We start from the raw sequence: 494,636 nt of genomic DNA, 5'->3' as shown, positions 1-494,636 counted from the left end.
CAGAAAGGGTTGATCACAATTAACTTCAGGGTACAAGAGTTTACTTTTTGCGTGAACAAACCAACCACCCTAGCACAGCGTTGGCGCCTGAAGAGAACATGCCCTGTTTGGCTCAGTCTTCAGGCTTCTTCCTGCCAAGCCTTCACCCACAGGGTGTTCCAGCTACAGCTGCTGAAGTCAGTCAGGGGGGCACAATTTCAGAGTACCTAGAACTGGAAGCTTTCCACAAAGAAGTGTATCTTCTGTCAGTTCATTAGACTAAAATCATGATTACAATCTTTTGAGAAAGCAATAATTATTGTTTATATTTCCATCCACCTTCATTTCCTCTTGCTTCCTGCCAAGAATGTTTCTTAGGAAGTTGAGAATGTCAGTAAGTCAGTGGCTGGAGTGCATTTCAGGTACAGAACAACCTGCACTACAGCACTACCCATGGTTTGGGTATTCTGCTCCAGGCTGTCAAAACCCACACGATGTGTCTGTCGAAACAGGAATGCCCAGGAAGCCTATTTAGCTACTCTCATTTCCTCCCCTATTAAAGAACAGCTACGTAAGACCACCACCTTTCTCTCATTAACAAGGCTCTTAATTCCCTTTATTTTAAAATTTTATGTACATATGAATGATCTGTATAATGTACACTCAATATAGAAAGTTTTTATATACTGGATAATGTATAGAACATTTCACAATTACACTAATTTCTTACATAACATGTCAACTTTAAGGTTTTTTTGCTGAAGCTTTGTCAATTTGGTCAAGCCAGTTGTACATACGAATGTCTAATGCTGTCTGATCTCAGGAAGAAGATAATGTTAATGATTAAGGACATCAGTGAACTGGTGCAGGGACAAACCCCTTGCGAGTAACGTTCAATGTGGGTGATCACAGACTGGGAAAAGAAGGGGTGCCCTTTTAGTGGGGGTTGGTGAGGTCAAAGTGATTTTAGCCCAGTTCCTCTAGACTGTAGCTCAACTCCAGTCATGCTAAGTCATAAAATATAAAAACTAGGAAAGTTTGATTCACAGTCTTGTAAACAAATATAAAGGAACAAAATGTGCTTACGTACAACAAGAAAAAATTCTTGTGTACCCATTTCAGCTGATCCACAGAGTGCTTTCTTGTGTTACAGTGTGATAGTTAGAATCACTGACTTTTCCTAAAAAAACAAACCAACAGTTATAGAAAAAGGAATAACACTGTCATTAAACACTTGGAAAGGCAGTAAGTTCACTTCAATGTGTTGGAGGAAAGTGCCGTTCCTCATCACTGGCCAGTCTGCCCTTGTCTCTTTCACAAGGATTTCCAGTCCTTAGCTGCCGTCTCCCACTTCATTGTCTACCGGGGGTGGTACGTTGGGCATTACAGATGATGTCGTCCCTGCAGTAAGGTAACCAGCAACTCCAGGGCCTTTTGGGAGGAAAACAGAATACTGCTGATTAGTTTTGATTCTGAGGAGCAACTTTATTCCCTCTGGTAACACTCAAGTAATACATCAAAGTCAAACAGACACCTTAAACAATAGTATCTAAGAGCTTTCACTTAGATTCTTTAGAATCTAGGAACATAGGAATTAAGGCATCTTAGTCCACTAAGTGGAGTGGCTTGTGGAGGCCATTCTCAGACTTGCTCAGCATTTTTTATTCTGACATGCCAAATAAGTTACAGAAGGGCCCCAAGCACCAGCATTATCCATCTCACCTTCTGCTGCAGAAGTGGCAGCAAGGAGGGGGTGGCCTTCCTTTGCTAAGGGAAGGACCTGCTGCAGGAGCAAAGCACGCTCAGTTCAGGCACACGTTCCCCACTACTGGGCTCCACACTGACGCTTTCAGTGCTGCAAAGGTTTTCCCAGCTGAATATTTAAAGGAAGTTCAGTGGGCTGCCCCATGAACAAACAGAGCTGCCTAGTGCTTGTCAAGGCAGCTCCGCCTTCAGCTGGAGAAAGCAGCAGCATTTTTGGGATACACCAGCTCTGTACTGGAGATATAGAATCCTTACCATTAATAAATCTCTAGGCCGATTACTATAAGGGCAGTGAGTTTTGCACTGCAGACCAAGCCCCTCTCCCTCAGCTTGGAGTTTAAAACTGAGTCGTACAGAAACTTTCAACGAATGCAATAAAAACTCATGTTGCAGCACGAGGCATTTCAACAGCGACTCTTATGAGATCAGTGACTGTAGGAAACTCCCAACCCACAACATGTTCCTGCATCGATACAGTGACCAACCTGGTGTTGGACCTGCAGCCTATACAGCTCATCTTCAGCATGGTAAGTTCTGCTGGGTCCTCTACTCTCTCTCTAAGTCACCCTCACTGAGTTCTCCCACATTTACTATCCCTTCATGTCCCACCCTCCCTTCTCACACCACAGCCTGGAGCTGGACCATCAGAGCATGATTTGTCTCCTTGCAAACAGTCCCACCATACTACTGCAAGCAAGAGAGCAAAGCAAGCAGTGCCTGTGGTCAAAAAAAAAAAAAAAAGAGAAAGTTTTCTGGCTTCAGCAGGGGACTTCCTTGCCAGCCCAGAGGCACCTGCCAAGGCCAGACCCACTTCTATACATCCTAGTGCAAAAATGCCATTAGTTCTCCTGTCCCTCAGACCTTTCCATTAGGGAGGACTCCTAACCTCCTTCAGCAGTTTAATTCATCTGTAGTACCAGCAAGTACCAGCCACTGCAGTTATTAATTTTCTGCTCCTGTGTGCTTGAAGAAGGGGACTTTATCAGTGTTTTGCAGTTTGGGACCACACATTTGTTACAGTTCTAGACATGCATCTATTACTTGGAGTGCAGCAAGTGCAGCGTGCATTTTGCAAGATGGTATCTACCTGCTTTAGAGAGCTACACAGAAGTTAGCAAGCTGCCTGGCAGAGCAGATCTAAAGCCCACTTCTCAGGTGAAGGGGACTGCTGCCAGTTAGAAGGGAAGGAGAAGAGACACCTGAGGGAAGAGAAATAAGCAAGGGAAGTTTCAAGGGAAGTGCAAATAGCAAAGCAATCTGAAGCAAGACATAAGGCAGAATACAAGATAAGGCAGGTTAAAAAGAAAGCTTGTTGTTTGGTTTCCCTCTATACTTTGCATTGGTACAGCATCTTCATTCTACATTTGCAAGCACTTAAACATTAGGCAATTTAAAATGCAGCACAGGCCTTCAGGCAATTGGATAGCTACACTGCCCCCAGCCACAAGCCTGACAACGCCTGGCACGGTTTCAGTTCTTAGCCAGTAATCAGCCAGCGTTTACTTCGTATTTATAATTTATAGTATTTATGAGATACCAAGGAAATTCAGTACCAACTAAGTGTTTTGTCAAAGTGCCATTAGATGGTGCAGTAAACAGAACACTCCTGTTCAGCGCTAAAGCACAGAGCCCTGTGGGGAAAACAGCATCAACTGTTGCAATACACCTGCTCTCAAAATATGAAGCATCTGCTTCTAGAATGTTTAAGTCCCGGCACAAAAGGTTCTTGCTTCATTTTCTCAAAATACATGCTAGCATCTTGCAAGAAAAACTTCCCTGTCTGTACAGCCACCTGATTTATCCCTCACTAGTTCAGTTACACTGAAAAGCTTTTCCAAGTTTCCTATACTGGGTTAGATAGGGAAGTTCTGGGCAGCACATGGGAGCGTTCATACTGACATCACAAAGGACTTTGAAACCTTGCCTGGGAGGCTAAACTTTTAAGACCAAATGATTGTTCAGCTGATGGCTATTGAGGAGTCGGTTGCATCATGTGTTGCTTTAAAGTTCGCTACAGTATCATTACATAAAGTATTTTCAGATCTAGCACGGGATCTGTACTAGCAAAGTTTTGGGCAGTGGTACAACAGAATGTAAGTCATTAAGATGTGTCTGAAGTGCTGCATGCAGGTGAGGGAAGAACCAGAATTTGATTTGCTGTGACATAACTGTTCTAAGATCACATCCATGCCGTGCCATCACCAGCACCAGTTGCTATCCCTCACGTGGGCACAGCACGCACAGCTAGAGGCTCCTCTGTGCTGCTAGTGGGACTGAGGTGGTTCCCCACGGTGCCATTTCAGTCTTGGTGGCACCAGTGGGGGACTCACCCAGGGTCACCACAGCTGTGTTCAAGTGCATGCCACAAGCTCCATGCAGAGGCACGAGGCTGTTCCCACCAGAGACAGGCCCTGCCAAACCTGACCGGAACATGGCCTCGCACTCTGAGCTACTCACATTCCAGCTGCTCCAATACTACAACTGCATGCCTGGCACTAAAGCAGCATGATTCACATGGCACAATCCATAAAGACAGTCCAAGTGGGTTTGGAAGAAGTTTGCTCCTCTCCCCAACCTTGGAAAACAACTTGTTCTATAACTACTAATCCTGAGAAAGCATGAAAAGTTACTGTGATCCATTGACTCTGATTACATCTCTGCTTCATCACTACAGAGCACTTGCAAGTCTTGCCAGCATCCAGATTCCGTTGCTCTGATTATTTCAGAAGTATGGACACCAAGGCCTATCCAGAGAAATGCATTCTCAGCTACGAAAAAGTTTGGGTTTTGGTAAGTGTTTTAAAAACTTAACTAGTTTTAGAGCACTGAATGTTTAGGCCACATGATGGCACTAGATCCTGAGTATAAACAGTATCTCCAGAGACAAGTCTGACAATTAACAGTCCAGTATGATTCAGAACACAAACAGGAAAGGGTTGCTAACCTGTGAGGTATCCTGCTGTTTGTGTCTCAGAAATGAACAAGTCATGTTTCTGATCCTTGAAGGCACTCCACACAGAAGAACGAGACAGAATTTCATTTACCTACGGTATTTGAAGAGATTAACACAGTGAACAAGTGACACTCATTACATTCTAGGGGAACAAACTCATTTTCTAGAACCAAACCATTCTGAAGGGATTACCAAATAGCATGGCAATAGTTTGGGTCACAATACAGAATCACACATTTCCAAAGAGACTGTAGAAATTTGCTTTTCCATTTGAATTGTGCAGCTGAACACAGTTCAGAAGGCTCATAAAATCATTTAGTAGCTTGACTTGCTTCCTCTTTCCCCAGTTAGATGACTGGGAAAAGCAACCCTGCATGCAGCCACTTGCCAAGCATCTAGAGCTTAGGCAGAACAGGGCCTCCCCTATACTACAGAAAATAGGGCCAACTTGGAGGAAAGACCCATCCCCAGTTTCCCTCCCTCTGAGAAAGCTTTCAACACAAGGATAAGAGAAAGGCACCGAGAACTAGCACAGTTACTGAGACAAATTTTACCAACTTGAATATAAATCCATAACACAGCTGCAGTTGTTTACAATAGTATTTATCCAGGAAACAAAAAAGCAATCTACAGTTCTAACACAAGTTCTGAAGAGTTTTCAGTAGAAGCCTACTAGCTTATAGAACGTTTCTGCACTTAGGATTAGTGCTCTTTGCAGGCATCAAACCGATGACCTCACCACAAGAAAGATGGAGATGTTCCAAGCCATGATGATTTTGTAGTTACCTGACGTTAACATTTCAGGTGGAATGATGCACATGATAGTAATAAAATTAAACAGGGGATGTTCAGAGTTTGATATTCCAAGTGTACAAAGCCCAGTTAGGGGCTTGTCAGTACCTACCTGTTCTCCATACTGCAGGCTGCGAGACATGGATTTCAGAGTTTTAACAATCTGAGCTTTTGTTGCAGATGGGCTTTCCAGGTTCTCAAGACCAATACCTTCAAGCAGCTTTAGAAGGTAAGGGACCAAATCTGCTCTCAAAGCCTGCAAACATACCCAAATGAGTTGTCCTGACAGAGACTAGGAAGCTTCACACTCCATAATGTTTTGCATTACTAGCATCAGTGTGGATCAAAAGTGCCAACAGCTGCTATTAAATATGTTCAGGTTAGTCCATTTTTCTTAAGTCATATAAATACATACAAAAGAAAGAAAAGATACTGTCCACCAGTTCTGCTCTGTTTAGGTGTAAATTAGCTGGCATTCCTACATTATCCGTCCTCTACAGACACAAGCCAACGCTATCCTACACATTAAACTTGAATGCTCAGGTAACATCTTTGAACAGGTCTGCGTTTTGGATAAGGGACTGAATTCTGACTTCTCCAACAGGAAAAACAGATTGGTGAGATGGCTTCTAGGAAGGCTCCTGGACACAAGTAGAACAGTACCTCCATTCTTATGAATGGTTTAGATACCCAAATATAAAATACCACATTTTCACAGTCTGAGAATGTACTACTTACTTGGGCTACTAAGTCATTTTGTTCCTTCTGAAACATTCGATTAAGTGCTTCACAGGCTACACCAACTATATCTGATCTCTTTTTCATTCCATTCATGAGAGGGCTAATGGTCTCTAGTGATGCCATTGCTCGAACACAAAGCTGTAGAGACAAAAATAATCCCAAGTACTTTATGCTAAGCTTGATGGTTAAGGTAGATATGGTCAGCAAAGACCACAAATTTCTCAGCATCTTTAATCTATCAATTCCCCATTAATTAGCTTTAAGTCCCTGCTCCTCTAGTACACAGTATCTGTAGTTAACATAATGCCTTCTAGGAACACTAAACACCACATTTAACTCGTTATGCTTTTTTCTCCCCTTGAGCACTTAATGATTCAGTACCTCATTGTCAGACAGTATGTGCATGACTCGAATGGCACTTTTAGGAATGGCATTGTTCTTGTGATTCATAGCTTGGATTATCTTGTGAAGATGACCAAGAGGAGGAACTTGATCAGCCAGCTGAGGCTGGGCACTGAACAGGCACACAGTTGCTGTTGTAATGGTTTCTAAAGTTTCCCCCTGCAGAAAACCAAAAAGTAAAAGGAAGCACAATTCAGTGAAGACTTATGCATCACCATAATAGCAACATTTCTCACTCGCTCCGCATTACAGGTCTTTTCCCTAATGCTCTGATGGTATCACTTCGCTTTGCAATTGTTAAGACAAGAGCATGACCTAAACAAAGAACATGATCAGCTCCAGTAGTGGCAGACATTCACCAGTTTCATGAACACAGATCACAAAAATTTCTATTCCAGTATCTAGAGAAGCCGGTGTGCAGCTGCAGCCTCCACAGGGACAGCAGTACATGTGCTAGCTTGCTCAGTGGGAGCACGATAGCACAGATGTTTAGGCTGACCACCTGAATCCTTAAAGGGTTCTGCAGTCTGGGCAGCAGCACTCTCCACACTTGCTGTATTCTGCATGCCTACACAAACTGCTATCACATCTTTGTAATAAAGATGCCATTTATGCAATGGGCAAAACAGTTCCCTCCCTGCAAGTCTAACCCAGAGCCTGTCCAAACACTGTTTAAAATTCAGTTTTTAGTAACATCACTAAGTTACTGACTTGAACATTGTTCTCATTCAAACTGTAACACATCAGCTCTGCATTACACTAATTGTTAGATGCCAGTCCCGTATAGATCACAATTTACCACCAGAGTGGGAAGTTTGCGTTGCAGAAGTGTCAAGAGCTGAAAATATTTAGGCAGTGTAGAAAAAGTGTCATTTTCTTAGGTTGGTCAGTCATGGAATAAAGACACTTCATTTGTTAAGTCTCATCTCTACCACAAAATAAGCCTCTAAGACTTACTGAAGCTAGTTCTGTGGCTTCAGGGACTTTAAAAGCACTGACTCATGTTCAGAAGCTGCCTAAACATATCTACATGCTTTTACAGAGAGTCAGAAAGCAGACAAAAATAAATCATCCACATTGGAAAGGAGGTGTGAGAATTCAAGTTAATCAGATACTAAAAGACAAGTAGCTTAAGACTGCTAAACAAATTCAAAGAGTAGAATCAGAAAAATCATCTTACATGGGGGTTATTTTTCTCCAGCAGTTCAGTAAACTTTTCCAATAGTGCAATGAGAAATTCTCTTGGTTTCCGTAAAACCCAGGCCGGCTGGGCAATAAAAATCCTTAGGAAGACTCCCCCTACTGAAAGTTCACCTTCTGCCTCACCATACACCACAGCAAAGTCTTCAGGCAGCTGTTGAATTGTAAAGTAGGAGGAGTTATTGGCAAGGGTATTTGTGAGAGCTGCAATTGTTTCTCTAACCTCATGACTCTTAAGTGGTAAGGGTCACCAAACAAACTGTATTCTCCAAAACTAAGCTGTGCAAGACCAACAAACACTTCATCTTGAAGAAACATGAGGTAAGAAGTCAGAGTAGGAAGAACAGTGCAGGTAGTACCACTGTGGTGAAATTTCTTTCGAACAACACAAGTAACTGAGTCTACAACTACACTAGTGGTTTACCACTAGTTCAAGACAACTACCAGCAACAAGGCTGATAAAACAGCCCTTTCCTTTCTTCTCTGCACACTTCAGGGGAAGGTTTCTCACCACCAACCTAGGGAAGTTTCCACCTGAATCAAACAGCCATCCTGCATGTGTTTAGAAGTTGTTTCAGTGTTGAATTAGAGCACTGTCGGGAGGAAGTCATGCCTGGCCTTTCACAGATTGGGGAATACTGCAGACTGAAACATCTCATGGACTGACCTCATGTGATGGAATGGCTCAGGACAATAATTTTTGAGACTCAGTGACTTACTAACATTCCTGAACATTTACCAAGAGCAACTTCACTACAGCTATGTAGTAACTGACAAAACTTTCCAGCAAACTGGTATTCTCCTTTGCTGCTGACTTTTCGTAAGTTTTAGAAAAACCTGAACTACCAGGAAATTGAGTATTATGGGCCAAAGCACTGCCAATAAAGTGTCTAATTTCAAGGTACAAGTAGTAACGAAAGCATCAATTCAACATTAAAGCAGTTATGTTAGCACAGCACAGAGTTCTGCTGGTACTTGAAGAGGAAATCCTGTCAGAGTTACATACACACATATATTATCAGCTGGCTATAGTCTCCCTGAGCACACTCAAAGCAGAAACAGTATACTTTTACCTTCCAGTTAGTGTCAGGGTTGTCCCTCTGAAGTTTAAAGTGCCTTTAAAAAGAAAGTAAGTTTTAATGAGCAGTAAAAGCAGCAGTAGTCTTCCCTGCTTGACAACCCAGTCCCCCTCCGCCATTGTGAAATATTTTGGGTTTCTAAACCCCATTTTCTCTGCATTATAACCCCCTCCCAAATCTTACAGCAGTGAGCAAACACCTGGATTGTGCACAAACCACGCCTGTGTCACTGAGTTACAGGTACAACATACAAACACTGAATAAGTTTCTTTTTACTGGTCTGGTTTGCAAGGATTCTACTTTTTACATATAGAGTTCTCTCTGACAGTTCTTCTATAGCACCTCCAATTTACTGCCACTAAAAGAGTGTCTCAGTTAAGGAAATACTTAGTCAGTAGGTCTCCACATACTCAAGCATCATTTCTCGAACTGTTGTTGATACTTTCTCCCTGGAGTTGTCATTCCAAATTAACTCAGGATTTTCATGAGTTCCCTCAAAGATATGAACAGCAGCTTCAGGGTTGTCTCTCATGGCATCCATGAAGACTCCGGGTAAAAATTTCATTAGTGTAATTCTAACCTAGAAAGGGTGAACAAAATTGACATTTGGTATACCATAAGACAAACTGACAGGAAAATGGAGAACTCTAAGAACTCCAATTATTTGTAGGGCAACAAAGCCAACTTCTAGAACACAAAACCAGAAAATAAAATAGTGCTCTGTTTTAAATAGCGATAGCCAATGACAGGTCTGAAATCCAGGTGTCTAAGTCATTATAATAAATAGTATGGTTTCCATTTGTAGTTACAATAAATAAAACTGCTTCTAAAAGTCTGCTCACAGATTAAGAGTTAACTATTTTGAAAACGCCAGATTCCTATTCACGTGAATGTTTCAGTCACAGAAGAGGGGGTTTTTTGTTCCATCTTTAGAGGGGCAGGTAACAAGATAAGAGTTCCAACAAGAGCTGTTAAGATTCTTACCTTTGGACCCACCAGCTTATCTGCAGTCATTTTGGCAAAGAGCTCTGCTGTTTGGGCTCGGACCTGTGGATGAGTTGAGTTGCAAAACATATCTAGTAAGTAGATTAATGCACCTGTACAAAGAGATAGGAAAACATTCAAATTTTTTTTCTCACCATAAGTAGTATAGATTCACCAATTCCATGTTGATTGTTCTAAAGGGAAGAGTAAGATTTCTCCACTGTATTTACTTTAAGTACTGTGTTGCAGAAACATTTGCTTTCAATGTAGTACTATACCTTTTGCCATGGCTTCTTTAATTATTTTTGTGCTAGATGTCAGAGCATACAAAGTTTCCAGGACAAGCTGCCGACCTGTCAAAATAAAAAGTTTTAAGAACTTTGTGCCACATACACTATTAACTAATCAAAGACGAACTAAACTGATCTTAACAGAAAGCTGTATCAAAACTGCAGTAAAGCTTGTGACAATTGCAAGCTTAGGGATTTCTGGCTAAATTCAGTTAGTTAAGAAATGTCAGATCAATCATACGTTCTAGTATGGCATAGCTTCTTAATTAGATATTTACTACCTCAATTCCCTAAAAGAATTAGTCAATGAAATACTACACAATTCAAACAATTTGAATACCTGCAATTCATATGTTTCAGCTCATACATTTAAGGCAACAAAGAGGTTACACAGAACTTTTTTTAACCATCCCCACCAAAATGCTCTTTTAACTTAAAACTCAGTAGTAAGATCAGCCAGCTGCATTCTAATTAATTTCTGAGTTGGAAATCCTTTGCCTCGCAAGACTATGAATTCTATGGTAGTACGTACTTGAAGGTAAGGAATGCAGGAGTGCCAGTAAGTTAGCAAGAACCATTGCCTCAGCAATGTTGTTAACACATTCTTGGTTACTTGTTACTATGTTCACTACCTGTAAAAGATCAGAAACAACACTTGATTATATTCCAGCTGTGAAGACATTGTCCAGAAAATGCAATGTATGATGGAAGTCAAGTCACCTCCCTGGCCAATATAGCTAATATTTACAATATTTATTCCTGCCACCAAATTGTCTTGTCACCTCAGGAAAGAAGGGAGCAAAGACACAGGCAAGAAGCTATCACTTGTTCCTCTAAGGAGGAACTGACACCTTACAACCCCAATCTTGATATTTTTTAGGGGCTATTCTAACAGTTACACAATCAAGTTTGTTTATGCTCGTTACATAGAGCATCCAGATGGGGGGAGGGGGGATAGGGTTTTTTTTTGTTTGGATTTTTACCTCCAGAGCCAACTGCTGCACCTGGCCAGCTCCATGAACACGCAGAAGGGAGAATATCAACTTAAAGTGACCTATGCATTCACACTCAGAACCTGTGAGAGACCAGATAAGTTATCTTCTTGCTAGCTAAAACATACACTGAAGGCCATCCCAAGCTCACATTTCACTGTACAGTGGGATGTTAAATACTACACGTCTGTACATAGCCTGCCACAGTAGTTCTAACAGCTCCTACAGAATTAGAAAATTATCAAGTCCTGTCTATTAATCCAGTTTCCACAAAGTCTCAGGTCAACAATATTTCAAAAGCAGAGGATACTTCCTTGCGTAAGGCAAGTAACCGAGCTAGTTCTTGAACTACCTAGTTATCTGCACCCTTACAAGACAAATAAGCAAGTTCAGTTATTTTGTAATTTATCATCAGTACTTCTTGTCTTCAAACACATTTCCTCCTGATTCTCCCAGCTCAGAGTAGGCTTGCTATCTGTAGCAGTAACAGCTGCCTTCAGTGTTATAATTGCTAAATACAGAGAGAATGCAGGCTGAGAACAACCTAACCAGCTATTATTAGAAGCCATGATAGTAACGTAAGTTGCTTTTAGAACTAAAGTACAATACAGTAGGAAAACATCCTAATCATGTGTCAGGCTTTTCCAGTCTGTACATTGATACCTGGTCATAGATCTCTGTTGGTATTAGCTGCCCACTCTCAAAAGCATCTTCTCCTCCTGCTTTAATAAGGACCTGACATGTTTTTAGGTGTTTACTAGTAGGCAGTATTCAGCCCAAGGTGGTTCTTTTTGATGTGAGGAAGTTTAAAAATCAGCTAAAGATTATTTGAAGGATTACAGAAAGTTTCATTTAAGAGGTTTGTCCTCCTGGCAACAGCAGGCTAGAATTAGAGTTAAAATCCAATGTTTCAGAGAAAAAAAATAGATAAGGCTTGGATTTCACATAGAACTTTACTACATCTACTGATACTGTTCTCCAGGAAAAAGCAAGTTTGGCTCAACAGTGCTAAAGTCTGTTAGCCAGTAAAACAAGTTTCCTTCTTGCTGGTAAAGACTACAGAGGTCTGCAATTTTAAGGCTTTCTTATGGACAATCTTATCACAGAAGTTCAGTTTTAAGCCTACCTGAGTTGTGCTTTATCACGTTTCTCAGAGCCTCCAGGGCCATTTCAACTCTCCGTAACCGATCTCCGTGTTGATTGGACTCTACTTTCCCAGTCTGTGTTATTGCCATTAGCGTATGAAGGTACTGTGCTTGTGAGCCTATGTAATCCAAGAGGCTTGCAGCAAATGCTTTAGGAAGCTTTAAATTAGAGATGAGAGCATTTTTAGCTGTGTGATGTGACAGTATTTACACTAGAAGAAAGTGTATCCAAAGGCAACACTTTCCTACTACGATCGCTGTAACATCTGGAGCACATTAACTATTTATATCTAAACATACCCTTTTACAAAGCTGCAACTACTTCAACAGTACTCTTAAGGTGTCTGTTTTTCCATGTATATAGATGGACAGCAGTGCCACTAGGCAGAATTACTACCTCCCAGAACCAACCTGAGTGTCTGCAGTGCAATCTTGTAGAGAAAAGGCATTGAGACATACAAAGCAGCATGACCTATGACACTCACTGCTCTTTTTAATTCATTCTGCTCTAACAGAGAGATATCCCATAACATGCTGATCATGTTGAAGAAAATTTCCTTTAGATTTTGTATTTTCTCTGTTCTGTTTGCACTGAGACACAGAAAGGAAGAAGTAACATTCCAAAAACTAGTTTTAACAGGAAGGTTTTAGCTACATCTCACCTCTAGTTGGAAGGTAGGGACCTCATTATAGACTCTAACAAAAATCTCTCCCACAATAAGTTCCTTTGCATGATCACTGAAGACAAAGTCAGATCCATAGCTCTTGTCACAATCACCCTTTAAGCAGAGATAAGCAGCACAAGTTCAGACAGAAAATAATCTTGTAGAAAGTGTAAAGCTATAACCCAATAATGAAATAGTACGTGAACAGAAAACAAAGCTTTGCTAAAGTCAAAAGCTCAAAACAAATTGAAACATTACAAGAAATAAATAAGCAAACTTATTTGTTTTGTTTTTAATACAACTGAATGAATAAACTGACTTAGGAGTAGACACAGCAATGGATATTAACTATATCATTGCATTACAAGTGGATGTGTCAAAACAGTTTAGAAGAAATAGCAGTGAGATTTAAAGTAAAGAGTATCTTACTCTCTTAATCATGCTTTCTTGCTGAGATTCCAAAAACTCAAGTAATTCAGCTCTTGTCCCATTGTTCCAGATCAAGTACGGGTTCTCTGTGTTACTGTTAAGCATCTTCAGAGTCTAAGAAATAAGGAATTCACATGATATAGCATGTTTACAACAGTTTTGGATCATTACACACCCTAACCAGCATGTTACATGATATTAGTTAATCCAATCTCGGTAACAACTAGACCAATTTTGTAAGTTTAAAGTGTCAAGTTTCCCCCCATACTGGAAAAACAGTACGTGTAAGTTATTTGGTACAGTACAACCTATAATTTTTCTTTATTCTGCTTTGAGCCACACTTCAGACTATTTTTGACAGTGAGCAGCAACTATTTGCAGTATCTCTGCAGACAGCTTCCTTGGCACCACTTTTAAAGAGAGTCTAGCCTTTGCTCTCCATCATCATTATATCCTTAAACCTTCAACAGTTAACTTCTTTGCTTCCATATTTGCTTCACAAATATTATTCTATAGGATACTGTTCCTATCCATAGTGTTTGAGGCTAAAACAGTTTTTCTTTCAGTTACTCCAACTGCAAAGAGAAATCACTGCTGTTCTCTGTATCAGGTTGGTCCAAGAGAATTCACTGCTTTAGAAATGACTAGGTACTCCCCTCCATAAATCATTAGAGAAAGTTTTGGTCAACAGATACTTACCTCAGTGGGACCGACCACAGCGAGTTTCCTTGCAATATAGGGTGTCAGCATTCCAGCCAAGCTTTTCCTGATCGTTGGGTTTTCAGGTGTAGCTTGTTCTTCAGAGAGATACCCTCCAAGGCGACTCAAGGCCAAGAGACTGAGCTTAGCAAGGCTATTTGCTACTTCCTGAAAAATAGTTATAAAAAACTTAGAGTTTACTGGAAAAATATCAGAATAACCAGAAAGAGTTGTTCAACACTTCTGCACCAGAACACAATTGGCATTCTCTACTTATGTGCATCACTAATTATGCACTGATGTGTAATAAAACACTAGGTGCTGCAGAACAGCACAATATGATCACTGTGTCATGGGCTTAATGTTGTGGGTAGTTAGACATGAGCCCTGGTAAGTAGAAAAAACTGGGTCACTAAGATGATCTGAAAGCTACGGAAGCTATTTAGTGTAATAGCTTCTGACCAGACAACGGTTCCTGCTAGTACAGTCAAATATCAGCATAACTAGCTTTTTATGACAGTGATACAAGAGTTAATAACTACAATAGACTCTTCAAAGCTCATCTCATCCAGCAGCTGAGGAAGAAATGCCATACTTAAAGGGTGACCATTTAAGGAAATTGAGGTCTGAAGCCACTTATAACTGTGAGGCAAAGGGACAATACAGTACTAAAGCAGACATTTCAGATAAGTTCATGGTATCACTAGACCACCCCTTTAGCTGAACCTCAAGAGGAAAAAAACCCAAACTTATTATTGAACAAATTTACTGTTTTACTGTTCACTGTGATAGAAGTCTCTTGCATTAAGTCTATTAGAAACTACAGGTTTTGGCAGCTTTGACATCTGAACTCAAAACATGAGCTACTCTTTAAAAAACAAAAAACCCGAACAACACTATTTACACTACTACACAAAAATGCCCTTCCAAAGCTGCTGTTAACATTATTGTTCATGTAATTCACTGATTCTAATAAGTATTTGAATACACTTATTTTGTTAATAAGAGATGGCAAGCAACAACCATCACTGTCTGAAAGTATGCACCATGTTAACATTACCTGGTGATTCGAATCTTCACTTTTCTGAATACCACTCTCTTCTAGTGTATAGTCATAGTTGAAGAGGTAACCCAGTAAGTACCAGAGAACTCCAGCTTGGAACAAGTGGGTTTGTAGCCAGTAATCTAAAGCAAAGGAACTAACACACTCTACTCCCAAAGCAGCTACTCGTGGTATGTTCTGAGGGAGGAAAAAAGTTTGCCTTAGTACTTGCGACCAAAGAAAGCCAACTGGCTTCCTTACCAAACAGAGACTTGAAGCCAAAACATGTTGATTCTAGTACTATCTAAGCAGCACAGAGATGAAAACTGAAGGAGGCAGAACATCTGCTGTTGAAGTTAATGGCTGGTAGCCAAAAAACATGGCTAATTAGTCAGTATCCTTTGAAGTAAAAGTACTTGAATACTTGTTTCATGACTAAAAAGGACCATTGGTGAACTGGTGGAAAAACAATTCAAGAAGGTGGCAGAGATTCCCAGGTGAGCTTTTTATGGCAATACATGTGTTCTGCAGGGACTAAACACAAATGCATTTGCAGTCAATTACTATAGTCTAGTTTTACAGTCTTCTGTTTTGTTTTCACATACCCTGTATGAAGAGTTCAAGACAAGCTTTCCTTTCTTAATTCAGACAAAATTCAGCATTTCTATAGCATAAAGTTCTAAAGAGTTAAATGGCAACAAAACTTCTTGAATACTGTTCTCAGAGTTTATGCTGATCTAGGAGTCTATCTGCTTAAATACGACCTAGCTCTAGCACTTTTATCTGATGATTTAGTGCAGTAAACCAATCAGCTAGACATGTCAGCTAAAGCCAAAAGCAGCTGTATCTTTATAGTGGTTACATTTTAAGTCCACTGAATGGTTTCAGATACAAGTGTTCAGAAGAAGGCAGTAGAGTTCTGATTCCAATAATGATGAGCTGAGATCTTACAGAAAAGTTTGATCAGTCTCTACGATTGTCCTATCTCCCTTAAAAGCACAACATTCCCCTAAATATTTAACAGTTAAATACCCATTTGGGCAAAGGAAAGGAGCTCTTACCTTGCCATAATACAGTAGCCTACAGAGGTCCTTAATGATGTTGGGCATTTCTGTAATCTTCTCTCTGCACTCCTCAAACTGAGCTGCTACACTGTAACACTTACTAATATATCCACATACCTACAAAAAGCAATATTTTATTGGTTCCAAGTGGAGGGGAAATGCATGTTTACCATCTTATTTTTTAATACATATAATACTATATCAATTTTTATATGGCATATACACACATTCATATTTATTATCGTATCATACATACACTGTAACATATATTGTCTTCTGAGAAGCTGATACAATCAAAGTTGCTGCAACTTACCTGCACAGACATATCATCTGGTTTACTAGAATAAGTCAAGACTGCTACACAACGATTAAATGCTTCTTGCAATACCTGTGAGGATTGAATGATGCACGATTTCAGTCACAACAAAAACTGATAAAGGCTGGCAGAAATACAACATTAGCTGGTAAACCAAATTTTAATGGATGGAAGGAAACATTTAACAAAATCTGCTGTTTGCTCAAACGGTTTGTAGGAGCAAAATTCCTTGCAAGTGTTGGAACTGGCCTTTAGTGATTTGGAGGTGACAGAATTCTCACGTGAGTTAATACCTCAGTCGGTTTGCAGATGACACCAACTCAGGCAGGAGTGTTGATCTGCTTGAGGGTAAGGAGGCTCTACAGAGAGATCTGAGAGGCTGGAGCGATAGGACAAGGCCAACTGTACGAGTTTCAAGGCAGCCAAATGCTGAATCTTTCACTTGGGTCACAACCCCATGCAATGCTACAGGCTTGGGTCAGAGTGGCTGGAAAGCTGCCAGTCAGATAGGGGACCTGGGGGTGTTGATTGACAGCCAGCTGAACAGGAGCCAGCAGTGTGCCCAGGTGGCCAAGAGGCCAGTGGTATCCTGGCTTGTGTCAGCAATAGCGTGGCCAGTAAGACTAGGGAAGTGACTGTCCCCCCGCGCTCATCACTGGTGAGACCACACCTTGAATACCGTGTTCAGTTTTGGGCCCCCCACTACAAGAAAGACATTGAAGTGCTGGAACATATTCAAAGAAGAGCAACAAAGCTGGTGAAGGGTCTAAGAGCATAAGTCCTATGAGGAGCAGCTGAGGGAATGGGGGTTGTTTAGCCTGGAGAAAAAGGAGGCTGAAGGGAGACCTTATGGTTCTCCACAACTACCTGAAAGGAGGTTGTAGTGAGGAGGGTGTTGGTCTCTTCTACTGGGTAACAAGCAACAAGACAAGAGGAAATGACCTCAAGTTGTCCCAGGGGAGGTTTAGACTGGACCTTAGGAAAAGTTTCTTCACCAAAAGGTTTGTCAAGCACTGGAACAGGCTGTCCAGAGAAGTGGTTGAGTCACTATCCCTGGAGGTGTTTAAAAGACGTGTAGATGTGGTGCTTAGGGATGTGGTTTAGTGGAACTTTATGTAGTGTTAGAGACTAAATGGTTGGGCTCAATCTTAAAGGTCTTTTCCAACCTAAATGAGTCTATGATTCCAATATGTGCAATTAAAAGCCCTTGTGCACAACTGACTTGTTCACAATTATCCTTTCACATACAGAATGCAGCTCTCAGTTTTGTAAAGAAAACCATCATGTATCGTTTGCTTATTCACAGTTCAACAGACAAGCCTAGGTCCAGAAAGGGGTATACTCTGCAAGAGGCTTCTCCTACTGCATCCAGAAAAAAAGACAGTAAAAATGGACAAGTGTCTTAAGACCAGAAGTGATTCTCAATTACATCTGATGGCCTACGCATTGAGGATCTAGAATTTTTAGCTGTGGAAAAGAGTTAGATTAAAAAAATGTATTTCAATGTTTCTTTCTATTTACCTCAATTCCACTTTCTCTTCTCAGTTCTTCTGCATTTAATGCTGAACAATTGACAGTATGGAAAGCAAGTTCTGTAGCAGCAGGCAACAGAGGAGATTCTTTGGAAAACAAAAGGTCATCTGATGTTTCAATAGTAATAGTCTTTATCAGCATAGGATAGCCTGCATACTTGTAAGGTTTCAACTCTGAAAGAGAAGTTAAAAGTTTACATACATGCAGTCTAAGCAATTTAAAGCACCGCATAGTTATCAGTGGAAGATATATCAGATATATAAGGAATGGAAGTCAAAGAAAGCCAACACCTGAGAAAACTGAAGCAAGACTGAGCAGTCCACACAATCTGACTTCTTGTCACATAAGAATGTTCACGCCAGAAGCTGACAGCTTCATGGAAAGAGACTCATTTAAGATTAGTAAGACTTCTCTCCAGGTCAGCAAGTCCCCAAGTTCAGAGCCTTCCAAATGATGCTTGTCTGTCTCCAGAGAAATGTGAGTATAGTTTTGTCTGTCTTAGGCCAGGATTGTCTAACAATAAGCCTACAATGACCTCTTCCAGTTGGCTATCATATGTTTTAAATAATTATGTTTTTCATATCTTTAGGGTTCAGCAATGATAAAGAACAATTTCATCTTGCAGTATGGAGCCAACTGTGAGCCAATCTATGTCAGTCCATGCTAATATTGCCATTGTCTCCACACAACTGACAGAGCTATGATGGCATATGAGCTTCTTAGTTTACCATTATAATGTAATACTTATGTAGCAAAACACTTGGCTCTGCAAGACTTGGACATGCCAGCAGCTGCCAGCTCAGGACTGTAGGTAGAACCAAGGGTTAAGGTACACCTATCTCCTTCCCAGTTGTGAAAGTGGTAGTGTTGAAACACACTCAGAGGATTCTTAACACTGGTCAGAATTTCTGCAAGGTTACACTCATGTGGATATTAAAAATGAGACAATCTCATTTATACCCAGAATCTGCCATCTGGGTGACTTGAGTACTAGTGAGAACTTTTCTGTATAGACAGAATTGTAAGTGTAAACTACATACAGAGGAAGATTCAAACTATTTAGTATTGGAGCAGAGAACTTCATTTAAAACAGCATTAACAGCTTTTTGAAGTTTTATTGCAGATTAGCATATTTCATAGAAGAAAAGGTCCTATTCTGAAGCCCTTTACCATAGCTGCAGCAAGCCAGAAACCCAATCAACAGAACACAGACTCAAAACCAGAGGAGATTAAAACTGACTGCAATGGCCACTAAAAAAATGAAGATAAAACATTATTCTGAGACACCATGTTTACCTTCCTTATGCCTGTTGAAGAGGATGCTTTGAGTTTTCAAGATCAAAATTATGTTTTCTGGATCTGGACCATCTATAACCTTGGCAGACTTTGTGCACAGAAACTCATATGCTTTATTAACTTTTTCAAACATATCCTGCAAATAAAAGAGGAACACTCTTAAAAGCTGCTATAGAACCCCCTAATTACTACAAGTCTGCAGCATCAGTTTAGATGTAGGTAAAATAATGCATTCCAGGTTGTTAGCCACAATGCTAGCTTTATTGTCTTATTCAGAAAATACTGAGTAATACTGGTTCACAGATGGATTTTCTTTTGTCTCCTAAACTCTGTCATGGGCAAGAGACTAAAACTAAGTCAGTTCCACTATGACAAAAGTAGTAAGTACAGTATAATTGATTGTAAGAATGGACAGAGGATGCAGTCTGTCTTTGAAAGGAAGCAATCAGATTATTTAGGTCATGTGTAACTCTTTAAACCAGATGCTTTGAAATGTGGGTCTGATCCAGACTGTATCAGTTTACTGTAGAAATAATGTAGAATCCTAACATTCCTTAATTGACATTACTTATCACTGTAGTATTAATCTGTACTCTAGCATTCATCTAGAGCATAGCTTTTAAAAGGGAGAAAGAAAACTAAAGTGGGCATTTCAGAATTCTTAATACATATAGCAGCTGCATTTGTCCCCACTTTAACACCATAACTTTGTGTTGTACATACCCTGCCTTCTGGATTCTTGTCTGGGTGATATTTTTGTGCCAGCCTGAAATAAGCTTTCCTGATCTTGCTTTCATCATGCCTATGAGAAAACAAGTCCCATTACACTGAGTAACAACAAAAAAACCCAGAAAAACAAGCCTGAATTCTGACAACAGTACTAATAGTAACTGCAATTAAGTGAAAATTACAAAGCTCTCATTTCAATTTGAAAACTCTGCTTCATCAGCTGACACTGAATGCAGGTAATCATGTGGCCACAGAATAGAAATTTTAGAAATATCTCTCTCTGTATAGAATATACCAGCCACAAAGGTACTCAAGAGTCCCTGAATCTTCTAAATGAAGATTCTAAATGAGGTATAAGCAGTTAGTAGTTCGTGATTTGTAATAAGTGCACTGTTCTTAAAAGATAAATACAAAGTCAGTTCTCTCTAGTCAGGTCTCTTCTAGAGGCCTGAAGTCAAAGACCAGTGGCAAGATAGGAGATAAATTCTAAGGATATTATCACCAAGAAAAAGGAAAATATTTGTCAGTGGGAAGAAGGATGATTAGACAAACTAAGTTCCATTTTGAACATATTCAAGTTCTGCCATATTCTTTGCTCGCTATGGCTGAGTCTAATGCTTGTCCTGTAAAACAGCCTAGTGAACACTTTGAAGGGTAGCTCAAAGCATTTTTTCCCCAGTTTCAGTTTATCTGAACACTTCACAATTATTATCTCAATGCTGGAGTCGGATTTCCAAGCTTTGTGTCTTTTTAGATAAAGCAGTCTTCCACTGTGAAGGGCAGACATAAGTGAACCGGTGTCACTAACTGGCTAGAAGTACCAAGATAAACTTCAGTTTTTTCAGTATACAGAGTTTATATAAATGTAGTTATACAACTTTTAATACTGAAAACAACTTACTGGCCTTGTCCTTTGGGAAGGTTAAGGACTTCATAAGCATCATCTATTGACATGGTAGGTGGCTTCTTTTCTACCTCCTTCTTCCAAGCTTCTAGTGTATCTTTCAACAATTTAACCTAAATAATTATAATTCATTAGTGTTTCATTTATACCAACACCAGTACATGTCATTTTTTAATAAAATGCTGCTTTATTAAGGAACTCTTATCACCTATCACCCTAAGTTCAAAGACCTAACACTTTTGCCATGAATACCTATTGTTCCCCCTCCAGTCAGGAAACAATTAACACTTTGCTTCACTGCAGTACTGCATTTTATTCAAGATAAGAGCACCTTAAATTTAAGAAGTCTATGCAAGAGTCACATTAGAAGAGGGAGAATCACTTAAATGATATGCAGTTCACATTTCAATGCTACAAAAAACCCACAAAGCTGCATGAATAAGTAGAGCTGCTTAGACAGATCTAGACTATAGATTTGGACCAAAAAGATCTCAGCAATTCAGTTAATGTACTGATACCAAGTTAGCTCAGTTTCTTGTCCAATGTTCAAGTAAGAACCCGAAAGTGAGGATTTTTTCTCCAATCACTTGAGGTTCATTGAAACACTCTGAAGTTTCTTGGATGCTTTATCTTACTTTTTTAACTGTCACCACAAGGAGGATATGCTGAACTTACGATTGCTATAAGGCATGAAGACTACTCTGCTTCAAGATAAAGTGTTTAACATATTTGCTTACGAACTGAAAGTCAGGATCAGTTACTTAAAAGAAGCCTAGCATTTTATTTCCTTATTTTTTGGTTACAAATCCCATTTTTAGGACGCTGAAAGATCAAGAACTAAATGAATTCTAAAATACTTTGTACTTACTGGATCTTTAATTGGCCAGTCTGGAAATCTGAGTGTATCACAAAGATGCTTGAGGTAATAAATATTACAGAACAGCTCATTTTCCAGTTGTGGATAATTGATAACTGGGATAGGACAGTATTGGTAGAGTGCTCTTGTATTGCTTTGAAGACGAGGGGTGAAATCAGCAAGATGAGCAGCAATCTTCTCTATCATAAGACGCCTAAAAGTTACAAAGTTTGGTTTAACACTTGCCAAGCAGTCCCTCAATCCTCAGTGACTGTACAAGTGTACTCAACGATTTCTTCTGAAAAGATTTACTTTTTTAGTTTCCCATGTTTCAGAACGGATTCAGAATAGGATTCAGTCCTATTCTGTTATAAAGCTCTTTCAATGTCATGAATATTAATTTATTAAAAACAATGTGAACTGACATTTTGCCCTCCCTCAATTTTTTGGGAGCCCCTAAAAATGTATTGTAAAATTAGAGGTATATTTTCTAGATAGGTGCTGGTAACGAGTACAGTAAGTATAAAGCAGTCCACATCAATAGCAAAGTCTCCACTCATGTAGAGAACTTGAATATGATAGAGGCAGATGTAAAGCATATTGTCAGGGAAATATTCCCCTTCCTGCCGCCAGTTCTGCTCCCCCCCCTTGTTATTTTTGATAGAAGCAGAGGGCAATGCAGGACATTGCCCTTGCAGAAGGCAAACAGAAGGAAGTAATGAAACCATGGAATCCAGGTATTTTCAGCTTTCTCTAGAAATGTCAAAGACAAGACCTCTTCAGCATGAGATGTTGTTTGGATTTATTTGTCCCCCAGACAGAAAACAGTTACCTCATTTCATTGCTCCAAATTGCTTCTGGAGTGTCAAATTCTCCAAGAAATATCTCAGAAAATTTTTCTGGTTCATAGTTTTCTAAATAACACACCATTGCTTCAGGAAGAATATGTCCAAGTATACTTCTTTGAACTATATCTTGACCTTTTGTCTACAGAAGAGATCACATTGTCATCTCAAAGGTAATCTAAATTCAGTCTTGTTAACCAACCTGAGATTTAAAACACCCTCCCCCTTTTACCTTACAGTTCTTAAATCCTAACTCTTGAGAACTCAGAAAAGAACAAGCATCTAATATTGTTAAAACAACTGCAAGTGGTCTGTAAAACTATTTGGAAACAGAGGTAGCTACTTTCACAATCTACTTACTTCTTCAGACTTGAAAGCTTGTTTTGTATGTGTATATTTCAAAAACCTAGAAGAGAAACAGCAGTTATTTTCTGTTTAATTGATACCTAAGGCACCCTTGAAAGATAAACAGACCAACATAGTCCAGCTGGCAAGTCTCTTTTTTATCTCAAAGTAAATGTAACAATTAAATGAATCTCTGTACAAAGTCCATCAAATCCTTGGGAACACCACCAAGTTACAAACTCCTGTGTCATAATGTTGCCTTATGTTCATTTCAGTCTGAAAGTCTTGTTCCTGAAAGCTTGTTTTCTCCACACAAAATAAAAATGAAGCTGACAGACACAGAGCTCTTCCCTACAAACCTCTCCCTGCACCATTAGATCACTGCAGGGATGAAACGAGATCTTAACCCTAAGTGCTGACAGTCCTGTTACACTAGAGTCGTGTAAGCATGCAATCATTTCCCAGTCCATTCTGCTATAGAAGAGACTTAACTGGAGTTTTACAGTAGCTTTCTATCAACTATTGAATTTAGAGGAAGAGTATTAGAATGAACTGCAGTAGCCACCTGCATCTGCAGTGCATCTGTATCAGTACAGACTGATTTAACTGCTCTAGATTTCAATACTAAAACAGGCTATTATATTTTTTCACCACCTTTGATAGCTCCTTACTATCAAAAAATACATTAGCATATCAATAGCCTATATTATTAGTCTTTAGTGTCTGTAATGATTTGTTCTTCTAAAATAAGCCATGCCTAGTTGTACTGTTAGAACTGTATGATCAGGCCTTCTCTCATTCCCTCCCTGGCAAGGTCATAAGCAATTCACTTTTTTTAGTGACTGACTATGCCATGTGGAGCCAAATCTTCCACAGGGTACTTGCTTGCAATCTGATGTTGGTTCTAGCAAGCCACACTCCCTGGAGCATTTAGAGCAGCAGTCCTGAGCATGACTGGTCAAGAGGTATTTTTAGCTGGTCTTTCCTCACCTTGCAATAGGAAGTACATTGGAACCCGTGTACATCATGATAAAGAAGAATACTCCACTCAGATAAAAACGAGGTAACTGAGGGTTATCTTGCATGACATGAAACAGCAATATAGCAACTTTTTCCACAAGGATAGGATCAAAAGTCAGTAATAGCTGAAATCAAACACAAGCATTTACATTAGCTGCTTGAGTAGTGCAAGTCACATAGCCAAAACTGGTTAACTAATTCAGTATTGACACGTCAGTAAACTTAAAAGAATTTCAATTAAAGAATACTCCAGCCCCAAAATAACAAGTTTGAATCACAGAATGTTTGAAGTTGGAAAGGACCTCTGGAGGTCACCTTGTTAAAGACCCTGCTCAAAAGCAGAGTCACCTAGAGCTGGTTGCCAAGGACCATGTCCAGGTGGCTTTTCAGTATCTCCAAGGATGGAAATATTTATTAATGATATATTGGCTGAAACATGAAATTTGCAACACCACCCAGTAAAATAAACAACTGCTTGTTCAGAGATCTGCAGGATGCTACAGATGCCATTTGATGTGTTAGGCCCACAAAGTATTCACACAAGGAATATGGTAGAGCAAGTCAGACTTTTACTCATTTAGATACATTTTTGAGGAGTTGCTTACTTGAGTAATATGAGGAAGGCAAGTACTGTCTGACAACAGCCTTTTCACTCTAGGCAGAGGTCTTATAATAGCATTGTCTTGATCCCTAAAAAAAAAAGTGGCACAGCAGTAATCACACATGTGCCTTTTCTCTTTCAAGAATGAACAACTTTAAGCCGCAATTATCAGGCATGGTTTATGTCATGCATTAAAGCAGCTTTGTTTTTAAGTTAAACAAGAGTCTGCCTGCAAGAGTAAGGCTTTGCTGCTGTACATTATGAATGCACGTAGCTTGTGCATTCATTCTTGCAGTCCCTTTCACAATATTAGTATTGTTGCATTTACAAACTCTCCATTTGCCTGCAGAATTAATTAGTACTATGTAAAAGGCTCTTTAATACAGTTCATTAATGTACTACTTGGTTTCTAAGAGCAGCTTTAAGACAGAATTTATGAATCCGCCAGAGGAAGTCAACCACTTCTGCTGAAAATTAGTGTTTACCTGCTGGGAAAATATCCACACATTGTGATGAGCATGTTGAGTACAAGTGTGGCAAGGTCAGTCTCATTTAACACAGGCTGGCCGCTGGCAAGCAAGCACCACTTCAGCTGAGGGATGACCTGTAACGGTCGCCAGCCATCCATACCTTGAGCCCAGCAACGTGTTTTTGAAGTCAGCTTTCCACCGTTCCATAGTTCCTGCATCTATTGCAACATTAGATTAATTTAATTGATTCTACATTCAGAGCTACATTTGCTCCTAACCATTCACACTCAAGATAAGTATGGCAGACTACTATTCTAATTGTCAGGAAACATGAAGTTGACAGATTAATGGAGGGATAGGCAGCCTTACCAAAAAGGCTGGGGTTCCTGACACAACATCAATTCTCTTCTCAAGCTTTAATCCTTAAACAGTTACTTTGAGAACATAGTTTACAGTTTTTTACAGTTTTCCTCTCCCACTGTTTGAAACACACCCAGCCACCAGGAGGGAAATAATTTGTCAAGTTTGAGAGTTTGAAGCTGACTGGTACCTCCTGAAAGCTGTAAGGACCACTCCTTTCTTTGTCAGCATTGCCAAAGTACCATTCTTTCTCGCTCTCCCTCTTCATATCAGGTGCCGCCTCAATCACATTGCTCTAGAAGTTGATGTTTATAAGAATAGCTTTAGCTTCAATGCAAGTATCACATTTCTACAGGAAATGGGGAAAATACATTGCTTTTTTTTTTTTTTAAATTGCAACACACGAGTAGTAAGAAACAAAGGCTACATACCTGCAGAGGGACTGTAGCTCTGCTTGTGTGAAGATGTGCCAGCGTAAGCAGATCTACAAGAATTCTAATGCCATTTGAATCCATAAGGTCCTTCACATTTTTCTGTTAAAGGATGAACTGAGTTAACATAAGAATTTTCTAGATAAGAGTTGTTACAAATACTGAACTGTTTTATTCAAGAAGTGACCATGAGAAAAGTCAAATCGTTCTCTGAATAGAATGGTACAATCACCACAACATCTACATGTTTCTTTCAGCTTTCTCACCAGTAACTACTATATCACAGAATACTGTATCATTGTTTTAAGACTTCAAGACTTGAATTTTTTCTCAAGTTAATCCTGAAAGACTAGTTCAGACCATTTTATAAAGGTGAAAGACCAGTAAACTACTGTTAAGTGTACATGTCCACCTTACCTTATTAAGGATCAGTTTGTTGAGAAACAGTATCAATCTGTCCCGCTCAAGCCTGTCAGTGCACTGTTGCAGCAGAAGAGAACAAATCAGTATTTGATAGCACATATTAAAAGTTACCTTCAAAAGTCAATACACCTGCAAACATTCATTTGGTTTTGTCATGCCCAGGACAAAACTGCAGAATAAGTGTCCTGTTTCATTCACACCTAATAAAAGTAGCTTTCTGCCACTGAGGAGGAAAGGCCTTGTTGACCTCCATCCCCTCCATTGCTCTGGGTCTGATACCCAAACCCACTTTTCTGCTAAGTCTATTGTTCTAAAGGGACATCGTTTGGATTTCCCAATGAGCCAGTTAACACAAATACAAGGGAAAAAAGAGCAAGCTTTCAGCCAGGAGAGAGAATGGGTCTTTGATGTTACACCTCTGATGAGATCATGAAGACTCGAGGCAAAACAAGAACAGACTGCACTGGTTCAGTTTCACTTACAACAACCATATCTAAGGCCTATACTGATGTTAGCAAAAAACCCTGTCTTCAGACTGCACGAAAATGTATTTTTGCAAGCTGTATCAGCTGGCAGACATAAGTTAACAGACATTTAATAGGCAAAGCAGTTACCACTAAAAATCTAATCCATCACATGTGCCCATCTAAGGCTGCCATGTCATTAGGTCTGGGACTCTTTCTGCTACTCTTGAAATCAGTGTTTCGAAACAGTGTGACAAGAAAGAAGGTTCTCCTCTTAAAAAGCTTTATGCTGCATTTTTCAAAAGCAAACACAAGATTAGTGTCACACAAAGTTCCTTTCCACTATTTCTATACAGCCTGAAAACCTGTTAAGGCCAACAAAATGCCTATATACAGAGACTAGTTTGAAATACTTTTATGATGAGCAATTTTTTTAGTGAAACTTCAGCTGAATCGAGGGGAGATATTAGGAACACTTGGTGACAGCATGGAAAAGAGTATTCATGCTGCAGCTTCACATTCTGTAAAACCAAAACTCAGGTTTCACAGCAACTTGAAGGATCCAAACATATGTTGACTAGCTGTATGTTAACTACTATATCAAATAATTTGAAGTAATTCTTACCCTTTCTAACATCCCAACAATGTACTTAGTATCAGAAAATGGTCCTATTTCTTCATGACATCTTCCATAAACAATGGCCAATGCTTGCAGACATAAGCATTTCATATTCACTTTTGGAGTAAGCAAGAAGCGATGGTAGAGTTCATTGAAGAATTCATACCTAAAAGAGAGATGAAATTTTAGCAAAGAAAACAGAGACCCTAGGAATGAGATAGGATTTCAATAATGTCTCACGATTTTTTGATTGCTCCACTTGCTTCAGTTTCATCTTCTTCCAGTAGCAATCTTAGATAATAATCCCCTATTTTTATTTCCTCAGAAAGGCACTCATATTTTACCTGCAACACAGAACAAGTTACTTAAAAGTAAACATTGTTTCTCCTTCATTAAGGTTTTGCTTGCACAACAATACTGTACTTGCTTGTATCCATAAACTAAACAAGGTTAGCAACCCCTCTTACAGTCTGAGAAAGACTGAAATCTGCAAGTTTGCTGTTAAAGAAACACACATCTATAAAAAAATATACCATAACCTATTGTTGCTCCACAGAACAAATGAGTTTCTCATCTTAAAGCCTAGAAGCTGGGATTTCAGTAAGTAACTTGTTTCTAATATCAGCTGGTTTTATTAACTAAACTTAGACAATACATGATGTATTCAGTGACTCAAACTTTAGTAAGTAGTTATTCCATTGCAAGGCATTTCACTCAATGTTACTGCAAGTACAAGACACAGACATGACTTAATTACTAGTTGTACTTGCTATTATGCTGGGTAATAAAAGGCTAGAGGCATTAGTATACACACAAGGCGGCTGAAGTGAAATTTCACAATGAGAGCCATAATCAACTTCAGAGCAACTACCTTAAATTTAGGCATACCCCTCAACACTCATTGGTTTTAAGCATTTGGCAAGCACCTTGTTTAGAGGTACCTCTAACATACCACAAAAATCACTTTGCAGTGGTTTTTCTTATCTACAGCTTGGAGACTTCTGACACGAGGCCACATAAAGCAATCTATAGATTTGACCACAGCACATGATACAAAGGCATCCCACTAACTAGGACACTTCTGGAGCAAGCCACCATTCCCCGCAAAGCAACAGGTTCCAAAGCTGACAGAGAAGCCTTTGTCACCACTACATAGTTAGTTCAAATACTTATAGCATAGCCTGATGAAGTATTTATTTAAAATATTTGAAAGCGAATCTCTGAGACAGCAGCTATTCAAAGATCATGCTACAGAAGCCCCTTCAAGCCAGTCCCAAAGCGTTCTGGGCTGTAACTACAATTACTAGTGATACAAAAACCATATAGGAACACAGTACAGGTGGGAAGCCTGTATTACTAAGTTTCAAATCTCTACTTTTGGTTCTGCCCCAGTCAGCACTTTCAAGAACAGAGATATAGTTGGGATAGCAGACACCGTGGCACCCAGAAGTCCTGTGCTTGACCCGCACCTGAGGAAAACTTTGAAAGCTAAATGCCAATTTAGCAATCCAAACCCAAACTTAACTATTTACTACATCAAGGTAAGCAGTAATCTGTGGCTGTGTGATAGGGATAGCGTACATACATAAAATAGTTCTTTCTCTTAAACCATTAGCTTGATGTCTTGCAATTCTTTCCGATTTGCCAAAGTAGTCAACTTAGAATTCCTCAAAATCAGCAGCTTACTCCTGTTTTCACTAGTAGTCCTCTGATCAAATTTCAAATAGAAAGCTGTATTGTGACAAGGATGGCATTTGGAATATCTAAGAATATCTTACAGTTGAATTTAAGCATGGCCTTGCTCTGCTTTAGCATTACACATGGATTAAAATGGTGGAGAACTACAACAGTACTCAGATAAGAGCGGAGTACAAGAAGTGTTTATTAGTATGTTACTTGAAAACATCTTGCAAGTTGTTTTGAGAAAGTCAGTTAGGACCATACCAATTGCTCTACAGAAGCTTGAAAGGTTATTTTGACTGTAGGTACTGCTGTTCCCAGAATGTGAAAACAGTACCCTCAATCTATAATTTTGAGAGCAGCATGGTTTTAGCCACATAATCTATTCATGATTTGACAACCCAGCATTTAACAGCCTTAGGATCACTGAGACATGATGGAAATAAAGACAAGGAACTTGCTATCAGGAAGAAATTACTTGTGAAACTACCCAAAAGAAGTCTGATGGAACATATTCAAGAACAAGTATGACTTATCTTGACAACAATGTAATGGTAAATCTTTTCCTCTTAACACAAGAATACATCAAGGGTTCTGATCATCTCTACAGTGCCATTTGTTAGGCTGAAGAAGTTTCAGGTTTGCAGAGTGACACTGGACAATAATGCCTGTTCAGAGCCTCAAGCTTTAGCAGCTTATTCTATAACCCCAAAAGAATTCTAGCTTGCAGTCAGGGATTGTCAACACAAGACCCACTCATGCAGTTAGACAGAACATTTTAAGTAGACATTTTACATATGCAGTTACATCTACAGTGGGCCATTTACCTCAAACTCCTGATGGTTCCATGAGATAACATTAGCACTACCGAGTTCTCTGTCAATATTAAAAGCTCTCATCTCAGACTCAAGAGTATCTCTCAGTTCTTCCCGTGTTTTGAAGTTCCAAATCAAGTTTGATCTAGCATGATCCTGAAGAAATCTAAGGAAAAAAAGTTACGTAGTTTAGAGCCCTCAAAACATTATCTGAAAGGCAAACAAGACTTGGCTGGCAAGCGAGAGAAGATTAGCATTAGTGGACCTTAATTAGAAGGCACTGAGTAGTGGTCTTTAGTTTGTTACAGTAGTTATGGTTGTTCGCTTGTATAGTGTTTTCATAGTCAGGAAGGTCAGCCTAGACTAAAACATGCCTGTTGTCATCCCTTTTGGCTCAATTCGTTAATCTGCATATAGTTGATGACCAGGAGACATGCAAGCTATTCATCCTATCTGCCAGTAAGGGTTACAAGTGAACAATAATCCAGGGCAGCAGACATGCACATATTGAGTATATGTTTTAAACAAAGAAGGAGTTCATGCAGGAGAAAAGAAGTTGACGTCTTAAGTGTCACAAGACAGTCAGTGGATATTCTTCAGTGGCAGTTACAAAACAGCCTTTGGATCCAGAGACTGGCTGAGAGCAGCACTTTAATACTCAAAGTTTAGGAGCATGCAAGCCTTCCTTTCATGCAACACTTGTGCAAAACAGACTATATAGTTGACCTGTAGAAACATTAAGCACCCAGTCAAGTTTAAGGAATTTTGCAAAGCTTGCTTTCACAGAGTTTGTTCAATGCTCAAGCTTTATTAGTCCATTGAACATAATCCCCCTAGCCAAAGTAAAGTGATAATATCTTTTTTCAGATTGTAAGAACTCACAGGTAAGCAAGTTATACTTAGGACCTCTGGCGCTATTTGAAATCTAGTACCCATGTGTTTTCTCTTTGCCTGCCTTAAGCTCATTTTTATTCCAGTTCAAGTTAAAACATGTTGAGTAGCTTACAGGTCGATGCACCAACACAATGCAATGATTTTCAGTACTACTTTGCTTAGCCTTTAACATCATGCAGATCTGTACCTGCAGTTCGTTATTCACTTTTCGTTTTGATTCAAGGGGAAAAGAAAAAGGATGTAGTTTGATAACATTTGAGAAGCTTTCCAAATTCCCCCTTTCCTAAAAATAAGCTAAATCTTTAAGTAGACCTTAGGATTTAATTTTTGATAAGTTCCTGTTACGCTATTGCACTATCCTGTTGCACTATTTCAAGGCAGGAAGAAACTGGAATCAAGCCACAGAAACTCAGAAGATATTAACAGAAGTATCCAGTCAGGTTATAACTTGTGAGACCACCATACTAATCACAGTATTTTACCTGTAATAGAAGAGATCCCAGTTTGCTTCTATTTTTATTCTTTGGCGTCGTTTCCTTAATATCACTGGCTTTTGAATAATGTTCTGCAAAAGAGCCAAGTTTAAGTTAGTAAAACCAGATACTATCCATTTTGCCCTCTTAAAATAAAAAGCTGGGGTTTTTTTACTCCTTCAAAAGCCACACTGTTAAGCCTCATTAACAAGGTTTCCTTTTCTAGAAAGTAGCAGCAGACTTTCACAAGTGTTATTTACACCAAGTTAAATTAGCCAGAGGAACTTTCAGCTGTTAAACAAGTCATTCATTTAGAAGCAAGTTATCCCTGAGAAAAGCTTAGTTCCCATCACCATAGGCACACATCAGCTTCGAGGCTGATGGAGAGGGAAACCCACAAGAATGTTTTGCTCTTGAAAGGAAGTAACTAGAGCAAGTCACAAACCTGACTTGGCCACTGAAAGGTTCCCTTGGTTTGATCAAGCATGAAATCAGTGCTATACTCTACATGAGGTACCACATGCAAGCAGAAGTCTGAGCAACATAATTCACACAAGTGGCAAAGATATACAGACTCACCATATTGTTTCTGTCCTGATTGTGATGGAAAGTTGGAAGAAAAAGAAAAGGCACATTTATCAAGCCACTGAAGTAACTGAAAGTGGTAATACCAAACTTGCTACCACCTTGTCCAAGTTACACTTACTGTGAAATTAAACAGCTCAGAACTCCAGACAGAAAAACTGTTTAAACTCAGTATCTACACAAGATGTTTAAAAGTGCAATTTGCCCTTCCACCATTGTTTTCCACATTTCTCCACTAATATTCTTTTGAACCTAGTTCACCATTATTCCAGAAATATGACCTGTCAAAATTCTGCACCACAGACTACATCAAATTAGAGCTAGGTTTTACCAAGTTAAGCTTTTCCCAAAATCAAAAGCTTCTTGTTACATCAGATCAAGTACAAAGACAGGAAGACAGGCATTTTTAATACTCTGCATTGCATCATTCTTTTCATCCTTCCTTTCATATGTAACAGTTTCATTTCCAGAATGCATAAAAACAAGCTTAGTCAGGAGATTACAGAAAGTTAAGGGAAACACCTCATAATTCAGAGAGCATCATACAGAACATGACAATAAAATTAAAGGAGAAAGGAGACTAACACTAAGAACTCAAGCAGTGCTTAAGCTATTATAATATCAGATCAAAACAGTTGCTTATCACTTCAATCTTAACTGTGGTTTTATGTATAATGTTGCAACTTAAGCGCTGAGATACCTATATTCAAAGTAACACTAAGCTTCTTCAAGCAGATCCCATAACTAAAATACCAATAGTATAAAATACATCATTTTGGATGCAAAGAATATTTGTAGTTATTGCAAATGTAGTTTAAAAACTGGTTTTCAAGGAATTCCCTATTACCTTGTATAATTATCTTGGAAGAAATGTACATAAGCTGTAGTCCAGTTTGATACGGTTGGCTAAAGCAGGAACAAGCTAAAGCTTAATACATATGCTGAAGGAATCTATTTGCCTGCTTTACATTCTCCATGGAATTTATTTCTAACCCAAGACAAAGGGTAGTAAGAGGCAGATAATTTGCTAAAAGCAGAACTAGGAAGCTTATCACATTCCTACACTTCTACTGTCAAACTCTCCTCTGATTTCATCGAGTTGTAGGTGTTCCTCTCTACACTTCGTCAAGTTGCTGTAACAAAGAATTTCAAACTCTTACCTCTTTCTGAGCTATGCCCATTCTATCTCTCCAGTGCATCAAGACTAGATCCACCTTCTCTTTGGCAAATTTTTCAACCTCCTTCGCAGCTTTTCCGGCCAGTCTCTGCCACTCTGGCACTTTATTAAACTTGCCATACTGATCCTGCAGAGTAAATCCTATTACTTATTTGAAGTTGTAGGCCTATACACGTTTGATCAATGCAACAGTCAAGTGTCTCTATTAGAAAAGTCACTAAGACTGTACATCTATATAATGGAAGAGACAAGACAGCTACATTTACTTACAGTTGCAATTTTTAAGTTATCTCTAACATGCATCCTATCAGCATCTTTTTCAGGAACAGGATCAGTGCTATCAAGGTATGCCAGCAAACCTGGTGGCTAAAAACATTTAAAAACAGTGTAAATAAACACATAGCTAATGGAACAGAAGCCATCCTATAAATAACAAGATAATTTCTTTAAATTGTATTTCAAAACAGAATTTATATTCCACACTGAAGCAGATATGTAAAGCTACAGCAGTTTTCATTTTTATTAGTGAAATGCCATCATCCTCAACAGAACCAATCAACAGAGGCACATAATTAGCTGCCATATAGCAGAACTCTTGCCCATATTCCATTTGTTAAAGGAGTACTTAATAAAGCTAAGGACTGAAGGAAGAAAAGAGTTGATCCCACAGCAATATTGAGGTGAATGAACACTAACACTGGAAACCACCCTGATAAGGACTGAATGTTGTGTGTGACATGAGATGAGATAGTCCAATTTGACTAAGTCTCCCAGAAGACAGTGACCAAAATTAGGACAGTTTGCTCTGCCAAAAATTAAGGAACTGCTATTTTGAATTTAAAAGATGGTATTTTTCAAGATTTAGTAATTCTTTACAACGCTATTCTTTGAACTAGTTTCACTGAATTAACATAAGCAAGAACCTTTCAGGAAGCTGTCAGCGTGAAAGAACATGGGAACTATCAGCCAATAAATAAATTTAACTATGTTAAAAGCAAAGTTGGACAGGCATGAAAGTACAGACAGAACTGTTGGCTTAATTTCTTACTGACACTAAGCATTAGAGACTATACTTACTAAGCCTTCCACATTTTTGTTCTTTAAATAAGGAAAAACACACCTTATGTTTGTTTTGTGTCATACACCATTTTTAAAAGTGGCAGGAAAAGGAACAGAAAACTTTTAAGAACCCAAGATGTTTTGTACCAGCCATCAATATCCTTTAAATAACAGTTGCCAGACTGCTGATCTCCTAGTCTAGACTTTCCCCTTGGAGGATAAAGGGGTATGTTTACTATAGACTATCACAAGTTTTCTAATACCGCAGGCTCTCAGATTTAGTTCTTTCCCTACTCCATACACCATTTTACTCACCAAAATACGTTTCAACAAGTTCATAGCAGTTTTGTTCTCAGCTGTCCAGAGGCCAACCAAATGTCTACTTAACTGCCTGAAAAAGCCATTGAAATTAACAAACTGCAAGTTAGTATTTTAAACACATTTTTTAAAGCCACTGACACCCTTACCATGCTGGTGAAATGAAGATGAGCAAGAGCTTCGTGCTCTTGAGTAACAGCACAAAGCATTATATTGTTCCAGTTCAAGTATATGCTTAGCATGCTTTAAAGTGTTGCCTTTAAGAAGTTCCAGTGAAGTTAGTGGAACAGTAGCAGCACATGCTTTTTGATCTAGACCTCAAAAGAACACTTGAGCAATAGAGCAGAAACTAATCATCTAATAACCAAGTGTAAGTTTATTCAGTCAGTCTTAAGTTAAAGTTGAGTCTAGAAGCCATTAAGAACTGTTAACTGCTCTACTTGAAGCTCTTAATACTAGTTATTGGCTAGGAAAGCCTTTCTGGGAGCCTGCCATCTATGCCAACTGACTGCCAGATTTGTCACTAGGGTTCTACAGCACTTAGGTGAAGCACTGCTTACAAACACATCATTAGTAGCTCCAAACAGAACTGGTAAGACAGAAGGTTTCATACCAGCTCTCTCCTGGATGACATACAGTGGCAACAAGTTCTACTTGTTACTACACTGCTTAGCAGCATTTTAAGCACTTCAGGAACATGCAGCTAAAACTTCTATAATCTTGTATTTGGGTGGAAATAATTATCACTCATCCTCCCCAGCATACCCTCAGGCCCAGTCTCAAAGCGCACAAGCTCTACTGACTGCTGAATTCAGTGAATGATTTCTGTATGAGAAGACTTCTCTCTCAGATGGGGAAGGTTACCCTAACTGCATGCAAGATATGAGATGTGTACACCAGGATTCATATAGTTATATATAATACAAGTTGAACCTTTTTACGAGTTCCAGACATTCCACTTGCCTTTACTTTCCCTGAATATTTTCAGAAAAATAAAATCAAAACTTGGGCCTTTAATGAGTGACCAACCCAAGTCCCATTTTGGAAAAAAAAAAGTTTAAGTGGCTGCAGTCTCAGCTGAAACTTGCTCTACTTAAACATAGAAGCTGCTAAAGAAAATATTCTCCTAAAGAACTGCAGGTTTTCTTCCCTGACATTCCAATGTTTCTAGCATTAGCTAGGCCATTACTTAGACTTTAACATAATATACCAAGTGAGACTGACATACCTATTTGTAAGCATCCTCTGATCTGTGCTTATTGTAAACATAGCAGTGTGCAAGTGACGAGGTAAGGCACCTTCACTGAGGGCAAGATCTTGCATTTTGGTAGCAATCTCTTTGTCTCCTTCCTTTGGAAACAGGGCAAGACGATTACTAAAGAATCTTAGTTAAGCTGCTTTTATCTTAGTCTACAGTTCCAAGGCCTTCTTGACCATCAATTATATTTTCATGTAATATCCAAAAACCAGAAGCTATAGTATGATGGGCTTTAAGTGTAAGTTCTCAACAGCAACTGATCAAAGTTGTAGTAAAGCCACAGCCCAGATAATTGGTAGCTGTATCTATGATAACAGTAACAGATGGAGTAAGATGCATGTCTCCCATCATAGACCAGGAGGTTGGTAGTACACTTACAAGTACCATTTCCACACTGCAACTGCAAATTAGGGTTAACTAAAGAATGACAGCCACAGGTAATTGCTTGTTACTTGACTTTGGTCAACAAGTAACCATTTAAGAATAACTGGTGCTGTTTGGTTTAGGCAGCCACATGGCTAAGACTGTCACTCAGTTGAGATACATAGTTGCAACGAATAATTAAGAAAAAGCTTCCACTGCATTTTTACTTGCCACTATAGTGACACTGTAGTTTCCACTATAGTTCAAACGATGGGAGTTGTAATAACATTAGCTAAAAGTTGCTATGCTATTTATCAGGTATATTGATGGAAACTTGCAGATTTACAATACCTCTATTTCAAGTGTTCATTCACTTCCATTTCAAGAAAGTACTAGATGCATTTCAGATGCATAAGCCATTGTGATACAGTGAGGCACCAATTTAAGCCCTGAATTTCAACACAGGAAGTGTCGAGAGTCAGTTAGCAAGGTCACCCCACAAAAATCATGAGCAGCCCTTGAGAAGTATGGGCTTGGCCCATACATCATGTGGTATGGAAACTAACAAAGCCAAATCATCTTTTGTTGAAGCAGAAAGAGCAAGAACAGAGGCTGACATCACTAGTCTGCTCTGGGACACTATGGCCTGCTAATCCCAGTCCCATTCCATCTGGCAATGCATCCCAGGAAATATGGCCTCTCCTCCTTGAGACCCTCTTCAACATGCAGAAGTCTGGTGGCTCTGAGGTACGTGACTGAGCTACATACAACGTTAACAGCCAAATCCTGACTGCAGTATGAAAACATGCAAGGCACTACCTAATGTCCCAACTCATATGCTTTCTGAACCCCCAAGTGTAAGATAAAGCAAACTGCTATATTAAACCACTCACAGTTAAGCAGGTGTTCTGTTCCTCACACACACACCCTCCCCCCCCCTCAAAGAGAAGCTAATATAACAAACTTGTAATGGTAAGCAATTGCACTTCCAAAACAGACAATACATATGCTATCCCAAGTAACATAGATAAAATCTCACCTCTATTATTGCCTTCATTACCAAACCAGCTCCTTTCACAATTGCCATGGAAGGGTGCTAAAGTGGAACATTGACGGAATAATTATCTGAGCGTAAAATTTGAAGATTAGATTATCTGTGATTCAAACTCCTTAACTCATCTACATGGCTGTTTCACCTCTAGTTCTGGGCAAAAGTTATTATTTCAGTTTTGTGAAAGCTAGCCCCAGAAACAGTACCTACCCTATGCCTTTAAATAAGAATCTCTCATGCAACTGTCCAATGGTTTTCTTGGCACTGAACAGCAGTATATACCAAAGCAGCTGGAATAATGCTGGGGAAACTGTCGGACACAAGCATACACTAAAATACACAGAAGACCATACTGTTTTTACAGAAAGAAAACATTGACATTTTAGCTAAAAATCCAAGGCTTCTTACAGGTTTACTACTGAAGAGGATGTTACTCTTGTTTTGTAACTCTTAACTCTCATTTACTGAGAGAGATACAAAAAAGTGGCAGATTCTCTAAAGAGAGGAAGATCTGTGCATCTGCTGAATCTAGCTTAATATTTAACTCATGTTTTAAAGTGTTTCTAGAAACAAGTCTTAGACCATCTATTGTAAAATGATTTGGCATATCATTCACTATCGAATAACCACCACAATCTTATATCTGAAGGTAAAGCAATAGGTCACTAAACTCACCAAGGTAGAAAAGGTTTAAGCACATTAACTAGGTGAACTGTAGACAAATTTGTCTTTTGGAAGAACAACAAAAAGTTCATGTTCACTGGCTACCTAAGGCCTCTAATAATAAAAAAAATTTATGTTTTACCTGAAAGAGCTTAAATAGTGTTCTTCCATTAGATGCCACCATTTCCAACAACATGTCAAACTGCTGCCCCTCAGTAGTCTCACTATATGGAGCACATAGGGCAAATGTCAGGAAGTCCAGAAGCGAACTAATTACTAGGGCACCTGTCCCATGATCCTGAAATTAGGAAGAGAGGTATGTAATACAGACACAGTGTTGTTTCCCTGCCCAAGAGTATTCATGCAAGTTTTATTCAGTATTCATGATGCTGAAGGTGTTCTTCCATTGCAGACGATTTCATGGTTTGACAACAAAAATTACAAGTTTAAAATATGCCATTACTCTGACTATGGCAATAATTTGATAGAGTATTGGCTCCTAGAATGTATCACATACAGCATATCAGTACATGAGGTCATGAGTAAGTTACTTTTTCTAGTTTTAATCCCCTAAATACCAGTTTATTCTATTCTTTTAGTTAAAATGAACACCCAGTTGCCAAACATGCAAACATTTGTTGCATAACACAACAAGTTCTTCAGTACAGCTACATTGTAACCTGTCAAGATCCAAACCTATTTAGAACAAACTTCAGCGTAAGACATAGCTCTTCTTTCTGCACTTCTATTGCATGTACAAATAGATTCAAAGATACATGCAACTACAACAGTGTTTCCACAGCAGTTAGGAAAGGCACTTAAAGCTATCTGTTCCCAAAATTTTACTTACCACATGGGAATTGAATTTGTCTAGTAGATTTTCTAAAAACTTCTTTGAAGAAAGAAGGGAAGCTTTGTTCAGCTGCTCCTGCCTCAAGTCATAGTCATCATGCATGGGCTATAAAAAAAAAGTGTTCACTATGCAGTCACATTTCAATCCTCAGTTCTTAACAAGTGTAGTCTAAAAGCCACACTCTGAACCCATAAAAAGCACATCCTACTTCAAGTTCAATTTCAGCATGAAATCACTGTACAAGTTATTTCATGTTTGAGCATGCTGTAAGTTGAAGGGCAGTCCCTATTTCTACATCTATCTACAGCCTGAAGTTTACACATTCCAAAGTGAAAGAGTCTGCAATTTAATACTTACACACATAAGAGCACAAAGCATGTCAATAGAGGCATGGGTTACTCCATCATTGTTCCTTTTGAGGGCTTTCACAACCTTCACTCCTAATCGTTCTCGAAATCTTTTGAAAGGAAACCAAAACCACCAAGATTAGAGAGGAAACAGAAATCTTAGTTTTAAGTAAGTCCAACTGAGGATCAAAAGTGGCCTGCTCGCACTGCATTTACATTGTAAAACTTCACTTTTCATCAATTTGAAATTCCTTGGTAGGAAAACATTAACATTGACTTCACTGTTAAATATATGCCACAAGCGCATTCACCAAAACAAAGACGTATTTCTGTAGTTATAGGATAGTGATAGTACAGGACACTACTCAGAAACAGAACTTTATAAAAGTCTCAGACCAAGTGTGTATGTTATTCTTCACATCATTGTTGCCTTAAAGTCTAGAGTCAGAAACATTCCAAAGAATTTTTCATTTTCAGAAGAACATCAGGCATTTTTCCTGCTTCCTTATGTTATTCAATTATGACAAACTCCAAGCAGCCTGTAGGAGTATAACCCAACTTTCCAAAATAAAGTTTTATCTTGTGTTGAACTGAAGATAACAATGGCATCAACATACCTTAAGAATGAAAACCTGTCTACTTCAAGGCCAAGTGAAGGTGCATTTTAGAAGATTTTCTACTAGGAAAAACATTAAACCATATTTGACTCAAGGCAAAGAGTATTTAGCAATGGACAAATCAGCTTTACGTACTAATGATCATCTGAGATTCTCTATTTACGTCAAAGCCTGATGACAGCCTCATACTACTGAAAGCAATCATGTACAGAGTCTTCTAGTCTTTTCCAGAAGTGAGGTTTAGCTCCAGTTCTCAGTTTTAAAGATAAGACATCATCAAAAGCTCAAGTACTCTTTTCACCCGCTACTTTGAAGCTTGAAGACACTTCTCACTTACTTTGGAAGCTGAGTAAAGGCAAGGAAGCCTGCTTTGGAAGCCACTAGTCGTCTTACTGCTTGGAACTGGCTTTCAAGCTCTGCATTAGATGCTGCAATATCTCCTTCTTGTGAAAGCAATGCTGTTATAGCATTATTAATGAGTTTCTCCTTGTTTTCTGAGAACAGGCCCTGGTTAAGAAATAACAGTTATCAATATCTTTATGCATTACCAACATCTTAAGAGGACGGGCAGAGGATTTATTCTTACATCTTGTGTAACTGCATGTAGTACCCCACTGTAGGAAATGTTAGCATTGAACCTGAAGACAGCATCTGCAAAGTTACCATCTGGAAGATGACATAACAAAAGTTAAGTGCACAGTACCTAGCGAAATACCTGGATGCTTTAAAGAGCACTATAAAACAACATAATAAGCATTAGCTTACTTGGAGGAGCAGCCAAAAACCTCAGATGAAGGCTCTCTACTTCTTCATCTACAGGCATACTGAGTAATCCCCAACGCTGGCCTTTGTGCGTGGAGGTCATTTTCACACAGACATCTCTATTACCAGAAGCTCTCACTCCATCCAACAAGCTAGCCAGGAGAGAATCTCTGCATTGGGAGAAAGACATACGAGTACAATTTAAATCAGAAAAACAATACCAAAGAACCAAGTTATAAGAAATAAGCGGAAAAAAAAAGTAATCAAGCACAGAATGAACTACAGCAATACTAGGAATCTCAGTAACTAACACTGGTGCTAACAGCTACACCTCTGGAAGAAGTCACTAACTTTCAAGTGTTTCTTTATTCACTGTGTAAGACAGAACAGAGCTGTCTTACACCCAGTGTAGCCAGCTATAGCCTTTCACTAAGGGATCACCTCTAGATTATCTGTTAATGAGTTACAGATGCTGCAAGCCAATTCATTCCTGTGCTTTCCACAAAACCTCACTTAGAGGATTAGACTGCATTACTACTGCAAGTGCGCTCAGGGACTAGTCTGTTGGTTGTTTTAAATAGAATCAGCTAAGACCATGTCAAGCAGACAGCTCAAAGGGTTTACAGCCTTCACATTTCCATATCACTTAAATTCTGCTTTCTGTCCTTGCCTCAGATATACCACTTAACCAAGTACAACACACACAGAGAAACTTTGCTTAGGAAAACCAGGCTGTATCTAACTGTTCAACACCCTTATATGTGCATCAGAAAACTTCTGCACAGATTTGCTTAAGGTTGGGATAAAGGTAAAGGGGAGACATTTAGATCCTGTTACAAATCTTGATTTGTAAGTGGCAGACCACTAGAATAGCAAGGCTTTGAGTTAACACTTCCAGGGTCAGAGTTTATGGAAGCCACTGTAGTGCTGCTAGTTTCTCAGCAAGTTACATTTGCATTTTTAACTCACAGGCGCTCCAGTTACCTTTCTGTTGAAGAGTATTTCCGAATTTGTCCTTTGATAAATTCAATAGTAAAAAGCTGGGGGTTTTCACAGTCACATACTATGGCAAATACCTAAAATTAAGAGACAAGGATCACATTTGCGAAGTAGTGTTAATTTATCTACTCTACAAATTAAGGCCATCTTATGTATACTATCAAATTCCTACTAATATCATCTTTTAGAGCTTCTATTTGAAGAAGTGGTACTGGAAAAGGTTGCCTCTCACCTCGCCTAAAGGTTTCAAAGTTGCAATGTTATAGGTAGCTGGATCCCGCTCAACTAAGCAAGCTTCTGTAAGAGCTAGTACTCTTTTCACAGGTTCCTTAAAAAAAAAAAAAAAGCACATTAGGAAAGAGGATTCTTAGCACTTCAGAGGAATCAAGTAAGTTCAGTCTGATACCCTTACCAAGTGTCTAGGTGTTATTTTTTGAACAATGAACTCTGCTAAAGACGTTACAGATTCATCATTGCTGTATTTTCCAAATCGAAGATTCAAGTATTGCTCAAATTCTAGGGATTCTTTCCTTATTCGCAGAGAGATACCTATGAAGTTGCCAGCATGCTCTATTGCACTTTTGATAATTTCTTCCCTCTGCTCAGATGCAAACAGGTGCTGCAAGTTTTGACAAGGAAAAAGATGAAAAATATGGTACAGTTCAAGAAATCAGTTCCACAAATAATCCTCCACTATATAGCTAATAGTAGAGCATCTTCACAGCAGCTAGGCTTGCCTTTGTTAAGTGCATGCTATAAAGAGAAGTATTTATTACAGATGAGATCCACTTTAAAGTTTGCATTTGCCTTTTAAAAAAAAAAAATCTATAGCAACTATTCCTAAAGGATACCCTGCTACACATTAGCATGCTGTTAAAGTAAACATCTGCATGACCTACCTGTCCACCCTTGGCAACAGTTCCTGACAGCTTGGCTGGAGTGAGGAGCCAGCGAATCACAGTGGCAGCCCTAGCTGCTACCTGTAAGGGCTGCTATCCAGCCTTGCTAGGCAAGTTTAGGGCAGCTCCAGAGGATCAATTATATATTGCTAGATTTCTGCTACAGAAAAACATGCTGCAGTACAAAAGATGTGGAAACCCTGAGCAAGAGAAGAGTCCCATTTTGTTAGTAGTGACTGAGGTAGTTATATTTATATTAGAAACCAATTCCTAAAGATCCATTTTGGCTTCTTGCAGTATAGTACACAGAAACCTTTCTAAGATTTTGAAACCAACATTATACTGCATTATACTATACTTCCCCAAGCAAAGCTGCTGAATATCAGATCACAGGCCTAAAAGGAAGTGTCACCACTGATAAATCTATTTCTGAATAGGAACTCTCCATCAGTTAGGTAGACTAGAAACACTGCCTGTCACTTCCATAACAGAAATGTCAGGAAACTCTGTGTCCACATTGCAGTCATATTCACTATCCAAACTGGTTATTTTATGGTCTGTAGTTTTTAAACATGCAATAAGCAAAACAACTCCAAACATTGCTCTCAAATGTTTTAATTATTTCCCTGTGGAAAAGATGTTTTAAAACCTGTCCACAAGCCTTGAGGCTCCACAGCTGGGACCCAAAATTTGAGCATACAAGTATGTGCATCTATGATGAAGTTTAACTATTAAGTATACAGCTATAAACATCATAACAAAGATGTTTTGTTTTACTACTCACCAATCTACTAAATCCTCCATAGAGGATACAGAAGCCTCCCTGATAGCCAGCAATATCAACAAAGCCTTCAATGTTTCTGTAGTCATAGGAACACAGGACTTTATTTGTTGCAGGGTCAATTTGGTCAATACCTCCAGGAGTCACTTCCAGAATCACAGGTTTCCTTGTATCACTCCAGTGATGTTTATAGCAGTTATACCTCTGCAGAGAGAGTTACTTTCAGACATTTACACACACCCCTTTACTACACAGCAACAGTTCTTTTCTAATCTAGTAAGCAGTGTGAGTGTAAAGTTCAAAAAACTATATAGTTTCCCTTAACACTCTTATCTATGTTAAGAACCCTATGAATCAAAGAGAGTAGCTGTCAGCTGACAAGGAAGTCACAGCTTAAATGACACATTTTGGAGAGAACAGCAATCACAGAACAGCCCCTCCAAAAGGGAATAAGTTTCTCGTGCTGCAGAATGAAGTCTATTCAGACTATATGCGCTGTAGTTAGACAAGGAAATAGGTACTGCATCAGATGCTGTTATTCAACTAATTAAGACTAAATTAAGGTAAACTTATCACTACAGTGCAAATTTTTCATCTCCTGCAGACATATTCCATTACAAATACAGACTTACTGAAACAAGCAAGAGTTAAGAGGTCTGTTCTAAACTACAGTAAGACAAAGGTGACCCCCATATTCCAGCAATGTTACTATGCCCATCATTGAAGATTTATTCTATGCAATGCCTTCAGTTACTTTAAGTGCTATCTTCTGTGACCAGAAGAAATAAAACCAAATATGAAGTCCAGCACTGTATACTGCCTTGGTTACTAAATTACGAAGATTCATTAAATGGCAATATTGTATTTAATCTGACCTACAGAAATCCTCCTAGGAAACTACTTCCACATCAAGTGTTGAGAGTGTTATGCAGAAAGCTATTTAGAGTTAGAAAGTAAAGTGCTGGAAGTAGTAAACATTGAATAATGAATCAAAGCTTATGTTTTTCTTCTCTCCAAATAAGAGCTCCACATGGCAACACATTTTGTTTCAGCAGTAACATTCAGAGTCTTTAAGTGTACCACCATAAGGCTCAGGCCAACTGAAGAGAACTCAAATATTCTACTGTTGAAAAGATTCCCATTGCTTTTGAACAAACTCTTCATTTTCTCTTCTCAGAGCAAGACTTCAGATCTAAAATCTACAAAAGCTATTTTAGGCAGTGCATACAGCACAAGCATAACACACATGAACAAAGTAAAAGTTTAAGTCTTTAGATCATTTCATTAAACCACACATGATCCAGACAAGCCAGACACTTACCCGTCCTGTGATTTTTCCTTCTGAGAAGTCTGTCCTGAATCTCTGTTTTTAAAAAACAGTTACCCATGAATGAATGTAAATATGATAGGCAATCTATCCAGAAAGTCTACATTTAAGCTGACTCTGTTTTAAAAGTATTCTAAGCCTCCTTGAAGGCCCACCATTCCACTGCAGTTTAATATATTCAGTACTTGCAGCTTTACTCTCTATTTAAGAATCATGCACTAGTTACGGCAGCTGACACTAGATCAAGTTCATTAACAACTCAACAAGACAGCTTGCTTTCCTACTTTTTATGTAAGGAAAGAAAGCACAGTAACCTATCACAAATGGTAATTATAACCAAGTACTTACTGTTTGTTCAAAGAAAGAAAAATCTTACCAGTGCCTCTGTGAGGAGTTCTGTTCTGTGCTCTGTGGAAAACTTAAGAGTTTCGGACTTTTTTCCACTCCCTTTGCGAAAAGTGAGACTAAATTCTGTTCCTTGTCCTTTTCCAACAGGAGAAATACTACAGATATCTCCATAAGGCCACTAGACAATTGAAAGTAATAAGGTTATACTGCTAGTAATTGTAAAGCTACATCTCCTCCACTCAAAACCCTTAGTACCTATAATAACTGAGTTGCTGTAATGAGGTACTAGCTAGTTTGCTATGTGACAGCTTTAGCTTCAGCCTCCTATTTGGTACTCTGTAAGGTAAGTGTCCTGACTCCCTTCAGGGCCATGGCCTTACAGTGATCAAACTTATCCCAATTCATTCAGAACAGCACACCCAAAAGCAAACTACTTACTGGCCAATAAAGACAAATTGCCTAGAAGTATAAAAACCACTGGATATTTGTAGAGCTAAGTGAAGACAACACCAGTTTTCTGTGTGCTTTTGCAGCAGCTGCCATACCTTCTGGTTTTGCCGAGATCTAGACTAGATAGTTTCTGAAGACTGAATGCCACTATTCACTCCAGATGGTGAACATAAGTCAGAAATCAACTTCAAAAATTTTACCTGATTTGTAACTTCTAGCGTGTTGGGATTGTATGTGGTGATGGCATGGGTTCCAACTGAAAAGACTCGCTTATACCTAGAATACAGAAGAGTGTTGGTTTCCCTAGAAGGCACAGAAAAACCCTGTTGAACTGCAAAAATTATGTTAAGAAGCTATATATGGATATGGAGTTTTCTTTGTTGTTTGCAGTTTACCCTTGTAATAGGTTAAGCTCCTCTGCTCTATATATCCATAAAGGGGACACACAAGTTAAATACTACTAAATATATTCCCTTAGCCAATAACTTAGCAAAAGATATGCATAAGTCAGGACCAAAGGAACTTGCACTGGAAGGTACTACCAGACCAGAATAAATTCTAAAAAGACTACACAGATAGGAAGAAACAGAATTCTGCAATACTCTAAAGCATCTGTCTGAAGGTCAGACAAGAGTTAGAACTGAAATAATCCCATTTATACACCAGGTCACAATACTGCAACAAGTAAAAGTGTTACTATGGCAAGCCTAATTTTCTTCACCTCAAGGAAAACAGACTACTAAACTCAGGAAGATCACTGAAGCTATAGTTCAATATGTAGCTAGTCATTGTACATCAAAATCACAGATATGTTAACCCCCACAGTGCTTAAACAACAGCTGTGTAGCAAGGGTTATTTGCATTTCAGGCATATTGGAAACAAGCAGCAGTGACCTACAGCTAAGAAACTGAGATGCATCAAGTGCAAAATGGAAGCTTTACCACAGTTTTTATTTCCTAGACAATCTTCAACAATTCTTTATATAGAGACTATTTATATATTTCTAAATCAGAAAGTTTTGCAAGATACCAACCAGATTTTGAAACTGTAGATTATTACTAATCCCTTACTACTTGTACAAACTTCATCTAGGATACTTCTATCTGGAAGCAGTCCTGCCCAGAAAGTTAAGCCAGACCCGAACCAGAGCCAGTTCTAATAAGTATTCTCTGACCAAAAAATCAGGATCTGAACACATCTACCTTTCTTGAGCTTGAACCAAATAAAAATACTTTGGTTAGTTGTCCACATTAAAACTGATTCAGTATAGTAATTTAAGTTTCAATTCTGGATAAACTGTGGGTTTGCTAAGGAATGAGCAGGATAGAATCAACCAAATGGCTAACTAACACTGGATCTGTGCCATAAAAGACACTGTTATCAAGAAGGAGGTAATTTCTTCCCTCTTTCTCTGCATTCTTGTATTGCAGTCCCTTCTCTCTCACTTGCCAGGTCTGCAGCACAAGCTACCATTTCTGTACAAGGTCAAACTCTGCATGGACTTCAGACACATTCAGAGCTGCTCCCTCGTGTTATTTAACCTACCCTCCCTTCTCTCATAATAGCAAGGTCAGGAGTATCTCTCTGACACAGTCAATCTCAAACTTCACACCCTGCCATTTTCCATTATTATTCAAACAAACTGGTGCAAGTTCAAGCCATTACTGGCTCAGAGAAGTTTATCTAGAAATTAAAGCAAATGCTTATTTTCTTCAAAGCTTAGAGAAATATGTAATATTGAAATGACCTGCCACCTTAAAGATGTTTAATCTATTTGAAAAACCTATTTGTTTTTCCATATAGTTGAATTTTCCTTATTTAAGATGCAGGTCAAGGGAAGTCGTAGTAACGAAGCAGAATATTTGAAGTTACTCTAGCTGCTAATAATCCCACTATATTCAGTCTGTCAAAGAATGCTCCAGTTCTTAGATCATAAGAAAATCCTTTGAACAAACCAACTGTTCCCTCTCCTCTTGTTGCACAATTTAGGTAGGTATCCTGTGTTTTCTATGATTTACGAATAAGGCTTATTTATACTGTTTTACAGAATTCACAATTTATTACAAATCATAAGTGAGTAAACAAAACCCTAAACAAGTGTTTTAACATACTAAAGAGCTTCACAGTGCTCTGTGGCAGAATAAGGATCTACAATGATCACACATAATTGAAGACCAGCTTCCAAACATTACAGACCCTTCCCTTTCTCCCCTCATACTCAAGCCAGCATTCCAAGATCTAGGAAGCATATTTAGTATCCAGCATTCTTAATATGTGACGTGACAAGGAACATGAGACAAAACAGCTACTGTTTTTTTCATTTCCTCTCCCTAGACAAATTCAGAAGACCCAAGTCTTATTGAATAGGGGAGACTCAGAAGTCAGTTCTTACACATGGCCTAAACATACTCTTGTCCAGAACTTCAGCTTTAAATATGTAGACAGGTATTTATAGCTCAAGGCCTTGAAGACTTTACCATTAATTATCTCTCAAACCACTCTGCAGTACAGTCTAATGCCAGGCTGTTTTGAGAATTTGAAGCATATGTCCTCTTCCCAGTAAAAAGGCTATTGCCTATTCCCTAGTTTCTTCAAAGTATTGTAGAAGTCCGATGTTATACCTTTTCTAATCAGGATGAACCTGATAGACAAATTTTATACCACCATACTCAAGCAAAAGACTGTGTTCATTAATTTTACAGAACTACAGATCAACACTGGAGCATCATCACCCGTATTACTAGAAAAATACTTTAACTGCCATGCACACACCCTGTATTCAGCAAAGTGATAAATCATATGAATGGTCAGTGACTCAGGCTCATTTGGCACTACACATTAAGTTACCGATTTTTTACCGTTATCCATAAATTATACTGAGACCGTATAACTAGGAACTGAATGGACTTAAGTATTCAAATACAAGCTTACTAAACCCATATAATCTTCTGTTGCAACACAAGAGGCAACTATTCACTATATACTTCTTTCCCCTTCATTATGCGAAAAGTGCCATTGAGTTTTTAAACTAAGCCTCTGGTTTAGGCTTTAGACTTAGTCTGAAGTCCTGTAAAACTTCACAGTTTATAAGAACAGTACCATCAAGTTCAAGATCATACTGTAACTTGAACACTATGCATCATGTAGGAACAGCCCCTTTCAAGGCATTGGGCAAGAGAAACAATCCTAGTTCTATATATTTAATTCTCGACAAGTGTCTCAAATCACACACACAGTAAGTTTCCACATGTCACAGGAACTTCAGAGGAAGAGACCAGATATTTTCTGTTGGGCAACAGAAAGATTAAGGGGGACAAACCGTTCTAACATTTTACCCCAACATAGTGTTTTTATTATAGTATTATTACCACTAAAGGAAACCATTTATTCACCCATGATTACACAAATCCAAATGCATGGATCTTAACTCAAGTAAGACTCAATTTACACAAGTATTGGCTAGAATTCTAATGAGTTAAAACTAAATATTAAACTATTTTAAGTCAAGAAGCTGTCTTGGTAGAGGAAAGATTTTTGCCCTTAGACAACTGCTCAATCTAGTGTGGACTATGAAGTACCCAGGGCTTTAAATTTGCTAAAAATGGGGGGAGCTCTTTGATTCGACACTGAAGAAATCTCATGGTTCTTTAAAGTACTACTGAAAAAGATCTGTGGTTGCTATTCCTTGCAATCCCATTCTGCTTTCCTTCTCAGCATTCCCAGTCTTTGATAGAAAGAATTCATGAAGTATCTATCAGAAGACAGCCAAAAAAACCCCAGTTTCAGCTTACTGGTCAACTAACAGATTCAGACTTCACCTCTTCATATAATTATTAGAATAAAGCGGTATTCATGCTCCTGAGGTGCAGGAAACATACCCTCTTTGTTCTGCTGATGCTTAGGTAGCAAGTAAAAGTCAGTTCCACAGCACTACTATGCATGGGAGAAGGAACGATGGATAGAGATGCCAAAGAAGATCCTATGAAGCTTTAAAAAGTATGCATAACAGCTGACTTCAAACACAGTATAACAGATACCAGTTATGATAATTTAACAGTTTTATTAGACATTCTCTAGCTTTTGCAGACAGAAGCATCACTGAAAATTAATTTTTGCATCCAAAACCCCCATAAGGGATGAAGTTTATTTCTAGTAACAGAAGTCTTCAAATAATCTCAGTTAGTAGTTTGATAATCTATTACACAACATGTTAACTATGTGTGGACTAGTGAGCCTCAGCTCTTAAAGTACGTAAGACACTGCTCTTCCAAGAATCTGTTCTAACACTTTAAAATTACTGCTTTATATAGTAAGTTCAAGAGACTCAGAAGCTATGTCAGGTGGTCTAATTTCAGAGCTACACTGAAATGTAGGAACACATACAGAGGAAAGCTAAAATTCAATGTTTAAAATCCAAACTGATTCTAGTGAAGATAAGTTTAGTTCAGAGACTGAGCAGCAGGAGCCTTTAGCCCAATTTTCACCCATCAATATGGGAACTATGCAGTTAAATCCAATAATGGAGAAGAGAAATGTCACACAAAACATTAAAAAAAACCCAACAAACTTTAAACTACTTACTTTCCCCTCCATGAATGTTTTGTTGTGTAGAAACAAGCAAGATCCCTGTTTTCTCTGATTATATTCATTCTGTGCCAAGACCTGAAAACAAAAGGGACATCCTGTTAGTACTCATGGTTTTCATTTAAAACAGAAGTCCACTAATCATCAATATGCTTCAAGACAAAAACATTTTGTTTTTAAACACTCAAGTCACTGCTCTGTCAATTCCACACAAAAATTACTAGGAATACTTATGTTTGTCAATGCATGGACCAAGTTGCACATGGAGTTGAAGATGAATTATTAATTTCCCCACTGATTTTGTTAAACTAGTCATACATTAACCGTACCAGGTTACAATAATTTATGCCCCATTATTTGCCGTATTATTGCAATCACACTACTTTTGCTGCACCTTTACACATTCAGATTCAAATGCATTTTACGTCATCTCCAGGATGCTTAGTTCTGAAAATTGTGTAATATAAAAATGATTTGAGTACCCTGCATCCAGAACTCCAGCTATGCCAGACTCCTATTGTGATTTTTAAATAAACAGCAAGGAGAAATCTGGATCGACAGAACACTTTATTTCCCAATCTGAAACGGAATTTGAAGTTGAGAAACTTACTTATTAGCTAAGCACTGTGATTAAAGAGCTGACTAAGTACCCTTTTCTGTGCTGTAAGAGCTTAAGCAATCCCACCACTAACATCCTGACATGCTTATTTCACAGATGAATACCTATTCCCTAAACACATGCAGGAATTCAATGAAGCTTGCCCACAACTGCTTGACCAGATCATTGCTTTAGGAGCTGCCAAGTTCTAAGGAATGCTTCTGAACACTAAACACTATCTTACATGATTGAAGCAGATGCATGCTGAGTACTTGGGAAATTAACTTCCCTTTTGCTTCACTTTGCTGTTATTGCATATACAAGGCACTTAAGTGGACATATCCCAATTAAATTGCAAGAGTGAAGTTGTCACTCTCGGTTTACCGCTACAGCATTAGTTTTATTTTCAAATATGTTAAAACAGGCTACCCTGCTCTTGAATACAGACTGGTACTACTCTCAGGTTCACACCGTTAATGTGGTGGCATCCCCAAAACATCACACACTTAAGAAGCTAGTCCGCAAGAATTCATATTCACAGCTTGCCTGAAGTAACACTCAAGTAATCCGAATCCAGTCAGTAACCCACTAAAGGTTAGACTACAACCCCAGTTATCTTTTTAAATTCAGTTAACTCTACTTGATTTGGCAAAGGAAGATTTCTCATCGAGATGGATGACCTGTAACTTTAGCTCATTGCTAATTTCTACCCTCTAAAACTTCAGGCTGTTTTCTTTCCAAGCAAAGACCATAGCAGTTACGTAATCACGAACATGAAGAATGGATAGCCTGACTGAAATAAACTTGAGAATTCCTTCCCTCAGGTGAAGAACCAGCACAATCATCACTACCTACTGAAGAGAACTTGTGGTACTGCCTCCGGAAAAAAAGAGCAGTATTTACATATTTAAGTGACTCAATCCAAGTCAAGTGTTCACAGTTAATACCCCATTCACTTGAGGCAAGTTAAATCCTCTAAATCCAGTTTTTGGAAACAAAATTTCATGAGGAGCAAGATATTCATCAGGATTATTCTTGAAGTTCTCCAATTTGCCTGATTTAAGAACTATGTTGTATTATTGCCATGGATAAGTGTCAGAACAGGACACTGTCCACACTACACAGATCTTACTGTATAGTGGCACATTTTAGATCTGATAACTTTAAAACACAAAAATTATCTTCCAGAACAAAGTGCCAGGTACTCAATCTTCACATCTCCCTTTTTAAGCCATTTTTTTGACATTGTCTAACATATTAGTAAAAATAAAAGGCTTACAACAAGACTAGCCATGCTAAGTATGGGATTATAAAATCTATCTGCAATTCCGGTATCACCAATACCAGACTCCTCTGACTACCTCTGGTCTCCCAGACGTGACCACCTGCTCTCGAATATTTAAAGTAAGATGTTCTCACACTTGCAAACATCTAGTCTTAATAATACTGAATTGAGAAACACTCATTTATGAACTACCAACATCTAACTAGATTCAGGATACTGACACATGAAGTATTCTACATGCAGTGGAAGTAACAAATTCATTAGACTGCTTTTTTGTTTAGATTAAAACTATTAAAATCATTAAGCTTTGATGCTTTACTCACTGTGCTTGCACTTTACTCACTGGAGAGTGACTGTAACTATCTCTCCCACCGAGAAGACAAGCACAGAGGCAATATATGCCAAAATCTAGTAACAATTAATTCTTTTACACATTTTCCTGCAGTTTAACAGAGAACAAAGCTAACAATAGCCTAGTGTTCTGCTGCTATGTTGAAGTCCAGCAATCATTTTTCAGTTGTCTTTAGTTCCACAGTAAGATCAAGATGAAAAAAATGTTCATGCCAAAGACATTTTAGAAGAAACTAAGAAATTACCTTTCTTTACTCATTCTGGCAAAATCAGTGAGGCACCACTATGCAATACACTGCAATTTTAGTACCTGAGACAGTGTAACCATTGACTTTGCAGAGCACATCAGGTTTTATAATTAATCAAGTTTAGCCATATTGCCAGTGTAAACAATAATATGATATGACTGAGCAAACCACTGATCTCCCAAAATAAGAGGCCATTCTTGTCATATTTACTACTTCTTGTACTCAGGAGACCTTTAAAAAGTTGGCTGACTTGACACAAAAATTGAGTTAAATTCTTTGTTTCACTCATGAAAGCATCCAGGACAATAAGGCCCCAATATTCACTATCACCTTAGTGTCCTGGGGTGCCCAATAATAGAAAATCACAACTTCAAAGGTTATTTCAAACGTTTTGCATCACAGTCATTGGATATGGATATCCCATACTCGTGGCTCTCAATGGTTTAATACTAGAGAAACACTTAGTTCAGTTGTTCTATTTCCACTGGAGAAGAGGCAACAAGTACTTTGAAAGTAGCAGTTTAACAAACATGTCTTGTTTGGTTGAAAGAGCATGCTGAATGTAAAGTATAGTCAAATAATCTGAGGTTCCTGTAGGCAAAATATTGTCTATACTTGCAACTTCATTTGGGACCCTAACTAAATCACTTCCACAATACCTGGATATTTAAATTAGCTTTTTCACAAGACAGAAGTTCAGCAATACTTTCCTATTTGATTCCTGTAAGCACTGTAAATAGCAGTACAACAGGTTTTGGGGGAAAGAGCTGAAGCCACATTTTTGTGTTCTGCATGTACCAGAAATAGCAACCCCTAAAATTAAAGGGCCTGAAGTGCTGCCAGGACTCCCCCTGCCTCAGAGTTTAAGCTACATGAATAGGTATATTACACAAGCTGTGTTCAATTTACATACACTTTCCACTTTTCCAGGATTTCACATTCTTCAGACAAAAATACCATCTGGCAAAACAGAATCTATTTCAGGAAACAGAAACAAGTCAGACTAAAACTTGTAGAGTTAGAAACGAATCTGTGACCTTGCAGACATCAAAGCATTAGGCATAGCTGTAATTATACATAAGTGACCCTCAGTTTAAATCAAGTCAGTAAGTTCAAAGTCTAGTGCAGAATCCAGACTGACTTTTTTCCTGATCATATTATTCCTCTACTACAAAGCTTCCAAGTCTCTAAGTGAAGGTTTAATGCTAAGGTAGCACTTCAGAGTCCCATACAGGTTCATTACTCTATTCCACTGGGGGGAAGAGGAATTCTGATAAACTGAGATATCTTTTTGAAAGTTTATTCCAGCAAGGCTAGAATACAAGTGAAAGTTCCTGAAAAGTCTATACTACACAGGGACTGATACTCACATCAAGCTCAAGTGTGACTTTCCTGAGAGACAAGACACCAAGAAGATAAAAACAGGGACCAACTGGAAAGAAATGAGAGCAAAGCACTGAAAAAAAAAAAAACAGGTACTGTTAATCTGTCGTTCTACATAGCTACCTTTCAGCTTAAAGGTCTGGAGCCTGATTTCCAGTCATCTACTCACCTGTAGCTTTAAAGGCATTATTTAAATGAGTTATCCTGCACTGAAATGTTTTAGCTGTCTACGTTTCATCTGCCTCTTTCGCTACTGGGTGCTCTAACTGGCAGTTTTGCCCTCAGATTCTTTTTAGCAAACATTAAACTTTATTCCCTTCCCTAAAGGGAACTCTGCTCTTAAAGTACTACAGCCTATTTAGCTGTGGAAACCAAGACTTCTTAACCTGTTGTGCAGCCCTTTTTCGTAAGAGGAGAAAGAGATGAGACCTACCAGATAGTTAAGAGACAATTACTGTAACCTGCCTCAGTGACAGCAGCATTGCCACCTTCCACAGTTCAGGATGCAAACAGGCTGAGAATTTCAACCTTACTCCTACCAGAGATGACAGTGACAACATTAGTGTCCATCCTCCCAAATGACCTCTCCCATTCTCTCAGAGGACCAGTGCTGAGGATAACCAGAATCTTCTACACTTGTTTTTTTTAATTTTCCATCTACGTTAGCATTCTGCTGTATCAATGAACCAAGCTGATTCACCAGCTAGACAGGTGAGTATCAGAACAAAAGGGTTTACTCACTAATGAGGGGGAAGACAAAAAAGTGCTCCTTGCAGTCATAGTTTAACCATCTTATATTTCTTCAGAATGTTGTTCTGTTTTGTTTCATTAGTGAGGTAGGATAATTTTTAAGAGTTTTTTTGGCATGCGAGTGATTTTTTGGAAGCAAATTCAGAGGTTAAACAGTTGAAGGTTAACACCTCAAGATACACTTGGTTGAATGCCAGCTAAAGAATTCTTTTAAGTCAGTAAGCTTCATGTACTGAGCTTCAAACACAAGTTTAAAGAAAAGTCACCTGCTCAGTCTGAAACACAGATCTGATCCTTAAAACCAATCCCCAGCATACCACTTAAAATCCAGAACTACACAGTGATTCAGTCCCTTAGGACAAATACATGTTTGGAAACTATGAAGAATACCACATGACACCCAGAGAAGTGAGCAATACATAAGAAATAAACTTATTAGAAATTTATTCCAGCAAGGCTAAAACACAAGGTAAAGTTCCTGGAAAGTCTATACTACACAGGGACAGATACTCAGCTCTGGAGTCTCCAAACACTTAAAAATTTGTTGCGAGTTAAAGAAACCTGTCAGTAATAATGGAAAAGAGTCAGTAATTTCTGGTTAAGTGTCCTGACACTTGGCCGCCTATAGCAGGCAGGGACTAGATGAAGATGCGTATCTATAAACTGAAGCAGGCTAGAGCCAAGCATAGTTTTTACATCTATAATACTGGGCCTGTTATTTTGAACTAAACCATGGCAGACTAAACAGCATCCCTTCAACAGCCCTTCTTGCCTACATGTCTCACTGCATGCAAGTAAGCCTATGTAGACAATCTTCTACTTATCAAGAAGGCTTTAACTTCAAAGAACCTCAGTTCTAAAACAAGGAACATTTTCTGAAATACAGTATTATTTAATCAGTTTTAAGTAATAGGAAACAAAGTAGCCATGTACTCAACTTCAATTTCTTAGTATCACTGCTATAGATATTATTTGTGAAGGAGCACAAGAGAACAAGGGAAAATACATCTCAGATTACATTAACTTCAAAAGCAGCCACAGAGCAGAGAATAAGTGCATTAACAGAAAGAGTCCAAATAAGCCTGTATGCCTGTGTTTCCCCCCAGGCAGCAAGCTCAAACCTTCCCTTGGTTTGAGAGCACTAAGCTGAAGACAGAAACACACACACACACAAACTGAAGGGGTAAACCAACGTTTTTATGGTTCACGAGCTTGGCCCTCAGTAGAGACACAGCTATCAAGGTGCAAGTTCCACACCACCTGACAGGAAAATCCATCCCAAAGACTGCTGGCAGCTTACTACAGACAGAAAGCCATTTAGTATGCCTACTTGTTTTGACTTTCAGAAAACAAAAAGTGAAAAGCATTCATGGGAGAAATTCAAAAAATCTGGGAAAAATAAGTACATTAAAGGTTGATTTTCTGAAAGGTACAATTGGTTCTGCTCACATTCCTCAGCATGCTGTTACCACTCAAAAAAGAAATAAAGTCTCATATCTGTGAAGGCAAGTCTCCTCATCTCTCCCCCCTTCATATATTATTTCCCAAAGCATCTCATGATGCGTATGTTTGGATCTGAGGCCAAGAAGAGAAAAATAAGGTATCTTTTCTTAATGGACACGCTAGTACTCATCTAGGAAAGAGGACACATTCTGCCCTACGGCTACAAAACCTGCATCAGGTGCAGAGCACGTCCAGTGAAGCACCAGGTAGGCTGAGGCTAAAGAAAAGCCCAGCCTCTCCTCTGCCGGGAGACACAGGAAGAGAAGGGCTTGAGAGTTGCCTGTAATAAAGCAGGTACCACAGGGGGGGGATGAGGGCGGCGCGGCCCGGCTGCTCACCGCCCCAGGCCGCGGGCGCCCCCCGATGCCCGCCCCTCACCTCTCCACGGCAGGGGCAGGGACGGGGGGGCTCTGCCCGCTGAAGCATGTGCCCGCAGGCGGCGGAGAGCACTGCCTCCAGCCCTGCCCCCGCTTCCCCGCCGCCCCAGCGGCCAGGCGCGCCCCCCTCCCCCCCAACGGCCTCGGCGCTTAACGGCCCCGCCCGGGGCTGTGGAAGGAGGCGGGGGCCGCCGCCTCCCCACCTCCCCCGCCGCTGGGATTTACCTGGCCGGGGAGCCCGCGCTGCCCGGACCTGCCCCCACCAGCACTGCGCTTCCAGCCGCTGCCGGCGACAAGGGTGAAGGGCCACTGAGCGGAGCCCTCGCCCCTCGCCCGGCAGCCGCTACACCGCTCCCAACTCCCTCAGACTCTGGCGCTGGAGGCCGCCATCTTAGCTCCGGCAGCAAGACCGCCCTCCCGGCGCAGCCGCCGTCCAGCCCGCGGCCGTCACGGGACACGGTCAGCTGACACACCGCCCCGCCCCGCCCCGCCCCGCCGCCACGGAGCCGCCCCGGAGCCGCCCCGCCCCGCCCCGCGACCCTTCCCCTGCCCGGACGGCACCCGGGGGGGGGGGGGGCTCGGCGCGCATGCGCGAAGCCATGGGGTGCAAACCCCCCCTCCCTTCTCCGTCACCTCCTCGGGCCCTGCGAGGGAGACGGGAGGGCGGGGCCGCCTGGAGCGGCGGGGGGGGCCCTGCCAAGGGTCGTGGTGCATGGCGCCGCTCGTCTTTTTGCCCTCAGTTGTATTTTAACAGAGTTCAGTCCGTCGGTCTAGACCAGATGAACTAGTTTGGGGCTGGTTGGTAGTCTCCGAAGTGCCCAGCTCCTGGAGTCGTGTGATCGTGTAGCCTTGGGGGTACGGATGGCTGCAGCGCTGCCCTTTCACGGTGCCTTCAGCACCTCAGTCCTGGCTGCGTTTGTGAGGCCTGGCGCTGGTTTCATGCTCACCACAGATGTAGCAAATGAGAGAGGTGCAATTATTACGTACAAAATGTTACTAACCCGTAGTCTCCTGTTTGAGAATGTACGTCATCAAGACATGAAAGGCGCACTGAACAATCAAAAGCAAAGTACGCCTTTAAATTATGCATATCATTTGTGTGACTGTAAAAATAATGTTAAATCCTACATTAAGGTTGCTGAACCACTGATTTATGTGGTTGGCTAACCACCCTCAAAAGTTGGTAACGGGACTCTTAAGCTCTCCATCAGCTTCCCATATTCTGTACCAGACACAAGATATTCCAAAGATGTTGTAAACTACAATATCATTATAACAGCTTGCCACGATCTCCTTCAAAAAGCCTAAAGACTGATGTAAATATTTTGAAATATGACTCACATTAGAACACTTGAGCTAACCGTGCCTTTCATTTAAAATGGTGTTCTTAAGTGTGCAAATGAAGGGAGGATTGCAGAACAAATTGGAACTAATTATCTTGGAGAAAAAACAATATTAAAATCACAGTTGGTCTACTGCTATTTTTAATATCCTTTCCCTTGTCATAGAAACTATTCTTCATGTCTTATATTTTACATAATATATTTAAATACTAATCAGTTGTTCTTTCAATAACTAGTCCTCTGAATTTGGGGCTGTGGTTAAATAGGGCTAATGGGAAAATAACATTACTCTGAGGAAGCTGATAAATTACTTTTGGTGACCGAACTTCGAGGGGAAAAAAGATTTAATATTTTATTAACATACTAGGAATTGCAGACATCTAATTCCAGTGATACTGGAGGTGATAGGATTCAGAAGAGTTTCTTTGGCTGAGTGGTTGGAAGAGTTTTTGGAGGGGCCTGGAGGTATTTTCTTCTGTTCTTGTTGATTAGTTGTCTTGGAGGATTTTTTTTTTGTTTGGGGGGGGGTGTGGTGTTTTATATTCTGTCTTAGTACTTTTTTTTGGTGTTGTTAATGTAGGTAGGTAAAACACAGCAAGTAAAGCAATAGCTTGTTAGCTGCTTATTACTTGAGACCAGAGAACAACATTTGCATAATGGAATTGGTGTAACAAACTAGGTACCAATATTTTCATACCCAGATTTTATTCACACAACATAGATTATATTTCATCATATTTAGTCGGCTCAAGCTAGTATTTCAGTAATAAACTATGTGTTTACCTGTCTATTTTCCTTTACACACTGCCTCTATTTTTGGACATGCTTTTGTGTAAGTCATGATGTTAACTTTTCTTATAGTGCAGAGGAATGATAAAAGGAAAGGAGGATACAGATTAAGAGTGAGAAAATATGAGACAAAGTGGAGTAATAATTTTGAAATTATTCAGAAAAAAAGCTAATGAGAAAGTTATGTTAGCAGTTCAGGTGGGATGTTATAGAAATGATATTGTGCAATGTGATAAAAGATCTTTCAGAAATTGAAGTAGATCAGGATTTCATAGCTATTTAACTGTAAAGCATGTGTGAAATTATAATTGTGTGCAGACAACAGCATTCTAGTTTGCTGGGTCTTTTTTTTCTTGTGAGATGATACTACCTGGAATTTTTTAGAGATACGGCTTATATTTTCTCTTTACCAGAAAGATTGTGGAAAGCCTGGAATACAAAAATGGTATTTTAAACACCATCTTCTACTTTTAAAGTTTACAATTTTATTATTAAAAGCTATTAAAAAGAAAGAGAACAAAATCCTCACTCCATTAACACCAATGGCGATTTTATTATTAGCTGTGACACGAGCCATCATAGAATCACAAAATCATAGAATGGTTTTGGTTGGAAGGGACCTAGTTCCAACCCCCCTGCCATGGGCAGGGACACCTTCCACTAGATCAGGTTGCTCAAAGCCCCGTCCAACCTGGCCTTGAACATTGCCAGGGAGGGGGCAGCCACAGCTTCTCTGGGAAACCTGTGCCAGGGTCTCACCATCTTCACAGTGAACAATTTCTTCCTTATATAATCACCTTATATCACACCTAAATCTCCCCTCTTTCAGTTTGAAACCATCACCCCTCATCCTATCCCTGTATTCCCTGATATAGAGTCCCTCCCCATCTTTCCTGTAGCCCCCTTTAAGTACTGGAAGGCCACTATAAGGTCTCCCTGGAGCCTTCCCTTCTCCAGGCTGAACAACCCCAACTCTCTCAGCCTGTCCTCACGGGGGAGGTGCTCCAGACCCTGATCATCTTCTTGGCCTCCTCTGGACCTGCTCAAGCAGGTCTATGTCCTTCTTATACTGGGGGCCACAGAACTGGATGCAGCACTCCAGATGCGGTCTCAAGAGAGCAGAGTAGATGGGGAGAATCCCCTCCCTTGACCTGCTGGCCACACTTCTCTTGGTGCAGCCCAGGATACAGTTGGCTTTCTGGGCTGTGAGTGCACATTGCTGGCTCATACTGTTTCAACCTTAATATAACGTTTCACCCTTAGTTTTCCCAGTCACTTACAGAGTCAGGAGCCATATTAGAGCCATTCTCATTATTAAAGTAAGAATAGCAAGACATGGTTTTGTTGCCTTCCTGAAAGATTAAATGTTAAGTTGCTTCAGTCCACTTTGGAAAAGCGAGCCCACCTTCATTAGATCTTTCATCTAAAGAAGTACTGCAAATGTCTGACCTTGTCAGTCTAAATACTGCCTTTTGCGAAAGAGTTCAGGCCACCTCCAATCTAGAGAGCGTGATCTCTCCTTAACATCCAATTATTGAAATCTGGAAGGAATTAAGAGTTCCAGTCCACTACTAAATAATTAACACTCCACTGGCTATTTCTGTGATCAGCACCTAATCTGAAAGACTGTGGTTTGGGATGGCCAAATCCTTCAAGCACGCTACAGTACAGATACAGTAGAGAGCAAATGCTAGGATTATCTGCATCAGCAGTGAATATGATGATTGTAAATACAACCAATAATAGCAGACCTCCTGTTATTTTTAAAACAGATATATTGTTGTTTATAGCAATAACAAAAAGTTAAGTTTCTATCCATGCTGCATGCAGCAAGCAAATGACAAATTAACTCCCTTTCCCAGTACTGTCTCTAATGATGGGACAGAATTTCATGTCAGCTTTTTGGAGAAAGGAGAGATTCCTCCATCCTTCCTTGTCTCACAAGAAAATAAGTTCCTAGTAGAATTGGTAGTATTTACCTTCTTACAACATATTTTCACAGCAGGAGGCTGCAGGACCATCCACTCTGAGACGGACTACAGTTTTTCTGTCATAAAGTGATGGGGAACTATCCAGTCTTCATAAAGACTCTATCTAAGTGGTATACCACAGGTTATAAATTTAGGATCATTAAGAGGGAATATGTTTAGTAATCTTATTTTTTAGGTCACCAGATAACAATAACGATAATACTTTGATGCCTAATTACAGAACTTGACTGATAGAGGATAACAGAAAGATTTTCAAAGGGACAAGAAGGAGGTAAGTGTAAAAGTCCCACCTGAAACCAACAAAGCAAGATGCCTTTGAAAACCTCTCTCTTGAATCTTGCCACTTTTACTCCTAATTTGTTGCAGATGCCAAAATATAGCTTACACAGAGGGCCTTCTGGAAATCAGACACATTACTGTATCTGTCTTTGTTCTACTATTTGTTATCCAAAAGGTGCATTAAGACTATGATGACAATTTGCCAGCAGTTCAAAGCTCACATCAAATTTTTATGTATCTTGACATATTTTGTCTACAAATATATGCAGATAATATTGATAATTTATCTTCTCTGTGAGATTAATTAAAAGGTAACTTCTGAATCCTCCTTATTAATACTATTATATTTCCTGATAGACTCATTAAACGATAACTTGTTTGTTATCTTACCTTCATCATAACTGCAGCCTGAGCTAATTACCTTCATGATATTGTTACTGAATTTTGTTGAATTATTAATAAGGAGCATCTTCAATACAGTGATTCATGCAAAACTGTATTCGTATTCGCACCATTCCTTTTGGCTGCAATAAGCCCTTCTGTTTGGATAATCCTTTCATTTTGGCATCGACATACAGGCAGTAAATACTGCCATATTAACTTTTGATCTCTTTATCCACCTGTAGCCCTGTATAACCTGGTCTTTTTTGTGTGTCTTTTGAAGATAATCTACAGATTTAAATCTTTTACCTTCCAATAGATAGGTTTCAATATTAGTTGCAATCCAGTCTTAATAGTTTATATGGGTACAGTGAATGTAATAGATTTACTTAATATCTCAGATGTCATTTATAGTACAATGAGTCTTTTCATGGATTTTAATAACAGACAATAATGTAACAATTATTAACACAATTACATTGTTTAAAAATGTGTGGTCATATTCTTTCAAAGGAAAAAGTAAAGGAGAAATGCATTGTTTACTGCATGTAAAAAGAAAATATCAACTGTTTCATAAGAAAGTCTGTGACTACCTTCCCTTTGAACTGCATTTAGCCAGGTTGCATCCATCTGAAAAAACTCAGTGGAATCTATGTGATAAAATATGACAATGAAAATTTTCAAATACTTGCTTCATCCTGAGGACACTTCATCTTAGTATTGCAAGCCTGCTTAAGGTAAACTTATCTTTGAAATATCTGGCTTTTAGGGAGCATTTTGTGACAGAAGGTACTGAGGATGTCCCGGTCTTTTTGCCTTCCCACTGTTGACACACAGCCCGTGCAGTGGAATGTCCTAAAACACACACATTGAAAAAGGCGTAGACTGTGAGAAAGGCAAGGGGCTTAGAGGAAGAAGAAAGTGGAGCATAGGAAAGGAAGGCTGGAACTGGAGAGTAGGTGCTAGTTGAGGCCAATTGGTAGGAGTGGGTTTTGCACATGGGAATCATAGGATGGATAAAGATCTTGGAACAGCTGAGAGGGGAATGACCAGTTAGCTTCAAGAGGCTAGACCTGAGAACTGAGAAGATAGGGAGAGCTGTGGGGCTGTGTTTCTGAAAAATTTGGAAAAAAAAAATTGAAAAATTAGAATGTGAACAGAAGAAGCACTTATGGGAGAAGCACTAGGGAGAAGAGGACTTTATCTTGGGAAGGCTAGTACAGATAAATCACGGAAGAGGGAAAGTAAAAGGAGAAGAGTAAGGATAGAAATGTCTAGATCTGGCATAAGGAAACACTGTTAATGATAGAAGTAGCTGAGAGGAAAAGACTGGGAATGTCTCAGGATGGAGACAGGAACTGAGCTGAGTCAACATAGGATGCTAGGAAGATTCAAAATGGAGAAGCAAGGAGAGGGAGAAATGGCCTAGCAGACCAACAGGCTGAAAAAGACAGGGCAAAAGAAGCAGTACCCACAATAATCTGCTAAAATAGACCCCACAGTTTCTCCAGGATGACTCCAGCTGAGAAACCTAATGCCCAAATATATATAACATCTGCTCTAGTGGATGTCAGCTTAATTCTGTTGCTAGTTACTGTTAGTTCTCTTGTCAGAGATCTGTGTTGCAGATCTGGATGTGGTATATGGTATAATCCCACATCGTAATTATGGGGATTTTTAAAATAAACCTAGAGAGTTATACATCTACACACATAACAGCTCTGTGATACTGACACTGTAAAACTGAAAGACTTTAAGAGTTAAAAAATTCCAGAAGATTAGGAGTGCTTTTGCAAATAGTTGCATGCTTACGTACCTTTTTTTTTTTTTTTCCCCATGGGAACTTTGCCTCATTCACTCCACGAGATGAAAGGACCCATTGAATCAACATGTATGCAATACTGTGTTCTATCCACATTGCTCAGTTTGCTGGACCAAGATTTATTTAGTGTATGCTATATGAACTCTATTATGCAAGTTCCATATTTATTAATTTCCATATTGACATTCCTGTGACATTTTTCAGTACACTATCTGAGTCCTCCAGGAACATAAATTATTTTATTTTCACAACATCCTTCTGTTTCTAGTATTTGACTCGTTGAAAGTACATTAATGTTTCTTTTTCCATATATTCTTGTGTATAATTTCTAAGTATCCTCGCACAAGCTTTAAAAATCATGTATCTCTTAGAAAAACACACTCCTCCTGTGAAAAATCAAAATTGCTGTTTGATTCTCTCTTTATCTCTTTTTATGGACAGTAGAACCAAAACAAATGATCACATACATTACAGTGCTTATTCATAATTGCTTATTCAGAGTATTGATCTGTGTTACACCATGCCGTGTCATGTTTTACGTGGCTTACATATTTGAGAATATGCTCCTACCTTATGAAATTCAAACACTTAAGACTTTGAATTGTCAATTTCTTTGCCAATGTATTTCTAAAAGTTGATTCTTTTGGAAAAGGTCTAAGTTAAATTTAAATACTAGCTCAGGAACAGGAATGCTACTAATTTGAGAAACTAGAGGTTGGCAGAGTGGCCAAGATTTATGTTCAGCAATTAAGGTAACAAAAAAGAAAAACTGCTTCCAAAAAAGTGATTTTGAACATTTTTCAAAATTTTTCAGATGTGAAGTGAATTAGTGAGACAGTAGGAAAATTCAGGCATTTTTTGGTAGAACTATTCAGGTAATTACAGTGAGATTCCTTGAACGTATCTATAGCTGCAGTGCCTTCCAGGTATTCAAATTTGGTCATCCAAACCAAAAGGAACTCTGAAAAACAAACAACAGATTTTCTGCTTAGGCACTGCAGCTTTCATCCGTGAGAGTTATGAGAGAGTCCTTTATGCTTATTCCCCACTTCAGCCTGTACAGCATATAGAGAAAAAGTAAGTACTAATCCTCCGATTCCCTAGCCTGGGGTCAAATCCCAGAATTAGAAATAAGAGTGAGATTTTAATGCCAAATGGAAATAATTGTGAACAAAGCAACGAACAGTCATTAACCTAGCCCACAATTCCTCAGAGAATCAGAACATTTTTGCTATTCTCAAAGACTAAGAATAGTCTTGAGAATATCCAGCCTTTCCTCCATGAAAAAATTCTTCATGAAGCGCAGAGAACAGAGGAGATTATGATGACCTAACTTACAGGCCAAACCATTGAAATTACAGCCTCATGAGAAAGAATGTGAATCAGAAGGATTCTTTCTTTTTTTTTAAAAAAAAGCCCCTCCCATAGTACAGTATTATGCTCTTTACCATATAGAATGACTGATAGCTGAGAAATGCAAACTAACCATGTATGAATGATACAGCTGCAAGGTGGTTTTGCAAAAATAAGAGAACATTTTGTGGCCTAATACCGCTCCCCAACTCTAATCCATCTATGAATATATCACTACCAATAACAGCAGCAGCAATGAAAAGACTTCTGGCTAAAAAATCCATGTTGCATAATATGTGGAAGCTGTGTTGTTTTTATAACAATTTAATCTCAACCGTTATTAGTGTAGTTGATAGACACCCCATCCCCAACAACAGCTTAATCCCCTACATGCAGGATCCACAAGCAGAACATATTTTCATGGTGGATTTTACCAAAATATATTTGAGTTTAATTAAATTTCAATTAACGGAGCGCAGTTATCTGTTTACTGGCAGACAGGCAGCTCACATTAGTTCAGATCTGCTTTGCTGAGCTGTGTTCAACTTCTCAGAGCATTTGACTGTTTCATTATGAGATTTCAACAGACACCCCCAGCTCCAGTACCGCGGCACAAGACCTGCTGCTCCCCACATTTTGGCTGCTGCTGAAAATCTACCCCTGGTCTCCACAGAAACTGTTTACAAATATTTCAAAGATTAGTATAGCTTTGTGTATATATGGTTTGTAGTATATACATCTTATCTAGGCTGCTCTCTTCCCTCATCACTTTTTTACCATGGAAAATTAAAAATTAACTGTAGTGGTTTGCTTTCACCTCACATCAGTCAGAATGTCTAAAAATCATCAGTGATGGTATTTTAGACTATATTATCATGTGTAGCTTTACATCTTGGTGTAACTTCCCAGCATGGAGGATGGCACACAAGGCCACCCTGTCCCTGCATGGCAGAGCTAACAGGTCACATGCTGATGGCACAAGGTACATCTGATTTAATTGCCATTTAGACCCAAAATCCCGATGGAGCTAGAAAAGGCCTTGATCCTGGGAGATGTTTCAAGTGAGCTGTGCCTCCTCCTTGATGCAGACAGATCTCAGATCTCAAAGGTCGCACACAATTACCCTAGAGTCCTTGACTCTGAGTCTCCAGATAACCCCCAACCTTATGTGGGCTCTCCTTTCCCCCCTGACAACTCCCAGGACTTGATTTCAGTGAAGCACAATATGTGTCCTTCAGAAGTACTGGCTAAAATGAGATCCAACACTGGACATGGAAAAAACTACCACATTCACTCTTACAAATTAAGCAGCAGAATGCAAACTGCTGGGAAAGTAATACTAAGAATGCCTCACTGTGCAGGCTATCTGAACATTTCCAGACTATATTTTTATTCAATCCATGTTTTAGGACCTCTCAAATTAGGACAGAACTTCCCTCTTTGTGACAGTGAAGCATGTAGAGACTGGCATGGGGAATCAGTTTGCATTGCAATTCCACTGTATATTACAATTGCTATATCACACTGGTGGTGTGATTTTGGCCTAATGCTGTATCACTCTTCCAAATCAAAACCCAACATAAAGTCAAGCATCTTCAAATATGTAAATCTGGTACTGCAACATAAAACCTTCCTGCCATCTCAGACCTGTTGGATAGCCTGTAGATCAGGACAGGTAGACACCAAGTCTCCTTGGTACTACAGGAGCTCCATTTGGCCCACAAGTCACTGATCTCCTTGTCCCTGTAGCACCAAGGAGATCTGAAGCAAGCAGGATCCAGACAAACAGAGGTGAGTGGCTGCTGTTCTTTATGTAGTGCACTGAGGAGGCTCTTTGCTGAACCATGGACCAGATCATTCAGCTGGGCAGGAAGAGACAGCAGATTAAGAAATGGGACCTCTGAAACATTGGCTTCGGCACGTGAATCCTTGCTGGTGCTCATGCAAATGATGACACAGTGGAGCAAAACAACAGGGCTGAAGCTGTGGTGGTGGGCTCACTGATATTCCCTATAGGCGTATGTTCTCATCCTCATTGTGCAGAGGCAAGAGGTCTGGCCATTCACATGGCGAATGTATTAAGCCCACTGTGCAACACCAGTGATCACTAGTGCTGGTCTGAGCCAAGGTGGGGACTATCGCCAGGCAACACGCATCGTCCTTGGAAGAAGGCTCAGAGGAGATGGGCACAGGTGATGTGCTTATGAAGCTCATGTTATGAGCTATTTACAGTGATAATCAGATTACATCCGTGTTAACAACAGAAGGAGAGTGTAGCATTATACTGCAATAATGGTAAATCTTGCACTGCAAACTGTGGACATAGAGAAGATAATAGTTTGCCTTCCTCCTGTTACTGAGTGACATCTACACTGTAAGAGTGCCAGATACAGTGAGTCATAAAAAGACCATCAGTCAGCATAATTTTCAGGCTCTTTCCTTCTTCCTGTAATAAGCAGAAGCAGAACTTTTGAAATTTCTGCTTTCTTTTGGCTTGGTAGGTTTTTTTTCTTAGGTCTTTACAGTTTCACCTTCAGTTTCCTCATGCTGTTGCTGGTTTCAGTTTTCTCATTATGACCGAATCGTTGAATCCCTTACCAATTGCTTGGTCTTGCAGAGATAGGCGCATTTCAGCTTTCAGAAGTGTTTCTGATGATGATGAAAAAGTATTTTGCCTTTAATATCCTTAAAATTGTCTGTAATCAGATGACTGGTCCATTTGGCCAAGTTAATGGAAACAGAAGTATATGAATCTGAGAAAGCACAACAAGCAAGGCAGAAATGCGCTCAGTAAGTTAACACTATTTCTAGCATCCGTTTCAGGCAGCATATTCTTCGTATTATCTTCCCACTCCTTTTGCTTTGCTTTGACACAGATCGTGACCATCAAATGGTATATAAGTCATATGCTGTTGTTTTTAAGCATAAGCATATGGATACTTATGTAATCTTATTTAGTGCTAGTTTGTAATGATACTATTAATGCTTGGGGTTTTGGCCAAATTTCCCTGAACTCCTGCTGTCCCATTTTTAGTGTATGGGAGAGAAGCATGTAAGAAAAGCAACTTGAATGTATCTCTATTTACACCTCTATTTCTGGAAAATATTGAATTATTATTGTAGTATACTAATATAACAGATTTGGATTATATGAATTAATTAGTTATTTGATAAATTACGGCACAGTGAACTGAAATTAGCTGGTATGCTTGTTTATTTAGTTGGTCAGCAAGTAAATGCTGTCTATGTGAGAGGAGGGTAGACTAAGATCTTTAAAAGTGCTTGAATTGTCCCACTGTTGAGGTGATGTTATAGTGGCCATGAAAAGACACATGTTCTCTATCATACAAGCACAGAATTCTTTTATTTCTGTTCTTGGTTCAAATTCCATTTTGACAATTCTTTGTTCACTATTTTCCTTCTGCAACTGGAGTGTCAAGAATAACATTCATTAATGTATAAACCAATTTCATAATTGCTCAAGCATTTACTGGTATTTTCTCTCCACAAGCTGCAAAATAAGTGGTTTGTCACCAATAAAGGCACTGAGCATATTCAAGCTGAATCTTTTATGAAGAGGTAATTATTTGCATAACACCAGATATTCTGATTTAATTCTTCCAATGTGAATCTTATGATCTGAAGCAACCTCACTCTTCCAAGAAAACTTTTGTTTGCACAAGTAAGTTTGAGGTCAAGAAAGATATAGAACATACGCTATACAACAACAGCCTAAAACATTTTTAATTTTTTTGCATTTGAATAAACTAATCATTTTGGTAGTCATTAAGAGAAATTATTTTATTTATTTATTTTCTGCACTTTTCTTATGCAAAATTGACTAGCAATGATGTCTTTGAATATAACTTGTTTTTCTGTCTGACCAGTTCTTAGAGATCTGGTGCACTCAGGTTCTGGGGAACACTAATAGAGCTTTTGACAGAAGCACAGAGTGATGACTTGTTCAGTTGTGGCCCTAAACTGATTTCAGTTCAGCCAGTAAACGGTGGTGCAGCATGGACTTTGCTGATTAAAAGCAAAACTAAAAAACTGAAGCTGGGTTTGACAATGTTCCAACTTGTAACAAGCACATCACACTGGATTCTGTTTCCTTTTATGTTCAGCTCCTGCTAGCTATGGGCTTTAGTCATCCCAGTGCAGAATATTACTGTTTTGTTGTGTTTGGTTTTGTTTGGTTTGGTTTGGGTTTTGTTGTTGGGGTTGGTTGTTTGTGGTTGTTTTTTTGTTTTGTTTTTTTTTTTTTTTCCCTAGAACAAATTTATTTCCTTCCCTCAACTTTCTAGAGAGACTTAATACCTCTGTCCAAAATTTGAGATGTTTTCATTTTACTAGTTCTTTGTTTTAACTGCTCATGCCGTTACCATCTAAGAGTACCTACCTCTGCAAGCCTTTGCTTATGCAAGCACTCTCAGTGTAAGCAATCAGAGGCAATGGAACTACGCATGTCTGACGAGTAATCACACAGAAGAGGATTTCCAGCAGGTCGCTGCAAGTATATTACATATCTTCACATTCCTTTGGCTATTTTCGTCTTATATATACTCTTATGTGTCTCTTACTTCGAGCAGCATTGCTCTGTACTATAAAAGGCAACATAAAGTTAGTCATCAGTTTCTGATCATTAATTCAGCTGCCTCAAGAAATGCCTTTTTTACTGTGATTACTACTACTAAAAGATGTATAAATATGTTGCAACAGTTAAATTGCTTTCAGTATATCATAATTTTCAGTAGTTACACTAGTATAATATCTTGAAGGAAAACTTGGAGGTGGGAATTGCCTTGCTATGAGACATTTCTCAGACTACTACAGACTTATCCATTGATAGCTTAGTTTTTAAAGAATTTTTATGTTCTAGATTTTCCCCAAATTAGAGAACTACAAAGTTTCAATATTTCTAGGCCTCAAGAATCTGTTTATAGAACAAATATGTCTTTCATGGACTTCTGATAGAAAGCTTGCATCTGTGTGTTACAACAGCATTTGACTTCAGATGACAAAATGTTGAAAAATCCCCAGTTGAAATTCCCAATGTCAGACTGAGTGGCCAGATATGATGGGATGGATTTATCGTTGTAATCAACAAGAAATGAGAAAATATAGGTGGAAAGTCTGTGGTTGGCATGGAGATTGACTACAAAGCTAACCCTGTAATCAACAGCTAGACTCTGTTCGAAGACACTTCTCCTCATGTTCTTCTATTTATGGATTCTGTTGTAGGAGCTGACTACAAGAATTAAGCAGTTTGACTTAAGATACTTTCCTTTCCCTACTATCATCAATAATTTTGTACAAGGTGAATTTGAAAATTTCCATTGTCGATTATAAAAGCTCCTAATGATAGCTTTCAGACATGTGAAGCTGCTGAACACATTAACCAATTAGCCAAATCTGTTGTTACTTTGTTTCAAGCAAATGCTGTCAGGCAACTAGTTAACATATTTGTTTTACAGTATTACATGTTTTTACTATTTATTTTTTTTTTAAAAAAAAAAGGAGGAAAAAGCTATGCTACACATTTAACTTGTTAGTCACACACCACTTGAGCAGTGTAGAAGATACCAAAAAAATAGCACACAGAACCAGAGAGATACTGATCCATCCAGCACAATATAATTATTCCTTCCTTTCTTTTATATAACACAGATTAAAATGGACACAGACATTAAAATGGACAAACAGAAGGCCAGAAGAATAATCATCCTCTGAAGCTTAGCCATTAAATATACCTAAATAAAAGTTTTTGTCTGTGAAAAAAAATTACTGATTAATACCTGAAGCAAGTATATAGTGAAGTCCTATTTTCTGAGGCAGCAAGATCTGTTAATTTGACACTAACCTATGTATCAACTTCCTGCATACAAGATCTAGAAGAAAATTGTTAAAAATATCTTTTCTACTCCTTAAAAAAATCATGTTAGTTCTGGAAGGGCAGAACTGGCCTTTTAACACCCAAGATGAGTTTGCCTCCAGATTCTGAAGCATTGAAGTGAGCTAAATCCTATTTAAAATGTGTTCTTACAATTTAGGTGGAAAACTGCTAACACAGAGAGCTTTTGTAGGCAGTAGGTGGCAGACTGCCCCCAGTAATCAGTAGGAAATTGTTAAGCAAGCTTTTCTTCATGCCCACGGGGCTGAAGTTAAAGGTGATGTAAAGAGAGCTGTAAAGATGGACAGAGTCCTAGGGTTCAAACAGACTACCGACTTTTAGAAAGCATGCCAGGATACTCTGGTAAGGACTTGCCAGGAGAGAGGATGTTCTGTCTATGCACCCTGTGTTATCAGTTCCTGAAGTAACTGTGGCAGCTCACCCTGCCCTGCAGCAGTTGGGTGACCTTGATCTTGCTTTGGACAACTTGCCACTGTTGACGGCAAGTTAGTGCTCTCATGGCCTTGCCACCCCTAGAGTACTGTATGCCTGTAGTTTACTCATTACTTGGAAATCCCTCTTACTCTGGATACCTCATGGATTTTTTAAACCCAAACAGAGTTTCACACATGGATTATTATGACTTAAGATGTCTACAGATAAACCAAGGCCTCCATTGCTCTCTACATACATGTGACATAAATGATGTGTCTAAAGTATTCTCCAAACAGGAGGCCATCCCATTAAAACAGCTTCTGTACTGTACCGAAAAAGCTGGGATCCAGTCTTTTGACAAATCTTTTCTTCTTGCTTGCCCTTCCCTAAATGTTGCTAACCTGGAACAAATCTCCTTTTCTCTATTTAGCGGAATCTTTTCAAGCTTAAATTCACCTTGAGGTGTTTCCACAATGCTCTGCGGCTAATAATTAATGCACTTAGTGAAATACCTTGTTGCTTAACTTTTGCCTCATAATGTTTCATTGCAAGGGAAGCTTGTGGTGCTTCCACAGTCCCATGGCATTTGTTTTTCATGCCATTGTTTTGCTGACTGCCAAAGGCTCTATCTAGTATATACTGAGACATTTCATTACCCACCTAGGACTAGGGTGTTGTGTCAAAGTATGGGACTGCCCAAAGACTGCTGAAAACCACACACAGCCCAACAGTTGGTAAACACTTGGGGGAGCTGCCCGTCCACTACATGGAAAGTTTGGATCTGATTTATGGAATGATATGCTTAACATTTACCAGATTATCTAGAACTAGTTTGTCACCAGACAAGATTTAAAAGCAAAAGAATCTATAAACATAAACTTTCTGTAATGGGAAAAGCATTATAAAACTACAAAAATAATCAAACATTATGGAAATTATATTTTTATTAAGGGTACTATATTTAAAATTATACCTCGTCAGCTGCTTCTATATTGAAGTTGACTTCTGAGATTAATCTTTTAGGCTCTGTAAATGGTTACAGAAACATTACAGGGGTATGCAGAAACTTAGTTCTTTCCTTTTTGCTTTCCCTCTTAGGCTATTTAGCATTTCTACTGCATGCTTTGGTTAGACTAAGATTATGTGTTTAGTCTTCAAGATGCTTTCTTCTGCTTGTATCTTCCTTAAAACATGATGGAATAACTTTACAAATTATACATCATGAAACATAGATTCTCTGAGTTCCTTTCCATTTGCAGTGTTAGCTTGCTATCAGTTTTGCATCAATTGCTTAGCATATAAATAAAAGATTGTTTTGAGAATGGGCTGTCCAGCTGTGCAGTTTCACCCTTCCTCTCTTGTATATACTTATTCAGACTTAGGGGAAATCTTGAGTGGTCCTGACACAGTAACATTTACTGTGGCCCAATGCACATGTAAGCACATCGTGGAAAACAAAAACACCTCCAAGAAGAAGAGTAAGAATGGCTTCAGGACCATCCCAATAATTTCCTAACAGAAAAGCTCATTTTCAGAAGTGTTAGATTTTATTATTAGAAACTTCCAAAAATCACACTATTCTATGACCATTCCTATAGTATTTCCAGTTGTCTTAGGATTTGCTTTGAACAGATAAGTCCATCCTTCTGTCTCAGCAATGCAGTTCGTTTAGAGTTTATCGTTGTTATTTCAGGATATTTTGTCTCTTTCTTGAACAGTCAAGACCTATCATCATCAAGAGCCTCATATAAGTCTTCATGTTTTCTCTGATAACAAACATACTTAGGACCACATTCTGAAACTACATCCTAAACCAGGAAGGTAAGTCATTATAAAATGACACACTCAAGAATAGTCAGAGTGCATTTGCACTCTCCAAAGTGAAATAAATTCACTGAAATAAAGAAGAAAGTTTGTTTAGAGTCCTTAAACTGCTTTTGATAATGCAAGCTATGGTTATGAAAATCTCCCAGCATTTTGTTCAGAGATACTTGTCTGAAGCATCAGGTAAATAATTATTAAGTAATTCTACTCTTGTCTTCAATTCTGCAGATAATAGGATTCTTCTTATGGCTCAAGAGAGACAGCCATTAATGACAACAGCACTTCATAGTGGAGAATGATCCACTTTACAGAGAATTGGTGTTCAAATCACAGTGAAACATCAAACAGACAACCAGATAAGAAAGACCACTGCAACTCAGCTACTGCCTTTTTTACAATATTGATATTACTGAATGTGTGGTCAGAAATGGAGAAATCTAAATCAGTAGAGACTATGCTTTGTACGTACACTAAGGTATGGTGTGATAGTTAGAATGAAGAACTGAGGGCATTAAAGACCCATTTGATTCACATTTATGACCAAGAAGTTTTGGTAGTTAAAATATGTAGGAGTAAGAAACAGCAGCTTGTATTGCTCACTACAGTTTAATATTTTTGTTGTCCTTCACCTCCAATTCACCAGTAGTTCAGAGGTGAGTGCACATAGCCATACAAGAGAAGACAATTCAATAACTATGCTGGAGATAGGCTACCCACCACGTAGTATGGCTTAATATATCCTGTCTTTGCCAACTCCATCTTTCCAAACAAGTGAAGTGAAGTGAAAAGTGAAAATTAGGCCTTCATTTGTCAGAAGAAGATTTTCTTGTGCTTATTTGGAGGGTCTTAACTTACAGACTAAGGTGGTTTTTGATCCACATCTTCCTTTATCAAGAAAAGAAAAATCGTTATTTCTTGTGCATAAATGGGTTGGTAAAGCTCTCCTTTACCAGGATATTACAGAGAGTACACAAGAGACTCGTGAAACTGATACTGCTTGTATCAGTAGCACATGCTCTGGTCTTTTTGAAATTGTAACATGGTATGTTTGAATTGTTTATTTAACTCTTCTGTCCTGGAGGAGGTGGTCTGTACTTTAAAAGTACTTCTGTATTAATTTCACAAGTGAAGAAATTGTCGTACAACAAACAGTAATATACTAATCACACCCATTTTAATCTTAAGTGCATGCGGTTCAAAACTTCTGAACAAGAAGTAGGCTTCAGATCTGCTTCAGCTCTTGGTGCTTCCTGAAGAGCAGCCAAGAGAAGCTCTGAGAATGCCTTGGATGTGAAGAATGAAGGAGCTCCACTTCCAAGGAGTACTGTAAATGTCCTCAGTCAGCTCAATAGTTGTGGGTATTACAGAATTTTGCTTGTCTTCCTGTAATTCTTGATCCAAATGCTGTCAAGACTAGTATTTTAGAGATTGGAGGGCATGTGCTTACCTATTTGTGCCTTAAGTTACAGATTTTTGAGTTCATATATCCTTTTCATTCTCATCTTCCTAAAGAAAAGGCTTTATGATCATCCTGCATCTTACAACCTTTCTTTCCATAGTTTTTAGAGTAGATGAGCTAGAAGAATTGCTATGTCCTTCAAAGTCAAGGTCTCCCTATAGGAAGAGGCTGAGAGCTTTAGCTGCCTTAAGCAGAACACAGAGAAATTACCTTTGTGTGACATGGACATGACTCTGGTTAAATACAGAGAAACAGAGATGGAGCCAGGACAATTTTCTTTTGCCACTATCTATTTTGAATTGATAAATGGTATCTTCCTTCTCTCTACAGATTTTTTAAAAGAACACTGGGACCTCAGTCTGCAGGGTAGATGAATTTGACAATGTACTATCAGTCTCAGGAGAGGAAGTAGTTCTTTAAGAGAAATAACAGAAATTAGCACAACTGGACTTTGGTCATGTCTTTTTAACTGTCTTTCTAACTCTATTTGATCTCCTAGATGTGGTCTTTCAGGCCTTACCAGTGCTAAAATCCCTTTGGAAATGAAGTTGCCTAGTCACAGAAGAGACTAATGTAATAGTTCAAATGATTGGCTATTATTTCAGTAGCAACTCATGTTTATTTATTTTAGTGTTAATACTCAGCAACTTCTAATGAAGAAGCATTGTTGTCTAAATCAATAGAGCTAGTCCTTTGTAGGTAGATGTCCACCTTTCATCCCCATCTTTCTTTATAAGAAATGCTTTAAAGAATACAGTAGTTTCAGCTATTTCATCAGCCAAGAATACAGTCCTGTGCAATACTGCTGACATCACCTCAGTGTGGATTCATAAGGGCCAGGCTTACATGCCTAAGAATAAGCAAGCCTCTACCCTCATCGTCACTCTCAAATTCCATCACATTAAATCTTTATTCTTCTTTGTAGAGTAGAATTTTTAGCATTTTTTATTTGTGGAGAAAAATTTAGAAACATAACATTTGTCTTTTGGGGTTTAATCCAAACTCAAGATTTTTTGGACTGAACTGTTTTTTTGTTTTTTGGGGTTTTTTTTAATACATTGTATTTGTTATTATGTTTTCTGTATGTTACCACAGCTAAGAAAATGTATTTAAGAAATTAAGAAATAATATCATTTGGATCAAATGTCCTTACATTACAGGTGCAAATGAACATGAGTACTCTAGACTGAGCTGGTGTTACTCTGGAAGTCAGATAGCTACACTGTGCTGACCCAGTGTGTGCAATATTCGGGACTGTGAATAAACAGGTTCCAGAATTAAATCAGTCTGGTAAGAGGAGGTTGTTGCTGACTGAGCTGGAAAGCGCTATGTATGCACTGCTGTCTACCACATGTACCAGAAAACCCTGCTGCAGAGTTGCTAGTCACTACTATAAATATCACAGAGGCAGATGATGTCACTGCTAGAGTGCAAATGGAAGAGCTTGATGTCATCAAAGTTAGTGTTATTTATGTCAAAACATCAGTGCTTTAAAAATATCTTCTTATGTAAGGAGTAAACCCAAACATTTACTTTTGTTTGGAAACTGTAGGCATACTGAAAGCTCCATTAATTTTCACTCAAATACAATTGCAAATGTTGAACTGGTTCTTTAATGTACTTTTTTGCAGTGCTACAAGTTACTCAGAGACAAGATATTTTCTAATCACAGTCTGCAGATTATAGTAAGCAGATTGTAAACATAGCTGAAAAATTTAAAAAGCCACAAGTTTGACACTTAAAACCATTTACTCCACTGGAGGAATTATACTTAATTTAATCACAGCAAGACAAAGCATCTTTACTATAAGTGAGATTCAGAGTCTCCATTACTAATGTCTTACATCTTTATTGTACCTTCATTAATTCTGAAGTTACATCGTCTGAACCTATCCGTTACATTCTGTGTAACTTGTATTCACTGGAACCTTTCTAAAAGCACACAGACATTTTCAAGTATGACTATCTGTTAAGAAAAAGTTGTCCCTACATAAAAATTATTCCATGACAGCTCCTGTCGCAGCTAGAATTGCCCCATCTCCTGAAATTCTCTGTAACAGCTTAGGCTTGAGTAGCATAAACCACAAAAGATGTCTCAGACACTTCACATTTTGCTTTCTGTCTGGCTGTACTTCTTTTTGTAAGAAGCAATCTTGGAAAAAACATGCCCCATTCTACTTCTTTTAGAGTGAAACCAAATGACTTTCTAATCTCTCAAAAGCAGTTCTTACTGCACATTATCAGTCAACAATACATCTTCACTTGCCAAGCATCTGACTGCCTCTAATAAAAGACATACCCAATCTATCCTTAAGTGAGTACCAGCAGCACTGTGTCCATGGTAATACAGAGCTCAGCATCAGGTAGTCACTGAGTGTGTGTGTGTGTATATATATCTATTCAGGAGCCAGGATCAGTTTTGCACTGTCTTGGGCTTGTCCCCACTGTGAGCACACTGCTAATAGTAACCAGCCAGCTCAGGCTTGTTTCCTAGTGCTGTAACACTTTTGACTGCAACATAGACATCCTGTAAGTTTTTGCACCAAGGATCAGAACCAATATTTACAATCTGAAGCTTGTACATCCAAAACATCTGGCTTAAGGATAGCCTTTTTGACAGCTTTGTCCAAAATTGTTATACAATGAAATATCCTTACCATGTAAAAATAAAATCCATCACTTGATTATCGTATTTCCTAAAACAGATAAAATGGAAATGTCAGGGATTTTTTACTGAGTGGAAAATACCGCTTCAAAAGGTGGACACCTCAATAGCTGAAGCTACTACAAGAAAATGCAATGATGTTTGGAAAGTGCAAGTGCACAACCCTTTGCTATGCTGTTTGATTTATGCCATTTAATATCCATACATTTAACTACACTACATTTTAAATGTGTCCATAGCTGTAATATTGAGAGCTGATCTCTAGATCAGTGGTAGCTGACTCAAGCTCCTGGGCTTCAAGTTGCAACCCACAGATGTGAGTCAAAGTCAGTCCAGAAGCAGTGTATTAAACATTGATGTGATTCTACACCTGAGCTAAGCAGCTCCATCTCTCAGCTTTCTCTAGACTTCTGCACTTCAACAGGACTCATTAGCTTGAGCACATGATTGTTCATCATAGCTGTTGGCCTGAATGTGCTGTTGGCACTTGTCTGTATAGTTTTCTCAATTTTTAAGAAGGCTTCTCCATGTTAATGTAATTCACAGTATCGTCTGCAGGACTACAGGATAAAAGAAAATCTTGATTCAGCCCTTGAAACATATGATGATAAGGAGTATTTTATACAGTAATCTTAGTGTCTGTGACACTAGTTTAGGATATTATAGAGCAATTATGGAAACATTCACTGCCCTTAGGAGCTTACAATCTAAACAAAATATATTGCACAGAAGAGATCAACATACAAAAATCAAAATAATTTTCTTACTGTCAGTGCTTGCTTTACTAACATAACAAATTTTTAACAGGGCAAGGAGTTAAGGGACTTACTGTAAACTAAAATGAAAGGTGATCACAGAGTGATATCACCGAGTGATAGCCTGAGGAATCATTGTAAGAGTGGCTCAAAGAAATAAGATTATTGAAGAGACCAAAAGACAGAGAACAGATGCATTATAGAAAAGATGCAGGGCAAATGATAACTCGTGACTGAGAATTCAGAAAAATAAGAAAGCAGTGTAGCAACAGAAAATAGATTTTAAGGTATTTACTTATCTATATTACTGTAGTTGTGGGCACTGACCACGATCCTGTTGCACTAAGCTTCTGCCTTGAAGTCTGGATATGTGATAGAGCTTCCCTGAGTTTTACTAATTTTGGTGAGAGCTATAGTAGTGTAACTCCTTTGAAAAGCAGGCTGCAGACTTTCATTAGCTGAAGGCCAAAGTCAAAACTCATGCATAGATTTGCATGAGTAAATGCAGAAACATATGCCCAAGTGCTGGTATGAATCCTTTTCACCTAGTAACTGCAGCTTCTGTTCACTGAAAACATTTTCCTGTTCATCAACAAAATAGTCATTTATAAGAAGTAAGGAAAATATTACAGAATGTGATTTTTGAGAAAGACTCACTGAGCAGCAGAGGGCTAAATGGTAATAGGCAATAATAATTAAAAAAAAAAAAAGCATAGGCAATAGCATCCTTTCCATCCCTTTATCCCACTGGTTGACTTAGGAGTGATTAATAGTAGTAAAAAACCCCTAAATATATAAATTGGAGTAATTCAATCTTCCTACAAAAGTAAATTCTTAACAATAACCTATTTCAACAGCATTTCTCACTGCAGATGTTTAGTCTTTTAGGAGCTAGGCCACAGATACCTCAGCTCTTCAAATTTATTGAATATGCTTTGGAGATTAATCTAGCCAGAGCAAACTGATGGATATAAGCAACTCAAAGGATTGCTTGATGTCTAGCTGCTCTCTCTTTCATTTCTTTTCCTCCCCTTTAAATGTCTTGGTAATTGTTTCTGCGCCTGCAGCGTCCATAATGATAAAGGAGGTAGAGTAGTACAAGGTCAAAAATGAATAACAAGCCAACAGCAATGTCAAATCCAATAAAAATATCTGTGAAGGAAAAACAATAAGGGAAAATGGAGTTAATGAAAGACACACATGTATATCATTTTACATACAGAGATAACAGTCTAATTACAAATATGTACAGTGGAAATATAGTTACATTTCATTCACAGTTCTGACAAGATGACATGGCCTGCATTTACTGACATATGTAATGTAAGTATAACAACATATACTTCAGTCCTGGAAATGCATAGATAACTTTCTGTGCATGGGGGAAATCTCACTCCTAGGTTTTCACAGGGCAAGAGGGACCATGTGTAGTTAATGCAAATGAGGAGTTTCATTAGGGATCAGCATAACACTGAATATATGCGGGAAAGGGGAAATACCAGGACTATTGGAAAGTAGCATGTGTTGTCTTACCATTCACTTCCCTCATGGAAATATTTAGACGGGAAGAGGTTATCAGCTGTCAGTTGTTGGTAGTCTGAGGCAAGCAGCTGCTCTATCTGCATGGATCATATGCACTCTATACAGTGGAGGTTAAGGTATCCTCAATACATAGTACTTGTGACAGTTACTGTGGAAGCTGGTTTTGCTTTGCGTCTACAGAAGGTCTGATGTGTGCAGCATACACAAGACTCATTGCGAAGTGGAGCTGTGGTTTTGGCCATAATCTTTAGGTAGCTCTTTATGTGAGGTATGCTAATAATAGCACTGTCGTCACATTGGTGGGCATGTCTACTCTTCACATTTTCAGAGAAATTTAATTTCTGTCAGCTTTCCCTGTCCATAGTAAAGCTGATCCACACTTGTTAAAGGGAGATCTACCAATTATGTGAAAGATACAAAGTTTGAAGCCATTGATAAAATTTCTCCATGTCTAATGTAGAAAATACAGAGCTGTTACACTACCTTTCGTTTTGTCTTTCCTCCCACATTCCTTTGACCAGTTTTCTGTAATTACAGGAGAAACTAATTCAGCAAACTTCTCAAGTGGACAAGCAGAGGTGCATCCTGGCAGAGTGAGTAGGTAAGGATCCTTTGAAGAGTCGTTCCGATAATGCATTTCAATGCTATATCGCCTGATTAACAATAGTGAAAAGATTTTTTTTTTTTTAAAGGTTCTTAAATAGAAGGTTTCCTATTTAGAGCCAGTGTTGGGAATCAGCTTTAACATCCTATTCTAGAACCTGTTCTTCAAGTATGGAGGCTTTGTGAAAGATATCCGCAAAGCCTCCTTTGCCAAAGTTGGTTACATTACTGCACAGATCACCAGTCAGCTCAGAAGGTCCTTCTGAAGGCTCCTTGAATGGCAACAGCACCAGGCTCTTCTAAGCCAGCTGGTTTACCTTGGGATTTATGAGATGTCTTGGAAATGTTGCTATCATTTGAAAAATGAGGAAAATTTATTTTACTATTTACTTCCAGTTGGCAAGGCCTGTTTTCTATCTTTCAAAGCACACAGATACGCGCATGCAGCAAATGTAATTTTTCCTGGTTTTAATATAAATTTGTGCCTGGGGACTGCTCAGTGAAGTATCAGTTTAAAAAGCATTTGTATCTCCTCACAATATTTGAGTGGAAAATAATTTTGGTAAAGGGAGAACCAAAGTCCAAACATTCTTTCTTCTTTCATAGATAAGAAGATACTTGCCCACTGCTTTCTTGGTAGAGTTCAAAAAACTGGCAAGAAGCGTATGGTGGCAGTTTTCCATTGAAAATATTGAGAGCAATCTGGAGGGCCCCAATTGTGGTGTCATGCTATTGGAAAAAAGAAAAAATCCATCCTTGAAAGTCAGTTAAGTCAGTTACCATTTATCCAGAGTAATGTGACAAGAGCAGAGAGGGAGTAGAAATCAAGATAAATGAAAACTTGCATAAATTTGACCATAAAAACTTATTCAGCATATTCACCATTGGGAAAAACATCTTAACATGTTTTACATACAGGCAGCAGGGGGCATTTCCAAAGAGTTACTGCAGTATGTGTCTTACATGATCTTGTAGTATTTTAGAGACAGTTACTGGGAGAAAGCAAGATGTGGCCTGAGAAATAAATCTAGGGTTTTTGGTGCATTTTGCGCTATTCCTTCCTTTAGGATTGTTTTTGGTTCCAAGGTCAGATTAAGGCAGTATAAATTCTTATATCCTAGGGCATTTCAAGTGAAGATACAAAGTACTTCTTTCAGATAGTGTACCAGACAAACAGTTATGTACAAAGACTATTCTCCTCACCTCCACCTATACTCCAGAACTTTTTAAATTGTTATTCCTTCTGTCTGGACTTACACAATAAAATCTCAGTTTGGCTTCTATTTTGATGGAATCAGTTACCCACCCACCTGCAGTCTCTTCCTCTCCCCATTATCCCTCCACTTTCAGGGTATCCCAGGAAGAAGAGCTAAAGGACAGAAGTCCAAATACCTTGATGGCTAAATTTTGCAAGCATATTCATATACATATTTGCTAGGATCATTTATATTATAGTATAACAGTTACATTTTAATTATTAAAAGTTCCAGCATCTGGAACTTTTTAGAGTGATCAGTTTTCAAAATAAGAGTATACTTGGCCCCAAGGCATTAAAGCAGCAGTGGAAATTCTGGATGCACTTTCTCCTTTTCAAAAAGAACTTAGTAGGACTAGAAAATACACAGAAAAAGCAGGAAGAAAGATTTAAGGTATTGAGCAGTTTCTATATGAGGAAAGATTAAATAGGGTAGGACTCTGTCTTGGAAAAGGAAAGATGGAAGAGGTGTGACAGAAAATAGTAAATTCATAAGTGACCCAGAAAAAGTGAATAAAGAATGACTGTTCCCTGTTTCTCACAATAGAAATGCTAGGAAGGAGCTAAATCAGTATTAAGTTTCAAAAAAAAAAAAAAAAAAAAGGAAGTACTTTTTTTCTTTTAACACACAAGTCATTGCCACAGGATGTTGCAGAGGCCAAAAGTACAAGTGCATTAAAAAAGTGATTAGATAAATCGATGGAAGAAAGTCTGTCAAGAGCTATTAAACACACAGACACAGATTCTATCTCAGGAAGTCCCTAAGCCACATATTTCTGGCAGGTCGTGACAGGGGAAGCATCACTCTGTGCTGGCATTATTCTCACATTCTTCCCTGCCGTTGGCCACTGTTAGACAGGATAATGAATGAGCTAAGTGGATCTTCGTCTGACCCAAATGGCCCTCTTCATCCTCTAAAATAAATAAATAAAAATAATCCACAGCTGTATCATCCCTTCTTAAGCAGAGGAAGGATTTGGAGGCGCAGCTGAAGTTCTGCTATATGCCAGCATCTTCAGGGTTAGGAGCACTTAAGGAAAGATGCAACTTATAGAAACTGCATCATTAAGTTGCAGAAAAAAGATGATAAAATACATAGTTTTCTTTACTGAGTACAGTTGACTGAAACTGAGGTGAGATCCTTGCTCCTGCTGTGTTTTTGTACTAACTGGTGTTCAGCTTGTTAGCTGAATTGAACTGTATTGTATTATTCTTTCCTTTAACTTACAGGGAGACTGATTATTCTCTTTAAGGTTCTTTTACTGGTAAAATCATAGCAAGATTTATGAAAGATGAAAATACTCACGGCAGAGTAGACCTCCATTTTTCTTTGTTTTGAAGAATTTGCAGCTTGTTTAATACTATTTAAAATAATATTCACAAGGACACCTTAAAAATATGGGAAGAAAGAAGAGGAAAATGAAGAAAAAACATTTGCATAGAAACAAAAATGCAAAAGATTTTGAGTATCAGATAGAAGATAACTAATCAGTCCCCATACTAATTTTTTAGCTTATTGCAAGTCCATACTAGAGAGAATATACTACAGAAATGAAATATATCACTCATGTTCCAGGTCAAGTGGCAGGATTTACAGGAGATCATCTAGAACTATCCTGAGAAGTGGGGCTAATGACACTTTTGGTTTTGTTATGCTAAGACCTCCTCTCCAACATTTTTTGCCGGTTTGCAGTGTTGCAATAATGACAGCTGTGCTAGCCTCCTCCTCTCTAGATGCTGAAGAAATACTTTTAACTGGTTACTTCCAACAAGTCACACGGTATCAATTCTTCATTTTTCCAAAGCTCTCTTGTACTCCTTCTCCAGACCAGAGATATTCTAAAGCCAACGTGCTAAGGGCAGCAGAAATGCCCTGTAGCACAATTTATACCATTCTAGGGAAAGAGAGCATAATTGGTCTGCCTGAACACTAGGAAAAACGTCTTGACCACATATGGCCAGCTACCTGGTAGTGGGCTTTAATGCAGGGCTGAGCCTTTAATTACTATATGGCTTGATCCATCGAGGTCCATGCCTAGACAATAAGGCTGCTGATAATTCTGTACCTAGGTCTAGACTGAAGGGTAGGTGCATTATAAAGCCTAGCCCCAAACAGTCCAGCCTGCAGATACTCAATCTCACTTGAATGATTTGTGTTTCCGTGTTTTGGTTTGGGTTTCCTGCTCATGGACATCAGGAATGCCTGCGTTATGTCCTAAAGTACTGTTATATATGCATAGCCTGTGCACCTCAGTTTTAGAGCTAAGCAATAGCCCGAGTTCTTGCAGTACAGACATATCCTGGATCTCTCCTCTTCTAATCTGATTGGACTGATTTGGAGCATCTTTCAGAGATCTACCAATGTGTTGCCAAGGTTCTGGGACAATATATAGCCAGTATATCAAAGGGAAAAACAAAGATCAGGAAACAATTAGAATAAATGTTGGAGAAACAGAACTAACTAACCTAATGCCAGACAGGTAATGATCATTCCCATGAAGACTTGTTTTTTCCCATTGGATTTCTATAATCTTTGTTAAAATCCTAATCTCTTAAAAAACTATGAGATAACTAAAGACATTCATGTTTACAGCTTGTTTCAGTATCTCATCCATGCAAATGACAACGTTCAGCATATATTTTCATGCTTAATATGTCATCCCATGTCCATAGTTTCAAATTAAGGTTCTGTATCAGTATTTTTGCATAAGTAAGGTGACAGGACGTTGCATGTTATCATAAGCATTGTCTCCCCTTTTCTGAGAGCGATGCATTTTTTAATTACCTCCTTGTAGTCGGGATTTCTCTTCTGTTTTATAAAGCCCAAATAGTGATAATAAAGACAATTCTGCCAGTTTTTCCATTTTGTCAATTACATCTTTGGTGGCCCATACAGGAAGAGTATAATTGTGAATATCCTAGTGATAAAAGAAAATAAAATAATGTTGTTTTCTTCTACTGGTTTCCACCATCCTGTTGCCCAGCCTCACACTACTACATCTGGACTCTCTGAGGCTGTCCTGCAATTCTTTGCCCAGTGTGGTTTAACTCATCAACATGCCCTGAAATACCCTTTGTGGAAATGGGGATCAACCTGAAGTGGATGAATGGGAAGAGGGGAAACACCTGTGTGGGTGGGATCTCTTGTAGGTATAATGTGTCTTGCTATAGTGATATACGTTTTCGGTTTTGGTAGTGTGAAAGATTGCAGAGATATGTCTTATTCTCTTTCCTTCAGCATCTTCAGGGTATAAACTAGCTCCACCATTTCACATCTTTTCCATACAGTTGTCCAGATAGCAGTTCCGTCACTGTAGACAAGTGTCACTCTCCAGTCCTGTAAGAGTGACAGTGTCTTATAGCATCTAAGTGCCTCAGTGCGTGGAGGGTATGTTCAACAAGCTTCATGTGCTGATGATAATGACGAGGGCCAGATGGAATCATCCCATGCTTAGGGCCAGTCTGATTTTATTTATCGGGACCAATCATCATCTCCTAATTGTCTAACTGATAGATCATAATCTCGCCTCTCAATTTTACCATCAAATATTTTGATGTTTATCTGTTGACAGGTTAAAGCAAATAATTTCATTTTCCTGTTAAAAATCATAAATATGTCCTAGGTAAACCACCACAGCAGCATACTCAAATAATTCTATAGCAGCATATTGGGAAGGAAACCTGGGGAATAAAGGGAATGGATTTTGGTACCAGTGCTTCCGGATAAAAGATCAAATGGAAACAACAGTTTCCCAAGCTGTAAACCATGGTTTTGAGTTATCTTTTACCAATGCACTAAATTAGAACTTAGATTCAAATTAAAAAAAAAAAAAAAAAAAAAAAAGGCACAAATTCAGGCCAGAAGGTAATTCATTCCTATGCCTTCCATATTGCTATGGTTTAATTAAAACCCAATTTAGGAGTTATTTTCTTCTCCAACCCTTACTGCCTTATTATTACCTCACAGTGTAGAGTATCATATGTATTCCAGAGCTGGAAGTTGTCCAGTATTTTAAGATTATTTAGTTCAAGTCCTGTGTTAACTGCCATTGTTTGTAAAAAGTCCTGGGGGAAAAAAAGTGAAGAGTATACCACAACTACTCAATACATATGGAACATATATGCATACAGATTCATTATCACCCAACCTGGAAACAGAGTTGTGTTTAATTTTAACTGTAGCAGAAGATTTGATTGCAGATTTCATTTTGTAACCATTTCAAGATACTGATCGCTGTTTCAGACACTGCTTTTTCTCAACCCTGCTATGGATAATCTGGTGCTCTCCGCTGCACTCTTCTCTCCCTCTTCTGACTGCTCCAGCAGGCTACCTCAGTCACCTCAAGCCTTCAGATATAAGGAAGAGGAAGGTGCTAAGGGAAAAGGAATATGAGAAAAAAAGCGAGGAAAACCCAGAAAATTTAAGATAAGTGGGGCAAATATTCAGGATGAGGCAAAAAGAAATTGAAGAGGAAACTAGGTTTTCCTTCTGCCATCGAAGAGGAGCTGAATATCTAAGTAAGAGTTCCACAACAATTCCCATAGGGATTCTTGCTATTTGCTACCACAGGGGAATAAAGCGAGTCCTTAATTGCCATATTACTTGTTTCATACTAGTACCTAAGAGAGAGGATAATTCACCTCCCCGGGAGATAAGTGAGGCTGACTAGAGTAGCTGAACTAGCAGAAAGTTAGAAATAAACCAAAAAAGCAGATGTTGGGTTTAGCTCAAGCACTAAGCCTGAAGTGACTCAAGAGAAAATGTACAGGTGCAGGCAGGGTATGAGGAACATGAGACTCCTGCTTTCTTGTGCAGTAGTGCTGTTGCAAAGTGCATGGTAGCAAACAAGAGAGCAGCTATAACTACTATCTAGAGCAATTATTATCCACAAGAACATGGTCGCTTGAGGCAAGTACACCATCCCTGTACCTACATCCTGCTGCAGCACTGGAATGGAAAATCTGAATCCCTGATGCTGAGGATTTGTGTCATGACCAAAACAGAAGCATATCTTCTGATGGATCCAAAATGCATTTCAGAGAAATTTACATAAATCAGACTGTTTCCATGGTTGGGCTTGCTTTAGTTCTCTGTTGTAGTGTCAGCTTCAGAAAATCAGAGCAGGAAGGCATAAACCTTCCCAAATTTTGGATTTATCAGGTTTTTTAGAATTGATTTTGTGTAACCCTATAAAGCTGGAAATTGCTACATCCAGAAATTTATTCCCCCTCAGATTGTGGAACTTTAATTATATGCAGCTCTAAATATTCTCAGAAAATTAATGTTAAATTCACATTTCTAAAGATTAAGTATACTCTGCATTAAGTATGAGAAATGCCTAAGCATATCAACCATACTTCTTTATCATATTGGCCTAAATTTCTGATTTTAAGAGAGTCCTCAGTTGGTTTTTTTTTTTTTTTTTCATTATTTATTTTTGCCTTTTAGCAAAAGAAAACAATGCAATTCCATAACTTCTACATCTTAGTTACTTTCCTTCTCAGATTTTGTTTACTTTTTATTTTGTCTTACCATGTATGGTTGTATTCTGTTTTGAAATTCACTAGATGTTTGTGTTTCATTCTGAAGTTCATCAAAACGGGGACAGTCAGGCAGAGGAAAATTCAACCTCTGAAAGAAGAAAAGTAGAACTTAGAATAGTTCTAGAATTAATTAACACACCTCTAGTTTTTTGATTACTGATCTAATATTTATTAGATTCATGGTCATGCTATATCTACTTCATAATGGTTTGTTTGGGTAGCTTCTTCATTAATATAGTTAACATAAGCAATGGACTATGGTAACTTGACTTTTCAGTGGCTGCTTGTGTCTATGATAGCTTGATTTCCCTCAGTTTAACTGGTTTTGATAAAAAGAAATTATGCACGTCTGTCAGGGAATTGCTTTGAGAAACAGAGCAGGATCCATGATCAGAAATTTTTAAAAGCTATGATATCCCTCTTAATTTCTGAATCCTCCTAGATGCAGCTTGACTCCACCTGATACTGGAATCTGAATTGCTTCTGCACCTACACACCCTGCTCTCATCTTTTTGGAGGTAAGCGGTGTATTATGGTAAGTATTTCAAATACCACCTAATGGACAGGACTCGAAACAAGAGAGACAAATAAATTGTGCTCCTGAAATATCAAAAAGGTATGAGCCTAATAGCTCTGTTCTTATTTAGGGGTATGATTCACTTTTAATAACTCTGAGTGTATTTTGAAGTCACCAGATAGTACATATTTGATCTGAACCATGTGTGAATACATATGTGTCCACTAAACTCCGTGCTCTGGAAAACGTGCTTTATGCCAACAGCAGATGGACAGATGATACCTGCTCCAGCACAGAGTGTCAGTAAAAAGTTATGATGAGAAAAATAAGCTTGTGCTGGTTCAGCACTTTATGTCACATCACTGGAGCTTTTCTGACCCAGCACTAATATTAATCCTATAACCATACAAATCATGTCAAGGAACTGACAACATACAGTGGAGATACTAACTTCATTATCTATGGATTATGTATGTTCAAGAAGGTCTTGGGGTGAACATTAGCAGATGGTACTTCCAAGTGCATCTCTTTTGTCTTTGATTTATCAACATGAAACTTGCAGCAACTACCAACTGGCACTAGCACACTTTCATTTGGACAGTTTTCCAAGGGTGCATTTTTTCTGTAACAGCAGCACACTGGAGAGTAAAGACTCAAAGCTGCAATATGAAAGTAGAGAATGTTGTTTAATTACACAATAACAAATGTTTCTCTTGCTGTATGGCTTAATCATCCCCCTCTAGGTGTTCTTAATTAAGCCACTCCCTTTGGCCTCATTAAGCAGTTGCCTATTGGGTCTTCATAGATTTCAGTGGCTGAAAAATAAACTGTGATTAGGGGTTTGTACTGGACCTCAATTTCCCACTTTGTGTTGCTTAGTGCTTGAAAATACCCTCAAACATCTGCTTGGCTTAAGGGAACAATGTTTTTTCCAGACGGTTTTCATATTTATCAGAAATTTTAAGTTTTTGCAGAGGTGTGTTTCAGTGAAACATCAATACCCACTCCTGAAGCAGCTGCAGAAGTGATGAGGTAATAGGGATTCCCACAAATGAGCTTGCCTTCTCTAAACAGGTCATTGCACTGCACTGATTCCCCTAAGGGCTTTGAGGTTTTATTTGGCCAAAGTTCTGACCACTTCGATGCTTTTTCCATCTTCTAGTGAGAGAGTTTCCCCTGGTGTCCCACATTTAAATAACAGTGACAGCCTTCTTTTCTGTTGAGGGAGAGTTAAGTTTTGAGCTGAATCACATTTGTTTAACCCAGTGTGTGGAATCCGTTTCTCTCTGTACCAGCTTTCAAGCATGGCCTCCAAGAATGGAGGAATGTCAATGGGAGGTAGGTGTGGCCATCCACTAATGACAAAGCCCATCCTCTGATGCTGGTGACTGGACAGGCAGTTATTTAATAGGGTTTTTTTATACATTTCCTTAAAGTCAGCTCCTCTTCTCAAAGATAGAAGAAAATTAGCCTTTCTGTCATTACACTCAACAACATTTTATCCTTGTTCAACACACTGTTCCTTACACAGACCTTGTCATGGGAGACAGTGAAATTAAAATCTAAATCTGACTCAGGCAGAGAGAGCTACATATTCTAAAACTTCTGCAAGACCTATTATTCAGGTAGGTCTGCTCTTATTATGAACACAAGGCAAGTGCTAGGGTTTCATTAAACGTTTGTATAGCACTGAGCATAAAAGGGCCCTTGTGTGTAATTAGGGTGCCTAAGTGCTACCAGAACAGGAAAGTAATAATTGAGAGGTCATTACAGTGGCTACAGTGATGAAAATTCCATTCCTTGAATAAACTATGGAACAAACTTGCCAAGGAGGGAAGGTCTGTCTAGCTGATTGGTGCTTAGAAAAGCACTTGTTCTCTATAAAGTTTTAGGGCAACTTCCCTATAATATAATGAAGAAAATGGTAGTGTGGGTGACAATCCAGGTATTCTGCAACTATAGAAAGATTTTTCATGCAGCAATTATTGATTGCTGTAGCAATTACAGTTGACCTATGACATATTTGTCAGCCAGTAGCTACGGTTCATGTTTTCTATTAGATTAAACTCAAAAAGAATAGGAAATATTTTTAGCTTCCTCCCCCCACTTTTTTTTTTTTTTTTTTTTTTCTTCTGGGAAAGTTGAAGGCATTATAGGAAGTGTCCAGCCAGTACTCACCCGCTCTGTTGATTTTTGAAAAATATGAACTGGAATGGGTTGCCAGAGAAGCTCAGGGTTCCAGATTTGGCTGCTAGTTGGTGGAAAGAGTCCAGAAAGGTATGACTGGGCACTCATAATGGTGCGATCATAATCTGTACTTTGAATGTAAAACTGGAGATAGAATGGCAAAGAGTTAAAAATAAAATGGAAACAATAAAAATAATAAGGAATTTTTACCCAGCTCATCAATCCTGGCTTCTCATTTTCAGCTTTATGTTTTTGCATAAAGTCAAACCAGTGAAACCCTAACTCAGCTTTCTAGGGCCCGACTACAATTGCATAAATGGAATCACCAAAGCATCATTTAATTTGGAATCTAACCCTCAGACTGAACTAAGAATAATAAGAAAGCATGATTTAAAAAAAGGAAGATCTCTGTCTTCTGAGATTCAGAGGAAAGTTGACACTTGTACATGTGGTATGTAGGGACACGGTTAGTGGTGGACTTGACAGTATTAGATTTACAGTTGGACGTGGTATTAAAGGTATTTTCCCACCTAAATGATTCTACGATTCTATGATTCTATGGTCCATCTGCTATACCTCAGGAATGAAGGCACTTAGAACCACAAACATCTCTTGGAAGCATGGCAAAGCTCTAGACTTTTACCATTAAAGCATCCCTCATGTATAGACCAAAATGGTAGTGGTATCTTCCCCACAATGGATCTGTACCATGTGAAAAGCACATCCAAACAACTGTTAGACCACTCTTTTACAGGATGAAGTATGTGAGCATGGCCCATCACATGGCTGGATATGCATTCACCTTTCAACAGGGTAGAACAATTTTGGGTCACTATGTGTAAATTCCCAATTCATTTGGTGGTGTGGAGCTGTTCAGTCCTGGAAAACCAGGCAGTGGAAGACCCAAACTGAATGTAGGAGCTGAAAGTTAGACTTTAGTCTGTTTTTACCTTGACATAAAAGCCTGACTTTCAGAAATGTTCTTCTATTACCTTAATTTTTCCATTAATGAAAAGAATATGACGATGTACTTTTATCTAGCTCAAGTCCATAGTTCTGTTATGCCAGAGGAATGTCCTCCAGACAGTTCTGTTATATACCTCTTGCCGGTTGTATGTGCTGTTCAAAAAGTTGGAATATCTTTTCTTCATGTACTGTCCAAGTTCAAATAGCTGCTTCATTCCAGTCTGCAAGGCAAGCATACAGATTAATATTAGATTAAGGTGTTTGGAGGATCTTAATGTAGAAGTTTCTGTACAATTTTTTTTTTTCTTCAGTATTCAATTTTTAAGTGATCATTAACCATTTGCATAATGCGGTGCATAGGTTGTAGATGATCTAGAATTTTTAACAGAAGTACTCATTTATATCTATGAAAAAATGATACATTTCGAAATGTTAAGACTTCAATATCTGCTACAAGAAAGGCAATGCACCTGATTCTATATACTGTAGCTCCGTAGATGCTCCTGGAGTCATTAATGAATAACATTATTCTTTAGAATGCATGTCAATTAGTGTGGTGGTGTGCTTCCCTCCCCCTACCCCCCACCCCCATCCTGTCTGCTCAAGTGAAAACCACCAGTGGCAATCGTAATGGATGTGTCTTGTCATGATGGCTGCATTGGGCTCAAAGTGGATTTGGGAGAGACAGATTACAACACAATAGCCAAAGGCTTATTTGAACAATGCACCCACCCAACAACAGTGCTGGTCAGTGTCTGTCACATCTGGAAGAAACACCTGTAGTTTGTATGTAAATATGTAAATATAAGCCAATTATCTTACTCCATAAATAGTGGACAGCCCAGGGCCCGCTAAACTCTCCTGCATGGCAATGGGCTGCACACCAGGATCTCCCTTTGAGTAGGGACACCTCTCAAGGTTACTCCTTGAAGCTGAGAGAATCCTTATCACATCAGATACTCACTAAGTGAATTGGGAATAAGTGTGCTGAAACTTTGAAATCTTAGCTAAGTGATATAAAGGGTTGATTGTGTGCATATAATCCTGTAGACATTACCTATTGACCAAGTCTGGGACTAGAGGGCATCCAGCCTCACCTAGACTCCTCTCTGAGAAGGAGTTTAGAAAGCAAGGGGGTTCTCACTGAACCTCATGATTCAACGGGAGGGTCTCCCTGACAGTTTTATCCGACCTTGTCCTCTATGCAGTAAATAATCAGGTGTACCTTGCCATCGAATCTTCTTGAACCAGTGTTGCATTTACTATCAAACTTTGTCAGATCACTGATTTATATCAATAAAAATATTGCTACTTCTCTCTTGTGAGTGAAGTGCATCACTCCATCCATGACAGTTAGTGACAGCTGAGAAAGGATGATTGTTAACCTAGTATTTATTATTGTCATTGCTCTTTTTGATCAGCCTGATAAATCTGTGGCTTGTATTTCATGCCTTAAGTAACGTCCTTTCACCTTTGCCTTGGTGCACCTGCAGTTGTCTTAGACTGTACAGTCCTTTCCGTTACTCATTTCTAAAGCTGTGAGCTGAACTTTTTAACTTTCAGCTGTCAAACAAGTACATTCTTATTACTGTTGCTGAAAAGATAAGAAAATGGCAAAAAGCTCTCAAAAAAACCTGCGCCAAAGCAGGAACTTTTTTTCCTCTTACAACGTAAGCTATGTGCCTGGTGAGAGTAATGTGTTGCCTGAGTGTCTGAAATTTACACATCTTTCAAGCCACACTTCAAACACTAAATGCTGAACTGTCTCTGATTCACGCTTGTGCATGAAGTATTATTAGAAAATATGTTGGCCTCTCTTTGCTCCAGAATTTCAAAAAAAGTTAAAGAGCTAAGACTTGATGTCAGAATGCCAGAGCAAGAAGTAGGTTCAGTGCATCCTAGTGAAACTCTGGGCTGGAAGCAACCTGATTAGAAGGCACACTGTCCCCTTGTCCTGCAAGACTTCCTTTGTTTTGTAAGTAGGAAGTTGCCAGTCAAGTGTTGAGATGTGGACTCATCACCTGACCTGGTGGGCAGGTGTCATTCTTTCACCCTGTCACAGGGCCCAGTGCTTAAGGGTCGTTAGAATTTCATCAGTGTTTAGAGTATAGACAATGTTTAAACTTGCCACTTATTTAAATGCAGACGCACTGTCAGGAAGTTGTTGCTTTTAGGAAGGTAGTTATAAAGCTACGATGGACAAGATTTCAGTTTAACTGTAGTCGGATGAATAATGTTGCAAAAATATTTAAGAATTACAGGATATTGCTAATACCAACTATGAGTACTTGGGCTTTGCTAATGTTTCTGAGACACATAAAAAAATCTGCCCACTTCCTATTTTAGTAGCATATAAAAGCTTCTAAGAAAGTCAACATACCTGGGTAAGTTGTCCAAATCCCTGGGGCCATTCACTTTCTTTGTGTAGATCAGTTGGAAAGTTTACAATCGGTGTTCGGTCACCATGTCGGAAAACCTAACAATATTACCAACAGAAAAATAGAATTAATTACTGTTAACATTCCTCTCTTACCTAGCTAGAAGTCAAGCATACAGTATACTTCCAGTGCCATTTTTCAAATTAAAATATGGGAGAGCAAGCAGAAACCTAGTCAAGTAGGATTTGGAGTGCATTCTTTGCACACAAATACAGGTATAATTATTTAGGAATTTAGTGGGCACGAGCCTGATGATTATTCCTCCTAGAACATTAATCAGCCAAGATGTTAACGCTGACCTAGACATCTGGACAAGAAATCTGACTGAATTTGGACACTCAGCACCTCTGAATATTAAACCGATTACTGACGTGGTTTTATTACTTTGACATAGGCATTTGAAACTTCTGGTAACCACTCTTTTCATAGTAGTATCTTTAAAAGTAACTCCATGTACACACGGATCTTATGTCTGATTTCTCAGTCATCCTAAAATATAAAGATGAAATAGTATAAAAATTTACACTGTCTGTTTACTTAATATTTATTAATACTTTAGCATACATGTATGAAAATATTTTTGAAAGTCTGTAGGACTTTGTTAAATTCAGTGAGAGCAAAGAGGTTGTTCACTTTCATATCCTGGACACTCCAGCATGATGAATATTAGTATGATACATTCAATCATATGATTTTTACATCAGAAACCTTAAATGAGACTTTTCATATTTTTACTCCAGCATGTAAAGAAATTGCCAACCCTAGATTAAATAGTTCTGAAAACCTCTGAATTATCCTCCTTAAGTATGTCATGTGTGGGCTTAGAAAAAAAAAAAAATTATACATGAAAGGAAATGCTGGAATACAAATTCACAGGGCTCCAGATAATCTTCTAGGATGCTGATCCAAAGTGTTGCAAAAGTTACCTTTGTTTGTACCAATGTTCACATAACCAACGTCATTCCTGACTGCAGAATAGAATGACAGTGTGGAAGCATGGTATATTTGTTCATAAAATGACATTTATTCCATAATACCTTGTTAGTATATAGCTTCATTATAATTAATACTCTCCATTGCCTCATTAAGCCACATCATTCTTGCCCAAACTTTAGAGAGGTTTGTACACGCTACTTAGTTTGCCACTCCCACTGGGAGGTGTTTTGTGTTTATATTTTTCAAAATAAACACAAGCAGTGTAGCTTAATGTTTTAATTACAACACACACCCTTTTCATCAGCCTTCTGTACTAATGTGCACAAACCTGTACTAGAGCAGGTACTTCAGAGATGAAAAATAGTATCCTTTAAAGGCAAATATAATTGTATTTCTCCCTCTGTTCATTTTCTACAATAGACAGCAAGGTTTGCTAGAGTAGATGTTACCATTAGAACCATGTAGAAAACTGCTTATTGTTTTTTTGCTTTGCTGGTTGAATTTCACTGAAGATGTGGCCAACCTGAAATGAATATTTTTCAGCAAATCAAGGAGGTTTTTTCACCGTGATCAACATGTTGATCAACACGAATTTGCACAGTTTCGAGAAAAAAACACCTTTTTTTTTGAGTTCAAGTACAGAAAAATAGTCCATAAAATCTTTCTTAAATATTTTATTTTTGCTTCTCTATGCAATTTTTAATTCTGTACATATCTTTTCTTAGTAATCTGGAATCTCATTTGGTTCTTTATAATAATTTCTCAGTGCACTTCTAGTGGAGAACAGGTTAAGAGTTACATTGTCTGGTGATTGATTCAGTTGAGTGCAAGAAAAATGAGTGGGGAGGACTTTTGTGTCACTGCTTATTTCCTTGATGTTTTGACGTGCTGACTTACATAGATGTCAGGTAGGATTCATTAGCTTTTCTGGACAAGCTGATGCCTCTGTAAAGAATGAAGGTTAAATTCCCAATTACAATGTAGCTGCATACTTTCTTATATTATCCAGCTTCACAGAAAAGCATTTTTATGAGTAATTGACAGTTGCTCAAACTGACTGACATGATTAAATGACTATATTTTAGGCGATATGTAGCAATGGATCAACACTTGACTAAAAAATATGTCCTTTTTATTAGTGAAAAATTACTGAAAATGTGTTAGATTTTAAATACTGCTTTATGATGCTTTATACTTGATGTGCAACATAACCCTCAGAGTGTATTTCACTGTCACAACAGTCAACCCCTAAAAACTCAATAAGCCAGAACAGAGTCATATTTTAGCTGAACAGAGATTAGAAGGCAAGCAGATCAAGATCAAAAGATACTCAATATGAAAAGACATGTGAGAGCAGATGTGAAGAAAAATTCTTTCTTTGTAACCTAAAGAAATGGAAGCGGTGGAGGGCGTTCTATTCTAAAAAGCAGCACAGCTTCTTTAAGTCTACACAAAATAGAAAAAAGTTCAGTTCCCCATTTGTATTTCTGTATCTTCATTACACAGTGACATATAAATATGATAGTAACACTAAGTTGGAAGTAGCAGGAAAGAAACAAATACTTCTAAGAGCAGAACCCTGTTTTTAGGAATTAAAGGACTAAGCTTCTCAGCAAACTGATTTTTGTTTGTGCTCAAACCTCCTTCTTGCTTGCTCCTTCTGAAAATGACTTTGCTTCAGTTGCAGTTGGAAATGAAACAATGAATGCCCTTATGAACAATCACTTAACCTAAAAGGCTAACTTGTTCAGTCATAGCTACATTTTAGGAGACTTTTTTTTTAATTTTAAACTTTCAGAAGAGCTTGTGTATTTGAAAATTTATCTTTTTCATTAGAACATCTGATACTGTCAGGGAAAGAAAATGTATCCCTACAGATCTTGCCTTGCTCATCAATATGTATTTCTCAACACACATCATTTGGATCTTGTTAAGAAGGAATTGATCCTTCAAGTTAATTTAAAAATCTGTGTGCTGCAGCATTTATTCCTCCTGGCCTACAGATTACCTTCCTGACGTTTCAGAAGATTTAGAACATGACAGGATGAGCAAAAAAGAACAGGAGTCATCATAAAAGGTGAAAAACCACTAGAAATCAAGAATGAAGGGAGGGCAAGGATGATGTACACAAAAGGAGCAAAGCCCACCTGTTTGGTATATTCATTTCAGCACTTCTATCTGAAGTGCTTCACCTCAGTCGGTTCTCAAAAGCAGTAGATGGATAGTTACCAAATACCCCCTCCTTCAACTCTAATACAGCTTTGAAACAGATGGGTTCTCCCATTCACTCTTTGTAACTTTGTGAGGGTGATCACTTCAGATCAAAATGGCCACATGACTCAGACTTTGGTCAACATTTGCTTCCATTGTTGTCAGGTGAAAAATCGTATTGCAGAAAAACTGGTGCGGAGGAGAGGCTGAACTCAGAGTGTGGCATGTGTAGTATATACTTCATTCAGAAATGCCATGAATTATATATAGTGAACTATCTGTCTCTGAGTTACAGTGAGACTCTTACAGACATTTTTATTGACAGACTCAACTTCAAACAAAAAGATTTATTATTCTGAAGCCAGCAATAGGAATGAAGAAACAAGAGAGAAATGGAACCAGTCATGCTGCTGGCGAATTCATAGATGCAGAAATACTGAGCATGTTTAGTCAAGGTTTTGAATGGCTTGACTTGATTAGACAAGTAGATAACATGTTCAGTCAACACTTCCTATCCTGTGTTACAAGAAGAAAGACATGATGAAATCACAGTACCTCTGAAACCACACCACTTTGTATATATGACAGGTAAAATGAGTGCCTGTGTGGAGGCAGAAGTTACAGGTCAGAATTTCTTTATACAGAGGCAATAAATCAATATTTCACTTTTACTTGGGTACTGATGGTCTTACATATTTCCTATTTTCTTCTCTTATGTCTAATTTAAATCCATTGCCCAAGAATTATGGTGAAGGCTTATGTTTATATGTGAGAAAGAAAATTAAAATAGCATTTTGACAAATTATCTTGAATTAGAGCTTTTCATCCAAAAGGACTTGTGGCCAGTAATCAAAATGCACAGAATCAGCACAAAGATGGAAATCGTGAGGACAGATCAAGACACTGTCCCAGAGCATAACACAATTCTGTAAGTGTACAAAACAGAACATTTGTCTGTTTTTTTTTCCCCTGCAGACGTATTTTATATTGTGTAATTCTGCTAGGAAAATTTATTTTAAAAGTCATTATGACATTTTCACAATGCAGTAGTGCTCTCAGGTGAAATTGCAACTTACAGAGTACAGCTGGAAAATGGCTATTGAATTATCTCAGAAAGATACCTTTTAGACTTACATTGACTGTATCCATACCCTCATTATATCCCATTATATCAGTGGAATGTTCTGGGGTCAATTTTGATCGTATTTATTTATGCTAACAATTCTATTCCCATGAAAATTCAATCAGGCAGATTGGTCAGTCTGAGGAAAAATATCAGGGATAAAAGGAAGTCCGTTTAAATTAAATTTACCTATTGTTTTAACATTAACTGTGATAAGATACCCTATAAATAAAGTGCTATCTTTTTTTTTTTTTTTTTTTTTTTTTTTTTTTGGTAGGTGCAGAAGGTGACTGCACAGTTGTGGTAAGTAGCTAATTTTGGATAGGAAGCCTCTATCTCCATAATGGTGAGCATTTCCTGTAACTCTTCCTGCAAAACCACTGCCTGTTAGAACACAATAACAGCTGCAATTCAATAAAAGTCTCCTTCCCTTCAGAGAGGTAATTCTCCAAGGTTTGCTGACTGCCTGATTTCATCTGTGTGTCCAGTTCTCCCTGTTGTCATTGAAACAACATTTAAGTATATTGCTATACACAGTACGTTACTGGAATTAGCATTGAGTCCCTGCTGTGTGTAGTGTCTGATAGAGCAGTAAGCCTCAGCAAGCGTAGGAACTGGTTTTTCCAGTGCATGCTGGCCTCTCTCCAAGTGGCACATCTACAGCGCATCCAATAGACAACTAGGTATGAATACTTTATCTAGAGCTAGATGATATGTGTTGGATATGTTTTGTCTGTTACCTGTGTATGCACATAATGTCTCAAACAGAGAAGGGTGAAAGAAGAAGATCTTAAAATTCTTATTTATAAATGTGAATTCCAGTCCCCACAACTTTGCATTGAAAATATGCCTATTTAAAAAAAGAAATTAGAATGGAAAGGACTATAATACAACTTTCATGATCCAAACTCTTTCACTGAATTAATCTTTTACGTGAGGTACTGGGGGAAGTGACATTGAAGTAGTGTCTAGTTACTTTAAAATAAGAAATGGCCCATCAAAAGAGGGATTACAGTCTGTTTTCAACCTGACTGCAGTTAATGCAACATGTATCTCAAATCTCTACATAAAAATGCCCTTTTCCATTTCTCAGTACACTGCTGTGCCAATTCAGTTATTCTGAGATGAAAAATACTTCTGTTTTTGTGGTAACTTCTGCAAACATAAGCTTTGGCTTCCAAGCACAAAGAAGGTAGGCCATAATTTCCAGCTCTCAGACTGTGCATCAGTGCCAGCTAAATTAAGAAAGAACAGGTAGACTTCGACCTCAGATCTCTTAACTCCTGTGCACTATGCATCTACCACAAAGCTAAATTGTTCAGTTATCTTGAAATAATAACTAGGGGTCAGGAAATTATAATTCTTGTAACTAGAGGCATTTTTATCTTCTTTAATTAAAGTCTTTAAACTCAGTAAGCAAAAGGTCAGCAGTAGTTATTTCTAAGTCTAAAAAGAGGTAAAGCAGCTGCACACCTTGTTTGATTTGACAACCATATCAAATTCCCTGTATTCCCCGCAGCAAAATAGAAAACAAATCTACTTACGACAACTACAAACTTCAGTTCTCTTTCGGCAGTAGTCTGTTGAAGCAGAATGAGGACAATATGAAAAGAAAAGCACAGGATCCTAGATGGGTTGGGAAGCTGTATCACTCCCATCCTGGCAGAAGATGAAAAAAGACTTAGTAGCTCCAGCAGCTGCTCAGGCTGAACAGCCCAGACGTCAGGCTATACTTTCAAAAGGGGTGGAACTGCTGCTGGTGAATTTCAAATCCAAGAGGAATGTTGTGTGACTACGCAACAAATTGCATCGCTCTTTGTTTTCAAATTACTGTTTACATTCTATTTAATCAAATCATAATTCAGTTCCTTTTTCTCTGCGATACTTTTTGGAGCGTAAGGATGAAGTTAAAATACGAAGGAGTTGCTAAGCATTCCTAATGTTTCAACCTCCCCGTTCTGTTTCCACTTCTCAGGGCTTGGAATTTTTCCACACTATAGGATGGCCACGAGGATGAACTTGGAACCAAGAGCCAGGCAATCCTGTTTCTCTTTTATCTTTGCTGCTCAGCTAGCTCTCTTTTCAGCTTCCCTCCCCTCCTTTTTTCTTTCCTCTTCTACATTGTCACTGTGAAATCAGAATGATTATTTCAAACAATTCTTCATGTTGGTTAAAATTACCAGCCCTTCAGATAAAATAGCTGAATAAATCAAATACTTTCTTTAAGCTCCTTGCTGGGCAGTTATTTGCTCTTCAATTTGTGTGTGTTGCTTTTCTTCTACCCTTGGAGTGTATCTATACTTCCCCTTTTGTAACTGCTTATGTCATTTTTTTGGCCTCAATTCTTGAAGAATTTTCTTGTGAACAAGCCCTGGAGCTCACATTTTTATTATTACTGGTTAAGAACACTCTTTCTGACAGTAGGTCACTGGCTTTGAGAATATTGTTCAGCTTGCCTCTGCTGACTTCATGTCTATAAAATAATGATATTTCTAGGCTTGATGTCATAAGGATTTTCTGAGTACATGAATTAGTTTGCAGAGACCTATAGAGTTCTATCAATGTTAAAACTTCAGATCTTCTGTGTATTGTCCAAGCCATCCCGTTCCTGTCATAGCCTAACCTGTCTCAGGGTCTCCTGTTGAGCTCTCTGCAACAGTATTCTCTACAGCAGGTATTTTACCATTTACCAGAAATTCTATCTTTAGGGCCCTAAACCCCACTAAGCCTCAAGTGCTCCCTTCTCTGAGTTGTGTGAATGACCTTATGTATCCATTTCATCTGATGGATAGGGGTTAAAGGGAGGAGGACCATGGCTCCCAGACTTCTCCACCTCTCTTGTTGGTCCATGCCCAGTTTTCAGCACTCACTTGAACTTCTTTCTTCCTCTACTGCTATGTCCCCACCCTCCTCTTTTTTAGCCTGTCCTGGTGTAATTGTTCCTATGCAGAAGATGGAAGAGAGTAATCCAAATGTCATGAACATATGACACTTCGTCTTTCTGAAAACAAATGTAAGATGATAATATTCCTCTGTTAATTAAGAGTCCAGGTCATAAAATACACTTTCTTTAGAATATTTTGATATGCCTCAAAAATCAAGAATGTGTGTCCTACTTTTTTAATCTATAGGTTTTTTTAGACAGGTGGTTCCTAAGCTTTTTTGATCAAGGATTCCTTGTTGGCTCTCGGATTTTTTTCTCACCCTTCCTAAGGCCTTACCATGAAATTCATAAATGATTAGTTTTTACAAGATTTGCTGCTTTGTTGTGTTTCTTTGATGAGTGACTGACTAATGAAGTCTCATTGTTATGGAACCCTTATAGTAACTTCACTTCAGACATGAACTCAATTTTTTGTGATGTTGGACGGCATCATTCTAGAATATTTGAAAACATTTAACAACTGCATTTGATAGAAAATCTTTGCTAATATCTCTTAAGAAATTATATTTCAACCTGAGACCAAGCATATGACAAATAGTTCTGCTTTCTGTGGCTTCGCTCTTCCCTTTGGCATGTATACTTTCCTAGTGAGATTATTTTATGCCCAAAAAAATGAGCACCACATCTTAAGTAAATCTCTACACATTCAAAAATGGAAGGATACCCTCATTCATGTGCCATAGCAGTTAAGACAGGGTCCTGTAGGAATCCTGTAGGCAGTCTGTAAGTATGTTGATAGCACGTATTTAATTCGGAAATATCCTTGCTCGTCTTGGTTTGTCTCCATTTCTACTGTGCCTTTGGCAGCCATATATATACTTGTTATATTCTGCAACAATTAAATCCTTACCCTTCTCGGGAAAAGTTGCTTCAAAATAATAAAAAAAAATCCTAAATCAACCTACTCACAGTTGTTCAAGCATTATAGTGCAAGTGGACCTAAACAATTTGAATCGTCTTTATGTTAATTTGGCTCATTGGCATATCTTTTAATTATGAAATTATGACATTAAGTAGAATTAGTTTAAACACAATTGTCCATTTTAAGTGCATGTTTCTATCTTGAAGGCTTGATGAAGCATAGCTGGATTGGCTTTGAAGTGGACTGGTTGCAAAAGAACACATGCTTTAATGAATTCAAGGGTTACCTTAGGTGATTGCTGCTGGTGGAGCACAACCTACACACTGGAAGGGTGGAAGTCATTTTGCAGTCAAGGTAGCTGGATATAAAAGTGCTGCTGGCAGTCATGGACCAGGCTGCTCACATGAGGAAACAGCTCAGGTTCTGTCGCTGACTGAATTTGCAGATCAGCACTTCATCTAGTTTGGATTTATCTGCAATCATTTTTATTTTTTTTTTTCCCCAAGCTTTTTTAAACTGAAAAAGACACAGAAAAGTTTTGGGTTCAGTAAACAAAATTACCCATTTTTCAAGCACCATTTTGAAGCACTTATGACAAAAGTAAAAGACTGTCTTGCAGTCCCATGTTGGGGTGATTTCACCCAACTGTGAGGAGTGGGAAGGGACAAAGGGATTCATTTGGGACACACAAAGAATTAACTTACTTAGGCTGGTGACAGGACATGAACCTATATCTTGCACTATGGGAGAAATGAAACTGTTTATGATTTCATACCTGCCAAAGACTATGGGACAGATTTTTCAGAGTCAGTTAGTGCAGTTGTAGAAAAACTGTAGTGTTTTATTATTTGTTCACTGACATCACCGATTTATATTCATACAGGATCTGGACTTGATGTTTCAGACTTAATGAACACTGAGGCTTATTTTTCTTTGGAGTAATCAAGGTAAAAAGGAAATCTTCCTTTCTGTGTTTCTACAGTAATAGTCCTAAGAACAAAAACCATAAAGAACGTGTGATGGGGTTTCTGTTGAATAGGGATGAGGGGAATAAAATTATATAGAAGTATCTTAATTTGGAAATTAATTTTGAAATTTAATTTTGCTCAACATAAAGCGGACTGTTCAAGGTACATTCATTGGGGAAGAAGACAGGGTCTGATGATGTGATGGAAAAGGGGGACCTTCTATTGATGTTCTGTGAGCAGTGGCCTCAACTAGGATGTACTTCCATAGCTGAACTGAGGTGCTGATGCCAGGGTCCAACTCTGTGATCCCCCATCCCAGACAAACATGTGGGACAGAAGAAGGGTCTTCATGCAGTTCTGAAAATTTTTTGAGAGATGGATTTGTGTGAGGAAGAAGGGAAGGAACTGGGAGCTGGAGGCTAAAGAGAATCATGAAGAATGTCTCAGCTCTGTATTGCGTTATCTATGTGAGCCTCATCCACTCTAGGAAACCAGCAGAAAAGTTAACCTTGCCTTTGATGGGATTAAAATGGGACCACTTTTACACCTCTTGAACTTCCACTTCTGAATATCTGGCAAGCAATCATTAAAAGCAATTCAGGTTGGCACAAGTTCAGAAAAACAAGAAATAGGAACAGGTTCACAATAAAAGAGAGGATGCCTAGAAATTTGGTTTTGGCAGACAAGGCTACAATCTTGTTGGAATTCTAATACTGATAAAGAGGGAGTCTTAAATTTTCCTCTCTAATTGCTTTCTTTTAGCCATTTTTAAAAATTACTTCTTGTTAAGGGAAGTGTGATGTCAGCTGTGTGGTTTTGAGATGAATCATTTAAATAGCTTGCACTAACTCTCCTATGAGACCTGCCAGACCTATGAAGGCTTGCTGCTGGTGTCCATTATGGAAATTAGGATAATAGGGAAAAATCAAGCTTGTTCTTTGCATTGAGAAGTAGCTAGAACTAGTCAGCTCATGCTGTTGGAAGACATTTTACCCTTGGTGTGATAAAAGGGGTTTCATTTTTTCACTAGAGGGAATAATTTACTTTTATCTATGTGTTTGAACTCCTTTGCTGTGAAATCTGACTACAACTCTTCTTGATGAACTGTGCTTCCTATGCTGGCTTAGGAAGCACAGGAATTGTTTCTTGGGCCCTGCTGAGAAGAGGAAGAGCTTTTTCAGTGAGAATTCTGATTCTTTCTAGAAGGGAAAGGGATATATTTATTCTATTGGTTCTTTTGTAGCTTATGGAGTAGCAGTCACCTCCTTATGCTCTGCTTCTAAAAAGGAATATACATTTCATAGGTTTAGCATCCATTTTAAAAGCCTGGTCTAAGGAAAGGAATCTAGAATGCCAAAATTTTCTTCATCTCATCTACCACTCTGGTTGTCTTTGAAATGATCTGTGGGCAACAAGGCTGTTGACAAAGGCCCTATCCACCGTGAGAAAATAAAAAAGAAGAAAGCCTAGTTCTTCAAGCAAAGAAGTGTCCACTATTTTCAGAAGTTAGTTGCCTCTGATTGTTCTGATCCAGCTTTTGTAATAAGAACAAGAACTATTTTCGCAATAGCCATATTCTAAAATGTAATTAGTGAAGGATTGCCCAGCATGGTCCGCATGTTTTAACTAGCATGTAGCTCTGGATTTTTTTACTCTGTGTTGCCAGTAGGATCTTTTTGTCGTTAATGTCAAGAACAGCATGGACTTACAGACTTCCCTGAAGCACAGATTTTATATGATCAGATCAGAATTTACAATCAAGGTAAGATAACAAAAGGAGTGTGTTTGAAAAGCTATTTGAAACCACAAATTATTTTTCTTTCAAAATTAACACTTGGCCTTGCTGTCTTTTTGGAAGGAGATAGAATGACTCAATATCTGAGAGCCTTGTTGGGTCAACAGATTGCCTGCCAGTTCTCCATGGTAGCCAGCCTGGCTGTTTGTAGGCTTCTTGTAGGTCCATGGTCCATTCTTTCCATGAGTCTCACCTTCCCTCTCTATAGAGGTGGAATATTTGTGCATTTATAAGAGAAAATAAAAAGAAAGACATCTCTTAGGGAAGTAAATGGCCATTATCCTCGTTTTTGTAGCTTCTGGGATCTGTTTGTGTAAAATGCTTCATTACTTATTGAATAAAGTATAAGGACACTGGAATGACTCCTTTTGGGCGCTCCTTTTGAAGCATTGCTTCCCTCACCAATTCTGAATGTTCTTGTCTCATTCTTCAAAATAAGGCAACACACCTTCAGATGTATTTTCTAATTTTGCTGTAAATTAAGGCTATAGCCCTTCAAAACACTGTAACAATGACATTCTTGAATTAGTTCTGCCAAAGTCCCTTTGGAATAATATATCTTGAAAAATTACTCTGCTTTCTTATTACACTTGGGTTTTACCACTTGATAAAATAAAGTGAATGTTTATGTAGGATAAGTCACTGTTTTCTATAAATTTGGTTTGTTGTACTGGGGAATGTTTTCTTTTGATAGAGATCAGGAGACTGTTGGTCATGCTGATGGAAGTTAATGAGAAATGTTAGACTGTAGTGACATTACAGTGTGGGAGGAGTTGTTTCATAAAGTTAGTCACACTGAAGATCATGGAAGGAACACCTAAAGGTAAGACAAAAAGAGAGAATTGTTCTTAGCATATGGCCTTATTCTTCAAAAACATGGCAAATCTTAATAGTACGTCAACAAGTGGGTAGCTCAGACCAAGCGCAGAAGAGTTAACAAATTTACTCCCATTTTGGTGGTGTTAGGAAAAGTGTTGAAATGGTAAGCCAATCCATACTGAAACCTTCCTGAGCCTCCAAAAGAGCACAGAGAAATGTTTTATCTCTTCCCAAATACGCGGAGCTGTCTTCACTTCCTGTGTTTCACACTGTGGTCATTGTCGTGTGGAGGAACCCTCTAATACTGCTACTTTCTTGTGTGACCTGTAATAGCAATACTTGCCTAACCCCTGTACTTCCCTGTACTGGAGACGTAAGTCATGTGCATGAAACTTCAATTAAGCATTTTCTGGAAACAGCTCTGTGTTTGGGAAATGGTGTCTCCACCTAGAATAGCTTAGTAAGGTAAATTTTCGAGCTCAGTCACACTCCTGTATTTCATTCAAACAAATCACATTTATGGGCTTCTATTCATCAAATGTTCTGATGCATGTATAATCAAATCCTTAACACATGCATTGCAAAGGACAATATTGCAGATGATTTTTTGACAAAGCTGAAAAAGGCTGAAATCAGTGATGTTGCAGCTGTGTATGTTAGGTGTAAACTCTTTGCATCACTCTTCAAGGTTGGTTTAGCTTCCTGGTGTTAAAGATGAGCTGTTCCAGCCTGTATGCATTCACCAAGTCATTGGTAATGCGCAGTGGTTTAGCACAGTGCAGTCCCTCTCTCGACGTGCTGCACTGTGCAGGCTGTGGGGCAGTGTGCTTTGGCATTTTCCCCAGTGCCATTCATGCACAGCAGAAAATGTAAAACTTCTGCCTGCAGGAAGAGTTATGAGCCCCCAAATTAGGATTTGGCTACTGAGATAGAACTATCCTGAAGCAGAATAAAATAGGGGAAAAAGTCAAGTTTCGATATGACAATATGGTAAATATTTTGACTGGAGCATCAGTTTTGGTTGTAATCTCTTTTGTGGTATATATGTGTTTTCAGTGCTCAGGATTACTAATGAAGGCAGTCACGACCAGTGATGTGGGATTGTGTGTAAAATGCCTCACCACCACCTAAATTCAACTTAAGCAAATTTTGAGAATTGAAACAATGTGCAGCCTTTGTGTTGAACTTAAAAGGCTAAATATTTGTGTCTTTATTAATGCCAAATTTTGATTATATGACAGATATTTTTTTTTGTTTATTTACTTGGTCAGTTACACAGTTTGCTTTGTAAAGGAAGGGAACTAATTTCCACAAAACTTAGACTGCTAAGCACCACAGTATAAACATGAAGTATTTATCACTGTCTTCTATGACTGTATTAGATGCTTGGCCAAAAAAAGTAATTAGAACCACCCACCTCCTCCTCCTAAAAAGTTACCTTTTGCAATTAATTGAGCAATTGATATAGTGAGGAAATGTATTCAGTGAATCATAAGTTACTAATTATTAATTCATTTTGGTTAAACTCTCTCCAATCTGCTCATGGATTCAAGACATTTAACAGGAAATTATTTGCAACCAGGTGAGTTGGTTTGCTTGCATTCTTCTAAACTCTGACATTTCAAATTCTTCTTGAGATCAGTGATTCAGAAAGCCATATGTGATTTTTTAACATTAGCTACAACATTTGATCATCAAAAAAGTGGGAACACTTTTTGAATACTGGGGCTGTTTGCTTTTTATCTCCCTTAAGGAATATAGAGCTAGATACAAGAGCGACAATGTACTTCTCTGCCTTCCTGTTCCCTCCTGCAAATGTAAGTATCATCAGTGGTCAAAATGGAAAGTTAGACATCCTAATATGGAGATACAGACAACCTACTAGGGAATGTGTTAGTATGCCAATGTGTGCCTGTATATGTTTGACATTCTGGTGAGAGACAGTCTCATATACTGGTCAATATTCATCTGTTTTGAGCTCTGAATGTCTCCTGAAATCAAGGGAATGTGTAATGTTGTTAATCAGCTTGGACAAGTACTCTACAGTTAGAGAAGATAAGATAAATTATTATAATTCAGTGCAGTTGTATCTGCTTCCTCAGTAACTGATGGTCTTTTTGACTGTATTAAATTAAAAAAAAAAAAAAAAAAAAAGAAAGAAAGAAAGAAAGAAAGAAAGAAAGAAAGAAAGAAAGAAAGAAAGAAAGAAAGAAAGAAAGAAAAATAGTACCCTAAATTCTAATCAGGCTTGATTCCATTTCACCAGAAGTTGGGCTGGAATAGAAAAATGTATCAATGCAGTAGAAGTATGGCCATGGGTACAATTTTGTCTTACTGGATCTGCATATTTTTCATTTCAGACCAGACCCCTATGAAAATGATTGTTATTTCAAAGGAGCTCTTGGCAGATGTAATCCTGACTTTTGGGTACATGTGCCCAGAGCACTTAACTTACCTTCTATGTCCTACATCCTACATTCTCTTGTCCAATAGCGTACTAGTACTGGGGAGACCAACTGAGTAAATCTCTCCAGTGGACAGCGAAATTTGCAGCCAGGGAGAGTGAGGGGATGAGGATCTCTCAAAGAATTATTCCGATAGTACATTTCTATGGTGTATTGCCTGTTTCAAAATACAGAAGTGTTAAAATATAAAGTTAGGTATGCAGAACCACACTGCCTTTCTATGTTGTAGTGACTGTACTCTGGGACTTTTAGCCAGCTTATTTGTGTGGCTATTGATGTATCATCAGTACTCTGAAGAGATCTTTTTAAACAATAGATGGTCACACCAATTTGCATGTAGTTTGCATTGTAGTCTTCTTGGTAGAGAATCAAGGAGATAAAAAGGATAGAGCAAAACCTCTCATAACTGTCATGAATCAATATATGGAGGTTTTTTAGGCTGCAGTGCTGTGATTCTGCTACTGTCAACTGCTAAATTGAGTCCAATTATAATAATTAAAATCAATCTGTAATCTTTTCCATGTAGTGAACCTTGTGTATCCAGTTTAATTAGTCTGGTGTATCAGTAAACTGATTTTTAGAAAAAGTATATGTTAACAGTACAACTTGCAGATACTTGCCCATTTTTTTCTTGGTAAAGTTCAAAAAAATGACAGGCACTGTAAGGAGGCAATTTCCCATTGAAGACATTGAGTGCCATCTGTAAGGCAACAATGGTGGCTGCGTGCTGTAAATAGAAGAAACCTTTAATTAAAGGCTTATTGAAAATGATGGCATGTACCTATTATTCAACACTATGTCCAGCACATTATCTATCTACTTAATATTGCTTGTGTGGCCTCATTAATACTTACACTCTGCCCTCTCCAACACTGAGAAAACACTGCCCTTTTATGGTTGCATAAACTGAAACGCTCTATGTATAAAGTATACATATATGTAAATATGTAAGAGCTCTTAGTCACAGATTTATCAAAGTTAACAGGAGCTGTTAAAACTTTTAAAAAGAACTAGTGGTTTTGCATGTTAAGTAAACAGTATTTGAGATCAAATCAGTACGATCTTTGGCTGATTTAAACTTGCTAGATCATAATCTAACTACAGTTTAGAAATAGGAGCTTTTTACCAAGAACAATCCAAAAATTTCCTTCTCCAATGACAGTGTTTTCACATTCTAAACAAAAATATTAAAGTCACAATTGAATAACTGCCTTTATAAGACCTTCTAAAATAACTGTCTTTAACCTCATTTTCCTTTTTTTTTTTTTTTTTTTTTCCCCCTTTGCTTCTGAAAAAGATGCAGGAAGCAGGAGGTTTGTTTTAAATTATCTGTGTTATCAATAAAACATGAGGGATGGTTTTGCCAGTCCTCTGCTCAATCAAAAGAATCTTACAGTGAAACAAGCCATGACATCAGGTGGAAAATGGAGTGCTGCAGGTTTCAAAGTAATATCTGTTCATTAAAGAATGAAAATAATCCATTGATATTTAAGGTTAACCGAACAGAAAATGCTTGTAGCTTTATTTCATAAAGGAAGTAAAGTTTCATGGCTTTCACTGCATTTAGTAACTTCAGAAGGGGAGTGTAAAAGAAACAGAAAGGACTCACCGCAGAATACATAACCATTTTCTGCTGGTGTGAAGGCTTTCTAGCATCTGAGATATGTTTTAGAATACTTTTTAAAAGAATACCTGAAAGATAATGGGGAAGCAACGACAGTGAAAGCGATGCTTGTGTTAACATCTTTATCACTTGATGCTGTTTTAACATAATCTGTCTTTAAATGAACCAGATTTATTCAATTGACTTTGTAGGAAATTTGTGCCAAGTGCCCTGGTGAAATCTGGTACTATGTTTTATATGAACAGTGGGCCTACTTTACTTCCATGTAAAATGTTTTGGGGATCCCTGATAGTCTCAACAGCTTCAAACAGTGCATTTGTGCCAGCAGAATAGTGCAAGAAGGGCACGGTCATGAGTACTACTCTCTTTTGTGTGTAACTCCATTGACTTCCTGATTTCCAGAGAAAAATAAAGAGCATATTGTTTGGACTCTGGGCTTTCTTAAATCGTGTGGTTGCCTGTATTTTGTTAATGTTAACTGCTGAAAAGTTAACATTAAAAAAGTTGTAGGACAAACTATATGAATTAAATCAATGGCTGTGCTAGTATGTTAGCAAAAGGTTGGAATCTCGACAAATTAAAGTCCTACAACAAGAACTGTACCTGCTAGCAGAATTAGACATATGTCTTGTCTTCAGCTACTGGCACATTTTTTGATAGCAATGGTTAATAAAGCAAGAACAGACGTTTGAACTTTCTCCTGAGTTTTGTAAGTTGGAGCTCCAAAACAGCAAACAAATTGATCCATGCTTATATGTGATCTGTCCTTGTTGCTCACAGATCCTGACTGTACAGTGTCCATATATAATAAAAACAAGGCCCAAAAGCTGACAGTGGATGAATGGAAGAGAATGAATGATTAAAAAGGTATAAACTAATTTTAAATTTCAGCTCCCATTTGCTGAGCAGAATCAAGTTTAGAAACAGTTTAACAATCTAATTTTTGTACTCTTGGTAATGGAATATGAAGACAGGCAACAAAGTTTCCACCCTAGAAATCATTACAAATAATACTTTGTTAAGTAAGTTAAACATAGTGGCTCACATTAAATTCAGGCTTGATTCAGTTCAGCAAGAATCAGTATATTACTTTGGATTTCTTATACAGTGTATTCAAATTTATACCTCCTTTATAATGTTGGATTAGGATATTCGTGATTCATGTCCTCACCCTTTCTTTTCTCATTTCAAAATCTTTCAGTGCTGATCACTAATATCCACATCATGGCATCTTTCATAGTTCTACTACAGAATCAGTAGCAGTGTTTATTATATATATTATATCTTCTTTCCCATTCTACTCTTGGTTTTAAATGAAGTAAGAATTTGTCTTACCTCCCTGCAAACGTGATTTTTGTATTTGTTTGTGGAACCCAAATTCCGCCTGCAATAACAATTCTGAGAGCTTTATCAGCTTGGTCCTGACACCGTGAGTAGCCCAAACAGGTAAAGTGTAATTGTTAATATCCTACAGTGAAGAAAGAAAACATGGTGATTTTCTTACTGATTCCTACTGCTGCTATTTGTTCCGGCACAAAATGCTTGTCAGAACAAATTTGAATGTTTCACTCAGGTAGCATTTTCTCTTTATAATCAAATAGTGACTATTTTGCATTTAGACAGCTGTAGAATTCCTATTTATAGCATCACACTGCGTAAAACAAATTTGAAGGGCAATGTTCAAGAAGAAAAGGAAATATAATACTAAAAATGATGTAAAAATCAACTGGCATTATTTATGCCAATTGCTAATGCAGTTGTCAGGTGAACAGATTCACTTTATGACTCTTTCAGTCATCTACTGGGATATAACCTGAGATTTTTACCGAATCAAATCCTATATAGATGTCAGGATTTTAAAGGCTGGTGGCTCTGAAATTAAGTGAGATCCAGAGATCAAGTAGGAATATGTACAGCTGTAGTTCAGATGTACTAGAGTATGAGGTATATGTATAGGGGTTAGATACGAAGATGGAATCAATACCATACCAGGTCTGTTGGATACTGATGCAGTCCTCAAGCTAAAGGGGAATGAATTAGTCTTTCCTTAGGGACACAACCCAAGATACATGAATGGTCACAAGTGTGAGAAGGGAAGATACAGTCAACATTCCTGGTTTGCACTACCCTGAATTCCTGTTTAAACAAGGTTGGTATCTTTCCTTCTGTTCAGTGTAACCTCTGTGAATGTGAGCCATTGGACTAAGCTCACCAGAGGGAGTGTTCTTGTAACAATCCATTCTAAGAAAAATGTCAGCTATTAAAGGACTTGTTTAAACCAGTGAAACAATAGAACATGTAAGGTTAAACCTCAGGTCACAGTGTTTCACTTTCCCCTTTAACAAATGTGATTTGTATCTTGAGGAATGAATTGACTAGTTGCATGCTATTTAAGAGAAGTTCTGTAAGCAAGCAAGCAGCTCAGTCTCCAAGTTACCTGAAAGTCAGATGACACTTAGACAATAATAACAAATACGGATAGATGCATGCCACTGTAGTTTTCTGAACTGTGTTTTAAAAATTATGTAAGAAAGCTGTCTTTTTATGCTTGAAAGGGTGAGTGGCTTTTACGGTGGGTGTCTTAATTGATACCCTCAGAGTCTTCACTGAGTAGTATGAAAGACCGAAGCTTATCAAATCTAACACTAGAAGGAAAAAACAATTAAGAGATTTTTTTTCTTCCAGCATTTAGCTAGATCCCTGATGGGAGCTGTCAATTTTACACATTTCTCTGGTGACACAGGTTTCTCAGTATGATATAACAACAGAAATAAAAAGTTGTGGTCCTGAGCTGTTCTGCCTTTGTAAAATATAGGTGGATGACCTCACTGAAATTACAGTGAGGTGTCCCAACATGTTAGCATTTCATTTATCTTAAGGCCCTGGCTAACATTTCATTCAGGGCTGCTTTGACCAAAATTGAACCTTCGCAGAAACTGCAGGACAGAAGGTAAACTCATTAGCATCACATGCAAGTGTTACATGTTACTTGTGAAATCCACCTTAAAATTGCCTCAATTTTCTAAGGGATATCCCAGTACTAATGACCGATTCATCATTAATATTTGAGTTTTAAAATAATTTTTCATTGAAACATTTGTGGCAAATGCTGTCTGAAACAATACAAGACTGCAATTTTCACTTCCTTCAGTTGAGATAAATCTAGACTTTGAAGTGACATGAGGTTTGTGGCTAAATTAAGGGTACTCAAGATTTTTCCAAATCCAAGCCAGAAGTACCAGACTGTGGGACCCAAATTCCCATGACAGTTGGGCACCACAGTAACCCTTTTGTTACAAAATCCACGCTTCTTTGTAATGTGCCTGGTTCATTTGCTTAGAACAGGCTCCCAAACTTGCCCAAAGCCTTTTGTGTCATTCCATTAGCTGGTTAATTCTGAAAATACTCTTGACCAGTCCTGTCCATAAACAAATAATGATTTCTCTTGCTTATACAATTTTCATAAAATCTTTGAGAACGGATGCTTATGTTTCTTTGCCAATAACATGTTTTACTCCTGTCTATCTCTGTGATGGGGTTTTGAGGAGTAAAAATATGATTTTATCTAAAGGTATGCTTCTGCCTAATTCTCCATATGCAGTCACCGACAGGATCTTGGATTTGGTAGGCCATTGGTTTGTGGTCCTTATAGTGGTCGACAACCCACAGCAGCCTCACACAGTCATAGTGTCTTTACAGGATTTTCACTTGCAAGTTTGATGTTAGGTGAGGGTTTCTGGGGAATAAGCTGAAAACAGTCTGTGGTTCAAAAAGTTTTGGAAGCACAGACCTACGTTCTTTTGATGTTTTACAAACAAAAGAAATAAGAGCTAAAACCAGTTTTGAGGAAGTGTAAGTATTTCTATTAGACTCTGGAAATTTTCTTTATATTATTTACCTCATACCGTAAAGTGTCAGAGAGCTTCTGAATTCTTTCAGTGTTCAACTTCTTCAATGGGTATCCTGTATGAACGGCTAAAAACTTCAGAAATGGCTGGAATAAAAAAGAGCAAGATTGTATATTGTACACAGGGCCTTTTTACATCATTCCTGCACACTGCCATACTAGCACATAGTAATTTTTAGAACAAAGATATTCTTTGCACTTAAGCAATGAGCCGTTGACTAGTGGTAAGAGAATCTTCATCTATCTATTCATCTAGACAAGGTTGGTGATCGGAGTTCAGATTTGAAATACGGTCACGATTTATGCTTGGTGGGAATGCTCACAAGGGGGTAAAGTAGAGGGAACATATGTATGAGGAAGTCTGGCAGAAATCCAAAGAGTGCTTAAAGGAAGTGTGATAAACAGAATTATTCTGATGTACTAAGCAGAAAGGATATATGATGTAAATTTGGTAAAACTGGAAATTATGATTCACTTGCATGTAGTACTCAGATGCAGAGCCAGAAACAGATGGGGCTGAGGTCAGTGGCTAAAGATTATAGAAGAACAGGTGAGATTGATAGTGTCATTTTGAATAAACCTGTGAAGAAGAACGTTGCAATAGAATAGACGAGTGATTACGTACTCATGGCAAAGATTTTGATGGTGGAGAAAGAAAGGATAGGATACCTTACAGAGGCAAGAATGAAACATAAGTGAGCACCTGAATGAAGACTTTGAATGTGAGACATGAACAGGTACTTGAGGAAAGCAGTGACGCTATTATGGAAAATCTCGGAAACTGAGTTGTGAAGCTTTTTGTGGTGGAAGAGGAATCTGAACGAGCAGAGAGTTATATTGACAGAGACATCAGAGAAGTTGATTTACGTGGGAATAAACAGAGAGAGGTATTGGAGTGATTTCAGAGGTATTGGCACTGATCTGATCTGAGTTTTTGTTTTGTTTACTCTCCTAGAAGGTAGGTGGGATGTTTTTATTGCAAGGTAGTCAATAATTTATCTTTTCTGTGACTTGCAGTTTTCAGCTGATGGGAATAGCCCAGTCCAGCTGGCTCTATAATGTTGTAATTGCTTTTTGGGTACATTGCCTACACCCACTGTGAAGATTAGAGATGTAGGGAGCATATTGACTGACACTTTTTAAACCTACCTGTTAGATAATGTTGACAGAAGTAGTACATTTTAATTAGATTTCCAGAACTGAAAATACTTTACCCTGTACTGCTTGAGCTGCTTTTGGAAATCCCTTGTTGCAAAGGTTTCTCTCAGAAGCTCATTGTATTTTGGGCAGTGTGAGAAAGGTAAGTATAGCAACTGAAAAGAAAATTGCAAAACATTAGTTAGGCAAGGTGCTTCTTGTTCTGCAATTCAACATATCCTTGCAGGATTTTGTTCTGATTGGCTGCACTAGTTAAGACAAGCTGAAAAATAATTTGGGAATGTAGTGGTCAAGGATATTCATCTTCAAGACTATAAGTCATACTGATGACTACTTACAAAATAATCTTTAAACCTTCAGAGGACTAATAGCGTCCATAGTTCAAAGTTAAAGGATTCATTTACACAACTGAAATTTGCCTCTTGACAGAAGACTAACACAAGCCCTCCCAAAATGCTTTGTGCTTGGCTTCCCCAGGGCATGATTTCACTCATTGTGCTCAGTCATTCTTTAAACACACCGTCACCTTTTTTGCAACAAATTACCAAGCAGCATCTGGACTGCAACAGGAGTCTTTGTGCATACTCAGCTGTATTAAGTGGGCTTGCCACAGCTCCATTTAGTTCAGCTAAGTCATAGAAACTTATGAAGTTTCTCTAACTCGTTTTTGTCTTTCATTAATTCAAGACATATGAAGGTTAAAGGTTACATGTGAGTGCGATAACTTAAGAATTTGTTATTAAATTATCTAAGCTAAATTGAGTTTATTCTTGTTTGAAGATTTTTTTGTTAAATTTTAAACAAAAGTTTAAATAAAATTTGACACTGAGATATTCTTTGTGGTTTTCTCTGATGTGCTTTCTGTACTTTTTCCAGTAATAAAACTCTAGCTATATAGTCCCACAAGTAAAAGAACTTTAAAAAGACCTTGAGAGTACTGAAGGGATAATTAGCTTGGAAAGCTTCACAGCAGTTCCTCTGTCTTTTAAGAAACATACTCTGTCTATTTCAGAAGGTAGGAAAGTATTTCTGAATTATAACCATAGGTTCATGAACAGTCATGGCTTTACCAATTAATGATGGACGCTTGTTTTGTGTAGTAGAATACATGTGGTCTCAAGCTTACCCTGTATATGTAGTAAAGATGAATAGAGTTAAAACACAAATAGTTGAAAAAGTATGAAAAATGCATATGTTTTATGATTTGTTTGAATAAACTTACTTGCTTCCCTAAATGTGAATGATGCGCACTACTTGCTTGCTGAGTTTGACAGTGGTGTTGATACTAGCCAGGTATTCTTGACTGTTTACTGTGGTACCACCATATGTGACAGTGTCAGAAGCAGCTATTGACTCTACATCACGCTGTGTGCATGAACGGGAAGACATGTGTCTCCATATCCTTCATCTTCATGCTCTTATCACCCCAGGGTGGGAACCATTGCTCCATATCTGTATTTAGCCTTATTCCTCTATCACAGACTGTGTTAACTAGACTTTTAAGCTCCCACAATTTATCTTACATCACATGTGCAAACCTCCTCCCCCAAACTGGGACTCATACTGTACACTCCTGATCCTCTCTAGCTTTTTACCATAGGTTTTCCACAAATGGGAAACTCCAGCTCCACTCAGCTGCCCAGCTTTCCCCTCTAGGGCAAGTATATTCAGGCTACAGAGCTGTATCCACACAATTCCTTACAGCTCCATGGTGAGGACCTGAGGAAGAGAGATGAATAAATACATTGCCCTATGAACTCATGCTCTTAAAGCTCTGAGTCCTCCTTCCTTTTCCCTTTTACTTTTTTCCACCTACTCTCAAAGTGCATGCACTGACCTTCGAAGTGTATGAAAAACAGTCCTGTGAGTCAATTCTCACTGTAATGAAAATCCCAGAATAATTCTTCTGTCTTTTCCATTGGCTGCAGACTAAAAAAATGTTGAAGCACTAGTGAGAATAGGTGTGCTGCCTCTTCTCACACAAAGAAAGTAATTGTTATAAGTTTAGTATCAATCTACTTCTACAGTGTTGTAGTCACATTATAGTTTAATTATTTTTCTCTGTATCTAGGGCTTTTGTTTTTCTTGTTTGTTAACTACAGTTTTCTGTTATGTAAGTCCATTCCTGTGGAAACTCCTGACAATATTTTTATTCAGCTTATTAGGCCTTTCTGCACAATGCTTGTAACATAATATATTTTTCATTGCCTTTACCATGCCCTTTATTCTGACCCCTTCACCTCATATCCTGGGTATTTTACTCAGGATTCAGGGAAAGCAAATGCCCTTAATTTCTACTCACATTATCATGGGACAGTGGCACTGTGTGAACTGGAATTGGCTGCCAAAGGATTCTGGGGTTCCAAATCTGGCCCTGTGCCGGTGGGTACAGCCCAGCAAGACTTGCTTGGGCACTCATAAGTGTGTGATCACAGTCAGTGCTTTGAACATAAATCTAAAGAAAGAAAGAAAAAAAAAAAGTAAGGTCATTTCTTCTGTTAGTTTTTTTTTTCTCTTGGTAGGAAAGAAGGGGATTGGTACTGTGCTGGGGGAGATGGCATTAAAGTATAGTAGGATGAAGAAGGACCATAAAAAAGAAGGAGAAGGGAGAAAGAGTGAAGATGGAACAGGGCCTTGGAATAAAATTTTGCTGCCACATGGTAGCAAAAGTTCCTTTAGGAGTCCTAGTGAAAAGCGTAAGACTGACTCCATTTGACCATGTAGGCATTGGGACATCATGTATGCACTGAACAGCTGGACTCTTAATGAAATCTAAGTTGTATCATCTGCACCCCATATGGAAGTGTAGAATTGGAGATACCTGGCATAGATACCCTGCCATAAACCAGTGAGGCATCTGAACCTGATATACAGCCTAAAAACCTTTCACATAATTTTCACTTCACCATCAGCCTGAATAAAAGTTGACCCACAGTTTCAGTGATACTTTGAAATAGCATTGACTTCAGTGGGTATTAAGTCATCTCCAACCGCACTAGGTTCAGACTGTCAAGCATTCAGGTAGTCCCATTAATATCCATGAAAAACATCCTCCCTCCCAGATCCAGTACTTGCCTCACACTGCTTGTACACAACACTCAGGAAATAAGAGTATCTTCTCCGCATATACTGGCCAAGCTCATACTGTTGCTGTATGCCAAGCTGTAGAAGTAACAGATTATTGTAAGAGGCTCAAGAAGTGTGCTATGTATTCATTCCTACAGACAAAAGAGATAATATTTCGTATTATTTTGATAGAGGCCTTTTTCCTTTCTAAAGTGAGGGAGGAAAGAAGACAGGAGAAAAAAGCAGTAAAGGTGCTGCATTTGCAGTATTGGTTAACATTAGATATGTCTTCCTGACAGATGCAGTTTTGCATCTTGCTGTACGGAAAGGTATGCATATGTTTATCCAGCCTAGTAACACTGGCTGAGGGGTAGGGAGACTTAAAGCGGGCATAGAGATGTCCCAACACTGTCTGTCTGGTTTCTGCTCTACTGCTGGCTCACAGCTGAGTAAGTGGGAGTGCAGACAGATTAACTCCCTGTCCATGAAGACACGTCCAGGATATGAATCCCATAGAGTATCACTAGTTATTCTCTATGGAGGCCACAGTTTTAGCTTGAGCAAGATCTTATTTGTCAATAAGACAGAAAATCTTGAATACAAGACTTCAGGTAAAAGTCTTTCAAGCTTTCAGGTATTTTGCTGCAATGATTGATTATTATCAACAGTTTGAAACATTTGATTCTTGATTCTTGCCTGACTGTGTCCCCAGCTTTCAGCCACTGGATCTTGTTATGCTTTTGAATGACATGTTCTTTACCACCACATATCCTATTCCCAGTAAGATTATAAGCAATAAAATGGAATCAGGTCACTTACTTGATCTCTGTGTTAAACTAAATAGATTACGATTCTCTATTCTCACAGCAAAATGGGTTTTCCAGTCTCAGCATTTTAGTAGCTCTTTGTTGAGCATTTTCCAATTTACCAACATAATTTTGTAAACACATAACATGAGAATCACATGCAATTTCCCTGTAATGGTCTCAATATTATCTTTTTACTAGTACGTGGTGTTTCCTGGCCTAAATTGAAACATATTCATTTTTGCTCACGTAACCATTACTCTGCACTGGGATCTCAAATACAGTGATTACTCATTGCTTCCTAAAGTCTCTAGTCCAACCTCCCGTTCAGAGCAGAGTCAGCTCTGAGGTCAGACCAAGTTACTCAGGGTTTTACCCAGAGTTCCAGTCACGGCCCACGGTGTGTGTATGTGTTCACCTCTTTCTGTTGCTGGAATTGTGCATCCAGTTTCCTAGGGTATATGCTTGGCCTAGGCTTCTGCCCTGATTTGCCTAATATATGTGTTGTTAAATCCTGACACCTGGGTCTTGAAGCCTTCCACGCCCTGGAGCAAGCTGGCATGTAGTGCTGGACTTGCACAGTGTGTATGTGGAGTGAGTCACAGCTGAGTTCAGGCATAGGAAGCTGGTCTATTACTCCTGTTTCTTCAAGATAAGTGACTTGAGAGGAAAGAGGCCTGACCTTGTATTGGAGCATTGTGGCCTCCTAAGAATGGTGGGAAAGAGGAACCCCTCAGGCAGTTTGTTCTGTTCTGATTTTGGTAGAGACCTGACAAGTGTGCATTGTGCTGGACCCACTGGACATAGTTGCATGAGTGAACTTACTCTACAGCAACCTAGCAGAGACGCAAACCCCACAGTCTGCCTACACATGCACAATAGCCATTTATCTGGACATCCAGTCTTTTGGCACATCTAAGCTACTTCAGAGAGGCTGCCTGGTTGCCAGAATCCTGGGCAAGTAGCTAGTGGATTTTTGCACCCTAACAACATACCTTGGGGAGGGCAAAAAGGAACGAAGCACAGACACAGTGGGTACTATGGTGAGAGCAGAGCAGAAGTAGGGTTAAAAACACTTAGTGCCCACATATTCCCTTACAGCCTGGCAGTACAGTTCACCCTTAGCTCCATCCACAAGAGGAGGCAGCTAATACAAATCACAGTTAACGCAGAGACACAGTTTATGCAATTGGATTCTGCAAGTTGCCTCAGCTGCTGCTGGTTACTGCTATCAGCTGATACTTGTGTGCAAGCTCAGCTCTGCTGTATTCCATCAATGCCTGCACTGAAATAGCTGAGCTTTAAATCAACTTTCCCTGGCACAGCACGAGAGAAGTTTCTGCTGGTACTGATCTGAGTAGTTCATGAGTTAGGAAGCACTCCTACTCAGCAGAGATTGAGGGTGGTCTGTGAGCACTTCCACCACCTTATGCCACTGATTGTTAAAGCTTCTTGTTTGGTCTCAGGTGAACTGTGATGGTCTCCAGTGTCTGGCTCCTCCCAGAAGACCCTAGTCTGTGCTCAAACAGCTCAACATATGCTACTATGGGACCAGAATGGGCTGATCCGCTGTCATTTAAAACCAGTGACTGCTGGTAGCTGTAGCTTCCTGGTAAGTTCTTTGGCTGTCCTTTTAGAGATCTGTATGTGGCAACTTAATATGGGCTTTCTGCAAGTGAAAACAAAATTCTCCAAACCAAAAATCAACAGACCATATTCCAGTATCTCAGTATATTGGACCAGGTAAGGAAATGCACCTTGGTAAGCTGTCCATATCCCTGCTGCCTTGCAACTTCTTTGTGCTGGTCAGTTGGAAAAAACTCCTGCGGGGTATGATCACCATGGCGAAATACCTGATAAAATAGATGGAATTCCCTTCATATTATTGGGATTTTTGTGATGGATATAATTAGTGCAGTCATAAGGAATATTCAATAACAGTAAGTACTGTATCTGACAGATACTAAATACATTCATGGTGGTTTTCTTGGGTCTAAATAGCTACAGTACCTCTTTGATTTATTTAGACAAATGTAACTCTTCTTTTTCCCTGGCATTTGAAAAATAATTAAACAAATTTTTGCAAGTTATAAAAACTATAAAATATCTTAATATATTTTAAAGAGGTTTTACATATTTTAGGTGGTATAGAGCAGAACATTAAATAAACAGCAAACAAACAGAAGCATGTCAGTCATTTTCTGGAACTCTTAGAATGTTATTATTTTGGTAGGACTAACTAGGAATTCAGAAGAGAAAAAAACAAACTACTGCTCTAGATACACTTTCTGTGGCTGACTGCTGTGAAGTGCTCTTTCTTGGCAGAAATTAGCCTTAAAAAGCCATGTGTTGACTTCTTCCATCACAAGAAGTGATAAAAGTGTCATCTGATGTCTAAATACAGACTAAACTGTTACTCTGAAATCATTGAACCTGTTCTGGAATTTCACTTCAGATAAAAGACATATCTGTAAAGATACATCAAGATTTTTCATTCCTGCAATCAATTCTCTCCTTGTCCAGCACAACTCCTGTAAATATGTGTCATATAACTTTAAAATTTTACCACCAGATTTTTTTTATTTCTTAATCTGAGTAGGCAGAAATAAAATCAAAAACTGCAGCACCAAAAGTGTGTAAGTGGTTTACAGGCATATGTGATGTTCAGAACAAGATTCAGGCATCCTGCAAACAAACGGCATGTCATAACCATTACAAATAGCATTAGTTTCACAGCACTGGTTCTGTGTTGCTTATTTAATGCCATTGTACACTTGTTTGGGTTTCACACAATGAAATTTGTTTTGCATGTTAATCTATTGAAACCACTGGAAAAGTGGAAACTCTTCCATGGTAAAGAGGGTTTTTCACAGTTGATATTTAGCTATGAAATCCTCTCATTTAAAAAAGAATCCTGTGTGATTCCTCTCTTAGTGCTATAAAAAAAAATTCTTTGTCAATCCAGAAAGTTAAGTTCATCTAGGACTGTACAAGAGAGACAGAATTATAAAATCTTATTTAAATTGAAGGAATTTTTTGTTCAATACAATAGCAAATTTTGAATATGCAGAAAACACTTAAATATTCAAAAGGTGCCCCCTCCCCCTTACTTTAGAGCAGAGAAGAGCAGTAAGTGACAGGTTTTGAAGAAATTCCATTTGCCTATGAACTATCTACTTACTATGGACACAAACTTCAGTTTTCTCTTAGCTGTCGTTTGGTGAAGAAAGATGCAGAAAAGGCAGAACATGAAACACAGACTCCAGATTCCACAGAGGAGCTGCCTTGCTCTCATCCTGAGGGTAGCTTTCAGCTCTTTCGCACACCAAGGGCCATGTCTGGATGTGGTGATAGAGTAGATATGTGGCTGAGAGGGGAGGAGTCAGTTGTGCTCAGTGAAGTCTGAAAGTAGGCTGTAAACTTGCCTCCTCGTCCCTTTTTTCCTTCTTTAGCCCTTTGCATGGGAGTAATGAAATGAAAAGTGTATTTTGCCCTTTTACTCCATTTCTGTGTCCCATGTATAAAATGAAGTGGAATCTCTGAGCCCCCTAATTCCTGCTACTGGCACTTGCAAGGCAAGTGAATGTAAAGAACTAGAAGTTGCCATCTATTATTTAAGCTAGAATTTAGTATGAATCAGTCAGCCTTTCCAAAACTGAAAGTAATGCAGATACACCGTCTCTTGCTGTATGCAAAAAAGCTAGTAAGCCTTCCTCATTCCTAGTGCTCACATAAGCCTTCTCTGAACACTTTGTACTAGAAAGCTAGGAGTGGTGCTGACAATTGTTCTTTTTCAAAGGATATCTGTATTTTTCCCTGGATTTGGCTGTGGTCTGTAGGAGGAATAAACAGCAAAAGCTTTTGTGGCACAGGAGCAGAGATAAGCCTAAACTCGCTGAAAAAAGGATACATGAATGAACTTTTCATCTCTACAGTAGATTGACTATGTCTCTAGGGGCAAAGTATGTGCCACTGTTTTCTAGAGCTATTGTCCAGAATTTTATACAGTTAGGTAAATTTTTTATTTTCAAATTTCTCTTGCTGCAAGCACTGTCATTGTTACATCATGAATAAATCAATAGTTGTCTCTGTAATTTCCCCAGCATATTTTAAATAAAGCAAAAATCTAGCTCAGAGACAGTGTTGCAAGAGACAAGATTGATTTTACGAGCTTATTGGTCTATGTTCAGTCATATTCATGTGTTAATGAAAGGCCTGTTAATATGTAAAAATTAAGGGTGTTATCAGAATGATCAAATGCTCTCTGTATGTAAGAATTTAAGAGAAACTACTCAAAGAACATCATGTTACTACCCAAAAAGATTACATAATCTCAAGATAGTTTAAGGCACAAATAACAAAAGTTTCCTTTTTAATTACTAGATGTAGGCTTGTCTAGAAGGATAAGTTCTCTTTCCTGATACAACAATGCTGTATCCTTCACATCTGTCAGAGCTGAAGAAATTCCTCTATGAAACATTCAGAGGTCCGGCTTTCTTGGTGCAAGATGGTTCATCTGTCATTTCTTCTTATGTGCCTGACAAGTCTAACACACTCATGCAGAAAGAGAAAAATATGGAGAGCTGCCCATATTTATTGAGATTTTTTTTTTTTTTTTTTAAATAAGGGACCTGGGGGAGATGTGGGACAACTGATTAAAGTTATTCATGCTCTGTACATTCATCTGTCTCTACTGGCTGTCATACTTCAAAAATATGTTTGAAGAGACTGTGTTTTGCTGTTTCTAGAGGACATGACATCAGATGCCACTCCTAAAACACAGTTTTGCAAGGCAAGATTTTCAATTAGACCAACTGGTATCACTGAAAAAAAAATAGGCAATTTCTCAGAATCACAAGGCTCCATTCAGGTTCTTCAGATACTGTAGATACATCTAGCAGGGACAGCAGATATACAACTGGCACAGAAAGGTTTAACTTTATACTTTTCAAGTACCCATTGCTTCACACTTTATGTGAGATTTCTTTAACAAGGAAGGTGAAACTACTCTTACTTTGGAAAGGACAAAATATTAGTGTAAAAACTGATACTTGCTTCCTTTGATCTGATCTTGGTGCTGCTAATTCTGTGGGAAGGGACACATAAAGGGCTGAAGTTATTTACACATTGGTTAACTCTGTTCCTGCTGAAGGTCATAGAAGGAGAACAAAGCAGTGTGCTGTGCTGTGCCATGTACCAACATTCCTGAGACTGAAACTCTGGAGAGCAGGAGATGGAGCTTTCTTGGCAGCTAACTCATACTTGCAGAAATCCCCTGTTGCAGGTGTGAGAGTTGTGAAAATTATAGCTGTTTTCAAAGTCAAGGTAACTAATACTTTAATATGCCTGCAGCCTGTGTTAAAACAACAGTTGAAGGTGGAAAAGGAGGAGATAATGATAAAGATAATAAATTCACTGTCTTGGCAGTACAAAGGAAAATATGAGGTGTAGAGTACATGCCTTTATCTTACCATCAAACTTTATGAAATATTTACGGGATTCTGATAAACATAATATTATTAAGCAAGTAAAAGTATGGCCTTGTGTTGTGTCCTGTATTGTGAGATCTGCAAAGTCATTGTGTTAAGAAATGCTGCTGGATCTTTGGCATTGTTTAGAAACGTAAGTTTTCATTAAGAGTCCTTCAGTCCTCTAAAGTAGGTTCACGGTTTAAGTACTATTATTGTATTTGAAGTTTTAGTAATCCAAAGGACAAAATTTGGCCCTCTATCCCCAAACTGCAAGACGAAGAATCTTCTCCACACTGTGATGCTTAACCTGTCTCCCAGGTTTTAAGTGTAGGGTTAATTCTGCTTGGTATTTAAACACAATGTAGGACTGGACTTGCGACTGGAGATGCTACTTCTTCATTGGTCATTGGCAGTGGAGGACAGTCAGAATCAGTTGAAGATACACTGGTAAGCATGTTAGGAGAAGACTCCAGTGTAGAATTATTGGGGGGAGAAGAAGACAGGTATAGGAGGACTTCAACCTCCCCATCCTGTCTTCCCTCCTTCTGCCTCCCTGAAACATCACCTAGCGGGATACTTATTCCATCCTCTGGTGTTAAAGTCATGACTCTGCAGCTTTTGCAGTTTTGATGTCCGTGTCCACTTCCATGCCTCTTCCACGTCTTCTTTTCTCAGCCCCAGTCAGATCAGGGCTGCGTTTGTCCTTAAAGAGACTTCAATGTCTCCTCTGGTTTACAGTGTACTTGTTTGTCTCTTGCTTACATGATGTGATTCAACAATAAAGTGAGGATATATATAATTCATTCAGCTGCAGTACACTAGCAGCCAGAACAAAAATATTCCAATTCCAAATCACTTGCTTAGTGATCTAAACAGATAAGTATCAGCTGCCTCTATTTGGCTAATGCTTAACATAGACTTCTTTGGTCATTTATGTTAGGAAAACAAAGGCATGTCATGTCACAATGCCTGTGTCACAGAGACACATTACCCCCACTTCAAAAAGAATTCTGCCCCAATCAGATACACACTTTCTGTTAATGACTTCAGTGCTGGCACACAATATTCTTTCAGCCCATTTTAGAACTGAGTTAGAGGCGTGTTCAGCTGTCGTGAGGAGCTGGGTCAAGGCTTGTCAGGAGTATGAACAAAATGGATCATCTATGTCCTGCAAATAGAATAATCTGCAATGGTAACAGGGGCCCTAAAGAGCTGAGCATGATTTTCTTGCTGCTGCTGTCAGAAGACATCACTTCTGCCCCATATTCTCTTGTGAAGAGTGGGGCTGTGGTGTTCTTAGGCCATTCAGTCTTCTAGGCAATTGTCCTCTGTTGGAGTTCAAAGCTGCACCCTTGATGTCAATCTGAGGTAAAGTACTTCTTTACACAGTGACCAGCTTCTCCATTACACTGATGCAAATATAGAGTAACTGCACAGAAGCTGATGAACTTATTCCAAATCTATTTCCCTTGAAATTTACTCAGCTGTTCTTCCACTAATATTCTTCTTAAGCACCTTCTGATCTTCTGCATTTTGTGGCTGTGTTTGGGATATGTGCACCTGCTCCTCCAAATCCTCATTTGTATGAGCTTTTATAGAGTTGCACTGGCTTACAGGGACTTCAAAACACAGGAAAAGGAAGATGTTAAAATCAATTTCCTTCACCTGTTCTGATGATAAAACATTATTAAAAAACTGGGAACCAGTGTTGATGCAAAAAGAGATCAAATTCCAGATCCAGCCTTAATCTGGAGTTTTGCTGAACTGTAAAGCTCCTTTCTCTCAAATGTGAGCAGTATGATTCACTTTTGTCGTCATAAAATAAACAAGACTGTGTAAGCAAGACTGATATGGAAGAGTTGTAGATTAAGATGCAACTTGGTAGTTGTATCTTAAAAATGATTACGTATAACACCAGAACAAAGGGATTTAGCTGTTGCTATTTCACACAGTAGAGGTGCTTATTTTGGTCTTAGGCCATCAGTAAGTCACAAACCTGAATTTTGTGCAGTGTAAATGCCCTTTATTATTTTTTTCCCAAATTCCATGAATGAATTCAAGTAATGTTGCTTGAGTGTGATGGATGGCTGGATCATGTAACCAGATGGACACTGCAGGAAAGTGGTAAGGTTTATAGAAAGTTCCTATGAGACAGATATTTAGACCACTAACACTATCTAGTCATTTAGACTTACTAATGAGTTTTATGGGACTGACAGGATCATGTTGTTTTGACAATGGGAGGTGAGATATTTCTCGTATTGGAGGAAAGCCATCATCACGGCTGTCTAGCTTGGGCATAAACCAGAAGTGTTACATCCAGGTGCTGACATAAATCCAAACAACAACCTCCCTGTGTGCAATCAAGCATCAAGCTATTGTCCTTGTGCACCTTAGGATACCTCAGAGGTTTGGGTTGCAGCTTTCTTTAAATTTTAATAATTATATTTAACTTTGAAGTAGGCTACAATAACTATGATTAAAGCAATTGTTCTGCTCAGCTGGAATGATTTCTGAACATGTCCTAGCACAATGCTGCAAGATTTGAAATGCAAATATGTGGGAGGGAAGAAATGTTCTCTCAATAATTTTTTATTTCTATTGGAATAAAACAAAAAGTCCTTTATAAAAACCCAATCTGAGGTCAAATATAATCCAGCAATTTCTCATAAATATTGGATCTTGCCAGTAATGAGTGTCATCTACCCACATGGATAATTTAGTTTTCGGTATTTAAATCTTGAATTAGGAGTGAAGAATTAGTAAATTAACTGTTTGCTTCAGAACTATTATCCTCTCCTTCCCCCTTTCTGTTCTGTTCCTATGGTGTTATCATCCTTAAGTCTCCTTGGATTCTTGGATTTTTTACTTATTTTTGCTCTTGATCATTTTAATCAGTGAAACATCTTGTACTAGGACATAGGCATACTTCCATGGCACATTTTAAATGTTTTCTTGAGAGGCTGGTGATTGATTTAAATATGGCCACAAACATTTTCTGAATGAAACTGTTGAAACTGTTACAATGGAAGACTGTGTTTTTATGTCACTGCACTACGCCTATTAATACTAACTAGGTGGCATGGTGGTATTGAAAGATTTCCTTGGCATTTCCAATGTGACTTTTATCAGTGAAATTTTCATTGACTGTCAATATGGTTGTTAGAAGCAAACTCTATATTTTTGCTTCAGCTCATATTTTCAGTTTCTCTAACCTTAAATCAGACTAAAGTAAACATTGCCTATCGGGGTGAAAGAAATTAAGATGTTTTGCAGATTTCCACTTAATTTAGAAGTGACATTGATCTTCCTCTGTCAGGTATTTTGATCTGCCTCTACAAAGTACCTCAATAAGATGTCACATTTTCTTACCTACTCTAATCCTTTGTTGTCCCTATTGGTCTTCAGAGACACATCCAAAAAAAAGCACAAAAGGTGTAAAATGCCTTTTTCAGAAATATGGGACAAACTATCCAGAGGGCAATAGCTAAAATGATGAACAGACAAAATGGTACTGGCAGTTATCCTTTTGTTTTGTTTTAGGATCTGTTACTTACTGAATTGGTGGGAGGGAGAACAAGTTGTGTGTGGGAATGGTAATGGCTTCAGGGACCCATTTTCATAGAAAAAGAACTGCCAGTAGAAGGAAGATATGCTCAAAGTCATGCAGGGATTTGGCCAAGGCCTTTCTGAGCTGCTGCTACTGCTGAGACAGGTTAATGTTACCTTCAAATACTGATCATTTTGGAAGCAACAAAGAAACCCATTAATTAGCAGCGTTGTTGATAATTATAATGTGGGTTTAATCTTACAAAGTGTGGGTTCATAGGTTTGATTTGTAACATGTTGGTCTTTCCAAGGATTTTGGGAAAGTGCTATGCTAAGTACAGGTAAGCCAGGCAAAGTACATTGGATAATTGTAGTGCAATCCAGGCCATTCTACATGCATAACTGACTTGGACTTCGGTAGAGGCTGCATGCATAGGCATGGGCACAAAACAGATAACCAAGATTAATGATTCAGGTAATGGAGAAAAATGCTACCCAAAAGAATCGTGAGTTTAATATATACATGATTAGGTTCATGTTCTGATTGACATCAGCAGATACCAAGGCAGTAGCCCACAACATAATCTTTATTTTACATTTCACCAAGTCTGATAGAATTGTTCAATATTCATCATGTGATTCTTCATGTTTCCACACACACTGAATAATGAATAATTCATAACATACTTTCAGTTAAACTGTGAATCTCTTCTGTTTGGTCAGCTCTGATCAGAATACTGTCCAAACTTAATTTAAAACAAATAATGAGAAAAATGGAATAGCATGAAAGGAAAGATTATTTTAGTGTAAACCAAATAAAAACTGTATGCCTAAACTACACAAGAACTAATTGTATATGGTTGGAAAAATATTTGCCTATATCTATTCTATCTCAGAGAAATATTTTGCAAAGGTATATTGCCATCTAGTGTTAAACCCTCTTCTATTCATTGTACTTCAGGCTAGTGTAGTTGTAGTAGATTCCTGACAGACACTTTCGTGAGAATCATTGGAAATCCAGTAATATATTGAGAAATGCAGAACAGCATCACTACATCCAGATGCCAAGAACACATGACCACATTTCCAAATTTAAATAAAAATTAAGTTCATTGGTTTTCACTCATATATTCAGTGTTGCTGGTAATAAAAATTTACTCTCCAGAAGGAAAGAATTTGTTGAAGTCATTGTCCAGTTCTTCTTTTAGTACTGTGAGAAGTCATGAAAAAACAATGTAGTGTTTTTTATATAATTGTAGTATTACCCTTAAATAATTTTCTCTTTGCATGCTTGCATTTGTGTTGTCATAGGAATTCAGCATCTTTCACAAAAAGTCAGCATCTTTGTAGAGAGAGAGGGACATCTGGTTTAACTTTACAAAATGAGAGCATTTCAGTGGCCACAAAGATCAAGCTGGGGTAATGTAGTTTCTTTCTCTTTTCACATAGTTTGTTGAAGTTTTTTTTCTCCTTTTCTATGCACCTCAGTTCTGAGTTTCACTTAATGTGAAACAGAGAAATTACCATATTTTTGGGGTTTTTTTATGGTATTCAAAGATGACACAGTTTTCACATCTCTCTTTCCATGTTTTCTCTCAGCTTTGGACTCACCTGATTCATAGCAATGACTCCTAGATAGTGAACGGGACATTAGAATTTTATCAGCCGGCTGGAAACAGTTCCTCTTAGGACTTTTGCCTCTATGACATCCTGCTTTATAGTTGTATAAAACTTTTACCATTCTTTAGTAACTGAAGCTGTAATTTCCTATCTGTATGCCTTAGTTTTTGTTTTTTTTTTTTTTTAAAAAAAAGTAGTTTTACCTAGAAACAGTGTAACAAAACCAATGCCACCTTCCTTCTGTCAAGACATTTCTTCAAATGGTGGGGGGAAACAGTTTTCAACCGTTCAGACTAACATAGTTGCATGCAACATTTGTTGAAAGTTGTTCGATGGGGAAAGGAAAAGGAAAAGGGAGAAGTTTATTGCATATTTCATCATCTGTTAACCTTGGAAAGGTAAAAAGTAAATACAGAGTTTTATCTATTCCCTAACTATGGATGTATAACTTAACTGCTAATACATCTTGTTTATTTTCATCCTGAGAATGAGCAGTTGAAGAAGCCTGAGAAGCTTTCTTAACTCCGTGAACAAAAATTCTGCTGTTTACACATCCTTATCCTTGCCTTCTCAGAAAAGGGGAAAACCCTGTGGAAGTCTGTACTTTGGAAGGCTGGCAGGCAGTCCCGGCTTTGGCTTCTTTTCAGTAGTACTGCCTGGAAAGCAACATTTAGAGGCTTGTGTTCCATTGGAGTGGAGATGGACAAACTTTCAGACTGAGATTTTCCTGTGGCAGAGTCGCAAGATGCATACCTCAGCGACTTGAGAGCTCTGGGAGTGTTTCAGAGGGAAGGGACCACAGCTCCTCCCTTAGGATCACACACACACTTTGCTGTGGAAAGAAGTAGACTGAGCCTGCAGCTGGAAGGCATTCTTCCTCAGCACTCTTTGTGCCAGAAGCTCGTGCTGGTTTGTTTCTTCACATACTCAGGGATTTGGAAAAACTTTCACACTCTTGCTGATTAAATGATGAAGTTTTGGCCTGAGACCCTTTTTTTTTTTCCTAATAAATATATAGATTTCTGAAAAGAAAAAAGAAGTTCTCTGATCCTGAGGACCAAAAAAATTTCCTTCATATGAACACAGTCCTGATGCATGAAGAAATGTCAGTCACATCAACAGTGTGAAAGTGCCTTAGAAACTGTGACATATCCAACTGTGAAGCTGTGGGGGAAACTGTAACATCTACTCAAGAAAGAAAGGTAGTTAAAGAAATAGCTACTATAATAACCAAGGCTTTAAGCAAAAGAAAGGTCCTTCCAATCACTTGATCTTCCTAACACTCTGTCTGAGAGTCCATATTGGACAGACTGGCTCATTAAAATGGAAATCAGAACAACTATTTAACAAAGTACTGGGTTCCCATAATTCCATTTTCATAGGAAGAACTCCAGTTAAATGGTAAAAAAATCAGAGCCTTTACAGTATGAATATCTATAAACTGTTCATTTATATGTTCAGACTGCTATAAAGTAGGGTTGGAGGGCCAAATTGAGCATGTGAGATTTGTACACTACAAAATTGCTGCATAGAGGTAGTTTGTGCAGTGTTGAGATGTTCCTCTTTCTATTAGTCAAGGAATCCTTAACAAAGCTAGATGAGAGTGAAACTTAGAAATCAACTGTTCCCTCTTACAGTTTATCTGATCTCTGTTACTATTTTTTTCTGTAATTTTAAAGTAATGTTAGATGCATCTGGCAAAAGTAGTCTGACAGCATTTTATATTTACAGCTGGTAGTGAAGATGTTTCTTTTCTGAGGCATATCTGTACTGGTTTTGGCTGGTGTGTCATCTGTGACAACTTGCCTGGAAAAACTGAGGAATTTTTTTCTGAAAATTAACACAGGATGGAATGGAGGAAGAAAAATATTTTCTGTGGAAAAATGGTGCATTTGTTGTATTGTGCCTCTGCCTTAGTGTTAGTTTCTAGTCACATCTGTGGCTCGGCTGTAATGTCTATAAACACAGGCTTGCGCATGCCTGCACACTCACATGCATTCAAAGTACTGGTTTCCAGAAGTCCCAGTGACCTGCCTTGCAAGAAATTATAAATTGTTTTGCTGTGATGTATAGAACCATCTGATGCTTGCTTGTTTCAGACTCCTGACACCTCTGATCTGTAAAACATGTTTCTTCCCACTGGGTTTGTCACTCAGGGAACATGAGACTGCCTTTAATGTTCTTTTGCTGGGTAAACAGTCAACTCGGATCCTCTCTCTTCTTGAACTTCACTGAAAGCAAGGCTGTGGAATGAATTGTCTCTCTTTCTAATGATTAATTTTTGTATTGCAGAAAGTAATATTCACCTTCTGTCTTTTTTAAGAATCACAAGTTGATTAGCCAATCCATAATTCAGTGAGTTAATTTTCATTTTCTGAAACACATGGGTTTTCTGCTGTAGTGCCTTAGAGGTACATGGAGGCCTATAATAACTTCACTGGGCACATAGAAATATGAAAATAGGGATACTTCCTACTCTAAAGAGCAAGCAAAAGAAACCTGGTAACAAAAAGATCTAGCCTGGTTCACTTGACTTTCCCCTTTTGACCTTTTATGCTCTACAGCATTAAACTATATGTAGTTGTCACCTCTTTGCAATATTACAAGAAGAATATTGTACAGTCGACAAACTATTTATGTTTTCAGAATTTTTTCTCAGGGTGAACATTTAAATAATGAGAAGAAAAGCAAGCAAGCATAGATTTCCTGTCAGTGTTTCAATTACATGAAATATTCTGTACTAGATTATAAAAGATTACAGATGGGCCTCAGAGATTTAAGTAATTTGGATAAATTATACAGTGTACTAATATTTGATCCAAGAGGTAATCTTCTCTTCATAATTATTAAAAAGGCATATATCAGGGTTTCAGTTTTGTCCCTAATTTGTGTTGTGTATAAATTAGGAGGGTTACCCTAAGAGGCATTATTCCTTTGAGCCTGCCAGAATTAAAAAGAAGTATGTATAGTTTAAACTTGAGAAAGACAACAGAAGTGCATACTTGGGGTATTATACATGACAGTGATGATTTGATTGAATAGTTTCATTCTTACATGGAGCCGCAGCATAACAATTGTCTTACAGGGAAGGAAATGAAAATGACGGGTATGAGACAAATAGTGAGGGAGGAGACAGTGAAGAAACACATTTGTGCAGCAGTTGGATGGAAGACAATTACTAGGATGACCTGTTTTTATCTTCTGCTGCATACCAGATAGAAAAGTCCATGTGTCAATAATATTTTCAAAACTGGTTCATGTTGGTCCTATAATTGAACAAGTGTTTCTTCACTAACTCTTCACTAACTTATTTCTTTTCTTTTTGAGGATAGTGTCCTTCCTGACCATAGCAGAGTATCTGTGACAGGTCCTAGCACCATAGAAATTGTTGTTGTAGGCTGTTCTGCAATAAGAGCAGCCTTCCACATGGCCAGCTACTCAACCCTCTTTTCACACACAAAAAAACAAGAATGAGAAGGAACAAATATCTCTGAAGTGCTGTCTCTTTCTGAAGTCCTCACAACTGAAACCTTTGTGATTTCACACACTATGTGACCCCTTTTCCCCATGTTCAGTGGGACCCATCCAATAATCTGATCTTGTTCACAGCACCTCTGTAGTAATTTTCAGCTTCTTGTAGCCTATTTTGTGTTAATACAATGCACACCTCAAAGCACCAGCTTGACCTGAGATTGCTTTTCAGACAAGATGTATGTTCTATCAAAGAGAAAGGTGCAGTTTCCAGAAGGTAAACAGAAACATTAGTGATTGTCTGCTGGACACTTACATGGGCCTTTTATCCACACTAAGACCTATGCACTTTTCACATCAGCTCTAATTTGTGACTTGGAGTAACAAACCTATGTTTGTGTAACTAAACTAACACAATACTAAGTAAAGCATCCAAGCCATTGTTCCTTGAACCATCCCTCTTTTGAAATCCACCTAATACAAAATGACCTACCTCTGTAGCTATTGTGTTGCTAGCTTTCCATTACATACTCTGAAAGATGTAGCTCCCTGTACAGTAAGTGTGGCCTGAGGAGAATGTGAGGATCAGGAGGTTACTTTAATACAACTCAATGGCATTGCCTGGCCGGTCTCTGATTTTGTGATGGAAAAAAAATAATAAATTTAAGAGCAGGTCCTCACTTCTTCCATCCTCTTGGCATGCTCTGTGTTTTACAGTCTGCTGCAATGACGTTTCTGGTTCTTGCCTTCTGTTTCACAGCTGATGGACTCAACACACCAGGTTTTCTCTCACCAATTTTGAACACCTGCACTGAACCACAACAGATAGTGTGCTATGGTTCTTTCTCAGTCTTAGAATGTAAACTCTCATATCATGTCATCTGTGTAGATCTATCTGGTCAGCAGTATTGGTTGATAATTTGAGGGCTCATGTTTGGCTTCCATGTGGAACTGTCTGCTTCATTGAGCTCTTTTATCTGTATTCATCATTGTTTCAAAGTCTTTTTTCTCTTTGTTTATTGATCCTATTAGCATATTTTTACAGCTGAAAATGATCGAACAATTACTATGTGGAGTTCAGGGTATGATTACTATGCTTTAGAAATGATCTCCTTCCTTGCAATACACTATTTGGTTTTGAAGCATTAGCCAACTGATAATTTGTCAGTCTCTGTGCTGAATATCTAATTGGTTGATAGTCCCATGGACATGTATCTGGTTTTTATGGTCTCTGATAGGATTTTCAAGCTTCTCAAGAGCTACTAACTCAAACTTTCTCTCAAGAAGGGAAAAAATTAATCCTAGTTGTGAATAAATACAGTTTTCATTAAATAAATAACAGGTTGGTCCTCCCCTTCATCCACCTGTGAATAGAAACTTGGGAAGGGTTATAACTGCAGCACTTCTGTAACATTCCTATATGAGGTTTTGAAAAGCTTTTCAACTGGTAGTCACATGAGAATTGTCACACATTCCCATCACACATGCATCAGTCCCAGCTTACTCACAAGGAAATCAAGGCAAGAGAAAAGGTGACTTGTTCATGGATTCCTGGGAGATGAATGAAGAAGTTTGGATTTCAGAGCCAGATATGTTGGCTCTCAGTCCTCTCTCCAATTGCAAAAGCTGTATTGTGGAAGCTACTTTTTATACTGTGTCGCTCCCTTTTAAAACTACCCATACATTCACTTGCTGGGAATATGACTGGTGTTCAATCCTTTGATGACTGATCCTGCACCAGAGGCCAAAAAGTGTAATGATATTTTAATGAGATATTTCTACTGATTTAGGGTTATAGTGTAATACCCTTTTTGGGTTACTCATGATTACCTCTTATCCATCCTATATTTTTTAGATTGGTTACATTGAGGCTGCACCTCGATTCCTGTGTTCAGCTTTGGGCCCCTCACTCCAAAAACTGGTGCAGGGTCTGGAGCACAGGTCGTACGAGGAGCGGCTGAGGGAACTGGGGGGGTTTAGTCTGGAGAAGAGGAAGCTGAGGGGAGACCTCATCGCCCTTTACAGCTCCCTGAAAGGAGGGTGCAGAGAGCTGGGGATGAGTCTCTTTAACCAAGTAGTAAGTGACAGGACAAGAGGTAATGGCCTCAAGTTGCGCCAGGGAAGGTTTAGACTGGATATTAGGAAGCATTTATTTGCAGAAGGGGTTGTTAGGCGTTGGAATGGGCTGCCCAGGGAGGTGGTGGAGTCCCCGTCCCTGGAGGAGTTTAAGAGTCATGTCGACAGCGCTGAGGGATCTGGTGTAGTTGGGAACTGTCAGTGTGAGGTTAATGGTTGGACTGGATGATCTTCAAGGTCTTTTCCAACCTAGACGATTCTGTGATTCTGTGACTGTCACAACAGGTGATTGGGTGAGTTTGTCCCAGATAAACCCTGTTACAATGTTAGTTTCATCCTACTGAGCAGTTCCTCTGAAGTTGTTAGAAGATACTGCTAAATTAGTAAAGTGAAAACTGAGTCAGGATTCCCATTCATTTACTATAATCTTCACAAATGGAGAATAACAGACTGGAGCTGGCCTTGCCTTTCTTTCTGGGTCCATATTTACAGTTTTATTTATCCTTTGGCAGAACAAGATGACCTACTGTCAATGAATATTCTGCGGGGAAAGTCAAAAAATGGGGTTTCTATCTCATACTGCCTAGTTTACATATAGGTTTTGCCAAACATTCCTTATCTGTAACTGGATAAACAATCACGTATCTAGTTTGTTTTAAGCATTCTAAATCTCTTATTTATACTTATTTCAAAATTACATCTTAACAGAAATCAACCATGGTCATGCCTGGCTCAGGTGAGCAAATGTACATCACAGCCACATTTCATGCTTTTATCTCATGGAGAACAGTTCCCAATTTAATGAGTCTCTTAGAGATCTAATTTTCACCACTCTGTCTTGCTAAAAACTCTAACCTGACCAACAGTTGTTTATAAAGCAGCAGAGGACATTTCTGGATTATCTGATCTTGTGGGGTTTCTGTTAGTTGTTTTTTCTTTTACATATATATCTCCACACTACTGAAGATAGACCTTTTGAAGGTTGAAGTACACCTAGACTGTGCACAGTGATATTTCTACCACATAGAAGATCCACTAATCATGCTTTTGCAGAAGTTGTATGTGGAGCTCTCTTCATCTCTCACTTTTTTCAAAGGCTTTATACTTTTCAGCCTCTTTTAAAATATTCCTTCTTACTTCTACATCCTCTCTTTCTTTCACTGGTATTATTATATTCTGTTCAGTAGGAGATATTTCATAAATATTACAGAGAGTGAAGTACAGCTGGATTAATATTTAGTACTCATATACATTATTGTGAAAGGGTATGTGTCAAAAATCAGGAAGAAAATTCCACAATCAAAATTTTTTCAAGACTGGTAGCAAGTTTAACTGGTCTAGTCTTTAGTCATCACTGTATGACTGTACATGTTGTTTGCTGTTATAATTGTTTCTTTGCCTTATTGCAATGAGTTTCATGTTGGAATGGATGACATTATGGAAATAATTATTGCTGTTTGTGGATGAATTATGGAGTATAAAATCGAGGTATAATGAAAAAAAATGACATAGGAAAATGCTGGGATTATGTGAGGGAGAAAGACATGAAGGAGAGACAATGACAAAAGTATTAATGATGATGGGAGTTCATTTATTTCTACTGAGCATAGAAAACCTGTGGAAAACACTGCTGCCAAAAAGTACCCCCAAAAAGTAAAAAAAAAAAAAGGATACAGAATTACTATCAATTATTGGAAAATCCTTATTTACATGAAATAGAATAAAATTATATATACATGAAAGCTCTTAACTACTGATTACGACATAATTGACAAGAAATAGAAAGAAATTTTAATGGTGTCCAGGTTGTTTCCAAATTATTTTTTCTTTCATAATTTCCCCAGTTGACCTACTTGTCTTCAAGTTTTCTTGACTAGACAGACGGCTGGGGTTTTTGTGTAGTAGTTTTGGAATAAGTGATCCTAAGTCTTGTCCAGTGCCAACATGTACTGGTGTCTCCATCTTGTAGTGCTCTACTAGTATAAGTTTAAGGAAGATGCTAATTTCTTAAGCAGCTTCATTTTGAAGAGTTTGAAAGGTTCTATTTTTTTTCTTTGCATGCTTATGGATTTTGTCATTTCCACTGAAATACAGTTAGCAATAGCAAGACCTAAAGAAGAAGAAAATGCCTGATGGAGGAAAAGGGAGAAAAAAATTACTGGCATTAACAACTGAGAATTTATGTTCTCCTAGTTAAGAGTTTTGCTGGCTCTACAAGCATTATTCAGAAATACACTGGTTTACCACACTGTATCATCCTAAACCACACAAGCCAGGAAAATGGATTGTCTTGATGCTGAGAAGGCCTATTTCACATGACTGTAGTATCCTAACTGGCAATACTCACAGAAATGAGGCAGCTCTTTTGTACCATCAATTAACTCTTCTTACTTTTACATAGAGGTGCAGTTTGTTCCATCATCTGTTGCAAATACATCTAAGAATATGTCTCTCATAGTTTATATTTAAAATATTCTCTTGTCAGCAGGGTTTGAAATGCTTTGTGTAACTTTTATCACCAAAAATATATATTTCTTCTCCCCTACTGCTTGACTGCTAAGGTATGGCAGGCAATGGAAACCGAGAAACATTCTGTAGAATTCTGGACTGAGAAATTTTAGTTTCTTTCAGTCATCTAGCCCAGACCTCTGACAGGTACTGGTAGAAGTCTTGAGGAAGTCCTTTTGCAGGGCGGGATGCTGGAACACCAGATTTTGAAATAGATTTTTATCCAAGATCAGAAATTCTGCATTTCTCACCCAAGGCTCCCAAAATCACAGTAGCAGAGATGAAATGCTGCCCCAATTGAAAATGAAGGTTCTTGGACTTTCAGACACAGTACTCTAGCAGGACTGCAAGCATTTCCAAGGCTAGGTCTTTTTATCCTATGGTGTGTGACTATGAAGCCCATTTTGTAGTCATGAAGCCAGGGAATCCCACATTTGATTTACTTAAAGTCCACTGAATCCAACATACCCTGGCAAAATACTGCAGTATCACACAGCATTTTTTTTTTAAAAAGTATCATACAAACAGCATTTTAAAAATTCTATTTCACACACTCAAAAAGTAACAATAATTACTGCAACCAACTGGTTCTACTGTGGAGAGGACTGCTGGTAACAAATGATGAGGGTCCCAATACTTCTGACAGTACTAAGTGTTGTAGAGTGAGGAGAAAGATAAGGAGAGTGTGGGGTCATCGGTCCTGCTTTTTTTTGCAAAGAACTAGAATGCAACATATATTTCCAATAGTCGAACAATATCTTCCGTTTTTGGATAACATACGGCATTTTCCATACAGATCTTTTCTGGTTGAATTCTAGCATCTTCTGTCATCCCAGAGTCTCTGTAAATAGGATGTGCATGTATAATTTCACAGCCATTTTTAATGCCAAAATCTGGCCAGATGAGTTCAGTGAAGGAACATGTGTTTCTGTCTTAATTTGGCTCATAATATATTACAGTTACGTGGCTTCAAGAAATAGCTGGTGAAGGACTCTAATTCTTTGTTCTGCTTTGCTGCTTTTCTACTTTCTGACATTAAATTGCTCAGGCAAGATGTTTCATTTGAATATCTATGGTATAAATTACCAGTGTTGTTCTTCCCCAGCATTTGCTTGACAAATTAATTACCAATACAGTTTTGTGCAGCCTGTGCATTTGCAAGGCTGTGTAAGGTGTCAGCTGGGGGTTCAGCTTGTGTAAATTAATTATAGGTGCAATTGACCTTGTGTGAAAGTGGTTGTGGCACATATAAGATTAAAAGCCATTGTGTTAAGCTGTCACTATGAAGCACCTGCTTTTTGTATTTCTGATTCAGTCAGTGTAATGAGCAGGATTGTATCTAATAAGATGTTATCTTAGTCTGGAAAGCAGGAGAGCAAGAGAATGGAGGTAATATGGGAAGAGACTGTATTGCAGGTGCCTCCATTACCTAATGCGGATGTGTAGAGGGGGCTATGATCCAACTTTATTCCCATAGGGCATTGGGTTAAAAGGTCAGTCCTAACATCTCCAGAATGACAAACTCAGCTGTTGGGGGGGATGGCAGTGCTACATGGACTAATTAGTTCATGCTAACTTTTCATTTGTAGGTGACATGCATCAGTTGGTGGTACCCATGAAGCCTACTTAGCTCTCCTGGTATGTCTGTTATGTAGGACAGAATATTTTGGTCAGTGAAAACAAGAAAAGGAGAGGGCACAGTGTAGCTCAACACTGTCTTCAGTTCAGAGATGCATCTGCTTAGCAACACTCATGATCCTCTGATTGCCCAGATACTATATTACTTTGCTGGATTAAGACTACCATTTGTCTACTCGTTTCTCAGAAAAAAGTTTAGTAATTGTTACATATATAGTTTGCTTGCTGTTCTGTTTTTTAGCTTGGGATGGGGGAAAGTTTTCAAGGATGCTTTTTTTCCCCTGCAGATATCATCATCTCCTACTTATTCCTCAACTAAAAGAATAATCTATGAAATCACTTGGTTGCTGCAGGAATGATCGTGCACCTTGGTATGATTATGATTTCAGGTAGGGAATAAATGAAAGGATCAGACACTTCTGAAAGAATAAGTAGCTTGTAAGATTTCAGATGTCCTTGGCAAAAATACATATATAGTACCTTTAAAAAAAAAAAAGTAAATTTATGAGTGTAGCATTGCCTTCTAAGTGTTACCCAGGGAAGAATTATAAATACAGACATCAAAATTATAACATACATAAGCTTTTACAGTGTGACCTGAAGTGCTGAACACTGCTGAGGCAAAGTGCCAGTGACATGCTGTCGAGGTGATGCTTTATGGAAAAGTTTGGAAAATTCTCTAGACTGGATGTGATTTCTAGCTACATCAGCATAAAGTGGAGTAAGTTTCCAGGAGATAGTGGCAAGGGTAATTCACTGATGGTGAGATGTGAAGTGAGAAGCTCATCTTTCGTGTATAAAAAGCTCTGCACAACTTTTCTTACTCTTCCTTGTTGGTCTGAGGAAATTCTCTTCTTACTTCAGGCAGTTTTACTCCATATGTTTCTTCTCGCTTCATTTTTCTGGTCAAATAAAAATGACCCCAATTTGACAAGTCTGGAAGTGTTTCTACATCGGTTGTGGGGGGCTCATGTTGATGGAGCTGCAGACAGTCACCAAAGCTGGAAGTAACTTCTGGAGGTTTCTAGTCCAAACTCCCACTCAGAACAGATTCAATCCCACAATGTCTCTGGGCCAGTGTTTTGACCATTCTGAGAATAATTTTTTTTTTCTAATGAAAGTTTCTTAAGTTTCAGCCTGTGTTTTTTGTCTCTCCTCCACCCACTGTGTAACTAAAGAGTCTGATTATCTTCACTACATCCTCCCATTAGGCAGTTGTAGACAGTAACAAGGTCTGCCTGAGCCACCTCATCTTATGGCTGGATAAATCAAGCTCCTGTCAGATGTCCATCCCACCTAACCCAGGCCAGACCAGAATTTCCCCGTTATAGATTATAACGTTAATAATAATAATATAATTAAATTATATATTTAGATGCTAAAAATGCTGTTTGAACACTAGCAGTCTTTGTTTGTTTCAAAGACTGAGCCTAAAGGTGAGAAACTTCATATTGTATTAATAATCGCTGTTGACTATTGTATTAGAATCCTACCTTGTTGAAGTAAGTAGAAATTTTCCATTGACTTCAGACTATTTCCATTCAGTACTAAAGGAAGCAGCTAGAATTTTGCTGCTGAATTTGATCAGTCTAGGATTAAACATTCATACTCCAGAAAGCTGATCTGAATATATTTATTTCAGAGGTTTCTGAGGGGCTACCAAAGGGTGACTTGAACTGCTATGGGGCTGTACAGAGAACTGAGTAATATTTGACAACAAATTAGGTCATGATGGGGGGGGGGGAAGAGATGAGAAATATACTGGTTCTCAGAAATTCACCACAAAACTAAAGAAGATTCATGGAATGATTCCAGGCATCCCAGACATATGTGAGCATACAGTGTCTAACTTTTCCTAGTAGAGATTTTTCATTAAATATGTCCTTCATACCAGTGTTTTATAATGAATTTAAATTCCACAGGGTTAAACATCAACATTTCAAATTCAGCAACAACACTTTAACTCTGTAGCATCTTTATCATCCTTCCACTCTGCAACTGTTAGATGCAAATGCAATACAGTGAAAAGGATGGATTTTACTTTTACTGTACAACACAGGATCAAGTGCAGTTTACACTGAGTCTTTAGACATCTGTATGCATTTAGTCAGTGTAATGCTCCTGATGTGTACAAATACAAGAAAGTGTTCTCCACCAGGGACAGATCGTGACACATACTTGTGACTGGCTTTCTTGGTCACCTGGCAGCAGCTACTAGATTGACAATGTCTGTTTAGCTCACTCATAGCTAATACTCTTAAAAATTAAAGCCTTCAGAAAAAATCCTTATAAAGCTACATTGCTGTTTTAACTACCTTTGTGTTACCCTGGATGACGTCTGGGGATGTTTGCAATGTATGGTGAGTGACAGTCCTTCCAACATCCAATGTGTCCTGTGAAAATGGAAACAGAGAGAATGTGTCCACCTGGAAATAAAGGCATCCAACATCAATGCTTTAATCCAAAGTCATTATATGTATTTGGTTCTCGGAGATCTCTACCATCACAGAAGATGAATGTATGTAGGCCCTAACATATAGGTTTTGATGATAGCACACAAACTCTGCTTTTAATTATAAACTTCTGTGGTGGGTTGACCCTGGCAGGATGCCATGTACCTACAAAAGATGCTCCATCACCCCCCCTCCTCAGATGGACAGGAGAGAGAAAATACCATGAAAAGCTTACGGGTTGAGATAAAAACAGGGATAGATCATTCACAAATTGCCATCGTGCGCCAAACACTCAGCTTCGGGAAATTATTTTAATTTATTGCTAATCAGATCAGACTAGGGTAATGAGAAATAAAACCAAATCTTAAAACAGCTTCCCCCCAACTCTTCCATATTCCTGGGTACAGCTTCACTCCTGATTTTCTCTACCTCTTCCCCCTCCAGCTGAAGAGGGGGACAGGGAATGGGGGTTGCAGTCAGGTCAATACATCACACATTGTCTCTGCCTCTCCTTCCTCCTCACACTCTTTCTGTGCTCCAGCGTGGGGTCCCTCCCATTGAAGACAGTCCTACACAGACTTCTGCAACATGAGTCCTTCTCACAGGCTGCAGTTCTTCAAAAAATGCTCCAGCATGGGTCCCTTCCATGGAATGCAGTCCTTCAGAAGCAGACTGCTCCAGTGTGGGTCTCCCACAGGGTCACAAGTCCTACCAGCAAACCTGCTCCAGTGATGGTTCTCCATGGGGTCACAGCTTGCTCTGGGCACATCAGTCTTCTCAGCTGTGGGGTCCTTCACAGGATACAGGTGGATGTCTTCCCCACTGCGGACCTCCATAAGTGCAGGGCACAGTTGCCTCACCATGGTATGCATCACGAGCTTCAGGGAAATCTCTGCTCCAGCTCCTGGAGCACCTCCTCCCCCTCCTTCTCCACTGACCTTGATGTCTGCAGAGCTGATTCTCTTACATATTTTCATTCCTCTCTTCTGACTGCTGTTCCGCAGGGGTGGGTTTTTTCCCCCTTTTACATATATTATGACAGAAGTGCTGTCAGCATCACTGGGCTAAACCTTGGCCAGGGGTGGGATCCTCTTGGAGCTGCCTGGCATTGGCTCTATGGGACATGGGGGAAGCTCCTAGCAGGTTCTTGCAGAATCCACCCTTGTAGCCCTCTGCTACCAAAACCTTGCCACACAAAGCCAATATATCTTCATATCAGTAGAACTGATGGCTTTAACCCACACACAGATCTGCAAAATCAAAGGCTTGTGCAGGTCCTCATTTTTGGAAATCTGCTCTGGCTCATGTCTCCAAATACTGCACTGGCTATGTATTAAGTGAAATCCTGACTTCACTGAAGCAAACACAAAAGGCCAATGGCATCCTGTCTTGTGTCAGCAATAGCATGGCCAGCAGGGACAGGGAAGGGATCTTGCCCCTGTACTCAGCACTGGTGAGGCCGCCCCTCAATTCCTCTGTTCAGTTTTGGGCCCCTCACTACAAAAAGGACATTGAATGACTCGAGCGTGTCCAGAGAAGGGCAACGGAGCTGGTGCAGGGTCTGGAGCACAGGTCTTACTGGGAGCGGCTGAGGGAACTGGGGGTGTTTAGTCTGGAGAAGAGGAGGCTGAGGGGAGACCTCATCACCCTCTACAGCTACCTGAAAGGAGGGTGCAGAGAGCTGGGGATGAATCTCTAACCAAGTAACAAGAAATAGGACAAGAGGTAATGGCCTCAAGTTGCACCAGGGAAGGTTTAGACTAGATATTAGGAAGCATTTCTTTCTAGGAAGGGTTGTTAGGCGTTAGAATGGGCTGCCCTGGGAGGTGGTGGAGTCCCCATCCCTGGAGGTGTTTAAGAATCGGGTCAACGTAGTGCTGAGGGATACGGTGTAGTTGGGAATTTTCAGTGTTAGGTTAATGGTTGGACTAGATGATCTTCAAGGTCTTGTCCAACCTAGATCATTCTGTGAAATAACAAAATCTTTTATTGATTACAATAGGTTCTTGATGTTACTGTCTGTGTGTAACATGTAAGCAACCAGATGATCTATGAAGGTATTCCTAAAGGAAGATGAAGCTCATCTGCTGCTGTGTGGATGACTGGTGCAGGGGAAAGTCTTTAAACAAAGAGGCATTATTCAGTTCTTGTCAAGGCACTAACAGATTTAATTGGCTCTGAGCAACCTCACCTGGGGCCTCAACCCACACCCATTACATGCTTCATTTAAGCTCAGCCTGGGGCCTTTTGTCCTTTCTCGAGCTATGTTGAAGGTTTTTCTGCCTCTTGATCTGCTTTCTGGCTGGACCTTTACTATGTGCTGCAGGTATCTTGTCTCTTGGATGAACCCCTTGGTTGAGCATTGTAGCTTTATCCCTGGCCCTGTCTTTTGCTCCTGGTTGGACCCTGGACCTAATTCATTACTTTCTGTGCTTGGGGCTATTGAAGGTCCTTTTTACCAGTCTTCAGGTCTGTCTACTGTGTTCAGACCCTGTGGGACTGTGCCCCAGTAGTGAGGGCATGTTCTGCACTGGAGTCATCATCAACTCCTGGCTCCATTTCCCCGGCCCTTGCTTCTCCCTGACACTACTGAGGAAACTGAAAGTCAGCACATTAATTAAAACTGGGCTGACTGTGTCTTAAATTGTTTCCTATGCATTGCTTTTAATGCCATGGAACTGGTTTCCTAGGTCACCTACTACTATTCTGTTTGGAGAGGAGGTTATTTGGCAGAAGTGGACCCATAGCTGTTCCCATGTGAATATCTTGTGCTGGTCCTTCTCCCATATGTGTTCATTTTTGCAAATAATCAAATGCCAGAAAATATCTACTATAATGTTTGTAGGAAAAGAAGAAAAAAATAAATTAAAATACTTTGAGTGAAAATTACATTGTTGTTTACATGCATTGTAAAAATGAGACAAAAGGATTATTTTGAAATGTACATTGTATTACTCAACTGAAGCATTAACATGAATTTTGGTGAAGCAACATCCTCAGCTCACAACTGTAATGCTCATCTGCATAATGATGTTAAGGGAGGTATTTATCAAATTTTAGGTGCTGAGCAAACATGAATTCTGTGAAGTTTGGCATGGATGATGCTCATTTGTTCTAATGTGTTGCTGATTATTCATTCTTCTCACAGAAGTGAATGGTTTTGGTAATTTGGGGCTCCTTCCAGTTAGCTGGGCTGTTAAATCAGTATTTTATCTAGCCAATATGTGGAAAACCCAAAACTTGGGGAATTCCAGATTTTATTTAGCAATAATACTAAAAACACCAGCTGTGCACTGCTGATTTGTAGCAACCATTTTGAGTGAACTTCTGTCTAAACACACACAGAAATCCTGGAAGAGCAGGTGACGAAGAATTGACAAGGCTGGGTGTATTTGCATAGGTGGTAGATGGCAGTGGGTCAATCACTTAATCACCAGAGTTTGGATTCTACTTCAAAATGAGTTTGGAGATGAATGAGGAGTTACATTTCTTAAGTATATGTAAATCTAGATTTTCGTATAAACCGAACGTGATGTTTGTTCAAGGGAAGATATACTGTCTGATTTCAGTATGAAAAAGACCACATCAGAGATAAATAAGCCCTTCAAAATCAAGACACATCTTGTGCCTTATTCTCAAACTGCTAATTTATAAAAAAAGAAATTAAAGGTTCAAGTAAATGACTTTCAGTGTTTGGAAGAAAGTTTTTCTTTCTTTTGTACTTCTTTGAAGGGTTGTCATTTCTGTGTCCACATCTGGACATGCAAATTGTAAATATATGTCCATGTATATACAATAATACATACAATTAAGTAATGTGGCAGGTAATGTGTGGACATACTGTTAGGTGGTAGTATGGATCCCAGAGTTGGACTTACAGTCCTTATTCTCTGTGTTCTGGTGGTGGCCATGGGTTATCATGAGATGACTTACAAATACTGGGCCTCTGTTATCTGTCATATCATCTCTGGGGATATTTCATTCCAGAAACACATGGAAATAACTAGTGAATACCCTAACCTGAGACATTCACTGTTTATTATATTGGTGATGGTTCACTTCTATCTTCTCTTTCTCAGGTTTGCTTGACATACGGTGTGATCTGAAGTTGCTTGATATGATTGGCCTTTTTTCAGCTATGTGTTCTTAAGATGATGCAGCAGTGTACTTCTATTTAGCATAAACTCTAGTCCTTTCCCATTTTGGGAAGAGAGATACTCAGGAAGTTGGTGAGGTGGGGAGTATTTCACATCTTTTTCTGTGTCTTGTAGTGGTTTTACTAAACAACGGGATTGGTTGAAAACCCTCAAAAGTAGTAAAATTACTGTCACTTAAGGGGTTTTCCTTTTAAATTTCCAAGTATATATCATAAACTTGTATTTTTATGTATGGTAACCACTTGAATAATATTTTTGACAGTGATCGTGAGAAAAAAAACCAAGCTCCTTAGAGATAGGGATAAAGAATGCAATTTTGAGGATTTTTTATTTTTCTTTTTTTTAATTTGCCTAGAGAAAAAATTCTTTTGAATAATAGAGTGATGCCTTTCTCTAAGCCAGGTAAAAGGCTTGCCTTGGGAAATTCTTGCCATTACCTCCAGAACATATATGTACTCTGGCCCTATGCCTGTGACAGCTGACTTTCCACCTTGGACCATCTCTGCTGTTTTCATCCCCTCATGTGCCCACAAGGAGCTGAGCATCCCTGATTACAATGGCACTTTAAACAAGTTAGTAATTTTATACAGCCCTGTTCACAAAGTGATTTCAACTCTCTAAATATTCTGCCATTAACTCTGTTGTGAGGTTGGTTTTTTCATTCTTTTTCCAGTGAAAGTTATTTAGTGCTGAATAATTGGCAAGGTAGTGCTTTGTCAGTAACTTCTTCTGTAGCAGACAATAAGTTCTTCCTTATATTATCCATTGCTCCTCTCTATGCATGTCCAGTGTATTGGCCAGGGAATATAGATTTTAGTGCGCTTTCTCGGCTATTTCAATCATGGGTTCTTTAGAAAAGTGAACTTTACTCTTGTGGGAGAAGGCTATGAGACCATATGGTAGTTTTCTGATAAGATCTATGCTTCTCAAAGAGCTATGTGTAAAGTACCTGACCAAAATCTCTTTCCAGATATCTTAGTGATATCACATCATCAGTCTCTTCATTTAATTCTGTGAATTAATTGATTAATAGACTTCCAATAATTCATTCTTGGGAGTTATACTGCTATCAGGTAGTCTTGGCATAGAGTACTTAACTGCCCAGCATTAAAGAGTGGATATAGAAGAGGTTTTTTCAGTGGAAAAATGAAACCTCCATCTACAAATCAAAGTTCCCAAACATCTCAGTGGTGAACTTCAGAGATTTGCAGTGATTTAGATGAACTGTTAATTCCTTTTAATAAATCAAGGAAGACAGGAATAGCAGGAATCAATGAGCTCCTAGTGTCTTTATAGTAAAAATTACTTCTTTTAAACAGTGTAATAATTGATGATCTTTAGATGTTTTAGTGCAGTATTTGTATAGATGTCTGTGACAGTCCCTGTGCCATCTATGACTCTGACTCTGAAGTGTCACTGGGCTTCATGTCAAAAGGAAGGAATTTTACAGTGTTTCACCATATTGGTTTTTAAGGAATTTTTTTCTGAAAACAACATGGAGTACAGCCACTGGATATTTTTAACCTTGTGGCCAGTTGCCAGTAATGATAAGTTATCAGGAAAAAAAAAAAAAAAAAAAGGCTGAGAGGTTTTATAGCATTTAGTAAGAGTAAGAGAACAGATAATAGCATTGGTGTGTCAGGACACAGATAGGGAATTGTAGCCAGAACCAAATCTTCCCATTCTCAACTGCTCTTTATGTGAGACGTCTTAATTACCCCCTTGCTTTCTATGTGATGAAATAGCTGTACAGACCACAGTCTCCTGCAGAAGTCTGTCTGGTGACTAGAATGATTCTCTGCTCTCACTAGCTGCCATTGAGTTGATCACAATTCTCTCTGAAGCAATTTTGTAACACTGAGCCTTTAGGTTTAATACCTGAAACTGTCAGTTTTGGATGGCCAGGAGTAGGCAGTGGGAGTTGGTTGTTGCAACAGCAGGCCTGGCACTAAACCAATAATGAAGAGCTCCTCAGCAATCATCCATGGGACTTTTCTGCGTGAATCCTGAATTTCGGCAAGAGCCTCCAGAGAGGTTGGTCGTGAGGGAAGCACCTTGAGAGAAACCCTTCAGCAGATTTGTTCCTAAGGAAGACAAATGATACAAGCAGCCTGAAATAAATCTTTAATCTTCTCAGGAGTTTCTCCTGTCTCTAGAAGTCTGACCTAAGTGGAAACCAACACTTCAGTTAGCACACTGTACGAGAAGCCATCTGATTTGGATGGTTGTTATCTTGGAGCCTGGGCAGTGATGAGCTCCTAGGGATGCAGGGGCAGTAGTCTACTGGGTTTAACACTGAGCTTGTCCCCAGAATGTTTTACCATTTGACATGTTTAAATAAGTCTGGCTGTACCTGCAGCATTGTTTTTTGTTGTTTTGGTTTTTGATTTTGGGTTTGGTTTTTTTTTTTTACCTACAAAGCATGTATTTACCTATGCAGCATTGTTTTTTGTTTCCTGCAACCTGTCATAACTAGCTTTCCTAATGTACGTGATATGTGCAATTATATTTTATATCTGAGGGTTTATAACATAGTATTTTAAAAATGCAGTTAGAGAGCTTGCTTATTTCTGAATTGGCTGTACCTGGTTTTGTTTCTCTTACTAAATTCTATTTAGCAATTTTGAAATTGCAGTTTCTGGCAGTGATGAATGTACATAACTTCATACTTTCCCTTCAGAATTGTTCATATTTTAGTTGAGCATATAGATATTAACATACAAATGTGGGAGAACCACTATGGTTTTATTGGTGCATGTTTCTAGCTTAGCATTTAAGAAGGAGGTAAACAAAGTTATGAAGGTGCATTATTTCACTGTAGAGAAGAGCTATTGAAGACTTACTTTGAAGTCAACTATTTAGGGAAAAGCTTTCCTCCCCACCCACACTTCTTTAAGAATGCCACCATTTCCATTTTAACCTTCAAGTTAGGTTTTGTTAAGTTAGCTAAGCTATCAAGCTAGTTTTGTGTGAGAATGAAGAAACACATTAAAGAAATTGTCCTAACATTCATTCTCCTAGCATAGGAAAACATTATGTAACCACAAAAATTCAAACAATGAATGGTTCAAAAAGACAGCCAGAACAGAAAAAAATCTATTATATATTCACATATTCTTGGGCTTCTATTACTGTACTCTTTGGCTAGTTCCCATGAATATTAACGCCAGAAACAGGAGTTGTTTCATGGATGGATAATACAGGCTTATGGCAGCCTTATGGCAATCTCTTTTCAAAAGTGGTGCTTGTGAGTATGAGGCTGTTAAGGCTATTCCTGTAAGGAAGATAAGTGATGTTTATGATGGGGGAGAAAAAGGCTGTACGTTTTTCTATAAGTGTCAATATCAAATAATTCATTTTATTTTTGAGCTAGTATGGCCAAGAATTAATGTTCTAGAGAAATCTCTGCTGTATCTGTTATATCCCTGGAATGCTATTCAGCTGTCATAGATAACTACAGGATGTCACATAGCCTTTATGTTTTACCCCCTGGCTTTTTTTTTTTTTTTTTTTTTAATATCTTTTATATTCTTGAATGCTTTTACCTGCCATGGTTCAGAGCATTGATTCAAATAAATGTTTAGGAACCTAGATACCTTGTCTTAAACTCCATTGACTGGAAATATATCTTGATAAACTTCTTGGGCTTTGTTCAGGAAGGACCAAAAGGAGAGCCTTTTAATATTTCAGTTCTTTCATCCTGTTAAAAACAGGCGTACCTAAGTATGTAATATAATATTAGTTCAGTGTTAAATTTGGAGCAAAACTTTCGGTTTCACTGGTAACTACTGATTTATGAAGTCTATATTCTTCATGGGAAATTTTTTAAGACATTATGTTATCTTTTCTAGATAAAAATCTTTGAGATTCTCTGCTTAAGATGTGAAAAGTATATATTTTGTTCAAAAGGCTGGCTTTTTTATCCCAATCAAAAGCCTGTACCTTAACATATATGGAGTTCATGCCTGTTCCTTGCTAAAGCATCAGGGAAAAGCTATTTAAATGTGAGTGCCCCGGGTGTGACCTCTTGCCTCCCACCCTGGGTGTCTGGCTGTAGGGGCTCAGGGCTGTGTCACCCTGAGTAAGGCTCCTGTGAAAAGGTGTGTAAGAACTGGTTAGGGGGTCCCTTGTTTGCTCTGGAGCTGCAAGGTAAATCAGGCACAGTCTAAGGGGAAGGCTTCAGCTACACCGCAGCCATGTCCATGCCTGACCATGTACATTACTAATGAACCCTGACCTGTGACTTGACTTTCTAGCTTGACCTCAATGTGCCTTATTGTTACAGATTTGTCTGACAATCACTGGCTTGGTGGCTTAACCAGGTTAGCATCACCAGCCTTGAGCTCCTGCTCTTGTTCAGGTGCCATGGGACTAGACACCTAAGGTTGGTGAGGCCACTCTCCCATGTCTGATTTGGTGTCACCTTGGGCCCCCGACTCTCCTTTGTTTGGGGAGCAACTCTCTTCTGCACCTTCCTGGCAAGACACCAAGTGATTCTTCTGGTCAGGCAAACGACTGTGTGTCTAGAATAACCAACGCAAAATGATGGGGAACATTGCATTAAGCTATTTTTGAATGATATGTGTTTTACAGTTGACCAGTGTTATGTAGCTTGAATTTGTCTGCTAGCTTATTGTGAGGTCAAAAGGGTGAAAAAAGCCTGAAAGTCAATTTTATTTCTGGTGTAAAATGTAACTGACTTCAGCAGAACTATGTTGATTACAAGACAGTGGAGTTTAGACTAGTGTCTTGCCTCAACAGAAAAGTTAAATTCTGATAGTTTATTTCAGTGAAAATAAAATGCTTTCAAACTTGTATTTGTTCTTTTAAAAAAAACTTTGGGGATATGAAATGTCCAATATAATTTATTTTTCTTCTTCATAATATGAAAAATCCTGATAACATACACAGTTAACACGCATAACTATAAATTCCAAACATAAAACCCAATAGTAAGTATACAGACTACTTTGTTCTTTCAATATTTCAGATTATTTCTCCAGGTAAGAACCAGCTGGAGAAGACTTGATTACAGTGGAAGATGTACTGGGATCACATGCAAGCACTTGGACAAGAGTTGTCATGGCCTTTTACCAAAAACAGATTTGGGAATTTTATATTCTGCCCAAGCACTAGCCAAAATTGGGGAACATCTGTGTGTGTTTTTTCTTGCCAATCTTCAGTAAAACTGCAGTAGTTAAGGAGGAAAATCTTATCAAATTGTGGGTCTAACTTACTCTATATCTCTAGAGAATATTACCTTCCATTCCCCATAAATCAATTTATAGTGACATGTCTTGCAGATGGTCTACGAGCAACCAAACATTCAGCGCAGCTGTTCATATATCGGGCATTCAGGTTCCAGGATATAATGTCCAGTTTTGTTTGCTGGACACTCAAATAATGGAACCACTGGTCTGATTTATGGTTGCATAATTTTATGTAAAGAGAGAGATCAGTGCCATTGCACTCAGACGAAATAGCTCTGTAATTTCAGGTTCAGGGCTATAGTCAGGTACACAGTCGTGTTTCATTTGCCTCTTTTTTTAAGGATTAGCATTGTGTATTTACCTTCTAAAATGATTAACATAAAACTGAGGAGAGATTCCCTTGCAAACTGAGATGTCAGCAAAGATAATAGGAACTTCAACAAGCTGAAAAGAAACAGTACTTGCCACATTGTCCTGGTTCAACTGGGATAGGGTTAAGAGAGAGAGGAGGAAGGGATCTCCAGCCGGGTTATTCATACCATGCTGACGTCAGGTCCGGGCGCGGGAGTGCAGGAACTTTTTCCTTGGTGGCTTTGATGGCGGGAAGCTCAAGGAGGGCTTGTTCTGTAATCATTTGAGGTATTTCTCTGTATATCTTTTGTCTTGTTTACTGTTATTACTGTTTATTGTTGTTATCATTGCTACGGTTGTTGTTCAGATTGCTTATTACACTGTTGTATTAAATTTCTTCTTATTTTAACCCAGGGTTTGTGCCCTACTTGTGTCCGAGGGTGGGGGAGGGACAACGGCAACGTGGTTTCCGGTCCCGGCAGGGCTTAAACCACTACAGCTTTTGGCACACGAATGTGGGGCATGAATTGGGTTAAAATAAGAATCAAAAAGGGACAGACCCTGACCAGAGTGTGTTAGAGCAATCTGTTGGATGTAATTTTTCTGTTTGTATTTGTACTGTGTAATAAGAAAATGTTTGCAATGCTGGCCCATTTTCTTGTGTGGTGGGGCTGGATTATTCCTTATATCCAACGTGTGTTCCCAGTACTGGTGTTTGTTGTCAGTGGAAAATGTATAAAGGGGATTGTTTTGTTATACTGGCCACTGACTGCTTATAATGCCTTTGTACCACTGTGTGTGGGGACGGGCCGGTACCTGTTTGCTGCCTGGGCTTTTGTTAGGGGTCTCACCCCCTCTATGGGTGAGCCAGGGGAAGAGATCCTCTCAGTTTTTGGGAGTTTCAATTATCCTTGGAGCCTGCAGGCCAGTGTGATTGTGGCACGATACTTTCTGAATGTCTGCCTGATTTTGGTTTTGGCCATGTGGCACTTCTCTAACAATAGCAGTGTCCGGAAAAACAGTGAGTGGCAAGGGCTGTGGGAAAAGATGGGCAAAGGCCTGAGTCGGTGGGCACCTCCAATGCTTTGGAATTTCACTCCTGAACAAATGCAGAGCCCTGATAAGCTGATGGAGTGCTTAGAAAGGGTGTGTTACCAAGCTGGCAAAACCCAGGAGACACAAATCGCTGCAATGTGTTGGGGACTTGCCCATGCCTACCGTGTCCTCTTTAATACCACCCACTGCCCTCAAGGGGGAGAAAAGGCTACAGAACCTGAGAGTGAAGTTCCTGATACAGTATCTGGGCCGGGGGAACAGGCAGAGTCAGTTTCAGTCACCTCCACCAGCACAGCAGCTGAGCCACAGAGCCAGCCAGTGCTGGTGTCAGTTGCCCCGATACAGAAAACAAAATATACCAGAAAGTCAGTTCGCAAAGTGGGGGATGGGGATGAGCCAGGCCCAGCATGGGAGCAGGAGGAAGGCCAGTGGTGATCATCAGATCTCTATCCCCGACTGAGCTGCGAGATATGCTGAGAAGTAAACGTTTCCTCACCCAAGAGAAAGGCAGTAGAAGGCACACACCACGAGGCACCCTGTGGTTTTTCCTCCACAGCCATGGAGAAAACATGAGGAGGTGGGATGGACAGCCCACTGCCGTCCTAGCTGCACAAGTAGAACAGCTGAAAGGGAAAACCATCACAAAAGGGGAGTCCTCCAAGAAAAGCGCAGCTCCAGTGTCCAGTCAGAAGTCCCCCAGACAGAATAGAATGGCGAATGTTATGTCTGACCCTCTTGAGGGGACCAGTAAATCATTCTTACAAGGAGTGAGTGATGATGAGCAGGATTAGAGGGGCCCTGCCTCCAGCCAGGTGGAGGAAAGGGATAATCGGATTTACTGGACAGTGTGGATCCGATGGCCTGGCACGTCAGACCCACAAGAGTATAAGGCTTTGGTGGACACTGGCACACAGTGCACCCTGATGCCATCGAGCTACAGTGGGGTTGAATCCATTTGCATCTCCGGAGTGACAGGGGGATCCCAGCAGGTGACCCTATTGGAAGCTGAAGTGAGCCTGACTGGGAGGGACTGGCATAAGCACCCCATTGTGACTGGCCCAGATGCCCCGTGCATCCTGGGCATAGACTACCTCAGGAGAGGGTACTTCAAAGACCCAAAAGGGTACCGGTGGGCTTTTGGTGTGGCTGCCCTGGAGGAGGTTGAACAGTTGTCCACCTTACCCGGCCTCTCAGAGGATCCCTCAGTGGTGGGGCGGCTTAAGGTTGAGGAGCAGCGAGTGCCGATTGCTACCAGGATGGTGCAGCGGCGGCAGTACCGCACCAACCGAGATTCCCTGGTCCCCATCCATCAGCTGATCCGCCAACTAGAAAGCCAGAAGGTGATCAGCAAAACTCACTCACCCTTCAACAGTCCTATATGGCCAGTGAGAAAGCCTAATGGTGAATGGAGACTAACTGTGGACTACCGTGGCCTGAATGAAGTTACGCCAGCAATGAGTGCTGCAGTGCTGGACATGCTCGAGCTCTGGTATGAACTGGAGTCGAAGGCAGCCAAGTGGTATGCCATGACTGACATTGCTAACGCGTTCTTCTCCATTCCAATAGCGCCAGAGTGCAGGCCACAGTTTGCGTTCACTTGGAGAGGCATCCAGTACACCTGGAATCGATTGCCCCAGGGGTGGAACCACAGCTCCACCATTTGCCATGGACTGGTCCATACTGCACTGGAGAAAGGTGGGGCTCCAGAACACCTGCAGTAGATTGATGACATCATTGTATGGGGGAACACAGCCGAGGAAGTCTTTGAGAAAGGGAAGAAGATAATTGAAATCCTCCTGAAGGCCGGCTTTGCCATTAAGCAAAAGAAAGTTAAGGGGTCTGCAAGGGAAATTCAATTCCTAGGAATAAAATGGCAAGATGGGTGTTGCCACATCCCAATGGAGGTAATAAACAAGATAACAGCCACGGCCCCACCAACCTCTAAAAAGGAGACTCAGTCTTTCCTGGGCGCTGTGGGGTTCTGGAGGATGCACTGATTGTGAGCCCTCTCTACCACGTAACCCATAAGAAGAACGATTTTGAATGGGGCCCTGAGCAACAACAATCCTTTGAACAAATTAAGCGGCAGATTGCCCAGGCAGTAGTCCTCGGGCCAGTCCGGGAAGGGCAGGAGGTTAAGAACATTCTCTACACCGCAGCCGGGGAAAATGGCCCTACCTGGAGCGTCTGGCAGAGAGCACCTGGGAAAACCCGAGGCCGACCTCTAGGCTTTTGGAGCCGGGGATACCAAGGCTCTGAAGCTAATTACACACCAACTGAGAAGGAGATACTGGCAGCGTACAAAGGAGTTCGGGCTGCCTCAGAAGCGGTTGGCACTGAAACACAGCTCCTCCTGGCACCCCGACTGCCGGTGCTGGGGTGGATGTTCAAAGGAAAGGCCTCCTCCACACATCATGCAACCGATGCCACATGGAGTAAATGGGTTGCGTTGATAACACAACGGGCTCGAATAGGGAACCCCAGCCACCCAGGGATACTAGAGGTGATTACGAACTGGCCAGAGAGCAAAGATTCCGGGATGTCACCAGAATAGGAGGTGACACGTGCTAAGGAGGCCCCACCATATAACGAGCTGCCGGATGAGGAGAAGCGATATGCCCTGTTCACTGATGGGTCTTGTCGCATTGTGGGAAAACATCGACGATGGAAGGCTGCTGTGTGGAGTCCCACACGACGGGTCACTGAAGCTGCTGAGGGACAGGGTGAATTGAGCCAATTCGCAGAGCTGAAAGCCGTCCAGCTTGCTTTGGATATTGCTGAGCGGGAAAAGTGGCCGAGGCTCTATCTCTACACCGACTTGTGGGCAGTGGCGAATACCCTGTGGAAATGGTTGCAGCAATGGAAGCAGAACAACTGGCAACGTAAGGGTAAAACCGTCTGGGCTGCTGAAGTATGGCAGGACATTGCAGCCCGTGTGGAAAACCTCGTTGTGAAGGTGTGCCATGTGGATGCCCATGTACCCAATAGTCGGGCCACTGATGAACATCGACACAACCAGCAGGCGGACCAAGCTGCTAAGATTAGAGTGGCTCAGGTGGACTGTTCATAGGCCGGTGGGCCCACGAGACCTCGGGCCATCAAGGTAGAGATGCAACATACAGGTGGGCTCGAGATCGAGGGGTGGACCTTACTATTGACACCATTGCAGAGATTATCCACAGATGTGAGACGTGCTGCTATCAAATATGCCAAGAGGGTGAAGCCCCAGCGAAGTGGAGAGCGATGGCTGAAATATAGATATGGAGAGGCCTGGCAGATCAACTACATCACACTGCCACAGACCTGCCACAGGAAGCACCACATACTCGCAATGGTGGAAGTAACCACTGGATGGCTGGAAACTCACCCAGCGCCCCATGTCACCGCCCGGAACACCATCCTGGGCCTTGAAACCCAAGTCCTGTGGCGATACGGCACCCCAGAGAGAATTGAGTCAGATAACGGGACCCATTTCTGAAACAACCTCATAGATGCTTGGGCAGAAGAACACAGCATCGAGTGGGTCTACCATATCCCTTACCACGCACCAGCCTCTGGGAAAATCGAGCGCTACAATGGACTGTTAAAAACCACATTGAAAGCACTGGGAGGTGGGACCTTCAAAGACTGGGACATGCATCTAGCAAAGGCCACCTGGCTAGTCAACACAAGAGGGTCTGCCAGTCAAGCTGGCCCGGCTCAGTCAAAACCTCCACGTGCTGTAGATGGGGATAAAGTCCCTGTGGTGTGCATGAGGAATATATTGGGAAAAATGGTCTGGTTTAGTTCTGCACCAGGCAAAGGTAAAGGCAAACCCATCCAAGGGATTGCTTTTGCCCGAGGACCTGGGTGTACCTGGTGGGTGATGCTGGACAATGGAGAGGTCCGATGTGTACCTCGGGGGGACTTGATTCTGGGTGAGAACATGCCGTGAATTATGCTGTGCCTTTGTTAATTGTTATTCTGTGATTGTTAACTGCTAAATGGCAGCTGGACATGACACAGATGGTGTAGAATAAAGGGGTGGATTATGTCCTGGTTCAGATGGGATAGGGTTAAGAGAGAGAGGGGGAAGGAATCTCCAGCCGGGTTATTCATACCATGCTGATGTCAGGTCCGGGCGCAGGAGCACGGGAACTTTTTCTTTTGTGGCTTTGGTGGAGGGGAGCACATGGCGGGCTTGTTCCGTATCCATTGCGGTATTTCTCTGTATCTCTTTTGTCTTGTTCACTGTTATTGCTGTTTATTGTTGTTATCATTGCTGCTGTTGTTGTTCAGATTGCTTATTACACTGTTGTATTAAATTTCTTCTTATTTTAACCCAGGGTTTGTGCCCTACTTGTGTCCGAGGGTGGGGGAGGGACAACAGCAACATGGTCTCCGGTCCCGTCAGGGCTTAAACCACTACACACATGAAGGGGGAACAGGCAAAAAACAGTTCTTAACTGATATTGATCATTATGGCACAGGCAGATGTTAAATGTATAAAGCAGACAATTACAGCACAATTGGAATTATAGAGCTGGCCTCTCACCTTAGTTAAAGGGAAACCTGGTGTGGGTAATGTGGCAAGGAGGAGAACTGTTCTCTACTTTCATCTTGTAAAGTGCTTCTTCCTCTGCTTCCACAGACTGTTTAGTCAGGTCTTTCATTTGCTTTAGCTGAGATGTCTGTTCTTTCTATCTTTCCTGCCAGAAAATCCATGCTTAAGAAGAACAGAAAAGGTAGGCTCTAAAAACTGGGAAGAAATCTCAGTTGGGGTGGGGAAAGGAACAGATAGTGTCTATATCTCAATTGCTATCAGCTGTTGCAGGTCTTCTGACTTCAGTGTGCTTCCTCAGGCACCCTACACAACTCTATCTCTCCGCATACTTCTGAGCCAAAGTGACTTCCCAGCATCACTGAGTGACTCACTGGAAGAATTAGAAAGGACCTGGATGTTGACATCTGTGCTAGCTCCTCATATCACCATTCGGCTTCTTCCTAAATGAGTTCTGAAGATGGAGATCCACCCTTTTAATGAAGGTACTTAGCAGTTCAGAAGAGCTGTTTCTCACCACTAGCCATAGCCATATTTATCCTCATATTCTGTTATGTGTAGAAATGTCTATCATTATTCTTAATGCTGAAATATAACCTAGTAGGTCATCTTGACACTTCTCATCTCCCTGTCCATATCACCACACAGCATCGGGGTTGCTGACCTTGTGGTTGAAAGGAAGATTAATTTTTTTAAAACAGAGACAATGTTGAATCTAGTGTTGAAAATGGAATGAAGATGAAAGGGTCTTTAGAGTGCTTCCTCTGCTAAGTTAAATTGTCCAGTTGACTCCATGCTTATGAACAGATTCATGTTTGACAGCAAAAGAGTAGTTTGAAATAGTGATTGAAATTATCTACCTCTTCATAGGACACTTTACTAATTGTTGGTTACTGGAACTCTCCTATCTGTAAGGGCAATGGCTGATATCTATACAAGAGTTAACATATACCAGAGTGTAAATATATATATGCAAATGCTCCTTCCATGTGTAAAGTTGTTTAAAAATTTAAAAAAAAAAAAAAAAAAAAAAAAATCACCTGCCTAATCTTTGCATGATCATACTTGCATAAGAAATTAATATCAATGTGTAACTGTAGAATAGATGGGAGTACTTCTGAAAGATATACCAGGATCATCTCTGAAGTGAATGTTTAAGTCAAATTTGGGTTTGAAGTCCAGAGAGTATGACTGAGGCTGCAATCTTCTCAGCTTTCTATGTATCTTCAGTTCCACATGATGAAATTTTGCAAGGCCAGCTGATACCATCCATCCTTGATATTTTCTTCCACCCTTCTTGAAACATCCTCATAGGGAAACTCTCAGTTTTATGGATATACACTATTTAGCCCTAGTGGCAGGGACTAGTTTGCTTTCTGTCTATAGGGACTGTCAGTGGTTTTGATTTTTTTGGCTGCTTTGTATCTAACCTATTTGATAGCATGTATTCCATTGGTGTGCAACAGAACAGAATAACTGAAAATCATGAACAATTGCCATGCTCCCTATGGTGAGCACAAACTAAAATCACCTTTTATTTACATCTTAACATGTTCAAGCTTGTTCCTATGGGACACTGCTTGAAACTAATACATAGCTTTGGTTTAATCTGATTAGCTGAGTGTGTTTGTTAAAATGAACATTGTTCCATCTTCCCATGTTTTGCATAAAGAGGTCTTCATTAATTTGGTTTTCTCTTTAAGAAAATCAACTCTTTTTTTCTGGAATCTTAATTTCCTTTGACACTAGATCAACATGAAAGATGTACCTTAATGCTGCATGTGGCTAGTGTATAGATCAATTGGTCCTACTTCTCCTTTTACTAATAAATTAAGGTGGTTTAGCAGATATTTGCTCCAATATAGGAAATTGGAAATATGGGCACAAATTTCATCAAGGTAAATTGGAAACAGACATTCTAACAGGCTGCAAATCTTCTTCTGACATTAAGACTTTACATTAGACTGGTACTGAGCTGCACTGTGTACTTACTCAAAATCCTGTAGGTAGATAAGAGGTGTTGTAATGTGTACTTTAATAAATATTTAGGACCCTTGGTTGGGCACCTGAGGATTTAGAGATTTATTTTTTTTTTACTATTTTGGGGACAACTGCACAATGCTGACCTATGACTGAGTTTGAAATAATGAGGGCCAGAGAACTCTGCTTATAGCCTCAGAGCAGTAAATGTTACTGTCCATCTAAGAATCTGCATTATGACACGCAGTGATGCAGTGGATTCTCCATCCACATAGAGCTTTCTTTAGAAGTTTATGAGGTTGTTCACTGGAATACTGTGTCCTTAGGGAAAGAAACGCAAATATTGGCATAGTTAGCAGGTTTTGATTTTGCAAAAATTCTGTCCCAGTCTTATGTGAACAAAGCTGGAAAAACAGACTGGCAACAACATCTATATCCACAAGACATTCTATGCAAGGGTTTGTAAAGGTCATGAAAGATTTTGTGCCCACAGAACAAGTTGTTCTTGCTGAAATATTACTCTATGTCTGAACTTGACTGACTGGTGAATAATTAAAAAAGAGTGAGCTTGTCTGCCATGATTATATGAGGGAAAAATCCTAATCAAACTTTGATTTATATGATGATGACTCTTATGCAAGTATTCTACTTATTAACAAGACCCTGCAAGATGTTCTCCCAAAGCTTGAAAGTGACCATGTAGTTCAAATTGATCTTCTTGATTCAAAACCATCAAGGAGGATGGTTCCAATACTTAATTTCTAATAAAAGAAGCTTGTATTGCATTCAGGTGGTGATAAACCCCCTTCACAAGCTGTCAGACAGCTACGGCTGAACTGTTTGAGCAATTTTAAGGTAGGAGTGCAAGTCTAGATCCTCATATGAAAATACCAACCTAAATATTCTGAGGATTTCCTGAAAAAAACCCTAATGTCTGAAGGGATTGTGGGGGCTGTAATACTTTATGCTTGAAATCTTGCACTGCAATTAATCAACAGCATGGATGTATCTTCTCTGCTTTTGTGATGATAAGCGTCGACAGGTGAGCCTTCTTCAGACAGAAGTTCACTTCTGTACAATCACTCTGTCACATTTTGAAGAGCACTAACTTAATTTTTAAAACAAACATCTGGTAATAGAAATGTAGGTTAGAAAAAATAGAAATAAGAGGTCAGAGGCAACTGCCTTTCCCTGGTAGTCTGTCCTGAAAACTCAACATTTTTCTAATACTGATTCGCTCCAAGAAAAGTTCCAGATTAGTTTTCTGATAAGGTTGTGGGAGCTAGAGGCCACACTAAAGTGATTCATTGATCAATCTAGAATTGCCCACAAAGTTAGGGTGAAAGTTCATGTTTCTGCAGCTCAGTGTGGAATATGTCATTTGTAAGATGACTGGGGCACTCTGCCAGGGAAAGGGTAAGGGTTAAGATCAGTGTTAGAGGGCTAGATAAAATAATTCCTTTCTGAATCTGGTGAATGCCTAGAAGTAAAGCTGTGATTCCCATGAGTCAATATTACTTATGAAGCTTGAGTAGAATAATAGTTCCTCTGCTAGTGGAAAGTAGAGTTGCAGGTAGGTGATAATTACTGAAAATAAGGGTAAAGGATGTAATTTGTCTGGAAACCCTCAACGCCTGTGAAGACAGGATGAAGTTTAGTATTTGCATGGGACTGTGTTAACTATTTAATTTGGTAATGGGCAGGCAAAGATCAGGGTTGCACAAGACAGGGTTAAGGACTGTTGTTTACTGTTGGACTATGGGATTCGCGAGAGTTAAGACAGGCCTGGTGTTTCCAGGGGGGAGTGTTGCATCTTCATTATGGTGGTAGCTGCTCAGATAAATTCTGTCATGGAAAGAATCTGGGTTAGAAAGAAGGTGATGGCAAAACAACCAGCTTACATAGACCCTGTGTGAGTGGTATGGATGGAAATGCCACCTCTCATCCTTTGTGCAATGCTCTAGGATGTGGCAATGGGCTTGTAGGCTGCTTCTTCCTCTGAGATTTTCCAAGGGACTGATAATGGTATGTGCATGGGGAAAAGGAAGCCTCATTGATATTACTCCAGTGAAGCAACTGAGCATATTAGGTATAAATTTGGATATTTCAGTGTCCTGGAAACTACACTTTCAACGTATAAAGACAGTAATTTCACTTGCTCTGTTTGTGATCTACTAATATTCAGTTATATGTTTGGATTTAGTAATCTTGCACAGAAATTGTTCAATGCATATGGAAGCATATCCAGATTGAATTCGATGGCTATTTTATTATACAACTATGCAGACATCTAAGAATGGCAGCCAGAAATGTATTTCCAAAGCTGCAAGTCCATCATATATATTGCATAAAACAAATGCTTCTGTCACAGAAATTTTATTTTAATACAACTAAAAAGAAATATTTTATGTGTGTATAGGTACTTATGGAAGGATACAGAAGGAAGGTCGCAGATGGCTATGGGAATTCTGATGCTAGATTACTGAGACAAATTAAGTTTTCACTCTCTTTAAAATGCTAAGGGATTTGGGAATGTCAAACAAAAGTACTTTGGCCCTTAAAATGATGTGATACAGCTTATGCCCTGCCAGAAAAAGAATCAGTAAAGCACTTCTGAGTACATGCTGACTGCTGGTGGGGACTTTGGGAAAAATTGGTTCATCACTACTCAGCACTTGTCTTCTTGACTTTAGTGAGTAATTAAGTTGAAGTGGCCCTTTTAGTGATCTGAGCTATGCACAAGAGATTCAAAGCCTGAAATCCAATAGCATGTGCTCTCCCGTTTCCTGACTAATCCTATAAAATGCAGTGGGTTGAATGGATGATCTAATAAGAGAACATAACTGCAGTCAGCTCACTCTTCTACAGAAATTAATAATGAAAGCCCACTGAAATAAAGAGAAAGAAACTCGTTTATGAAGAAATAATAAAATAAAATAGCTATAGTGGAAAGTTGCCTATTGGAGAATCGGATCTTGTAAGCAATTTTGTTAAATGTAAAGTATATCCACTGTGCTGGATGCACCTGTGATTGCTGAGTTTCTGGTGTCTGCTCCCTCTAGTAGCCATGTTGACAGGAAGTGGACTGGGAAGGTGGTTTTATGCAACACATCATACAAACATTTTGGATATGGAATCATTTAGAAATGGAAATACATCTGAAAGACTTCCTCACTGGCCAAGGAAGTTTGTAAACCAAATTACTTATCATATACACACACGTAAAATCTCTACACTTATAGAAGGAAAGAAAAGGCAGACATAGAATTGCAGAAGCTGGTTATTGGGTCAATTATTAAATTGTTTCTCTGTAGCTCTGTTACACAGTGAAGTGTTTTCACCCTTCTGTGGGGAAAAGCTACACATGGAAGGTACTTTGCAAGCTGTGGAACTGACTGAATACATCTATGCCACTCTGGAAACGCTTGCAGCCAAAAATCATGCTTTTTCATAAAACTTTCAACAACCCTTCCCCTTTCTCTGCAGTGAAAACATTCCCTCTCTTCCACCCCAGCACTTTCTCCTTCTTCCAGGACTTACAATCCTCCATGCCTTCTCCAGTTCATCTTCTCTGATACTCCTCTCAGCCCCTCTGAACCCCTAATGCTGTGCTGAGCTGGTGCAGAAACCAAAAAGGGGAATTAAACACAAACTGCAGGTCATTCTTCACTGCAGCTTCTTCACCTTCTGTTTTGGCAGCAGCATGATGGTGCTTTCTAGCAGCTGGCAGTTTACCATACCGCAGATCTGCAAGATAAATTAGGGGCCAAGGCTTATCAGCTGTTTTTAAGAAGTTAGGGATTAATTTCCCTGGAAGGAAGTTCAGCTAGTGTTGTGGGACTGTCTGTACTAAACCATCTTAATGCATTATGAACTTGGCAACTTACTGGTAGCAAATTTAACTTGTGAAATTTTGTGTTGGTGGAGGAGACTGGATATTTTTCAAGGAAGTTTGCATCTGCAGTCACACATTTCTCTGTGGTGCATTGCAACTTGTGTCCCTTCCACAAACCTGCAGCTGTCTGCTCCTGTGTCCTCTGTGCACCTGGAGCAAGTGCTCTTGCTCTTCCCAAGGAAAATCAAGTAGCAGCTTCCTTTTCTGAGTTGTGAGGAGACCTGGGCAAAACAACAGAGCCTTCTCTCATATAAAACTCAGTTTGGGCCACATCTTAAGTGAGGAATAGTGACAGGATGAAAAGTTCTCACCTAACTCTCACTTAAAGGCAATTTGACAAGCTTGTCTCAGTTACAGTCATCTGTATCAGAGAAACAGACTCTACTGTGTGTGGAGGCGTCACTGAAATATTTCTGATTTCTTATTTTGGGTTACAAGGCCCTTTGGTCAAGGTCTCTCACTGTTTTTAAACAGTGTCCAGCACACATAAACTTTGATTTGAAAATAAGGTCCCTGACTGTGCATATGTAGACTAAAGACAGTGGGCAGGAATGTGGTTCATTTGCTGGACCAGTAGACAGTCCTATAGTTCCCACCTTTGAGAAAAGTCCTCTGCCCCAGGACTCTGGTCTCCCACCAGCTGGATGAAAATCTGTAACTCTGAACACCAAGAAATTTGAGGAAAGAGAGGAGCCCGTTGTGGCTGTTGGCCATACTTAGCTACCTTGTCATCCCTAGGACATATTCGTATCCAAAATGGCATCAGATGAGGTACAGTTTTAGCATGACCATATTTTGTGTAATGAGCCAGTTACTGGACTCCAGCATCTTATGGTTTCATAGCTACGGTGGATCAGTAATAAGTTTATGATGTTTTGACTCTTGATATTACACATACTCAGATTTTTTAATATCCTGATGACTATGTTGCTGTTCATTGCCTGAAAATCTACTCTTCAGAAGCAGATCATTATGCCAGGAAACAGCAATGTTAGTGTTCCAGGAGGTATGTAATTACAGATGCTTCTAATGGGAGGTTTCTTCTGAGCCCTGATTTGTTGCTTGCCACAAACCTGAAGCAATTTCTCATCTGGCTTCTGGTTTTGCCGCTGTTTTTGTACTGTAGCTCCAGGGGAGTCAGTGGAGGCTCAGCAGGAGAAGTAATCAGACTTCGGCAGTCAGAATTAGGGTACTTTGCTCTGGGTCCTGTTGCTCCTGAGGCTCATTCTTTATCTGCCAGAAGAGTCTTTTAGCCAGATTTTATCAATCCTTAAGGACTGTATTTGGAGGGAAGCAGGCTGGTTTGTGGTGTAAATGCTCGATCCTGTAGGAGCTGATCAGGTCACAAGCACCTACTTGCATTCTACAGGTCATCATATATCTTGTCATTATCACAGATTATGCTGGTTTTGAACCAACACTATTACACTGAAGGGCTTTTGTGTCATGGCCAGATTCTGCCCTTTCCTTTTAATGAAGGAACTGAGAGATCTTTGGCCTGTGCCAGCTATTGTTCCCACAGACATTAGCATCCATCTTGTAATGGTGTCCTTCTGGAATTTTGTTTCATTTTACTAGAAGTCTTTTCAATTGTATGGGATTTTTTAATTGCAGAACAATTATATTTCTGTGTGTAAAGGGCAAAGCTGAGCTTAGCTGTGTATTGCATCTGATCTTAAACAGCAAAGGCAGGGCAACTATTGAACACATTTAGCACAGCATTAGTTGCTGATACCAAGGCCACTGGGTAGAGAGAGCACATTCTTCTTTTACTTCTGTGTGTCCTTGCAAGGGATGGGCACACTAGTTCTTAATAAATATGTTTTCCTTCTTAATTTATATAAAGATCTATAGCATGAATCACAACACAGTCCTGGTGCCTGTATTATACTCCTACTGCATACACCTACAGCTATCTCACAACAAACCAGCTCACAAATTACAGCTTCTCTGCTACTTCTCAGTGACACTGATACTGGTATTAGAATGCTAACTTATTAGCAGACTGTTCTCTATAATCCAATAACAGCAACAACAGTAATAAGTGAACTGCCTGAGGTCTGATTAACAGCAGTCAGATCTGCCACTGGTTTCAGGGAGGGCAGGAATAGGTTTAAGGTCTATAAGACATTAATTTCCTTGATAAAATCAAGCATGAAAGATTTCTTTCAATTAAACAGTGGGGCTTATGACAGGGACTGTTAAATTACGCTCTTTTCTTGTGTATGTATTGTCACTTCTCTTGATGTTTTCCCAAAGACATACCATTTGGGGGGAAAACATGTTCAATCCAGCATCACTGTCTTCCTGTGTGGTAAGGGAAAACAGACATATTGTATCATCAAAAATAACATTGCCCAACAGCCTCTAAAAATATACATCACACATTGCTAGCTATTTTAAATAGCTGGCTAAAGGAAGAAAACCTCTCCAACATATCTCAATTATGAAGTATTGACACATTAATATTTTACATAAAAGAAATATCTCCTCATTAGCAGAAACTTATAATGAAGTTGCTAAGCATTTTTAGCCATTTTGAACAATAGAATAAAAAGATACATTAGACTGCTGAAGATACAGGTTTGGGAAATGCCCACAGAGAAATCAAGTGAATCAATACACTAGATACTCCCTCCATCCCCTTGAGAATACAGCCCAGTTATTATATAAGCTCAAAACTTCCATTAATGACCCACAATCAGACCATAACACTGAGCAAAAATCAGTGCTGAAGGGAAAGGGCAGCCATAGATACCACCAGATACAATTCTGTACCCCAGCATCATCCTGAAGTGTCCTCCTCTACTCTGAGGGAGTTATTTAGCATTTGTACTGAAATAAACTGTGAGAACCATGGCAGCTCTTGAGAGTAGATTTTGCTCTCCTCAAATTTGCCTGGATTTTGGAGCTAGTACAAAGTGCAGCCTCCATAGATATTCCAGCTGGCAGGGTGGAGACAGGGAATTGAGTGTTGCTGTTCCTTACTCTATTCACTCTTCAGAGTAGCTGACCAAATTGTGAAGTATGAAAATGTGCTTCACCTTTCCATCCCCAACACTAATATTCTTTCCCTCTCAACTATTATCTGACACTACAGGAATGTCTGCAGTTCAATGCACTGTTATTGGGGGTAACATCTCAATTATTACCTTTTGCTCAACAAGAAGATACAAAGTGCACTTTAGCCCTTGAATGGGATCAATTTAAACACTTTTGTGAAAATCAGAATGCTTCCTCTTGAAAACTCTTCCTCTTAAATTTACTGCATTCATTTTCTACACATCTTTACTTTGCAAGCAGCTGTTGTAATTTTCTCTCTGAGGGGTTGGTGACAAGAGGCTACCTGCAGTCCACTATACCTTACAGGGCAATCCCTGTGAGCTCTGAATGCAGTTTGACCACCAGTCCCAGGGATTCTTAGAATATCCCCCAGCGAGGATCTGACATCAGGGGTCTTTTGAGGATGTCCATCTGATTTTCATTGCTCAGAAGACTGAAACACATTATTAGAATGTGTCATGGAGTAAGAAATTCAGAGCTTTCATTCCTTTGAGCTTTTAATCTCCCTTAATGCCATTCTAAAATAATATTTGATCTGAGTTTATAATTTTATCTGCCTGTTCCCTAGTTTTTCCTCTGTTAAAAAAAAAATCTCTTGCTGACACGATATTTACCGGCAGACAGATAACATATGCAGAGTGATCTTTGGTCATCTTGTAATTGCATAGTATGGAATTAGAGTTTTTTTTCAGGGCTCATAACAATAAGCATCTCTTCCGTAGACACCGTAGTTTTCAAAACCCAGATAGATCCTGGGTTGTGAATTGGGGAAATCTTATGTTATTGGTGATGGTTTTGACTTGCTGTGAGACCTTGAATAAAAGGCAATCCCTCTACATTGCCTCAGTTTACTTTCCCAGCCACTTACTTTTATCCATGTCTCTGAAACTTTTGGAACACAGGTTGTCCCTTAGAGTAAAAATATCCAAGCAAATCTTCATACATAATAGCTTTGTGGTTGCAAGTAATGACAAGAGGGTTTTTGCTTGTTTTCTCACTTTTGGAATTGCTAAATCCATTAAATGGAAATAAATAGAACTTACTCTGTGTACATTACAAAGTACAGGAAAGCCATAAAGTTACCTAGCTCCATCCTGGAATGGTAATAAGAACACAGGATGCACCTGTGTTGTCATGCCAGTGATTATTGTCAGAGTTTCTTGATCTGGTTGATGTTAGATGAATTAAAACTAATGTCCTAAATAACTTGACTAAACCTTGTTTATTTGCTTTACTAATGAAACAAGTAATCAATTTTTCTTAGAGAAAGGCTAAGAAGAGGAACTCACTGTTTCAAAAAATGAAGTTCTATATTAACTGAAACATCGCATTGTTGTATTATTAAGGAAAACACTGTCAGTTTGAGAGAAAAGATTTTCTCTGTGCTTCTTTATCCTCCTCTCTGCCTCTTGAAAGAGAACCTTTCCCCGGGAGCCTCAGAATCTGCACTTGCTTCCTGTTGTTATTATTCAGAGAGCATGCAGCAGAGTTTTACAGTCAGCACGTAAAGGTTTAACAGCGAACTGCAAAGCAGCATAACCTGACCATGTTCTACTACTGTTTCATGTCTCTAGATGCATTCCTGGGACACCTCAAAAAGCATTATTTTTGTGCCAGAGAGGTGATGTGAAAGGTGTTTCACTCACTGACAGTATCCCAAGTTTACTTTCTGTTTGCAGAACTGTGTGTGATGAATTTACAGGGGGCTTAAGACTTATTCAGTGGAACTGGTATAAATTATTCCTTTATAGGAGTACTGAAATGCTTCTCTATGAGAACCCTCTGCCACAGAATAAAAGTTACAGTATTTCAGAATAGCTATTTCCCTTTAGGGGAGACATAGTGGTTTGGAAAAATGTTATATTTACTCTGGAGTGTACTGTACACAGAGGTAATTATGCTGAGATAGCTATCCCTCTGCCACTCAGTTTCACCAGTTAGGCATGCCCTGGTAGAATAGCAATGTGCAATGAGACACAATCCACTTCAATCAGGACAGATCTATGGGGATGACACTATCAGTGTTTAAATTCAGCCAGGAAGATCTAGCAAGTCATTCTCTGATGTCGTGTGAGGAGATGGAAGACTTGTTATCTGCTTCATCAGAAATTTGTTTATGAGCTATACTCTGAGTCTTTTTATAGAATCTTTAAGGGTTAAAATAAAATTATGAGGATTTCCTATTTAGATTTCTGTAGCACTGAGAATAGGAAGTGTTTTCTACACTCAGATGTGTGTTTTACGAATAGGTAAATACCTTTGGTTGGTGGGCAAACAGAAATATAAAAGTAAGGATATTTCAAGTCACCTTGGGATCTATATTCCTGCCCCCATCTGCAGAGTGCATGTTTAAAATGTCTGTATGATGGAGTGGTAGATACCTGTCCATTTTGACAACTACAGACCATGAGGCAGAATCTTGGCTTTATTCTTTATGCTCAGCTGTGTTTTTTCTTACATTAGTACTTTGCTCCATCTTTGTTTTCTTGAGGATTTTTTTCCAAATTCCTTGTTAGACTCTAATTATCCTTTTTACTTGCAGAAGAGGTGGCTATTTATATGGGGGAGGAAAACCGCAATAAATGCAGTGTGCAGAAAACCACAACAAATGGCAGACTGTGGAGACACAAGTGTGGATACATTTTGAGCTCCTGAAAGATAATTGTGGCTTGGGTGATTTTTCAATGGTAAGTTACTTCAGTTTCCTTCCTTTTGTTATCCTTGTTTGAGGAGTTGTGGGGCTCAAAGTGTTAATGGATGCGAAGTGCTTCAGAAATGGAAAGAGCTGTCTAAGTGCTGCTGCTGTTATTGTTATAGTGGCAACTCCACACTGAAGGCAGTCAACTCTTCTCTTGCTATGCTGTAGCTGGTAAATGAAATAAAATGCAGACTTGTCACCTTTCTGAGTGCTGGAGTTATGGGTTAGTCATCCTCTGGCCTCAGTATTCCACAGCAATTTTTTGTTGTTATGTTTCAGAAGTGAAGGACTTTACAAGGCTGAATACTTCAATAGGCTACCAAAATTAGATGTGTGCAGGTGGAGGTGTATTTGTGTTATGAACTATTTCTGGATAATGAATTAGTCTTTCCCTTAATAATCAATTTGTGCAGAACGCAGGGGGGGGTGGGGGTGGGGGTGTTGGAGTGTGGATACCTTCTAATTATTTTCCAATTCTCAAAAAAAATGCTTTTGGCAAGATATCAACAGGAATGAATAAACATTAATAGAACTTGAAAGCAACAGCGAAAAGTGTTTGATTCAGAGGTGGTAGGTACTTGCTTGCCACCATCCTAATTGATGTGGGCTCTCCAAGCACGGCGGGACTTTACAGAGAGGAGAGCCCACTTCAATGGAAAGCTGTGGGGGTGGCCCTGGGAGAGAGATGGAAGGCTCACCTTTCGCAATATGCTGTGTAATACTGACAGAAAACGACTTCTCTTAGAAGAGCAGCAGGCCTGGGAAAAGAAGCTCAAAAAGCACATCTGGGAATGTGACTGATGGGCAGCCTTGTGAAGATGAAAGATCCTGAAACTCCATTCTCTTGGGAAGAGTCACAGAAAAGAAAGCAGAGGATGGATGGCCTTGGGAGGAAAGCTCCAGCCAAGGTAGGAACACGCTGCCCTCTGGTTTCATGCAGTCGTGAGCAGAGCCTAGGATCTCCTGTGTGAACAGCTTGTGTTGGTTGTTGGTCAAACTGGAGTCCTGAGGGTCCTTGGCATGGTTGGAGATGGTCAGCCGGGGGGGGGGGGGGCTATATCAGAGAGGTGGCTGGTGTGGTGGCTGTGCTCTTCCCCTCTCATGGACAGAAGGCATGTTCCAGCTGATGAGCAAAGCCATGGATGAATCAAGAGATAGCGGTCTGGGCTGTGGAACAGATGTAGCAAACAATGTTTGAATATTTGCAATTGTACAGACACTGTATTGTGGCTCACCTGATTCTGTGTGACTTGGAGGTCTCCGTAAGAGCCCTGTCATGTGGCAGGTCCTGTTGCCCTTACAGCTAGGAAGTGTGGACTTTACAGGGCTGGGAGAGAGGCCCACTGGATGCAGTCAAGAATAAAAACTGGACCAATTGGGAGCAGGAGAGAAGATGATGGCTGCAATACCTTCATGCTGCTGTTATCCTACTCAACTGGTCCCTTTTACTTCTTCCTGATGATCTGTATTTGTTTCTGGGGCAAATACTTCATTTACTAGCTCCTCATAAGGAGGAGAATCTTTTGTTCTTCACACTCAGAAACAGGATTTTTTGTTTAGCCCATCAGTATCAGTGTTACCAACTCTTCCAATGAGTCTAACATATAGAGATTTTATAGTAGTTACTGCCAGGGTTCTGCAAGGGCCAGCTACTCCCTCAGGGTCAAGGACCCACGGGAACTTTCCAGGGCAGCAGGGCAGGATCTCACCAGGAGGGCCTGTCCCACCATCCCAGTGAGGAGCGAGGCAGCCCCAGCCCTGGGCATCAGACACCTCCCTGGGGACGAGGATGTGATGGGATGGGATGTGATGGGATGTGGGCTCAGCTACGTGGGACCCATGGCCAGGCAGGGCAGGGCTGTGGGACTCTGGAGACTGGCCCTGTTGCATCATTGTTGGGACAGGGTCTGATGGTCCTTGGGGTGCTGCACAGTGGGTAGGGTGAGGACGGCCCCAGCGAGGCCGGGCAGAGACAGTCAGGGCTGGTGGTGGCCTCAGGGCTTGGCTGTTACTATGGATGGCCTACAAGGACCCAGAAGGACTTCAGCAGCTGATTTGCATGTGGCTAGAGTAGAGCAGGTAAGAAATAACAATCTGCTTCTTAGCTAATGATGACCCTTGAGGGGAGCCTGTGGATGACAGATGATGTAGGCTTCCCTCCAGTAAGCAAGTGCAAATCTTTTGACAGGAGCTGCTGAACCCACTGATTCATCACTGATGAATTTGCTATGGGAGATAAACACTGTGGCTAGGTAGGACTCAGTAAATAGGATCAATAGCATTCAGGCTACTGTATGCTGTAAGCTACATTTGAGTGGGAACCCTTCCTGGGGAACACCTTTTTATGGAGTTAAGTCAATTTGCTGCTCAAGCACAGGAAGGTAATTATTTTCCTAATTGACTTCAGCAGTACAGCAGATGTGTAATGAAATACTGTTAATAAAAAGATAAAATATATCATTAGTGATAACGTTGATAGTCCTGAACATTGTTTGGAAAGGAAAATAAACCCAAACCTAAGGTTAGGGAAAGAAGAGTCAGTAGATGGGGAAGAAAGGAAAGGGACAAAAAGAAAAAATTTGAAGCCCGGGTGAAGTGCCAGAGTAAGATTCATGAAAAGAGGCAGGACACGTACAGAGAAGATAAAAAAAGGAGCCTAGGAAGGATAAACCAGTGAATTTCTGATTTTTCCATAGGCTTCCTGCATGGAGCATCAGAACTGCTCTGAGGCATGGGTGCACACATGTGCCCTTTCCCTTTGGCCATGAATTAGAACCTCAGCTAACATTTTTGATTTTAGAGAGGTGCTATATAAAAATGCTTTTAGCCGATGCTTGAATGTCTTCTTCACAGGTAACAGTTCAGGTGCATCAGGGTAGACACTTGGAAATATTTTGTTCACTTGCAAAAAAAAAAAAAAAAAAGAAGTTGTTGAAAAGGGGCACACCAGAAGATAACCCTTCCTCATTAAAACTTAGGTATAAATCACAGTGCCCTTGAAGTTCATGTTACCTTCAGCCTCCATCTTCAGCAACTATGCAGAAAAATATCAGCTCAGCGGTGTTAGCCACAATACAAAGGAAAATCTTCCTGTAGGAAATCTAAGGATTCCTCAATCCTTTTATTTATGACGCAAAATGACTGAAACATTGAAACATCACAGACCCCATTTTTGGGAAGCCCTGTCACAGGCTGAAAAAACACATGCAGGCAGAGCAGTCTAAAGAAAGGAGGATGACTGATCTTTTTTTTTTTTTTTTTATACTTGTGTGTGAACTAAAGTCAGGTAAGATAAAAGTCAGCACTTTGGAGAAAACCTTAAGCAGCAGCATGTAAGAACTTTCATGCTGAATCAGACCAGCGCTTCATCTTGTTCTGACATCTTATCTTTGCAAATGGTGACATTGCCTCAGTGGGCAGGTGATTAATGTAACCTCTGTGTAGGCAAAATTTCTTCTTAATCTTGTCAGATAGGGATTGGGATTTGCTGTGCTGCATGAAAAACTGCACTCCTAAACAACTAGATTTTTAAATAGTCATAGGTTCTGAAAAGTGTGGTTACAAATATAGTGGATGGGGTTTTTCTAAGCCCTTGTTGTGACTGATCCCCATTAAATTCTGCAGAACACCCTTGTAATCTGACAGGGCAAGAATCTCCCTGAAAGGGTTACCTTATTCTGGTTTCACTCAGCATATTTTTATTTTCTGTTTGAATTTCAATCACTCACACCTGTTTAAAACACTTCTGTTGCTATCAGAGCAGAAACAACAAGGGAGAATATGCTCAGCATACTGCTTCACATTACTAGTTAAAATAATTGCAAAGAATACATTTCATGCATCCTTTTGTGTAATATGCTTTTAGTGTATATTTTCCTCACCCCTGAAGGCCTCTTCCACCCTTGCCACTGTGGTAAGTCTTTCTCTTAGCACTAGCCACAACAGCTGGAAGAGTGGTTTAGGCATCTCTATTTACATCTATCAGCTTCCTCAACCCTGTCCATCCTATAGCTCTTGCTAACCAAATGTGAAAAATAATTTGTGTACACATGAATTTTGGGGGTAATTTTGTGTCTTTTCTGAAAATCTAGGGTTTATCCCAATCTAGATTGTCTGAAATGTTCACTAGGATAGCTATACACTGCCAACTGTAAAGTTTATCCTTTTCCTCAATAAGGAGCAGCTGCTTAACCGTAAGTACTTCCCTATGCCCAAAACCTGTAGTTGAGTTGTGACCATTTGGTTGTTTTGGGGAGTTTAGCACACGGGGTGTTGAACTGGGAAGGGGTCATTGGAAGTTATGGATCTTCTGTTGGCTCTGACACTGGTTTGTAACAAATACTTTCAAGAATTTACTTACTTCATCTGTGCCACTCTTTGCCCTCTCACGTCCACCTTCTCTATTCATCTGCTTTGAGGCAGGGGCTGGCTGCTTATTTTACTCCTGTAAAGCCCCAACACAGGGGGCTTCAGCTGGGATCCCTGGCTACTACTTGTAATACTAGTATTCAGCAGTTAGTCTCCCCAATTTATGCTTTGCAGAAGTGGAGCTGGTGTCCAGGCCTGGCTCTGCAACAATAAAAACTGAACTTCAAATTTAGCCGAACTAAATCTGATGTTTTAAGAGAGGCGAGAAAAATCCATTCTTCATCAGTCTTTAATTTCTCTTATAATTTCTGTTAATGCATTTATCTATGAGCCCCTGAAGCTGTCCATTCAGCTACTCCTTCACTGGTAAATCTGCGTTCTCTTATCTGTTCTGGGTCACCAGTAGTCTCTTCAAAGAGTGAGGGGGGAAGAGCAGAAGCAGCCATGTGTAATAATAACATTGCTGGTGAACATACTGGTAACACTGCGTAATGCAGAAATGAAAACCAGGCTCTGGCTGCTTCTGGGTCAACTACTGAAAGAAGCAGGAAGACAGATGTCATTGTGACTAGTCTGTCAATGCTCACAGCCAGACATTGGTGAATTTAGTTGTGATTCTTTAATTGCATTGCAAGGGTTGCTGATAAAATGGTGTTCTTCTCCACACCTATCTCCCTGCTTTGCAGGGAATCTCAAAGGCTTTCTAGATTTTCCCGTGAAAGAGAGAAAACACACCAGGATGTTCTTCCCTCTCCAGTAGTGAAGCCAACCCTTCTGCTCTTCAGAGTACCACCTTCACAGCCTCCCTTTGCTTGTCATGCACGTCACAACTGACTTTCCACTGCAAAGAGTAAGAAGATGGAAGCAATGGTTTCTGTAATCATTATTGCTAAAAATAAGGCATTATTTAATAGCATGACTACAAGAGAGTTGCACTAGGGGTAATTTTGACCTAGGAGAGCTGTTTCTGACATTTAAAATAAAAAATAATAAGAGAATGTAGGAACAAGTCAGACCAAGTTAACATTCTTCTGCAGTGAAATACTAAAGAATCTTATCAATAAAACTGGAATTAATCAGCTATGTTAAGATGTGCCCTTTTTCTATTAAATACTATGCAGAGCAATTAGGAGTCTTAGCTCTGCATCAGAAGATACTGAACTTACACTTTTCCTCTGTTTCTTGCTTAGAGGATATGTGTAAGAGGAGTTTTCTGTCGTGATGGTGAAAAACAGATTTTACCTTCGTAGAGTAATACCTTATTATAGAGAACAGGCTTAACAGTGTCTTTAAATGGTGAAGAAAACAAGGTATTTAGGGGCTCTGAATGTATTTTTATCAGTAAATTCCCATTTGGTACAGTATCTCCTTATTCATATTCTCATAAAAACAATAAAAGTCACCATGTGTAGGATACAGGGAATATGGGATATCAAATATCTCCTATGATATCAGGGCTGAAAGTGTTCCCAGGAACCATGGTACCTTGTAAAGAAACACCTCTGACCCTGCTGGTAGAGACTTTTTATTACTGAACCACTGAGAGAGTCTCCTGCTGCGTCTGAAACTTCAGCACAAAAGGAGCTGTGTGTTTTTAAGCAAACCATTATTCCTGACAAAGGATGCTTTTTCTCTCTCTCAGCCAATTGTTGAGCAAAAGTGACAGACACTGTTAAACAAGCTTTAGAGTTTTCCTTCTAAGGTAAATAGCATGAGGTTGGCATAATCAGTTGCTATTTGACTGAGCGATAGAAATGCACATGCCATGCAGTAGCTAAAAATCTGCCAAGCAGCAGCCAGAATGGCAGATGATCGAGCACACTTTGGTAACAGCATGGCCAAAGTGTTGCATGGGTGTAATCTTTACCCTTTCTTAACTCATGGATGAACAAAACTGAATTTTTGTTTCTAGATGAAATGTCATGTTTCTTTCAGTAAAAAGGGCTACAATGGACCAATTATTCTCAGTTTGGTTTAGGCTGTGACCTTTTCTCATTCTCTACTTTGCTCTGGGGACAGCAGAGGGGTCACAGAAAAAATATTATGGGCTGCCAAAACACAGAAGAGGCTGTTAAGAGGAAAAGTATTGTCATATTAGCAGATCCTTGCCAATTTATCACCAAAGCATATTAGATGAGGCCTCCTGTAATTCCTCCCAGCTCCACCATTGCTATAAGGATAACTATTCAGTAATGCAATGCCACTAAAACAACATATTTCTGTCTAGATGCTGTGATCCATCTTCACTTTTCCACAACCTTCATATAACTAGCTTACATTTTTAACTGTCTTTTATATTCACCCACATTAAATTCAGATATATAACAAGAAAGGTTGCAAACAGCTTTCTTCCATGCACTGTGATCTTGCATCCTCCATCCTTTGTCACCATATGAGAAGGCAGTATGATTACGACCCCCTGATGAATGCCTGCTTGCAGCACTGTCAGATGCCATGACAGCATCCTACTTGCTGGGTAGGTCTTGCATCACCAGTCCATTGGCCAGTGAAAGGCCAAGCATATTGACTCTTGTATTGGTCTTGAAGATCCATGTAGGGGTAAATGGAGTGCAAACAATGATACTGTAGTGGCAGAAAGAGGCACACCTCTGCTAACTACTCGTCTGACAACATGAAGACTCATGAAATATGTGGAGTGTTGTAGCTGTGGGACTTGCAGTAGGGCACTGACCTTAATGTTGTGAAATTCATCACTGTGATATCTAATTAACATGAAATGAAAGTAGCTGTAGCTGAATGTGTTTTGAATACAGTTACAGAACCTATAGAGAAGCTACATGCTCCCTTCTGTAATAAACTCCTTTGTTTTAGGCAGTTCTAAGTTTAAACATGGCTACAAGTTCCGCAAGTAGTGCAAACGGCTTGGTTGACTGCTTACTCTGATTTCTGCTGAGCTATATGGTTCTTCATAAATAAACCAGCCTTCAGGCCAGAACCACACAGACAGGTACTGAAATCAGTAGACATAAAGACCTAAACTCCACATGTGGAAGCACGATTGCCATAAGGTCCACATTTCAGTCCATTTACAGTTGCAGCTGAATTGCATTGCTACAAGATGGGAGATGTTCTCTGGCATCACGGGTGACCGCTGTCACTGTAACCACAAGAAATTCCTCTTGACTTTTCTGGGGAGCATGAGGGAGGATTCAGTTTTCCTTGGTTAAGTTTTGGGCAGTGACAGATGTTTTTATTCAGAGGTAGGATTATTTTTATTGTCTTCTCTGACAATTGACATGATGTCACTAAGAAGGGCTAGCTTTCTGAGACTGCACTGTAGGGATGCATATGCTGGAGAATGGTAACAGTACCACCCATGGCAAAACGGCTTGGGGATCCCTTAGCAAGCTGGGCAGGCAAAGCTGAAATGAATTTGTGTACCTCAGCATCTTCAGCCCTTATCACTTTTGTTGATTATCTTTCTTTTTTAATCATCTTCTTCCAGACAGAAATCTTTCTTAGAGAAAAAAGTTCATCTTTGTCTTTTTCCCATTCTTTCACTTTGTGTCACTTCCCAGAGATGTCAGATAGCTCAGCAGGTGGCACTGAAGATAATACAATTGATGCCAAGTCAGTGGCATCAATTTCTGCGTCAGTTATTGTGATTGTCTTGCTTGGGATAACTCTTGTCTCCTGGGAGCTGCTGGACACAACTCAGACTCCTTACAGTCATGTCATGGCATGACTGACTGGTGCAGCAGTGGCAGGAAGCAAGAGATGATATTGCTTTGCAGAACCAAAGGAGCTTTGCTAGAAAGTAGTACCTGCCTTCAGGCTAATGTGTAGCTTCTCCTCTGTCACATTACTCAGTACCATGTCCTACTGACAGCAATGGTGTCAGCTTTATGGCTATTTGGTGCCATAAAGGTGTGCTAAGGGACCCCAGAGTGATTAAGGATTAAAGCCAAGAGAGTCCAGTGTAAGGGTTCAGATACTGCCACACATCACAAGATTGCCTGGTTGACTTGTAAAATCATTGGGATCTGAAGCTATAGCTGTAGCCCCAGACACTATTTTGTTGGTTTTATTCTTTTTTATAATTCCCATGTCATTTTCATTTTCTATAATGTGTTTAGTAGCTCCGAGTCCTCTAAAGGCAACAATGTGCTAGCAGAGGCTCTTGGGAAATGCTGGTTAAAATTCTACTGCCAACATGATGAGAGTTTTAGGACAATTTCCTGGACTGGGAGATCAGTTCCTCTCTGAATACTATCAAAGCTGCCAATGTGTATCTATTGTGCCTATCTATGACACACATAAGGACCACATACAAAACTAAGAATAGCATCACTGCTGACAAGAAAAAAACATTCAGTCTCTGTGCCACCTACTCACGATGACTATTGTACACACAGATTCATATCTCTAAATCTCAGGAGAACAAATCTGCTTTTTTGGGGTAATAACTTTAAGAACAAATTCATGGGAGGAAATGGAAAACTGGAATTGATCCTGTATCAGCATAGATTAAAGATGAGTTTTAGGGCAACATATGTGATTTCTGGAAACACCCTGAAAGAACACAGTTTTCAGAAGGCAGATGACTTGAGCCTCACCCTTCTTTCACATACGTAAGCTTTAAAACAAAGGGGTCCCACCTCACTAGTCATTGTGGAAATCAAATATTTGGTCTCTAATGCAATTAATCCAGTCCTTTTGTAAGCAACAGTGTGAGTGAAGTTCCTAGGCAAAAGCTGGTACGAGACTGGTAGAAAAGACAGGTGTAAATGTTAGGTGAGCAGACCAGTGCTTGCAAAGTCAACAACCACCAACTTACATTGATTAAAATGCTTTTAAAGCAGGGGAGGGGAAAAAAAAATTTAAAATATACCGTTTTCCTGATGTATTTTTGAAGGTCATGTTTTCCCCCATATACAGCCGGGGTGGTGGCTGGGTGTAAGTTGATTAAGCTTTATTGTGGTTACTGAACAGCACAAGGCACTCAAATTCTGGGAAAAAATATTCTAAAATTAGCACAAGAATGAGTTTTGTATTCTCATCTCTCATAGCCTTAAGAAATGTTGGTTCTGTAAAACTCTGAGGGTAAAGCAGTCATGTGCTCAGTAGTTACACCCATATTGCTTTGGACATTAGCACTTGAGTGTTTGAGATTGTGTATCAGCTTGGGGGTATGAACTGACTTGTCTTGGTGTGATAAGGTCTTTCCCAGTCTATGCAGCTACCAGAAACAAGCATGACAGTTGTAAAGTGACAATTTGAAAACACAGAACAACTTTGCTCTGGTTACGAGTGGACACCTTAAATCTGTAGGCTCTGATATTCTGGCTTGCATTTACGCTTCTCTGTCCCCTTGGATAACTGTGGTGATTCACTTGTGTTCATCAACTTGTAACTGTCTCACTGAGGCCTACTTGAAAAGATATGAAACTACTCCTGGTAGTGATAAAGTTCTGATTTTGCTGAAATTGTAAAAGGTGAGAGGTTTAGTCATGCATTTGCATCCTCCTCTTGAGATAACTGCAACGTGTACAGGGCATAGGTGCAAGGTGTGATAGTTTTCTTTGTCAGAATTTAAAGGGAGTGATGCTAATTCTTACTGCTTTAAATCATTCATTTGCTTTAAAGATCTACTGATTTATGTGAGCTTCTTGGCAAAAGCAGCGCTCCCACTATAATGATACCGGTTGTTGGCAAGGGGGAATACCAACCCTCTCCTCTTTCCTAAACGAGCCTTTGTCCAGGGAAGATATTCTGATGCCACCCACAGGAGGACGCAGGTACTTTCAGCAGTTCTGTCCTAATTTCCAGCAGCCCTGTTAAGGGTGCTTTAGCAATACCAGCAGGTAATCCTAGCAAGCAGAGGAAACGTCAAGGCATGTACCTGCGTGGGCATATAACTACGGGGTGACATTCAAGGCCCTTATGGTATCCCTGCCTCAGAACGGGAAGTATGATTTGAGCGCTGCAGCGTAAGATAGAAGAGACAGAAATCTCACGCCTCACAGTGTTCATCCGGACTCAGCTAAGCGCAGATGGAGGTTGGATCCTGCTCCTTTCTCTCACAGTCCCCTACTGTAGGTGACCCATGAATGAGGTAGGCTCAATCCTACAGCTAGACCACAGATACATTTTGAGGAAATCTCGCCAAAGCCACAGACGTGTGAGGTCTCCCTTGCTCCTGCAGGGCATCCTGGGTTTCTTGCTGTTTCCTAGAGAGCTGCGTTGAGCACCCAACACCCTGGTGTGCAGAGCGGCAGGAAGCAGATCCAGCATGCGGTCGCAGCTCCCAGCCATGACACAGCACGCAGAGTCTAGGAACCAAGCAGCCTTGCCCAGCACTTAATCAGGGATGGCACAACCTGTCTTTGTACTACTACACAGATTTTCCCTGGAGGCTTCACCAATATTTTTAAAGGCAATATGGTTCTGCTGTTACTAAGCTAAAACGTTTGTGAGATCCAAGTAAAATTAAGGGAAACCTTGGCTTTCTGGAGAACTTGATTAGTTCTGTGGTTAGGCTATAATGCATTAGGTACCTAAGGAAAAAAAAAGAAAAAAAAAAATCACAGCTTTACTTTTACAAAAATAAGAACAGAGAAGAGGTACATGGAAAAGACAAGGGAAATCATACTGTTTATGATACTAAATTATATTTAGATAAGTTTTGTGTAAATCTCACTGTGCTATAGAAGAAGATTAAATTTATTTCTGTGGATGCATAAATAGAATGACTGATCTTTGATTTTAATGCTGTGAACAAATTACTGATCAGCAATTTTTTTGCATACGTGCAGTAAAATGCTCCTTTCTATTTGCATTTTAATTGCACTGTGAAAAAAAATCAGGTTTACGGTGTATATTTCTAACGTGCAGCAGTATGATGTTAAAGTCTGATAGATGGTCTAAGTTTTGTGACAGAGGATTTCAACTACACTGAAAGTAGTATTGCTGCTGTTATTATTTTTAATTTGGAAGACTTGTGATGAGTGTTCCTGGTTTGGGCTAGCAAATGTTTGGTTGCCTGCTCTCTGCTTCACACCTCAGAGGACTGAGGAGCAGTAGTCCAGCATTTGCCAGCTCAGCAAACACCTGACATCAAATTCACAGCATAAGACTGATTTGCATCGCTGGGGGTATCTTCTTTTCAAAATGTTTTAGTGTATATATCATTATGCCTGTTTGGAGGAGGACAGGATGCAATAGCATATCTCTCTCTCTCTCTCTGTGCATATGCTCCAGGAGCGCTATCATTGTGAAATTGGCGTTCCTCGGAGGGGGTTTATGAATTTATCTTCATCAGATTCTGTGAGATAGGTAGGGGAAACGATGCAGATTATACGGCTGGGGAGCTATGGCACAAAGATGCTGTATTCTCAAACATTTAGGCACGTGCTTAACTGACAAGTGCAAATCCAGTTCGCTGTGTAATCTGAGGATTCCTGGGAAGCCAGCCAGACTTTTCACAAGAGCACACTTTGGCATCGCCACCGCCGATCAAGAACTGAGTGGCTGCCATGGGTGGGCAAAGTCACAGGAGTGAATCCTGATATCCCAAGACTTTGTGTTGTATTTTAACAGTAAGAACTCTGTTCTGCTTAGCTGGGGCCACCCTATCCCTTCCCCCTGTCGGGTCACGGAGAGAGGGGCTGGTGCCAGGAGGAGCAGCGGCCCCTCAGCAACCAGGCGACCTGCTCGCTCTTGCAGGCCGGCGCTGCTGCCACCCAGCCGCTGGGCCCCGGTCCCTTGGCCCCGCGTGCCGGCCCGGGGATGTTACAGCCCGAACTTCACTAAATGCAGCCCAAGCCCGGCCAGTCGGCTGCCTCGCTGCAAATACTGCCCGGACGCGGTAGCCCCCGCGCTCGCGGCTTCTCAGCAGCGCGAGCAAACGGAACCCCCCTTCCCGGGTGACCGGCTTAGCCGAAGCGGCCCCCGAGAAGAGCTCGGTGCTGCCGGCTGCGAGGGCAGCGACGGAGGCGCGGAGCATCGCCCCCAGCCCCACGGCGTGGCCTCCCGGGGCGGCGGGGAGCGGGAACACGCCTCGTGCCGCCGGGCCAGGCTCCGGCCCCGCCGCCGCCCCCAGGGGGCGCTGCCGCGGGCTCCGCCGCTCCGGCACCGCCGGGGCCGGGGCGGCTCCGAGAGGGGGAGCGTTGCCCCCCCCCCCCCCCCCCCCGCCCGCTTGCCTCCTCCCTTCGTCCCCTCCCCTCGGCGGCGGCGGTGGAGCCGCAGGGCTCCCTCGCTACTCTTCACATGGGGCTCGCCCTGCCGGAGGGACAGCGCTCCTGCCCTCCCGCCAGCCGCTGAGACGGACCCGGCGCGGGCGGAGGGGGCTCGTCGCCGCCGCCGCCACCAGGCAGGTAAGGAGGGAAGGAGGGAAGGAAGGAGGGAGGGGCGGGCGGGCGGGTGCCGCACCTGAGGAAGTTGGGGAGCGGGCGGCGGCGGGCCGTTGGGGTCGGTTACGGCGCGAGGCTCCCCCCGGGCGCCGCGACCGCCGGCAGCGCAGCGGAGCGGAGCGGGGCGCACGTGGAGCGGGCACCGCGCAGCCCGTCCCCCTCGCCCTCCTGTCCTCGCCCTCCTGTCCTCGCCCTCCTGTCCTCGCCCTCCTGCCCTCGCCCTCCTGCCCTCGCCCTCCTGCCCTCGCCCTCCTGCCCTCGCCCTCCTGCCCTCGCCCTCCTGCCCTCGCCCTCCTGCCCTCGCCCTCCTGCCCTCCCTCGGCGCCGCCGCTCCGCCCGAGTCTCCCCACCGCGGGGTCGGCGCGGCCGTGGGCACCGCGGCGGGCAGGGAGCCGGTCCCCTCTGCTGCGCCGCGGACCCATCGCGGGTGGCTCCTCTTCCCGCCAGCGGCCGCGGGGAGCGGCGCAACTTCAGGGAGGCCCCCGGGCGGGGCCGCCGGTCTTCCCCGCTTACCCAGAGGTGATGCAGTTTAGCGAAAGAGCCGGCGGTCTCCTCCCGCAAGTGACATCTTTCCTTTTAGCTGCCGTACAAAGGTCGCAGCCGGAGAACGGGTCCGTTATTTGTGATATTATGTCAGTTTAGGCTTTGGGGGGGGGGGGTGTTTGTTGTTTGTTTTTTTTGTTTTTTTGTTTTTTTCTTCTTCTCCTGTATACTACCACAGGCAGAGTCTATAAGATTAATTTCTGTGGTTGGTAGATTAAACGCAGGACAAATTCCTTATACCATCAAAGTGAGAGTTACGGGCTTGCCGGGTTCGTATAATCTGGTGTTCTCGAAGCTCAAAATAGGCCTTTTCATTAAAAGGGAGAAAACCGGATCCAGCTCTTGCAGCTTTTGATTGATTAGAGCTCCCTCATAGAAATCAGCGGGGAGTTTTGCCTGATTAAGACCTGTAAAATCGTCTTGAGGTTTTGTTACACAACTGGCTGTAGATGTGCAGAACACGCTCAGTTAGGTAACTTTGCATCTGGGTCTTGTTTTCACCCATCCAGCTGAAGTACTTTCAAGTCAATTTAATTTTCCTGCTCCACTTTGAGGAGTCAGCTCTCTCCAACTGACAGGTCCAAGGGATCAGGAGGAGTGCTTTATCTGCCTTAAAGCAGAGTAAGCCTGGTTACTCAGAGCACTATTTTACTTGCCTGAAAGAAAACTCTGGTTAAACAGAGAAACGGGTGACACCCGTTGGAGGGAGTGATTGAAATTTAGAAATGCTCCGTGTATTTTGATGGCGGTGCCAGGTAAAGTCATCTGTTTTCATCCTGAATGTGTTTTGTTCCTTATTGCTTGTGGTGGGGTTGATCTTCAGGAGCCCTAGTCAACAACTAGGGACCCAGCTGTAATAGAAAATGTACATGCATGCATGTAATCATAGTCTCTTCACTAAAGAGTGTGCTTTCTGGTGTGATTATGCACAAATGTTATGGAAAACAGAGCACTGGTCCCAGAAAAGCTTGCAGGTTGCAATTTCCACACGTGTGAGCTGACTGTTCAGTTATTGCTGTTCTGTGTTTTTTCAGTGTTACTAAAATACCTGACAGTAAGCAGATTATGGATTCTAGTCAGTTGTTTGCAGAACTTTTCTTGTTGCTGCAACTGCAAACGTTGCTGTCAAGCTGCTTTTTTTAAGGTGTGAAAGTAAGTAAAATAAAATGGAAACTTTCTTTCACTTCAAAGAGTAGCAATATAGGACCGGACTTGGAGAGTGGAACAAACAAGATCCAATGCTTTTTCTCTGTGCTGTAACTACTTTCACATGAGAAAACTCCTTTGGGATGCCATTTCTCAAGTTCGTTCCTGGGTCCTTGGAATTTCAGGTGGCAAAAGTCTAATCTCTGAGAAAAAGTCACTGTGTTGTGGTCTGTGGAGTTCAAATGCACATTACTGAAAAGTTCCAAATAGCCTTAAAATAATCCTTCGTGGGGCAGGTGTATTTCCAATGTTTGGGGCAATTGGATATGGTTATAAAAGAACAGGCAGCATTTTCAAAGTAGAGCATACTCTGTTAGTTCAGTACTGGTGTTTCCAAACTGAGACTCTGATCCAGTATGAATGCATGCATGTAAATACAGTGTCTGTAGACAGATGTGTTGGTATTGTTAACCTCATGGCCACACTGGAGGCTTGGATGCTTAATATCCTTAGGGATCAGTCTATGGAAAAACTCAGGCATGTGCTGAACAGCTCTGCTGGGCTTGGACTATTGAAAACAAATTGTATGTCACTAAAGTTAAAAGTGTTCAGGAAAGCTGTTAATAACATTCAAAAAGATATTCTTAATATGTTTGTGGAGAGCATTATCAGTTTGTGCAGCTCAGTAGCCAGCATGTAGGTGGGCTATCATGTCTAACAGCCCATCTCCTAATCTTTGAGGAGAGATTTTTCTAAACTAGGGTGCCTAAACACATCCTAGTTTAAAATACTAAAGTGAGGTGAATTATAGTGAACTAATTCTACTTACAAGATTGGATGTTTGTACATTGGACAGAAAAACTATCTTGTTAGCAGCATGCCAAAGCTTGGAGCTCTCCATACTCAGAAAAGCTAATGGAATACGCCTTGTGGTGTTACATGTTCAGTGCAGTTTGACAGGAGACACTTAAATGGCAGGTATCACTGATATATCACAATTGCTGATTTGTCTTCATAGAATGGGGACAGGAGAGTATCACGGATGCAGAGAGACTAAGTGCCTTGCCGAGTCACTCGGGAAGTCTGAAAGAGCGAGAAGCTGAAGCCAGATGGAAAGAGGTCTAGACTGGCAATCCTACCTGGATTGTCTGCCTTGTTTGCTATAGATTGTTTGAATTATGCTATAAAATAAAGATATTTCTAGGTATTCCATCCAATGGTTGTCTGATAGTGTTCCAATTTTAAAAAGTGTTTTTCTATTACGTGGCTTTCTATGTCTTTGCATGCACATGACATTTGGTAGACATCAGTGTTTTATTATACTATCATAGCTTCCCTTTTCCTAGGTTTTATGTTTTAATGTTTTAGAATCATCTGGTAGACTCCACGCAGAAATAACACTCTGTTAATGGATTGTTAGAGTGGGGAATTTGAATGTGAGATAGCCAGCGGTCAGCGTTACGGTTCCCAATGCAACCATTATTCAGCAACACTTCAGATACATATCCAAACTAAAAATTAATATCGTTTGCTGTAATGTACTTCATTGAAAAGGTGATTTTATGCAAGCAGGAAGATCGAACTTGAGGATGAAACACACATGCCTACAAAGAGCTATGTTGAGGTTGCCGTGAAAATGGTAACTTTAGGGTTTAAGCATTTGTGACTCAAAATTTAAGTCCGTTTTTGCTCTTAAATCTGCAACGTGCAATTTTAAAGAGTGGCTAAATAATTTTAGTTTTTCACAACATGCTTGACAGCAAAACCTCTGAGTCACAAGACGTGCTGCTCTGAGGAGTTCTGCTTTTGTTTGCACTTGGAACCGAAGTGTCTTTTGCTGGTTCAGTTGCCTGCGCCGCTGTTGGTAGCTGTTGGCAGTGAGACATTTATTCTGTGTAAACTCAGGTTTGAGTAGCTGAAGACCCTCATGTTGTCTCCCACTAATCAGCCAATTGTCATTTCTGTGTTTACTGCAAATCAGTGAAAAGAAGTTGTGTTAATTTGCTTCTGCTTGCCCTTTTATGCTGCGAATGCTACACAGATGTGAAGTTGACTTTTAGCTCCGGTTTAGGAAATATGCTTCTTTAAGGGGGTGTGCATGTCCTTAAACAGTCCTGATTCTCAAAGAAAGGTAAGTTTGAAAGCGGCATCTGTGCCCTAGAAAAAGCTGCACAGGGATAAGGGGAGCTCTGTGCATGCTTAAAAACTAACACATCCCCAAGTGTTTTGGTGAATAAGCTTGAGTGCTTTGCTGAATCATAGCTGTGAGCGTGCAGAAATACTATACCTACAGAGTCTGCTACGGCTGAGCACGGTGCTTGTATCTCGGCGCAGGTGTTTGGAGACTGTCTGAACTGCAAAAAGGAATGAGGAGAGGTATCGTACGTGCTGTCATGACAAGAATGGAAACGTAATGTTGCAATTCGCTTAATTTAGGCTTTGCTGAGATTATTTTACCAGGACTTTGCCCTTTCTGTCCAATACTCAAATATCGGGTGAAAACCAATGCAGTAAAGGGCCCGATTTCCATTGATTTCCTTAAGAAAATGTCTACACGAAGGGTGCGTCCAAGTAAGCTGCCATGGCAGTTGCACCCGGGGCCTGCAGACACCACGACGTTTGCCCGATACCAGGATTTCCGTGGCAATCCGTGGTGCTGACTGGCTAAGCGGAACGGGAGGTAGAGATGGCAGCCCGCGGGGAAACGCAGTCCCGGTACCGACCCCCCTGCCCGCCGGCCGGCCTTTCCATTCTATCAACCTACCGGAGAGCTCCGGGGGCGGGAGCGGGGCCCGGAGCCGCCCGGGGGGCTCCAGCCGGGCGGGCTGGCATCGCCCGCCCGCCCGTCCGTCCCGCTTCCCCGCCGGTCGGGGCCGCCAGGGGGCGCCCGAGGAGCGGCGGAGCGCGGCGGCGGGGATGCCGGGCGGGGGCGCGCCGGCTCCCCACGCTCCACCCCACACCCCGGGGGATCCCGGCGGGTTGGTGGAGCCGGGACATTAATCCTAATTTACCCGATCCGTTCCACGGGTAAACTATAGCACCCGCCCGCACGATCTCCTGGTCACCGGGAGGGGCCGCGTTGGGTTGGTGTCGGGGTTTAATCCCAGCCGGCAATCGCTCGCTCGCTCCTCCCCCCTCCCAGTGCAAACGGGAGGGGACAATGGGAAAAAAAGTAAAACTGTTGGTTAAGAACAGTTTAATAACAAAGAAGAAAAATCATCGAAAGGAATATAAAAAGGAGAGAGAGAAATAAAACCCAAAGAAGACAAGTGATGCACAGTGAAGTTGCTCAGCACCCACTGACCGATGCCCGAGCAGCGATCCACCCCTCCCGGCCAGCTCCCCCCAGTTTATATGAGGTACTGTGGTACGGAATATCCCTTTGGCTAGTTTGGGTCCACTGTCCTGGCCATGCTCCCTCCCAGCTTCTTGTGCACCTGCTTGCTGGCAGAGCATGGGAAACTGAAAATCTTTAACTTAGGATAAGTGCTACTTAGCAACGACTAAAACATCAGTGTGTTGTCAAATTATTCTAACACAGCACTGTACCAGCTACTAGGAAGAAAATTAACTCTATCCCAACTAGGACAGCCGGTCTTAGCTCACTGACAATAGCGAGGTATACTCAGCTGACATAAGGCCACTCAGCGCAGTGTAGGTGGTGCACCTGGCGGTGTGAGGCAGTCAGGGATACACTTTAAAGTTGTGTTCAGATGAATTTTGCTGCGCATCCCAGTGCAAAGCAGCCTGATGTTACGGGCCCTGGGAGGAGGGGGTCCAAGCACACCATCTGCTTCCTGTGGAAAGTGAACCCTCTGTATCGGTGGGCAAACTGCTGGAAGGGGGATGTGGGGCAAGGAAAATGCTGCTTTGGCAGAAGTCCTTCAACAGCAAAGTCCTTTCATTGTGGGCCTGGTTATGTGTAGGAGCTTGTCTGGCCAGGGGGAATTTCCTAACTTAGCTCATTGACTCACCACCACTGACATCTTCTTACCACTAACCTCTGCTACATTTCCAGACCAGGCTCTCCAAAGCTGGAAATGAAATGGCTACAAACTTCTCTGGTAGACTGACTGAAGGGAATGCAAGAAGCACCTCAGGATTGAGTGCTAAGAGGATCCCTGGCCAGACCAGCCTTTTGTGGCTAGAACAGTGGTTCCTGGCTATAGCTACCCACATGATTTTGATTCCTCTTTTATTTTTAACAGATGCATGATTGATACAGGGGGAGTACCTACAGCATTTAATTTGCTAATGAGGTCATTCATGGGTCAGCAAAGTCTGTAAGTGGCTGCTACAGAGGGTTGGGGTAGTATGGAATATAATTCGCTATAGTCTAACAGCAGACAAATGGAAAGCAGATGTGCCCTAAGGAAGTAAAGTTTTCTTAGTGGAAATGATTGTGAGCTGTGGAACTGCTCTGGCATGACACCTGTGCAGGTGATCCATGCTTTCCTAATCTACTGCCTGCTGCATTGTCCTCCAGTGAATTATTTGCTGTGAATTGTTCACTAAATGTTATGTGGATTGTCAGTCACCAGGCATCAAGACAGCCATTCACTGTATATCTGGAGAGGGCATAACACCCTTCTCACAGGTGGCAAAAGCCAGTCATTTGGCTATGGGGTGCAGCTTGGACATGGGTGGTATTTGGAATTAATTTCTCACTCTTTTTTGATTGTCTGTTTACTTATGGGAGTTTCTCCTCTTGCATTTTGTTGTCTAGAGCTTTCAGGTAAGATTGTTGTCTTTAGTAATGCTTGTTAGTGTGGCTCAGCATAATGTGAAGGACTCGGCTTCTTAATGTTAGTTGCTGCTTAGAAGGATTCTCTCAATAAGCAACAGAATGTTCTGCTACATGCAGAATTGCCTTGTTGAATTAAAAAATACCTTGTCAAATATCTGCAGTAAGAGAATATCTGTATAGTTATGTGAGGGCTGTAAGTGACTGGCACTTTGTTAATGTCAGTAAAATCCTTGGAAATGTGGACAAATGAATAACCCATAGCTAAGTATTGTAGACAGCTGTTTCTTTTCTGGTTTTATGTTAATTGCTGCTGCAGTTACCATTGCAATTGCGAGTTGATGGAGTTGTGCATTATTTGTGTACTCTTGGTGCAAATGTTGCCTTGGTAAATCATGTGTTGGTAACAGATAAAAGCAGATGCTTTTACTTGGATGTAAATTTATGGTGAAAGTTTTATGGGATCATTAATGCTTACTGAGAAAGATTGACAATGACCTGGAGATCTTGCCAGACATTTGGCCAGAAAGACTCATCGTTGCGTAGTGATCAAAGAAATGAAGAAGAAGAAAAAAATCTATTAAATTATTTTCATGGAATTAGCGTATGGATGAAGGAGAAGAGAAGAGTAAGGGAAGGGAAAAATAGAAAATTGGACTAGCCTGTCTGTCAGGGTGGTTTAAGTAGGGTCCAGTTCACTGTGAGGGATTGCAAGCAGCTTGTAAACTGCCTGGATATGTTCTGTTTGAACTTGCAGAAAGGCTTTCAGTCTTAAGCTTGTGTTAACAGTTTGGGATGAGACTCAGCTTCACTTGTGAGGAAGAAATGGAAAAAGGTTTGCTGTGTTACAGCTTGGTTTATGGTTATTTTGCAGATATATAAAATAAAATGTCAGCCTTTATGTTGGGACTGACAGTACACACTGGAGTTGGCCACAGACAATCAAAGAAAGAGTACGCAGAAACATTTAAGGCTCATGTCATTTTCTCTGAATTTAGGAAAAGTCCTTTTGTCACTTCATCTAGATTAACTGCTGCTTGACTAACTTTAATTTTCATTTTGCTTCTCTTTGTGACATAGGCAGCCATGCTAACTTTGTTAGAGATTCCAAATAAATATTTCCGTCAGTTTTGATTTGATATCTTAACAGCTTAAGTGCAACTTATAAGAATCAGTCCTTCCTTCTGATATCCATCAAAATCTTATCTTCCAGAAGAAAAAATTGTGCCATAGGACTACAGAGTAGTCTAGAATGGTGAAGGTGGTAAACCGTATTTGAAAGTCGCTTTTTCTTCACAAGCTCAGATACTTTGTATCTCTCTCTATTGAAGGGCTAGGAGAGGAAGCAAAGTAAATGTTTGTAACCTGCATGTTCTAACTGCAGTTTGAAATGTCAGATGCAGCTTATAATTAGAAATGAGACTAAAATCTCATCTCTCTGACCATGAACTTGCAATGAATGGTTGATTTAGAACAAAGTATACACAAAAAGGAATGAAAAATGTTTAAACAAATATTTTTATGAGATTATCCCTTAGTACTGAATTAAATATTTTCTCACTTCTGTAATTATTATAAGTGCCAAGAATTATATGAAAGTGACCGATTATTCAAGAAAATATTTTTTGGGGGTGGAATTTTATTAGTCGTGTTTATAGGTGGACTACATTCAACTATGGGCCCAAGGAAGAGATACTGCAAGATAGACATGGATAAGCTGATGTAATGCTTCCCCATCAACTCAAAAGAGTTTCAAAGATAAGAATAACTGCAACATGGAATAAAATCGATTGCAAAGATAATTTTGTGGAGTAGTCATCTCTAGGTGATTAATTCTCAAATGTCTTCTATGGGCTGGTAAGGGAGATAGCATTCCTTCTTTTGCACACAAAGACAAAAAGTCTACTTCATAGGGACTTATTATGAACAAAGACTTTCTTATTTCATCAGTGCATTCATAACAGTAGAATCCAAAGAATTATTCAGTGTCCTTGGTCAGCAGCATAGATTCTGTTAGACAAAGATCCCGTTAACCACCCCCATGTGGAAAAACTAAGGCAGTTAGCTGTAATGCTCTCTCTTGGTCACTTTGTTCGCCCTTTACTGAATGGGTGATGCACAAAGAAACCATGAAAGCAAGATATATGTAACTTTAAACAAGTTATTTATTGACTGAGATGTGTGGTGGATAACTAGGATTAAGGGAGCAACCAGACAAAGCATTGACATACCAACACCAGGTAAGACACCTGGTTCACAGAATGGCTGAGGTTGGCATGGACCTCTGGAGGTCATTTTGTCCAGCCCCCTGTGCAATCAAGGCTACCTAGAGCCAGTTTCCCAGGTCTGTGTCCAGACAGCTTTTGAATTTCTCCAAGGAGGGAGACTCCTCAACTTCCCAGGGCAACTTGTGCCAGTGCTCAGTCACACCACAGTGAAAAAGTGTTTCCTGATGTTCAGAGGGAACCTCCTGTGTTTGAGTTGGTGGCCATCTCCTCTGGTCCTGTCACCGGGCACCACTGGAAAGAGCCTGGCTCTGTTTTCTTTGCACCTTCCCTTCAGGTATTTATATATATTGATATGATCCCCCCTGAACCTTCTCCTGGCTGAACAGTCCCAGCTCTCTCAGCCTTTCCTCATATGTTTGGTGCTCCAGTCCCTTCATCATCCTTGTGCCCCTTAGCTGGATTGTTTCCAGTGTCTCCATGTTGTTCTTGTACTGAGGAGCCCAGAACTGGACACAGTATTCCAGGTGTGGCCTCACCCATCTTGGCACTGTTGCTGACTTGGCAGTCATCAGTATTGGGGGAGGTTGGCTTCCGTTGCTTCTTGGATGGACAGATTCTTATGTGTTGCCAAGTTGCTATATTCTGACTACCTTTTTCCATTATAGGTTTTCATAGCTTTTCATTTTTTTTTTTTTTTCTTGAGTCCTTGAACTGTTAACAACCTGTGTTTCAAAGATCTTATGTCTAGCTGCAAATTTACCATTCTGATCTATCATGGCTCTAGTCTTAAGTATTGTCACACATATTTCTTGCAAGCTGGCAGTTTCCTTAGAAGTTTCATCCAAGGTTACACAGTTCTGCTGTGTCAACTAGGCCTTGGATCACAGACAGCTGAACCCCTAGGAGGAGGTTTCACACAAAGCTGAGGTGTGAAATCAGTATGAGCTATGCTGTGCCGATTCCCTCCAGAGGACACACAGTGAATAATAGCTGCAAGGTTATTTGAACTACTTTCAAAATAACTGGATGCCTGCAGGAGAAGCTTTGTAACTTAAGCTTTCTCTGTGCTGGACTTTTAGCCATCAGTGTGTTATTGTCTGTATTTCTGACACTAATGTGATTTATAATTGGCTCTTTGCCTGGTCTTAGTCAGTGACAAGTGGTGCTGATATGAATTGACTATAGTAAGGAAAACCTTTTTTGTGCCAAGGGAGGTTTAGATTGAATATTAGGAAAAAAATCTTCACCAAAAGGGTTGTCAAGCATTGGAACAGGCTTCCCAGGGAAGTGGTTGAGTCACCATCCCCAGAGGTATTTAAAAGACGTGTAGATGTGGCACTTAGGGACATGGTTTACTGGTGGACTTGGCAGTGTTAGGCTTACAGTTGGACTTGATGATCTTAAAAGTCTTTTTCAACCTAAATGATTCTATGATTCTATAAAAAGATGGCACTAAAGCCGTCAAAAGAAATAGAGGAAGGTGCAGCTCAAGATAGTGCCAAAGTTGTAAAAGAGTGTTTGACTGAGGGTGAGAGTCAGTACACTGGCCTCCTATGTTGTATGCAATTTGATAGTTAGGAAAAGGTGCTACAGTGGGTAAAATTGGAGAGAAGGAAAAGTAAGAACAGGTTTTATGAAGAGAGGAGAAGATAGTTTTAGTATTTCCCAAGGGGTAGAAGGATCAAAAATTACAAGTGGGTTTTAATGAAAAAACAGCTGGTAAAGTTCTGACTCTTGTGAAATGCAAAGCAAAATGTACGTTGCCTTTTCTGGTGCTAGAATTATTCTCATTTTGAATGTCAGGAAAGAAAGAGAATATCAGTAAACAAATGAATTTTTTTGTTGTAAGTTTACAGACTTGCAATATTTATTTAATGGAAAATCAGGTCAAACACTGGGAAAAACTTTCTCACTGGAACAGTAGTGTAATTGAAAAAATTTCTGAAGTGAGATTTCGATCATCTGGAAGTTTTGAGAATAACAGGTATCTATCATGAGGTTTTGCAATATAGTTAATTCAGTTGGGGGGGCAATTGATATTTGAGCCACACTTTTTGTGATTTTATAGAATTTTCCAGAAGGTAGACTTTCAAACATGTTTGATCCTTTCTACACAGGAGGCAAAACTTTCCTGAATTGTTGAACTCTATGTAGCACATCAAGGAAACCAACATGTTTCTGACATAAAATTACAGGAGCTAACAAATTGTGAAAATAGTGTGGTTTGTTTGGGATTGTTTTTTTCTTTTTTCTTTTTTTCCTTGAATTAAGATTTCTGATAATGTGCAGCAGGTAATGGTACTTATTTGTAAACTGACTATTTATTAATGCTCTTTGATATTTTTTGCTGTTGCAGTTTGGATATTTATTTTGGCAACCTAAAGTGGCCCTTATGACTTGCTTATGAGCAAGCATTGGTCTGACATCTTTGAGAAGTGCCACCCCTCTTTCACTGCTAGAGATATGTCAAGCATGATGCGAGTGACTTCCTACTACTACTTATGAATAGGGACAGAGGCTGTGGTATCCTCATCTAAGAGATGTCACTTAAAGCTACAGACATAGTGGCATATGTGTTCATCAGCTGTTAAGTCTAAACCTGGTCTGTACTAAGTATAAGATGAAGCATGACTTGTATAAGTGGTGATGATGAAACCAAATGTGTTCTGTAGGCATTTAGGATCATAACTGGCAAGAAGCAGATTTTTACATGACTTGAACTTTATTACCTTCTTAGATATAATGCATTTTACTGTGGGCAAATAGTTACCACAAAATCACTCTCTTTAGTGAGTACCCAGAGTTAATTTACTTATTTGTGCTTATGTCTTGGTGGCAATTTATTGTGAAAGTAGTTATGTTTAACAATCCATTTAGCAAGTGAATAATTCTTTAATGCTGTTGTACCCATTTCCCAGTGCCCATCCATGACTTGTCAGGTACTAATCTTTCCAAAGGGTGTAGTTTTATATCTGCACCAGAGGCTAAACTGGAGTTGAACAAAATAGTGAAGAGAGAACGATGAGGGTTTGATCAATTTGAAATGGTCCATTTCTCCTGCAGTTCAAGAGAATCAGGGAAGATGGATACAGCAAGTGACTTGTAATGTAGCTGATCTCCTTAACTTCACTGACAAAATATGTGCTGCACTCAAGCATTGTTCACAAATTACCAATGTGTAGGTTGCCAGCAGAATGCATGAGCTCTGCAAAATTGGTAGTGCCCAGTGGTTTCTGAAAGATACAGGAAAACCAAGGGGAAAGTAGCCCTAACATTTTTCATGCAGCTGTTGCCAAGAAACTTCAGTCAAACATAATCTCTTATCGATTGTGGTTCCCTTGGTTTAGTAATGATATAAGTTAGACCACAAATTCAGTTTTTCTAAACTGATTCTGATGTGACCTATCCCTGGCTCTTATAGCAAAGAACCTGTGTAGTGTGGATTTTGCGTTGCTTGATTTTTTGGTTTTTGTTGGCTTTTTTTTTTTGTGTTGTTTTGTTTTGTTTTTTGTTTGTTTTTAAACTGAGTATGGATACCATAAGCATATGAAAACCACCCAGTGGAATTGCAGTTGAAAAATAAGGCAGAAGTTCAAGTCACTCATGCATTGAAGTGGGGGAAAGATTAGTATGCAGCTAAAAGCTTATGAGTAAGTGAAGGATTAGTGTTATGTGTTCTTAATAGCCATGTTTTGGGAGGAGACACAGGACCTGACCTCTGTGGAAAAGGTAATGCATTACCTGTCAGGATAAAATGTCTTGTAAAGAGCAAAGTAGCTACAAGGGGTTTGTTTGGTTCATAATCCACCATGGAGAGTGTGTTGGCAGGATGCCTGCTGCAGAGTGACCTGTAAGCAACAGAAGCTTTGGAGCAGAGGGGCTGAAAGGTGTTGGTAAGGCTGGAGATGGATGGAGCTGCTGAGTTCCCTGCAGGAAGCCCTACCCGAATTGTCTGTTAATACCTACTCGCCTGTGCATTTGGGCTTATATAGATGGTGAGTGTCTGAAAGGGCCCCTTGTGGCAGCTCCCACAGTGAAATCCCTTGCGTATTAAGGTGTGATTCATGAAAGCTCTCGTCATCCCTTTCCTGGTGAATGATCTTTGGGGTTTCTCTTTAAGTGTCTTGGGTAAATGTCTTGAAGGTATATGCGGATACTCTGTGAGGCTTTTAGGACTATGAAGGCTGGCCACTCCTGTTTTAAACAGTTTGCTAGATCATATTTGATGATTGCAAGCATCCAAATATGTTTCCAAAGATGTAGTCAGGCCTCAAACAGAAAAGATTAAATAAGGTGTGATCATGTATGTGATTTAGCAACATAGGTTTCTCCAGCTGTCACTTGGCCCTGTCTCTGTGAGCACCTGGAAAGAACACTAGTCACCACCCAGGTATTAAGGGTACACAGAGAAAGGCTGTAGGATCAAAGGGCATGGATATGCTGACTTTTCTTTTTCTAATCAGTAGAAAGAAGATGATCAGAACATTTCCCTCTTGCAAGAAAGAAGCAAGGATGTTTAAAAATCAAACTCAGTGATCTCAAGGAAACAAGAGACTAAGACAAAGTTCTTCTGCTGACAGCATTGTCATTGTTTTGGTAATCTGTTTCCAGAAGTCCTTTCATTTTCAGCATTAATCCCACTCCATGTTTTCGTGACATCTCATGAACAAGAAACATGAGGCAAAGATACCAAGAGGTTTTTATTGATTTTATTCTTACTTGTAGGGTGAGGTTTAAGTATTTAATGCACGTGGAATGCTTTGAAAATATAAAGTGAGACAGGAAACAGTATTTTCTGGTATATTTTTTCTCTGGGAGTTTATCATGTAATGCAGGGTTTGACAGTATGAGTCCAAAAGCATAGCTGCTTTGTGACTTAGCTTCTCTTCCTAACTATTTTAGGATAAAATGTCTATTGATGTAATTTGTAAGCGATCAGCTCTATTGTCTCCTAGTTATTTCTTCAAAGCACAGGTACCTAACCCAGTGCAGAATTACAGAATTTGCAGGGCCCAATTTGGAGAGTTTATTGTTTTTTCCTTCATAAAAAATGGAAATTATGGAATAATTGCTCACAGAGCATCAAACAACACTGACTTTAGTAGAAAATAAGTGAAGAAACCAAACCAACAAACTGGTGTGACAGTTTAACATTCTACATCATATTGTCATCTTGATTTCTTATTAGAATTGGAAATAAAAATGAAAGCTATGAACAGTGTCCTAAAATTGTGTCAACATCTGAAAAATCATCATTTTTTATGTTCTATTTAAACAAATGATTTATAAAGATTTTCAACTGAGTATTGTTTTTTGTGTTTCATTCAGAGATGGAAGTATCCTTTTTTTTTTTTTTTTAGCAGGCGTTTAATGTCTAGTGGTCAGTTCTACACAACTCTTATTGCTAGTGTATTTTAAAATAGAATTTGAGTGTGTTGTGATTCTCCTTAACCATATTATTAAGATAGAAGTAATTTTTAAAATTGTTTCAAATTACTTCAGAGTTATATAATAACTCTTATTTTTCTAATTCTAGAATTATACTTCTAATCCATTCACCTGGATGGAAGAAGATTTGCTTTCTGGTTTTCACGCCAGGAAATAATTGTCTTTGCTTGCAAGGTTGTGTGAATAAAGTATTTTATTTATTTATTTATTTAACCACTGAAGCAAGTCACTGCAAATGCTTGTTTGGTCTGTTCTAATACAAATCTTCATCTAACTTATTTTTCATTTTGAAAGAAAAATGAAAGAATTTCTTGAAGACTTGGGAAGATCAAATGAGAGATTCCTTCACTAAAAATTTTGTTTTCATCTGAAGTATTTTTTCTGGCAGCAGAACACATAGATGTCACTGAAAAAAATCAACTGTGAGAATTGCCAGTCCTTTGGTGCACAGGCCAATGGTTAAAGCGCTTTCTGTGGTTAGATTTAAACGTTCCTTTTTCTGTAAAATGCTTGTACTGGAGCTGAGCCAGATGATGAGAGTGCTGTCTGGCTTCCCCACTCAGCCAGCTGTGGTAGGGAGAGGAGGCGCAGAGCCTTTGGCCTTAGCCCGGTTTCATGTATTGGAGTATATTACATGTAGGGGCACACCATCTGTGGGAGAAACCAAGACAGCATCTGTAAACTAGATGAATAGCACTCGTGTTTGGAAGGAAAGAGGAAACCTTTTGAACCCTCTTGGTTAGAGGAAGGACTTGAATCTTTCTTTCTCATCCTGGGCCAATATTCTCTGAACAAAAGAAGGGGCTGTTAACAACTTTTTGCTGTAGATTATCATTCAATTTTTAGTTGAAAGCACTTAGGAAAGTGAGTAGAAATAATGAATAACTTAGTGTGACAGAAACTCTGGGGTTTTGGGTTTGTTTTTCCTAATAAACATTTTTGGTAGCTCTTCTCCATCCAATTCAACTTGATTGGAAACTCCAAACAGTATTGCTATTGCACAGGGTATTACTAGCTGTTAGGGAAAGTGGTGGTGACTCTCGGATTTTTCTGCTCTTGTTCCTGTAGGGAGACACTGAGGTACTCTGGGGAAAGCAGGGTTCAGGTGTGAGAGACAGCTGGGCAGCAGTGCAGTGCAGGGTGACAGATCTGCCTTTGTTCCCTGTCATGGTCTCTTTTATGTGAGGTGTATATTTTGGAGCAGGTTTTAATCCCCTGGGAAGAAAGAGACAATATGAAAGGCTGAAGCAGGAAGAAAAGGAAGGGAAGATTAAAAGGAAAAAACTGCCTTTGAATTCACAGTCTAACCAGCCTATGAATTCTCACAAATGTTGAATAGTGTTTCTCCACTGTGCCTTGGTGAATGAGTCACAAACATTGCTGCTGTGCTTTTTCTAATGCTATGTAAAGAGGGGAAGTAATGCTACTCCAGATCTACTGACTGGGAACTGAGGAACATCAGGGTTATGTGACTTAGCTGCAATCATATTAGGGATTTGTGGCAGTGAGGCATGAGGAGAGAAAAGTTTGGACTTCAAGTCCAGTACACAGTTATAGGCATTTCCCCTAAAAAAGCACTTGTGCAATATTTTGTCTATACTGGAAAAAAAGAGCAGAAAGACAGATTAAATTTGGCAGAAGGAGGGGATCTAAGAGATGGGAGAGGCTGGAAAAAGGTCGCTGCTCATGGAGGCAGGAAAATCCTCTCCTAACCTCCCTCACCCTCCATGATGTTCCTTCATAATAGATTTGGGGCCCTGGAACTTTTGAATGAATAAGAGAAGGAGGAAGAGAATGAGACAAACAATGGGGAAGACCAAGGTCCACCAAGGCCAGTTTGTTCAGGACCAGGTATTAAAACTAGTTCTAATAAGAACACCAGAAGAGTCAATGTAGTGGGTGACTCCATTCTGAGGGGTGCCAAAGGCCCAATATGCAGACCAGATCCTCTTCATAGGGAAGTCTGCTGCCTCCCTGAGGCCCAGGTCAAGGACCTCATGGCAAAACACCCCGCTCTAGTGAGACCCAAGGACTACTACTGTCTCTTAGTTTTTCAGTTAGGTAGTGAACGACATTACCAGGAGAAGTCCTAAAGAACTGAAGAGACATTTCAAGTTCTTGGGGAAACTGGTTAAGGGGACAGGGACACAACCTGTGTTCTCCTCCATACCTTCAGTTGTGGAGATGGATGAAGAATACAGGAGAACTCTAAAGATGAACTTGTGGCTCCAAGACTGGTGCTACCATTAGGGCTTCAGATTTTTCAATCATGGGTTAGTATATAGGATGACAGACCTTTTGGCATCAGATGGGATGCACCTGTCCCAGAGGGGGGAGAGGATCTTGGGGCAGGAGTTAGCTGGGCTCATTGACAGAGCTTTAAATTAGATTTGAAAGGGGAATGGGGCAAAACATCGGTCTACCTGAAGTGCATGTAAACCAATGCACACAGCATGGGTAACAAACAGGAGGAGCTTGAAGCCGTGATGAAAAAGGAAAATTATGATGTAGTGGCTATTACAGAAACATGGTGGGATGTCTCCCATGACTGGAGTGCGCCAGTTGATGGGTGCAAGCCCTTTAGGAGGGTTAGACAAGGGTGGAGAGGCAGTGGGGTGGCGCTGTATGTTAGGGACTGTTAGGATTGCTTTGAGTACAAGTGTAGTGAAGACTTGTGGTGGTGGAGTGTCTTTGTTTAGAATCGGGGGAAGGCCAACAGGGCAGATGGTGTAGTCAGAGTCTACTATAGGCCACCCACTCAGGACAGAGAGGTGGATGAAATATTCTAAAGGCACTTAGGAGAAATCTCACAATCACTTGCCCTTGTTCTTCTGGGAGAATTTAACTTCACAGACATCTGCTGGAAATACAACACAGCTGAGTGGGACCAGTCCTGGAGATTCCTGGAATATGTGGGAGACAACTTCCTGGTGCAGCTGGTGAGTGAACCGACCAGAGAAGGTGCCCTGCTGGACCTCTTCTTTGTGAACAGAGAAGGGCTGGTGGATGATGTGGTGGTTAGAGGTTGACTAGGGCACAGTGATCATGAAATAATAGAGTTCTCTATTCTGAGAGGGGCCAGGAGAGGGGGCAGCAGAACTGACATCCTGGACTTCCAAAAGGCTGACTTTGTCTTCTTTGGACACCTGCTTGACAGGATCCCCTGGGAGACAGTCCTGAAGGGTATAGGGGTCCAAGAAGGCTGGGCACTCTTTAAGAAGGAAGTGTTAATGGCTCAGGAGCAGGCGGTCCCCAGGTGCTGTAAAAGAAGCCGGCGACAGAGAAGGCCACCCTGGCTGAACAGGGAGCTTTGGCTGCAACTCAGGGAGAAAAGGAGAGCTTACAGCTTTTGGAAGAAGGAGCTAGTGACTCACAATGATTACAGAGATGCTGTGAGGCTATGCAGGGCAGAAATCAGGAGGTCTAAAGCCCAGCTGGAAATTAATCTAGCTTCAGCAAGCAAGGACTACAAGAAATGTTGCTATAAGTATATGAGCAGCAAAAGAAAGACCAGGGAGAGCCTCCATCCCCTGCTAGATGCAGGAGGAAACACGGTAACGAGTGATGAAGAAAAGGCTGAGGTGCTTAGGGCCTTTGTTGTCTCAGTCTTTAATAACAAGACTAGTTGTATTGAGAGAAACCAGCCTCATCAGCCAGAAGACAGAGACTGGGAGAACGACCCCTCCACATTCCAGGAGGAGACAGTCAGTGACCTGCTGCATCATATAGACACACACAAGTCTATGGGACCGGATGGGAAACACCCGAGGGTGCTGAAAGACCTGGCTGGGGTGCTCGCCAAGCTGCTTTCCATCATTTACCAACAGCCCTGGCTGACTGGGGAGGTCCCGACAGATTGGAAATTGGCCGATGTGATGCCCATATATAAGAAGGGTCAGGAGGATGATCCAGGAAATTACAGGCCTGTCAGCTTGACTTCAGTGCCCAGGAAGCTGATGGAGCAGCTCATCCTGAGTACCATCACACAACACATGAGGGACAATCAAAAGATCGGCCCCAGTCAGCATGGGTTTATGAAAGGCAGGTCCTGCCTGACAAACCTGATCTCCTTCTACGACAGGGCAACCTGCTTATTGGATGAGGAAAAGGCTGTGGATGTTGTCTACATTGACTTTAGCAAGGCCTTTGACACCATTTCCCACAGCATTCTCCTGGTGAAACTGGCTGCTCGAGGCTTGGATGGGCACATGCTTTGATGGGTAAAAACTGGCTGCATGGCCGGGCCCAAAGAGTTGTGGTGAACGGAGTTAAATCCAGTTGGCAGCCGGTCACGAGTGGTGTCCCCCAGGGCTCGGTGTTGGGGCCACTCCTGTTTAACATCTTTATTGATGATCCAGACGAGGGGATCGAGTGCACCCTCAGTCAGTTTGCAGATGACACCAAGTTGGGTGGGAGTGTTGATGTGCTCGAGGGTAGGGAGGCTCTGCAGAGAGACCTGGACAGGCTGGAGCCATGGGCTGAGGCCAACTGCATGAGCTTCACTAAGGGCAAATGCCGGGGGCTGCCCTTGGGCCACAACAAGCCCCAGCAGCGCTACAGGCTTGGGGAGGAGTGGCTGGAGAGCTGCCAGTCAGAGAGGGACCTGGGGGTGTTGATTGACAGCCGGCTGAACAGGAGCCAGCAGTGTGCCCAGGTGGCCAAGAAGGCCAATGGCATCCTGGCTTGTGTCAGCAATAGCGTGGCCAGCAAGGACAGGGAAGGGATCTTACCCCTGGACTCGGCACTGGTGAGGCCGCACCTCGATTCCTGTGTTCAGTTTTGGGCCCCTCACTACAAAAAGGACATTGAATGACTCGAGCGTGTCCAGAGAAGGGCAACGAAGCTGGTGCAGGGTCTGGAGCACAGGTCATACGAGGAGCGGCTGAGGGAACTGGGGGTGTTCAGTCTGGAGAAGAGGAGGCTGAGGGGAGACCTCATCGCCCTCTACAGCTCCCTGAAAGGAGGTTGCAGAAAGCTGGGTTTGAGCCTCTTTAGCCTGGTAGTAAGCGACAGGACAAGAGGTAATGGCCTCAAGTTGTGCCAGGGGAGGTGTAGACTAGATATTAGGAAGCATTTCTTTCCAGAAGGGGTTGTTAGGTGTTAGAATGGGCTGCCCAGGGAGGTGGTGGAGTCCCCATCCATGGAGGTGTTTAAGAGTAGGGCTGACTTAGCGCTGAGGGATCTGGTGTAGTTGAGAACTGTCAGTGTTAGGTTAACGGTTGGACTGAATGATCTTCAAGGTCTTTTCCAATCTAGACGATTCTTTCTGTGAAATGACAGGCACAAATAGTTGTTTGCAATATTTCAGTAGTGCAGGTATGCTTTTGGCCCATGTAGCAGCATTTGTGGAAGAATTACTATTTATGAAGAGATTTAGAGCTATTTCTCATCCATGAGCTATTTACTTCAACTGAGCTAACTTCTATTAAACATTCATTCTAAGTAAAATACCCTCAAGAGTCAATTTAGGTAAACTGCAGTACCTCTTTCTAGAGTAAAAATTGCTTTGCATAATGCACATAGAAAAATCCATTAAATTAATTTTTCTGTTCCTCTCAGTCTTTATTATAATTTGAGATTAAAACCATTATTTTTTATGAGAGAGTAGGGAAGGAGGGAAGAAAGCACCTTTGTCAGCCGCATAAAGGGACAGTCAAAGCTTTTGTGTATAACAAATTTTTTTAATCATCTCTTCAATTTTCTTCTCTTTTGAGTTGAATATGTTATCATAACTGCAAACTTTCACACTCCCATTGTCATAAACAATAGTCTAATAACCTTTAGAGCTTTGGCATTTTCCAACCTGGCAGCCAAATGAATGTGTGGAAGAATGTTGAACACAGAAACTTAAATCATGTTGCAATACACAGTTAGCCTGTTTTTTGCTTCAAATACTGTATGGTATTTTTAAATGCAACAGTGGATGATGTTTGAGAATTACTATCACCTTTGATTACTGTTTGAGAGGACAAGCAGCTGCTTTGGGTTGAAGGTAAGAAACAAGATGATGCTGAACTGTGCAGCTTGATGAGCTCAAATCTTGGGGGGGTAAGAGGGAGGATGATGCAGGTGAGACCTGCCTAGAGATGTGGGCCTTGGTGGGAAACTGGAGGGATTCAGCTCATAGTCTGTCTTGGGTGATGGTTGGAGAGGGTTTGTGGTCTCCTAGCCTTGCCCTGATACTTTTCCTCCCACTGTCAGAAGTTCAGCTTTACTCTAGTTTGGGTGTTATCAGGTGTTTAACACCCTAAAAGTTAAGACCTAGCTGTTAAGGGGTAGGTCATTAAGTGGCACAAAAACCAGTGCACATCAAAATTGGGGACTATCATTAAGGGATGGGACCACAGCCACTGAAGCCAGGTATCATTTTTTCCTTATCCTCTAGTGTATTTTTGGTGAGATTATAGAAAGGTTTTAACAGGTTGGGTATTCCTGTAAAATATCCTAACATTTTTTTACCAGGGTATTTTAAAGACACAAACCCAAAAATACCATTCTGGATTTCGTGCCAACGTTCTTTGTTAATTAAACTTTAAATTATTCAGTATTGCAAGAGGGTAGGGGAATGCCAGTAGCCCATCAGTAGACGGTAACATTGCTTTTGTTGCTACAGTTGTCCAGTAAAGCTAATATTTACCTGTACATCGGTGAATCCCCTCCCCAAATACTATCAGCTATTTCCAAGCTTAGGAAGGGGATTCAAGTAACCAGTACCAGGCTCTGAGCTCTGGGTCAAGGAGGGCTTACAAGTTACTGAGAGTCAGGTGAGCCATGCTAACTGTCCATGTTTATGCTCTGAACTCTCAACTACCGTGCATCTCCTTTAGACTACTTTAGCTGAATTTTGGAAATAAAAATCTCTAGCTGCAAACAGTTATTCATTTTGCCGATCTGTTTGAAATTGATGTCACCTGCTGTAAGTGCCATGTTGTCAGAGATTGTTTCTTTACAGCTCTGCAAGCAGAATAGATGTGTAAGAATATTCTAGTCTGCTTCAGTCTAAATCTGTGAGACTAGTTTAACCTGCTTTGCATGCGGGAGTGGGTTTGAGTTAGCCCACTGTCTTTTCTGGAAGGAGATTAGAGAGTACTTTCTACCATCAGAGCCATAGGAAAGGGACAATAACAGGTAGCACAACTACCTGCAGAAGACATCTTTGTAGAGCCTGTGACTTGTCACCAGTGCATATACCTTGCACTGATATAGGTTAAAGAGGTTAAAGTGTGTGGAAGTGCTCACAGAGGTCCAAACTATACTAGCAGGTTTGGTTTATGCCTGTTATGACCATGGTAGAAGAGTTCTTACATTTTGGTGTCCCAGCAAAGTCTTTTGAGTGTAGACAAAGTCACAGTCTTGATTCCTCCACCTCATCTAGCTTGATTATTTTAAAAATCTCTGCTTAATAAGAACCCACCCTTATCAGATAATGTAGCATTAACTTGCTGTGATTCTGAGTCCAGCTGAACAAGTTTAAAGCTATTTTCAAACAATCAGATCTACATAAGAAAGATTTATCTCTGTAAACATCCAACAAGCCCAGCCAAGCCATGGGATCCTAGCTTGAGAAGATGATAATTGCTGGTTTGTTGTTTTTTTTTTTTTAATTTTTCTCCACTCTGTGTGTTATACTTGCTGGTAGCATTCTGACAGTCAAACTGCAGTTCACAGTTCAAAATGCAGATTTTATTTTATAGAATCATAGAACCACAGAATGCTTTGGGTTAGAAGGGACCTTAAAGACCATCTAGTTCCAACCCCCTGCCATGGGCAGGGACACCTTCCACTAGCCCAGGTTGCTCAAAGCCCCGTCCAACCTGGCCTTGAACACTGCCAGGGAGGGGGCAGCCACAGCTTCTCTGGGAAACCTGTGCCAGGGCCTCACCACCCTCACAGTAAAGAACTTCTTCCTTATATCTAATCTAAATCTCCCCTCTTTCAGTTTGAAACCATCACCCCTCATCCTATCCCTGTATTCCCTGCTAAAGAGCCCCTCCCCATCTTTCCTGTAGCCCCCTTTAAGTACTGGAAGACTGCTATAAGGTCTCACTTGGAGCCTTCTCTTCTCCAGGCTGAACCATCCCAACTCAGCCTGTCCTCATAGGGGAGGTGCTCCAGCCCCCTGATCATCTTCGTGGATTTATTTTCTACTTCTTGTTTTCTTACATGACAATCTTGCCATCTATCTTTCTTTATAAAATACTCTAGGAGCCACCTTTCTCCAGCTAAAAGTAAATGATTTTCTTTTTTGTTCTTCTCCTTCTTCCCCCTTATAAAGTACTGCAACCATGCTTTAAAGTAGCAGCAGTCTGGAAGGTTTTTTCAAATAATTTCTTTGAATTCCTAATTCTTTCATATTTTCATACTTCTATACATGACATTATAAAAAAGTCTATTTACAGCAATAAGTAGCAGATCTCTTGGTAAAATAATTTTAAGCTCATATTATATTAAAAAAAAGGTAAATACTGAACTAATATAAACCAATTATGAAGAGCTGAGCATACTTAATAAGCCAGACTCTTGCAGTAAGGTATTTATTTGCTTTAATAATGAGCGTATTTAACCTTTGGAAGCACTGACTATGGATGTAGTGAATTCATTGTCTTTGTAAGTCTTATTCATTATTTCTGTCTTTTTAAAAGCTTTCCTGTCACTTAGTGATAAATCGTAGGCTTACTTTAAAACTTAGGTGAAACATTCACTTTCTGATGCAGAATGTAAACTCTTGTTCACAGTGATCTTTTCTGCCCTTAAGAATCTGGTTGCAGAATCAGGATTTCCATGTTTCTTCTTGGTCAGGGGTTGAATAGTTTATTTATGTTGTATTCTACATTTGTTATAATGCACTCACCTAGTTCAATCATATCTGTGGTTTGGTGTAATTAATATGCCTACTGATTTTCCACAGTATCAAACAGACTCTTGCAGCTCTTGGGGGAAAGTGAAGTTGAGAAAGGAAACTCAGTACATTGCACTGCTTAGGTGTTAGACTAGGGGAGATCTGATGATTTAGCAATGATGATATAGAAACCAGAAAATGACTTCTATAATGATTTTCTCATCTCTGGCAACCACAGAAATAGTTCTAAGAGCCTGCATTTATAGTTTCTACTCTACTACTGTGCCTAAAGTAAACTGGATGATAAAATGTGAAAACAGGTCTCCACTAAAGACTACTAGTTTGTAATGTGGCAAGATATTTGTGTATATACATAAATATATGAATGTATGTGTATTTCCTCCCTATTGTCTCAACTCTTTATTTCATAAGCATTTCTGCAACTCTCTTCTCCACTCCTTGTGCTTTGCTGATTACAGTAAAGTCAAGTGAGCCTACCTCAGAGTCAGCATTTTAGTCATGGGACTGTGGCACACACGGCTATGGGGAAGATAAGTGTCAAAGAAATCTCTATGTATGTTGCCATCAAAGGTTTCTGAAGCATCACGAAAACAAATGTGTTTAAATTAGGTCTCTTTGAGGGTGTGTTGGGGTTGGGGGGAAGGGCTCTAACTACTTGTTCACTGTATTATACATGGCAGTAGTGTCCCATTTTAGACCTTCTCTGACCTGAATCTGTCATCTGTAAGAAAAGGCTATTTTGAAGTGCATGGAGTCCAAAGAATGTTTTTTTCCCAGCCTTTCCTGTACATCATTTAATTCTCCTTATGTTAATGGTGTAAGTAAAATACAAGCATCACGCAGACTGTAGTAGCTGAAAAGATGTTATGACTGGTGGGTGTTTTAAGAAGAAAAAGCAGTTTTAAGAAGGGCTGTTTTTTCTTTGTGAGATTATAGTTTGCCAGTCTTGGTGAGTAGTGTAGCCCTGTCAGATGCTGCTCATGAATCAGAAAAGGAGATGGGAGAGCTGTTAAAGGGTCTAATTCTAAAAGACAGAATAGATGCAAGATGAAGTTTGAATGATGAGGTAAAGCTCCGCTTCAAGTCACTGGTGTTTCTATGAAGGCTTATCAGTGTTGTGCACTGGAGTGAATTTGCCGGTGCCGGGAGCTCCTTGTGCGTTTGCGTATCAGGCTGCAGAAGGGAGATTGGAGGTTAGCTGTCAGCCGGCAGCGCAGGGCACGTGTGCCTGCCCCTGCAGCTTTGCACTGAGGGATGTCTGCTCTGTGGCTGGTGGCTTAGTGAGGCTGCTGCTAGGTGTGGCATGCGAAGAACCTCTGATTCAGTAATACTTGAATGAAGCAAAGTAACTCACTCTGGAATACCAGGAAAGTGTTGGATTTGCTATTTATTTAAAAAGAACAAACCAACCAAATTAAAAAAAACCTCCCCCAAACCTGAAAAATGCTTGTATTTCCTCTGAATTATTTCCATTTGCCTTGGAAGGGAGGCTTGGGCCTATGTCCCAGAAAGTCTGCAATTTCCCCTCTTTGGCAGAAGAGATGGGTGCAAAAGACCAGTGGGTGCCCTTGATGACCCTGTTAGATTAGCACATGAATGGAATGCTCGCTTATGTCAGACACCACCTTCTCAGCTCTGTGCAGTATTTGAATGGCATGCTCTGAATGCCTCTAGTGCTGGTATCACATCCCTTCTTGTTCAGAGCACATCTAGATAAAGATCACAGAATATTATGTGATTGGTACAGTAACTGTTGTCACTAATGCACTGTTCCTAATACTACTGAATTGCATTGCATCTAATTAACAATGGGGAGAATTGCTTCTAATTCACACAGTAATAGAGTTCCCAATGTGGTCATGCCTGAATCGACAATTTTTTGGCCCTGGCAGTGTATTGCTTACTTTCCAGCCCTATTATCGGAGCATCTTGAATAGAAGCTGGAAATGTGAAGTGGAAGACTTGAAAATGGGGGATCTGGAAATACTGGTGTGAATACTTAAAAGTGGTAGAATGGAGGGAAATTCCTAGAAAGTCCTTGTTGTGCCCTATTTTCTTTCACAATAGGTGCCAGTGTACCTCTGAAGTGCTGGTATGGTGGGTATCCCCAGCAGGTGCTTTTGCATCCTTTATCTTTTTTGTCTCCCTTTAAAGGAGATGGAGTGTATGGTTATCATCTTTTCTATTCAGTCTATGTGCATGCTTTCTCAGTTCAAGTTCAGCCACGTCTAACTCACTCATGCAAGCCTTTTGATTAGTTAATTTATTGCCCTTAATGAATGTCTTTCTGAAATTAAAAGACTGGCACATGAAAGCTTCAGCACAGGACCTTTGCTGGGCCTATTTGTTGAGCAGCCCAGTCCTTTTAATCAAGTTACTGAATTGCTCTGTTCCATCAGGCATGGTCTGGTCTCTTGAGTCTCAAGGAACTTGGTTGCAGAAAGAGGAAAATGTTAAACCTATTCTAATTCAGTAATCTATGTACAGAAAAGTGTAAAATTGCTATTTACATAAGTAGATAATGAGAAGCCAATTTTTAAAGGAATTACTAGGTCTGCAAATATGCTTTGGCAATTTTTCATGGCAAATTCAAGTATTAAGGTAATGCAGTTTTCAAGGTTTTGATTTATACGGCTGATTTTACATTTCTGCTTTACTCTGTAGAACAGGGTGAAGTGCTGTGCAGAAGTCATCCTGGGAAGTTTATTTGTTGTGATTATCTGAGACTGCACTCTCAGCCCAATTGACTCTGCATTACAGAGGCTGTGCACACTTTTTGGGGGAAAAGGGGCCATGTTGTCTGCTTGGTGCTGTGAAGAGTGGAAAAAATACTTGCTGATACTCTTAGATGAGATATAGAATGGATGTCTAGGATTAAAAAAAGATATCCATAAATATAAACCACACAATAAAAAGACACTGCAAAACACTATAAAGTCCCTGAGTCACCGTTTGTTATCCCTTTCATAGGTACATGCTGAAAAGCGACTGGAGAATTGCTCACTTGGCTAGACTTATTGCTGCCTTACAATATTGGGTTGAAATTACTACATTTCTGAGAGCTCAAGCGGTAAATTCGTATGTGGCCTCCAAAATGGAAGGTCCAAAATTAAGAACCATCTTTTCAGCATGTCATTTGGAGGATATGTCTTATTCCTCACCACTGGTTTTAATCACCAGGGTGATTAAAAAAACAAAACAACAACAAAAATTAAACAAACTACAAATACGGTAGGGTGCTTTGCTGAAGCTCTGTTGGGAGGTTGCACTGGGAATTTGAATTTGACTTTCCCAAGTCCTGTTCCACTGACCCATCATTCAGAGCAACCTTTCCTGATCTAAGCTAATGCTAAGAGAGGAGCTAACAACAAGCACCTATGGCATTAGATACTTGTCTGATTCCTGTATCTGTATTGGTGGAAATCAGTAGGAAGCTAGGCACCAAAATCATGTGGAGCTGTCCCTAACTCTATATTTAGTGTTGCCTTCATTTTTTATTTTTTTTTTTTAAATTAGCAGTCATCTGAAGCTAATTGCCTCAAAGTTCTATCTAGATCAACACATTTTTGTTACCTTATGTTGTGACTGTAGAGGAGATAAGAGCTAGGTACAGGAGAAAAGCAGATTAACTATACTTGTGATATCCTGTTCTAGAAATTATTTCTTGTTTAACTTGGAGGAAACGTGAACAATTTCAAGCAAGATGCAGCTTGATTCTATGGACTTCTTAGGATTGCTTTGTTTTAAAGACTACTATCCTTTTTGGGGACTGTACTGGTTCTAACATACTGGAGGATTTAAAATAGTCTAGAACTTCCAGATCAGAATGAGCAAATGAAATTAATTATGCCATCAGGTTGTGTTGAGTAATTGAATACAAAAATCTATTTAGCAATCTCTCATCAAAGAACACGTAAAGCATGTAAGAGCTTTACTTTAACCTGCTATGGAGGCTTCATTCTTAGCTCTGTGATCCTGATAGATAGGTCTGTTAAAGTAACTTTTTTAGAACTTCATAGAACTGAATAAAGACATCTGTCTTAGCATTTCTATCTATGCCTACATAACCCCTAGTTCTTGCATTCCCCCATATTTAAGTATGAGCGGCATATTACCACATCCCTCTCTAGAGTGCCTTAAATAGAGCTGACAGGGAACTGATCTTCCTGCTGCCCATTGTGTGACAAGGGCTTTTTCACAGTTTTTTTCAATTTTCACTGTGACCCTGAGGTCTGGCAGGGTAGATTTGGCAGAACAGAAAGGATGTAGGCTCCTCAATTCCATCCTCATTTCCTGAAGGTGTTTTTATTTGGAGAATATTTGGGTTTTGCTTATTTTTCAGCAGTCTTTCTTAAATGCAAATTCCTGGATAAAGATTCTGGTAATCCTATTTTAGTTATTTAACCCAGGACAATAATTAGGCCTTGTGTGTTTTAAAAATTCATACTGTGCAGGCACATGTGGCTGAATAATTGATCTGGAAAGTAAACAGGAAGCCTCAGCAAATGGTATCACACCCTGTGAAGACAGAAATATATCTGCTATACAGACTTAGTGTAGGATTAGCATCATCTTGTACGTGACAACCAGTGCAAAGCCGGTAAGAACAGGGAAGTACATGGCTTTGCCCCAAAGCTATGTATAAGCCTTTTCTTTCCAATGCTTTTTACAGAATGTTTTTAAGCATGACTGTAAAGTGAAAGCACATTTTTTCTGTACTATTGCCTAGATGTGACTTTGTAGTAAAGGGCTACTTCAGTTATTGTTATTAGTAGGTCACATACGTTAAGTATTTTCCAGGTCAGTATTAATTTAAATATATGGTGGTTATGGGTGACAGCCTATGCTTTATAAAGGCTTGTGTAATTCACTTATTACCACAGGTCAGTTACTGGCTTCTCCTTGGTGGATGCCAGACACTTACAGTCATAGCAAATTCAAATACCAGAGAAAGAATCAATAAACTTTCCATATTCTGAATTTTTAATAAAAGCCATTGGGAGTACTGCACAATGCTACAGAGCATATTCTGTATAGCAGCTAGATAAGACATATTATTAATGTGAAAGGAACTATTGATCTTTCTGAAGCTTGTCCATTTCTTGAATTCTGTTCCTCTGAAGACATAGAATTATTTTTTGAAGCATGCTGTTGTGGATCATGGCACATGATTGGTTCTGCGTTTTTTTAAAAATACCATTCCTATTGTCAGATGCATAAGAGAATTTATATTTGTTGTGGGAAGGATTAAAGCCATTAGGGATGTAAGTTTGGGTAGAGCAACATAATCAAGAGATGGTGGGAAATGATGAATAACACTGCTGAATGCTTCTTGAATAGAGCAATTGGGATAAAATAGGGCAGGATCAGAAGTACCAACTTTCCATACAAGTTTTTAAAGGTAAATCTGGGAAGCAAACATGTAATCAATCACAGACTGCTTCACCTGCAAAATGGTTCTGAAATTTTAAAATTAGGCTTTTAGACTTTTAAAATATTCCCTCCTTTGGGTTTGACCAGATGACCTCCAGAGATCCCTTGCAATTTTAAGTTACTCTGACTCTCCACCTCTTTTTCTCTGGCAAAAACTATTTGGTAAATTTAATTTCAAGTACTTTTGTTTTCCATGTAGCTCTATTTTGTGAAGAATATAATGCTTATTTAGAGCAGGTTGTTACTTCCCCCTCCCCAGTAGTGATTGTGAATGGGAAGGTACAAATTAAAGGAGGACTGTGCTGCTAAAAAAAGTGTCGATACTGTGGGTGTATAATCAGAAGTTAAAATGAGATGACGCATCAGCTAGGAAAAGAGTTCTGTTGTTTGGCACAGATTTGCTTGAAATCAATGGCAACTATATCAGCATTTTTTCTGGTCCTATGTTTTTTCAGTCTTTTATATAACCCATAAATTCACTTAAGTCTAGCAGAAACCTCTCATTTGAGAGTTATTTCTATACAGTATAATTGTAGTGCAGACTCCCTAATTTTGTCATTCATTTTTGTATTGAAAATGTAACCCCACTGTTGACATGTTATTAAGGTTTCTGCACTCAAAGGTCAGTTCCCCCTGGAGACTCCTTTGGTCTGGAAGATGGCATATATTAAAATTTTATGACAATTCCCATTAGTTCCAATCCTATAATCTTGGGATCAATCTTTCTGCCCTTCTTCGCAGCCTATCAAATGCAATAAATGCCTTAGGTGAGCAATAAAGTGATTGGAATTAGATTCTTCTGAGCAAGACTTGTTTGCATAAAGGTTTAAACCTGGCCACAGTTGTGCTGATAAGGCTTCTTTCACTTCAGCTGAAAGGAGCTGCTAACACTTTCACATATAAAACAGCTGATCTTATGAAATAAGATGCAATAAGTATGGGTGCATGTGGATGCAGGGCTACACTTTTAGTGATAATTTCTTTCACTTTGCAGTCTGCTCTTTGTACACAATTAAAAAAGAAATAATATTCTCTTAGGTTAAGTGTGAATTGTTAACTTCACCAAGGTTTCAAAAGGAAAAGGGTATTTTCATTCCCAAGAATGAATATTCTGTTCCCAAGAATGGTATCTGTCCTTTCTGCTTCTCTCTCCATGGCTTTGCTTGGGATTTGCTCTTGATTTTGGTCAATGCAACCCCTGGGAGAACTAGAATTGGAGAGTCTCTCCCAGCTGTTAGGAAGGGGATCCATCATCCAAGAATATGCTTGCTTTGATTTGCGTATGAGAAGACTGGCCTATGGTAGTCTAAGTAAGCTCTGTGGGTTAGCAGTTTTGGTGCGAGTGGAATTGAGAGCAGAGGCCAGAATTCCGCTTGTCCTTCAGTCACTGTAAGAGGAGGGTACTGAACAAACACCCGTGGCTGGAAAACTGTATTTCAGATGTTTCCATCAAAAAACTTCAGATAAGGTCAAGGCAATTATTTCTTTCCTACAGACTTACTCCACTGTGACTAACACAATGGTCTGGTGCCTCTGGAGACTATTATGCCCCTGGACATTATTATGTGGATAATAATATTAGCTTAAAAGCTTAGAGACAGTCATCAAATTCATATTTCCAAGTGGGATAAATTTTTCTCAAACAGCATGACTTTTCATAATTGATTGCATTTTTTAAAATGTCAGGCAGTGTCCTGCTAAGTTGATTGATGAATGCAATGGGTGAAATGTAATATTAAGGGAAAAAAATAACACAACATATAACAAACAAATCATGGTTTTCTTTTAAATCTCCTCTTGTCATGGTCTCTTTGAAGGATGCTGCAACATATCCTTGAGAACTAATATTACAGCTCACTGAGTATTTGTGAATGAGTAAGATGTCTGTCCTCTTGGCCAGCTCTTTAACGGGGAGGATGTTGCCAGGGCCAAACCTCCATGATGAAACTATTTGGATGAGCTGTTTCTTTTTGCTTTTGTGAAGAAGCCAAACTGTCAACTACCTTAACATTAAAATGATTTATTGAGCTATGCTGTGGTTGTGACGGGTTTAGATAGCTCCTATCACCACCGTTAGATCTGAAATGTGCCCCACTGGGACTGATTGATCACTCAGTGCTTCTCAGTGAGTGAGTGTGTGAACTGGACTGAGAGCTGATTGAGCTGCCAGGTGCCGTTACAGAAACTGGTGACAATTCCAGCATTAGGTAATCCTGTGCTCTTACATAATGTGGTTGCTTGACTGAGTTGGTGATTATTTTTACGGTTTGGTTGTTTTTTGGTGGTTTTTTTTTGTTTTGTTTTGGGTTTTTTTTTGAGTTAGGGGAGGAGAAAACGAATTAGTATCTTTCACACCTTTCCCACTTTATGTAGATGTTGAGTTGTCCAGAAAAATAGACAAACACGGCAAAGGAATTCTGTCCTGTTCTCCAGTTCTATGACTGTATATAACTTCAGACCTGCAAACTTCACTTCTCATGGATAAATGAATATTTAAGAAAAGCCAAAGAAAGACATGTGGATTAAATTAACCAATTTCTTCAGAATATGGAGCCTTTAACATGTTCTGTGCAAACTGATGAGTCACATGCAATTATTTCAGGCAGTAATGTCAGCAGTTCGTCTTGGTGGATGCTGAAAGTGAGTTTAAACGTTATTTAAAGAATGAAAGTACTGATAAGCTCCAAGTGGTTGGTTATTTTCTGATAGTTGGGTGGGGGAGACAAATACTTAATTTAGGTATATTTAATTAAATAAAATTTAATTTATTTTCTTCAGAATGTATACTTTTTTCATAGATTTTGTAACATTGTTTTCCATACAGAATCATCAAGGTTGGAAAAGACCTTGAAGATCATTCAGTCTAACTATTAACCTAACATTGACAGTTCCCAACTACACCATCTCCCTCAGCGCTATGTCAACTCTACTCTTAAACACCTCCAGGGATGGGGACACCACCACCTCCCTGGGCTGCTCATTCTAACACCTAACAACCCCTTCTGGAAAGAAATGCTTCCTAATATCTAGTCTACACCTCCCCTGGCACAACTTGAGGCCATTACCTCTTGTCCTGTCGCTTGTTACTTGGTTAAAGAGACTCATCCCTAGCTCCCTGCACCCTCCTTTCAGGGAGCTGTAGAGGGCGATGAGGTCTCCCCTCAGCCTCCTCTTCTCCAGACTGAACACCCCCAGTTCCCTCAGCCGCTCCCCATCAGACCTGTGCTCCAGACCCTGCACCAGCTTCATTGCCCTTCTCTGGACACGCTCGAGTCATTCAATGTCCTTTTTGTAGTGAGGGGCCCAAAACTGAACACAGGAATTGAGGGGTGGCCTCACCAGTGCTGAGTACAGGGGCGAGATCCCTTCCCTGTCCCTGCTGGCCACGCTATTGCTGACACAAGCCAGGATGCCATTGGCCTTCTTGGCCACCTGGGCACACTGCTGGCTCCTGTTCAGCCGACTGTCAATCACCCCCCCAGGTCCCTCTCTGACTGGCAGCTCTCCAGCCACTCCTCCCCAAGCCTGTAGCGCTGCTGGGGCTTGTTGTGGCCCAAGGGCAGCCCCCGGCATTTGCCCTTAGTGAAGCTCATGCAGTTGGCCTCAGCCCATGGCTCCAGCCTGTCCAGGTCTCTCTGCAGAGCCTCCCTACCCTCGAGCACATCAACACTCCCACCCAACTTGGTGTCATCTGCAAACTGACTGAGGGTGCACTCGATCCCCTCGTCTGGATCATCAATAAAGATGTTAAACAGGAGTGGCCCCAACACCGAGCCCTGGGGGACACCACTCTTGACCGGCTGCCAACTGGATTTAACTCCGTTCACCACAACTCTTTGGGCCCGGCCATCCAGCCAGTTTTTACCCATCAAAGTGTGTGCTCATCGAAGCCTTGAACAGCCAGTTTCACCAGGAGAATGCTGTGGGAAATGGTGTCAAAGGCCTTGCTAAAGTCAATGTAGACAACATCCACAGCCTTTTCCTCATCCAATAAGCAGGTCGCCCTGTCGTAGAAGGAGATCAGGTTTGTCAGGCAGGACCTGCCTTTCATAAACCCATGCTGACTGGGGCCGATCTTTTGATTGTCCCTCATGTGTTGTATGATGGTACTCAGGATGAGCTGCTCCATCAACTTCCTGGGCACTGAAGTCAAGCTGACAGGCCTGTAATTTCCCGGATCATCCTCCTGACCCTTCTTATATATGGGCATCATATTGGCCAATTTCCAATCTGTCGGGACCTCCCCGGTCAGCCAGGGCTGTTGGTAAATGATGGAAAGCAGCTTGGCGAGCACCCCAGCCAGGTCTTTCATCACCCTCGGGTGTATCCCATCCGGTCCCATAGACTTGTGTGTGTCTATATGATGCAGCAGGTCACTGACTGTCTCCTCCTGGAATGTGGAGGGGTCGTTCACCCAGTCTCTGTCTTCTGGCTGATGAGGCTGGTTTCTCTCAATACAACTAGTCTTGTTATTAAAGACTGAGGCAACAAAGGCCCTAAGCACCTCAGCCTTTTCTTCATCACTCGTTATCGTGTTTCCTCCTGCATCTAGCAGGGGATGGAGGCTCTCCCTGGTCTTTCTTTTGCTGCTCATATACTTATAGCAACATTTCTTGTAGTCCTTGCTTGCTGAAGCTAGATTAATTTCCAGCTGGGCTTTAGACCTCCTGATTTCTGCCCTGCATAGCCTCACAGCATCTCTGTAATCATTGTGAGTCACTAGCTCCTTCTTCCAAAAGCTGTAAGCTCTCCTTTTCTCCCTGAGTTGCAGCCAAAGCTCCCTGTTCAGCCAGGGTGGCCTTCTCTGTCGCCGGCTTCTTTTACAGCACCTGGGGACCGCCTGCTCCTGAGCCATTAACACTTCCTTCTTAAAGAGTGCCCAGCCTTCTTGGACCCCTATACCCTTCAGGACTGTCTCCCAGGGGATCCTGTCAAGCAGGTGTCCAAAGAAGACAAAGTCAGCCCTTTGGAAGTCCAGGATGTCAGTTCTGCTGCCCCCTCTCCTGGCCTCTCTCAGAATAGAGAACTCTATTATTTCATGATCACTGTGCCCTAGTCAACCTCTAACCACCACATCATCCACCAGCCCTTCTCTGTTCACAAAGAAGAGGTCCAGCAGGGCACCTTCTCTGGTCGGTTCACTCACCAGCTGCACCAGGAAGTTGTCTCCCACACATTCCAGGAATCTCCAGGACTGGTCCCACTCAGCTGTGTTGTATTTCCAGCAGATGTCTGTGAAGTTAAATTCTCCCAGAAGAACAAGGGCAAGTGATTGTGAGATTTCTCCTAAGTGCCTGTAGAATATTTCATCCACCTCTCTGTCCTGGGTGGGTCGCCTATAGTAGACTCTGACTACACCATCTGCCCTGTTGGCCTTCCCCCGATTCTAAACAAAGACACTCCACCACCACAAGTCTTCACTACACTTGTACTCAAAGCAATCCTAACAGTCCCTAACATACAGCGCCACCCCACTGCCTCTCCACCCTTGTCTAACCCTCCTAAAGGGCTTGCACCCATCAACTGGCGCACTCCAGTCATGGGAGACATCCCACCATGTTTCTGTAATAGCCACTACATCATAATTTTCCTTTTTCATCACGGCTTCAAGCTCCTCCTGTTTGTTACCCATGCTGTGTGCATTGGTTTACATGGACTTCAGATGGGCTGCTGTCCCCAGCACCTTTTTGCATTTAGAGGTCCTATATTCCAGTCTGAGCTTTCCCAGGTGTTAACACAGTTACTGATCCATCAGTACCCCTTGCATCTTTGTTGTGCTGTATGTCTGCATCCCTTGCGTCCACTGTGATAACAGGGTGAGGGTCATCGCTGGCACAACAGCCCACAAACTCTGGTAATCTACTCTGGGGCTTATGTCTGGGTGTTCCAGTTTTGTTCCTTTCCCCCTTCAAATCTAGTTTAAATCTCTTTCAAGGTGTCCAGCTATCTCCTGCCCCAATATCATTCTTTCCCTCTGAGACAGGTGCATCCTATCTGATGCCAAAATTTCTGGCGTCCTGTATACTAACCCATGATTGAAAAATCCAACGCCCTGACAGTAACACCAGTCTTGAAGCCACAAGTTCATCTGTTGAGTTCTCCTGTATTCTTCTTCATCCATCTCTATAACTAAAGGTATGGAGGGGAACACAATTTGTTCCCTTGACTCCTTAACCGTTTTCCCCAAGGCTGTGAAGTCTCTCTTTTTTGATTTAGGACTTCTGGTAATGTCGTCACTACCTATCTGAAAAACTAAGAGGGTAGTAATCCTTTGGTCTCACTAGAGTGGGGAGTTTTGCCATGAGATTTTCACCTGGGCCCCAGGGAGGCAGCAGACTTCCCTATGAAGCAGGTCTGGCCTGCATATTGGGCTTTCGACACCCCTCAGAATGGAGTCATCCACTACAATGACCCTTCTGGGGTTCCTTTTAGAATTGTTTTTAATACCTGGTCTAGAGCAACCCAGCCTTGGTGGACCTTGATCTTCCTCCTTGTTTGACTCTTTTTCTTCATCCTTCTCTACTTCATTTGAAAGTTCCAGGGCCCTGAATCTATTGTGAAGGGACACCATGGAGGAACCTCTTGATGTTCACATGTCCCCCTTCTTGAGCTTATCCAGGTCCCTCTGGGTGGCATGCTGTCCCTCAGGTGTGTCAACTGAACCACTTAGCTTGGTGTCATCTGAAAGCTTGCTGAAGGTACACCTGATCCCACTATGTCACTGATGAAGATATTAAACATTACAGACCCCTGAGGGTCACCACTTGTCACTGATCTCCATCTGGACATTGATTGCACACCACTACCCTCTGGATGTGACCATCCTACCAGTTCTTCATCCACCAAACAGTCCATCCATCTATCCAAACCATACCTCTCCAATTTGGAGAGAAGGATGTTGTGGGGGACCATGTCAAAGGCCTTGCGGAAGATCAGATAGATGGCATCCATAGCACTTCCCTTGTTCTACTGATGTAGTCACTCCATGATAGAAGACCACTAGGTTGGTCAGGCAAGACCTGCCCTTGGTGAAGCCATGCTGTCTGTCTCGAATCAGCTCCCTGTCCTCCATGTGCCTTCGCATAGCTTCTAGGAGGATCTGTTCCACGATCTTCCTAGGCACAGAGGTGAGACTGTCAGGTTGGTAGCTCTCAGGGTTCTCCTTTTTACCCTTTTTAAAAATGGATGCCATGTTTCCCTTGTTCCAGTCCCCAGGGACTTTACCTGACTGCCATGACTTTTCAAATATCATGGAAAGTGGCTTAGTAACTATTTCAGTCAATCAGGACTCTGGGATGCATCTTATCAGGTCCAATAGATTTATATATGTTCATGTGCCTCAGGTGGTCATGAACCTGATCTTCTCTTACAGTGGGAGGGACTTTGCTCCCCAAGTCCCTGTCTTGAGAATCATCCACTTGAAGTGTATGAGAAGAAAGGTAGCAGTGAATACTGAGGCAAAAAAATTTTTTAGTACCTCAGCCTTCTTCTCATCCATTGTTACCAGTTACTTCAAGTTGGTCTTTCCTCTCTTGGCAAAAGGGAGCAAGAGCTGTTTGAGAAGAGAAGCAAACAAATTAGCTTTTTGTGGAAGGGAAGGAGAGCTATAGACCAGACAAGGAAATTGAATGGGCTAGGTAACAATTTGGTTGGATTTGGATCCAACCCAAGAGCTTGGATGAGGAGAGATGAGAACAGGAGAGAGACTGGTGCTGTGAAACAGATTGGTAGGGAGGAGGGCTGAGCTGAGATACATGACATACAGGCTTAAAGGGTTGGGTAGGAAGACCATACCAAAACAAAAGAAATATTGTGGTAGGGAGAGCAGGGTGGGTTGAGAAGCTCTCAAGGCACCAGTAGCTACTTGACCTTGAATTTTGTAGAATATTGGTGATCCTAGCCCAAATGAAGAGCAGAAATTGAGACTGAGCTAGGGGTAGAAAAGAGACAGGGTAGACAGAGGAGGCAGAAAAAAGGAAGTATGAATAAAGGAGCAGTGTATAGCTTTATAGCAGTGCTACAGTCTAAATGGGACCTGAGATTTCTTTTTTGTGTTTTTTCTGTTTAATTGTTGCACATCTATAATTTATAGCAAAGCTCCCAATGAAAAAAACATTTGTTAACCAAGTGCTTGCCTCCCATCACCTCTGCTGCACTTGCTGTACTTTTTGGCACAAGAACCTTTGCTTTTAGCGTACTTGCTACAAAGATCAGAGTATTTTATGCCTATGCCAGCAACCGTCATCAGGGAATAATTGCTCTCCGGTGTGACATGAACTGAAAATGGATGAGCAAAGCTCCTTTGTACAGAGTCCGCTGCCACAGGCTGTGTTCTGTCACAGCCTTTACTTTGCTATGGCCTACAGTAGATAGAAAAGTCTATTGCTGCTATGAGGTTCCACTTCAACTTGAACAGCAGATATTTCTGCAATAAAACCCCCTCTGTCTTGTTGATGTCTGTAAGTGTTTGGTACCACCAAGTGTTTGTTGGAATGGATTGTCTGCTTATGATTTGCTTTCTAAATAACTGGCATATTTCATGTAGCTCTCCCCTCTGAAAAGCAAAGCCAAGCACTTGAGGATCAGGAAATGCCAGAATAAAATATGCCATGTGGACTTAATTGAGCCTCTTAGTTCTTGTGTTATGACACTGTCTTTTATGAAGTGATCATATGCCTTTTTTTTTTTTCTGTGACAATCCTGTAACAGGAAGGCCTTTGCCATCTTAAGTGGCAATTTTACCACTCTTATTAAGAACACATATGTTTGTAGATGACTTAGGCCATAGCTTTCCTGCACCAAAGATCAAACACTGCAAATGCAAGTGACTATGAGGACTTCACAGCCTTTTGAATTAAATGGCATCTTTACACTGACTTCAGTAGACTTTAGAATAGGATTCAAATTGAGAAAAAATTTGGACTGGAATTTTTTCCTTCTTCAATGACTTAATTGATGGGAAGACACGTAGAAGAACTGCTTCAGTGGAGCTCCATTAGTTTTAGAAGCATGTTTGGTTTTTTCCAGACACTAAATAATAGCAAAAAGAAGGTGTTTTTTCTGTTTTTTAAATATTTGTCTGGATGCTTCACTGTTCAAGGGTGATTCTTCATGCAATTCATTAGAATTCTCCTGAGGTGGGAAAACATCCCAAACAGTAAAGATTTATGTTCCAATCTAGTAATGCAATTTACAGTGTTGTAAAGGATCTAAAATTAGGTGAAAAATCAATTCCTTTTACAATCAAGAGAATTGCAAAGAACAAAGCATTTGGTAGTGCAAGCTGTGTGTAATTGTGATGGAAGATTCACAATACTTCAGCCTTAGGATATCACTTCAGAGCATTTTAAGTATCTTGGAAGTCTGCTTAGCTGTATTGCTTATCTTTTTAATCAAAGAATATTAATATAAAAAACAAAACAAAAACAAACATAAAGTTATTTTGATCTGGTTGAAAAACCGTTACTGAAAGCAAGGCTTTCCTCTGACATGTGATTACTACTTCCATATGGATGTTGCAAATTTACTGTAAGGATCTGATCTGCTTTCTTGGTGTGCAGCAGCTCTGCTAGGGATAGTACGATGGAATGTTTTGATAAATGAGAGAAAGGTCCGGTTGGGAGAGCCATTGGAATCCTGCAGAAACACCAGGGAAATGCCATTCCATAACCATAAAATTATTTTCACTGAGCAAATAGTTTTGAATGGATACTTTATGTAATGGATATTTGTCTCTTTCCCTGTGTTTGCAGAATGTCCATGAAGAAGGTGGTAATGTGCTCAGTGTATTTGCTGTTCACTAAAAGTTAAGTAGCAAACAACAGTCTTCAATAAATATTGATTTCCATTTTTATTGCATACTTGTAACCGGACAGTGGGTTGATACTTTTTTCTGATTTGACCTTATATGACCAAATATCATGGAAAGAGGATTTTTTCTTTCAATGGCATGGAAAATACCTCCTTTAATAAAGTTAATAAAATTTTGTCCCTTGCTGCTCTGAAGGGAAAATGCAGAGATTTCTTCCCTTTTTTGAGTGAAGATATGTGGGCCTGGTATAATTATGATCATCTGTAGTAATAATCATCCTTTTTGGAGCATCTGCAGACTTTGTGCAGGGAAGTTTACTGGACACTTGACTCAGCAGTCCACATCTACTTTCTTCTTTCTCTTGCCAGCTGAAAGAATCCTATCACAACTCAAAAAGCATCTGTTTGTGTTGGAGACAAAGAACGTTAGTGCCACACTGTGTGAGTCTTCTGCATTCCACCTCTCATCCATTAAATCTCATTCTAGAGCAGCAGACTCATCTGTCCATAGTTGGCAATAGGAGTGACATTGCAATGCTGCCAAAAAAGGTTGGGAAACCAGCCAAGGTGGATACAGGACAGAAGGGCTGTGATAAGGATGGCAAAGAAAAATAAATGCAAAGTCAGAGGTAGACAGTTTTGAAAAGGATTTAATGAGAACTGCTGCTTACTGTGGGTTTTTTGAGGGGCAGTTCTGGCTTCTGTCTTCTCAAGAGTCTCAATCCTGCAACATGTTGCGTGTCTGAAGTGCCACTAAGGGGATATTTAGGGGCAGGAACACCTTGTTATGGTCATAACCACTTTCTAATGGTCTATTTCCTTTTCTTTCCTCTCTCATGGCTTTTGTGGTCCTCCTCGACTATTGCCACAGTGCTACAGTGACAACAGTTGTCCCACTAAACACTGTAGAATGAGTTAAGGTCATTAAAAGGTAGGTTTGGGGCAAATTACTGCCTATATCCAATCTAAGCTTCTGCCTCTGGATGTGACAGGATTTTGGCTGTGGTCAGTCTGGCTGTGGAACTCCCAACCACTCAAACCTCACTGTCACTCCAAAACGGCGGCAGCACTTGGTCTGATCTGATTATTGGCAAGATGAGCTATAGGATGTAGCGTATGCCTCTTTTCTAACCAAACAGCACATGGGTGCAGCTATTGTGTTGGCAGTAGAGGACAAAATAGGTATCCCAAATCTTACCTTTGGGACAGTACGTTGGCAACTGGAAAAAGAGTAGCTCCTCCCCAATTTCACAGGAGCGCTGCTCAGTTACAGCAACTGTGCATTTAGGCCCCATAATATCTGCTTGGAAGACATAAATTGTGTGTGGTTTTGTTTGGGCTTTTTTTTGAGGCAAAAAGGGGAGAAGGGCTTCAGTCTTACCTTCTGTGGTTTGGAAAGGCTGTCATTCTTTTTTGAATAGACAGAGTCATTGGCTGTCATGGTGACTACTTGGAGGTCACCTTTGAGACCTACAGGCAACAGGTTGACAAATGAGCTTAATTGCTCAGTGTGGGGACTGTGTTTTGACTTGGAATTAGTGAAGTAGGAGCCAATGCAGTAATTTGTACCTAAGAATTTGTTGATCTAAGGTGGAGGAGTATAGGAAATCCTAAGGGTTGTTTGGGTAAGCACAAACTGTGTGAAGGGTAATGTGCTACAGCAGCAGGAAGTGCCCTGTGTCATTTGCCTTCCAACTGAAGATATTTTTGCTTATTTTAAAATGTAATTTGTAGAACAGATGTCTGTCTTGACTCCCCATGATCAGCAGGGAAACAGCTAGCCAGAGGATCTGCTTTCTTGCTCTGGATCACCAGTAAACCCCATAGTAACAGGTGTATTTGTGGTCTGCTTATAAGCAGATGTGAGTGTATAAGCATTTGTGATCGTGCTTATTTGAGTGGTGGTAGGAATGAACTGGACAGGCACAAGTAAGTGCTAATAGTTTTAAAGTCCAACAAGCTAACAACTAATATGTAGCTCCTATTTTCCCAGTCCTTTCCACCATGAATTACATTACCCAAATGTTTGAATTCTGATAGTCATAGTGCTATATCAAGCCAAACATAATTATCTAAGGGGTTCACCTGCCTTTCTGTGGTTTGACCTTGAATGACAGCTGTGTGTGATGCAACATTCTTATGGAGGTGAGCAGCAAAGGAAAGTAAAGCAGAATGCTTACAACTGGAAAGTGTATGCTGGGCAGAGACTAGAACAGTGTAAGTGTGACAGGGAAGAATACATCAATGGTTTCCCCAGCCTAGTCTGCCAGCAACACCAGCTGAAGATAGAAGCAGGTCCACTGCATCCTTGTTAACAGATAGGGAAGGTGAGGAGCAGTGTGGTCTTTTAGTTATTTGCTGTTTGGGGATGTCAGGTTCTTGGACATGCAGAGATGTGTGGATGAGAAGCTGAGGTGCAGTTTGGCATTCTGCATTGGGGTAGTTTAAATCAGCTCACACTTTGGGTAGCCTCTTTCAGTGTCTTAGAACAAAAGGTATTGTGCTATTGGAATACAAAGAAGTGCTCACTTTCTCTTGATGGCAGGTCCTGATGTTGCTGATGCAGTGGTATTTGCCAGTTTAGTACCAGGAAAAATAAGGTCAGACAACTGCTAAGCCAGGCTAGATTGAAATGGTTTCTCCTTTCCTGTAAACATTTGTGTTTGTTCTCCTGTAAGCTAACTGGCTGCTGGTTGTTAGTTGAATAATGCAGTTTTACACATTATTTGATATTTGTACATGCTATTGTGTTTTTGAATTGCAATGAAAAAGACATTGGAATGACAGAATAGAGCTGAGTTCCTCCTGCTTGGGGTCTCTGGTGTGTCAGTTCAGTTTTCAGCCTGTGCATGCTTGAGGGGTAATATCAAAGGTTCGTTGCCTTTAGGGAACTATAAATTATAAGCATTTCCTGAAATATACCACTCTAAATGTCATGGTTTAAATAAAATTATTTTTTCATGCCAAAAATTTGAAATGCCTTAGTAGTGGGTGAGAAATGGAGTGATATTTGGGCAAAATATTTTGAATTTTCATGCAGTTAGATTAAAAAGATGATTTTGTGGCCTTTCAATCTTTGCTAGACTAAATGTAATCAGAAATATGTTTGGGATTTTTTTTAACTTAAAGCGTTTTTGAGGAAGCATTTTCCACTTTTTTTAGCAAGAAACTTCTGTGTGAACTTTTATCTAGTTCTAAGAATAGTATTACTTCTCTGTAGAGGGGGAGAATAAAATTAGGTTTTGATGCCTTGAAGCTTTTATCTTAGTTAGGGGAGTTTGAGGCTATTGTTTGAAAAGAAGACAAAACGGAGAAGAACTTTTAAAGATAAGAAACTGGAGATGAGAATACTGGAGATAAGCCTATAGAAAATACAACTTCTGCTCTGAGCTGACTTGTTGGTTATTGCTTTAACTACTAAGGAAAGGCAAGGCCAGCATCTATCAAACATGCAGGTTCCAGCAAAGTTAAAAAATACAGCCTGTGTGTCAAATAAGAAAACCATGATATTGTTAACAAACTAAGAGTCTTTAATTAGAGTCTGTAGCAATGAGTTTGTTTCCAAACTTCTTTTTGCTTTCACAGACAATTTTATATAATAAGCTTGTTGTGTTTTCATTTTGGACATGAGTTTGAAGCTAAGACTGATTTTTCTAACAAACTGCTAAGTTTCATGCAATAAGAAATACTAATTTTAAAGGGCAGCAGATAGATAAGCTGAGGAAACAAGAAAGATTAATACTCTTAAAATTGCACAGCGATTTTAATTAAAGTTTTAATTTTAAAATACTGCAGAGAGAAATTATAACCCATTTTGAACAATCATAAGGTAAAAGCAACTTTAAATTTTTAATTTTCTCAGTGCAATCTTTGAACAAAATTCTGAGGGGAAAAAGAAATCTCTAGATACCATATGTCTGAGTTCAAATGTGTTCACTGACTGGAGTTATTCAGGAATTAAAAAATATCAAAGAGTGAAAGATAAGGTTTTAATGAGTACTCCCTATTTATTACTGTATTCTACCAAGCCACCTTTCTGCTCAGAAACCAGACTAAAATTGCATTGATTTGTTTTACCTTTCTTGAGTGTCCCTTGAAGGAATGCATGGGAAGTACTACACCCCCATAAAAGATGTTTGTCTCTGTATTAATAGTTACTCTGTAGGCAATGTGTTAATGAGATGTTCAAGAGCTTGCAGTTTTGTTCGCAGGGTTTGACCAGCCAAAGTTATCATGCATTGCAATTGGCTTCCTGTAAAGTCATTTATGGATGCAGCTCCCAATTGGCATATGCTGTTTGTTTAATGTAACTACGGTCTTCTAAAGCCTGTCTTCTGCCCATAACATGCGGGAAATGGCAGTGATCTTTTTCTTTCTTTGTCTTAAATTGCTTTAACTGAGTTAACCTGACTTTCTGATACACACCAGCTAAGTAAGTCAGTGAGGTCACAGAGTCCTGGAAGGATCTGAGAACAAACTTTGTTCAGTGTTAAGAGGAGGAGGCTAAGGGGATATGACCTTAGTGCTGTCATGAGAGTAGATGGAGCCAGGTTCTTCTTGGAGGGACAGTGATGAGTGGCAAGAGGCACAAGTTGCAACATGGAAATTTACAATAAATTGTTCACAGAGATGGTGGTCAAACTGGAACAGAGGCCCAGAGAGAATGCGGGATCTCCATCCTTGGACAGGATGGACAGGACCTGCTTTGATCTAGGAATTGGAATAGAGACCCCCAGAGGTCCCTTTCAACATAAATTACTCTTATTAGAAATTTGACTGTATTAATTGTATTGAAGACCCAGTGCAATTTGACTTTAACTATACAGTATCTTGTCAGATGTTGAAGGGTCAGTGACTGAGAATTAAAGAGTTCCTTTGCAGTATCATTGTCTAAGATGATGTAGGTATATTCAAACTGCTCTGAGATTTTTCTTAGGCAACCTGTCTCACTTGGAAGCATAATCTTGGCAGAAGCCTAAAGTGGAGACGGTCGTAAGTTTCTTACCATAGATGGAAGGAACATAGCTGCTCAGAGGCTGAAAAAGAGGAGGAATGGAAAAAACAAGCTGAAACTTCATATCTGAAGTAGAAGTTAAATAAGTAATGCTGCAGTAATCACTTGACTGAAAGAGTTTTCTTAAAATGTTTCAAAATGCACATGTTCCTGAAAAGGGGAAAATTAAGAGCCAGCACAGAAGGCAATTCAGGTAGGAAACGTACTTTCATGCCAGGCTTTCTAGCTTCTGGTAAAAATCTCATGAGAATAATTGAAGTTTTCCTCCACTAAGTATTTAATATTTGTCTGTGCTATTTCTACCTGCAGTTAAGTTAATGTTTAAGATGTCTCTCTTTATGTGCTTCATTTAATAACATATTACACAAGTGAATAATTTGAAGAATTCTTCAGTGAAATATAGAAATAATTTTCATGTAACATCAGCAAATTAACATCTTACTTTGATGTATTATCCTAACTTAATATCCCAGCTCAGTCTTTGTTGATGTATTTATTCCAAAGATGAAGCAATTTCGAACACTCAATGGTATGATTGTGTATTCCATCTCATTACAGTCTTAATGTAACAGCAGCAGTCAAGCATCTGATTATTGTATAACCTAATTTTTGTAGAGGGTAGAAATTATAAGTAAAATTTTCATTTTTGCTCCAGAGTATAAAGAATGTCATATATCATTCACCAGGTCAGACCTGAATTGCTACAATGTTTGTAACTGGCAGACAGTGCTTATGACTGAAACAGCAAGATTCTCTTAAAAAAGTTGTATCTTTTCAGAATGTTGTAGAACTTTTTAGTACATCTTTTCCATAGGTATCCAGGGCTGGATTTGATGCCACAGATCCATATGAAGAAGCATTTAAAGATCTGTAATTGAGATGTTGATATTGTGATGACATACATTTACTACAAGCCATATTCTCTAATGTTCATTTATGTGGTTTTGTTTGTTTGTTTGTTTGTTTGTTCTTTTGTTCTCCAACCACCTTTAACCATAGCATTTGCTGGTACTAAAGGAGAAAATAAAAACAAAGTCTTTTGCTAGTTAAGAGGAACAAAAATTAAGATCTTGGGTTCCATACTCATAAAAGCCTTTCAAATATCTTCTGTCTGGAGTTTCCTTGTACTTATGTGGACTGAATCATGTTCATGCATTAGACAAGCAGTTATATGAATTTATGACAACATAATTTTTAAAAAATTATGACAAAGTATCTCTGTCTGACTCTTGGACGTGTTTGCACTGGAATCAATTCAGATCAGGGATAAGACAAGGATAAACACAGAGTACGTAGTAAATGCCTTGTATAGTTGGAGTATCGTCTGTTTGTGCAGTTGCATTTTGGTTACGGTCAACATGCATATTCCTAATTCTAAAATGCTGTGGGTATAGAGCCTGGTGGCTATCCTTTCAAAGTTATAATCCAAATATAAATACTTGAATGGGGAAGACATTGCTTGTGCTCTGAGCAACAATCAGGTTGTATGTTCACAATTTTGTGTTTTCGTTCTTGGCAGCTCTTGTGGATACTTGAAACTCTGTTTAGTTACCACTACTCCCTTTTGGCATCATGGAATATCTACTGAGGCTTCTCTGTGGGCTTCTACTTTTCTATGCTCATAGGAAATATCAGTCTCTCCATAAGCATAAAGAGTTTGACCCGGCTTGTTTTCATGTTTCTGTCTCTTGGTGTGAGACCAAGAAGACTGCAGTACAAGTTCACGTGAGTCAAGTGCAGGGAGTGCAGCTGGTGTAGAGGGAATGACAGGCACAACTTGATGTTGCAGTTTGGCTTCACACCTATATTTTCACCAAAACTCTTAAACATCACTTTTGAGTGAAGTGCTGATGGCTCTTTTATTTAGGCTTATAAAGCTTGCAACTATTTTGGTGTTTCAAACAAACCAGCAACTTGGACGCCTACCTAAGCTCAAGTGAAATGCTTCTTCTCTTTCTTCCTTGCTTCATTTATGCTGCTGCAATTTATTCTTAGGGTGAAGACTGTCATCTTCCGAGGCCTTCTACCACCATGTAAAGTGGACTATTACACCATAGTGACCCTGCTTGGCTATTTCTTATCTATGTAATCCCCATGATGCTTTGCAGCTGTTTCTTAATAACCAGTGTAAGAGAGTTGATAAATGTCTGTTTGGAGAGCAACCATATTCAGCAGAGAGCAGGTGGGGAGTTACCACTTTCAAAGGTTTGGAGAGAAAGCCCAGGAATACCTTTAAACTTTCAATTCATACAGCACTCTGCCTTAGATAATCTTATCAGAGCTATTGCAGTTGTGAAGTGGAAACATCTGGCTGGGACTTCAATACCAGCTGCTTGTGTCTCTTCTCCATTGAGTGCCATCAGTGCTAGCTTATTTGTGTTGTTTTCTCTCTGTCATTTTAACTAGCAACTGCAGTGGGTGGTTCATTTCCTTTATTGCACTTCATATAAATTTGTCCTTTAAAGACAGATGAATGTAGGTGAAGCCTCGCGCAATATGTGCCCAAATCTCAGAGGTATTGCTTGCCTAATACGAACTTCACTAAATGCTCTCCTACCAGGCAGTCACGTCAAGAGCAGTTGTTATGCTGTTCTTTGTGTGTGGAAGTTGTCAGTAGGACTTCCATGAATACTGATGATATGGGTCCTTCTTTTTTTTGGTGTACATTTTAGGAACTGAGAACCCCTTCCCTCCACCTACAAACTCTCATAACAAGCAGAGCTGAATTGTTTTACCCTTTTCTTTAAGTATATGCTAACAAAGACTGATGCTGACTTGAAGATTTCACAAGGAAGACATAACTCCTGTGTATACTCATAGGTACCTTTTAGAAGAGCTTAAGAGACAATCTTGTGTCAGAAAAAGTTTTACAAGAGACATTTCCAGTATCTTAACTTCTCATTTGTATTAGTAGTTGACAACAAAGATGTTTCGCATGTTCTAGAAATTCCTGAAGGAGAGAAACAATTGAAAACTCTTGGTAGGTTGGATTCTTAGAGCTTGTTTTCAAAAGTGGTATTAAGCCAAAGCCTAGGCACTGTGTCAGGAGGAAGTGGCTCCACTATAACATTGCTGACAAAGCTCTGTTGCTTCCAGGACCCAGGTTAGGGTCTATGTGGGGCTGTACTGTGTCTTGGCACATTATGACCCATCTTTGGTAGCTCAGTAAAGCACTGTTCCTGTGGAACGTGGACAACCAACAGAGGAATGGCAAGGCACTGGCACCAACCATACATTTGGCACTGATGGGACCTTTTGCTGACAGCATGCTGCGATTCTTTTATGAATCAATTTGATACCAAAAATAGCTACTGGTTTCTTCAGAGACTGAGTCTATCATGGTATGGGGGTACTGTGGTTGGAAAGCACTCCCAATATGGAGTAGGATATAGCTCCATAGAGGAAAGACTCAGCTAGTAGAAATTAATCTAGGAAAGAGATTAACACTTCTAATATAAATATAATCTGGCTGGTAGAGCTGCTTCTCTAGGATTTTCTGGTTTCTGCTGTTAGAGCTGCAATGTGGTCATATTCCTTGCTGATTTAGCTGAGACAGTGGCGATGTGTCTCTGTCCTAAGTCACATGGATGACTCTTCAAACGTTTGACCAAGGATCTTGAAAAGAAAATGGAAATTAAATAAATTACAAGAAGGCAAGAAAGGCTTATGCTCAAACTTAAAATAGCGGTACAAGCCCAATGGGTTGTCATTGAACCTCTGTTGCAAAGGAAGGGAACTCAGGGCGAGCTTTAGTCAGCAGGCAAAGCCAGCCACTACCCAGCAGCCCCCTGAGGGTGGGCAGGCTGCTCACCTACGAGAGACCTGGGAGGCCATAGGAGTTCTGTCTGTTGCTGAGAAAGGGATCAAGCATGTTGGGGGATTGAAAGAGCAACTGTCTGTGGCAGTATCAGTTGCTCCCTTCCTTCTGCTCCTGTCTTACCTGACAGAGCAACTTGACTTCAAAGCTTTGTCCCAGTTTTGGTCTCAGTGTGACCCCAAGAACATTCCTATGTAGCAGATAAATTCAGTTTTTCTCACACTGCTAAGAAGCCCTGAGCCAGCCTGCACTAAGTATACCTTCTGATTGCATTGCAAATGCAGGAACTAAATAATGAATGGGAAGTTCTTCCTCACTGTTGTTCTTGATGTGCCTATCTTTGGATTAGCAGCAGAAAGCAGCTTCTCTTGTAGGATCATTTTTATGCTGCAGGAAAAGCCGTTATGGCCATCTGTTGAGGAAAATGAGCAGTTTGCAATATGTTACATCTGTAAATGGATAAACTCTTCCAAGCATTACATGTGTTTATATACATTGGTGTAATTGAGTAAAACTGAGGAATACAACTTGCTGCTTCATTTCCGAGTAACAAGCGATAGGACAAGAGGAAATGTGCCAGGGGAGGTTTAGATTGGCTATTGGGAACAATTTCTTCACTGAAAGGGTCCTCAAGCATTGGAACAGGCTGTCCAGGGAAGTGATTGAGTCACCATCCCTCGAGGTATTTAAAAGACGTGTAGAGGCAGCACTTAGGGACATGGTTTGGTGGTGGACTTGGCAGTGTTAGCTTACCGTAGGACTTGATCTTCAAGTTCTTTTCCAACCTAAACAATTCTATGACTCTATGATTTCCCTGTAGCTGGTAGCCAGTGTGCTTTTGCAAGGTGGATAATGGGTAATTGTAATTTTAAATGTATTTTATGTATGTGTAGACAATAATGTGAGGATTAACATAATAGACTCAATCTTTCTTGTTGTTCAGAATTAGATAATTATTTCAACAATTATTTTGGCTCAAATGTGTTCTGAAGGCTCTTAGCTGGGTTTATTTGATAGCAGAATTGTGACTGCTACACCTTGGAGTGCTGTGAATATTTGATTTTACTCCAGGCTTATCTTTCTTTCAACTATAGTGAATATCAGTTAAACTTCAATTAACTATAAGTAACTATATTGTAAGGCTTTAGAGTTCTTGTTAAGACAAACACTGTTTTATTTTCCTTCTAATATGTAATTGGGAGAACCGATTTAAAAAAGCAGCAAACATATATCCTCAGAGTGAATAACTTTTTTTTCCCCTGTGTTTCATTTGATATATCATTTAGTGCAAGCAGCAAACTAAAAGCTATGAAAATTGTAACGGCTTTTAATGATAAGCAGTGAAATAAGTATCATGTGCTAGTAGCTTTCAAGTTGATTAGAGAGAGATATTCAGTTACATTTCTGTGATTTACTATGCTTACATGTCACTTATATTCCACACATGGTTTGCATATAATAGGTTATTTCTTTTGTGTTAAACTTCTCAGTACGGTGTTTGAAGTGGATTCAATAGCCCTGAGCTTTTCCGTGTATTGGTGTCTAGTTCCTGTGCTTATAGCTACCTATGCTTCAGGTATTATCTCAACAGTAATACAGCAGACTCCTAAGACCCGATAGCCAAACTGGTAAGCAAATAATTTACTTACTTGACAGCCTGAATTTTACTGGGGCTTCATGTTATTCAGTCCTAGTGATAAATCCTGACATGGAGTCATGTTGTAGGACAGTCTGAACTTTGCTGGCATTTCTTTCTTTTGCTTTTTAAATACATTTTTAACTTTTATAGTTGTGAGAGAGAGCTGTAAAACATCAGTTCTAATGGCTCTGCAAATGGAACAAACCCACTTTCTTTAATGTTTTCTGAGATAAAATATGTAATTTTCATGACTTGGAAGAGGAACACTGAGACTATTTAATGTTTCTGCTTGGCAATATTGAGTTGTAAGTGAAGGATTTGGATGGGCACATTTAAGGAAACAAGACAGTGGATTAGAGGACAGCTGTGGGGCTAGCTGTTACAGCATGTCAGCATACAGATGAGACAATCTGTTTTCTCTCTGGCATCTACACTGTTCCCAATAAAATATATTCTATTGTCCTATTAAGATACCACACTGTCTTACAGTGTGTCATTTTATAAACAGTATAAAATACACACCCTCCGTACAAAAGCCTGTAAGCTAGCCTTACTGAGAGAGAGGCAGACTCTTTGTGACTGGTACAAATACAGTGAACATAAATAAAGCAAACTTTGGTTAATTCCGTGAAAAATGTCTGTCATTTGTCTGCTAAAAAGCATTGGTACTGCTTTCCAGTAGCAGATCACCCTCTTGTCTGCATTTATCCTTAGGGAAGTTGTTATTCTGATTTGTTACCCAGTCTCCTGTCTTTTGTATTAATGATTTTTAGATTTCTCTCCTGCCTATTACAGGATTGTAAATGGGAAGACAGTGGGAAATTTGTGAATTAAGAGGTGGCTGATGACATTAGCTACATACTAAAGGAACAAGGGAGAATCTCAGGTTTGCACTTCTAATAGAGGGTAATAGAATGTGTGTATCTTAGCTGCTGACTCTTACAGGTGCTTTGCATTGCATCAAGTGAGTCTAACTACTCAGACCATCCAGAATTGGGAATGTTTGAGCATCTCCCCGTGCTCCAGTTATTGTGGGGTTTTCCCTCCCTTAACTGAAACAGGGTGATTTGTATAGGTGTAGCACACTTTTTGTACAGTGTTTTGTCATACATTAGATGTCTCAATTTCTTTCCAGTGACTTTTCCTTCTCCCCTTCAGCTGGTTCTATGGTAATGAGTCCTTTTGAACTGCCAGTGTGTGTATATTTCCATTTACACTGCTGGCACTTTGTTCTGAACCTTCTCCCCTTCTGTCCAAATAAATTACTTGAACTATCAGATCTGTCTCATTGTTCACAACAGCACTGCTGTGGATTCTCCAGATCCTCCTTCCTTACTGAGTTTATTGATAATTTTGCAAAGGGCTCCTTCAAACTTTGGTAGGTGTAACTTTAAATAATCTTTGTTAATTGTTGTATGAGTCACAGAATCAAAGGGAAGAAGGAAAAATCATATTTTTAATTGCACAAACTATCCTGTGGAGGGGGTCTAGCTAACCTATTGACTTCTCATTATATAGTAATTTATATTCAAATTAATTTTGACAGCTGACATTTTGTGTGTGTTAGCTGTGATCATTTAAACTTCTGTAGCAATTTACAACATAGTTAATGTTGACCAGAATAATTTTTTAGTATTGATAGGAGGAGAGTCTTGTGCAGTGTTTAGAGATATGGCTGATAATCAGTCTCGAAGTATGCCCAAATATAGTAATTGAATGACCGTGCTTTAAGATAGTACTAATTGTTCATGAGAAGTAAGTTTTCAGAGGTGCACAGAGGAAGGCCAAGAGGCAACTTTTACAGCTGCAACAAGGATTAGACATAAGGAAAAAAAATAGTTCATAGTGACGTTGGTCAGACAATGTAACAGGCGTTACGGAAAACCCTATACTATGAAAATACTAGAGTGAAAAAAATGTTGCTTTACAGAGGAAATGGAGGACAATTAACATTGGCTTCTGCAGCTGATCACTGGTTCCAAATCACTGATATAAATCTGTAGAAAACATAGGTCTGCTTTCTCTGCTATCACCCTAGGCTCTGTCTTCAGTCCTGGGCCAGCCAGGTGTCGTAGCAAGTTCCTGATTAAGCATATGGAATATTAATTTAATGAACTTGCTGAATCAGGACCTCCTGATGAATTCCCATCTTTCCTCATTTGCGCAAACTTATTTGCCAAACACATAGCTGAGTGAGAAGGAATGGGTTTGCTTTTCACAGCCAGGGAAGCCTTCATGCCAACAACTGATGGGGTTATTCAATGAGACTGGGAATTTCCAGTCACATAAAGTTTTTTAAAGAAAAATGATTGCTCATCTTGATTAGTATCATTCCCTGAAGGGGTCCATGGCCTGCATTCTGCTGGAGCTGAACAGGTAACTAAACAGAGGAACGTTTAAAACTTTTCTACCTGAACATCCAACATAATTTCATCCTTTTCTATAAATCTTACTGTATTTTGTGTAACTTGGTCTCTCATCATAATGGGAGATAGAAGCACACAAAATCTACAAGGCCTGAGAAATGCATATTTGAAGCCAATGAATAAGTTCAGTGGCATTTAGGTCAGGCCCTAAGAGGTGGTTCTGAAGCGCTAAACCCCTCTGTGCCTAATGATTATTTTTCATTACTGTGTTGTCAAATGATAACTGGGAGAAGACAGGATCGTTTGGGGCACTGTATTACTCAGCCACACACTTTATTGAAATCAGTGGGTTATTTTCTCACTGACTTTCATGGATATCAGATCAGACCCTATAAAAAGTTTAGTATGCTTTCAAAATGGCATTTTATTTAATCAGATTCTGCTTGTCACTTAAAGCTCGTGATTTCACCTAAAAATGAACATGATTGCTGAGATTTTGATTTTGCTAGGGTTGTAACATAAATCAAGAATTTAGAAATTTAGAACAGAACTAGAGGAAACAACTTCCTTAGTGCTAAAGAATCACATTTCTTAATAATGTAAAAAACTGGTTTTCCATCTCTTTCAAACTGTAGAGCACTGTTTTCTAGCAGAAGCTGGTAGTCTGAGTTTTATTAATTTTAAACTGCTAACTGTAACAGTTTTCATATTTACTTTTATTAGACTGTAAACCCTGGAAGATTCAGAAACTGTAGGTTCAAAGCTTTCCATCTAGAGAGTTCAGCTGCTCCTGTGTTTTGAACGCTAAATGTCTCTCCTGTATATAATTTATAAGTATAAATCAGTAGGAGCAGCTAGTGTTACAACATCCAGTGCTTTTAGGTCTTGCCCTCTTTTGGTGGCACTTATTCACAGCTCTTATTTCATATAACTACCATTAGTATTTCCCTGCGTGCACATACTGTAAACATTGTAATTTACCTTTTCAGGAGCAGGGTCTTGCTGTTTATTTTTGCAGAAGCAGACAGATGCTATTGGTTCATTTTCTTTTCATGACCCAGGTGCCAGTAGAACAAATGATTCAGACACAGCTCTCAACATATGGTGACGGGAAACTTGCAACCTCCAGAGTCATTTGTGTGTGCTTTGGTCTGGAGTACCGGTTTCTAAATAACAAGCGCTGTTTCCAAATGCAGAACACACCTATTACTGCTTTTAATCTCAGCATCTTTCTCATTCCCTACTCATTCATTACCTGAACTGAAGGTGAGACTGAGTACGTGTGTTCCCCTGGTTCTTTGCAAGGTGCTGTAGAGAAGCAATCTCTTTGTACTTCACCAGACAACTTGCAGAAAAGCTTTTTGGAGATTGTGTGTGTAGGAGAGCAAAATAACAGAGTGGGCAGAGGAGAAAACTTGAAATCTGAAGTCGGATAACATCTTAGGTTTATTTCATGGTGACTCTGAGGAGACTGGTTATCATTTTGTGGAGAGATTCTCTAAAGCCCTTTGTGATCAACACTTTGTAACAGGGGGGATCTGATTGTTTGTGAGCTGAATTCAAAGCCTTTAGATCACAGAAAGAGGCATGTGCTGTTTGTATCTCACACCACAGAGATCCTTACTTTAATAGGCACTGGATGATTAAACATTTTTAAACCATTCAGTCCCTCTGAGAGGAGAAAAATGTAGCTGGCAAATACGTAATACTGATTTTCAGTGTAATCCAGTTATTTAGCCAGACACAAACTTCTGGACTTGTTTGCTGTTGCTTTTAATGAAATATCTACACACAGGAGTCTTTGTAGCACTAGTTACCAGAAATGCTGGGCTCATGTCTGTCTTTTGAGTTTCAGCATGGTTTTGGAATCAAGGGGCCCAAATCATGGATTAGTACCCAGGTGTGCTAAGCACAGGAAAAACAACAGATCACAGAGCAGTCTGTACCCTAAAGGGTTTACAATTTGTTGTCTCCTGCTTAGTCACAGAGTAGCAGAAGTTGGAAGAGACCTCTGCAGATCGTCTATTTTAAACTGCTGCTCAAAGTAGGTTGCTCACGGCTGTGTCCAGGCAAGTTTTGGGGATCTCCAAGGAGGGAGACTCCACAAATTCTCCAAGCAGCTTGTTCCAGTGTTCAACCAACCTTACAGTAATAGGTTTCCTTTTCTTTAATTGAATTTTCTGTATTTCAGTTTGTGCAGATTGCCTCTTGTCCTGTCACTGGGCACTGCTGAGAAGAATTTGACATCATGTTCTCTATCCCACACCCATCAGGAATTTATACACATCAATGACATCTCTCTGAGCCATGAATCTCTTAAAAAATGTCAACAGAGCACAATAATTTCTACTAAATGAGCTCTAAATATGCCAGATGTGGAATATTTTGGGGAGAGTTAGAACTGTCTTCCTAGGTCCTCATTTATTCTTTATATCCCATAGGGTACCTGGTGCTATGAAGATCTTTTATAGCTTTTTTTTTTTTTTTTTTTTGTAACGCAGTATGTGTTTTGATTTCAGCACACTGTACTTTAAGTTTTTCTTCCTTGCTGTTTCACCTTGGAGAAGTGAAACCATAAAGCTTGGTCTTGCTTCCTCATTCGGTGCAGTCTAGCACTGGCTAGTAAGTTTGTGGGGGAAGCATATAATGATACACTGTTTTCCTCTTTTCCAGAGGAAGTGAACTGGAAACTTCAGTAGTACGTGACTTACTGCTTTGTTAACTTGCTTTCATATTTATGCTATCACTTTCCTCTCACAGATACAGCTCTTACTCAGTGAATAATAAAGCCACGTAGACACTGAAGGAATTACAAAATTCTAAAGAAGTGAAAAAGGAAAAGTTTGTAGCAAAGAAAAATGAACAATTTATTCCTCTATCAATACTGTGTAGTTAATTGACAAAAAATTTCTTACGTAATCTAACTTGTTTATGTTTATGTAAAATAATACCTTTTTCACCTACTTTCAGTAGGCTCAAAATCTATTTTCCAAGCCCCTAGCTTCCTGGTAATGTGACATCAGCACAGCAGCCCAAGCTGATGATTATGTGAAAAGAAGAATATAATGGGACAAAAGAGTAAGACTGTGGCTTGATCTTTTCCATTGATAAATTTAGAACTTGTAAAAGCCAAAGTAATAGTTGTAGTGATAAAAAGAAATATAATTTTATACTTACCGCTGTTCTAAGAAACAATGTATAATTATTGTGGGAGGAAGAAAAATACATCTCTCCCCCTCACTCTGCTACTTTTTCTCCTTCTCTTTAGTGTTGAAATCATCCGGTTTAATTAAATCACCAACCTATTTCTGCACAAAGGATGACATTTCATTAATGATGTAAGATGTGCATGAGACAGAATTAACCTAATTTTCAAATGGATTTCAATTTGGAAAGGGCAACATGTAAAAATGTATTGTAAATGTGTGGGATGAGCTTGTTGAGCAGCTTTCTGAAGGAGATGGGATTATAAAACGATGAATAATTAGACAACAGTCCCTCCCCAACCTTAGTTTCTAACAGTCTTTTTGTAATCCCAGTTGATGGAAATTTAGGTATCTGATGACATATATCAGGGATATATTAGAAATGGAATGAAAGAACAGAGTTGTGATGATTGCTAGCAAAATATATATGAATACATATAATTTTTTCTGTAATTTTTAGCTAAATAGTAGCCTTCAATGGCTTTGTCAAAGTTGCCACCACCTTAATCTGTTCTCTTTGAGGAAAAAAAAAAGCAACGAAAAGTGAAGAAACAGTCTCCCAAACATCATTTTGAATTGTCACTTTTGGTAGCACTTTTTCCAGACACTTATTGTCGTGCTTTGTTGAGATATCAGATGTCAAGTCCCTCTTGCATGCAGACCATTGCTTCTCAAATTATGATTTTATCAGAGTAGTTCTGATTAGGCTAGAGCCCAGTTCCATCTGCTTGCTGTTGCTTTCAACTAGGACTGTGATCTTGCCATCACTGATGTGAATTGACCGAGGACAAAATGTTGTTCCCTACCCTGTAAAAGTCTGAGATTTGAGAGATGCTGGTCTATTTTCTGTGTCAAGAGTCTTAGCGAAAAATGTATAAGGAGTTAAACTAGTGTATAGGAATACACTCTGTGGAAGTTGGGTATGCTCTTTGGGCTTTATAATGTAGCCTAACTTTTTCCATATTTTGTTTAGTTTTGCTTTTTTTCCCATTCTTCTTTCCTAGCAGTAAATTCAAGGAACATTGACAGCATTTGTGGGTAACTGGGAAGGTCTGAAAGAGGCAGTTTTGATCTTAGGTTGTCAGGCAGTATGGTTGTGGCACGGCTCACATTTCTAGAAGCCTGTTTTACCATAAGGAAATATGCTTGTAGAGCTTGAGCTAGAGAGGGTAGTTAGAGTCCGTCCACGTTCACTTCACTTATTTACAAACATATCGAACCCAACCAGCTGGGGTTTTCACAGCAGATCAGTGGTCATATAGTAAATTGTTCTGTAGATTTTAATAGATTTGCAGAACTGTAAATTGTCTTTTTTCTCACCTTCAAGGAGAGCAGATCATCTGCCTTATCATTCAGACTTACATTCCTGAAGTTTATCTGTATGTATTAGAGGTCGACGCTGTAATGCCAAGTCTTATTTCTCTGAATTTAGGAATACCTTTCTAATTTTAACTTTATAATTTATAGGAAAACTGGAGTTTCTGAAGGGGTGGTTTTGTCATTTTTGGTTTTTTTTTTAACTTTACAGAGTTGGGGAAAGAAAACTTTACTTTCATTTCTGTATTGCCAAAACTTAACTTTTATCAAAATAGTTCTCAAAAATCATTAACCTCTGAGAACAGGGTACTGGGGAAGAGACAGTAAAGAGGTTTTAAACAGACCACCAAAAAATCTGTTGATTATCTGATAAAATAAATATGCTTTCTAAAAGTGTTGAATTAATATTTTGCAGCTCTTACATATGGCATAAGGGGGGTGAACTAATCCTTGTATTAGGAGACAGATTTTTAGGGGTCAGGATGTGAAGCTTAGAATGAGTGAGCAAATTAAAGTCTGCCCATATTATTTATTGACACAAAAGTGATAATATAGTGGGCTTTGGTAAGATCTGTGTGGAAAATGTTTTTTTGTTGCTTCTGTTGAGAGCAAAGGCTTGAGCTACAAGATTGGTGGTAGTATTTATAATGAAGTAAGGGACAGAGGTTCTCACTATTCCAGCTGTCTCTCTTCATTTAACTGTTATTCCTGTCTCAAATGAGCAGACACTGTATAACAACAAGATTTGCAAGCATAAATATCCTGCCCTTCTGCTTGGAACATCAATCTTGGCTACTTACTTAGGAATGGGGGGAGGTAATCTTCTGCAGTAAGTGTGGAAATAGAGAGTGAAAGGTATTTTGGAATTTAAGGTTGATATGAAAGGGGCCTTCTATAGCATTTACACAAAAAGTTTGTGTAAGCTGAAGGGCATGCTTTTTAGATGGAGTATGGAGAAATAAAAGCTGATTGAAGGAGTGTTGAAAAAATTAGTTTAGCCTTATTACTGGAATAAGGTATTATCAGGAGAAATTCAGAATTACTATCCTGTCTATCCTTTGGCCTGGGGAAATGCATCTCTGTAACAGGAGCAGAGCTGGAAGTTGAGGTCACAGTTCAATCCTAGAGTTCAGGGGGAATGGTGGAAAATTTTATTCTGAACTTGACTTATTTCTGAACATTACAAGCTGATGTATTTCTTTCTTTTATAGGTATTCCTTTGATTTTATTTTCTCCCCTCTTGCTCTGGATCTTGTTCACAGTTATGGGGTCACATTAGCTAGCAGAACGTTGTGTTGGCTTCTGCATGTACTGTGCGTGTACTGTTCTTAATGGACCTTTTATCTCTTTCAGAAAAAGGAATGAAGAAAATGAGCAACATCTATGAATCAGCAGCCAATACTCTGGGAATTTTTAACAGCCCATGCCTGACTAAAGTGGAGTTGCGGGTCGCATGCAAAGGCATATCAGACAGGGATGCCCTCTCAAAACCAGATCCTTGTGTCATCCTTAAAATGCAGTCACATGGCCAGTGGTTTGAGGTGAGTGTTTAATAAAATAAAAATTATTCTTCTGATGCTTTAGGGCAGCATAGACAACTGAGGCAAAATTCAAATAACAAAAACAATAAAGAGAAGAAGCAATTTAAAACCTGTGGCATAATCTTGTGAGAGTGCAGGAAAACTTTCCGTTAACTCTAACACACTTTGAATCAGACTCTTGATGACACTTTGAACTTCTCTTTGGAGTCTACATTAAAAATGAAGATGATTAAAGAATGAAGCAGCATAAAACTTTTCCCTTTAGGCCCTCTTGTTTCATAAAAGGTATAAAATAGCAGAGATAATGATAGTGACCATCATGCATTTCAATCTAAAGAAGAAAAAGATTGTGGAAGAGAGAAGTATTTATTACTAGTTGGCAAGGAATTTGGTGACAGAGTAGCTTGTTTTGCAAATTTTGAGCTTTACAGTTGGATTCAGTGTTGAAGTCAGTAGCCTAAACTAATGTATTGTCTTATCAATTTGCCTTGTATTGCAGATTGCATGTTTGATTAAAATCCCGCTTTGTGTTATTTTACCTAATCTTAGAAACCATTTGATTGATAAATGGAAACAGGGTATCTTAGAGACAGGCAAATTGTGAATAAAGTACATTAGAATGGAATGTAACCTTTTAAATGAAATCTTGTTGATTATTTTACTTGAGTGTTTGTGGTTAATCAAGCTAAAAGGTGTGAGCTATAATGGAAAGTATGTATGAGAAAATTAGGAATGTATTAAATCCAGTTCATTCTAAATGAGTATTCATGCCTCTCTTCAACAGTTTTAGCATTCAGAATAAGATTGTGTTATCTGTCAAAAAGATAAAAATAATAAAAGCTGTGAGCGTATGAAGAAAGCAAAATCCTAAATTCATGAATTTTTTACTTTATCATTTTAAGCCAAGTTTGTCAGTCTTTGGGGATTTTGATCCAGTTATTACAGTTGTGTGGTTTTGACCTGTGGACCTCTGAAAATTTTCCAGTGCAGGGTCAGCACCAGCACAGCAAAGTTAAGGTTTTTTGGTGATATTCTTCCTCTTTTCTTAGTTCATTGCCTTAAATAGGTCCCTGGTAGAAAACCAGTCGGTAAGTAGAAAGAGAACTCTCACAATTGTCCTAATGTTACAAAATCAGTGTCTTCATGTAATTGAAATTTAAGGTGATACGATAGTTAGTCCAAAAAAAGGTAATTCTAGCTAGCCATGTAGAAAGGAGCATTTAGCTGTACTGTATGTAATCACTTAAATTGTAGAAATTAACCAAGCAATGGATTAAAGGTCAAAATAAGTGAAACACCCCTGTTTGGAAAGGCACAAAAGATTTTGGTCTGTCCATTTCAGTTCTCTGAATAACTGAGTGTATTTCACACAGTTTGTCTGTGGCCAGTTATGAGCAGGGTAAGTAGCTTTAAATTACATATTCTTATGTTGTAATGGAGATTCCTTTTATTTGATGTGGGTTTTAATTTAGAAAGTGATTGTCTGAATAGAATAATTCTTGTAGAACAGATCTGTTCACTGATACGATTCTCATCTTGCATCAGTTGCTCCTACTGTCTAGTGAAAGTCCAGGGTATTCATTTTAATACGAACAAAAAGGTTTTATTAGTTCGTGTTCCTATCAGTGCTGCAAAGCTAATACAGCTCTGACATGATGAGTCTTTTCCTATTTTGGCCAGTACATTCTCAATAGAATTTTTAATTAAGTTCCAGCTGCTAAGCTAAATTGAGCAGAGTCACTCAGGTATAGCTGAAGACATAATTTGGCTGGAAGAATCTTCTGCTGATGGCTTGGTGATCCAGCAAGACCTGAGACAGCAGACAGACTAATAATTTTTTAAATAAATCTAGTTACCAGTGAAATGAGTATATCCAACAGAAATCACTAAATGGCAACCCGAAGAAGAGTGGAACTGAAGAGTTTTGCCTCTTTGGATTTAGTGACTTCATGAACTTATTTTGAATTTCCAGATACCTTAACCCATTGGAGGTTGGGTGTCTCCAGAAAGACTGTAGCAAAAGCTAGTATTGCTGAAACATGCATACTGATCACATATTCTGGTTGCGTGGAGGATTTGTGAACATGGAGCAGCCGGGTTGAAGGTGCCTGAAATACAGGTTGTGTTCTGTATATGATTGTGCTCTTGCAAATAGGTGCTTTTGAAACGTATGGAAGGTACTGAGGACTGACTGCACAGCCCCTACTGAGCCAGATGCAACTGAAGCTGGTGGGTTTAGGCTGATGGGATTGCATTGTGCATGCTATTAGAGATGCTAGGATGAGAGGGTTTCACTCTACAGATGCAGACAATCCCTGAATCTGTGCGTATTTGTCTCTGGGAAAATTTTGATAAAACATGTCAGCCTGTTGCTGAGGAGATTTTTTTTTTTTTTTTCCAGTTATGCAGTATTCTGTGTGCCTATGTGTTTGTTTGTGTAAATTATGCCACCCGCACATATAAATACAGAATGAAAATATCCATGCTGTTATAGAGTGGGTAGGTGCTGTTTCCAGAGATTGGAAATGTAATATATGTTGGGTTTTTGGGGGGGAGAGGTTTGTTTGGTTTAGGGTTTTTTTAAAATGTGGTGGGTTTTCTGGTTTTTTTTGTTTGGTTTGGTTTGGGTTTTTTTTCAGTCACAGAATGGGTGATGTTGGAAGGCACTTCTAGGGGTCATCTGGACCAACCCCCACTGCTCAAGCTGGGACACCTAGAGCCAGTTGCCCAGGACTGTGTTAGACAGTTTTTGAATATTTATAAGGAGGGGGACTTCACAACCTCCCTGGGCAACCTGTGCCAGTGCTTGGTCACTCTCACAGTAAAAAAGTGTTTCCTGATGTTCTTATGTTTCACCTGTTCCCCATTGCCTCTGATCCTGTCACTAGCAACCACTGAAAAGAAGCCTGGCTCTGTCTTTGCACCTTCCCTTCAGGTATTTATATACATTGATCAGATGCTCCCTGAGCACTCCAGGTGTGGCCTCACCCATCCTGAGTATAGGGGAAGGATCACCTCTCTTGATCTGCTGGCAATACTTTGTCTAATGCAGCCCAGGATTCCATGTGCCTTTGCCACAAGGGCATACTGCTGGCTCATGTTCAAGTCTGCATTCACCAGGATCCCCAGGTTCTTTTCAGCAAAGCTGCTTTCCAGCTGGTCATGACCCTCAGCATGTACTGGTACATGGGGTTATTCCTCTGCAAGGGTAAGGCTCTTCACTCTATTGAACTCCATGAGGTTCCTGTTAGATCATTCCTCTAGCTTCTCAAGGTCCCTCTGGATGGCAGCACGACCCTCTGGGCATATCAGATGCTCCTTCCAGTTGGTGTCATCTACAAACTTGCTGAGGGTACAGTCTGCCCCACTATCCAGATCATTAATGAGGATGTTAAACAGGACTGGATCCAGTATTGATCCCTGCGGTACACTTCTAGTCACTGGCCTCCAACTAGACTTTGCATCACTGATGACCAGCCTCTGGGTCTAGCCATTCAGCCAGTTTTCAGTCCACCTCACTGTCTTCTCATCCTGCCATACATCAACTTTCCCTCTATGAGGATCTCATGGGAGACTCTATCAAAGGCCTTACTGAAGTCCAGGTAGTTGATATCCACTGCTCTCGCCTCATCTACCAAGCCAATAACATCATCATAGAAGTTTGTCAAGTTGGTCAAGCATAACTTCCCCCTTGGATAAGCCATGTTGACTACTCCTGATGATTTTCTCATCCTTAATGTGACTGGAAATAGTTTCCAGGATTAACTGCTCTATCCCCTTCCGAGGAATCGAGGTGAGATTGACCGTTCTGTAGTTCCCTGGGTCATTTGATTATATTACTCCTCAGATGTGAAACCATTAAGAACACATGCAGGACATGGACAAGTTCTCAGAGAAGCCTGGATGTTGTCCCCAGTTCTGGCACGGATATGCTTGCTGGTTTTCTCTTCCTGTCTAGGTAGATATTTCCCTGTAAACAAACCTGCATGTGCATACATACCTCCCCCCTCATATTTCTCTGTGTGTGTATGTTGATTCTGTCTGAAAAGCACTATCTCCACCAATCCAGAATTAAAATATATTGTGTCTCCCAGGAAAATCGGCAGTTTACTCTTTCTCTCACGTGAAATTTGTATTTTTAGCCTGAGATGACAGGGTGTGATATAGCAGAATTTAAGATGATCCTATCCATATATACTAGAAGACAATTTGCTGATCCAGGGCTGAATTTTAGCTCTTCTGGCCTTAGTTTTAGGCAGGTACACTTTCCGGGTGACCAAATGTTGTACTACTTAAACTGTTTAAGATACTAATTTGATGGCTGCTTTTCCATATTGATTTGAATGTATTCAATTACTGGAACTAAGTTTCAGATGGTGAATTACTGGACTAAGCCTCAGATGGCGAATGGCTGAGTGGGGTAGTAGAATGAGGCAAGGTACATGATGATAAATTCCTTTGTTCCAGTGATTATTTTACCAACCTGCAGTGTGAATGTCCTTGTGTAATAAATGTTAATTGTGTATAGCACTGCAGTCTTCAGCTGAGATGCGCTAGCACTGAAATTCTTATTAACTTCTTATTCCTAAGAAAGTAGCTTGGGCCTGTTCACAGGTTGCTATCTGCATATGGCAAGTACACATGTTATTTTGAAAGTCGAGTAAATTGCTGAGCTGTGTCTGGTCATACGAGATTTACATGAGATCAGGAAGTGTAATCCAGCCTGATTTAACCATATGGAATGTGATGTCCGTCACTACAGAAAGAGAAGAACAGTTTAGGAAGACAGTAGCCATGTTTGGAAATCAGGGAGGGCTTCCTGTAGCTGTACTCTTACAGCTTTCTGCAGCAGGATATTAGAGTATCTGCTACCTTGTGGATCTGAACAGCCAGCTGGAGTTTTTGCTTTTTCCCCTAAGTCTTTATTAAACTTGAAGTAACTGCAGAGCAAATAAAGCAGTACCCAAAGACAACATGCAGTTCCTAAAATTCATGTTGATGGGTGAAATTTTTTGGATGGATAGGTTTGTTAACTGAAATTTTTTTTTTCATTAAAATGTTATCTGAAGTCACAAGTTCGGTGAAACTCAATGAGCTATGATAAAAATGTATAGGGCAAACCAGCAACTTATCATTTTGGTGTTTTTAAAATAAAAGGCATTTACTTGTCATTTGGCATTACATTTGATGTCAAGGATCACCTTGGCATGATTAAAGAGCCAAAATTGAGTTTTCTTTCTTTTCCTTTTGCTTTGAGCACTAACCCTGCACACCCACACAAACCTTCATGCAAACAGACAGTAGAGACCAGTTAGCTTGGAAATGCATGGAACTAGTTAATGTGTAGAAGAGCAGTGGAGCCTGCTAAACAGTCTAACTAGGAATCAACCCATAGGAAGGACACAGTCTTACTCTTCATCTGTAATTGCTTTTCCCCTTAGTCCTGCTCTCTCTTTTTAATTTCTGAATTCATTCCAGGGTCCTTCTTTCTCTGCTTCCTCACCTGCCTCAGCTCTCCATTTCCATTCCCAGCACCTGCTGCCTTGATTTGCTCCTCCACATATTGGAGAGTGGGGGAGATTCCCTGTCCCTTCCTATTATGGGGGAAGGATCTGAAGAGAAGACCTTGAGGCAGACTTCAGTTACTTGTTTCCATAGATACTCAAAGTTTTTCTCATGTTATCCATCTGTGGATGTTACAGCCCACTGCAGAAGCCAACAAGCCATGAAGTAGTGGAGTCTGTGGGTTGACATGTTCCATGACTCTAGCAAACTATTCCAAAATAACTACAAAAGCACTGTGAAGATGGAAAAAACCCCACCATATATAAATAAACCCAAATAAATAATTCTTTTTCAGTTCATGTAGATGAACAGAGTAATAAATGAATGTTTGGATGGAACCGAAAGTTTGATAATCAGAAAGAAGAACCACCACCACCAGTAGCCATACAGATTTGGGCTCAAGGCCTGTCTCAACTTGTCTCGCATCTGCTACTTGGTGATGGTGAAGAAGTGTGAGATCAGGGAAATATAAAAGTATCTTTCCAGATTTCTCTGCCACCCCTTATCGATCTGCAGCTCAGGGAGTTCTTAAACAAAAGTTTGTGACTTTGTAATTAAAACACATTGGTGGAATAACATCTATAACTTTGTTAAAATAATTTTAGAAATAAACTTTCATGGTATCCTGGGACATAAGATTTCTGCAAGCTTAAGTGGTGGTTGAATAAAGTAATATTACTTGAATTTTTTGCACTTGCCACTTGCTGATTCATTTTAAGTCCCTTGTTCCTGTATTGGAGGGACACTGTGAAAATCCCTGTTCATTTTTTCAATACCATTTGGGATTTTAGTCTTCTGATTTGTCTGTGACTGCATAAGAAAGCAACCATTATGTCCTATATTTTGAAGATTACGCATATCTAGCCCATCAAGGAACATGGATTAGTTTGGATGGTTATTTGAACCACATTTATTTCATAACTTTTTAGATATGCAGTGCCAAAAGCTATCACTATATTCCCATAGAGATTTTCAGGCAGTAATCTGGGATTTATTCTCTGCTTTAAAGAGCTGTGAGTCTTTACAAGTGGGCTGGTTTATTGGATGTTTGGTGACTTTTTGGATTATTTTTTTTTTAAATAATAGTCAATGCTAGAATAGATTCTAGATTTTTTTTCTGGTTTCACTCTAAAATTTCAGCATGGTGAACAAACATCCTGTATATGAATATATACATCCTATATATACATCCTATATAAACATCCTATATATGAACATACCACCTTATGAAGATTTTTCTCAGGCAAAGAAAGGGAGGTTCAAATTTCTGATGAGCTGTTTTCACAGAATCACAGAATTGTCAAGGTTGGAAAAGACGTTGAAGATCATCCAGTCCAACCGTTAACCTAACAATGACAGTTGCCCTTCTTTATTGAAACTCTAGATTTATTTTAAATACCTTATCACAGAATCACAGAATCAACTAGGTTGGAAAGGACCTTGAAGATCATCTAGTTCAACCATTAACATAACACTGACACTTTCCAACTACACCATATCCCTCAGCGCTATGTCAACCCGACTCTTAAACACCTCCAGGGATGGGGACTCCACCACCTCCCTGGGCAGCCCATTCCAACGCCTAACAACCCCTTCTGGAAAGAAATGCTTCCTAATATCCAGTCTAAACCTTCCCTGGCACAACTTGAGGCCATTACCTCTTGTCCTGTCGCTTACTACTAGGTTAAAGAGACTCATCCCCAGCTCTCTGCACCCTCCTTTCAGGGAGCTGTAGAGGGCGATGAGGTCTCCCCTCAGCCTCCTCTTCTCCAGACTAAACACCCCCAGTTCCCTCAGCCGCTCCCCATCAGACCTGTGCTCCAGACCGTGCACCAGCTTCGTTGCCCTTCTCTGGACATGCTTGAGTAATTCAATGTTCTTTTTGTAGTGAGGGGCCCGAAGCTGAACAGAGGAATTGAGGGGCGGCCTCACCAGTGCCGAGTACAGGGGTAAGATCCCTTCCCTGGCTGGCTACGCTATTGCTGACACAAGCCAGGATGCCATTGGCCTTCTTGGCCACCTGGGCACACTGCTGGCTCCTGTTCAGCTGACTGTCAATCAGCACCGCCAAGTCCCTCTCTGACTGGCAAATATTTTTGGATTCATGCAAATCCTGGTTGATGAAGGCCAATGGGGAAGAATTGAATATTTAATTGAAATGACCAAGACCTTCATCAGAAAAGAAAGGCAATGAGATTCTCTTTAATTAAGCCACGATGTGGCCAAGCTTCTACCATTCTTGACTTGGAGCTGGCAATCTAGTTAATTGGCCCTTACTGCCGAGAACTCTCAGGTCTTTAGAGCACTTAGTCTTATACGGGTCTGTAGGGCACATCTTGCAGGTGATGATCTGTTCGTGTGAGTGTTGATTACTGACATTTGGACCTAAGAAGAAATGGGAGCAGTCCTTCTGCATTCATTTCCTAAGGAGTATTCCTAGAAGATGACACATAAGTGTTTTTCAGGTGCTATTAAAGGCCTCTTGTTCTAACTCTACAAACAGAAAGCTGTGATTTTATTTGCATCACAGCAATGTGCCTGTGTATATGCCTTTATAGCCTGTTGTATCTTCATCATTAAATACTGTACTTTTCTTTCTCCTTTTTCATTAAGTGTATGTTGATGCTAATGAATGTTTCTTTGCTCAAGGCTACTTGGTAACCTTTGTTGCTGCCAAGATTTGCTTTTAGCTTCTGCTTTCTACTGCTGGTATATTTCCCTGAAGTTTTTCTGTATGGTGTGAATGACAAAGACAGCTCATCTTTTTCAAACACCCTGGAAGTCTGTGGGGTCAGGCTGCAGGCTAATTGAATATTTTATCTTGGTCTGTTCCTGGCCTGAATTAATCTAATTGGATATTTTACTTTCCAAGCCTTAGTATTTTGGAGTCATCCTCTGTTCCAAGAGGTTGCTTGTTGAAGAGCTCCTGTCATTAACTCTTTCAAGAGAAGTAAAAGTTCTCCACATGGAGAGAATATTGTGAAATTTTCCTTCAGATCCTACGTAACATCTTTCATAATATTCTATTCAATTCCTAATGCACTGAGTACATTTTTGCAAGCATATGTGCATAAATTCAAAACCTGGAATTGCATTTTATGTTACCCTTCTTTTTAAAAAGAAAGACAACTCGCTTCCACTGCCCAGTCTTTTCCAACTACTTATGCAAAGTCAGAAGTCTGAAGAGTGAAGGCTGTAAATGTTTTGTGTTGGCAAATATTTGATTAGAAGCTGATACTGGGAATGTTTTCCTCCTGTGTCTCATTCAGAAACATGAACATCATTAGGTCTTGATGAGATTTTTCTTTTTACACCCCAGGTACTAATAAGTGACTATTTTATTTTAAATCCATTTTACAATAACTCTTTTTTGCTTTTATCCATCACTGCTGCTTTTTCTTGAGCCTCCTTCTTGTCTCAGCATTTAAACATAGCCACAGTGCTTTTTTTCCTGTCTTTTTAAATCAACTAATTGTTAAACTTGAACTCATTTGATTCAGAAAGACTGTCTCAACTGAAGTCAAATACTGTCACATTGGGTCAATATATATGAACTATCATAATGTTTCACTAGCTCAAACAGCAATTTCTGCCTCTGTAGTCCAATTTGTGAAGTGTAATGCATGCACAAAGGAGAGAAGGAGAAAACTTGCATTGTACAAATCTGTTTTCTTACTGAGAGTAGTAATTTTTGGGCTGGCTGTTTCCCCTCTACCAGAGCTCTGGGATCCTCTGCCACAGCAGCAACAGGAGGCTAGCTTCTGTCTGTGTCTGTCCAACTAAATCTCTTCAGGTCCCCTGTCTTCATGTCATGGCAGAGTGAAGAGTTTTTTCTCATAGTTTACATAAATGAATAAAAACAAGTGTACTCCTGGAAAGTCAGGAGGGAGCACTTGTATAGGGAGGTGGTAAAAGCTACATGGTCTCACCCTGATCCTGTGGCCTGGAGCATCTTCTACTGGGAAGATCTGCCATTGGGACCAGTTTCCAGGAGCCTTCTGACTGGTAAATGCCTCTTGGATTTCAGTGTCCAGTGGGTCAGGAATTGTGGAAATGATTGAAGAACTCTGTTAATTTCTTGTGAACAATTTCTGTTTAAGCATATTCCAGCCATCATCAGTGTTTTTGCAAGCAGCACTATGCACATATCTTCCCATTTGTACCTGTGAAGGGCTGAATGCTCAGCTGTCAGATTTCTCTGTGCTTTTGCAAACATTTGTGTATCGTTGCTGGTAGAAATGTCTTGAATGGTTTTAAGCTGCCTGAAAATTTTGCCTTTATCTTAACTAACTGTTGAGTAGTTTGATTGCAGACATGAAATGTCAAGAGACAACTGGGAGGAGTTCTCATTTATTCTTGTATTTGTCACATTTGGTCAAAATGCTATGGCTGAAAAAATATGACTTCTATTAAGAAAAGCTTTTTTTTTCCTCAAATAGCAAACTTGAATTACTTCTTCCCCACCGCCTCACCCCCACCCCTAGTTGCAAATATTTCTTTGTTATTATTGCACTTTAATCAGTATTTCTAATGATCCTAAGATGTGCTTGTGAATACTGCCTTTAGCCATGCTGACTATTTGATGGTTCTCGCTTCATGCTTCACTAACTTTTCACAACTTTCTCTCAGGATAACTTTCCATGAAGGCTGTGACTCTTAAACAGTATTCTCAGTCATATTAATAAAACAAGAGTTTTCTCACCTCTACTTTTTAAACCAGGTCAAGCCTTGTAGTTTTCTTGTATGAGTAGTGTAAAAAAAAAAAACAAACACCAAACTAACAAAACCCAACATATCTAATGAACATATTGGGATAAAGGAAGGTTTTACAGTGCTCCCACTACTTTATTAACACTGGATAATTGGTTTGGTCATCTGTTACAGTTTATATGTTTATAGAAAAGATATGAAGTTTTCTGTCACACCTGTGAGACTGAATACTGGTGTATGGTATTTTTAGCAGTACTGTTCATATTTTTCAGAGGGTTAGGAATAGATCTGAGCACTTGCAAATACCCTCCTTTCTATGGCCAGCTGAGAGTGATTATTTTCTTCTATCGCAGAAAGAAACCATCCTTTCTCTAGACTGTAGCAGTAATCTCTGACTGCACAAAAAAGGACACTTGTACTTTTCTGTACACAAGCATGCAAGGACAGCCTTTAAGATGAATGACAGCCTCATCAGGTGGAGGTTCTTAAAGGGGAAGAGTTATCTTTGTTTCATGTGTCCCTGTGGAGCAGAGACAAGGTAACATGGACTGAGACTGTGTACAGGTGTTGGGAAACCTTCAGCTGTGGCTTCCTTGCAGGTCAAGATAAAAGAACTGACAGCAATAAAGGATGAGCTTAAGAAAGAGCTTGCTTTCTCTCTGTCTCTCCCTTTTATTCAGGAATTAAAACAGATTGTAAAATAAAAGTTGGGATGTGTTTTCTCATGGAATACTGTACTAGGTTTTTGCAGATATAGATCCTCAGAATAGCTTTTTCAGAGGCATTTGGCAAATAAAAGAAGCCAAAGGAAAAAAAAAAAAATAATAATAATAATGAAAAAATAGAAATAATTGGAGAAATGCTACTGCTACTTTAAAAAAAAATAAAAATATTTCTGATGAGGAGGTAGCACAGAATACCAGTAGCTCATGTGGCTGAACAGCCTTAGGAAGAACTTTGCAGAAATCCAGCCCCAATCTGTGAAGGGGTGTGTGTGTGCATTATCCCTACATTTAGCATTAAGCATATCTAGGTGAGTTGAGTATTCTTTGGCATAAGCCAAAAGGAAAAATGCTATAGCTCTGTATGGGAGAAGCAGCCGTACTGCCACCAGCAGCTCAAGGTTCAAAAAAATACATTTTTGATTCTGTTGCCCTCTTTCCCTGCAGTTTAATCATCTATCCATCAGTTAAGTAATATTTTAAACTTAGATGAAGAGTCTAAGGCTCCTTTTATATGGGCAGGCAGATGCACATTTCAGATTAGCTCAGTGATATACCTGCTTCTCATGAAATATTTATTATAGATAGACAAACTTCACACATCTCCAGGACAGATTTTAAGCCTGACTTTAGTAGTCTGACAGACTGTGATAAATCTCAGTAAACAGGATTCTTTGGAGCTAGTTTGTAAATAGATAATCCATTTGATTGATTCAGTGCACTAATTCTTAACCTATCAGAATGAGACTGAGAGATTGTCAGCAATTTAACCTATTTTGTTTTTACTGGGAGGGGTTTTAGGGTTTAATATGAATTGTTTCCTGAATGGAAAGAGCAGTTAACTGATTTAGAAAAACAGTCTGGATTACTGTGAAAGTTCTTTGAAAAGTCTTCTATTTGAGTACTGTTGGACCAGGGATACCAAATTCATTAAGCTGGTTTTGTTTAAAACCAGTGCACAACAAGATAACATGCTGTTGATATGAATTGGTGGAGTTTAAGTTTATGCAAAGGAAAGTAAAAGCCAGTTCACTGGAACTGTTGTTTTTCATCTTCCCTCATGTTTAGTAGTAGCTTAAAATATATTGCATTATTTATGTTGTAATCAGGCCAGAATATAGACTGTGAAATCCAACTGAAAATTGAAGTGTCCAAACTACATTTCCATACATATGTGCTGACCTTATCTGTTAGCAGATATTTTTGGGTTTTGCCTGATTTTTTTTCATTTAAAAAAAAATGAAACAGATTGACTTATTTTTCCTTTCTCCCCTTGAAAACTTTACAGTTTTGCATATAAAAAACATGAAATCCAAGCAGAGCCACACTGCATCAGTTATCTGCATAGCTCTGCATTGAGATTTCTTACATAGTTTGTGGTATTCATCTTGTATGTGTTACTGGTGGGTGCTCAGAGCATACACAAAGCAAAATACAAACCCAGGGTGTATTTCTAGATAAATTACTCCCTTCCATCCTGATTTCCATTTAAAAAAGCTGTGACTGCTTCATGAAAAGTAGGTTTCTGTCTCTTGAATCTTACTTGTCAACAAAAGGGGCATTTTGCCCTCAGCTCACAGCCTGCAGACCACCTCCCTGCCTGAAATGGTATTCTTGTGGTTTTGCTGCAGCTTTGCTTTAGGTGTTTCACACTTTCTCTTTGGAAGCTAAGACTGTGTCTCAGTAAAACATCAGAATCGTGATTTCTGCTTTTATTTATTTTCCTACACTTTTTGTTCTTTTGCATAAACTAGTAAAAGACTGCTTCAGAGGAGTAAAGCAACAGGGCTGAAAAAATCTCTTCCTGGCAGAGGACTTGGAGTGGCTGCTACCATCACCACACCACTGGTGCTCACATCAAAGCAAAATGCCTTTACCAATCCTGTCTCTACAAAGGTGCTTACTTGCTAAAAAAATTTCAGGGCACTATGGACAGTCTATACAAAGTCTGTACTGTTTGGGTGTAAGTTGTTTAGGTGATCTGGCTCAACAAATTTACCTGGCTTTTGTTCAAAATGTCACACTTAAAGCTGGTAAATTAAAAATATGTGATAAGCCAATTCTTGAAGACACCTCTAGAAGAGCATGTAAGTCATTGGAACTGGAATCATTGATGTAGCTCCCTATCAATAATTTCTGTGTTCAAAGACCTACAGTGTATTGTTCAATCAGTTTCTTTAGAATTTAGGTTGAAATTGATCATAAAATATTAACTGCAGCTATCTGAGGTAGATCTCATCATTTTGTGAGATGCTCAGTTTTTATTCCACACCACCAACACCGGACATTGTGTTTTTGAAGCAGAAAACTATCCACTGTGGTAATCTGAACTTGCCATGATATACTTAATCAGAGGGAAATATATGAGGTTTGAGGCTTCTGTTTTTCAAATGTTTGGAAAAACTAATTGCCTTACTATAGCATCAGCCAGCTCATGCAGTTGGTGTAGAACTGGCTCCTGGTGTAGAACTAAGTGTTCCACATCAGTTCTATATGTTTCTTTAGGGAAATATTTTGATGATCATTGTACCTTGTTGTATTTAAATAGTTTGAGGACTGATTTCCATCTAGGTTGGAAAAGACCTTGAAGATCATCTGGTCCAACCATTAACCTAACACTGACAGTTCCCAACTAGACCAGATCCCTCAGCGCTATGTCGACCCTATTCTTAAACACCTCCAGGGATGGGGACTCCACCACCTCTCTGGGCAGCCCATTCCAACGCCTAACAACCCCTTCTGCAAAGAAATGCTTCCTGATATCTAGTCTAAACCTTCCCTGGCACAACTTGAGGCCATTCCCTCTTGTCCTGTCGCTTGTTACTTGGTTAAAGAGACTCATCCCCAGGTCTCTGCACCCTCCTTTCAGGGAGCTGTAGAGGGTGATGAGGTCTCCCCTCAGCCTCCTCTTCTCCAGACTGAACACCCCCAGTTCCCTCAGCCGCTCCTCATATGACCTGTACTCCAGACCCTGCACCAGCTCCGTTGCCCTTCTCTGGACACGTCGAGTCATTCAATGTCCTTTTTGTAGTGAGGGGCCCAAAACTGAACACAGGAATCGAGGTGCGGCCTCACCAGTGCCGAGTACAGGGGTAAGATCCCTTCCCTGTCCCTGCTGGCCACGCTATTGCTGACACAAGCCAGGATGCCATTGGCCTTCTTGGCCACCTGGGCACACTGCTGGCTCCTGTTCAGCCGACTGTCAATCACCCCCCCAGGTCCCTCTCTGACTGGCAGCTCTCCAGCCACTCCTCCCCAAGCCTGTTGCGCTGCTGGGGGTTGTTGTGGCCCAAGGGCAGCCCCCGGCATTTGGCCTTATTGAAACTCCTCCAGTTGGCCTCAGCCCATGGCTCCAGCCTGTCCAGGTCTCTCTGCAGAGCCTCCCTACCCTCGAGCAGATCAACACTCCCACCCAACTTGGTGTCATCTGCAAACTGACTGAGGGTGCACTCGATCCCCTCGTCTAGATCATCAATAAAGATGTTAAACAGGAGTGGCCCCAACACCGAGCCCTGGGGGACACCACTCGTGACCGGCTGCCAACTGGATTTAACTCCGTTCACCACAACTCTTTGGGCCCGGCCATCCAGACAGTTTTTTACCCAGCAAAGCGTGTGCTCATCCAAGCCTAGAGCAGCCAGTTTCACCAGGAGAATGCTGTTGGAAATGGTGTCAAGGCCTTACTAAAGTCAAGGTAGACAACGTCCACAGCCTTTCCCTCATCCAATAAGCAGGTTGCCCTGTCGTAGAAGGAGATCAGGTTTGTCAGGCAGGACCTGCCTTTCATAAACCTTATTAGTATTCTGTAGCCTTGTTACTTTTGTAAACTTAAAATCCCATGCTTTGTTACTGCCATGTGACCTGGACTAGTTTCAATAACCTTATTTCCCTGGCTGCCCTTTGGTTTTCACATGGCTGCAGGAACTGTTTTTACTTACAATGACATTTGCATCTTTTCAAAACTGTATTCGTGCTTCTCCAGTTTATATTGGGCATGTGTTTGTCTTTCGTATTCTGCACAGGAATATACAATATAGATTCCTATGCCTTTGTTTCTCTATTTGAAGTTATTGTCTTTATGTTTTCAGTTATCATCTGATGTTTCATTCGTCTGTTTACAACCCAATGTTTGCTTAATTCTGTTCAAGGCCCTGTGCTTGACTACTTGCTTCCTTGATTCTTTAATATCAATCCCAAATTGGTTCCTTGACCATATTGGCATTAATCTTATTCTTTCTCTTAAGAAAGACTTTATTAATGTATTTTGGAAGGAGTATCCCTTCATTCTTCCTTAGGATGGTGAGACTTATTTGACATTCTCCCATGTTTAGCCTAACAGCTCTATCATGAAGTTATGTTTAAAATGTTACAGACAGATTTTACTTTTTTGTATATATAACTTATATTTCTCACTGGAAATTTATCAAGATGTTTTAATAATGTTGGAAACTGTTGATCATAACTCATCCTGTGTTAATGAGTGAGACTTATCCTTAGCAAAAGTTAAAATTCTACATGCAACTGTGATTCCACATAAAAGTGTTATTTTTTAATTCAACTTATATGTGACTCTGGTTTTTAACTTTTTACCCAGATTTGTTTGGTTGCGGATTTGCTGCTCAACATTAAGTTGCAGTATTGACACCAAAAATTAAGTGCTTGCAGGGATTGCATGCTTGTTTTTTAAATTTATTTTAAAGACTCTGCTTTTCAGGATTGATCTAATGTTGTCATTATTTAAAGTGGCCATGTCCTGGCCTTTAGGTGCCCCTGCTTTCTGTGGGAAAGAAGGTGGTCGGGAGTTGCAGTTTTAATGGAAAATAGCACACTTAATTTAGTTCTTTCAACTAGACAATATTTTTGTCTCTGAGCTTTTCTTTTAATATGGAAACCTTTCCAATTCACATAGTTTGGAGTTAAAGAATGAAAGGAATCATTATTGCACTTTAAGGAACCATTCAGAAGCCTGCATTTTTTCTTTATAACGTAGAAGAGCTGTACATATTCTCTGCTAAGATGGGCATAAGCAGCTTGTGTTTATGTTATTTTTGGAAGGTTAACACTAAGAACCCTAAGGAATACATGCATCTTCAATAAAATTTGAAACCAAGGAAGTCCATATTTTTGAATACATTTTAATTGTGTCAGTTGGGAATATTTTTAAATAAGATTCTGGCACAATCGTAGAGTTCACAGAGTTTACATTGTCATAGTATGCCTCTTTCTGTCTGTATATCCTCTTTCAGAGCAGCCATGTGCTCGTATCCATTTAGCTGGAGCACAGCTGATATCGGCTAATTATTTTTTTCCTCCTCTTCATTGTATCACTCTGCTTTTTCTGCTGATTTCAGCGGGAGTTGGAGAGCAGTCTATTTAAAGAGCACATACTTTTATCTCAATGTCTCTTGCGAATTGTTGTATAATTTGGCTATTCCTGGGGATCTTTGCGATGAGAATACATAATTTACTGACCATCTGCCTGTCTTTTCCTTCTCCTTTCATTACAGATGTGTGGAGGACAGGCTGAAAAGTAGGCAGTCTTATAACTTGTGTGCAGAGCTGCTTGGTAGACTGCTGACCAATTTACATACTGTGTTTGTCATTCAGAAGTCAGCTTTGTACTAGCAGTTGCTGTTTCAACATGAAATACAAAGGAAGGCTGGTGCGTCTCACATAGTACTGAAGTGTTTATGATGGATGAGTTTGTTTGACAGCAGTTGTTTGAGCTTTTTCATAGCATGATTGTTGATTTCCTCACAACACTATATTGCTTTCAGCCAATATTCAAAATCACAGACTACACCTTAACTTTGTGACCAGCATTCTTTTATGGCAAGTCTGGGAAATCTCATTCTGTCCAAAAAGGGAGCTACTGAAAGTCCTAAATGATCTGGCTAGAAGGCCTCAGACTAGTTTTATTTGGGATTGTATGTATGTGTGAAAGGGAGAAAAAGGAAAGCAAGATAAGATAGAAGACACACTAATGTAGAATCAAGATGAGATTGTATCTAAAAACCAATAAGCCTGGAAATGTTAATACAGCCTGGAGGGCAGTGGTGGGTGCTCCCAAGAGAAACGTAGAAAATAGGCTCTTGGATCTGAGATTTGTCTAAAGGACATCTGTGGCTGTAAAGAAGGAGAACTTTGGTCATTTGACGTTTTTAAGAATGATTTAAAATAGTTGAATCAGAGCTACCTGACTAGAGAACTCTAGAAAGCTACTCTGTTCTAGAGAACAAGTCCTATGAGGAGCGGCTGAGGGAACTGGGGTTGTTTCTGGAGAAAAAGAGGCTGAGGCGAGACCTTAACGCTCTCTACAACTACCTGAAAGGAGGTTTAGCGAGGTTGGTCTCTTCTCCCAGGTAATAAGCAATAGGACAAGAGGAAAAGCATCAAGTTGCACCAGGGGAGGTTTAGATTGGATATTAAAAAAAATTTCTTCACCAGAAGGCTTATCAAGCATTGGAACAGGCTGCCCGGGTAAGTGGTTGAATCACCATCCTTGGAGGTATTTAAAAGACATGTAGATGTGGCACTTAGGGACATGGTTTAGTGGTGGACTTGGCAGTGTTAGGTTTATGGTCAGACTTGATGAAGGATTCTGTGATTCTATCCTGTTTTTATTCTCAGTGGAATTATGTTACAGGACCTAAATCTTGGCACATAGCTCAGGTGAGATCGTAGTTCACTGAGGTTTATACCAGGACAGATACTCTTTGTGTTGGATACTGTTGCTCTTTTGCAGAAGTTGCAATATCTCTGTGCGAAAGTGATCGATCATGGCGTGTCTGCAGAGTGATGTTTTCTGAGGCAGGTATAGGTGTGATGGATGTATTTTTCACCATCATTGCTAAAGGTGATCTCTTAAACTCCTGCAGGAACCTTATATCCAATCTCACAAATCGCATTTTTATTCTAAAAATATATGTATGCAAACTCAGACCTAAAGTAGTCCTTTTGCTCTGGTGATTTTTTTTCCCCAACTGCTTGCCATGCTGTTGTCTGTGTTTATAAACTACTTAGATATAAGCTCTTAGGGGCAGGAAATCTCTCTTCTCTTTTTTTTTGCAAAGGATAGTAAGAACCTTATCTAGGTCTCTAGGTGCTATCCCAATATAAATAAACATAATGATAGTCCTTTGAGTAGTAGTAAGTCTGATATAGCTGAAATGAAGTAGGAGCCTACGCTGGAGTGAAAGCTTTTATTTGAAGTGCAAAGAAAAGAGAGCAAAACATACGTGGATTCTCATTTGTTATCTTTTTGATATTTTGAGAAAATATTAAACTTGGCTTGTCACTTAATGTCACTTAATGTGACCAAGGCTATCTTGTTGCAGCTCTTTTTTTTTTTTAAACCAATTATTCTGCAGTATGGAGTGTTTTGATTTAGACATGCTTTTGAAAGATCAGTATTCATGGCACATGCAGTGAAGAGCAATTTAAAATTAAAAGGCTGCTTTAGACTTTTAAGAGCACCTGGATCTTATTTTAGAAGCAATTGGAACTCAGGACCAGCACCTTGTAGGGTAATTTAAATTCTTTTTTTTTTTTTTTTTTTATTGTATTTGAGTACTTGGTGGGGAATTGATTTGAACAGCGCGCTGCTGAGCTCTTCAGATTTTGAAGTACTTCCAATTCCCAATCACATTTAGCTACAGAGCATGATCTTCTCTTAGTCTTACAAGGCCAGACATCTTAAGAATATCACCCAGACAAAGAAATGAATCTAGGGTCTTTTGATTTATCAAACATTTTATTTCATGTATTTTTCTTTTGCTTATGCACAGAAGTTCCTTAGGTCAACAGGAAGACACTTAAAAGTTTCAAAAGAAACTACAGACATGTAAAAGTAGATAGTTGTATCATATCAGTTCAGTATTTGAAGAAAGTATTTTCATCTTTATAATGTTTATAAGTACTGCAGTAAATTATGTGTATTGATTTGTCCAGGGTAAAAAGGGAGGAGGAGCGGGGAGAATTAATCCTTTCATTATATTCAATACTCCATTTGGGAGTATGGTCTGCCCTGTGCCCCATGTGAGACAACAGACCTGTGGGGATGAGGTGCAGGGAAGGATGGTATCATCATGTAACTGAGCTTATCGTTATTCACAGGCAAAATGAGAAACTGTGGCTGCACATGTAGTCTCCGTTCTGGAAATTACTACCTTGAGCACTTGGCTTTGAACCATAAATCTTCACTTTGATGAAAACTTTCTGGGTGTTTTAGTTATGCGCTATGCAAATACAGTGATATAATGATGTTTTAGTCATATAAAGTGACACAAGACAGTTATTTCCTTTCTCAGATTTATTTTCAAATTACAAAAATGTGGGGACATCCATACTCAGCAAGAGATAGTAGCTGTCATAAATACAGGGATTTTTGTTCCTGTTCTCCATAGAGCTGTCAGGCCCTTGCAGACATACACAGACGGGATTGTGAGCAGCTGGGGCTGTAGCTGTGAGTCAATAAGTCACTGGAAATTCACTGGGATGTGAACCACCAGCAAGAACCTGTCTAATACAGTAGCTGCAATACAATGTGAAGCTGCCAAGAGGCAGTTCATGGTAACAGTTTGCAACTACTCACAGTAGCGCTTGGAGGTGATGTGGGAAAAGTGTGCACCAATATAGAAATGTTTTATAAACTGGAACTGTGAAACAGTGAGAATGACATTAAACAGCATCAGCATCTCCCTGTACTGGGTAAATTTCTTATAAGAGGCTGGAGGAAGCTGATATTTATTTGGGCTTAGTTTATTTTTGCCTTTGGATTGAGATAAATAAAACATCATAAGATATGTTAGAGATTTCACTGGAGTGTGGAGGAGGAGAATGTAAAGTCTGAATATTTTGTTTTCTGTCTGAAATTACTAATGTGCTACCAGTCAGTTTAATTAGAATAATTAGTCATGCAATATATAATTGGTCTGAATCTTCCTGCAGATTATATAGAGAGCTTCTGAAGAGGACTGTGGTTATTTGGTACTGATCCTGCAAACATTTATGCACACTCTTAGCTCAGAATGCATGAATCAGCGTGTATGCAGTGACATCCCATTGACTACGGGAAGGAAGCTTCCCTTTAGCCAAGGGGCTTTCTCAAGTTTAGCTTCATCAACAGGCTACACTTTTCTGTGACCATGTGATTTGTGGCAGGTTCACTGTTTTAGGGATGCCTTCAGTAAGGGACCACTTTCACCATTAACCAGTTACTGGTGCTTGCAGAACAGTACCTTTGAGTGATCAAGTGGTGGCATGACCTCTATGACTTGGTTTGTGTCTCCATCTCTAAAGGGGCGCTTCTCCTGTACCCTCTCTGTGAGGTTAATTTGGCACCACTGTGGTGGGTCCTGCTGTGGGGAAATGACCCAGTTAGGTAGTAACTGGGGCGAAGACCGTGCTCCTGATTTCTTGTGGACTATGCCAGATTGTTTCCTGGATCTCGTGGCTCAGTGGCTGTGCACACACCTGATCTGCAAAGCTTAGGATAAGTGAAGAAGTTGCTGGTGCTGTGTGGAAGAACAGACCTGGGATGGGTTGGGCTTGTCTGGGTTTAGATTGTTTTGCTTTACTCTGAGTAAAAACTTTAAAAAATAGAGCAATTATTGTAGATATTGATGAGTGCTATCATTTGATCCCTTTTTCCCTCCCTAGAAGAAGCTGGGTTGTTTTGGGGTTTTTTTATTATGGATTTTAATGTTGTTTTTTTCATTGTGTTCTATCATTTAACGTCTATGTTCATTATAAGTTATATGAATGAATGATGTGTCCTTGATTTTTGCAGGTTAGGAGCACTGATGTCCATGCTATTGCTGTGAATAGTCCCATCCAAGTCAGTAGTTTGATTCTCCGTAGGTCAGTGAAGTATTTTAACTTGCATTTGCATGTTTTAGACTGATACAAGGTTATTGTGAGCTGAAGGAAAGGGACTATATAAGAAGTGTTACTTATGTTTCGTGTATTTCCTAGCTACTGTTTACCTGGATTTTGAATTTCTGCTGAGAAGAGTCTGAAATTGCATTCATTTTGGCATCCCATTCAATGTGATATCAGAATGCTTATGCGAACAGGAGATATTTTGGTCTAGAAACACATGAAATGTCAATTCATCTTGTCTCAACTGCATATTCTCTAATGGTACTGGTTTTAAGTTCTTCCAGTTTTCTAAGAAAGTAACATTAAGAGACTTGTTCTCCTTACTTTATTTGTTTCTTATGTCAAAATTATTTCTCAGCCCGAGATTATGTAACGGTTTCATTATAGGTAGTAAATGTAGTGCCAAAGAAGTCATGTAAATGTACTTAGGCAGCCCTGCTTATATGTATAGGATTTTCTGCTTGTAGACTATGCTTATGTGCTTTGGTCTAGTTTGATACTCTAATTGGCTATAACAGTACATACTGTACATCAGCTGTGTAAGAAAACCTACAGCTTTCATTATCTTTGGCCACAAAGAATACTTGAGAGCTTATGGAATTCCTTACTATTTTTATGGTAAAAATACGAGATTCAGCAAAAGCTGTGGAAAGATTTCTCTTACTCTGGTGTACAGAATTGAAGGTACTGTGAAACAGAACGAAATTTTTTAAAAAAGGAGTTTATCAGTTCACACAACTAATTGTTGTGTTCCCTTGAGTATTCTGTATGCACTAGAAACCCTGGTGAAGCCACGTCAGATACTCTTTCCTATCCAGAAAAGCAGAAATCCCCCCATATTTTATAAAGTTGCATCTCTCCTTCACCAGTATCAGGAATGCAGCAACAGGTAACCTTCTTATTAGTTCAGCTTAGAACCTGTTGTTTCCCAAGGGCTGATCTTGCCTGTTTAGTATGTCTTGTCTCTGCAGCATAACACTTGGTGCACGGAAACCATCCTTACCTTTCAGTCCCAGTCATGGTTCCAGAGTCAGTGACATGAGCGGCACCAGAAGACTGGAGCAGTGATTTAGATCTAAAGTGACAGAGCTCGAGGACTTTCTAGATGGACAGAATTGTGAAGCGCAGTCTCTCCTTACTCTATCACAGAAAAAAACAAATGAGATTTCATTTTCCATGCTTCTGTTTTCACAGAAGTCTGTTTCAGCTGGGCTGACCCAGGAGTCTTCCTCTATAGCTCAGAAATTAATTTTGAAATTAGGACTCTTTCCAGTTGAAGTTGCTTTTGCTGACTTTGTTGACCCCTCAGGCTAGTATTAGTAAATGACACAGGCCAATAAGAGTGGATCTGCAAAGCAAAATAGTTTTGTGCTGAGAACCTGACATCTGTGCTCCTCTATGTATTTTGGATTTTTTTTTTAGTTTAGTTATAGCTCTAGTTTTTATCATCTGGTCCCAGACAGGATGTCTGTTAGTGGCTGGAGTGTGTTAGGTGTATTCCTGGAGTGTAACTTCCAGTTTAATTTCATGCGAAAAAGCCCTGTAGATCCACATGTGCCATAATGTCAACCAATGCACAGTGAGAGTATATAACCAGGCGACTGGCTTAAAAATTTCAATCCTGACTGAATTAAAGTGCTAATGTAAATGCATCATCAGTTGAACTGGATCACCTCAACCACAAATGCCTGTTTCCTTCTATGCATGCTAGTAAGATATATTTATTGACTCTTGCTAGCCCCTTGTCAGCCACATTGCATATTCATTCACTTAAAAGCATTAAAAATGCAAGTCTTTCTACTGTGACACCGTAACTATTAACTATGAATTCATAACTTATAGAGAGAAAATGTTCCTGAGTTGTTGTGTTGTCTTCTGGTTTGATGGGTAGTATTGGCTCTTGTGTCTTGACATATTTGGAAGTCCCATGGCATCAGCTGCTTTGTGTACTTTTCATTCTGGATCATGGATTTAGAAAGCAAATGTCAGTGAATCTAAGATGAATCACAACTAGCATCAGACACAGTTTGAAACTCCTTAAGTGTAATGACAAAAGACACAATAAGGTGTATATGAAATCAATGGTATGACTGGAATTTTCTGAAGCCTAGCTGTTCTCTTAAGAATGTTCAACAGTTATTAGCACAACATTTCTCTCTCGGTGGCCAGAAAGTTTAAGTAATTCAGATTAGTGCTTTTTGCCTTTTATGAGGAGCAGAGTACCACAAATCTGACTATGGTGAGTACCATGACCATACTCTCCTAATAAGATGCTGGTTTTATGTATGCTGAAGTTGTGGCTACAATGGAAGACTCTGTATTTGTGGTTTAGTGCCACATCAACGTAGCTTTCTCTGTTAGCACAGTATATCTTGGAGTAAGCATGGTGAAGATGACTCAGTAGTCCTTTCTAATACTGAAGGTCACATATGTGGAGGATCTTGCTGTCACTGTTCTTGAATAACCACATGACTCCCATAAGGTCTAGTACAGTTCAGGCTGAGGGGCTGTTGCCTCAACTGAAAACAGCTCTGAAAAGCCATGTCTGGAGAATGAGAGCTTCATTGGGATGCTAGAATATTGAAAGAGTATAAAATGTCATTGGTATAAGCTACTTATTTTGATGACTGGCCTTGAATTTATCTGAACTTCTGTGTAGTCTTTCTAATTCTGATCAGTCAATAAGCCTGGCAGGACATATTTTAAAAGAGTGTGAATATAATGTGGGTCATGTTTCAAATAACCATTCAGTTGCATTCCTGTGCAAACCATGTCTTTCCTATCCCAGCCCTTCTCTAGATCTCATCTTTGTTGTCCTTGCATGAAATAAACAAACCCAACCAAACTAAACCTCATATCATGAACCTTATGCAGCAGAGTGTCAGTGTGTTTCCATAAAACACCATGTATGTCTGTGATGTTTTATGTGGTTAAAAAGGCCACCACCAGCAACAACAACAAAACCCCTTAAAAAATTCTAGTTCATCTGACAAGTTCTCTAGGTTTGTTGCAAGAAAAATTACTGCACACTTCACAGCCCAGATTGTGCAGTAGTCCAGAATAACCTCTTGAGTTCCCTCATTCTGGTGAATGTTATAAGTTCCGTTGCTCAAAGCCTAGCATATTTAACTGTGTTAACTGTTGTCAACTAACTTTGTTTCTAGACAGCTGTTCAGAAGCTCAGGACAAAGCTGCAAAAAGCATGTAGATGGGTAGAAAGGAGAGGGCAAAAATAGGAGGGGGAGCTCTAAGTGTATAGCAACTCAAAATAAAAGAAAAACAAAATAGAGGAGTAGAAAACAGAATATTTGGGGGTTTTTTATGCATTTCACAAAGTGTTAGCAAAATCTGTGAGCAGGGGGAGGTTTGAGAGGAAAATTACTCTCTTTGTACATTTAATTTGAAAACTACTGAGTGCCTTTCAAGCAGCCATATGTTATAACATTTTGGCTGAAAGAGAAGTTTGGGTATTTTTATGTGAAAGTTTGAAAAATGGGATGTGAAAATTTTACATTTCCCTTTTACAACAAAGCAAGCCATATCCTGTATAAGCTTTGGCCAGCTATGTCGCAAACTCTCTAATTCCTTCAGGCATTTTAGAGAGGATAGGAAGCATCATTCCTTTGTACTAGTGGTTGAGGAACTGAGAATTAAACAGAATTGAGAATTAAAGCCAGCCTGTGACAGAGCCTGGATTCTCGAGCTCAGTGCCTTGACCAGGAGGCTTTTCGTTCTGTTTTTCTGTCTAGCTTATCTGCCTTGTTCACAAAACATTTGTTTACCAGTTCATTTATACTTGTATCACATCTTTGAGGCTGACAAGTACTGTTGTGCTCTTTGTATAAATGTAGAATCCAAGAATAGGGGATCTAAGTGAGTGCCCAAGAAATCTATGGACTAGAAGGGACTAAATAATGCTTTTTTTATATCCCAACCAATAACCTTAACTTTCTGGGCCTTACTCACTTGCTTGAGAGAAAAGCAGGGGCAAAAAAGGAAGAGAAAAAGAAGCATGTAGAAGAGGGTTATAATCTTTCCCTAGAATACCGGTTTCCCATTTGATATGAGGAACAAACCCAGTCATTTTCAATTTTAATTTCAGAAGTGGTACTTTTTTCCAGCAGATGCCTGTTTTTCAGAGGAATTCACCAATTTCACAGAGAAGGAAGTAAAAATAAAGCAAGGGAAAAGAGAAAACACTATGAATGGATTCTCCCTCTGTCTGCAAGACTTTCCTGCTTCCACCTACCAATGTTGTGACTTCCTTTTCAGTCCATGGCTTTGAAACTGGCTTAGAAGGATCTCGACTCTTTTTAAGATGGTTGTGTATTCAGGCAGAGCACCAACTCCATGCTGTGAGGCATGGGGGAACACATGGTGGCGTTTCTAGCAATAAGCTTGTCAAAATAAACAGTCTTGCTTTTAAAATATGTATCTGGAATGTGTTGCCTGCTAATGCATATTTATGTCTTAAATGCAAATATCTCCCTTTCCTGCACATATTGTAGATGTTTGCCCTCTCTATTTGGGTTGTGTATCATATGGCATGTAAATAAGAGATGACAAGTTGTGTAATAAGGGGGGGGGGGGGGGAGAAGAGAAGTTAAAGGGATTTGATTTCATAAGAAACATACATAATTTACACACACAGCATTATTCCACTCTGTTTTTGCATACTTCAATTGCAAATCCTGTGGCTTCATACCAACCAATATCTTACAAATATTAGTCTTTTACTAGCCTTAAAGATAAGATTTCTCAGATAAAGTTTGCTTTCTAGAATAAGCATCCTGCAGTGGTTTAGCTTTACAGTGAAGTTTGTAAATGGCCTTGTTTCTTTGCAAGGTGAAGGCAGATATGTCAGTCTGGTTAGATAAATCAAATATATAGCATGAGCAAGAAGACATGTTTTAGGTTACGTTTTTATCACACTGACAAGTTAGAAATACAAATGATTTTAGGATGGATTTATGCCTCTGTGACCTGTAAATGATCTAAGCTGAGGGCACAAATTAATATTAAGATGCTTAGGTACCCAGATAATCATAGTCGTTTGCCCTTGCAATGTGGTGGTGGCATAAAACTAGAGGGTACTTTAAGAATATTTTTTACAATCACTGGTGTTTGTTCCAGTTATTCCAGGAGCTGACCATGTGAAATGCATTCATTTTGACCCTCTAGTTGGAGTCATGGCTGGGAATAGTCAGCTAAGTGTAGCCTGCTTAGGCCTGAAGGAATAGATGACCCTCATCCTGAAACATTAGACCTAAACAAACATATGGCTACAAAGAAAGCATGTGCCGCAAGAGGACCAAATGTTGAGTTGTGTTCAAGACTTTAGGTATGGATTCTGTACATGCTCATTTCCTTCTCTGTACAAGAACCAAAATCTGTAAGGAAGTGGAAAAAAATAATGTGAGATGTCATTCAAGAAAGATTCACAATCAGTGAAAGACTTCATGGGCTATCAAATCTGGTCCCAGATTAGCACAGGGACTTGGTTTTTATAATCAATGAGAAGAGAAAGAGACAAAAATGGCAGAGAGATTCTGAGGGGTGGCACAGAAAAGAAACAGCACAGATGAGGCTTCTGCATCGAAAAGCTTAAGATTCATCTGCTTTTGTGGAAACATTCAGTGCTTATGTGAGTGGCTAACCATTTACTGCTGTGCTGGCTCCATAGACCTGAGCTCCTTTGTCATATGCTCTGAAATATCTTGTCTGTGATCTAACAGTGTTGTGTGCCTCCATTTGTGGGCAGTGTCTCCCAGTTTGCTGATTGGTCTCCAATACACAGAGAAACCAAACCTAACCCAGCATTTCAGGAGCTGCTTCTGACCTGGGTCAAAAATGGGTTCTACGCTGAGACAAACCCATAAAGTTTGAATGTGATTTCTGGCTCCAAATTCTGCTAGAGTTTGTGGACTTGTGATCTTCTTTTTTGTTTTGTTTTAAAATATGAATTCATCTATAATTACTGTAAAATTTCCATCTCTTCCCTGTTTTATTGTCTTTGTTTTGTTTAGTTTTGGTTTTTTTCTTAAACCTTATCTTAGACATATTTCAGTCAAGTGCTGAATCAAAAAATGTAATTGGGCCACTGAAATCAATAGCAATGACTCAAGTTTTTGTTATATTGGTAAAGATATAGCTGACTAAAAGAGCTTTCTACTTGAAGGTAGTTGTTCAAGGAATGTCCTTCAATGGACCATTCTTCTGTCATAAAGGGAAGCCTTGATGGAGGAGTTCCTGTGACATTGCAGTCCTGACTGGTGCAGGCCTTTGTTTTACCTCAGGTGTATGACAGGTGTCTAGTGCAGTATTATAAGGCATGTTCCCTGTAGTTGTGTCCCCTGTTATACAGCATGGAGAGGAGGGCGAAAGAGAGTTCAATGTGTGTTCCTGAACACCTACTTTTACGGGCCTTTGACCCATGCGTACTGTCTCTGGGTCCTAGGCTGAACCCCAGGGAGGAGAAAACCCAGGGAGGTTTAGTCTGAGTGAATATTAGAGGGGAGGTTTATTTTGTTGGGGATTTCTTCTGGTATAAGTTTTTCAAAATCCAGCTGTCTTGTACAAGGGTCATAAAAAATGTTAATCTTACAGGGGTGGGAAATCTTTGGAAGTAGTGTTGTTTCTTCCTTCCCACTCCCCAAACTAAAGAGACTCAGAAGCAGAAGGAGCACCAGGCATAAGCAACAAGTAAGATTTGCCTCCTTCTCATATGTACGCTTTAATGATGAAGGACACATTGTCAAAAAAAGTAGTCCCTTAATGATGCCTGTGAATCTCTTGGCAATGACACGAGCAGTTTCATGATTTAACTCATCGGGAAAACCAAGATGTCCATTGTTCCACACATTTTCATTTCCATGCTGCTTATGTGAAGACGTGCGATCTTTACAGCAGTGTGTTGTAGATCTAATCCCCAAATGGGAATCACTAAATACACTGAAATGGAAATAATTAGTAATGATTTTTCCCCTCACTCCATATTACCTTCTCAAAAGAGACTGAGCAAAACAAGCAGCAAGGAAATGCTGCTCTCCAAATATGTAACTAAGAACTTGTCTCCTGAAGGCTGTTAAATAAATATGAAAAAAAGTAAAATTTACTTTTCTGAATTATGCAATAGGTTTCTGAGCAATGAACTACTACTTGTCTCGAATGCCTTTCATCAGTTTTTCTGCAAAAATACGGCATACGTGAATACTTATTGGAATTTTATCTTCAAAAAAAGCAGAATTAAAATTGGTGTGTGTGGGGGGGTGGATGTTACAAATGCAAGGTAATTATGTCTTTATCAAGTTTGACGACTTTTCTGTGTTTTCTCTATTTTAACGCTTTGTACTATTCAAGTCTCCTAATCATCCCTTTGAATAGATAAAAATGCATTCTGGATAGGTACAAAAGCACTAGTTCCTTGGCTACCTCCCTCCCTCAGTGGAGGAGGAAAAGTAATCAGACATTAAGTTCTGATTCTTGGTGTCTACTGAGCATAGAGGGATTAGATGTTTTGAAAGAGGTTAAAGGGAAGGATCTGATTTTGGTGGGGTTTATTCTGGAAAAAATAGCAGTGCAGAGTGGCATTTGTCTTAGAGGGAGGGTGCTCTCCTACTGCTCTGCTGTTGTCATTTTGGAAAGCTTTATACTTGCCTGTCAGTGTGAGAGAGTTGGGAGGAGCTGAAGTGCCACCTAGCTTGCCCCTTGCAAAACAGGCAGGCATGCAGTGGTGGTCAAGCTTCCCTGTTGCTAGGGGAGTCTTGTGACTCTGAACAGTGGTGCAGGATGGTTGCAGGTCCTGAGGCCAGAGAGGATCTTTAAGGCCAGCTAACTGGGAAACAGAGGCTATGAAATGTTCCTATGTCATGTAACAACCTCTCTTCTTTCTGCCAGGACATTCCCTATAGAGAGATAGTCACCAGGTGATGTCAAGGGTATAGGTTTTGGCATATTAATCCTGTCTGGGGGTAAGTTGGGCATCAGGTGACAGTATATTTGTGGTCACCTAATGGCTTCCACTCTACTGGAGCATCTGTCCAGCTGGGAGCTAGTAAGGATACAGATAGTATAAGGAAGGGCTAAAGTAGCCTGCTGACTGGAATGGAAAGGAAAAGAAAATTAGGAGCTATGGTCAGTTAAGCAGTTGAGTGGAGAAGCTGATTGTAGAAATCTTTGGCTCCCTGTCCTTTTATTATACTGCACGTATGCTGCCATGGTTTCATACCTATCAAGTGGAATTCAGATGATTCTGTAGCCTGATACAGTGTCAGGATTGGATTTATTTTTTTTTTTTCAAATATATACCAATTTAAACTAATATGAAAGAAAATACATAAACTTGAGAAGTGGGCCTATGTAAACTTTATGAGGTTCAACAAGGCCAAGTGCAAGATGCTACACCAACCCTCGGTATCAATACAGGTTACAGGATGAAGGCATTGAGAGCAGCCCTACCAAGAAAGACTATGGGGTACTGGTGGATGAAAAGCTGGACATGAGCCAACAATATGAGCTCCCAGTCCAGAAAGTCAACTGTATCCTGGGCTGCATCAAAGGAAACATGGCCAGCAGGTTGAGGGAGGTGATTCTGCCCCTCTGCTCCACTCTGGTGAGACCCCACCTGGAGTCCTGTGTTCAGCTCTGGAGTCCTCAGCACAGGAAAGACATGGACCTGTTGGAGTGGGTCCAGAGGAGGCCACAAAAATGATCCGCAGGATGAAGCACCTCTCCTATGAGGAAAGGCTGAAAGCATTGGGGTTGTTCACGCTGGAGAAGAAAAGGCTCTGGGGACACATTGTGGCCTTCCAGTACTTAAAGGGGGCTTATAGGAAAGAGGGACAAACGTTTCAGTAGGGTCTGTATTGATAGGACAAGGTGTAATGGTTTTAAACTAAGTGAGAGTAGGTTCAGAGAACATATAAGGCAGAAATTCTTTACTGTGAGGGTGGTGAAACACTGGAACAGGTTGCCCAGAGAGGTGGCAGATACCCCATCCCTGGAAACATTCAATGTTAGCCTGGACAGAGCTCTGAGATACCTGATCTAGTTGATTGCCGGGGAGTTGGACTAGATGACCTTTAAAGGTCTCTTCCAACCCAGACTATTCTATGATTCTATAAAAATATGTGATTTTGGATGGGGAGCTAGTAAGGCAATAGGTTTTCTACTTCCTCCTAAAAGCACTTCCTTTCACATCCCTCCTGTCTTTGTTGGCCTTCCATCTTCCCCAGACATACAACTTTTTCTTCATCATATGTATTATTTAAAATTGTTGGGTTGCGACAGCCACTCCTCACAGACTGAAGGTGCTGGGAGGAGGCACAGGAAAGGAGAGAGAGGAGTGGGAAAGAAGGTGAGCATTTTGTTACCAGTATATCTACTTTGGGATCCAGGCATGGCAGAAAAAATTATAGTCCTGGCACAAAGGGCAATTTGTCCTGAAGCTCCCTTCTCATATCCAAATTCATCGTGCTAGATAGGGGAATGTGAGCTGATCATCCTTTGCATTAGCATCTCACGCTCATGAACTGGACTACCCATTAATCCAAGTGTTTTTGTATTGAGTATATTAATTCATACAGCAGCCTGAGGGATGAAAACATAAATGCGTGCCATGTAAAAATAATGTATACTATTCTTTGGATACATACCCAAAATACTAAACACAAAAAATTTCCATCAGATAGATTAATAGCTTATATCCTTGATATCCACTAATATTAATACCCATAGAGCAGTTTCTGATCCTCCTTGCTTCCCTTGCTTCAGTTATCTGCAAAGAGACCCTTCCTCCCCCATGCCTGCTTGTACATCTGGATAAACTTTGTGTGAGGAAGGGATTTTGTTGCAAGGCTCGGGAAATGTTCTTGAAACTCTCTCTTTGCAACCCCACATGCCTCGTACCAAAGTCCCTAGTGTTGTTCATTTTATCATGTGTTATGGCTGGAAATGAGACCTCTGACGAGCAGGGGTCCAGGCAGCCGAGATGTGGCCTTCTTTGGGGAGCACAGCGTGCTGCAGGGGCTCCTGGCCTGGCCATGTCTTGAGCTGCCTCTGGGACTGGAGGCAGCAGAGCTGCCCTGAGCTGCCTGTGCTTGTCCCAGCACAGCACCATGCAGTTGACACCTTCAGTGCAAATCCAGAGGGTTACAGCTGTATCTTTTGTGCTGAAAGAGCTTGAGAAATCACAGTTTGTCAAAGATCTATAATCTATGCAGCGTAAAGTTGATTGCTCGTGCTTTGCAAGGGGGTAGTGCTTCCCCGGCCTCCCAGTCCAATTTAACCAATTTAACCAAGCAGGCTACAGCAATGTGGGTGGCAAACTTTCAGGCAGCTGGTCCAGGACCTTGTTGCCATTAGTCACACCGTGCACCACTCCGGCTGTTTAGAAATCCTAACTCTGCTGTTTGTCACCGTGTTTTACCAAGAGGATGCATAAATCATTTAAGCTCTCAATCCCCTAGCAAATGAGAGTAATGGATGATTTACACTTACATTGCTACCTTGGTATTTGTCAAACTGACTCCTGTTTGGCTTTCAAATCCTTAATTTGGGTTTTATACTTGGTTCCTATTAAATATCCTTTTATCACCCCAGCAACACTGTCAGGCTAAAGTCTCGCTTGTCTTCCTCCTACTGACATGGAAATGTCAGTTCACTGATCTATTTATCATTCCTTCTTGAATAGTCTCCTAGGTTGTATTCTGTGGAAAACAGCCATTTCATTGTGTATTGCTATAACTACTAAATGAATATGAAATGAAATTCTCCTAAATTATGCTTCCTGCTACAGGAGATTCCTGCTGTGGGCAGAGCTTTAATGGTTCAGATTCTTATTCATTCGCGTTTCCAGATTAATGCATCCACTTCAGTCTCAGAAGCACAATGGTTGAACCTCAGTGCCTGTACTTCTCTTCCAAGTTGCTCTGTAAGAAACATGCATAGTTCAGAGTTTTATGAAAACAGGCCAAAGGCCAGAAGAAACGGGCTACTAAATCTTCTTTAAATTGATTTCTTCAACCTCATCACTGTCATATCTAACAGTATGGAACAGCAAAGGCCAACTTAATAACACGAGGCACCTAATTACAAAAAAAGGATATGTTGTGCCCTACAGGAAAAGATCTCATAAAATGTGCTGCTTTTCTTAATGCCAGATTTCCTGGCATAATAGCTCTACCTTTTTTTTTTTTTTTTTTTTCCAGAAAAAATGAGTGGGTTGCTTTGTACAGAGAAGGCAGGAGATAGTATATCTGTAAGGTCACAAAAAAGAGTGTAAATTTAGAAATGTTGAATATGTACCTATTTTAAAACAACGACAAAAACAGCAACTCATGATTTTTGAAGCCAGCATTACTATTTCAGATGCTGAGGACTGACTTGCAATTTTTTACAGGCTTCTGTTTAGTGAGGTAAAGGATGAGCACATTTCAGCTCCTCACTTGTCTGGTGTTTGGGTCAAGCAAGATTTGGTAATAGCTGGCATCTTTACCCAGAAATTATTTTTTGCTTTCCCTTTTTTGTTCCGAGCTCTGTGAGTGTCGTGCTTTCCTGTGGTCTGCTCTTCCCTTTACCTTTGCTGTGCTCGGTGGCAGCTATTCAATTTCTAATTTGATAAGATGAACAGCACTTAGGTTGGATATTGGTGCTTCTATGTCAAGAATACTTCACTTTCAGTCCACCCCAGTGCTTTGGTGTGCTACTATACTGTAGTAAGCTTACCCAGAACTGCTAACAATATGTTCCTATATTAATGAAAGCACCACTAGGACTATAAACAACCTTTGATGCTTCCATGCTAAAAACTTGTTTTCAGTTGCTTATGATTTTGCCAAACTGCTTCTGTTTGGGTTGACATGCTACAAGATATGTATAAGCCTCATGGTGAAAATACTTGCCTTAGAGCAAAATACGCTGTTATGAAACCAGTATTCAGAATCAAACCTGAGCCACACACCCATGATGTAAGCTGCACCAGACCGAACATAGTGACTTTACCTACATCTCTGCTCTCATCAAACCTTTTGTTAGGGGGAATTAATGATGTAGTAAGTTGTTCTGCCTGTATTCAAAGATGCATTTGGTATTTGGTAAGACATTTTTGGGTAGAGGCAGTGCCTCCCACCTGCACTTTGGTGAAGGGGATGCCTATTGCTATCTCTAGGAAAATCTTCCCATATTTAGAAAACTAATAAGCATGTTTTAAACCATATGCTTATGTTTAATCGAGGTTTCTTAGATTTTAGTGGATAAACTTGTCACTGATTGTAGCAAACTTAAATATCACTCTGATGCAAAGCTGAGAAAATCCCATTAAATTGTTCATGTTGCTTTGAGAGTTCAGTTTGAATAATCTGCGGTGAATAACATAAGGGGTAACACACTGAACAATGAGAAAAAAGGAAGTCTACGGATGGCTGCTCGTAAAGTGAGCATCATTTGTTCTGTGTGTTGAATTAGGCAAAGGTTAGGTAAAAAAAAAGGTGATGTGAACAAGTAATTAAGAATTGTATCGTTATCTATATGGATAAAAGGGCCAAAAGTGTGGTTGTACAGGCAACCTCGAGAAGCAGAGATGTGTGTTTCATGTAGCAACTTTAATAATGCTTTTCTAATGCAAGGGGGATGTGTGTCTATTTAAGCTGAGTGACAGTATTACATAAACATAGTTAATATGCAATAACACTATTGCACATAATAAAATGCTGAGCATTTTATCTGGTATGCTCCCATCTTAAATTTATCCTACTATGTGAGGGGAAATATTAATTCTGTATCATATCAAATGGAAACGCTGACAGAAAGAAAACTGAATACTTATGTCCCTACCACTCTGGATCCTCAGAATGCTAATTCAAGTCTATAATTTTCATCAAACTTGTAGAAAGTCACTTCTCTTTGAGGCTTCTCTCTCTCTTTCAAACTTGGTTAAAATTGACCAAAGTCCTCCAAAGCTGATTAAGAGACGCTTGCAAAAAGTGGGTTTGAATGGCCGTGGGGCCTGTGTAGCTTCTGGCTGTTTGGGTTTGGCTTTTTCTGATGGCGCTTAACTGTGTTCCTCCCTCGACTTCTCCAGACCTGGAAGCAAGGAGATGCAGATCCAGCTCATCCTAAAGGAGAGATACCCAATAGCTGCTTGGCTGAAGTGATGATTCTCTGGTCTTTCCAGCTTTGCTAGTCTTCATTGGCCATAATGGGCGGGTTAGACAACTAGCTGACACATAGACATTAAATTGAAATATCTTCGATCTCAGGATAAGTCCCACCCCTGCAGACACAGGGTTCCTGCCTTCTCTGGCTTGAGGAACTAAGAACTAAAAAATTACTTTCAAGCAGGTTTAAATTTGTGTAATTTTTCTTCCCCCATCTGTGATATTCTCAGTGTTTTCTTCAACAAGAGGTATTTTCTTTTAAGTAAATGTCACATATTTATTGGTAGCAAGGTATTTCAGAACAAAAAAAAAAAGAAAAGAAAGAATCTGAAGGATGTGTGATATGATAATGGATGGCTTTTTATTATGTACCTCACCCCATCAGAAAACATCCTTTAGTTTCAGGAAGAAAACAGATAATATAACTTCTATTTTTCTTCTGAGGTTTATTCCCCATCCCCCAACCCAAACTGGTTTTTTTGGGGGTTTTTTTGTGACTTCAGAAATGGCTTTATTGCTTTAGGTGTTCCTACCCAATTGCCAGGTGGTCATTAAATAGCAGTAGAATATCAAATTAACCTTAAAATAGCCCTCAAACTGATTTAGGGAATCAAGAACTGTTCAAGAGACGTACATTAAAATGCAGGCCCCTTGTGACTTTTGGAGAGAAATAATATTTCAAGAAAACGTGTTCTTGGTGAGATTTTTTGTAAGATTTTTAAAACCTACTCTGCCTTTTCTGAGTTTTTGATCTCTATCTTTCATGTGTGCAATTTTTACAAACTCTTTCATTTTACTTGGAGTTACTTCTTCAACATGGTAAGAGAAAGAATGGTATGAATAGAATAAATTTTGTGACCAGAAAAAGTAGGAGCTTACCCTTTCAGCTATATGATCTGAATCCCTTTGTGGTACGTGCAATGGCCTCTTCTTGATTTAAAGGCTCAGCTGCTCATGCCACGTAGCACAAGCTTCCTAAACTCCTGAACTGCCCAGGTGAGTGAAAAATCACTCTATGCACCACTTATTTGCTAGTTATGTACTTAAGGCTTTCTTGTTCATGCTTTGGAAAAGAAGTATGGTTGCTGTTACTTACCCAGTCACAGGTACCCAAGAATCAGAAGCAGTGGTATTAAAATCTTCATGACATAACCCACTGGTTTCATCTCACTTCACCTGATGGTGTTTTCCTACTGCCATACTTGTCTCTCCCCAGCACTGTCAGCAGAGTGCTAGACTCTGCACTGAAGCATTTTCCATTTGCTTCTCCTGTTTTTTAGGGTTTTTTTAAAACATTCTGATGACAGTGGTATTACTTATCTTCCCCCAAGGTACCTCAATGAATAACTGTAACTGAAATTCTGGGTAGTAAATTTTAATGATATCTCTCAGTGGATGCAATGCATTTAAAATACATGAAAATATTTTCAATGGTATTAACCATCAAGAAATTAGCCACTTTGGAGGTGTTCCCTACTCTGTAAATTCTGAGAGAAGGTTAGGTACAAAAGCATAAAAAATGCTGAACGCGGCACAAATGGCATACGTGAATGAGTGTTTCATTCACTCCTTTTCAGTACAGCAGAAGAGCCAGGCCATTTTCTATCAGCTGAGGAGTAGCCTTGGAGTATCAGTAATTTGCAGACCAGTAACTTCGTTGTTTCACTAGTATATGAAGTGCATCCATAATGTAATTACTTCCAACCACCGGTGCCCCAAATGACTTCATCTCAGAAAAATGAGAGAGTGCTGATCATTCTTTTAAACCTCTGCTGGTAAGATTTATTTGTGAAGTCTCACTGTTGAGCAGATACCTGACTAATTACTGCAACTTGTTATTCTTAGATTTGCTTGAAAGGGAAATCAGCAGAAGTTTTGCCTTGCTCCATGATTTCTCATCCCATCCAGTAGCCTGCTGGGGGAACTCAGACTCTTGTCCAATTACTGTCACATGTCTTTTCTTCTTTGAGAAAATGGATGTTGTGACATGAAAAGGAAAATTGTCTCTTAAACTTTACTGAGAAATTTAGAAAGAACAGAAGTACAATGAGAACTTGACCTAAGAGCTGCCTTTTTGGGATGAGAGTAGATTGTTAATACCTTCAGATCACTGCAGGCAGAAGTTTCTGCTGCTGTTAGGCAGCACTTGCTCAGGAAGCAGAATCAGCAATCCAGCAGATGGTGTGAGCTCCCTGGTAACTGAGCATTTTATTCATTCAGATACTCACCTGTTGCCTGTGTCTAATGAAATTTCTCTCTCTGACTGTACCTGATTCTTAAATGAAACTAATCTGGCAATATGACACACAAAAGATGCTTTGACTGTAGCAGTAGGCATCACTAAGGCACCCAGCACTGCCTAGTTTAGCTTTAGTTGTGTGTTAAAGAAAGCAGTACCATTGTGCCTGTTCCTTCCATGTCCTGGTAAGGACAGAGGGATGTCTAATACTGAGTAGTTTCAAAAGGTCATCCAGATTTGATTCTTTTCTGGATACGTCTCCCTGTTATCCCCCTTGCAAAGAATCCTTTGTCTGTCCTACACAGAACTGGAAAGGGCCTTGGACCTTGTCCATTTTCTGTGCTCTAAAAGCAGATGTATCTCACTTCTTCCTCAAGACCTCCAGTGATGGAAACTCCAGAGCTTCCCCAGGCATTTTATTCTATCACTGTTGACCTTTAAGTTCATTTTATTGTACTTTCCATTACATCTAACCTTAGGGGGTGGGGGTGGGGGGGGTGGGGGTGCAGTTTCAGCACTTAAATCCTTTGAGCATGAAGAACAGACTTTTTCCTCCTCTTTTGAAGCAGCCGTTTGTAAATTTTTGTCAGTCTTTTCAGGACAGTAAGCCCAGTTTGCTTAGTCTTTCTTCATAAGTCATGTTTTCCAAAGCTATGATCATTCTTCACTATTCTGCCTGAGGGCATGCTTCAGGTGGTCATTCTTGTTTTGAAATGCAATGCACCAAACTGAGCAGGTACTCCAGCTGGGTAAAGTTGAGTGAAAAGATTTACTTCATGCATCTCACAAGCTCTACTGCTCCTCATGCACTGTCATAAAATGACTGTTGTCTTCCCAACAGCATGATAGAACAGTTGTTGTGTGTCCATTGCTGATCTGCAGACTGCCTTCCATGTAGCCAGGTATTCCCTGACTTGCAGTCATATACCTAATTATTCCTGCTGAGGTATAGAACATTATACTGCCCACAAGTAACACATGTTCATCCTATTCTCCAGTTTGCCAAGATAATTTGAAGTCCTACTTTCCAATATACTTAAAGTCCCTCCCAGCTGAATGCTATCTGACAGACTTTTTTTCCCCCATCTTTCAGTTCATTAGGAAAAATATTTAATAATGCCACACCTAGGACATGTCCCTGTGGAATATCACTGAATCCATGCATCGCTCTAATCATGATGAGCCATGTATGTTTTCTTTCTGAGTAGCCTTTTCCAACCATTTCTAGAGCCTCCTAACATTTCCACCGTGTTTCGGAGAATTTCACATGAAATCAAAGTCAAACTTATTTAAGTAAAGCAATATGACAGCCACTGTTTTTTCTCTATCCCCAAAGGCCATTATCCTGTCATAGAAGGAAATTAGATTGGTTTGATGGTGCTCCTTCCTGACAAATCCATTCTGTCTGTTATTCATCTTGTTTTTCTAGGTATTTACAAGTAGTTTGATTAATTATTCTGTTACAGTTCTGGGAATTGAAGCTAAGCTGTTGGGTTTATACATCTGTGGCTCCATTTTTTTATTGTATGTCATTTTGCAGTCTTCTGGTAACTCAGTGTATCCCAGAGCACCTCCAAGGTAAATGCTAACAGCTCCTCCAGCAGCTCTTCAAGAAAAGCCAGACCAAACTGAAAATGTCTGATTTACTAAGCTATTCTCTAATCCTTTTCTTTCCTGATTAGAGATTGGTGTCTCACCATCTATTGATGGTATTAATTATGAGAGCTAATTGATATTTAATGAAATCATGATGCAAAAAAAGGCATTCAGCTTTCCAGGTGTCATCCCTAGGCAAGGTCCCAGTTTCACTGACACGTAGACTGACACTTATGTTGGTTTTCTTCTTCTATTAAAATACTTATAGGACAGTTTCTCATTATTCTTGATGGTCTTTGTTAATTGCATCTGACCGTGGCCTTGTCTTTCCTGACTTTGAAAGTATCAGCTTGTAATATACTTTTTGCCTGTCCTTAGCAGACTGACCTGGTGCTTTTAAACTGTCTTGAATTTAAGGTACAGGATGTGCTCAAGGGCAGAGTCAAATCCATCTCTAGCTACATATGCTATTTTACCTCCACCCACAGGATGATTTGTATTTCTGCCATTACTATTTTTTCTCTAAGGGAATGTCACTTTCTTCTACCCTTTTCCTTTAGACCAGCATTCCTAGGGATCTGTAGTCACATATCTGTATGTGCTGGAATTTTCCTTCCTGAATGCTATTGTTTATTTGCTGTTCCCACTTTCCTAAGCGAAGGATTGTGAACTCTATTGGTAGTCCATACTGGCTTTGTTTGGGTAAGAAGAAAATGTAAAGGTAGAGGTACAAACATCCACTTTTAAAACAGGTTATTCAGTGTTTGGAGATACGCTGATTTGCTGTGGCTTTCCTCAGCCTACCTTCATCCTTAGTGAGTTCAAGGGTAAAAATCATTGGTTTGAGCACTAAGGTCAGAACCTAAAACCCCTGCGTGGTGGCCTGGTCAGTCAGAGCGGTCAGTGAGAGCAATGTGTCTGAAACTGTGAAAACCACTGGGACTACATCTCTAGGAGTGCTGTGCATACCACAGAGTCACTACTGTGAATGTTGGCTACTGTGATTGTTGGCTCTTCTCTGCCTTCAAACCTCCTGAGTATCACAGAAACAGTATCACTGCCATCAAGCCTCTTTAAGCATAAAAGCAAAAATCATTAGTTGTCTCTTCAATCTTTTACCAATTGGAGAAGTTAACTTGAATTGTCTGTATCCAAAAATAGTACAAACTTGCTTTGAAATTGTGGGAAATGTGTAACTGTAATAATTTTAAAATAGGCTTTGAAATTTCATTTTCTCTTTTGGCAATGTGGTTGCCATGGAGTTCAAGTAATAGGTTGTGATGTTTAACACTGAATTAATTACTACTTCTCACTCACAGAGAACATCTAATTATACATATTCATGAAGAACGGTGTTTGGCATTCCTGTGGGAGAAAATATCTTTTTTAATATTGCATATACATACTTTTGGAACTAAATGGGGTCTGTTAAATGCATAATCTTATAGCAGTTTTCCCCAGGGTTTTTAGTTGTTTCTTACTTTAACAAAATTCATAGTTTTAAAATTTATCTAAAAATAAACTCCTTGTGTTATGAATATTTACATTCAGTGAGTCCAGACATTGGCTATTAAAGTACTAAAAGTTTAAATGGACATATAGATGGTTGAATACATAGGTCAACATACACTTTTTTTTTTTTTTTTCAGGCAAAAGAGGACCATAGTGATTACTTAGACAAGTCTTCGGCTCTGATGTTCAGCAGTCCTTGTTCTGTTGTGGTCAGAGCAGCTAAATTAATGGATACTGACTATAGATGTGGGCCTGGGATGTCTGCAGTGAGGGTTTTGTGCACTTTTAGCTTTGCACATCTCTTGCACTTGGCCCTCTCTAGCTACACAGTAGTTTCACAAACCAGAACAGCCCTCAGCATAAATACTCACAAACCTAGATCTTAATTTCAGTGAGACTTTTCTAACTGTGTGTGTGGTTTTGAGTCTCTGTTCAGGAAGGCATCTGTGCTCAGAAAGATCTGTTTCCTGGCTCGTCAAGAGTCACCATTACATCCCTGAGAACCTCTGTGTAGACAGTCTTGGCAGGGCCCTGGGAAAGTATCTGTTATGATACAGTTAAAATAGTTGGTTTTGACTACAAGCAGTTTTTATTACAAAAACACACACCTGAGCTTAATTAATGTTTGCGATACCATTTCTGGGGATGATCAAATTTTGCACATAACAGTTTTTCGCTTCTAGAAACTGATTTTGTGTACTTAATGCCAAATCGTGTATTTTGAAGGAGGCATTCAATGCTGAACCTGTTTTCTCTTAATATATATACTTGTATTTATTTTCAATAAAAAGTCATATAAATGACAAATACAGGCAGAGGGAAGGATGAGAATCCTTGCTATCTTTATTTCAGCTGATTTAGGCTTTTCAAGTTCTCCACTGAAAAGTATCTGATGCTTAGAGATAGATTTGTTCTGTTAGATAGTAAATCGTATTTTAGGATGGATACTAGTATCTTTGGCTTTGGTGGGCTAAACTGAGAATCATCCTAGATAAGACAAATGAATTATGTGCTTCTGTCTGATAAACATCTGTAGAAAGCTTTTGTGAAAACTGAACGCCTAACATCAATTAACATCAATTAAGTATCACTGTTGTTGTTAACTACATAAAGGGTGAGGTGTTAGATCACTAGTGTTCTCTTATCCATTTCCAGTATATTCTGTTTTCTGAAAGTGATTAGCTGAGCTGTGCTTTTTTTTAATGCAAAAACTCATAAAAGTGGAGGTTGCATGAGTAACGGTCTTTTTCTTTCTATACAGCCTCAGTCTTTCATGTTCTGTCCATTGGTGTGTATCTAGTTTAAATTGATGGGATCTCTGCTGTCTTCCCTTACACATCCAGTGGCAATAGCGTGCTTATAGCAGTGATTTTCTTAAGACCAAGTACCTTTATTTTCCCACTTACAAAAGAGTAAGTCAGATTGCTACGTTACCAAATGTTAAGGCAATAGACTAGGTATGAACTTCAGCTAAGCAGGTAACAGAAAATGTTGGAGTCAAAGGTTGCCAGCAAGATTTCTAAATTCAGTTCTCTTGCCTATGTGCAACAGGTGGAAGGAAGAAGTAATGTGGTATGAGTGATTTTACTTTCTTTGGGCATTTAGCATAATTTCGAGTTGATTTTACTCTTGCAAAGAAGGATTGTGTACCACTGAAGCATTTTAATATACCAAGACCTGTTTCTTTTTCCCTTTTTCTGGCAGATAAAAATGTTGACAATAAGGTGGGTAAAAATGTCAAGAAGAAGTAATGATACAAGAAAAATTTGGAAGGATACTTACAAGTTTGCATGAAAACATCTCTAAGGCTTTTTTTCAAAAGGAAAATGTGAGTGTGTAATAAATCAGGCAATTAGTACCTCTAAAGTAACTACAGTAATTCAGGTGTTTGAACCATCAGTTGGCAAGTTAGCAACTAGCTGTATTTTTTTCCCCATAGCTTCCCATTAAAAAAAAAAAAAAAGAAAAAAATTATAATCTAGTTTGAATGGGGTTTGATAATCTTCTTCTGTTGGCTGTATAATCTACTCTCTGCTTTTATACTGGACTTTCTGATCCTTTATGTCATCAGTGCACATGACGGTACATGGAATTTGAGCTAGCCCAGTCTGGATTTGGTTAATTTTTTTTGTAGATTTGGTATTTAAAATAATTTCTCTTCAGAACTGTTGCATCTTTATCAGTTTTCAGTGGTAATAAAGGACACCATGCTATACTTTCTCCAGTCTTTTTCACATAGACTAATTTGCTGTCTATTTTTTGAGTGGCAAAGATGAGGCAGATTCAGAAGTAAGAATAAGAGAAAATAATGATGGTTGCAACAGATCATTATGAAGATTCTTGTAGGAACAGGACGCGTAACGTGGGAAGCGTCACAGTTTTCCTTTTGTGAATTGGTTTGGAGTATGTTTCATCATCTTGTTGCGAGGACTGTAGGTCTGGGGAGATGAAACTTCAATACTCCTCTGTATGACACTGAAATTAAGTATGATGAAGGGCACTGGTGCAGTTTTACTGGTAGCTCATGGACTCCTGAGAAATACAACGTTCTGTTTTTCTCAGGCAAAGAAGCTATATCCACCCTCCAGAAATTGAGGGAAAACCCTACATGTCCCTACTAGTCTGATGATCCTGTTCAAACCACAACTTTTATACTGCTTTGTAACCACTAAGCAGGACCATCATCTCCAAAGATGGTTTGGATTGGCACAGGATGTGGTTAAAATAATTAATATAGAACTGGGCTTTGACCCTGCCAGTCCCAGGAGTTCTCATTGCTTGCCATTGCCATCCTTCTTGTCTTGCACTGAGTGCATTGCACTTTCCTTCACAATTGCAGTTCTAAGGTCATGCATAGTTGGTGTTTGATGCTCTGGAAAAAAAAAAAAAAAAAAATCTGTGAGAGTACTACATTTTTGGTCTGATCTTGTTTCTGTGAAAAAATGTATGCCAGGTTTTCTTTCATGAGACACACTAGGAATTGTATCACAGCAGGCATTTTCCTTCTTTCAGATTCCAAAACTCTACTCTCTCTGTATTGGCACTCTAGGAAAAAAAGCTGTGTTTCAGCTCCTCTTCCCTACTGGGGTCATGATATGAAAGTGCTTCCAGGAATGTCCCAGGCTTTCTACCCTTTCTTGGTTTCAGTGTTGTTTTCTGGCAGCAAGTGTTCACATACACATTCCACCAAAGCAAAACTCATTTTTCACCTTTTCTGTCAGGCATTCTGAGAAGCAACATCCACCTTCACGTTGCTGTTCCTGCACACAAGCTCTGGTTTTGTGTGATGGTTCCTATTATTCAAATTTGTATGGTTCTAAAAAGGAGCTTAACATCCCCTCAGACTTAACAGTTGTTGTGCCACAGCTTTAACAATGTTCTTCTCAGCTGCTGGTCCACCACAGTCCAAGCCACTGAAATTAAGTTTAATGAAAATGGAATGGGTCAAACATGAGGGTGATTTGGAAATGTCAGTGTTTCCCCAGGAAGCGAGCTGCTGACAGTTCAATTGATTATAGACTGCCTACCTAACAAGGCTGGTCTTGGCCAGCTCTAAGTTTTGTCAGTGATGGAGTTGACATTGAAGGTGTGGCATGGCAGTAGCTGTGTACATGGAGCTGCTGCAGGAGTTGGGTGATAGGGCAGGACGTCCCTATGGGAGGACATAACATCCTTTCCTTCTCATAGGGAGTTCCAAGAACTGTCTCACTTTGGGTAGATTTCAAGGAGATGCTGGCTTTGATGATAATTGGCAACAAAATCTACACTTTAGGTTCTCAGTTTGATCCGTGTTATACTTGTTTCTCTGCTGACAGGGGATTTAGATGCATCTGCATATTGATATGATTCTTACACATATAGTTTTTACACTTTAAGATACCTGAAGCCTGCAACAACTTTCGGTCTCCTTTCAGTCATCAATATGAACATATACTGTAAAACTGCCCTGATCTTATTAATATTTTAAGGTGATGTCAGATTTCAAATTAAATCTCACTTGGCTGTATTAAAAAGAATGGAATCTAGCCAACCTGAAAGCTGTCAGTAGTTTCCAAAATGCTTTTAGGAAGACAAATATACGTTAGAAAATAAAAAGCAATTAGAAGAGGAGCTCTGAAGAAGAGAGTTGTATTTAATATTTAAACCCATAAGTAGTGTAGTAATAGCATTTTCTGCCAAGAACATACTTTTATTGCATATTAATGCAATTAAAATTGCATCACAGTCTGCTAATTTCCTTCCAGTTCTATACACTTAAAAGCAAGAATAAATCTTGCTGGTTGATGTTTGTAAGGGGAAATCTTTATGTGAAAAGTATTGCAGTGGGGCAAAATTACACAGTGATGGGTTGTGCTACCCTGTGCAATTTTTCTTTTTTGCCTTTTCTCTCCTTTAGCCTAGTGTTAGTCAACTGGAAGTTTTACTATTGATTAAAGAAGACACTGTAGATAATAAACAACCTTTTAAGTTCTTGATTAAAAAAGACATTGCAGATAATAATTTCTCTCTTGAGGGCATCACACGGCTTTGTATGGGTTTTTCTTGTGCAGTGCAATACTCCAGACATCAAATAAATTGTGGCACAAGAGTGCAGTATTTGGAATAATGCAGCCTTTGGAACTGCCTGGAATTAGGCTGGTGGGGCTCAGAATGGCAGTCTTGTTTCAGAGAACCTTTTGCTTCTCTCAAAGTGAGTGTGTTATCATTCACATTAAGAAGTTATGATACAGATTAACATTTTCCTCAGACAGGATTTGCCATGAGCCTTGGACCCTGGAGATCCCAGGCTTCTTTGGAAGTCAGAGTTTGGGTGGTAGGTCCCTGCCTGGAGGTCTTCAGCTCCAATTTTTAAGGTAATTTTGGGATAGAACATTTTTTATTTGCTTTGGTTTTTGATAATGTTCAGAGTGAAATGAATATGGCAATTTCCAGTGCCAAAACACCTTTCCTCACTCTAGTTGAATTACTGTGAAATTCAGAGGCATCCCCACTTCATCCATCCACAGGACCTTCCAGCCTTTTCTGGATTGCTTTCTTACTATTTTCACTGTTCCCAAATACTACTGTAATGAGACAATTGTTTCTGAACTCTCCAAATGTCTCCTGATGCTCTTTAGCTCCACTTATCACAGGTGTGATAGTTAGCTACCCACAGTTTGTTTATTAACTCTCACATTCCTAGTAGCAGTTTCAGAATAAGTATTTCTTTTTGTAAGTGTTGTAACAGATTGACTTAAATTGTATCTTGGAGAAAGTACAGTTCAGGGAGTGGCCCTCCTGTGGGCTTTGGCTTCTCCTCTCATTTTGCCACTAGCCAACTGCAAGAGCTGGGCTAATTTACTCTTTTTCTCCTGACTTCTGCTACATAGCAGCAGCTTCCAGTTCTGTCCAGCTAACCCATAATGCAGAGACATATAGATTTAAGATGGATTGGATTAAGAAGCAATGTAGTAGTGGGTTAGGGAAGGCGTCCTGACTAGGGCCTGTCACTGAGTCCTTTAAATCAAAGTAGTCTTTGAGAGCTTAAGGTAAGAGGTGTGGCTCTAGAGGTATGTCATATTTGCTCGTGTAGGGGCTGTGAATCCTTTCCCGTCCTGTGGATTTGTTGTCTTAAAACAAAGTCAAAACCATTTAGGCTAGCCTGTTCTTGAAATCACCAGTGATCTATGGCTTGCTGCCAATCAGGGAACATCCACTAAACGTGCTAATACGGTATTTATATTATTAAGTTCTAAAATGTACTAGCTCAGAGCCTCTGTGACATGAAACAGAAGCTTCTCTGAAATGGCTTTATTAGACTTTAATGGAACAGCAGGTGCCACACAGAATAATGCATACGGTCCATTTGCTTGGAAATGTTGTCCAGACTTTTCTGTGGTTTATTTCTGTGGCAAAATTACAATTTCTGCAGTTCCACCCTCCCTGCCTTCTTTTCCCTTCAGGTCTGAGAATATGATACCACTATCTCTTTGAGTTTCAGGTCATCCAGCAGGTATTCAGTACAACTGACAGCTCTAGGAAAAGCTGGAATAAATATTTCATCTTTCATCTATTAAAAAATAATGTCATTTGTAACAGGGTTCTGGCAGGTGCTCAGCCATGCCTGAATCAAATCTGTGATTCCAAATAAGACTTTTTTTATCAGTTTGATATGGCTTTTGGGAGGAGAGGGACTAAGAGAAAACTGTGAGCATCTGTTCTGCACATCTGGCCAAAGCTCACACTCTAGAAATATTTCAGAGGTTTTTTTTGGGATCAGAGATCTCTTTCTGGGTATGCGTTTTTTTGCCACAACCCTGCTCTAGCTTTCTGCAGTGTTTGATTTATGGCATCTCTGTAAGGACAGTTTTACCAGGTTCTTAGGGTGGAGGTTTTTGAAGGAAAAAGGCTTGTAAAGAACTAAAAATTTCTGAAACTGATTTAATTTATATCTGAATGACAATACGTCATGTTTATATAATGCAGGTCTTTAACTATTTAACTCATTTTTAGGGATATTAATAGAAATAGGGTTTTCTGTAGCTACGGCTCATGTGAGCTGCCTGTGAATAACATAGAAGCCAAATTGTATTTATTTAGAAGAGAAATCTGTTTCAGCTAATCAGCTATATTTAGTAAAATGCTATAATATGCACTAAGTTTGAAATGCTGGTTTTTAAGCCATACTGATTTCATTTGGATTTAACTATTATTTCATGTGGACTTAAGTATATTATTACTGGGACTTATCTATATTATCGAGCATGTGACTGACTGCTTTGCTGAGGAATCACTAAAATGCAGCTGAGAAGCCTGATTTAACTGGGGCTTAAGCAGAGGCTGATTTATATTTATATGGGGTTTTAAAGTGGTTCCTTTCTTGATTTCAGGCTACAGTCTTAACAAAGTCTAAGGGACTGAAAGCTACAATTATTTGCTCATTTTTACATAATCCTTGATTCAAGTGCTTGGAGACTATTGGGAAGTGCATGCTGTGAAAGCCTAGCAGATAGGTTACACAGCATAAATTTTGCAAGTGTGTTTCCTTTAAGAAAGCTGGAAAAGTAAAATGGTAAGGGAATGAATACACATGAAATCTTTGAGGCAGTATCTTTCCAGGATACCTCACAGACAATTATTATTAAAGCCAACCAAACAATATCAATTTAAATTCAAAATGTGACCTGGCTGAACCTTTTATAGTTTGATCTCGTTTGTACTCAGTGGTTCTTTGAGAGAGAAGACACTAAATTCTGCCTTGCTGTATAAAGCACTAATCCAGATTTTCATTACACAGTTTGAATGGGGCTGATTTTATCTCTTTATCCTCGTGGATTTCTTTTTTCCAGCATTGACCAGAATTTCTTCAGGACTTACCAGATGCATCTGTCCCTTTCTTTTTGCTAAATCCAAGTGAAATGTTGTGCTTTATCTATTCCTCTGGAGCCCGTGCTCTACAAGTAGAGCAGCAGAGCTGTAAGAGTACAGCCCCTTAGCAGAGATGCAAAACAGGCCCACCAAGGGTGTTTTTCTGCTTGAGTATACACACTTCCTAAGATATGTACAACATGACGACAGCTCTTTCTTGAATATACCTAGAGGGGCCTTTGGGGGTTTAAAAGTAGTGTGATTTTTTCAACATGGAGCTGACAACTATCCTAACCAAACCCCTGGTAACACAGGCTGAACAGAAGAATAATTCATCTTAGAGTTAAAATAATGCTTTTTCCCTTAATTCCTTTTCATAAATAATTTAGGTATGTATTTAAACCTCCTGGTTGTCAGTTGGGCTTGAGTATATACTGTACAGATTCAGGACAGACTTAGGGGTGTGCTTGAGACTCAACCTGCTTGAATAAAGTCCTTACATGATGCAATCCTGTACCATTTTATTAATCAGATTATATCCTGTTGTATGGGCATAGTTTTCTAGTGCATTTGGGGTCTATTGTAGTAAATTAAACTGCAGGTTTTTCCTTTGTGGAAGGAAGATTATACCATAAGTCTAATAGACTTTTCTCATACAGAAACAGAGGGCTGGCTTGCAGAAATTGAAGAATGCGAATACAGGACCAGCTAATTTAGGTGTTCTGAGTATCCTTGTCATGACACTAAAGTCTCTGAGTAGGGCATGTGCTCATCTGAATTACACCTTCAGTGCTTAACGTACATGCAGCAAATAATCCACTAAGTGTAAACAATGGAACGAAATGATCTTCACAGAGTTGTGTGATGTTTTGTCCTCTTTTCTAATTGGAAGAGAGGTAAGGAGAAGAAATGGTTCTCACATTTTAAAGAAGGACATGAAAGTAAATTAGAAGAAATACAATTTAGATTAATTTTTCACCTCGTTGTATTATCTGCTGAGGACTCAGCTCAGAAGACCTGTCAGAAAAAGTTTCTGCTACTTTTCTGACAACCTGCCTGTTGGTCAAGTGTTGTCAGGAGGCATTTTTTATGTCAGAAAATCAAAGCTGTTTGCATACTCCTGTAGTGCAGTATCTTCTTGTCTATTGGATGAAAAATATCAGTGAGTGTGCTTAAAATGTACACAGAATTACTGTCCATGTTAAAAGTAAAGCATGCAATTTTCTCTTGTTAAAACTAGATCATTTACAAAAGAAAGTGTAATCATTTTGCATTTCTCTTCATGACTGACACTATTCTGCAGGTTTTCAGCAAGTCTGTCAGTTTAGTGAGAAGTGTCTTTGTGCTTCTGCTGTAGTGGTCTTGTTTTGGTAAGGAGGACTCTTTCTTTTTAAAATGGCATTGTGCAGGTACAGAGGAACTTCATGGATAATGTGTGAAGAGAAGACTGTGTTTATCTATGTGTCCCAGCCAACTAAGAAATCACTTGAACAAAAGAGGCTACAAAGCTTCGTTTTAGTTTTTATTACGTTTCTATTGAATTTTTAATCTTCTGTTTATTCTCCTGAAAGAGAACTAAGAAGTACTGTCATGTGAGACTTTCTTAGACCTTGGTAAGCATTTTTTCTTACCTTTTGCATTGTCTTTTGTGTGAACCATTTCCCTTTGACAGTCACACTTACTTTCAGCCCAACACCAGGTACACATGACTTCCTAGATTTCAAAGACACGGGTAACCAAAGTGTGAATTCTCTGTAAGTATGCACACACTATTAATGTGTATACACACATACATGCACAAGTCTGTGGAGAATTCACAGTTAGATTGCCAAGTGTTTCAGTGTTAACCTGTACATGCCCTTTATATCCATGTATGCCTCTGTACACACACTTTAAAAAAAAAAAAAAAAAAAAAGGAGAGAAACAGCTAAGGTAGGTCATTTATTTTTGATTTATTTTTGTGCAGTGGGAGTTTGCAACAGGAGGAGGTGAAAAGCACCTACTGAATTTTATATCCCCATCTTCATGCCCCTCTTCCTTCAACTCCTTCCTTGAATTCACATACTATAAATACACTGTTCATGAATTGTATATTTCCTTGCCTTGGATTATACAGAGGGTTGTTGTAGGGTTTTTTTCATTCTGTCTATTCATGTCTGTATTTGGCTGGCATTGTGCCTTTTCACAGCTAGCTTGCCTGCAGTAGATGCCATATGATGATGGATTTAGCCACCTGTGTAGCACTGTAAGTGATATTGCTATAACATATGTTTGCTCTTCACTCCCAGCGAAACCATTTCAAGGCAAAGCAGTATCAGTAGGGAATGAATACAGTCCAGATTCATGTAATCTGTGTCTTGTCTGAGTAGCTCTACCACCAAACAGCTCCTAAGGGGTGCAGTTAACATTGCCCCTTGGCTGTCAAAGCCTATGCAAACCCAGACAACATCCTAGAGTGAAATAACTTACTGGCAAAGAACAGTTTTGTTGTTAGAACTTTATTTAGTGGGACTTTGTTATCTGTCTGTGTTACTCAGGAGCGACACCTGATATTGCTAAATCAGCACAAGCTCAGGATAGAGAGCTGTCACTGAAGGGTCAAGGGAAGAAAGTCTGAGACAAGAACCAAAATTTCCAGAGAGGTGGAATTTTTTTTTTCCCCAGAAGGGTTTAAGTAGCTCTTTAAGCCTGTGTCTCAGGCTAGACACACCAACATTGTTGTCCCCCTAACAAAATAAACAGCTATAGCAATCTAGACCAAGCTGGAAGCAGCCACCAGCAGCATCCAGTGGTTGCACTTTATGACACCATTGTATGTGCTCCTCTACTTGCAAGAAAAAGCTGAGTGCATGGGGAAGTCAGTAATAACAAGGGCAGAGATGCTGAGTGGTGAGAAAGATGACTAGCAGTAACTGAGTCTGATGATTGCTTGCAATCATACATTTATATGGGACTAGAGATAATAAGGTCCAAGTGTGTCTGGAGGCAGTACATGTGCAAGAGTCAGGTATTTATATGGGGGGGTTGTGACACTGCCATAGCTCACCCATGTTTGTCAGTTCTGTGGGAGGATAACACCATAATACAGACACTGGAACAGATTTTCAAAGCCAGGGGAAGATTTGGATTCTCAGCACCATTTGGTGTCCTGATTTCTTGAGTGACCTGGTCCCACCACACCATTACTTCTGGAGACTGAGAATAAAATGGTGTGCAGTTTTAGAAAAAGGCTCAACCTGTCGGAAATATCTCCAATGAAACTGATACCAAGTGTTTGATCTTGCATTAACTCATGGATACATCATGCGCTTGATGTGTATTACAGTGCTCCTTAAAACAGCTCACATGGGCAGAAATGAAAGGCCACACCTGGCTATAAATGTACTTGAACCTAGGCCAGAAACTGCTTGATCTGCCAAGCCCATGGTACTTCTTCTCATTGATGGAAACATGCATGTTATCCTGCCAGTAAGGTACTCACTCTGAGAGGAAGAAACCCGCCAGCCACTGCTCTTCCTGATGACTCCACTGAAGCCTTTTGAGTAAGACTGTTCATTTGTAAATGCGGTGACATTTTGAGCTTTTGTACAGCAAACGGAAGCTCCCTGGGAGGCTCATGGCTGAATGATTTCTTCCTAGAGAGCAGTAAATGAGGTTAAATCAATTTCCTCCTGCAATGGGAGGGGGACAGAAGGAGAGGGAATAACATTTCTCCATTTAGCACTCAGAGAAAAGTAGTTTTATTTACAAAACTTTTCATATTTCCCCTTTTAGTTTCTCTCAGACATTCACATTTCCAAAACTGGGAAATCTTTTGTCTTGGGACAAAATCCTCTTGAAATCTGGAGTAACAGCTATGACACTGGCTTATCAAGAACCTAAATGCCAAGAATGGTTCTTAGGACCAGATGGGATACACCCAAGGGTGCTGAAGGAGCTGGCTGGGGTGCTCGCCAAGCTGCTTTCCATCATTTACCAGCAGTCCTGGCTGACCAGGGAGGTCCCGACAGATTGGAAATTGGCCGATGTGATGCCCATATATAAGAAGGGTCGGGAAGATGATCCAGGAAATTACAGGCCTGTCAGCTTGACTTCAGTGCCCAGGAAGCTGATGGAGCAGCTCATCCTGAGTACCATCACACAACACATGTGGGACAGCCAGATGCTCAGGCCCAGTCAGCATGGGTTTATGAAAGGCAGGTCCTGCCTGACAAACCTGATCTCCTTCTACGACAGGGCGACCTGCTTATTGGATGAGGGAAAGGCTGTGGACGTTGTCTACCTTGACTTTAGTAAGGCCTTTGACACCGTTTCCCACAGCATTCTCCTGACAAAACTGGCTGCTTGACGCTTGGATGAGCACACACTTTGCTGGGTAAAAAACTGTCTGGATGGCCGGGCCCAAAGAGTTGTGGTGAACGGAGCTAAATCCAGTTGGCAGCCGGTCAAGAGTGGTGTCCCCCAGGGCTGGGTTTTGGGGCCACTCCTGTTTAACATCTTTACTGATGATCTAGACGAGGGGATCGAGTGCACCCTCAGTCAGTTTGCAGATGACACCAGGTTGGGTGGGAGTGTTGATGTGCTCGAGGGTAGGGAGGCTCTGCAGAGAGACCTGGACAGGCTGGAGCCATGGGCTGAGGCCAACTGGAGGAGTTTCAATAAGGCCAAATGCCGGGGGCTGCCCTTGGGCCACAACAACCCCCAGCAGCGCAACAGGCTTGGGGAGGAGTGGCTGGAGAGCTGCCAGTCAGAGAGGGACCTGGGGGTGTTGATTGACAGCCAGCTGAACAGGAGCCAGCAGTGTGCCCAGGTGGCCAAGAAGGCCAATGGCATCCTGGCTTGTGTCAGCAATAGCGTGGCCAGCAGGGACAGGGAAGGGATCTTACCCCTGTACTCGGCACTGGTGAGGCCACACCTCGATTCCTGTGTTCAGTTTTGGGCCCCTCACTACAAAAAGGACATTGAATGACTCGAGTGTGTCCAGAGAAGGGCAACGGAGCTGGTGCAGGGTCTGGAGCACAGGTCTGATGGGGAGCAGCTGAGGGAACTGGGGGTGTTTAGTCTGGAGAAGAGGAGGCTGAGGGGAGACCTCATCACCCTCTACAGCTCCCTGAAAGGAGGGTGCAGAGAGCTGGGGATGAGTCTCTTTAACCAAGTAACAAGTGATAGGACAAGAGGTAATGGCCTCAAGTTGCACCAGGGAAGGTTTAGACTGGATATTAGGAAGCATTTCTTTGCAGAAAGGGTTGTTAGGCATTAGAATGGGCTGCCCAGGGAGGTGGTGGAGTCCCCATCCACGGAGGTGTTTAAGAGTAGGGTCGACATAGCGCTGAGGGATCTGGTGTAGTTGGGAACTGTCAGTGTTAGGTTAATGGTTGGACTGGATGATCTTCAATGTCTTTTCCAACCTAGAGGATTCTCTGATTCTGTGCTTCTGAAATATTTCTTTCGCATTAAACCCCTGCTATTGTTATGTAAAAATCAGTAATCAGTACATAGAAGTTTGGTAACACAGTGATATTTAATATCTCTTAAAACTGTCAGATATGTGAGATATTTCTGACAGCTGATGGAAACACTGTGGGAGTCAGGTGGTACCTTTGCTAGATAGGAAGAGTGCCTCTCTTCTCCTCTCCCTGTCACCCTGCCTTTAATTCCTTGCAGCTAAAGAGGTTTATATGTTATTTTTTTTACCTTGCTGTCCTTCAGATTCAGATGTGATGGGGTGGGAGGAGAGGAGGAACCATAATCTCCCTTCAGACATGGGTGTGCAAACATGGATGATGATGGTGGACCAGGCAGCTTGTTATTTCTGTGTATTTCTGCTTAAGTAAGATGTGAACAGCACTGAGAGATGAATGATTTGGATGGAAAAGAATAGGTGAAAAGTTCTGAGCCTGCTGAGAAAGCTTGGCTTTGCTCCCCTCTGTTGTACCTTCTTAATTATTGTCTAAGCTGATGTATGCTTCTCTGAATGGTTTTGGAAATTCCTGTAAATCTTTCAAGGCAGGATGGTAGCACACTTGAACGGCAAAGACCAGTGTCTGGAGCTCTGTTGGCATGTCAAATACATTTCTGACTAACATGCAAATGCATTGGGTGAATTGAGCCTGGGAAGAGCTGATAACCTGCACTATGTAAGGGGCACTGCAGTGAGGTTTATCCCTATAAGAAAGAATGTAGATTTAGATAGAAATATTAAAGAAGGAAAAAAACCCTATATGAGCATGGTCACCATGGTACGAAAATCTTCCTATTCTGATTGAAGTGCTCAAGTCCTTTGTAAATACGACTAAAGTACCTGTTTCTAAAAGCGCATATATATATATATATAAAATATATACACTTATATTTTAAATAAGTTGTATAAAATAACCTTTCAGTTATCATTTGATAAATACAGACTAGAAAATACCAGTCACTTTCAGTAGCTCCCTAGCCCAGTAACCATATAAACCTGAGATATACTGAGGCTGCCCTCATTTTTCTTAAAACAGTCTTGTATTCTATATTCCATTTTCTTAAGGTTTCCTGCGAGATTCGGGGTTGTTTATTTCTACCAGGTTAAGTGGTGGAGGATCTTTTTCCCTTAAAATGGTAAGCATTTTTTTGCCCTTGTAGTATTGCATTAAACAGAATTTTCTCCTTGTTTACCAGGGACAGTCCAATAGAAGTAATTCTTATAGGAATAGTATTTAGAATCAGGAGGAAGTTAACGTAAGGACAGATTATCTCAGAGTTGCTCTTTAGTTCTAATGACTCTTGCTTATTATTTCACAGTGTACTCATGTATGCCTTAGGTTACTGGAGGCAAAATTCTCCATGCTGAATGGGATGGCTCTGTTGCAGAGGAATTAGAATCTCATAGTAGCTACACCACACATTTCCTCAGGTGTAGCTTTTCCAAGAGCATTTTATAACCCTAGAGCAATTCTGGCTCTTGTTTGAATTACTTCATCCAAAGCTAAACACCCCATTTAATTCTGGCACTGTGTCTGGATGCCCATGATGCTCATTGTGTTCACATCTAGATTTAGGACCATTTATTTCCCTAACGGATGATATGTATCAGAGTAAATCATTGTGGCTCAATGACTTCTGCAAATCTTTCTTTATCATCTTCCATGGAGATTAATGAGGGCAAGGAGCAATTTTTATAATTTGTTGACATGAACTTTATGATTGTATGCCTAATATGTCCATGATGAACTTATTTTCCCCTTACCATTGTGAGACAAGATATTACTCTTAAAGCAGAAAAGGGAATCTTAACACACAATTGAATTTAAAGGTCTTTCTCTTTGCAAAGTCAACAGAGACAGACATTTAAAACATAAAACAAACCAAATGGACTACACATCCACTAGACATTATGAAGGTTTATGGTTTATTACCTTTTCTTTAGGACAGTCATCATCTGCTCTTGAGCATGTTACTGAGCAGGGATGTGGCTTTGTTTTGTTTACAATGCCACCCTTCCCTCCTGTAATTCCTTTATATTATGTGGACACTTACTGAAGTACATGTGTATCCAGGCAGTAAGATGATCTAACCATAAATAAAAAATGGGAAGAAAATTTCAATATTTAGATGTAATGTTAGTAAACAGTGTGTATAATTAGCAAGTGTTATATTGGATAGCTAATATCACTTCTGTTAGCAGTTGTTCAGGAAAACAGATTTCAGAGCAGATTATACATGTGTGAAAATCTAGAGACACATCTAAATTTGCTTCCATGTGCATATGGATTTACAGCAGCTTTTCTGCCTCTCCTGACTTCTCTCTGCTGTTACTTCTTTATGAGAAGTAAAGCCTATGGTAGAAATGCGTTCAGCGTAGGCCTGCAGCTCGGAAGGATGGGGTGGACAGTCTTCCTCCCTAATATCAGTGCACGTCCTCTGTCTCTGGGCTGCACAGAGCCCTGTGGACCAGTCAGGATATAATGGGACATGCTCAGATTCTGCCTTCCTTTTTCCAAAGAGAGTTAGCTATGGTTGGCTACCGCAGCCTTATGCCACCGGTGGATCCTACAAAAAAATGACCAGTGTCTGACCAGAGGTTTACCTAGTTCAGCTGCTTGTCTCCTACAGTGGACAGTGATGGTTGCATGGAGAAATGTACTGGAAACAGGGCAAATATTGGCTGATGTTTTCTTTTGTATAGCTTCTCAGCATTTGTCAATCAGAGACCTGTAGTGCCTTAAGGTAGAGGCTGGATTTCTTGATGAGAACTGACTTACAGCTACTCAGCTTGGAGCACAGGTAAAGGAGCCCGAGTCTTTGTGGCTTCCATCACAAGCTGCCCAAGAATCTGGTTCTCTGTTTCACATGATAATCTTCCATGAGTTGCGTGTAATTGAGTTTTGGGGAAGCAGGTGCAGATAGTAGTGTGTGCACACAGTTTGGAAGTGATATGAATTAAAAATGTGTTAAGTTGTAAATAGAGGTGTTGATGATACGGTTGACAATAACAGATGTACTTGACAGAAGGTGTGGGTAGCTATTTAGTACTTCAGGAGGAGAGCATTCAGCCCCCCTGCTCTTCAGGAGTTTTATGAAACACTGTCAAAACCAGTCCATGTTTGAAAAGCACCTTTCTCCTTTCAGCCATCAGGACTGCATATGCAGGAGAGCGCATGCTGGATTGGATATATGTTTGCTGAGCTACCTCTGTTGTAATGTACATCTGCTGTGAACAAGAAAGTGCTGGAGGATCCTGATGGTTTGTTTTGCTCTTTGTCACAAGGATGCACCTAAAGTCAGGTTCAACAAGTCTTTTTTTGTAACTGATCAATGCAGTGTCAGAGATATCAACTTGCTGCTTGTTGGCCACTTCTCCTAGTGCTATTGAGAGCCTCAACCATATGTGCACTCCTGCACAGGCTGCTTAAATTTTCCATATGCCACCTGACAAGCTTTCCATGGCACTTTATACCACCTTGAAATAACTCCCACTTCTTTTAACAAAACATGTCATGTGGGAATATTTTGCCCTTAAGAATATTTCACAAAGACTTCAGACCTTCTCATGAGAAGAGCAGTGCCTTTCCAGAGATTTGGATTTTCAGGTTACTAGAGTAGACAGTAAATAGTCTGCCACCATCAGAAGCCAACAATACATTCTAGTCTTTTTGCCCCCTTAGATCTTCTGGCAGCTTTTTTCCATGCTATATTTTTGGTATTGCTGTCCCCTTAGGTACCTACAGAAGCAAAAAAGTCTGTCAGAAGAGACTACATGGTTTCTGCATGGGGACTGTATTACTTTCTCATTTTTGTTGTGACTCTAGGGAGTATCTCCCCACAGGTAACATCAAAGTGATCCTTCCCCTCTGAATCTCAAGCCTCTGAATGATTCACCATAGCAATCACCTATGTGACATTTTCTCCATAGAAATAGGAGTTTACGCACAGTTTCAATTTATATTTTGAAATCTGGAGTGGACAGAATCTGTGCAATTTTCCCTAATGCATCCAGAGCTTCATCCAAGTATCACCAGTACAAGTTTGGATTTCCGTTTTTAACCCAAGAACACCATAGCAATTGAGTAGCATGAGAAAAACACCCACTCCAGAAACTTGTTGATTTTTTTCTAGAGATGCTGGCTTTTTTTTTTTTTCCTTTAGTTTTTATTCTGCGATTGGTTTTATAGCTGAGGAAAACTGTGCAAAGTACACTTTCATTTGGAGCTTTTTACATAAGTTACCTTCTAAAAAATAACTTGACCCCAGCCTTCCAAATTCTTTTTCTGAGACTAGCTGTTTACATAGCTATGTCACGTTGTGAAAAGATCAGTGATATATTAAGAGTTTGGGTGTAGAGAGTGGTGAGTTTATATTACAGGGGGAAAAAATCCAAGATAATGCTCTGAGGAATTTGTAATTAGGTGGGGTTCTTTTGCCTTTCCCTTACAGTAATTCCATGCTGCATTACAGTTAAGCAGTTGCAAGTAAAATACAAGTGCTCCATGCAGAAGATAAAGGAATGAAATCACTGACCCTTTACATTAATGTGGGTGTCATGATTAAGACAGATGCTGAAAGATACTCCGCTTGATGCCAATTCTATGTGTGGTGTTACAGTATTTCTAGAATACAGGTGAGAAATTTTTAAAGATTTTCTAAAGGTTGAGATGAAAAATCCTGTTGCCTCCATATGGAGTAGGAACAGATGTCGAGAACCATAACTTTCTGTTGCTGAGGAAATCTGTGGTGGCTTATCTGTGTTTTTTCCCTTGCATAACTGAGTAAGTTTATGGAAGTCCTTCAAAGAAATGCCACAAGAAGCAGGCCTGCTACCTCTCAGGGATGTTCAGGTCTTTTTCAGTTTCTCAGCCTCATAGACCATACTAGTTGGAGTGCTGAAGCCAGGGTTCACACACCCTGCCTCTCTGCAGTGGTTTTCGCCGCAAGTCTGAAAATAAGCAACATCAAAGCTTTCTTGTTAGACTGAACAATGCTTAAACATTTAAGAAAATATTTGTGATGTTGTGTATAGCATTACTAACTGAAGGCCCAATTATAATGATAGCAAGCAAAAATTAGCTTGATTTGAACTATGGAGATAATTGTTAGGTGTAGTCATTTCAGAGAGGTTTTTAAAATTCCACCTAGCAATGGCTAATTAAAACAAGACCCATGTGCAATTTAAACAGCAATATTGTAACTGTTAGCAGAGATGACTTTTAAGAGTTACATTGCTACATAATTAAAGTACTATGAAGTGCTTCAATTCACAAAACACTAAGGTGCTTCATTACCTTTTTGCAGTCTGGTCATCCATTAAAACTGGGGACACTTCTGTGCCTACATGAAAGGAGACACATAAACGCTTTATTGAATCAGGGTTATACTAGCAGCACTACCTGCTATTCTGTGAAAACTTGCTGATGAGCCTTGCAAAGTCTGGAAGATTTTGTGTGTACACTGATAAACAATTTTCCTAGAATAAATAGAGCAACACATGAATAAAAAGGGATATTTTTGGAAAAAAGATATGACAGTAAATCTGTTCTTGTAGTATTTGTAGAAACACTGAAAAGTTTAGTAATGATTGAGAACTATCTTTCTGCATTGAGGATTTACATGAGTTCTGAATATTGATATATAAAAAAATGGATTTACTGGTAGGGAAGCAGTATTAAACAGCTTTAGAACAGCTGTTATCACTGGTGTGTGTGTGATCTGAATTTCCACATCAGCTGACGAGTGCAGCTGCACAGATGTTCTTCTTAAATCTTTCCACCCCTGTTATATCAGTTCCTGTGGTGAAATAATCTGCTGCTAAATTAAATTACAGAAACATCCCCACCGTATCTTAGAAGAGCTAGTTCTTGCCTTGAAGTCTATGATTAGGAAGACAAAATACAGGCTAAACCAGGACAATGGGTAGAAATAAAGAAGCAGATTGCTTGGGTTTATCATTCATGTTTTATGGTTTTCAATTCAAAGTGGTTTGGTTTTGTTTGGTAGTTTTTTTGGGGGGGTGTTTTTGGTTTTTTTTGTTGTTGTTGTTGTTGTTGTTGTTTTGTTTTGTTTAATAAACAGTACAGATACCTATATTCATTCTATAAAGTTGTATCTGTATTCTGTATCTGATTCACCAAAACAGTTTGTTTCATGAGGATCACAGCTCATTATCCCTAACAGGATCATGGCTGAAATGTTCCCTTCTGAGCTGTCCTCTATGTTTTGGTCCTTAAAAATTTTGTGGCAGCTACCTATACAGCTGTGTTTTCACTTTTGAGATCAACGTGTAAGTTTCTCTGCAATATCTTTACATAGTTAATGGAAAAAACCCTATTTTTTCTAATGCTGAACTGGATTAGCAGAAAATTGCCCCTCCCTGCACCAAAACTGATTCAGAAATTGACACAAGTGATTTACATTCCAAAAGGTTCATTAACCATCAAACTGCTGTAGATTAGATCACTAATGGAATCCTGATGGTTGCATGCAACTTCCAGCAGATTTGTTGGTAGCTAGCATTAAATCCATTTGAATTATAATGAGGAGGCCCTAATGCATAAACATTTATTAGCAGGACTCTGTAGCTATAATAACTGCCAGCTCTGTATTTTAATTTTCGCTAATGGTTTCATGCTCGTCCTAGATATGTTGCTCACAGGACCAAGTGTGATGCTGTGCTTTGGCAGTTTATGCCAGAGATTCAAACCCAGGATACCAAAATCTAACCCCATGAAATCCTGGACTCATTCCCTAAGTGTGACCCAACCAATCATGTCATTACAGCAGGGATTACGAAGGTCAACACGGCAAATTTCACAGAACATTTCAGGGTATCACATCAACTCTCCCACCTTATGAGATCATTAAAAGAGAGATCAAGAAAAATCAATGGTACCTCTGTTTTAGTTGTTTTCTGTCATCCAATGTTCAAATTACTAGATAATTCCCCTTATATTTCAGAACTTTTACCAAAAACATGAAGAAGTCTTTAGTTAAGAAAACTAGTATTTTGTCATTTGAGATCTTTAGGAGAGGTACCAAAACCCGTGCTAGTTGCAGGAAAATCAAGACAATTGGCAACACTGGAAAGGATGGAAAAGTTTATTGCAACTAAATTTTCAGTGCATTTACTGATTCCCTAGCCTAGCTTCCTCCCATTACTTTCAGCCACATCCCCGCACAAATTTGCGTAACTCTGAGGATAAATTCTATGCAATCCTCTTTGGTTTTCTTTCCTATGTGCTCCCCAACACCTCGGAGGAGCTGAGTTCTCTTGTTGTGACTGTCCCACTACTCACTGGTTTAGATGTGACCTTCAAAAGTACTGAGCACTTACAGTCCTCGCTGGAATCAGTCAGAGTGCTGGGAGCGCAGCAGCTTTAAAAATCAGACTGCACATTTCTCAATGGATAGACTCTGAAACAAAGATGCCTGAAATGAAAGGCCTCTGTTGAATACATTTAGTCCTAAGAGATTTGGTTTGTGCAAATTCAGGAAGTGATAGAGACAAAATAAATTCTGCTAACTAGTAGAAATTTGAAGCTATCCTTTACTATCAATAAAATAAAAACTAGGATAGAATATCGAAGTAGACAAAGAAAAGAGGGGTAAAGACTGTAGGACTCAATCTCAATGAATAATTAATTGATTGTTTTTCAATATGTCTAGATAAAGAAAGGCATTCTCCTTGAGCTGCTTTCTTCTGATTAAATAGAAGGATTCTCCTATCAAAAAAGAACAGCTTGTATTTATTAGAAGGGGTAGCTCTTAATTTAAAACAAGTTGGTCTTCTGGAGATGCAGATTGTTTCAAGGCCAGTTGTGACTATTATCTCTCAATATTGACATGCTTTGTCACAACTGGTATCTACTTCACCTGGTTCTCTTCAGTTGAAGCTGAAGAGAGAAATGTGTCTATGATAATTATTTTTTCATACCACTATCTTTTTATTCTGCAGGAATGACAATAAGATGGCAAAATGAACAGTGTTCCACTCCTGATTGTATCATGGGAGCTTCATCCTAGTGCTGTCGCTTTTCCTTAGTCTTTATTCTCCTCTAGCCATTCTAGCTAGATATTTACCTCTCTTCTCCCCATTTCACGGTATATCACTCTGCTAGACCTCTAATGCCACTGCTTCAGCCTGGCAGCAAGCAGGTCCTGTTTTGTTTCTCAGCATGCAAGAAGAGTTTGGCTCAATGTCCTAGGCTGAAGCGCCATGTTGAGATGAGCCAGTGCAGTATGTGTAAGTGTGTTTCAGGACTGACAAATGGAGCTTCAAGCACACAAGAGGCTGACAGGGATAGATTAAAGGCTGGACTTCTTACACACATAGAGCAGCCTACCACTGTCCCATCAGTGATCAAATGGCCTAAGGGCTCTATCAGTGATAACTACATGCAGGCAGTACTCTTACAGTAATAGGATCAATGCAAGTTGTGCCCTGACATGCTGCTCCTGGTTTCCACTGTGTGGTTCAGCCAAAATTCCTCTATATTCAGTTGCTACAAGGAGAATTTTGACTTTGTCAGTCATTGGAAGGTGCTAAAGCGTTTGCTGTGCCATACCAGAGAGTGCCTGACACCAAGGTTGTTTAGGGATTGGACTGCTGGTACAGGAGAAGACTAAGTGCATTTCTGAAAGTCTCTTAAATTGGAACAGAATGCAAGAATGTGTTTTCTCTCCTGCCCAAACCTGTACAACAGGAACAATTTTCTAGAGTATACCAGGTCTAAAGATAAACTTCCATCAAGCATTATTTACATTTCTCATTTTCGTATCAATTTGTTAATAGAAAATGCCATGATGCTGTGTGAAGGTATTGAAAACAAGTCTTGTCAAAGGGAATTTAGAGAAGATATGTGGAGAGCAGGTATTAAAATTAAATTTTTTGGATGGAAGCATTGACTAAACTTTCTGAATATATCAATTGAAAACCAGCATGCCTGAAATATAGTAGCATAATACTATGCTGAAAGGCCAGTTTAGAAAACATCTTCTATTTTATGCAAAAAATACTGAATGCATTTCACCCTGCAGATAAATAGTAACAGTGCTACTGGTTTCCATTGTTTTCCATTTTCATTGTTTAGCAAGACATGAAAATACATATTTGAGTCATTGTTGACTTCAAAATTACTGGTATTGGGCAAAGACCTCAGACACACAGAGAGAGAAGTGAAATCCACTCAAAGCTTTCTTTGGTTTAGAACAACTTTACAGTCACTGAAAGGTAAAGACAGGAGAGCCTTACTGCCAAATGTAGTACTTCTGTGTGAGTCCAGCATGGCAGCTTCTTGGGACAGGAAAACATTTGATAACATTTAGTTGCATTCATTTTTCTTCTAATATTTTAGAGTGGATAAAATGCAGGACATTTTAGCCAAGATATCTCTCAGTGATGTTTCATCCCAGAGGCAGCTCATAGATTTTCAACAGTGTCAGCAAAACTGAATTTTCGAACACCATGCATAAAGACAAAGTGACTTATGAATTACTTAGTTACTAATTAAGCAAGTTCAATTGCAGTGGTCCCCCAAAGCAGGTGGTATCAGATCCAGGGGCAGGGAAGTGTGAGGGCTATGAACAACCTTGGGCATGACTGTCTCCTTCTGAGAGATCAGGTTATAACCCCAGCTGGGCTGTGCATGCAAACTGCGTCAGAACTGGGATCTTGCTACATGGTCTCAACATGCTGAACTGCTTGGATGTGCTGAACATTTTCACAGAATCATAGAATGATTTGGGTTGGAAGGGACCTTAAAGTCCATCCAGTTCCACCCCCCCTGCCATGGGCAGGGACACCTTCCACTAGCCCAGGTTGCTCAAAGCCCCGTCCAACCTGGCCTCGAACACTGCCAGGGAGGGGGCAGCCACAGCTTCTCTGGGAAACCTGTGCCAGTGTCTCACCACCCTTCATGGTAAAGAATTTCTTCCTTATATCTAATCTAAATCTACCCTCTTTCAGTTTAAAACCATTACCCCTCATCCTATCCCTACACTCACTGATAGAGCCCCTCCCCATCTTTCCTGTAGCCCCCTTTAAGTACTGGAAGGCTGCTATAAGGTCTCCCCAGAACCTTCTCTTCTCCAGGCTGAAAACCCCAACTCTCTCAGCCTGTCCTCATAAGGAAGGTGCTCCAGCTACCTGATTATCTTTGTGGCTTCGTCTGGACCTGCTCAAGCAGGTCCATGTCCTTCTTATTTTGCCTTTACTTTCTAAGAGCAGCCTGGGCAGTGCTTTCATTTTGAAGCTGTGTTTTCTCATGCCTATGTGTCTGCTTGTGCCTAAAGCCAGCCTTAATATGAGCCTCAGAAGGGCAGCCCTGAACTAAGCCTGGGCAAGTGTCCATCAAAATCTGCCTTGCTACAAGCTGTTTCTTCATAGCTTCTGTCAGAGATAAATTTGAAAGTCTACCAAGAAGACCAAATCCTGCTGACACTGCTTATTGATTGTGGCCATTAGTGTCTGCAGTTGCCTGGGGCTTACCATGAGTTCCATGGGGTTTACCTGAAGGTTGCTCAGATTTAGTTATTGTGTGATATTTTTGGCCTAGGCTTCTTGTATAGCTGTACTGACTGCTCTCCTAACACGCAGTATCTTCCACAGGATATTGTGCTCTGTGTGTTGGCTGTTTCAACATAAGTTAAAACCGCTCAATGCCAGGGCTGAAATATCTCATGGTGGAATGTACAGATTCTGCATCATGAAATGGTTGAAGTAGTCAGTGATCTCTCATGTATCCTTCATAGTCCAGTGTAAAAATCCCAAACTCCCTTCTCCTTATGGTGTGCTGTAAGGAGATGAAGAAACAATTGGCAGGTATAATTCCACTGTGATTGAATGTACCTTGTCTTAGACTCTACTCTTCATGCTATTAGACTTATGTTTTCTTAAGCTTATGGCCTAAATGAGACAGGAAAACCTTGAAGTGAATTTAGTTCAAGCCATGGAATTATTACTGCCTTTTAAGACTGAGTCCATAAGTAAAGGTTTAATTAGCTCGTTGCTGGTCTGGGGCTTGATTTACCCCTCTATTGCACATCTGAAGTTTATGCTATAAAGTGGGAAGTAATAATAACTTTGACATGATCTGAAGTACAGTGAAATTAGTTGGGAAATTAAGAGGGAACATGCAGAGATGGGAAATTGGTTAATTATAACAACACAGAAGTAAAATGAAGTTTGGAAAAAAAAATTAAAATTGAGGGACCACTCTAAAAACATTGCTGAATAATTTAGAATCATCTCTCTTGCACCAAGAATAATGAAAACACCCTCTGAGATGGAATGATGTATTTAATTCATTGATATTATTAGGGTGCTTTTGCAAATGCAGGTGTAAGTGCTGAATGAATTATTGAAGACATTCAAAGTTATTTTGCTAAGACATGATCTGTGTAACTCTGTGTACTGTCTTGCATCTGCTAAGGCACCCAATAAAGTAGCAAATCAGCTGCTGAAGAGTATATATCACCGATGAGAAAAAACACCTTTCTGAACTCAAAGCTCTCCTGTGTACAAGGGAACTTTCTAATTTTTCTGTCCCTATGGCCTTAAATAACAAGGTGCTAAAACTTTTGAGAAACCAAGTCCCTTGAAAATTCCAGCTCTGAAGTGTAATGTGAATCATTATGGAGCATATATAATTTACACCAATAAGCCTGTTTTTACAACACGTAGAACATGATAGTAGGAAACAGGAGTAGATATATGGACTACTTTCCCTTAATGGAAGTACCCGCAAGACTAACACTTGTCTTTTATGATCAAATCTTGTGCTCACTAGTTGAAAAATTCACCACTTAGCATCCCTGCTGTTGCCAAGAGGCATACCAGGGGTGGATTTGGTGTGCTCTGCACATTTGAACTTTCTTCGCAGCTATGCACATACCAACCAATTTTATAAATCACAGTGAATGTAAGAGGAACTGATGTGTGTGTGCTGTACATATATGATGTATGTGGACATGTCAGGTGTATTGTTTACAAGCAACTGAAAGTCATAACACTTTCCAGGAGAGCCTGCAGCCATTATAGGAAGCAGCTTTGGGCTACCTATTGCCCAAAGTTGTTGTGTGGGAGAGTCCTGTATGTAACATTTAACTGGCTGCGGTCATTCTCAGGGAAGGGAAAATTGTGGTCACGTCAGATTAAGCTTATATATCTTTGGGTAGCATGCGTGTATATCATACTTGATTACAAGGTTTTTGTTTTCCAGAAATTATTCTGGAATAGATATTCCCAGATAAATACAGGAACCATAACTCACTGAGATTCTTCAAGAGCAGTGCAAACCAAAGTGCTCCTGAGTCAGGAGTCTGATAGGATGCTGTCTGCAAAACTGTAATAGAGATCAGCTCTCTATTTCTAATCAGTTAGTTGTGTACTATTCAATGCCAGAATGTGTGCTTGTGAGTGTCATATTCTATTTTCCAGGGTTTTGTAGTAGTTCACAGAAAGGCTTCCACTGATGTTCCTGGGTAGTGGGTCAAGCTGTTGGGCTGCTGTGTTTCAGCAAATGGCAGCCCCACAGACAGTAAGATAAAGAAAAGACTAAGTTTTGCTTATAATGGACATGAGTCACAAGAAATCTGTTATTGTTCTAGGCAGTCATTTGAAAACATGATTCAAATTTCCCAGTTGTGTGGGAAGACTTGAGCTGGTTTAAATAGGCCTTGTAAATTATTGCTTCTGGTATCAGAATTCAGGAAAGCCTGGTAAAGCAGTGTGTATCTTGCATGATAGCGCATTGCTTTCCTGCAGCTGATGCCTCAATGATATAATTGATTTAGCAGTTGAATTACAACATTAAAAGTAAATTAATAAATCTTTAATTATGAGCACTTTGTTAGCAAATGAATTTCTTAAACTAACAACTTGACTAGGCCTGTATCAATTGACATAATTCATTAACCCATATGAGAATCCATATTAGTTATGCTTAACTTACTTGAGTGTAGGAGGCAGGAGATCTTTCTCAGTATAAATAAATTATCAAATCACTATTTATAGTAAGTTAATTAAAGAGCAAATTACTGAAGCAGTGTAGATTTCCTACTTAGTATAATGTAGTTCCACTGATAATCATAAGCAAAGGATCATTCCAACACTTAATTTTTCTCTGGTCTCAATTACCTGTAAGTTCCTGAGAAATGGTATGATGCCTGATTTCTGTCCTGATCAGTCCTGTGCCACCACACACTCTTCTAAAAGCCTCTTTGCAGGCTTAATTGCTGCTCAGCAGCATCAAAAATCTGCATTTTTGCTTGAATGGGCTGGCACTACAATGCATTTGTCGAACTTCTATATCTCTTACCCACCAGGACATCAGGCAAAGAAGAAACATGTCTGCAATTGCTGTGGAAGCCCCGTGCCTGGGATGGGAGATTACCTACAGGTGGCAATAGTTGAAATTAATTCTGAAAGTTAGTTCTGGAGTAATGAAAGATGGAATTGGCAAATAAATACTTTGCATCCCGATTAGGATAAGTTTGAATTAATTTCTTTGTAGCACAATGCTGCAGCAGAATCTAATTGTGTGAGTACAATATTCTGGTAATGAACTGAGGATTCCCAAGCAATGGCATTTCAAAAAAGAAACCTTCCGGCACTTGACACATTTTAAATCATGTTCCAAAACCCAGTAATGTTGTAGCATGTTGTTGCTGTCATGCAGGCAAGGTCATGCTTTGCATTGTGAATCAAAAGCATATTCAAACCAGTTGTTTAAAGTAAAGAACAGAAAATTTAGCTGATCAGAAGATCAGGAGATCATCTATATGGGGAAAAAAAGTCAAGTAATTGATACAAACCTTGATTAAAAACTTCCTTTTTTGCACGAACATAACAAACAAAACTGTGTTTCTTCCTACAAGCAGACTAAAATGGAGCAAGCAAATAAAAATGAAACTCCATTAGTGAAGACCTGTATTCCCAAGGCTCACTTTCTAATATGTGGGGGAAACACTAATATGTGGAGAATAGATATGGCTGAAGAACTTTCAAATGATTGCATAATGCTCTGACTTTCAGACTGCTGCCAGGTCCTGCACTGCTTAGTAGCATTTTGTGGCTAGTTGAGAGTGGAGCTAAACGGTATAATATGTGAATATTTTTGTTGTTACTTCGAAGGACCTGCCTTGTCCTCTGCAAAAAGCCTGTGTCCTCAGGGACGTGTAAATTAAGAAGATTGGATTGAAGCTCTCGACATCACATGAAGGTTGGAGAATAATAAATGGCAGTCATCATAGTCTTTGAACATCTGGACTGTATTTGGGATATAAAGTAATTCAGGCTCCAGGGCTTAGCTCTGAGACAGCGTTTAAAAGTTTGCGGTGAAAAAAATGAATTATCTTTTTGCTTATGCTGGTGTAATCACATCTGAGTGGGTTACAGAACCTTATTCCATGAGTTGATGTGGGCCATTATCCACTTGTGTTGATGTTTGCTGAGTGCTTGTTAAATATGCAGGGAGCACAGCACATGGATATCTCCTGCCACCAAGTGATTTCTATGAGGTCCTTCTGCAGTACATATGGCTGGGTCAGGATGCTTTGACTACCTCGGAAGAAACACTCTTTAATACCAAAGTTTCTATAGCTGCCAATTTTATATGATTGTTAGGGCTCTGAAGGTCTTACCAGAATAAGATAAAAGGCTTTGATGTGAGTAATTCCATCTACTGTCTGAACCCTCTAGCAGGAGTAGCATAATCATTGCTTGTCTTTATTTAATGACTCTGCAGGAGGTAAGCTGGTGCAGAGGAGAGTGCAGCACTCATATGCTGCCTGCTGCAAAACACAGTTTAGTCCATGGCCATGGTCACACTGGAAGGGATGGCCTCCAGAATATCATCTCCTTCAACTGCTGGCTTTCTGCAAAGGGACCCTCAGGGAGTTCGCTGGGTTTCCTCACTAGGAGAGCATGTGTGGGGCTGCTCAGTCTTTTTTTAAAACTTTAACTCATATTCATCCATTTCAGCCAGATGTTAATGCAGAAAGGTAGCTCTTGAACTGGTGTGATTTGCTGTATATGACAGATGGCAGTAAAATCAGAGGGACAGTAGGAATTCACACTGAACAGAAATCTGCTCAGAACACTTCTGGAAGGGGAGCAAACATTCTGGAGATAAGAAGGGAGAGGTCCTCAGTCACCTTAGGAAAATCTCATCGGTGATGGTATGTTCACAGCATGTCATCAACACAGAGGCTCCTATGTGAAGATGGAACCGTACACTCCCCTCAGCTGACGAAGAACATCATAAGTCTGGTGTAGTATTAACACTAAGCCGTAGTTCCTGCTGGGGAGTGCTGGCTCTGTCTCACAGGCTGATTTTACACTCCAGAGTACTGTGTGTACCTCAGGTTAGGTAAAATAATAAACATTGTTATATAAGTTAAGGCTTTAAAGCAATTAGTTATTTGGACATGTAAGCCTGAATTTTGGGGTGCCCAAGAGGGTATTGTGTTCTGCACAGTTCTCGGTGCTGAGGGATGAGCACTACCCACAGCAGTGATAGTGGGGGCCCAAAGATGAGAGGTTCCTGAGCACTCAGGGGAGGCCCCCCTGGAGGCTCCAGGTGAGATGAAATCCTTGTGCCGCTTTGCAGGAAGTTCAGTTGCTCGTCAAGAAGTTGCCCAGGTTTTTTAAGCATACCTGAAGTGACGTTCTCTCTTCAGTCTTGTCCTTCTGATCTCTAGCAGGACTCAAATTATTATACCCAAAAATTCAGAATTACAGGTGTTTCCATGTTAAATGTAAAAAAAACGTAACATACCTTCTACAAAAGGCAGTTATTGCTGTCTCACTACGCTATCATGGTCATCTCGCTGTTCAGTCATTGTTCATTGGAAAGACCTTAATTTATGCTGCATTGATATGCTCTAAAGAGACATTGTGCTTTTCAAGTTCACTGAAATCTCATGCAACTGGCTCTTCAAAACTGGCTTGAATATTCACAGTACAGTGGCTGGTGCAAGAAGTTGCAGTTTACTGCTAGGCCAAATTAGCCTTTTAGTCCTTTGTAAAAAAAATGTAAAAAATATTTTAGGTGTGATTTAATATTTTAAGCATTTTAATAGTTTAGTATTATACATTATTAATATAAATTAATTCACATTAATAATAACATGTTCATGTTTAATATTTTATATGGTGCTCTTCATATTTGACATGCTTTTTAGTTTTTCATTTAGGAGGGATTATTTTTAAATGTTGATAGAAAACAGTGGGTCAGAATCTAACCTCCATCTGCAGGTGGAGTCCCATCAGTGATGTTATAAGGAAAACAATTAGAGATCCAAGGGGGTTACATGAAAGTCTCCCAACAAAGTAACAATTTTAATCTGTTTGTTTTCATTGCAATCCTGTGCAGTGACTAAAAATTATCACTCCAGCCCAGAAAATGTGGGATTTGTGACATTAGACTGAGAAAACTCAGTGTCCTCTAACTCCCAGAACTATCTGAATGAAAGTATTTCTTTCCAGAGAAAACTAAAAGCAGGTATCTAGTACATGTGAGGATGGTGTGACTACGGATTAATGCATTAGTTGAGCACTTGGGGTTTTTTTTCTCATATTTGAGCTTTCCTAAATGACAGTGAGGATACCTTTGTACTATCCAGCATCTTTATGCAACCTGGAAAACCTAGACTTACCAAGGAGGTCTATGATAACTACGCATGGTCCTAAAGCTAAAGGGAAGTGTTGTAGCTTCCCCAGAGATGTCTTTTGTTCCAGAAAACAGGGATTCCCTTGGCACAAGGGTTCCCAACCAGTTTCGGTCCTGCTTTTTTTCGTATCTGGGGAGTGAGCATCACTCTTTCTCATCATAGCTGAAGCAATCTCCCTGTTACCTCATACCTGTTACCACGATTTGCCTGCCACTGGTAGTTAGCACTGTATTTTGCACCCACAGTTTTTTGCAAATTTTCAAACTGTGAGAGCTTGGGATTGCTCAGATGAGACCCTGAAATCTGTGCTGGCTGAGAGTCTGCCAAGGATCAGTATAGGTCCTTGGGTGCAAATATTGAGTACCTGTCTGTGCAGTGGCTATTATAACTATATCATATTTTGTTTCTAAGTGGATGAGACAAACTATATGTAAATACAACATATGCAAATAGAAATCATATTTCTCTCTTCTTTTAAAAGCTATAAGTATATAAAGCAGAAACCATCCAGGAACTTCTCACAGAATTTATACATATTATAATTTTTCTGTTTCCTGCTTCAGAGCAATAAAAAGTAACTGAGAAGGTAAAAGTAATTAAGCAGAGGAGAGTCAGTGGCTCTGATCAGAGAAGGAGGCTTTCTTAATGAAGCACTTTTCAACCGCGAGATAATAATGCTTGTTTTACTGTAATTCCAATTGTTTGGACTGGAGCCCCTTGAGGCCTGGGCCTTTTCTGTGTACCAGTTTTTCCAGTGCTTGAAAGCAGGTCTTCACAGTTCTGACTCGGAGGTTTACAAGCTACTTAATATTTATATCACATAAATAAAAGAAATTACTTGCAGATAATTTCAAGACCATTCATGTTAAATGATTCTCTTTCAGCCAACCTGTGACCAAAAGATTTTTCCTGACACTGACAAGATTGTGCTTAGATTTGACCTCTATGGCCTAAAAAGAGTTAAAGACCTATTGATTTCTTTCTGCTGTTTTCAAATATCAATTAAGCTGAAAACAAGGGCTATAAATTATGGTGACCTTTGCAGTGACTTTTCATTTGTGGGATAGAGATGTGATGGTGTGAAAGCACTATTAATAATAATAAAAAATTATTAATAACTTCCTCAGGAACCGCCAGGCAAAGTGTAAATTGCTTTCTGCTTGGTAGCAAATTTTCATGTAAGGTACTGTATCATGGAAATTTTCAGTCTTCTTAAAATTCAGGTGACCTAAGAATAATGCTACCCCTTCACCTCTGTACATTTTGTCATCTCAGCTGACAAATGGGATTCTTCTAGATTTAATGAGCATTTTATAACAACTTCTACTGAAAATACAGACTGTTGGATTTCCCTTGTTGGCCTGTAAAATGTATAGGGAATGGTGGGTTTATTTGTTGATCTAAGAACTTGTTAAAAATGTAACAACCACAAAAAGCATGCTTTGGGCTGAATAGCGCCACCAACTTTCCACTTAATGAAATTTGCATGTTTATGGCTTTTCAACATTTTTTTTTACAAACACTTAAGGAAATATAGCACCGGTATAAATTTTCAGACTGTAATTCTGTAAATCCTTGGTTCATGAGACAGCTATTTCATTACTGACTACAGCATTGCCATGCTATTTCATGAGCCTGATTAAAATCTCTCCTAGAGAATTGTCCTTTTGGTGAGAAGACAGTGAATTCTCCACCGCCCTTTGACTCTTGTCTGCTCTTCACCTCGAAGATGTCAAGTAACAACCACTGAAAATGTGTTGCTTTTGTGCTAGTTAACGTGTTTGCTAGAAATACAGTGGAGAGCAGATAGGTACCAGTTGTCTGTGTGGGACACTGTGATATATGAATCACAGAATCACATAATCATCTAGGTTGGAAAGGACCCTGGAGATCATCTAGTCCAACCGTTTGCGTAGCACAGTTCCCACCTACAGCATACCCTTAAACTCCAAATAGACTCTACTCTTGAACACCTCCAGGGATGGGGACTCCACCACCTCCCTGGACAGCCCATTCCAACACCTAACAACCTGTTCTGTAAAGAAATGCTTCCTAATATCTAGTCTGAACTTTACCTGGCTCAACTTGAGGCCATTCCCTCTTGTCCTGTCGCTTTCTACTAGGCTAAAGAGGCTCATCCCCAGCTCTCTGCACCCTCCTTTCAGGGAGCTGTAGAGGGCGATGAGGTCTCCCCTCAGCCTCCTCTTCTCCAGACTAAACAATCCCAGTTCCCTCAGATGCTCCTCATAGGACATGTGTTCCAGACCCTTGACCAGCTTTGTAGCCCTTCTCTGGACATGTTCGAGTAACTCTATGTCCTTTTTGTAGTGAGGGGCCCAAAACTGAACACAGTAATCAAGGTGTGGCCTCACCAGCACCAAGTACAGGGGCAAGATCCCTTCCCTGTCCCTGCTGGCCTGCATGACATGTTAAGAAATTTGGTACATAACTAGTAAGATGGTTGTAGTAGGCCTGAGAGTTGCCTGTTTAAGCTAAGGAGTTTCTCAGCTGTAGGAACAAAGAAAGAAACTCATATAAACATAGATAAAGGCCCCAAGGACAGAAGACGTGCAACCATGGCGACAGAAGATAATGTGCATTGTATGACCCAAAGGATTAAGCCCAGGCCCTGGCAACAGAAGATAATGGACATCACACTTGAGATAAGGTGGGCAACGAAGGATTTAGTCAGAGGAGTCTGGCTTTTAAGGGGCTGGCGATTTTGAAATTGGGGAAAAGATGATGAGGAAGACTACTGGCCTTCCTCCTGAAGACCCCCAAAGACCACCACCTGGAGGCAATGCGCAGGTGCAAGAGTGACATGGTTGTTTTAAAACTGCTGATAAAGTTTTTTGGACTAACCATGCCTTAATAGTAAATTTGTATGTCTGTGTTGTGCAATCCTATGAATATGTATAAGGTACCTGCATTTAAGTGCTAAATCTAAGGGGCTTGGTGTGCACTCTTGTGGAGGAGCGATCCCCTGTGCACCCAGTGCTGCAGTAAAGAATGCCTGCTTTCTAAAGCTCTGATTCTGAGTCTTAGAGAGTTTTTCTTCAACCGGCTTTCCAGTATCAACTGAGTTCTCCACACAGCTGATGCGTACTAAACACTGAAGTGTGGCCTTGAGGTGCAGAGCATCAGGTCCTGTAGATAATTCTCCATTTCCCTGGTTCCCAAGGGCATTCTGAGAAAGCTGTGTTTATGATCACTTGAAAGCCCTAGATACCAGGTGATAGTAAGCTTCTACCTAATCCTTGTTCATTCTTGTATATGCAATAGCTTATACTTCATCTAATTTCGATAGAAGAACAAAAACACCCCTCAGGCTGACTCTTTTTCCCCGACTTTACTTTTCAGCTAATGCTAGAAGATGGAGAGGAGATCCTCAGCCCATACTTTAACCGTTGAATTACTTCTTTGTCAGTGAAATTTTAGCTAGAACGATGAATTGTTTCCTCACTGAAATTACCATGTTTATGACTGTTCTGCAAAGCTTACTGCTTCTCAGTAGCTCACAGACAAAAGATGCAAACAGCATAAGGAGCCTGAATGTTAATCCTTGTTCATCTGTCTTTTGAGTTCCCTTTAATTTGATGCTGTCTGGCTGCATAGATGGTTTTGCAGTTCTTCAGCAGTAATAGTGGGTCAACAGGAAAGCAGGCAAATATTTCTGCTAGAGAAAGGAGAGAGAAAACAACTTTGAAACCCAGCTTCCAGCTTCCTCTGAGTTTGGTGAGAGGATTCAGAAGGCCCAAAGCAAGAAGTTATTTCCTTTTCTATGTTTTAATTCCTGCTGTTGAGATGGTGCTTTATGCTGTGGAGGTCTACTTTGGTGTTTGTGTGTCATTCATGATACCCCAAGGGGATGCTCACAGGGTGGCTGCATCCAGATGGGCCTGCCAAGTAATCCTGGCTGCTCAGCAGGGTGCCACCTTCTGTGGAGTGACAAGGGCCTAAAGAGATGAAGAGGGAAAGCAGCATGAGTCTGTCCCAGGCAGTGAAGATGCATGTCCTTTCCTCTGTATATATTGTCCTTGAAGGGAAAGGGTAGGTAAAGCTGTACCCTGAAGCAGATGTTCAGATCGTGGTGTCAGCTGAAGCAATGCTTTTTGTAAGGTCAATTTTAACTTTTCACACAGGACAAAGGTGCATGTAACTGTCAATTGTTTCTTCTGAAAATTCGTTCTGCTGTAATAAATTGGAGAAATTCCTTGTTCTAGCAAAGTCCAGAAATAACAGATGGCTCATATGCCAGGCATCAGCAACTCCTAAATATGTGGTCATGACCCCTGTCCATGGCCTGTTGACAAATCTACCTGCCTTCAGGATTAGGTTGCTCAAGAGTTTGGTGTTTTATGCACAGGACTAAAAGTGTATGTTCCACTTGCTTATAACACGCTGCTGTTGAACTTAGAAGCTCTCTTGCACAAAAGTGATGGAGATTTAATGTGGTTGCTGTTGTTCTCGTGTTTTGGAGAGCATTCAAGCTGAGAAGTTCTAACTGAATGTTCAGTTGATGAGGCTGAGCAAAGCCAGACTGTGGTTTCTTTAAGAATTTGAGCCTTCATCATCCATGAACGTGGAAGTGCTGTTACGGATTTTGGGTGACAACTGGGTTAAGGACATATAGCATGAATTTGATATCTTGTCAGGCTGCTATGGATCTGTGTTTTGGGTTAGCATGGAACACAGTACCAAATTTTGCTTGAAGTTTAACAGGTATTGGAACCAGTTGTGGTATTGGGACAAGTTATGGACAAAACAGGTCAGCCTTTTTTTTGAAGTGTCTGAGAACTGTGGATCATGACCTCCTTCGTGAAACTGCACCTAGCAATAGTATTCTCACCAGTTTTCATTAAGGTTTTACGCTCAACTAGCATTTCTAAAGAGAGTGTCAAGGCTTTACAGTTGAATATGAGAGCAGGAGTACTTAAGAAAGAATAGCCTCTAATAAGTGGAAGAAGACAAATGGAAATTATACCTTGTGTTTATATAGCATCTTTTAACCTGGAGCTGTCCATGAGAGTTAGTGAATGTATTGACCTGTTTGGTTCACTGCTTCTTCATGAGTCACTCCAGCTGGCTATCAATGCACAGTAATCAAAGTGAACGAATGGATCTGGGCTTCCCATGCTGAGGATCCTGCCAGACTTCCTAGCCAAAGAGTAGGGTAACTGAAATACACTGACAAAGCAGACTGGAGACAAGGTAGACTAATAGGGCTAATGCTATGGCATGCTGCTGACTCCTGAGAGGCATGAAGAATTTTATATTGCTTGTGGAGCTGTTGGCATTGCTTCTTTTGATATAGATTTTTCTCACATAATCCCATGCTCCGACATGCTGGTTTGATGTATCATCTCAATAATATGGGAAGACTGGGGAAATGCAGTGAAAAGGCTATATTTCAATACTGTGTCTGTCAAGGGAAGGATGTCAGTCAATCACAAGCTGGAAAAAGCTAACAGCATCTTACCACTATGTGAGACTGAAATTCTTAATGCTCCTGCATGCAGACCTGTGCCTTCATTTTCAGGCACTTCATTCCCTTAACAGTCATGTATTTAACCTGAGCACAAGTGTAAATCTTGCTGCATTTCACAGTGGAGAACCATTTCCCCACATTCCAGCAGCAAAACAGAGATGAGGAGAAACTAACAAACTTTGGTTACTGCCTGAGATCTGCCGCAACTGAGATCTGAAGCAACTAAAATAATGTCATTAAATTAACAGTTTGTACATTTACAAGGAATGTGTTTGAGAGATTGCTGTGGCTATGAAGAAAGATTTAAAGCTGATCATTTAAATGTTTTGATTATTGGGTCTTCTGATGCTCTATTTCATGAGCTGACCACTCTTCTGTGAGTGGATCGAATCATGTTCCACTTAGAAGAGATCTCAGGGACACCCCACGGAACTGACTAGTCATCTGACACAGGGAATATTTCATGTTGTAGCAGTAATGGTGATGTCAAGTCACATTGATTGCAAGTGGAGATCAAAAAATTTTTGAGATAGGCTAAGCACCTGAATGAAGGTAGCTGGTATCTTTTCTCATATTACTCTTACTGTGCTTTATATTACTCTTATTAGAACCATCATTTTTAGCTAGTCTAAGCAAAGAGATTAAGAATTGAATTTGTAAGGATGCTTTCATTTTTGTGATGGTCTTGTCTTGGCATAGTCACAGAACATTGACACAGCTGTGAGAAGACAGCAATGGCAGCACTGGTTTGCATCTGTTCGATGACTGGTAGCATCTGTTTGATGATTAGCTAAAGGATTTCAGCTGTTAGAGCTGTCAATCTGACACCTTTGATGAGCACTAAAATAAATCTGTGCTACCAGGAACTGCTCATTTTTTTCCCCTGCTTTTGATTTGCTTGACTCTTTGTGTCCTTGCCGATAACTACTAGCAAGGCTAATGCATTATAAACTCTGAAAAGTGAAGCAAGCGGCTGTCATTTTTTGCACAACAGATGTTCCTGATCAAGAATCAGACAAAGGATCTCATCACTCTTCCTCTGAGCAATTTAATTTGTCTTTTCCATAGCATACCAGCCACCTCCTTTTTAGTGACTGATGTGCCCAAGTCCTACTTAATTTTAGGATCAGTTCTTTTAATCTTACAGAATTATTAGGGTTTTTTCTGTGCCAGAGCAAAGAGAGTGGAAAAAAGGAGATTGCTCTATTGCTTATGGTGTCACCAATAATACATCATAATGAAAAGTAGCAAAGGCCTACTTCAAATATAGGAAACACATGTACTACATTTTAAAAGAACCAGAAAGTACCCTATGAGCACTTATTTGAAGAAATAGCAATTTAGATTTGATGGTGTTTAGCAGTTGTGAGGCTCAGAGGTAGGGATAAGCATGTATAATCCATCAGATTCTTGTAATGCAACTTAACGAGGTGGAAAAATTTATATATTTTTAAGAAAGGTTGTTTGCTGTGGATCCAGTTCTCCACTCCTTAATCATACAAGTTGTTCAAAATGAGTAATTACTGGAGTTTTTGCTTGCTTTTCCATTTAGTTTGATAAAACTGTATCGCTCTGCTGCTGTTTTGTAGTGCTGGATGGGTACTGCTGGAGATGTAAATTCTATGGTTACTCTATAGTTAATTTCCCAGTTATTAGTCTGGCACAAGACAGTAATTTTGCCTGTGCACAGGCTCTCTACTCTGCAACCTGATTGATCTAGTATACCCAATGGGGGACAGTTATTGTTCACCCTGCAAAGGAGGATCTAGACTGTGCACCATGTTCCTACCAATGTTTGCTAAAGACTTGGTGGAAGGTAGAGGCAAGGGAAGTTGGCCTTATGCATGTGGCCAGCCCTGCACAGAAATGGCAGCTGCTGCTGCCTATAAAAATGGTGGCGTCCGTGGCCACAGTCACAGCTGCCAGTCCTGATAAGCGAGCAAACTGTATCTGAGGAGCTCATTGTAGTTCATGACAGGTAGAAAGAGAAACCACTTCTATAACCTCTTTTCCATTTGGCAGGTTGACAGGACAGAAGTGATTCGAACCTGTATAAATCCCGTCTTCTCCAAGCTGTTCACGGTGGACTTCTATTTTGAAGAAGTGCAGCGGTTGCGGTTTGAAGTCCATGACATTAGCAGCAATCACAATGGGCTGAAGGAAGCCGATTTTCTTGGTGGCATGGAGTGCACTCTTGGACAAGTAGGTATCACTGCCATTTTTTCCCCTTGTCATTCATCTTTTGTATGTATATGAAATGTATCGCTTTGTTAAATGACTGATGGGTGAGATTTGTCATTCATGACAACATTCTTAATCGGTGCTTTGAACAGGATAATTAAGAACTTCTGCTGGTTTGATTTACTGTGGTAGTATAGCTGTAAATCAGCTAATGCTATAGGAAACTGAGCATCAATGACTGGCCTTGTACAGGAGGAGCCCAAATTCATTACACTACTGTTGAGAAATAGACTGATTTGGGAGAAAGACATTGTTCTTAATGTTATATGGGATTTAAAGCAAGTTGCAAGTCCAAGGAACACCTAAAAATACACCTTAATCCCATAGAGTAATGCCTGGTGATGTGACAAATAGAGAGATAGGGTTGGATTCATTTCCTTGACTCTCAGTCATCCAAAGTTAAGTATTTAAACTAACTTACTCTTCTGATTTGCATCTTGAGTTCAGTGAGAGAAACAGACAGTTCCAGCAGTTGATTAATTTCATCTTCATTTCACCAAGATAAATGACTTTCAGGAGATACCCGTCTTTCTCCATTAGTTATCAAGAGAGTCTAGGCAGCTGGGTTTAGAATAGATACCTAACTCTTTAGATGACTAAATTTTAGGGAGATGAGTTCTACCTACAGGATCAATATCAAGATCAAAGCCAGGCTCGCAGTTAATTCCTGTGTTGCTGACTGGTAGCACACTACTGTGTCCTAGGCATCAGTTTATTTCTAACTGGCAGACTATTTGTTATGCAGCATCTCATAACACAGATATCAGCTCTTTTCAGTAATGCCAGGTTTCACTGAGCTGAGTGTAAATTTGCTCTCCATTCTGTAGCAGGTTGTGTGACAAGACCGGGCACTGCTTTAGTTTTGATTGTCCTTTGCAGTGCATCCACATAAATTTATAACCTGAACATAGTAGCCTGTCATGGAAGATGCTTTAGAGCTTGTGTTTCCTATATTCTTACCTTTTGTTATTAATCCCTCAGCCCCACTGCACCTGAATCCCTTTGTTTTTCTTCCCAAAGCCATTGGGTCAAACATGCTGAAAGAGGAAAAGTCCTCTCAGTGAAAGAATTAATATGAAATATACATATTTACTAAACTGAAATCTCAACATGTAGATATTGGTATTTAGAATATTTACAGTGCACTATAAAGTCTGTTCTTTTTGATGACTTCTTGTGGCTTTACTCAATGAAAATAAGCTATCCTATAACACCAAGGAGAATGAGAAACAAAGAAAAAAGTTATTATAATATTCTTCTCACTTAATTGGCTTGAAAATGAAGGGGAAAAAATGTCATTGCTGCCGCCTGTAGCATAAACGTCTTTATAATGATTTGATCTCTATAAATAGCACACAGCTGTGTTGGTTGCAGTGTAATTTTAATGGTAACCAAGAAAAAATAACAACAGTGTGAAATCTGTTCACAGTAATATAGCCTTGAGGACTTTGATCTAATATTTAGACTTTTTTGGTGGTTCTTCACTCCCCTCTTCCTAGTTTTTTAACTTTACATAATTCCTCAACTGATTTAAAACCCAAAAATGTTAGCACTTGAATTGTCATCCAAACAAAGCCATATGAGGAGTCCAGCATTGAAAATCCTGCAGCACAGGCTGTATGTATGGAGCTTACACTCATACTTAGCTGTTTGGTGTAATTACTGCATTTTCTTAATTATGATGATGGAGCCATGTCTTTTCTTGAGGTAATTTTGACATTAATGTCTTGCTCTACATCACTTTAATTCCTGAATAAACATGATTTTGTGTGAGAGTCTGTGCCTGCCTATCAATTTACTTTCCCATTCCAAGTAGATCTTATATGAGACATCCAGGAAGGTTGTAGACTTTTGGGCATAGTCAGAAAGACTGATTTCCTCCCCACCCCCCAGTAAATGTGCCAACTTCTATTGCTGTCTTCTAGGTAAGAGTTGATAGTAGAAGAGATTCACTGCTACATGTACTTGTTTGTAAATCATCATTTAGATGTGTAGTAAACATACATTTTTTCCCAAATCATGTAATACACTTACCTAAAACAAAATTAATGAGAATAATAAATGCTGGGAAAGGCAATAACATAGTTGTACAGTAAGCTGACAGAGAAGTTAGTTTTTGCTTTCTTCTGATATATCTAAATCCTACATGTAGCTTACTGGATATATACAAGCTTATTGGAAATTTGAATGCAAATGGTGGAGAAATGTGGTTTTTCGTAAGGTGTCATTATTAGTCTCCTCCCAAATGCTGTTATAAATCCGTGTCCCAAGACAGTGATAAGGGCAGTAGCTTGTATGCTGTTAGATCCTGAACATACACTGTCTAGTGACATCCCGCTGGATTTTGAGCAATATTTATTTCTGCTGCTCTTGCGAGGACAAGCCAGTTTTGAGCTTCTGCTGGTAAATTCTGTGGTTAGCAGCATCCTGGCATTGCAGTCAGTTATACCTGGATAAGAAGAGTAGATGCATCAATGGGCATTTCATATGCCACAGTATTTAAACACAGTAGAACAAATGGTTGTGGATAGATATCTGCTGAGTGTAATTAAGAAACCATCAATGTGCGAAATAGAGACATTTCCTTAAAGTGGTTTGGTTTGTCCATCATGCTCAAAAGTTACCCTTTCAGATAAAACAATAGCAGATTATCTCTTGAAGGGTTTGAGGGGGAGGAGGTTTAGTGCAAGGGTTTTTGGGGGGAATCTTTTTGTGTGTTTTTAAGTACTAAAAGTCTGTTCCTTCCACTCAGAAAGGCTCTTTACATTCCAGTTTCCCAGCTTCTTCAGAGTGTCCTGGTGATGTACCGATTTGTGGACTCTTAACAAATGTGTTCTGTACAACTGGAATGATAGTCAAATCAATAAAACCACAAAATATTAGAGAAGGTACTAAAGTTGAAAGTGCAAACAAATTTTCCTCAATAAGTAGACATGATCTTAAAATATGACCTGAAATTACATGTAGTTTATAAAACAGTTTCTAAAGGAACTTTACATCAAGAGAATGTACCATACTCCAACCATCTAAGCTGTCCATGCTGTATTAACCTACCATTTAACAATGCCAGTTCATTTAAGGTGCATAATTAAAAACTATGCATTTTAAAAATACGTTATTGTTTTTCATTTTACAATTCATTTCTAAGTAACTGCATAAAACCAGTATCTAATAATACCTTTTTTTAACAATTAAGTTGTGCAGTCATATGGTAGCTACTTAAGCAAGGAAACTATGCTGTTTGCTTGTAACCTCACAAAGATTGTTCTGAATCTGAAGCACATTTGTGAAATTATGGGACATTAAAAAAAAAAAAAAAGAAAAAGTTTTGTCCTCTAAAAGGCAACACAACATGAAACATGCTTTCTCCAGACTTGAGTGTGAAAGAAGTTTTTTGGGTTTTACCTTTGGCTTTGTCTTGATTTAGGAATACAGCTATAGAAAGAGCAGATGAATTCTAGCAAAGTTTACATTTCTAGTTTTTACTCTAATTTTAGGTATCTGTGCACAGAATTTCTATCTGGAAGACATTTCTTATCAGAATTTGAACATGCAGTCAGCTTGTTCTGACAAAGTCTGTTAATGGTTGAGCTCAAGGTTGAGTCTGGATAATTTCATCCCACATGAAGTTACTTTGTGGAAGATGTGACTGAGCTTTGTGAGGCTGGAAGTGGAGACTAAACTGTGACAGAATAGTGTGTGTTTCAGCTGAGCCTAATGAAAAGCTGGAACCGGAGGGAAAGTTTAGTGCAATACAAGTAATTTAAGTCAGAAGGGACCTCTGGAGTCTCTAGTTCAATCTACTGCTCAAAATAGATTAGAGCAGGTTGCTCAGGAGCTTGTCCAGTCCCATTTTGAATGTCTCCAAGGATGGAGATCTCTCAGCCTCTCTGGGCTATGTTCCAGTCCTTTGCCACCCTCACAAGAGCAATGGCTTTCTGTCCCTAGGGTTTGCCTACCTCTGGCAAGACCAGAGATAAGTGAAGGCATAATGAACCCTCACTCCTATGCATGTGGAAATGTTTACAAATACTTGTAGTAGCCTTCAAGTGTCAAAAGAAAATCTGAACTGGCAAATCAAAAGTAAACAAAGCAGGGATGACTTAGCCATAGCTGGTCTTGCTTTGGGAGGAAGGGACTAATAGCAGCCTTCTCGAGCTGCTGCTGTAGATGACAGCTCTCAACCTTTGGAGTGGGAGTGTTGGGGCAGAGCAGTGGTTTGGCACTGTGCTTTCTACTATGACAGAAATGGCTTGGGATGCTCCATCAGGCTGTTCATCTGCCCACTAGTCTTCTAGCTCACTGATTCACTCTAAATAGTTGCTGTTCTTTGCATATACATACTGGCAAGCAGAGGCACCCGTATATCTTTGTAGTGATAAGCAGTGAAATCTCAAGCAGTGGTATTTTAACTACCATTTTGGAGCACTACTCTATAAAGGTGATCTCTTGCTTTCATATAGGTAGGTGCTTTAGGTGCTATGAATCAGTTCACCCTTGGTTTTGGTTTTACAGATGTCTGTAACTAAGGAGAGTAAATTTTTCCCCTTCTCTTTCCCCTTTGTTTTTCCTTTTCCCCCTCCCCATCCCTAGGAAAAGTGTTCAGGCACTCCACTCACCGAGACTAATCACTTCCAACTGAATCCCTATCTAAAGGTTTTGTATGTCTATTGCTTTTTGGTTGTGATTGTTTGTTTTGAGGGGCAGGAGATAGATTTTTTTTAAAAAATTATTATTTATTTAGTGGTTTGGGTCTTTTGTCCACCAAAAACAATGGAAAAAATTGTACATGGACAAACACTGTTAGAAATTTTGATAGCCTAATTTTCATGATATTCATCTGGGATAGAGACACCCCAAACCCAAATCCTTTTGTATTTATGTGTTAGTGCCTTCATGTGTTCTGAGCCTCTCTAAAGCTCTCTTATCAGAATTGTTCAGTTTTACATTCCATAAATTTTATAAAGTATAAAAGCTTCATCATTTAGTAGAGTAAATGTTCAAACTTTCTAAAGCCAAAGTTAACTTCCGAACCACACAGGAATTAAGTATCAGGAGGGTGGCTTAGGAACACTTTTTCTCTGAAGTTTCACCCAGAAGTCTCAGCCTGATCTTTAAGAACTCACAAAAATTATGACAATAGATAATCATTTTTTGACAAGAACTAAACAAACTTACGTTGCCAAGATATTCTTGATTACTGCTCAGCTGTGCCTGCATTATTATTATAGGAACCAGTGAAGCTGTTATTTCTTAAATGCTGTGAACCATCCCAGCTCTGCTGTGTGGGAATAGCCTTTGTGACTTCTCTTTCATTACTTACCACAGCTGGTCTTTGCCATTTCCAAATTTGTAATTTCATTCCTTGTTTGGTTTCTTTTAATTTACAAAAGTGTTAGAATATTGTTACAATTCACAGCTCCCTTACATGATCAACTAGTAGCACAAGTAAAAAAAAACCCAAAACCTACAGAGATGTTAGATTTTTCCTGCCAAGAACTTTTTCAAGTATTATTTAGAGATTTAATATTTCCCATACATGTGTTTGTATACAAATTATATTTAAAATCTTCCTTCTCAGTAATGAGTATTATTGTTTCTTGTGTGCTTTCAATAATATATGCCATTAACAGATTATGCACTTGAAAATGCTCACTGATTATTAGTTCATTTTCAGCCATTGCAAATCCCCTTGCTCTTGAATTGGAGAAAGGCTGAAAGAGCTATGATTGCATCTGAATTAATGAAATCGAAATAGTCTATACGAGAATATTTTCTTAATAGTCTGTTGACTGCTTCTGTGGTGCAAAAGACATAGGACCATTTTTTTTCAAGGTATCTGAACTCCTAAATCTCATTAAAATCTGTATGCCTCCTTAGGTATCTAAATACCTTTAAATATTTGGCCTTTAATCTCCTCCAAATGAAGTTGCTCAATTCATTAGTGGGATGAATAATGTACTTTATTAGATATGAATGTCATCTTCTACCAGGGTTTACTCAGAGCACAAGAAAATCATCAATGCAGAACTCTTCCTAACTTTTCCTAACCATTTGAACACCTCGGTTATCCCCAGGAAGCTCTTGGTTTGCCATCGCAGCATGATCTCTGAAGCTGTAAGATTTTCAGTTCTAGATGAATCTTGTCAGTCAAAGTTAATAGAATTACTTGTACAATTTGTACTTCTTTGTTTTTACATACTTTATCTTTTTGTGTGAATTACTGTAGCAGTCTTTAGAAAAGTAATTTAAAATTTAGTTTGCTATTATAATGAGTTATTATTATGACTAATTCTAAAAGGGCTGCTGCACTACATACTAATTAAATTCAAATACCTTTTATGTTATTGATAAGCTATTTCCTGTAATAACGTTATTGCCTCTTGTGATAGGGATACCTTTTTTTCTCAGTGTTCTGTTTTGACTGACTATTTTTAGGTACAGGTCTTTTATAAAGACAGGGAGAAGTGTAATTTCAGTTGTAAATAGACTGAGCTGATGAATAATATAGGGAACAAAAGAAATCTTGAAGAGTGGCGAGTATGGTTGTTTTGCTGATTAGGGATACCAATTAAACTCAAACACCAGAGTGAGAAGAGCAGGCGTATTCTACTAGAAATAATAATATTACAGAATAATACAGAAAACGTACAGTAAGAAAAGACAGAACAGCGCGCTTAAACAAATAGGAAAATACCATGTAATGCATCAAATCATTACCACCTGAGAAAGAGAATAGTGATTAAGAAAGATACATCACCACTTGCCTACTTCACCATCATCCAGGCCTGCAGTGGCTGGGCAGCCCCGGTTACAGCGAGGGTTTGGAGAGCCTGTCCCGGCAAGTGGGAAATCCTACGCAGTGCGTCCACCCGTAGGTGAGGCTTCCAGTGTCGCAGTGAGCAGTCCCAGCCTTATATACCCCAAAACCATCAAGCCACAAGAGCTGGCACCTTTGTTTTAAGAGGAAATACTTGGTTTCAATCTCACAATAGGTTCCCCCCAGAGCCTGGCCAGGGCTCAAGGAAGAAGCCAAAGGAGTTTCTCTGCTTATCTGATGGAATTATGCGCAAGGTCTCACATCAAGTGTTGGGGACAGACACCTGCTTCCATGATTGTGTCATTCTATTCACATACAAAGGAGGGGAAAGGTACATTCAAAGTAGCTACTTCACATGAGGTCACATAGGCAGACACCAGCCTCCATGACTGTTATTCTATGTTATTCTATTCACATACAAAGGAAGGGAAGGATACATTCAAGGTAGCTACATCCTCCATGCATATTTCATTAAGGATTACATTCCGATTTAACAGTTTCGGTTCAGGGCCTGTTGCTCAGGCTTCAACACTTCCACCTTTTACATCAGGATAGGTGGTTTATTGTAACTTAGTATAATACCTGTTGGCATAATGGTTACCAGTTATGAAATATACAGGATTCATCTATAGGTCAACTCTGGCTTGGGCCTATTGTCCAAGCCTTAGCACTTCACTGGTACAGAAAGTATCATATGTACAGAGAGAATGATTATAACAATAAAACTGGCTCTACCAAGAAACAAAAATTCTGTGAGCAGTTTGAATGAAACTTCCCTCATTATGGATATGCACATCTGAACTTGTCTTGCAGGGATTTCCTGGTATCTGTGAAGGGGTAAACTCATCCCCCAAACATTTTTTTCATGAGAGTGGAGTAAGATCACTGGCATCTACCTCTTCATGTTGAAATGTAGCATGTTTGATGAAACTTTGACTATCTGACACCATTCATGGAAATTATTTGCTGGGTTTAAGAGTGGCTAGGGGATAGATAGCAAGGCAGACACAAGCCCATCAGAGATGTACAAATCTTGCTATGTCAAACAAAAAGCTAAGGATGAATCCATGAAGAAGGAGTGAGCTTTGCCACCATGAGACAGAACTACCTCAGTTCTACTGCACTTGCTGAAATCGGTCATTTACCCACACAGCTGAAATGTTAGTAAAGTCTGTCATTTTATTTGTGGGTGTTTAGAAGCTTACAGTATGCCTCAAATGGATTATAGAAGCTTACAGTATGACTCCAATGGATTATAGTAAGAGCACACTAATATTTTAATCAACAGGCTTCAAGGTACATTTTATAAATGTTAGATCTCCAATCATTTGTCTAGCCACTCTGGCTGTATCGTTCTACTTACAGCAATACCATGAAAGTGTTACAGTCCTTTATTTGGGAGACTGCAGCTGTGAAAAAGGTGCTTTAAGGGTTGTACTTATTTTTATGCAAGAAGGAGAGACCTTAGGAGAGCATGTATCGTAACTAGTAAATACTTTTGATATGGACATGGCCCGAGTTTTACATACCAGAGAATCCTTCTCTTGCTACAGGCCGAGGATAAAAATTATTTTGGAAGCATGGTCAAATAATTTTAATGGTATGTGTTAAAATCTCTGCCCCAACTTGACAAGATAGCAATTGCTTGTCAAGAAAGGAACAGAACTCCGATAAAAGATGCTTTAGGTTCAGCCACCTGTGCATTTTAGCATCCTTTGTAGCAAACAATTCAAAAAGCTGTAATTTCAGGAGGCTCTGAAAAATTCATTGAAGTCAACTGTTGCTTTAGAAAGGCAGGTTGCTGTACAGTGCTGAGCAGTCTGAACTTGAAGGCTGAAATTTTCCAGGTACTCTCTCGCTTCTTGAGTCCAAGCAATGTTGAGCACAACATGGTGACCAGTGGTTCACATGTCACAAGAGTTAACAAAAGCCAAGCATCATAGGACATAAATAGAAAAGAAGCTATGGCCCTTATCCATGGACATGTAAAGAAGCCTTTAACAAAAGAATATTGGTGTTATGTCCATAGTTAAATATTATACAAGTCAATTTAATTGAAGCAAATAATAAAAACCACGCAGCTTTCTGATCCCAGAGGAAATGTAGACTGTGACTGTCAAACCTCTGGCTCAGGGTGACACCTAGAAAAACTGAGTCAATGCTGTTAAAGGAGCTTGGACCAGCCCCAGCTGTTACGGTAAACAGGTCTTCTCAGTATGATATATGGGATTTATCTGTTCCAGCCAATGCTAAGTAACTAGGTTGAAAAGCCATATTGAAATTTTCTTGTTAGTTCGATTTATAAGCACTGGGAATTCTGTATGATATTGAAAGTTATCCCTATATTGGGTTAAGGAAGGACCACATAGGGAAATACATTTTAAAAGGTTCTTAAACAAGCCAGGTAAAATAGGTCATTATATTTCACAGCTCATCTTACACAGTGGTGATTAGTTCACGACTCAGGCATGGGAGAGAGCAAACCTTCATCAGGGTACTTGTCTCTGAGTGACTGCTGAGCAATGCACTGTACACAGCTGGTGTCAGGGCCTTGGTGCTTTTATCCAAAGTGTTGCATCTGTTCATACTTTTAAAATTTAAAAAAAAGGAAAACACCTTTTATATATTCTAAATTGGAAATACGATCAAGTGGCACCATGTAAATCCAGATTTAATTACAGCAATATGGAACATCTGTTCTGATCTGTCCTTAACCTATTTGGTCTTGTATGTAATAAGGCAAATTTAAGACCAATATTCAAGGGAATTTCCCACCTCCATTTTACCTTGGAGTTGGTATCCCTTAGCACTGCAGACCAAAAATCTAGTGAAGATCATGTTCTATTGAGATGATTTCATATTTGATAAATAGGAATCCCTTCAGAAGGTTGAAACTAGATGGTCTTTAAGGTCCCTTCTAACCCAAACCATTCAGTGACTATGATTCTATGTGCATATACCCCCTCTCTGAAACAGAGCAGTGTCTTTTACAGTCGGTTCATATTCCCACCTCTTGCAGATGTATTCAGTATGATATGTTTTATTGGACACGTGTCTGTCTCATACCAGAACTGGGTAGTAGTTTATGCATGGCTGTAGCTGCAAATAAACTTGACTTTGTAAGTCTTTTTAGCCTCACCTCCTAAATCTCAGGTTTCTACATCCATTTTCTCACTGGTAGGTCATGCTTCTAATAAAATGTTTATGAAAAGACATGTTCTGGAAATGTAATGAGGTTTACTAGGAATGAACTGGATTCTACTGTCTGTGCCATTTCTCATCAGTTTTGGACAAAACTCTTTATTATCTGAAGTTGAAGCTTTAAATTCCAAGTTTATGAAGTAGGAGTCAAACCAAAGACTCCGAACAAATGGAAGACCTATAGTTAATTACCTCCTTGTAAGTCATTTTGCTAGTTCAGCTATCTCGGTAACTCTGAACTTAGACTAATGCTTTCTAGGCCCTTGAGTTATCTTTGTTTAGGACTTGCTATCTGGCAATCAGGTCAGCAAACGCTCTTTATGATAATGTTCAGAAGAAGATTTACACTGATACATAAACAATAAATATGATATATAATTGATGGCAGCTTCTTTAGAAGCTGTTCTTTTAACCAATGAAAGTTGGTTTGTACAGTGCATGAACAAAAAGGGCAATTTACTGCTAAGGAAAATAGATTTCTTGAAGTTATTGCAGTGTTAGTCTGTGATTCCTTAATCACTAATTACAGTTTGAGGCAATGATGTTGGGACATTGTTGCCAGATGGAAGATTCATTTTACTGGCCACTTAATTAACAACTGGTAAACAGTTGCACCCAAATACACATATTTACATACGCAGAGTGCTTACTGTGTCACAATGATGCTAATGGCTTAGAGAGCGAGTCTTACTAATGTGGTCTGCTAATGGGAATGTCAGAATAAATTACCTTCTCTGGAACTGCGAGCTGTCTATCTGCCACCTTCATGGGAACTCCTGAGCTTCAGGTTTCTGTCTGCCCGATGCCTCTTGAAAGCTGGGATGCTTTCTAAAGCTGCAAAGGGAGCTGCAGGAATTTGTATATTTGAAGGAAAAAATGGTTTGAGGGCTAGAAAATTTGGTCAAAAAGAAAGATAGAACAAACTTGGGTTCTGTAGTCTAAAGAAGACTGTGGAGAGTTGATATTAGTCTTCAGATATTAAGATTGTCTGAAAGAGGAAGGGGAAAAGATTGTTTTTCTTATTCATGGTGCATTAGACAGAAATAAGGGGCTTAAGCTGCAGAGAATTGGGTTAGATGTTAGGAAAATATAATTATCGTAAGGAGTATGAATACCATAATAAATTGCCAGAGGAGGGTGTTTACCTCTGGATATCTTTAAGAACTAATTAGACACACATCTGTCGGGTATAGCTGACCCAGGTGTAAATGGTCCTGCATTAGGACTGAAAAGCTGGACAAAGTGATTCTGGATGTCCTGTTCAGCCCTGTGGCAAGCGTGTGATCCAGCCCTGTGATGACTCTCCTATCTCACATTTACAGCACATTTAAAAGTTGCTTCTGTCCTGCTGCCTCCTTCCTGACAGTAGCTGAGGATAATCTGAGGTGCCACTTTTGCTTTTCTTTTCAATTTAGCAAATTGATAGGCAGGACAAACATATTTCCCCATGGTGATGTTAGGCTAAAATTTGCATCCTAATGACTCCCGTCTCAGAGCACCTTTTTTTGCCTGGCCATGACTCTGCATTACTTGCACTTCTCCAGCTCTGGCCATTACCTACTTATGTAGTTTTTTGCCGCAATGTGTATGATGAAGGGCCTGGAGCCATTCTTTTCCCTTGATAATGCCTCTCTTTTACTCCTAATGCTTCTGTGTATTTTGCCAAAGCTATCTATTTGTGGATCATTTTACTTGAAGTATTATGGGTTAGCCATCTGGATGAAGTTGCCCAAGTAAGGTTTTATGTGGGAAAGGACTGTTTCTAGTATAAAAGCCTCATTCCAGAGGTTAGGGATTTTTCTAGGCAGAAACAATCTTTCGCTTTGTATCTGCACAATATGATCCTGCTGCAGTACTGTCAGATTAAAAATAATATTAATTGTGATTCCTAAGCTGCTTTTGGAGTTACACCTATAGCTGTCTGCATTTTGAAGTTTTTCAACTAAAAAATAAATAAATTAATACAGCATTAACTTTACAGAGAAGAGGGACCTCATATACTGGGACATCACTGTAGCTCAGTAATTATGAATTATTTTAAGTTTTATTCCTTTTCTTATATTTTTACCTATCTAGTTTTAAATGTTTCAAGATTGTTAGGGAAATTTAATTATTATTGATATGGGAGATAACATCTTTTGTCAGCGTCACTCTGATAACTTCTGTTTGAAGTACATTTATGAATTGGTCAATGGACAAGTTCATTTTCAATGCTGAGTTCTAGGGAAGGTCTAGTACCTGGTGAGAAAAGGAGACAATTTTGGAACTAAAAGTAAGGGACAGATTTCTTGCTTCTTTTCTGAGTTTAGAGTTGCTGATATTCTGAAATAAAATAAATGCCTTCTTTTTGAAATGGACCTCATTTTCCTATGAGAATAAGCGGATTTTGGAGGCATCTCTGATAGATTTGCTGTATACAGCTCCCCTCTTACTGTCTTTGAAGTCCATTTAAAGCTTACTTCTGTCCTGCTGTTGCCATCATGGCAATAGTTGAGGACAATCTGAGATGTGGTTTCCACTGTTCTGTTCAACTCAGTGAATTGTGTTCTTTCCATTCTGCTTGACCCCATCTGCTTGATTTGTCCTTCCATTGCATCCTGTCCGCAGGCTTCCTGGGAAACCTTTCTTCTCAGATGTGGTCTTACTGTGTTAACTCTGATCATAGATTAAGACACTGCCTTGATACAAAAAACAAAACAAAAAAGCAACATAAAAATTGAAATCACAGTAAGCCATGTATTTACTACAAATTCAATTTTTTTTTTTTCCGTTTGTTTTTATTTTGTGCAGATTGTTTCTCAGAGGAAACTCTCCAAGTCCTTACTCAAACATGGGAACACAGCAGGAAAGTCATCTATAACAGTAAGTCAGTCTTAAATACACTTTTATTTTCCTGTTATTTAGAAATATCTATTGTGACTAATTTTCCCTAAAAGCATGTATTTAGATTGTTTATTTAACAGATTGCTTTTGCTGTTTCTGGCAAATGCTTGTTGCAAGGAAGTGGCATCAAATATTGAATGATTTGTTCAGAAACCACAATACTACTGCTTTTAAGGTACTTTGATGAGAGCAAGAAAGCTGTGTTGCTTGCTTACTTTTAGTTGAAGGTCTAGAACCTTCAGAAATTCATTTTGACCCGCTTTGATGCACAAAGGAGTTTGATGTTTCTTGGCCCTTGGGCTTTTTCCAGTTTCTAAAAAAAACCAACCAACCCACCAACTCAGAGAACACACACACCCAGCAACACCAAATTCAGAAGTTTGATGAGATTAGGTATTTTAGCTGTGTTGTAATGCAATTATGGACTGGATAGTTATAACCCCATGTGTATCCTGAAGTCTGCAAATCAGTGTATTACCTCTCTTTCATCTTTCTCTTTGCTGGCTTGTTTGGGAGATCAAGCTTGTCTGCACTGAACCTAGCATGCTTGTGACATTTGCGGCTCTGCATTAAGACAAAGACTATAATAAAATATTCTGCTTTGGGGATCTCTGCTCTGTTGCCTCACAGAGTTAAGAAGGATTTTTTTCCTTGATGTGCAATTAGCCAGATGGGTTTCTTTTGGCCTGTTTGTCTGGATTTATTTCCTACCTTCCGCCACAGCAGACTGTATGAAATAATGACTTCTGAGAGCCCAGGAAATTTTCTTTCTTGCATAAGGTAAACTAGTTTTTGTTCTGGAGATGGAAAGGAATTCCCCACTCATCTGGCTGAACAGAACCTGGAGAGAGTTTTGCTCCCTAAATATCTTGGTGACGTTTGCCTGCTAGGATTATCCGGGCATACTTCATCTGGTCCAGATGCATCTGTTTTGCACCCCCCTCCTGTTCTATGAGGAACACAAAGGAGTTTTGTCTTGTGAAAACACAAATGCTCTAGTTCAACTAAAAATTAGGCTTGTTAGTAAAGTGTTCTGGCAAAATAAAAATTAATGCTCTGTGATATACAGAAGATGAAAGAAAATGAGTTAGTCCCTGCTGTCCTAACTGGATGATAACCATGAAAATATGGACCTTAGTTCCTTGCTTTGACTGCTGGCCAGTAGTACTAAAGAGCGCGTTGACTTTGCTTGAATGGGGGAAAACCAAACTCAGACAAAAATTATTGTGTGAAAAGTTTGCTTTCTCAACAGAATAAGTCAAAATGGATTATTTATAATTATTTTTAGACCCGGGGACGTACCAGGTATCTGTCAACTATGGAAATTTCATGTAATATTTTCCTAACTTGTTCTGCTTAATTAGGAGTTTTTCATAGGATGTTGAAAGCTCCTGACTTGGCATGTTTCACTGGAATTTTATTAGCCCTTTGACTGTGTAAATTCTCATCAATACAATTTTATTATATGGCTGTGGGATGAAAACAGAGCATTGTTCAGCTTCTCCAGTTAGAAGTCTGTCAATCTTTATAAGATAGGGTTCATTATTTTCAGTTAAAAATATTTGTGAAACTTGGTGTGCAAATCCCAGAGCACTGTCGGTCATATACAGGTTATGATCTTTTAAACCATCAGAATACATTGAAAAGAAATGTGTCAAACTCTATGAGCCAAATTTCTAGCAAGTTCATGTTTGCCTGGAACCTGTAAAACATCACATATGTACCTGTGTGATGGTCCTTTAATGCGCAGTTAAGCATCTGTGCCCCTATGTGGTTGCATGTGAATATTTTGGATGAGGAAATAATATCACAGTTCACAGCCTTGAGGTGTCACAGCCAGAATAGTCTTGACTCAGAGAATTTTACTTAATTAATTGTCAATTAATGTAAACTATTAATTACTGATTTGGGTATTGATAAACAAATATGACAAGCAAACTCTTAGGCAAAATACTTTTTCTCCCCCTTCCCTGAGCAAAACTTCAGTTCCGGTACCTCTCCTGCCCCCTTCATAGTCTCCACTCCCTTTGCCTTCACTACATGTTACGCTCAATCCCTTTGGTGAGGTGATGGGTGGCACAGGCCAGGATCAGAGCATAGTGATTTATTTTTTGCTGTTCTTTGTTTCTTACTCATTTTCCCAGCTGTGCTGTGGGCTTACACAGCAGCCACAGTCCCTTTGGAGGGCATTCCTGGTCCAGCACAGGCCTACCTACAGGTGCAGGCCCTCAGAGGTACCTCCTCTGTCATGGAGCACCTCCTTCCAAGAGTTCATCTCCAGCTGTGTCCCCAACAACATCCCCTTCTCCATGCCTGCTCCTGGATCTTCTTTAGGGTGGCCTCGCAGGCCTCCTACTGCTCCTCTGTGCCTCATGCTTCTGGCAGTTGCTACCCTTTCTTAAACATGTTCACACAGAGGCACCGTATGGACCTCTGATGGGTTGATATTTTGGGGTGCAGTTGGTAGCTGCTGCCCGCTGCCAAGCCAGCTGGAGCCAGCTGTGACAAGCGTGAGGCAGTTCACAGCCTCCCCACACAGGTCACCCATGCAGCCCTTGCTCCCAAAACCCTGCCAGTTATGCCCAGTGCAGAGTCTAAATCAAAGAAATTAAAAAAAGTCTTTAAAAAAATCCCAGTAATAGTGGAGTTTATTGAGGCTGTAGACATATGTGAGCAGTAAAATCATCCTGCACTGCAGTGCTCTGACTGCAGCTCTAACCTCAGCAGCCTTCAGCTGGTTTGAAGAATAGCTGGGGTGTCCCAGCGGCTCCCTGAGTACCTGGAGTCCTTGCAGTGGAGATAGTCTGTGCCTGGCTGGCGAGATGAGGTGGCTGCCAAGTGTGGGCATGAAACACCCAGGAAATAGGGGGGGTTGGGTGATTTAATCTCTCCACTGAAGCATCTTAATGGCTCAGAAAGGCTGTTTTTGATTGGTTTTGTTGGGGTTTTTTTTAACAACATTGCACAGCATGGTGACTGGCAACATTATCACAGCATAGTTTATGCCATCTGAAAGAATCACGCTACATTATTTTAGTGTTAGTTCTCTGACTCAGTCTGAAGTAAATGGTTTTACCAGTGTAGTTATTGCAGAAAAACTATACCAGGAGAACTCTTCTACTGTAAATATGCCTTTCATGGCAACTAATGGCAGGTGACTTACACTCCTTTTTCCATTTACCTTGCCAAATGATGCTGAAGCAGCATAAAAATAATTAATCTTTCTCCTTGGACACTGTAACATGGTGGAATTCTCCATTGTCCTATCTGACGAAAAGTACTTGGTCAGTAAAAATAGATCCCTGATCGATTTTGATGTCAGTCCATTGACAGGTGATTGACAAGGCATAGTCATGTGATACAAAGTGATTCAAATTTGTAGACTTAACAAGGTGGCACCCATCAGCTGAGCAAGGGGTTCACTGAATACTCTCAGCCCTTCCTGATTGCAAAGAGAAACATATTAACTTGTACCACAGTTAAGTTTCTTAATGAGGTCTACATTCTTCACACTGGAAAATGACATCTTTCCCCCCTTTCACCACACCATGCAAAACTCAAATGCAGCTTTCCATTTAGGTGATTGCTGAGGAATTGTCTGGAAACGATGACTACGTTGAACTTTCATTCAGTGCACGGAAATTGGATGACAAGGTAAGCTGCTTGATATTAACCTTACTGAAAGATATAAGAATGCCTGCAAATATTATTTGATGAGATTTTTCCCGACAGATAGTTTTGCCTTATATTATTAAACACATTGGAGATTTCAGATGAATCTTCACAATGAGGCTTTCCTCAAGTTGCAAAGTAATTAAAAAAAACCCTCAAGGGAATATAATTAAAACCAGGACAAGTTAATTACTCTATAACCAAGACAATTTAATTATTTAAAATGCCACAGATCAGAAGTGCTTAGAGACGTGAACTTTCTATAAGTAGTTAAAGATGTTATAGTTGAAGTAAGCATCTTAAAATAAAGCTAGAAAACTTCATAACAGCTCAGTCATGACATACATTTTGTTCAACAAAATGTAACTTGAATGTGAGAAAAAGACTCGTATATTTGTTAAAAACTTTTTCCCTTTTTAATAAGGTAACTTGCCACTGACTCAAACACTACTCTTTGTTACAAGGACTACCTCTTTCTGAAAATATCTGCTGTTGTTTAGCAATACGTATATAATAAGTACTTCAAGCAACACATAACCCGAGAAAACCAGATGACTGCGTGTAAGGCACACTCTCTGTTATTTCAGTGTAATTGCAGACACATAATTATTTGAGGTAATCTGGGGAATATTTTAGCAATTCATAGATGTCATAAGACTATGACCATTTTTAGATATTAGGGCTTTAAATGTAATTGAATATCAGATGATTACAATTGTACTGGATCACAATATCTACCATTAGCATATAGTCCCTTTTTATAAATGAAACTGCTTCTAATTAGAAATGTATGATGACACTATACAAAAATTCATGATTCTGATGCTCCAGGCACGTCGTTTTAAACATTTGACATGTGAGCTGCTTAAAATCAAATCAGTGAGAGTACTTTTAGATACAAACAGCCTGATTTTGAAAATCTTATGTAACTGATAAATAATATTTTTGGTCGAAACTGCCAGAAAAACTCAGACAAGCAGAAAGTACACAGGAAGATTAATAGTACTGGAATTTATTTAGAACATACAGGTAAATAACATTACTGTGTTCAGGATCATTAGCAATCGTAAATGATCAGGACCTGAATTTACTTCTCGTCTGAAAGATAAATTACCTCTTCCTTCAGAGCTGCTGGAGTCTCAGTGTTTCTGAATCACATAATTTATTTAGGTGTCAAAATGTAGATTTACAAACTTCTCTTTAGACAGCCATCTTTAGATGTCATTGCCAAAGTTGTATACAAGTTTCTTCCTGTTCCACATGCTGTCACATCTAGAAAAAAGTAAAGGACATATACAACATAATAAAACTCCACTTGGTCATTCCTGTTCCACAAATGTAAAATGTAATCTGGTGCAAATATTATGATTGCTTTATGACTCTCGTTGGTGTAAATTAAAAAGATACTGTGGAGTGCGCTTCTGAGCCAGGTTAGTGTTTTCTGGACAATAGATTTGGAGAGTGGTTGAAACACTTTATGGGGATAAATTCAGGCGATTATCTTTGAAATATTGCAAGAATATTGTCATTCTTGCCATTTTATCATGTCTAGTCAAGGTGCGCTTCAACTAATAAAAAATTCCTGGATGGTGCAGTGTGCAACTCAAGCAATGACTCATTGTGTGTTATCTGAATCAAAACTCCTGTCTTCAGTTGATGAAAATCACTGGAAACCTATTCAGCTGAAAGCAGTCTTTCAATTTCCTCCAGCTAGAGGCAGCTCTAAACCTGGCTGAACCTTAGTTTACCTCTTTTATAAGAAAAGACTGTGGATTTTGGTATGGCTTATAATGACCTTTGGCATCAGTAGATGCAAAACACTATTAGTAATTATTGTTGTTAAGGTTTGAAATTACTTAAATTGCATAGTTCAGCCATTGGTGAAAAAGTATGAGTCCTCTGATGTCACATAAACGTCCATAAAAAACCATCAGAGAATTGAGAGTAGCCCATCTTGTAAAATCCTAAGCATGGTTTTGCATTCCTCTCCCTCTCAGAGAAGTGATACCTGAGTAGGGATGTAACATCAGAGAAGCAGACCAAGGGCTGGAACTGGCCTTGGAGTCTCCTGAAAGATAGAAGAAGCCTGTAGAAACATGCTCTGCTATACACAGGGTCACCTTTGTAACCCCAGGGGTTCCCGCACTGGTATCTGTGGGGGTGGCAGAAGACAAGTTGAATCCTAATGTCTCACAACTTGTGGATAAAGGAAGTGGAGAGAGGTTCTGGATGTGCTTTAAAGATAAAAAGACAAATAAATTCTTTATATCTATTACCATCAGTGGTATCTTGAATGGACAAGAATATTCTTCCTCCATCCTTTAAAGGAAAAGTCCTTGAAAGAGGATCCAGATTGGGGTCCTTAAATGTATGGGTTTCCTTCACTAAAGAAAAAGATGTCAACAACACATTTTTGGCAGATTAAACAAAATTTGTTAGTATAATTTAACAGGCAGGTTATGCTTGTTGTTTTGGGTTTTTTTTTTACACCCTCCTCATAAAACTGCAGGAGTTTTAGAGAAGCCACAAAACAATAAAAGCCTACTCAATTTTTCCTGGAGGGGTGGCTGAAACATTCAGTGGAAAAATATAGGAAAGTCACAGGTATGAAAGTTTCTTGTAGTTAACTGACTTTGCAGAGATAAAGGTTTTATTTTTTTATTGCAATGCTTGTTTGGAAGGTATAACTGCATTTTCATGTTTTATTGAAGCCCAGTCAGCTTAGATGGCACATCTTTGTTTCAAGAGATCCACTGAGAACACTTCATAGTAGAACAATAACTTTTGGAAAGGTTCTATTGCATTAATAGCTGTGTCACAATTACCATAACAAGCAGCTACGTTTTTATGATAGCTATAATAAATTACAAGCACTGAGGCAGGCAAACTACTTTTCCTTTTCTGAAAGAGGCAGTTATCATTGCTTGGGAAAGGTTCTCCAGCAAAAGCCTGCAAAATACAAGCTAATATTGCTTTTTTATATATTTCCCTGGTACTAAACTACTGCCCCAAAAAATTCTTGAATGCCCTGTCTTGCTGCTGAAAAATTTTCAGAATTATTAATGTCTTTTGGCTACTTCAGCCCTTTTCTGAGGGACCTTTGACTTGAGCTCCAAACGTGAATTTTAAAAAGTGTTATACTCTTAAATTAATGTACTAAAAGATGTGTCAAACTAGGTGCTCAGAAACAGAGGTAGTTAAATTTTTAAAGCTTAAGCCATGTTCTTATGTTATTACTGTGTAACTGCTCCACATACCGGAAGAACAATGTGCATTATACCACTGGTAAATGCATTACATTAATCATTTAAACACTGTTAAAATATCAAAACATTAAACCTTTACTGCTGCTACTCTTTCAGAGAATATGCTTGTGAGATAATGCAAAGCTGTTAGATTCAGCATAACAACCAAAAGCTTTGAAAATGTTAATAGCTATGAAATAAAAGGTTTATGATTTTTGAGTTGTTATGAAGCATCTTCAATATTGAAGGATTTTTTGTTTGTACCTTCATTCTGAAAGGAATTAGTCTTTGTTTTTGCATTGAAGGTGGGGTGTGATATAAGGTATCATCCAGCATTAAAATCTTGCCCTTTAGGTGGTATCACTGTGGTAGTTAAAACCAGATTATTAAAAATTACTTCCCTTGTGCTGATTTGTTGTTTCAGCTTTCATGATACTCATCTGGGAATGATACTATATTTTGAGTCTTACACAAAATCCTGGTTTCCTTTCTGAATTTTTCTGCAATCCAGTGTGCATTCTTTGGATGTATCATTTTGAGGTGTTCTCTTTCAGATAACTTTTCTTATCAAACATGTTTGATAAAGAATCTGTTAACATTAAGCTTTTACTCAAGCTTCAGTCAGTATACTTATGTGTGAAAAGAGGCAGCTCAATCTTTTTTAACCCTATGCACTCTGGATTTTGGTGTCACTATGTTTAAACAAGCACCTTCTCTCTCTGCTTGTTCTCTTTGCTATGCAGTAGTAATTGGGCAGAATTAGATCACCAAAGCCCCCTATATACTAGCAGTTTCAATTGCTGGATGGAGTCCAGATACTAAATCTACATCAGGGCCTTGAGGCAGATTCTGGAGTTATAGACTTCGTTGAGTTTTGTGCTGGTTCTACACACTTTTACACTGAATGCCCTGTAACCACATAATTGGAATAAATAGGCAAACATAAGGCTTTGCTGTTTAGAGCTCCATGTGATAAGATTTAACAAATATATATGCACTGCTTTGCATCAGTTTCTAAACATACCGTTACATTTTCTCTAGTAGGAAAAGAAACAGAGCATTCACAGAACAGCAGTCTGAAACACTACATTGATAGGTGTCATTTTTAGGGCATGGAAAAGATTAGGTTTGTTGAGCCTAGCCCAAGGCTTTGTGATCCCTAGGGACTCACTTCCTTCTCCAGACATTCAAATTCAGGTGTTTCTTTTCAAAGTCTTCTTTGCTTGTCTTGCAAAGATTTCTTTGCTTGTCTTGCAGTTGTGGAATTGTAAAAATGTCCTAAAGACAAATTTGACCAAAATGATGTGCCCTAACATTGGCTAGCATCCTATCCAAAACTGTTCCCATCCCAATGGCTGTCCAGCTAGTCAAAAATGAGTAAGGTGGGCATTTGATGAGGAGAAAACTGTAGAACTATGCATATTACAGTCATTTTTACACTGATGCTTTTATAGAAACAGCAGGAGAGCAAATGGAAATCCTCACTTCCCCAAATTGATATGGAGGTCTGTGGGTTTGGATATGGCCTATAGAGAAGAATAATATTCATATGCATAAAGTTAATCATGTGGCTTTTCTGAAGAAGAAAATGAAGAAGGGATTTGATACTACAGAAAATGGGCCGAGTCCACTTGAATGCTGCTCTTGCTGCACTGAACAGTTAGAAATCTGAATTAGCCAGCTTTCCCCCTCCAGCTGCAGAGGGCTAACACCCAGCTACTTCTCTGCCTCGCAGCCAGCATGTCCAGAAGAAATGCAATGTTGAAACAGAAGAGGCTGTGGTCAGACTGCAGTAACACTACAGAAAGCAACTTAATTTAGGTTTGTGTAAGAACACTCAGGGTTGTTAGCTGAATGCAAGACTAAGGGAAGGTGTTCTGCAGTGCAGTAAGTATGTGAACCTCAACGTCTCTCACAGATTTGCTTGTACTTAGAAATATCAGGTAATTTTCTGTATTCCCCTGATCTGTTTGTCAACTTAACATGGACCATGTTATCATATCCTGAAGATGACTTACTTCTCTAGCCTTCCTAATCCATTTTACCAGTACTTGTGTTAGTTGGTAGCAGCGCAATGTCTTGGCCAATTAACTTCTGTTTTGAGAGGGTGGGCAAATAGTGTGAAATTCAACACCACCATAGAATACGCTTCAAAGGGCCTTGCATGATAAAACTGATGTCAAAAAACCAAACAGATATGGAGACAGAAAGAAACAGTCTCGGCGGGTGAAGGAGCTAAAGCTCAGGAATCTGCACTGGGTGTGAGAAGGGAAAAGGCTGTAAAATGATGTTTTACAGTTCTGTCTGCCGTGATTGAATAGTCAAACTGAGAGCAACAGCAGTGCCGTGGAAATCCTTGTGAAACAAGGACAAGAATGAAATATTGCTGTGAGACACCAAGGGGTCTCACTAAAATCACGCTGTCTCTCCTTTTTCAATAGCAGTCAGGGAAGCACTAGTGCACTGTGCCTGAAAAGCTCAAAGTGAAAGAATTCTCAAGAGTAACCTGTCCTATATTTTATTTTAGGATTTTTTCAGCAAATCTGATCCTTTTCTGGAGATTTTCCGGATGAATGATGATGCAACCCAACAACTTGTTCACAGGACTGAGGTAAGAAATAAGGTTGGATTTACTTTCCTAGGACAAAGGTGGGCTGTCAGGAGGAATAGCTTGTGTTTCCAATGTCACAAAGGATACTGCAAGCGCCCACACTTTAATGTCTTGTGTAATCATTGACTAATGGATATCAGGTCTTTTCTTATTCACATGAGAGTAAGGGAAGATAGTACAGAAGCCAAAGATGCAAATTTAATTAAACTGGCACATATTCTGTTTGAAGGTTGGGAGATATTATATTTAGCCCAAACCATGCTACAGACAGTATCATATTTTTCCTTTAATTATATCTTGCATCGTCTCCATCTCCTCCCAGGTTGCTGGTGCTAAACAAATTTGTAATCTGGGTGCTTTACATCTGTTTCCTATGTCCCAGTGTCATTACTTCTTCCATGGTAATGACTGGCACTGTCTTAAAAAGCAGCATTTAGGTGTGCAGGGTGGGGCCATGGCAGGTATTTGGGGTTATGAAACTGTCTGTTATGGATCCCATAAACTGTTTGTGACAAGGTAGATCGTGCGTCTGTAACTTGATGCTGCCCATCCCCATTGCCTAATCCTACATCTCTTCCATGGCTTCCAGTTCAGGGATGCATTCCACAACTTTCCCTTGTGAATTACGCTCCCACTGAGCTATGGTATGTGCTCCTTTCTGGGGCTTTCCAGAGGAGGAGTGTTGCAAACTGCGGATTGCTCAAGGGCACATATCCCATGCATATTGTTCTTCAAACCTCCAACTGAGTTCTGCTTTCTTCTTTTTCTGGTGAATGTGCTGTATTGAAAAGTGTGGCTCTTGTTAGCAGTCTGTTTGTAGATGTGCAAATGTTAAGGGTTCCCTTCCCTTATTTTCACTTGCAGGTTGTGATGAATAACTTAAATCCAGCCTGGAAGACCTTTAAAGTGTCTGTAAATTCTCTGTGCAGTGGAGACCAGGACCGCAGGCTAAAGGTCAGAAGTCATTCCTACTTTTTGAATAGTTTTAGTCATAGAAAACAAAACTTTGTCTCTTTCAATGAAGATTACTACTCTGCACTGCTTTCTTCTTTGAATGGAAAAGATGATCAATCACACAGCTGCTTTATGATTGCCACAATCAAATGAAGGATGCAGAGAAGTGGTAATCCACTGTAATCAGTAGATTATACTCTATACTTCTTACAGTAACCTCAAAAAATGATGGGGCTGTTTTTGCCAATCAGTTGGATAATTTGAACCCAGCATCATTTAACTGATGAAAGTATACTCAAGGGAAGTGGCAGCCCTGCCACTATTTTAACTACTATTTCCTCACTTTTATGTCTGAAAACCCTCTATAAAAGAAACACTGAATTATGAGATCTGTTCTTATATTTGAAGAATAAGGTGGCCACAAAAAGACATGTGCCATAGTAATGACAGTGTTGCAGTCAGCAGAAAGATGGATGGTTGGGAACTTGGAGCTTCATGTAGAAAAACTCATCTTGTGGCTTCGGATTAAATCAAGACTGAATCCAGTTGTTCATATCTTCTAATGAGGTTTAAGTTTAATACTAAAATAAAAAATACTGAATGAAGAGCACTGTCCCCAGTGGCTAGTCAGTCTCTTGGCCCTGATGAAAAGATATTGGACCTAAAAGTATGGTACTTTTTTTATTCTTACCATTCCAAATTGTCTAATAAAAATTTTTCCTTATCCCTGCAAATCTTCCTTCTTTCATCATTATAGCTGCACAATCCTGCAGAAGAAGCATTGTCATTTTTCTCTCATTACATACTGCAGGATGTGCTGTGCAGATAGAAAAAATAAAATACCTGGTGTCTACATGTAATGGTACGTGCCAAAAATGGGTGGAAAAGGTAAAAAGGAGTCTTATGAATGCTTGGATTTATACTGGTCGTGCTAATTGTGATCTATAACTTCACAAAATCAGCACTGTTGTTATGGAACAACAGTGGTACCGACACAGTGTTTGTATGTATATATTTGTATGTTATTGGGGATGCCCAAGGAAGGTGCAGTTATGAATGGTTATCTTTATATATTGTTTGTGTCCCTTGTGGCAGTGTTAAGCAAACAAGATGAGTCTAAGAGCAAATGAAGTACCAAAAGAGTGAGGAAGTTTGAAAAAACAGTGCACCATGCAGCAAGGAAAAGTGAAGGATGAAGTAGACAAAGCACAGGATACTTAGGAGGCCAGACCAATGTGTTTGTGACAGGTGCATCTGAGATGTCGGAAGGAAGCTCAGCACCTTGAGTGGTGCAGGGAAACAGTTGTGAAAGATCTTTCCATCTACCCTTTAGCTGGTAAATTGTCAATCCAGTTGTGTTTGGCATGTCCAGCGGGATTGAAACAGAGTTGTAGCAAATGAAACAGAGAATGAGGTGTAGGAAAGGAACAGTCTCCATTTTTTAAACTGTAAGAAAAATTAACAGTATTGGCTAAAAGGGATTTCTAATGCAAATGAAGAAATTTAGAGGAGTTATGCATTGTAGCATGCGTGGGATGATAGTAATGTGAAGTGTCAGGATAATAACTTTATCTTGGGAGGTTGCAATTTTATAAATTTCCTGGGTAGATTAAATATCTATAAGTTAGTTGCCTGAAACACAGAAGACAAACAAATTACTGTGTTGTATAAGCGATATAGATATCCAGGAGAGGAAAAAAAAATAAAAAAGAGCAGCTACCCTCCAGAGGTAGAAACATGACTGACTCAAAGAACCGTCAAAGACAAGGAGCACTGTCATGGCTGGGGTCTCCACTGACACCTCTGATGCATGGGCTGCTACTTCATGACAAAAGGGAAACGCTGGAAAAAACAGAGACAGTGCTTTTTTGGACAATGAGTTTACATCACAGCTCAGGCAGGGCTGGGAGCTGAGCTTTTGCTTTTGAAGGAAGAGAGTTATGAAAGGCTTGGAAAGGAAGGGTGAGCAATTCTTTGAAATATTAGAGAAGGGTGAGCCACTGGGGGGACATACAAACAGAGGTGACATGGTTAAAGCAGATGGTAGTACTGTAGCTGCTGCGGCAATCTGCGAAGGTGAAAGGAAGCAGAACTGAAAGGGGCAATGCTAGAAAAAGCAGTATACTCAAAATATGAGTGAGATGCTGAAAGACTGAAGAAGAGATGTAATGTGACAGATTATCTGTGTTATGCAGCCTCTCTGAGGGTGCACCTTACACAACCAGATGCAGAAGGTTACACCCTGCCTCTTGGCACGGGGTCCCAGATCACCTAGTCCAGTTTATATCTAAGAGTCACTTAGAGCAATCAGTTGTGCCTGCCCTTATAGGATCTGCTTCTTCAGGTAGCTTAAACTGAAATGGGTAATATCGTATAGTAATGCAACTGTATAGGCTTGAGACAAGAGATGGATCAGATTTCTGCTGCTCAAATGAAAAACAGAATTAGCGCAGCGCTGCCTTCACCACATTACGTTTATGCGACATTTAAATCATTTAGATGAGAAAATCAAGGAAGAGATGCAAACAAAATGTGATGCCTAGAATGTCCGAGCAAGTGGCAAGTCCATAAAGGGAGAGGAATGTGGTTCTGCAGGGAGAAACAGGCTTTATTCTCTTTGAAATTGAGGTCAGAAGGTATGAGAAATGCTAAGATTTCAGCTTGGCCAAAGAAGATGGGTCTGGGAATAAAGGGGATCTTTGATTTATGAGCAAGGAGACAGTAGTCAGGTATTTGCAGCTGATAGTGCCAAATGAGAGGTTGAAGAGGGAGAAGTAAGGAGGAACGATAATCCTTTAGGACTGCCTGTAGAGGAGGGGAAAGTCAGTGAAGGAATGGGTGAAGAAGAGAACCAGGGCAAGATGGGTCTTATGAACCTACTGACAATTTTCAAAGTCATCTTGATTCTGTGGGATATTTTTTTCCTTTTTTGGACAATACATGTTTTTATTTGTGTATGCAACTGTTTGCAGGCCCTGATTTAGATATGAGTATTTGCCTGAGGCTGCAGTTCAGACATTTGCAGAAAAGCTAAAAATAGTAAGATTTGCACCAGATCATTCATGAGTGCAGAAGTATTTTAAAATTAATTGTGGCTGTCAAATGAGAAAAAAAACAACGTGAAGCTTCTCTAAAATTCATGCCCTTTATACCTTTTGGTGGGTGTAAAATAAGGCTGCTATGGTTAGAGCAACCCCCAAAATCACTTGTGTGACAGATAGCATATAGTACTTGTCAGATGACTATTCTGTTTGCTTTCTATATGGACTATAACATAGAAATTTGATGGCAGCAAGGACAGAAGAGTGGAAATTATAAAAATTAGAGAGGTGAAGTGTCTGTGATGGGTGTATCACTTTCAAATGTTTATACTTTGACTTACATTGACTAAGCATTCCAGTCTTCACCCTACCATATCTTGGAACGTTTGACTTTAGTTGTTTTGTTTCCCTTCATAAAGTATATGTTACTGCTAAGTGTTGAAAGAATTCCCTGTGCCATATTTAATATGGGGGAGATTTAGTGTATTCCAGCTACCTTGATGAGCATCAGCTTCTCACCAGGATTGCTTGATTATGGTGAACAGTATTTGCATAAAGCTCAATAGCTTTGTACCTGTACCTGCTGTTTCTTTTTTACATACTCTGGAAGGCATAATCTAAGTTAAGGCTTTACAAGGCACCAGGAATGCTTGGAGGGAAATGTCAGCTTGTGGTAATTCTGCAAATGGAGAGAGACTTAACAACAGCAGACACATTGCAACCATCACTATCTTTGGCTTGCCTCTGTAGGCTGTTTGGAGCTCTGAAGTCTTGGCCTTTCATCCCTGCCACTGAAATCACATGGGTACTGAGCTTAGTGGTCTGATTTGTGTTATGAGGAATGGGGATTAACATGGCAAAAATACACTAAAACAACTCAGTTTAACTTACAGAAGTTTGCTCTTTGTAAGTCTTCACCCAAAGCACCCTTTACACTGTCTGGGCATTTGAAACTTCCTTGTTTAAAATGTCTGTTTAGAAAGATAAGATAAGCAAGGTCACTAAAATCAAAGCAACCAATAATTAGGGTCTCCCTCAAAAGTCTTTTGCTAGTATCCTTTACAAAGTCTCATAATTTGAATTCCTTATGGGCTTTAAAAAAATAATCTAATTTTTCTTTATATAGCTGTGGTGCAGAGAGCAGTTATTTTTTTATTCCTCTCAGGACACTTTGTAAAACTTTATTGCAATTATTGCTGCTCTAGGTTTTATTATGAAAAAGATATATTAGATTTATGAACCTACTGAGCTTTTCTTCCCAGACATTGAAACCATCTGAAAAGTCTGGTCACATTTCAGTGTTGGTCATAACTTCTTTTAATGCTAACAGTATAGACAATTGTTGTAAGTGTTGAAGTGAACAAAATACCTCTTTGATCCAAAAGTAGCTCATTGCTTTTCTCATGTAAAGAGATTCAGTTCACAATGGTAATTACTGACAAATCTGAGAGAGAGAGATATAATACTTCAGAGAGCAGTTTTTATCTTAGTCTGCTGTGCTGAAGGTCATGTAAATCGTGGAACTTTGGCATTCAAGTTTGGTTTCAGGGTATGTTGCCATCAAAGGTTTACCTGAAATACAGGCTTGCATTGTATCTTCTGGTTAGACATAGTAGTATCCCTACTGCCCATCCATTCTAATAGTTGCAAGGTTCCTCTCTAGAGGAGTCCTGATAATGTACACTGAAAAATAATCTCTTTTTGGTTTGGTATTAGATATTGTAATACTTGGGAAATAAATACCTAACAAGGTGCTGTAGAGGCACAGTCCAAACAGTGCACACAGCATAGAGTAAGAATATCTTCTGCTGAGGTTGTACAGAGAACCTCACTGAAAGAAATTCTGTTCATAAGGAAAAGTAGGAAAAGAGTCAGAAAAAACCTGGAAGAAAAACATTGCTTCAGGTGAAATAATAAGCTGCAAGGAGAGGGAGAAGCAGGTGTCATATCTGTATAGAAACTCCTTTCCATCTTTCTCTTACACAGGGGAAATTTTCAAAATAAGAATATCCATTAGATACTTTTCTACCTTTCAAAAAGCTGTATGTTGCAACTGTATCATTGTTGTCAGTTCATTTATTTTTTCATCCTTGCCTAATCCAGAGTACAGATGATGATCCTGATCCTGATGACATTTATGCATGTACAGTTACGAGTGGGTCCCACAGCTGTGGTTGCCAGGGCTATTACATACATCAGGTCATAAGGCCTCTGTGTGTCTGAATGGGTCTTCGCAGCATGAAGCCCTGAGACACTGTTGCTTACTGTTGGGTACCCATGAGAAGGTTACCTCTTCCTGTGCACTTCTAATGAGGTTAAAACATGTTCTGCCATTCTTCCCCATTCTCTCTTATGTCCAGACAACTTCCTTGGCTCTGTCCATACAATCTGTTGGAGTAGCTGTGTCTTAGCACATTAATTATGTTTGGGTTTCTGCTGAGGGGTCTATCTGCATATGCTTGTAGGCCTCAGTGTATCTGTGATGCTCTAGTGTTAGTGAGATGCTTTCAGGAGTTTAGAGGTCATGTGATTTTTCAATCAGTTTCCATACTAAGACCTTTATAAATAGCAATACATTGGCCTTTCCAATATGATTTTTCATAGGCCATGAATTTTCTACATTTTTCTGGTAGATCATTGTTAACAAGGTCTTCCTGAGAAATCTGCACTTTGCTTAAATTAATAATCTATGCAGTACCTCTTCTGCCTTGTTGATACTGTTATATAATGTGATCCTTGCTTACAATATTAATAGAAGGAGCTCCACAGCCTACGAGAAAGATTTTGATTTTATGCTGGATGGAAATAGGCAATCACTTTATTTTAATTTTATTAATTAAAAATTAATTTTTAAAAAATATTATTAATTTAATAATCTCTTCCCCAGGGTCTGTTATGGCTTGGGGGGGGGGGAAGCTAGGTCTTCCTCAAATACTTGTAACAATGTTTAATTCTGATTTCTTCAAACTGTTGAATTTTTCACGCAGAATGATGGATCATTAGGGGGGAAAAGTTTCTTAAAGGTCTATAAGTGTATTGCCTACTCCCTTCTGAGTTAAGGAAAAACAAATAGTAGTGGTTATTTTGATATTCTCTGAGTTATTACTGCAGTGTTCTCTAGATCAGTAAGCTTTCAGTGACCTTTAATACTCGACTACAGTTCTGCTTATACAGGTATATTATAAACTGTAATCCTTCAATAAGCCTTCAGTATCTCTGAAAGCCAGTGGTGAAAGTAAGTGAGCAAAACCTGTGAAGAAGGCCAAGTAAAGCTTAAGAGACAAGCAGTAAGTAATACATTCAGACAAATCCATTAGTGCTTTTATTCTTTCAGTTTAGCTGTCATACAATGTTTGAAGCACTAATGTGGAAAGATACGGTCAACAGCAATAATTTGTACAGGTTTTAAAGCAGCATGTGACACAAAGGGCAACTCAAGCAGTGTCAAATGTTGATTAGAAAAGCATGGACTAAACGATTTCACACTGTTCCATAAGACAATACTCATTTGTTGTTGCTGTTTTCGTTGGGCTTTTAATTCCATGCAGAGACTGGCAACAAGAATGAATTGCAATGTAGGCTAGACTTACTGTTTATTTATTTGATTGGGTGATTTCAGTCATGCCTGATTAAGTACACAGTTCTACATTTCCCTCTTCAATTTACTCACTAAATTAATGCCAGTGGAGCCAATCATTCCTGCCTTGCTTACCCTGATGTTGCTGAAGAGGTATTTGCATATTGAGTCCTTCTTGGAAAGTCTTCAGCAACAAGAAAGGGGGACTCAACCTTTACATGTCTTTAACAGGAATCAAAAGATGCCTTCTAATGACTTCTTCAGTAAGTCATTTCTTTTGGTGAGGGCATTTTCCTCGAATCTTTAGAATACTTGCCTCACTCTTGGAGGGTAGAGATCTTTCTTTATAATCTAAATAATATTTATTTATTAGTCATTTTAAGGGTGTTAGCTCGTGAATTTCCAAATAATTTCTTGTAAAGCTGGCTGTGCAGGTGATAAAAAGTTCCTTCTTGGTGGTCAAAGGAAACACACAAAAAAATAAGCTTAAATATTGGGATGTTGTGTATATTTAATAAGCTAATGGAAATATTTTTATAAGTGTGTACTGCTTAACCAGAGTAGGAGTTTTAAAATGGTTTTCTGAGAGGATAATACATTATTTTGAGGATTACTTTAAAATTAAATTAAATGGCACACTGTAAAAGCCAGTTTCTGAGACCTCGCATAAATGGCATTGGACCTACTTTTCCAGTAAATGATTCATTAGAATACTACAATACTTAAATGTTTCTCTTGATTTCTCTCTCATATTCCCCTTGTTCTGTCTATGTGCCTGTGGTTGTAGGCACTACACTGGTTATTAAAAACTCAAGTGGCCTACTTCACAAGGTCTGCAGTGATTGTGGGGAATTTGCTGCAATTATTCACCCTGTTTTGTCAGTTTAGGTTAATCTATAATTTAGCAATCGGTCTATAATACAAGTGCCTTCTGAATTTATTAATCACAGCAGTGTGTTTGGAACCCTGATTTATCTGAGCGTGTCAAGGACTGATCTGATCAACCTTCATAGAATCTATGCAGGTTCAAGATTTAAGATCATCCTTAAAACAAAACTGATGAACTCCTGGTGACTGTGATCTTAGCTGACAGATTCCCGTTTTACCCCTTCCCTTTCCTTGGCTGTACTCTTGATAAAGAAGTTGAAGATGCCAGAGAAGAAAATACCAGATTGCAGTGAAGATTTAGGAGAGAGAAACAGACTCAACAAATGAGCTTGATCCCATTTTTGTTAGCGTCAAGGGAACTCATTCTGATGACTTTAGTAGGCACTAGTTTTTTCTCCATTATTGTAACTGCTGGATATATAGCAAAATAATTGTCAGATTAATTAATCTAGATTTGGGTTAATTGATGTTTGTGAAGTGCTTTGAAGATGAAAGAGCTATCCAAATGACAAGTGTTGTCACAACAATTAGGGGTGCGAGTGGATTGCACAAGGGAGAGATCATCTGATAGACAGTGGTTAACAAGAAAAGAGCTGATATTCACACCTCCAAGGGCTTAGTCTGATGATAAAAATGGTGGTAGTAGGCTGAAGAGCTGATACATATGAATAAAATGGGCAGGGTAGCGAGAGACAGGAGTCTTCCTCCCATCCATTGGGTGACTGACAGACCGAATTTCAAGATTTCAGCCTGTAAAAAGAAATTTTAACTTGCAGTTCCTTACCAGAGCCTCCAGTTCCATAAGCCCTGGAGCAGAAATGAAGAAATTTCCCCCTGACGTTTCAAGGAGCATCCACTGTGTAAAACAAGGACAAAGAGAGGACAACAAACAAGCAAAAATGATGTATGTGAATTTGTTTGTCTGGACTGAGGGATCTGAGGAGTGTTTTCTCTGTTTCTCTTTTGCAAATAAGAAAGGATTGCCTCCAAATAATTTGTACCTTGCACTTATTGTGAGCTTTCTTCCAATTGCTTACTGACTCCATGGTTCCATCCCAAGACAAATAAGTACAGCCTTCTGCAACTTTGCTATGTAAGTCATCAGTATGAGAAGTGTTTTGAAGGGCTCTCTCTTGAGATGTCTTTGAAAGTGAGTTTTAATCCCCTGAAATGAAACAGAGGCTCCTACAAGTGCTGCTGACTGTAATCCAAATCAGAGGTGTCTGATTCCTTTACAGGGAAATAGCTGATAAAGTACTAAATTCCATCCCTGGGACCTAAAATGAGACAAAGCAAAGCCCTAGTAATGAGGATCAGTTCCACACTGGAGAATGGGGCATAGGGGATGCCAATGAATTAAATTACCTCCACATTCTTTCTGATTTTTAGATCACTATGTTGATAATGCACTGAACACTCTGCAGAACCCAGTATTAGCTGCAAAGCTACTTACTGGAGAAGTTTAGAAACCAGTGCTACCATTTTGAATTAAAAGAATAAAATGAAGCTGCTTTCACTAAAATAGATTAAGATTAAGGTTTAGCTGTAACCTTGTAAAGCAGCTGAATGCTGTAGTGAGAGAATTTTGAAGTGTGGCATATCTTAAAGAAAATCCATCAGTCTCACACCTTTGTGTCTACAGGACATTTTGCTGTGTGACTTACAGTATCTCATTATATAAAAAATGAGAGGAAAAATGAAAGTGTAACCAGTTTTTCATATTCTTTTCTCATTTCTTTCAGTTGAGACTGGAAAGAATAGCGAAGGCAATTTCCAGACAATCTCATTTCAGACTCTAATATAAAATAGCAAAGACTCACATTGGCTGACATATAACCAACTTATAAAGACCTTTGGTTTCTTTTCAGACATCTTTTTTACTGTGTAAATTGAAAATTACACACTCATGGAAATTCTTCTCTTGTTGTTATATCGTCTAAGAAACGTATTCTTTGCTGTGAAGGAGAAATTATTGTTACTTAAATTGAAAGCTTACCTTAAAATTCTATTCATAAATCATATCTTTATAGTTTACATGCTAACATACTGCCATGCAAAAATAGGTACACATTAAAGATAATAAAATACATGTATTTTAAATGGTAATATTGTCAGGGAACTCAGCAGAGAAAAATGTAAGGCAAAGTAATATATTTGTTTTTTTAAAATTACAGTATATTCAGAGAACTAATTACAAATTAATGTTTGTGATACTCTAGGCAGCATTAGGGCAGAAATAGCTATTAAGTGTGTCTAAGCTTTAATATCTTAAAAGATGTCTCACTACGTAGGGGTCACTTGAAAAGTGTGAACTTTATCTCACACTGGAAATATGTATTTAGCCCTGCCATACACAGTGATCTCACCTACCACACATTCTGTTAAAATAATTTAGATCTGCATTTTCCATTTCCCAAAAACGTGTTTCTTCCCAGCTAGATGGCATACACATTTTGTAATGTGTACATACATGTGTATAATGTATATGCATCTTACATAATCAATGGACCTGTGCTTTGTAATAAAAATGTTTTATCTACCTTACCAAATCTAAATTAAGCATGCTTGTCATGTATTTTGGATGGCCAAATTATTTTGAAAATGCTCAATATCTATGCTATACAGGACTCCTCAGAAAGAGTGTTTAGCTGATCAACAGGCCTTCTTGTGGTAATACTAGAAGAAACCAAGACTTCAGTGTGTTTCTAGATATTTGTTCTATTTGTCTCTTACAGCTGCTAAAACATGTGAGGGAAGTTTTACCATAGGGTTGGCCACCACTAGCTCTGAGCTTTGGGCAGGATTCAGTGTTAGGATAAAACTTGCTTGCAACACCTTCATCCCAGTCTCCCTCAGTCAATAAGAAACCAAGACTTGCTTGTCTGCTAGGGACGGTGAAGTTATTTTAATGGTCTGCTCACCAAGAGCAGTGCCACCAGCATATTTTCAGGAAGCCTGGGAGCAAGGTATTCTCTTGTCCCCCTCTGCTCTGAGCTACCAGTATGGCAGCCCTGGCAGTTCTGCTCTTTAGGACGACTCCTGACACCGGCCAGCTGCAGTACAGCAGTGCTTTCCCCCTTTTGTGTGGCGGTTTCCATTGTACTATTCATAGAAGTCTTGCTCAAAAGAATTGTTCAAAGTGGCTGCTAGCTTCGTGTATCCAGTTCGTTGCTGCCACTAAACACCTCAAAGGATGTGCAAGCTGTTTTAGGGGTAAGACTTCTCTGTGACCGTGGAGCTGATTCATGTCCTGAGCATGACAGCCATTGTGTCTGCTTTGCCTGAGATTAACAAAGGGATAGTGTTTCCTTTCACAAACATACTAATCCTTCCACTTCTGAAAAGTGCATGGATTGTCCAAACATTCTTAAGTGACAGAGAAGGCAAGAAATGTTAGAAATAACTTCTCAATATTACTAGTACTACAGACTGTTCATTCTTCTAGTCTGCTTTCAGAGATCACAAAAAAGGCCACAGCTGGCCTGCCCCCTACACTCTAAATTGCCTTGGTCTGAAGTTGCAACATATGAACAGCCACAGCATCAGCAGCTGATCTCTCAGAAAACTCCTTAGAAATCAACTGCCTAAGGTTTGTTCAGATCTACTAATCACCTGTTACATTGTTGACCATCAAATTACTTGCCTAGAGTTCCTATTGAGTTTCCTCATTTATTTCTGAGAAATTCCAGGATTCACTGAGAGCAGTTTCTTTTTTATACTAGGAAATCTTACAGGATGTCAGAAGGATCTGTTTAGTCTCACACACTTTTCCACTCTCTTGCCAATACTTAACAAGTGTTCAGCAATAGAGAAGGAGTATCGGACAGACAAGGACTTTGTGATACTGCTTAAACGATGACAACAGCAGCAGGAAAAGTTCCGTCATTCATACCCATCTCTTCAGTTAATAACACAGCATCTTACAGAACAGCATCTCGGGGATCTGAAGAGCAGTATCATTTGCAGTTTTAATGTAAGTGAAGTATATATGGGACCTTGAATCATATCAGACCTCCTAAGTAACTGCAAGAGCCAAGATACAAGGCCATTGGGTCCCCAACTGGATAAATCCTGGGTCCATTCATACAGTTGTGCAGAATGCAGTTCAATGTGTATTAAGTAACAGTTTCTGTTGACAGCTTTTTCTGGAATAAAAGAAATTTAAAAAGGATGGGAAGAAATGGAGAAAGTTTTAAGAAAGGTTTCTGGTTATCTCTGCTGGGACCAGATATTGTTTAAGTCATAATGACCTGGAGAAAGGGAAAAATAGGTTAACAACATTTGTAGGTGACCAGATAATCTGAAATTGTTTTGACTTCAAAATGTCACAAATGTCTTAATACTAATGATTAGCACTAAAATCCAAAGAGGGTCAACAAAATTTGTCATGGAAAGGCTTCATTCTGTGAAGAGATTAAATTCAGAGTGGAAAGAAAGGTAGCTCTGAAGTCATTCATGAATGACTTGGGGGAAATGATGAGTGAATGGTTTGATTATTTGTCCTCAGGATACATGAACTTGAAAATTACTGTGACCTGTCACAATGCTTAAAACAAAAGGAAGTTCTGTTTCCATACAATGATGGCATATGTTGTCAAAGGGTATCGGGATGCCAAAAACTGTAAATATGCCAAAAATGGGACTAGACAAATTAAAGAATGATTATTGCATTGGCTGGCTATTAACAGCATATACCAGATGCTCTCTTCAGCTTTAGGAGAGTGCAAACTTGTTGACTGCCAGTAACCGGTAGAATATGGTGAAGTAAAGATTAATGTACATCTCCTTGTCTTATACAGTCTTTCTCTAAGTATTCACTAGCATCCAACAGAAAGGTGATAGTGGTACTTTTAATATTTTCTTATGGTGAATGCTTGTAACTTTCAAGGTGAAATTTAAGTGTTGATTTTCATCTGAGAAATCTCTAAATGGTTAGGGTTTCATTATTTGAGAAATTTTGCATATTCATAGCAAGGGTATGCACATACTGCTAGTGGGTCATGGTGCAAGGTTGCTTCTTCTCCAGTACAACTTCTTGAAGAGCTGAAAGTTAAATGGATTATTTAAAGATGAAGTGTGTCTAGTTTGTTGTGTATAAACGCACAGATAAGCAAAGATAGTCCTTTGCTATTCTGTGGCAGCTTCAGTAGAGCATAGGGAATTCTGTGTATGCCTTCAAATACCCACCCTAACCCTGGTTACACATGCACGGCCCCCTGTTCTGTTTCTTTGTGGTATATATTAGCTTATACATTTTTCAAAAAAATTGCTACCCTTCAACAGAATCCCTGCTTGATATCAGCTATTTCTGGTTTTTAATTAATACAATTCTAGATGCAAGAAAAACATCTGAAAATCTGATGACTAGATGTCTGGAAAGGCAGGCTTATTTTTACAGGCTAATTAAAAAGTAGACTACTCACATTAGGCAGTCACAATTCTTGTCTTAGACAGACAACAATGTTTCAGAATCCTGCTCTTCAAAATATTGAATACAATACTTTGTTAGATTTCTGCCAAAAATGAGCCTTTGACTCATGACCAGCCTAAAATGTGGGAGTAAAAAATTTGCCTATTCTCAGATTTCAAGGGTTTTTTCTTTATAATACTACAAGCAACTATTCAAGAATAAATTGAAACAGGGCGGGGGGGGGGGGGGAATATTGCTGCAGACTGATGGTGAATGTTATTAATAAATGAGTAATGTTGATCCAAGCAGTGGTGGAAGTTATTACTTAAATGTTTCATCATATTGTCACTAAGAAAGGTAGGTAGTAGAACACAACCGGATTATCTGACAGACGTTCCTGTGGGGAAGGTGTCTGCTTCCTCCCTAGGTGCTCACTGCCCAACTGGTCTGGGCTGTTGGGAAGAGTCAGGATCTGGTCATGGGGGACTTTACCTTGTAGTTGTCTTGGGCATGGTAAGAAAACCTATATGCCTTCCCACTTTCTTTCAAGCATGGGATCCCTGTTACCGTTCAGCCTTTCCTCCATCCTCTGTCCCTCTCCCGGGAGTCCTGGATGACCTTGGCTCTGACACTTGGCAGGGCCTGGCTGAGATTGAGGAAGCAGAAGCATGGCCTGCCTCTAGCCATTCCCTGTGCCAGTCGGTACAAGGAGTTCATGAAGAATAAAGCCTACCAGCCCTGGGGAGGGCAGAGGTGGAGTGGACAGGCCAGAGCTAGGGAGCAGAAGGTTTCACATGTGGTTAGAATTGAGGTCGTGATACTGTCAGCCCCCAGTGATACTATGGATATTTGGAACTGTGAGTCTGCTGCAATGTTAAATTATGTCCTGTCCCTGAAATCTTGTCTTGTGCTATACTGAAGCTGTGTTAAGAGCGTGAGATAATGGCATTTCTCATCAGAATGCTGTGTGTGCTTCTCTAGGCAGACTTATGAATATGTAAAACTTGCATGAAATAATTAAAAATCACTAACTCATACTTTTAATCATCTCATGCACATTTTAAAATTTAGAATTGTGATTTTAGTAGCCTAAATTTGTTTGTTCACAGCACTTGAACCCTTAATCTCCTTAAGAGCTTTAAATCCTCCACACTACATAGCTTTAAGGTGACCTGCAAAAGTAAAGTACAGGATCCTTGTAATGTAATGTTCATTGAATGCTCTCCTAGGTTGACTTGCTCCCATTTTCCTGGCTGTTTAGAGTATTAAGCATGTACTTGTAAAGTTGTTGACATTTGAATTCTTTCCTTTGATCTTTAATGATACAGAAAAAGGGCCTGATCTGTCTTATATACAGCTCCTTGTGCTGATTTCTTTGGGTGTTAATTTCCTGCCTTCCTACAGAAAGCAGCACATCATTCTGATCACCCCTATGTAACTGTCATTGCTGTGTGCACAGGGACAGACTTGCCACCAAGTTTAAGATCAAGTTATAGGATAGATATTCAGAGGAGCTTAGGACATAGAGCTGAAGTTTGGGGGAGAGGAATGAGCCCAAGAAAGACACTCCTTTGTTTGTCTTGCATAGCTGAGCATTCTTCTATAGGCAAATAGCTGAGGTTTTCTGTAAAACCAAGTGTTTTCTCTACAGGGTATTACTTTTAAGCACTCTTTCATCTTAAAAGCCATGCAGAGGCTTCCCTGTGGCTGATTTTTTTTTATTTTTTTTTTTTTAATATTTGTTTTTCAAGGAGTACATCATTAGCTGGTACTGGAATCAGTTCTGCTTGTGATATTTTGGACATAGGATATGTTTTCCCCCAACTGCAGATGCAGAGGCAGTGATCCTTCACAACCCCAAACACTATATATTCCAGTGAATTCTGCAAAACAGGCATATTTTCAGTATTGAAAGCTTCACTTATTTGTTTGCCAGGACCAAGAAAAATTAGAAGATGCACAGTTTGTGTTAATAGTTGGCAAGGTGCACAGTATTCTGTTAATAATTGCCAAGAAAGACCTCCTTCCTTCATCTTCCATATTTTATCTGTCCATCAATTTATACTGCTCACTGGATATCCATATCTACAATGTCTCAGCATTGTATAAGTTTTACTTGTTGGAAAAATCCAGAATTATTGATCTTTTTTCAACAATATTGTCCTGTATCTTTTAGGAAAGTTTGCACAAAGTCTAGTGATGCCAGGCTCCTTTTGTGACTTTTACATGTGTACTTCCACTTGATGTTCTGGAGAGAGAGAAGTATCTGTGCAAATCTACAACAGAGTCCTACAATAGCAATCCCATACAAGCACTTAGTGAATAGCCTATTCATGCCAACACAATGCTGTGCTGAAGGAGAGCCTTGGGGTAGCAGTGGGTTCTTTCCCTTTTTCACCCATCTCTCTGCTCATATCATCTTTATGCTTAACATACATCTCCCAAAACCAGCATAAATACAAAGGTCCAAACAAAGTTTGTCAGGTTTTTCACCAAAACTTCCTGCTGGGTTCAGCTGAAACAATTTGAATCTGTGACAATTTTGTCAGACTATTCATCAAAAGAAGTCCCTCAGAACCAAAAGTGTTTATTTTTTGCTACTCAAGACATCATTTAATAGATTATTTTTTTTCTCTCTTACTTTAAAATTTAAAACTGGGAATTGAAAGCCCGTGACTTTTTCTGCTTTTTCTTCTTCTTCTTTTTTTTTTTTTTTTAATTGGTTTGAATCAAGCAGGGCAAGTCTGTGTAATACATTTTGCAACCTCCAGTAAAGATAGCAATTCACATAGTTCTATCCCTGTGCAAGGAGACTGGGTAGCAGCGAGCTGAGGCTGATGTTCCTGGGGGACAGGCAGTACACAGTCAGCATCTTTGCTGTTCAGGTGCTTAGTTCAAGCACCTTCACAGTTTGTAGAAGAGTGTATTTCAGAGGAATACATTTGATATAGACAAGATCTGCACTTCCCAGCTGTCATGTATGAAAATGGACCACCAATTCATCACTTGAATTTTCTACCTGATATATTTTGTAAATTCAGTGTCTTGAGTCTATTTTGGGAACCTTAAAATACCTTGTAAATTTGGAATAGTACTTAAGAAGTTATATTGCCATTGGCTTTGTGACAAAATACTGTTTTCATCTACAGGAGACAGTGTTATTAAAATGAATGTTATAGCACTGCAAGGAGCAACTGCATGTTCCATTTACTGTCATTTCTTACAATGGAGAAACATAACCATATTTGAGCATGAATACTTTTATTCAATGAACATGAACGGACTGGTATTTTGAAATTAATTGTTCTTGGAGTTCATAAAACAGCTTAATACATGATTTCTTTTATATTCCACTTTGATTTCTTAAAGGCTGAACAAGCTGCCTAAAGCTTCTCCTTCTTGAGAATCAATTTTTCATGTGGCGTTGCCATGCTAGTAATGATTCCTTATTGTCTTTTCCTATTCCAGACCTCAGTGGTTTTATGTGTAAAAAAGAGGTAGTAGTAGCTGGAAAAAAGGCCTATCAGCTTATTTTCTCTCCTTCTTCTCTGCTCCAATTTAAAAAAATGCTTTGAAATAAAATGGTCACTAGCTTTCTACTTTCTTTCTGGCTTATGACCCATCTCCAGTGCATTGCAATTAATGAAAAGTTGTTCTTACTGACCCATGATATACTTAGGCATCTTAGAAAGGGGCATTTGTTTCAGGACTCAGGAGTGTTTCTGGTTGAGTCTTGGGTTTTTTTAACAGAAAATGTGGAAAGCCCTTTTACCCTGAACACAACAGTCAAACAGCATGCATTCTTTGGTCACACTTTCAAGTTCGTCTCTGCTGAGCCAAATTATTTTCCTGCTTTGTTTTTGGCTTTTCAGTGCTTTTTAGCCCAGCTTCTCCTCTGCTATCCCTACTTTCTTCACAGACAGACATATATGTCTACCAGAGACATTTCAGTGAGACTCCTTTTTTCAAAGTTTTTTTTCTGAGAGGTGACACGGATCTCCTTTTCATTTGGAGTCTCTGTTTCCTCCTAGTGGTTTCCAAAAAGGGGCTTAATTGTTTCATACATTTCTTAGTTGTTGAGAATGGCTATTACATCTCAATTAGTGAGAGACAGGTGGATCCCAATCTGTCAAGAAGTATTTGATTTTATTATCTATATCTGACCTTCTTCCTACATTACCTTGAATTTTGTATCAAACCTACTTTAAAGCAAATACAGGTCTGATCATAATTTCTTTTGTTTTGTTTCACTTGTTTTGTTGGTTGTTTTTTTTTCTCTTCACCGATAACTGAAGGAGGACAATCACGTATCCAAAAGGAAGAATATATTGTAATATTCAAGAATGGTACGTTAACTTTTTTCTAGCTGTTTCTGTTTCAGTTCTGACATCATGGTTAGCCAACATCATATCAGAACTTCTGAAGTGTATTTTTTAATACAGGTTTTATTAATGTTACATTTACTTCCAAAGCCCCCTCAGAAGCCCTTAAATATTTTATTATATCCACCATATTAATAGCATAAATAAAGCATGTCAATGAAATGACTCAAACCATGGAAAGGCTTTCTGAGCTGGGATAAGATTGCAAGGGTTCTTCAGGCTTGGGTCTGTACTGAGTCATTGGATAGTAGACCTCTCTAGGTTTCAGGAGTCATCCCCCAGAAAAAAAAAATGAGAGTAATTACACAGCCTTCTGCTAATATTTTAGATTTGGATACCCATAGATGATTACAAAGATATAGAATAATTTAACCCGGAAGGGACCTTAACTTTTTGAATTAAATTGACCTTGTTAACAGTATTTCTCTTAGACAAATATGTAGAACTAGAGAATAATTATGAAAGTTGTTTTTATCTCCAAGCCCTGTCCCTAAACTGGAAGCAAACTGAAACCATGTGACAAAAGTCTGATAAAAGTGCTTTTAAATGAAATACACTGGAGATTTTTGTCTAGGATTTTTTAAAAGTACCAATTATTTTTGTGCACCTAACCTGAGGCAGTCTAGGGAGATTTGACTTTTCAAAGGGGTACATTCTCAGCACTGAGTGAAAAATCTCTTGAAGGGTCTTAAGCTGGAGGAATCAAAATCAGAAGTCTCCGATTAAAAATTTTGGTTTGTGAAGTTATTTTTGTATCTCATTCATATCTCATCTAGATATACATCTAGGCCCCTTTTGTACTAAACTGTCTGTAAAATTGACTTGGTAAATTTTACAAAACAGAGTCAGGAATCGTTGTTCCTGGTAGGGGCCAGTTAATTGTCATGTTTGATGAAATCCTATGGTATTTTATTAGCACTTCTGAAAGACAAGATCTTCCAACACAGTGAAAACACATCACTAAAAGACACTTCTGTTAACTGCGTTTGATTTTATAACTTCAGCTACTATGCTGTGGCAATAAATAGCCATTTTTATATAAGTGAATGAAAGATTAGAGTAATAACCACTGAAAGGAGCTATTCCTCTTCTTTCCTGCTTTCTTGTGCATTCATTAAGTACATTTCTTTATTCACAGTTTCTATATGTTGAACTAATGTATCTTTCCTTAACACAGTTACTTAATAGATTTAACATTTGGTATTTATTCAGAGTATTTCCTTCAAGGATTTTTAAATACTTTACAATTAACCATTTTATATAGTTGTGACACGAAGCTGATTAATAACAATACAACCATCCAGGAGAGAACTAGAGAAAGTAAAGCCTAGACCCTGCCATTACCTCAGATATAATAATACTGCCAAGCATCGTAGTTCAAAATAATGAATCAGATCTCAGCAAGTTACACAACTGAAATAAAAGCATAACATTTTAAAATACTATTGCTTATCTTCTGTTCAGGTTTTCAAACTTTTTTATATGTACAAAGAGTCACTATTTTTTATATGGGAGTTAAAATATAGTCACAAGACTCCAGGAGGTTGAGCTTAAAACTGTTATGATACCTGGGACAAATCACAAAACTTCTGATTTAATGCAGGTATGTCATCACAGAGGCAGCATAGCCAAGAAATTCTGCACCTTAAGTCCATTTTTGATCTAGTGCCGGTGGATGGGAAGAATGATAATGTATATGTAAATAATTTGATTGAGATCACATCAGTGTTAGAACCAGGGCACATTGCCACTTGTTCTTGATACTCAGCAGTGCTGTAAGATGGCTCTTAAGCATCAGTAGGTGTTTTTCATAGACAATTGTTCACAAGGAGGTTGATTTAACTACAACTAAAAATTCATGGAAATTAATCTATTTTGACAAAAATTTTCCTTGAGAAATATTTTAAGCAGGATGGGAAATTCTGGTTAGAATGACAGAGAAAAAGAAATAGAGCAGGCAATTAGCACTGCAAGAGCCCGTGGCTCAGAACAGCTGGCTGAGATGTGGAAAATCCATTTGAATACAAGTCATTCGCATATTGGCTAATTGCAAGCTGATTTTACCAGTCTTTTCTGTTGAAGCAGATCCACATTGTATAATTCAACTGGGGGGAGTGAACAAGAGAAAGGCTGGTTCTATGATCTGATATTTAAATGCTGTCCTTTGATGTGGGAAACTCAGGTTCAAAACCTTGCCTTATTTAAATATTTAAAGATTTATGCAAAGCAAAGCAGCTCCAGCAGAGAAGAGTGAGAAAGAGGCACCGAGCAGAAGCCTAGAATAGCTCCTTTCTCAGTGGATAAAGCCCATCGCTGAAAAGCAGGGGAAATGGTGGAGCAGGAATTCAAAGCAGAAAGTGCCCTACCCACAGGGCAGAAACACTATTTCTGTTCCCTCCATCCGTCCCTAAGAGAAATGTGAACGGTCTCGGGTTTGTCCTGATACAGAAGGAAGGGGGCTTCCAAAATCCTGAAAGTCCTTCAGGAAGAAGAAAACATTTTCCCCCATGCTCTCATTAGAAAAAGCTTTCTTATTTACAAATGCTATCAAGGACAGGTGTATCGGGCAGAATCTTAGAGATATGTAGGATAGCCAGGCTGTTGAGTAAGGAAAGGAATTAGAATATAGCATGAGAAGCCAACAATGCTCAATAAAAACAATTCCCTTTAAAATAAGCAACAGCTCCTTCTTGGAGATGTCTTCATTAGCATATCTGAAAAAGGTACTTAGCCAGCTCGATTATTGTTACCTACTTTTAATAGACAGGTGAAAAGAATGCACAGAATTTAACTCCTGGATGCAAATTATTCTAGGAGTTCTGGACACTGCATCTTGTCCTTAGGTACCTCCAGGTCATTTTAGAATATAAGGCATTTTGTACATACATTTTCCAACTGAATGCAGTAGTAAGATGGTAAGAATTTAATTATGTGTAACAAGTTGACATCTTTCTGTGAACTTCACAGTTTATTTCAGCTCATACTTGCATAGCGCAATGCTGAAATTAAATTATGACTTCAAAATGAGCAATCTACTTCCAGTCCAAGATCCATTTTCAGTGACTTGAATCTCCATTAAGGACCATGCCAGCTCTTCATACACAACTGGAATTAAGCCTAACAGTGCTCTGTGGGCAGTCAGAAAGCAAAGTGTATGACAAATACCGAATAAATTTCTATCCCGTGTGATGTTAACTTGTCCAGAATACAGATTTCTCTGAGCCTTGAGTACGTTTCAGGCCTATTCATATAAAAGGGTATTTACCTATTTCTCTTTATATTTCCTGAGAGAGTCTACCCTGGATTTCATCTTTCCACTTGTGAGTCCCAGCTGACTACTCCACCTCACCTTAGTATCTTGACTGTTAACTGACTGACTGCTAAGTATTTTTCCTACATCCAAAGGAGGTCTCTCTGGGACACTTTATGTAGCTCTGGAGTAATTGATCAAACCGGTAGGTGGGGACTAGCTTACAGGGAGATCGACAGCTATTACTGACTTTAAAAACTCCTTCCAATGATACTGCAGAAACTTGAAAGACAGTGAAGCTAATTGCTGACATGCTGGTGCACACCTAGAGGAAGTGAATGCTTTTGCATGCTGTACACCTCATGCTGCTCTCCTTGCTAGCAAGAGGTACCTCTTTTGAGTGCTCCACAGAAGTCTCCTGGGAATCAGTTGTTCAGTACATAGCAGCGTCATCACAAATTGGAAATATTTCTGTGTATGCACGTAAAAGGTTGAGAAAAGTCTGTGCTGACTGCAGAGCTTCTGCGGTTAGTGTGCTACGTTGGGTGATTTAGATTTAGACACAGGTCTGATGTATTTTTCACATACATCAGAGTAGAAAATAAGGTAAATGCTGTTAAGAGTTCCCTCTTTTTCCAAGTAGCTCTGCGAAGACAGCATCTTGTTCCTGACAACTCCACCACAAACTTCTTGTTACCTGTATGTAGGATAGGGTCAGCTTTTGGGAGGATAGTTTTGTACAAGGTGGGTTCTTGGTACACTGCTTGCTCCTTTTGTAAAACATGAATATATTTCTACAGTTTCCTCAGGACTTTGTAAGCAATGTCATTACTTTAGTAACATTCCTGAAAATGTCACAGCTTATTTTTTTCATCATTATCTCTGCTCTTCATAGTATTTCATACTATTTCATAGTAAAATTAACTGGACTGTGGCATCTGCCTTACTCCTGACCAGCTGTTTTAAAGATAGAGATCTCACACTATTATGCTTGCAGATTTTTTGTTTTCTCAGGTGTTCTTTCTGAGGGCCCCATCAAAAGGCCACTGAAGGTCAATAGGACATTCTCAGCTAGTGTAAATGATACAGCTCCATTTACTTTAGCTAATGTTGACAGTTTGCATCAGATGATACCTCCTAATCTTTGTCTCAGAGAAAATTGTTTTTCCTATATCTGACTAGCATTAGATTGCATACTTTATATTCATAGAGTACTTCACTAAGTAGGTTAGACTCCTCTGTGCTGCCTACTTGTCTCAGGAATAATGTTGTTTTATTTCATAATGACATAATGGTGCCACCTGCAGTCCAGAGCCTTATACAAGTGGTTTCAGATAATGTGGTTCACGATAATAAAAGCATTGAACACAGTAACAGGAAGGATAACAATAATCAGTCATTTGCAGCAGTCACTGCATTTTAGGAAGACCTGTTTCATTTCTGTTACCGTAATAAGAACTTAAATTTCTCATTATTTTCCTTGAAAATGAAGTCAATGAAACCAAAATCTTTGCACTGGTGTCTTGTCAGGGGCATCCCATAAAGCTCAGTAACATCATTCTCTAGCTCTTTATGAAACCAAGTGTGCTGGAACCTGCTAAAACACTTCATTGCAACCATCAGTCCCTGTGCATAGATCACAAATAAGGAAAGCTTGTGCCCTGCAAATTGTGTTAGAACCTGAGAGATATTTCTCTTTTTATTAGCAGGGTAAAATCAGAATGACTAACTGGTTAATGTTGTTCTTTTGTGTCTTTTTCAATTGTCCAGTGGGGCTTTCTTGCCTATGTTTTTAACAGGAAACCTGTCTTCTAGTGCCGAAGAAAGCCAAACTACTGTGTATTTTCCTATGAATTCTGTATTATTATTATATATGTATTTTGACGTGTTTTTTCAGTGCTTTTTCTTCCATCTCCTTTTCATGGTTGTTAAAGATAGAGTGTATTTGTTCTTTACATAAATATATGAAGGTATGTCTCTAAAAAGTGGTGGCCTGCACAGAGCTAATGTGTAAACATCCACATGTTTTGGGAATCTGGGAGGAGGAACATGATGAAATAGAAGAGATATCCAAAAATCCTGTTAGTTCCAGTTGCAGTTTTTTAATAAGATGAATTCGGTGTTTATGTTTTGGATTTTTTTTCAATTACTTTTCTTTGCGGGTAGTCTTCAGAGAATATCTGCTGCCCAGTTAGAATAATCACCTTATTCTGCCTGAATATTCTTCTGTGTGTTGTGTCTCTTTTTTACTGAAACATGATCATTGTTTAATAGCTAGCCTATTGGTACAGGCACATGTTCTGCTTAAGTATCCTTACTTCCTTTAATCATAGTGAGATAAATCACCCACATTAGGAGGAAATAGGGGTTATAATTACATTGAATTAAATGTTTGATTCTCCTTATTCTTCCATTGGTAATTATTTTAATGATAGCTTCGTAATTCACCTAGCAGAGTAATGAAAAAATGTCCACACCTACATCGTTTTCCTGAACGCAAAGGAAATTGCACATTAATCTGACAAAATGTTGACATTAGGTTATGAATTATCAGCTCAGTTTTAAGTAGGTCTCTTTTTATTCATCTCCAGTTATTCGTGGCATAATTTTGGTCATTTATGCAATCTAAGTACCTGATTGCATGTTCAGAGAAGGTACTTAGATATCCGAGCACTGTTACTTCCCACCTTTTATTTGGAGTACAAGCATAGAGCTCAGCTATCAAAAGTCTCATTTTAGAGTACTAGCGACACTCTTTTTGGAAGTTCTCATTTTTCCAAAATGCTGCATTTCTTTGCATTCTCAAAACACCCAAGCCCTCTGCTAAACCCAGCAGTAACAGGCATTGCTGCTTTTTTCCAAAGTGGTTTGCTAGTTTTATATGCTATAGAATACTCCAGCAAGGTAATCATACTATTTTTCTGCCATTCTACTCTGCGGTATTCTTCAGTCTGGGGAGTGTCAGTGGGTAGTTTAAACTCGAGAGCAGGCATACTGAAATGTACGGAGTTTATTTTTACATAAAGTTCACAGGCAATCAGCCGTTTTCTTTAATTTAATCTCTTTACTCCTATACATCCTGGGAACTGATTTGAAGTGCAGAGAAGGAAACCGAAAATGGGCAGATATGTACAAATATTTTCATTTTATTCTTCTTTGCTGTTATGCCAATGAAGTATAAGTATTTTAAGTCGTTCTTCACAACTTAGTCATCTTTAATAACAAAAAGGGCTAGACCTAAATTAGATTTTCTTCAGCTGATGAGAGAAGATGGTGGAACAATAAGCAGTGGCGGTCTTGGCTCTTAGTTGCTTTCAGCACAGTAATCGCAAAGTCTTGCATGTGATAGGCTTCATCCACTGCTATTAGGAAGCCATCTCTGGGGGTGAACTGTGGCAACTCCTCAAGAGCATACAGAAACGCTCTGCGACAGTTCAGGGCAGAAAGCAGCAAATAACACTGTTCCAGTCTGAACTGCAGGGGTTGTTGAGATGGTAGAAATTTAATTGCTTGTGCTGGAATCAGGCCAGTAAACAGGGTCAGCTCTCTTGTCCTTTGAAGAAGTATTTTGGCACATCTCAGATGCAGAAGCAGCACCTGGAGTTGCAGAAATTTTTCACAGCAAGCTTCGATCCCATCCTGAACCTGGAGGGTCATCCCTGTACTGAAAAACCCACCCAGTAACCCTGTTACCTAAGGGTTCACTCAAAGACTGCCAGTGCCGTCCCCAATCCAGCTCAGAGTCTGTCTTCACTAGTATTTTTTGCCAAAATCTTGTCTCTTTGGGGTAGGGTGAAGGTGTATCTCTGCCACCTCATTCATATACCACTGATGATAGCCATGTATTGGTTTCTGTGTTTGACATTGATCTTTATTTGCTTATTTTGATGGAGGAAAGGTGAATGAATACAGATTTATTTTCAAAACTGCTAAGTATCTGTTAGAAATGTGATAGTTCAATAGAAGCAAAGAAATCCCAAAGATGATACTAAACAACAGTGCCTTTTATTGTCACTGAAAACATGTCAAAAACCAGAATTTGAATGGGTATTTCCTTCCTGAAAAATGTTAATGTTGGGCTTCTCACCACTGATTCCAGGCACTTTGGGCTCTTAATTTTGCTGTGTTGTGAACATGTCAGAATTTTGTTGAGGCTGTTTAGTACCAAACTTTTAACCTTCATTTAGTCACAACAAATTGCTAACAAGTGAGAAATGGTGTAAGCACAGAAACTCTTCAAAATAAATATATCATTTCACAAAAATCATCATCTGTTCATAGATGGTTCAGAAGAGGGAGGGAGACAAAATCAATCAAATAAATTAGTTTGCACATGGTTTGCTTTGCATATTTTGCATAAAAAGTCACAATAGTGATTAAAGGCAACTGGTTTCTAGAGTGTTCTGTGTGCAGCAGACTATTTGTCTCTTAGAAATATTGTTACACTCACAGAAAGCTGTCAGATTCCTTCTTTTAGTTCCAGTATATGTAGCTGAGTTTCCTTATAAGTCAGTGTTTATACATCATGTTTCCTTGCTCAAGAAGCAATATTAATATATTATTTTAATTGTTGATTTGGACTGATACATATATAATATACATGTGATACTATATATATACACTATTTTATAAATTTGTTCTATATTCTTTACATTAATATAGAAGTATGTCATCTTCTCCATAGGGGAAGAATCTGGCCTTACTAGATGCTGTGGCAAAGCATTCAATTACCTCATTAGGCTTAGGCTTTCACTTGGTTTCTACATAATTTCACCCCTGTGGAAACCTCAGTGGTTCTATTTTCTGCTGCGTATTTTCTGCCACAGTTTTTCTCCCTTCCTTCCATGCCCCTATCTTTACAAAATGTTCTTTCAGAAGAGACTGCTGTGTATAACCCATCTATATATGCCCATACCTTCAGGTTTGCCAGTCATCTAGGGTAACTGTGCTGCTGGGCACCTTGGGTTTCCAGGTCTGTTCCTTCCTGATTTTCAAGAGATGTTGGAAACAAGCCTGACTGGCAAGTGCAAGAGCTCCATGTGTCAGTTTTCTCAGTGAGCTCACCCTCAGGTTTCCACCCCACCATACAGCATGTTTGCTTATACAAAGTGTCACATCCATTGTTACAGAAAGAGATACACCCAGAAAATGTAGAGCAGTTACTGAAAACTCATGACGAACGTTTATTAAACACTCGAATGAAGGGGAATACAAATAGGAAAGAAAGGCTGTACATATTCAGACAGGCAGTTAATATAATCTGTTAGTCTTATTTTCTACCCAGTACAACAAAAACTAGAAACTAGGTTACTGTACGTGTACAAAAAACCACAGATCTGAGCAGTTACATAAAAATATGGTATAAGTCAACAGTGTTACTGTTTCACGATTTTAGCCTGTTTGTAAGCTTCCAAGAAACAGGAAAATATCTGCTATTTAGCTGATACATAACCTTTTTTGAAAGATCCAGACACCATGTCATGATCTTAATTTAACTCTTACTGGAAATCTTCAGCAATTCATTGCTACAGAACCTTGTGGCAGTGCAGGATTTAGATTCTTCTTGGAGATGCTTTCAGCATCCATACAGGAGATAAATTCAACACTAAATACACCTTAGGAGATAAAATAAGACTCTGGCCAGAGTACTAACTTAAAAGCAATGCTGGAAAAGGCTAGAGGTTTTGTTTTTAAGTACGTAATCTGTGAACTAATCAAGAGGAGATATATGGAGGGTTCGCCTTGAAGCAACAGTGTGTCTGTGTGAAGGCACTAACTGAAGCCCAGAACAACAGAGAAAAAAAAGAGAATTTAGACCATTTACACCCAGTGATGACTGCTATAAAAAAGTGCAAAATATTCAGTAGAAGTTTCACAAGGATGGATTTAAAAAATTCAATATGTGAATATGAGATAAGGAACTGTGACCTTTATTCTCAGACCTTTACCCTTAAATTAAGTTTAGGATTAACCTTTAACATTGACCTCTTGTGTTACTTCAGCTATTTCAGGTATAGTGGCCTATGCACTGTGTCTCTACTTAATCTAGTAATCTAAATAGTTCATCTCTTCATTTTCCATAGGAAACACGGTTTAGAATATTGTTTTAATAAACATTTAGAATTTCTTCACATTTCTTAATTGATGTCTTGTCCACTTTATACTAAAAACTTTCCATGTTTGAAACCTCTAGCAGTTTTAGTTTTATAAATTACCTGTAATTGGGAAGATCCACCTCCACTGATGGTATCATCCACTGGTTCAGGTCCATTAAACTCGATCCTGTTTGCTGGGCCATTCTTTTGGAATGATATCCAAGAGACATGTAATTAACTCCCCCACTGATTGACAACAGAAAGAACAGTGTAATCAGTCACTTGTGTAAACACACGTCATTATTATAAGTGCTGTTTGGGGACAGATTCATGCTGGTCTGGTAGAGAAGGGCATTTTTTACTTTTTCTGCCAAGAATCATCATCTTCCTTTCCTGCTTGAGATATAAGGCAATGGTTGATTTTTGTCTGCTGACTTTCAGAGTGCAAGATAAAGCTAACTTGAACTTTTTTTAGGAATTGAGAGTAGACAGTGGGAACTGGATAGAGTCTTGTTCTGTCTGAGAGCTTTTTGATATGCATCCATGAATTATGATAAATTTCACTGCTGTGCCTGCAGCTTCTCCAAGAAGTACATCAGAGAGACCTGCTTACGAGCAATGCCTTTTTTTGCTACCCAGGGAATTGTTAGTTAGTTAGATGAGCAGAAATCTCAGATACATGTAATGAGAGGAGGCACTACTGGGTCAGTACACTAGTTTATCACCTCTCACAAAAGTTTTGGAAGACAGATTCTTTTGCATAGGGACAGAACAGACTGTGAACTAAAAGGAGGGATACTTATGGTGAAAACTACCTGAGATGTATTGATAATCTTACAACAGGAGCCTTAGGGTGGTGTTTGCAGAAGTTTTTGCTGTTACTATGTTTTGCTGTTGGTTTTGTGTTTATCATATCATATGTGAAAAAAATTGCACATTATGTTATGGACTATTAGTCCAAAGACATAGGCTCAAAAACTGGAATATCATTGATTGAGATGGAAAGTCACCAGAGCAAGCCTGCTCTCTGTTGGACAACTAAGTCTTCATGAACAAAAGCAGAATACTGAAAAATTATCCCATTTCTGTGTTGCATATTAAATTGCTAGGGGTGTTTTGGATAAGGAAATACAAAAAAAAAAGAAATTTTGTAATTAACATGGAGTTCTTTGCCCTTAACAAAGAGAAAGTGTAATTTCTAATAAATTTATAGTCATGCATTGCAACTACAATGACCCCTATTTTAGGCCAGTGCACAATTAAAGTGTGCATTGACGTCTATGCTGAATCTGATTAGTAACTCTACAGTTTATTGTATATATACTGAGGATTTTGTTGCATAAACCTAACTGTGACTGCAAAGTAGAAGCTTATTTATGCTGTCACCATCAAAACCTACAGAGTCATTTACAATCCAGTTATAAGTTGTCCCTCAATTGATGTAATTTACTATAACATATTTCTCTGTTTCAGAGGAATATCTCTGGGGTTCATTTCTCAGTACTGAACAGAGTGAAAGATTTATGTTCGAGGACCCTAGGCACCCTTGTAATACAAATAAGGGTAATCAACAAACTACGGTTTTAAGTAATTCGTTTTCAAATTACCCTGATGGTTTTTACTTGCTGTGACCTGTCAAGAAGAGGCAACATCCAACCGTGAGGCTTCCCATCATTGCTGAGCCACTGCCGATGTGCTCAAACATCCAGTGGTGGTGTAGAGAGACTGGCCTGGTGATGATGGTTCTTTAAAAAGTCCCTGTTTTCATGTGGCAAGAAGTGAAATAGTCTCAGGCTAGTGTCATATCACAGCCATCAATAAAACATGACTGACTCACTCTGATCTTGAATCAGAGGACCTGCCATTTTTGTAGAAAAGTAAGAATTCTTTCCTTCACTCTTCTCTCACAAACATATAATTTTAAAACCAAACTTTCCAGATGTTTAGATCCACAGGAATATTATTTTTCTTTGTGTTTTGACTGTGTCATGGGTGCTATACTTTAGCATGTCAAAGGGAATGCTGCATCACTTACCATTAACCAAGAGGAACCTATTAATGAGTGTGTCTGAAGTTTCCTTCAACAGGCAAAGGAGCTGAATCCAATACAACTCTATCAACTTTTAACATACCAATTACCACCATCTATGTACAGGAGGCACAAAGTTATTGATTAAATCCTGGCACTTGCTAAAGTTAATAGGAAAAATCTCATTGCGTGCAATGGAGCCAGGAATTCACCTAATTCTTATGGAGCAAACTCAGCTGTGCTGGTGTATCAGTCCATTCAGATTCAGCAGAAGAGAAGATGTAGTTTTCAAAAAGAATGAGGCTCTGTAGTCAAGAAGAAAACTTTAAAAGTTGCTTCTAGGTGGCTTCACAGAGGCTGCTTATAGCCTAATAGTGTAGGGTATGACTTATTCTTCCCTCTTTAGTTAGGGGGTTTTTGAGTAGTTTAGTTTGGAGAATTGAGTTAATCTTTCTGAGACGAAAAAGTTCAAATATTTTGTATACAGTGCTTTGAAGGAGGCTTTACTTACAAGACAGTGAGAGGCTTGCAAGAAACATTGGTTCATGTCACATAGTTCACTATTCTCACTGGAGCCCAACCTCAGAGGAAATCTGAAATGAGCCATAAAAGTGATTTTATTTTAATTTTTTGGAGTAACACAACTAATGAGAAGAGAAAACTGTGATGACCAGCTTGGATGAAAAAAAAAAAAAGAATGAAGGTTTTCATATACAGCATGAAAGACTATATTCCTGTACAGTTATTTGCCAGCACGTAACCCAAGGTTGTGATGTGTATAATGTAGAATTTAGCCTTGGAACATCATGACTACAAAAACAGGCTAACTTGAAGTGTCTTAGCTTTTGTACTGAAGGTTTTGTATAGCTTTTCTCATAGCCAAGTGGGGAAGAGCGGGTAGGTGGTGGATGCAGGCCTTCCTATAAAAAGACATTCTTTGAAGTATTCCAAGTGGGGTACATATACTTCAGGGAGGTACAGTAGGAGGTTTACTTCATTATCAAGTAAGAATAACCCTGATGAGAGACAGACTGTTCCAGAAAAATCACTTTGATGATCAAGTAAATAGTTTTCTGAGATTTTTTTTCACCTTATCTGTTTGGTTTTTTGAGTCTGTTGTTATTCTCACTGATCCTAGAGAATGAACCAAAGAAGAGTTTCTGTTTGTAGCCTGTTGACACCTCATACCACCTGCAGCTCAGAGTGATTCTAGAAGTAGAGCAGGTCAGTGTCATTTGCCTCAAGACTTCATTTCTTTGAGAGATAGTAAGTGTCATATAAACCCTACCTAAAAATTATTCTGGTGATAGTCTAGAGTTGAATGGTAAAAACTTTATAACTGACTGGGCTGTAATTTATTACATTCAAGTCTGAAGATGAGCATTCTCTTTCTTGCCTAGCCACAAGATATCTTGTTTCACAGAAGTGCTAGGAAAAGCTGTCCAAGACAGTTTCTGTTTAGAATTTAAACCACTCTTGTTCAGTACTGTTCCCCTAACACCTAGCTAGGGGCTACAGGCGACTAATGGTCAAATTCTCTTCCTTGAAAGGTATCCTTTCCATTCCTTATTGAGTGTCAGGGGATGTCTACTGAAGTAACAACACACAGAAAAATGCAAGATATGAACTAGGATCTCACCTGCATCAGAACCAGATCAGAGTAGGGAGCCTCCTATTCAAGGAACTGCTATGGCTGCTCGAGTCTGCTGCCTTTATGGCTGGTTTGCTCTTCTGCTCTTCTGTGGACCAAGGTCTTCTCTCCCACCCAAGCTGGTATCTTTTGATCACAAGTTAGTGAAGTATTTTAAGTTAAACAGGATCTTACATTGTCAGGAGGGCTGTCCAACACTGTACCTCTCCATCTAGGTGGCAAGTTAGTACCAGCATGAGCCATACTAACATTTAATAATTGGACTTTAAGCATATGCAGAGCTGGAGAAACTCAGGCTAGTAAGACTGCATTTTCTAGTTTTTTCTGGCTTTGTGCATGCTATAATCTGCAGTGTCTGGCGAGCTGAGGGAAACTTAAATGGATTATGTTCAAGAAGTACATTTCCATGGTCTGGCTGTCAGCTGCCTCCAGATAGGATTTAGTCATGAGACTCACTGCCAGTCTTTTAAGAACTAACCTTCAGAGCATGTTTGGGCTCGTTCATAAATTGCAAGGCTGAGTTACAAGTCTCTTCATTACCACTGCCCAAAGGTGCTGTATATAATAGTTCTTTCATTGTGACAACCTAATGGGGACAAATCACTTGAAACATTTCCCCAAAGGTATATAGAGAAAATAATCTCAGTACCTACAGACAACCACACACGAATACATAATTACAGTACTGAGTCTTTTATTTTACTTAGTTTTTCTTGTGGTTAAAGCTAGATAGAATGGTAAGCATGGGAAGAATTATTTTATGACAATTATACTAGAATTTTGCTCAGTGAAATCATAGTCTGACTCTCATATTGAGATTTGGAACACCAATTTCTTGTCTCAAGTTCCATCATGGAAATAATGCTTTTAAAAAAAAATTTAAAATCATGTGATCTGGATCTGAGGTAGGAATTATTTTTTTGCTCTTGAAATATCAAATAGGAGAACTGTCTCATTGTAGAAGACACTGGATAGAGAAATTGGCTTATTTCTTATCTAAGCATAATCATATCACAGAACATCAGTATTGGCTGGAGCTGGAGGATGGTCCAGATTATGTTTTTTTGAAATATAATCAAAATCAGAAGTTGTGCAAGTGATTTTTTTTGCTCACGCAGAGGTAGCAAGATTAATCTAACTGTCATCTACTGGGAAGCATTAGGAAATTCAGCCAGAGAAGCTTGTGCTGTTGTAGCTTCTGTGCCAATGCAATTTTTCTTGCATGCTGCTCAGAATTTCCTTTTGTAATGAGAATATTGTCAAAATCTATGCTTTGTGAAAAAGCTGAACAGAAATAAAATGAGGGAAAATTTCTATCTGCATCCACCTGAGATAACTTTTCCTTTTTAAAATGAACCTTTCTCCCTCCTTTATCCAGTGAAAAGTTACATTTCAGTCTGAAAGGAAATTTTTCATTTTGTGACATTTACAAGAAAAGCTGAAGTAATGAAGATGTGGATACTCAGAAGTGATCCTCTGCTGTCCTCTTAACTGAGTCTACTGGTTAGTTCTATCAGAAATAGTGCCTTTCCTTGAGAGGGCTTGAAGCAACGTTCCATCTCCCTGCAGCCAGCAAGTATTTTGGGGAGGGAGAAAGGACCATGCCAGGGTGAAAGATGTTCTCCATCATTCCAGTCAGCATAATTCCAACACCATGCAGCATTAGACAGAACTTTTTATTCTCTGCAACTGAGCTGGTAACCAATAGGTAGGAGACTGAATACTTTCCCTAGTTATCTGAACACTGATTTACCAGTGTTTAAAATTAAGCATATGGAAAACCTCCTTAAATTAATAAGACTTTTAATAGACTGTAGGTATACTGTTAATCATCTGCTTAATCAAACTGTTAGAGTACAGACCCAAAGAACACATTAAGGTTTGCCTAAAGATAAAGGATGATTTATGGAGGATTTGATTCGAAAAGCATATAGGGCTGCCTTAAACAAACAAACAAACCCAAAAAAAAGAAAAAAACAAAAGAAAAAAACACAAAACCAAACACACCAACCCAACTTTAAAGTATTTTTTAGGGAGATAATCCTTTGGTTATCACCTTTGGTCTTTACCTCATTCTAGATTATTTGCAGAGGTCCTTCCCTGCTTATTTTATCTGTCTGAGTCAGTTTTTATAAAAACTTCTGGACCCGAGTATTTATATGTTTTAGAAATACTTTTCACATACAGCTGAAATCCATAATCATTACTGTGTACAGTGCGTTTTTCAGAGAGTAATAATTAATTTCTATGGCCAGATGTGAAACTCTGAAAAAAAAAGAAGTGGTAATGGATGTACTTGCAGGAAACCCCTTTCTCCCTTAGCTCTAATTGTGCAAATGGCACTGAGATAATACTGTAATTGGTTGTCTTTTACATGAAGCCAATATGAAGATTAAAGTACCATCTGGCTTTCTAAAAGTTGAAGTTAGAAAACCTCTAGCTTGAAAGAAAAAGCAGTTGGATCTCTGTTGGGTGGACATTAAAATGTAATTTAACTTTGTTCATCTCCACTTAAAATTCTAATCAAAAATCAGCACTCAGAGGTTTTCCCTCTTCATAAGAGTTAACATCCTAACAGAAATTTTTCAAAGTACCTTTTGCTGGAGGTCACTGATAACCTTGGGTCTGTTCCTGTATTTATGCTCCAATAGAGTTTAAAGATAGAACCTGAAAAGTTAATCTGGTTGGAAAACTTCACTAACAGTGTTGGGTTTTGTATTTGTGAAATAGACTTTTTTTCAAAAATGTTTTTGGAAAAGTTGCCAGCATTACTAAAACTATACTTTCTGCATATTTATATCAATTTTGATAAGACATTCTGACATTTTTTTTACTTTGTGTTACTTTAAGGATCTTAAATTATTTTCAAAATCATTGCAGAAAAAAAAAAAAGTTTGTCATGCTTCAACTGTGAAATCCATTTTTTCATTAAATATTTAGAAAGTAATTTCAATAAAAATTGACTAATTTACATTAACAAAAAATTTCACAGAAAATGAAGATGTTTCAAGCTCTATGGAACAAAAATTGTTTCAGGTTTTTTTGTAATTTTTTTTTTTCTTGGATTTTTTTGTTACCAGCTCATCTAAAAATTGCAGTTGATAATAAGCATAGAGCGATTACTAGTGAAAATTTCATCATAAAGAATTCTCAAGGGCTGTTAGTAATGAAAATACCGTGTCTAATTTTGTTCCACACTACCGCTATCAGAACCAGAAACCCACTCTCATTTGATCACTATTGTATAAAATTTAGTCTATAAGCAAGCACACAGATGAACTCCCCACCCTTTTCCTCTACCCTTCACTCACCCTCCCCCGGTGTCAAAGCTGCTAAAAAGGATTTCCAAATCTTAGAGCAAAATACATTCACTTTTGATCTAGAGATCCCTGCATTAAAAAAAAATAAGCAAAATTGCAGGTGAGCAGATGGAAAAGTAACAGAATCAGGTCTTTGCCTGGCCAGTGGACAGTTTCAACTGATTAACATCTGTAGCAATAAGAGATATGCTTGTACTCTTTCCCTATGGGCAATCCTTTGTACCTCTACTGCACATCTTCTATATGGATCAGAGAAACTCCCCTTGCACTGAACCAAATCTCTTCCTGGGGCTAAGTGGAACAGCACTGAAAGTTCAAAAGACAGCTAGAGTAATTATTAAAAAAAAAAAAAAAAAAAAGCAGCGACATAAATGATAAAGTGGGTGGTGGTATACTGTGTGGAGGAGTCCAGGGTATGAAGTATGTGTTGCTTCTAGAAAGGCAAATAAGGTGTCTGGGCACTTAACAGCATAATAAATTCAGGTAACTGGCTTAGATGTAGAGATCAAATATTTTCCTACCTAAGCTTCAAGTCAATGGACCTCACATGGACAAACATTTGAGTGGAAGAAGCTATTAACTTCTGTCTGTTTCAATAAAATGCTTTTCTGGGAATATTTAACACTCAAGATCCAGTTGAGATCCAATGATTTCAGTTTCCTTCTGTGTGAACTCAAAGTAACCCGTTGGACCAAGGAAACTTCAAATGACTTTAGAACTCCCTGAGGAGCAAACTTCACTCTTCCTCTTGTGTTGTCTGACCACCAGTGCTGGGTTAAAAGCACTGAGCCTCACTGAGACAAAGTGGCCTGATAAGACCTACTGTTGTTAAGCCTGGTACCCCACTACTGCTGCCCTACCACCCCCAGTTATTTTTCATTCCTGCCTTTCTCATCAGGAAGCTCCACTACTACTTCTACAAGTCCAGTCCTCACCCCACACCCATGCACAGACCTAGAAGACTCTGGCCCTCAGAAGGGAGTCAAAGCTATCCTCAAAGCCATCTGATAGCCAAATGTCAGTGCATTCCTCATGTGACAGTGCACATGGCTTTGAGGCATTTCTGCTTTAAAAAAAAAAAAAAAAAGAGGGATATTTGTAGCAGGACATTTTCAATAAAGACCTCATGGTTCTGTCACATTTTCAGTAAAGACTGCCTGATTCTGTCAATGTATGCGAGCTGTATCTAGGGAGACCATGAGGCTGAGTTTGGGATTTTGTTCTTTAAAATTCTAAGTCCCTTTGTTGTCTATGGGCAAGTTTAAAAATTAATATTTAGCAAAGCATGTAGTTATTCCTGTGTGCTTCAGTCTTGGCTAGCTGAATTGTATTTAGCAATCTGTAAAACAAAATTCTCACAGCTCAAACTCATTGAGATATTCATGTTTATGCATGAATTTAGGAATGACTACCAGTGAGTTTTGGTTTGAATAGTCACTGTTGAACAACAGTGGAAAACAGCCAAGCTAGGGGCACCACACACCAACATGTATAAATTCAAAGCCATTTCAGAAAATGATCTCTGTAACTATTGTCTCACCTTCACTGACCGTAAAAAAGAGAATGGTAATGTTTGCCCATGGTACCTAGTGTTTTGAATATTGATTTATATTTGTAAAGCACTTTAATGAGGTAAGTTATGCTTAATTCAGGACACCATTTGACCATGAACATGCAAATACACATAATCCTGTATTTTTTCACCTAACAAAAAATGGAGTGAAGGAATCCTTTTTTTCTAAAATACATGAACTTGCTTTCATCGGCCAGCTCCATAACACACAGCTGTCAGTAGCAAACTGTGTTGAGATTCCACTTGTCATTTCATTTTGATCTGCTCAAGAATATGTTTTTAATATGTCTTGTGATTTCCTTCTAGATAAAACACTTCACCCAATGCATATCATAATTTCTCCTGTAGTATTTTTCAATAAAACCTGTTTCCTATCTGAAGAAAAATGTGCTCTTTTCTTCTTTTCCCCTTTGCCTCCTCAGTGCATAGTTTGGGACTGGGATTCCAACGGAAAGCATGACTTCATTGGAGAATTTAGCTCGACTTTCAAGGAAATGCGAGGAGCTATGGAAGGAAGACAGGTAAGTGGAAACCACCCAAGCGATCTCAATATGTAAGCTTTGTACAGCAGTGTTCCTTAGACAATACTGTAATAAAGCAAGTGACATTGCCTCATTGTCTTTCTGAAGTTAGTTGCCATGTTGATCTCTCACATAGGTTTTACTGTTACTTGGACATGATAATCTGAAAATACAAAAAACAGCCTTTCCTGTATTTGCATGCCTGAAATACTTAGGGTCTTTTTCTAGTTAACATTCTACAGGCATTTTTTTCTGCTAAGATTTATTTCCTTTGAGCCCAAGCACATGGTTTCTATGAGGTGCTGTGCTGTTATGGCAAAGTAGATGTACAGTCTGGGTACTCAAAGCATTTGCCTAGTGGCCTAAGGGCCTTTACTGGGTGAGGGTCATTCTCTGTCTTTCTCAGTTTCTCATGTGCTGCATTCGTTGCTGCCAGCTCTAACTTGAACCCATCATGATGAAACTAATCAGTTTCCTAAATATCTCATAAATTACAGTCCTAAGGGAGAATGAAATGTTTAGCTTATTAATAATTTCACTTCTTTATGTCAGCCCAATCTTTTCAAATTGAAGTTGATGGTAATTATTGACTATGATAAATGATTTGGCATATCTAATTCCAGAAATTGTCATTTCCTATTATTACTTACTCCTGAAGGTGTTAGTTTTGATAAATTCTCTGCAGGGGAGTTAAAAATGTTGACTTTCTAATCTTCTGATAATTTGTATTTACTGCTTCATGGTATCTCAAAACCAAACCCAAATGCCTAATAAGCTTTATTTGGGCTTTATATTAAAGTCCTGTTTATAATGTGTTAATAGAAAGCTAACAGAGTCCAAAGTTATTTAATAAAGGGTAAGCAGTCAGGCTATTCCATAGGTCAAGGAGTTTTTAAGATTCTTCTAGATATTTGTGTTTGATGGTCTTAGAACAACCTAGAGTTTGGCAAACGTTGCTCTTGTGTGTAAAATACTTCTGATCTGTATCAGTCATATACTAACCCATTATAAATACCTTCTGAACAGAACCTGAGTGTAAATGGAACCCTTTTTACTTCTCTCAAATTAAGTCAGAGGATCAAAACTTAAGCAAACAATTTAAGTGGAAATAAAACCTAACTAAAAAGCTAATTAGATTCCAGAGTGAATAAAGTTAACAAGGACAGTGATGTAACAACACTCCAATTTTGTATACAGAAGCCTGTGCCTGGGAAGGAGCTGCTTGAGAGTGTTAAAGGGTGTGTATTTCCAATGTAAATGTCTTCAAAAGAGCATCACAGTCCTTCCCAAGCAGACAGCTTGTTGGCCAAGACAAGCGACTTGCAGTCCAGAGTGCCAGGAATGGTTGTGAAGGATAAACTATATATATTCTTTATTATGATGGAGAAACGGTGTGCTCTTTTCATCCTCAGCTAGCGAAAAGGATGATTACTCTTTCAGAGGCCTAAGAAGTTAGTGTAGGCATTTGTCAATTCTTGTTCTAGGTTGACACAGCAGTATCAGAGTGCCTGTTTTAAAGTTGCACAATGCTTTAAGTGCCTGAACCTTTGTCTTGCTAAGGGCCTGCCATTTGCCATTCGGCAGGATGCCTTTCACTTGTAACATTGCAATCTGCTTTCCCCTGCAAAAGTGCAGATTTTCTCCACACACCTAAGGCGTTGTGGCATTATTTCTTCCTTGTTACTCTCATTCGGTTGTTACTGTGCATTTATTCTGTGGGCTTACACCTGCAAAATCCAATGCTGTTATAGCCAGTTCTCATGGGACGCAATTGCCACCAGTATGAGAATCAGTCCTTCTCCCTCCTCGTCTTTTCGAATCCTTGTTTTGTAGTCTACTTTAGAACAAAACAAGATTAATGGTTAAGACAGTAGGTAATAGTCATTTCAGTGGCTAATATATATTGCCAAAAAAAAAAAAAAAAAAAAAAAAAAAACCACCATGCAGAAGCTAGATGGCTTTTGCACCTGGTAAAAACAGGCTTCAATGAGCACTAATGGCATAACAGGTAAGAGCAAGCAGCAAGGAGTTTGAGCAGTTTCTGGTATAAACAATATAGTTATTATTGAAGAAGAATTGTGATCACATGTTGTACAGGAGAGGTTGTTTGAGTGGGACACCATGTCACCTGTCACTTGGCTGGGGCCAGAGAGCAATTTCTCTTTCTCTCTTTCTCTCTTTCTCTCTTTCTCTCTCCCTCCTTCATCCTATCTTCTTTTTCTCTATTCTCCAGAAATAACTATTGCTGCTAAAGGCAAAATATACCATTAGCTGTGAACTCCATAATACATTTTAGTGCATAGTTTTATCTCAACATCCTTTGTGCAACATTAAGTAATGTGATTAGCATTTGTCAGTTTTTTATTTAGTTTTATTCTCCCCAAGGAAAAAGCATGTGCAATGAATGGAATGTTTACTTTGGATAAAGGGGGGTTAGTAAAACTTGTGGGAATGGCAGAGGAGGAGGAAGGTGTTTTGACTTCAAGTGGATATGTTGCTAGGTATTTCAAATAAGAAGGGCCACGTCAGAGAAATGTAATTATATGTGGGTGAGGAGATGAGTAGGTTAGATGTAGTCTTTTTTTCCTAGAAGAGACTTTTTCATAGTCTCAGACCAGAAAATTTTCTGTTTTCCATGTAGTAGTCCTTTCACTCAGGGAAATAAAACTACCAGTTATATCCTTCAGCCGCTGGCATTAAGCATTCTTTCACATAGCATCACAACAGTGAGTGTCAAAAATGAGAATCAAAATGTGGAATTTCACCACAGATGCTGTGGAAGCCATGTGAAGAGCAGAACTCAGGTCTGACATCCCTGTTTGTGTTGCTGAGGAGACAGTAAAACTTCTTATTCTGGTGATATTTTCTTTTGTGAGTAGATTTTATGGCCAGCTACAGTACATTGCTATAGTTCTGTCAAAAGATAATTAAAACATAAACACCCTAATGATTGTCAAACAGGGTTTTCCACTCTCCCAGACAACTGGAGAGAATAAGAGGGAACATTCATCATTGACAGGGGATCCAGGAATTCTCCTTAAGCATCAGCTGCCAATTTGTGCAGTTTGAAGGAGGCTCTGCCAGTGGCATGGCTCTCCCTCTGCCCATCGATAATATCTCTATTAGTTGGTATCAGCTCCACAAGTTATCATAAATGCATTAAGCAACAAGAGTGGGAGTAACATAGTTTGTGCTGGGGAGCAGGAAGAACTGTGTGTCATCTGTGAACTGCTAGTACTTCTCACCATTTCATCAGCTCACTCTATCTCTTGGAGGAGTTGGCAGGGATCTTGAAGTTGCCTTTTAAGTGTGCACAGTTTGTCCTCCAGAAAGCACAGAATATTCTGGCCCATTCTTCAACCTCCCCCTCCTGGCTACAAGATACTTTTATCCACAGAACCAATTGAGATGGTCAGAAAGGATAGGTGTCACCTACTTACAGGAGATGGTGATGCTTCTATAATAAGATTGCTTCAATTCCATCCCCACTCTGGGCTGGGTACTGATTGTCTCAAGTTTTACGTGTCAGCCTCTGATCCAAAGAGCTTACAGTTGTCTTTACTGAGATATCTTGGGAAATTGTGTTTGAGACCAGGCATCATTTAGATAAATGTTATGAATCTAGCACTGTCAGCTTGCTAGTGGTTGAACCAGTAGTGTGGGAAGGAAGGAGAGAAGATTCCTCATCTGAATGATTGATCACATGTTTTGATCAGGAATGGCATGAGTAGTTTATGATTTTTTTTCTAAATGTGGCAGGTCTTGGGCGAGGTTCACAAGTGTTGAATTATGACTTTTTCAGAGTGACAGTTGCTTCTCCATGACAGAAAGGACTGAATTCTGGGAAAGCTTGTTGGTCTTTGGTTGGTGGTACAGATGAAATTAATTTGTGCTGTTTAAGAAGACTTCCTGTTCATGAATAACCTCAGGATAATGGCATTGTGTGTGTTTCTGTTCCATAATAATTACCTTTTTGTCACAGACTGTTATAGTCTGACACCTTGCCTGTTTTCATACTGACCACCAATAAAAAAATGGCACAGACATCCTGTTGTTCAAATGCACATCTGAAGCAGGCATTTCTAAACTTTCTATTTTAAATTTTCCACCTTTCCAAAACTCATCATATACTTCTCACCATAATCTTGACACAAGAAAACACAGTAAGAATAAGTCCATCCCTATTTGTGACTCTTTTTTTTAGTGAAATACTTGTAAATACTTCGACATTATTGTCTGCTTAGGATTTGTTCCAAATATATGTATAATAGATATATTTTAATATGTGTGTACAGTGGTGGTTTTACAAGGTGTTCTAATATTAACCTATCAAACATTTTAAAACAATAGTAGAAAAGCTTGATAAAAAATTAAAGACTATTAAAGCTTTTCATAGTTGAAAGGAGAAATCCTCTACTAATGAGAAAAAAGTAACTTCTTTTTTTTTTTTTTTTTTAAATGGAGGCAATAAAGCCAGAGGGATTTGAGAGAAAAAAAGTCATAGAAACATAAACCACCTGGATCCCCATGTAGCACGGGAGTTATGTAAGGGAAAAATCTGTTCCTGTATTACATAAAAATGGACACGTGTGTATATGCACACACACAAAAGGAAAGGGAAGGAAGAAACCCTGCTGTATTTACTATCTCCACTGATATTCCCACAAGTTCAGGATGTTATTAGGGGGCTGAGGAGGGCTGCTGAGGTGCAAAAGATTAGATGGTGTCCTGAGGGGGTCTGAGTTGGGTTCCTGTAGTGATTTGAGCACAGATGGCAACAAGCACCACACAGCCACTCGCTCACTCCTTCCCCGTCAGGGATGGGGAGGAGAAACTACTACAAAAGGCTCAGGGATTGAGACAAAGACAGGGAGGGATGACTCACCAATTATGGTTACAGGCAAAAGGCAGATTCGATTGGGAAAGAAAAAGAACATCAATTTAATTTAAACTCCACCACCACCAATTAATTTACCAATCAAACAGAGTAGGACAATGCGAAACACAACCACATCTTAAGAACACCTTCCCCCCCCCTTTCTTCCTGGACTCAGCTTTGCTCCTGATTTCTCTACTCCCACCCAGCAGTGCAGAGGGGCAGGGAATGGGGGTTGTGGTCAGTTCATCACCGTTGTTTCTGCTTCTCCTTCCTCCTTGGAAGGAGGACTCCTCGCACTCTTGCCCTGCTGCAGCGTGGGGTCCCTCTCATGGGACACAGTCCTCCATGAACTTCCTCCGACATGAGTCCTTCCCATGGGCTGCAGCTCTTCACAAACTGCTCCAAGATGCTCCCTCCTACAGGCTGCCATCCTCTCAACAACAAACTCCAACAGCAGGAACTTCCCTCAGGTTTATGGCCTTCTTTGGGCACAGCCACCTGCTCTTGCGTGGGGTCCTCCACGGGCTGCAGGTGGGCATCTGCTCCACCGGTGACCTCCATGGGCTGCAGGGGCACAGGCTGCCCTCTCACCATGGGCTGCGGGGGGGTCTCTGCTCCAGCACACCTCCTCTCTTCCACTGACCTCAGTGTCTGCACAGGTATCTCCCTCACAACCCTCCTTCTACCAGGTTCTCCTTAAATGTGTTATCACAGAGGCACAACCACCATCACTAATTGGCTCAGCCTTCGCCAGAGGCGGGTCTGACTTGGAGCCGGGGGAGCTTCGAGAAGCTTCTCACAGGAGCCACCTTTGTAGTGCCCTCCCCTGCTACCGAAACCCACCACACACAAACGCAACACAGTTCCCCCATTTGCCCAGGTATCTGACTATGACACTCACTCAGAGCCTTTGCATCAAGTAGCTTTTCAAATAACTGTGCATGCAGGAGACCTTTAAGCCTTTGGTAACGGGTCAAGGAGTTTGTTGACAGCAACAGGTAATTCCATTTCTAGCTCTATCGGGAGATAATCAAGTTCATCCAGAACTGTCTGCAACATCAGCAGTTGCTGCTGATCCCAGAGAGGGCAACAGAGGCTTCAGAGCAGGGTGCAGCCATATCGAGCACCTACCATATCCATGTGGTTAGGCAGCCAGTGCAACCTCAGGAGTGTGGGTGAGGCTGGGGGGCCTTGACTGAGGGAACAAGAAAGGCTTTGATTTTCACTTCATTCTCCAGGTGCAAGTTTCCAGAGGAAACCTCTGATAGTGATTAAAAAGCAGCTATTCTTCTACGGTGGATGTCTTTCAGGAACAGGAGGAAAAAAAACCCATCCTGTCCTCTGGCCTAAAGGGACAGCAGGAATAAACCTACCTTTTAAGTAGGAGGAGATGAAGTTCACTTAAAAGTGGCTAGCTTTTCTTGAGGCATCAGAAAGAGATCATGCAGGATATAAAGCTGCCTGATATCGATTGCATTTTTTTGCCCTGTCCATTAGACCATGATACCTCCTTTGTCATTTACAAACTATGCAATTTGTTGCAGCAGCTGTACATGAAGAAACAAGAGAGAAAATAATTGCAGGGGAGGCAAGAGAACATGCTAATGATAAGCCATAGCTCTCTAGCCCTTTCCTCACAGGATTACCTGATGTCCTGATGTGCAATCAGTGTCCCAAAGAAAGCAATTGCTCTGTACCATGATTTCTCTTGCCTTAGGGTACATGAAAGTCTCCTGACACCTTCATTTCTTTCTCTGAATAGCTTGTGCTATTGGTAGCCACATACCATCCAAATTTTGGTTCTACAATAGTTGCCTGCATTTAGTCACCTCCATTTCCCCTTGCTGGTGTGTGGCATAGGTGGTTGCATCCTTTGCTCTTCTCTTCTGAAGGTTTGGTAAGAAAAGGGGTAAGGATGTTTGGGAAGGCAGCATCTGTCACTGAAGGATGATCATCTCTCATTGAAGGATATGTGTCTCCTTATTATGAGAGGATTATGACCTTCCAAGTGTCAGCAGTAGTTTGCCCACTTTCATTTAAGATGTTATACATTCAGAAATTCTCCACACAGTAGTTTAAATTTCAGGGTATAAAAGAAACACCAAAGCAGTATAGTCCTCTATGTTCATTACCAATATTTGCAACAGTACTTATATTCAATTAACAGAATATGGTTTAAACTATATCACATATATAGTGTCTGGAGCACCTCCCTTACAAGGACAGGCTGAAAGAGTTGGGACTGTTCAGCCTGGAGAAGAGAAGGCTCTGGGGAGACCTTATAGTGGCCTTCCAGGGCTACAGGTACGATGGGGATGGACTCTATCAGTGAGTGAAGAGATAGGATGAGGGGTAACGGTTTTAAACTGAAAAAGGGTAGATTTAGATTAAAGGAAGAAATTCTTTTCCGTGAAGGGTGGTGAGACACTGGCACAGGTTTCCCAGAGAAGCTGTGGCTGCCCCCTCCCTGGCAGTGTTCAAGGCCAGGTTGGACGGGGCTTTGAGCAACCTGGTCTGGCAGGGGGGGTGGAACAAGATGATCTTTAAGGTCCCTTCCAACCCAAACCATTCTATGATTCTATGAAAAACAGGTTGCTTTCTGCTTCAGATTCACTCTGTTGTTTGACAAGGAAAGAGCTTGCATAACCCTGAGCTACCAGGCATTTGGAAGAAATGTTAAGTGACTTTGAGAATGAATTCAGACTTCACAGTGTTTACCATTAGTGTCAGGTTGCAGACTCTTGCATTATTTTCTGCTCAACTGAAACATTAATTTAAAAGACAGAAATTAATCAATAAAAAAGAGATACCAAGTCCATACTGGGAATGTAGGAATAGACTGAAAAGTGAGGTTGGCCTCACAGCACGAGTAAAATATTTGAAAATTGTTTCTCATTATTACTTATCTGCTTAGAGCTGTATTCTGAACTCTGTTCCCTTTAGAAGAGATGGAGATATGACAAGGCCTTTATAGGGAATTTCCTTCAAAATGATGCTTGTCACATCTTCAACTCAAACTGTGGGAATTGCCAAGGTGGATCTTGGTGGGTAAGCAGAGATTAAGAGTTTTTTGTAAAACAGTCTTTTTTTTTTAAGCCTATGAATTGGGGAATGTCTTCTTCCTTCTCTCCTATTCTCTTCCCTTCTTTATGCTATCTTCTTTCTTTCTTTCTTTCTTTCTTTCTTTCTTTCTTTCTTTCTTTCTTTCTTTCTTTCTTTCTTTCTTTCTGGGAATTTGCTAGTCTGTTCTTTCCTTTGCTTTATTATCCACATGAGCCAATGACGTGTTAGTCACTTGCACATGGAATATTTTAATGAGCTTTAGATAGTTGCTGACAATTGTTATCTGTACATCTCAAAATGCATTGCAAAGGTAGGTGAACATTCCTAGTTGCATTTTAGAGTTAGTACAGAAAAGCTGAGAGGCTGGCCACAGGCACAGATTTTTCTCCCCTGAAGTAGTCTTTTATGCCGCTTTGGTCCTTATATAGTGTAATCTTCTTCCAGAAACCGATTACATGAACATAATGTTGATCAGGCTTAAAGAATACTTTTCCTGAGGAGAGGAATTATGTGCATAGTGTAAGGGTTCATATACATCAGGCCTTGTTTAAACATGCACATTGAAAAGTGTTCGTTTGAAGATGGTAAAATTAAGAAAGTGCACCTTGGACATTTAGGGGAAAGCAATGAGGTCTCTCCAGTGTAGTTCAGTGTCAAAGGAAGGAATAGAAATCCCAGCTCCTATTTTTTTCTCTCTATTTGATATCTATCAGTTTCTTCATAATATAAATACAGCACATTTTCTCTGTAGAAATGCTCCCAGTAAGTTTGGAGACAATTGTACGCTAAACCATTTTGCCAGACAGTAATTTATTAAGATGTGAGTGGGCAGTGCTTTTGCCTTGCTGTCAGATTTTGTTCCCAAATATGAGCTTATTGCACTCTAGCATTGTGTCACAGAGCGCTCTCTTTACTTTGAGAGAAAGGCTTTTATTTCTTAAGCCTGACTGCTTCTCTTGAGTGGAGGAAAAATGTTTATGGAGGATTTCCCCTGAACATGTGGGCCTGTGTCTGCCTGTCTTTTCAGTTGGAAAATTCATTTCACAAGACAAATAATTGAGCTGTAGGCTTAACTGGGAGAGCAAGCAGATGTGCTTCCTGCAGTTGGAACACTTTTTTGTCTTTTCCCATTCTTCACTCTGTCATCTGTCTCCAGTAATACAGTGATGAAAATACTCCTCGTCCCCTGTGCAGAAAAGGTCTCATATTGCTCCAAAGCCATATGTTTTGACTTCCTTTTTTGACATTTGACAGAAGCTCTAAGTTCGAAATACTTCAGAGACAGCCAAATAATTGCTGTTAGGCAGTGGTTTGAAGCTCGATGAAATCACTGGGCTGCTCATAAGTTAAAATTTTATGTGCTCAAACACTGCTCGGACAGAACATATGAATGTCTTTACTACAGACACTTATGTAACACTTATGAAGGTCTTCACTATAGGCAAAATATTCTAACACTTAAGACAGGCATGTTTCATTTCAAAATGTCATAATAGGGATTTTTAGATAATAGGTCATCCTGGTTCCCTTTGGAGATATATTATTTATGATTTACCCAACATCACATGTTTTCTCCCAGCACTTGAAAACACCTCTCTGAAAGAAGATAGTAATGTTCTTAACCATATTTAATAATACATTAAAGATACAAATCTGGATTTACAAATGCCAATTGGTACTTGCACATACAAACATATATTTTATTGCTGCAGTAATAAGCATGAACAATATTGTAGACATTAGAGGTCAGGGTCTAAAAGCTTGGCCTTATCAATCTGCCTGAAACCAGAGGAGGGTGAAACATTTGAAATGGAAGTAAGACAGACTCTGGGAGATGTTATGATGGGAACAAGACAATGTATTTCAGTAACAAGGTAGGATTCTTTTGCTGTAAAATTGACTATTTGTAAATAAAACTAATCAGAACTTTTTTTTTTTAAGTTTGTAATATATTCTTACGGATACTTTTCAAATATATCAGTATTATTTAACTGCATCTTTGTGCACTTTTTAGTGATTTTTTTTAACTTTTTATTTTCCTGTCAGACTTAAAGGAGAAACTATTGTTCTCTTTCAAGAGAGCGTGACATGATCCTTGATCAGAATTTCTCCAGTCATGAGTTTAATACAATACACCAGTGTTACTGTGTAGGCAGTTTTGTAGGTAATAAAAGGCATCAGGTTGCTCCCTCCAGTATTTTCTCTTTTTTACACTTCTCGAAAGATCCTCAATCTTGCTTATGTAACACCTGAAACTACAAGATTGGAAGATGACAACACACCAATCTGGATATCTGCTTTAGTTCTGTGTCCACACATATATGTTTGAAGACAGATGTTTGCCCTGGGCCTTTTTTTATTAAGATCCTCCTCTGCACAGTTAATGGTTTTCATTTTTTCTTCTGCGTGCACCATTGTTTGATAGAATTTAGTCAATTGTGGAAATCAGATTGTGCCATTTTTGCGAATTATTCAATTTGTACATAAATTTTCCTTCAAGCAGTGAGTGCTATTTTTCACAGGTACAATGGGAATGCATTAACCCCAAGTACAAAGCAAAGAAGAAGAATTACAAGAACTCAGGCATCGTCATCCTTAACCAGTGCAAGGTAAATATGTGTTTTGCTCTTTGGCTGTTTCTTCACTAAGCTCTCAGTGATATATTTTAATGGTGTTTGGAAACAGACAGCAAAGTGGAACTGCCTGTCCAATAGCAATGGAAACTGATCCACTACAAAAAGTAAAGACAAGGACTTGAATCCCAAAAGTAAGCTGACTGTCCCTAACTCTCTTTCATTTCTCTTGCCCTATTCCTGCTGTTGTACAATGGAGTTGGCGGTACTAAACTATTACACCTACCAGCTTGCCAACTGGCCTTTTGTGTGTTTCCCTTCTAATTCTTCCATCATTTCTACAAAATTGCTCTTGTTCCTCCTAAATGAATAGCAAAATTTCCACTGACTTACCACTGAGAAGGAGCAGAGCTTGGTTCTTCTTTTGACGTGAATTTTCCTTTCAGTAGTTTTAGAATTTTGGTATTTTCTCTGTTTACAAATTTGTTTCTGTCTCAAACTATATTTAATTCTTTCTTTCTTTACCTTATTTTCAGCTGGTTGCTTTCTTCTTTCCAAATTACTTTTTTTCAGGCTTTCCTCTGATGTTTTAGCAGTACACAGATAATTTGAATGTCTTGCTTTTTTGTTTGCAGATCCACAAGATGCATTCCTTCTTAGATTATATCATGGGAGGCTGCCAAATACAGTTTACAGTAAGTGCCTTATTTCTCTAAGTTGTTTTAAAGAAAGGGAATCCCCTTAGATACTGATTCATTACTTTCACAGAGGAATGATTTTTACATGCCGTTCCTTGGTAAATTATTAAGGTCTTCTGACAAAATGTATTAAACCCAGAAAATAAAACTGCTAATGTAGTAAGATTATTCTTACACATGCTGATTTACTTTCATGTTTTGCAGCAGTGACAATCACATTGCAAAAGAACTTCATAGAGGGGTGAGGAGCTAAACTGGTGTAGCCCCACCAATTCCATCTGAGCCACACCCAATCCCAAAAGCTGGAGCACTGTGACAGTGCTGACTGGCCTTTGGCTTTTGAGCCTCAGTTTGTTCACAAGAATTTCAAATTCCCTTGCTAGGACTCTGTCAAAGGAGGGGATGTCATTTCACCCGCCTATAGCTACTTAAATGTTAGATGTCCTGTTCATCAACCCTATGGGCCAGTCTTCCTTTCCAGCATGAGTCCTCCATTAAAGCAAGTTGTTTCCCCTCTAATGGTGCTAGAGTGGTCACAGGCAGAGAGATAATCCAGCCAAGGACCACCCTCTGTCAATCTGGTGTAGATGTTAGGGTAAATGCTGATGTTTCATACCTCAGCCATAACTATAAACAGTAAGATGGCACTACAGGGCAACACGGTTGTAATTGAATTCAGAAGTTATTCATTTCAAGGAACAGGGCATAACTTGATTTGCAGAGCTCTCCATAAACAGAAATATAATATTTTGCACTTCCAAATAATCATTTTTAGAAACATTTAATGCTGTGTCGTTATGATTTCTTTTGTTGATATTCTGAATCTGGGAAATAATAAATATAATATAATGAATATAATATATATTTCCTATAGCATAGGAATACAGATTCTGGCTCAGTTCTGGTCTGGTTTATGTGACTTCTAATTTCATGACACTTACAGGGGTAAAATCTAATGCTTCAAGGTAATATTCTTCTTCTGAAGATCTTCTCTTTTCCTGTTTGTGCCCTGTTTCTACCCCCAGCTGTCAAGTATCATACACTGGATGTTACTGAAAAGTTCCATTTCACTTTTTCCAGACAAACCTTAATTTTCCAAAAAGATTTAACAAAAAAAGAAATTTTTTTTTTGTCCCAATAGAAAGTTCCAGCAACAGCAGCAGCTATAGACAGTAGGGGATTGTGTTCTTGTTTATGAATCAGCTTTTTCAGGTGTAAAACATGCACTTTGCCAGTACACCTCGCAGACTCATTGGATAACAACCCAGAACTGAGGACCTGTTTCTGGTTTTGAAGGAAATACCTACTGTAGTGGACAAATATCTTTATTGTTGTCTTCTCTCAAGCAAAGCATCCTGTGTAATTACATCTCTGCTTTATCCAGCTTCTGTTATGCCCACATGCCGGAAATGCCCATTTCTCCTCCAAATCTGAAACTCAGCAATCCCTGGAAACCCCTTTAATTTATTTTTCTTGACATTTTCTCCCTAAAAATATGACTGGAAAAACTCAACTATCAAATGTGTTCAAGGTCATTAACAGAAAGACAGTAATGTTTTAAAGTAATATTTAAAAGCCTTTTCTAATCAGGGCAGGTGCTTAAGCAATGCAAAGACTGGTTAATATGCATTTTGCACAACTCTAGCTCAAGTTCAGAAACACTGTAACCATTAGAAAGTGGCTAGGGATATACATATTATTATGTTACAGTTTTTCAAACTCTTTTTGATTCCTCCTAAATGTTTTCCAATGGAAAAGCGAGTCCTTACACAGCACTGAAGGGTCGTGGCAATTTACTTGCCTTTCATTTACTTGTTGCAGATTTCCTATTAGTAGGCTGTGAACCACAAGTTGAAAACTGCTATGTTAAAATGTGTTAAAATGGATAGCATTGCTTCTACTATATTTTACTATTTTACTTTTTTAATATTTCATTTCACTGAAATGAAACAAACCCATTGAAAATAGGAAACTTAGGTAAACTCATCTGCAAGGACAGGCAGTGAGGACCTAAAGGAGAGGAAAGATCCATTATGTTGTGAACTGCAGAAATCCCTGAATTACAGCTGACCTCAGTGATAAATCCACCAGATACAGTACTGTGTAAACTCATCACTATCAGTTTTCAACCTATGTGGACTAAGGGGAAGACGTTGTGGATGTCTCTGTGCCTATAGCTCTCTTCATGCATGACCTAGTGGTTCTACTTAAAGATCATCACAAACTGACTCTCCACATATTTCACTTCCTTCTGCCTCAGTTGCACCAGTCCCTGGTGATGAGGGCACAGACTGGTTGTGAGATGTGTTGCTGTTTCCAGAAACATATCAGAGATTCCCCAGGGGGCACTGAAGCAAAAGGGTTCAGCCTACAGAGTAGATATTCAATGCTCCCTTTCTTTCTGCACACATATAATCTCTTTTTCACATAATCCTAATCTGGTTAATTCAGACCTCTGAAATAGAGGAGGCCTACTCCTTCCACCTTCCCAGATCCACATTTAACTGGAATGGATCTGGAATTGTTTGAAACTCTCCTGGTACATGTATTGTTGTTGCTGTCTTAGTATTAATGACATTTCTATTGAGTTCATGCTGTGTACAGGCAGTACAACAGCACTGTGACTTGCCAAGGGAGGGAAACTGGTATGCTAAGCATATATTTGATAACAAAAAGCTGTAGTATGATGTACCTGATAATTTAAGGCACTAATGAAGGCTTTGGTGACTTCATGCTGTGTGTTCTTGGGATACTTTGTATGTCTATTGTAGGGACATAGTTTATAGTTAGAAAGAACGTCTCTGAAAAATGAGAGTAAACTTTCCCTTCACTTAACGTCATTTATTTAGAAGCTTTCACCTATAGAGATCAATAGTGCTGATTCCAGTCCACTATTTCTATGCACTGCTTATTGCAAAATGGTGTATCTTTTATCAGACTGTTCCCTGCCGCAGAAGAAATGTTCAGAAGTTGGCAGTGCAAATGGGTAGTCAGAAGACATTTTCATCACTTCAGGAAATACGGCAGAAAGGATGTGTAACATGCGTAAAAGTAACTGTAATAGAAAGATATATTGGACAGATTCTCTCTCAAGCAGGTCATGGTATTGGGCAGGCCAATTCATTGCTGCCAGATCTAGCAAGAGGTTGAAGCTATGTAGGATGTTTTCAGTGCATTGAAAATCACCCTTTTACAAACCTAAGGCAAAAAAAAAAAAAGTAGTAACAGTGTAGTTATTGCTGTGTTATGCTCTTATTTAGCTGTGGAAAGATGACTGCTGTATTGGAACTGATACATTTAAAGATACACTAACAAAAATCAAATGTACACACTGTAAGAAAGATTCATACTTTGCTGCCCACAAGATTATCTCAGTTGTGATATTAGCCTAACTTCTGTGATATGTTAACTTAGTTTTACAAATCCTTATCCTATGTATTTGCAAAGACCTTGGTTCTGCTGGGTAATACTAAAAGAGCAGAGCTCTGCGTTGTTATTTTGGAATCATGGCAAGTAATAGCGGTCATCCTTCTTAAAAGTCCTCCCCTTGGGAGTCAAACAGATATTTGGATCAAAGTCAAGCACGCTACATCCAAGTACAAATATTCATAAAGGCTTCATAGGAAATTAGGATATTTTTTGCTTATCAGAAGATCTCTACTACAAGGACCATTTTCAAAAGGAAGATTTTCAGGGGAGGGTTTTTTTCCTTTCCCAAACACTAGCCACATACTTTTTCCTGAGCTCATGAAACCCACTGCTTATTCCTACACTGTGCTCTTGTTTTCAGATAAAAAGATTTAGCCATGGCCAACAGCCATGAAGGAAAGCTTATCCAGTTCTCTCTGATATATCACTTGAGTCTTCTTAATGTCTATTTTGAGATTACCAGTAAAAATGCCTACTTTTAACAATTTTATAGGAATGTCCTTTGTTTCTCTATCATACAGTGACATTTTTGCACTTTCTATAATCAGAACAAAAAACTAAGGTTAAATTAATATCAAAGAAAATATACTTCTTTTTTTTTTTTAAGAAAATATGCACACCTTGGCTAAGATTTTTTAGAAATAAGTGTTCCAAAGTTAAACTAATCCATACAAGTATCTATGGATTGACCTTAGGTTTCACAAATCACTTTCTTCCTCAGTTACACACATTCATGCAAGTGAGAACATGAGAGGTTTCACATTGATTTACAGAAGTTAAATCATGCTATCATTTTCAGAAAAAAATCTATGTGGAAAACAGACTCACTGCTTCAGTGCGTGAACAGTGATTAGGGAAGCAAAGGTGAAAGATTACCTTATCTGCAAGCCAAACTAAGCTCATATCTCCTGACTGAAAAGCGGTTGACATGCCAGGGGTTCATAGTTGATCAAGGTGACAAAAGGATTTCCAAGCTAACTAGAGCCCAGTGAAAAATATTTTTCTTCAGCAAAGAGATAGAAGTGGAAAATCAGAAATGTTGGAGAAAAGCCATGTTGGGTTGACCCAGTATGATTTCTCCCTTTTAGTTTTTAGCAACAAAAAATAAGTTTCAGGAGGACTGTCTCAATTTTTTAAGGGAGAATGAAAATGTCATGTTTCATTTTCATTTTATAGCTGCATAAAAAGTCTTCTCTGTGCCAAGCAGAGGTTCCAGCTGGGGAAGCTGCAGATTTGCAGAGGCAAGCTGGGACTTCAAAGTTCTTTTTTGCAGCTTTCAGCAAGGCTCTTACCTGTCAACTGCACTGTAAAACTGAAAACTGAACTCTGTGCATTTGTCTATCGAATATCCAGGTATAATGGGTTTTTTGGAGGAAGAGGTCATTGGACAAAATCATAAGGATATTTGTAAATGGCTTTTTTCCCTATGAGACCCTTTGGAAAAAAAAAACCAGTTAGGAATTCCTAGAAAGCAGCATCACAAATCCAGAAGAGGGCTTTCTGATCCACAACAGTCATGTCACAGGAAGACGCATGCCAGAGTATATCTTCAGTGAGAAGTACAAAAAGCGTTTTAAAAGGGAGAAATTAATTTTAAGAGGATTCATTAATATTTGTTTTTGCATTGAATGTTTCTCACAATCTTCTTTAAGCTTTTTCAGCACAAAAATCTGTGCAGGATTCAAGCTTTATTTTTACCCTGCAGCTCACCTTTAAGCTTGCTAGCATTTATGAAATTGGGAGAGTTAATTATTTAATGCTTAGATTAAAATACCAGAGAGGCTGTATCTGCTGCTATTACTACAGCCACAGTAAGGTTTCAAATAGCTAAGAAATATGCCTAATTGGAGTTTAAATTTATAGTTTTAGTAGGACTTTTAACTCTCTCAGGACATTTTTGCTGCAAAGCTTTTATTTCCTGAACATCACCTGAGCTGGAAAAATTTAATTAAGTATGAGAACCTAGAGATAGTTAATTTCATTCATTTGTATTAGAACATAATTTTCCACATAGAATTATAATGCATTCATTGTAAGTTAATTTTTTTCCTAAGTATGTCATTTTAGTTTTACTATCTCTTCTTTTATAAGCTGCCATTTACTTTTAGGCATATTTATCAATACTATCCTAATTCAAATTTGATGAAGTACATTGTAAAATTACCTTTGCTTTAAGGCTGAATTCTCTACAGAAAACTGTTTCTGATAAAGATCTATGTTTGGTGTGTGTATACTTATGCTCAGAAGAGCTCCACAACACACTGACTTTTCTTCTTTTCTAGGTAGCTATAGATTTCACTGCATCAAATGGTGATCCTAGGAACAGCTGCTCACTGCACTACATCCACCCCTATCAACCCAATGAATACTTGAAAGCATTGGTAGCTGTTGGGGAGATTTGCCAAGACTATGACAGGTAAATAACCACATTTGATAACAGAGTTGTCTTTAGAAAGTATTTCCACAGTGTGAAATCAATGACTGCCTGCTGCCAGCTGCAGTAGCTCCATGTTTAGTCACTTAAGAGAAATGACTGCACATCAGAAAGATTAGTCTACCTTAACATGCTTTTGAGAGTGACTGGTTTTAGACTAGCTTCATGGTAATGAAAGGTCCTGTTCTTGGCCATTTGGCTGACATGCATGTTAAGTTTCAGGTTTGTATTCACATGCCAAAACTGCATGTTTGAGTGGATTTTTCATGTGCATTAAACTTGAAGCCTGTTTTGCAGATGCTGATAGCACCCTTTCTGATATGCTTGAGAGTCTGGTTCTGTCCCATCCTACAGAAAGTGATCCCAAGATGTTGTGTTTGAAACTGAATTTGTAGTTGTTTAAACTGCTTAGTGACCATGACTATTCTTAGAAGCAAATGTGTGGTCTTTTTCAGTGTTCTTCTAATCTGTTGAATATTAAAGTCTCTTCTAAAATAAAAATTAAAAGATAGTGATAATGTGTGCACACAGCATGCTTTTAAATACATAAACAAATGCAAGTAATTGGGCCAAATATGCTTTGATTACATTATGTACTTCTGTTGCTTTCAAATAGGCTGCCTACTTCTATCAAATTAATTGCCCGTTATTAATCTAATTACCAAGTGCATTTCCTTTAAATGTTCTTTCTTTGTTGGTGAGGAATAGTATCTTACACAATTATTCTTTCTAATCTTTGCACTTGTAATAGACATCCACCCACCTCTTTGCCACATGTAAATACTAGATCTCAAAAAACCAATGGCATTTCCAGTCAGATTTGAATTATACTTTCTGTATAAATTGTGGAGTGACTTAATACTGTGGTTTGCATGTTACATGTCACATATACCAATTAGCCTCCTCAGAGGCACTCCCATTTGCATGGTAATGAAATGTTTTCTCAAAGAAGACCAAGGCAAATACTACCCTGATACATTTTCTGTAAGCATTTGATGGTCAAACTCAGCCATGAGTTTGAGAAAATTAACATTTTATTCTAAGTGAGCTGACAATTCCTCAGTGATTATCCAGTAATTTAGTAATTACTATCAATAATTCAGATGATTAATATAATTCAAAATACAGAAAGGAATAAAAAAGGCTGGTTTATGCACACAGATTTTTTGATTTTATTACTTAAGGCATATTTTTTAAGAAAATGAAATAGTTAAGTGGTACAGTCCCTCTTGTATGGAGATATTAATCCCAAATCAGGATTCTTCTCTCAGTACAGTATATTCCAATCCGTACAAAAAATAATGGCCAGTCATTTTTTAAATTAAATCATCAGCATCATTCAGTTCTATTGTGCTGCAGAAAATGCCTATTGATGCTAATCAGCACAACTAAGGTTTTATGAGCTCCGGACTAGGGCTGAACAAAAGCCAGAGTTTCTTTTCCCAGAGAAATGTCACATTTCTGGCATGTGTTTGACCTGTACATGCTCTCAAGTTGTGACTCTGTATATTCCCATGGGCAAGTTGATTCGATATGGACAATGCTTTCTGATCAAAATGTCAAATGACAACCTTTTCTTTATACTTTCACATTTTGAATCCAGCAAACTGGAAATTAAAATTTATAATTTCTCTAAAGAAGTAAAGAAATTAGGAGGAGCAAACCTTCATGCAAAATAAACTACAGGTTCTATGCAGGAGTTATTCTTCTGTTCAGTTGCAACCATGAGATGTATAAGCATATACAACCTATAAAGCAAATCTTCTGCATATACATTTTTTTTAAAAAAAGGAGTTTCAAATTCAGTAAGAATCCGAAATGTGGCACAGATCCATAACGGCTCCAGTGAGCTCACTTGTGCTACAAATACTAGAGTAAGATTTCTGCTTCCAGGTTAAAATTGGACAGAATTGAAAACAGAGGGGCCTGCTGAACCGAAGAGTTATTTAGAGCCAGAGTGTCATCATTTGCACAGGGGCAGTAAGATTAAAATATGAGACCACAAAGATGGCAGTGCACTTACCTGAAGTTTCATAGTTTGTACCCACCAATTATCTCAAAAAAGCAGAACTGGCTGATTTCAGTCCAAACAAAGGAAAATGGATCTCAAGATTAATGTATTTACATCAAATGAAAGAATAGTTGGAATAAAGTAAAATCTGTTGTTTGCAATTTTTTTTGCATTCCAATAGCACAGCTGTTGAATGCTAAGTACTTTTACTACACATATATCTAAAGACTGGGGGTTTTATTTTTAAAAAAAAAAGCCTACAGCTATTACTTAAAATGCTTCTGTAATGATAAACATTCAAATTTATTTTCAATTTTGGAGAAATTGGATTTGCAAGTAATATAGAGAGAAACTACAGTCAAAATCCAAAATTTTCTTTTATATACTATAGTTAGTTCTGGTGATCAAGCCAAATCTTCTCATAATCTAGGTTTCTGTACATATCAGCCTAACATAATGTATCCCTACGTAATTAATGCTCCAAATTAAGTGCTGCCTCGCATCCCTTGATACAGTGGAATAATCCCTGATCATCCAAAAGCCCGTCTATCTGTATGGTTCAGAGATTCGTGAAACAGTTAAATGAATAGTGCCATCCTGCGTAGTTAAGCGTAAAAGAATACGATTGATTATTTCATCAGCAATATTCAGAGAATGAGAAACAGACTTTGATTATTATCCAGATTGTAGAAATGCTGCAGTCCTGTAGGAATAGGCCAATCTGATAATGATATGGGAAATGGAAGAGCTGTTCACCTGCACAAAAGACTTAATACTTTATGGCGGAATTGTTTCAGGCTATAACAACATTTGTCATAAGAGAGAAGATAAAGTTTGTATGTGATATAATCAGTGGCTAAGCAACAGCAGCAACGGATCATAAAGGAGGGAGAAACATTCATTAGTTTTAAGGAATTAGGCTCTAAAATGTAGTTTAAAATACTGGAAAGGGGAAAACATTAAAAACTTATTACTGAAAGTATTTAATAAAATAAGCAGACAGCTCCATGGAGAAGAATTTATTTTAAGATAAATGAGTCATGAATGTTTAAAGATGACATCATGAAGCAATAAGTGAAAAATATATATTTCCATTTAAACATTTTCACAAGCTTTCATTTATATTAAGAATGATATCACTGGTATAATTTTACCTTGTAATTGAGCAAGTCTACTCCACCTTTTTGTAGCATAGATGAACAGATGAAAATGATGAAAAATCATTGAGCACTGAAGAGTTTAATATTAAAAGGATGTGCTTCTGTGTCATTCCATATTTATTCTTTACCTCAGTAATTTCAGTATTGAGTTCTCTGGATCAGAAGTCAAACTAAGTGGTTTCTGACAACCAGCAATATCAGCCTAGCCTAGATCCTGAATAATAAGCTGATCCCTACCAAATGTGCATATATTCCCTCTACACGTTTTGAACAATGAGTTAGCAAGTGTAGTTAAGGTAGATGAGGTTATACTTAGCTCTCTGTGCATGATGGCTGGCGTAGGACTTCTAACCTTCACCAACTCTGAACAATGGTTTTGGCCACCCTTTTGTTTTGGAGGCTGGTGGAGACCCCTTCAAGAGAATATTATTTTCAAAGGATAGATGGCAGGTGTCTTTGCTGGTTGAATACCCAGATAAGACAAAAGACAAACTTATTCATCAGTTGAAATATCAGACCTGTGGACCAGAATTTTATAAAGCCATGAAACTCTGGTAGTTATAATAGTACTAATTTTGAATGTGTCCTGTTTTCCATGGCAACAATTCCCAAAATATTTTTCATTTGTATCACAAAACTGCCCCCCTGCTTTGTAAGCCAGAGGCTAGACTGAGGAATCAGGGAACATTTTCTTTTGTCTGTGTCCCAGCATAAAGTCTGGCCACATCCTGACTTCAAGTCAGGTACTGACCTACCTCTTCTCTCTTCCCCTTATTATATCCTGGCTTTCATCAAAGGGAAACAGAGGCATGTGGGCAGGGAGGAGCTCCCATTCTCTGCAGGAGGATGTACTATCTGAATAACAGCAGGGAGACTGCACCCGTGAGCTGCACAGGACAACACAGCTGCCTTGTGTAAGCAAGAACCAGTACTCAAATAGTACTGAGATGTGCCCTCAGCACATGTATGTGCACATTGACAAGTCTCTTTCCATTATTATAAACTGAAAACATCTGTGAAAACTAATATCTGTAGATAAACAAGTACTATTCACATGATAGCTGCAAGTGTGCTGTGAATCTCACATGCAAGCACCTAGACACACACACATATATATATATATGTATTTACAACTAGAGTTTTACTCATGTGTGTATAAATATAAAGGTATGTATATAATATATAGATATTACGTGTACTTATATATGTATATGTGGTTAACACTTAACCATGCAGTGAAAAAATTATTTCTCTTTTATGCTGTTTTATAGCTTCCCTCTCTGCAGAACAAAGCCATAAGTCACAATAACAACAGTGCACACAGTTTATTAAAATGGCTGATCCTTTGATCTTAATGATTCGTTTTACCGGTGCTGGAATACAACCAACTATCCGTGAATGTAGCTCATCTTTCATTCTGCTGTGATTGCTGTCTCTGGGAAATGAAAAAAAGGGCTGAAATGGAACTGTAAATAGCTTGTTTGTAAGGATAAATGCTGTTACATGCACACAATGCTAAAGGCTGAAATAATTCCTAAATGCTCTTACATTATTACTGGTTTTAATGATGATATTGTGAGTAAAGCTCATGGCAAGTCTTGAAAATCTGTTCCTCAGTTTGCAATCTGATTTCTGCAGTTAGTAGCTTTCCTTTCTCTTCTGCTTATTAACAGTCTCATTATATGACATAAAATATTTATCTTTGCATTAAAACCTCTTTTCTGATTCAGCAAGACACATAGATTTTATTATCTAATCCCATTGAATTCGGTCCAAACACTGAAGTACTATGCAAAATATAGATGGCTCTAAGATGGAGTTAAGTGTCTGAGTGTTTGAACTTTATTGTTAATCTTTTGACCCACAACCAAATGTTCAGTGCCTCCTATATACCTGGATGATCTTTATGATTAATTTTTAAACATAGTTTTATATTTGTGCATACCTTCAGTTTTCACTGGGTTAATAAAAAGTGCTCACAAATATGTGAAAGTCAGCTTTTGTGTGGTCAAATCAATACTGATACCTTGAAAAAGACAAAGGTTAAATGTGTTTTATCAAATATTTTAAAGCATTTCTTGCATTGGATATTTATGGAACTTATCACTCTTGATGGGCCATCCCCATTCTGATCTATGCACTCAACTCATGATTCCATGTGTAGTTTTGTAAAATGATGTCATAAAATCGATCTTCATTTTATTTTTATTCAAAATCTATTTCAAAAACTAGTTCTTAATTATTTTAAATCTCTGTGTCTGTTTATCCACTCTTGCAGATCCTGCAGACTTTTTTGTTCTTTCCAAGAGCCCTTGAAACACATGGAGATAAATTTTATTGTTTCATGACACTAATGTCCTTTTTCATTTAGGCAAATAGCCTTCTTAGCTCTAAATACTCAAGTAGCTCCTTAAAACTGACATTCACACTGAGATCATATGTTAACAAATAAACTGCTTCTGTAAAACGCACTTGTCTAGCACCTCCCCAAAGACCACTAATGAGCAAAGAGTACATTATTCTTGCAAATTGCAGAAATTATTTATGTGTAGAGATCTGTAAAATACTTAAGAGTGCAAATTTTAAAACTGGGCTACATTCCACAAAAGATATGAAAGTCCTGAAGTCAGTGTGAGTTTCAACATTACCTTCTGCAATCAGTGGCTTGCAGCAGTAGCTGACTAGATGCAGAAGTTCCTCTTTATGATTTCTTCTTCAGTATTTTAGGCCTGAGCGAGTGTGTTCACTCTGATGGAAAACCATATATAAAAACTTACTTACTTCCTTCATGCAATAAAGTGCACTTGAAAACTGAGAAAAAATGGAAGGAGGATATAAAAAGACCAGGTACTCTTTCAGTGTAGGTGTAAGAAGGGAAAAAAATAAGTCAGATGAAATGTCCGTCTGTGCCAGAAACATATTTCCTGAAGTACCTAGCAGAGGGCAGTTAGGGAGGAGAAAGAGGACAAGTATGTATAATGCAGTACATGTTATGGAAGTCACATATAAATCAGTGCGATTAGTCCCAAATACAAAGATCAGCACGTACTTAAATGCTGTTTTGGATTGGGAGTTTAAGTGGAAAAGAGATCCCGGAGTCTACACCTTGCAATCTGCTTTATTAATCAGAGCCTCATCCCCAAGAATTACTTAACAGGTCATTCATCCTGAAACTATGTCTGGGTTTGTGGATGAAGACTCAGAGAGTTACTTTGGCTGGAGCGATCTGAATTAAGTGCCTTCAGGTAATTTTGCCAGACATAAGGAGAAAAGCAGAAAGTTGCTTTGGTTGAGATAGTGGTATAATAGCAGTTCATTAAAACTGGGGCAAAAGAATGATGCCTAGAAAAACTGGTACTATATGCAACATTAAATATTTCATGAAATCCCTACATAGAGCTATAGATGTTAAAATTTAATCTACCGATGCAGTTCAATAAATAAAAATATGCTTAATTATTAAGCATCTCTCTTTATCACTTTAATTACAGAAACAACCTTTCTGGAGGCTGTTAAGCAAAAAAGCTGATTAGCATATCTAAACAAGTTTACAATCCATGGGGGAAAAGACATGAATCTTTTTATTTAGTGCTTTAATAGGACCAAATTTGCATCAACTTACAACAGAAGAAAAATAGAAAAACAGTAACCTATACAGAAAAACTTGGAGCTTATGTTTATCAATAAGCTCTGGAGTGGGTAAACATATTCTGAAGTGTATGGATAACCCAGGACTAGAACTGCACTGTGAAAAAGCAATTGCTAATACTTTTAATCACCAACAGGGATTGAAAATCCTTGGATTTAACTGTTGAGGACCTAGGCTGGCAAAATTACATAACATATACCTACACATATTTAGCAGTTGCCTTTGCAGAACCTGTATTTGCAGAGTGTTGCCGCACAGGTTTCTACAATCACTGCTTTTTATCTCAAGAATCAGTACAGGAGAATTAGTCCAGTACAACTGCCTTTTCCCTTACCAATTTTTCATCTTTGTGTCTTCTTTATGCTTCCTCTTCTTCCAAGAACTCGGTTCCTATGCCAGTGTATCAGTCACGAGCAGTCCCTTTCAAGTTTCTTAGCAAAACCACTGCTTCCTCCATGTGATTTTCAGAAACCTCTGCTGCATTCTGTCAGCTGGTAGATATGTCAAAATCTGAGCCTTCTGCACAGCTTTTCTATTCTGTCTTTACTATTTCTTAGTTCAGCTTGAAATCTCCTCTGAGGAAGAGCTTTGTTCTGTGCAGTACTTGACACTTCTCCAGGACTGTGCAGACTGATACTGTTGGGATTTCTCTGTCAGCATTTCTTTTGGAAGAGAATGACTTGAAGTATAAAATCCTACAAACTTTATGTGAAATTGCATACCACCTACTGCTGTAGAGACTGGACATCTGTGTAAATAAATATTAATAAGTAAAAAGCATAAATAAAGGAGACAGCAAGTTATCTTGCCATTTTCACTGATGCCGTCTGATACTGATCTGGTACATCTTTAGTCAACACAACCATTTCCACAATTTCAGGAGCGTAAATTTCCTCCTTGCATTGTTAAGGATGTAACTATTCTAGATATCCACTCTATTATATTAGCATATAGCTGAGAAGCAAATTATTCCCATTTGGAAACCCATCTTCGGGGTAAATGTCCATCATGTTCTAAATCTTCTCATGCAAGTTTCCCCCCTTACAGAAAGTGGGCACCTTTTGCCTGAGTCAACCTTAACAGGATGTTTGGGGGTCAGATTGCTCACAGTTAAAGCCTAGGCAGTTCTTGTGAATTAGGCTTCATTTACTATTTTACTGTCCCCTCCAAACTATTGTGAAATTAACCTTGATCAGAGATTCCAAATCAGCAGATGAGCCGAGGGTAGTAGCCCATTTCCTCCTTCGCATTCAGTGATGCCTAGCTGAACATTTAGTCATCAGTATATTTCACTTACAATTTTGCTCTAACTTGTTTTGATAGTGTTCTTCATTTTGACTTAATGTCATTTTGATTTTGGTGGAATTACATCAACAGCTCATTTGGTCACATTAAATCACAATATAATCTCTGTAATGGTTTTATCCTGCTCATCCTAGAGAGCTCATTTGTATCTTGAGAGCATTTGATGAGAAATTCCTCTTCCAGCACCTCCCTGCATACATATGCCAACACAGTCCTGTATTCCTCTCTTCCCAGCACACCCCTTATAGGTAGGTATTTTCTGATAGAAAATTGCTGCAGAGGAAGGTCTCTGCCCAACCCTTTCCACTGTAATTCTTAAAAAAGGACAAAATTTTCTGCCTACATAGCAAAGCTTTTGTTCTTGTGGTTGCTTAGTGCAGTACACCCTGAAACTTGAAAGCCACATTTATGTTTCAGGGGGGCAGGGCCTCACAGCTGTTCAGTCTGGGGTTCTTCATGATCTGCTCCTTACGTGGTAGAATTCAGCCTGCTGCCTGCAGTGTTGCCTTCAAGTCATGCCAGGTTTCAAACATCTGAGATTACAGTCTGTGCGACAATGACCTTTTTGGGATGGTACAGTTTTCTATATATGATCTCACAGATATGATAGAGTCCCGCTAGAGAGATAAGGTTTTGAAAGGTACAGGGACATATGTTCAACCCCTTAAAATACATAGGACTGTCTGGAAACTGCCTGGTTTGGGAAGTTAAATGTAACTCGTTGTAGCCTCTTGCAGCACCCCCTTCCCTAGTTTATTCCCAGTTTAAAAGTCCCATTTCTTTTTCAAGATTCATTTTACTGAATTGGGTCATTCATGTAGTTATAAATCAGGTCACTGCAATTTATTTGTCATCTTGCAGGGAAGCTTGACATTTTGCCTCACCTTCCTGAGTATGCCATTTTATTAGGCTATCCTCCTAGCAAGTGAGATATCTTGCTGCCATTTCATTTTGTTTAACCTTCTCCTCCCTCAGGTTCTGATGACTGGGGGTTTTTTGGTGGGTATTTACTTTTCTGCAGTCTTGGAATTTCTGAGTTGCCTTGATACTTTTACCCTGCAGAGCTTCTTTTGCAATTCTTTTAATGTTAACATGGGGAAGTTTAAATCCATTGTACCTGGATTTGGCTTTGTTAGTTATTTCATGAGTTGATGCCTTTCGGTGGTTAGCTTCAGGGAATTTGTATTCCCCTGCTTTATTAACTATTTTCCTCGCAGATAAGAGAGGTATTCCCTCATATTCTTGAAACCCAATTACATGACAGTATCTATTTCTCAGTATTCAGCAGATTCCAGCTCCCCTAAGGTGACTAAGAGCTGTAATTAAAGAAAGCGAGTGAATTTTAATGTCAGGATTTTGCACATGATTGTGTAACATCTCTGTGACAGACCAAACAATGTGCTGTTGCAGTGATTTACCATTGATCTACATGCTCCCAGCTCTCTTTTGTGACAAAGGTGTATGATAATCAGTTCATTCTTGCTGCTCCGTTAAAAATCACTGTGCATTATGGACTGGATGCCAAGCCTTATTAGGTACAGTGAAAGCTTGATTAAACACGCAGTAACCTGGCCAAATCTAGAGATGTGGTTGTATCAAACTAGGTACAGCCACACAGTAAATATGTGGTGACAGTGTAGCAGTCCCCCAGAGAAGGATAGGGGGAGAAAACTGCTGCTGCTGAACTCTTGTGGTCTTTCTGACTCTGGGGCAGGCTGAAAGCTTGACCACAGCCTGGCTCTACCCCTGGCCCATCCTGGAGGAGGACAGGTCAGTGTGCAAGACTGAAAGGGGTGATGCAAATAGGCTCTGGTCCCTTCCACTTAAATGGTTTTATTTAGCCCTATTCAATCATACAGATCATGTCCTTTGTTTACCTAGCTCTGCTTGCAAAGCAGGAACTGAAAATGTTTAAATATTTCAAATGATTTCTGTATTTTCTTTGGAACTGCTGCTAATCCCTGTAAGCTGTTATGATTCAGAATTTACTGGCATCAAGCCCTTCTCAGATAACTACTAAATAATACACTCAGGAACATGATTCATTCATATGCTTTAGAAAAGAAACACTTAATTCAGCTCATATTCTTCCAGTTCACTCCCTGAACATGAAAGATTACAATTTTAATTGAGTTTGGAGATGACTCTATTTTGTTTGTGGCATTTGCTGGTTTTTGCTTTTTTCATTTCCCCTTTCCTCTCTCCCTCTTCCTCTTCCCGTGCCCCTCCCTTCTCCCTCTCAACACATTCACACTTTTTCCAATTACATGTGTAACAGACACTCCCATTTTATTTTGGCAACTTGAAATTTCTTTCTAACAGAGGAAAAATATCTGATTTCATCACGGGAAAAGTATGTAGAGCAGAGCAGATCCACCATTTATTCTTTTAAGGTTGGAATTGAAAATGAAAGGCATAGTAATTGATTTTTGCTGCGTCCAGCATAGTGCTTTAAGAACATCTCCCTGGTAATTCTGATCTAACACAAAAAACAAAATTACAAGTGACAGCTTAATATCCAGGGATTCTAGTCAGGTATATTCCTTGCAAGAATTTCAAAGAGCTGTAAATTTAAGATTCTTGGTCATTTGAAACTAAAAATGGGTTCTCAGTGTTTCTTTCTCCCCACCCCATGTTTCTTTCTTTTCCCCACATTCTCTGAGTCGTTAGTAGGGCTGGTGCTACTATGTTGCTCTAGTATAAAGTGAGGAGGTTTTCATGCTGAGACTCTCCAAGGTCAGTTCAGCATCCATACAAATTGCTCCATTGACTTCAGGAGCTTGAAGGTAAGCACATCTGTAGCTACATAGCAAAAGGCTTTCACGAGTACCAGTAAAATGAGTCCCAAACAACCTGTGTAAGTGGCTACCTAGAAGTTCATCTTTCAGAATGAATAAATAGCATATAGAATGACTTAGGCCTTTCCCCCACACACACACTTCATTTACTCCATACAATTAAGAACTTAGATTCCCAATTTAGATTTTAGAAAGAAGCTAATTTTCAGAGAGCACAGTCCTGGCAGCTCTTGTTTTCCTTTCTGAATACAGGTATTATCAGACTGGTGAATATCTAGCTCTGTCTGCAGCATTGTCGATGCCAGCATCTTCAGAGGAAGTTGCAAAATATTCTCTAACATCTGACTAATTTCACCCGGTGGAAGTTTTATCTGAATTCTCCTCCTTGTTACTAGGAATAGAAAATCCTTCTCAGAATCAAGCTGAACTCCCATGTTTCAGTGATACTCCCATGTCAGAGGGCACTAATGATTAATGAGACAGGATTTTGAAGTGTTCTGTATTTTCTCTCCTATCTTTATTGTAAACATATTTCTTTCATTCCAGTAACACTAGGCTTCCTAATGAAACAGAAAATTGTATCAATTTTACTAATTTTTAAAACTTTGCTATTTTCTCTATTCATCTCTTTTTCTGTCTGTGCAGTACAACTCACTGAAATCTCTCTCCTCTCTGCCCCTGTTAATGTATTGATTTGTCATTGTGCTTCCTCTGTTTCCACTAGATAGCTTGAAGGATGGGTGACTAAAACTGAGCAATGTTCCGAAAAGATATTATGGGATATTTTCAGAATTTATTTTCTGTTATGCTTTACGTTATAGTTGAGGTTACTGAGGGACTTTTCTCTAACTGGTTGTATTTCTGTTCAGAAGGCTGCAGTCTTGGAGTCCTGACAATTCCTTTCTATGTACATTAATTTACATTTACCAGTATGAACAGTGAACCTGAACCCTCTCCCTGATTTTACCTTTAGGGTATAACCTAGATCTGCTCAGTCTGGCATCTTTCAGTAATTTATGCCTGTTTGACTGGGAAAAGTACCAGAAGCCATATACATCTATGCCTGCATGACTACTCAGGGCCCTTATATAACCACATATAAAATTCAGAGTCCAATGCTTTTGCTTTTTTGATCTTCACATGTCAAGTACTTCAGCTTTTTGAAAATTATGCCAAGTTTTAATTTTCAAGGGAACCTATATAAAACAAAAAACAATATAAAATGTGAAGTAGACGTGACAGAGTAATATCGTGAAGATTCTGCCAAGACACAATCATCTTTTGCTTACTTGATTTTGCAAATTTCAGGTTTTATAGAACCAGCTTGTTTTTACTCTTCTATGTTTTTCTCCTGTCCCTTCATCAATCTGTCTCCAGCAGGGCAGTGCAAGCCTTGCATGCGCCAAGGACTCTGGCTAGTCTTAAACAAAACAAATCAAAGATCCTGATGTGTCCTGAGGCCAAGGACATGACACTGCCCTTGTCATTGTATGTCAGCTTTCTTCCTTCCTCCCAGCACAAACTGCCGATGCTCAAACTGCCATTTGGGAGCAGTCTCAAGCACAGCTGTCCCCAGCACTGTTCCTGGGAAATACCTGGGGGCTGCTGGTTGGCAGCAGTCAGCTCTATGCCAGAAAGACTGCTAACAGACCATGTCTATAGGCAGGGTCCAGGGCTTCAGGCAGGGCCCCAGGCCTATTTATTGGTACAAATGAAGCCCAAATGCCTGAGCAAGCAACACAAAGGAAAAGAAAACTGGTTCTCACTTTTCTTCTTTTGAGTTTAAATTACAAAGGGAGAAAAATCATTAGAGCAGATCCCTTTCCTACTTAAATGCCAGGTTAGGAAAGAGGGCTGGAGTCTCTGATGCGTGCAATTCACCCTTGGGGCAGGAGGAAACCTTCTTTCCATTTTCTGACAGTAGTTTCAGTCCCTGGATGGCCTAACTCTCCACACAGCTTCCAGAAACTGGAAAGCTGCTCTGTTTTCTGCTGCAAGCTGCCATGATAGCCCTGGGTCCGGTAGAGCAGCTATGTCACGCCTCTATACCATAAGGGGTTGTCCTGGAAGCAAGAGAGTCCTTGGCTGCCCTTCTGGGTCATTTTTTCCCTGCTATGTCTCAGTAGTGCAGGGTAAGCAGAATGAGGGCAGCAGGCTCAGCTGCCAGATTTTTTCTCGTATGACAAGGTACAGGGTGGATGGGAAGACTAGTGAGGGTTACTTTGAACATCACTACACCCCTAAACTGCATAGTTACTAAAGAGACCTTTATATTAGCTAAACACCTTGTTTTATGTGATAGGAGGAAAAGTATTGCTTACATTGAAATTTAATTTTATTCTGAAAGCTGTCAGCCACAAATTTTGAGGTGTGGTTAGGGAATAACATGATTATCTTTTTTATGCAAGGGATGTCATGAGTGATAATCAAAAGGTTCCCTTCTTACCCTAAAGATCAAGCTCTGGGAGCACATGAAATTTAATTCCTTGGTCCCAGCAGCTGGAATGAGAATACCAGAGGTATACACCTAAATTCTGGAAAATGAGGAGTTTCCTCAGTGAGTCAAGAGAATGCCCTAAGCACAGGGGCAGATCCTAGGATACTCTTACTCTCTAAGAGTTCATGCATTTCCCTCTAAAAAGCAGCCACATGAAATCCCATCTTGAAGGGGTACATGATCAAGCTTTACTCTTTCACAAGGCAATGATAGCAGCAACTAGCATTTTCTCAAAAAGTGAGGTGGGAGATTCAGACAAAAAGGCAGGTGTCCTGACTGTGGTGGTAAGGTGTTCTGGGTGGACAATAACAGTGGGGACTGTGCCACTGTGTGACTGGGAATGTGGGGGTCTCACCACCAGAAGGAGAATCCAGGCTGCTGGAGGTATCACTTAGTGCTGGCTCTGAATTGCTGCAGAGCAGAAGGTGGAGCTGTAGATAAAAGAGTGCCTACACTTGTTCACACCCGAGAAACACTGCAGTACAAATGCAGGCACTGTATGGGTTTAGGTATCTCCCAGGTTGGGTAATTGCTGCCAACATCAGCTTTTTGGATTGATTTATTGAACTTAGACACTTATGTTCTACCTAAGTAAAATTCTTTTTTGTCTGTTTGCTCTTCCCCAAAATCAATTAACTTGCAGCTCCACAGGGTTTGATTTTTCTAATCCAACCATACTTAGCCATTGATGTAAAACAAGATTTATTTTTTTTTCTCTCCTCAGATTCTTTTCTAATGGCTTCTTATTTCTTGCCCTCTAAGTATGTGCCTGAATTCTCTGCAGCTATTTATAAGGGCTTCCCCGCTTCCAGGAGTGTTTAATCAAAGAGAAGGCTATCAGCAGGTGGTTAGCATCAAATGTCAGCAGCTACTTTGTTTCTGACATCTCTTGGAAAAAAACGTTTCATTACCATGCAAATGATGTTAGTCTTCCTTTCCAAGATGCATTGTCACACAGTGTAACATATGGTACACAGAACTGTGCTCCCAAGATTTATGCGGCAACTACATTTTGTAGCAGAACAATTGTGAGAGCTAAACTATCGTATGACAGCCATCACTGTTTCCCAATGAGCAGGTGAATATTTCTCATGGTTACACTAACCTGGGTGGGGCACATATTTCTGCTTTCTTGTAATCTCTTCTATTTTTCTTTAGCTTGTATCAGAAATATCATGGTGCTTTTCACAGCCTATGCCAGACAGAATAGCCCAGCAGCTTTAATAGGTACTATTATCTTTCTTGAGTATGTCTGGGAAGTAAATTATTCAGTTCATACTTGGAGTGGCTGTATCTTGAACAACATAAAGAAAATTGAAGCTGCTGGCCTCTCTTGGGAATTTTTGAAAGTGCCAGTAATGGCAGTAGGCACTCAACTTTTCCAAGGACCCTGAAACCTATGAGGGGTTTGATTCATCAGAGCACTGGAGTACAGTTCAGTGACTCCAGTGGGGCTTCAGGATGTGTTTAGAATTAAGCATACATTTGGGTGAATTGGTAACCTCAAGTCTGTGATCAAGTGCTTTGCTGACTCAGGGACGAGACATTCCTTACAGCTTGTTGTTTTCCACTTTGCCATCTGGGAAGAGGCATCTTGACAGCATGTGGGCTGTGTGAGACATTATTGCATGAAAGGGTATTAACAGCCTTGAAGTTTCCAGGTTCTCTGAATCAGGAATTTTTGTCTCTACAGATCTAACTGGGGTAGAACAACATCACTGTAGTGTTTGAAAGCAAAGTGACCACGCCACAGCATTTTCTAGGGTCTGTCTAACATCTGCCTAATTAGAATAATCTCATGTTTCAGTCAAATTACTAAAGATGCAGGTGGAAAGCTTTACAGAACCTGCAGATTTGAGGGTGTGAAATTTCCCTTCAGATATTTTAGGAAGTCTCTTTTGCACCTGGACAACTATAAGAACCCAAATTTGCAAACACTTTTAATTACAGAGTTACCTTTTCACTACACCCATTTTCTGAGCTGGAGGAACGCATCTGTATTTATATGAAATTTATATTTATATGTTGTTACAGGTTGTTAAGACAACTCACCCTCATGCTGCAGCCACGTAGTGTGAAAGAGTGGGTAATACAGACCTGTTACTGCATTTGTGGGAGACATGCGCGATATCTTGATCCCTTGGTATTCTCCAACTGATTTTCACTTCCAAAAAATACTAGGGGTTCAGCTGAAAAATCTTCCATATCACTCCACTATCTGATCAGCACATACCCCTCTCTCTCTAATCCAATATCCTCCCAGTCTGTCATGTAACATGACCTAAAAGCCAATTCTGTACTGTTGTGCTGCTTTGCATTTTTGGTGAAAGTTTACAGAAGATTAAATGTTTATTGTAACAAAGTGCATTTCTCTGTGGGAAATCTTATTTTTTTTTTATTCTTTTCCAGTGACAAAATGTTCCCAGCCTTTGGATTTGGAGCAAGGATACCCCCAGAATACAAAGTAGGTGCATAAACGACATTTTCTAGTTCCCTTGGTTTATGAGGCACAAAATAAGGGTGAGGTGGTTCGGTGCAGGGCAGGGGATAGGGGTAGCAGCTCCTACTTCTTGTTTTCTTTCATCTAGCTTTTTCACCCAGTGATACTTCACTGAAACCAGAAATCAAAGCTAGACTTAAAATAGTTGTGTTACTCCCAGAATATTTCATGGTATTGGCAAAGCTTTGTTAATGGATGTTAGTCTAGTAAGAAAACTGATTTTTTTTTTAATACTTGCCAAGCATATTTTGAAGCTTTGAGATCCCTGGTTTGACAGGATCCATTTTTGGAAGCTTTTGGTTTAGTGAGCGGCCTAGTGTCCATGCTTTATGATGAAGAGATTTAACATCTTCCTGAAAATAAATATTTTAGGAGAGTTTTGCTCTGTGGCAAATTTCTGTGTCATGATGGACATTGTCAGTATCACAAAGAGAAATATAGGAGCATGTATGTATGCTGGAGAGAAGCAGTATTTATAAAAAACAAACAAACAAACAAACAAACAAAAAAAACCAAAAAACCAAAATGAGAGTGATTCACAGTGATGGTGCAGTTGTGAGCATAAATATGCAGTCTGGTAGGGCTGGAATGAAGACAGTAGAGTGAAAGAAGTAGCATCCAAGAGAGAAAGAACTAAGAAGAAATAGGCAGAAGTTCAAATCCTGTCCTGTACATGCAGACGTAGTGCGGGTAGAAAAGTAGTTCTGCAAAAATAAGTAACCAAAAACTAGCTGGGGATCTTGCAACTCAGATACTATCTGGAAAATAAGAGCATTAGGCTTCTGATCATGCAGACTTCACCCAGTATCCCCATGTTCCCTGCTCCGGGTTGTGTCTCTCAGCTGTGCCTGGGGTAGGGAGGTGAACACTGCCCAGGTGAGAATCTCCATGGAGAGGGATTATGTGTCACTCAGCATTGTAAAGCATGAATTAGCAGATGAAGAAAATGTACCAGTATGTTCCTTGTGGCTTGTAGGTTTAATACGTGCATAAGAATAACAGTGGTGATGTACAGCAAATTTGATGTGTGTCTTGCAAACACGTGTCTAAAGTAAGTCAACGTATGCCTTAACAGCATTGCCTTCTAAGCTAAAATTCACTGTTATAAAAAAGAGGACTGTGCCTGACAAAGTCTTTTGCAGTGCTCTGTTCCAGTGTTAATGCTTTCCAAAATCAAAGACAGCTTCCAGAATTTTGATACAGATTTTAATGTGGTAAATGTGCACAGAACATGGGTCTGTTGTATATGTGTTCCAACTGCAGCAGCTGACAACCATCTCTCCTATATAAGGGGGAGTGTTTTGAAGAATAAACATGAGCATCCTCCACCACCAGACACATCAGTGAAGCACAGTAGCTATTTCTCAAACGTTCATCCCTTTGCCACGAATATATGCCTCCCTACCCATGGCTGTATAGAGGTGTTGGCTGGATGGGCTGGGCTATACATCACAACCAGATCACTCTTTCAAGCCCAGTACTGACCATCACTGACAATGTAATGTACTACCGTGTCCTAAACAAAGGTACCAGCTTGGTGGTGTGCCAGGGTTGTTCCACCATCTGCAAGGTGACCATCATTGCATGGGAGAATACTTGCAATCCTTTCAGCTGTGGAAAGCCATCCTTATCTAAGGACTGCTTGAAGGAAGATGTTACTGTGCCAGCTGAAGTCTTGTCACTGGTTTGCTGGTGACGGTAATACAGTAAAATTCACATCACAAGACTGCTTCTTAGCCAAAATGATCAACTGGTGGCATTGACGCATCAGGTCATATGAGATACTAGCAATATATATACCAGTTTTGTTAGTCCCCAGCAACAGCCTCTTCACCTGATTGTAAGAGCATATCTCAGGTGTCAGCTAAAAAACACATATTGTCAGAAAGTAATTTCAGGGGGACTTTGTAACCATATATTTCTACAATCCCAAACACCAATTTATTTTCTGCTTTGGCAGTACTGGTGTTTGGATAATTTCCTGACAAGTACTCTTAAGAAAGTCAGAGACTGGCATTGAACTTAGCAGCCCATGCATGGATGAAGGGTCTTGTCCAATAGCATGAGCTATCCTGAAGTGTCCATATGTTACTAACCTCTCAAAGCAAGAAAATGGATGAATTGGGACCTTCAGGTTCTTGGAAGTTCAGGAAAAGTAAGGGTAAACTTAAGAAAATGGGGCTACGTGCTTGTGGATTTCATATGTGTGAGTAAACAAACCAAGTCCCAAAGTAAATGGAGATGTGAGGGACAGAACATCTTTAATCTTCGTTATGAAAAATTGTGTTAGAAAATGACAGACGAAATGACATGACATCAGCTTATCAATGTAATAAAACTTTGAAGAAGAGAAGAACCGTTTGGGGCGGGGGGGGGGGGGGGGGGGGACGGGACATGACAGACTAGCCCTGCTGTGCAACAGATGGGGACAAATAATTAGCTTGGTGTCTATCATGGGCACATCCAGCTGGAACTGAATTAAGAATTAAGTCATCTGTGCTATTGTTCAGTCCCTCCCTGTGATACTCTACACAGTCCATACAAGTATCTGGCTTCTTAGAATAAACTATCAACACTTTCGAGTCCCTGATTGGCTTTGGCTGCACTTCCAAATTGAAAGATACATCTTCTAAAAGAATGAAGTCAATGAGATCATGATGCAGTCAAGACCAATAAACGTTAAAACCCTTCAGTAATTTAGTCTACACTGGTATCATAAAGTTAATTTAAAGCCAACAATGATTAGTGTTTGATGTGGAACATAGCCAAGCTGCATAGGAAACAAAGAAGAAACTGATATAATTAAGAGTAAAAAAGACTATAGAAAAAGTGTTATCAATTTGTTTCCCCTAACTTCTTATCTTCTGCTGCAAAAATATGGTAGCACTATAGACACCACCACAATACCGCAGATCTCATGCTATTCAAATATTCTTTCGATGTTTTCAGTCAAAGATATTATGTCATACATACTTTTTTGTTTTATTAAAGGACAGCAGTCATAACTGTAATAATTCACATCTTCAAGCTTAAGTTGAATCATTAAGAGACCTTTTAAGTTCTAACCCCATCACGTGAATAAATCAGACTTTCATTTTAATTTAGAGTGTCTGATTTTGAGCCTCCAGTCCTAATGACATGATCTAACCTGCTCATAGCATGTTGGTCTCTGAACACCAGCAGCTGCTCTTTTCTTCCAATAGACAACAAATTGGTAGGGGTGGAGGAAATGACTCCCACTGCCAAGGGTTTCTAAGTAACCATAAAAGAGTCCACAAAATTTAAACAACATAGCTTAAAAGTCTAAATGAAAACTGGCCAACCTATGCATGGCAGTTACATGGTGAGGGAAGGCCAGAAGTAAGCAGCCTGATAAAAACAGTAGGCAAAGTAAGTGGATTGAGTGGATTCAGATCTAATTTATGTCACGCTTGGTCACAAGCTGCAGAAAAATGTGGCCTGTAACTCACTATTCACCATGAATCAGTGCTAACATTGCTATTTAGGATCAGCTGAAAGCCACTGCTTTCAGGGTGTCCATAAGCTCTAATTCTTTTTTTTTTGCCAGGGTTTCCTTGGCACACTGGACCACATGGGAGAAAGGTGTCCATTTGCAGTGTTGTCAAACCAGTGCCTTGGTTTCATACTGTCTTGAGCTCCTGCCAATAGCCTGGGATGAGTGCCGGAGGGCAGGATCCACCTGTTCATTTAGTGACATTCTAACCTCCTCACATCTTTTTACACGCTACAAGAAAAACAATGTTTGATATGCCAACTATTATTCCCCATGGAAAAATACACCCCCCACCATTTTACATTAGCACTTCAGAACAATGTCGGTATCCACCTCTGCAGTCTCTTCATGAATCCCTTGAGGTTGAACCCATTTAAAAACATGTTTTTATATACGCTTTCTACAAAATTTCCATTTCAAGACCACACTGCTATGTTACGCTGACTTTATTTTCCCTCATTTCAGCTCCAAATGAAACACTTCAGCTGTTAGCAGAAAAACAGCAGTTTCTTAGTGGCATAAGGAATCTGTGGGAGTGAAGGAAGCAAGACATGCCATATATAACATTCCTCATCAGTCTAGAGATCTTTCATCTAATATTCGGCAATATGATCTTTTTTCCCCAAGGCCTGACAAATACATCACCCTGCTCCTTGATAGGTAAACCTCTGAGAACAATATTCTCCTCTTGAGTTTCTATCACATGAAACTTGCAGAACATTCTGGTTAGTCCACAGCAGTGTCTCCAACCCATCACATTTTTTTTTTGGCAATGAGAAGTATCTGAAAAGTCTGATGTAAAGTGAAGAGGTGGCAGATAATATGGACTCAGACACTGCTGCAAAAGTTCATAGTGAAGAGGAGGAAAGCAAGCTGAACGATACACACTGATTTCTTAGCAGGCAGAACTCAAAGGAGCTGAAAAACCACATAGCAGCACAAAACTTACTGTTAAAATGAAAAGAAAGTTCAAATTGTGTCAGCCCCATGACAGGTGTATTGCCAATAATGAAGTGTTCTTTCCTAAAGAGGAATTGCAGGCTGACACCTGAATAGGTACAAAACAACTTACATTTTGATTTAAGACAGTCCTGGTTATTTCTGCATATTTAATGAAAGCTTCATTCACTGCTTGTGCTGGGAAGAGTTGCTGGAGAGAACCTCACTGCAGCTACAGAAACAGTACAGCATCTTTACAACCTTAACCTTCACTGTCTGGTTTGCTGGACAGGTAAGGGGCTTGAAAAGTGCTGTGGTCTTTGTGATTCCTGCACTTTTCAGGACCTTGAGGGCAAAAATATATGCAAACCTGACAAAAAAAGGTCTGATACAAGAATGTCTAACAAGGGGAAAAAAAAAAAGAGTTTGTCACCTTATCCACGCAGCTTGGATTTAGACATGGAAACTGGGCGGCATGCTCAAAAATCAAGTACAAAGGAAATAAATGGCCAAGCTTTGCCAAGCATAAATGTCTACAATGTGGTCTTAGCCAGAGACACAAGCTGTCCAGCTTTCAAGCTATTTGATTAATGAGCATTCTGAAAATAATAGCTTTTGAGCAATGGTTCTTTAAATTTGTTAGTGTCTTAAGCTTTTGCAAAATATGCAGGCATTCCGTATTTAATTTTCAGACTGGCAGTGGCTTAATAGTGTTCAATTTATTCACAAATAAGTGTTCAACATTGTGCATCTCAGCATTTACGCTTGTATGCATCTATTGTTCATGAATTTTTAACAATCTCTATTGAAATTAGTAAGAAAGCATTCCTAAACCTGCCTGAATTTGTCAGATTGTTTGTCAAGTAGTCCCAGTACCATCACCATAGAGGCTTCTGGAAAGCTGGAGCTATTTGGGACAGGGAGGTTAATTTAACTGAATTCAACAATCTGGAGAGGGAAAAAAAGGATTACTAATTTTCAGAATTCAGGCATCTATATTCAGCATTTGCAAAATTAATTAAAGATGTGGTTTCTGAGTCAAAGCAGCTTTTTATTTAAAAAAAAATGGAAGTTGAGTTAGAGTAAAAGGGGTTTAAAAAATGTGGAGTAACACACACATGATAGTATCAGCTAAATAATTTATCTGGAGTCCTGCAGAGGGAAAAGATTAATACATAGCCAAGTGCAAGTAAATGTCTTTAGTTTGAGGCTTTGAGTGGTGTTTTGTGCAGCAACCCAGGTAATGCCAGGCTTGTAATCACCTCTGCACTCCGTTTTTTCTCTCCTTTCCTTTTATGGACTGATTTTATGGATTGATATTAAGAGAGAGGAGGACTGAGCCAGTGGATCAGCTACATATTCAAAACATAATCCAGGGTTTGTGACACAATCACAGTTCTGTGAGGACATTCCTTACCGTGAAACTGACTTCTACCACAGACCACAGTCTGCAGTTCTTTGCAAAGTTCTCTGCACCAGGAACTAATGTAAAACAGTCATTCTGTGTTTGCATGGCTTGACCTATTCCAACAGATTTTCTGACCGTTAGATTGGTCCATCATAAAAATCACCCTGGTAGATTATATAAACATGCTTGCTTCGGAACAACCAAGTGTCTTGTTTCCTTCAGCATCTTAGATGTTCACACTTTTGCCTCCTATTCCCCTTTAGTTTGTCAATTCTGGGAATGTGAGAGCTGTGCCATTCAACATCAGAAAAATGCCATTCAGTATACCAGCGTTTGGTCCTCTGTCATCAGCATGGTTTGCTTTTCAGTCACAAAACCCCTTGCATATTCAATTAAAAAAAAATAAAAAGAGAGGAAAAGGAGGGAGGCTTATTACCTTGCACTGTTTTGTAAGCAAAAGCATTGAATGTCTAGTCCAAACTATCTTTTGACATAGGTGGGCTTTACATGGAGTCCTATCAGGTAGCAGCCCAAGTTCAGTAAGGCCTTCAGTACATGTCATGTGCCTGAAGTCTCTGCTGGTTTGGACCATCCTGAATTCTGGCCACCATAGTGGAGACAGCACAGGAGCAGGTTGAAGCTCAGCTGGTTTTGAGCATCTGGAGAAACTCTGCTTTAAAAATATCTGCTGTTGGCTTGCCTTGGGTGATGATTTCCGGTTTGTGAACCATCACCAAGCTGCTCAAATAACTTCTCTCCTTCACATTATACTTCAATCTTGTTTAAATCCTGATATATTGTCCGGAGAGCATAGGAAACAACCCGGTACTTTTGCACATTTGTTGTGTTTCCTGTCCTGCCTTCAGGATACATTTTAACACTGTTCCTGGTGAGTCAGGATGACAGTGTATGAGGGACACTTGCTTTGGGAGGATAGCAGCCGTTGCTCAGACAGTATTATTTTTTTGGATCATTGTACACACTTACTAGACTTGGGCTTTGTTTATTGGCCTGAACCGTTGTCTATATTTTTCTTAAATAATAGCCTGGATGTGATAGCTCTGAACCAGATAAATTGTTCGCATAGTGTGATCCTGAAAGAGGTATAGCAACAAAAGCATGCAAGCCATGCTTGCATGTGAGACTAAAGTACTGTATTCATAGCTCTGGAAAAGATTTGTGATACTCCTTTACCTGTAATTTCAAATGCATTCGAAATAAAGAAATAAAATCACTGAAGAGTCACAGTGTTGGAAGAATCAGCCTGCAATACATAAACATGCATTGCCATCCTTCTTGCTCTTGCAATGCAGTTAACGCAAAATACAGAAAGCCTAAAGGAAGACAAAAGGCTATTGAATGACAAAAAACACATCAATGAGTGAAGACTCACATAACTGTTCTTGACAGCTGCAATTACCTTTGGCCTGCAGCTGGTCATGAGGTGGGCAGATACCAGCTTGGCAAAGCGTGCCAATAGATATATAGCACAGCCATACAGAAGGGCTCTGGAGCATCTCTGAAGCACATCTGACAGACCTGCTCTTCTCTGCTTGCCCAACAAGGAACATAAGTAGTGACTTTCTGCATTACCTTCCATGGCCAAGTAGGGTAGCCTGAATGGCCCATGTAAAACCCTCTGTAAGAGGCAACTGATGCTTGGTGTAGACATACCCAATTCCTGGCTGGACTGAGGTAACTGCAGACTCTTCAGTGAGTTTTTGCTTGATTGCTTTCCCATCATGGTAGAAGTCCCACTTTATTTAACCTCTTAATGGGTAATGGTAGGCATCACTGTGGTGAGCAAGGCCAGCATATGATGGGGAAATCCAGTTTCTCTATGAGACGATCTCTTGGGCAGTAATTAGCCAACTTATACCACTTCACATTTACAGAAACTTCTCTAATCACATATTTGATCTATGGGTCTATTAGTCATAGATCAGTTTCCGTACTGTGCTGTGAACTCATCTAAACTAGCAAATAAAACAGTGACATCCAACAAATAAATCTATTTCTGCAAATAATCCAGGTTCAATTGTACAGGGAGTAAACAGGTTGCTTTCCATATGACTAGGACTGTTGGCACTTCTGAAGGTCCTAGAGAGATCTATAAAGTCTCAAATTGTGTGTAACTGGAGTTAGCTATATAAATGTCCTCATGATTCTGGGATTATATACCTGAGTTTAAATTATGCATTTATGCTTAACTCTCAGCCATATCAAGTTTTTGCAAACAAACAAACAAATAAACATATACATTGTGCATTGCAAGACAAAAGCTGGGCTTCATGTAAGACAAGCAGGAGAATAAGAGACTGAGCTTCAGATCTGAGGAGATTAAATGGAATCAAGCCTTCTCAGTGATCAAAGAAAGGAGCAAAAAGGAATCTGGAAAACAACACAGGCAACAACAAACCTTAAAACCAGAAAAGAGCATCTGGGGAAAGTTTCGGTCCCAACAGATTTGTGCTGTGGGTGCAGATCTCTAAGTGACAGATAGAAGAAGCCTGGAACCTGAGACTTACATTGCCTTCCATTGTTTGTGCATAAAGAAGTCTTGTATTATTTTCCCAAGACACTAAAGATACAATACATTGTTTATTATAAAATCAGCAACTTTTTTGTATTGACAGTTATTTCTCTTAGAAAACAGTTCTCTAGTATTTTATTACAGACAGATTTTGAGAGAGACTGGGTTATTCACTAAATCTGAGGAAAAACAAGTCTTCAATTTTTTTCTTATTAATTTCCCCCCAGCCTAATCTAATTTCTTAACCATCTTAGACCCCTTACCTTTCTTACATTACTATTTCACAGTGGGCCTGGGTGCCTTCCTTGATCTCTTTGGAGAATCAGTTATTTTTCCAATACTCCCATGGCCTTCAAATAAGGAACTGTTCACACATATGAGTGCAGGTTTCAGAAGGGGGTTGAGCTTCTGCTGTCAGTGCTGTATCACTGCCTGCTTTCTCTCTCCTGCAATGTGAGATGCTGAGCTAGGGAGAACTGGTATTTAAATCTCCTCAGCAATAGATCCCTCTTCTGTGCCTGACATTGATAGCCCAATCCTGACACCTTATTTATGTGATTGCTCTTGTACTTGGGTGCTTTTTCTTTGTGTTATTTTTTATTCATTTTGTTGTTGTTGTTACTGTTGACAAGTTTGATTCCAGTTTTGTTCCTTTGTTTCTGCGGGGACTTCCAGCTGGGACTGTATTTCATGTTTAATGGCTGAAAGCTTGAAAGATCTCTGGTTTAACACAGAAAGAATGTAAAGGGTGTTTAACTGCAAGTCCTCTTGGAATAATTTTTCTGACTACAGTCTTTTTCTCTTCTTTCCATTTATCTGCAGGTCTCTCATGATTTTGCAATCAATTTCAACGAAGACAACCCAGAATGTGCAGGTAACACTCACATTAGGACAGACTGCCATATTTTTACTGTGTGCAGAATGTGCTTGCATTTTTTATTGTAACCCCTGAGTATTATGCAAAGTGTTTTCTGAAGAAAACAGCCAGGATTTTCAAAACCTGGCAGACTCCAAGCCATCTGGCTTAGCTTTAGAAACCTTAGAAAGTGCCACACATTAATTTCCTGAAAAATAGGTCCCTTTGAAAGTACACCATGTTGGACATTCAGCACTTGCACTTCCTCAAATTGCTAGCACTTCTGAAAACTAAAGCCACGTCTTCTAGATTTGTTCCAGATCTTCCGCTACATCAACATCACAAGTGTAGCTAAGAAGGGCAGGATGTGCAAAAGCAGGTTGTGAACCTATGTGATCGAAGACACCCTTGGTTTAGAGTCAGTTCTTTGGCCAAACCTACAGCAACAGTAGCCTGCTGGAAGTCAGACCAGCAATGTCCAGCACCAAAGGGTCAGGGTAGCAGCTGAGGTCTACTGTGGTAGAAGGAAGCAGACTTTTCATGCCAGCAAATGCAGCAGGAGGGTGTTTTAACACAGTGTAAGGTATTGGTGTATTCTAGCAACAATCACTAATCCTCTGTAGTCAGAGGTCAGATTCACGTAGCAGATGTTGCTCTATGTCTTGTATTTGTAAGTGAGGTCTGCAGTGACTGATGCTGTCTCTCTAGAATCTCCTGCCACAACAGTCTAACAAGTAATCCCAGACTAACAGCTGAGTGTCTTGGTCAGGTAAACATTGCTGTCTAAAATCCATAGGATGTTATTCTTTGCTTATCCTTCTGCTACTATCCAAACACTGAAATGGGTGTTTCAAAATGCTCTTCCTGTTCAAATTTCTATCTGCTCCTTTCAGCCCTTCTCAGACTTACTAGTGGCTTTCTTTCAGGCATGGTCAGCCGAATATGTTCAGGATGAGAATTAAGAAGCCAAGAAATGAAGTGAGGAAAAGAAGAGAGGACAAGCAATTCAAGGGAAAGAGACATTTAAAAAAAAATCAGAGTTCATGCATCTTAAATGCAAGACCTCTGTTTTCAGTTCAGTGGGCATTCCTGCTTTGTTGTTGCACTTGGATTGTTGGACTGCCCCAGCCTCTGCAGGTCATATGCTTGAAATGTAATTGGCCATAAGTCCTACAGCTGTTTGATGTGTTCACACAGCTTTTTACATTGCTTTTAAGGAGCTAAAAGAAGCAGAAATTACCTGTATTTATCTAGAAGTGCCTATAAACTTGTAAACCAGCTTGAAATTGAGATTTCAGTCACACTGAGGGTGTGGCGTTGAGGTGAGGAAGCGAAACAGACCTCAGAATTTTGTCTGGACCGTCATATTTTAAAAAGTGTTAGCTGCCTGCTTCTGAACACAGACACATTGACATCTACACAGGGCCTGATCCATTTAAAACATTTCAGTTAACAATGGTCAGCATTAGGTGATAGAACACTTATTCAGGTAGTGTTCAGATATAGCTTTGTTTCCCAGTCTAAATGCAGGACATTTGTGAGCTTCCGCGTACCTCAGAAAAAAACCCTAGCAGTCCATACAAAGAACATATTTTTAATTCCTCCTTTGCTGCCTCTTTTGAGTCAAGGCTAATTCTTTTGTCACACTGACATTGTTATATAATGATTTATATTGGTTGAAAAAACTGTTACATCTATGTAGTGCCAGCAGCAGGTCAGAGGTAAGACAGACAAACCCCCTGCAAATAAGGAACTTACTATCCAGACCATACTATGTACTCAAAATAAAATGTAACAATGGAAATGAGAGGAGGTTAGAAAAAATAGAAGGAGCTGCTCTATGACCCTTGCCTTGGTTTATATCACCTTATATTTGTTATGTATTTAAACTTTCTTCACTTCTTTGCATAAGACTCAGTTATCTGATGTTAACACCTAAATAGAGTTTTAGAACTAAGAAGACATAAAAAGATGGTTGCAGCATGAGAGAATGCCAGGGAATAAATTCTGCAGCATTTGCACATGCATCTACAAGATATAAAAAGCACTTCTTTGTCCTAAATGATACCTTTTAAGTTTATATACATCTGGATGAAAACAAGAAAAGGAGAAAGACCAGAAAACATGTAGCTTGTTCATCACCTGCCTGTCATGGATGCTTGATTAGTTCCTACCACCAATTGTTTTGTGATGTTTTCTAGATGCTCTCACTGTATTAGGTGACTCAGATAGCAGTAACACCAGCATGTCATGTGGTGAGAGGATGCAAGAGTGAAAGGGAGATAAAGTGCTTAGTGACCACACTATCTTTCCTTGTAATATTTAGCATACTTGCCAGAAAACAAAGGAAAATTGATGAAGAGTATCTTGCTTTAAACCAAGAAACAGAGGTTGGATCCAATATAAAAAGTACGTGTCTAATTTGCTTTTGAGGAAGTAGTGAGCCTTCGCTGGCACAAGGTACTGTGAAGCAACACTCTACATTGAATAGGGACTATGTATTGATATGAAGATCACTGGTATTCATAAAATACAGATATCCTCACCTTTCCTCCCCTGTTACTATTCCCATTCTTGAAAATTTTAGTACTTACAGTCTTATATTTAGGGTATTTATAGTGTATTTATAGTCTTATACTTAATATATAATCTTTATTATCTGAGGAAGTGACAACCTCTAATCTGAATGATGCTTCTAGATGTGCATTTTACATGCATCTGTAACCCATATATATATGCATACACTGTATTTCATCAGAGCTATTGCAAGTGGATTCCAATTAAAAATGTAAAGAGTTGAATTGTGAAGAAAAATGTACACTGGCTGTCCCTAAAATAAAGGAATCCAATAAAAGCAAGCTACAAAGTAAGCCACTCAAATATCCTGTTGGATTTGGATATGTAAGGACAGTAGATATTTCTAGAAGATATTAATCTAAGATAGCGAAAAAGAAATTATGTTTCTAGAACGTGTTTCTTTCTAAGCCGAAAGCAGCTTTCTGACATGAACCACGCTAAATCTGTGTGGAACGCAGGGAGTAAAGTTTATCTTACACTATTTTAATGCATAAGAAAAAAACCTACAGTGTATCTTGTCATCATAGGGAAGATTTATGAGGCCTTCATGCAAGATCAGTAAATATAGGTAATAAAATCCTTAGCAGATTTAAAATCGGGAGTTAACAAAAGGTCAGTTTTGCAATATGTAATTTAGTCACTAGAATTACAGAGGAAAATTATGCAACATTACTTTGCATTTTAGCCAATCATAGCTATAATTGGAGCGTGTTCTTTTGTCTGTGAGCACTGCAATGGAAAAATATGTTTGTAGGTATGTATAAAGAGAGAATACTTGTTTTTCATAATTTTTTTCATAGGAGGTTCAGGTGTATCATTGTGAAGCAATTACAACTCCCTGTGATCTGTCAGTAACCACTCTGCACCCATATATCCTGTAAATATGGTTGAGTAAAATCTCATGAGTGAGCTAGTCTCAGTGCAAACTGAAATTGGCTTAAGGTCTTACTGAAGCCATTTCATTCTTCAGCATCCTTTACAAAGCTCTTCAGTCTATGACTTTCTTTCCAACTTTAGACCTCTAATCCTTTAGGTCTGGTAAGCTGGGAGTTCTGAATGTGGAGGCTAACGTGCATCACTTCAAGAAAACCTTCTCAATGATTGAAAACACCAATTTTCATTCTGTGATCTGTCAAGTGTGTCAGCAGAAGTCTGTTCTCGCTGGTCTGGCTATATATCCTGAAATGAAAAAGCCAAAAATAGCTAGTTCTCCGTCAAAACTTCTTGACTAAAGCTCATTTTTCTGTAGACTGCAATGCATCCTGCTGTTTCTTCCAAGATTTCATAGCTTTTGGTCATAGTCAAATTCAGCCTGAGAGCAATTATGCAAATTCACCCTGAAAAATTATTTTCTTAGCACAGGGAAGTCAAGTGTTTGAAAAGATCTTTGAATTCCTTGACTGTTCTGGTTTGTAAGTACAAAGGGCAGATTTGTTGGTAAATAAATATTTATCTGAAGAGGAGGAAAGAGAAGTGTTGAAGTGTTTTTAATTTGTGTCTGTCCTTTTAGCATGAATCTTAGCTGGTGATCAGGAAGTGATCACTTACACCTTGAACTGAGAAGAATGGAAGCTATGGCATTGCAAGCTGATACCTGCAAAATAGACATAAAAAAACGCTGTGAAGGAGAAACATGGTATCATGAATTATATATTACAAACTACATTCAAGGCAGCTAGAGACAGCTTCTCAGAAATAATCTGAAGTTGTTAGTCCTTGCTAATCGTGTGACATTTTGAATTTATTCATTAAGAACCTGCCTTTTATTTACATTTTAAACAAGCATGATATTGGTGACACACTCCACATTTATTTGCCTTTTGTTGCCTTTTCATACCAGGAATACAAGGTGTTGTGGAGGCTTATCAGAGCTGCCTTCCCAAGCTGCAGCTGTATGGGCCAACAAACATCGCTCCCATCATCCAGAAGGTGGCAAAATCAGCATCAGAGGAGACCAACACCAAGGAGGCCTCGGTAAGGGCACAATGCTGTGTTTGGCTTTTTTCTTCTCTTGTGATAGATCTCTTGTAGGCCATCAAAACAAGGCCTTTTCATGTATGTGAATCATGCCTTCACAGTTTTCACTAACTGCCTTCACAGAAGGGAGCTTAAGTCTCTGTCAGCTGGAGCAGTGTATCTAGTCTTTATAGCTTCGATAGTCACAACTTTAAACTTCCCCCACTGTTCTGATTCCTGCTTTTAGAGCTGTGTTACTGTAACACACCCAGTTTTTCACTGTGAAAACATAAATGGCACCACTAAGGTTATAAAAATTTAAGGGCCAAGCCCTAAAAGTGTTGATCATGAAGAACATGAGTTCAAATGATTCCCTACACAGACTACCCAATTTCAAGTCTCTTGCGGAGGCTATACTAAAACTTCTTTGTTCAACTAGGGGATTTTCTAACCATTCCTTTGAAAACTGTAGACATACAGTTTTCAATTTGCTATTACTGACATGGATTATCATGTGCAGTTTAGAAATCAGAAGACATGTCTGTTAGCCTGCATCTGATAGCAAAACCATGGCAGATTTCTTTGGCCAAAAGACTTAAGCACAGATCATGTTTTAAGTGTACGTCTTTGAAATAGAGTAGGCTTATTTTTCTCCTGCCTTCCAGATAGAATGAGAGAAAGGGAGAATGAGAGAACTGGAGAGAATATGTGAGCGCTTCCAGTGCTGTGGGAGTAAAGTATGTAAGAGAGAACTTGTACACTACAGCAATAAAAATGCCTATGTATAGGAACAGAGCAGAACTGTATATTGGCATGCATCTCACCACCAGGCCTAGAACTTTCTCTAAGCTCTCTTCATGTGCTAAGCCTTTTTTTAAGTCCTGTTAAGGCAGCAGTTCCCAAGCATTTCTATTCATGAGTCTGGGCTTGTGATTGTCACTCCACTGCTGTTTCCAGGATCTCAATACTATTTAGGGTCCCAGTCTGACAATGGGGAATTGCTATGTTTGAGATTTCATACCCACCTAATCCTGAGGTGGCTCACTCTGTTCCCAGTGCTGCCTCTGAACTAGTATGTCATACTGAGTAGGTTGCTTCATTCTTCTAAACTTAAGCTTCCCCTCCTTCTGTTTGAAAAACAAATTCATTTATAGCATGAGTTTTCAAGATAAAGTTTTCTCCCTGCATGTTTTGTTTTACTCATGTCAGCAGATGATGAGCAGAACATTTTGAGTTTATATAGCTGTGTATACATAAACTTTAATGATGTTTAGTGTGTTGATATTGCTTATGAAGAATGACAAAATTCTATGCCCTGTTCATTTTTCCTATTAATGCACGTTTACTAAATGACTCCAGATGCCTAACAATTCATAAAGGATCCAAGTGAGAGTCAGTCTTCCCCACTGCCAAATGAAGATATGTTATAGCTCATGACCCCAGTTCAGAGGGCTTTGGAGTTTGGGGAACAAAATGACCAGCGTGCAAAATTGCTGGCTCTCCTTTAGAGAATGAGAAAACCTCTCTTCAGGGCTCTGTATCAGGCATTTGAAGATGGATATATTCCTCTCTGCACATGCCCTTGGTCTCCTCAGGGACCCCATTACTCTGCAGAATGCAGTAGACCTGCCATGGTGCGGTGCTTCTCCCACAGGCACCAGTGGGGTCATCCTCCAGTTTGCAGATGGCTGCACCCATCCCACTTGCCTGTTAGCAAAGCTCCTCTGCAAAGTGCTGTCTTAACCTCCATGACAGCTCTGCTACAGGCTTGTAATGCTTCAATACCCCATTCCTCCCTGCCTCCCACTGGTTCCCAAAGGGGAAAAAATGTAATCAGAAACTGTCAACAGAAATGACTGTGCAGCAGATGGAAAATAGGGCTAGTGAGGATCTCAGGACTATTCCAGAATTCCCAGTCAAAGCCCTGACTCTCCCAGCCCTAGCAGTTAGAAAACCCCTTTTCTACCCTGTGCATTCCTTGGCTCCCTCCAGCTCCCAAAAATTACCTGAACTAGAGCTAAACTTCAGAAGAGGAGAAATGAGTAGCTGAGGAAGTTTGTATAGGAAGTGCACTTACCCTTTGAGACACTACAAGGAGACTTTTCTATTTAAAAAAGTCCATGAGTGAGTTACCGGACACACTTTTATACTGGAAAAGGGCAAGCAGCTTTGGAAGATTAACTAATGATATATTTTTTCACTTCTTGTCCAACAACTTCAGCAATATTTCATCTTGCTGATTCTGACGGATGGCGTCATCACAGACATGGCTGACACCAGAGAGGCCATTGTCCATGCCTCTCACCTTCCCATGTCAGTCATCATCGTCGGGGTGGGGAATGCCGATTTTAGTGACATGCAGATGCTGGATGGTGATGATGGGATCCTGAGGTCTCCCAAGGGCGAGCCTGTGCTTCGAGACATTGTCCAGTTTGTGCCATTTAGGAACTTCAAACATGTAAGCTGACTTTTCCATACATTCTGCAGAAGGGTGTATGTATATAACATACAGTGAACTGGGGCTGGGACTGACTTTAGATGGGCATGGAGCGTTTAGTAAGTATATGGTGGTTTTGTGTCAAATATGGAGAACAAAAGGAATACAGAATGAAACGTGCTCTATTAGTGAGATAGTGAGGGTGGGGAATGAAGAGCTGGGGCAGAATCCATGTGCTTCTTGTGGTGCCAGTACTTACTGCCAGTTACTCCGATTTCAGTTTGGTTGCCCTCCCTGACTTATTTTTCCTGGTGTCTCTCTTCCATTCTCTTTGCATCTGTTCCATTGGGACTCCTGTATTTTGCTTTCCATCCCTTCATTTCCACAGGCAGCTGAAGTGTCTGTGAATTTGTACTGACAGTGTTCCTCAGGAGGCTGTTTCCTTGTTGAAATTTAGGTCCCTAAGTTCTCAAAGGCAGGACTATCCACCCACAGTATCCTGGTTGCCTACAAACCCTTTCCCCAACTTCTTTACAAGGACACAACCAAGAAAGTGGTGTTATTAAGACCTTCCCTGCGCCCTCAGCCAGCTGTTACTGTCTGAGCCCAGCGTGGTGTAGGAGACACTGTAGCAGAGGAAGGGACAGACCCAGCATTAAATTGCTAAATTTGAAATAATGCCTTAGCCATGTACTTTTTCTTTTCAGTCACCTGCTCTACATTGCAGCATTTGTCCCAGGGACCTTTTCAGCAGCTGTGTAGACACAGTGTGTCCCCACAGAAGGAGTTTTGACACACACAGACAGGTTTTTCAGGGCCCTTTTCCTCTATGTGGAGGCATGGAATGGCCACTGTGTTCCTCTGCAATGCTGATCACATCCCTTTCACTCTGTTTTTCATCTTTCCCTTTGTTCCTTTCATTCCTTCCGTTATATTCAAGTGGTTCTCCAGACTGGCTTTTTGCTCACCTTGGTGTCTAGGAAGGATATCCTCGCTATTTGATTTGAAAATTTCTTTACTCCGCAGTGTAACTGACTTATTCTCCTCCTGAGATTGCCCTTTCTAATCCACTCCCATACACTAGTGATCCTTAGATACAGGTGTATCACACAGAAGTTTTCAACTCTGGGCTGATTTTGGTCTGCATATGGGTTTGCAGTGCTTATATTTCTTAAGGTTTTTTAGGAGATTTTTTTTTGTCTGTTTGCTACTTCCAAAATACTTTTATTTTATTTTCCTCTTCTCAAGACCTGTTCTGTTTTCTCACTTCAAAATACAATGTTGCCATATTTGTCTTAGATCTAAATGCACTTCTTACTTTCCCAAACTCTACTGAGAGTAAGAGAAACAAACTTGTTTTACCATTTTACCATTATGTAAACAATGGATCCTCATAGGAGGTAAAACTCAGCTTGTGCTATTAGTTTGGTGACACCATGCCAAATGGCTGCAGATTTGCCATTTCTATGCTGACAGTGCCACTGAGTCACCTATCTGCTGAAACAAAGTATGAGCACGACCTGCTCATAGCTTGTGATTCGCCTTCATCAGATAATCACAAGTCTGTAGTGCTGCACTGTAGTCTATTGTAAAAGTGTCGAGAGGAAAGTTTTTATGGGCTAGTGCTAGACCTACTTTCAATTGGTTGAAAACATGTTTCTGCAAGGAACTGGCAAAGCCAGCTGCATTTGTTATTTTCGGTTTCATTTTGTGATTTTATAACGAAGTTGAAATCATCCCTGATTGAATAGATTAACACTGACCATTGAACTTCTGAGCAGTGAATATATTGTGCCTCTGGTGTTAACCTGTGAGTCTATGTGTGATTTTAATTGCTAGCATTGGTCAAATAACAAGCATAGATTATTTTTAGCTATTTTAGATTAACTACCCCAGTATGGAGTGATGACAGTAATCTTAAAAATTTATTGCTCTCATTAAATAGTGGTATTTTTCTCCCCCTTTCTCTCAGTAGCAGAGATAATATAGACACAGAAATAGATAACATATTTGCTATATCAGAAAAGTCAATATATCTTATGCAACTTGATATTTGAGTCTGTTTATTGTGATCTTTCAGCATTTCAGCAAATGTCAGTCTAATGGATGAGTGCCCATAACAATAGCCACGTCTGGCTGAATTTCTTTATTGTCATAGCCTAAGTGATCTCTCTCTGAACAAAGTGACATTCGCAGCTATCTTGCTTACTTATCCTCAGCACAAACAAAAGACCATGCCTTTTGCATCAGCCATTGAAATAATTTTTCATGGCAGAAATGAGTGTGAAATTTTGATTCAAACATTTTTCCCCACAGAGAAATGTGGATTTAACACACTTGGGTGTTTTGTCAGATCAGTTCTGATCAAACACAAGAATTACTATAAATCAGCATATTACATTTGACAGCTTTAAGTAAAAGATGTATTTAGTTAAAAATCACATCCCTTTTGTCAATGTACCTTGTGTTTACCTTTGATATTTAGGATGTTCAACTATTAAGTAGAAAAATAAATATTGAAGGATCTTTTTAGAAAGACTACAAGTTGTATAAGGTTTATAGGGTTTTTTGATAAGTATTTATTTACGCCTAAATGCATGTAACCTCTGCTACTGATGGAAGGAGAGAAGGAAATTTTATTTGTGAGCAATTATTTTTTGTTTTGCTGGAACAGTAAACCAAAATTCATTTGGAGACAACTGAAACAATATTTTTTTTCATTACTTCAACTCTCAGGTCAGCCTGGAACTCAAAATCTCATATCTATCCAAAGAGATCAAAAATAATCTATCCAAAAGCTGCCCCTGTGAGAAAACTGAAAGGAGGGAAAACAAAGTTGTAAAAATAACCTATAGAGTGAGTCCCTTCTATTTTATGAGTTTGACTTCAGAGAAGGTTCTGATCCTGCACAGCACTTATACAGACATTTAACACATTTCAATTAATTACAATTATTCACATACCTAAAACCTCATACCCACTTCAACATTTTACTGGCTCAAGACTCAGTGTAGACTGAGGTCTATTATAGGGGTTTAACCTACATGATGTAGTGCATCAGGACTACTTCAGTAACGCATCTCACCTTTTGACTCTCTCTTTAAGGAATATATAAAAATATTAATAATTGTAGTGATTCTTGGCAAATCCTGCAGTTGCAGAGATTGATAAAAGTATCAGAGACTTGATAAAGATACTTGATCAAGTATCAGAGACTTGATAAAATCAAAGTAACCATTACTGCTTAAAAAAATGTCCCATTGTATAGTAGGTGACGTGCAATTCACTACAGAGGAGCATAATAAACAAGGGGAAACTATTTTCCCTGAACTCAAGTGAATTTCTTCTCTCTATAATTATCACCACCCCAGCAATGCGAGTGTCCTTCACCTGAAACTGTAGAACAGTGATGCTCACAATCACTGAAATGTTGTTGAGGAAAATCACCTGTCTCAATCCATTCACAGTTATATTTTAAGAGCTGAAATTCTCTGCCTTTAGACTGCATGATATATTCACTGTGCACAAATCTGGTGCTGCAGGTAGACTGTATTCCACTCTGCATTGTATTCAATCATAAAGGCTAACAACTGTGATTTAATAACACATATATCACAAATGAGTGTGGAAAGCACAGCTCTTAGCCACTGCAAGGAGCAATGTTTTGCACTGTGCATTGTAATTAAAGATTAAGCATGGTGAAGCTATAGAACTGAGTCGACAGTCATTTGTAATATATAACAATTATCATCATAGGGGATTATTTTCCTGCTGCTGGCTGCTCTGACTGTTGTGTATTAGCCATCAGTTGAAAACTATTCATCTTGAAGTGTTTATTGCTAGGATGCTCTTCAAGAGAAAACATTACAGTAAAACATTAATGTACCATCTGTGTTAAAAACCCAGCGAAGGTAACCCTTACACAGCACTGCTGAACTGGGGCTGGGTTTTAGCTTAGAAGTTACTGGGTCCGATTCTTACTTATACAAATGCTGCTTTGCACCATCTAGTTTAGAAGTGAGAGTGCTCTACCACCACAAAAGTACATAAGGTACCATTGGCCCAAATAGTCAGACAGGAAATCACCCCCAACCCTGTTTTGGGGATCCTCCCTGCTAGAAAAACCCCAGGCCTAACAGGCATCACCGGCATGGTGGAACGCTGTAAAGCAACAGTGGTCCATGTTCAAACTGAAGCACCAAGTCAAGCTAGCTACCCCAGGGCAACTCTGTGTGGGGCCACACATTGCCTGCGAGCCTGTGGGCACAGTAAATGTGTTAGCTTAAACCTCAGTGAAAGGCTTCACATGCATGCTAGTCGAGGAGTGCATAGCTCAGTTGACTCCTCAAGTGGTGGTGATTCAGCCGTGCATCTGAGCCCCGCCAGAGCCTGTTCTGAAGGGCTGACCCTTCTTCCAGGAAGAATGGATGTGGCTTCAGAAGAGAGAGGAGAGGACAGGAGGATGATGCAGTCAGATGAGTGTTGGCCTAGTGTTCAGACACGTGGACTACATGTGATCCAGAGAAGCTGGTGGCAAGTGCTCCTGCCCAGCATTTTTAAAGATAGAGCAGAGTTACATTTCCTGATTGCTAGGGCTTGTGTGTGCAGCAGTGGCCCAGGACTCTTCCCCCACTCCTCATTTTTGCCTTTTATGTAGGGTTGTACTTTTGTTAAGATAGCACAGAGGCAGACTAAGTTATACACACCTTTGGCACACTAGGAAGGAGATATAAAACCCACTAATTCTCAATAGCAACATGGAAATCAACCATTTGGTGACTCCAGGGTGTATTTTTCTGCTGATTACAGTGCAAACAGGTTTAGGCAAAAACAGGGCAGCTGTGGAAAACCATGCATTTCACTTTGAAGGATTAAAATAAATGTGTTGTGTTACTGTGCAACACCTGAGAACAGTTGCTGCTCTGTCACACTGAGTACGGGCTTTGCTTTGCCAGTTTGTTCATGCAGAAATGCTCCAGGCTTTTTTGCCTGCACAAATATTTTGGTATAAATGTCACAGCTGGGAAATAGCGGTGCATTTTATTCGTTACTAAACGCATATATGAGTCAGAATACCAGCATATAAAAAAATAGTTTTGTTTCTGGTTTTGCTAGCATTGTCATTGTTTTGTAGTATTGTAACATCTGATACTAGAATTTATAATAGCCCAGATGCTTTCTGCACCCCTGGATTAGCTTGCCTATGAATAGTTTACCATTTACATCCTATGTAAGCCTAATTTTAACACTCTGAATGGATAAAGATCCCACCCCATGAAATAGAGTAGGGCAATAAACAGTCAATACAACTAGTTTGGACACGGTAGGTCTGAAACGCAGCTGACAATGTAACAGACAGTGAGGAGGGATGTGTTCATTAACGTGGGAAAAAGTACTTGGTATGCAGAAGAAATGTGATGTAGCCACAGGCTGACTTCCCGTGCAACGTCTGAGCTGCAATATGTGATCCACGTGTACTCTGTCTGGAGACAAACACATTAGTTTAAACCTCTCAAACCAAAGTTTAAGCATTTGCATTTTTACTGCATTTTTGTGGTGAGCTCAGAGGGAACATGGTTGGGCAGGCTGGCCCTGGGGGGCATGGAATCAACTCTGCCCAAATACTTAGAAACAAGCAAATCCAAAACACGGGGCAAGAGGGTGCTATTGGGCTGCATGGGAGAACAGGAGTCCAATTTTGTCTCTGCTGAATTCAGGGGTTTAGGGCAATCCCTGCAGTACATGCAGGTAACGGTTGTCCACAAAACATCCACAGGCCCCGCTGCTTAAAATGAAACATTGTGAGGGTGTGAGGCAGCAACTGTGTGTTGGTGATGGAGGGTATGGTTTCTTGCTGCACTGAGAGGTAGCCCTCCACCCTGCCTGGGGCAAAAAGCCAGTGGCCATCTCTACATCCATCTCTACATTTCAGGGTCATGAGTTCTTAAGTCTGCTTGACACCCACCATTTATATGTTGCAGGAAGCCTCCACAAAACCTTGAAATTTTCTCATGACCATGGTTTACTTCCAATGAAAACAAAGTAATTTTTATTGAATTAAAGACTTTCCCAGCCATTAAAATATCATGCCAGATCCTGAAGAGCAGAATGGTGATGAAGGCCTCCCTTTACAGTGATGTCCATTCATGTTCACCTTGTAGCTCTGCAGGGTTCCTTGCTGAGTACTGATGAATGAAGTCTTTGCAGCCCTTTTCATTGTGATATGGTGCTCTCCCAGAGTGCAGGGAAGTTCAGTTACCCCGAACTTAAAATAGTATAAACAGACCTGAAAAACATGCAGAGCACTTCTGGCTTTAGGTACTTTCAGGCAGCTAGAGCTACATGCCCAAACAGACTCATAAAATGAGTTGCCAGCAATAGTGCCACTCACTTTGTGTCTTTTTTGCCTTCCATTTCTGTACCACACTTCCTACCCTGATCTCATGGCACCAATGCCTCTAAAGCCCATGGCACATCTAGCAGAGAAACAGGTTAACGCTTGTGTTTTCTACCATTTCCTGCAGGCATCCCCAGCTGCTCTAGCAAAAAGCGTTTTGGCTGAAGTTCCAAACCAAGTCGTGGACTATTACAATGGCAAAGGGATAAAACCAAAATGTATGTCAGAGTACGAGTCTTCCAGGACACTAGCTCCATGAACCTGCCTGCACTCTTTTACAAAACTAAAAAAGAAAAATGCTACTGTCTACAACTACTGTACTTAAAAATGAAACAACAAAAAAAATAGCACGTTTTGGTGATTTTTAACTAAAATAACCATTTTTTTTGCATGTGTAGCCTAAAGGCCTAAATCTGTTAAGCAGTTGTATTGTTGAAAACTTTTTATGAGAAAAAAATCCAGAAAAAGAAAAGTGAACTCTTTACATTACAGCATGTCGCCTTGAAATAAAAAGTTATCTGTATCTGTTTTTTATACAGGTTTGTTGAAATTTTGCTAAATTTCTTATCTTTACACTGTAAAGCATTTTGAAATATTTATTGAGAGTCGATAGCCAAAATGTCTTTGGTTTAATCTGCTATGAACTGAGAAATTTTTCAAAATGGCAGATGCATGAACTGTATTTTGCATGTTTAAAATAAAAACAACACAGTTTTGCAGTTGTTGTCTTTATTTCTCTCTTTGCCACAAGGCTGCCTGCTTTCAACTTCCATATTCCAAGAAAAGGGTAATAAAATGTTTCAAGAGATACTTGTCCTGAAGCATGGGCATTTCTAATGGTGGCAGGTTATAATATGGGCATCAGAACACGCCCACTCAGTCTGTGGCCTAAGTAGCAGGTTTTCAAAAGCCTGACACATCCAGCGGTTACAAAGTGTTCAGACCATAGCTGTAAACAGATCTGTCTTGGAGGGCATGATCCATCAGGATTGCATGTCTTAAAACATGTCTACTTAAATGATCTGCCTGGCTTTTGAATGGGTTGTATTTTGGTTACCCAAACTTATAATCTCTTATGTTTGGGAATTCTTATTTTGTTTCATTTATATTTTTTTAATCTCACACCCAATATTCAACTTTGCGTGACATGTTTCCAAGCAAAATTTTTCATGGCCTGATTTTATGACAACCAGTGATTTGTAATTCATGTACACACAGATCACTTGTGTGTGATAGAAAAACTGATTTTGTACCAAAGAATATTCAAGCCACCTTTTTTTTTCTTTTTCTTAAGAGGACACACAAGAACAGATTGGCAGTGGATTGATCTTTCTATTGAAATATTTATGTATAGAAATGAAGAAATTAGATCATTGTTATTCTTAGTGTTTGAATTTGGGCATTTTCATTTGCTGAAAGACAATAGTGAAAGATGTGACTTGTCAAAGTTAAAAATAACATTTTACCAAAAATAATATATGTGGGATTGTCCAAAGGGCATGGCTTTGGACAAGTTATGCTTCTACTGAACTGAAACCGTTCTTGTTGCTAGTTTCAGAAGGAGCTGTTTTGGGCCGGTGCTGAATCTCACCTGTGAGCAAGGGGTTTTGTTTTAGAAATATGTATTTTTAAATTAGTTTTCTGGTAATGTAGGACTCTAGCTCCCTGATTCTTCTTTAGGAGTAACTTCCGTGGCATCAACTTTGAGATGATTTTGTACCATAAAACGAAGGCAGTGGGATAGCCAAGATGCATGGGGTTGTCTCCCCAGCGCATTCAGTTCTGCTTCATCTATATCCTGCAGCTCAATCGTTCACACTTGCTAGTAAAGGTTTCTTCAGCTGATCGGATATTGAACAGCAGCCAGTGTTACTTGGTCAGAGGTATAAACTGTTTGCAGATGTCCTGACGGATAGATCTCAAATCCACATTTCCATTTAATGGCTGACTGTTCATTTGAGAGCTTATTCCAGGAGGCTGTATATCTCTCCCTCTGTAGATATATTTCAGCTACTGTGATTTTCCCTTATATCTCATACACCATTCTGCCAACACATCTTAATTCTTATCTACAACATCTATAGATTCTTATTCATATTTTCCCCCTTTTTTCCTTCCCTGTTCTCAGAAGGAGCATTTTCTAGCTGTTAAAGCACATGACTGAAAAATCTATGACTCCATGTCCTCCTCCATGACACCTTCAGTATCATTTTGTAATCTTGACCAAGTTGTTTAACTCTTCGGCACCTCAGATTCCTCGTCTATAAAATGAAGGTCACTGCCATGTATTCATAAATATCTCACAATGGTGCTGGGGAACTTTAATATTTGAAAAGTGATTTGAGATCCTCAGAGGCATGATGGTGCTCTCACCATGTAGAGTATTACTTTACCCTGGGGCATGGATTTAGGGATGTACTGTACAGCTGAGGAGGGGTTAAGCCATTTCTTTATTATTTGACAGACTGAAAGAAAGTCAAAGAAAGCTTTCAGCAAGAAAAATTGGGAATCAAATAAACTGTTCTTCTGGTACAGACAATCTCTGGATAAACTGATTTTTGAAGGGTTTATGGTTACATAGAATTGGGTAGTCACAGCTCTTCATTAGCAGAGGTGTTACAAGGTGCTTCTATAATGTAGCATCACATATAACAGAGATCAACAGGTTACTGTATGCTGAGCAATATAAATCATCAGTCATTTTCATGCATGTAGGTGGTCTATATAAATTTCTAAGTGCAAGAGAATCACAGTTACTGCAGATCTTTACATTTACTTCACACAACCCAGATTATGTGTTGTCTACTTAAAAACAAATCATTATCAGTGGTAATATAGACCAGCAATTCTGTAGCAGCCTCAAGTTATTTGAAAAGACAGCTCCATGATACTGAAAAATCCATCTGAAAGCTCCTTCAATCTATACAGATCCCAGCATGTAAGGCAAACATGTACTAGTGCAGTGAGCTGGTGCAGGAGAATGCACAGAAGACAAAACTAGCCATCTGGTAAAGGCTTTCTAATGAGGCTTTGAATGTTAATTTCATTGCTCCAAGTTACCCAGTGTAATAAGATAGTATGGGCTTTATGCAGGGTAATATCCTTAAGTATATGAATATATCTCTGAAATGGCATTTTTTCTCCTGTTTTATCTACTTAGGGTTTTAGTGAGGCCATTCTGCCTTTAGGCGGAACTGCCATCAATTTCTCTTGTAGATTTTTTAATGCAAATTTAAACTTCTACTGCCTTTTGGTGGATCATTTTGAATTCTGAAAACTTCTTTGAAATAAATTCTATCTTGTCCTTCTGAGGTAATTGATAATCTAAAATATCTTCTCTGCCAACTACAAGCCTGCCTTCCCTGTTGCTGATTCAAAACCCAAAAGTCCCAAAATACTAAAAGATATTCATGATCTTTGGGCTTATTAGCCCAAAATACATTATCATCCATAATTCTCAAGCCAATAATGAGCTGAGTTGTATTTTTAGTTGTGTAGGAGAAATTAAGTCTACAGTAATTAAAAAAAAAAAAAAAGTGCTAACACACTGCTAGTTGCTGGTTACCCTAAGGTAAAACCTACCGATGTTAAGTTTTTACCATGATAAAAATAAAGTGTTCTACAGCATCTGATGAATGAGTCTACAGGTAGGAAATGAAAATGAAATTATAATAATAGTATTGCTTTAAAACATATTTTCTTTTAGTCTCCAAATATCAAAGGTACACAGCTGTTGACAGCTAAAAGGTTTACAGTTTGATCTGTTAGAGACCCGTGCCAGAGAACAGTGGTCTAAGCCAAGGCTCGCTGCAGGTCGCAGAGGTGGTATTCCAACAAATACACAGGAAGGCTCCAGTTCTGGGCAGATTTGCATGACAGAGCCCTGCAGCTCTGCAGCACTCAACTGCATCCTTTGGGTTTACCTACACAGCAAGTATTGTGATAGAATTTTGTGTGGCTTAGTGAGCCTCATTACAGTATTGCAGTAAGATCTTTGCTGACGAGTTAAACAGAGCTACCTCCTTCAGCTTGGCTGCACAAACAGGACACAGCTTACTCCCAGAAAGAACCCAACTGGTTATTCAGATTGATCTTTCTCACTTGGGATTATGGGTCTTGCAGTCACACCTGCTGCGTAAACCTAAACCTATATGCAACCTTTCCAGAGCGAAAGAGGTACTAGACAAACTCTCTTTACTCCTAAGTAGCATGGACATTTCAGGCAAAAAGCATTGGTACATTTACATTCACATTTTTTTGAATGGGAAGGATGAGCTGGAGGACACCTAGGATAAGGTTACACTTCTTGGGTTGTTTTTTTCCTTTATTTACAGGGAATGTAAATTTACAGGAAGTGCCATTTTGCCACAGGAAAACACAGCTTACAGCACCATTCATCTTCTTCACTCATGGGTCTCACTTGTACCTGCAGTCCTGAGCTTAGGAGTTGCACTTTACTGGAGGCAATTTCAGCAATTAGAGAGCTGTGCTAATGTCATTGGTCAGCCCAGCTGCATGTTTGCTTGCAACATTCACTGGCTGCACTCAGCCCACTTTTCTGTTTTTCCAATTTCATTGCATAGTTGGGGAGATCATCCAAACTGATCAGGTGAAACCTAGGTGAATTCCCTCTTGTGAAGGCTGCCAGTTCAAAAGTGGTGTTTCCATTTCCTCATTCCTGCAATTCTGAGGACTACTCAAGGCAGCAGAGTATCAGGGAAGATTATTTTGTAATAGGCACAGTTTCTTTGTCTTCCTTCTCACCAAAAAAAGTGCTAGGCATTTCTAATGCTGTGTAGAAAGCCTCTCTTGGATCTGGTTAGCTGGCCACAAGCCTCGAGTGCATCATCCACACACACATACCACAGTAGGGAAGAAAATGGAGCGGCAGGGTAAAGAGGAGAAGCAACAACAGACTTCAGCTGACCCCACTGAACAGCCACATATCTTCAAAAAAGATATTTCTGTTGAAACCAAAACAGAATCTTGCATTCATACTCATTCACTATCCTACCTAGCGCACTCAACTGTACTGGTGCCCTGCTCAGAAAAAAGCGTGAATTAATTCTGAATACTGACGAAAGCCAGATCTCACTGAAGCCAGAGAGTCAGAGGTACCAGCTCTCTACCAGGCTTCACAGAAATCCTCTTCCTGGCCCACCTGCATTAACTTTACCAGTAACTTTACTGGCTACTGTATAAATATACTTCCCCTAAACGTTGCCCTCTCACCCACTCACAAGGAGCACCTGAGGCAGTTAAGCCCTGCACTCCCCAGCGGTTTGATACAGCAGAGACACTCCTGCCCAAAACCCCCAGACACCCACCCGAGGCCTGTGGGGTGGAGGAAGGTTCTGAATCCATACAACGGGCCTTTGCAACCCTGCGTGCGTAAGTGGTGCTTGCCAGAGACAAACTTCACCCACCGCTGACACTTTCCTTTACCGACATTTATTTGTTGGGATTTCACGGGTGAAATCGAGGCACGGGAGCGATGGCAGTGCTGGCGGGGTTGGGGGGAAGGGTGCCCGTGGCTATTTCCGCACGTCCTCGCCCGTCACCCCCATGGGTGAGGTCTTCCCCCCGTGTCAGTGACGCTCCACCGGCCGCGGGTGCTGCAGCCCTGACCCGCGGGGCCTTGGTGCAGCACCCGGCGCTGGGAGGCCCAACCGGCCCCCAGGCAGTGCCGGCGGGCAGGTGCCTTCGCCGGGGGGGAGTAACCTGTGCCCCTGAGGAGCCGCTGAGGTGTGACCCACGTCTTTGCGTTGGTTCGGGAGTTTTGACGTTCACTTCTGAGCCGGCCGCCTTCCCCCCCCCCCGCAAGGAGCGCGGGCCGGAACCTTCATTCCGCGGCAGCACGGGAGCCTTTCGGCGTCGGACCAGGCGGCGCCGGAAGGCGGCGGCTCCGCCGAGGGTGGCGGCATGGCTGGCTGGGGGCTGCTGGGCCGGCTGCGGGCGGCGGCGCTGGGGAGGCCGCTCTGGGCGGCGGCGGGGGCTCCCGGCGGCAGGTAGCGGAAGGGCGGGGAGGGGAGGCGAGCGGGCTGCTGCGGGGAGGGCCGGGAAGAGAGGGGGCTCGGACCCTGTGCCAGCCCTGCCATGACGGACCCCTCGGCGGGCCCTTCCCCTTCCTATCCCCTTCCCTTTGCCGTTTCCAGAGGCTTCTGGGTGCAGTTGGCACATGAAAAGGCGGTAGGGCTCCGGCTCAGTGCTGGTAATAGCCCCAGCCTGCCTGGGCGTTGGGGTGGGACATGTATATTTGCAACCAAAGTACCTTTGCCTCGCAGTGAGCGGCTTGACCTGCTTTGTTTTGAGTCACATTGGCCTGCTGTTACAACTAGCGCCAGGCATTCGCTAACTGTGGCATTAAACACTGTTTCATTGTGCTTGCAGAGGATTGAGGAGCATTCAAGCTTTAGCCCCCACAGAAATTATGGCAGTACAGTGAGCTGTAAAATCAGGGAGTTGTTGGGGCTGGAAGGGAGCTGAGGCGCTTTGTAGCCTCATCTTCTGCTTGTGGTGTGGCCAGCTCTGAGGTCAGAGCAGGTTGTTCAGGGCTTTGTCTGGTTGGGCCTTGAGAGCCTCCATGGACAGAGGCAGCACAGTCTCTCTGGGTCCCTGTTGCAGTGTTTCACTGTCCCCAGGCTGAACATTTTTTCCTTATGTCAAATCAGAGCCCCTGTTTTTGGTTTATACCAATTTTCTCATTCTCCTAGCATACATCTTGATAAACATAGCCTGGCTCTGTCTTAACAGTAACCTTCTTAAAGGTATTGGAAAGCTTCTGTCAGGTCCCCCCTAAGCCTCCTCTTCTCCAAATTATACAAGCCCATTTACCTCAGTCCTCCTAGTGCAGGTGCTCCAGCCTCTGTATTTTTGTGTATCACTGCTGGACTCGCTTGTTTACAAACATCCTTGTTGTACTGGGGACCAGAAAGTGGATTTAGTATTGCAGATGTGGTCTACTTGGAATGCTGAAGAAAGGATGATAATTGCTTCCCTTGACCTCCAGACTGTGCTTCTGTAGATACAGCCCAGGCTGCTGTTAGTCTTCATTGCAGCCAGGAGCCTGCTGGCTCCTTTTTTCACCTTTTTGGCCCCCAGGACTCCCAGGCCCTTTGTGTAACTGGGGGAGCAGCTCTGCTGAAGTCATGGCCTGTACCCTTTGCAAGAGGTTACTCCATCCCAGGTGTGGGACTTTTTATTTCTCCTTTATGAATTTTGTTGAGTTCTTTGTTGGCTTGTCCCTCAGACTGGCAGAGGGACACCCTTGAGCATTATCGCTGCTCTCTCAGTTCAGTTCATTCACAAACTTAAGGGTGTACTCATCCCCTCTCACAGGCCACTGACAAAGATATTAAACAGGACGCATTCCTGAATAGTCTTGAGGAACTCTACTTCTGGTTGGCCTTCTGATAGAGTGCAAACCATTAACCACAACTCTTTCAGCCTGATGATCCAGCCAGGTTTTTGTCCATGTGATAGCCCACCCATCTGTGTCATCACATCCCAGCTTGGATAGACAGATGCCACAGGAGATAGTGTTGAAAGTGCTGAAAGCTAAAGTTAACACCACCTACTGCCATGTCTTTGTTCACAGATTTAGGGTTTTTTATCATAGAAGGAGTGGTTGGTTGATGTTGTTGCTTGCTCCCCTTTGGTGTATTTTAGAATACTTTGAAAGTTAGATGAGAGCATGACAAGTATTTAGGTGTTGTTGGTCAAGGATGGCCAGTTGGAGAAATGGTGGTTGAACAGCTTGCTAATATAATTTTGGTCTTTATGACTGTATACTGTATTATATAATGATATGTAGTATGTATTACATTACAAACATACATGTTATGAGACACTGAACTGATAAGACACTTAAAACTTTTTCCCACCACTGGAAAGGGGACAGCTGGGCTTTGTAGTCAGGCACATTAACAGTGCAACATGGTGGCATGAGCATCTTTCTGAAGAGAATGTCCAGTTTCTCAAGAAGATAACTGCGGAGGAATACAAAGCTCAGACAGCCAGCAAGCTGTACCCTCTGAAAGATGAGCCATGGCCACTGAATGAGTGGAAACCAGGTGAGAAAGCATCTCTTCTGAAATACCAAACTTATGCTGAAATTATTCTTGTGTTGTTGCATTCAGTAACATCAGGATTGTGTCTTGTAAAGTACTCTCCTTTGTGCTTTTACCTCAATCAGTCAATACATCTCCTAGTAAATAAGTAAGTGCAATACATCAGTTCTCTAAAAAGCATTTAAAATGTTACAGGGTGTTAAGAACCTGCTAAGAATGTTGGGTTTAGGCCAGATCAGCACTTTACCAGTCCCACTGCTGCACGGTGACAAGATAATAAACCAAGAATTCATAAAAAAGACTCCCTAGGATATAAAGTATATGAACTTGAAAATGTTCTTGTAAATATTGGTGGACTCTGAAGAAAAAGTGTAATATATAACACATCCCACTTCTATTGAGTGATTCCAAAGTCTTGTGGAGTAGAGCACAATATAAAGTTTCTGAGCCTTCAAAAGGGTCACAATATTTGACAGCAAATAACAGCCTGACAGTCTGCAAATACATGAGAAAATTCTCAGGTATGACAGTGGCAACTGGAACAAAGAACATTTTTCAAACTTCAGAGTATTTATTCTTCATCTTAAGTGTTCTGTTTTTCATGCCACAGACTGTCAGAAGCCAGACAGATTGCCTTTGCTGTACAGTTACAGTGACAAAAATATGCAAAGGTCAGGATGGGCGGAACCTCCTACAGTAAATTTTTCAATAGTTAGCTTGGCTCTAAAATTTTACATGAGTGCTGTGTTTTCTAAAGAAAACGACTCTGAAGCTTTAGTTGTTCTAACCTTAGCGGGAAACTAGTTTGCATGTTCTATCAAACACAACTGAAATAGAACTTTACTGCTGGTGGGATTAAAAACAATTATTCCCAGCCTGCCTGCAGGGAGTCAGTGATGTTTTCTCTCTCCTTCTTCAACTCCTTAGGAAATATCAGAGTTAATGAGGCTTCGCATATTGTGAGATGGACTTTCAAATGTTAAATGTAGAGTTGCATCCATGTTCTGTTTGATTTGCAGGTTCCATCCGAGTTGGTGTTGTTGCAGTAAAACTGGGAATGATGCCAATATGGACCAAGTCAGGAAAAAAACATGCTGTCACGCTACTTAAGGTGAAATAAATCATAATAAATTTCATCTCCTATACTGTATTAATTAACCAGAAGTTTTAGGCAAAAGTGAAACTTACCATTTGTACAGAGTAGGGGATTCCTAAAGAAAGGAAAGATTTCTTTCAGCCCTGCATAGTACACCATGCCTATTCTGTTTATATCCCAAACTTTCTAGGAGCGGCCTGTCTTCTGCCTCAGCTGTTCAAATGCTGTAGAACGATGCATAGTAATTACCTAGGTGAGGGAGGATGAGAGGCAACATAAAGCTGGGGTTAACTACCCCACTTCACTTTTTTTATTTTGCCACCTGCAGGCACTTTGGGATTAATTTCACCTTGGTTTCTGAGCCTTTGTAGCCCTGAAGCTGCTTCTTCATACTCTCTGGCAGCTGCTGCTGTGATGAAGCTGTTTGATGACCTGTTGCTGCCATATGATGAACCAGTGCTGTGAAGGGCATCAGGTTTACAGGGAGAAGGAGCAGGAGTCTAAAATGTGGGCTTTGCTGCTACATACAGTAGAGATTTTTGCAGATCTTGTAGGCAAAGGATGACTATGAAAATATAGTTTGCATTCTACTGATATTTTTTTCTAAGATAAGTCTTTATTTAATTGATTGGAAACAGAATATCTACGACAAAAAGGTAACACACTCACCTACTTGTAGGCTGTATCTCCTGTTATATAGATACAAATGAAAACAGACTGACTTTTTCTCTTGTTTTGATAATCTCTTACTGTGGTCTCAAAGTGTACACATCTGCTTATACTCAAATGAACACTTTTTCTTTTCTTAAGGTGCAAGATTGCCATGTTTTAAAATACATTTCAAAGGAAGAGTCAGGTGGAAGCACATCTCAGCTACTTGTTGGAGGCAAAAATGCATCTCCTTTTTCTGTAAGTGAACCACTTTGGGTGTTTTTCTTAGAATAGTTGTTTCTGTTGTGATTACAGTACAAAAATAGCATAGGTAGACTTCTTAAAAAGACTAATTGGCAGACATGCATGGTTTGGAACTGATCTCTTGTCACATTCACCCTTGCATATTTCCTTAATGTTAGTGTTGATTCTTGGTTAAGAGAATAGAAAGGAAATTGAAAGTTTTGGCTCTTGATTCTCTAGGAAAGCTGTGGGCTTAGGAAGTTGCTTTGAGGTGCAGTGTCCCATGCTGATGGTCTGAAGGGCCTTTAGCAGTATAGAAAACTGTGTGCCATGCCGTGGAGATGCAATATGAGATAAGGACTGCAAGATGCATGTTTTAATGGCCTGTTGTAAACTTACCCCGCTTCATCAGTTCTTTAAAAGACTTTGTTCTCTAGCTTACCCTTCTGTTATAATTTTTCCACAGATCTGCTGAGATTGTTTAATTTCATATAGTTTTACTGATGAGTAGGTTTAAGACTTACATTTTCAGGAAGATAGCTTTGTGATTATAGCTCATCAACAGCAATATCAAAACCACTCACTTGTTTAGACACCCCAGTTGTCTGATGTGGAATTCCCAGGCACCTTCAATGGCTAAGGTTGTCTAAGAGCTGTCATTTCTGAGGAGGAAAATTGAATTATAGATCAAGGCAGGAACAAAGCTTTCCCTTAAAGGATTACCGTTTCTGTGATCCGTTATTTCTATAAAATATCACTTTTCACTTCTTGCAGTATCCTGAAACTCATTTGTTTGATTTAGGCAAGTAAAAAAAAGTAAGACTCATGATTACTAAACAGATTGTCTGGGTAATTGTGGCTTTTTGAGGTCATATATTTGCCTTTTTCAAACAGAAACTTGTCCCAGAGCCTCAAAATTAGTCTGTGTACTTGTTTTTGCTTTAGTGGATGTGAGAGATTTGATAAATCTGTTGGATTTTATAGTATATTATGATTTTGAACATGCTTATATACATTTTAAGGTATCTTTCTTTTATGCAGTGGATTTATGCTATTTCTTATACTTCTCTGGTGTCTATCCTTTCACTTTAGTCCACGCCTTCCAGGTGTGACATTTTTCCTGGAGAAATTACAGCTGTGTTTTTTGTTCCCTGTTACCTCAGTTTAAGACTTACAAGAATGTGAATAATAATTTTCAAGTTGTACTATGCACATTAGACTTCTGACAGTTGATCTTTCATAAAGGTGATGTTGTTAATGATTCAACATGTCAGAGCAAAACAGGGAGGAAGCAAGGAGTTATGTAGAAAAAATTCTATTTAAACAGCTCTTGTGAACTAAGAAAATTTCTTCAAAGCCAAACTACCTAAAAAGACAAGTCAAGGATTTTTTTAGTAGTTTGATTTATGTTAAATACTCTTTTGGACAGAAATTTTTTCAAGTTAGCTCCTATTAATTTGGTTGAACTTAGACTCACTTTAATAAAGAAATTAATTAAATATCCCGAGGCCAATCTGTGTTGAGGACCTGGCTTGAGACTGAGCTCTGTATTACTGTTATTGTTATCATCATCATTGTATAAACTAGATCATTTCTGAGAAAGGACTTGGCATACTGATTCCAAACAATTTTACTTGTTAAGGTACTAACAAAGTGTCTTTCTGTGGTTTAGCTGCAGGCTTCAATCATTGCTTTTCTATGTTTATCGGTCTTTTTATGTGTTTCTTTTCTCTCGGAAGTACCTGGAAGTAAGAATTAAAAGAAAGCTGGATGATACTGTATTGTATTAGCATAAGCAGTTTATCTTCTGTTAATTCCTCATAGGAACATCTGTCTTCGTCAGATTCCTCACAGCTACTGATTTTTAATTAATTCAATATAATGATTCCCTCAGTAATTTTACTAACAAAAGAGTTTCATGTATTTCTTTTGGGTGTCAGACTGCTTAAAAAATGATAAGGGTTATTGCATTTTTAGCCAGATTTTTTATTTTTCCTTTTTACCCTGATGTAATGTATTACAAATGAGTAGATTTTTCATTATTTTTTTTAATGCAAAATTATTCTTAAAAGACCAATTCTGTCAGTGTTCTAACATTTTTTTGTCAAAAATACTTTATATGCTTCCCTTAAGTGAGGACATATTGATCATTTTCCTATAGTACTGGAAGATACTGTTGGTCTTTAAGAACGTCTGAGAATTCACTCTGTTCTTCTCATCAGTGTTCCTTTTAGGAAGGCTTTGTAAAGACTGTGGGGTTTTGTTTGTAGAAATACGTTGCTCTGACTTGACTAAAGATTTGTTGTTGAAGTAGAGCAGTGCAAGGCTATAGTAGGACTCCTGAGACGTAAGCAATTTTTACCCCTTGACTTCACTATGCCTTTCTTCAGCTCTGGTAGCTCTTTCCAGGCACCTGTGGTGAGCTCAGAGCTCCCCTTGCTGTCATCTAAGGCAGCAATTTTACATAACAGTAGAAATAAAGGATTGATATGCAGACATTTAATATAAAGGGGATTTCTTCACTTAATTCTTACATATGGTACCACGGTTTAATACAGTTGTCCTCCATTGATGCCTCAAATTTTTGTGGTCTTATGGGAGATTTTGTATTTATTTGTGTTTGTGTCAGAAAACCCTCTTATTTCTCAAACACTTTGTATCCACACTTTCTCCTTAAATAAGGACAGATTCATAATATCAAAATTTCTGGTTTGTGTCTAAGTCAGAGATCCTCATCATCTTGCTTCCTCATTCTTTACAAAACTACCTCTGTTCTCCTAATGCTTTTTAACAGTTTTAAAAATAAAAGGCAAGGCAACATGCAGATTTTCAAAATAAGCTAAGTAACAATTTTAAGACAAACTAATGTAAGTAACTTTTAAAATACACAACATCATTTTTGAGTGAGAGAGAACTGCGTGGAACTTTTGAGAAGTGAGCCTCAGAGATAGGACTATCCACATGTGACAGTATTGTCAGATGCTTAAATTGCTTTCTAGGAGAATTCATTTGAAGAAAAATCAGCTGCATTGCTTTATTCCTATGGCTGCATTTTTCCTGCATCGCTGTTTTCATTGGTTAGTATCATCTCAGTGGTCAGCTGCTCTGTGAGCTGTCTTGTTTAAAACAGCTGAGAACAATTTTAAGTACTTTGTCAGACTCTTCTAAAAAGGAGAGTAAGTCAGCAGTGGTTTGACACTGTGCACTTGGTATATCTTAAAAATATATGAATCATAAACCTGTTTTTTATTTTTCTTTTTGTCCAGGGACTCTAGATTCTGTTCTGTGGGAAGTTAAGCATTTCTAGAAGCTTCTGCAAGACCAGGCTTTATTTCTATGGTTTTGTTAGTTAAATAAATTATATTTACAGTGATGTGAAACTAAGTCATTAGAATCTTTGAAAAAGAGAAGATGCTTTTAAATTACTACAAAATTCTGAAAGTCATGAAAAAGCAGTAATAGATTTTATATACATTTTAAATGGTTCATTTCTCTTTTCTGATCTTAGAAATCTTCATATCTCTCTTGTTTTTATGATGTAGCCATAGGGTAACTAGTTGACAGAAAATAAAATGCAGACACAGGAGTTTTAAATTAATTTTATATAGAGTTAAAATGATAGTCTCAAGTTAAAAGTGTAGTATGATCTGTCTGTTTCTGAGTGGTGCTGACAGTCCACAGTCTCTTTCTGTGCTAGATTGATCCTTGGATATTTTAAGATCATTTCTTTTCTATGGCTGCTCTTTGTTACAGAAATCAGAGTCTGCAATGGAAATTTTTAAAGAAGCTGGAGTACCACGGAAACAGAAAATTACGTTATTTAATGTAACAGATGATGCCATAATTAAACCAGGTAATCTTTCTGAGGTACTGAATATTATATGCATAATCATTTAATGTTGGCCACCTGTAGACTTAAACCGAGTTATGACATGCATTTAATTTTTGTTTCGTATGGAAATTTCCGGATGCTTATTTCTTTGTCATTGAGCACAAACTTACTTTTTTTCTTAGGGAAAACTAGGAAATGGACTTTACTTTCTAGGGTTGAGAGGTAGTATTTTTCCTTTTTCCTGGATATTATGTTTCTATTGATTAAAAAATAAGTCTAATCCAAACCAGCTAATATGAACATTGACTTAAGAAATAAATGTCTGTAACCTTGACTCACTTGTTGGGAATAAATATGAACGCATTTACAGGAAGTTCTCTGATTGTCCTTATGAGAGGGGCACTGAGAATTTTGTGGTGATGTTTTTCTTAGGAGCCTAAAATAGCAGCTTGAGGTTTGTTTCTTCTTGCTGTATTCAGAAGTAGGACTGATGGCTGTCATATATGGCATTTTTTCTGGCAGCTTGCAAAGTAAAACACATTAAGACATGTTATAACAAAGTTCTCACTAAAAATCAGTATGAGAAGTTTGGAGATATAATGAAAAGTTTTATGTTTTTAAGGTTTTATTAGCTAGTATGGTTAGGTTGCTTTCATTCTGTGCTTTTCATTTCTGTGCTGTTAGAGAGGCTTTTACAAGACCTTTTTAAGACAGTGCAGTAACTGATAAAAATCAAATCTGACATGAAGAGGAAGTCTGGACTCATAAATGGAAGCAAAAGCTTGAGATAAAGCAGAATCGCAACTTTTCAATAAATTGATTTTGCAGTGTGAATATTTTGTACATAACATCTTTCATGTAAATGATTTTCTGTCAGTTGACAGGCATCTTATCCCAGGTGTGTATGGATCATATAAATATAACATGAAATAATTGAGGATTTATATACTTGAGACTTAGGAAGGTTTACACTGTTTCAATTTGCATTCATACAGATTTGAAAACATCATGAAAATAGATGTGGACATGAAGTGATTAAAATTTCATTTTTTTAATTGACTTAAAACAGGCTGGAACCTGTTAAAGATGCAGCAATGGATCTTCAGATGAAAGTTCATGTATAATGAACTGAGTTATCAATTCTTTTTAAAGCTGCTAATAAAAGAATATTGCCCTTGGATGAAAAAATTTGCTGAAGACAAATCTTTTTAATTAAAATTAAAACATTGATACTACAAGCACTTAGGGGAATGAGTGTACTTGCAGTCAGGTGAGTGATGTCACTGACTGGCTGTGCCACTACTACTAAAGGGTAGTGTATAGGTAATTCCTCAGTAGATGAAGCTGTGCTAGTGCCACAGTCTTCAGTTAGGAAACACTGTGTCTTAACAAAGAGGTAAAGAGGAAGCATTGCAAAACCTTTTTGTTTGGTTTGGTTTTTTTTTTTTAATTCTTAACCCCAATTGTTATAGGAAGTGTTTTGGTTGGGATTTTTTGTTAGGGTGGGTTGGTTTTTTTTTTTAAACCCTCCACCTTGGAAAGTGGTAGTAGTTACAAGTGGATCATGTTCAGTTCTCTTGCCAAGTTTGTTTATTTTGAGTCTTAACTAATTAAGCATTTTGGGCTTTGTCTCTTTCAGTGTCTGAAGTTCAATGTATCTGAGTAAGCCCTTGACCCTTCCTTCCTACTCATCTGGAATTGGACTAGGAACTAAGGAATATGCTTAAGTAGTAACTAAAAAGCATCTATTTTAGTCAGTGAGATTTATAAAGAAGAACAAATAATATATGAATAAAATCAGTTTTGTTTCCTGTGACTGTAATCTACCCTGGATGGTAATGATTGAATAGTGGTTCAAGGATTTCAGCACTTAGTTGAACATGATCTCTCCTCTTCTTTTGAAGGTACTCCTTTGTATGCTGCTCACTTCCGCCCAGGGCAATTTGTGGATGTTACTGCAAAAACGTAGGTTCCTAATGATTTAACATGTACGGTTCATCTTTCAAACAGACTGGTTGAATTTTTTTTTCCCCTTCTACTTTGACTTGAATGCATGGCTTACAAAAACTGAAATACAGTTGTAAGAATACTGACAGGAAATAGAAGTCCATTCATCCATTGGGTCAAAAATACTAAATTAACTTTCATTGCTGAGGCTTACTTTTGATTTTGAACATGGTAGATAAACAAATAATGCTATTAGGGCTATGATTCTGCATGTATAATCTGTCACACATACATGATTAGCATTAAAGTTTTGACAAACAACTTGAGAAAGGGGCTCAAGCTTAGCATGGGTGAAGAGGTCTATAATGCAGCATTTGGAGTATATAGCAGTGATGGATAAATGCTGGAAGACATCAGTTCCCAGAAAGACTGCTTAATTCTGATTTTGTGAAGAGATATGAAGATAAATCACGTGGAATGAAAGAAAAGCAAAAACATAGTGAATACGTTTAGCAGAGCTGTCAAATTCTTCTTTTGTTTTCTCTCATATTCCAGCTCATCTCCTTGCCAGCAATGGTAATGATCTTTTACTTTAACGTGGGAGGAGTGATTTCCTCTCAGACCACTGAGTATGCCAAATTAGAGCTCAAGTCGTAGAGGGTGTCAAAAGAAAAACTGGCATTGTGACAAAGACTAGTCATGCCTCTTCTGTTACGTCCATGATTTCTACTGCCCAAGAGAACAGAGAACTCCTATCTCCATATTTCAGTGAAGTGCATTTTTGTTGTGTTGTGATACAAAGATAATGTTTTCCATTTGATGTTTTATTTTTTGTGTAATAGAAATAATACCCAGCTGGCCTTGTTGAATTATCACCCATTGTAATTGTCCCACATATGTGTAACACTTAACAAATGTCTAATATTATTCACAGGGCTTTGTATAGATGGGGAAATCGACCATATCAGTACAACCAAGTAGTGTATTCTAATACAGCTACACTTGACTACACCTATGAAGGCACTCTGTTGAGAAAAGGAGTCAAGGAGTTAACTGGAATTAGTCTTTTTTTTTTTTTGTTGAACTTCCTTATGTAATACTTAAATCTGGTATATTATTCATTCTACTTCTAAATTGCATTCAGTGAGCAGCCTATAAAAGACAATAGCTTTTTTGCAAAGCAAAGCACAATGTTGTTAGGAATACAGTCGTTCCACGTAGACTGTCATGCTTTGTTAATGCAGAAAAGCTTTGGTGTTTCAGAAGTATTTAAAGAACTCGGAAACGTTTCTTTTGGCCGTGTAAAAGATACTGGTAAGAAGCCACACAATATTGATTTGTGTCTTGCTGTATATATTTGAAAATACTAGCAAGATAAAAATAGGCTTGGTTCTTGTTCGTGTTCAGTAAATCCATCCTATCTTTTAATTCAGTATTTCTAATCTGTTTTCCCCAGGTATTTGTATGATCCCATTTCAGAAATCAGCTTTTTTTGTACTGCTGATTTTGGTAGCGCATTACATAATCCTACTATATAGCTGAAGAAAAAATTCTTCAGCTAAAGAGAAAGACTGATTTTTTTTTATCATGAGTTTTCTAGAACTATCAGAGAATCATATTAACAGTCTTTCTATATCCAGGGGTTTTTTAACATTTTTTTCTGTGATCTACTTGCACTCCTGGCTTCTACTTCTAATGTTTCATTCTTCTAAATTTCCCCTTTTCTGGAGTGTGGCATTTGTCATATTCCCTTAACTCTTGGGCAAGAATTAAATTATTTTACTACATTTCAGTTTTTCTTTGGGTCTTAAACCATCCAGTGTTGCTTAGTGTCATCCTTGGGTGGGGGATTTTCATTATTTTTCAGAATACTGTATCTAGCATTCCTAGTTACTGTGCCTGTAAGTACAGATTTCACAGTGTCATGAAAATATCCAAGAAATGCTTCAGTGAAGGGCAAAAAAAAGTTATCTTGGGAACAGTTACAGCATTAAGCTGTAACATTTGGGCTGCACTGTGAAGGAAAAATGAGAATGTACTTCATGTTAGACTTGTGCTCTGAAACCCCCTCAAGAGGAGCCATCTTATCCCTACTGAACAAAGAGGGAACCTGCAAGGTTTGGTCCACAGGCTGAAATGATCCTTTATACGTTATTCTCTAAAGTCCCATTTTCAGAAGTGATGTAGGCACTTGAAAATCCTAAGCTATAGGGGCATTTTGAAAAGGTACATAAGGATATCATGCTGGGTTACAGTAGGTAGCACAGTTTGTTTTTCTGTCCTTCCATCTACAACTTCCATCTTCCTGGTTCAAACCATTATGGATTTAACAGACAGTAATTCATAAAAACTTTCTAACACCGCTAGTAAAGTTTAGAAAAATATTTTTACATGAGCACGTACTTTACATTTTTAAGATTGTCAGTAACTTTGTTTTACTAGAGGAAACACTGAAGTGTGTATTATTTGAAATCATATAGATGAAAATATCACTGCTGTTGTTAATAGCATGATTAATTCTAATTGCTCCTTTAAGAAGGAAAGAAAGAATACTAATGTCACCTCAGTGAGGAGATAATATAGTGGTATATAAAGGGTTGTGTTTTTTTCTTGCTAGCTCTTAATGATTCATTTGAGCAAGGTATCCTTTCGTATGCTTTCTTCTGCCAAGACATAAATCAAAACTATGCTCCTTACAAATGAGCAAGCTTTTCTTATTGTCACTTGAGCAAAGTGCTTGCACTACGTTTCAGAAGTCTTGGTTAGCATCTTGATTTGGTTAACCAGTGTAGGGTGGTTTTTTATAACTGCTTTTAAACTTTCCTTGCAAATGTTTTTTGACAAAGTCTTTTGAAATGTTTTGATTAATTTATGCCTCTGTGAAGAAAAACACTTTCACAGAAAGGAGAAAGTTCAGTTAAAGATGTATGCAGTTTGTTTTTCTTTGAAGTCTCATAATTTGTTCAGCACAGTACAAGTACCTTTTAGAGCACTGACATTAGGCAGTGTGTCTGCATGCTGTCAATCTTTAGTGCTGAATTTTTTCCTTGGTACTCATTTTCAGCAATTTAAAAGCTCAATCCTTAAGTGTTATAGCAGTCTTTAGTGAGTAGACTCGTCCTCAGTGCTTCCAAGTTACATTCCAAAAACGTGTAAAGGCTTGGTGCCCTTTCTGGGACAACAGTAAACTTCAGAATTCCTGTGGCCTGATGGTCTGTCTTAGCCCTGATACGCTTTGGGCTAAAATACATAGCACCATCCAGAAATGCTTCTCTCAGGCTGCACTTCTGTGACCTCTTTAACCTGTCATAGTAGAGGCTGCTGCCCGAAGGGGAGGTGGTGCTTCCTCCCACAGAGTTGCCATCGACTTTCTGTTGCTTGGTACTGGCTTCCAGAGTCGTATGAAGGAAAAGATTAGTGTGAGTTATCTGTGTTCTTCACCTGGTTAGTTTTCAGCTGGATCAGTTGCATGCCTCAGCTTGCTTCTGCACTAGTACAAAGGTGACCAATAGATGGGAGTGCAGAGAGGTGGGACCATGCCTTACAGCGCTAGCCCAATGCTGCACAGAGATGGAGGTGTGTTATACGTCCTTTATCTGCCATTTCACAACCTGTTTTCATCAGTGTTTCAGGAAACCTTTAGAACACCAGAAATTTTGTCACTCCAGAGAAAACCTAACTGTGGTTTTATTTGAAGTATGCCAGAATTAGGTGATGTTTCTGCTGTGTTTATGGTTTATTTAAGCTTTACTAGCTTAATGGTGTAATCTAAGCCTGAAAGTGTGCTCTACAATTGTCAGAAATTATTTGGCTAAGTAGTTGAAATTCTCTTCTACATCATCTAAATAATTGATTTTTAAAATATATAAGTTTGAAGAGTTAGCAGCAAACTAAATTGTTGCTTAATTAGAGTGCTTTATTTCAGCAGCTTTCTAAATGAAAGTTGGCTGATTAGGTACTGGCATTTTACTTGTATCAAACCTGGAAAATGGGGTTTTGTACAGAATTAGGTGGTTGACCTGAACAGCCACTTTCCTGCAGGTGAGACTAGTGTGTAATTAATTTTTACTCCTATGGAAAGATTATTTTCCTTTCATTTAACATTTGTTTGTCTTAGTTTTGCATATCATCATTGCTGCCTGTGATTCCTTTCTGGGACTCAGGTAATCATGCTTTAGTGAAGCTAAGCAAGTGACTAAATTCCATGTATTGAAGAACAGTGACATTATACATACCAAGCCTAATAAAGATAGGTCTCATGCATGTATTTTTGTTCAGATACAGTGTTTAATGTTACTGTTGTTGAAACAGAAATATATACTCCTTGATTCAGGCCAAGACAACAAGTACATGTCTTACTGCATGTAGGATAACAAATGTTCTACTTCAGTGTAGGTTCTTGGTCATATCTCAGATTCTGCACACAACCTGATTCTTTGAGAGTGGAATCTAAATATTAATTCTATTTAATACATGGTTCTAGATTAAGATCCCACTTTTACAAACCTTAATGTTTTTTGAAAATATCTGAAGTTGCCAGTACTATGCCTGTTAAGGATTCTGGAGTTACACATCTTACGCATGTTTGAGTTTCTTCTAAATTAGAATTGTACTGTGTTTCTTTTCAAAGATTTAACAGATTTTAATGAACAAGATGTAGTGGGATGTCAGTAGTTAGGACTTCTTGGGGGGGAGGGGGGAATCAGGGATTTTGGTGCATTCTTAAATGAAATTGTGTTGCAGATCATCATAAGAAAAGTAAATCCAGGAGAGGTACATGTTTGGTTGAATCTCTTATACATATATAGGCTAATGTGAAATTATATAGAATAGTGTAAATAATACACTAAAAATAGTATGCATAAAATAGTATGTTATTGCATATGTGATTACCATATGTTTTAATCTTTTGATTTGGCTAGCTCACACTAATATAATGAAATATTTGTTGGAAATCAACTCAAGACTAATAAAAATCTAATATTTTCAGGTATTTTTCTGTTTCACTTTTGCAAAATACTGGTTTAGTTTCAATATTTATTTTTCTTGTATTTTATTGGTGATATATGCTGAATGCAGTCACACCCCAGTAATTTTAAGAAGGTCAAAGAGGGCAATTAAACAATTTGAAAATTGTAAGTAATACTAATAGCTGACACTTGGCATCAGAAGTCAAGAATAATCTTATATATTTGTTAATTTTTTGGCAGAATTAAAAAAGTTGAAGAAAACTGTAAACTATAAATCCTTCTCTGATTTTCCATGGTATTTCTTGAACAGCATGCATTTTAAATTCTCTTCCTTGTTTCTATAAGATAAAAGTTTCAAAAGCACTTTGCATTTCATATAATTGAAAGAATATGAAATCTTTGCATTAGAAATATAGAGAAATTTTGAGTCATGGAAAATTTGCATATAGTAGAGAAATCTTGATTGAGAGCAGATCATGGTCACATCAAGGTGGACTTAGGTTGGAAAACCACTTCTTCTGGAATGATTGAGGTATATTGGCTGAAATACTAAATGCCTAGTTGAACAGTCCTCCTTTCTAAATTTGATTTAAACAGATGTTAGTATAATGCCTTTATTTTAAACTTTATATTTTATTTACATAATCTTGTAGTTTTATTCTGGTTCCATCTTTATTTCAGATAGAGCATGAGTCTAGGAAAAAACATACACTGCCTGTGTAATTTTTTTTCATCTTAACATGTTTAAAGAACATTATACATTGTTTATTCTGTTGAAAAAAATCAAAAACTTCAAAATGAAAGAAAACTGTAATGGTTTCTTAATTAATAAAAACTTGTTTTTATTTTCAGTTATGATGGTAACTATGTCATGTTGAATAGAAAGTTAATGTTCAAAAACTCATAAGATAAAGTGTAGGTAATTCAGAGACCTTCAATCAGTTTTTCATAAAAAATGAAACTTTTCTAAAGCATTATTGAACTAATATGATTAAAGAACCTTGGTAGATAGTAAAGCATTGTAAATTATGAAATACTTTTATTTCAGCATTGAGAGATTTTTACTTTAGCCAGAGTATTTCAGATGTTGGAGATTTGTTTTTATATTCCAGATCAACAGATGCATGAGAATTTTCAGGTTTACTAGAGTGGGTTTTTTTGGTCTGGCCATACTTCATATAAATTTCCTAAGGCTTTGGGGTCGTAAAGTCTGAGTCTTTGTTCACAGAAAAAATTTATGTAATTGGAAAGACCAGGAAGTAGATGACCATACCCTATTGCATAAATCTAATATTAAACACTAGCAACTCTATCTTGTGATATGATTTCTTTTTGAAGATAACAGTATTTGGTGAAGTAAGCATTTTTTTCCAAAATGCGTCTCTTACAAGTATTAACTGTTTCTTAGATTTTTATATTTTTATTTAAAAGTACAGTTTACAGTATTCTAAATTGTTCATGTCTAAAAATGAACAATCTGAATGAAATATTGAAGTGGTTTCATGACATAAGGGATTTATGCTTCCTGATTTAAGTTGACAGTACTGTTTTTCTTTTGAAATAGTAGCTTTTGATGGTTGTATGGTCTTCTCAGAATTGCAAGTACATTTCTGCAGCTAAAGAATTAATCATGCCCCCAATCTGCTCTCTGTGGTAACTGCACAGCTGTTGTTATGCAACCCACTTGCAGTTGGTTTTGGAGAGTTTGCTAATTCCATCTTCCAGCTAGAGATGCCAGAAGTAGTCTTCTTGGAAAACATGGCCAGATAGTTTAAAAGAAAAAAATATCATTTTGGCGGAACAGATATGAGTTTTTCTATAGCTTAGTTTCTGCTAAGTTATTAATGCCCTAGCAATCTGCGGACATAGAAGAAGACAAATTTTGGGCCTTTATTAATGTCTGAATGTTTTTCAGACTGTTTTTTTACAACTATTGCTGTTCATTACTGCAAGCTTTTAAAATAAACTGATTCATGAGAAACTGGTGTAGCAAAGCCTTGCATCCTTTAGATTCCTGTCTTGTGTTCATGACCTCAGGTAATGCAGTTCGTCCCTCCCCCAGGTGCCTTTAGCTCCCTCTTACAGCCCTGACCCCATATCCCCATGCTGCACCACCATCTGCTGGCCTGGAAGGACTCTCTTACTGGTGGCAACCACTGGCCAGCTGGCAAGCCAAAGGAGCATATCACTACTTTAATCATGTTTTAGCATTTCCTTAGTTGTAAGAAAGGAGCAAAAAAAAAAAATCAGGACTTTCTAATCAATAATTTTCATTGTAAACAATTACATATCTTTCTTCTGTGCCAAATTTAACTGGAATTGACCACTAGGTTCTGAGCAGGGAAGGGGAAAACCAAAAGTTGGACACACTGGTTGCACAAGTCTTATTTCCTTATGGTTCTGCAGGTCTAAAAACTCTTCCGATTTGTGGCTAGTTTTGACTGTAGTTTGACTTGCTCTAGGCAACTAGGCCAAGCAACGAGAGGAGAATTATTCAAGTGGAAGAGGAAAGAATCCAGTTTTTGTGCATGTTGGTGTTTTCAGCATTTGTATATTTTCTCTAGTTTTTAATGGTAGTGCTTTTCTGATCAAGGGAGTCAGGAAAATGTAGTTCATGTACAGTGTGCTATTTGCATGCTCATACATGGTTTTATTTTCCTGTGTTTGGCTGGAAGGTTCTAATGCTTGAACTAATAAGACCATGACATTGCAAAGTGCATTAGCAGAGAAAGGATTTCTGTAAATTGCAGGAAAAGGATCATCTTGTTAAATTAATCAAATAATCAGTGCAGCCATAAACCCTGTGGTCACACTTTTCTTTCTGGAAACAAACAATGCCATTTTAAACACACGCTTTAATCAGCTTTTGTTTTGTGCAGTGGTGAAGCATTTTTTCCTATTGAGTCTGTCTCTGCGATAAATGGAGAACTCCAAAGCCAGTAATACTATCATGTGCCTCAGATTAAGGCATGGACTCTGAACATTGTTTGTTACTGTGTTTTAGACCTTATTTGTTAGATGAGTACTGATCAAAAGAGTTAAGTATTTTCACTACACACAAAACTATTTTCAAGAAATGAGTCCAGTGTTGTTTGGAAATGTTCCTTGGTTTATTTTTATGATAGTCTAAGCAGCCATTTCTTTTCTCCCTTTACGCTCAGGGCCTGTCATTAAGTTTTTGCATGTGTTATTATACGGTTACTTTTTATTTGGGTTTTTTGGTTGTTTTGTTCGTTCTGGTGTCCAGCTGGTGAAAGCTTCATTACAGTACCATGTACTGAGGACCATCACAGCAAGGAGCATTTTATGTTGGTCTTTTTGCCTATTTGACTCTATTCTAGGTCTTCTTACTCAGTAAAGCAACCTTTAGGTATTGCACTAGAATATGTTTGTGGTAGAAAATACAGATTTAAAAAAAAAAATAAAAATTATTCTCTCTGCTGAGCCTTGCTAAAGGTAGAAAGATCATGAGTCTGACTGAAATTATTGGTTATTGCTGGTAACCTTAAGGCTGACTAACCCAATTTGTTTCTTAATTATTTTTCTTTTCAGAATTGGTAAAGGATTTCAAGGTGTCATGAAAAGGTGGGGATTTAAAGGTCAGCCTGCATCCCACGGCCAGACAAAAACTCACAGACGTCCTGGAGCAATATCTACCAATGTGAGGATTCTTATTTCCTATTTAAGCATTCTTCAGTATTTTTAGGACTAGTTACTAAAAATGAACAATCTTACAATAGCTATCTGATACCATCTAATCTGTGGTAGCAGAGAATCCCAGGTGTTTCAAAGGAAGTTCAGAAACCTGTATAATGAGCAGTGCAGATAGCTGTTCTGTTGTGCCTCAATTTATGAATATTCTATGTCGCTGGTAAGTGAGCAAACATATTTTAACTGAGCAAATTGTTGTGTTTTGTACTATAGCTGAGAGAAATAGTTTTAATGCTTCAAAGAGAGTTCTAAGAATCTTTTATCACAGCATTTATAGATTGGAAAGGACTTAGCTGGTATTTTACTGCAGATATTGTACTATTCTTTGGAACCTCAGTTGCTTTTATCACCTTGCTTGGCTTGTGTAGCTGCTTACTGAACTGTTTGATTCCCAAAATAGTTTGTTGGCTTCTAAGCATTTTTAAGCAGAGCAGAGTAGTATTTTTAAATTTCAAACAATAAATAACATTAGTTTAAAAGCTCTTTGGAACAGATTCATTTAAAACTTTGTCCCTGTAAATGTTTCACAATATTTAGGCTGAACTAAGAGGGATTTTTTTCAAACTAGCTTCATTATATAGTGTTAAGACAAACTGAGTCACAGTACTGAAGCTGGATTGTCTGTAATTTTCTTAGAGAAAAAAGAATTAATAATACTCAAGAGCATAAAGGCACCAGGCAATGAAGTTTGAGTAACTGAGACTGTAAAAGCACACGGTACTGATTTATAGCCCTTCATTTCAGCTGGAAAGTGCATTCTACACCTGGCACTGTTTTCTCTGAAGACTGAAGAATGTAAATATTTGAACATACAACACTTTGTTTTAGCAGATGGTATTCATTGTTACAAGATAAATTTTAAACTTTAACAAGATCATTAAATGAGAATTTCCTAAGCACTAATGCTGGATGTAATTTCACAAAGTATATAGAATGGTAAATAGTATTGGAAATAGGTATGATGAAAAGGAAACATGGTAAAAGGATGCAACAGGGGAAAACCAATGCATCGATTTTTATTTTCCAGTCTAGTGTTGACACCTCAGATGTTTTTGTGATCCTGCATTGTTCAGTACTTAATCCTGTTCCTAGAACTTCATTGCAGCTGATTTCCTGAAATCATGATTTTCATGTGTTTAAAAAAAAATTAAACATTATTAATGAATAACCGAGTGGTACAAGAAACTGACAAATCCCTTGATAATACTGTAGAACTGAAAATTACGGCACTTCTTCTGCCTTTTCCACCTTTGTTCTGCAGGTTATACCTAGCCAAACAATAATGTGATATAGAAACTAATCATTAGCAGGGAATGTAATTAAAAACTCTATTCTCAAAAATACATGCTTTTAAAAATCTGGTTTACACAGATATAAAACTCGTGGATTGGGGAGAGGAGAGAAACTACAGTTATCTTCATTTTGGCAGCCTTCCAGGGCAAGACTGCTCTGGAGCTAAGCAGTAGCTTGCACAAGTAATTTAGGCAAGTTTCCAGTTGCTATGGTCTGTGATGTAGCTGAGAGTCTTGTGTTGACAAGGTTTTCAGGAAAAAAAACTTTTCTTAATTTTCATGAAGTGGAAGTATGGGATGAGTGCAAATTTTGCACTGAATCTGTACACATTAAGTGTTAAGCAAAGCTAGAATCCCTTGGTTGATATAATAGGATTTATAGCAATTTTATGATTGAGGTCAAGTATTTCAGATAACGTCTAAAGTAATACCTAACCTTCAGCAGGAGGTATTTAAAATGCTAATCAGTATTAGATATTTTCAACATTGGAAGTACCAGCGTATTTTCTTTGGTGCTTCTCTTGAGTTTGTAGGTATACCTCTTGCAGTTACATGATTTTTTTGACTCTGTTTTTATCTAGAAAGCTGCCAAAGTTTATCGTGGAAAGAAAATGCCTGGTAAAATGGGTAACATCTATAGGACATCTTTTGGATTAAAGGTGAGTTCTGAGTATACTAGAATGCGTGTAAGGTGGTTGCCTTGCCAAGCAATGGACTTAGTCATGTAGGCTTGTTTTGGTGAACTGTCTGTCATTTCTGTCAGTGTCCAGACAGGAGCATCTTGAAGTAAGCAAGCTGAAAAGACAGGAGCAGTAAATGTGTGCTCCTGTCTGCTTCTGAGTTACAAATAAGTTACCTGAACTCCCTTTGCATATGTGTAGCCTGGAAAATGGCGTTTCAGGTGATACTTCCGCATCTGATGTGTTTTTCACTGTATCCTTTACTTCTGCCATTAAAGTGGGAAAACAATGAGGCTTTTGGTGACCTTCAGTTAATGTTTTCATACCTTTTGTTCCACTTGTTCAAACCCAACCCAAGTCTGAGTTGTTTGAAGTCTTGACTGTCATGGTCCTTCACTTTTATGTGCGCAAAGGGGATTATAGTTTCTGTCTAGATTCTGATGGGTACATAGCTGCAGCAGTTCCTGGACTATTACAACTACTCTTCTGTGTCTCTGAAGGCAAACCCTGCAGTTTGCACAAAAAGTATATTATCCCCTAGTTTGCAAAAAGAGTGCTGATGCCTCTCTCTGCTAAGACTATTTTTTTTGTAACGGAAAACGTGCATGTTGGGTTGAGCACCTCATGAAATTAAGAAATTATTGGATGATTGCAGTAATGTTTTCATGAGCATATTTGTTTTAATTTGTCATGTGTGATGTTTTTCAACAGCTGTTGCTGCCAGAGGGGAAAAGAGACTTCGGGGCTTCAGTTGGTGTTATGCTGAACAAAGAGCTGCCTTACCAAATGTAGCCTGATCACGAGCCCTTTAAAACTGTTTAGTAGACTCCTGCATTAGAAAGCTGTGCAATCAGAGTAGTGTGTGACTGAATTTTGTGGAAAGTTTAGGCCTGTGAAGAATATTCTTCCCCAGAGTACCACCTCCAGTTAATCAGTTTGTGCTTTGCTGGACCACTGTTGGTAAAACTGGGAATAGTCTTTAAAATGAGCTCTGTGTCTGTTTTTTTTCTGTCTCCTAGGTGTGGAGGATCAACACAAAACATGACATTATTTATGTAAATGGATCTGTTCCAGGTCACACAAATTGTCTGGTGAAGGTATGCTTGCTAGTTTCAAGTCACTGATATTGGTGAACTCCTAAGCTCTCTACAACTCTCCTACCAAAAGGAGACACATTGGTTGAATGCAATCTTCATTTCATCAGAATCCCATCTTGTACTATTGAATTAAAGGACAGTAGGCTCAGTTCTGTAAAAGACAGGGATTAATAGGGACAGTGTCACCACTTACTCTAAACGGCTCATTCTTAACTTTGTACTGTGGTTGCGCATATGATAAACCAACACAGTTGCTGTAACGCTGTGGTGAGTGTCTCAGGGCTGGGTCCATCCCCTTTTAACACTAACCTATGCCAACAGCATGGTGGTGAGATTTTACAGAATATTAGTTGAGGGTTGTATTCATGAAGAGAAATACACAGCAAATACTGCTTTAAAGGTTATTCAGAGCATTCCCATACACAGTAGTTGTTACCTTTCCAAGAAGCAGTCAAGGTACAGGAAGAGACAGTTGGAGTTCAAAACAATGATGTGAGTTCCCTTTGCAATCAGTATAAATGTGTCAGTGTTATTTTCTGTGGCATTCTACAGAATTAATTTCAAATTTTATGGATTCTCTATGAAAAAATGAAATTATGAAGAGTGTGTTCTTACAGTGTAAATAATCCACATGAAAGGAAGAAAAGTACTTTTTAAGGATTATTTTCAAAATAGACTTTTCTTTCTAATTGGGTATATTCTACACATTTGCAAGCACAAATTAATTGGAGGAGGCTGCTTCCTTTCTGACTTAGAGTACAGCATATCAAACATCTTTATTAAGAATAATTATAAAAATTTTGTTGTATATATACCTATATATCTGATACATAGTTTGAAATCTTCAGAAGTATTGTAGGTATTTAAATGATCCAGTTCTTGAAAAGTCACAGAGTTCATCAAGTTTGGATGTTTTCAGCTAGTTTATTGTGTTCTTGTCACATTTTACTATGGACATCCAGTGCCTGTTATGTATTTTCTAGTTGTGGAGCAGAACTCCTTAGTTACTGGGCATTAAGTAAAGCAATGCTAGCTTTTGCACAGGTATTTTACACACAGGAAAATGAAGTTTATTCTTGTGTTTCTCTCCCTGGAAATAAGGCTTTTTTTTTTTTTTTTTTTTTTTCTGATTGAGGTATCTCTAAACTGCTTTAACTGTAATGTCCAGCCCAAGCCTGGAGAATGTATTAAACATTTCTCTCCCAAGATAGTGAAAATTGGTTAACAGATGTCCAGAAGTTTTCAAGATAACTTCTGCAAAGTTACTGGGCATGACATCAGTGACACAGAATTAAGACTGTAGCTTGACTGGTTTTTCATCCATATGTTGGACTGAATGACCTTTTCCTCAACTGTGTTCTAAGTATTTTTTTCTAATCCTGAGCCATGAACCTGGTTGCTATGTGTTAGTCTGAGCTTTAATTAAGTGTGAATTTTTTATAGGATGTTATTTTTAAATGACAACATATGTATACAAGCAACATAATGTAGCTGAAAAAGTGACTAATGTTTGATGCCCAGACTTTATTCTTTGCTCTTAATAGTACTCTTAAGCAAGAACTACTTGTTGCAAAAGGTTGTGCATCTTCTAATCATGCTGTTAAAATCCACACTTATGTGGTTCAGTGGCAGCCGTACATACCCATGTCAGATGTCTTATCTGCAACGATATGACATTTTATGAAGCCACTGAGACTTTGAGTACAGTATTTATTTCTACCAGCTCATAACTTTTATTCTAACTAGATTCAATAAATTCATTTTCTGATTTCTGGTTTTAAGTGAATTAAGAAAACATTTATTAAAGGCCTGTAATACAAACAGTTTTTAAAAGCAAAGCTGTATGTGTGTTAATACCACACATCCTTATGTATGCCACGAAGATCTCATTTAAACAAACCAGTGTCCCCTTGCTAATCAGACATGGCACACTTCCGCTTGGAGAAGAACCTGCTGGAAGTGTTACATGCTGTCTTTCATGATTGGGTCACTTCCACCATTTTCTTCCACCTTCTCTTTTTTTCTTTACAAAGACATACTCTTGTCTAGGCTGGAGAGCATCCCCCTTAACACCTTGGATTTACTGTTTTTGTTCTAAAAGCAGCCGCGCTGTTAGCTTAAAAAAAATCCTTGAGGCAGCAGTACAGCCTTGTTAACAGGAGACTGCTGGGCTAAGTCACCTGAGCATACGCAGTAAAACAACCGCGTTAACATCTGTGATGTGAAGAGGATAATGGACTTTGATTGCCATGGCAGTCTGCTGCACACCATTCAAGTGCTTGCCCTGTCCAGGAGTGATTTCTGTTCAGTTCACTCGCCACAGATGATGATTGGAACTTTATCCTAAGACCAAAACTTAAAATGGCTCCATTGTTTTTTTTTCAAGAAAACTTACTCTGTCAGTGTTAACTAAATGGTACATGACACTTTCCTGACTGCTTTAGTGATCCTTGTGCAAGATGTCTGCAAGATACAGGTCTGGATTAATTGTATTTGCAAGTTACCTATATTTAAAAATGTTTCAGGTCGTAGTTATCTATGATTTAGAAGTACAAGTATCTTCAAATACACATTTTGGCATACATATTTCAGAGTTGCAGCCAATTCCATTAATGCAGGTTGAGGATCCATGCAAAGAATGAGGGATTTCATCCCTTAGAGCTCTCTGATTAACATAATACAATATTTGAAAGATCTTGACCAAAGTGCTCCAGACTTTCATGGCTTTTTAGTAATAAATAACACTGTTTGAGATGAAGGCACAGTAGTAGGTATTATTACTATTAAGAAATAGATATTTTAAAATTGTCTGCACTCACATATTTGGTGATTGGAGGGAGTAAGTAGTCAGCAACAGTTCATTCCAGTTCCTCAAGCTGGTGAATCGGTTCTGGTTTTTTTTTTCCTTACATAAACCATATGAATTACATGTATTAATTTTTTTTTTCCCTTATATTTTCAATACATCTCTGAAGAGCAGAGAAAGCTTTAGTTAAAAAAGCATGCAAAACAGTACTATTTGGTGTGTGTTCTCTAATTTCTTTCCTTCTACATTTAATCTTGCTGCACTCCTCTGGTGTTTTTAGCTTGTGTCTTGTTTTTCTTCCAGGCACTTTCTTGTTTGCATATAGACTGATTTTCTATACATTGTTGTATATTTGTTTGGATGTGTAGTTGGGGAGAGAAATTACCTTATATTAGCATTTATAATTACTGTTTATTCTACTAAATAACTGCCTATAATGTCTAGGGGATTTGGATCCATCTGTCTGAGCTCAAAAAGTGGAATATCTCATAATACTCTTCTCTTTGTGTGTCTCTAAGAGTAAGGCATTTGTGTTCAGTACCCACTCTGTTGCTTGGTAACCATTAAAACCCCAGTGCACCTTAAGGCATATATTTATTTTGTACGTTATGTATTTTTGGAAACTTAGTACATCAGCACTGTATCCACCTGGAGATGAAGCACTTAAATTTTTCAAGTTTCATTTTCAACAGAATAGAAGTGCAGAATACTGGGATTGATGGATTCATAGTTTAATTAGAAATCAGTTTTCATTTGATATTGCACACTGAAGCATGCAGGTAAATAACTGAGATAAGTAATGTTTCTAGCCAACTGGAAAACTAATCAAAAAAGCTTACTTTAGCATGGATTTTTTTCTCAGTGACAAGTGTAATAAAATTAAGAAACTTTAGCAGTGTGCTAGAATGTATGGAATTTTTCTGTTTCAAGAGTGACATTGCAAAATAAGCATTTGTAAATTAGTGTGTTGTGCATATCAAGATAGCCTACCTCAGGTAATACACCAAGAAAAACAGGTATCTTCTTAGATCACAGGGCCTATAGTTACCGTCCGTGGTGTTGATCTTCAAGGAAAAAAGCTAACAGCTTTTTCTTTTGCAACCTTATGGCTCTCAATTTCTCGAGAGGTATGCTACCAAAGAGTTATCTCTTCTGTCATTCAAGAGAGAATCACAGGACTAATTCCCTTTTTAAGCAGTTACTTTATAATGGAGATGATACTGTAATACGATATATGGTAGGTCAGGATGTTGTAGTTTATCTTTGATAATGTTTTATACCTGTCCTAATTTTAAGGCACCTGATTTTCTTAGGACATTCAATGTTGATCACTTCGAATATATCACTTTTAGTGAAAGCAGAAATTCTGGCAAATCTTGTAACTCATGGAAGTTGCTTAGCAAGTTAGACACTTAACTGGCCTTTTTGTATGCTAGTTACACTTGGAGTATACAATTTAGATAGGATACTTCTTGAGCTAATAAACTTAACTTCTCAGTCTTCCCCTACTGCTTCTTCCCTTTTTTCCTTTTCTGTTGGGTTTGGGTTTTTTTTTTTTTTAGAGAAGTCTGTAGGAATTTACATCCTACTTATTTTGTACCACACTTGCAGATACTACTGTCTGTTTTTCTAGCTGCTAATGCCAGAGTTGAGTGTGCTGTGCTCAAACTGAGGACGTGCAGGAATAGTGTGATGCCTTCACTTCTTTTGTGTTCCCTGTCCTGTATCTTGGGCCCCATGATAGATTTGTGTGAAGTTTTGGTTGGTTGGTTTTTTAAGACAAAATAAGGCTGGTCAGAAATGGATATAGTTCTTGAATTCATTTTTCTGTCTAGCTTCAAAGATAGCAGAGAAGCTGACACCTGAGGAGGTAATTTCTAACATTTTCTATATTTAAACACATTTTCCTGTTTTGCGAACACACTCTGTTGTGGTTGATAACACAGCCTGAAGCCCCGTTAAACTATAAATGTGAGTTGTGACTTAAGCATCAAATTTTAATGCCTGTTTAAGACCATATTAAGTATTTTGTGGTGATAGATTTTTTTTGTATTTGTTTATACTACCTGTTACGCCATCAATATATGGGACATGCGTATGTGCAGTTTCTTAATTGTCTGCAAAACCCTTTATGACTGTTTTAAAGATTAGTGACAAAATCCCAACCACCTCCAATTTCAGATTTCTCTAGTATTTTTCTTAATAAAAAAACTTCACAGAGAATATACTGTAATGTATACACTACTATATATACCATCTGTCTGTAGTATAGTGTCCTGTAATATATACTAGTATTAATACAGAAGTTGAGCAAGCCAAGTGATTGTGTAATATTGAGTTATACAGTGAATGTTTTAATGGATTGTAATAAACAGCTGGGCTCTCAGCCTGGTTCATTCTGTGGGTGAGAGCTAAATTCCCTGGATTTTAGTAATACAGAGCATTAAAACTTTATTGGGGTCTTCTCAAAAGAGAAGGGAGAACACCAAGAGCTGTGCAGGTTCACATGTATTTCTTGTTGGTGTACATGCTTATACAGACAAGTGTAACTGCTGCTGTGTGCCATTTAACCCCTTTATAATACAGTGAAATTATCGTGCATGAATCTGAGGTAATACATACAAGAAACCTTTGGTATGCTGTGCCCTTGATAAATGTAAAGGGAGTCATTCAGTAATTCTTTTGAGAAGACGGATAAATCATACCATGTTGTAAGTTGCTAATCAGTACTTTCAGGTGTCAAATGAAACTGAGTTTTCTTCCTTTTAAATAGGAATGATAATAATAATATCTAACAAATTTTGAAACTTACAAGTGAGAAGGAGGTACATTCTTTCCATTTGGTAGTGATGCTCTAAGATGGGCTTCAGGAGTAGAACTTAAATTGCATTTGAAAGCAATGAATGTAGAAGAAGATGGAAAAAGAGCAGTAGTTTTCACCAGTCAGAGGAAATACTGTGTCAATTATACCAATCAAAAGAAAGAGCATATCAGAAGAAAATAGTTTTAACATCAGATATAGCTTGTTGCTCTGAGATCTGTCAAGCTTCTGAGGAGTTTGGAAGGAGCAAAATGAAACTATATTGTACTCCTCTGAAAGCAACAATGGTCTGTTGAAAATGTTTCATAAGAATCTTAAAACTACTTTAAGAATTCTCCTTATCACACAAGAGGCACTATCTGCAAAATGCCACTTTGACATTAATATGTAAAATACAATGCTGAGACTGAACAGAAATCTTACATTTATTTAGATAAACTAATGCAGGACTAAGATTAGACTGTTGGGTTTGCCTTCAGTTAAGAGCAGATGTCTTACTCCTAAGTCCTGTGATAAGAAGTTGTTTCTTTAAGAAAAAGGGGGGGGGGGGAGAAAAGCAAACATAACAAACATATAAATACCTTTAGTTTTGCAGGTGTCCAAAACTGCCTGTAATGACATAGCCTGTATGTAACAGCACGTATTATTTCATCATGAGAATAATCCAAAATAACAAAGAAGTAGACATGAAAACATTTTAATAAGATAATAGATGAAATGAATAAGTTATCAGAAATAAAATCATTTACTCTAATCTTCCTAATATTATTGTAGCTCATGTAGAGACCATGGGGGTTTTTGCTGTTGACAAAGAAGGCTTATGATGTGTAATAGGATCAGGGAGTAAAAGAGGAAAGGGCATGGGAAATAACAGGTAACTGGTGAAGTTATTAAAACATGTTTTCATATAGTAAAAGAAACAGCAGCAACATATTGGAAGAGAGGGATGACTTCTCAGCCTCAGCAGTTCACATGACACTGTTGAAGCTGACTCTGTTTCCTCTGAACTCACCGCTGCTGGAACTGTTATAGCAAAGATCTTTGGACTTGGACCTCAGTCAAGTTTATTCCATATAATACACAATGTAAATTGCTGTCTGCTGGGACTACAGACACTTCAGTAGTTATGCACGGCAGCTTACAAGTGAATACAGAAAACTTTTCATAGAGAGGTGTCTTGTGGAAGAAGAATGATCTACTTGAAAAGCTAAGTAGATATCCTGACCAGTTCATGTTTAGCCCTTCACCCCCTCATTCTTAGAAAAAGGTTTTCTTTTGCTTATTGAGCCTGCACTTAGAAAACTGTTGGAACTTCCTCAGGGGAAAAAAAAAAAAACAAACCCAAACAGTTTTCAGAAGCTGAAGTTTAAGGCAGATTTAGTGTGCACTTTATCTGCAGGAATCCTCATGGACTTTGGGAAAGGCTCAAGTAATAGCAGATATGAATCTGGTAAATATAGTGCTGTCAGAACTTTCAGTGGGCATAAAATTATTTTATTTAATTTCTGGTATAAATCACTATTGTCTTATTTTTGTCCAACCAAGTAAGAACAAGCTTCCTGTTCTTTAAAAGCCCACCAGAAAAATAATAATAAGAGCTTATCTTCTCTCTAAAATTTTGTCTAATCTATTTGTACATTTATTTTTTTATAATCCAGTTGGGTATAGTGGCTAAAGGGATTATTACAGCTTGGGAGGAAGATCATATATAATGGTATAGAAACGAAGAATTTATTTTTAAATAAAATTTAATCACTTCAGAATTTGTAGCTCTTTTTTTCTTCAGAGATACCAACTTTCTATCTTCTACTGCAGGCAAACTGCTTTTTGCTGATAATTCTAGCTACTAATTTTCTTCAGAGATTGGAGTTTCAGGGGCTAGATTTTAAATCTTTCACATGTAGAGAGGTCAGTAAAGGAAAGTAATTGCTCTGTGGCACTACAGTTCTTGGAAATCAACTTTCTCAAAAGCTCACGTTCAACAAACCTGGGTACTGATTCCTGGGTGAAGAATTTTAGATGCTTAGCTCTGCAGTCACTGAATAGCTCTGCTGTAGCCAGAGGGACTGAATACAGCACATGCACATACCTTTGCAAAATTAGTTGCCATAATTAGTTTGTATCATAAATACAAAAGCATGTCTTGGTTGTTGAAAAGGTAATTACACTGCATAATATAATTTGGTATGTCATGTAGGAAAGTACTGTGGGATATAAACACAGTTTAAACAAGCCAGACTTACACACATTTATTTTAATAACATTTTAAAATATTGAGCAATGAATTCATGAGAGTAGGTTTTGATTCTGTCAGAGTAGTGATAAATATATCACACAAATGATAAATTCTCTTTGGGTTTTTTGTTTTGTCTTGCTGGTTTTTTAACAACTCCTTAATGATGAGTACAAAATGTTAAATTCAGTAACTGAGTTTGTTGTTAACATAACTGATGATTATATCTGGAATTCTTCATATAAACAAGTGTAGTGTGAATACTGCTGGGTTTTGTCTTATGCATGCAAGACGATTTCTTTCATTTCTAGCGTATCACTGTCTGAAAGTCTTCTGTACCGTTTATTAACTGCACTTTCCCTCTCCTGCTTTTTAGGTCAGAGATAGCAAATTGCCTACTCGCAAGGACTGCAATAAAAACCCTCCGTTTCCTACGTTTTTTGCTGATGGAGATGAAAAACTACCAGAAGACCTGTATGATGATGAGGTTTTCCAGTTCACGGATCCATCTGTCACATATGCATAATGTTCTTCATGTCTTTAAAAACAGACAATTTTGTTATTTTCACAAACTAAAAGTAAACCTATGAATCGCAGTCTGGCCAGCTGACTTGAACACTTCAGATATTGCCATTTTGGTCAGGTAATAACATTTATTACCGCCAATTTCAAACCTCTGTTTAAAGCAGCAGGTGTGTCTGCAGGGCAGGATGTCAAGAACACCAAACAGTTTGTGTTCAGTGATCTTCTGTCCTCTGTCTCAGGCTGTGAAAAATAACACATGTGGGAAAAACTGTTGTTTTGAAGATGGTTCCATTTAATTTTCTGAATGCTACCAAACTCTTTCTCTTTTGTAGAAAGTACTCTGGCCAACTCTGATCAATCAAAAAAACTTCCAAATCTGCCTTGGCATCTGGGGGGTGGGGGGGGGGGAATCTGTGAAGAGTAATCCAAAATAAAAGAAGAAAATGCATTGCTCTGTAGGAGCATGAGCTTGTTTTGTTTCCTTCTTTCACCAGAGCTCTTTCTCTCCTTTGCTTTAATGTTGAGTTTAATGTAACAAATACCCAACAAATTTTCTAGGGGAAAGATGCTGCCAACCACTGTCTGTCTCTTCAGAGAGTTCTGGCAGTGTGTACAGTGAGGGGGTGTTCGGATGGGAAATGTTCAGTAACAAAGCAGCACTAAGACTGCAGTTGCCACCTGTTTGTTGCCTTTGCTGACAGCTTGTTCTGAACTTCACAGAGGATCCCTTGCATGCTCTCTGAAGAAATATCTCCACATCTACATTTGTCTCTGTACTGGATTCTTATTTGATTGCAGGAGAGCTATAGCAAAGAAAGCAAGCCAAATGTGAAGGATTTGTCTTTATGATAATGCTCATTTTTCTTCTACTCTATCTTTCAGTGATAGCTGGAATGAATACGTTCCTTTTATTTTTCATCTTACGTGATTTACTATTTATGTCTGATCTTTTGAACGCTGTAAATCCACCCACGTCTGGAAGCAAGTACCTGCATAACTGTCAGTGCCGTCTGAGTGTGTGCTTACAAGACCTACAGTAGTTCAAGAATTTGCACATACTAAGCTACTGTTAATACTATGACAGTGCTATCTACTCATCTTTGCAGCTTCATCACAAGACATCAGATATCTAAGTAAATACGAGATTCCTAAAGACCTCACTAATACTATCCAGTTTAAAAGGTGATCTCCTTGTCATTATGGTGTCTCTGTTACTGAAGATGTTTTGAATTTTTTTGTAAGAAACCATGTGTCATCTTAAACAGGCTGTATATAGCTACTGGCTTGTAGAAGACTGGGAGGGATCATTAGAGACTGTGGTATGGAAATGTGAACTGGTAAATATCTACATTGTAGAGTATGCTCTTAACTGGATTCAGTTGAATTAAAATGTCATTCAAATGAATGCATCAGAATGCTGAATAACAGCACCACCTTCATGCTTCCCCTTCTCTTCAGTAAAATGGGCTCTGCAAGTGCAGGCATCACACAGCAGATGTGGTGCAAGAAGTCCATACATGTAGTGACTACCCAGTGGGGTGTCATGTTTTGGCCGTGATACTAGTAATAAGTGCAACCTGTCACCTGTTCCACATTTCCTGAAGAGGTGTTTGGTGTTCCTCTCCTGATTACAAAATAGATTTTTAAAGTTACAGCGTTTCAAATTTACTTGTTGTTGAACACGTGTAAATCAGGGTGTGGCCATATGCATAGCGTGCTGTTCTGCTCTGGTTTATGGAATAATTCTGGCACACATACATTTTCCTTGAGCAGCTTTGCTATTGTTCTTGGTTTTTACTTCATTGGTAATGATCCTGGACTATCACTGAGATGACCACACAGAGAGATGCTTTTTCCTACTTGGTTTCTCAGCCAGACTCTGGGCTTCTTTCCTGTAAATTGTAATTTGGTTTTCTTCCAGCGTATACCTTGGAAAGCACCAAGAGTCAAATATCAAAGGGAGCCACAGGTTTAAAAAAGTACATTAAGATTTGCTCCATATCAAATGAGATTTCAGCTTAAGGGGAAAATAGGCAACCTACTTCAATTCCTGTTTCTTTGGTAAGTGAAGATCTTCTCCCTTTTTGGCATAAACAGTGACATTCCGATGATCTGATCATGTTACTTTTTAGCTTCATTGTCCAGGGAATGACTGCAGTCATTCAGGGAATTCTGTAGTTAACATTGCTTTCTATTTGTTTAGCTTTAAAATTTCTGCTGAAGCCTATGTATTGTCAGAGTAGTCTCTGCAGTTGTTTTTGAAATGCACGCTGGATGTGAGCAGTGTGATTTTTCCAGATGTTGCTAATTCAGGCAGGCATTAGTCTCATTTTTCCTGAGATGTACAGATGAAACCTTTTCCATCTTTGTTTATCAAGAGTGCTTGGACACTAAAGGCAAGAGCTTTCCTAGCTCAAGTAAAGACTGATGTCCTGAAAGTAAGTATTTTCTGTAGAGCAGATGCAGGGTAAGATGGGTAAGATCTCTTGATGTGAGCTCAGAGTAGTGCAACCTAGATTGGAATATAAACATCTATTAGACCTGTTCTTCCATCAGGTGTTGGAAGAACGCTTATGGTGTTGTGCGTCTGATTTTCCATATGCTCCCCATCTGTGTCTTCTGATCTTCTGACTAATGAAGGGATGTTGTGTACAGGAAAGGCAGGCTGAATTTATTTCAAGGAACAAAATTGTTCAGAAGTGTAATGGCACCAAATGCTTTAAGCCCACCTACAAGTTTGTTCTGGTGCTTACTGGAATATTTTTAAATTTTATCAAAGGTGTTGGAGCAGAGTATTTATTCTTCTTCAGCATGGCTGAAGGTTGTGGCTTATCAAGCAGATGTGCTTTTAGGAGTCAAATAAAAGCAGACAAGATTAGACAAATATCAAGTCCTCATGTCTCAGGTGAGCCAACAGTTTCTTTTGCTAAGGGTTGTGTTCATTTTTCTGAAAAGGCAAACCAAGGTCTCTGTTGCAAGTAGGTATCTGTGTGTTTTGTTGCCATTCCTCAGTACTGAAAGTTTAGAGCCATCAGGGAACATATGCCCAGGCAGCAACAACAGCAACGAAAAAAAAGCTCTTACTCCATATTACTTGTAGATTATAAAAGAAGGAGCTGCACGTGTTACCAGGAGTCTAAATCCTGTAGGATAACATCCTACCTAATGTTGCAGTCTGTTTTGCTGCCTGAGGAAGTAATTGTTGGCAAGCTATGCTACCATTGCCGTAGCTTCTGAAACAGCTGAGATCTGCCATGAATTGTGTACCTGTTTCAGCACAGAGAACAAAGTGGTGTTGTCCTCTGGGAGTATAATGCTTGGAAGTTGTGCACTCGGCCCCTTCTGTGTCCTTGGGCTGGTAAAGCACGTATCATTTTGCTTTGTGATGCTTAAAAATCATGAGAGGATCCAGGAAAAAGCATGAGTGCTTTTAAAATCAGAGTGTGCGTAGGTTTGTTGTGTCCTTTATTATCATCTTAGAAGAAGCCTGTTGTGCAGCTCTTCTTTTAAAACACTAACATACACCAGTGCCTGTACACCCTGGGAATTTGACTGTGGCTGGAGTTGCCTGTAACGATGAGGCAAAACGCAGATACCGAGCAGTTCCTTCACGTTTAGTCCATTTTATGCAAGCATTTGTAAATACAAAGGCTGTGGGCAAGGTGCTGAGCTGGGGTTTGCATGTCCAGGAGCATGTTACCCCCTCCTTAGGCTGTTTGGACTAGTGGGGTGTTTTTAACGTCACTAGCATGCTGCTTTGGAGGAGGATGTAGGGTTGAGATTTAGCTGTATCCATGGCTTCATAGTGTGACTGCTTTGAAAAATAAATACTGTTGATTAATAACTCCTCTCAGTGGTTCTGTAGTAGTACATGAATAAACAGTGGCAAGCTTACAATATAAGTTGAAGGTAAAAAGACAGCAGGAAGAGGAAATCAAAACACTCATCTATCACTTGACAACGTAATTGCAGTCATTGATGATAAACAAGGAGTGTTTATTTCTCTTGAATCCATACTTTTAAATACCATTGCTCTGTCATTATGTGAGACTGATAAACATTTTCCTTTGCTGTTTTCACTTGATGTGGAAAAATGTGGTCTGTTCTGTTAGCATTTAACAAATATTATTCTAGTAAGCTGAAAAGATGACAGGACTTTATATGTAGAATTTCACCTTGCTTGACCCTGTGTGGATTTTGGAGCCTGGTATGGCCTGAGCTTTTCCTGAACTTACAGTTTCCTTGCAGAATTCTGAAAATTCTGCAGGGCTGAAAGAAGACCAATTACAACATAAACTGTGAGGGAGACTGACATGTGTCATCCAGCTGCCTCTGGGCCAGCAGCTTTGCAGTGACAGCTCAGGGCAGAGCAGGTGAGTGTGCCAGTGCAAGTCCCATACCTGTGAGCTTCGGGACACAGGGATGCCAAGGTAATTGCTATTTAAAATAAATTGCTGGCCCAGTTGTAGGGTGTTTCCTACCCTAATAACCGGGGGGGGGGGGTTTCACTCATTTTTGAGTGCTGTGTCTGTAACTACTACTTGGCAAGGATCATTCTCCTGATTTATTTCATTCCCACATCTTGATATTTCATGTGGGAGTGCCTCGGTTTCGTAGCTGTAAGCATTACTTGTACACCATGTCTTCTAATAATTAGCTCCTGTGCTCTTCAGTGCACAGATAGTGCTTATTAATTGCCTTTAATGAGCATCTCTCACCTGCAGCAAATTGCCCTGTGCTGTTACATGGCTTAGTGTGTAACATAGCATAGTATGGTTTATTTATATAACACACTCGATGGCACTTAACAGCTGTAAAAATGCAAAAATGCTGACCTTGGTCTTGGGTATTTATGGGTTTTGGAGACAGTTTCTGGTGGAGGAATTTAAGTTGATTACATGTAGCCTTAATGTTATCACACCAGAAAGAGAATTAATTTCAATGGATGCAGCTCTGTTGTGTGGCAGCAAAACAGATGGAAAGCTGGCATTTGTTCCTGGGGGCTATGTATTGCAGCAAGGTGTGGGGTCAGGTAGTAAAGGACTGATAGTCTCCAAATTAATGCAGCCTGCTGACCTACCTCATGAAATGCCCAGAAGAATGTGATGTGAACTGAGGAGGACTATCACACTGGTTCAGTCCCCAGTCGTTCTGTCAGTGCGCTCTTCCTTGCATCTCTCCCCTAATTTTACAGAAGTGTGTGCGTGGTAAGTGTGAATGTGTCACTGGAGCGGGCATCACAAGAAAGATTCCCAGCAGCATCAATGTCCGTGATAACGTAAGGACTAATATTGTCCTAGTTCTCTCTGTGTTTGTCCCACTTTCCTCTTTCTGGTAGGATATCACACGTGGGTTCCCACCTACATGTATGGTTGTTATGCCATAGAATCATTTCTGTTTGAATACTGAAGACCCGAGGTATGTTCTTGCTTTTTGATTTAAGTGGGCAACCGGTAATTTGCAGAATTAAGAGCTTCTACCTAGCTACTGCCCATGATGAATTGAAAATCTCTGCTTGTGAATAATTAGATTTTGGGGTTAAATTAATATTCACTTTTGTGGCAGTAACTTTGAGCACTAGAACAGACCGTGAAGAGGCAGTCAGCTGAGAAAGTCAGTGCAGTTTCTGGTGCAAATACAGAAAATGGTTTGAATTATTTGCTGTAATCTGATGAGTATGTGCTAGAGATGGAGCCTTCTGTGCTCTGGTGCTTACTGCTGTGTCTCAAATTCGGTGTGTAAAAATCTTCTGGCATAAGCTGTACATACTGAAGTCAAACTATGGATGAATCCAGCTTTTGGGGGTTTGAGAAGGATGGGATTGCAAGAGGAGGTTGTTAACAAAAAATTGACTTAAACCGATTTCATATCATTCAAATTGTGCTATATAATTTGCTTCACATTTCCTTGGCTAACACAGTCTTACAGTCAAGTTTTCATCTGTCTGTTTTCATCTCCTTCCTCATTTCCTTTCCAAGTAGTAGAAAACCTTAGAAAATGTGGGGTTTCTGAAGGTACTCAATAACCTTGGAGAGGGTCCCTTGGCAACCTGCTACTCTATTGAAAAGCCGTGTGATTCATCGTTCATAGGCAAGACACTTATTTTACAGAAGTGTATTTTTTTATTTCTAGAAGATCAAGAGGAAAGATTAACATTGCTGAAGCAGAGACTTTTCTGCATGTGGCCTCTTTGAAAGCAATGTTCCACAGATTCTTGCCAAATCCTGCCTGAAATATGTTATTGCTCCATGCAGCAATGAACTTGCAGCACAAATTACAGTTTTTGTGACTCAGTTTTTTTTAATTTGCATCTGTCCAGCACCAAAATATGCATGAAAGAATTTGGCAGTTGGTGATGAGAAATTTACTACATGGTGCAGATAAATCATGGTGTCTTTCTCTGCTGTTAGCAAGAAAGGCATTTTTGTCTGCCGGTTAGGTCTCAAATTGCATCACCTGTTTCCAAAGGGAGGTTTTCCTCAGGAGCTTCCATGTTCTTCCTTAGGCTAGCCTGAAATTTTCCTTTATTTGGCCTGAAAGTTTAGAGCTGCATATGGAGAAATAGCCTGATAGAAAAAAACCAGATTCGATTTCTCTTCCCTCATCTTCCATTTCCCTTGATCACAGGTCAGCAGAGAACTGCTTTCCCCGTATGGCACTTAAAGAGAAAATCAATTGTTTTCTGTGAAATTGCCAGTTGCTTTCTAAACTGCTATTTTACCCCCACAGAGAAGATGCTGTGAAATGTCCTTTGGCTCTTTGTCACCCTGTCCTGGATCCATAAGGCCGTGGCTTTGAGCCCAAAGGCTCTCAGCCTGCAGGCGCAGCAAGTGCCAGAGGCAGAATGTTTCAAGCTTTGCTATATGAAGCTATTGGACAATCTAATGGTGTGACCACTCAACCCTGCCTGTTACGGGGTACACTGAAGACGCTCGCCCACCCCTGTTGCGTATTGCAAAGCCAAGAAGTGCTTTTGGAAGCACTGTTCACTAAGTACCCTGCACAGTGGCTCTTCTTAAAGCTGTGAACTTCTACCGGCTCTCAGTAGCTGAATAATCCAAACAACACGGTGTGTACGCTTTGTGTGTGTCTGTGGTGTGTATGCGCCTGTCCTCTGGCGCTTGCTGTTTGTTCGTTTCTGATCGGGAGACTCAGTGACAGGCTTTCAAGCATCGCCTGTTTACAGTTCAGTGAAACTGCTCCAGCTGGCAAAGCAGTCTGTTCTCTGCGCTCTTTGAAGGAGGAAAAAAATCATATGGAGTCCTGAAACTTCAGTGTAGACATGTAAGCAAAGGCAGGGACCTTCTCCCCTATTGTCCATCTTCCACAGTCAGATCTCTCATGTTTACAGATGTCCAAAATGTGTGCTTTGATGTGAACACAAAACTTGCTCTTGTCTGAAATGTGGCCTGTATCAGAAACATCAGGTGGTGTCATCTGTTCTCATTGAAGCCAGTGGTTTAACTGGTCATATTCTCTTAATGACTTAACGAGCTGTATTGTGGATGATTAGAAGTAATTACTTATTAGCAAGCACAGAGAGATTTTGACAAAACAATTTCATAGTTATTAAACATCAAATTGAAATAATTGCTCTTTTATAAAAGTATCAGTAGCTCATCTGTTAATTCACATTTAGGAAACCTAATGAATTATTAGTGCCTATTTATTTATAAAGTGTTTTTACAACCACAGACTTATCTTTCCAAGTGTTTTTACGTGTTTTTAAATTTATGTTAGTAAGCAGTAGCTTCAAGAAAGCACAAGTCTGTGAGATGTCAGTAAACTGCAAGATTTATCCCCCATCTCACAGACTGTGGAATTTAAATGAAACACGACACAGGACAGGTATATTGTGAGGTCCTGAAGAAGCAGGGTCTGATCAGAAAAAGGGTTTGAAGGAGAAGAGAGTAAACACCTGGCAGCTGAGGACTTGGCACATTGTTACAGCTGTGCTGCACTGAGGGGAGGGTACCTGAAAGCTGATGGGGAGAGAGAGAGAGAGGGGTGAGGAGGAAGGCCCAGCATTGCAGGCACCGGGGAAGCGGTGTGGTGGTGGGCAGCTGAGGAAAGAGACACTGAGGGCCAGCGGAGGAATTTGGAGAGATGTTTGGTTGACAGGAGAGAAACGTCGCTTTGTGCTGCAGGTTGGTGATGGGTATGGGTAGTAAACCTAGAAAGCGTTGCAGCTAAGGACTGCATTGAAAGGATCTGGCTGGGCATCATCCAAGAGATGACCCTTCAAAATCAGATAGATAAAACTCTCAGAAGGGCAAGGCTGGAGGAAGATGGGTGGATAAAGATGCCCCATGCCCTTGGTGAACCTGCTTTAACCCAGCTGAAAAGCAGCCCTCTTGAAAAGAGAAATTCAGGCACATAGTCTTCAGAAGAATAATCCAGGAGCTGAATTATTTTCTGAGGAAAGTGCTTGCCGGTCGCCTGCAGCTAGGCTTTCATTCCCTGATTAAGGGCAGGATTTAAATTTAAGCCCTGTTCTTGGTGATTCCTATTAGCTGTCTTAAGTGGTCCCCTGCTTGCTGTGGCAGCTGCTGTGCGCTCTTGGTACTGAGAGTATTTTGGTAGGGGGCCAGCAGGATGCATGGACGTCACATTTTGAAAGCTGAGCACAGTGCGAGGTTGATCTGTGCTGAGGTGTCCGTAAGCCTCTGCCCCTCTCTCCTCATTTGTTTCTATTTGCCTCCCTGTGGCGGTGACTGTCATTTAATAACAAACTTAATTACTGCGGGTGACTTGTTGGCTGTCTTATGGCCAGTAAACTTACTGCAACAGTCAACAAGAAATAGAGCAGTTGGAATACATTAGATAGGTGGAGGAAGAGAAAGTTTTATGGAAAGAGTCGAATAGAGAAGACTTCATTCTGCATCTGGTACATAGCCAAAATTAGCTACAGTGAAATATTTGAATAGGGAGGGGATGCAGGATCAGGCCTAGATGTAATTATATCCCTGGAGCTTGATGTCTATGGGGTGTCAGGTTTTATAGTCCCACTCCTGATACTTCGACAGGTTCACTTGGAATTTAACATGTGTCTGACAGACTCTGTGACTGATCACATCTGTGCCTTCCTGGTGGTTCTTACACAGTACAGGTTATGTTAACATCTCCAGAAAGCTGTTGACAGGCAAAATCCTAAAAGGTGATAATATCTTAATAACAGCTAAGCTTTCTTCTCTCTTTTTTCCATTTTTTCTAGTTTCAATCTTTTTCTCTCTTTTTTTCTTTTTCTCCTTTTCTCTCTCTCTCTCTCTCCTTTTCTCTCTCTCTCTCTCTCCTTTTCTCTCTCTCTCCTTTTCTCTCTCTCTCTCCTTTTCTCTCTCTCTCTCCTTTTCTCTCTCTCTCTCTCTCTTTTCTCTCTCTCTCTCTCTCCTTTTCTCTCTCTCTCTCTCTCCTTTTCTCTCTCTCTCTCTCTCCTTTTCTCTCTCTCTCTCTCTCCTTTTCTCTCTCTCTCTCTCCTTTTCTCTCTCTCTCTCTCTCCTTTTCTCTCTCTCTCTTCTTCTCTCTCTCTCTCTCTCCTTTTCTCTCTCTCTCTCTCTCTCCTTTTCTCTCTCTCTCTCTCTCTCCTTTTCTCTCTCTCTCTCTCTCCTTTTCTCTCTCTCTCTCTCTCCTTTTCTCTCTCTCTCTCTCTCCTTTTCTCTCTCTCTCTCTCTCTCCTTTTCTCTCTCTCTCTCTCTCCTTTTCTCTCTCTCTCTCTCTCCTTTTCTCTCTCTCTCTCTCCTTTTCTCTCTCTCTCTCTCTCCTTTTCTCTCTCTCTCTCTCTCCTTTTCTCTCTCTCTCTCTCTCCTTTTCTCTCTCTCTCTCTCTCCTTTTCTCTCTCTCTCTCTCTCCTTTTCTCTCTCTCTCTCTCTCCTTTTCTCTCTCTCTCTCTCTCCTTTTCTCTCTCTCTCTCTCTCCTTTTCTCTCTCTCTCTCTCTCCTTTTCTCTCTCTCTCTCTCTCCTTTTCTCTCTCTCTCTCTCTCCTTTTCTCTCTCTCTCTCTCTCCTTTTCTCTCTCTCTCTCTCTCCTTTTCTCTCTCTCTCTCTCTCCTTTTCTCTCTCTCTCTCTCCTTTTCTCTCTCTCTCTCTCTCCTTTTCTCTCTCTCTCTCTCCTTTTCTCTCTCTCTCTCTCTCCTTTTCTCTCTCTCTCTCTCTCCTTTTCTCTCTCTCTCTCTCTCCTTTTCTCTCTCTCTCTCTCTCCTTTTCTCTCTCTCTCTCTCTCCTTTTCTCTCTCTCTCTCTCTCCTTTTCTCTCTCTCTCTCTCTCCTTTTCTCTCTCTCTCTCTCTCCTTTTCTCTCTCTCTCTCTCCTTTTCTCTCTCTCTCCTTTTCTCTCTCTCTCCTTTTCTCTCTCTCTCCTTTTCTCTCTCTCTCCTTTTCTCTCTCTCTCCTTTTCTCTCTCTCTCTCTCTCCTTTTCTCTCTCTCTCTCTCTCCTTTTCTCTCTCTCTCTCTCTCCTTTTCTCTCTCTCTCTCTCCTTTCTCTCTCTCTCCTTTTCTCTCTCTCTCCTTTTCTCTCTCTCTCCTTTTCTCTCTCTCTCCTTTTCTCTCTCTCTCCTTTTCTCTCTCTCTCCTTTTCTCTCTCTCTCCTTTTCTCTCTCTCTCCTTTTCTCTCTCTCTCCTTTTCTCTCTCTCTCCTTTTCTCTCTCTCTCCTTTTCTCTCTCTCTCCTTTTCTCTCTCTCTCCTTTTCTCTCTCTCTCCTTTTCTCTCTCTCTCCTTTTCTCTCTCTCTCCTTTTCTCTCTCTCTCCTTTTCTCTCTCTCTCCTTTTCTCTCTCTCTCCTTTTCTCTCTCTCTCCTTTTCTCTCTCTCTCCTTTTCTCTCTCTCTCCTTTTCTCTCTCTCTCCTTTTCTCTCTCTCTCCTTTTCTCTCTCTCTCCTTTTCTCTCTCTCTCCTTTTCTCTCTCTCTCCTTTTCTCTCTCTCTCCTTTTCTCTCTCTCTCCTTTTCTTTCTCTCTCTCTCTCCTTTTCTCTCTCTCTCTCTCCTTTTCTCTCTCTCTCTCCTTTTCTCTCTCTCTCTCCTTTTCTCTCTCTCTCTCCTTTTCTCTCTCTCTCTCCTTTTCTCTCTCTCTCTCCTTTTCTCTCTCTCTCTCCTTTTCTCTCTCTCTCTCCTTTTCTCTCTCTCTCTCCTTTTCTCTCTCTCTCTCCTTTTCTCTCTCTCTCTCCTTTTCTCTCTCTCTCTCCTTTTCTCTCTCTCTCTCCTTTTCTCTCTCTCTCTCCTTTTCTCTCTCTCTCTCCTTTTCTCTCTCTCTCTCCTTTTCTCTCTCTCTCTCTCTCCTTTTCTCTCTCTCTCTCTCTCCTTTTCTCTCTCTCTCTCTCTCCTTTTCTCTCTCTCTCTCTCTCCTTTTCTCTCTCTCTCTCTCTCCTTTTCTCTCTCTCTCTCTCTCCTTTTCTCTCTCTCTCTCTCTCCTTTTCTCTCTCTCTCTCTCTCCTTTTCTCTCTCTCTCTCTCTCCTTTTCTCTCTCTCTCTCTCTCCTTTTCTCTCTCTCTCTCTCTCCTTTTCTCTCTCTCTCTCTCTCCTTTTCTCTCTCTCTCTCCTTTTCTCTCTCTCTCTCTCTCCTTTTCTCTCTCTCTCTCTCTCCTTTTCTCTCTCTCTCTCTCTCCTTTTCTCTCTCTCTCTCTCTCCTTTTCTCTCTCTCTCTCTCTCCTTTTCTCTCTCTCTCTCTCTCCTTTTCTCTCTCTCTCTCTCTCCTTTTCTCTCTCTCTCTCTCTCCTTTTCTCTCTCTCTCCTTTTCTCTCTCTCTCCTTTTCTCTCTCTCTCCTTTTCTCTCTCTCTCCTTTTCTCTCTCTCTCCTTTTCTCTCTCCGTTTTGTTTTTTTTTTCCCCTTCACTACCTCACCATAACTGCCAGCCAGGTCTGTAAACTCCAATCCTCTGTTGTCAGGTACTGCAGATGGAAGTCCAGTGGTTCATTTCTCCTGTGAGAAGCAGGTGATGCTTGGCCTCTTCATTGCAAAGAGCTGGAGGATAGGTTTTGTTTCACATTAATTTAACCTTCTTTTCTTCAGCTGCCTCTTTCTCTACTTTCAGTTTTCCTTTGTGGTTAAAAATAGGGAACAGCAGAGCAGGATATGAACATTTTTGCACTTTGTGGGTTTGAGTATTCAAAAGCAAAATTTAAAATCCTCCAAGGTTGATCAGTTTCCAGACTAGAGATTGGATCACATAAAATCTGGCTCCAGATTTTATAGGTTCAAAGACTGAGTAACCAAATAGTCAAAATTAACTAATAAGTACCTTGTAGATATCATTCCTGATTTCATATCATCTCAGTGCAAAGCCACGCTTTTTTTTTTAATTCCTAAATATGGAAATACACACTTTTGCATGTTCTGCTGCAAAGCCAGACACAAGGGAACCTGCATGAAAGGAATGAATGTGGGTGTATCATTTCCACAGTGACAGTAACTTGAAAGAAAGTGGAGGGCAGGCTTTGCCAAGGCAGCTTTTCACCTGAAGGACTGGGGTAAGTGGGGGTGACTGGGAAGCAGTGGCTGTAAGTCATGGCTTGTGCTGGAGGACTGCAGGACCATATGTGCTTCCAGCTCTGGAGAATGTGTGCTCCTCTGCAGACACTTGCCTGTCACTGGGAGGTGACAGCAGGATTGTGCTTCCAACCTCAAAACTGATCCCAGTGCTGCAACCTCCAGTGGGTCCTACAGAGAAATATCATGTCCCAACGCTTATCACATCCTGGGAGTGCCTCCGTGCTGTTGCACAGTGAAGCCTTTGGACCTAAATGCAACTCTGGTGTGAAGGCTCTGCCGATGTGGTGAGCATTATATCAAGTCATAGAAATCTGCATTTTGTTCCCCAACAGCTCCCCATACCCAGGTTACTAAGGTTAATATATATAAGTGTCTGCTTGGTCTCACTCTCAGCGGACAGCTGAAGACTGTTGGCCCCTTTTGTTTGCTATTTTGCAGGTTTACTTGTAGGACTTATTTTAGAAATGCAGTGAGACAGGCATCTGGGTGCTGTATGAAAGTTTGCAGCATTTTCATTTCCATTTGATCAGTGAAATGTTCATTAGTTCCCATGAGAACACAGGTAAGCCAATGCTGAGTGCCTTGGAGGAGTCTCTGCCCTAAATAACATTAATTATGCTCACATAAGTGTGTGTGCAGTAGAAAATTTGAGTTAAATTCAGGCTGGGAAAAAATCAAGGCTGGAAAAAAAATCAAGCCTGAAAAAGTTTTGTTTGTATCCAGGAAAATTACCTAACTGCTATGTTAAAAAGTTCTATACTTTTCTGCCTTCCTCCAGTAATTCCTGTCATTAAGTTTCATAGAGTAACTGCAAAATGCTGTAGGCTACAACATTAATTTGAACTAAGGGCTCAGGTGCTTGGATTTTCAATAAGTTCATCCATCTATAAACCAGCCAGACCTTTATGAGAAAGAAAGAACGAACTTCTCTGGCTTATAATATATTACTAACAAAAGCAGGAGATCTTATATATGCACTTTGCACGGACAGATGCAGTTCAGCTCTCCTTTGTGTCCTGAGGCGATGTAGCATAGTTTTCAAATGAGTTGCAGTGGCACAGACTGCAAAGCAACAAAGCCAAGCGAGTCCTAAGGGACTTACAATTACTATTCAGAAAGTCAGAACAAGCTGTTTTTCAGTGTGGAAAAATTGTGGGTCATCTAATTATGGGGTGTGCACCACCAGCAGAGACAGTAGAAACCCAGGTGCCTGTTGGAAAATTGTCTGCACCTCCATTTTACCCTTCAAGATAAGTTGTATCTTGCCCAGTGTTTCAGCATGTGGTGATTCAGGTGGGGTGCACAGGAGCTGGTATTTGCTGCGCTGCCCCTGAAGTGAAGCTGCTGCCAGTTACTGACTTTATGGGGAGTGCTGATGACTCTGACCCAAGCTCAGAACTGTTTCCTGTTCCTCACAACCCACGAGTGGCTCCCACTGCCCCAGAGGCTGTCTCGAGGTTCGCTAGCACATTACACCAGCCAAGCAGCATCTTACTCACTGAGTCCATTGAATAAACAGATATAAAGCAACCAAACCATTTGGGTCGTTCCAAGAGCATTCTGTGCAGCAGCTCCAGGCCAGACTGGAGGCTGGAGCTTCCATGGACAGGGTGGAACAGCTCACCATGCATTGCCTGTGCCAAGAGCACTTGTGCTGCTGTGTGTATTCATGCCCTGCACCCCAAATTCCTTCAGCAGAGGGAGTGATGCAGCCTCTCCAACACAAGGAAAAGCTAATAGATTTTTGCTGATGCCCTAGCAAAGCCACATCCCTGGAGCTACTATAGACTTCTATGAGGGGATTTATCTGAGTCTTTGAAGGAACCAGAAAGCAAAAATAAGGTTAACAAATTTTCTTTTTTAAAAAGGTAACTGTTAGCAACTTCTTGCTGACTTTCTGTTTAGTCTCAAATTCGCATGAACCTTGTGAAATCCACACAGCACATGAAGTATCTCGTTAAATGCAACTTGTATCCAATCCTAGTCCCACAGTCCCACAAGTGTCCAAACCAAGAAAATGAGAGCCCAGAGACAAGGTCTATTTGCAAGTTTCATTATAACAAGAAATCTTAATAATCCATTCCTTTTCACTGCAGGTTGACCACTTTTTTTTTTTTTTTTTTTCTTCCCATCCTACACGTCACTGTCCAATTAAGGTGCAAAACAAGGTGGAGAAGGTGCCCCTGTAGTTTGAAATATTCACTTTTCGTATGTGTTTTGTTGCGTAGGTTGAATGGGCTTCCCTTACAGAAGAGATGATACCTCTGTCTTTTAGGCTAATTTGACCTATCTGCTGTCTGTTGAGGGTCATCTCTGGAAATCTCTACATACTATCATTAATAATAATAATAATAATATTATTATTAGATATAATATTATAGTATCATTAATAATAGCAGCTGCAGCAACAAGTGCTGCTTAGGCTACCAAAGGCCTTAGGGAGTCTAGTTGCAAAGTGGTGCCTCTCTTTTGCTTCCAATGCTGTACCTCTGGGGCGGTCTTGGCCTGGAAGAGCTACTAAAGTCTGTATGAGAGGAGCCAGAGGAATTGTGTCTCTGCTGTGTTGGCCCCTCTCTGCAGAGCTAACTGAGCCGAGACCCTGGTCAGTGAAGAAGATCCCAAAGGCTGGTGGCCCCTACAGAAGAGCTGCGTTCTCCAGGTCCTGGGTGACTGAATTTAAACCTATATCAGTTTGGGGATCGGTGAAGCAAACCAATGAAATGAAAAGACACAACTGTGCAAACCAGAAAGCTTAAATGACAATGAAGAACCTGACTGTGATTCATATCCTGCTTGTAGTGACTGATATTTTAAAAACAAGAGCCTAAATTTAGTCTCCTAAATTCAGCTTTGTTTCTTTTCCAGCTGTGGACATCTCATTAGCTAAGTGTTTCAAATTATTTAGCTATTTACTTAGGTACCTAAAATGTAAATGTAAAAAATTTAAGATATTAAAAAAACTCTGACCTGCTCTGTTAGAATTACATCTTTGCATTCTGCTCCTCATACTCATATGTGAGCTGGGATCATGTCCAAAAATTGTGACTTGGGAGGTTCAGGGTGGACATTAGGAAGAAGTTTCTCCAAACTGGAAGTGATAACTGAGAAACTGTAAATTAAGCAAAGTTCAGAATAGTGTCTGAGGGAGAGACAGAGATGTGCAAAGGATGAGAAGGCAACTGCTGTGAATTGACACCAGTGGTGCTCAGCCAACATTTCTGGGACTCAGTGAAAGCAACTCTAGGCTGTCTATATTTCAAGTATAGGCCAGCAAGTCAATCTTCATGGCTATGAAATGGCCCAAAATAAATTTGTAAAAGACAACACATGTTTTTGTTCTACTGTGCATTTATAAAGGACAGGGCTTTGGGGGATTTTTTTAATGAAATGTGTTATCAAAATCCTTGTTGTGCATTTCTCATCCCCAGCAAGCCAATCTCACAGTTCCTGACTACAGCTGTAGTTTAATCACTAGCTGTGTTTCATGCTGGAGTAAACCACGTGGCTGTAATCATGTTTTCAAACACAAACTCAGTCTTAAAGTTTGCTGTATTTTTGCTAATAATCTCTTAATGATGCTTGATGGATCTGCCTATTTCAGTGGGCTCTATCTTCAGGTTTTCACTAGTCCTTCCTCAGCCAGGCTCTCATGAGGTGTGTGAGTGAGAGTGAGGGGTGGTGCTGGTGTGAGTTCCTGCTCTGGGCAGGAGGAACATGTACACATGCAGGGGCAAGTCTAGAGATTTTACACCCTTAGAAGTCACAAGCTGTATGGTTCTTTGCTAGATGTGTCCCCAGAAAAGTTACCGGTAACTTATTTCCTGTGTCATACTCTAGGTAAGCTGTCACCTTTGAGCTGCCAAGCCCTGCGTGTGTGTTCAGACCAACTTTTTGTTCTAAGAAACTGCACCAGCTTCTTCCCCCCTGGAGAGCAGCTGGTTTTTCCCCATGGGAGCAGGGACTGACACCCCTCACAAACAGTCCTGTTGCTCTGCGCAGTGTGAAGCGGGATGGCAAAGCCTGGATCGCTGTGAGTTGTTTGGGATACAGCCTCAGCCGATCAATATTATCCTAGCTCTACTAATGCCTCCAAGTGAAAATGTCCCTGGATAAGGCTTCCAGGCCCAGACATTTGCCTCTCCCTCTCTAGTGAAGGGTGAACTGGTTTTGCCACACTAGTCCATCTTCCTCTGCTTCCTCTCGCCCCGAAATACTTATTTCTCCCTCTCCTGAAAGATGACTTCAGCTTAAAATACAGAGGCTGGAGATTTGATCTCTCTGATTTTCACCCATGTTGGATAAAACCAGCTGTGAATTATTTATAGCATCAATCTAAGTCCATTTTTTCTTTTCCCTTTTTATATTCGGGAATTAAGGGGAGTTCAAATGAATGTCTGTGAGATAGGTGGTGGGAGACTTTAAAAAGATGAAAATAACAGGAGGGCAGCTGCTGCATGTTGGCTCCATCGGTGCGGCTCAACACCCCACTGTCTACTGTGGGGCAGATCGACTTGAATTAATCGAAATACAGTTAATATTAAAAAAGCAGAGAAACTCTTCTTCCTGGGTGCTGGGTTTCCATTCATTCTGCAGTTTAGCTTTCTCCACAGGCTCATCAGAAAAAGAAAGTGCCATTGTGCCGATGATTGCTGGGTTCCTTCTTAGAGGAGTGGAAGAGGGGGAACAAGATACAATTTAGGCTTTACAGTCTGAAGGCACAGAAAGAGAAGTCCAAAACATTGCTGTGCCTGCTATTACCAAAACCATTTTCAACATCTCTGTAAAAACCTACACTGCCAAGTGGGTGTAGTGGAAGTATCCCTGGGGGTAATGAGATGCCTGTCCCCCACTCTGTCTACAGAGTCCAAAGGAGCAGCCTAGGCACAGGGCCAGTTTTCAGACCCACAGAGCAGTCCTAGGCAGCCCTGGAGGGGCTGTAGGCTGAGCACCACAGTGCTGAAGCACACGAAAATGTCATGTCCTGATCGGGGAGCCACTGCTTCCCTCCAGAAAATTTTGGCTGACCTCTGCAGAAAGCTCGTCTCTTTCTACTGAAGCTGTAAACACTTCAGGGTAGGTGTATTTTTGTCCTCAGTTGCTTGTAAACCCTCTTGCACTTTGGTTGCTCTGTAAATAACAATAACATTTAGGTCCTGCTGAGAAATGTGCTTAGTATGAAGTCCTGCAGGAAAATGTACTCGCCGTGGAGTCCAGATGGGGGATTTTGAAGGGGCTTGCAACTCTGCGCATTAACGTGGGGCCCAAACAAAGCTCTGAGGGAACATGGAATGCTTATGTCTGGTGGGATGGACACCTGAGGTGAAGGCATCAGGCAGAGACCTGGTGTGGCTCTGGGGAAGGACACTTCTCCCTGGCCCTGCACCACCAATCTCCATCCATCCCAGTTCCCCAGCAGCCCACTTTGGCTGGGAGGTCTGCTCGTGTGCTGGGGATGTCTACCTACCCCAGGTCTCCTTGACAGTTGTGTTCGCACCAAGAAGAGTGGCCAAAGCCTGGCGGGTTTCCTAGTCTTGTAAGATGTAGACTTACACCTGGACCTCAAGCACGCAATACAACCTAGTGATGCTCAGCCATGCAAAAGCATCAGCTGAGGCCAAAGTAAAGCAGAAAGGAAAGTGTGGTTGTGCCTAAGGAGACATCATGTGAGGCCACTTGGACCTGGTACCATGATCTGGCTGGTATGTGCCATGGGTGCTATTTTACTCCAGATGCTGAGTTGGTGAGATATGGAGCTGACTGGTCCCTGCTCCTCCTCCACCCCCACATGTATACTCTCAATTTACTACATCTATACCACTACCAGAACTTTTATTAGCACTAGATAAGAGTGAAAATTTGAGTAAACGGTCTAATTTTGCATTGTACAGAATTCCTTCTACCCTCATGAGAAAGATGAGCAAAAGGCTCTTCAAGACATACACAAAAACCAGATGACTTGTGCCTCTTCACTGCCGTGGTGTGGTGAAACAGTAACTTCTCTATGTACTGTGCAACCTTACATACAACAGATAAGAAATCGGTAGTAAACTATGGCTGCGTTCCAAGCTTGATGCTGAAAACATTTTTGCTGCACTAATAGGAAATCTGTACTGCAAAGAACTTTTTGAAGAGATGTCTTTAATTTTCTCTGTTACTTTCATCATTGCTAGTAAGTGACCTGCTTAATTATCATTGCTCTGTGTGCTTCCAAGGATTTTGTCCTTTCCCCTTCTCCCATCCAGAACCACCTACTCTGTGGGGAAGTGTCTGAAGGTGGTGCCTTAAGGGAAGAAATGCTCTATGGATTCTTTGCAAGGTTTTGGTAAGGGTCCTTTAGGTGAGAGTGAACTTTCACCCGTCCATCCAAAACAAGCAGCTGTCACCCCCAGGCACTGCAAAAGCCTAAAAACTCTGCCCATTATCAGTGGAGGGCTCCAGACACAGATGTATCTGGGGAAGCTGGGTGTGGGTGTGTCTGCTGTGATCGGTGACGTTCACGTTCCCTTCTGGTGTTTTAGCTGTGCTGAACAAGGCCTACTTGGTGTGGGGGTGAATTTTACTGCATCCTTCAGTGGCAACTCAGGCTTGTGATCAAAGCTGAAATTAGAGCCATGTTGTGACATTTGGAAAGGATACAGTGAAAACTTTAAATGTTACTGGGTCACTGAGAAAGGATAGGTTTGGTGTTAGTGTAGATACAGCACTTAAGGAGATTGGGTGATTCTAAATAGGCTTCTGCCCTCTTTGTTCCCTTTTTACAAATGGCATTTGACCCCACTATTGTGGAGCTGCCTGGGGAAGCGCAGGTGAAGGAGAGCTATAAAGATCTGTTTCCAGCAGCCCTGTTTTAGGAACGTACCCACTCAGGGCAGAAGTTGAGAGAAACTCACTTTGCTGAAGCGGGTCAGTCGAATGGGCACGAAGGCAGGCCAATGCCCACTGGTCTGAAGGGCTGTCTTTAGGAGGGTTCTGTTGTGACTCAAGGGCCATATTATCCATACAAAGTCTGTGAAGATAGTAGTATTGGTGTTTCCATCTGTTTCTTAACTATTTCGTAGATATTTTTTATAGTGATGATGTGCTTTTGAAGGCTATTGTGTGTTTCCCCCCAAAAAATGAAAAATTATTATTTTTCATTAAATATAACAACATTTTTTCCTACAGGACTTGAAATAATTGTTTGTTTCTCGTACTTCTGAACTCCATCTGGTTAGTTTTTCTCCATACGTTTGCTGTTATGCCTGCCTTCAAGAAGTGCTGAGCGTTACGTCTCTGCTTCATACTCTTGATAATTATTCATGTCACTAATAATGGCACTGGTTCTGGTCACAGAGACTTGGTGTTCAGAGTCACCCATGTCAGTCAATGGATATGTTTTCATCCTGCAGAGAAAAATTGTTTGTCTAACTTCTTTGGGTCAAGAACAAAAAATATTATCTTACAGCCATCAGTGCCTCTGCCTTCCTTTCATTAGAGTCACTAAAAACTTCCCTCTCATTCCTGGGGCCTTTGGATTAAGCCATTACAGAGAATGAGACTTCTTGAAATAAAAAATGTTTTTCTGTTCTCATAACTTACAGTAACAAACTTTCTAGGTTTGATCACTGCTGGTTTTGAAGCCGGTTCCAAGAAGATCAGTTTCAAAAAAATGCCAGTTCCCAGATTCACAGGATTGTGGTTTTTTTTCTTTCATTATGCTGTATGTATCAAGGCAAGGTTTATTTTCACCCTGGAGTGCCATCACACTCCCACATCAAGTCTGCCAGGATCAGCAGCAATCGTGGAAGTGACCCATCTGCACAGAGAGCCCATAGAGCAGTATAGATGAAAAGAGGCTTTAGGAATATAAAAAGAGTTAGAAAAGGATGTGGTCCCCATCTGACTGGGGTGGCCAACTGTTTGCATTGGACTACATCATGTGAAAAGGTGATTTGCACTGGTTGATGTTAACCATGGAGAAACAAAGCCTTCCTATTTCCCTCATTCTCTGTCATCCTTATACTCCCCATATCTTTGTGCCCATATTTGGTCTAGGATATCCACAAAATGAGATGAGTCTGGGTGAATTCATCATGATCAAGGATCTGTCATGCTTTGTCTTGATAAAGAGGCCCAGTTCTGGTCAGAAGCAGCAAGGATGTTCTCAGCAGCGTGTGTCTCAAAGACCAGAAACATATGGGACAAATGAAGGGAAAGTGGGGCAGAAATCCACTGAGATGCTCTCCTTTGGCAGCTCCAAGCCATAGACAGGCTTGGCTTACACAGGACCAGGGGCATACATCCAGCTACCTCTCACCACCTCTGGCCACCCCTTGTGCTCGGCGGGCACACAAGAGCACCGAGCCTGTACCAAATAATAGAGGATTGGCACTGCTCACCAGCCTGGGACAGCGTGTTAACAAAACCAGACACATTAAAGGAAGAGCTCAACATTTTCCTGGGGAGCACTGCAATTTAAACAATCATTTTTAGGCAGTCCTTTTCAGAAAGCCCAGCTGGGAAGGCCACCTGTCTTCTCTGGGCCATTGTGATAAGACGGCAAACTGTCTTGGAGTGCCTCCTCGCCGCAGGTGGCTGCTCAGCTGGGTTCTCCACAAGGCTTTTGATGTGTTGGGGAATCAAAGGGGGAGACACAAAGAATAGGCAGAAGTCATACATATGAATGTGCACATACATAGACAGTAACCTTTCCTCCTCTGATTACCCTAGCTATAAATGCTTGTGACATCAATACTTCATGAGAATGAACCATGCACGATTACCAAGTGCTGCTTCAGAATTGCAGGTGGACGGAGAGGATTTAATCACCTTAGTTTAAGGTAGTTTAAGTGACAGCTCAAGTTTTATGAAGTTACAGAAGTTGGAGTGAACACCATACAGATAAGCCATTATTCCTGCAAGGACGTTTCCTGGTGTAAGATGCACTATATATGAATTTGTTACATGGCTGCTCTTAGTTGCATGGTCTACTTCATGTAAAATAACACTGTGAAGCACTTACGTGTGTTTATTTACATATTTTTATATGCGCATATATATGCATATATATGCACACATGCATTTATATGTCCCTGTATATATTTTGTATCCATTTTACATATATGTGTATATATATAAAATAAACACACTTTTTAAAAATTTATATATATGCACACATATGGAATGCAAAAGTGCTAGGGTGAAGTGCTAGGACACTTTAACACTGACAGCTATTTTTAGTTGGGTAAATAAGAACACGAAACATTTCGAGCATCTGAGTTCTTTCCAGCTGTTAAGATGTAGCCAAAACAAGAGGTGTGTGTAGGTTTTGAAACTAGATTAATTTAACATCATATTTTAACTCCCAAATTATGCCTGATTTTGGTTAATTTTTGCACTCCTCTACATTTTATGCTTTACAGTAAGATTTAGCTTCCAGGTGTTTTCAGTAGGGAGACCAAAGCCTGGAGTATTTTCTGCAGCTCTGATTGCCAGTGTTGAAGATGCAGTTCAGTGGATGCAGGTGCAGACAGGACCGCAGGGACAGACAGAGGGATGGGGATGTTGCCATCAGCGAGAAGGGCCCTTTTACAAAGGAGGTATTCTTGTTCTTTAGCAATTATGCCAGAAGGTGTGGAAATAAACACCAGGAAAGAAAAATGGTTTTAAGATGGATAGGGATAAATTTTAGCCTGAAATGGGCTTAAGCAGTAGAGGCTAAGGTACTTGTCCATTTTAACACACAGCTTTTTCAGCTTATGAAGCCCACTTGGCCATATGCGATGACTACCAGGCCTATGCAGTCTCTTCCCCAGCTGTGCTCACAGCTAACCGCTGCTACTTCTGCTGTATAAATAATGGGGATTTAGCATCTCAGAACAGCTAAAAAGCTGAGAGGGAGATGGCAGTATACAGAGAACATGATGAAATAAAACTGAAGAACTTGTTACTCTTGGGGCTCTCCTGGGACAGAAAGTATCACAGGCTCCTGAGATCTTTTTAGCTTTGACTGGCTGCACATATGTGTGTTGTTTACCCTACCAAAGAAGATGCCTTTTAAAAGCGCATGCTGCATCATTTCACTGAATCTGGAGCATTCTCTGCAAGGGAAGATCATATGTTTTAAAATGGGACATTGGATCGGCTTGAAAAGAATCAAAACTGCACATCAGATGGGGCCCCTTGGCTTTGGTAGTTTTAGGACCATTATAAAATATCTTAAAAGCCCTTACGAGGATGGGGTGACTGAAGACTTTCTGAACGAGCATGAAACATCCCATGGCCTTCATTACAGTAGATCACGGGACAGTTATCCTCTAGTTTGAACTTGAGTGACCCTGTAAAGCTTCCCCTATATCAGATGCTGGGAGAACACAGGGTTATTTCCATGCTGCCAGGGCCTTGCTTAGCTAGGCTGCTCACTTTGGGGCAGCAGTCTCTGAACCTGGTCCCAGCCACACACTTGGTCACCCTGTAGCCAGCAGGGAACAGCCGTGGTCCCTGAGTCAGGAGGAGCAACTGGTCTTGGTGACAGGCAGGTAGAGTCTGCCAGTGATGCGATCACAGCCAGAGGCTACAGCACACAGGACTGTCCATAGCATCACGTACGCTGAGGAGGGTTTTACTACTGGTCTAGACCATCCAAGGACCTTCCTACTGAGGGGTAAAAAGACCTTCTGGCAATTGGGCTGTAGGTCAAGCAGTGTAACACTCTGTCTAGTGAAGCTGAGAGTCCAGCCAAAGGACTTTGGGGGTGGTGGTGGTGGTGGTGGGTGGGTGGGTGGGTGGGTGTGTGTGTGTGGGGGGGGGGGGGGGGGGGCTGTAAACCTCTGGGATTTTTATTAGAAATTGCACTAAACTATAAGTACTAAATTTACATTAATCTTCATAATCTGCAATGAAAAAGAAATTGGGAGAACCACCCAACTCCTTTCACAAAAACCCTTTAAAAATACCAACCGTTAATGTGATTTAGATTTGGAGCAGCAAAGAAAAAAGATTTGGAGCAGCAGAGATGCAAGATGCACCATATTGTGCAATATGATATTTAAATTATCTTAACCCTAGGAGAGGAAAGAGAGCAAGAACTCAAAGCAACAGCAATAAAATATTAAAGCTTTGAGAGACAATGTTGCATGCAGCAGTTTTTGTAGTCACTGCTATCAAAAGATAGACAGCGAGCTCTGAAAAAAGAAAAAGTCTGGTTGGCTGTGATGAAATGCCTGGTAATTGTCTGTCAGTTTTAGCTGAGGAAATTAGCAAATGACTCATGGGCTGCAAGCGGTGGGGAGCCTCATCCATCATCTACAGAGCAGCCTTCGCTTTCATACACTATCTGCTGTCGTTTAACTGAAGGACAATATAAAATAAAATGCAAAAGGTCATGAATAAAATGTTTCAGGAAGGTAGAGGTTTAACCCAAGCAGGCACAACCAAGGGTGATGCTAATGGTTGAGAGGTTTTTATTATGGCTGATGTTCAGAGAGGATTTCCTGAAAGCCTGGACCCTGCCATGGGGCTGGAGAGGTATGGCAGGGTGAGAGTCACAGTGACCTGAGCAGGAGGAGCTGGTGCAGGCGAGCATCAAACGGGACTGAACTCCAGGGAGCTCTGAGGTTTGTCTCTCCTTCCAGAGCGATGAGACTTAGGTACATAATTAATGTAGATGGCACTATAATCTCAGCTGGGAATTTCCTTGCATCTTTAGGTGGAAAACTAAAGCCTGAATAGCCCAGCTAAAAGCTTCTACTAAGAAATATGGGATGGGGTGGGATGTCTCAGTTCATACAGTGAATTTTGGAAGAGAAGTCACCCATTGCTTTTGTTAAGATGCAAACCTCTATTTTTACCCAGACTAATATGGACAATATCCTGGACTGGTGGAGGGATTAATAATACCCTAAAATAGAGAATTTTATTGGGTAAAAGGACTAGAAAAAAAATGTGTTTCTTACTAATAGACTATAACAAGCATGATTCTCCCTTTATAAAACCAGTGCTGTTCTGTTGTAACTCCATTGACAAAACAGAGTGTAGGTGGACTGGTGAATCAAACCTTGCGTTTATTTATAAAAGCAAGCAAACGATAAAATGTTTTCCCTGGCAAAGTAACTACTGCAAATTCAGTCTCTGAAATTGTGACTGGCTCTGTTTATAGGAAACATAACAGCTAGCTGAAGCAAGGGCCCTTTTGAACCCTCATCCCCAAATGCAGAATAGAAGCAGTCAAACTGAGCTTTATTCACTTCCTCATAAAATAACAAAATGATGTGAAATCAATAATATCATTTTCTGCCAAAGAATTTTCCAAAAAGTGAAAATACAGAAGCAGTCAAGTAAATGTAGTCTCAAACAACATGGCAGCAAATCAGTCATTCCTACATCGAACGGTATAGTAGTTTAGCAATATTGAAAATTGCAGCTGAGAAGAACAATTTTTCAGCTAAATTCCCTCAAGAAAAAAAAGCCCAGAATGTGCTTCAAATTATCATCTTTACAAACCAGCAGTAAGTAATTATTCTGTTTCATGCCAAAACTGATACACCTGGAGAGGGGCTAAAAAAACCCACCAAACTTCAATCAGAAAATGTGCTAGAGACAACTCCTTTGATAACAGACAACTTTGCTTTTTTCTGCTGTGAAGGGTGTAAATGTTATGTTGTCTTCTGAAGTGACTGATGAATAACCAGGGAAATGGCTCAATGTCTGTGCAGCTTTCTAAATGACCTAAATCCATCTTTTTTATATTTTGTCTTTTGCATTTCTTATTTATATTCTTAAATTACAGTCAGACTTCTGAGTAAGAAGTTTATAGATCTTTGGTAGGAAAGGGAAAGTGGTTTGGGGGGTTTTTTTTGGTAATTTTGTATGATTATGGGAAATCCAGTATTTCATGTTGTTTTTCACAGATTATATCCTTCTTACCCTTTCCACAGAAAACAGTTTTTACAGTAGATCCCATTAAAGTCTGCCAAACCAGAGGTAAAGATGAAAGTGCATTAGTATGAGAGCTAACAGAAGCTCAAATGTTGCATGAATCCTATTGATCCAGGATATCTTTAATGTGCTTTTTCATTTCTTTGCCCAGAACACAATCCACAGCTATTTGACAAAGCCAAATGTTCTCAGCACTCTACAAAGGCAGGGGAGAAAGTCAACCACAGAGCAGATGGTAGGAGCGCTGGGTCAGCTTGCTGCAGAGGGAGTTACTGGGAGTGCATTGGGTGCTGCCATGCTAAAGATGCCCTCCCAGCTGCCTTGTCAGAAGAAGGAGGGGTCTAGACAGGCGGTGTTTAATGCCCAGGTGAGAAGCTTGGGATTCATTTGGCATGAAGAACAGTAGGAAGTCAGTTCAAGCTGTGAGGTTGGTTAAGTTAGCCCTGGGAGAAACAGTCCTCTCCTGGTGAGGCCAGGCCAACCACCCTTGCTGGAGGTGCGTGCAAGCCAGTGGGGCTGGGCAGTGCTCCCCCAGCTTCTGGGACAAACACCTTGGCCAGCTGCTTTCGCCTCACAGAGACAGTTGTGGTGACTGAAACGGGAAAAAACAGGACAAATAGCGAGTGGCAGCAAGAAATGGGAGCATTCAGTCATGCTAGAGAGGACACGACTCAGCAGTGACTCTCATGTCCCCTGCTTTGCAGCCTTTGCAGCCCTCTGGTGTCCAACATCCCGGGCCTACCACCAGCCAGTGCACGTTGACGTTACCTCCCTTTCCTGCACCCCAGGGTTGCAGCAGTCCCTTCCAGCCCAAGCACCAGTCTGACTTGCTGCAGTCCCCCTGACTGTCATTCCCTTTGGCCCCCTGCAATCATTTCATCTCATTCCTCCCTCAGTGGTTTCTCAGATGTCAACCAGAGATAAGCAAAGGCGGGAAAAGCCAGCGACTAGATGTAGGTCAAAAAGGTGAGGCATGGGAGAAGGTGGCAGTACAGCTCTCTTCAGAGAGACCAGAAACACCTTCTTTGGTGGAGGTATTTCTGCCACCTTGCTTTAAGGAACCTGTAAAAAAAATGTATTCCAAGGTCATGCTGGCTCTTAGATAGCTGCAAGCCCCAAGACACACATTGCTTAGCCATACCTATGTCTCATTCCTGGACAGACACTTCCTTGGACTTATCAACAGCTCACTGCACTAGAAGACAGAGCATATGGACGGGAGAAGTCCATCTCAGGTACGGCAATGAGTTGCACTTGCCTGTGCCAGGAATCATTTCTTGCACCCAGCAGTTTATTGCCTGGTGATTTTTCAGAAGCAGAACATGGGCAGAACAACTGCCATCTGGAAGAAGGTGCTTGGAAATGACTGTAAATACAAAGTGATGAATAAGTAAGAAAAGTCCTCAGGAGGCTTTGGGAGAAGCAAGGAACTTGCACCTGACCCTGTGGGGAGGGTGAATGAGCAATTCCACCATGATAGAACATGAGTCAGGGGCCAGTAGAGGTATGGGCTTTTTCCTTCCAGGCTTTTCCAACCCAGGATCAACCTGCTGCTGCCCAGGGACCATTCGTTAAAGGCATTGCCTTTGGGCATCACCCCGCTCTGAGTGAAACAAGTTGCTCTGCAATCAAGACAGTGTTTCCATAACACTGCCAGAAATTCAAAGCAGGTACTGTAAGTCAACAAAAAGCTAATTCCCAAAAGGTTAATTAAACTGAGCGAGACTTGTAGATGAAATGCAACAGCTGACTGCCGCAATTAACTCTGGCGTCGCAGTTAGCATTAGGTGGCACTCCAGTGTGGGGGAGCTCCTCAGATGAGTTATTTTGGCACTTACTCCCCTGGGGGGAGGTCCTGTATATATCAGTCATTTCGTTCTTGCCATCCTTCAGGAGATGGAAATTAGTGACAATTCAGTCAACTGGAGGAAAAACATGCATTGCTTCTCTACAACCCCTCTGAACAGAAACTCATAAACACTGAGTTATAAAGTATAAGGCTCTATTTAAAGTCAGTTTTCTAATGTAAATGTAACACATAAAGACTGCATATTACTGCGCAGCCTTCGTCATGTCTTCTAGGTAAAGGTGGAGAGAGAAGACTTAAGAACAGTTCTGTGGGCTTGGGAAGGCTGGGCAATACCTCTAGCCAAAGCAAGGCTTTGCAACCAGTGACAGAACACAGAGAAGAGTTCCTTTTTTTTCCTTTAATATATTGACATTTAGTCCCAACATGGGCATTCCAGTAAACAGGGATTCAGAGCTGCAAATCTTTCCTGTTCCACCCCACTGAGACAAATGTCCCATGCAAACCCTTCCAGGACATCTGGCAGGAAAGGGGAGGGAGCCAGGAGCCAGCGGATCCCAGTTCACATGCTCTGCTGCAACTGTCTGGGAACAGTCTCTCTTGCAGGGAACAAGGCTCACACCCCAGGCTGGTGTCCTCATGAGGTGGAGAAGTGATCCCCACCTGCCCTGCTCCCCTCCATCAGCAAGCAGCAATTGCTCAGCTGTGGGCAGCGTTTGGCCCGTGCAGGTGGAGGCTTTTTGCTCCTGGTCCTGGGGAGGGGAATGGTACGTGCATGCATGTACTGCTTTCCAAGCTGACTCACTGAGCCGGTGAGACAGATGGAGCCGACAAAGTTCATCTGCCCACGCTCCGCCGTTGTCTTCCACGGCAAAGATCCGGAGCGCATAACTTCCCGAGGTCCACGCCAGATCCTGCAGGCAGCTCTGAGCTCCCTATGGGGGACTGTTGCCTCCAGATGAATAGCTATTGTTGTTGTCCCCAGGAGGTACCTGCCACATAATAACATTCAAGAAACTCTTCCAATTACTGCCTTTTTATAGAAATATGAGGAACAATTACATAACAGCTGCATGCAATTACTACATCAGGTGATGTGACCTTTTCAAAATCAAAAAGTAATATAATTTTACAGGTAGAACAGAAAAAAGTTTTTCTTTTTCTCTTTGAATATAAAAAAATAAAACCTGTGAGTTCAAAACAAAACTCATTCTTTATTTGTAGGTTTTCTTTTTAAAACACAGGTAATAGTTGTTCTTTCACTAACATCTCACACCAGTTTCTGGCCATCTGTGGAATAAAAGTAAGGCATAAAACAAATAAGTAATCCCATGTGCAAAAGTATGAAGACTGTACTAAGACTACCAGACTGTACCTTGAGGTTAAAGCTCTCTTTTCTCTAGAATAAGCTGAGTTTAACGTGCACCCTGGAACATCCATTGACATTCTTTGTCACTTTCCCCTCCTTTTTTTCTAATATAACTAGTGGAAGCTTCCTCTCTGAAACTTCAGCCTGACAAGTGCTATTAACATTGACCATGTCTTCAGAAGTTATTGACAGCACTACTGCATTCAGATTGGTTCCTTAGGCTAACACATAGAGTAGTTTCCAAGGTTGGAAAAAAGGCTCCTGCTAAAGGCAGTCGATAAATATATAAAGAAACAATATATAATGCATGTCTTGAAATCAAGGGCTGAGGAGAAGAACGTTTTTTCCCTCCCTACGTCATCACTAGACAAACTTTTGTATGGTCTGGGGGTTTCCTTCTCCATCAGGGCTTTTCCCTTTGCAAAAGACTTATCCATGGTTCTGATATATGTTTTTGTGCTCTCTCCCTTTCTGGACTTAATTCCTTGATGTCTGGCAGGGCTACTGTACCACGGACTGTCCTGAATTACTCTCACTGTGTGGGGAAGGGATGTTTAGCATGGGGACCGGGAGATGCCTGGCTGGACAATGAGGGAAGAGAGAATGGAGCCTTACTTTATACCACAAAAGTCTGTAACACTGTTCTCACTAATCTGACTTTGAAGTGGACTAAAGGAGAGCCATTTCCATGTCTTCCCAGCTGAACAACCCAGGAAGAGCACCACAGACTCTGGAGTCCTCAACTCTTGATGCTTTTTTTATAGCCTCTGTGTGTATGGTTGCAATGAGCAGTTATCATTTAAGTGATTAAATTACAACAGTGAGCAGTCACCATTTAAGTCTAATTCCCACAAAAATTGTTGCAATGCTCAAGACCCATGCCTTGTCCCTGGCCTATCTCATACAGAGCAGTGTGGAGACAAACTGGACGTTTCCTGGTACCCATGTACCTCTTTCCTTGGACTGTAAAAAGACATCAGATGGCAGAACAGGTCACCATCACTCCAGTGCCTCCTGCTAATCTCTCTCCATTCAGCATAGCTAGGCAAGGATACAAAGATAGATGCAGACGTCGTGAGAAGGCAGCCTGAGAAAGCTGATCCAGATTGTCCCACTTGTAAATTAATTCTTTATATCCCAGTGCCTTCAGCAGTTTATTTTGTTCATAGATGGAAGGTCATGAGATCCAACAAACAGCCTTTATGCTAAATTATCAGTGGCTTGTTTTCTCCATTTAATTTGCTCTCTGGTATCATATTTCCCTTGGATCATATGTTCCTTTGGAGAAATCTTGTTCTGAAATTAATCTGAAATTATGCATATCTACCTAGAAGAAGCTGGGCATGGACAGGTATAGGATGGCGTATTAGATGCCGTCAAAGTTATTAAAAAAACAGCACTGTTCTATGTATTTTCCCTAGAAGAAAAGTAACTTTATCTCTAAGCTCCTGAATGGCCTCACAAAGACCTGTAAATGTCCACTTCAGCCAATTTCTATCCATGCGCCTTCCTATGGATGTGATCTGATGCAGCTTATTAGCCAAACATATTCAGGTCCTTTTTTAAAAAATCTTATTATGCTAATAAATAACGCATTCTTTATTTTTAGATCTATCTGTTAACACTCTACATAGCTTAAATGGCATATGGATGCCCAGGACTACAAAACATTCAGAAGTCTTATTCTTCTGCTTTTTGACAAACCCTTTTCCTCCTGCTGAGAACATTTCCATCCTTGTGATTGCTTTTATGTGGCCCCAACCTCTGAAAGCAGATACCACAAACAATATTTGAGGAGGCTGAAGGACCAGTGATGTGAAAATTGCTTCAGTGCTAATTCTACTTTCTAAATATAGACACATTTTTTTCCTGAATACAAGGACAAGACAACAGAAAGTGAATGATACTGATGCTTACTTCTACTCCTTCACAACAGCTTCTGCAATATATATGTGGGATTGCTGGGAGACAGATTTTTACACCCTAAATCTTCATGTATAGGTATTTTACATAGAGGCCATTCCATCTTTCGTGATGCCGAGGAAAGAAATGTGTGTGTGTGTGTTTACCTATATATATGTTTATGTATATGAAGAGAGAAAGAGACACATACATATATGCACTACAAAATTAGGTCTTTTTTAAAAATGCATGGATTTAATGCACTTAAAATTGACACCTTCTGTCTATTCAGAAGAAAGTTTTGTTCTGGGCAAGAGACATG

At 39.5% G+C, this 494,636-nt stretch overlaps 5 protein-coding genes across 7 annotated transcripts; 2 read left to right on the top strand and 3 right to left on the bottom strand.

Moving 5' to 3' along the window:
• Positions 1-573: 573 nt before the first annotated feature.
• DNAJC13 (DnaJ heat shock protein family (Hsp40) member C13) lies at positions 574-56,627 on the bottom strand. 3 transcript variants are annotated; one of them, XM_074900647.1, is made up of 58 exons: positions 56,457-56,627; positions 53,589-53,674; positions 49,734-49,814; positions 45,352-45,427; positions 44,730-44,879; positions 44,348-44,389; positions 43,030-43,230; positions 41,759-41,965; positions 41,579-41,674; positions 41,332-41,423; positions 40,351-40,517; positions 40,172-40,251; positions 39,923-40,092; positions 38,979-39,078; positions 38,619-38,726; positions 37,911-38,066; positions 37,094-37,150; positions 35,662-35,783; positions 34,431-34,506; positions 33,327-33,422; positions 33,040-33,183; positions 31,874-31,888; positions 31,304-31,386; positions 29,940-30,093; positions 27,673-27,776; positions 27,439-27,598; positions 26,344-26,406; positions 25,927-26,028; positions 25,686-25,790; positions 25,151-25,353; positions 24,670-24,754; positions 24,035-24,189; positions 23,060-23,105; positions 22,687-22,841; positions 21,867-22,068; positions 20,996-21,111; positions 20,089-20,167; positions 19,366-19,501; positions 18,058-18,242; positions 16,534-16,608; positions 16,218-16,337; positions 15,175-15,354; positions 14,115-14,282; positions 13,416-13,529; positions 12,984-13,100; positions 12,303-12,480; positions 11,168-11,259; positions 10,717-10,816; positions 10,173-10,247; positions 9,895-10,007; positions 9,321-9,490; positions 8,905-8,947; positions 7,812-7,985; positions 6,611-6,790; positions 6,227-6,367; positions 5,601-5,744; positions 4,688-4,787; positions 574-1,410 (listed from the first exon to the last, which is right to left on the bottom strand). In XM_074900647.1, coding segments are annotated over exons 2-58 (6,753 nt in total). In that variant the 5' UTR covers positions 53,591-53,674; positions 56,457-56,627; the 3' UTR covers positions 574-1,312. The 3 variants fall into 3 exon arrangements, with proteins under 3 accessions (XP_074756748.1, XP_074756749.1, XP_074756750.1); XM_074900648.1 differs by lacking the exon at positions 53,589-53,674; XM_074900649.1 differs by lacking the exons at positions 41,332-41,423; positions 41,579-41,674; positions 41,759-41,965; ... (5 more) ...; positions 53,589-53,674; positions 56,457-56,627 and adding an exon at positions 40,699-40,752.
• Positions 56,628-78,250: 21,623 nt separating this feature from the next.
• LOC141957126 (prostatic acid phosphatase-like) lies at positions 78,251-98,197 on the bottom strand. The gene is made up of 11 exons (XM_074898113.1): positions 98,084-98,197; positions 92,212-92,307; positions 89,966-90,052; positions 88,857-89,009; positions 86,151-86,249; positions 84,578-84,682; positions 83,403-83,535; positions 81,924-82,006; positions 79,985-80,091; positions 79,243-79,412; positions 78,251-78,369 (listed from the first exon to the last, which is right to left on the bottom strand). Exons 1-11 carry the CDS (start codon positions 98,195-98,197, stop codon positions 78,251-78,253), a joined length of 1,266 nt encoding a protein of 421 aa, XP_074754214.1.
• Positions 98,198-106,392: 8,195 nt separating this feature from the next.
• On the bottom strand, positions 106,393-120,248 carry LOC141956709 (prostatic acid phosphatase-like). The gene is made up of 10 exons (XM_074897512.1): positions 120,135-120,248; positions 118,711-118,806; positions 116,157-116,243; positions 115,384-115,536; positions 113,138-113,236; positions 111,915-112,010; positions 109,352-109,484; positions 108,002-108,084; positions 107,013-107,119; positions 106,393-106,549 (listed from the first exon to the last, which is right to left on the bottom strand). Exons 1-10 carry the CDS (start codon positions 120,246-120,248, stop codon positions 106,393-106,395), a joined length of 1,125 nt encoding a protein of 374 aa, XP_074753613.1.
• Positions 120,249-179,291: 59,043 nt separating this feature from the next.
• CPNE4 (copine 4) lies at positions 179,292-428,578 on the top strand. The gene is made up of 16 exons (XM_074900646.1): positions 179,292-179,393; positions 236,354-236,541; positions 312,919-313,098; positions 325,949-326,020; positions 329,621-329,695; positions 335,486-335,569; positions 336,434-336,523; positions 372,162-372,260; positions 382,725-382,811; positions 383,411-383,470; positions 389,185-389,318; positions 405,166-405,220; positions 414,473-414,524; positions 418,924-419,057; positions 421,261-421,497; positions 428,001-428,578. The coding sequence occupies exons 2-16, from the start codon at positions 236,362-236,364 to the stop codon at positions 428,130-428,132; spliced, it is 1,671 nt and encodes a 556-aa protein (XP_074756747.1). The 5' UTR covers positions 179,292-179,393; positions 236,354-236,361; the 3' UTR covers positions 428,133-428,578.
• A 5,166-nt stretch (positions 428,579-433,744) lies between these two features.
• MRPL3 (mitochondrial ribosomal protein L3) lies at positions 433,745-464,258 on the top strand. The gene is made up of 10 exons (XM_074898112.1): positions 433,745-433,881; positions 435,767-435,945; positions 436,962-437,053; positions 437,849-437,947; positions 441,686-441,785; positions 443,669-443,729; positions 452,234-452,342; positions 454,266-454,343; positions 455,384-455,461; positions 463,698-464,258. Exons 1-10 carry the CDS (start codon positions 433,796-433,798, stop codon positions 463,845-463,847), a joined length of 1,032 nt encoding a protein of 343 aa, XP_074754213.1. The 5' UTR covers positions 433,745-433,795; the 3' UTR covers positions 463,848-464,258.
• The last annotated feature ends 30,378 nt before the right edge of the window (positions 464,259-494,636 follow it).

This window comes from Athene noctua, chromosome 2, assembly GCF_965140245.1.
Source record: "Athene noctua chromosome 2, bAthNoc1.hap1.1, whole genome shotgun sequence".
In the NCBI taxonomy this organism is placed as follows: domain Eukaryota; kingdom Metazoa; phylum Chordata; class Aves; order Strigiformes; family Strigidae; genus Athene; species Athene noctua.
The sequence above is the reverse complement of the archived record's forward strand: the minus strand, read 5'-3'. Positions and strand labels throughout refer to the sequence as shown.

Bases quoted from the DNA above. Each gene is read 5' to 3' on its own strand.
- CPNE4 (XM_074900646.1), top strand. From the start codon at position 236,362: ATGAAGAAAATGAGCAACATCTATGAATCAGCAGCCAATACTCTGGGA. The intron at 383,471-389,184 runs GTAAGTGCCTTA...CTTCTTTTCTAG, and splicing joins GCTGCCAAATACAGTTTACA to GTAGCTATAGATTTCACTGC. The intron at 414,525-418,923 runs GTAACACTCACA...TTTTCATACCAG, and splicing joins AGACAACCCAGAATGTGCAG to GAATACAAGGTGTTGTGGAG.
- LOC141957126 (XM_074898113.1), bottom strand. From the start codon at position 98,197: ATGGGAGTGATACAGCTTCCCAACCCATCTAGGATCCTGTGCTTTTCT. The intron at 83,536-84,577 runs GTAATAATAAGG...TTTTATCACTAG, and splicing joins ATGATACTCTACACTGTGAG to GATATTCACAATTATACTCT. The intron at 80,092-81,923 runs GTGAGTATTTTC...TTTTTCCAATAG, and splicing joins AAATGGAGGTCTACTCTGCC to CATGACACCACAATTGGGGC.
- DNAJC13 (XM_074900647.1), bottom strand. The intron at 26,029-26,343 runs GTAAGGTGGACA...ATCCTTTAACAG, and splicing joins ACAAACTGATCCTTAATAAG to AAAAATGTGAAGGACCTTAT. The intron at 4,788-5,600 runs GTAGGTACTGAC...CAAATACCGTAG, and splicing joins GCCTGCAGTATGGAGAACAG to GTAAATGAAATTCTGTCTCG.
- MRPL3 (XM_074898112.1), top strand. From the start codon at position 433,796: ATGGCTGGCTGGGGGCTGCTGGGCCGGCTGCGGGCGGCGGCGCTGGGG. The intron at 441,786-443,668 runs GTAATCTTTCTG...CTTCTTTTGAAG, and splicing joins TGATGCCATAATTAAACCAG to GTACTCCTTTGTATGCTGCT. The intron at 454,344-455,383 runs GTGAGTTCTGAG...TCTGTCTCCTAG, and splicing joins GGACATCTTTTGGATTAAAG to GTGTGGAGGATCAACACAAA.
- LOC141956709 (XM_074897512.1), bottom strand. From the start codon at position 120,248: ATGAGAGCAAGGCAGCTCCTCTGTGGAATCTGGAGTCTGTGTTTCATG. The intron at 118,807-120,134 runs GTAAGTAGATAG...CTATTTTATCAG, and splicing joins AACTGAAGTTTGTGTCCATA to GTATTTCGCCATGGTGATCA. The intron at 116,244-118,710 runs GTGCATTTCCTT...TTACTTCTACAG, and splicing joins GATATGGACAGCTTACCAAG to CTTGGCATACAGCAACAGTA.